Here is a 503,656-nt window from a genome sequence, read left to right on the forward strand (position 1 = left end):
GACAGGCTGGGGGTGTGTGTGTTGGGGTGGCAGGGACAGGCTGGGTGTGTGTGTGTAGGGGTTGGGGGGGACAGGTTGTGTGTGTGTGTGTGTTGGGGCTGGGGGGACAGGCTGGGTGTGTGTGTGTGTTGGGGCGGCAGGGACAGGCTGGGTGTGTGTGTGTTGGGGCGGCGGGGACAGGCTGGGTGTGTGTGTGTAGGGGCTGGGGGGGGACAGGCTGGGGGTGTGCGTGGCCCCAAGCCCGCACCTCTCCCAGCTGCGGAGAGCCGTGGGGCGCCCCGCCGCCCTGTCACACAGCGCGCGCGACGAGCCGGAACCGAGCCGAGCCCCCCTCAGTGGGCGGGCGCCGCGGCCACCCCTCGGCAAACGACCCCGCCCCCGCGCGGCGCTCAGCAGCCGCCCACCTCACGGCGGCGCGCCGGCCGCTGGGGCTGGTAGTGCAGGGCGGAGCTCGGGCCGCCGCCGCCGGCCGCCAGCGAACTACATCTCCCGGCGGGCTTGGCGGCGGCGGCGCGGGCGCCGCCCCCCGCTCGGTGGAGCTTGGCCGGCGGGCTGTGGACGTGGGAGCGGAGCGGGGCATGAGGCGGGCGGCGAGATGTGGCTGAAGCCCGAGGAGGTGCTGCTGAAGAGCGCCCTCAAGCTGTGGGTGCTGGAGCGCTCCAACCGCTACTTCGTGCTGCAGCGGCGGCGAGGCTACGGGGAGGACGGCGGGGGGCTGGCAGGTGAGCGGCCCGGCCCTGGCGTCTCTGGGGCCGCCGCGGGGGGGCGGGGCGATGGGGAAGCGGGGCGCCCCTGTCCCGGTTTGCTCCTGGGAGAAGCGGCCGCCGACGCTCCTGGGAGCCCCGCCCCCCCAGCCCGGTGGGGCGGGGATGGGCTGAGGGGTTGGTTCGCCGCGTGGCGGGCTGCTCGGGGGGCAGCGCGGGGGCGGGGGCAGGGGCAGAGGCGGGCACGCCCAGGGGAGGGGGCTGACCGGCCTGCCCCGGGCATAGCTCTTGGGAGGCTTGGCTGGGGTGCGAGGTCTGGGTCCCTTCTCCTGGGGAGCTTGCTAGGGCAGCTGCTGCCCAGGGGTAGCAGGCCGGGGCTGGCGAGTCACCTGCAGAGGAGATGGTGGCTGGCAGCGACGACGGGTAACTGTTGACAGTGGGGGCGGGGCATAATTTAAAGCAGCAGTTTTCAAACTTTTTGAGCTGAGCCCCTCACCTTTGAGTTACAATTTTTTGCGTTGCGTTTCCCCCTTACCCCCATACAAAAACAGGTGAATTGTGGGGTGGAGGTGGCGCTCCCGAGCCCTGCCGTGCAGGGCTAAAGCCCAAGCCAGCTGGCATCGCCGCTTCCCCCCATCTCCAGTGTTCCTCTGCACCTCCCTAGGGGGGCTCGCCTCACAGTTTGAAAACCTCTGATTTAAAGATTCTGGTGCAGCAGGGTTCAGGGCTGGGCATATAAACCCTGGCAGAAATTGGAGGGGTACATGACCCCTCCTGTCTCCCCCCCACACATCACTTCTGGACTGGCTGTGGGGGATAACAGGTCTTTGTCCTCAACGTAACAAGCTTCACTTTATAAACATTTCAGGCTCTAAAATCTGATCTCTACTCATTATTATCTGTTTGTTCAACTGGGGCTCCTGGGTGCTACTGTTATGGAGCAGAAGCGCGTTGCGCTAGGTGCTGTACAAACAGAGAATTCCCTCCTTACTAAATTGTGGCTTCTCTTTGCTTCCCCTTCCCAGAAGAAATGTCCTGGATGTCTGGGAGGGTTTAGTTCTAGGATGCTCTGGACGAGTCACTCCTTTCTGGGTTATACAAGGCAGTCTCCAGCTGTGGCATTGTGAATGACAGAGAGATTTTTAGAAGTGTGCACGTGAGGGTTTAATCATCTCCTTGAAAACCAGTGTAGAATCCTCCATCCTGGTGGGGAAAGATGCACTATCCAAGCTGTGAGACAGTGAACGTTGGTGGGTCTGGATATGCCATCCTTGTGTTGGAGACTTCAGTCGGGTTGGGCACACAGGTCATTTTCAGGGAAGAAAGGACGTATGAAAGGAATCATTAGTAACCCAATAAACCTCCAAAAAGGCTGCAACAGATTTCTAAGAAATACAGAGAAAAGCAGGTTTGGGTTTAGGAATCAAGGGTGATTCTGGTCATAAACGCCACTGTAAAAGTGTCTGGTTGTTTAATCGGATGAAGTGAGCTGTAGCTCACGAAAGCTTATGCTCAAATAAATTGGTTAGTCTCTAAGGTGCCACAAGTACTCCTTTTCTTTTTGCGAATACAGACTAACCCGGCTGCTACTCTGAAACTGGTTGTTTAATTATGAACTCAACTCTTCCGGGAAGGACTGGTTTGAGCAGAGGTGGTGGCAGCTGCTGCTTTTGCTGGGCAGTTAAGTGCTTTTCGAGGGAAGGTAAATCATGTGTGTGCATTGGCCCCTCTCTCATCCTTGTTTTGAATCTGGCATCTTTGGAGACGAAAGTAAGCCCTACCCAGTGTCACTCACTTGGCCCGAAGATTATCTTTCTGTATGCTGCTCTTTATTTAAAAAAATCTCATTGCTACAAAATGTAGAGCTGACTCCAGAATTAAAAGTTCACTTTTTTAAAGATGAATTTTCTCCACTAAATAACGTATATTTATTTATAGTTGTCCGAGTGTATGTTCTGAGCCCTTGTCTTTTCTGAAGGTGACAGCTCTGTGATTAGTTCCATGTCCTTGATGGTATTCATCAGTATGGAAGGACATATGTCCAAATATATTCCTACTGTCCTTCTCCTAATCCTTGTGGCATTACACAGTTGATGCCTGTCTCTTTCACCATTAGTATCGTGGCAACTCTTGTTTAAAAAAATGTCATTGTTGAGTGGCCAGAGGATAAAATTGCAGAATATTCTTAAAATAACATTTTATATAATGAGGTTTAGAAAGAGATGGTCTATGAAATAGAAGTTTGCAGTTATATATGCTTTCATAGCTATAAAATATATACTTTCAAGGTGTTAATTAAGATAACTGGCTATGTTTGTTTGTCTAGTTTTTAGATCTTTATATTGCTGGGTGCCGTACACTTAAAAGCTATACTTAATCAAACACAGTGAACATCTCCCTGGGTCAGAGTGCAGTCTTGCTCCACTTATTGGCCTCCTCTAGACCACACCTTTTAAGCAGGACCCCAGTGCTACAATCAAATTTGTGTATGTGACCCCCGTGAGTCTGATTACAGGATCAGGGCACAAGTTTATAACCAGTTGGTGACATGGTTGGCTCTAAATCATGGTTTGTTTCTACAAGCATCATGGTTAATACTTGCTTAGTAACCGTGGTAGGTGAGAAGCCAAAGGCCTGTGTGGGTATTTGATTGTCTTTATGTAATCAGTTCGGTGAACACTCTTTTCCTTTCCCTTTTTCCTTACCTTTCTTAGATGAGACCCCTTCCTCCCCCTAATCATGCAGCATGCCTTGGAACTTGTTTGGCTGTTTGTCCTTCCTCATAGTTCCATGCACAGTAGGACATCGATACGCATTGCCTTATGGGCTTCAGGTGCCAGTCTGTGTCCTCATCCTCTGTCTGTTCTGTCCCCTGCAGAGGCATTGTGGGATCGCAGCTCAGATTTTTCCAAAACGCACTGTTAACAGATCTATTTAGTCAGAGTGGTAGATGTGAATGCAAAAACACAGTTGTGATGGCAGCAAAGCTGCAAGGTATATACAGCAGTGTTTCTTGTAACTGGGGTCAGATGAGAATGTCCTGACCTGGTTACAAAGACATGGTGGTACTTGTAATGCAGGCAGGACCTTATTTAGAAGAGTAGTATCCCTGCAGTAGTCACATGAGAGAACTCACTGTAACAAAATACCAGTCATTCAATGAAGAGGTAAAATGATTTATTTGCTGATATAATTTCTTTGGCTGTCTCAAGTGGATGCTGCTTTCCTTTCAACTTGACGTACTTAGACAAGATGGAATAATCAGAAAAAAAGATTATGTGGATAATATACATTTCTGGAACCAAATCCTCCCTGCTCCCTACACTAAGTCATGAGTCTCATATGAGTCTAAGAACCTGAGCATCCAGGCTTGGAGAAAGGGGGTTCCTTGGAGGTGGGGAAAGGAATTATCTTTTTCCTTCAGTGTCGATCTATTTAATGGCTATTACTGCAGTCCTGAGTCTGTAGTAGTCCTTACTGCTGTAGCCTGTTCTGTAGGGGCCATGGCTTGTTGATCCATATTGTGACCCTGCTGTCTCTTTTTCCTGGACAGTCCACAACCCCAGAAACATGGAAGGAGTGGCTGCAGATCTGGACTTATCTGCATGAGCTGGAGAAGTGTTGTCTTCCTGTCCCTCTGTGAACATGGATTTTACCCCTAGTGATTTCATCAAAAGAAAATTATGTTTTAAAATGTAATCATCTAGTGGAAATGAAAGGCAATGTTTTTCAGTGACAATGCACGTGTCTTTGATAGAATTCCTCTTAGACTTATTCAGAAGTACTTGGATATCGCTGCTTAATCTTACTGGGAATTTTTTTTTTAGCATGATTGGCAGGGCACAGGAGATGAGTGATTTGGTATGTAATAGGGGGATGGCTGCTTTTCAACACTTCAATGGATGGATGCTGCTGCAGTATTAAATGTATAGTAACAGAATGTATGGTAGAAAGGATTTTACCAACTGCTGTTTTACTAGACTGAACCTTTCAAATGTCTGGCTTGCAGCAAGTTTCCAACTGTGGTAGAAAATAGGATGAAAACGTACTACATTAATAAGGGTCTTGTATGATCTGTGCAGTATTTAGCCTTGGGAGTTATAAGGAAATACTGTTTTTCAATGCAGATATTTGTGTGACTGGCAGCACCACTTTTGCTTGAGGAGTACATAGTATTTAGTCTTTGTAGTGCTAAGTTTTTTCTGTTTTCAAGCATGTTTAAAAACAGGAGTGCAAAAGATATAAACCTTGACCAGGACAAGACCAGTAAGGTATAGCGTTTTTCACTTCCTGAATCATCGGACAACGTATTCTGCTCTAGCTACATGGGGGGCAGCACCAGCACTTTGGAAGTGACTTCAAGCTGTTGAGCGTTATGGGAGGTGTTGTGGAACGGGGGGGGGCCAAAGCAGGAGGAGCAGAGTGAGGGGGCTGGGTGTGAGGTTGGTGAGGCATGTTGGAGCAAGTCCTCAGAGGGATTACTAAAAGGTGCTATTGCAAAAATGACATGATCTAGAATCTTTGTCTGTTTTATTCATTAGTGATCACTGAGATCTTGTCCCTTACAGTACTGTTTTAGAAGTTGGTATAGTTTGTTTTGGAGATGGTCATTAAGAATATTTGCACTACTAAGAACATTGCAAGCTGCCCCTCAGCATTTAAAAGATCTTCAAGCAGCAGAGAGAGCTCCCTGGAGGACTGCAAAACTCCTAAATTCTGCTGGGTCAGAAAGAGCTGCCACAACCAAGACCTTTTCTAGTCCTGGAAAGCTAATCATCTCTGTATTCTCCTGGGACCTCGTTGTTTTCCTTGATCCTGCAGAAGTTCTTAAACTCTGCAGGAGTCTTGGAGGCTCTCTCTTCCTGTGGCACTCTGTAGGACTAGAGTATCTTCCTTGTTCCATAGCATGTTAGCTGAACAGGAGGAGAGAGATGCAGGACCTGTGATATCTGTGGTGCTTAAATGCTCTTCAGAATTGAAGCTGTAGTCAAGACCTTCTGTCTAATGGAGCTGCTGGTAAAGCTGCTCGTACTCACTAATTCTGGAGCAAATACTAGTCTTCCTGCCTATTTGTTTTAGGCAGAACTTCTTACAACTTCCAATCCCAGCTTCTTACCACAAATACTTGAATATAAGCCTATTAGGTCAGTGTTTTTTAAAGCTGATTTTTATACCTAACTTGGAGTAGTGTAGACGGACTGATTCACCAGTTGGTTTATTTGTGTAAATTAAAGTATTTATAAGTCCAAATACACCAGGATTTTGGCTTCTAATATGTGAACAAGAAAGCTCCAGAAAACAGTAAGTGGCTATTATTTTACATTCACATAAATCAAAGGAGCTGAAAGGGTTTGTTTAAGCTCCCCTCTTAAAATCACCTCTGAGCTGAGATGAAGTTCAGTGGCAATACATTTTTTGCAAAAAATATGAACGTGAAAATAATAGGTTATAACCTGAGTCCTGAGACTATACTTGAATTGCCCAATATACTTGAAACATGATGTAACTGTAAATATATTGGGCATTGCAGTATATAAATAATAATAGTGTAGGTTATGAAAGTGTAGGTTATGATACATTTTCTAAGCAGTTTTTAGAAATACGTCTCACTGTTTCATTACCTGTTTCAACAGAAGATGACATGATACCAATACTCCTATTATAAGGAGCACTGAACTAAGTCTGATGTAAAGCAGGACTTAGTAAATTCAGTTGCTGTTGCTGTTTGAAGGTTGGAGAAAACAGGGTCTTACAAAGTTGTAAAGTGCTATTTTTAATTGAGTTATTTAAAACTATTTTTAAATCAGAATTATTCTCTCTATCTGTTACTTCACAGAAACTTTAAAAGTCCCTTGATTTCTCATGCATTCATTCACATGGCATCTTGAGTTCTTGAGTGAGAGCAAAATTGTAGAGACAAGCTGGAGACGCACAGAGCTCTTCTTCAGCTCTGTGTAGCTCGAAAAAGCTTGTCTTTTTACCAACAGAAGTTGGTGCAACAAAAGATATTACTGACCCCCCTTGTCTCTCTGATATCCTTGGACCAAAACAGCGACAACAACACTGCAGACAATGTTTATTTTAGGCTATTGGGAAAGCTTGTTTCTTTTTGTTGATGCTTCAGCAGCTAGTGCTGGCAGGCAGAGTGTTTCTTGCGGATGTTTTTTGGGGGAAAAAATATGTTTTAGGCCACTCTGCTTTTTTAGTCGTGTATTTTGTTTTTGAAGTATTACTCTCCCCTCATACTTTGCTTGGGATAATTGCATGAAATGGAATCTTTGTTTTTTGAGGTTCACCTGCTTTTATTTCCTTGTCTGAAGTTACACTCCTCTGTTAGTGACATCATGGCATATACTGTTGGGAAAATTGTCATCAGACACTGAATTACAGTTTCAAGTGGAGAATAAACAGAGAGAAGGGATGAACTCTGCAGCACAGATGCTCCTAAATTGGCTGCAGTGGAGAAGCACACATTGCAGTTCAGCTGGGGGTCAACTTTAAGTCACCTTTGCCCCTCAGCTGAATACTCGGCTGGCCGGATGCTAAACCAGTCCCTGAAATAAACTTGAGCATCCTTCTGGATGCTGAATTTGCGTTGGGCAAAAGCTATTCCATTTGCCTGTGAGATGTCTCTTGCCCTTCCTCATTATTTAGTTGTGTTATGATTGTGCCCAGAGCCCTACTTGGTCTTGGGGTTTTGTTGTGCTAGATTTCCTGTCTTCTCTTCGGTTTAGGGGTTGGTCTGGTCCAAAGTCAGGGAGTGAACAAAAATAGCAGCATTAAGTAAATGATTATCAATATTGCATTACTATAGTTAACTAATGAGCACAAGGACAACTCTTAAAAATAATTTGTCTTTTGGCCACTACATTTTCTGCAGGTAAAAGACATTGTTTTTAATGTTGTGCTTGTTTGTGGTACACATGCCTTTTAAATGTAAATGGACCCTCCTTGTTTGTGAGAAACTAGAATGTGTTTCAGAGTAATAGCCCTGTTAGTCTGTATTCGCAAAAAGAAAAGGAGTACTTGTGGCACCTTAGAGACTAACCAATTTATTTGAGCATAAGCTTTCGTGAGTTACAGCTCACTTCATCTTAAAACATTAATTTTATGATATTCTGCTACAAAACAGCACTGCTCCAAATGCCAAAACATTCTCAATATCCACTACAAAGGCTAGCAACATTTCACTAGGTTTTAAGGTTCAAGAAACTAGTGTTGGGTTGATCTCAGTCATGTTATCAGTCCCCAAAATGAGCAGATACAGAAAACACATTATGAAGATCATCATCATAAAGGGGAATTACGGATGCAGACATAAACTGGCTGAGGGGCAACCAAGTTTCAGCTCTTAAAAAAAAAAAAAAAAAAAAAAAACCTTACAGTGACTCAAGTCAATGCCCAAAAAACACCCAATCTGAAACCATCATCAAATCAAGAAGATTCTTTGGAAAGCATGGAGGTAAAAAGAGAAATGCAACAGTTTCTCATGATGGTCTAGGGTTAAATAATTGGATTGCTCCAGGGCAAACCTGCGGCTCATAGGAAGCGAGCAGACACTGTGTGGGGGAGGGGTTAGGTATGTCCTAGATTAGACAAAAAGAAAAGGAGTACTTGTGGCACCTTAGAGACTAACCAATTTATTTGAGCATAAACTTTTGTGAGCTACAGCTCACTTCATCGGATGCATCCGATGAAGTGAGCTGTAGCTCACGAAAGCTTATGCTCAAATAAATTGGTTAGACTCTAATCTAGGACATACCTAACCCCTCCCCCACCCAGTGTCTGCTGGCTTCCTATGAGCTGCAGGTTTGCCCTGGAGCAATCCAATTATTTAACCCTAGACCATCACGAGAAACTGCTGCATTTCTCTTTTTACCTCCATGCTTTCCAAAGAATCTTCATTTGATGGTGGTTTCAGATTAGGTGATTTTTGGGCATTGACTTGAGTCACTGTAGGGTTGTTTTTTTGTTTTTTTTTGAAGAGCTGAAACTTGGTTGCCCCTCAGCCAGTTTATGCCTGCATCCGTATTTCCCCTTTATGATGATGATCTTCATAATGTGTTTTCTGTATCTGCTCGTTTTGGGGACTGATAACATGACTGAGATCAACCCAACACTAGTTTCTTGAACCTTAAAACCTAGTGAAATGTTGCTAGCCTTTGTAGTGAATATTGAGAATGTTTTGGCATTTGGAGCAGTGCTGTTTTGTAGCAGAATATCATAAAATTACTGTTTTAAGATGAAGTGAGCTGTAACTCACGAAAGCTTATGCTCAAATAAATTGGTTAGTCTCTAAGGTGCCACAAGTACTCCTTTTTCTTTTTGCGGATACAGACTAACATGGCTGCTACTCTGAAACCTTTTAAGATGAGTGCTTGCATCAGTCTTTGCAAGTGGTGACTTTGCAAATATACCCTTGTGCCATATATCATAACCGAAAACAAGGATACTGGGAGAATAGCTAGAGAGATTAACAATCAAAACATCTGCTCTGTCAAAGTCAAGTGTAAAACGAGCTCAGTGTTATGAATAATTCAATAAGCAAAAGCTCATCAAACAAATATAAACATTATCTATTTAGCATTTTAGTTCTCAATGTAGAGAGTATAAACTGTCAAATGCTGGTTTACAACAGCAGAAAATGTGAGTTTGCTCAATTACATTCTACAAAACTATTACAGTTTGAAAGATAAGATTAGTTTACTTGACATAAATTACTTACTGATCCTTAATTGCTCTTGTTTTGTATTTTTCTTTGGGAGGCTTTATCATGATAGGAAGTGCAGCAGAATCATTTTGAAAAATTAATAGCCACTAAAAGATAAACTTTTGGTGTGGAAGTGTGTGTTACTCAGCCATGCTGAGTAAGGAATGCAGGATTAGAATCTGAATGTATGATACAAAATCCTAATTTTGATTCTGCTTAATAAACTGTCTAAAACTGTGTCTTAAATACAACAGGCCTTCTCATGGGGACACTAGATGCAGTCTTGGACTCTACATCAAAGGTGGCTCCATTTCGCATCCTGCATCAAACACCGGATTCTCAAATCTACTGGTCCATTGCATGTGGTAAGTGTGATTCTTTATTGAGAGGCTAAATAGTTTTAAAAAGTGGCAAATCTTTTCCCTAATGCCAATATACCTAAGAACCGCATATAAACATCTGGTAAGATCATTCTCTCTCTCTCTCCTCCCTCAAACCCCATCAGGTTTTAACAGTAAATCTGCTCACCTACATTGAGGAAATGGAAAACCTGCCAGCAGTTGCTCATTTAGGGCCCTGCAAAACGCTGAGTAGTTGAATGGAAGTTGGAGAAAATCTGCACCATGCAGGATTGGGCATTTAAAAGTCCAGCATGAAGTGTTTGATTTTTGCTTCTGTGGCCTATTTTTTTTCCTTTTTATTAATTTAAGAATGTCTGTGGATCACAGAGAATGGAGATACATACCTTCCATGCAGACAGATGATGGCAAATACCGAGTCTCATTTTGTTCCAGAGATTTTGCATTTAATAAATCATGGCTTATACTCTTAGTTATTTTTATTAAATAATGAGTACAGGTTTGTACAAACAGCACTTCACTTCAACATTGAGATCTTCTTATCTCTGAGATGTCATGATAAAAAGCATCATATATAAAAGGTTATAGGCACGAAGGCAATTTTTTTCAATGTAACCTTTGACAAACTCACTAATTACCATGAAAGAGCTAAATTTTGTTGGTATTATAGAAAATATATTAATGTACTTTTTCCCTTCAGTACTTTGTTCTTTTATTTGTTTTAAAATAGCTAAAATGCATAAATCAGCTAAAAAGGCTCCAACAGGTTATAAAGCTAAAGTATTGAGAAAATAATGTGGAGCTGTCCCCTTATTCCTGGTGAGTTTTGTAGCAGGAGTTTAGCCAGCAGCAGATTTCTGCTAGTGGATTAAAGTAAAATTAATGTTCACCTCAGTTTCAGCATTCATTCGGTTTATCCTTAAACCATTTAGATCCAAGTGTATTGACACAGTTAGTTACAGACAGTCCTAGGCAAATAGACACACCTATACAAGTACTGACATTCTAAAGAGTTTATAGTGTTCGGGCCTGATCCAACACCCACTGAAGTCAATAGACAGATTCCCATTGGCTTCTATGGGTGTATAGATGTTATAGCTGAGGTTTCTATTTCAATGCAAACATACTTGGAACAGCCTTTCTCAGGAGCATATAGAGACAATGGAAGCTGAGTTATGGGTGCCACAGCCTTCATCTCTTCCTAGGGTGGGGTTGGCACTGGAACTATGTCAGGTGCTTAAGCAGTACAGTAGTCACTTTCCAATTGTCCTGTTCCAATAAGTTTTGGATTAACATAGGAGAACTCCTCCATAACTAAATATCAGTAATGTTCAATAGGCAGCTACTCTGACAAACTGTTCAGGTATAGTACAGGTAAAAATGGCAAGTATGTTCAAAGGCACGCTATCTCATCCTCCTTCACATCCCTCCTTCAGACTCACCTCTTTCATGATCCCCACAAAACCCTCCCTGCTATCATATCTAGGAGGGTGACAAGCTGTCACTGTCATACTTGTACTGACTCCTCCATTCCTGCTATTCTTCCTCAATTGTCCCTACTCTGAATTAAAAAGGGGGTGGGGTGGGGGCGGGGAGGGAGAAAACCATCAACAAAATAAAACACAACTGTGCCAATCATTAGATCCCAATTGTTAGATCCCTGGCCCCAGCCCTGGGTTTGTTTGTGTCTGTTAGTTGTAAGCCCCTGGGGGGAAAGGTCTGTGGGAAGATTTTTCAGAGGTACAATGGGAATTGTGTACAAAACTGGTATTTATGCTTTTGAAAATCTACCCCTGACTCTTCGGGCTGGGCAAATACACGTAATGCGACCCCAGTCCCTTCCCGTGTAGCTCCAATAGTGGGATAAGGAAACAAGTTATGACCCAGTATTCGGTGGTTCTGCTGTGCAGCATTTGTATTGTGGCTTCAGATAGATTCCCTGCTTTCAAGTGCATCTCAGTTTTTCTAGTTTTATGAAACTGCTTTGGTATTATTCTCCCTAGAGCAGAAGTACACAGCTTTTTCCTGTGTAAGCTGTGCATGGTCCATGCAGCTCAACAGAGTTCAGGAGGAGGATGATAAATTTGCCCACAAGGAAGTCTGATGGCCACATGGGTGGGAATAAACAGAAAACACAAATTGTGTTTTTTCTAACTTATCTTTTGCTTGTAAAAGTAAACTTGATTATAGCAGAAGTTGAGTTCCCTCTCCTCCCACCTTTTCACTCCAGGTACCAGTTCATTCCTTCCTGTTGTGTTGTTTTTCCTGCTGACTGATGGCACAGTGTTTGATCTTCAGAGCAAGGTCTACCTTCTCTAAGCATACTGTTTTGTGGGCACATTTTATTCATTCAGCATCTTCCCCAGGAGACCAAACTTTTGTCTCTTTTATGAGTTCCTCAGTCTCTAATTGTCTAGATGTCTAGTCTCTCAGTTCCAGAAGCTCAGAGCCCTGCTGACGGTACTGAATATTTTCTAGACACACTATATTTATCTTGCAGTTAGTAAATATACAGTTAAGAGATAATGCTAATTGCGACTCATGTCATGTTTATATATTTATTTGGTTTCTCAGACATTATCTAGAACTCAGGGAACCTCCAAAAATTAAAAATGCACAGTTAAAATCTAAAATTTTGCAGTCTTACTGTGATAAATTAAGTGTGGGGGGTAGCTCCCTTCTATGAACACCCAGCCCACCCAGTTAGCTGTAAAATCCCTCTTGGTATCTGTTCTCTGCTTGCTTTACCTGTAAAGCATTAACAAGCCCAAAGGTAAAAGAAAAGGAGTGGACAACAACCAAAAGAGCCAATGGGAAAGCTAGAACTTTTAAAAATTGGGAAAGAAACTTTCCTTTTGTCCGTTGTTTTCTGGGCTGCAGGGACACAGAGCAGCAATGCTATAAGCAAAAATGCTGTGTACAGTTTGAACCAGGTATAAAAAAGTATCTTTTATACCTAGAAGAAATTATTTGGATAGGGAATGTTTAGTTAAGCACAGTCAGGTTTATTTCTTATTTTGGCTTGGGGATCTCCTCTGTGCTAAACCCTGATGCTTTTGTTTGCTTGTAACTTTTAAGCTGAACCCCCAAGAAAGCTAGTTTGGGTGCTTAATTTTTGGAATTGCTCTTTTGAAATCTAGCGAAAGCCTAAATTCCAAATGTATTCTTTTCCTTTTCATTTTTTAATAACATGTATCTTTTTTAAGAAAAGGATTGAATTTTTGGTGTCCTAAGAGGTCTGTGCATGTTGTTTGATTAGCTGGTAGCACAACTAATTTCCTTTGTTTTCTTTCTCGGCTCTTCCCCGGGCGGGGCTGTGTGTGTGTGTGTGTGTGTGAGAGAGAGTGAGAAAGGGCTTGAGGGTACCCCACAGGGAGGAATTCCCAAGTGTTCCTTCCTGGGTCCAGAGCTGCTTTTTTTTTTTTTTTTTGCATTTGGATGGTGGCAGCATTTACCAAGCCAAGGTTAGAAAAAATCTGTAGCCTTGGGAGTTTAATACAAGCCTGGAGTGGCAAGTATTAATTTTTAGAATCCTTATGGGCCCCCCACCTTCCATACTCAAAGTGACAGAGTGGGGATTCAGCCTTAACAGTCACATTTTAGTTCATCATCTTTTCCCCCAATTAAACCTTTTAAGTTAATAGAATTTAACAAAAACTAGACACTCTACTGAGTCGTAAGACTCCAGTTAAATTTTCCTCCAATTTCTAGCCCCTCCTTTAGATGCCTTTAGGGAAAGATAAACTTTGTAGCATTCCCAGAGACACTTCAGACCTTATTATAAGCTTTTGTGGGTGAAAACCTCACTTCTTCAGATGCATAGAGTGAAAGTTACAGATGCAGACATAAATATACTGATACATGAAGAGAAGGGAGTTACTTCACAAGTGGAGAACCAGTGTTGACAGGGCCAATTCGATTAGGGTGGATGTAGTCCACTCCCAACAATAGATGAGGAGGTGTCAATTCCAGGAGAGGCAAAGCTGCTTCTGAAATGAGCCAGCCACTCCTAGTCCCTATTCAAGCCCAAATTAATGGTGTTAAATTTGCAAATGAATTTTAGGTCTGCTGTTTCTCTTTGAAGTCTGTATCTGAAGTTTTTTTGTTCAAGTACAGCTACTTTCAAATCTGTTATAGAATGTCCAGGAATATTGAAGTGTTCTCCCTCTGGCTTTTGTGTGTTACCATTCCTGATGTCCGACTTGTGTCATAGAATCATAGAATATCAGGGTTGGAAGGGACCTCAGGAGGTCATCTAGTCCAACTCCCTGCTCAAAGCAGGACCAATCCCCAACTAAATCATCCCAGCCAGGGCTTTGTCAAGCCTGACCTTAAAAACTTCTATGGAAGGAGATTCCACCACCTCCCTCAGGAGCGCATTCCAGTGCTTCACCAACCTCCTAGTGAAAAGGTTTTTCCTAATATCCAACCTAAACCTCCCCCACTGCAACTTGAGACCATTACTCCTTGTTCTGTCATCTGCTACCACTGAGAACAGTCTAGCTCCATCCTCTTTGGAGCCCCCTTTCAGGTAGTTGAAAGCAGCTATCAAATCCCCCCTTCATTCTTCTCTCCTGTGGACTAAACAATCCCAGTTCCCTCAGCCTCTCCTCTTAAGTCATGTGTTCCAATCCCCTAATCATTTTTGTTGCCCTCCGCTGGAATTTTTCCAATTTTTCCACATCCTTCTTGTAGTGTGGGGCCCAAAACTGGACACAGTACTCCAGATGAGGCCTCACCAATGTCGAATAGAGGGGAACGATCACATCCCTCGATCTGCTGGCAATGCCCCTACTTATACATCCCAAAATGCCATTGGCCTTCTTGGCAACAAGGGCACACTGTTGACTCATATCCAGCTTCTCGTCCACTGTAACCCCTAGATCCTTTTCTGCAGAACTGCTGCCGAGCCATTCAGTCCCTAGTCTGTAGCTGTGCATGGGATTCTTCCGTCCTAAGTGCAGGACTCTGCACTTGTCCTTGTTGAATCTCATCAGATTTCTTTTGGCCCAGTCCTCTACTTTGTCTAGGTCCCTCTGTATCCTATCCCTATCCTCCAGCGTATCTACCTCTCCTCCCAGTTTAGTGTCATCTGCAAACTTGCTGAGGGTGCAATCCACACCATCCTCCAGATCATTTATGAAGATATTGAACAAAACCGGCCCCAGGATCGACCCTTGGGGCACTCCACTTGATATTGGCTGCCAACTAGACATGGAGCCACTGATCACTACCCATTGAGCCTGACAATCTAGCCAACTTTCTATCCGCCTTATAGTCCATTCATCCAGCCCATACTTCTTTAACTTGCTGGCTAGAATACTGTGGGAGACCGTGTCAAAAGCATTTATTCTTTTACGTAGGGACTGTCCGGTTTGGCCAATGTACATGGCAGAGGGGCATTGCTGGCACATGATGGCATATATAACGTTAGTAGACATGCAGGTGAATGAGACTCTGATGGTGTGGCTGACGTGGTTGGGTCCTCTGATGGTGTCACTAGAGTAGATATGGGGACAGAGTAGGCAACGAGGTTTGCTACAGGGATTGGTTCCTGGGTGAGTGTTTCTGTGGTGTGGTGTGTAGTTGCTGGTGAGTATTTGCTTCAGGTTGGGGGGCTGTCTGTAAGCGAGGACTGGCCTGTCTCCCAAGGTCTGTGAGAATAAGGGATCATTTTCCAGGATAGGTTGTAGATCTTTGATAATGTGCTGGAGAGGTTTTAGCTGGGGGCTGTACGTGATGGCCAGTGGTGTTCTGTTATTTTCCTTGTGTGGCCTGTCCTATAGTAGGTGATTTCTGGGTATCCCTCTTCCTCTGTCAATCCGTTTCCTCACTTCCCCAGGTGGATATTGTGGTTTTAAGAATGCTTGATAAAGATCTTGTAGGTGTTTGTCTGAGTGATTGGAGCAAATTCGGTTGTATCTTAGGGCTTGGTTGTAGACAATGGATCATGTGATGTGTCCTGGATGGAAGCTGGGGACATGTAGGTATGTATAGCGGAGCTAAAATCATTTGCAAATTTAACACCATTAATTTGGGCTTGATTAGGGACTGGGAGTGGCTGGCTCATTACAGAAGCAGTTTTGCCTCTCTTGGAATTGACACCTCCTCATCTACTGTTGGGAGTGGACTACATCCACGATGATGGAATTGGCTCTGTCAACACTGGATCTCCACTTGTGAAGTAACTCCCTTCTCTTCATGTGTCAGTATATTTATGTCTTTCACTCCATGCATCTGAAGAAGTGAGGTTTTTACCCACAAAAGCTTATGCTCAAATATATCTGTTAGTCTTTAGGGTGCCACTGGACTCCTTGCTGTTTTTGTGGATACAGACTAACACGGCTACCCCCTGATACTTCAGACCTTATTGAGTCTGATCCCACAAATACTTACACACAAATAATTCCACTGTTAAATGCTGTGCTATAGTCACATGGATTTTTGCTATCCAATATGTATCAGAATTTTCTCTTCTTCAGTTAGACAAGGAATCAGATCCTATTGTAGCCTCAACTGCTTTAAAAAGACATTAATACCATATCCCTATGTTGTAATATGAAACTTCTCCCCCTGCAATCTAATATCTAATCTAATCTAATCTCCTGTGCGTGCTTTTCAAGGATGTCCCTAGAGGATAATGTTCAATCAGAGACCGAATGATATAGTGTATTGTCCAAAGGACAATGTGTAGAGTATCACATTCTAAAACATAGCACTTTTAAAAACAGGGGAAAACATTGTGAAGTTCCTAGAAAATGAGCCATCTGTAAACTGTTGGTAAGTAAAATCGTAGGAATATTCCTGGGGAAATAATAAGTCGTTACAGGCTGCCATAAAATATACTCAGTTGATGAGTGCAGTAAAAATACCTATAAATGAATAAAAATAAACATGTACTCTTGAGAATTCTGTTGCCATGACTTCAACCCTTAGGAAGCAGGAAAAGGGGATCTGCCTGCTAGTACTTGAAATTTTATCACTTTTGTATTACATATAGAAGAGTTAATCTAAAAAGCTGTATAATGGCTTTGTCATGCAAAGCACGAATATAGACTGTTCCTTCCATAAGGTAGTATCCAGTTAATAAAAACAAGAGACTAAATTGCTTTCCCATTGTTACATTGTAATTATCGAAAACAAGTGTGTTAATGATAGGTTTCAGAGTAACAGCCGTGTTAGTCTGTATTCGCAAAAAGAAAAGGAGGACTTGTGGCACCTTAGAGACTAACCAATTTATTTGAGCGTGAGCTACAGCTCACTTCATTGGATGCATACCGTGGAAACTGCAGCAGACATTATATACACACAGAGATCATGAAACAATACCTCCTCCCACCCCACTGTCCTGCTGGTAATAGCTTATCTAAAGTGATCATCAAGTTGGGCCATTTCCAGCACAAATCCAGGTTTTCTCGGGATTTTCACTTTGCCTGAGGCCTACTTGCTATTACAGTAACCCTTCTTGTGCATAATTGATTCCTGGTAGGCACACAAATGATGATAGTCTTATTGTTTTTTTCACTGTAATCCTGTTTAGAGCAAGATTGTTATTCGCATAAAACCCGTGGTCAGTTTTATCAAATAGAGTAATTAAACATTGTAATGTCAGAAAGATCTTTTTGTCACCATCAGAGAATTTACAGTAATCCAGGGAGAAAGTGTATTCACAGGCTTTTAGTGGGAAACAAAGCCCAGAGCCTATGTTCATGGTGTTTTGATGGGTAGTAGGATGGCAGTACTCAGAATATTGTGTGTGTGTGTTTGTGTTTATATTTTATTGAAAAGACCATTCTTCTCATGTTTCAGCATGAGTGTACAGGGGAGATAATGATGTCATTAATTGGGCAAACAATTATAAAGCAACTGTTGGGGAACTTTTGGCAGGAAAACTCAGTATTTGACAGTATTTATTGGCTCAGTATAAAGCATTGCTTTATTCCCATTACATTTTTTGTGAGATTTAATAACTGTTAAAAACACCTTGGGGATGCAGTTCTTTAAAAGACAGATGCCAGTTCTCATTCTTTGAGAGTAGGCGTTCTTCAGGAAAGTCTGAATTTTTTAGAAAATGTGTATAGAATTTGGATTGGTAGGGACAGACCCAACAAAGAATATTTATTTGTCAATTTATCAACTAGTTGGTGAATCAAAGTCTTCACTTTTATTATTTACATAGCTCCACAAGCACTTCATGAAACATGTAAGAAGACATTGCAAACTAAGTCAAAAAGTGACCTATTCTGTGAATCTTGTGGTATAATTATTGGGGACCAATCCTGTGGCCTTTACTTACACAACTAGCCCTGTTGACTGCAGGGAGCTATTCACTTGAGTAAATGCTGCAATACTGGAGTCTGCACAATTCTTCTTCTCAATTTATTAATATAAAAATAGAGCATGCATAATTAACCCTGGATAATAACTGTAAATGAAAAAAGTGATATGTAGTTTTGCTGTTACCTATTGGAATTGCTGGCCTGTATTTTCAAAAGATAGCTAAACCTAAATACTGCAGAGTATCCAAAAAACTTTGACATGGCTACTTTTATCTGAAAAAATTGAAAACATTTTGCAATAACAAATGCATTAAAATACATTACTCCTGTGAAGTAGATACCTGTTATGCCATTTTGCAGATGGGTAACCAGAGACTGAGGGAGGTTAAGTGACTTGCACAAAACCATGCAGCAAGTCAGTATCAGAGATGGGAATAGAATCCACAAGTCCTAACTTCTCAAACCAGGTTTCCAGTTAGTCTGGAGAAGAAATCAAAACTGTTTTCAATATTCCTGTTCACTTTACCTACTGTAAGATATTTTTGACAGTACCAGATATGAATGCTCATAGAAAAACCATTCAGAATGCTGGGCTCTAAGGGGGAGTTTTCAAAAGAGCCTAGTAAGTTAAGAGCCAGTGACACTTTTTTTAAGAAAAATCCCTCCATCAGAATACTTCATCTGGCTGCATCTGGTGCCTCAAAATCTTTGAGCCTGAGTTTAGAGAACTATCCTAGATTCTTAGTGCGTAGTCTGGTAGAGAATCAGTTTTGCCCTATTTTTGCAGCGTTAATTACTCTTGACATTATTTTCACCTTTTTGAAATGCCACTGCAACTCCATCATAAATGTCCAGCTTCTTAACTGTACCTAGAGGAATTTCTATTCAGTCCCAGTGCAGTATTAAATAAGCCTGTGAAAACCACTCAAACCTGCTTAAGGTGTCAGTCTTCATAAAACAAAACGATAAAGATGTGGTCAATGGAGCTTTCTGATGAGGAGGGAAGTGATGATAGTGCATTCATGTACTGGGCCTGTTTATTTCTAAGCAATTCCTGTATTGTATGAAAACTTGTAGCCTCTTATATTGTAAAATCTGCTTACCCAAAAGTGCTGAATAAATTCTTACACAGTCAAAGCCACCTTATGGAAAAACCACCTAACCCCTAAGAATAGTCCGAGTACTGCACTCAGCTGAATCCTCAATGCTGCTGTTCCATAAACATCATCTTTACTTCAGTAGTCTTAAGATTGTGGATTACTAGCTATTACCCCTGGCAAAATTCCTAACCGAGTGTATAAAAGGGCCTAGTCTTTGCGTATACCATAAACCATTTTGACTACTGACATTTCACACATCAGAAAACTAGCTAGCAGCTAATATCTTTCTTTTGTGTGAAATTTAAACTGCTAATCAAAATACCTAACTGGAAAATGCATGTGTTTCATTGTGGCAGATTTCTTTCTCTTTCTTGTAAAGTTGTTATGACATTCCTTCTACGATGGGTGACAGCTCTCTGAAAGCAAAATCCTTGTGGGGAGATCAAGAATAAAATAATTAAGTATTTTCACCAGAATAACAGTACATGGGAAATGAGGTAATGAGGCTGACTTTGCCATTTGACCTATGAGGGGAGTTGAAAGAATTGGGCATGTTCAGTGTAGAGAAGAGAAGGCTGTAGGAAAATAGTTTATAAATCTTTAAGTTTATTATAAATAGGATGGTGATCAATTGTTCTCTAAATCCACCAAGGTTGGCCAAGAAGTAATTGGCTTAGTTTGCAGCAAGAGAGGTTTAGGTTGGGTATTAGGAAAAGCTTTTTAACTATAACGATAGTTAAGTGCTGGAACAGGTTACCTTGGAAGGCTGTGGAATCCGTGTCATTTATAAGAACAGGTTAGATAAACATTTTTCATCAGGGATGGTCTTGGTGTACTTAATCCTGCCTCAGCACTGGGGGGCAAGGCTAGATGACCTCTTGAGATCCCTTTTATCCCTACATTTCTATGATTTAATTACTGCATTTATATGCCCTTCATATTTTGGATGATCAGCTTCATCCTGGTTGTACAGCTTACTTCTTTCTAAACACTGATTGTCAAATTATTCCTGTTCATACATGCATACAGAGAAGGAGAAGAGTGTCTTTTGCTTCAGTACATTGGGTTTGCAGGAAGTGCAAGACTGAAAGACCAGTGATGCTGGGTGGGCTCAAAGACATTTCAAGGATCAGGCAGTTTATATGAATCAGAAAGGTAGTGGTTTCTACATTAGGAAGTAGCTTCCGCATATATTCTGTATTTTGAATGGAATATGATTTCTTTACAATTGTGGAAGCCTAGTATAGCACAACAGTACCCATTTTGATCTTGCAGCGTCGACGGGACTTGAATTGTGTAGACAGAACTACAGTTCTTCCTGAATTGTGGTCACCAAAGCTTTAACATGGTTAGGAATATGATTAAAATGTGACTGGGTCCTACATCACAAGGTCGAAGCATGACATAGCCATGTTGAGCGCTACTAGGTGGTAATCAGGTCCTGCCTTACAGTAGAGTTATTTAGACAACATAGATGTCTATAGAATATATCTGAAGAGGAAGAAACTTTGCTATATCTAGAATAGTAGTTTCCAAACTTTTTACTAGGGAGACTCACCAACTGCATTTTATTTTTTTAATCTTTTTCGCAATCCACCATTGCATACCCACCCTCTGCCCTGGCACCACAACCCTAATCCTGGCCTGGTGCAGAGCAGACCTTCTTGGCTCAGGATGATTGGAGAGCGAACCTGCCCACACTCATCCTGCAGCTCCCATCCCGCAAGGCAGGGCCTGGCTCTTCACTCCACATGTTGTGACCTGGTGCGTGGGGTCGCAGCACCACTCAGGTTTGGCCTGGCCACATCTCACTCTCCAAACCTGCCAGCCTCCCCTTCACACTGGGCCAGGAGAAGTGCATGTTTGCCTAGGCCAGGACCCTGTGATGGGTTAATCTGTCCCTGGACATGGCAACCCAACTAGAACCTTCTGAGGACCCACTCATGGGTCGGGACCCAACGTTTGGGAAACACTAATAACTATGATCACTGTGCTAACTACTACAGTTATGATTATTTTTCCAGTGTGGACAAGGCCTTTGTGATTTTTGTTTAGGTGAAGTTTATTTCTTAAGTTTTATTAACCTGTTACTCTTTTATCAGGAGCCAGCAGAGAAGAAATAACAGAACACTGGGACTGGTTGGAACACAATCTTATGAAGACCTTATCTGTGTTTGATTCAAATGAAGATGTTACTAGCTTTGTACAGGGGAAGATAAGAGTAAGTAGCATGTAGGTGATCTAACAGAGGAAAGCTATGACTTTTCACTCTTCAGAAATATATCAATAACATTCCCTTTTTTTAGGACATTAGGGGACAACATTGTGGTGCAATGTAATTCTTTTTATGTAGTACTGTATTGCAGTTAGATAGGAGCAATGGAATGGGGTGAAGCTATTTCACTTCAAAGTTAAGTAAAATTGATAGAGACACATTCTGTTCTTGCTGGTAAGCAAAATGTATCAGTTACCTTCAATTAACTGTTTAAAACTTGTGGAAAAAGAATATTCTACAACTATAGTAATAATAATTGACAGAGCAAAATGAGGCCTTACACTAATCTCGAGGGCATTTCCCCATCTGTCTGTATGCAATGCTATCAGAGATACACAGGATCTTCTCTGTGCCCCAGCCTGTAACCAGGGACCCCTTTAGTGTGCCGGGCACCAAAGATCCACACAGTTCCACATGGGCAGGCCCTTAGTCGCCAAGACTCTGAGACTGGGCCTTCAGCACCAGCACTCCCTGTCTCTCTCCGTGATTCCCTGCAGCGAATCCAGCCCAGGTAGACTCCTGCAGGAGGCTTGGATTGTAGCCCTTCCGAGCACTCAGAGTATTTATAGGAACACAGGCAGCCTCTTCAAAACAAAGTAATTCTTTATTGGTCACCTGGCTACAGAAGCTGAAAGTCCTTAGTCTGGCACACAGAAGCAGATGTTATGCCATGGTCCATCCTGGCAAAGCCAATGCCATCAGCCAAGCTGTGATGGACTCTATCCCTTGCTCTGTCTCCCTGTTCTCTTTGGCTTCCCAAGTCAGAACTCCTGAGTCCCTCCAAAACTGAAGCCATTATTCCAGTTCAGTTCACATATTCCACCTTCTGGGGTTTCTTGTTGTTTGGGGTTGATAGTTCAGTCACTGGGGGGCCTCTTTGTCTTACTGTATCCTGTGTTGATCTGGGTTTGGTTTCAGCCAGATCCTTAAAGACTCAGTCATTCCACCCAGGCATCAAGGTAGTGCACACACCTCCTGTCCCCAGCGCTGTTCCAGAAGCAGCGTTAACCCTTTTGCACCCACTGTGCACAGAGGAAAACTGAGGCATGCCTAGGATTCAAAAAAATATTATAGAAAATGCCCCCTTTGTCACAAATGTGATAACTTTTGAATGCTGCATTTGATCAATTCCAAAATTTCAGAGAATGTTTGAATGATGGGGAAATGGCGGGGGGGGGGAGGGAGGGGGAGTAATGGGGAACTCTGGTCTGAGGGGTACAGGGGGATGGGCGGGCATATAGCTCCTGGAGTGGGGGCACAGAGAGTCCCTGGGATTGGGAGAGAAATGGGGACAGTGGTACAAGGGGGAAATGTGCTGTCACACAGAGACTTTGGCATGAGCAGGTAAGTGGCGAATGGGGGTGACCTGAGGGGTGGCTTGCAGAGAGTCCCTGAAATAGAGGGGGATAGAAGGGTGGCACACGGGGAGGTGGGTAATGAAAGAATGCAGTGAGCCCCTGGTGTGTGCAATGAGCTCGGCCTTCAGAAGCAATGGAGTGTGTGACCTTCTAGTAACAGTACTTAGCTTTTTTTATAGCACTTTCCATTAAAGGATGACAAAGCACATTACAAATACCTATGAATGTAGCTTCACAACACCCCTAATGGGGTAAGGAAACCTCATTATTCCCATTTTATAGACGGGGAAACTGAAGGTAAGTGTCTTAACCACGGTCATACAGGAAGTCTGTAGAAGGGTCTGAAATAGACTTAGGCCTCTTGACTCTCAGTCCTGTGCTTTGGTCACAAGACCATTCTTTCCCTGACATATGGCAGCACAAAATATGTTGCATGGTTTTTATATATATACAAACAAAAATGATTAAATTATAATATATATATTTTATATATATAAATTATATATAAATTATATATAATTTAATCATTTTTTGTTTTTTTTGCTTTTAGGGATTGATTGCTGAAGAAGGGAAAGGTTCTTTCATAAAAGAAGAAGATCCTGAGAAGTTTCGTGAAGCTATTCTGAAGTTTGAAAAGTGCTTTGGATTAGCAGAGCAGGAAAAGTTGGTGACCTATTACTCCTGCAGCTACTGGAGGGGGCGAGTGCCCTGTCAGGGATGGCTTTATCTTAGTACCAACTTTCTTAGTTTTTACTCATTTTTGCTGGGAGCAGAAAGTAAGTTGGCCCAGTCACTCATCACCATTTTATTTTATATTTTTCAAGTTTGAAGTAATATGTCACACCCATAATCCTTTGAGAATGAAACTTAGTTATTTTGGAGCATGAGCATCAAATAAAAACAGAGTGTAGAAAAAATTAGCAATCAAAATAATCATTTGGAATATATTATTTATAAATATTTTATTTGCATGTACATGTGTAACCCACTAGTGTGTGCTACTTGTCTTTCTCTGTCCTGGATTCACAGAGACTATAGGTCTGGTACAGCTCTTAGCTGAAAATCCTGGGTCTTTAACTCATGCTGTAGAGATTCATGCTTTCAACTCTTGAGGCTCCTGGTTCAATTCCTGTCGCATGTACAAATTTAAAACAAAAATAATCTTCCCAAATCGAGGCATTATACATTGCTGATATTTTCACACATTTTTTGTGTGTGTAAAGTCATTTTGATTGCTCATTTAAAAGTATGCATTTATGTGAGTAATAACTCTGTGATTGAAAGCTAGAAAATATGAAGAAAGTTGCATAGACTTACAAGCATTTATATATTTTCCTGCCAGTACATGCATGTAGTATTCATGATTGCTAATAGGAGGCACAGCAGTACATCAGAAAGACACAGGCCCCTTAGATATAAATGGTCTGCTTGCTTTACGAAGCTTTATTTTAAATGCACTATTAAAACAGAGCAGCCTGCATGATGATATAGTTCATTTAGCCATTTGCAGGTTTGCATTGGAACAAAGAACAGAGAGTGTAATGTAGTACTAACATATGTGGCACTTTTTTGATGTATTTCTAACGGTGAAATTCTACCTGGCAAGCTTCCTGTAACTCTGAAGATAACCTGTAATTTTCTTGTACTTGTGGAATAGCAGTAGTTCGTGTTTCTGTACGCTCATTTTTGAAGGAGAACAAATGACTGAGGGCCCAGTCTTACAAGGAGCTGAGCACCCTCAACTCCCATTGCAGTCAATGGCAGTTGAGTGCATTCAGCACATGGAAGGATTGGGCTATAAAACAGAGAAAGCAACTACATCAGGCAAGATTATAGAACCCATTTTAAATAGTACCGTACTTCACAAGTAGTTCCACTGAAGCTAATGGAGTAGGTGTGGAATAAGGTACTACTCTATAGGAGAAAGGATTATTACAGTTTGGCCCTTATTGAAATACACAGAAGCTTCTTTTTTCTGAGAAACATGCAATAAAGGCTGTTCAGTGGCTCACTCTAATGCTTTCAGCTATGTTAGACCTTCCTACTCAATAGTGGTTTCACTGTGCTGTTTAATTGCATTTTATCAAAGCTGTTGACTGCTTGTTCCCTTCGTGTTAAGGAAAAAGTGTAGGCGACTAACGAGCAGTGAGAAGTTACTCACACCTGCTTATACTCATATTTTCAGTAAAACTCGTTATCTCCTGGGATGAAATCTCAAAACTTGAAAAGACCTCCAATGTGATCCTGACAGAGAGTATTCATGTGTGCTCCCGTGGGGAGGATCACTACTTTTCCATGTTTTTGCACATTAATGAAACGTTCCTTCTTATGGAGCAGCTGGCAAACTACGCAGTAAGGAGACTTTTTGACAAAGAGACATTTGAAAGTGACCTAGTCCTCCATGATCCTCTGCAAATCACCAAGAGGTAATTTATTGTTTGTAGAATGTCAGCTGTGTGCTCAGTAGAGTTCCAGGCACAGGAAGAGACAGTCCTTGTCTGAAGGAGCTTACAATAACAGCTTTGCTAACATTTGTGTCTTTTACCCAAGTGTCCTGTTAGACGTTGGGTAATGCAGGGTGTTATAATTTACTGATAGTTATCGGAAGAAATCACATGAATATGATCTATAAGAAATATCAGCTTTATTCACAAATACTTGTGTGGGTATCTCATCTTGTTTCAAATTCTTCATGGCTAATCAGATTCACAAAAACACCGTTCAGAATAAGCATCAAGGCACAAATTGACCAAACCTGTGCTAATAGCACAGGGTTCTCCTTCTTTAAAACAAAACTGAACACTACATGACATTTACTCAAACAGGGAATGTACACTAAATGCAGGAGCTTGTTGCCTTCATTGTAAATTCTGTAGGAAAGTTCTCTGAACTTGGTCTTCTCATTCACTTTTGTCAGATCCGATGCAGGCTTAAGTCTAGAGAGCCAGATTTTGATCTCAGATATACGAGTGTAAATCTGGAGCATCCACACAAAAGGCAGTGGAATTGCTCTGGATTTGTACAGCTGTAACTGAAATAATAGCCCTAAGTGTGCATTATTATATAGCATATTTGCATGTTTTTCGTTTTCAGAGGCTCTTCTATGGTAAAGCTTAGTTTCTCTGAGTGTATTTTAACGAATCATTAAAGCTGACAAGTTGGTTTTCATGGCCTAGGTTTATAAAATCCTTTCACAATTTATAGGCCAGAATTAATTGTAATTCAAGGCTTTAAATCTGTACCTTTTATTATTTTTACACAGAAAACAGAAGGCACATTTGGAACAGGAAAAATGCAGAAAGCATTATTCAGTACTGTCATACAACCAAAGCTGTTTAATAATAATAATAATAATTAATAGGTTTCTTGATAGGTTCCTTAAGAGAGAACCATTTAATACATTAATATAGAAAAAGGGAGGAAAATCGTATTGCTTTATTCTCTGCTTTAAAGTGATTTCATCAGTGGGTTTACAGCCCCGGATTTACATTTGTTTATGTCCTGTATAAATAAGATCTCTGGAGAGGTTACATTTTCTAGATAATAATTGTATTCAAGGTTCTGAAATATTTTGTGAAAAACATTACAGCAAAATTCATTTTTAAAAATGTAGTGTCTTAGCAGCAAGTGGGGATAAAAAACAAGAAGTGATGATGTGATGTCACTGAAGAGTAGCTTGCTGATGAAAGAATGGAAAGGAGGGGGAAGAGCAACAAACAATTTTTTCGGCATATGTTAATTGGATAACAAATGCATGAGCCAGATGTCATTGGCAGTGGGTGATATAAGCAACCATGTGTTGGAGGCTGGTGACTGGTTTTCTTACTATTGAATTGCTTTGGGTAACATGAAATGTCAGATCTAAAATATCCATTGGGTTAAAGTCTGTCTCCTGGGCCAGTAGAGGCTTGGTCCATGTAGCGTATTTGGAAGTGCTTTCTCAAGTCTCTTTTCAAGTAGAGTGGCTTCCACAGCTTTCAGTGGAGGGATTTCCAGAAGTCCAATACATTTCAGTGTTAGTATAATTTTTCTTTCTCTTAATTTCCTTTTATTACTCCAAGTTGTTTACACTTCAACGGTAAAAGAACCGCATGTGGCTCGCAAGCCACTGTTTGGCCACCCCTGATATGTGTTGTGATGAACAACTAAAGAGGGGGATTTGTTATTTAGGGCACAACGTATAACAACTAGGAGTAATAAAATGAAATTAAGAGGAAAAAAGAATGATGCTAACACTGAAATGTATTGGACTCTTGGAAATCCCTCCACTGAAAGCGGTGGAATCCACACTACTTGAAACTAGACTTCAGCATGTGTTTTAAGCATGTGCTTAATTACTTTGCTAAAATAGGGTGTAAGCACTGTCAACTCCCTTGGGAATTGATTGTGTTCAGAACCTCGTTTAGTGCCTTCCAGGATTGAGCCTGTAATGTATTTGAGAATGTGGGATATAAAGTTTTAATATAGTCCCATCCCAACACAACTCAGTTTTAATAAATGTAAAGTGATATTAAAATAACTTTGGTTTTCCTTCTCTGCCTCACTTTTTTTATCCATTAGAGGTCTGGAGAACAGAGCCCACAGTGAGCAGTTTAGTGCATTCTTCAGGCTACCCAAAGAAGAGACCCTGAAGGAAGTGCATGAATGCTTCTTATGGGTACCTTTCTACCACTTCAACACACTGGGAAAAATGTGCATTTCGGAGAACTACATCTGCTTTGCTAGCCAGGATGGCAGTCTCTGCAGCATAATCATTCCCCTAAGAGAGGTATTGCAAATTGCATATTTTTCAGAGCCAGTTACACTGAAAGTTTTATAATTTGTATAGATTAAAGTAACTAGCAATTTACTTTTCTTTTAGTCAAGTTTCTCATTAGAAAATTGAATCTATTTTTATTCAATTTATATGATGTCATTTTTTCCTGGTGCCAGCTGTATTAAGCTAAATCCCACTGTGTGCAGAACTCCTTTCACTTTTCAGCTCAAAGAAAACCTTCAAGTCCCTCTCTTTTTTTATCCTCTGTTCTTTCTGGGTGAGCAGAGGAACTTTTAGTGTCTCAGCTTGCACAAGTCTCACAACTTGTACTTAAACTGGGAGTCTGTCTTCGTAGCCTGAGGCTTATGGTCAAAAGCAAAGAATTGGAGGGGCTAAATATTTTGGAGTGATTGGTTATGGATTCTGGAGTCTTTCGCCTGTAGGTCACCAGCTTAAATCACTGTGGACAGTGATTAATGAGTACCAACTGTTCAGAGGCTTATGTGAAATGAGTTTGATAGTGTCTGGTCCTTAGTGGACAAATGTCAGTTCACCATTACAATTGGCGTCCTTAACAGACAGACTAAGGATCATAAGGTAATAGAGACTGTGGGATTGTCTACACTGGCAGTTTACAGCGCTGCAACATTCTCGCTCAGGGGTGTGAACCACTCCCTCCCCCCGCCCCCCAAGCGCAGCAAGTTTCAGCGCTGTAAAGCGCCAGTGTAGACAGTGCACCAGCACCAGGGGCCAAGCTCCCAGCACTCATAGCTCTCGCCCAGCACTGCGCTGTGACCACACAAGACACGTTAAAGCGCTGGCATGGCAGTGCTTTAGCATTGCCGGTGTAGACTAGCCCTGTGTTACAGCCTAGCTTTGAAGGGTCTAGGACAGAGATGACGCATTTGTGGAGAAGTGCATGGGAAGATTACCCTATACCTTCCATGCGGCATGTATTCTGTGGACTGAGCTTATATCAGTCTCTTTAACATTGTCTGTCTCTAACTAGTCCCAGATATGTTCATGAAATAGATACACTGGAAATTACCAAGATATCGATTAATACTTTTGTATACTCTTCATGCATGCATGTGTGCTATACATGCATGCAGCTTACTAGACATGCTGGGACAGATCTTCATGTGGTGTGAATTGTCATAGCTACGTGAAGTCAATGGAGCTATATCAGTTTACTCCAGCTGAAAATCTGCTCTGCTGTGTGCTATTAGAGCATGCATTATTACCTAGGCAAATTTCTTCTTCACTTGAACTGAGTGTTTGAAAGTATTAAAAGCCATAATATAATAAAGGTCCAAATTAATTTCTCATGTAACTCAGTTGACTTCAGTGGGCATACAACAGGAATATATTTGGCACACGCTGCTTAGATATTGCAGTTCATGTGATTTTTCTGTTGGCAGTCTTGCAAACAGAGGCTGTTGCAAACTGTAATAACAAAGCATAACAGGTTGAATTAAAGGAGCTGACTTCTTAATTCCAAATGCTCTCTTAGGAGTTGTTAGGCCCTTATAGAGTTGTTTCACGTCAGCTGGTTTTCATCCTTCACCTATGCTGGTCAGAAGGCAGCAGCAACAGTAGTCAGTCTAGCAGTTCACAGTCATGTTACTAATTTATTATTTCCTGAAAAGCACTATATTATTAAAATGTATTTACCACTATAAATCCTAACTATCCCATCATCGCAATTAAGATCAGCTTCAGCTGTCATTTCCTGTGACAGATGTGTCTAGGAGGGTATTCTCAGTGGAGTATCCTTCCCATGAATTCTGCTTCACGTGATTATTTGCAGGAGCCAGAGTCTGGCTTCTTTCGGAAAACTGTGTAAGATGCACCCGTTTCAGCAGGCACTTGAGGCCAGATTTTGGAAAGTGTTTAGCACGAATATGTTAATTTTTCTAAAAAAAAATCTGTCCTATAATGAAGTTTGGGTTTTATGGGGATAACATGTCAGTCCATTGTCTTGTGCCAGAATAGCAACAGCCCATTTTGTGCAATGATAGTTTAAATTGTCTGTGTGGTTAATTCTGCTTATACAATGGTCCACTGCGCTCCATGCTGCTCACAGGTTTGTCTGTATGTGCATGCTGTCATGGTTACCAGGCTCATTGCACTGTTGTCCCTTTTTGGGGTCTCACTGAGTGCATCTCCACAGGCTGGAATTCCACAATTTGCCCACTCTTGAACCAGGACCTGGGTTATAGTCCCTTGGGTATCAACTATGACTCAGTAGGTCCAACTGGGAGGAGTTTCCCTTTGGGAGCCTCTGACAGCAGCTGATTAAAGTGACTCAAACAGTTTCTCCAAAACAAAGCATTGTTTATTCTTTCACCCAAAGATACAAAGCCCTTAGAGCCAAGGAATAAAACAAAAAGAGACCTACATGCATATTTTCTTACCTAAGCTTAACCTCTCTATCCATGAGTCCAGCTTTTTCCCCATCTCTATGTCAGGAGAAACACCCTGCCCGCTTGCAGCTGGCTTTTTCTGTCTCTGAGTGAGTCTTCCCAGCCTGTCAGCTTTTTCATTGACATACCCTGGGGAGCCTCCCTTCCTTTTCTGCAGCCTAGCCTCTATATAGGGGTTTAGTGTCTACTCTTTGATCTTAGGCTCAGCCTAGGAAAGGTGGAAAGGATGGTGCCAGCTAGGCAGCTTCTTCCCCAACTGATGTCCCAGCCATTGTTATCTTAGCTCCTTTGAAGCTGTACAACTAAGGCTGCCTTATTTGTGTCTTTGTTTTGTCTCTCCTGCTCCGTTTAACAACCTCTCTTTACAGCCTGCTTCAGTTCAACTCTATGCATTCAGGCAGGCAGCTATACAAAATTGAATGGTGAATCCACGTCACACTTAATATTCATAAGAATAATGCAGATAGCTTCCAGTATGTGTCACATGCACTCTCAATAGAATTTCTTTTTTGCAAGCCAAGCTGACAAAATTGGGTAGGAAGATGAGATTACTAATTCCTGTGTCCTTGCCTCTTCAGGTCATAGCAGTGGAGAAGGCTGATCCAGCTAACAAAGGAATCAGCATTAGTACTAAAGGAAAAAGAGCTTTTCGTTTTACTGAGGTTAAGGATTTTGAACACCTGGTAGCAAAGCTCAGGATCAGAAGTGGTACAACTTCAAGTCCTCATCACACTGCAAGTACGGAGGTAACAGCACAGCTAACTCTAATACTGAAATCTGAAAAGGTGGATCTCATTTGCATAAATTGGGCCCAAATCCAGTTGAAGTGTTTCTTTGGGACTCTCACTGCTTCAGCTGGCAGGAATTCTGGGAGATTCTGAGAAAGGGCACTGCATAGCAATGGGGCAGTCTGATGTTGAGCAAGACTTCATTCCGTGCCTCATCTACTGTACAGTTTGTGCTGAATGCATAACAAAGGGGAAGTTATAAGCACATGTCAGAGCTTATCAGCCCATAGCAAAAGAGTGACTTACCCTATCATTCAAACTCGTGTAGTGCTTCAAGGAAGTAATGCTTGGCACACATCAGGACTGAACAAAAATGTGAGCTGGGTGCTTCTCTGGACACACAGACTGTTCACACATACTAATAAATGTGCTTTTCATGGTGACTTTGCATTCATAGGGGAAGAGGAAGAGGAAAGAGAGAATTTTTCCTCCTGGGAAGGTTTTCTGGTTTGAGATCAAGTTTGGGATTGGTGAGCAATAAATAAATAAACCTGATAGACTTCCTGTTTCTGAGTCCAACAGGACTGAGCTGTGTTAGATGTAGTTAAAAAACAGAAATCCCATCACAGGGAATTTGAGGTATTCCTTCCCAAACCTATCATAGCTGCTTTTTCAGAAGACCAAATGGAACAGTAAGGATGGTACTGTGTTTAGGGGATTAGCCTGTGACTCGAGAGACCCACATTTAATTTTCTCTTCTACCACTTGTGCAAATCACTTAGTCTCTCTGTCTCAGTTCCTTATCTGTAAAATGGGGATAATAGCACTTCCCTATTTCCTGGGGTAGATGTGAGGATAAATACATTAAAGATTATGAGGTGCTCAGATACTACGGTGAGAGGGACCATAGAAATACTTAAGATCCATTTCCTTCAATGCAAACAGTCAGACTTTTTGGTTAAAAAATAAAAAAGCCCTTCATAATCTCTCCCGTGAGAAACCAAAAAACACCACCTGGTGTAAAATCAAGTGTGAAGTCAGTGGAGCTGCGTAAACTTAACCAGGTGGCTCATAATGTTTACAGGATGATTGTGAGGCTGTTATTAGATGTGGACAGATCTGTGCAAATAGTGTCGTGTATGAGGCTTTTCAGTTTCAGAATGTATCCCTCAGAACAGATATGTGGAACTTGCAATTTTTAATAGTGCTTCTGCATACTTTCCCTCTAGGGTTCTGCATTTAGGGCTTTGCTCTCATTGAAATTGATGGGACTTCTGTCTTTTGACTTTTAGTAAGCTAACTCCTAAAACCCCTTCATCGGTAATCATCTGCTTTGTCTGACGCCAAATACAGAACATGGTCTGCTAGGCTTTAACCTTGCCGTACCCTAGTTTTGGGGTGACATGACTTTCCGACAGGACAGTCCTACCTTGGCTTAACTGAATGTGTGTTGGAGAGGAGTACAAATGAAAAATGCTGGGTAATTCTGCTTGCTCTATCACTGACCATATAAAGTCTCAAATGTAGTCCCTGGCAAAGCTTTATACTTTTACCAATTAGAGACAACACATTTACTCTTCTGAGTCCTCCTATCGACGAGCATGCATATGTGAGCACGGCAACCAGGATTTGGTACTTCAGCTGTTCAGGAGATTATGTACAATTTTTCATTTCCAACACACACTTTTGGACAGTAAGGATGGTTTCCTTCCCTTTCCAGAGGGGCATGCTGCCAGATACTCCCCTGGATACAGGAACATGAGCCAGAGTTGAGCAGATAGTTGCTGTTATCCCAGTGGTTGCCTATAACTTTAGTTCTAAACCTAATATTCTGACAGTATAGCAGCTGGGTGGAGTTAAGAACTTTCCTCACAGTTCAGATGGGCCTCCATGTCTGATGCAGTCAGCTCTAGTAGTTTATAACATCGATAGTAGAGGAGCAGAGTCGGTTGGAATAACCTGTGAAATAGTATCTGTGAGCTTATGCAGGGTGTACGGTGGTTCAGCACAGAAAAACCGTGCGTCATGGAAGGCTCATCCTCAAGGTTCCATTCTTGAGGGTTAGAAGCTGGGGTGAACAACAAGGGGGAAAAAGTGGTTTAACCTGAACAGAAATGCTCCCTAGCTAGGAGTGCAGCACAGTTCTGTGATGTTTGGGTGCTGAGCTATGCCTTCTCAAAAGCATTCATCTTTGGAGTGGCCACACACGCCCAGTTACATGCCTTTGTCTACATTACTTGACTAATAATCAGTTTGTCTATTTTCCTCCTTAGCTGTGCTTTTAGGGTGGAAAAAGATAATTGGCTCCGTATGCATGCGGAAGGGAACATGTCGAACGGCAAAGCTGCTGAACTCAGTACATTTTGGCATTTTACTTTGTTTTGCTTATAGATTTTGAAGTAAAATATTTCTCACCCACTAAGCTCCAAACCTTGCTTCTGAAATCCTGTTAGTAGTATCCTGTGGTAGGAGAGCACACAGTTCATTTAACTGCCAGTACAATACTTGACAGTTTCTGTCCATGGCCCTGATCCAGCCCCATTTAAATCAATTGGAGTCTTTCTTTTCATTTCAGTGGAGTTGGATCAGGCCCTCATCTTTTTTGCAGCTATCGTTTTCGTTAATATATGAATAAATATCTTGCTGTGGCAATAAAGAAATGTGTTGTTGTTTTTTTTTTCCAAGTGCTGCCGCTTAAATGTAAATAGGAAGCTCTACAGATCATGGACCACTTCAGATCTTATTTGCTCTGTAAGATTCCAGGCAGATTTGTTCATGCTGTTTAAAGTTTAAATAATAACAACAATGCATCTGAAGACTATTGTAATTTTGAAAGGTGCATAACAAGTGGTGCTTGCGGATGAAACGTCAACTGTTATCAGTGCAGTTTCTTGCAGGACTTTTTAAGCACCTCTGACAGCTGTTAATGCATTCTGCAGGTTGCCACTACTTCTAACTCTGACAATCTGGCGGATTATTATGAAGGACCGTTAATGGCAGGTCAGAAAGGCAGCAGCACGACTGTTAGCACAGAAGCTCTAATGACCGTATTCCACCCTCAGGATGCTGATAATCTTGACTCTAAAATGGTAAGAAGGAAAACAACTTTCCACAGCTTTCTGAATCCAATGAAAAAGGATTCAAGTAAAATTGAAACGTATTCGAGAGAAAGCAGCTGATTTCTTTTACGGCTTTGGCAATTTTCTCTTCTCTGCCTACTCTGTATTTTACTCTACATTTCCACAGGGGCCTTATGCATTGCTGTATTCAATTTTCTGATCATCTTGTTTAATAATGATATGCTTTATCTTCCCACAGCAAAATTCTTTCTGCTCCTCCACCTCCTCAGGGAAGAACTGCCTGTTTGTTTTGTGACAGTGAGCAAGTACTTAATTTCACATTCATTTGAACTGTCAAGACTTAAAACCACTAGAAATGGTTTGAGAACAAGCAAAATTGTGATCCAACATCAGCTTCATTTGCTTACCTCCTTTTTCAGTCTCCTGACTTCTTGGTCACAACATTATGATTTGGAGAAAAAGTTTCTCATAGCCCAGAGCTTATCATTTTGTTAAAGGTGAAACAAAGTGGGTTTGTGGGAAATCCACTCACCCTTTTTTGTTAACTTCTTTATAAAGTATGAAGAAGGCCTGAAAGGTTTTATTTTTAAAAAATTATTTTGCTTTTCACATAAGAAATCCAGTTCTTGGAAACAGTGGAGCTCTATGGATGGCTTGAGAACCAGCGGATTACAACATTGCAGGAGATGAGGCTAAAACTTTAACAATTGAGAGGGGAATGGGTTTTTAGTCACTGTTTAAAACCGTTTTTTGTATTTTCACCTATAAAACCATAATGTCTAATAAAGGGAGAAAGGATAACTTTGTTAAAGATGCAACATCCCTGCTTCCTCAATTAGGGCTGATTGAGAGCCCACTGAACCCAATGGAAGTTCTTCCATTGGGTTCAGTGACTATTGGATCAGGCCTTTACTCAGGGAGAGACCTCACAAATCAGGGAAGACCATACATGGCATTTCTGATATTTAAAAGAAAAAAACTTTTTGTCTGGGGGATATAGAGAACCTAAACTCTTCAGTTGCCGTTTCTTTTCCCTTTTGCAGATCACTTTTAAGTGCTTTAAAAGGATAAATTCTCAGTGCTGCTTATACAAAATGCAGCGGCATTGCAACCACTTTCCCCAGACCATGGAAAGAGCTGATGTACTGGGTTACCTATTCATTAATCACTCTGCCCCTAAGTTTGCAGTGTTCATAACTGAGTTCATTTGTAGTGTGCAAGTCTCGTGCTTTTCAAAGGGCCATATCCAGCACTCCTTACTTACCCCATCACTTCAGTTCTGCCTGAGTAAGGAACTGAAACTGCCAACTCCTTCTCATGCAAATAGTCTTTACTCATGTGGTACTGAGGTTCAACTGGATTTCAGTAGAAATATATCCTTGTGTTTTGACAGAAAGTAGCCAATGTACGAAATTGTTCTCCAGTTGCGTGGCAGATAAATATTTGATCCAGTCTGTACTTTATATGGAGCTAAAAATTTTCAGCCATCAGTTCAGCTACTCAAACTAGCCCAGACTTCCACCTGCTTTATATTTTCTTGTTATCAATTCATCTTTAGTACTGTTTATTTGTAACTGTTATTGAAAACAGTTCAGTACTGAAAAACACTTATTATAAATAAATAAACCTGAGGACAGGAAAGATCAAGAAACCACAGTATGATAAAGACATTGGTGCCTGAGTTGTACCTCTGGCATGCTTTCCAGCTCCCATTCCCAACACTGTTCCAGATCTGTCAAACTAGGATAACACAACAAAAGGTGATAAATGGGAAAATCAGAACAACCTGTTTTGCCTGCCAGGTTTGTAGGACGTATTGTTTTATCTATGTAAGAGCTAAATATGATTATTATTATGGTAAGTAAGGAACAGTTTGTGGTACGTTGAAAGCAAATGATTTAAGCAAATAGGCCATGATTTAGTGATGTAAGTAAGCAAGTGGCTACTCCTGCAGGAATTCTATGCCTAAAAAGTCTGCGCACAATATTTTAAAATTCTGCGTATTTGATTTGTCAAAATAACACAATATAATCACTCCCGTTTCAATTATTTGGGTAATTTATTTTAAATGAATATGTCAACAATGCAAACAAAAAAAAAAAGATTCCCCAAGGAGTAGAGAGTTAAAGAAACCCCTGTGATAACCCAGTTCCAGTTGGGGGATACTGGAGAGTGCTGTGTGGGTCCCCCAAAGCCCAAACACCTGCACCCCTCTTTCCCCAACGCCCAGCCATGGTGCACCCCCGGTCCAGACACCTGTACCTTCCTCCGCCCAGAGCCGTTACCTCCCTCCAACTTCTTTACTGTCCCTCCAGGGGACACAGCAGAGCCCTGCCCTTCCTCACCCTTGCCAGAGCTGGGTCTCCTCGGCCCTCTCCCATCTCTGGACAGATGAGGATCAAGCCGAGCAGCCAGAGTATGCAGAGCCTCCATCCTCGCCAGGCTGGGTGATCCTCTCACTGTGTGCTGGAGAGCCAGACTCTTCAGAGTATAGCAGCCACCTACTGGTGGCTGGCAGCTCTAGCCCCAGTTCTGCAAGAGAAACATGAAATTCTGCGGAGAACATTAATTCTGTGCAAATTCTGCATTGTGCAGTGGCGCAGAATTCCCCAAGAGTAAAGTGTCTAACTTCAACCACATGAGTAGCCTCACTGACTTCAGTGGGACTACTAACATGCTTAAAGCACTTTGCCGCATCAGAGCCTCAGTATACTTTCCACAATTTGTTCAAACCTTTTAACTAGGTTCATTACACAAAGAAAAGATTAAGACTGGAGGCAACTAATGCCTTGTGATCAATCTGAATCCTACTTCTGCTTCCTCATTCCTTTCTTCCTTCCCATTTTTCTTGTTCCGATTCCTTGTTATTTTCTCATTCTCTCATCTGACTTCCTGTTTTCCTCATCCTTTCCTTACCTCAAGATAAATCTCATTCCACTGAATTGCTCCCCTGAGAAGAATTTCTTATTTTTCAGTGAGATCTAATAAAAAAATAGAGTGTGAGGTGTTCTAAAATTAGCCCAAGTTACAATGACTTTTTACGTAGAGAGACGTGCTTGAGAAATGGAAAACTGCAGTAGAATTCCAGAGGGAGCTATACTGAGCATCTAACTTTTTAAACACAGAGATCACTGCCTTGTGTTTAAATATTAAATTCTCTCATCACCCCTATGGGCTGATGTGAAAACATACTGGTGGTAGACGATACTCTTCCTGCAGGCTTCTTCATAGCAGAGTCTAGCGAATGCTGACATTTTTCCCCCCCTAGCAAACTTTCCTGGCCCTCTATTCAGTCTTTTTTACTGTCTGTCTCTTCACACAGTGCAGACTTTCCCAGGGGCAAATCTTTCCTGGGGCAGTTTGCTGTCAGAGGACCCTCAAAGGGCTTTAGCGCAATCATTCAAGTAAGTGTTGGAAATGAAACGAAGATAAAGTTAACAAATTACAGAAGCTTTGTATTCTACTAGTAGCTTAGTTACTTAAGTGGTTTGTTCTCCATTGTGGGTTTGGTTATATTTTTTTTCTACTGAAAATGCTTGTTCTTCTTTGTTAAAATCCAGCATGTTTGATCATCATTAGAGAATACTATATGTTAGCAGCAGTCTCATGTACAAAGTCTTCTGGCTGCAGGATGGCAATCCTTGAATTAAGATGGAAGGTACAGACTTACTCTCATTGTAATAAATGGGAGTGTGACACTGATTTCAATAGGAGCAACACCATAATTAGATAATTCTTTTGAAACTTAAATTTTCAATATTGCAAGGTACAGTGCCACACCCAATAGGAGTTTAAAGCCACTCAGCACCACTAAGAGCGTCCACCAGTGTCATTAGTGTGGGATGGTCCAAAATTAATTGAGCTGAGCTAAATTTCTCCAGTTTGTCTTGCTTTGTTCATGACATCATAGAGTTGTAGCCAAGGCCAGCCTTAAAATTTGCAAAGTCTAATCTGCCAGAGAGTTGTTGGAGAGAGGGTCCCATCTCTGTCATTGCCAAGAAAGAAGTTGGGCAATGCTGAGAATTTTGAGTTTGCTAGGTCCCACAAGAGCATGAGTGGGGACCCAAGTTGTTGGCTGCACTGCTGGCGCTTAAGGGCTTGATCTTGCTCTCATCTGAGTCAATGAAAAGCTTCCCTTTGATTTGAATGGTGAAGGATCAAGCACCAAGCAGGTTGTTGGTATAGCAATGTCAAATGGGAAGATGTGGGCCAATGATCACATAGTCACAGTGTCTGTACTGGGTATGGCCTTTAAAAGGGACATTCTATCTTCCTATGTTATTACATTGCAAGTATGAGAAAATGTTGCAGGAGGTATCCTAATGAGGTAAATAGGTCACCCACTACATCAAGCTGTGACTGCCCAGCCAGGGGGTGTGTTACATACCCTTGTAAAGATTTTTATTTACAAAAATGCTAGAAAGAACTATTTATTTCTAAAAGGATTATTTTAAAATGAGAAACACCTTTGATATAACTTATCATGTTTCTTAATTAGCCCTGCTATTTAATCCTTTGGATTCTGATCCTCTGCTACACATTTCTGTTGTTCTTGTCCATCAGTTTCTGTTGAAATCAACAAAGTCTTACCCTTAGGACATTCCTGACACATGAAGCAAAACAGATGGTGCTTTCTACCAAAATCTACCTGAAACATTCAACAGCAGCCAGTGCATAGTTACTTTATAACCATAGCCTTTAAGATTCTGCTTGTTCTTAGCTGTTCTATTCTGACAGCTTTGACTTAGCCGCTTCCATCAGGACAGAAAATGAATAGACTATAGGAGAGCTTGCTTTATTTTGTAAAAATATCCAAACAGCTGATTTAATGGGCTAAAATTAATTTTAAAAGGGGCTAAGGAAGTACACAGTAGGTTAACAAACTAGATTTGTGCCTCTGGAGACCAAGTACAGAATCTCACAGGTTTGTTGGTCTCATTCTAGTCCCTTGTGAACATCACAACACCACCACCACAATTTAGTCCATTCTGAAGTCCAGCATTGGAATGGCAGTGGTGGCCTACGTGTTGTGTTGACAATGCTTTTTGGAGCGTTTGGAGAACTTTGTGGGCAGGCTTTCACAGCACCTGTCTGCATTGTCATACACACTGGTTAGCTGTGTTGTTCCCTTGCACTGTTAATCCTTTCTGGAACTGTACCACTTCCTGTACATTTGAGAATTATGTGGACTTTATTTATACAGTGTTAAAGATGAAGAAACAGGCTGGGCTATCTGCATGTTGATTTTATAAACTTTTTGCAATATCAGACAATATAGACCAAAGATTTTAAGGGGGTGAAAAAGTCTACATAAAGTTACTCTGTATTCAGTAGGTCAGATTCTGTTTCCATTTACACTAGTGTAAATCCAGAGTAACACCACTGATATCAGTTCTGTCACTCCCAATTCATATCAGTAATACTGAGAGCAAAATTTAACCTTATACTTCTTAATGTGTGAGCAGACTTTTTCATTATGCTTAATGGGCGTTTGTTTTTGTTTTGATAGTTGAAAGAAAAAATGAAAGAGCAGTCCTGGAATATCCTCTTTGTAGAGTGTGGACGTGGCGTTAGCATGTTTCGGACAAAGAAGACTCGAGATCTAGTTTTAAGAGGGATCCCAGAGACCTTACGAGGAGAGCTCTGGCTGCTCTTCTCAGGTATTGAATAGTAATTAGCATGAATTAATTTTACGGAGTTGTACTACAGAAATATTCTAGTCAGTGATCAAACAGACTGCTTCAGAAAGTGCTGTTCTCTGCCAGAAATAGATAAGGATCTTGCTTTTATGCAGGGAATTTAAACCAAACCAAATCTGTAGTCTTTACAGTTGGAAATCAGAGCTGCAGACTCGAACTGCTTTTAAAATTGTCCTAAAAATGTTTGTTTCCTTGGTGATAAGGTACATGCTATATCCTTAAAGTTCAAGGGGACAGTTAAGTTGGAAAAGCCTCTCTGTGTATGTATGTACTGCAACTGGGAGCCTGGGTGGACAGATTCTCGCTAGCAGGGCTCGAGATAGCATACTAAAAACAGCAGTGTGGACATTCTGGCTTGGTCTGGAGCTTGGGTTCTGGTGCCTATCGGGTAGGGTGGGTTTGAGAGCCTGAGCTTCTGCCCAAGCTGAAATGTCCACATTACTATTTTTAGTGCACTAGCTTGAGTTTTGCTAGCATGAGTCTGTCTACCCGGGCTGGGACACTCGCTCCCAGATACAGTGTAGATGTACCCTTTAAGACTGTGTCCTCACATAGCAGGAAAAACATATTTGCTAAACCGGTTTTAAATCTTTTGTCAGGGATGGCAGCTTTACAAACCAATAAAGTTTCTGTAGCAGAGAATTTTCCCCATCTTTGCAACTGTTTTCTAGACTAGGCCCCTTGAACCAAAGTACAGAGCTTACAGACATCATGTGCTTCACTTGCAGTGTTTATAAAGATGCACGTGATCTCTTGTGAAAGTTACAAAGGTACTTTTATGGCCTTCATCCCTGTGGTGTAATACCTGTATTAGAATGCCTCACAAACACTAATTAACTTATCCCAGCAGCACACTTACAGAATAGGGAAGTATTATAATCTGTGTTATACAGATGGGGAACTGAAGCCTGGAGCGATTAAGTCACTGATTTTGAGAGGCCCTGAGCTCCTGCAGCTCCCATTGACTTCAGTGCATGAGACAGTCACCCAAATCACTTGCTCAAAGTTGCATAAGAAGTCTGTGGCAGAGCCAGGAATTGAGTACAGATCTGTCTGACCTTCCATCCAGTGCCTTGACACAAGACTATTTACCCCAATATCAGAGGTGATTTTGCAACTCTTCTAGAGATTCAGTTTATGACTACAAATTACTTGTAAAATTATCTAGCATGTTTTAGCTCATGCTGAGTAGTTGTGAATGCAAGAGATTTATAGTTGCTAACTGACAGGTTTCAGAGTAGCAGCCGTGTTAGTTTGTATTTGCAAAAAGAAAAGGAGTACTTTTGGCACCGTAGAGACTAACAAATTTATTTGAGCATAAGCTTTCGTGAGCTACAGCTCACTTCATCGGATGAATGCATCGGATGAAGTGAGCTGTAGCTCACGAAAGCTTATGCTCAAATAAATTTGTTAGTCTCTAAGGTGCCAAAAGTACTCCTTTTCTTTATAGTTGCTAACTGTTGTTGAAGTATCTAGCTGTACATTTATTCTTCACTCATCAGTTTTGTATCTGAGCACCTATGGTATGTGATGGCGTGAAAATTTTAGAATGATCCAAATGTGAAGTACTTTTTGAAAATGTGTGTCTCATAAATGGCTTGGCCAGTCCACTACCAACTTTGCAGGGGAAGAAAAATATTGACTCTATCAGAAAACATTTGTAAAATTACAGATGGAATGGGGACTTTTTTGTGGAAATCAAGAAAGAGGTCAGGGTCAAAATCTGATATATAATAGAAATAACCTACAACCTTAACTACCTTGAGCCTAGTTTTCTACTTTGCTACTCCTGTAAAGCCAGTGTAACCCTATTGATTTCAAAAGTGTTACTCTGATATAATACTGGAGTAATGGCCTGGGGAATTGGCCCCCAAGCCTCCATCATAAGCCATAAACTTCAGTAAATACTAAAAGCTATTATACATATTGCAAAGAATAATTTAGATATTCCACTATTTCTGTCTTCTAATGCTGTGCAATAAAACATATTGGCAGGTGCCGTTAATGACATGGCTACAAACCCCGGTTATTACACTGAACTGGTGGAAAAGTCCCTAGGAACATGCACTTTGGCTACTGATGAAATTGAACGAGATTTGCGTCGCTCCCTGCCTGAGCATCCAGCCTTTCAGAGCGACACTGGTATTTCTGCACTCAGGAGAGTTCTTACAGCCTATGCGTACAGGAATCCCAAGATTGGATACTGTCAGGTAGAATGCTCTTGAGATCATGTGTATGGGTCTTCTAAACATCCATAACACTAATATATGGAACCAGTATAGTGATGCCACACCTCATAAACTCGTCACATAAATCCCTGGGGATTTCTTGCTTCAGTGGTTTACTTGTGGTATAAATTTCAAAACATTATACAACACTGACTTTTATATAGGGTTTGTCACCAAGTTCTGCCCGTGCCTATGACATTATTTTATCTGCTGTAAATCTTGGATTTATGCTAGGCTGACATTATAAATCTACCTTATATAGCTTAAATGGTATACTAGGCATTTTAACTGTGGTGCAGCAGAAGTCTGGTTCAGGATATAGTTGCAGCTCACCCCAACTGAGCTTTAAAATGATGCAATGTAAACTGTGCTTTACAAATATATATAATTATAACATGCAGCAAACCTGAAATGCACTGCATGCTCTCACAGTCTTTCCTTGCCAACACCTCTTGCCTTGATTGAATGTTGTAGGCAATGAATATTTTGACATCCGTGCTGCTACTTTACGCTAAAGAAGAAGAAGCTTTCTGGCTATTGGTTGCTGTGTGTGAAAGAATGTTACCAGATTATTTCAATCGTCGAATCATTGGTAATATCTTTCTGTCGTCTATCAGTTTTTTAAAAATAAATGTATCAATCACATCTTGAAACAGAAGTGAAGAACTAGCTAAAGTTTGGATGGGGGAAAAAAATGATGGATTTAGTTCACTGTTGTAGTTTAGAAAGAAGAGTTGAAAATAAAGAGGAATGTTCCTGTTTGTGCAGGAATTAATGTAGCTTTTTATTCCTGGGCTATTGCTGTAGAGAGAAACTATTCAGGAAATACTGTAACTTGTACCATATTACCGTTATCCTGGATTTGTATATTAAAGGCACACTATTAACTTGAAAAGCTAGTCAGTTTTAATAAAAAACATTTAATTAAAAATATTTCCAGGTCCTATACTGTTCCCTGATTCTGCTGGCCAAAGTTTCGTGGGTGGTTTCTGTTGGTTTTTTTTTTTTTTTAGGGTTTTCTCTCTCTTGTTGCAAACAAGGGACACTGACTACACGGGAGGAGCAATGGAGCTGACTATGTACTATCAAAAGCAATAACATACTACGTAGTGTGCAGTCATGCTAGATACCCACATGTTGTCTTGATGGCTCCTAACATACTCGGGTCATGCAGGTGTTTGGTATAGCCACTCACCCAGACCTGTTCATGTTATTCCTTATGTCATGCCATGGCAACAGCTTGACCTATTTTATAACGAAGGTATGGTTGTGTGTGAGCCTGATTCCTGGAAATGTCTGCTGCTTTACTTCCTATATTACAATTTGGGTGGCTGTTTCGTTGTCCTCCTGCAGGGGCCTTGGTGGATCAGGCAGTGTTTGAGGAACTTATCAGGGATCACCTGTCTCAGCTGACGGACTACATGACAGACATGACATTCTTCTCGTCTGTCTCTCTCTCCTGGTTTCTTACCCTCTTTATCAGCGTGCTGCCCATTGAAAGTGCAGTCAGTGTGGTGGACTGTTTCTTCTACGATGGGATAAAGGCAATCTTGCAGCTGGGTCTGGCAGTACTGGACTACAACATGGACAAGCTGCTTACGTGTAAGGATGATGCAGAGGCAGTGACTGTTCTAAACAGGTATCTGTGTGTTCATCATTTATAAATGCAACTCAGAAAGATATGTAGTTACAGGTAGATTTGCCTCTTAGAAAATGGCTGAGAAGTCATTAGGCTGGGAATTTCAAAGGAGCCAAGTCTTCAGCTCACACTGAAATCCAATGGGATTTGTGTGCTCAACTCCCTTAGGATCCTTTGAAAATCTCAGCCTTAGTTTCAGAGTGGTAGCCATGTTAGTCTGTGTCAGCAAAAACAACGAGGAGTCCTTGTGGGATCTTAGGGTATATCTACACTACCTGCCGGATCAGTGAGCAGCGATTAAAATTGACCCCCGAGCGCTCTCCCGTCGACTCCTGTAGTCCGCCGCCGCGAGAGGCACAGGTGGAGTCGACGGGGGAGCGGCAGCAGTCGACTCACCGTGGTGAAGACATCATGGTAAGTCGATCCAAGTATGTCTGATGAAGTGGGTTCTAGCCCACGAAAGCTTATGCCCAAATAAATTTGTTAGTCTCTAAGGTGCCACAAGGACTCCTCGTTTGTTCAGCTTTAGTTGTTCCTCTTCTAAAACCATAAGCACTTTGTCCTGTTTAAAATGGATACAAAACCTACACTTGAGCATTTATAACACCCTCCAGACCTGTCTTTTCTCAACATCCAAGCAACCCAGAGAATACTAAAGTGTCTCAGATAATTCAGACATCAGGTTAGTAACAATATGACCCTTTAATTATGTTCTTATAACAATGCCTACGGGCTCCTCCATAGTTAAGAGTTAATATTTCAAACGGGGCAAAAAAAATCTTTACCTGGAAAACAATCAAGGCAAGATAATTGCCCTATTGCTCTGTATTGTATTTATGTCACTAAATATGCATGTTTAAATGCATTCTTAACTGACACACTGTAGGCAGGAACATCTTCCTAAATTCAGATATCCTAGCTGACATCCTTCTCTGTCAGTGTGCCTCAGAGTAGTAAAACAGTGCACGCGCTGTACCATGTGAAAAATGAGACCTATTTAGTGTACAGCAATGGCAGGGAGACTTATGGTTATGAATGTCCTGACTTTTGATGGTTTCAGCCAGAGCTTTAGCATATTATATGTTTAAATGGTGTTAGAAGCCATTGACTGTTTTAGCAAGGAGAATTTAATTATTGTTATAACAAACCATATAGGCTAACAGTCACTTCAGAACCGAACTATGCTCATTTAAATTCTTAACGCCTAAATTAAACTCGTAACCGAAGGACAGTTTTACAGCTTATGTTTATTGAAGCTTACGCATAAAGAACGGGTTGGAGTTCAGTTTTTAACTCACAAGCTCAATGTGAAATCCCTTCTTCCTCAGTATCCATACATAGTTCAACTGGAACCAAACTCTGCTGTTATGCTGGCTTAACTGTCATTTAAAGATAAACAACAAACATTGTAAACTTGTTTTGAACTGCAGCTTCTAAAATTTTGCCTAGCTGTAACGGGTCTTTTTTTGCACAATTTCTCCAGTCTGCAGCAGTCCAATACATTTTAAAGGGGCTCACGGTAATTTGCAGCAAATAGGAAATGATTGCTCTATGGACTTGTTTCTCTGTAGATTATGGTTACCCTTGTCCATGCGTGTTTATTGAGGATATGTGTAAATTATGAATGCATGCAGATCAGGACCCAATTTAGCAGAGGCCTGTGGGTTAAATAAGACTGACTAGGGTCCCAATTCACCATAATCTTAGTCCTCCTTTCCCACGTAAATAACCCAGCCTTTATTTGCCCCCAGACAGATGTTCTCTTTCAAGTGCTCCCTCTCCATCCACTCTTTTCTTCCCCAGCTTATTAGACTCAGAGATGTTGTCGGTTTCACTTCGCTTTGACAGTTGGATCTCACTAACGTTATGTCTGTGTCACTTTTGTGCAGATTTTTCGACAGCGTCACTAACAAGGACAGTCCGTTGCCTCAAGCTGTGCAGCAGGCTTCAAACCTGAACGATACAAAGAGTTACCACCCAAAAGTGGACATAACTGACCTGATCAGAGAGTCAAACGAAGTGTGTATTCTTTTGTGTATTATGTTTTGTGTCATGTATTTGCATTTTCTTGTTTGCCCTTTTTAAAAATTGTGCTTTTGCATCAGCTGAAGTAGTTACAAAATCATAGAAGCTGGAGAAACAGCAGACCACTCAGATCACTAGTCCAGTCCCTCTCAGTGCTGGACTGTCCCCTGAGCTTTGTCCAAGCTTATTTCCTAGGCTATGGTACTTCTTTTTATTGTACTTGAAATGTATTGGGCTGGCAGTCCTGGGGAGTGGAGTCCTCTAGGCACATGGCAGGCAAAGCAGTCAGTTGGGCTAGCATCCCCCAAGTCATTATTTGTGTCAAATGGCAAATTGGCAGAGGCAGAAACTCACAAACGCAAGACTCTGACTTCTGCGGATTGCGAGAGGTGGTGGAAATTGACATTCTGCTCTCAGCTGCCAATTTAAGGAGTTGCCTATGCTCTGTATTTTGGAACAGCAGTGAAATAGACATTGGTGGGGAGGAAGTACCCAAATCAGAATTGACCATGATCTGCTATTTAGGTTTTTACCACTTCCTCTTCCCCCTCCCTGTATGAGGTTTGGTTTCTTCAACTTCTCCTGGTCTGTGGCTCTCTGGATTGGGAAGGAAATTGACTTAGCTTCTGTTTTCTCTTCTTGCTAGCACAGATTTTGTATGAGGCATTTCCTTCCTTGGGATGATTTGGAACTAAGCTGTAATCTCTGCTTTGAAGCACTTTTTTTGTTTTCAATTTCTGCTGAGCCCATCTATGGTGAAAGACTGTACGAGAGAAAAGAGTAATCCACATTCTCTCTTTCCCTGTTTCTTTCCATGGATCTGAGACACCCTTTCTGACTCCAGTTCTGGTTATTGTGCCAGTGAAAGGCCTAGAGCATATTTTTTTAATGAGGGTATTGGAGAGCAAGGTGGAGTGTTTTGTGCTGAAGAGCAGCTTCTGAAGAAATGCACTAGCTTGGATGTGGAGCTAGCTGCTCGTGGTATAATTTGTGGAGAAGGCTAGAATAAAATTCAGAGTCTTTCGATTCCTGTTAGGAAGAGAGGCATGGGTTTGTGGTCTGAGCACAGGGCTAGGAGCTAGGATTCTACTTCTAATTCTGACTCTTGAACTAATCGCATAATGTATCTATGCTTCAGTTTTCCCTTCCTGAGAAATGGAGATATCGATCTAGTTTCAACTTTCTCCGGTGAGCAGAGGTAACATTTATTAATGTTTGTAAAGCATTTTTGAGATCCTTGGAAGGACAGCACCAGAGGTGCAAATTGTTACAGGCCTGACTGCCTGTCTTGCTCATAGAGCGCAGCGCCATAGAAGTCAGTGGGAATACTCTCTGTGTAAAGGATCACTAGTAGAGCTAGGTGCAATGCTTTTGACAAAATGAAATTTCATCAAAATATGCTGCTTCACAAAAGTGTTCCAGTGAAGTTTTTGCCAAGAAGGACCAGAAAGAGAGACTGAGGCTTGCTATAGTCTAGTGATTAGGGTACCAGCCTGGGATGTAGGAGACCGGGAGACCCAGGTTTCTACTCCCTGCTTTACCTCATTCAGAGCTGAGTTTTGTATTCCAGATCACTCCCAATCCAGCAGAATAAGGACTTGATCTGGAGTCTCCGACATCTTGGTCCAATGTCCTAACCAGCAGGCTGCAGAGGGTGAGGGTCTCCCCTCCCACACTCCTGATGAAAGAGCCTATTTCAACACAATATTGTTTCCACAGAAGTTTGTGGTTTTGTTCCAAAGTGGAACGAACCCAGATTTCGAAACCTTGAAAGTTGCTGCAAAAGGGAATTGTCATACTGCAGCCAGTTCTAATGACTAACTCTGATTAAGGGGCTAGAAAATATGCCTCGGTGGTTATTGCCTCTACTGGGTGTTGTGAAAATGAGCGAGGCTATGTCTGAAGATGAAAAATGCTGTGTGAGAGCCATGTTTTGTTTGTGTCCTTTTATGGCGTGGACTCCCAGGTTCGTTCCTTTTCAGGCTAAATCCTAAAGAAGCAATTTTTAGTTTGTACATGGAAGAGTCTGTAGTTCTTAATGTATTGCATCTATTCAGGATTAGATTGTAAATTTACAATCTACCCCTAATGAAGGGCATTGAATTGCAGCCCTGCCAGAGGAACAGACCAGGGACCTTGTTGTGACTGAGTTGAAATTCCTTCCCTGATTCCTCTTTTGCTCCAGGAAGGACGTAATCTAGTACTGGTCTTCCATCATCAGTTCAACCATGCTGGCCAGCATGTGGAGGATTGCTCGTTACCCACCCCTGCCTCCTCACTTATGTGGGAGGGGTGTAACACCTCATCAGAGATGACTTCTTCCTCCCCCTCCCCACACATGCAAGGACCCACCCCCTTGCAGGGTGGGTAAGGGGGCACCTTACACCCCCTTAATCCCCTGTGCTGGTGTGTAGAGAAAAGGACAGTCCTGCCCTCCGTCTCTTAGAGTACGTCTACACAGCAAAGCAAAACCTGCAGCGGCCGGTGCCAGCCAGCGTGGGCTCATGGGGTCCAGGCTGCAGTGTTGGGTCACTGCTGTGTAGACTTCCGGGCCTGGGCTGGAGACCAAGTGCTGGGACCCTCCCAGGGCCCTAGAGACCAGACTTCAGCCCAAGCCTGGAAGCCTACACAGCAGTGAAACAATTCCACAACCTGAGCCTCGCGAGCCCAGTCAGCTGGCATGGGCCAGCCACATGTGGCTAGTTGTAGTGTAGATATACCATTATTCATCAGTGAGTTTCCAGAGCACAGGCTTGGTTTGTATCAATATGGCTGGTCCTGCTGCTATTTTTAGTGGTGGGAAAAGCAAAAATATCCACGTATATAAGCGGCTCTGTGGCTGGAAGTAGCTGAAATTCAATTTCACAAAGTTTGGGTTTTTTTCCCTAGAAATATGGTGATATTCGATATGAGGATGTTGAGAGCATGCGCTGCAGGAACAGGCTGTATGTGATCCAGACCCTAGAAGTTACTACAAAACAGAATGTGGTAAGTGAACTGAAAGGACAGAAGCTGTGAACCATGTGCAATAGCATTTGTTGCCTTTCCTCTGACGGACTTCCTCCCCTTTGGAAGATGCAAACGAATGAATGAGTATGACCTAGAATATCCACGGATGACTGAATAACTCCTTGAAGGCTGAAATCCCTCTGTGATAGGTGTTTGTAGTAAATGGGGGTTTTGGTCCAAGATGTTTTGAATCTGAAAATCACAATGTGAGCTGCTGCTCTAGTTATTGGTAACACTGTAGGCTTCCAAGGACTCTGCACTACATTCTGTGATTCTCTGCACTGATCAGAACGGGCTGACCTGTATTTCTGTGTGCTGCTGTTAAATTGTTAGTGCACTTCCGTTAAAAACATAAGGTAGTGTAAAAAGCCTTTAGTGACACAATGAAACGCTGAACACTAAAATAATAATCAATTAATAACTTAATTTAATTGTACATTCTGTTTTGCAAAGAAGAAATGGAGAAAAGTACTAATAACCAATAAACCACCAATGAAACACCACTGAGGGGATAACTGTATTGCAATATAAAAAGGATCACTTTTTAACATGTGTACTTATATAAGAACATAAGAATAGCCATACTGGGTCAGACCAAAGGTCCATCCAGCCCAGTATCCTGTCTGCCGACAGTGGCCAATACCAGGTGCCCCAGAGGGAGTGAACCTAACAGGTAATGATCTCTTTCCTACAAATCCATCTCCGCCCTCTGACAGACAGACGCTAGGGACACCATTCCTTACCCATCCTGGCTAATAGCCATTAATGGACTTAACCTCCATGAATTTATCCAGTTCTTTTTTAAACCCTGTTATACTCCTAGCCTTCACAACTCCTCAGGCAAGGAGTTCCACAGGTTGAATGTGTGTTGAGTGAAGAACAACTTCCTTTTATTTATTTTAAACCTGCTGCCCATTAATTTCATTTGGTGGTCCCTAGTTCTTATATTATGGGAATAAGTACATAACTTTTCCTTATTCACTTTCTCCACCCCACTCATGATTTTATATACCTCTATCATATCCCCCCTTAGTCTCCTCTTTTCCAAGATGAAAAGTCCTAGCCTCTTTAATCTCTCCTCATATGGGACCCGTTTCAAACCCCTAATCATTTTAGTTGCCATTCTCTGAACCTTTTCTAATGCCAGTATATCTTTTTTGGGATGAGGAGACCACATCTGTACACAGTATTCAAGATGTGGGCGTACCATGGATTTATATAAGGGCAATAAGATATTCTCCAACTTATTCTCTATCCCTTTTTTAATGATTCCTAACATCCCGTTTGCTTTTTTGACTGCCGCTGCACACTCGTGGACGTCTTCAGAGAACTATCCACGATGACTCCAAGATCTTTTTCCTGATTAGTTGTAGCTAAATTAGCCCCCATCCTATTGTATGTATAGTTGGGGTTATTTTTTCCAATGTGCATTACTTTACATTCATCCACATTAAATTTCATTTGCCATTTTGTTGCCCAATCACTTCATATTTTGAGATCTTTTTGAAGTTCTTCACAGTCTGCTTTGGTCTTAACTATCTTGAGCAGTTTAGTATCATCTGCAAACTTTGCCACCTCACTGTTTACCCCTTTCTTTCGATCATTTATGAATAGGTTGAATAGGATTGGTCCTAGGGCTGACCCTTGGGGAACACCACTAGTTACCCCTCTCCATTCTGAACATTTACCATTTATTCCTACCCTTTGTTCCCTGTCTTTTAACCAGTTCTCAATCCATGAAAGGATCTTCCCACTTATCCCACAACAACTTAATTTACATAAGAGCCTTTGGTGAGGGACCTTGTCAAAGGCTTTCTGGAAATCTAAGTCCACTATCCCCCTTGTCCACATGTTTGTTGACCCCATCGGAGAACTCCAATAGATTAGTAGGACATGATTTCCCTTTACAGAAACCATGTTGACTTTTGCCCAACAATTTATGTTCTTCTGTGTGTCTGATCATTTTATTCTTTAGTATTGTTTCAACTAATCTGCCCGGTGCTGATGTTAGACTTCCCGGTCTGTAATTGCCGGAATCACCTCTAGAGCCCTTCTTAAATATTGGTGTTACATTATCTATCTTCCAGTCATTGGGTACAGTAGCTGATTTAAAGGACAGGTTACAAACCATAGTTAATAGTTCCGCAATTTCACATTTGAGTTCTTTCAGAACTCTTGAGTGAATGCCCTTTGATCCCGGTGACTTGTTACTGTTAAGTTTCTCAATTAATTCCCCAAACCTCCTCTTGTGACACTTCAATCTGTGAGAATGCCTCAGATTTGTCACCTACAAAAGATGGCTCAGGTTTGGGAACTTCCCTAACATCCTCAGCCGTGAAGACTGAAGCAAAGAATTCATTTAGTTTCTCCGCAATGACTTTATCGTCTTTAAGTGCTCCTTTTGTATCTCGATCGTCCAGGGGCCCCACTGGTTGCTTAGCAGGCTTGCTGCTTCTGATGTACTTAAAAAACATTTTGTTATTATCTTTTGAGTTTTTGGCTAGCTGTTCTTCAAAATCCTTTTTTGCTTTTCTTATTATGTTTTTACACTTAATTTGGCAGTGTTCATGCTCCTTTCTATTTACCTCACTAGCATTTGACTTCCACTTTTTAAAAGATGCCTTTTCATCTCTCACTGCTTCTTTTACATGGCTGTTGAGCCACGGTGGCTCTTTTTTAGTTCTTTTACTGTGTTTTTTAATTTGGGGTATACAGTTAAGTTGAGTCTCTATTATGGTGTCTTTGAAAAGTGTCCGTGCAGCTTGTAGGGATTTCACTCTAGTCACTGTATCTTTTAATTTCTGTTTAACTAACCTCCTAATTTTTGCATAGTTCCCCTGTCTGAAATTAAATGCAGTTGGTTTCCTTTGCTTGCTTATTTCTTCAGTGGCTGACCTCTAGTAAATAACATTAAGACCAGACTAATATCTCTTTGTATAGTAAATGGTCACTGTAAATGCTGCACTAACCTATTGTGAGCACTGAGACCATAACTGTTGTATTTATTTTGTATGGTTAACATATTGTGAATGCTGGTCTTGCAGCTGTCCTTGACATTAAGGAGTTGTTTACTTGAATTCCTAATTCTCTGTAATGAAAAATAAACTCTCTGTTTGCATGTACTGAAAGTGCCATTTGTCCCTTATGAATGAAGCCATATATTGCATTAGTATAAATAATCTGGTATATAAGAGTTGTCTTATGGTTTCTATAGTGTAAGATCAACACCCACGTGCAATGTGATTTGAGTTTATTCTTTCCTCTTTGGGTTAATATGTGGTCCTTGACTTATTTCCAGTCGAGATTCTGTACTCATTCCCTAATTAATTGTAAGCTGCAAAAAATCTGTAGAAAAATTCAAACAATCTCTTAATGTGAGCTAAAATCTTGGAGAGCATTGGAATAAGACTGTAGAGCAAAGAGGGGGAAAGTCACCATTTAATTTTTTTATTTTAATTTATTTTAGCTGCGTGTTGTGTCCCAGGATGTAAAATTCAATCCTAGTGACCTGGAAGAGCTTTATGAATTATTCAAGGTAACGTGCTGTTTTTCTTTAATGCCCACATTTGCAAAATGTCTGTATTTAGGGTCAGGTCTAATAAGGAAATGTCACAGATCCAACCCAATGAAAAAGAAGATTTAATATATACACTTTACAATGTCATCTTCAAATAACACTGGAAACAAATTCAAATTTTTTTTTGCCCAAGCAGAATTTTCCTTTCTCCTGGTTTAACTCTTTGCCTTTTCTTTGTAGAAGGAGCATTTTCTGTCTTGTTACTGGAGTGCAAATAGCCCAGTCCTGAGACACCATGACCCCAGTCTGCCATATCTGGACCAGTATCGGATTGACTGCCAGCAGTTCAGGGTCCTCTATCACCTCTTGAGTCCATGGGCACATTGTGCAAACAGGGACTCTCTTGCACTGTGGACATTCAGATTGCTGGACGAAAACTCCGATTGCCTTATAAACTTCAAAGAATTTGTCTCTGCACTTGGTATGAGAATATCGAATACATACACTGTATTGACAAGGGGCCTGATCCAGAGAGGTGCTGGGTTCCCTCAATTCCTTTGTTAACCATTGGAACTGAGAGCGCTCAGTATCTTCAGGATCAGGCCCAACTATGGACTAAATTGAGCCACCTGGCTTACAGAGTATATTTATAACTTCAGATGTGGGAGTTGTGTACGCTGGTTGACAACGGTTTAAAATGATTAGCGCATTCTCTGGCTGTGCTATCTATATATAAAGTGGGCAAAGCAGTTTCTGTTAGCCTCTAACTTCACATGCTAGTAATTTTTCTGAAATATTGGGCTGAAATTTTCCATGCTTGGTCTATATTAATGCAACTTTAAGTATGAAATTCCCGAAAACTAGGAAGTTCAGAAGTTCACGTTTCGAAAAGCGTTAACTTGTCCATATTGCACAACCTGTCTGACTGATGAAAAATACTTCGCATGCTATGTATCATCACACAGACAGTACATGCATCCCAGCCAAGTTAACATAATTTTTACTGACTTTTTATTAATTTAGCTGTGAATTAAATGCAATCTTAATGTTGCATTAAAATTTTTTTTTTTTGCATCTGATATTCTAGAATGCTGTTGTGTAGGAATAAATATTTAACAAAAAATCAAAAAAACAACATCAGCACTGTGTGATGTGATTTCCTTATATGGCAAGTACATTGTTCTGTGCATTCAGCTCTGCCTAAATTTCTGGCTGCCATGCCTCCAATTTTAACCATTACTGGGAAGGATTCTCTAGCTAAATAAACATGACTCTTTGTCTAGTTACTAAGAGGAGGTTTAAAATGTGTTAACATGTTGTAAAACATCACTCAATTCACAGTATAGACAAACCCAAGTTCAGCTGCATGGGATAGTACTTTCTTTCAGCCTCCTCTCACATGTCTAACTTCAGTCATGTTTCTGTGTTCATGCTAGTAGGGTTTTTTCTCCAAGCTTTGAACTAATTGAATGGAATGTCTTGCCTTTCTCCGCTAACAGATGTCATGTATAATGGAAGTTTCACTGACAAACTAAAGCTGCTTTTTAAGCTGCACATTCCCCCAGGTAAGTTTGTAGTAGTGTTTGAGGGTTTTTCTCTGGGCTACTACTCTCTTTCCATCCCTCTTTTTCATTCTTTGATTTTCCAGGCCTGCATGTTCCTTCTTGTTTAACTAGGACAAAGTGCACAGTGCAGACCCACAGCTGTAGTCCCAGGGTCTGCTTTACCCAGTGTGGTGTATTCCACTGGACCAGGAAGGAGCTAGTATGTTCCTAGAGCACTTCTGCTTTATCCACAGGGACAGACTTACCCATATGTTGTTTGAACTATCAAAGAGCACTTGTCACTGAGTTTCTGTTATACTCTGGCCACTCTTCAGAAGCCTCACGTTATTATTTTCAAACACTGATTTTGCTACTAAATTTGCATCTTAGCTCTGTATTGACTTGTCAGTGTTTTGCCTTGAAAAACTGGACGGAGATGACATGGAAACATGCAAAATCTGGTTTGATTTTAGAGGTGATTTAGGACTATAGGACTTGAAACAGTACTTAATCCAAATGATAACGCCCAGGTGAAGTCTAGGAAGGGAGGTCTCCATCTAAAGATGCACCTTTTTGTAGAGACATTTGTTCACTAAAGGTCTAATCCAAAGCCTACAGAAATCGGCGGGAGTCTTTCCATTAACTTCACTGAGTTGCAAACCCCATTCCTAACACCCTGTTCAGCAAAGTACTTAAGCACGTGATTAATTGTCGTAACTTCAGTGGGGTTAAAGCACGTGTTTAAAGTTCAGAACATGCTTAAGCGCTTTGCTAAATTTGGGCCTTAATGTGGAAAATGTTCTGAGGAAAGGTGGGATGTTTTGGGAGCTTAACCACCAGTCTGGGAGTCAAGTAATTGGGTTTCTTTCGCCAGCTCTGCCAGATCTTGGGCAATTCCCTTAACCTCACAGGGGGATAGTGAGTTTTCCTCACTTATGTTTCTAAAGCACTTTGAAATCCTCAGCCGAAAAGTACTAAGCCCTGAACCTGCAAATGGGTCTGCACAGACAGACCCCACTGAAGTTTGCAGATCTCTAGAGGAGTGGATGCCTGCACCTGTATGGAGCCCTGCTGACTCTGGTGGGGATCCACCTGCACTGATTCTGTTACAGTATCAGGGCCTAAATCAGTGCGGTTTGTTTATTATTAATTAAAAATGTTTTGTGTTTCCATGTTCTTTCAGAAACCTTTACTAATGGCTGTTTGCTGAGCATTTTGGTGCCATTAGTTTTGAGTACAACTTAGTCCAGCAGTAGGGTTTGTACTGAGGAATTTCATCTCCAAGCACTTGAAGAGTGTGCTAAATGTTCTATATTCTTTTCTTTTTACTGTTGTTTCCTTTTTTTTCTCTCCCCTGCCCCCTCCTTCAGTTCATGTAGTACTGAGAAACAATAAGAAAGTTTCTTGGCTGTCACTATGTTGCCCTTTCCAGTATGTTGATGACCCAGGTACCACTATGTCCGCTTTCAATTGATTGCACTAATTTTTCCTGCAGCTTTTACTGAAGTGGAATCTCTAAGCCCTTCCAAAGGTGATGATCTTTCAAAAGAAGAGCTGATTCATTTCAGTCAACTCAATGGTAAGCCCCAGCATGCTTGGATTAGTACAAAGAATTAGTGATATTCTATTAGCTCTACTGCGGTAGAGCTCAGCTGCCTTAATCAGAACTGGGGCCTGTTGTAATAGGTACTGTATTAATGCCTATGAAGACACAATTCCTGCCCCAAAGAATGCTTATGTAAAATGTACCCCCCGATGACAAGAATCTTTTACAAAAGCCCCACCCTTGAAGATCATATATATCCCACAAGGCAGTGTAGAAGTTCTCCACAAATATCCACCTACTCTCTTCTCAGAGTTATTTTTTCTGTATCACTATGTGTTGCCTCAGGCTGAAAAGTTGGTTAATGGCTAGATTCTGTGGAATACCACAATAACCAGTGCTTAATTATTATTTCATGTGTTTATTTGTATTATGATAGCATCTAGGAGCCCCAGTCATGGGATATGGAGGTGGGTGCTGTAGAAACATACAGAACAAAAAGACCCAAGGAGCTTACAGTCTTAAGACAGGAGACAGCAGGTAGATACAGACAGATGGGAAAACACAGGAACAATGAGAAAATACTGGTCAGCGTGATAGGCAGTAGTCTCAGCACACCAGAAGCCTAATCTTTATTAGGTTATTCTTTAACTGCTGACTGTACGCTTATCGCTATACTCAGAAACAAAGGAAGACTCCCTGGCCCAGGGAGTTTAACATCTAAATCCATAATCTTCTTGAGGCGTCTTGTGAGGTTTCAGAAACGTCCTTCTCCATTTCTGAAGTCCCATGCAAAAAGAGGCGGGTCCAAATTGCTGGGGATCTATACAGAACATTGCCTTTAGGAAACTCAGTCATTTCTCTTCCTCGGAGTTGACTTCCCTTTTCTCCTTCATAAGCTGTGTGTGAGAGGTTTAAATCCACAGCAGCAGTACAATATCTGCAGTAAACATTCCACCAGCCTCCACCAGTGTTGAACACCTGGGGGCAGAGGGGAAATGGGGAGAATCGGAGACTATGCAGCTGACTCTAGCTCCTTTTGCAGTCTCTAGCTAGCTCTGCAGTATGGTTAGCAACTCTTACTCTTTGGTGCATCCATATAGCTTCTTTGACACAACTGAGTTCAATATACAAGCAAGCATGTGTCTTAAATATCCTTGAAGAAGGGAATTTTGATAAAGGGAAACACAGTATAAACTCAATCTGTGAAAGAAACACCAAATACTTTTTCTTCTCTTCAAATGTAGTTTCCTCTCCTGTGGATAGTCAAGAAGCTGATGCTTTGAAGAGAAGCCCAGAAAAAGGTAAAGAATCTCGATCAGCGAAGTCAGACACTCAGTGACCCGGTGTCGCCTTTCGGAGAGAGAAATGTAGCATCTCTGCTGCATGGCTGCTCCTGCATGATAGCATTAATGTCTAATCTCTTTGTATTGTTGGGCTTACTCAGGGCAGTCCACAGGTAGGGGTTGTATTCATCTCGATGCCACTTCATCCTTGGTCTGACTAAGACTGTTGAGTAGGAACTTGACTGAGGGTACCAGCTCATTTCACATAAGTCACTAACATGTTGACTTTTTGTCATTTCTGTCTGACCTGGTGTAGATTTGAACTGATAACTTGGAGGAGAAACATCTGCGTCTATTACCAGCTGAGACATCATATGATTCTCTTCCCCTTCCCATGGTTTAATTCATGTTTTAGAAAAACCATGAACATTTATTACTGGATTGATACAGATTGTGTGGTCAAGTAATTTCAGACTAGACATTGTTTAAGTTCATGAGGAAACATATCGCCTTGACTCTTTGCAAAAATACTGCTCATCTTATGGGCCAAAATTGGTACTTCAACCTGAACTCCATAAAGGCTTTGGAGAGAAGTTGGATTTGAATTCTCAGACCAAAGTCTGCCCCTTCAATTGGATCCCGAGCTTGGCTGGCAAACAGCCAAAATCTCACAAGGAAAATTGACCTCAGGAGATCTGTACCATTTTGAGATTGTGGAAATTCACAAGATTTCGGCACCTCTCACTGGCACTGTCAGATCTGAACATAAACCCTAGCCCCGACTCTGCTTCTCACCTAAACCTTGGCCTAAATCTCAGCCCATGTGTTTTCATAGTTCTGTATAGGAAACTTGTGCCCTGGTTATATTTCTTTCCTTTAATATATGATGCTCATGTCCAAAAGAAAATATAAGCCAAATGTTCCAGGACACATGTGACTTCTTAGCAGAAGATGTTCCCAAGTGGAATGTGTCAGAGATCCATTAGTTCTGAAATATTCTTTTCTCTCAAGCAGGTAAAGAGAAGATTGATATTCAGGCCTATCTGAAGCAATGGCAAGATGAGCTTCTTAAAAAAGAAGAAAATATTAAGGATTTGCCTAGAATGAACCAGGTAAAACTGTCTCTCTGACTCCTGTGTCAGTCTAGTTTTTCACTTTCTCTATCCTTGAGATCAGCATAATAGCTAAAATGCAGTGTGTTCCTTAGGGTCTCTTCACTTTGAGTCCTATACTTTAACCACTAGACTGTATTTCTAAACTGTTATAATCCTGGCTGAATGTTTTCATTGCCTCTAGTATTCGTTAAGGGCACTATGCCTAAGTGACTTAGGCCTGGTCGACATGTGGTGTCAGCATAACTGTGTCAATTAGGTGTTTGATTTCTTTTGCCAATAGTTATTCCAGTACAACCCCAAGAATGGATGCATACCTCATACTGAACCGCTATAGTTAAACGGTACAAATTTTGTATAAGGGGAAGCCCTCAGGAGCACAAGTCACTTGAAGGGCACTTCTGAAAGTTCCACCATAAGGGTCCATTACAGGTAGCAAGCTGTTCATTCAGGTCTCCTTCCCATAGTTGGGACCCTCCTTCCAGATGATGTTGGGGTATCCTCTCACACTGAGGTTACCTCTCCGGGGGAGGGAACTCCAGTCGTTAGGAAAAGGCAGGTGTTAGTAATGGGAGATTTGATCATTAGAAACATAGCTAGCTGGGGTTGTGATGACCGGGAGAACCGTATGGTGACTTGCCTGCCTGGTACGAAGGTTGCGGATCTCTCTAGGCATCTAGATAGACTTATGTGTAGTGCTGGGGAGGAGCCGGTGGTCATGGTACATGTAGGCACCAATGACATAGGGCAGGGTAGGAGATATGTCCTGGAGGCCAAATTTAGGCTGCTAGGAAAGAGACTGAAATCCAGGACCTCTAGGGTGGCATTCTCAGAAGTGCTACCAGTTCCACACGCAGGGCCAGGTGGGCAGGCAGAGCTTCAGAGTCTCAATGCGTGGATGAGACGATGGTGTAGAGAGGAGGTGTTTAGATTATTAGATTTACTGGGGAAACTTTTGGGATGGGGGAGCGTGTACAGGAAGGATGGGCTCCACCTAAACCAAAGTGGATCCAGACTGCTGGCACTAAACATTAAAAAGGTTGCAGACCAGTTTTTAAACTAAGAGATGGGGGAAGCCAGTTGCTGCAGAGGCGCACGTGGATCAGACAGAGACTTTTCTCTTAGAGGAGAGTCTATTGATAGAGATTCTCTAGGTTTTAGTCAGGAGGAGGGGATGAAAGAGGACAAAGTATGGGCCAGATCAGACGAGAAACATTCACATAAAGAATCTGACACATCAGAAAAGGGCAGACAAATAAACAGTGACAAGTTTTTAAAGTGCTTGTACTCAAATACTAGAAGTCTAAATAATAAGATGGTGAACTGGTGTGCCTCATGTTGAAGGAGGATATTGATATAATAAGAAAAGGAGTACTTGTGGCACCTTAGAGACTAACCAATTTATTTGAGCATAAGCTTTCGTGAGCTACAGCTCACTTCATCGGATGCATGCACTTCATCTGATGAAGTGAGCTGTAGCTCATGAAAGCTTATGCTCAAATAAATTGGTTAGTCTCTAAGGTGCCACAAGTACTCCTTTTCTTTTTGCGAATACAGACTAACACGGCTGTTACTCTGAAACCAAATTGATATAATAGGCATCACAGAAATGTGGTGGAGTGAGGACAATCAATGGGACACAATCATTCCGGGGTACAAAAATATATCGGACGAACAGAACAGGTCGTGCCGGGAGGGGGGGCGGGGAGTGGTACTATATGTGAAAGAAAATGTAGAATCAAATGAAATAAAAATCTTAAATGAATCCACATGTTCCATAGGATCTCTAGGGACAGTAATTCCATGCTCTAATAAGAATATAACAGTAGGGATCTATTATCGACCACCTGACCAGGACAGTGATAGTGACGATGAAATGCTAAGGGAGATTAGAGAGGCTCTCAAAATAAAAAACTCAATAATAGTGGGGGATTTCATTTATCCCCATATTGACTGGGTACGTGTCACTTCAGGACAATATGCAGAGACAAAATTTCTTGATACTTTAAATGACTGCTTCTTGGAGCAGCTGGTACAGGAACCCATAAGGAGAGAGGCAACTCTCGATCTAGTCCTGAGTGGAGCACAGGATCTGGTCCAAGAGGTAACTATAACAGGACCGCTTGGAAATAGTGACCATAATATAACAACATTTAACATTCCTGTGGTGGGAAGAACACCTCAACAGCCCAAATCTGTGGCATTTAATTTCAGAAAGGGGAACTATGCAAAAATTAGGAGGTTAGTTAAATAGAAATTAAAAGGTACAGTGACTAGAGTGAAATCCCTGCAAGCTGCACAGACACTTTTCAAAGACACCATAATAGAGACTCAACTTAACTGTATACCCCAAATTAAAAAACACAGTAAAAGAACTAAAAAAGAGCCACCGTGGCTCAACAGCCATGTAAAAGAAGCAGTGAGAGATGAAAAGGCATCTTTTAAAAAGTGGAAGTCAAATGCTGGTGAGGTAAATAGAAAGGAGCATGAACACTGCCAAATTAAGTGTAAAAACATAATAAGAAAAGCAAAAAAGGATTTTGAAGAACAGCTAGCCAAAAACTCAAAAGATAATAACAAAATGTTTTTTAAGTACATCAGAAGCAGCAAGCCTGCTAAGCAACCAGTGGGGCCCCTGGACGATCGAGATACAAAAGGAGCACTTAAAGACGATAAAGTCATTGCGGAGAAACTAAATGAATTCTTTGCTTCAGTCTTCACGGCTGAGGATGTTAGGGAAGTTCCCAAACCTGAGCCATCTTTTGTAGGTGACAAATCTGAGGCATTCTCACAGATTGAAGTGTCACAAGAGGAGGTTTGGGGAATTAATTGAGAAACTTAACAGTAACAAGTCACCGGGATCAAAGGGCATTCACTCAAGAGTTCTGAAAGAACTCAAATGTGAAATTGCGGAACTATTAACTATGGTTTGTAACCTGTCCTTTAAATCAGCTACTGTACCCAATGACTGGAAGATAGATAATGTAACACCAATATTTAAGAAGGGCTCTAGAGGTGATTCCGGCAATTACAGACCGGGAAGTCTAACATCAGCACCGGGCAGATTAGTTGAAACAATAGTAAAGAATAAAATGATCAGACACACAGAAGAACATAAATTGTTGGGCAAAAGTCAACATGGTTTCTGTAAAGGGAAATCATGTCCTACTAATCTATTAGAGTTCTCCGATGGGGTCAACAAACATGTGGACAAGGGGGATAGTGGACTTAGATTTCCAGAAAGCCTTTGACAAGGTCCCTCACCAAAGGCTCTTATGTAAATTAAGTTGTTGTGGGATAAGTGGGAAGATCCTTTATGGATTGAGAACTGGTTAAAAGACAGGGAACAAAGGGTAGGAATAAATGGTAAATGTTCAGAATGGAGAGGGGTAACTAGTGGTGTTCCCCAAGGGTCAGCCCTAGGACCAATCCTATTCAACCTATTCATAAATGATCGGGAGAAAGGGGTAAACAGTGAGGTGGCAAAGTTTGCAGATGATACTAAACTGCTCAAGATAGTTAAGACCAAAGCAGACTGTGAAGAACTTCAAAAAGATCTCAAAATATGAAGTGATTGGGCAACAAAATGGCAAATGAAATTTAATGTGGATGAATGTAAAGTAATGCACATTGGAAAAAATAACCCCAACTATACATACAATAGGATGGGGGCTAATTTAGCTACAACTAATCAGAAAAAAGATCTTGGAGTCATCGTGGATAGTTCTCTGAAGACGTCCACGAGTGTGCAGCAGCAGTCAAAAAAGCAAACGGGATGTTAGGAATCATTAAAAAAGGGATAGAGAATAAGTTGGAGAATATCTTATTGCCCTTATATAAATCCATGGTACGCCCACATCTTGAATACTGTGTACAGATGTGGTCTCCTCATCCCAAAAAAGATATATTGGTATTAGAAAAGGTTCGGAGAAGGGCAACTAAAATGATTAGGGGTTTGAAACGGGTCCCATATGAGGAGAGATTAAAGAGGCTAGGACTTTTCATCTTGGAAAAGAGGAGACTAAGGGGGGATATGATAGAGGTATATAAAATCATGAGTGGGGTGGAGAAAGTGAATAAGGAAAAGTTATGTACTTATTCCCATAATATAAGAACTAGGGGCCACCAAATGAAATTAATGGGTTGCAGGTTTAAAATAAATAAAAGGAAGTTGTTCTTCACTCAGCACACATTCAACCTGTGGAACTCCTTGCCTGAGGAGTTGTGAAGGCTAGGAGTATAACAGGGTTTAAAAGAGAACTGGATAAATTCATGGAGGTTAAGTCCATTAATGACTGTTAGCCAGGATGGGTAAGGAATGGTGTCCCTAGCCTGTTTGTCAGAGGGTGGAGATGGATGGCAGGAGAGAGATCACTTGATCATTACCTGTTAGGTTCACTCCCTCTGGGGCACCTGGCATTGGCTACTGTCGGTAGACAGGATACTGGGCTGGATGGACCTTTGGTCTGACCCAGTATGGCCGTTCTTATGTCTCCTGTAAAACCACCGCCCCAATGTACAAAGCACCAATCATAGTAAATCATCGCTATTGATTCTTAAAACAGCTGCAGTCCATAATCAAGACTTTAACCATGACAGAAGTTCTTGTTTTGTCTCTCAGAATTGCTGTGCCACATGGTAAATGTTATACGACAGGGTTCATCTGTTGTTCCTGATACAGAACTCTAAATATCGCAGTAGCAAACACACCAGAAGGGGAACCTCCATAAAGTTTTTCTTTAGTTAAGGACAATCCTGTGAGCTGAGTTGTGCCCATGCATTTTCCAAAGGTTTATATGAGTATTTCTCAATTGACTGAGAGTTTCATACAGACCGTTTTTATTGTTCAGGTTACTTTTGCAGTTAGCATAAGATGAGTGGGTGATGCGAAGTTATACTTAATGGCGGGAGAAGGGCACAGGGCAACAGGAGCATGTGATCAAGTAGTTGTCGTCTTGGTCACCATTTCTCTGGTGGTCTAGATGAGAGAGTTACTATGGTAACTGCTCACTTCAGTTATATTGCATGTTAAATGCCCTGTTTAATCCTTGTCTGAGACAAAAGACAAATCTTGCCATCTTCATTCCATTTCCATGCTCAGTTACTTGACTAAGTGTTTGCAAGAGTTCTCTGAACATGACCTTAATTCCTGTTTATAACACTCAGCCTGGTTCTAACGTATTCTAACATCAATGGGAGGGGAATAAAAAGATCAGTCTTTTCCTGACTAGGACCCTTTGTTTGGTTCTAGAAGAGTGTCTCGGCAATCACTTACCCGTTAGGAGCCTTTTATAGGAATGACTTTAGCGCCATTACAAAACAGCTCTTGGATGGATGTAATAATGGTCCATTCTCCCTTTTGTGTAAGGTTAGGCATGTTTCAAAGGGAGAATGGTCATTGTGCTTTTAGAGGATGCTTTTCCATGATCAGTTTTATTTTAAGAAGGTGGAAATAAAGAATACCAGCTAAACAGAAAAGCCTGTTGCTAGGGCTTTGAGTTGATCTCTGAATAATCTCCTCTTTAACTCTCCCTAGTTCCAGTTCATCCAGTTATCAAAGACTTTATACAATCTGTTCCACGGGGACCCTGAAGAGGAGTTGTTATATTGGGCTATAGCAACTGTCACCAGCCTCTTGCTGAAGATGGAAGAAGTTGGGAGAAGACTACAAAGCCCCATCTCACCAGCCAAAAGCCCAGCTTCTGCAGCAGAATCTGGCACTGACAGCCAGAGCACACCGAAGAAAGACAGTGCACCCCAACAGACTGAGCGCAGGAGTGTACAAAGCCCTCGCAGAGATGACCATGAATGGTCTTTTGCCTTTGAGCAGATCCTGGCATCCTTGTTAAACGAACCAGCTTTGGTGAGATTTTTTGAGAAACCTCTAGATATAAAAGCCAAAGTAGAAAATGCTAAAACTTCACAATTAAAAGTGAGAACCAGAGTATAGTTCTTTTTCACCTTTGCACCCTGTGTAACACAAAGGCCATTGTTATGGAAAGTGAGCATTGTTTATATTGAGAATGAGATTTGAGGATTTAGCTTTAACTACCAGATAACAATATGTTTTGAAGTAATTAAAAACACTTTGAAGCACAATCACATCTTTGTGTTGTTCATAAGTTTCAGTATAGTTCAAAAACGACAGAAAAGTAAACTGAATTTTTACCATATTATACAAAATATGCAATATTACTAAAGAATAGCAAATGTGACCCATAGAGGGCACTATTGCAAAACTTTCTGTCCGACTACTATTACTGGTTGCATATGTCTTAATTCATTGTTGTGATGAATATGATGATTTTCTGCCATCTTCATTTATAAGTAGTACTTGACATCTAAGTGTTTTACTTTCAGGCTGGTTTAATTTCTAAGTAACCATTTCTAAATCTGCATGTAAACTCACCAACCCAGGGCAAAAGCCTCAGTACTAAGAGGAATAGTGTTTTTGGACTGGTAGCCTTGATGGTCACAGGAGCATTGTTGATAAAGAAGGAAGTTTCCATTCTTTTACTTGTTGCTGTACTGTAGTGTTAATCTTTTCTTTATCAGACCCCACTGGCTTCTAGTGAATAGCTGGTGTCAGAGCTGGGCCTGAATCTATGCAAAATTCAGACCAGAATTCTGATTTCCCAAATGGCACCATTTCTACACTGGATCTGCATGCCCTAGGATTTTGGGGACCCAGATTTTGCAGCTCGGGTGTGATTTCCATTTGAGTAGTTTCCTGCATCAACCCAGATGAGTAGGTTACCCCTCCCTGCCAACATTCTGTATCCCCGAGATGCAAGAATGGGGGAGTTAACTGATGCTCTTGTGGCTCCCCTGTTGAACAAGGGTGAGAAAGCTGGGCATGGATCATCAAAAGGTGTAACTTCCAGTCAAATGTATTCTAGTGTACTTGCTGGAGTCGCAAAGAAACTGACAGACAATGACTAATCCTTTCTTTCTGTATAAGGAATTAGGATGTGATGTAAAGCACTAAAATTTTATCTGTATCCACTTGTAGGCAGGGGAGGGATAGCTTGCTCATCTGGACCGTGTTGGAGAAATACGTGATTTTGTTTGTCTCAAAACCCTATAGTAGCCATCAATAGCCACCTCCTAATAAGTTGAATTATGACTGCTGAGCCAGGTTACTGACCTGCTGCAGCAGATGCTGCTTTGTTACCTTTGAATCTAAGCTCAAGCTTGTAATTGTTCATCTTTTGCCATTCGTTTTTCCTTTTGGATTATTACCACTTTTATAGTTTATATCCATCGGGACAAATAGCAGCAACAAAATCCTTCGGAGTCTGAAAGTCAGGTTTTTTAATGTCAGCTGGAAAAAAGCAACTTTTGTGAGTCATCATCAACGAAGGAGCTCTCTCTTTATTGTAAGGATCCTTTGAGGCAAGCTCTGCCAATTGTTACGGAGAAAAAGTGTTGACTCGACCACTGGGTAGCGTGCATTAAAGTGGGTTTGAAGAAACGGGGGGGGGGGGGGGGGGGCGGAAGCCTTGTATTTTTACAAAAATGATAAGCTGCAAATGTTGTTACGTAGTAAACTGCTTAAAAGTGCATATTTCTAAGGCATGAATTAGTCTTTCATGAAAAGCAGCACTGTTTTTATAAGGTGTGTGTTGTTTGTAAAGAATTAGGACAAGAGGTGGTACCAATATTAGGTGCTTTTTCTATGTTGCTTACACGGAGTAGAAACAAAGTAAGATTTCTGAACTTGGCTGTATATTGCAAAACAATGTTGAAATTCTGTCACTGTGAGTGGGAGGAAAGTTACCATGCCTCCTTGAAAGAAGCTGGAAACAGTTTTGTTCCTGGTCAATATCCATGAATGTGTATAACCATTTCTTCCTAATCTCAGGAATTAATGTAAATTGATCTCAACTGAAGGAATAATTTAAAAAATTGGATGATAATATATACAGCAAGTGAAATTAGGCACCTTATTTTAGAAGCTTAAATGTGGCTTGAGGTTATATAATTTTGATTTGTATATCATGGATTGAAGTGTGAAAATCCTATATCCTTTCACATGTATATTTCTAAAAGGCAGAGATGGATACTACTGCATGGATCTGTATATCTATATTTACTAATTGTTTTCACTGCATATTTTCACTGTTTTAAAAACAAAAAGCAGGTAACTTTTGATGTTCTGGGCAAGGGCTTGATTGATCAGGCAAACCTTTACTCACGTGAGTAAACAGTGTGCAAGCAACCCCATGGAAGTCAACGCAGCTACTTGTGGGAAAGGCTGAGCAGCATCAAGCCATATGTTTTTAATTTCAGGCTTCATTGTGGGTTAACAAGTATGGCGTATTTGCCAAGCAAGATAAGTTAAAGGCTTATTGAATTTTTGTAGTGGGCAGGGAAACAAGTTATAAAAAGAGTTAGACGCAGGTTAAATTATATGCAGGAAGAAGGTGTTAAAGAAGTCTGCAAAATGTAGTAGATGTGATATTAATGGCTGTTATGCAAAAATAGGCACTTTTTTTTACAAATGTCATGCACTTTCTATTTAATATTAGTAAAAAGGACCATACAGAAAGCCAATTATATATCAATTCTGTACCTGCATCTAAAGTATAATTATCACACATGTTTATACACAGAATGACCAGCATACATGTAAAATCTGTTTAAAACTAAGTTAGGGCTGTAATCATTCGTTTATTTTTTATTATCCTAAGAGATTCTTTTTAGTTGTTCGTTTATTATAGATTTTTGAACAAAGAAAATGTAATGTTTGTTTTTGTCATTCCTTTATACACCTGTGTTCTGGTCCAGCAAAAAATTGCCTTGACCTTCTGTGCCATGTGAGCTCTAGATAGTCGTGATTGATGGGTCAGTCTTGCAGGGCAAAGCTTCCTCGAGGAAATCATCTTTCTGTAGGATGGCACGGCGTTGCGCAGTTGCTCTAGTGGGAAGAGCTCATGAAACTCCAGGTGCTTGGAGGCTGCGGACCAGCTTCTGATCCCTCTCACACCAGTTCTTAGTCCTGATCTGGAACATCCTTAATATTTAGTACTAAGTATTCAAGTGTAGGATTGAAGCACGTGGGTGAGAGTTTGCATGAGGTCAAGGGAGAGGATTTTGCTTCACACAGTGCTGCGTGAGTTTAGAATCCGTCCCTCTGTCTCTTTCCTACCCCATTCATTGTGGAGATGGCCTGGCTAACAAAATATATAGAAACTTAGTTGGAGGCAAAACCCTTTTCCTCCTCCTCCCCATTGACTCTCTGCTGTGGGAGTCCCTACTCTAAGGTGACAAAGGAATAATAGCTGGGCTAACCACTCTACTTACAAGTGCTCTAGCGGAGTTAGCAGGCAGGTATATCTGCACCTGGGAGCTTTGACCCCTTTAAAATTCTCTGTGGTGATGCAGAGAGTAACCCACACTCCTGGGTTAGGATATTGTGGGAGACTGCACATCCCCTGGTTTCTTTTGAATAAGCCCAATTGCCAGATATAGATGAGTATTGGCCTGAGCAGAGGTTTTGGCAAAGATCCAGGCAGTTGCAGAACCTACTCAGCCACTGCCCAGAAGGAACTTCCCATTGGAATCTTCAGTAACTTTTGTAAGGGTCGGCAGCTAGAGGTGATTTTTACCCTAGGGAGGGCCCCATAATATCCTCCCCCGCCCCACACACACACACACAACCCGACATGGCCAGGCATTTTCATGGAAAAAAAAGTTCCCTGCTTTTTTGGGGGGGGGAAATGTATATTGCATCCAAGATAAAACTGGCATTGATTTTGGGGGAAGTTTATCTGGGTAGAGTATGCTAATATTAATGTTTTTTTATTCATTTTCATTTCTTAAATTGGATTAGTTGGTATGTGAAAACATCAGCATGACTTCAAAGACGATACAATCACATGGTTACCCCACTATGTCAGGTACTGAGAGCAGGTCAGGATGATCTTTTAGCGATCAGGATGATCTTCGTAATCCTCCCTCCCTCGGGCACTCTTACTGGGCATATAAAATGTCTCTCTAAAATGAGTGAAGAAAAGCCAAACTACCAATCCAAGGGAACAGCTAACAAAAAGGTAGTGTGCCCCTGAGGCAAGTGAACTAAACAGGTTCATTAGGGTGTTTTTTCACCTACCTCAGCAGCACAGTCAGGACTGACCACCCTTCCGGACACACTGGTGATTTTTTAATAGTTTCAGCTGGGAATGGCAAATTCACTGGGGCGCTCCCACTAAAATCACTGGGTGTTACCTTTACAGAGTGAAGGAAGAGCAGAACCCAATATTGTAATTGTTTGAAAAAGACGAGCACTTTAATGTTTTCTAAGAAGTTAGGGGTGAGCACAGTCATATGGTACTAAAAAGCACTTAAGGTTCACTCCATCCAACACAGTAATTGTTCAGTACTTGTAGATGGCCATAACATACTGATCTTGTTTTTAGTAGTTTGCCAGCATGGCAACTAAGAAAGGGATATGTTTGTTTACATTAATAAAAGAGCCTCCATCCAATTGTACTATACAAAATTCTTATATTTAATTGTAAATGTTATTTGAGTAAAAGAGTTTCTTAACAGAATTATTCCAATTTATTTCCAGAGAAATACGATATTTTGTCTTTTTGCTACAGTTATATCACCAAGAATGCAAACCATGTCTATGTGCCGGCACGTTGGCTTTTTATACAATGTACTGTATGCAGTAAAAGTACTGTAAGTAATGAGGTGTCAATAAACTTGTTTCACTTAAGAAAAATAAATCTGCTTTGGAGGCATGGTGTTCCCTTTGCACTGAGCTCCAGGTTTCCTGTAATGTTTAACCAGCATGGGATTTTCAAAAGTGCCTTCGGGATCCCAAAGGCCAGTCCCATCCTTAGGACTTACTAAAAGCAGAATCGCTCGAATTTACAGTAGTAACAGTGAATGCCGCAGTGAACTACTGGATTTTGCGAAAGGCAGCCTTACCCTTTTGTAGGAAATGGGAATTGTGGGTGTGCAAAGATTGCAAGGTTCAGGACCTTAGTGAATGAAATGAAACTTTCCAAAGGTGGGACCCTAATTGAGAAGGCTCTGCCTTCAGTCTTCAGAGAATGTTGTGTCTCCTGGAACTGAGAACTAAAAACCACTCGGTTGATGGAATGCAAGGAGAAGGTCAAGTCCCAGACCATTTGGGGTTTAAATGTTACCCCAGCACCTTGAGGAAAACAGGAAGCCAGTCCTCGGATGGTATGTACTTCCTAGGATGACTAGAGAGCAAGTGTGAAAATTCGGGACCCTTTTTTTTTTTTTCCAGGGTGGGGAGGGTATAGTGCATATATAAGACAAAGCCCCTAATATTGGGACATCTGGTAACCCTAGTACTCCCAGGGCCATGTGGATTTTAGCAGTTATAGACAGCAGATCCAGTTCAGCCACTAAAAGCGAGTCCATTTTTACACAGTCCTTGCTAAACCAATAACCAAAATACATGACTAAGCAGAGGCACAAGAAGCCATCCTCCGCCTGTCATTGACAGCAGGTAGAGATAGAAACAAGAGAAAGCTGGGAGAAAATGGAAAGTTGCAGTCAAAGAGGAGACCAGTTTTCTAATCCCGGGATTGATTTATCCCAATGTATGATCCTTACCTTTAGAATTCTAAAGTTGAGGGCTGGGAATCCTGTTAACTTGTGTCAAGGTTCCTCCCCCACTCTGAACTCTAGGGTACAGATGTGGGGACCTGCATGAAAAACCTCCTAAGCTTATCTTTACCAGCTTAGGTCAAAACTTCCCCAAGGTACAAAATATTCCACCCGTTGTCCTTGGATTGGTCGCTACCACCACCAAACTAATACTGGTTACTGGGGAAGAGCTGTTTGGACGCGTCCTTCCCCCCAAAATAATTCCCAAAACCTTGCACCCCACTTCCTGGACAAGGTTTGGTAAAAAGCCTCACCAATTTGCCTAGGTGACTACAGACCCAGACCCTTGGATCTTAAGAACAATGAACAATCCTCCCAACACTTGCACCCCCCCTTTCCTGGGAAATGTTGGATAAAAAGCCTCACCAATTTGCATAGGTGACCACAGGCCCAAACCCTTGGATCTGAGAACAATGAAAAAGCATTCAGTTTCTTACAGGAAGACTTTTAATAAACATAGAAGTAAATAGAAATAAAGAAATCCCCCCTGTAAAATCAGGATGGTAGATATCTTACAGGGTAATTAGATTCAAAAACATAGAGAACCCCTCTAGGCAAAACCTTAAGTTACAAAAAAGATACACAGACAGAAATAGTTATTCTATTCAGCACAATTCTTTTCTCAGCCATTTAAAGAAGTCATAATCTAACACATACCTAGCTAGATTACTTACTAAAAGTTCTAAGACTCCATTCCTAGTCTATCCCCGGCAAAGACCAGCATATAGACAGACACACAGACCCTTTGTTTCTCTCCCTCCTCTCAGCTTTTGAAAGTATCTTGTCTCCTCATTGGTCATTTTGGTCAGTTGCCAGCGAGGTTACCTTTAGCTTCTTAACCCTTTACAGGTGAGAGGAGCTTTCCCCTGGCCAGGAAGGATTTCAAAGGGGTTTACCCTTCCCTTTATATTTATGACAACTTGTCTCTCTCTTTCCCCCTACTACCCCATTCCCATCCTTGTCCCAAAGGGATTTGTGTCTCCTCCCTTCTTTTCCAGCCAGGCAGTCTCTTTCTGCTATCCTCCATTCATGAGGATTCCCCACGGCTTCTGGGTTCTACACCCAGCAGGCCCAGCCAGTGTTGTGAGCCACCCACCTCTGTTGCTTTTGTGTGCCCAATTTGATACGATCAGCCAGTCACTGCGGTTTTAAGCCACATGCCACAGCCCCGATCGAGACCTAGGAACTTCAGTTTCAGGACTGTGCTGTAAGTACCAAGCAAAGAACACAAGCACACGTGTAAGAGGTCTTAAAAGTATACTTTTATTTTCTTCCAAAATACTATGTACAATCTGTTAAAGCTTGTCGAGATGCGACGGCTCCTATCCAATGGAGCTGCTCAGAGATGCGTAATGCAAGACGACGACAAAATCTAACTGTCTTCATAAGACACTTCCTTTTTTCCATTACAAAATACTTTAACATTTATAAATTTATCTATATTTGACATCATATAAAATAAACTAATATTCATACTCAAGTCTAAGTTTTTACAGGGGATATAGTACAATATGTACAAGAATGTTTCACTATGTTTGTCAAACCAGCCTGGTTATAATGTACCAGGCTTTAATGTACAAATATGCTAAAAGTGCAAGACTTGAATTAAAGCTGCCTGTGTTTTCAGAGGTCTGGAATTGTGTGGCCAAATGTGTATACATGGGTGTACTCGAAAGCTGGACAACGTTTATGACTTAGGAGGTATCGCTCTGAGCTGGCACCAATCTTTGGGTACACTCTGTTGCATACCTACAGTCCAAAGGACGGTAATAAGCCCAGAGTCTACTACTGGTAGAAGGTGCATCCCCTTGTAAGTGGACAAGCCCACCTGCTTACCGAAACCAGTTGACAATGGGCAATTCCAAACAGGTCACAAAAACACAGGTCATAGCTAACACAGAGGTAAACAAATCAACGGTAACCTGAAGAGGATTGCTTTGAGAGAGCTCAGGGCCAATGGCTGAGGTCTGGATTCAGTATTTACACAGGTTGGGCTCCTGTTGCATTGACAGGAGATTGCCTGAGTAAGGACTGAACAGAAACTGAGTAAAACCTGAGTAAGGACCTCAGCAGTTTGGCGCGCTCATGATTGTCTGAAAACCAGGAGCACCTTGAAGGCAGCAAGAAAGAATGTGCATTCATGAAAGCTGCTTCTTCACAGGCGTGAGCGTGACTTGGCCAGTGTTAGCCAGGATTTGTCAACATATGTCAGTGACTCTTTTGGCCAAATTGCACTAACAGGGGTGATAGACAGTGGAAAGGAAGGGTGGGGTTTTTTTTCTTCTTAATAAAGTGCATGTTTTTTGAAAGGCCAATCCGAAAAAGGGTCCCAAACCCTGCATTCTAGGGCCACCATTTAGCCTCTTTCCTTTCTCCACCCCAATCTCCCCAGCCACATATAGCGGCTACCCTCAAGGCCATATTGTCACAGCTCCCAGCCATTCACAACTGCAACGAGCTGGCCAAGGATGGCCATATTGCACATAGTAGCCATGTAAGTCTCAGCGGGACAATTGGCCAGAGCTGTGTTCCATAAGCAAAGGCAACTGCATTGACTCAGCCTCAGATATCTCTATAAAACACAGGCTTTCTCGGTGCTACAACGTGCCTGAGGGGAGAGCCTGGAGCCAACTGCTGGTCTCATGCAGAGTAAAGCAGAGAACCCCCCACTGCCTGCAGCAGAAGTGAGAGTGGTTTACAGTGCCAAAGCAGAGACCGCAGCCCAGCTGCACAAAGAGTGAGGATGAATTTTTGGGCCTTGTTTTTATTTTTTTTACATTGCACAAGCCCGTCTCCCATCTTTCTTCTCTGCCAGCTCACTTTATTTTCCAGTTAAAGGAACGGCTTTGGGGGGCCAACCTAATCAAAGGACAAACAGCTGCTGAAAGGGTTGCTCAGGCAGTCGCTGATGGAGCAGCACATGAGTGTGTGGCTGCTACTTGAAGCAAGCAGCCCAGTCCCTTAGGCACACCTTGCTTTCACACCGGCTGCAGCACCCGCCACGTCCACCACCAACATGCTTCGGGCAAAAGCCTGTCTGACACGGGCTAAAAAACCCCCAAAGGAGCTGTGACTGGTAGGGCATTTACAGTGATGGTTTCAGCTACAAGGCTATAGTCACAGGGGTTCACCTGTATTGCCACCACCTTAATTTTAGCAAGGGAGAGTGTGTGAAAGCCCACAAGCGTTAAGAACATAAAAATGGCCATATTGGTCCATGTAGCCCAGTATCCGGTCTTCCGACAGTGGCCCGTGCCAGGTGCCCCAGAGGGAATGAACAGAACAGGTAATCATCAAGTGAGCCATTCCTTGGTACCCATTCCCAACTTCGGGCAAACAGAGACTAGGGACACCATCCTTGCCAATAGCCATGGATGGACCTATCCTCCATGAACTTACCCAGTTCTTTTTTTGAACGTGATTAATCTCTATAATAACTAACTGGCCAGTTTCCTGTAACACTTTTTTTGTCCATGTCTTGGCCCCACTGAAACACATGCCAAGAGCACAGGTCCACCAGTGCGGTACTGTACCAAAGTGGCCAGAAGTCAGCCAAGGCTACCTTAGCATTTTAACAAAACTAGTGGCAGGTACTGAGTGGCCGCGGTGGGGGGTTTGCGGGGCCCTGGGCCTCCCCACCCCTTCTGCCTGTAGTCCATCCCGTCTGGGCATGATGACCCAATTTTATAGGGACAGTCCTGATATTTGAGGCTTTGTCTGCTATAGGCACCTATTACCCCCGCCACCCCCATCCCCATTTTTCACACTTGCTATCGGGATGCGGGGGCTTCCCCCAACAGGCAGGTGAGCCAGGGTGGTGGTCTGTGTGTGTGGAGGTGCCCATTTTTCAAGGGACCATCCTAATTGGCTGGGGCCCCTGGGCACATGGCCCGTTGGTCCAGCAGCTAGTCTGCCACTGTGCACCTCACCTCAAGCTGGGTGGAGCCGGACCCTGCATGCCAATGGCTCCTCCCTCCCCCAGCCCTTTTTAATCAAGCAGGATTTGAAAGCACAAACGTCTACTGTGGAATCCCATTCCTAGCCAAAGCCACATCCCAAGGCTACGATTTAGTCCTGGGCATTTTTAGTAAAAGTCATGGCCAGGTCATGAGCACTAAACAAAAATTCATGGCCCGTGACCTGGCCATGCCTTAGCTTTGTAAGTAAATCTTGGGGGGGGGGGGGCCACTGGCGCTGAGGAGGTGCTTGTGACCAGTGGCCCACAGCTGCTCCAGCCCGCTGGGGACCGCTGCAGCCACTGGTGTGGCTGTTTTTTTTGGGGGGGGGTGGGGGCACCATTGGAGCAGCAGGCCCTGGAGTCAGCCACACAGGCTCCTGCAGAAGTCCCGAGGGTCAGGGAATCTGTGACGGACACGGAGCCCTGCGCATGAGGTTGCGAACACACCCAGCCAGCAGGAAGGGCTCATAAGCCCCAAAGCATGAACTCTAAGCGCAAGTGGCTTTCAGCCACATTTGCTGTAGTTTCAGAGTAACAGCCGTGTTAGTCTGTATTCGCAAAAAGAAAAGGAGGACTTGTGGCACCTTAGAGACTAACCAATTTATTAGAGCATGAGCTTTCGTGAGCTACAGCTCACTTCATCAGACTGGAATGGCCACAAGGCAGGAATTCACTTACCAGGCTCTTATGGGCCCGAAGCAGGACTCGAGCAAAACACCCTAACTTCAATGTGCTTTTTAGTTACAGACCAGGGGTGGGCAAACATTTTGGGCTGAGGGCCACAGCTGGGTGGGAAAAGTGTATGCAGGGCTGTGGGAGTGGAGGGGTGCAGTGTGCAGGAACGGGCTCAGGGCAAGGGAGGGGTGCGGGATGGATGAGGGGGTTGAGGTGCAGCAGGGGGCTCAGGGCAGGGAGTTGTGGGGGGGGGGGAGCCCTGGCCCCATGCAGCTCCAGGAAGCGGCTGGCTCCACACACTGCCCTTGCCACTCCTCCAGGTACCTCCTCCCAAAGCTCCCATTGGCCACAGTTCCCCGTTCCCGGCCAATGGGAGCTGTGGGCGAAGGTACCTGGCGGCATGGGCAATGCATGGATGTGGTGCTAGCCGCTTCTGAGAGCGGCGTGGGGCCTGAGGCACCACTGGGGGTGAGGGGCAATCCCACGGGCCATAGTTTACCCACCCCTGCTTTGGACCCTTCCGCTAAGTGCGAGTGTCTCAACTCACCTACATGGCCTGCCTCTGTGGGTCAGCCAATGGCTCCCAAGGAGGCACGTCCTCTTGTGGGGCCACTTTTTGGCCTATCACCATGGCTTGGCTCACCCTTGGGCACAATTTTTGCCCCTTGTACTTGTAGGTAAAAGACAGTAACAAACAACGCTTTACTACGTAGAAGTTTGAGGACGTCACTGGGAAGTCGGTTACTATTGCACATCATTGTTCCAGCCAAGGTCCCTGACATTACAACACGCTTCAGTCACAAGGAATTGTTGGGGAACATCTCATTCACATATCTCTGGCAGCTGAAGGGGTAAACACACTCTAAACAGCAGCTCAGTGATGTTGGTCTTGCCAGCTAATCTTTGGTACCCAACTTGCAACCCCTGCCCTCACCCCTGGCTGCCTTGAGCTACACTCACTGAGCCAGCCAGCACATTTGACAATTCCAGCCCACCGTGCATTTGCCCCAGGTCGTACAGTGCCGGGGTGTGGGGAGGGGTAGCCTCTGCCTCCTTGACCTCTCATTGCTAAGCACCCTTCTTTTCTATTTACGCCACCCTGCCATTGTTGTGCTACAACGAGGCTATGAAAATAGATAACACACGTCTCTTCTGATGCCAGCGGCATGGCTGTGCAGAGCCAGGGAATGGTCTGTGCTGCTCTCCTCTTTGGTGACTTGAGTTTTCATGCTAAAACTTTTACATCTAATTAACATGGTTCTCAATACCCCACGCAATGTGAAAACAAATGTACTCTGAGTATTGCCTCCAGCAGCAGGGCACTCAGACTGCAGCCGTGGTGAGCCTGAGCCGGACAGTTGCTCCACACCCCTGCTAGGCAAAGCCAGGTACCCCGCTTAAAGCATGCTCAGCCCCTTCTCTGCTCAGAGGCCATGGTCACAGTTTTGCAAGCTGGCACCCAATAGCCGAGTGTGGCTGGGCACCAAACACGCCCAGGCGGGCTTGGAAACGAACATGCACCTTTAAAGTGTCCAAAGAAACATCATAACGCAGATTCTTGGCTGGACCGCAGCAGCCACTGGGGCAAAGTGGCTGAAAACCAGCAGAGCTGCCTCACTGAGGATGCCCTGTGCCTCGGGAAATCCCGCTGTGGCACAGGGCTGCAACTTGGGGAAGGGGAGGGGGAAATGTGTGGCCCTACGCCCAGTGAGCCCATGGTGCCTTTGGGAGCTGGCTTAAAATAAAGCATTCCCGCATGAGCCCGGCTTTACAGGGGTGAGAGGTTGAGCAGACCAATGGTGACTTACAGTCACCTTTTCCAAGCAGTGCTGAGCACAGCTCCACTGATCCAGCTTGACCTCACCACGCTTTCAGCCTCATCTGTTTCATCTCAACTACTAGAGGCAGGCACCCTGCGATCATGGTGACGGAGGGGTCCCAAAAGGGCCTAGAAAGAGCAGATTGATTAGGTTAGATCGAGGTTAGACAATAACTTTTCCCTAAACTCTATTTCGCGTGCCAGCCACAATGTTATGACTTTGCCATCACTTTTTTCCTTTAAGGAAGTACCCAAGCATTGTCTCAGAAAGCCGGTATTAAATTGTCTTCAGAGTTTGGGATCAAGCATTACCCAAATCTAACACTCAGTTTCAAAAAAAAAAAAAAAAAAAAAATCTAAAGATTAAATATTCATTTTCCTTTGGAAAGACACAAACAGTAGGGACACTTTACTATACACCCACTGAGGAATAGACAGTTTGTCAGTTAATAAATATAAACACATAGTTAAAAAGTGACAATTTACAAAAATACAATTTATTGCTAACCCTATGGGCTTGGAATATCACTTAGTATAAATTTCAGCTTTGCCAAATTGAAACATGAACGAGCAAAACCACAAAGTTTGCCTTTGTCTGAGTTTCAGGTGTAAAGAAACATGTACAGCAAGGTCCATTGGAGAATGTAAGGACTCCTTGCCTGTACACCCTAAAAAATACTTGGCTCTGGGAACTAAAACCACAGAAATTCATCTGCACCCGTAGCATACTGATGGCGACGTGAGTTGGTAAAACAACCGTAAGAAATTTAGGCAAGAGTGGTGGTCCAGGAATTAGCAGCATTATTCAATCATCTGGAAAAAACAAATTATGGGATTGAGGGATAGGGAAAAAGGAAACCAAAATCCACAATGAACCTACTACAACAAAGCAAACGATGTAGATGCTCATTAAATGGGACCCTGCTGATTCTTACAGGTTTCCGTGCTCCAAACACTGGTCTTAAATTCACAATGAATTTCAGCAAAATTTAAAAGGAGCATTGATGTCCTGAATTGCAAATATTTTCTCAGTTGCAAAGCGAGCTTTGCACTGACCTGATTAACAGCATGCCTGCAGCTAGAAATCCAGATTGCAGTCCAAAGGAATTGCAATGCTGTGCTGTGTAAGGCTGTATGGCTTAGTGACCAATAACAGCCACAGATGACTGTATTCTTCAGCGGTCATTTTCCTGCTTAAGTCAGCCATTTTTGTTCAGCAAGTCTGTCACCGCCTTTGCAGACTAGCTTTAGCAGGCAAGAGCTCCACAACCAATTCCGACTAGCCTGATTTCAGCCTCCAGGTATTTTTAGCACTTAACAGCTGCTCTTGACAGGATGTACATGAACGGGAGTTCTAGCTACTCACAGGTCAACTGTGTTTAGTCAAACAGTCCTGTTGCTTAATGAATCCAGACTTTGCTTCGATACGGGCATGGTGCAGCATCAAGGACTGAATATATAAAAATGGTAATCAACAAGGTACCCATATGGCGATCGTGCTCTCCTGCTGGGACCTTCCTCCACGCTGCCATGTTTCCCTCTGGGCTAACCCTCACCCCTCTGGCACATGAGGAGGGCCTTCTCTCCTTGAATTTCGCCGTCCGTCCCCGACGCCTGCTCAGCACAGCAGCTGCGACTCGTCACCTTCTCGTCATGACCTGGCTTTCACGGCAGCTGCATTTCAGGCAGGTCCTGTAAGTTGCAGGACTGGCCCTGCGGATGGTGGCTTTGTTGCTGTGGATGGAGGAAGTAGCCCATGGTATTCTGCTGCGGTATATGAGATGGCTGGAAAATACGCTGATTTTGACTCCCCTGGACCGACTCAGGGGCTTGCATCTGTAGAAAGAAAATGTGATACAATCAGACTGATTTCCCAACAAATGCAGATGCTCCTTGTGCCCTGATCTAGCTACTTCTGGCTGTTCAATGCAGTGCTCTGGAAAGGGTGGGTCTGATTCTGGAAGAGGCTATCAAAGGAACATACCGTGCAGAGCCTGGGAGTGAAATACAGGCCCTGTTCCTTTATCCCGAGGGCCTCAATTTTCAACATAACGGCGAGTTTCTGGGCACTCAGTTTGGATGCCAAAGTTATTTGCACGCCTTAAACCACCGACAATCAAGTACCCACCCTGTGGGGCTAGAGATACTATTGCCAAACCCACAGGAAAACATATGGGAAGGCTCCAGTCTGGGTGAGTGCAATTGTCAATGGCTACTACTGAAGTCTAGAAGACTCTTGTGAGGAGCGATGGCTGGTAAATCCACATAGCAACAGCTCCAGGAGCCTGCTCCCATCCCCCTGTACACGGTGGCTCGGTTCCACGGGGCATAGGGCTTGACCAGCCATGCTACCTGGCCTTAGTAAGCCTCTGCAGCATAGCCAGACCTCGGTAAGTTCCCGGTGGTGCTGAAGTTTGATCTCAAAATGGACAGAAATTCTCATCTTTGTAAGCAAATACCCAGCCCTGTAGCGAGACACACAAATGGGGCGTGGAAAATAAATGTGGTCTGTGATCGGCAAGGCAACCAAAAGGACTGAGTGTGAGGCAGCTGTTGACTTGCTGTGACTTTGGACCTATCACTTGACTTCTCACTCTCTCCGTTTTGCTGTCTTTACAAAATGTGGATGAAGGCACCTACCCTTACACAAGTGCTCTGAGGATGACTTCAGGAGTTACCCCTTGTAAAACGCTGGGTCTGTGCCTGTGCTGAATTTGTCTTATTCCACAACTTGAGGGGATTATTATGTAATCACTCCTTTTTCAACCAGCCCTGCAGCATAACTAGTTCCACCTGGAGCTGATCTCTTCCTATTACTTTGCTACACACCTCCTCTCACTGACCATTAAACTTACGGCTTTTGTAAACCCACTCAGTTTTTGAGAGAATGAAAACTATTTTCAATTATTAATTAGCCTCAGTGATTCCTTCCACTAACTGTTTTATCAGCTGGGCACGATCCTTGTTCTTGAAAATCAAATCTGTCTTCTCGAAAGGTTTGCTCGGTGGCCCAATTAATTCTTTGAATAAAGAGCAGCACGTGGCTGGTTTAAAAAAAACAACAACACAGTCTGCTCAGATACTACAGGCCAGATGGAGCCAGATTTTCAAAAGTGTTTTGGACCCAGCAACTCCCAATGTTTAACATTCCCGGCCAGATTTTTCAAAAAGCTCCAGGCACTGGGTGCTGAGCTGCATGTGAAAATCTGGCCACTTATTTTGGTGCCTAAATGAGAGTTAAGTTCTTCTGAAAACATAGTCTCAACTGTGCTGACCATTTTTGAAAATTCCGGTGATACAGGGCAGGCTGTAGGTATGTACAGGTACAGTGGGGATGGGGGTCATGTAAGATAAGACAGCCAGATTCAAGTCATGTAAGAGCGTTTCCTTCTAAACTGTCTGATCGACATTTACAAAGCCCACCCAAGTATGCTACCTGCAGGTAGAGATGCTGCTGCTGAACCTGCTGTTGGGGTGGCCATTGGTGGAGATGAACTGGAAGTTGCGTCTGGTGGGAAGGGAAGTTGGCCTGTGGAATCATGACTGAAGGAGTAAATACAGGAGAAGGGGCAGGAGCCCTGACTGCGCTACATGTAATTGGCTGCATCTGTAATGGGGGAGGCAGCATCTGTTGTTCTGGAACAAATCTGTAAATAGGAGGAAAATAAAACACTAATAGAAGGTAAACAATGAATCAGCATGAAAATAAATGCCGGAGATCTATGCTGATTGAAACAAAGCAAAATGCAGTTCGCTAAACCAAATACAGTCCGGAAAAACAGCCCGGAAAACATACCAGACTAGCTGCAAAAATCTCCCATCATGGGTGGTGGGTAGCATCGGCTGTGCCTCCCCAAACAGCCTGGCAGGGCCCCGCTCACACTCTGCCCCCAGATTCCCTCCTGCAGTTCTTTGCCATGCCCCAGGCTGGCTGGGGCTAGGGCTGGCCAGCCTGCCGCAAGAACTCAGGGCTGCTGGCACTGGGCTCGTGCTGCCCAGCCGGCACTGGGACTGCACCACCAGGTGCCGGGGGCCCTCAGGCACAAGAGGTGGGGGCTAGCCTCCCCCAATGGCTGGGTCACCGGCCACCCATGTCTCCCATGTCCTTTATCAGTATAATGAAGTGGAATTCCATACTGGAACTCCACATGTGAGAACAAGAGTATCTGATTTGGAGAAGCTGAAGGCTTTGCTGTATGGTTGCCCCCCATCCCACCGAAACCACGAGTCTTGTGACTTGGCCTGTTTAAATAAGAGATTCATCGATTCATAGATTCCAAGGCCAGAAGGGACCATTGTGATCATCTAGTCTGACCTCCTGTATAGCACAGGCCAGGGAACTGCCCCAAAATAATTTCCAGAGCAGATCTATTAGGAAAACATCCAATCTTGATATTAAAATGGTCAGTGATGGAGAATCCACCATGACCCTTGGTAAACTGTTCCAATGGTTAATGACTCTCACCATTAAAAATTTACACTTATTTCCAGTCTGAATTTGTCTAGCATTCAACTTCTAGCCATTGGATTGTGTTATACCTGTGTCTGCTAGAATGAAGAGCCTGTTATTAAATATTTTCCCCCATGTAGATACATACAGACTGTAATCAAGTCACCCCTTAACCTTTTCTTTGTTAAGCTAAATAGATGCAGCTCTTTGATCAATGAAACAACCATATCCATCGGCATACTTAGATTTAAAGCTGTCTGGGGCAGGGACCAATACTTTGGTGTATGTTAGTACAGTGCCTAGCACAATAGGGGTGGCATCTCTGGGTGCAACTGAAACAACAATAGAAATAAGGTGATTAGTACTCAACTTCTGCGCCAGCACACACTGACAGGTGTGCAGCTGTGTTAAGATGGACTGGTTAGAGCACAAGAACACAGCAAAGAGTTTACCTACGCCAATGGGCAGCGGTACAGTCCGTTGTAGAGCTGGACAGGGAATGTATTTTATTTCCCGTGAACATTTCTGAACAAAGATTTTTTTCATTTCTATCAAAAACTTTGAATTTGGGGAAGATGGCGAAAAACCAGAACCTGACTATTGCCAGTTTTCTGAAACTGAACGCAGAAAATGATTGCCAACCCCCACAAAACGTCGGATTTTAGTTTTCAATAAAAGCCTGAAAAATCTGGATGAGAACTGAAATTTACTTGGAAAAATTTGTTTGAAGGGATGTTTTTCATTAAAAAAAACAATCCAACTTCATTTTTTCCCCCAACCAACTAGTTACTTATCTCTTTACCCCCAATTTTTTTTTTCTTTTTTGGTAACCAACATTTTTGATCATTTTCATGACCCCGAAAAGAACCCCAATAAGATCTTACACATGGACAAAGCCTCTGAAGAGAAAGTTCACTGCTAAGATAGTGTACAATAGTTACAGGGAAGACTTACTTTGCTTGCTGTCTGCCAGCAGTGTTTTGTGATGACTGATTACTGCCATTAGCACTGGGCATCAAGGCTTGGACAGGCTGATCTAACAACATTCTACAGAAGAATGAAAACATGGCACAGTCAGAAAAGGTATTTGTTTTTTCCTATGTTCAGATTCTTCACAGTCAATCTCTAGTACCCTATCCCCGTAAAAGCTGTGTGAAAGCTCTCAAATCTTCACTAACTCATTCCGTCCAAGTTTAAGGACCTGAATGCTTGTGTGCATATAATATAAGATCACAATTTTATCATCAGCTTTAAAGAGACCACAGATCTGCGCTGAAATGGCTAAGCCTTTCAGATCACAAATGTTCAGTTGATCTTGCTAACATTATCATGGCCCACCTCGTGCAAATTAAGGATCCCATTCTTTCTTTTGCTTTGGACACGAACGCACATTTAGCTGGCATCTGCCCACAGAAGAGTTCCAGGCGCCCCACAACGCATACTAACATTTAAAGTGTTTGCGTGCTATTTTCGGGAGCTGGGTTGGGTGGTGATGGGGCTGTGTCTGTAAAATGCATAGCACACAAAAATTACTAACAATAGTCGAGCCAAATTCCACCCTGGATCACATGGGAATTTGACCTTAACATGTTCAATGATCTAAAAACCTCTTTTAGACAGAAAGGCCTCCAGGCAACCTATTTTAAAAGGGCCCGATCCTGCAAGCACTTTTGAAATGGGTTGATCCTGAGAGCCCTTTATATAACCAATGTCTGCTGAGACTTCACGGGAGTTCTGCATGTGGATGGTTAGCAGGACTGCACTGAAAAGGACTATTTCCAGGGCATCCATCCTGGCAGGAGAATGGCTATTCTGGAGTTCCTGGGCAACGAAGAGAAAACTATGGGAACTGCTAGTTTTGCCTCTTTATTCCCCTGAAACCAAAAGCTCAGCGCCCTCTGACTGAAGCAGGGTATTTAGTACATTCCGTGCCTAAAAAGCTGTTAAGTTATATGGGAGGCACATGTACGAAGGCATGAGTAAAGCTTTAGTAAAGCAGAGCTCCTGACGTGTAGAATGAAAGCCAAGACTTCACTGCTACCCAGTCTTGTGCACAATGATATTTTCCTCCCACTCAGACCTCATCAGGATCGAGCACTGACTTCATTCCTACCTGAGACTCCTATCTTGGCTGTAGTTGGACGGTTGTTGCCTTTCACTCATTTCCGTCGGCATCTGAGCAGACACAGTGATGGGATGAGTTTGGGAAAACACCATGGGGCTGTTGTAGAGGGGCATCGAAATGCTTGTCTGCACTGGCAGGTGTGTGGGCTGGGCCTGGCTGCCTCGCATTAAGTGCTGTTGCTGCTGTACCTGAGACAAAAAAATTGTCCCCTATTAGACAAATCAATTCCATGGTAGAGACCATCTACCTCTAACGTGCAGTCAGACGGCAGGCTGTGTGACGATGGCACTTTCTGCTCCCTGAATACAACAGGAGACAGACAGCAGATCTGTCGGGAGAAGGTGACTGAAAAATCTGCAGCCCACACTAACGGATTCTTGTACTTCCTCTAAGAATATGCCTTCTTCCCTGAGTTATAGCAGTGTAACTCCCACTGATTACACTGAGCTACTCCAGATAGACTCTGGTCTAACTAAGAGCAGAACTGGAATGACAGGACCAAAAAGATCTCCACTAACTTCAACAGAATTCTACCAGGAATGATTTTGGCCCCCTTAGATCTAATACTGTTAGGCCATTAAATCTCTAAATACTACAGCAGAGTGACGTCATCTACATTTATCATGTGAAACGAAGTAACATCTTAAAGCTGATTAAGTGAAGCACGTCACATTCACTACAGCATGAAACCTAGACTCAGGAGGCAAGAGGAGAATGGTGCTCATTAGCGGGGGCTAAAGTGGAGGGAGCCACATGGCCCGGGCATCAGCGTCATCCTTGGTGCAACTCCACGTGGAGTTGCCCTAGGGACGGATCTGTCCCTAAACGAGCTGACACACAATAATTACAAGAGCCATTTATAAAGAACATTCAATTGCTCTTGAAGAAAACCAAGAAGTTAGCAACCTGTGAGGAAGTGACACAAGGTTCCCTGAGGAATTGATGTGGTGACGGTAAGTGTGGGGCATTGTAGTGTTTGGATCCCATAAGGCCTTGCTGCTGAGACTTCTTGGCTGTGGTCTGCCTGGTCGCCCCAGGCTGCTGTGGTTGAGATGGCCTTCTTGGGCTCTGTTGCTGTACGTTGTTAAAGACTATGGGCATAGGTTGTTGCATCAACATCTGCAAAAAAGAGATACCTGAGCTGGTACAGCAGTTTATGTGTTTAATTTTTTAATGCATCTACCTGACTCTGCTACAGTAAGCTCTAATGCAACGTACAATATTGCTAGTGCAAAAGACAGCGTTCCCAAGGATCTATTAAATTGATATGTTAACATAAACTGTGCTGGATTCCCTATATCCAATAAAACAAGGTCCTTTGCCATGGCTTAGCAACCTGGTATTGAGATACAGACAGATTCACCACTAGTTCTAATGAAGCTTAGTCAAGTCAAAACTGAAAGTCACTGGAGTCTGATGGCTTTTGCAAAACAATTGGAACCTGCAGTTCAGATGTTGGTCTGGGGGTGCCTATATCACAAAACTCACCACAGGGGATCAGCTTCAACAGAGAAGAAGGACTAAAGGAACACGGACACTTTTCTAAACCACCATCCCTAGTTGCTGAGCCTGCATTCTTTACTCACTCAGCATTCCCACGTGCACCAGTAAAAAGCCCTACATGGGCTTCTGTGCATGTGGCTATTTTCAGTATACGAAACCAATATTACTATGGACAAGGCCATGTTTGCCGGTGGAATCTGGTACATTCTGCAGCAGTGAAGTGGTTAATATACAGAGCTGGTTTTTATTTTTCCCCCGTAACGTATTTGTTAAGGAGTAGATCTAATTTGTGTCAATCCTTTTCCAGCTATTCCCCAATCCTATATTTTTGGCACTGTAGTTTGAATTTTTACCAGCCCACGCTCCATATTTGACTGAATCATTGGTGAATGATTTCCACTTAGAATGATCAATTGTACTTTTCTCTCTTCCAGCCTCTTTGCTACTTTGACTAGAGGACAGTGAACATTTAAATTAAAGTGTGCGCAAATTAAAGTGATGTTAGTGATGCATAGTAAATCCGATCAGATTATTGTCAGTAAAGTTCAGCTCTCAGTTTGTACAAATGGATTATTTTTCAGTATATTTGTATTGTCGACTTTTGGGTAAAAGGAGGAAATGGATGCAGTCACTGGTGTTCTAGATGCACCATAGTTTGTTATAATCAGTGACAAATCCAAGGCACGGATTAAATACAAAATGATCTATGCTGCATGTGTGCTTTGATGTCACAAAACAACGTTACACAAGGGGTGATTTGCATTTAGCTCTTTAAAAAAAAAAAAAAGAAAGAAAAAAAAAGGATGACAGGACAGTCCATAGATACCCAAAAAATTCCTGTGTAGATCATTTCTGGAGAACATTCCATTTCCAGAATTAAAGCATACTCAGTTATTCCAGTGTCACCAAGCTCAGGATATCTGAAGAGCATTTGCTTTCCCATGTTGCGCTGTCATTAATTTTAGTGTCACATCTACTTATTTCTTTCATGGCGTAATCTAACAGATAAAGAGTGATTATTGCCTTCCTTAGTGTCGTATTTGATTCGAATAGCCACCTCTCCTTAATTAGAGGAAGTTTTTTTTCCAGAAATTGGCATCAATTATGATGCACTAGCTTTCACTAGCAGGACATATCCTGTGTAATACTATTAACAATATATGTCCTCTAATTCCTTAGGAGGAATTTGGGCCTGCTTTCTAATCCTATCTTGTTCAAACACAACATTAAGAGAGAACAGAAAACCAACCTTTGATAATCTCATAACACGATACAACCCTGTTACCTGGCTTCCCAAATAAACACTGCCAAGAGTCTGTGACCATTCAGGGCCGGTGAATAGTGTGATACAGAATTTTTTCATTTCACCCAGAAATGCTCGTGTCAAAGCTAAAAATTGGTCTCTTGTTTTATGGAATTGTCTGGCAGCTAAGGATACGGGGGATTGTGCAACGTTGTGAATTGCTTTGTTCGAGTTACTGCAGGATGGGTCTGTGCAAATGATACTTTTATTGCAACTTGTGTGTATTTTATGCTGTAGCCAATATGGAACACAAATATTGTATTTTCTCAAACAGCAAAGCATATGTTATTTTCCATAATGGCATCACTGTCCACTGTAGCGCTTCATACTGTAATGAACCACTAGGGGGAGCAACAAGGTAATTTTATTCCAGACACTTTAAGAGACAGAAATTCTGATTAAATAACAAATTAAGAAAAAGTAGCTCTGGCAGTAAGGTTGTAAATTCCCCATCCCTGACTTGAGGCGCTCAGTGATGGAGTTTCCTCTGTGAAAGCTTCTAACTGGAATAAAGTTAGTCACTTGCTGACCTTTAACAGCACATGAATGGATTTCTTTTGGAGGAAACCTGCCTGAGGTCTTTACAATGGCTAGAACCTACTGGTGCCAACTACCATAATTATTGGAATAGCCACTAGATGGTGCGTAATCTTTAGCCACAAATGCACTATCTATCTGTGGTACTTAAGTGACATACAACAGTTGAAGGTAGCATGAAACAACAACATTCTCACAGTCTCCTTTGTTCCCACTGCGCATGTTGGGCTGTGTGAGTTGTTGCTTTAATCTTCTCCCTTCCTTCTTTCTCTCTACTCTTTCCCCTCTGCAATCCTATACCCCAATTTCTGGCAACCTGGCCCTGTATATTTCACATTAGGGTATATAACAATCACACCCAGGGAGAGAATGCTGAGGCCTCGATTGTACTGTGTTAGATGGGCCCCAGTGTCTCCAACTCATACGCTGTGTCAGTCAACACACATAAAGCAGCTGCAACAGAATCATAAAATACAATAAGATAGTGAACTGTGAATAGCAGAAAATCAAATGTTTGTTTGTGCCCAAATAGTGAGGTGGAATCCATGGCCACCCCAACCCTATTAACCCTGTCAGTTTTAGGTGGAAATCTGCTATTGAGTTTCTGCAGTCTTACCCCATCGTTAAAACTCCAAGCTCTTCCTGAGTAGGTGACTTTTTATTAGACATAAACGTTGGGAATTTTTTGATCTGGCACAATTACCAATTTGATATTTAAACAACAGGGAAGCAAGAACCTCCAGCCCTGCTGCTACAAACACTAAACTGTCCTTTCTTTCAGGAATGATCACGGTTCAGCAGTTCAAGAGTTTAGGAATACATTGCTGACAGGATTCATTTCTCATTTTTTTCCTTGTGGCAGGAGATAAAACACCCCACTGGGCTCTTTTCCTACCAGTCTAGAATGTCCTGACGCTTAAGATAAAATCAAATGATACTTTGGGCCCAGGGAATCAGACATGGGGGCAGGCAGTGATGAGCTGCCGAAATCTTAACAACTGGTTCCCTCCTCACCCCACGAGGGGGTGCTGGACTGCCCCCACCCCCCGGGACTCCTGCCCCTTCCAACTCCCCATGTTCCTTGACACCCCCACCCCAGGACCCCTGCCCCATCCACCCACTCCCCTGTCCCCTGACTGCCCCCAGAACCGGGCAGAAGGGTCTTGTGGGCCACGGTAGTGGGTGCCCACCGCGCCCCGCCCCTAAGAGCCAGAGGGACCTGCCGGGGGGCGAGATGGGGAGTCCCAGCAGTGCTTACCTGGGGCAGCTCCCAGGAAGCATCTGGCAGGTCCCTCTGGCTCCTAGGGGCAGATTAGCATAGCTAGTAGGGGAGCAAGGGGAGCAGCCATGGGGAAAATTTGGGGGGTGCAGAGCCCCCACCGGCAGCTCCCCGCCCCTCGCCCGGCCCCAGCTCACCTCTGCTCCGCCTCCGCCTCCTCCCCTGAACGCGCCGCCCTGCTCTGCTTCTCTGCCCCCTGTGGTTCCCCTGCGCGCCCCCACCCCGGGTTACCTGCTGCGGCACGGGCGGCCCTCCTCGCACCCCCCCGCCCCAGCTCACCTCTGCCTCCCAGGGCCTGAGTGCGAAGCCACCGCCTGCTTCTCAGCCCGCCCCAGCTTCCTGCATGAACAGCTGATTCGCAGGAAACCGGGGGGCGGGGGGGTGAGGGGGTGGAGAAGCAGAGCGGGGCGGTGCATTCAGGGGAGGAGGCGGAGGCAGAGCGGAGGTGAGCTGACATGGGGCCGGGCGAGGAGCTGCAGGTGGGTGCTCTGCACCCACCAAATTTTCCCCGTGGCTGCTCCAGCCCCGAAGCACCCACGGAGGTGGTGTCTAAGGCGCCACTTTTGGCCGGTTGTTGAATTTAGAAGCCCTTTCAGAACCAGCTGTCCCGAGGGACAACCGGTTCTAAAAGCGCTTCTAAATTTACCAACCGGCTCCAGCGAACCGGTGCGAACCGGCTCCAGCTCACCACTGGGGGCGGGGGACACTGGAACAGATTCATATACCTGCAGATTGGAATCTTGCACTAGTTGGAGCTGCTCTTTGATAACATGGAGTTCTTCTTGCTGTGTCTTGATGTCAGCTTGCAGTATGCGAGTCCTCTCCTCCAGCTGTTCTTTCAGTTGATGCATCATCCCTAACTGGGCTGGGAAGTGGTACACTGGCTGCGGAGAACAGAAAACACTTCACGCTTAGCCCCGAGCTGGATGGACTAATATTGCTGCTGACCGCAGAAAAGTGAATGCTCTCATGCAGGACAGACTGCTTCTCAAAATATGGGAAGCTGCCCCCATGGAAAAGATGACTATACTGAAAAATTACACGTTGGACACTTGTAAGCCAATGCACCACTGCGTTACTAGAATCTCCCACTGGTGTTACTCCACCGAGCATAGATGTGGAGTAACCCAGTGGTGAATCAGATTTTGGTTATCTTTCTTTACTTGTATTGAAAAGGTCAGGTGAATTAGGAAGCTGTCTACTCTTCCTATCAAACCTTGCATCCCTAGGTTTATTGGTTATTGTTACTTTGCTCCATTTCTTCCTTGCAAAGCAGAATGGCTAAATGGCAGGAGCTTGCTATGAGCCTTATACTATGGAAGGCACTTACTCTAAAAATTATTCTGAATGGGCTACAGGCCTGATGCAGCTCCCAGAAAAGTCAATGGAAATACTGAGCCCTAAATAAGACCTCAGTCATGAGCCACCTTATACACGTGCAAGGAGTAAGGGGCTTTAAGGTGCCCCCGACACCCCTGTGCAGCTACCCACATCAGCAGCCTGTGTGCAGGGTCAAGAGCTGATGAGCCGTTCCTCCCTCTAGACTGAAGGTGGAAACAGGACCCCAGGTTGTGACTCTCTGAGTCACAGTTTGGTCCCTGGGCTGCTCCTGGGTCAATGCAAGTACACAATGCCCCTTACCCAGGGGAATCCCAGGATCTAGTCCTGAGTGAGCCAGAGAAGAAGAAGAAGGGATGCAAACGGTGGAACTAGGAGCACGTCAAATTCTTGTTTCTGAGCCAAGTAGCTTGCTAACGCTAGTATCATTCATATCACAGAGCACTCAGGAACTGTCATCGGAGGGGCCTGCCTGCATGTGCTTCTCTGATGGGCCGCTCGATGGCACAGACACAGAAAAAATAACCTGGGAGAATGCTGTTTCTGGAACCAGAACAAAGGTCCCCCGCTCTCAAACCTGGTGCAGCCAGCAACGAGGTAAAGCATGGCTAACTCAAGCCAGCTGAGTCTCTTGGGCAATGATTTCAGACCTCCCCTTCTGCTACAATAATGTTACCATCTGCTGGTCATGCAAGAGCTAACATGATCTTAACAAAACCAAACCACATACCGTCACAGGTTGCTGCGAGGGAATTGCTGGCTGGCCCACCTGGTGCAGAGTGAGATGTTCAGCGGGTGCCTGAGGAGTTACTGTTGCCTGGGGAAGAGAACAACGGTTTGGTTTAGACCACAGCGCACCTGACGTGAGGGCCAAGAGAGTTACTGAGTGCCAGATCTACTGCAGGAGCAAATGTGTTACCCCGAGGGGCTCCCGCTGTCAAAGCATCAGCGCTGGCCAGACACAAGGGAAGACGTTCTCACGTGGCCTGTGGACACACCCATTCTCCCTGGCTGAATTCCTCGCATTTCAGAGATCTTTCACTTCCTTCCTGTACCACACTTTTACCACCTGAGAGACAGCTCCATGTGGGGCTGCAATAAGCGACCGACTGACAGTTTTACCAATTGAAACAGGTGCCGACCAGTCACCTGGGGACAGAGCGAGCCCTCAGGTAACTCCTCTGGAGTCAGCACAGCTGGACGGATGAATCTGGCCTCTTCCGGATGAAACCCTCTTCACCTGAGAAAACTGGGCTTCGCCTGGATCTGGGCAAGCATAATCAATTCCAGGCACCACGAGACCAGGGTGTAAGTCTGCAGTGTCCCCTCCCCAAAAACCCACACATGAAACCCACCACCACTGAAATCACTGTCTCCCTTTCAGTGCTAAGTGCACGCTAGAAAGGCCATCGCTCACAGGGTTATCTACCTGTGCGCTCCCACTTGAGGCCAGCCTCAGTGATGCCTTCTCCTGCTGACCCATTGGCACGGATTGCCTGGTGGGAGTGCTGGCCTCCGTATGCCGCATGGATGAGGTGGCTGCAAAAGAGAAGTTCCTTTTAGACAAAGTAACGGCATGAGGCCATCAGACATGCTCTCCTATTCTAATAGGAGTGGAGGAGAGTGGAGGCATGGCAGCTCCAGCTGCTACCTAGCGCCCCAAGACACTGCTGGACCTCACAAAAATATCTGCTCTAACAATTGCCTAAACGTGGCAAAGAAAGCAAGAGGGTAGCAATTAATGACCATGAACTGCTGCCCAGACCTGCTTACCCATCATCTACCCTTCTCCTTCTGGGCAGGGTGGCCCATTTTTGGTAATAATTTCAACACTCTCTCTAGGGTGTTTCTCCAGATGAGCCACACCACATGAGCCCTACAGAGATACACAAGCTTCCCCACGAGAGCACGAAGCCAGACCACCTCTGCACTGAAACCCACTCTGAATATTCCACCGCACGAACAGGGCCACTGGGTTTGTTTTCAATACCCCAGTGCATTATATGCATGTAACATCCCTGTGAGTCCTCGTCCTTAGCCCAAATGTGACAAGGTGAGATCCCAGCCACGTTGCTCTTCATATCAGGAGGCCAGTCTCCCAGATCTTCCTGGGCACTGATTCGCCTCCATTCAGACATTAAATGTCTAACCAGGTTAGATTTGCACATGCGGCCTCTGCAGTACTTAGCCCTCAAACTAAGACAGTAATGATGAGCTGAGCAGACAGACAGGCAGTTTCTACTGAAATGGATAAAACGGATGCATTTTTTAAGGGCATTCAAGGAAAGGTCACATTGAACTCCAGTATCTTGTTGCTCCAGCTATGACTATCTAGTCTGATTCTCAGTAGGAAGGCTAAAAAGCTACACATTTCCCCCCTAAACTTCCCCACATTGTCACCCCTGGAGCAGCAGTAGCATTGGGTGCTAAGGGCTGACAGCTGTCGGGGCTTTAATCAGTGTGACCTGCACCTGCCCTGAGCAGGGAGTAAACTACACAGCTATTAAAATGCCAGCACTGGTCTACTACCCTCGAGCGCCCACAGTTGCTACAGTGCCCAGTGGAACTGTACCAGTGGGGAAGTTTAGGGGCAAATGTCTAGTGTAGACACATCCTGGGCTGGTCCCTCCCACCCCCTCTACTCATTTAATAGTCATCTCCTTCTCTGACCCAGCCACGTTTGGGATCAGAGCCTTCTCCTCGCACAATCTTCCCCTATCTCTGCACTCACTGGCTCTCGTCCCGTTCCCGATCACAGCCCAAACCCCACCTGCCTGGCTGCACAGATGATGTATATTTCCAATGCACCTGCCGCTGCAGTATCTAGGCGTCTTCGCAGGACAAAGGAGGACCACCAAGAAGGCTTTGCCTCCTCCCTCGATTAACTCCTCACAAGCACTGGCCTCTTGGGCTTTGTCTTCACAGCTTAAAAAAGGCAGTTTTACAGCGAGATAACCAACGTGGGTTAGCGACCCCGCTGTAAAATCCCAGTGGAGGCGAGGCGCTGTACCGCTGTGAGGAGTGAGGCAAGGCCCGTGCTAAACTCCCGCCCAGGCTTGGCCCTGCCTATGGTAAAACTGTAGGGGCCTTGTCTGCATTCTGCTTTCACAGCAAGGCGACTAATCCGCGGTAGTTGTCCTATGGTAAAAACACACTGTTTCTTTGTCAGCAAAGACACAGCCGTGGCGGCGACCTTCACTAACCCCGTCAGCTTTGCCGTGGTTCAGCTGCTGGGAAAGGCTGGTGCATTCAGAGGCCAAGCGTGGTCCCATCCTTGTGCTCAGGGAACCCTAAAGATGCCAAAGGGGGCTACTCTAAGTTCAGACGGGTGTGACAGATATAAACTAGCCACCCGGCAGACTGTCCCCTCACAGTTTTTTAGGACTCTCAAATGAGACGTCAAGAATTATAACATTCAAAAACCCGTCAGAGAACACTTCAGTCTCTCTGGTCACTCGATTACAGACCTAAAAGTGGCAATATTACAACAACAAACCTTCAGAAACAGACTCCAACGAGAGACTGCTGAATTGGAATTAATTTGCAAACTGAATACAATTAACTTAGGCTTGAATAGAGACTGGGAGTGGATGGGTCATTACACAAAGTAAAACTATTTCCCCTTGTTTATTTCCCCTCCTACTGTTCTTGTAAAGTGCTGGAAATGGCCCACCTTGATTATCACTACAAAAGGTTCCCCCCTCCCTCCTGCTGGTAATAGCTCACCTTTCCTGATCACTCTGGTTACAGTGTGCATGGTAACACCCATTGTTTCATGTTCTCTGTGTATATAAAATCTCCCCACTGTATTTTCCACTGCATGCATCCAATGAAGTGAGCTGTAGCTCACGAAAGCTTATGTTCAAATAAATTGGTTAGCCTGTAAGGTGCCACAAGTCCTCCTTTTCTTTTTGTGGATACAGACTAACACGGCTGCTATTCAGAAACCTGTCAATATAGTTTAAAACTTCCAACAGAGATTTGAGGTGTAGGGATTTTTTAAAGCGGCTCCAAGCTTTTGCCAATATGTAAGTACAGCCTTTGCTGGGATCTGTTGATGCTGACTAGGATACGTACATGCTGAGTCGGAGAGTGCCGTGTGTGAAGATCGCCGGGAGCTAGGAGAGGATACAGACACTCTTTCCCTGCTGGTTTCTTGGTTGTTTGCACATTGCCTGATGTCTATGTAACTATTGTGACTCTGCAGTGAATAAAACACAGACAGCAACATCCTTAGCAGCACAAAAGCAACATCAGCTTGAACCCCCTGGAATCTTGATCGTGGCTCTTTCTCCGACAAAAACGGTCTTTGGTTCTTAAAGGGCCACAGCTGCAGCTACAATATTAATTTGGGTGATTGGAAACAACCAGCAGCTTGCCCCAAAAGAGACCCTTAGATACTCCTTAGGGTATGTCTGCACTGCACCTGAGGTGCAGATGTAGCAGCCCGGTCTTCAGCATGGACCAGCAAGGAGAGTGCACGCCCAGGCTCCCTGGCGTGCGGGTACAGCCAGGGCTGAAGCCCGTGTTGCTGCACCGATATTGTTATGTCTAGCGGTGGTCACGCAGGTGCGCCCACCTGTGCTACAATCCTGCCTTGGAGGCCCTAAGCACTAGCCCTAGAAGCTCATTGGAGAGGTGACCCTCAGACGCTCACCTAGCCATCTTCCGAGTGAGAGCTGGGCTCGTCGTTGGGTGCACCTGCTGCCTGCGCCTGGCATAACACCTGCATGGGCACTCACGGTTTCCTGCCTCTGCCTTCCCGGGACCCCGGACCTGTCTCAGGCTTTGGGATGATGCTGGCTGCTATCAGACGGACCCATCCCAAGCTCCTAGAGGCGATAGCAATGGACTCCACAGTTATGGCACCATGTCTTCTTCCTGGAGCTTAGCTTCAATGTACACCCTTCTGAGCCTTGCGAGATGCACCACAGGAAGGAGACACTCCCCCACCCTCAGCCCAGCCTCCAGTGTGGCAAAGCCATCGCATCACAGAGGGAAATTCCTCACCAGCCCCCTCGCTGGAGATCTGCCTAATACTGTGTGTGTGAGGGCAGGTGCAGCGTGGCTTCATGGCTAAGATGCTGGCTGGGAACTCAGGAGATCCAGGTTCAACTCCCCCCTCCATCACACACTGTCTGGGTAACCTCGGTATCGCCCACCACGTCAACCGGAGACAGCACTCCCTCTGGTTTATTGAAACTGTACATGCTTAGAGGCAGGGACTGTCTCTTCCCAGGTGTATCTACAGTGCCTGGCACAATGGGGCCTCCAGACATCACTGTAATATAGATAGCGACTAATAATATGCCTGTCTATGGCACCTCAACCTCCAGCTGGACTCCACACACTAAGCCAATGCCTGTGAGAATCAGCACGGGGAGGGGGAAGGAGGCGGCTGGATGGGAAGGGCACCACGTCACCCCCAACCCTCTTTACACACTCCCCTCCTGCATTACAGCTGTCCTCTCGCGCCCCTTTCCCGTCGCTGCTGATTGCCAATTGATTGGTGTATAAATAGAAGCGCGCTTTTATAATTAGCTTCCTTCTGCCCAATTTCTCCAGGGATGTCCCAGCTCATTGGCTCGGACACGCTGGGCAGTGACTGGGGAATGAGCGAGTGAACGTGGCAGGAGGAACTGGCTGGCTGGAAAAGGGAAACATTTCATTTGTTGCAGATGTGGTGGGAGGGGGCTGGGAGGAGATACAGACCAATTTTGGGGGATATCGGCCGCAGCCTGATTAGCTTGTATACCAATGCCAGGTGGCGAGTGTCTGCTTAAGCTGAGATCCCTGCTCTCCTTACCCATGTGAGTAGTCACACTGACTCCAATGGAGCTACTCTAGCAAGTAAGGCAGTGGGTCTGGCAAAATATTTGGAGAGGGGACTGGCCTAATCCCTGCCCCCTACACAATCATGACAGGAGCCCGAGGTCTTACATGAACAAGCCACCCAGCACACTGTTTACGTACACTGAGGGCAAAACAGCCTTCCTCTCATGCAACAGGACGGCCAAGCCAGTCACATTCCCCGCACTGTTTGCCAGCCTTCCACACCCATCCAGGGAGCTAATCATGCTAACCTCGCACCCCTCCTCCTCCTGCTCTCCCTCCAATGGGAGAGACAGAGCTGCTTGTCCTTTTTTCATCCCTCCTGCCACCCGAGGCCAGCCAGGTCCAGTTCGAGGTCTGGGTAGTAATGTCTTGGCAATCAATAGGGATGGGAAAGAAAAGGCAGGAAAGCAGTGCCCCGGCAGGTCAGTGAGAGCTGTTTCCTAGAATGAGTCTTTGCTTGAATGCAACAGAGGGTCTTTAAGACAGCAAACTTTCCAAAATACACCATGGTCTGTAACCAGTCTAACTCACGTACACACACATACTCAGCAATCAGCTCCACCATGCCCAAACAGTCTGCCATGTAAGGATCACAGTGTATTAAAGATTTATTATTATATAATCAGCCCCCCTGCACCTCCCTTGAACTGGCTTCTCTAAAGTAATATCTGAAGAGTTAGAAAGCTAGCGGATTGATAACCCCAAACGATTACCAAATGAGCCACTTGAAATGACTTTGTCTTTCCAATGTCTTGTTTTGAAGCTATTCGGTGGATATATTTAAACGAAACTGAAATGACCCTGTTAACTGAGCATGAGTGACGATGCCCGATTGATCCAAACAATGGAAATTATAGCTATGATCACAGCTCTGCCCAACCTTGCAAACATGGCTGAGACCTGAAAACAAAAATCAATAAATCATGCTTTTCCCTTCACTTCCCATCTTTGTCTGATTACCCATGGTGAGTCAGCATAAAAGCGGCAAACACTGTGGTACTGATCTGTAGTCAGTGCCTTGTATGTCGGTGGTACTGAGAGTTAATATATCATTTACTATCTAATAAACTTCATTCTGCTCTCTGTAAAATAGCGTCTTTTCTTCTGCTGAACTGAGGTGGCTTAAGATATAATTTGAGTAAAGGTCTCAGAGAGAGCGGGAGATCTGACCTAACAGTTTAATAACGATGCAATTATTGAGTTTGCATTGTTATAAACGAGCTATTTTAGTGCAAAGCAGTGTGGAAATCCTCCTGGTGGGTTTGAAAGATAAAGAACTATTCGTTTTGGAGGTGAGTAAAGGGAAACAGGGAAGGTGTAGTCCGTATGTATTTCTAACATTAATGAGTTCCTTTTATTCGCTCCCTTCAGCATGCACTACCTTCAAAGAAGAAGATGCCAGTTCGATTGATGACTCCTCAAGGCCAAGATCTCTCCTTCTTTCGGCTCGAACCTCTGCATAACTACATTGGGGGAAAAAGAGAGATTTAAAACACAATTCTTATTGCCTATTGGAAGTAAAAAATAGGCTGTGAAATAAAAACGATGACTGCTTCCTTAATGACAGCTAAGCTGACATACAATTCTCTGAGGACCTCTTATTTTGTACCTCCAGCTTTGTACACACAATTGTTCGTGGGCAAAAGGCACAGTATTCTACACTCTAATTGCTGATTTACAGGTGCACATGTACCATTTGCACATGCAAAACTGCAGAGCAGATGCAAGAAGCTGCACATGTAATCTGGGGCACCGACTGAGATGCTCATTTATAAATTCTGGCCCTAAATGTCTGACAGCAAAACAATACTCAAAGCAAAGCTCTGTGACTGTGTTCCTTCGTGAACAGCAGGGAAAAAGAGCCTCTTCATCCTTACCACAATTCCCTTCACAGAGGAACTCCCCATTCTCCACAGCCTGTCAGAGAAACAGTCCTGATGCAGGTAGTAGGAGGTACACACCGCTTCCAGCCTGTAGACAATTTCTTGTGTGTCTTAATAACAGTGGTACAGTCGCTCAATGGGACTCAAGCTACTCCCCCGGGAGCTTTGCCTGAGGAAGGCCTGCATGGCTGTGACCCCTGTTTTTGTAACTGAACAATATCACACTTGCACGGGAACCTTTCTCTCAGTCATGGGGTGGCACATTTTCAAAGCATGCAGCCATCACCACAGATTGGAATACAAATCTACCTACCGACTTCAATGGAAGCTGTGCATGTGGAATGATGGTAAGTGATAAGCCAAATTTAAAGCCCATTGAGTCCCCTGGAGAATATGCCTCAGAGTACGCTCTCTTGCAGCTCTTACTAACTGTCTCTTAAATAATAAAACATTAATGATTTCTAAGACCTGAGATTTAACTATGAGAGTTCTTAAAATCCAGGAGATATTTCAGAGACTCTCCAGTATGTATATGGCGTGTGGGCAAGGGTACAGTGTTAGAACTAAGGCTGGGGTAAGATTCTAAGGGGGGGTGAATGAGCACAGATCCATTAAGAAGTCAATTGGGAGTTGCCCATTTACACCACTTCAGAGTCTGGCCCCTTAGCCACCAAGTTCCTTTATTTCATCTTTCAAATCCAAGGTTCTATTAATTTTTCTATTTTACTAAGTAAAATGTATGTTCAACCTGAACTATTTGATGTGTGTCTAGGACTTTAGGATGTGCATGTACCAGAGACAGAGACAGAAAAATATGTTCACTCACACTCCATAAGGCCGGAGCCTTAGGTGACAGAAAGGTCTAAAAATTTCCCAAAACAAGGCAGAATCAACAAGCCTCAAGATATGTAATTACCGTCATGAACGCATTCAAATTAAAACAGCTCTCAGGGTGTGGTTTATACCAGCATATAAAATTCTACCCACATATGCCTACTTATTAGGATACGATGCTCTTAAGGTTGTATTTCAAAATATCTAAACAGAAAAACTGGTTACTAATGGGCTTTTCTCCAAATATTTGATAGTCTCAAACAGGGAAGACAAGGATAAATTCACATTTTTACTAAAATTAGCTGACCCCAAACTGGTATGTCATTTCTTTTTAAAACCCTCCTCTAAATCCATTCTAAGTATACACTCAGTCTTGTTTGAACCAGCAATGGAAATTTACCACTGACACAGATGGAAGCAGATTCCAACCCAATAATTGTGTATCACAAACCTCCAAAACTAGAACAAGACTGTACAAGATTTATAGCACACTTAATGCCATGAGTACAACAGAACCACCACTAGGGGGTGTCATATGCTAATTTTTACAGTTCATAAACAGCTATCTCCAAGTAACAACTATCTAAAGTTGTGATCAAAAAGGTTTGTAAGAAGTGTATGGATGCACTGACATCCATAAAGCATTCTGGTTATGAACAGCTTTAAATTTTTGATGGATCTGTGTCATGGTTAAGGACAGAAGTGGAACGTAATATACTCAGCCAAATGTTGCTTCCAGGCTTTTTGGCTTGGTTGCCAAAAAGTGAGTAATGAAAACATTAAAAACAATTTCCAAGTTCTCACCGATAATAATTTTATGTAACTATGTATCATCACAGTGAGTCGAATCACACCACAAATATTTGGCTAACACATAAAAGAATGGAAAATGAAATAGATGAGCACACTGACGAACAGAAAGTGTTAAGCACATATTCCTACCTCACTACAAGGTGTGTACAAACAATGAACTCAGGTTTGGAGTTCCACTGATGGTACGTGATGTAATAGTGTGTTTGCAACCATATCCATTGCTGGCCTTTGGTCAAGAATCTGTAGTAACAGGACTTTCCTTTTCCAAATTGCATCACTGTTAAACGAAAAGAAACAATTTGGTTAATAACAGTTACATTCTGATTGTGACTGAGATTAGAAGAATAGCTTTGTCCCGTCTAACAGCGCGAACATTGCTATCAATTCTTCCTCAACATTGCTTACATTTTCAACCAGGTGCTGAGTTTTAATCTGATTTGCGGTTATTAATTTAAAAAGAAAGTGCTCCAAGATTTGGGGTTCGTTTTTATAAATGGTCATAGCTGGCACAGGCAGAGATTCTGCTTTTTGCCAGCAAACAGTACATATAAATGACATCTACCGAACAGTACATTGGCACTTTATCAGTCTAGCTGCATGCATTTCAGACATTGCTGGCTTAAAGTCAGGAAGCTTATAATAGAAGAACCCTGATCTGAAAGTGGAAAGTCTGTTTAACTGCTAATTGAAATGTCCACAGATTAGACTGTATATGAACGGAACCAAGTCTTTCTTTGAGACTCAGTTGTGTCTAAAGTTAACCACTTACATCTCCCTTTTAAAATACCATTTAACAAGGGTTGTTTACTAAAATGTAATATTAATGACCAAGCTTTCAAAAGGGCTTCCCAAACTAAAGGCACAATTTTGCACCAGCAATTCACTCTGCCTACAACTGAGCTCTTTCAGGAGCTGATCCAAAGCCCGCTGAGCTCAATGGAAAGACTCCCATTGACTTTGAAGGGCTTTAGATGAGGCCCATAGAGAAGAATGGATGGTCTTGTGGTTAATGCATTGTATTGGGAGCCATGTCAGCTGGATTCACTTCCTAGCTCTCCTGCAGATTTCCTGAGTACCTTTCCTGAGTTTCCTGAGTCAAGTCATTTAATCGTCTTTTCCTCAGATTGCCCACGTGCCAGATGGGGATAACAACACTTCCTGTCCATGCTGGGGTAGCTGAGCAGATAACTTTTGTAGCACTTGTGAGGTGCTCAGAAAATATCGGGATGGGGAATATAAGTAACTAAGTAGGTAGATTAGATGCCTGAGTATCTGATTCCACCCACAGATCCAGTAGAGTTAGGTATCTAAATAGGCTGAACCATGGCCTTGCCCCCTGCACGACCCCTGAGGCCCTGCCCCCGCACCACCTCTTCTCCCCAAGGCCCGACCCCTTCTCCCCTCACCTCCCACCACCTATTCCCACAAGGCCCTGCCCTCACGCCACCCCTTCCCCACGAGTTCCCGCCTCCGCACTGCCTCTTCCCCTGAGGCCCCGCTCCTGCGCTGCCCCTCCCCCCCAAGACCCTGACCCCCACTCACTCCTCTCTGCCCCCTCCCCTCCATCACTCACCCTTATGGCTGGTAAAAAGCCCCTGACTGCAAGCACATGGTAACATAAGGACATTTGGAATTAATTTGCAAACTGGATACAATTAACTTAGGCTTGAATAGAGGCTGGGAGTGCATGGGTCATTACACAAAGTAAAACTATTTCCCCATGTTTATCCCCCCCCCCCCCCCATTCCTCAGACATTCTTGTCAACTGCTGGAAATGGCCCACCTTGATTATCACTACAAAAGGTCCCGTCCCCCGCCCCCCAGCTCTCCTGCTGGTAATAGCTCACCTTAAGTGATCACTCTCCTTACAGTGTGCATGGTAACACCCATTGTTTCATGTTCTCTGGGTATATAAATCTCCCCACTGTATTTTCCACTGAATGCATCCGATGCAGTGAGCTGTAGCTCACAAAAGCTCATGCTCAAATAAATTGGTTAGTCTCTAAGGTGCCACAAGTCCTCCTTTCCTTTTTGCGGATACAGACTAACACGGCTGCTACTCTGGAACCAGTTCCCCTGTTGTTTGTCTGGGTCTTTTGACAGCAAGAGGGAAGGGGAAAACGGGATGCAAAAACACAAGATAAGGCTGGGGGACCGAGAAGTACATGTAGCACCGGAAACTACTCTTAACTCACAATTGGAAACTGACTCAATTCCAAATTCTATAATTGCATCTACAGTCTTGGGGCAATAGTACTGGAAGGTGTCACCCACCTGCACACATACACTGCATTACATATACAACCATGGGTGCTCCAACACGCGCTGGCAGCCAGCTTCCCCCTCCCTCCCAGCACCTACCGCCCGCCGCAATCAGCTGTTTCACAGCACGCTGGAGGCTCTGGGAGGGAAGGGGAGGAGTGGGGATGGGACACGCTGTGGGGAGGGGGCGGAACTGGGCAGGAAAGAGGTGGAGTGAGGGCGGGGGCTTGGGGGATGGGATGGGGAGGCAGGGCCTGGGGCAGAGCAGGGGCGGGAAGAGGAGGGACGGAGATGGAGGCTTGGGGGAAGGGGTCGGGGTGGAGCAGGAGGTTGAGCACCCACCCGGGCCTGGAGGAAGCCGGCACCTATGTATACAGCCTTTAATGCTAGTAAAGTCAAAAATGCACCCTTTTGGACACTACAATGTGAGGCTCATGGCTGTCATGGAAGCTACAAGTGTTGTATATAGTGCTGCGTCTTGAAGAGAGCAGAAGCAGCTGAGACTGGGAATTGAGTGCTTAAGAAGGAACTTAAAACCTGAGTTTTCATCTAAGGTTCTATAGTGTGCATTCCCGTCATGGCTGGCTGTCCCCAATGGGGTAGCTGAGCATGCTCCCACCACCTGCACAAGCCAGCTGGAGAAGAGAGCTGGTTTATAGGGGTTCAGGTGCCTATAGGGTTCAGATGAAATGAAAAAAATATGGGGTCATAAAACAATAACAGAGAAGCTTTACAAACCCACACCAGGTAGTAAAACAACCCCATTTACCCAATCCCACCCCCTCCTTAGAATAGCTCCAAGCTCCAGTGAGATCTGTAGTAACAGCAGCATGATATATTGTAGCGGGGAGCAAGCCAGCCATGGTATGGATAGTCCCTGAAGAATTTAAAAGCAAACCACTGGGTAGATAGCAGCAGGTTGAGTGCTCTTCCTAATCTGGCTAATGAGAACATTCAGCACACATTATTACCAGTAATGAAATGTAATCAGTAATACCAGACTGTGACATACATGGCAATTTCCTGAAATGTCCTGGACAAACCTTACTGAATTCAGTTTATGTATTTTAGGAGTTCATTGCATGATTAATGTAAACCCTTGAGCATCAAAGGACTCTTTTAAACAATGGGTCAGACAAGAAGGAATGTTTGGGATAAAAGAAGTTGCGTGAGATTTCCCAGGAAATATTTGGGAGGAAGGAAATGCAAATTTATACCTCTGGACCCAACCTTTTGAAGCTATGCCCTGAGGAGAAATCCATTGTCTATCAAGTACTTGCTCCCAGATCAAAGACCGAGGCTGGATAAAGGGTTCCTGTGTGTTCTTATTCTGAACAAAAGGTATCATGAATGTGTAACCACAGAAAACCACCTATGTGGTATTTGAAGGACTAACCCCCTGTCAGAGCCCTTGGTAGTAGAGTTGGGGTGATCTCTGGTAAGCTTATTAGCATGCGTGTAGCTTCTTTTACTGCTTTGAATGTTTTCTCTGTACTGCTTTTACCTTAAGAATAAATGTGCTTGCTTACAAAGGGCTGTGTGGTAACTTAACTGTTGGCAATTATGCTGTTTACAGCCTCTGAGGAGAAGGCAAAGGAGGCCTGTTTAGGCAGTCGGACTTGGTGGGGAATTCACAGAGCTGTGCAGCTTGGAAATACCCCAGTCGGGAGGGAGACAGATTTGTGTCTCCACCCATCAGAGGTGAGAGCTGGGAAACCAGAAGCCTAAGTGGGTGCCTTTGCTGGACCAGAGGGGGAATACAGGTGCAGTTGCCCTGAAGCGTGACACAAGGGCTATGGCAACTTGACTGCAGAGCTCCATTTGATTCTTGTTACCTTATTGCCCCAATAATGGCATTCACACATGGCACATTCGCATACACACTGGGCCTGATTGTTCCCCAGAGTTATCAGTGCAGGGTTGATCTTCTTGTGCAGGATATGGAGTGTGGCAGCATCTGTCCCTGCCTATTCGGCACCAACCCTCTAATCCCCAACCCCAGAGGGTCCTCTGTGGGGTCAGAGATCTGAAACGGGGTGGGAATGAGCACCCACAGGGTATCCAGCCAGAAGCTGCCCACATCTTGCCAATGACACCATATCACCTGGAAGCTAGCTAATTGCTCCAGAGTTAGTGCAGACACAGAGCTTCTGCCCAGATGACAATGGGCAGCTGCAGTTCCCCTGGGGTCCACATAACCTCAGAACTGTCCCTGCGATATAGGACGGTGACACACCATTGAGCAGTTCTGATTCTATCCAGCAGAGGGCAGGGGTTGCACATACACCCTCATCAGTTCCTTATTGTACAACTATACCTAGCAGGGGTGGCCAAACTTACTGACCTTCGGAGCCACATACAACGATCTTCAGACGTTCGAGAGCTGGGGTGCACCTGCCGGGGCTCAGAACTTAAGCCCCACTCCTGCTGAAGGCCTGAGCCCTGGCAGCCGTGCCCGATGGGGCTGAAGCCCCGAGACCCCCTCCCCACTGGGCAGAAGCCAGAGATGATGCATGGGGGGAGAGGGGAACATGGGGTCACACACCCCCTGAGATTTTTGCCAGAGGGTTTGCTGGCCCTGCTAGGTCACATGGTGCCACTGGGTCTCTTTCCTGCATGGCAGCTGCTGGCATGGGCACGCTGGGAGCTGCGGCCATGGGGAGAGGCAGCAGCAAACAGCTGGGAGTAGCAGCCCCTTCCTGCAGTTCCCAGCTATTTGCGGCTGCTTCTCCAAGGGGAGCTAACACCTGGGAGCTGCAGGGACGGGCTGCTGAGGGGGAAGCGTGCCTGGTGGGGCATGACTCAAGCTTTTTTTTGGGGGGGGAACCTTTAAATTGTGCCCCTCCCCTCAGCAGGCATCAGTCATCTGTGGCAGAAGCCCCTTGCCCCATCAGTCTGCCGCAGGGCAGAAGCCACGAATTTCCCCCCGCCTCAGTCTGATAGGTGGAGAAGGGAGGACATGGGGGCAGGGGGCGCGCTCTGGGAGCCACACTTCAACCGTAAAAGAGCCACATGCGGCTCACAAGCCGCAGTTTGGCCACCCCTGCCCTATAGAATTAGTTCTTTTGCACTTTTGATAAAACTACTCCTTCCTCTCGGATTGATTTGAGAGAGAGATTGACTGACAGATACCACCCGTTTTAGCCAACAGGGAATCTGTGCACAATATTTCTTGAGAAACCATTTCAGTATGTTAGAAACATTTTACAAATAGTAAGTAATTAAGTATCACAACAACTTAATGAGGTGGCACTATTATGCTTATTTTACAGATGGGTAATCTAGGCACAAAGAACTTAATTATAACCTGCTTCAGAACTTAATTATAAGCTGTTTTCCAGAGGTGCTAAGTATGCATGGTTCCACTGAGGACAATGGGAATGGAGAGTGCTCAGCAGCTGTGACAATCAGCAAAAACCCAAGAATCAAGGTTGTTCGCACAGCAACACAACAGCAGAGTCAGGAAAGGAGGACAAGAGCTCTGGCTCTCAGTTTTGCAGTAACCATATGCTAGGGCAACTGACTTCCAGCACCCAAACACAACAGATATCTGCCAGTTTGGCAAGTTCTCACTGATAAAACTTGCCCTGATAAAATAACAGAGTCCTAGGGATTCATCTTTCCTAGTTAGGCATGAACTAAGCCATATTTTACAGGAATAGGAAAGAATTTCCCTAATAAACGTAAAAAGAAAAGGAGTACTTGTGGCATCTTAGAGACTAACAAATTTATTTGAGCATAAGCTTTCGTGAGCTACTGCTCACACAAGTGTCATAAGTGCATGTTGTCAGTTCCCTGCAAGCAATGAGAAAGGAACTTACAGTGTTCATGGCACCTAGCGAGAAGCTCCAGGTCATCAGCGTGGTAATAATCATAACCTGACGTTCCCAGAACCTCAAAGGGTAAATACCCTATAATAGGCGGGGCCCTAGAATAAACGCAAAGAGAAAGACATAAATACAAAACCTGATGGGATGACCATTTGGTAGATCTTTAGCAAACTAAAAACCAAATATCTCCTTGCCAGAAAGCTGGAAGTGATATTGATTTCTTTGTATCTGAGTGAGAAATAAAGATAAACATGTCAAAACTGAGTAAATGAGAAGGTATCTGTTTATTGTTTCCTTGTCTATTCATTATGTGGGTGTATGGAAAAGCACGTATGTATGCAAGTGACTCATTCATTAATCATGTTTGTTAGCTTAAGAAATGCTATGGATGTTCGTGTGCATAATACACTGGAGACTGTGTAAAATTATCCAGTAGGCAGGGTGCAAATGTCATCTGGGGAAGAACTGTAGAAGAAACAGTAAGGGCTTGTCTACATGAACACTCAGTATGTGGCAAACTGGGGCATAAATCTACCCCGCAGCAGCCTGCCGCACATTAACTGTCCGTGTGGATCCTGCTGACGTGCAATCCAAGTCCCATAGTGTGCTTTGATCTACACTGCTTTGCAATGAGCGTAGATTAAACGCACTAGGGAACTTTTAGTGCCCAGCAGCATGGTCCCCATGGACACTCAGTGCGCAGAAGACTAGCATGGGGCAGATTCACACCCCAGCTTGCCACAATCTAAGTGTTCATGTAGACAAGCCCTAAGCAGGACTCTCCGGTGGATGTAGGGACACGCTTGGTTATAAGAGAAGTAATCTATTCCCGTGGCATGGCTTGGGGAACTGAAACCAGCAAAATGATTTCTGTGCATTCTATAGAATAAAGATTTTTCTTCTGAACAGATGTAGAGCTGGTTTCCAGGACTCTGATGTCTACGGCAGATGAACAGGGAACGGAGGAGGAAACAAAATGAGGACCAGATTTAAGCTTCCAATTCCAATTCAGCGTTTAGAAATCCAATACTAAATTACATCTTTTCAAGCTGAAAATGAGAACTTTTTTAAAAGGTGCAGTTACAATAGTGAAGTGGTAAATGAACCGCACTAGAACAAGGCCATGGTAACACCTGGGAAATAATTCTCATCGCACAACACTGCGAGTCAGGACCAAAGATATAATTAATTATTACACCTATTGCACATAAGAACAGGCCTAATTCTGCCCTCGGCTGCATATGTGCAACTCCCAGTACTTCAATGGGAACACTGTGTCTGCTTTGGAAGTCATAATTTGGCCGTATTCTGTTTATTTGGCTTCTTACCCTTCCCTTTGCTTCACTGTGCATTTGACTTGGCTGCTGAGTGTGATAACACTATGACAAGCAGCATTTTCAGTTCACTCCTCTAGAGTAAACACGGCAATATATTCCCAAAATAGTTAATGTTTTAAAATTAAACGTCATAGGAACAGGCTGAAGGCATAAAAAGAGAGGACCATTCTCCTCTATGCTGGTGTGTCTTAGTACCATTCTGCGGAAGGCCAGTGCCACCAGGTGACCTTAAAATAGGCTTGAAATATGGGCCCGAAATAACAAAACGTATTCAGCTGGGAAAAATGCAAGCTAATCTGCTGCAGGGGGAGGCGGAATAATCCAAACCAGAGATTCTGGATTTAAAAGGAGGGAGAATCCTGGGAACCAGTAATGTCCGCAGGGAGAGTGGACAGCGCTCTGTCAATAGGAGTTTGCAGTGCAAGCGGTCACGAAAAAGGCATGTGTGAATTGGGGCTGTATGCCCAGCATCACGGAGCCAAGAGGTAAACCCTCTCTGTGGGCCTGATCCAAGCCCACTGAAAGATTCCCATTGACACGCATGGCACTGGATTGGGCTCTCTCTAGAGTCAGACATTCTAAGGTCAGATGAGACCTGTAAGACCACCTAGTGTGACCCTCTGCAAAACACTTGCCATGGTACAGTAATTTCTGCACCAAACCCATAACTTCTCCTTGAGCTATAACGTAACTTTTAGAAAAAGATCCAGTCCTGGTCGATATATGATACAGCTCCAGTGCCATCTGCATTCATTTCTGGACACCACATGGTCAAACAGATTTAGAAAGAGTTCAGAGAACAGAAACAAACCTAACTAAGCTTTATGAGAAAAGATTACAACTGCTACATACGTGTAGACTGGCTAAGTGACGACTAAAAGATGAGGAAGCCAGGTGGGCATGCAACATGGTAACTGTCTACATCCGAAAGGCAAAAATGTCAAGGAAGGAATAGAATCACTGAGGATGCTGTTACTAACAGGGGACTATCAGTAGGAGCAATGGGAAGAAATTAAGAAAGGGGAAACGTAGAGTGACTATCAGGAAAAACATCTTGAGAGTGAGTTTTGTTACTCTGTGGACGTAAGGATGGCAAAGGACTAGGAAGTGTTCTAGAAAGCAAACCAGTCCTGGAAAGGGAATAGCCAGAATAACTTCATAGATCTTTGTCATCTGCTATGGTTCTAAGCTAGAACATTCATAAAGAGATACAAACACTCACGTGGATAGCAGAGCAAGCCACACAATAGCACAGCACAGCTACATTCTTAATGGGTCCAATCCTGTTCACACTGAAATCAATGGCAAACCTCACACTGGCCTTCATGACAGCGGGTTGCAGCCCATTATAGGGGGACACTCCCAAGGCAGAAGTAGAATATGGCGCTAGTTGGGATTTTACTGTTTCAGTTTTTAAAGTTTGGGTTTTTTTAACGTGTTAACGAAATAGACGAAATAATGAAACAGAAAATGAGTAAAGGCCACAGTTTTCTCTCAGCTCCTCCCAGTGAACAGTTGCACTGGCACAAGGGAGGATAGATTTGGCCCCAAGAGATAAATAGCACCTGCTGATGAGACAGCAAACAAAATGCAGCTGCCACCTTTAAGCAACGTTAGAGCTTTCTGATCGGGGGTGAATATAACACTGGGGTTGTCAGGAGTGGGGATTGAACCTGGTATCTCTGGATCTGAATGCATGAGCCTCTACTGCCTGAGCTAAATGCCATCAACCACTAGACCAGTGGTTCCCAAACTGGGGTTTGCAGAACATTACAGGGGATTTGCCAGAAAAATGTCACTCATGGCAGCCAGAGGACCCCGGGCATTGGAGGTAGGAGGTGGGACCCGGTTGCAGAGAAGACAGCCCGAGCCCCAGGGAGAGCGGGGCCGAGCAGTTGGGGCTGGCAGCCCGAACCCTGCCCCATCAGCGGGGGAGCTGGCCACCCGAACCCCAGCGCTCCACATGGGGCTGGCAGCCCGAGCCCCAGGGAGAGCGGGGCTGGGCATTTGGAGCTGGCAGCCCGAGCCCCGGCAGTCAGCGGGACCTGCAGCCTGAGCTCAGTGGAGCTCAGTTGACTGGGGTGGTCAACGGGGTCCAGCAGCAGGAGCCTCACGGAGTGTGGAGGAAATTTAAATCCCTGGAAATATTCATTTTTAGGAGGGGGTTCATGAGATTTCACAATTTAGTGAAAGGGGTTCGTGGGCTGTTAAAGTTTGGGAACCACTGCACTAGATTCAGACCATACCGAATGCACCAAATGCACATCCACATGACACAAGTAAACCAGGCCAGAGTAGAGCTAGATTCTCCCCCGTTTTAGGGACAATTTGCACTACTCCATCCACACCGAGTGGTTCTAAGTACAGCATAGCCAGCCATGGGAGGATCACCTAGGGCTGTCACAATTTATACACTCCCTACACCTGCAAAAGGAGGTTGGCTGGGGTAAAGGAGGGGTGGCCAAAGACCCTTACACCCAAATGCCATAACGGTCTCCTGTGGCCATTAGGAGGCAGCACAAGCTCTCATCACGGGTTTTCAGCACTTCTGAAAACCTGCTCCTACATCATTAATTATCTGTGGGAAGCAAATGTCAGCGTTCTCTGATCGTGAGTTCTTTGGGACAGCTGGGGAAAGTGCCTAGGGGACCCTACAATAATAGAAACAAGAGAGTCATATTTACCCAAAATATCTTTTACAGAGCATTGTGCTCCTTTTCTTTATCTGACCCAGATTTCTATTAAATGTGACAGAACGTGTATTTATTAAACTGGCTTTTATTTCTGTCTGTCTATGCCACCAAGCCAATGTCTTTTGGGCCTGAAATAACATACTGATCTTCATGACAATAATTCTTTCAGAGGAACGTCAGACAAACATTTTAAGCAGCTCAGGAAAGTGCAATGCTTTCCGATTTGTCATCATAATTTAGAGGAACTGATTCTTTAATTGAGAATGTAACCACAAAATGCTTCTAACCTGGGATTGGAGAAGGAGTCGGCATGTTGGCTGAGCAATCTGAAAGTTTTTAGCTAGCTTAGTCACTGCTAAGGAAGTCTGCAATTCCCTGTGCTAAAGGAACTGTTCCAGTTTTCTGAGTAGGAGATCAGTGACTGCATGCAGTGTGAAAGGCTAAAGGGATGGACTTCAAGTTATCACTGAAGTGCAGGGATTGCAGGAGAAGATCCTTTAACAATACTGTAATTAGAGCAACAAACGATGGAGGAGGGAGTAGAATATGGAACAGAAACAGACCAATACAAAAGCATCCGGTTTGTTTTTTCCCTTAAATGATGTCTCTATGTAATTTTAGGCTCCAGATGTTTCTAGTTGGTCGATGTTTATATAGCTCAGCAGAACTGTCCTAACCTGCTTCTGCGCTCCATCGCAGACGCTAGGTCTGAGCGAACGAGGCCCTGGTTCTGATTAGAGCTCAGCACCAGCTACACCTATGGCCTCAGCACCTTTCAGGATCAGCCCCGCAAAAGTGGAAAATAATCCTTGAGAAATAGCTGACAATATTCTATGAAAGAATCGCGGTGCCCCTACTATTCTATTAAATTGTGCATTGAACCAATGACTGAACGAGTGAAAGCACACTCCTGGCTCCATGTTCACTGCTTACATCAGGCACTGCAATACACTCCAGCTAAACGCCTATGTTAGCTTAATTTACGCTCAGGAACAATGGTTTCCTCACAGGGGATATCACCAGGACTGAAATAGAAAAATTCCTCTCTGAGTCACATCCCAGATTCATCACAAGGCACTTGGATATATTTCACTAAAGCTCTTAGGCCGGCTCCTGGTAGCTTTCTTCACAGAAGTTGCTGGGTGCTCAGCCCCTTGAGAACCAGTCGCTGCTTTAGATATCTCAGTATTGACTTAGCCTAACTTTAGACATCCACTTTTAAAAATTTAGGCTACTGCATATACCAATTTCAATTCTTATAAAGTTACATTAATTAGACCTCGACAGCATGAGTAACATGCAAACAAAACTGCAGCAGAAGTGGTTTCTCATCAGTACCTCAAGACAGGATTTCCAGTGTAGTTACTCTGATTAATATATTAATTTCATTTTCATTTCTTGCAATATCTCCCCTCTCTCTCTGAATGTACAGGGTGGTATTTGGGTTTCTTTAGAAAATAAGCCTTCAGCAAAGGAATTTTATTTCTCAGCCTCGTCTTTCCAGTGGTAAGTACATGGCTAGAGTCTGCGCTCTCCGGGGATAGTACTATTGTGCATTATGGAAGAAGGGAACGTGTGTAATACTGTTAGGTATTCATGCACACACACAAATAAGCAAGAGTACAAAGGCTTTATGCTTTTTTTGAAGGACACTTGCCCTTTTATAATTAAAAAAGTTTTACCAAGTGATCTCCAGTCTATTTCACTCCCCAGTAGTATCTTATCTCCATTCAGTCAAAATAAATCAATAATTACAACTATCCATTCTTTTAATTTGTTTCTTTTTTAAAAAAAACTTTAATTCTATATCAAGATGCAAATCAACAGGGCAAAGAACAGAGTCAGATTCTCAGCTGCTGCCAACTGAAATCAATGGAGTTCTGCCTATTTACACTAGCGGAGAATATGGCCCACGTGGTTCTATGTTAATAACTTATTTAGTACCACAATGAACCTGGACATTTTTATATGTGCTATATTTCCAGCTCACATTAATGGAAGACGAACACAGTTTCTTACTGCCCTTAAATATGAAAGAGAGCAAAGCTTTTAAGAAGGCGTGAAGTGTAGGCTTTGATCAGTGTCACCTTAGTGTTCTCATTTAATGTGAAATATTCTGCTTGGGGGCTCAGACAACATTTGCTGGACAGTTTTCCTTTTCTAAACCATGGTTTGTATATTCTCCAATCACCACATGTTGTATTTATATCTGAAAAACAATCCTCTCACCTGTGGTCCAAGAATAAGAACTTCCACTCCAAACTGTGTCTCGATGTGAATTCTTCACATGGCTCTTCAATGTTGCACACCTCCTGCAGAACAGTGGGTGCATTTTAATATTTCACTCTTAGGAAAATGGCTTGTGTGACAACACAGCTTTATAACACGTACAAGGACTCTTTGGAGAATAAACTGACTTATTCTTCCGCCAACCAAGTGGTGTCTCCTCTGGGGCTGAGGTGAGTTCAACTATGTCTCTTGGGGAAGGCATTCTTCACACCCCTGAGTGACACAGCCAGGTCAACCTAACATTCAGTGTACACCAGCCTTTAGATGAGAGTTGTCTGAGTAAGGATGGCAATGTCAAAGTCCAGCAGATTGTAAGCTCCTTGGGGCAGGGACTGTCTGTTTGCTCTGTGTTTGACAGCACCTTGCACAATGGGGTCCTGATTCATGACTAGGACTCCTACGTGCTATTTTAATACAAATAAACAAATAATAATAAACCAATGGTGCAGGTTATTTCTTTGCTAACTACCACTCTGGCAGTTAATGGGCCACAACTGAATTTTATTATCTTTATTACAGTATATACATAGTGCCCTTCTGTGGATAAACAGCGGGTTAAAAAATTATGGTTCCCATGGTCAGAAAAGAGCAGGCAGTATTCTTACACAGTCGGTGAGTTTGGCAAGTTTCTTTCGGAGATACAGCTTTTCCCGGGGTTCAGCTGGAAACCGTGTTTCCTTGTAACTTCTTGAACATATGGCTTAAGGAGGACCCTCTCGTGCTATCATCGATGGTTCTTCTCAAATGCAAGTCCGCACTCGCTGGGCAATGCAATAATGCGCAGAGAGCCTCTTTTGTTCTCCGCTATTCTTAAGCAAACTATAGACACTAACTCCCATCCCCAGCCCTCATCCACAGGTCCTCAGCTCTGAATAATTCACTGTCCAGCTCTCAAAGTGCAGGATTTAAGGCCCCTTTGCAAGATTTCTCCTTTAGGAATGAGCAGACTTGAATATCCATTCACTTCGCTTGTGGTGAAAGCATCATTTTTTAAAAATAGATTATAGATCCCTGGTGTGAAAAGGGAAACATGGCCCGAGGGCTCTCACCTTTAAAAACTGCGGCGTAACAAGACGAACAGTTGCTACAAGGCAAATCTGCTCTTCTGTGGCTGACCTGAATACTCTTGCGATAGCTGATTCAAAGCCATTGCAGGAGGGTGTAGGCACTAGACAAACACAACAAAACACAAGCCAAATCAGCATTTCAAGAAGAAAATGTCAAGGCAGATACAGTAACCAACAAAACCGAACAATTTAGCTCCTTCTACGCACAGCTCAGAGCCAATCAGAGACATACCCCCCTAAAACTTGTTCAAATGATGATCATTTAAGACTTATTTGGTGGATTCTTTGTCCATATCTAGACTCTCTTGGCTCAAACATCGGAAAGGTTACACAGGTGCAACTACTAATCCTCGGCTTTGCAGAAAACCTGTTTGTAACAGCTTCAGCTCAACTGAAGTGTATGCGCTTAAGCCTGCCAGCTGAAAGCACCTTAAGAAGGCAAGAAGCACTGCAAGGTTCATTAAAACAAAGACAGTGAAATTCAGCTGTTGGTTTCTTGTTTATTACTTTCGTTACATTTTGTTTATGCTTTTTCAACTATCTACCTTAGGTGGAAAATCTCTTTAGCATTCCTACTAGGGAAAAAGATCTTTGTTCGTTGTAGATCTCAGCTCGAATTACCATGACAGACCAAAACAGCAGAAAACATGAATCTTAGTTTACTTGCAAACAATTCACTAGTGGATTAGCCAAATTCTCTTCTCCTAGCTGCACTACATGTATGATATTGATCCAGAGGATCATATTCTGCATTTGTTCCATGCAGAAAAACCATGTGGACATCTCTGGAAGTTCACTGCTAGGAATGGATGCAGACTATACAATGGAGACATGGAGTGTGGCTTAGTGAGGAGAATTTTGCCTTAATTTTGCTGTAGTTAGAAATACTGCATGTGGCCCAGCCCGAGGGAGAGTGGTAAACCAAACAGCGCTTGCTTTCCTGAGCTGCCTATCATGGGAAAGATGGTGAACAAAACTTCTCATACATATTATGCAATCAATGCCATTACCAACACACACACGACACCATTCATTTAAATTCAGCACAGAAACCCTGTATCTCGAAATGATTGACAGGAGGGCTTGTTTCAAGGTTGTTGATGTAGAGTAGTTCATAATAGGGGTCCTTTTGGAATCTGGCAGCAAGAACCGAGCATGCTATGACAGGCTTTCAAAAGTATGACGGCTATTAAAATTACCAGGTGAAGAACAGAAGGGAAGTGGGAGAAAGAAAGGATGACTGATGCCATTTCTGAACCCTGAACATTTTGCCGAGTAAACAGGACTGCAGCTTGTACTATATGTTAGAATTAGAGCCAGGCAGAACATTTTCATGTGGGCAATTTCAACATTAAATCCAGAAAATTCGCTCTCTCTCTCTCTTTCTTCATTTTATTTTATTTCCAGGAAATGGCCATTTTTGCATCCACCATCCTGGAAGGTTCAAGATTTTGCAGATTTCCTATACAGACTGAGGGTAACAAATAACATTCCCAAGTGTCATTTTGAGCGAACCAGAGCATTTTAGGTTGTTTTTGAATGAACTGGACTGTTTTCAAAAATGTGTAGCACCACAAGGCCAAATGTAGCGTCTGAACTATTTGATAGTGTCTCTTGGAAATCAACTAAAACAATCAGAGGATTCCACCCCCACCCTTACAGCCAATGACCACCCCAGCGGTCACATGGAAAACGACTCTTACCACATCGGTAGCACAGTCCATTCTGCTGCCTACATGTCATTTTAAAGTGCAACAAGGCATTTAAGGTGGCTCTGGTCAAAGACGGGGGGTAAGTGAGAGAGGCAGAGACAGAGTAAACTGAAGCAATAACTTACCATGAGTAAAATATTTAAAATCCACTACAAATTTCACATATTCATATGTTAGGGGCTCATTTGGATCTAAGCTTCCCCTTGCTAAATGGCAGCAAAACTCTATTTGCTTTTCAGCTGAAACGAGAGAGAAAAGAACATTTTTAATAGTCCCTATGTTTGCACTTTCACACACTCCATCTATCTAATCTATCTAGGTTTTTATACAGACCCCGTCACTGTGGTATCTGAGCACATTCTGTTGGGATGCTCCCGATATCCCAAAGTAAATAAACAGCAACTGCAGAAACTTGTCTGTCTGCTAGGCTAAGAAAAAGTATCCCCCACCCTATTCTCTATACCCTCCTATTTATATTGCTGTACTAGGACTGAACGTCTGGGCTCACTGAAGTCAAAGTGACTTTTGCTATTGACATCCTGCGACCAGGATTGCACTCAAGATCCCTTAGGGCTTGTCTACACAGTGTGGCAGTGTACGCACTCCAGGGGTGTGATTTCTAAAGCCCACTAATTTGTTTCACACTAATTGATCCATGACCCTGCTGGTGCTCACTACAAGTTTCCTAGTGCCCTTTAACATACAACCACTCTCAAACAGCACCATCTTAAAGGGCACTAGGGAACTTTTAGTGCACACAAGCAGGGTCTACACAGACCAATGAGCATGCAACACATTAGCGTGCTTTAGAAATCACTCCCCTCCCTGTAGGCACACTGCTGTGCCATGTACACAAGCCCCAGTGAAGCTGGTTGAAGGCACTGGGGAACTTTCGAATGACTTGAAAGGGCTTTTGATCAGGCTCTACTACAAATGAATATTCTGAGGCACAAACACCCTGGAAAATATAGTCTCCAGCAAGGGTGACATTTCCCCTGTGCACAGGATGAGCACAAGGCCTGAGCACCGCTGAAATTCCAGGTAAATCTTATTTTGAGGGCTTAAATGATACTTAAGTGGGGCTGATTAGGCCATATGCTGGCTCTCTGCCCGAGGGTGATATACTCACCCTGCCTCCCTCCGGCCCCCAATCCGCATAAAAAGGGGCAAGAGCAGCATACAAAGACCCTGAAAATCCCATATCTGTCTGAGGAAGGGCTCCCCCAGCACAGGTACTGGGGAAGCCAGTCATCAGGCTGACTCTGGAGGATCCCCTCACAAGCTGGGGACAGGGCTGTAGTGTGCAGAGCTGTAGTCCTGAGGCGCGTAATATAGACAAGCCACCCAGGGCCTCTCCAATGCTCTCAGCATCAAAAGGAAACAAAAGCCCCCGCTAAAGCCAGCTCTCCCTCTGGGCTGTGAATTCCACGCCTTAGAGGCTCACCACCGAATCTCACCCCAGGAGAGTAATCTAAGGGAGTCATTTCATTTTTCGATTGTGATCAGAAATAAACAACAACAAAAATTACGTGACACATCAAAGGGCAAATACCAGATTAAATGATGTGCTGAATTTTTAGAAACCTGTGAAAGAGAACCGGCACTATCTAATAGAGAAGCCAGCATCGTTACTCTCCCTGGGAGCCGTTTGCTGGTTAGAATCTTCCCCTTAACCATAGTCTGGAGAGATGCTTACGGTTTAGAACATCAGCTGCAACAGGATCTGTCATGAGCACATGTGGAGAAAGGAGCTTGTACACTTCATTCTGTTCCCGCTCAGGCAGAAAGTTTAATATATTTTGGTCCACCAAATCTGACTGATACAAAAGAATGCTTTGTCATGTTCAACAGTACAGCATTAACCCGTCCAGAGGCACAAACACTTTGATCAATGGGTAGAACGGTAGGGCAGACGCAGTCATTTTAACAGGACAACTTAACATGAGGAAGTTACATTAGACAACGGTACAGGGAAGACAGAGAGAGGAACTGTGGTTCTCATTCTCTGCGCTGCTCTCGGACAGATAGTAATAATTATAATAATAATAATACCTATTTCTTATATACTGCTATTCCTGAGTTGATCTCAAAGCACTTCCCAATCGTTTAATGTATTTATCCTCCCAACACCCCTAATGAGAGAAGGAAGTAAAGATCCAATCTCATCCTAAATAAGCAGAAACATTAATCCTGTGTTTTCTTCTGTACAGGAAAAAATCCATCTTACTCTCTGCTTGTCTGACATAAATAGAAAGCACGCAGTGTTGTCGTGTCGGTCCCAGGATATTAGAGAGACAAGCTGGGTGAGGTGATGTCTTTTATTGGACCAACTTCTGTTGGTGCGAGAGACCAGCTTTTGAGCGACACAGAACTCTTCTTCAGGTCAGGGAAAGGTACTCAGAGAGTCACAGCTAAACACAAGGATGAGCAGATAGTTTAGCCTATGTAGTGAGCGCATATTCTAAGGGACCACTCAAGGTGAAGTGGCCATATCCTGACATGAGTCTGCACATGATACTCCCCACGGAAATAAATAGGGGATTCTGTGTAAAAATCAGTGGTCCATATGGAAAAAAATGAAGGTTTTTATCCACATCATAACCTCTGTAATAAAATGCAGCTGAGCTAAACAACTACATGGGGAACCTTGTGCTACTCCAAAGGAAAGACTTTCATATAACCCCTGGATCTCCCCATCACTCAGAGGATTAAAGCCAGGGAAGCCCCAATAAACTCTGACACCAGAGCTGCATCAAAGCGTACCAAGGAGTAGGTTTGGAAGAGGCTTACGCTAGGAATGGTGTCAGAGTTTATTGGGGTTTACCTCAGCTTTCCATCAAGCAACAGACACACGGGGAGTGGGCTGTGGTACAGCCCCTCACGGACATCTTCATTTCACATTCAGGTGTCCAATAACTCAAAGTTAACAGTGTTTGTCAGTGAATTTCTGATGTCAAATCTCTTCAGACCATAGCTCAGTGTCAAGTCCGGAATCTACACAGGGCTTTTCTGTTTCTTGGATTAACCAAGGGGATTGTAATTACCCCTTTTTCACACTACAGACACATTTGTTCCAGGAAACAAGCATTTGTTGATAGTTTTGTAACAGGAAGTGGAGCTGTGTGGAGAAAGGAAGCTCTGTTTCAAGAAGGATTTCAAGATTTCAGAATTTGGCTGCATTCCAAATTAGGAAAAAAAGGTAAACATTTCAAAATTCTCCAGGAAGGAAAATTCTGAAAATGTCTTTTGTTGCAGGTGGATTGAAATGTTTTGTTTCAATTTCAACTTGTATATATATTTTGTATAGCATAATGCAACATAACAACAATATTTGAAAACGGAAACAAAAAGTACATTCAGAACCAAAACGTTTTGGTGCAAAAGTGCTGAAACATCATTTCAACATCATCAGAACTTTTTCCCCTGGTTTTCTTTTGATACAAAATTCCAGTGAAATCAACCCGATTTCACAAAGCACTTCAAGGTGAATGGAACTGCATAGTCCAATGGAATGTGGTTTCTTTGAAGCTTCTCTGACCTGCTGACCAGAGTCAGAGTCAAGGCAACATGTGTTTGTGCCCTGTCTACACTAGCATTTACAATCATATCAGTTAATGTGTTAAAACATGGCAAAAAAATCAGAGGTAGACATGCTATCATATATGCACATGCTTGGAACCAAAGAGTAGAACTAACTACACTTCTGAGGGAATAGAAACAACTTCTGTACCAAATTGTTGCTTCCTAGTGTAACACATTCTTCCCAGAAACCTCAGGCTTCAGACACATCTAATGTCCATGTGCTTTTGATCAAAAGTGGGGAGATTTAGCCCTCACACCATCTGTACATTATTTGAAAACAGCATTATCAAGAGCACATTCCATGACCACAATATTTTCCAGACATTTGGTGGAACAAACAACACACATAAGCGGCCTCAGATGTACAGAAAGCTGTGGCTACTATGATTCTGCATTTTTTTTTAAGCTAAGTCAGAGATCCTAATGCAAAATCTATTACTGAGGGATTTCACACAATTTGGGATACTCCCTAAGGGTCTGTTGGGTTCATAAGCTGTCAAGGTTCCTTCCCCACTCTGAACTCTAGGGTACAGATGTGGGGACCTGCATGAAAGACCCCTAAGCTTATTTTTACCAGCTTAGGTTAAAACTTCCCCAAGGTACAAACTTTTACCTTTTGCCCTTGGACCTTATGCTGCCACCACCAAAGTGTTACACAAAGAACAGGGAAAGAGCCACTTGGAAACGTCTTTCCCCCCAAAATATCCCCCCAAACCCTACACCCCCTTTCCTGGGGAAGGCTTGATAAAAATCCTCACCAATTTGTATAAGTGAACACAGACCCAAACCTTTGGATCTTAAGAACAATGAAAAAGCAATCAGGTTCTTAAAAGAAGAATTTTAATTAAAGAAAAGGTAAAAGAATCACCTCTGTAATCAGGATGGTGAATACCTTACAGGGTAATTAGATTCAAAACATAGAGATTCCCTCTAGGCAAAACCTTAAGTTACAAAAAGACACAAAAACAGAAATACACATTCCATTCAGCACAGCTTATTTACCAGCCATTTAAACAAAAGGAAATCTAACGCATTTCTAGCTAGATTACTTACTAACAAGTTCTAATACTCTATTCCTGTTCTGTTCCCAGCAAAAGCATCACACAGACAAACAGACCCTTTGTTCCCCCCCCCCCCTCCAGATTTTAAAGTATCTTGTCTCCTCATTGGTCATTTTGGTCAGGTGCCAGCAAGGTTATTTTAGCTTCTTAATCCTTTACAGGTAAAAGGACTTTGCCTCTGGCCAGGAGGGATTTTATAGCACTGTATAAAGAAAGGTGGTTACCCTTCCCTTTATATTTATGACATAAGCCAAGGAAGCCATCACATTCATCCAGTTAGTTCTTGCCTCCATGACAGACACAATATGGATAATATTGTGTATGACAAAGCACAACTGAATGGAAATTGACTACACCAGATGTGTGAGTGTATTGCAGCACATGACAGGTTTCTCAGTAAAAGTGAAGTCACACAGTGCTTCTCCAGCTGAAGCATCTCACAGCCCAGCAGGCCCCACGTGGGGAATGCTGCAACTCCCAATTCGCAATGTGGCAGTGGATATTAGTCAGGTATACAGTATTACTAACCTGAATGGAAGATATGATTTGAGAAATGAGGGAAAATATCAGTCACACTATATATCCTCCTCATGCACACTTGTGTTGGCTAAGCCACTTGGACACTGCAGCTGCATCAGAAAGCTATTTCTTGCACAGGGCCGAATTCTGACCCCACTGAAGTCAATGGAAATCTTGATGTTGATTTCAATGCGTGTGGCAGAATTCATTCCTCTATAACAATCTTCGGGTCAGACTGTGCATGGCAGGCACAAGGCCACCTGTACGATGTAACTGAGCTATATCACACAGCCCCATGGAGCTCTGTGAAGGCTCTCTGTACACAACCCCTGAGCTTGCTGGGGGAGTGTGCATGCTACACAAACAGAGGGATGTTGTTGTCGAGTCTCAGGCGTGTAACAATCTGAACATTCTAAATTAAAAACCAGGCGTCCAAGCGTTATGTTGTTAGAACTTACCGGTAAATGTCCAAGAAGAGAGGAGACACTATCAGACACATAAATAATAATCCCGTCAGTGGTAAGTGCAATGAGAAATCCATCTAATGCCTAATGATAAAAGACAGGGAGAAAAATAAGAATGTACCTGTACTTCAAATACAATATAGAGGTAATTGTTTTCAAAAGTGACGCCTCTAACACTCTGCAACCAACATAAATCCATTGTGGTTCAGCACAGAAAAAATAAAAGTAATTACTAAACATGGTGCCTCATTCAGAGTCCTTCTAGCTAATTTCTTTCTCATTAGCATTAATTTAACTTGCATTTTGCATCCACGGAGTCTTGATTTAACATGAAGCAAGATATAGGATGTCAGATTCCTCATTCACCACCCTTACAATCCTGCTGACTTCAGTGACTCCGATTATATGTAGCAATTTACGCACTTGTTAACCTACTGACTAACAGAGATGTCACATACCATCACGGTGAGCACAGAATGGAAACGACAGACAGACAGATACAGATTTACCAATTTATAGCTAAAGCCAACGAGATTTAAAAAGTCATTTATTTTACTTACACCTGTTTAACAGATTACAGAAATTATTGTTTTTTACTTTAGTTTGGTTTCTCTTTTCTCATCTACAATGGCTGCCCCTACTTCTGCCTTGCTGGATGACTGTATCTCTGATGTATAAATAGCATGTGTAAACTCCACAGAGTTAGCGGGGCCCTGAAGCATTTGAGCTTACACGGTGGGGAACTCAGCATTGGAGCTGAAGTTCTCTTTCCCTTCATTCCGAGTCAGTGTGTTTCCTTCCTGTATGACTAGCCCAGGACCCTATTCTTCTAGGACAGCTACCAAGTTCAGGAATGTTTTATCTCCAGTCAGCACAACAAACAAAGCAATCTCTTCCAACACCAAAGCTAATGATGCTCTGTAGTTTAGTTCACAGGCAGCAGAGATGGGTGGTGCAGGCACCATCCATTCCCCCTTCCCTGATCACCTCTCCTCCTCACTCACTCAGCCCTGGCTCAAGCATGAAGAGCAATAGAGACTTCAAAATAAAGGTCCCAAACTGTCTCAGCCCAGATTAGTTTTGTGACTAAAAACCAAACCAGGACACGGTGTGATACGGTCACACAGAGCAAGAGCTATTACAAACTCCCTTCCCCCTGCCATCTCTCTCAGGCTGGTGTCTGTTTTGATTAAACCCGAATGAACTAACTTGTTTGGTGAGAGCAACTCCTGGAAAGAATGAACAGACTTTTCCAAGGAGGTCACTCATCACATCCTGATGAAAAGGAATAACCAAGACACTGCAATGCTGCCCAGCATACACCCTTATTCTGGTGCAATTGCTTTCAACCGATGGGATAACTCACAGCCGAGGTAGCATGCCACATGGAATCAGAAGCAGCCTTCTCCAAGAAAGGCTTGCAGAAATCTCAGCTCTTCTGCAGGATGTGTCTCCACCTGCTAAGAACTTTTGTATGTGAAAACCAGGGCCTTTCTCCTCTACATGTTTCATGCAAAGGCATTGCTGGCAAACGGGGTGGGATTCACCATTCTCTGTTTAGCCACAAAACAGGTACAGCACAGGGCATGCAACAGCATTGTGGGCTTTCTCACCCTGTCCTGCTGACAGGCTTCAGGCTAGACCTGGGAGGGAGCGGGTCGCTCAATCTCCAGGTCCATTCAGCTTTTGTCATCTGTCAGCTCTGGTGGCTGTTCTGTGAGGTGGCTTCCTGCCCTTTTCTCCCCACACTGGATTTGCCACCTGCTCAAAGCCAGACCAGGTGGATAGTAACAGAAAGTTGTTTATCATCTGTAAACTCTGTATGGGGCAGGGACCATCTTTTTATTCTGGGTTTGTACAATGGGGACCTGCCCCATGACTGAGGCTCCCAGGCCATAACACAAGCAATAACAGTAATAGTAATAATCTGATGGCAGTCGATGCTCTCCAGGAATGAGCTATGTAGTCTCAGTGCTAATGGATGCAATGACCGAGAGATGAAAGGCACTGTACCCCTGAGCCCGCCACTTCCCCAAGCTCAGAAATCTTTCACTTCTTCTTACCTCTAACATCAACTGCGTGAACTCCTCATTGCTAAGAAACGAAGGCTTCCAGTCTTGTCTAATCTCACAGGCCTCGGTCTGTGCTGTGATTTCTTAAAGAGAAAATATCAGAAAAGCAACAGGACCCACATCAGCTGGATTGTTTTTCATTTTTCAGGTAGAGATAGATTTTTCACAAGGAATAATCTCCTCATATGGAAGTCTCAGCTCCAGCATCGTATGAATGTCATTGGGAAGATCAAGAAAAGGGGACGGCATAAAGGAGGAGGAAAAGGAGGTACGAGAATAATTTTAAAAAGAAGATCGGAGCCCAAATTCTGTGGTCAGTTAAGTCAGTGTAAACTTAGAGTAATCCCCTCAGAACCCATGGGGTTACTCCAGATTTACAGTGGCATCACAGACAGCAATATTTGACCTCAAATCCGAAATTACCTACTAAGAGCGCACAGGAAGGGGAATTACTCAATTCATGGTGCTATGCACACCTGCTCAGGGCATGTGCAACATAGACAGCCACCTGGAGCATCCCTTAGCACTTGTGTGGCCAGACACCAGCTGTCCCTTGTTCATAGGGGTGTTTGACATGCTCCATGAGGCTCCAAGCAACAGAATATGGAAATACCTTTCCCTCATGCTACACAATGCTCTTCTGCTGCCCTTGCCTGGTAGCCACTGACCAACTCTGCTTTGTGTGCAACCACTCAGCTCCTGCGCTCTGCACGAGTGGGGGCATGTCTTACACTGCGTGAAGGAGCCAGGAGATAGCTCTGAAGCGAGTCATCTGGTGCCCCTCCCTATCAACACAGAGAAGCAGGTTCAGGAAAAATGAGACTTTGCTGGGGGGTGTGGTTGTGGAGAAGCAGGAGAATGAAAGAAAGGGGTGGGAGTCAGGAGAAAGCAAACAGCAAAGGGGCCATGGGGACGAAGAAATATGGGCACCAAGGGAGCCAGGTTGTGGGGAGAGACTGGGCAACAGATCACATAGTAAGGGCCAGGGCATCTGGGAAAGAGGGGAAAGATGGAGAACTGGGACAACAGAACCTGGCAGAGCAGCGAGGGAGAGATGAGCAAAGAGGATTAAAGGCAGAGCAGAAGAGGCAACGGGATGGCCCAGAGGGGAGCAAGGAATTAGAAAATGTACAGTGGGGAGCAAGAGATAGGGAGAGCAAACCAACCCAAGAGATGCAAGGGAATACGGAGGGCACGGGTGGGACTAGAGCTCTGTAGTTAGACATATGACTAGGCTCTAGCCTACAGCTGCACTTTACAACCACTCCCCTTTTCAAGCGCTTTGTGGTTTAACCCTGCATCAGAGAATTCAACCTCCTCTGAAGGCCAACTCTGGCTATTGGCCCTTCCTCTCCTCACTGCTCCCACCACTCTGCCGTTCTGCAGCTCTGTGTCCCTGTTCCCACCAGAAATAAAGTGCCGGCCAGCTCCTCCGCTGACCCCTTTAGCGATTCTCACACTCCCCTTGGAGGGCGGTAAGAGCGGGCAGAGCACTATCCAATACCTTTCTGTTTCTGTAAGAAGTCAATGGTCCTCTGCAATATTGTGGACTTGTCCATCTTGAGAGGGTGGCCATGACCCTGAAGCATCGTACAGAGCTCTTTGATGAGGACATTGAACTGGTCTCGCCTTTTCTTTTCAGATTTGTTGCGTGATGCCCTGGTTGATCAAAACACAGGCACCATTAAGGAAAGCAAGGGGTGTATGTCTCGATCCTGCAAAGCACTGAGAGGCTCTGGCCCAGCACATGCTTAAATTAAAGCACTTGAACAGTGCTATTGGCTTCAGTGGGTCTACTCCTATGCTTAAAGCTAAGCATGCACTTGAGAACTTTGCTGGATGGGGGCCAGAGTGCTCAGCATCTCACAGCAGGATCAAGCTCACAAGGAACAAGGAACATCTGGAGGTGAGAAAAACGATGGATATTTTTTGGAGTGAATATGTTTATTTATTTAGGTAGGGTTTTGGTTGGTTGGTTTTGGGTGAGGGTTTTTGAAAAGAGGTGGTCATTTGGTATATGCTCGAGCTGTGTGAATAGCGGATTTTTTGGTTTGCTGCCCAATCTAAAAGAAATATTTGAAATATTGCTTTGGGTCAAACCAAAAACAATTGTTTCAATTTTGCAGCAAATCGAAAAGTGGAAAAAAAAATTATTTTCGGGTTGAACCAAACATTTTTGTTGTGACAAAATCAAAATGTTTCATTTCAATTTTGACCTTTTTTAAAAATAAAAATAAATTGTTGTTTAAAATAAAATCAAAGATAATTTTGAAAAGTCGTTTCAAACTGAAAAATTGAAATGTTTCACTTTCTCCAAATTTTGGGGTTTTTTTGACTGAAACAATTCCATGAAATTGATATGAACTTACAAAACATCTTGATGTCACCAAATCCGTATTTTTCACTGACAAAAAACTTTCATGTGAAAAATGTCACCCAGTTCTAATGTATGCATTATTTTCAAAGGGCTCTCCACCTGGCCTCTGAAATTGCAGCCACGACTGTGTATGCTTATAGTTTTCCGAGTAGTTGCTTCGAGACTGGTTTTTTGCATTGTGTGTGCCAAAATGGGCGAGATACCTATTTCCTGATTTCTGCACACAAGTATAACATGCATACACAAGTTTTGTGCCCAGAAAAACTTGGCTGTGAAAAAACTGCACAAAATTGAGGCCACACAATAGTTTAAAAATCTGAACTGAGTAGAAATGTGATGTACGAAGAAACCACACACCAACTTCCAACCTGCATTAATAATGGTTAATTACCGAATGAAAACACTGGCTCTGAGGCACCTCGCCCCCACCCTCTGCACATCTGGTGTGGGGTTTCAGAGTAGCAGCCGTGTTAGTCTGTATTCGCAAAAAGAAAAGGAGGACTTGTGGCACCTTAGAGACTAACAAATTTATTTGAGCATAAGCTTTCGTGAGCTACAGCTCACTTCATTGGATGCATTCAGTGGAAAGTACAGTGGGGAGATTTATATACATAGAGAACATGAAACAATGGGTGTTACCATGCACATTGTAACCAGAGTGATACCTTAATGTGAGCTATTACCAACAGAAGGGGGGGGAGGGGGAAACCTTTTGTAGTGATAATCAAGGTGGGCCATTTCCAGCAGTTCCCACCCCACCCCCCAGCTCTCCAGCTGGTAATAGCTCACCTTAAGTGATCACTCTGGTTACAGTGTGCATGGTAACACCCATTGTTTCATGTTCTCTGTGTATATCAATCTCCCCACTGTATTTTCCACTGAATGCATCCGATGAAGTGAGCTGTAGCTCACGAAAGCTCATGCTCAAATAAATTTGTTTGTCTCTAAGGTGCCACAAGTCCTCTTTTTCTTTTTGCGAATACAGACTAACACGGCTGCTACTCTGAAACCCCACACCAGATGTGCAGAGGGTGGGGGCGAGGTGTCTCAGACCCAGTGTTTTCATTTGGGCCCATTTGTATTTGGAGTGAAAGTCCAAAGACAAATTAGAAAGGTAAGAGTTTTATTAAGAGAAATGAATTCACACCCAGGATTAAACTAGAACCTCCTCTAAGCTTCACAGAGAAACCATCCTCCAACAAGATACTAAATCCAACCAGTGAAATTCCCAACCAGGAGCACTGAATCATTATATCAAACAGGAATTGGGTGATCAATGATCCTGAGGGCAAGACAATGTAACCTAGCAATCTCTGAGAGCTGATTCGCCTTTTCTTAGGTGTCAGCTGCACCACCGGGTGATGAAAAAGGCTGCGTATTTGTCCCTGTGCCAACTCTGACATATAAAGAATGAAATCTTGCTCCAGTGAACTCAATGGGAGTTTTGCCTTTGAAACCCACAGTAGCCAAATGGGGCCCCAAAAAAGCATTCCAATCACAAGGCAAGCAAATCGTGTCCCATTTCCACATACGAGAGAGATTTAACACACAACCCTTCCAGTGCTCTGTATGTCCATCCATACCTCTTTGCCCTGTCCTTCTCATCTTCATCCATCAGCTCGTTTACACAACTCAGGGTTCTGGAAGGAAAAAGCAGGGTTTACCTCCTTTAAGACCTGGGAAACATTGTCCAATTACACTGACTTTGACAAGTCAGGACCGTTGACTCTAATGCACAAAACAATTAAAATCCGGGTTATTCATTTTGATTCTATCTTCACTTTCCCCACCCTCCCCTACTTAATGGTGCTTTTCTTTTTACACTGTATATTCAGCATTTAGAAGTGATGTTTGGTTTGGCTATCAACTCAAAATATATAGTAATACCTTTGTGTGATGGAAAAATGATGAAACACACTATAAGGCAAATTCTGCCCAGCGACTTGCATGTTTATCTGGGTGCAAGGCGCATGGGGGGGAAATCGATAAACTTCTATTTTGCAAACTTAAAAAAGGAGAGCCATTTTCAGAGTAGGGTCTGCGCCAGTCTATGCTGGCACAAGTTCCTGTTGCTGGTAAATCCACCAGGATGTAACTGCAGTGGTGGAAACCTCCCTTGCAGCGGAAGGGTGAGAGAGGGGAATATGGAGCCAGTGTTGTCCACGAAGGGAGCAGCATTCGGCAACAATAGGATATGATGAAGCCTGCCAAAGGATTCAAAGGCCATTGAGTAAATGGAAACACTCGCACTGATTTTAATGGGCTTTGGATCAGGCTCCTCGTGCATCATCTCAGCAGCCTCCTGCCACGGTAAGTAGCTGTAAGCTAAAGCTGTTGCTTACCCTGCAGTAAACCTGGGAGAGGAAGACAACAGCACGCGGCCTCCCTGGGGCACAGGGAAGTGTAACTGGTACCTCTCTGCACCAGCTGAGGTGAATCAGTGCCGCAGTCTTTATTTTATTCTAAGTTCTTTCACTGCACAGGTAAGGGCAACAGTGGATGACAACTCCCATCAAGAGCCCTCTGCTCTTGATTCCAGTAAAGTGATGGAAAATTTAACACAACAAGGGTAACTTCTTAAACTGGCAATTTACTCTCTGTGACTCAGATTGGCCAATCTGGATCCAGTCATGTTCCAGATCTGTCAAACGGGCAGAGGCAGACAACCCAGCCACAATCATCCCACACCCTTAATCTCCCAGAGCCAGCCTTGCCAAGTCACAGCCCGCCTAAGAGAGCTCCAAAACCAGTCCCCACATTGACTGGAATCTACTCCTGTCATTAACTTTAGCAGCCAATCAGAGTCCATGGTGCTAACGAGCACTTTCGCTGGCAAGCCCTTGGCAACACACCCAGTGCCCCAGGAACATTCTTGATTGGACAGATCCAAATATTTCCCCTGCTGCTGCATGCCAGCTCCAACCCCAAATGACTTAATAGCTCTAAAAGTTGCACGAAATAGAGCTGCCCACAGTGGACAGGAAAAGAGCATGGCTGGCTTTTCAAAAGATGATGCCTAAATTAAAGGCAAACCAGAGGTTTTCCAACTCTGCTTAGCCTCCTCGCTCCTGACCTCACCGCAAGAGGCAAACTGGGCAAAGGAAATGAATTGAAGGATTCATTTCTTCCCAAAAGGTGAGCGCACATCAAAGGAAGGGAGTGGTTCCATATCAGATAGGGCACCTGAGCGCACATAACCGAATCAGAAATTGCCTGCTCTATTCCTCAGATTCATCAGTGCAGACTGACAGGGGAAGGTAAGCACTTCTTATCACCATGTAAGTAGAGATGGGGCAAAATTAATCCTTACAGGGAGAACAAATTTTAATTAACCCACAACTGTACTCAGACTAGCAAGCAACCGCTATTAAAAGCTGAAAAACCCTATTACACTTGCTTAAGAATGTGCTCTCTGTTAACCTGTCTAAGCTCAGCAAAGCCTCAGGGAGCTAAAGATTTTGGGCCATATTCTGGGCTGATTTACACCACATGCAACTCCACTAAGCCCAGTGGAGTGGAAGGCAGTGCAGAACTTGGCCTGTTTGTTCCATACAACCTCATGGGTCACTTGGGCTGATGAAACACTCACTTTGGGCTATTTAGAGTCGTTCCCTGGGCTTCAAAGGCCTTTGGATCTGGCTCGAAGGGACGGGAAGGGAAGCACTGCAGAATTTAGCACCATGTTATATTACAATATACTTTTACCTTTACATTCAATACATTTTCAGCGACATATTCAAAATAAGCTCCTCTTGCAATAGCATTTCTTGGATTTGGACACCACTGATCTTCCCTTTGCCCACTATTTTTAATGAAATTACACTTGTATTAGCGTACGTACCCACAGGCACACATGCTTTAAGTTTTTAATGCATGCGTTTTCTCTGTGTTTCCTGATTGTGTAATAGTGTTACTATGCCATTTTCTTTCAACCATTAACGTATATGTAATTGTAACCCACACACCTCCTGGGTGTGGTGTTCTGCTGTCCCATGCAGTGGCACCGAGACCACTTAGAGAGAGAGTAATGAGTCTGCTCTACAGCCTTAGCTAACAGCCTCCTCCTCCTACTGCAGGCTTTTAGCTCATGCACGAAGTCCCAGGTTCAATCCCGCCTGTCGACGACTGGGGTCTGGTGGCGTTACAAGTGCCCACCTGTAACACCGACAGACTCTGGTCTTGGTCGGGGAGGATCGAACGTGGGACTTCAGTGCATGAGCCTTTACTGTCTCATTAATCTTTTTCTTTTCTGTTTCGATAGAATTTTTATGCAAGTTGGTGCTTCCGATGAATCTCTCTTTTCTACCAAAGCGACATGACTAAAGCTCAGGTAAATGATTGCAGAGGTCAGCTGGAAGGAGCACAGGAGGTCTTGGTTCTTCACCGGCTCCCACCTGGGTTCGAGGAGAGTTTAGACATGTAAGAAGGGGACAGTTGCTTCCTACCTGTTGACCAGTAAAACAGCATAAACCAGTGGTTCCCAAACTTGTTCCACCGCTTGTTCAGGGAAAGCCTCTGGTGGGCCGGGCCGGTTTGTTTACCTGCCGTGTCCGCAGGTCCGGCTGATCGCAGCTCCCAGTGGCCGCGGTTCGCTGCTCCAGGCCAATGGGAGCTGCTGGAAGCGGCGCGGGCCGAGGGACGTACTGGTCGCTGCTTCCAGCAGTTCCCATTGGCCTGGAACAGCGAACCGCGGCCACTGGGAGCCATAATCGGCCAAACCTGCGGACGCGGCAGGTAAGCAAACCGGCCCGGCACGCCATGGACTTTCCCTGCACAAGTGGCGGAACAAGTTTGGGAACCACTGGCATAAACACAGAACCGGAAAGAGGATTTTCCCCTCTCCTACTGGCCAGAGACACATTTGTATTTGTAACTATATAGGAAGATATGGGAGGCGGGAAGGAGAGGGGACTGAAAAGATGCTCCCCAGAGGTCATGGGCCGGGATTCCTGAGGAATCTGTTTGGACTGGTTTTTAGCTAAACTGTCTGACCCACAGGATGGGAAAAAGTTGCACCAAAACAGAGAAGTTCAAGACAGTTTATGGTGTGTTCTTGTACGACTCCAAGTGTATTTTATATCTGCTTCACTCATTCTTCAGACCAAAACTCTGCCCTCGGATCTCCATGTTCATCTCTGACTGAAGTCAACGCGAGCGATAAATAATCATCCAAAGATGGAACTGGACCCCTCCAGTATTGCTTGCTATTCCTTTTACATTATTATCACCTCTCCAATTGCTTTTGAGATAAATGCTAATGAGCTCTCTGAGCTCCTTTTTAAATCAAAGATTTTAATTACTTCAATTCTCCCGACCCTTTTCTTTTCTCCAGATCGTCTCATTGTCCCTCTGCAAGGCACATCATTTCTCAATTACCCAATTTTGTCATATTCTCTCTTCTTTCTGCGAGCCCACTGATAGCCCCCACAACAGGAGCACTAATGTCTCTAGAGTACTAGGAGCTGAGACTTTTCTTGTTTCAAAGGACACGTTCTCATGAAAAAAAACAAAACCAACAACCCTATGAGTACAGTGGAACTCTTGATAATTTCAGGGTCATCATCGACAATGATCATTTGCTGTCGTACCAAATTTAAAGAATATTTAATCCAACCACGCTGTTCAAATTGACAGCTCTGTGCAATAGCCTCATGGTTGTTACTGTTGATCTTATTATCACTGAGCCCGGAGAATCAATTTGAGACGCACTAACAAGCTCCTGACATTACCAATTCACTATAAATTGGCAAAAAAGGAAGGTGAATGACTGACGATGTCTATATGTTGGGTATGTGAAAAAACTAGCAGTTTGTTCGTGGTTCATAGTAATTAAAAGCACTTAGACGAGAAGGAGACACAACTATGAGGCTGGTCCGAGTGCTGATACGGCTGCTATTTTAGGTGAGTGTAAAGCAAGTACCTTGAAAAAAGCAGACGAGAAAGATTTGGGGATTGAAAATAGGGGGCCGCTGCTAAATACCATGAGTGACACAGACAGAAAGCCAATGATATTAAGATACTGTGGGCATGCATAGAATGGGGGGGAGGGTCGTCTATGAGTAAATTGAGGCAATAGGCCAAGTTCCAGTTCATTGGTGCCAAATTCACTTATGTCACTAGGTTTGCACTGAGAATTTAGCTCAGTGAACTTGTAATATTGTGGCTACATCTCAAGAGGACTCAAAGACCGCCTGAAGAATAGGAGAGCACGAGAAAACCATTCAAGGCTTACGCTGAGTTCTTTCAGTACGAAGTGCTTTAATAATTTAACTGAGGCTAGTTTTATTACTGTTTCCAGTTTGAAACATGTACTTCCAGATTGACACAGACAAAACTTTATGCATCTCCTGATGAAATAGCAGTGGAACTGCTGCTGAAAACACCACCTACATAACACGTGTCAGCGCTATGGGTCCGGCACTCCTTATCCTCACTTACATCATCTTTTCACCAATGTAACTGCTTTTACTTCAATGGAATTATTCCTGATTTGTCCTGGCATGAGAGGAGAATGAGACCACAAAGTATTTATGTTCTCCTGCTGATCTATAAATTGTACTGGGACTTCTACTCTTAGCTGAAATTGCTTATACCTCCACTAATTTTATTTTTGCTTAGAGACTAGTCCTCCGGAAAAATAAGCCACCCAGAAATTCTCCTGAAGTTCAAGCATTTTGGAGCTATATGTGCATATTGTTTTTATTAGCGAGAAAAGTTTTTATCCCCTTTGAATAACTTAGGAGAACAAAAAAAGGGGTCGGAATAGGGTGATGGTGGATTTTATTCAAATTTTCCAAAAAATGTAACTTTGGGCTGAGCCCGCAAATAGAAAAATTCAGCCAAAATGGAGAATTTTCCCAAGTCATGAATCAAACCAAAGGATTATAAGGAAGTCTGACCCATAACTTTAACTACAGTGTTGATGAGCAATTGAATGCCATTCTCTGCAATGTCAGTTATCTCTATGGAGATGTTTTCATCAGCCTACACAGGTGGCCATCTTCCTCATCAGCCTTAACAGCTGAGTAAAGAGAAGCTTCTTAATCAGCAATAATACCTAGCTCTTACATAGCATTTTTTATCAGTATATCTCAATGCACTTTAAAAAGGAGATGAATATCTTTATCCCCATGTTACAGATGGGATAACTGAGGCACAAGGCGAGAAGCTAATTGCCCAAAGTCATCCAGCAGGCCAGAGGCACAGAATATGAGTCATAAGACTCATGAATCATAAGAACGGCCATATGGGGTCAGACCAAAAGGTCCATCTAGCCCAGTAACCTGCTTTCCGACAGTGGCCAATGCCAGATGCCCCAGAGGGAATGAATAGAACAGGTAATCATCAAGTGATCCATCCCGTCGCCCATTCCCAGTATTCCCAGTCCAAGTGCAGTGCTCTACCCAAGATACTTTATGTAACTGTCTGTTAACACCTATCAAGCCTGAATTAGGAATCATGCACGCTGATCTATACCACTACAAAGTGGAGGTGACAAATCTATCAAGTTAGGTTTGTATATCCACCTTGCACACACATAAATGACTACACAAGCTGCCAGAATTAGGCTCCATGTGCCTATCCTTATGGGATACAGCCAACGATGATGAGAGATCGTTTGAATCAACAAGAGACTTGGACAGCAAACGGTGAAAGAAAATAAAGTCTACAGATCAATACAAATGTCTTAACTGTCAAGGCTGTGGAAGAATGAATATTAACAAACACATACAAAAGCTTTTCGCATGATGCAGCAGAATGGTGAGCTATAAAAAGACCTACCATAAAGGGTACACTTAAAGACAAAATATTCTTAACTGGATTAAGCACTTCAGAGCTAAATTTAGTCCTAAGTGCTCTTTGTCTTGTTGTAAGATGGAGCTAAATATAGTACTCAGAATATCGTAAGGGTTGTGGCCACTCTTAATGGGGGTAGACTAGCAGCAGTAGGTTTGCATATAAGAGTGTTTTAAATAGTTACAGATAGAACAATTACATCTTTTACTTTAACTGTATTAATAATCAGAGGAATCAAGATTTGTTGATGGCCAACTGAATAGCCTCTCCTGAAACACTCAGAAAGATTCTAGAACCATTCAGTATCCTGCCTGATTCCAAGAATGCAGCAAAGAGATAGAACAGCTTGTCATCGGTCCCAACTATTTGTTATTTTTCCCCATCCAAGGTATGTGCTGGTAAATTACCCAGCAGAGAAATGTGGATTTCATCAGTCTTGCAGCCCTCAGAGGGGAAGAAGGTCCCCCAGCCCGAGTCGTCTCTCCCCAATATCAGCAGGAGAGTTTAAAAAAACAGACATAGCATTTTTAAGGGTAAATTGCATTTTAGACCTGTCAATCTTCAGAGTGTTCAAAGTAGTTTCAAGGGTTACAAAAAGGGGAATGGGGTATGACAGTCTTAACAGGATAAAGGGACTCAGTAGCTCAATGAATAGCTGAAATGCTGTTTCATGCATTCATATTCTGGCAAAATCCTCCCCACCCTGCCCAAAAAAATTAAGAACATCCCTTTGCTTCGCAAAAGTAAAAAAAAAAATCTCTGCTTGTCTGAATTCAGGAGACATCTGGATCTGTGGGCCTTTGATTGCAGAAATGTATATTTACTAGTCTACTGCAAATCAGCAATTAATATAATCCACAAGGACAAAGTATATCATCAACTTGAAAATTACTGTTTCCTGTTAATGGAACACTAGGTCAATTAAGGATGTCCCTACAAACATCTTCTGGTTGGGATTTTATGCATTGATCCGCCAAATGCTTATGCATGTGCTTACTTTTAAGCACCTGATTAGTTCTATTCTTCTTCTTCAACGCTTAGCTGAATGGTCGGCCATAACAATCATTGGCCATTTGGCCTGTTCCTGTGCACTACAAGGGCTTGACGGCCCGAGAGTCCAACATCGGACCAGACTTGAGTTAGTTTCCTTGAACTCATGATAAAGTCTACCTTAGGGCCCAATCCTGCAAAAATTTCTGCATGTGCTTAACTGTATGCATTGTGAGTAGTTCCTTGACTTCAATGGCACTATTCACATTGTGTAAAGCTAAGCTCCCATGTAAATCTTTGCAGGATCAGGACCTTAGGTAGTATTTGGCAGGTTAGGGAAGCATTAGCATTCTCAAATATACACTGTAGAAAGAGATTTTGTTTATTACAGTGTGCCCATGTAAATAATAGAAAGACAAGGTGGAACAGGTAATATCTGGTATTGGGCAAATTCTGTTGGTGAAAGAGACAAGCTTTTGAGCTTACACAGAGCAGTTCTTCAGGTCCTCACCCACCTTGTCTCTCTAATATTCTGGGACCAACACAGCAAACATGTAAATAATATATTTTGTGAGCTTGCCCTCAAATTCAGGATGCAGAGCTTTGTAGCACAGTGTGACGCTACAATAAATAAGAGAGTTGATGGCATTCTCCAGCAATAGGTTTTATATGTCTGTGTGCTAATGTTTCATTCTTCTTGAGGCAACTGGAGGGAATGACTGTGGTTGACAGCTAAACAACTGATTTAATTTTTAAAAGGCTGAATTTAACTTTTTCAGTAAAGTACAGATTCAATTATGCCATGTGAATGTCAATGACATTTGAAAACCAGACAGTGCTTCATCATCTCTATGGTTGTTTAGCACAAAAAGGAGTCATCACTATGGAGTTTACATGTCAGAGCATTAAAATTGGTTGCCTGCCATTTGCAGATTCTTGCAGCTGTAACCAGCCTCTTGCCAATCACAAATGACTTTTAGGGCTGGCCAAAGTGGAGATCTCCCTACCCGGGGCAGCAGTAGGAGCAGGAGGCTCTCTCGTTCTCTTTTCACTAGGAGGGCTCACATTCCAAAAGCCATTCACCTGTCACTGAGACACACAATTCCAAAAAGCACATGGCTCCCTAACCTAGTACCACAACCACCAGCAAGTAGCAATTTGACACAAGTTTCCTCAGAAACTTTACCCCATGGCCTCTCCTCCTGGCCCCAACAGAACTGTGGGATGCTTTCCAGAGAGATGCAAGGCAAAAAAAAAAAAAAAATGGAGGATTAAAATGAACACCACTAATCCAAATGAAATGGAACACAGAGGCACCCACTTTCTTTTTTTATCATTATTTCATTCTCTCCTTAAGCTTCCCTGTATCTTTCTCTTCAATTCCATCTGTTGTTTTTTCCACTATTCCTGTCCTTCCTCGTATTCACATTTTGTAAAAACATTTTATTAGCAAATTCCACAGTACTCCCCCTTCCTATATGGCGTTCTCTCCCTGCTCCCTTTAGCTCTTGTCTCTCCCTGCCCTCTTCCCTCCAGTGGTTTCTCCCACTTTCTTCTTGGTTCACGCTCTTTCTGTTTGTTCTCCTCTCCTCCTTTTCCTGGGTATCTTCCTTCTTCATCTATCTCCATTCCCGGATGACTGAGACAGATACCCAACTAAAAAAGCATCTGATGTCCTGCTCACTCTATTCTGTGGGGTCTAACACCTGATCTAATCTGTGGCATAGTATTCAGTTGTATGACATCAATGGAGCTATTTCAATAAGAAATATCAGCATGAGTAGGAATGTAGGGGGCAGGGGAATGAACATCTATGCAAAACTCATGAAAAACAAGTAAGATGAGTTCTGATTCTGTACTGTTGTTAGTTTCTCGTAACTGGGGTAATTGGAACTGTTGCTACTCTTCTCTGGTTGATCAGGATTTAAATTTAACTTGTTACCTGTGACAGCTTTCTGGCTACATTCATTATGACAATAACACTCTGAAGTGGCTTTCTAAGAGGTGACCAAAGAAAATGGATCAGACAAAACAATCAAAGGCTGTTTTGGAACACAGTGTTTCAAAATAGAATTGAAATGAAAGATACGGAGATATAGAACTGTGGGTTTTTATCCCAGTATATGCTGTTGTCTGACAATAAAAAGAAAAAAGAGACTAGAAATACTAACAGACACGCTTGAAAAGAAAAGAAGATTAGAGGAGCACTGAGTTCTGGGAGACTTTAGATCCTGGGGAAAACAACCAGGCAACCTTGTTTTTGCTACACTAATTTACTAAGCCTTGGTAGAGCTACAATACTGGAGCAATCATTTAAAGTGTTTCCAGGGTTTCTGGTATTTATTTGATTAGTTCTATCAATTTCCTAAAATTCTGAAAATGTGTCAGGAGGCAAAACCACTGGTTCAAACTCCTAGAGTAGCACAAAACTATACTGTAATTCCACTGGCATATATTGACACAGGATGGAAACGTATGTGCAAACTGTGCCCCCTTTCCCCGCCCCCCAGCCCTCTTAGCCCTGGTCTACACTAGGACTTTAGGTCGAATTTAGCAGCATTAAATCGATGTAAACCTGCACCTGTCCACACGATAAAGCCCTTTATTTCGACTTAAAGGGCTCTTAAAATAGATTTCCTTACTCCACCCCTGACAAGTGGATTAGCGCTTAAATCGGCCTTGCCGGGTCGAATTTGGGGTACTGTGGACACAATTCGACAGTATTGGCCTCCAGAGTGCTCCATTGTGCCCGCTCTGGACAGCACTCTCAACTCAGATGCACTGGCCAGGTAGACAGGAAAAGAACCGCGAACTTTTGAATCTCATTTCCTGTTTGGCCAGCGTGGCAAGCTGCAGGTGACCATGCAGAGCTCATCAGCAGAGGTGACCATGATGGAGTCCCAGAATCGCAAAAGAGCTCCAGCATGGACCGAACGGGAGGTACGGGATCTGATCGCTGTTTGGGGAGAGGAATCCGTGCTATCAGAACTCCGTTCCAGTTTTCGAAATGCCAAAACCTTTGTCAAAATCTCCCAGGGCATGAAGGACAGAGGCCATAACAGGGACCCGAAGCAGTGCTGCATGAAACTTAAGGAGCTGAGGCAAGCCTACCAGAAAACCAGAGAGGCGAACGGCCGCTCCAGGTCAGAGCCCCAAACATGCCGCTTCTATGATGAGCTGCATGCCATTTTAGGGCATTCAGCCACCACTACCCCAGCCGTGTTGTTTGACTCCTTCAATGGAGATGGAGGCAACACGGAAGCAGGTTCTGGGGACGAAGAAGATGATGATGACGATGAGGTTGTGGCAGAACCGCGTCTGCCAGCACCCAGGAGACATAGGGTGACAGTGAGCTGAGCGGGCTCCATGCTTGCTGGGGTATGGCATCTGCACAGGTAACTCAGGAAAAAAGGCGCGAAACGATTGTCTGCCCTTGCTTTCACGGAGGGAGGGAGGGAACAGGGGCCTGACGATATGTACCCAGAACCACCCGCGACAATGTTTTAGCCCCATCAGGCATTAGGATCTCAACCCAGAATTCCAATGGGCAGCGGAGACTGCGGGAACTGTGGGATAGCTACCCACAGTGCAAGGCTCTGGAAGTCGACTCTAGCCTCGGTCCTGTGGAAGCGCTCCGCCGAGTTAATGCACTTAATGCACTTAGAGCATTTTCTGTGGGGACACACACACTCGAATATATAAAACCGATTTCTAAAAGACCGAATTCTATAAATTCGACCTAATTTCATAGTGTAGACATACCCTTAGATGAGCTCCTCAATTCACTGGAGGCCACTCTGACAGCGAGATGGTACATCTATGTTGCACTATCAGATGATAATGGCAACGGCACCATTAACAAACATTCCCTTCTCCAAAGTCAGCACTTCAATAGGAAGTTGAGTCTTCACATCTTGATTCTTGGACGGGTAATGACAGCCAAGTTCGAGCTCAGCACAGTGAACTCCCCAGGGACAGGAGGGGAAACTGGGGCACAGAGAGGGGAAGTGACTTGCCCAAAGTCACCCAACAATCCAGGGGCAGAGCTGGGAATGGAGTCCAGGTCTTCTGAGTGCCAGTTCAGTGTTCTAGCCACTAGGCAACGCTGCCTCTGCAACCTACCTTTGCTCTCATGCTTTCGCCAAACATGACCAGTGTGGTGCCCGCTGGCCGAGTGCATTCCACACAGTTCTACTAATTATACTTACCTTGAGCCGCATGCTTAACCCTCTAATTCTCTCAGCAGAGAACCTGGCCCATTCTCTCCAGCAGGAAGAGACAATCCTAGCCTCAAGGTAACACTTGTAGAGACGAACCATTTTATTAATCTCTTCATAAGATTAATAACACAAACCTCCCCCGCTCCCCAGCCCTCAGTCGGGAATACGTAAGAAATAAATCTGCTTATATCTTTTCGGAGGACATTCTGTATGAAACAAAATCTTGGTTGCCTCAGAGTTCACCTACTCTTGTGGCCTATTTCCAAACAGATATTATAATACTGACACAATTATTTCCTCCATAGTGTACCATGATATCAGTAATGGAGTATTACAAAACCAGGCTGAAAACTAGCATCAAGAGTAAATAAACTATTACGCAATAAAGAAGTTGGACCTGATTCTCTTCTGATTTACACTGGTGTAAATCAGGAGTAACTCCATTAAAGTCAGTGGTATTACACTAGTGTAAAACCAATGTAAGTGAAAGCAGAAACAGGTGTCTGTCATACAAATGTCCTCAGAAAATAAGCAGTATACAAACAGCTTCCTTCCTTACATGGAATGGTTTACCGAGTTTTCTATGCGGTATAGGAAATTCTTTATATCCTTTAGAGAGAACTGGGGCATGTGGGTTTTCATACAAATGTTTCCAACAGTATAAAAAAAAAAAGAGAGAAAAACAACATTGAAAATGTAATGAGCAGAATTCTTCTTAAATAGGATGTTCTGCAAAATTTCCCACAAAATATCTACTGTTTGTAACAATTTGGTTTTGTTTAAACAGTGACCCCATTGTGCAAAAACAGATTTTTTCATGCAGGGCAATTTGGAAAAAGAAATATTCAGCACAATATCTACTGGTGACATTCAAGGAGGACTCCTACACAGCTGACCTACTGACCACACAAATTCAACAACCATTCCTACTACGTGAATATGATAAGAAGGTCAGAAGGGTGCTGTGGTTTTCTGTTGTGCGTTGGAGCACTCCACTATTATATTAGCTGAGCTGGCAAAACACAAAACTAACAGCAGCAAAGGGTTAACACTGCAAATAATAGCGGTGAAAAGTGGCTCAACTAAGCTGAATAAAGACAAAGATATTGATGCACTAGGCCAAATTATGCTTGTAATTATATTGATGGAACTTCAGGATATATTTCCACTAATTCCAACCCTTGGTTTTTCATGGAAGAACACAACCCGACCGTTGTTTATTGGGATCCAAGAATGCAACATGTATATCTATATTTTTAAAGTATCTCTCTCCCAGTTTGCTAGCTCAGACTACTCTTAACATGCTAGAATAACAAAGCAGCTGAGCTGTGTTCATTTCTAAAGGAAACCAACTTTCACAACTAAGTCAGTAGTGTTATCTCCTCCTACGTCAGGCTTGCAGCACTGTCAGATACTCCTCTCTGCCCTCTGACACAATGTGCTCTCTTTTTAGGGCTCACTGGCTGTAACCTCTTAAAGGTGCTGGAGGCAGCTGGAAAATAGACTGTGCAGATACTGCATATTATTCCCATTAAAACGAGAGAGGTCGCTTGTCTTCTATAAATCTTTTTTGTGCCACTCTCTTGGGTTGGGTTGTTTTTTAAGTCTCATCAATACTTCTGTCTACATGGCAAGGTTCCCCTTCTGACGTGCTGTCCTGATGTGCTGAACGACATTTCTTGTAACTTGTCCTTACCTAATTTACTACAAGTGGAATTCACCCTTGTGCAGAGACGCAGCACAATATCTATGCACCACTCAAGTCCCACGCAAACCCTATTTTTAGGTCTTGTGCTATTCCTCACCATACAACAATAAAGCACAATTAGGCATGTAATCATATCAGATGCCCACATCCCCATTTTGTAAGACTAAAGGCCAGAGAACAAGTCATCAGCAATACAATGAGTTGCACCCAATCTACAACCCAATCTAAACAAATCAGATATAAATACATAAAATCCTCAAAGCTTCTTTATTTCCTGTATAATCAGATTTTTGTTACATTTATTACATTGTTATTTAATGGATCCTAACCAGGCTGCTATAACAGATTTCTGATCAGATATTTAGTTTCCTTCTTGTAACATATAGGATACAGACAGATCTATTTATCTATGCTAAATATAGGGGCAGTTTTTCAAAGGCATAAGGTGCATGACATGAGATGGCAAATATATTTTGCATATATTTTTATTCATGTTTTAATTACTCCATCAATCTAAAAATGCAACACTGGCATTAATGTCCTTGGCAGGCCCTCTTTCTTTATATGCTACCCCTATTAAAAAGTATGTTTTATTTGTACAATTTCTTTCTTTCTTTTTTTCTTTACTGTGGGCATAAAATATGTTTCATACATCGGAGGATGACATTGCTGATGATATGAGCAAACATACTTTGCGTTTGCTCTGTTGTGCTTGAGGTTTCCAATCACAGAGCTGATGTGAACTTATTATTAAAAAAATAATACAATCCATGCCTTGCACACCAAAACAAGGGAGTTATGAGTGAGCAAAGCATGCAGGACCGAGCCCTAAGAAAATGTAGGCTCCAATCCTACAAACTGCTCTGCACCTGCATCATCTTCAAACAGGTTTCTGTGTGGGCAGAGGATCTGTTCACAGCAAGCAGCTTGCAGGATCAGGGCCTTAGTGATTTTCAGAGAGTAGGGGATTGCCAATCTGAAATACCTTGTGGAGCTTCCATTTATTCACAGAACAGGTATGACACACGCAGTGCTTGTGCAACTAACCCCCCTGCTCCTCCACACTACCCCATGAGTATGCCTGAGCCCTCGCTAAAGGCTAGAACCACCATAGCCAATTCCCCAGCCAGGCTGCCATTGCAAAGGTGTTGCATGCGTTTAAATTTCCCGCAAGTCAGAAGAGGCACCCTGACAGTGGAATTCCCTCCTGAAGGAAGTTTGCCCGAGTCCCTGGATGGCTGTGTTCAGAATAATGCCTGTCTTTTTCAACCGATCTATTATGGACCTACTCTAGGCTCCTTCCTTGCTTTGCATCCTTATACTCCCTTTGACTATTATTTTGGATTAGTCTGGAAATTGAGTCTTGGGTCACTGTGTTTCCTGCGCCACCAGATTCCTTTGCTTTGTCAGCCTAGGTATTGGAGCTACTGGAGTTTTGTTCTACGATGTGACACCCTGTACTTTAGTTTCTGTTGTACAATGTTTACACACTTTGTGACAGGCTCACTGTAAACTGATGAAATAATAATTTTCTCTTCCACATTGCTTTCCATCAGAGGGCATCGGAGTACTTTACAGACATCAGTTAAGCCCTACAAATCCCCCCCCCACACACACACCCTCCCCACACAGACAGTAAGGAGGTAAGATTATCCTATTATACAGGTGAGGAAACTGAGGCCAATACTTTCAAAAGTGTCCACTACTTGGGATCCTTCTATTTTTGGAAGCTGAGTTTGAGACATTAAAAGCCTGCTTCTGTTTATGGTTGCCCAATAACACAAAAAGCTGCCATGACCACTATAAAAATAGTGAAACCTAAAAAGGAGTAAGATGATTGGCCCTGTGATGAACTGTATGGACAAATGATCAAGTGAAGACAAGGTCATGGGTCTGCAGATGTGCAATGTAGCCTCTCCGTGTTAGCTATAAAATCTGTCTGCATGTGTAAGTCAACATGCTAATAAACTGAACTTTTAGTTCACCATGACCATAAAAAAAAAAACAAAAAAAAAACTTGAGCCTATTTTTCAGAAGTGCTGTGCACCCACAGCAACCAAAATTGGTGAACACTAAGTTGTGGCCCAAGTTACTTGCCCAGGGTCACACAGGAAGTCGGTTTCTGTGTTTAGGATTGAACCCACATCCTCAGATAATCCTGCCTCTCCTAAAACAAGCTTTCTTCAGATAGTATACCATAGACATGAATGTTCCTTAAACATATATCCCTGTAAACAACTGCTTTTAATTGAGAAGGAAACCCAGCATAGAGAGTAGTTACTGAAAATTTTCAGGGAAGTGGTCCGATTTTGAGTGCTCACTCAGTGTGTCACCACGCTGGACTTTCTGAAACTCAGAGCAACATCAGGAAGCTATTCTAAAAAGGCAACAGCATCGCAACAGGATGGGCCTAAACCAGACACATGATTGATGAAACCCTCTCGGACCCTGAAGGAAGTTCAGCTCCTGATTCAGATCTAAACTTCTTGACTTAAGCCTGAACCACAAATCCAAATGCCACCGGAATTTTGGGGCTCTCATATTTAGCACTCCACAGCTCAGCCCTCCCTCTAAACAGAATGGAAATCAGAATCTCTGGTTCACAGCTACAGTAAATGAGAAATCAAGTTCAGGAGGGGTGTGGAACCCAGGTGGAACAGTACTGTGTGCTGCAGAGCTGTTCAACTGCCCTGGGAGAAAGAGCTGTGGGAGAATTATAAAGAGCTTTGGTCATTAAAACTCTAAGTACGCTTGCATGTGAGACTCTGAATTTTATCTACTTAGCCATTAAATGAATATCAAAGGACTCACAGCAGCTAAGCTAACTGACCTCATTTTATAGATTTGGCTTTATGCTCCCTAGTTCAAGTATAAGCAACTTCTCTATCTCCTTGGTATGTTTGACTCTGGAGCATTACATCTCCATTCCAGGTATAATGTGCATATAAATCAAAAAGAATTTAAATAAAGCTCTGACATTTCAAAATTTGCCTTATCCTTCTTTGGCTCTGAGAGCTACTGCTGCAATCCTTAAATGATCTGCTCACATCTGTTCTCCAGCAGAGCTCATGTTCATGCCCCACTGACCTTAGTGCTGCCTTCGCTGCAATCTTAAAGCTAAGAAAAAATCTCAACATTTCCCTGTACGTGTGAAGATCCTTTCAAGGAGGAGGAGACATAAAAAAATTCAACTATTCTGTCACAAGAGAAGAGAAGGATTTAAGACGGAAACAGAGTTGAGTTATGGAAATTGTGGTCCCGATGCTGCAATCTGCTTAGTACCCTCAAACAAGGGGAGCTGAGGATGTCGGCATCTCACAGGATTGAGCACCACAACTGCAAGCGTGAGATGTTTTTCTAGTTACAGTGGTTCTCATTCACTTGATTCTATTTACTGCTGCTTCTATTCAAACTTGACTAACTCCATCAAGTTATTTCTTGGCCTGTGCCTTACATCTGAATAAGTAAACATTTTTCATAAATTCCAAGCCCACTTGTTTCAAATGTATGATTAAGCATCGGACTGGAGCATTTTTGTAAGAAAACTCATCCCCCTTACTCAGAATTTCCATAATTGCCTGCAGTTGTCATAAAGTGGCAATTTTCCATCCACAGCCACATGAAACAGATTTTTTACTTCCACTGCATTATAAATATATTGTATGATTGCAAGGAGTCCCAAGGCTAAAATATATGCCTGTGTTTTCAACTTCCTTGGAGAACAGCACTTTGAGCCCAGAACAGTTAATAATGATACAAGTTAGTGAGTATGATGAAAAATATTTTTCTGTGGCTACCAGACCTTCTCCGCAGATGTCTTCTCTTGTTTACTATGAATAAGACATATGATAAATATAGTAAGTGAATACATCTTGGACAAAATAATACTCATCTGTAATATGTGGGTCACATAATTCTAGAAGACTCAAGAACCGAAAGAGATGTTGGCTCAAATCCATCCCTGATGTAAGTCCACTGAAGTTACCTCAGGGATAGATTTGACCCAGTGAAGCTTACAAAATTCTGCAAGATGAATTGCTGCCACTTATATACTTGGACCTGCTAATGTTGATAGGTTTCTTTCTAAAAAAAGTACCCTAACTTCTGATGCACGGTTTGTTTTTTTGTACCACTGCATTAAAGAATTCTTTGTTTAAACATACCAGTTTGCAACTAACCTTCATAGAGACGGCCATTTGTGTTCAAAACCTTAGAATTTTAAAATTGTTAAATGTAATAACTTGCAGCATTCTACAAAATAACCCAAGTCTATACTGGAAATACAATGTGGATTTGTTAGAACGCAAGGGAGAAAGCCAAACTTTTTTTCAGAAAGTGGAAAGTGAAAATAAAGATCAACATTTCTATGTCTTAATATCTCTGCGACTTTGTTGTGTTGACCATCTGGAACTTTTTGAAGTTAGTGACACGTCCATCCATTGTAGCTCTTTTGTAGGAGGTCGCTATTGTCGTAAGTATTACATACAAATACCCAAGGCCTTAATCCGCCTTGTTTAAGTTATGCACACACATCTCCCTCCTGCCCCCCACAGTTCATTTGCAATGGCTAGATGGATAATTATCTCAGATAACCAAAATATATGACTCAGCACACACAGAACGTCAATTTCACAATTGGGATTCTGATTTTTTTTAACTGTATAAGGCTGGAAAATATGTGCCCCACCCATACAAAGCCTAAGTAAAAAAAGGCTTGGGATAGAAAACTACATGGGGGCTAAGAGAGAGGGGAATTATTCCTCACTACCCTGGTGATATGTCTCTTAGAGACACAGACTTTAAGCTCAGAAGGGACCATCATTATCAGCTAGTCTGACCGCTTGCACATTGCAGGCCACAGAACCTCACCCACCCACTCCCGTAATAGGCCCCTAACCTCTGGCTGAGTTACTGAATTCCTCAAATCATGATTTAAAGACTTCAAGCTACAGAGAATCCACAATTTTACACTAGTTTAAACCTGCAAGTGACCCGTGCCACATGCTGCAGAGGAAGGCCAATCTGACTCAGAGGAAAATTCCTTCCTGACCCCAAATATGGTGATCGGTTAGACCCTGAGCATTGAGTACCAGCCCAGCAATGTGCTATAAATGGCTGTGGCCCAATGCACCCCTCCAGAGCAAAGTTTTGACCCTGAAGAGTTATTGGCCATCCCCTCTGCTATTCCCCCCGTCAGGCCAGAAACCCCCTAACGCTCTTCCCCGGAAATGGATGCTACAGAGCTTGGCTCTACAATGTGCATGGGGGGTTTGGAAGGTTCTCTGCTTCCCAGATCACTCCTGTAATTGCAAACACCCCCTTCCCACTGAACTTGGGGTCTGAGTGCTCAAGGAATGGGAGCTGCTGGATGTTGCTCTGTCTGAATATGACACACATACTTTCTACACTATTGTGGCCACAAAGAGGCAGTTCCCACCAGCACGTATGCACAGGGAAATAAGAAAGTAGGCACAGTATTGTTCCTAATGCTGTCACTGTCATGTCCTAAAAACTGTTGTCTCTGCCAGTGCATTCACTTAGGAAGTAAAAAAAAGGGCACATGCTAAATATCTGCATGATATTTGAGGATTTGTCAGGGGATGGTGGAAGGGATGAGTATAGCTCAGCAAGCAGCGGGAGAGCTTTATTGGTGTGCGTGGAAGAAATCTGGTAAGATTGGGGCATCTACAAGATCTCTAACAAGCATTCTTAAAACTACAATACACACCTGCTGAAGTGAAAAAAACAGATTGATAGAGCCAGAAGAGTACCCAGAAGTCACCTACTACAGGAGAGGCCCAACAAAGAAAATAACAGAACGCCACTAGCTGTCACCTTCAGCCCCCAACTAAAACCTCTCCAGTGCATCATCAAAGATTTACAACCTAGTCTGAAAAATGATCCCTCACTCTCACAGATCTTGGGAGACAGACTAGTCCTCGCTTACAGACAGCCCCCCAACCTGAAGCAAATACTCTCCAGCAACCACACACCACACAACAAAAACACTAACCCAGGAACCTATCCTTGCAACAAAGCCCAATGCCAACTCTGTCCACATATGTATTCAAGTGACACCAACATAGGGCCTAATCACATTAGCCACGCCATCAGGGGCTCGTTCACCTGCACATCTACCAATGTGATATATGCCATCATGTGCCAGCAATGCCCCTCTGCCATGTACATTGGCCAAACCGGACAGTCTCTATGCAAAAGAATAAATGGACACAAATATGACATCAGGAATCATAACATTCAAAAACCGGTAGGAGAACACTTCAACCTCTCTGGCTACTCAGTAAAAGACTTAAGGGTGGCAATTTTGCAACAGAAAAGCTTCAAAAACAGACTCCAATGAGAAACTGCTGAGCTTGAATTAATATGCAAATTAGATACCATTAACTTTGATTTGAATAGAGACTGGGAGTGGCTGGGTCATTACACATATTGAATCTATTTCCCTATGTTAAGTATCCTCACACCTTCTTGTCAACTGTCTAAATGGGCCATCTTGATTATCACTACAAAAGATTTTTTCTCCTACTAATAGCTCATCTTAATTAATTAGCCTCTTACAGTTTGTATGGCAACTTCCACCTTCTCTGTATGTATATATATATATATCTTCTTACTATATGTTCCATTCTATGGATCTGATGAAGTGGGCTGTAGCCCACGAAAGCTTATGCTCTAATAAATTTGTTAGTCTCTAAAGTGCCACAAGTACTCCTGTTCTTTTTGTGGATATAGACTAACAAGACTGCTACTCTGAAACCAAAAATTGAAATAAATCCTTCCCCCCAAGAAGATCACTAATGCTAGCAAAGGCCTAATTGACTGCATGACACTGCAGTTTTACAGCCAGATCCCACGTTTGAAGGTACAGGAGTCCCACACTCACAGCTGAGCTGGACATGAACAACCAACGGCACCAGTTTTCACTTAAAGGAGAGTTTCCAACCAAACAGCAACCATATGGAACCAGGTTTTGTCCTGAGACAGTGTAAAATGAGGCACTGAAGAACTCAGTAAAACTAGGTATGTAGAGGAGATCTACATTCCAGCCAGATGGTGGGTAGGAATGCACTTCAAAAATGGTTCACAAAGAGTTCATTTCTGTGAAAATGTGACCCCATAATTCTGTCAAATCAATGAGATCTCGGACGATAATCTGCATGGTAACATGGAGCCAGCAGTAGTAGTTAAAAATCTCTGTGACCTTGTCATAAATGTAAAGGGAAGGGTAAACCCCTTTAAAATCCCTCCTGGCCAGGGGAAAGCTCCTCTCACCTGTAAAGGGTTAAGAAGCTAAAGGTAACCTTGCTGGCACCTGACCAAAATGACCAATGAGGAGACAAGATACTTTCAAAAGCTGGGAGGAGGGAGAGAAACAAAGGGTCTGTGTCTGTCTGTAGTCGTCTTGGCCGGGGACAGAACAGGAATGGAGTCTTAGAACTTTTAGTAAGTAATCTAGCTAGGTATGTGTTAGATTATGATTTCTTTAAATGGCTGAGAAAAGAATTGTGCTGAATAGAATAACTATTTCGGTCTGTGCATCTTTTTTGTAACTTAAGGTTTTGCCTAGAGGGGTTCTCTATGTTTTTGAATTTAATTACCCTGTAAGATATCTACCATCCTGATTTTACAGGGGGGATTTCTTTATTTCTATTTACTTCTATTTTTTATTAAAAGTCTTCTTGTAAAACACTGAATGCTTTTTCATTGTTCTCAGATCCAAGGGTTTGGGTCTGTGGTCACCTATGCAAATTGGTGAGGCTTTTTATCCAACATTTCCCAGGAAAGGGGGGGTGCAAGTGTTGGGAGGATTGTTCATTGTTCTTAAGATCCAAGGGTCTGGGTCTGTAGTCACCTAGGCAAATTGGTGAGGCTTTTTACCAAACCTTGTCCAGGAAGTGGGGTGCAGGGTTTTGGGAAGTATTTTGGGGGGAAAGACGCGTCCAAACAGCTCTTCCCCAGTAACCAGTATTAGTTTGGTGGTGGTAGCGGCCAGTCCAAGGATAACGGGTGTAATATTTTGTACCTTGGGGAAGTTTTGACCTAAGCTGGTAAAGATAAGCTTAGGAGGTTTTTCATGCAGGTCCCCACATCTGTACCCTAGAGTTCAGAGTGGGGGAGGAACCTTGACAGACCTTTAAATAACAGTCCCAGTTTCTTCAAGACTTCACACACAGTGTTGGAGAGGAGAAAGTAATTTGTACTTATAACCTGTTCCTCCCTCTTCCCGTTTTCTCTAACGTTTTTGAGCATGTCTCTCACAAATTGCAGGTGAACTTCAAATGTTGTTTTCCTAGGATGTGGACCACATTCTGGGAGGAGAATGTTGAATCAGGACAGGTGAAACGGTGACCCCACTGAAATCAAAACTCTCATTGCCTACAGCAGGGCCAGGATTTCACCCTGCCCAATTTAACATGAAAGTAACATTACACTTTTTGGTTTTTAAATTACATGAACAGCTGAGTAGATCAAAGCACATGCCAAAGCAAAACAGGGTCCTCATCTATCATTCATATATGGCTCGTGTCTTAAAAAGAAAGAATGCCAACTATTTGGTGGCCTGTCTGAAATGAGTGTCGGTCCAGTTTCTAGTGGACAGATGTCCACGTCCCAAAAGCCTGGCATCCCAGCAGAGAGGCCAAGGAATGAATGGGTTTGTCTCCCAGTTAGAAACAGTCTGAAGCCCCATGTTAAGGCTAAGGCACACTGGGCAGAGTAGGGAAATTTGCACTACGCTTCCCAGGCTGTACCTTCTCTATGGATAAACAGAGGGCTGCAGTTTAAAACACTCTCAATCTGGCAACTCTCATCAGCATTAAACTGTGTTAATGTTTATTTAAAGTGGTCCCCTTGGTTACGATTAGTGCAGTCACAAAAGGAGAAAAACAAAGAGCATCAAAACCCCTCATTTTGACACGAACATTAAAGTGAATATGAAATAATGCACAGAACAAGTAACTGGCTCCCTTCAATCTCAGTGGATTGTTTATCTTTACTGTAGTATTAGAATTGCTGAATGAAATATTTACAGTTATTCATGCAATCAAACACATTTCCCTTAGGAAATAACTGATTAAGTATTACACAATCATTCTGAAAATTATTTAAGACTACTCTGATCCATATCCAGTCCAGACAGGCATGTTAATATGGTTTAGAAGCAGTCATTCTTTAAGGCAATGAGAGAATATCCATTTCTGGTGATGATATCCTGGATTGCAATTTGAGTGTACTGCATATACAGGTTAAATACGGTACAATCAGTCAATTAATTTATTTAACCTTATAAGCTAGGGCTCAGTGGGACTGGCAGGGAACATAGAGCAGAATTTGGCCCACAATTTGAGAATTCTTTTTCTGCCAATGTCAAAAGTTTTAGTATCTTGCAGATGTTTGCTTCCTTTTTGTAGAATAACAACACTTCTCTTCTAGAGCAGCGGTTCTCAAACTTCATTGCACCGCGACCCCCTTCTGTCAACAAAAATTACTACACGACCCCAGGAGTGGGGACCGAAGCCTGAGCTTGCTGCCCCAGGTTGGGGGCCAAATGCCCAAGCCCCACTGCCCCAGGCAGGGGAGGGGGGCGCCAAAGCCCAAGCCCAAGGGCTTCAGCCCCGAGCAGGTAGCATGTAACCTGAGCCCCACTGCCCAGGGCTGAAGCCCTTGGGCTTTGGCTTCGTCCCCAGGTGGTGGGGCTCAGGCTTCAGCTTCAGCCACAGGCCCCAGCAAGTCTAACACCAGCCCTGGCGACCTCATTAAAAGGGGGTCGCGATCCACTTTGGGGTCCCGACCCACAGTTTAAGAACCCCTGTTCTTTAAGAGCGAAGCACGTGATGCCATTTTTTCTCTTAGTGGGGCTATGTGCCAACAAAATTCCCAAATCAGGGACTCAATGCTATTCTATCAAAGCCACTAGGAATTTTGCCAGGCTAGAAGCAGAATCAGGCATTAATGTCAACTGAGATGATGCCTAAGAAAATCTGAAACTGATGTCAGGATATGCACAAAAATAAATTCAATGTTTTGCTCAAAAACAACTATTTTATGGTCAAATGTTCAATTTCAGTGACCTGTTGGAAATTTTAAAGATAAATCTAACATTTAGCTAAGCTGATTTAATTCCTCCAAATCCTCTTTTCCACAGTAACTATATTGCAAGAATATACAAGTAAAACATACTCTTTTCTTTTTTTTTTTATAAAGGGGTAATTATTGCAATAATTATTCCAAGCTCTCCACATTACTATACAGAGCCATGAAATCCTTGTAATGGCAAAGCTCCTGTTGATTTCAATAGGGTCAGGATTTCATCCCTAGACTTTCTAAACACTGTGCCAGGGATGTGAATAGGGTGACAAGACAGCAAATGTGAAAAATCAGGATGGGGGTGGTAGGTAATAGGAGCCTATATAAGAAAAAGACCCAAAAATCGGGACTGTCCCTATAAAATCGAGACATCTGGTCACCCTACCTGCGAAAGACAAAAACAAAATATTTGTCTTACGGGTTTTACTACTACTGCACATCTAATACAATACAATGTTTTGAAAGTTTTGACAATATTGGATCATTTAAAATAAGTCTTTTGGCAATGTCCATTTGAAAATATGTCTGATCACTGTAATATTTACTTCAAGGTCAAAGAATCAAGTACAAACATCTGCATCCATTAGTATAGGACATGAAACAAACATTTGTTACAAAGTTCCTTGTGAATCTGTAAATCACATAAGAACAAAGAAAATCTACCTTTAAATGTCTGAATGGTAAGCACTAAAAAGGACAGCCCTGGTTCACCAAAGGGGACACTTCAGCAACAATCCAACAGAGGTTAACTGGAAAATTCGTATCTCTTCGGGGCTTCAATACTTCATAATACTGCTTCATCAGATTCTTGCCTTCTATGCAAAATCAATGATCTACTCTACTTGCTGATAATTCTTCAGTTAAATAAATCAACAGGACTATGTTAGAAAATCCCACAGCAGTTTCCACAAACACTACAGCTTTTGAAATAAAAAGACATTTTATACTTATAAAACTTCACTCATTGTAGGATATGAGCATATTAGAGACTTCATCGGAGGACAGCTTTCAGCTCAGACACTATTTCAGCTGGATCACACATATATTCAAATCTTTCCATTCAAAAGAACCAGACCAGAGAGGCTGTCCCCTTTGTGCTAGTCTTCTTCTGTCCCTCAAGTGACAACTTTGATTCTACACTCCTGCTCACTAGAGACTGCTACAAAAACAAACAACAAACATGACTGTAGATCATTTTAAACTCTCACTGCATTTTCCACGGCGAATGGGCCCAAACAGGGGAGTCTGGATCCAGATTTGGATATGACTATGAACTTCCCCCAAAGGTTGGGGGTCTCTGATATACAGAGTTCTGGTTCAGACCCATTTCTAATTTCTAAATGGCATAGTGGTAAATTTAAACATTACTTCATTACACCTGAGACCTGATTCTGTTCCCAGTGAAGCCCAAGACTGCTCTATCACCAAGCTGAAGGTGAGATTGCTCAGGTTCTTGCAAAATCATGCTCCCTGTCCTATTCTGAAGTTGTTGGTTTTTGAGATTCTTACCATGCAAGAGGTTTATCCCATGTTTTAACCAAGGAAAGGAGGAGCTGACACTGAGTTCTGCAAATTGCCCCAAGCAATGGGGTCCCTCAGCTGAAGGTTTTAGCTCAAGCCTAATGCGACCCAGGAGGAAGATTTCAGAAGATCTTGCTTCTGATAACCCAAGTTCCAAGAGTTGTTGAGACAGCCCTTATAGGGCAAGGTACTTAACCGCAGCAGCATCAATGACAACAGGAACCGCCTGTCCCAGGAGTGACTCCCAAGGGTGAATATGCCCCCTACGCAAACATAAAGTCTAATAATGCTGGGAGACCATTGCCAAAGGTTATCACTCTGACTGATAGACAATAAAAACAAGTCACTGGTTATGTTGACTCAGTGTCTTCTCAAATAATAAAACTCAACCCTCTGCAATAAGTAAGATTAAATATGAAATATATCTGTTTAGGGATAGCAGAAATCCTGTTTTGGTTTGTTTCACTAACACCACTTACTATCCACTTACTATTAGAAGGGGAATGAAAAAATAGCCCTGATTCCAGTTCGTCAGTGGCAACCACAAATATACCATGCATATTAAACTGTAATGTGTACAGAAAAGGCAAAAAAGAGGGCTGAAGTCTTCTTTAGTTTTATGCTGAACCCCCTAACTGTGTACGATTTGATTCAAAACAGCTTGATCAGAGTGAATTTTTAATCTACTGTAAATCACATTATTGTATATTAGAATCAGAGACAGGCTAAACAGGTTTAGCTCTATACTTCCTAAACATGGGGTGTGATCCTCCTTAATTATTATGACCTCCTTAATTACTACGTTTGCTGGCAAGCAAACACTGGACCAATCACACAACACCCTCCCCCCATAATAAAAACTGACTTGCAGTGGGTTTACTCTGTATTCTTCAAGAGACTAAAACTAAGTGATGCTTCAAAGGGACTTTTTAGTGAAGCTGTTACTAGTTCAGATGATTCCAGTATGTGTCTTTATATCTGAGTGAAATTTTGGTCCGAAATAAGTCAATGGGCTTTTTCCTATTGACTTCTATGGGGCCAGGATTCCATCCCTCTCCCCTGCTCTAGTTAATCTGAATTAATTTTAAAATCCATTGTGTATTTATCATGCTCTCTCTCAGACACCCACAGAACAGTCAAAGGCAGTATGTGCTGCTATCTACTTTTTTTTAATGGTTTACACTTGAATGTATTATTTATGGTTGAAACTTTATTATCCTAAAGCAAGGTGCAATAATACTGCCATGATTTAAGGTGAGATTACAGTGGGCAGGTCCCAGAAAATGTTCAGCACAAATAAACCTTATTAATTTAATTTAAGTGTGTGTGTGTGTGTGTGTGTGTGTGTGTGTGTGTGTGTGTGTGTGTTACAGGCAGAGCAGGTGCAACAAGGGAGAAGATCAGCATTTTTGTGGATATGATTCCTTACATTGCTACATACTTGAAACCCTGACTGAACTCAGACTGTTTGTAAACAAAATTACACACACACACAGCATTCATCAGAGCACCTCACATATATTAATGAATGTATTTTCACAACACCCTTGTGATATGGGGAAGGATTACTATTCCCATTTTACAGCTGGGGGAACTGAGGCACAGAGAGTTTACGTGACTTGCCCAAGGTCACACAAGGAATCTGTAGCGGAGCTGGAAACAGATCTCCTAAATCCCAGTCTGGTGCCTAACTAGAGCTAGACAACAGTCAGATGCAGACTATAAATACAAATACAGATATTACTTACAATCTGAAGCTCTAGGCATTGAGTATAAAATTCCATATGAATTTAAAGCTTGTGAAAAGTCACTGAGTGATGGTTTTGGAGTATTTAGACCTTCAGTAGAGAGAGCACACAAGAAGGCTGTTCAGTTTTTGCCCTGTGTGTAGAGATGACCAATGAGCACTGTTTTTAAGGGCAGTTTATATGCTGGTGACACCAGTTCACTAGGAACTGGATTCATTACATATACTTCACTAAACAGCCATCCTATAGCAATGACTTTGGACAGTGCATGACTGTGGTTGGATTCAAACCAGTAATCTACTGTCATTACCAATCCTGCAAGCCCCCGCATAGGGAAGATGTTTGGCAGTGTTTTATATCACAAATATTAATGAGACATTCAGTTACTGCAGTGATGTGCACCATAGAAGCGCCTACAAAATTAAATAAAATTGTGTTGGCAAAACTGCACTTTAACAACTCATTGGGGTTTGGTTAACATACTTCTTCTTTTACTATCTCAGGATTATCCTCATCTGTGCTGCCATTTTCCAATATTTGAATCTCTTTGAATAGAGAATTTATCAAGTTTGCAATTGCTGCTTCAGGCTCATCCAGGCGGCTTTCTTTTTTCTAGTGGAACATGACTTACGTTATGCATTCAACATTCCTATGTCAAAACTGTTCCTGTGAAGAACAATAATTTATAATTTGCAGCTGGCAATCTTCTAATACTTCTATAGGTCCCTACATACAATCCACAAGAGGTCTGCTAACATGGTTGGATCTGAATGGGAGCAGGGGTAACTTTAAATCTAGTGCCACGATTTACCATCTTTGCACTATATTATGAATCATGTTCAGTCTCCTGAGGACCTTTTAATAGTTACACTGTATTTTGTTAATACTACATTTTGCTTCTCATCCACACCTTATTTCAGGCTCTGTAGAAGGGCTTGTCTACATGACAAAGTTGCATCATTACAATACAGGTGTGATTTTTAAACCAATTTTGTTAAACCAGTGCACATTTTCATTTCAGTGTAATAGTGGGTTATTCTGGTTTCATTTAAGCCACTTAGGAATAAGTTTGAACTAAACCCAAATAAGCCATTTTTAAATGCAAATAAGAGTTGGACCAGTTAAATTACCTCAGTTTAAAAACTGACTGAAGTTGAACTGGTGCAACTTCTGTGCATAGACAAGGCCAAAGCTCTGGAATGAGAAATAAAGTAGGTCAAATTCTGTTATGAACTGCATGCCAGTCGATGCAATTCCACGTACTTCTGTGGAGTGGGCTGTGTGGATGCACGGCAAGTGAACCATGTCTGTGCAGAGGGACAACCCACTAAAAACCAGGATTGATGTGGGATTTAAGTGGTAAATAGGCATTGTGTGGGCCCACTGCATGGACGTGCATTTCATCCAAAGTGCAGGATACAGGGAGCCTATCACCTTTTTGCCCTAAACAGGGGCTAGCCACAACTTGAATCCTTGCACTCATCTGAAATGGACAGCATCACCCTGACAGCTGGCCACAGACAGGAGTGTATGCTGCGCCCCCTCAAGGTGCTCAGATGTTATGGTGATGAAGGTGGTATAAATATTAGCCCGATGGGGAAGAGTTATGGTTGTGCTCCCCCTGCATGCTGGGGTGCATTGGGTAACACTGCACCTCTCTGAGGCACATACCTCACAGACCTCTCCCTCGGGAGGTGTATCTCTGCACCATCACCGACACGGACTTGGGCCTTAAAGGCACAACTGAGTTCCCTGGATCGAATTTTGCTCTCATTTATACACCGCAATCCAGTTGAAGTCACTGAGGTCACAGCAATGCAAATGAGAGCAGAATTTGGTTCAATGGTACTTTAGTGAGGTTACATATGTAAAACAGCAGAATTTGACCTAATGTGTGTCAGATGAATAGGGATGTAAGAATGGTCTCATCAGGTCACAGGGAATAAATGTCAGTGAATTTCTGCATTACTGACTTACCAGATGTTTGGAAGTAGAATGATCTAGCGGTATATCATTTCAATAACACGCGACACACTACTCAAGCCTGGTCTACACAGTTTTGTATTGGTATAGCTATTTTGGCTATGGGGTAATTTTTTTTAATTGAAAGAGTCATACCAGTACAACTCTTAGCATAGATGCAGGATAAAGGTGCCTTACACAGGTATAGCTTATTCCTCATCCCATATAGATAAGGCCCTACCAAATTCATGGTCCGTACTGGTCAATTTCACGGTCATAGGATGTTAAAAATTGTAAATTTCATGATTTCAGCTACTTAAATCTGACATTTCACAGTGTTGTAATTGTAGGGGTCCTGACCCAAAAAGGAGTTGTGGGGGGGGGGTCACAAGGTTATGGGGGGGGAGGGTTGCGGCACAGCTACCCTTACTTCTGCGCTGCTGCTGGCAGGGTGCCGCCTTCAGAGCTGGGTGCCGGTCTCCGGCCACCCAGCTCTGAAGGCAGCGCAGAAGTAAGGGTGGCAACACCACAACCCCCCAAAATAACCTTGTGACCCCCCTTGCAACTCCTTTTTGGGTCAGGATCCCCAATTTGAGAAACGCTGGTCTCCCTCGTGAAATCTGTATAGTATAGGGTAAAAGCACACAAAAGGCCAGTTTTCACGGGGGAGGGGGGCAGATTTCACGGTCCGTGATGCATTTTTCATGGCCGAGAATTTGGTAGGGCCCGCCATATAGGAATAAGCTGTATGGGTATAAGTATTTTTATACTGGTCTAAGTGAGTCCACACTAGGGAGGGTGCGCTGCTTTAACTATACCAGTTTGGTTAAAGCAGTACAACTTGTGTGTGTGTATGCAAGCCTGAAGTCTGAATAGTAAAGCATTGCTACCAAATTCTTGTTGCCACTTCTGAGAAGAAGCTGGATTTAATAACAATATCTCTGCTGCTTGATTTTGCTACCAATACCATGCGATTTTTATTATGGACTACTCACATGCCAAAAGTAATCTTTAACCCTGAGCTGCTTTTGAATATGTGGACGCTCAATATGAGTCTTAAACTGGTAAAATCATTTTACACAGTCATATATAGAGCTGCTTGGAAAATAGGAAAAGAATCTGGCACATATTTTTTAACATTTTTCAGTGAAATTTCAATTATTTTCAGAATGTCTCACCAGCTTTACTCACTTACACTAACTCACTTTAGACTCAAAAGCCATATTAACTTTATACTAACTAAAATCAATCAAACTGATATATTTTAATAAGTAAAACAAACAGAACAACCAATAAATTCTTCTGATCCTTTATATATTTTCCATGGTTTCAACTCCTAGCAGTTTTCAGAGCTTCAACTGTAAACAGAATTAACCGGAGAGATATGAAAGATTCACATCAATATCATTCTAATGGAGGCTCGTTTTACCTTAACTGGTTTTTCTTTAATAACCATTAGCATTACGTCTCTTTTACTGGTGATGAATACTTTTCTCCTCTTTACAGTTTACTATATTTGTCAGAGCCTGGTCTGATAAGAAGTCCATAGTGTTATCATTATTACTGCATATTAGTCCACAGGGTGCTGTGTACCTATAAAATGCCTCTTCTTCTCATGTACACAGAGCCCAAACTGATTTTACTGATCAAGTAACTACTGCAAAGTACTCTGATCTGTAGTTTGTGTTTTTAAAAAAAGCATACAATTTACAATAATCTACGCACAAAAATTCCATTTCAGGCTCTTCAGTATTTGAAATGGTCTTTACAGTATAACCTAGAAATGTGGATTTACCAGCAAGAATATTACCTAGTGTTTGTATGACTCTACAAAGAATAAGTCCTACTTATCATTAACAGTATCCAACATAAGGCACGTTGCTATACCAAAGTTCCAGGTATCAGTAGGTACAATCCAGTGAAATTAGGGGAGGAGAGCACAGGTGACTCAGTAGTTTTTGTTTAAGAAATGAAGTGTCTCTTGACATTTCACCATCTACACAAATAGAACATCTCATCTCATTAATTAGATCAATACCTCTGCTTTCACTGCCCAAGACAAAATAAATTCAGGGTAATAAATAACCACACCCTGGTAAATTGATAAAGGATGGTAAATTTTTAATGGCTTTGACTTCAGCCATATAATTTCTGGGGTTACTCCCCAGCTCAGGAATACAACTGCCATCAGAATAAAGCCTTCTTCAATTTAAGTGTCAGTTCTGCCCCCATATCGGACTATGGGATTGCTCTTAAATCTACTTATGAGGGATCTACCTTGAAGACCGTTCAGATGACTGGCAAAGCTGGAAGTGCAGTGGCTCCAATTCTACACAGGATTGTGGAATTTTACAAAGGGCAAATGTTCTATAAAATAGGTATGACACCATGTGAGTCACATAACCTCAGCTTCAAAATGTGTTTCAAATATAAACCATCCAGAGCAATCTCTTTACAATTTCAATTATTAGAAACAATACATCTAGGAGTCATCATTTACAAATCTATATCTCAAACACACTTGGATCTTCACATTCCCTTGCTTTTAATGTAAACAGTTTGCAAAACCAAAAAGCACAATATCTATGTTGGGAGGAGTAACTTTTTAACCTGGATTCTAGATTCTATATATAGGAACATGACTTGGCTTTTAATTTTTCTTCCTGCTGCATGTTACTACTACCAGATTCACAGAATTATAGAAATTCAAAATAGAAAGAAATCCTAGAGCAGATCAATTTTCCTTTCACTAAAACAAACAAAACATAACATAAACCTTGCTCTTTTATTATTTCCCTCCAATGATTTCGCAGCACCATGACACACTGTCATTCCAACTATGCCTGGCATTTGGAACTCATAGGGTCACTCACTTTCACCCCAAAACTGTCCACAGGTAAGTTATGAGTCTCCTCTGCTGCTTCCATGGCTGCCAAATGTAAGCTTAAAACTACCAGAATGACTTAAAAAATATATATATATTCTCTGATTCACAAAAACTCGACTCCATGCCCGGTGTTGTTCTCTCATTTTCACTCTGTGGATTTTTATATTTTTTAAATAAGAGTTTAATTTATGGCTGAAAGGTACATGTTTGAAAGCTAATTGTGGGCTGACTGAAGGTGCCCAGCTTCAGCAGGAGTTTAAGCAGGATTGGTGCTCCGAAAAGTCCTGATTGGAAGGGAACGATTGTCTTGGGGGGTGCCTTGGAGGTGTTCTAAGAGCGGAGCACAGGCCCGAAGGTAGCAGGAATCTGGCCGCCAGGCTGATCTAATTCCCTCCATCCTGCAGAAACTCCTGTGACACACACACCTCTAGGGAAGGGGATGAGTGTCTGGCACCGGCATCTCCCTCGCTCTCCGGCTACCTCTGCAGAGCAAACCCCCCCGCCCTGCGCCCCGCAATGCCAGGACCCCCCCCCTCTCCTCCCGCCCCAGCTCGCCCTGTACCTACCCCGTCTAGGAGGAGGATGCGTTGCCAGGGGCAGGGGGGCTCAATGCCATGCCAGGCGCTCTCCCCGCCTCCAGGGTCACCACAAGCCACCCGGTGCCCCTGCCCAGAGGGAACATGTCACGCGAGTCTCTTCCAGCCACCGCTGCAGCCAGAGCAGGGGGCAGGGGCTCGGCCAGGGCTGGGCTGAGGCGGGCTGCCCCGAGCCGGGCTGACTCGGGGAAACTCACATTTGCAGGGCGAGCTGCCCTGGCTGGTTGTGTAACTCGGCGGCGGGCTTAGCCCGTCCCCCTGGCATTGCACCGGCGCGCTCCCTCCACCCCTCCCTCGGTCCCTGGCACCGGGGCGCGCGCCTGCCGAGCCGGGCGCGCGCCGCCCAGCTCGGGGCCGGAGCCGCTCGCCCGGCGCGCGCCGCGCCTCGGGAGCGCGCCTGCTGGGAGTCGGGGGCCGGGAGCGCGCCTTGAGGGAATGGCCGGAATGCGCCGGGAAACTGGGGCTCTGCTCCCGGGGGCGCGCTCGGCCGGCCAGCCGAGCCCGGGCCCGGATTCAGGTCCCAAACCGGCTCCTGGACTGCGGGGCCCGCGGGATCGGGGCCCCGGGCTCTGGGCGGGAGGCAGCGGGGCCCAGGGGTTTGCGCGGAGCTAGGCGCTGCAGGATGGAGCCGGGTTTACACGGACCCCGGCTCCAGGGAGCGGGATGTGCAGCAGTTCTGGTGCCTGGACCGGGCAGGGCGGGTGGGGGGCAGCTGGGGGTGCAGGGATCCCGGGCACGGCGGGTGGGGGGGCACCTGGGGAGGCAGGGATCCTGGGCAAGGGCGGGTGGGGGCAGCTGAGGGTGCAGAGATCCCGGCCACGGCGGGTGGGGGGGCAGCTAAGGGTGCAGGGATCCCGGGTGGGGGGGGGCAGCTGGGGAGGCAGGGATCCCGGGCAAGGGCGGGTGGGGGCAGCTGGGGAGGCAGAGATCCCGGGCACGGCGGGTAGGAGGGGGTAGCTGAGGGTGCAGGGATCCCGGGCACGGCGGGTGGGGGGCAGCTGGGGGTGCAGGGATCCCGGTCAGGGCGGGTGGGGGGCAGCTGGGGGTGCAGAGATCCCGGCCACGGCGGGTGGGGGGCATCTGGGGGTGCAGGGATCCCGGGCAGGGCGGGTGGGGGGCAGCTGTGGGTGAAGGGATCCCGGGCAGGGCGGGTAGGGTGGTAGCTGGGGGGGGGTGCATGGATCCAGGGCAAGGGCGGGTGGGGGGCAGCTGGGGAGGCAGGGATCCCGGGCAGGGCGGGTAGGGGGGTAGCTGGGGGGTGCAGAGGTCCCGGCCACGGCGGGTGGGGGGGGCAGCTGAGGGTGCAGGGATCCCGGGCACGGCGGGTGGGGGGGTAGCTGGGGGGTGCAGAGGTCCCGGCCACGGCGGGTAGGGGGGGCAGCTGAGGGTGCAGGGATCCCGGGCACGGCGGGTAGGGGGGTAGCTGAGGGTACAGGGATCCCGGGCAGGGCGGGTGGGGGGGTAGCTAGGGAGGCAGGGATCCCGGGCACGGCGGGTGGGGGGGGCAGCTGGGGGTGCAGAGATACCGGGCAGGGCGGGTGGGGGTCGCTGAGGGTGCAGGGATCCCGGGCACGGCGGGTGGGGGGGGCAGCTGGGGGTGCAGAGATACCGGGCAGGGCGGGTGGGGGTCGCTGAGGGTGCAGGGATCCCGGGCACGGCGGGTAGGGGGGTAGCTGAGGGTACAGGGATCCCGGGCACGGCGGGTGCGGGGGGCAGCTGGGGGTGCAGAGATACCGGGCAGGGCGGGTGGGGGTCGCTGAGGGTGCAGGGATCCCGGGCACGGCGGGTAGGGGGGTAGCTGAGGGTGCAGGGATCCCGGGCAGGGCGGGTGGGGGGGGGCAGCTGGGGGTGCAGAGATACCGGGCAGGGCGGGTGGGGGTCGCTGAGGGTGCAGGGATCCCGGGCAGGGCGGGTGGGGGGGGCAGCTAGGGAGGCAGGGATCCTGGGCAAGGGCGGGTGGGGGTCGCTGGTGGTGCAGAGATACGGGGCAGGGCGGGTGGGGGTCGCTGAGGATGCAGGGATCCCGGGCACGGCGGGTGGGGGGCAGCTGAGGATGCAGGGATCCCGGGCACGGCGGGTGGGGGGGCAGCTGAGGATGCAGGGATCCCGGGCACGGCGGGTGGGGGTCGCTGAGGGTGCAGGGAACCCGGGCACGGCGGGTGGGGGTCGCTGAGGGTGCAGGGATCCCGGGCACGGCGGGTGGGGGTCGCTGAGGGTGCAGGGATCCCGGGCAGGGCGGGTGGGGGTCGCTGAGGGTGCAGGGATCCCGGGCACGGCGGGTGGGGGGCAGCTGAGGATGCAGGGATCCCGGGCACGGCGGGTGGGGGTCGCTGAGGGTGCAGAGATACCGGGCAGGGCGGGTGGGGGTCGCTGAGGGTGCAGGGATCCCGGGCACGGCGGGTGGGGGGCAGCCGGGTGAGCTGGAAGCGCCAGTGCCCTAGTGGGGAACTCGCACGGAAAATAGGTCAGCCAGGACGCTCAGCGCCTAACACCATCCCTAGCAATAGGAAGTCGGCTCCCTCCTTCAGAAATGGGGGCTGGAGTCTGCCCCGTCGCTGACAGGTCCCTCTCCTCGCGCTGCCTCCCCGGGAGCCCAGGGGCCCGCTCCTGGAGCCTCTCCCCTGTGGGCTGCTGGGACTGGGGGGGGGCGGTGGGCGGTTAGGGACCCCTTGGCATTTCCTCGGTCCCAGCCAGAATTAAGTCACGCTGCCAGGTGAGGCCTGTCCATCCTCCCTCCCCTGCAGCAAGAGCGGGGCCTGGGGCTCTCAGCAGCTCCAGGGGCCCAGCGCAGGTGGGCAACGTTTGTCCCTCGGTGACCTGGTGGAAAGCCTGGAGGGGCGCTGGCCTGGCCGCAGAGAGCTGTGCCCCCCCGGCGGGAGAGAGGGCTGCGGATCTAAGGCGGTAACACTGCCCCCCCCCCCCAGCTAAGTCACAATAACCTTTCTGCTCCCGTGACAAGACACGCTGCGCATATTCCGGCCCTGAAACAAGCTGTTCTAGGCGGTGATTACTCATAGCAGGGGATGAGTCACTGCTTTAACATGTGCTTTAGCAGAGCCTTCCTCCTAGGATCCCTCCTCGGTCCTGGTAGGACCCCCCCTCGCCCCCCATCTGACATCTTCCCACTTTCACAACAACAGGACTCCACATTTACCTCTAAATAAAGGGGGGGGGGGAAGGTTCAGGAAAACCAGAGGGCTCTCCCAAGCCATGTAAGAGTGTTTGGAGATCCATAGGCGGATCCATGCATCCGATGAAGTGAGCTCTAGCTCACGAAAGCTTATGCTCAAATAAATTTGTTAGGCTCTAAGGTGCCACAAGTCCTCCTTTTCTCATAGGCGGAGCTGGTTTTTGACCTGTTCCATTAGGTGAGGTTGCTTACCCCTGCTTTTGTTACCTCTTATTTCTGGAAGCACTCTAGCCCAAAAGCTTTGGCAACAAAATTTTCTATTTTACTCCTCACCCTTCCCCAAATGTCCGAGGGAAGGGGGTGCCTCCACCTTCCCCTCTGCAGTGGAGAAGTAGAAACCTTTGGAAATGTTTTTCATGCCGTTATTTTAATAGTACAATAGCACTTAAAAGACCCTAGCAAACATCGGGGCCTATTGTGCTAGGCACTGTACAAACAAGCAGAAAAAGAAGCCTTCATAATCTAGGATTATGACAAGAAACAACAGCTACAAGAAATAAACAAAAGGTTAGGAAATGAGGGAGGATGATGACTGAGAACATCAATTGAAAAGACAAATTAGGCAGCAGGTCACCCATGCATGTTAAGGCTCCTCATTCAATGTACTTAAAGGTTAATCATGTTTGTGCCTGTAAGAGGGGGGCCTTAAGCTATCACTATTAGGGACTATCAAGGGGAGAAAGTAATATTATGGCCACCTATCAAGAGTACATATTAGCCACTAGAGTGGGTGATAAGAACTGAGTAACTAAAAAAACTGCCAAATTGTTATGCAAAGTAAACATAAAATAAGGATAGTACCAGCTCAGGGTGGTTTTATGGGAGCTAAGGCTTTGGCTGTCATGATAAAATACTATCTTATTATAGCCTAATAACATCAGCCACACTATCAGAGGCTTGTATACCTGCACATCCACCAATGTGATATATGCCATCATGTGCCAGCAATGCCCCTCTGCCAAGTACATTGGTCAAACTGGACAGTCTCTACGTAAAAGAATAAATGGACACAAATCAGATGTCAAGAATTATAACATTCATAAACCAGTCGGAGAACACTTCAATCTCTCTGGTCACGCAATCACAGACATGAAGGTCGCTATCTTAAAACAAAAAAACTTCAAATCCAGACTCCAGCGAGAAACTGCTGAATTGGAATTCATTTGCAAATTGGATACTATTAATTTAGGCTTAAATAGAGACTGGGAGTGGCTAAGTCATTATGCAAGGTAGCCTATTTCCTCTTGTTTTTTCCTACCCCCACTCCCCCCCCCCAGATGTTCTGGTTTAACTTGGATTTAAACTTGGAGAGTGGTCAGTTTGGATGAGCTATTACCAGCAGGAGAGTGAGTTTGTGTGTGTATGGGGGTGGGGGGGATGTGAGAAAACCTGGATTTGTGCTGGAAATGGCCCACCTTAATTATGCACATTGTAGGGAGAATGGTCACTTTGGATGAGCTATTACCAGCAGGATAGTGAGTTTGTGTGTGTGGTTTTTGGGAGGGGGGTGAGAGAACCTGGGTTTGTGCAGGAAATGGCCCAACTTAATTATCATGCACATTGTGTAAAGAGTTGTCACTTTGGATGGGCTATCACCAGCAGGAGAGTGAATTTGTGTGGGGGGGTGGAGGGTGAGAAAACCTGGATTTGTGCTGGAAATGGCCCACCTGATGATCACTTTAGATAAGCTATTACCAGCAGGACAGTGGGGTGGGAGGAGGTATTGTTTCATATTCTCTGTGTATAAATAAAGTCTGCTGCAGTTTCCACGGCATGCATCCGATGAAGTGAGCTGTAGCTCACGAAAGCTCATGCTCAAATAAATTGGTTAGTCTCTAAGGTGCCACAAGTACTCCTTTTCTTTTTGCGAATACAGACTAACACGGCTGTTACTCTGAAACCTATCTTATTATAGACACACTGAAGAGAAGGGAGGCAGGAAAAACTGCTATAAAAAATACTGATGATGAAGGGAATGTTTTTGAGGGTGCAGGTGTGGCCATTTATATCACCCTCACATCAGAATAAAGTACTGGTCTGAAGCAAATTTCATAACATTGGGCCAAATCCTGGCATCAGTGCTGAGGCAACAACCCCATTAACTTCAGTGGAGTGGGCTTTGGGTAACTTTCTGTTGTCTGAGCTAAAGGCCAGTCATGCAACCAGTTACCCCTGAGAGTGATTCTTACTCCCATTAGTTGTCCCAGTGAAGTCAATGGGCCGGATTCTTTTTTTCACATCTACTTATGTAAAGCACAAACATCTTTGTTAAAAGTAATGGAATTACAGTGGTGCAAAAATAGCATTCAGCCATCACTTGTGAGAATGAGGGGTAGACCCTAGGAGCATGATTCTGATCTCACACCAGCTTTACTCTACTGTAACCCTGTGGGTGTCACAGTCATTCCCTACTTCTTTTGGGTGGTAAGGTAAAATTACAGGTAGTTGTTCTAAAGACGTGAATAACCCTCACTGACCTAGATACATTCACAGATGTTATGTCCAACAAGTAATTATGTAGGTGACTAATCAATTAGTAATATTTGTACTGTTACCTGTATACAGATATAGTCAATAGTTCTGTGCCAAGAAAAAACACACAAGGCTGGGTAGCAGACTAATGAATATAAAAAAAAAATCAGACCCCAAAAGTGACAGACGGAATGTTTTATAACAGAGTATGGCTTAAGAAAAGAAAAATCTATTGGCCCTAAAGAAAAAAAGTGAAGTTACTACTCTAATAAAGAAACCTTAGTGATACTGATCATTATTACTGCACACTAGAGAAAGAAAACCTCCCACGTCAGCTAATCTCTCTCATAGAGAAACAAAAGATGTACCCCAGCATTTTCTTCAATTTCTCAAGTGTAAAAATGTCTTATAAAAAACCCAGTTAGAGATTAAAAATACAGTGTGGTGATCCTCATTGAACAAACTGGCAAAGCTGGTTCTCACTTCTGTAAGAGTGGATCCTATCAGGTCTGGTCTACACAAAAACCTGACCAAGCAAAACTAGGGCATCTCTTTCTATTCCATTCCAGAATAACCTCTATTTTTCTTTCACTCCATGTACAAACAGCTATTGAATGAGGAGTTTGTCTCCTTTTGCTTTCACTTTGCTTGCAGTGAGTTTGCTCAGACTGAAGTGCCACTTGTAGTCAGTAATCGCTTCAAAGAAAAGAAAAATCATATTCAGGAGAGTGGGTTTGTTGGGGAGGGGGGGCTGGGGAGAAAACCTGGATTTGTGCTGGAAATGGCCCAGCTTGATTATCATACACATTGTAAGGAGAGTGATCACTTTAGATAAGCTTTACCAGCAGGAGAGTGGGGTGGGGGGAGAAAAAACCTTTTGTAGTGGTAAACACCCATTTTTTCATGGTTTGTATGTATAAGAACATCTTCTGTATTTTCCACAGTATTCATCCGATGAAGTGAGCTGTAGCTCACAAAAGCTTATGCTCAAATAAATTGGTTAGTCTCTAAGGTGCCACAAGTACTCCTTTTCTTTTTGCGAATACAGACTAACATGGCTGTTACTCTGAAACCTGTCATATTCCAGATGCAGTCATTTGGAGAGACGTCCATTGCAAATGCTTCCCCCCGCCCCCATAGACACCTTTCAGTGAGGCAGACATCTGATGCTGAAAAGATGGTGTAAGTGGGTTCTGTTTTTGCAGCTATGAACACATATCCCTGATTTTGAGGATAACTACTTATTTGCTGTGGAACTGAGAAGAGACTGCAAAACAATAGACATTATGATAGGCTCAAAGGACAATAATTATAGGGTACCAGCAGGAATCAGATCCGAGTTTGATCAGATTAAATTCACATTAGATTCAGTGGTTCAATCAAGCAGAACAAGAAGAGGACAAGTGCGGGGGGTGGGGGGTGGGAGGACCCTATCCTGTCATTCTGAAGCTTAGTATCTACCTTATAAGCTTTTCATTTTGAAAGCCTGTACAAACAGTTGTTTAACCCCAAAAAGATGGGTTAATTGAAAAACTGCTGGCCAAATTCTGCTAGCCTTACTCCTGTAGAACTCTCATTGGTGTCACTGAAGAGAGCTTAGGCCAGACATGTCAACATAGTTTGTGTACCACTCTACATCAGTGTAATGGTATATAAATTGGTGCAACTGCCCAGGTTACACTGTTGCTTTATACTGTACTGGTATGGCTTATTCCCCTATAAGTTTACTTGGGATTCTTATGAAGCAAGCAAGTTGGTGGATCATCCCACCTGGCATCATCAGATATCTAGTCCTGCCAGGAGAGCATGGCCCATGGGGAGGATGCAAAACTACAACTCCCATGAGTCACTGCTGTGGCTCAGGCAGTCAGATTCATAGGGTACAAGAGACACAAGGTGGGTGAAGTAATATCTTTTATTGGACCCATATCTTTTGATGGAAGAAAAAGCTTTTGAGCTACACCGAGCTCTTCTTCAGGTCTAGGAAAAAGTAATCTGAGCGTCACCGCTGCATACAAAAACAACGAGGAGTCCTTGTGGCACCTTAGAGACCAACAATTTTGGTGCCACAAGGACTCCTCGTTGTTTCTGCTGATACAGACTAACATGGCTACCATTCTGACAGCTGCATACAAGGTGAGATGTGTTAACCCAGGGGTGGCCAACCTTTGGCTCTGGAGCCACATGCGGCTGTTCAGAGGTTAATCTGCGGCTCCTTGTCTAGGCACCGACTCCGGGGTTGGAGCTACAGGCGCCAACTTTCCAGTGTGCCGGGGATGCTCACTACTCAACCCCTGACTCTGCCACAGGCCCTGCCCCCACTCCACCCCCTCCCGCCCCCTCCCCTGAGTCTGCAGTGCCCTCACTCCTCCACCTCCCCCCCAGAGCCTCCTGCATCCCACAAAACAGCTGATCGGGAGGTGTGGGGAGGGAGCGGGATGCACTGATCAGCAGGGCTGCCAGTTGGCAGGAGGTGCTGGGAGCGGGACAGGGGAGCTGATGGCGGGGGTGGGGGGGTTCTAACATATTACTGTGGCTTTTTGGCAACGTACATCGGTAAATTCTGGCTCCTTCTCAGGCTCAGGTTGGCCACCCCTGTGTTAACCCCTTATGCTTAAATTTGTCACACCTTGTATGCAGCTAAGCTGACACACACTGATTACTTTTCCCAGACATGAAGAGAGCTCCGTCTCTACCAAAAGTTGGTCCAATTAAAAAAAAAAAGGGTATTACCTCACCCACCTTGTGTGTGTCACATCCTGGAACCAACATGGCTACAACAACACTGCAAACAGAGATTCATGTAAACCCAGAATGAGTGTTCATTTCAATTTCCATGGAAAATTCACCAGAAGTCAGTGTTTTCCTCACAGAAATGTAAATGTCAGCAAAACCTTATTATTTTCCAACCAGAAAATTTTTCACTCAACATTTTTTGACTAGCCCTACTACAGAACCTGGCAGGACAGGAAGAGGGGCAATTGCTATCCCTAAGCTGGGTAGAGACAGGGACTGTTTCCATGAGGGTGTCTGTAAGTAGCTCAATTTAAAACAGCAGCAAAATCCTTCCATTTTAAATCCTGCAACAAATATCAGATTGGGGGGCAGGAGGGAGGAGAAAGAGGGAAATCCCATGCATGTCAGTGTTGCAGATCTTGGGCAGTTGCTGCATTTTAAGTTTGGCAACTTCTATATTTTATTCTTTTGAAAAAGTTGCTGTGTTGCAAAGATGCATCTGTGACAAACAAACAGCAACCAATAGAAAAATGTCTCTGGCCAAACAGAGCACAAAACAAAGCAACCACACACCCATCCTCACCCCATTCACTGCAAAGGCCCGTGAGCCTCACAGCTTCACTTGGATAAGTAAGGGCTAACGTAATTAAGCACAGGGAATTTCTTTTGTAAACAAGGAAATAAAAAGGCGGTTAGGGGCAAAATTGTGCAACTAGATAGCAAGTACTTACTCACATGAGTAAGGGATTGTTCAAACTAGCTCTTAAATTGTAAGCACACACTCACACAAAAAGTCAGGCAGTGCAAAAATTCTTACTATGTAGATACTCCTGAAGTACTGTCGATACCAAATGTCTGAGTATGAAATACATAGAAGAGGATTTTTGCATTTTGTGAATTTCTGTGATTTATGGAACCTTAATGTGACATAGGCCTTTGCAATCAATAGGCCCCTTAGATCTTACAATGAACACCACATGGGTGGATCCCTGCACAGTCCTGTTAATGTCAGTTGGGGCCAGAGCTTCTTGTATTTAACAGTAAATCATAGCCAGATCACCTGTTCTCCCCCACTACCAGGAATTCTCCTATGACACTCAAACCCTGGAACTCCTCTGGTCAGGACTTATTACAGCCTGAAACATTACCAGCTTAGACAGTTCCTCATGGGGATACTGGGGAAGGACAATGCACCTACCAACTCCTGCTGCTGATACTGGATGCTTGTAGTGAGTTCTCTGAGGGGTCCAGCATATTAAGGAATATTAGTCATGTGAGCAGGGACAACAAACCCAAAAAAGAAAGTGAGAATAAGAGAGAGGAGAAAAAGTACCTTTGATTCCATCTAAAAAGTTTGGGGCTTGTTTACATGTAGACTTAGTGGGTGGCAAAGCAGGGTGTGAATCTACAGTGCATTAGTGTGCCATGCACTAACTGGACGTGTGGTCTGGACCTTGCTACCACACACTAAAAGCTGCATAGTGTGCTTTCAACTTGTGCTCGGTAGTAGGGACCACAAGGCCAGCTAGCGTGCAAGTGCACCCTGGATTCACACTCAGCTTACTGTGCACTAAGGTATGTCTACATTACCTGCTGGATTGGTGGGTAGCGATCAATCCAGCGGGGATCAATTTATCGCATCTAGTCTAGACACGATAAATCAACCCCCGAGCGCTCTCCCGTCAACTCCTGTACTTCATCTCCGTGAGAGGGGGAGTCGACGGGGGAGCGGCAGCAGTCGACTCACTGCGGTGAAGACACCACGGTAAGTCGATCTAAGTACATTGACTTCAGCTATGTTATTCACTTATCTGAAGTTGCTTAACTTCGATCGATACCCCCCCTAGTGTAGGCCAGGGCTAAGTCTCCATGTTGACATGCCCTCAATGTTGTGCATTCTTCACTAACCCCTGGACATGATTGCTACTGTAGAGTTCAGGAGGATGAGCTCATTCAATGATACACATAATGGTGATGCTAGTAGAAGATCTAGAAAGCACAACAGCCGCATGGAGTTAACTGGGTTGGCACTATTATTGCAAAACATCATTGCATTGACAGCATGTCAAGTTAAGATTTTAAGTTATCCTCAAAAAGAAAAGGAGGACTTGTGGCACCTTAAATTGGTTAGTCTCTAAGGTGCCACAAGTCCTCTTTTTCTTTTTGAGAATACAGTCTAACCTGGCTGCTACTCTGAAATAAGTTATCCTTGTTACTGCAGTGCCCTATGCTCCCTGCATTTATTCTAAAGTGTTTGATAACAGGGACATATCTGTGTTCTACAATCTATTGCACACCATTACCTTTCACATCTCTCTATAGACATTTCAAATCTTGAATTTGAATTTGTTAGTGGATTTGAGGGAACAAATATATTTGTATTATAGTACAGTGGTATCTTAGCTGACTTTTTGTAATCAACTCATTTTCATCTCAGTTTTCAAGAACTGAAATCTATGCAAAATCGTGGGCCCCGATCCTGCAGAGACTTAGGCATGTGCTTAACTTTATACAGCATAAGGGACCTGTTAAAGTAAATGTCTAAAGTTCAATACATGCCTGTGTCTTTGCAGGATCAGGGAATATAGATATATGTACACAACACAGATGGGGACATTCACTTTTAAATTCTCCAGAGACAAAATTTCCCATAGGTTTAATTCTTGCCTCTAAATTATGGATAATATTGAAGGTTCTGGAATTTTTGAGTCAGTTTCACTAGTCACACACTCAGAGTTTGACTGTATGGAACATATAACCTTGAGAGACTTCCATGATAGTCCAAACATTTTTCATCTGTCCTGAAAGTGCTTGACTAAGAGCTGAGGTACAGATGGCATCTGGGAATTCCAAAACATCACGTAAAGTCCCAGAATTAATACTGGATTTTCTCCTCTGAGAGATTCTTTACACAGGCAAGAAGGGAAGTTCACTGAGTGAGAAATACAATGTAATCTATTAAGATCAATTGATTTTTTTCACATTGATTTTATTTACAAACAGACAGTAGGACATTTTTACATTTCTGCCACACTGCAAGGACAGTTTGTCCAAAATTTAGATCTACTCTTTTAGGAACAGCCTACAATTATTACAATCCCCCTAAATTTGGAAGAGGGGGTTCTCTTCTCTGGTGCTTTCTGATCATGTCACATGCATTTTTCTTTTAAAGCCAAAGTGTGAGCTTAACATGTTAATACATGCTAAGATGTGAGAAGCTGGGCAAAAGCCTGCCCTTACTTATCTACAGCCCAAAGTTTCATAAAGGAGAGGGGAAATAGAGTATTAGGTCATGCCAGTGTAGGACAGGTTTGCATGGCAGGGCCAGGGTGGAAGGGACATTGGCAGGGTACACTTTAATGCTGCAGCATGTGAATCCACTACCATCTAGAGCTGGAATATGAACATGGGGACAAAGGGACTGACCATAAACCCTTTGGGCCATGGTGCGCCAGGCCAGTAACAAGGTCCTCAACTCACTGATTTTTTGAATGCTTGGTGTGGAATTCTGGCCCCATTGAGATCAACAGCAAGACTTCCAATGACCTCAGTAGGGCCATGATTTCTCCCCTGGTTATAGTCCTACATTTCTACTTTGTGGGAGGGAGACAAGGCTGCCTCTGCCCTCTTCCCACGTGTGTAATATCTTTATGCACCCATTTGATGAGAATCTTTGGATGACCACTCAGAATTCGTGGGAATTTAAAGGACTAAGTCACCACTTAGGGCAAAGTTCTCCTCTCAGATCCCTCAGAACATTTCAGTTCTGATCATCTGATATCCCTACGCATGTAGAACTCAGTTTAAGAATTCTTAGGGGCCATAGCTGTGCCCAGTCCCTCTGGGCATGGAGAACCCTGCCTTTTGCTGTGTGGGGGGTAAGAATAGGGAAAGAAATGCAATGGTGGCACCTAATGAGAACAAGTGGCACGGTTGCAATCATGCATGGAACAGCTGAATGCCTCCTGCACAAAGAGCTGTGAGCTGCAAAAAGCTACTTAGAACTCTGGCTAACACACACATTTTAGGTGGCTGATCTTATTTGCAATGAAGGAGTTGGCACGCCAGATTTGTGGTAATAAAAATGTTCTCTGATAAGCATTCTTGTGATGCAGTTCAAGCCAATATCCTAACTCATAATAAATCGAGGCCAAGAAATGCACCCAAGCTAAAATGGGGCCAAATCCTTCTCTCCTTACGTGTGCAGGAGCACCCACTGACAGTGAAGATTTGACTCGCAGTCTTTTGAGTCTGAGCAAATAGCAGAGCACTCTAGGGTGAGGTATGTATGTGTGTGCATTATATTCACTTTGGGTTCAGCACAGTCTCCAGCTGATTTAAACACAAATATTATCTCAGATTCAAACGGCTATCTTTAAATATGGGGTAAGTGGGCATGAATAGCCAGAGGTAACAATCATCTCCGATTATTCTAAAATTAGCCACAGAGAAGCTTTACAAACAGAACTCTGAATAAGTGATCTAGTAATAAAATATGTTAAGAGGCCATAACCTCCTGGGCACAGAAAGTCTGTGAGAAGCCAAAACATGCAAAGGAACCACTGTTACTCCACTGAAAGGCAAGACACAAGGCCTAGAGAGTCTGTGCCTGGAGATTATTATAGTCTCAGACACAATGTGGAGCACAGCATCCTGGTGCAAACACAGAGGAAGTTAACAGGGTGATGGCTGTATGTCCATGATGATGCAAAATTATTGGCCAAAGTCTGAATGTGCGTGACTTATGAGGCCATTAGATCTTACTTACTAGTTTTATGACCTGAACCCAGAATGAGAAGCCTTTTCATTTTTTAACTACCTAATGTTTCGGCTGAGGCTATTCTTATTCATAGAAATGTTTTACATTTTCAAATTCTACTTAATTACCCACCCCAGTATTTAGTGGCAATGAGTTCTACAGGTCAGTCAGTCATTGCATTATTTATATTTGATTGATGCTGTAAGTGGCCAATTACTAACGAAGCCAAACAAGAAGTTAAAAGATTTCAGATGATTTTTTCAGTGGCAGAGACATGAATCAGAATAGCAAAATCTGCAAGCAAGAAAAAAAAAAAAGAAGTAATACTACAGGCCAGACACAAACGAGAGAAAGCTGCCCTGGCTGTTGCAGAAATCATAGAATCATAGAATATCAGGGTTGGAAGGGACCTCAGGAGGTCATCTAGTCCAACCCCCTGCTCAAAGCAGGACCAATCCCCAATTAAATCATCCCAGCCAGGGCTTTGTCAAGCCTGACCTTAAAAACTTCTAAGGAAGGAGATTCTACCACCTCCCTAGGTAACGCATTCCAGTGTTTCACCACCCTCATAGTGAAAAAGTTTTTCCTAATATCCAACCTAAACCTCCCCCACTGCAACTTGAGACCATTACTCCTTGTCCTGTCATCTTCTACCACTGAGAATAGTCTAGAACCATCCTCTTTGGAACCCCCTTTCAGGTAGTTGAAAGCAGCTTTCAAATCCCCAGCTATCTGATCTTTCTATAATTTCTGGGAATCTGACCAGACTCCCCTGTTGCAAACATGAGTAAATAGTGGCAGACAGACACCCTCCCAGCCAAAAAACACTTATAATAATCTCCATACCTTCCCGTTGCTTTCCTCCAAGCTGCTAGCATCTATTACTGGTGTTTTATCTAGATTGACCTACAGCCAGCTCGCTCTTATCTATGCTTTGGTCTCATCCAAACACTGGGCAGCTGGAAATGATAGCGGAATAAAGAAGGGTATCATCTGTTGCAAACATCGCAGCTCATACTTCCTGGCTAATCCTCTAGGCAGCCTCAGACATGTTGAGCAGGACACAGGATGAGATAAACTCCTGCAGCAGCACCACCATATAACATTGTCCTTAGAGAAGAGAAGCAATTGGTCAGTGTTGCTCTCTGGGATTACTCTGGGGGAAAATGTCTACTTCCCATTAGGTCCAAAGATGAGCCAAGAACACCTCGTGATCAACATACCGAAGGCAGCTGATAGACTTAATACCAACATGGAACTTTATCTGCATCCATTGCCAGGAGATCATTGACCAAGCACAGTCTCTACCCTACCCAGGGAAGGAAATTGGATACTGTGAGAACTTTTCCACCACAAACTGTTGAATAATCTTGGCCACCCACAAAAGGCACAGGTTGATAGCTTCTGAGAGATGCATGGGGTCTCTGGAACACAAGACATACTCAATAGCCTGCCCTCCACAAGGGAGACATTAGGATCTGTATTAGTGCCAGTCAGGAAGGACATGGGTCCAGAGCACAGATTGTGGGACAAGTTCTCCAAACACCACCTTTAACATGAATTTAAAATACACCTATGAACAACTGTGGCCTTCTTCCAAAGCACATTAAAGTCAATGGGATCTTTCTACTACTTGAATGGGCCCTATAATTTCTGGGGTGCTTCCAAGGCTTTTTTCCATTTTAAAATAAGACATACAGAAGAGTTGAAATCTATGCATTAGTAGGAAAGTGAAGGGCCTGATCTTGCTTCAACAGAAGTCAGTAGGAATTTTGCTATGGGCATAACTGGGAATCCGATTGAATTTACAGGGGCTGATTGCAATGCCTTCCTTATGGCCTCATGGGAGGAGCTGACCACGCTCTACTGCTATTATGCTCAGGTAAGTGGATAAAAAGCAGGTCAGGCCTACTAACCTTGCCAGGGAGCCAAACCTGCTTTGTTTAACCACCTCAAGAGTATTTACATGTGCCCAGTATCTGGGAATATGCAGAAGTGCGTGGGATGTTACAGCAGTCACAAGCACAGAAATGCATACCATTCCTCTGTGCTCAGAGCAGGTGTTGAAAGGCATTCGTAAATGGAGTAGAATGCTATTCCTGTTGTCAGCCGACATCTCTCTTCTCCTAACAACATTACAGGTTCAGTATAAGTTAGCAGAAACAAAACACACAAAAACACTGCTAAAAGTGTATTATACAAACCCCATTCACAATAAGCAACTGCTTACATTTTGATAAACACAGCTTTTGTTTCTATGTAGAAGGGGATTTCCAAGAAAAGTTTTTTTATTTAGCATTTCTCCACCTAAACAGGAATTTCAGGATAAGCAATTTTGATCAGAGTTTATTAAGGAAGGGCTGGAGTTGAAATAAGAGCAGTTGAATTTACATGGTGACAATGACTTGCTCTTATAATCTACGTGCACTGTGTGCGCTAGACTGACCCGCAGGAAAGGGTTGTGTTTTACCTTAAGATGAGACAACGTTTTGTGTGAAATGCCCACATCTTTCTTGTTGTGGTGGTGACTGCAGATATCCCAGTCTTTCCACACCTTTGCATGAATCAGGGCCAGGACCGATCTCTTTCCCTCTGGGTTCCTCCATGGATAGAAATCCAGTCCACCTTCTGCCACAAATGTGGAGGTCATCTAGCATAGAGAACAAGCAAGCAACCAACCTCCTGCAAACCACTCTGGCAAATCCCTGAGGAGTTCCCTTGACAAATATTGTACCTGGGGGCTGGCAGGCATATTATATTGCCTTTGCTGCCAGTGAAAAGCCACAGTAATTCTTTGGAGTGGCAGTCACAAAACAGTGGTACTAGCTAAGCCTCGCTAATAAAGAGCATTTTGTTGTGTATTGGGTTTTCCCTTCTTTTCTGTTGAATTCCACTTCCTGTCCTTAGTGCTTGTGTTGGTGCTAAAATAGAGGCCAAGAGTAATTTCAAATGATGCGCAGTACTTCCTATCGGCCTGCAGTCTTTCCCCTTGTAGGACGCCAGTTGTCTGAGACCACAGCGGCACAAAAAGTTGTCTGAGCTCTCTAAGAGCAGCACTCGGTATGGGCGCTACAGCCCTGGTCCTCTGTCACCCTCTGTTTGTTCAAAAGAACAGGAGGACTTGGGGCACCTTAGAGACTAACCCATTTATTTGAGCGTAAGCTTTTGTGAGCTACAGCCACTGAACGCATCCGATGAAGTGAGCTGTAGCTCACGAAACCTCAGGCTCAAATAAATGGGTTAGTCTCTAAGGTGCCCCAAGTCCTCCTGTTCTTTTTGCGGATACGGACTAACCCGGCTGCTCCTCTGGAACCTGTTTGTTCAGACACCATCCAGGTACTACACAGATTACCCAGGTAGCGTAACTGCCACTGCATTAATCACACTGCAGCTGTGACGAGGGACCATTCTGCAAGTTGGCAGACTGTTTTGAAGACAGAAAGAAAAATGCACACGCGAAGGATGCCCATGGGAGAGTTTGCTTGTATTCTGGTCACTTACACAGCTATTCTACAACTATTTACTGCTTCAGTTGCTATGGGAAATATGACTACTTGCCATGTCAACTGCAGCAGTCTGTGGCTGACAGGCTATCTCCCGTCCTAAAGAAACATTCCCACTCAGCTGTGCGGCAGAAATGGGCACCTGTTACATCCATTCGTTCAATTTTTCGGAGAGTTGTGCGTAACCAGTGGTAATTCTTCAAAGATTTGGAGCGTCATATTGCCTTATATCGACCCGGACTTTACTTTCGCTTGGAAAAAACGTGAGCTAGCTGTTGTGCCTGGGAAACTGAGATGACAGCAACGCTTGCAGAGGCAACGTAATTTATCAGGTCTCCTCTGTTCCAACATGTGTTGCTTCCCGTGTGTAATTCAGAGAAATCAATAGGATGAAGACAAGAGCTGTGGGGGCTAATTCTCCTCGCTACCCTAGGTGCACCACCTGTTTAAATTGTGATTTGCTCTATGCATCCCTCTAGCAAAGAAAGGTGTCATTAATAGCCCCACTTTGCTCCCTCGCATGAGCTATTTATAATCACCAGTGTGCATGTGCCAGGGGTGGGGTGGGGTGGGGTGGGGAACAGCTGGCTCCCTGGGGCACTACCCAGCACCCCCACCCCTTCACAGAGATGTGAGGAGAATAGATAGTGCTATGCTGGCTCGCACAGCCAACCCCCCTCAACGGGGGTGGGGCTGGGGGAGGAGAGTAGTAATTTGCTGGTAAAGGCAGTAGCAGATTAAATATCCCTGTAGCAATTCTTTTCAGGGGCTGCTACCAGGGAACCAAAGCTACGCACCTCCCCTAACTCAGAACCGGATGTAATGGCACAGCCTCCCCCATTAAAAGCCATTAGAATTGCATGCACGGCAAAATTTGGCTCATGACGAATAAAGCATATGAAATTATTGACCAGCGTACACCATGCAATATATAACTTTGAGCACATTGCAAACCCTTTTTCACTTTGACAGATGGACTTTGTTGTACTGGAGCACACCCTGTCCTACGCACAGTCTCTCTTGTTAGCTTAAAGGGCCTTGGTTTTTCCTCTGCAGTCACAGATTCCAACCGTTAGTGCAAATGACCAGCTGCAAAGTTAGAATAGACAACTGTAAATGTGTTTGGGTTTACAAAAAGAAAAGGAGGACTTGTGGCACCTTAGAGACTAACAAATAAGGTGCCACAAGTCCTCCTTTTCTTTTTGTGGATTCAGACGAACACGGCGGCTACTCTGACACCTTTGAGTTTACAGGAGCCCTGTTGAGGAAGTGAGCTGTAGCTCACGAAAGCTTATGCTCTAATAAATTGGTTAGTCTCTAAGGTGCCACAAGTCCTCCTTTTCTTTCTGTTGAGCAGTGGCAGTTTAATGAACTTCAGAAGTTCTCCACATGATTTCTGTTCTTGAAATACGTAAGTTAAAGAAAGTGGCTTGTGATCAAGATTTATCAATAAAACTGAAACGATGAAGTGGGCTGTGGCTCACGAAAGCTTATGCTCAAATAAATTTGTTAGTCTCTAAGATGCCACAAGTCCTCCTTTTCTTTTTGCGGATACAGACTAACACGGCTGCTACTCTGAAACCGATATTAAAGGTGTAGGAAAACCATTACCAGCACAGATCATAGTTTCCTTGGCTATTTACCTCTTCTTGCTGACAAAACATTCTCAAATGCATTGCAAGTGACATTTTTATGGTAAAGTTTAGCCTAAAGGTGAATGCGCTCTTTACATTACCTCATAGAAGTTGTTTCTTTTAGCTTTGTATCTGTTTTCCTACTAGGAAAATACTGACAGATTTTTCCCCATTGTTTAATGTATGCAGATGTCAATTACACGTGAATCTTGCAAAAACTGCTTATGTGAATGATACAGTTTTCTGGGGATTTCCATAATTGTTACTGTTCAGAACAAATATTCTGTCTACAGATAAATTTAAAAAAACTGAACCAAACTTTCATTTTAAATGTATTTGCCATCTTGGCAGTGCTGATTAGCAAATGTTTATTTCATAAACAAAATTGTGTCCCACACACATCCGAAGAGAAGAGGGAGGGAGGGGGAAAAAATAAAAAAGTGGGTTTTTTTTTTTGTTTTTTTTTTTTTTTGCTATTTGCCATTTCTGATGATATATGATCCACTATGCTTTCCAAGGAGCAAACATACCTCTTAACAGTCTTGCAAAATTCCACTCAACTACCACAGTTGAATATTTTTTGATGGGCAAAATAAAATACCCCCAAGCACATAAGATTTTCCCACTAGAGTGGGCAAATAGATATCTTTGCCGGAACTGGTAAATTTTCATGACAATTTTATAAAGGTGCTATATTGTGCAAAAAAGTCAATAAATTCTGAGACTAATCTAAAGCCCACTGATGTCAATGGAAGTCTTTCCATGGACTTCAATGGGCATCGGATCAGGCCTTCAGGGATGACTGTGTTAAAAGCCATTACAAATGAATGATGTGATCTTTCATTGGGCTACTCTTTGCATCTGACTTGGGGCAGCCTGCCTGCCTAACGATTCCAATAAGACAGCAGTCTAACCTCGATATCTGTGGTTGCTCCTCAAGCATGCCATCTCTCCACATTTTTCAATTAGGCTGGGCAGGGACTTAGTTCCTTTTGTAAAACTGGACACTCCAAGGAAGCTAAAAGTCAAAGGAATGAAGAAGAGCTCTGTGAAAACTCAAAAGCCTCTCTCTCTGGCCAACTGCTGTTGGTCCAATCAAAGATATTACACCATGTCTTTCTAAAATCCTGGGACCAACACAGCTACAATACTGCATAAAACAAAGAAACAGAACCAAGTTGTTTATGCAGAAGAAACGGAGACAGAAAGCCATGAGGTCTGCTCTGCTTGAGTTTCAGCTGGCATTCACTGAGCTTCTGGTGGGGATGTGGCAGCTTCAAACTACTGCCTGCAAGCTGATTTTACCCTTCTGACGGGTAAAATCTTTCAGCGAATCAGCGGGTCAAAGGAGCATTGTCAATACCTTTCCAAAGAAGGTCTGGGTATTGGCTTCTCTTTAAAAAGCAGTTGTTAGACTCTCACGCAAGAAACCATATCTTGACATGGATAATCTTGCTCATTATAGCATAGTACCCCTCTGAAACCTATTTTGGGAAGGTTCTGGCAGTACCAGGAATTCTCCATCTTTCTTAACCATGGTCAGTTTTTTTCTAGGTCTAGTTAGGCTACGGGGGACTGCATAGGCTTAGCTGGCTGATGATCTCCTGCATACAGCAGGAAAAATAGCACATCCACAATAATCCTTTTAGGCATATCAGCCGCTATTGATACCAGTGACCAAGAGGTGCATTCACACAGCTGTGGACTGTGGTAGGGATGGATGGAGTCATTTTTGAATGGCTCCATTCCTCTTCTCCTCCCAGGGAAGGAGCTGGCGATCCTCCAATATGTAGATAACATTCAGCTGTGCATTTCTATTTCATCAAAGCTGACTAATGTGGTTAATCTAGTGTGAACCTTGCCAGGATCGGGGCAAGCTGGCTGCTACTCAATCCAAGTAAGACTAAGGTTATGCTGGTAGGTTAGGGAAGACAGGGTGAGTTGGTGAAGTTTCAACATCTTTCCCACATAGGAGTTCGCTTTTTGTTGTTCAGATTTTCATTGAGGGCACTTAAGTGGATTGGGTTCTGTGCATCCAGGAGGGGGTAGCAGCCAAGAATGCTTTATCATCAGCAACTCTAGCCCAGAAGGCTGAAACTACTTGTTTCCAATGCAGACCTTGCCACACCAATCTCCCCTTTTACACCCCAAGAATGGAATAGTGGGGTGCATTCTATATGGATCGTCTACTCCTCATGATCCCTTTAGCTGAGAGAGGATGCAGCTGCTATTCATTTTAGGCTATTCCACCTGAGCTCTAGGATCTTCTCTGGCTTCTAGTTCATTTCTAGGGACTGTTTAAAGTGTTAATGGATATAGCTTCAGGTTGTTCAGGTCCTGGTTACCTGTATTGTTACTTCTCATAAGAAACCACCACAGCTGAGATCAATTAAGGTGCTAATGCTAACAGCTCTCAGTTTAATCAGGAAGCAGATCCTTGACTCTGGAACATACTTGTCCCCATCAGTTCACCAAAGCCCAAACTTGTTGACCCTCAGGTCTCATTGCAAGATCTGTTCTCACTAGCCTTTAGAGGTTTTATTTGAGAAATGTAACTACAGAATATGGAGGTTTCTGCTCCCCCCTCCCCCGCTTTTAAAATTGTGTACATCAGAATTGAGGTATGCCAAGTGGGCCTGGGAAGATACAGCCTTAGGCTCCAATTCTCTTATTGGTTATTTAATCTGACATTGCTTGTTGAAGTTTGCAGTCTCCATAACCAATTTGAAACTGAAACATCAAGGACCCATAGCTATGCTATGGTGACTGCATGCATGCAAATTAAAGCTTCTCTTTGAGCTAATCAAGTTAAAGGTTTTGAAACACGGGCCTGAATGTTTTCAGACATGATGCGTTTGTGAGGACCACTGCGTAATACAAGAGGAGAGGCAGAAATGTTTGCACCCTTAGGAACTGCATACTAGAGATTGGGATTGTCACAGAAGTCTCAGCATTGATGCAGAGTTGATGGATCTGTGGACTCTAAAATGAAGCTTATCTAACTAACTGTTGTACAATAGTATTTTGAAAGAGGCATTTGCCTTTTATGTGGACCCTTTGTTGTTTGCAGATACAGAAGGACATAACGGATTTCTGTCAGGAACCTCTCCCTACATGAGGAATATAAACAAATTAAAATGCCGATTGATTTAACAGATATGAATGCAATGTTAAAAACAAAGCCATAAATTCGACAAGGCAAAAATCAATTGGTCACTGGATGCCAAATATGCAACACTGGTTTGCTTAACATTTCCATTAAGATTAAGCAAGTAGTTCTTATACAAAAATTTTTTTGCATAGGTTTTTGGAATACAGTATGTTGTTGCCTTGTAAATGTTATATGCTGCCCTTTCCATAGTTTCAGACACACTGACGTGACCCATGACAAACTTCACTGCTCTTTATTATGAGGCTGACATCTAGTTCCAGGTGCCTCATAAAACAAGCCGTTTTATGGTAACAAACAATTGAAAAAGCCCAAAAAGAGTGAGATTTGCTCCCATTCCCTCCTAAAATATAGAACAAAGATATAATGGATACCATGAGAGAGATGAATTCTCCTGACCATAAGTTCTCTTTTCTAAGAAGTGCAAGGGTGATAAATATGTGCTAAGTGTGTTTCTACTTCATATGTAGAAACACTGGGTACAAGTTTGGGGGCTGCAGGGCTTGGTCAGAAGACACCTGTACTCCGAAGGTACAACTATGGCTTTAGGGCAAGAGAATGGTTTTAATTTTGTGCCTAATAGTGTAACAATTTACAAATGGGAGAAATTAGAGAAACATAACCTGTGGCAGAGCATAATTACAATAGGTTTCAGAGTAACAGCCGTGTTAGTCTGTACTCGCAAAAAGAAAAGGAGTACTTGTGGCACCTTAGAGACTAACCAATTTATTTGAGCATAAGCTTTCGTGAGCTACAGCTCACTTCATCGGATGCATACCGTGGAAACTGCAGCAGACTTTATATATACACAGAGAATATGAAACAATACCTCCTCCCACCCCACTGTCCTGCTGGTAATAGCTTATCTAAAGTGATCCACCTGATGATCACTTTAGATAAGCTATTACCAGCAGGACAGTGGGGTGGGAGGAGGTATTGTTTCATATTCTCTGTGTATATATAAAGTCTGCTGCAGTTTCCACGGTATGCATCCGATGAAGTGAGCTGTAGCTCACGAAAGCTTATGCTCAAATAAATTGGTTAGTCTCTAAGGTGCCACAAGTACTCCTTTTCTTTTTATAATTACAATAGAAATCTTAGGGCATAATTCTCTTCTTGCCTCTGCCTTCCCTCATGCACTGGTGTCAGTGGCAGACAATTGTAAATGCATGCAGATAGGGCAGAATGCTAGAACTGATGTCCAGCTTGTGGTTTTTAGTAGAATATTTTTAGCCTGGAAGTGTGGTTTTTGCAGAGGCAAGTGATTGTGCAAAAATGTAATTCTTACTAATGTTTTAGAAATGAAAGAAAACTCTTACCCTAGCATGCCATAAGAAAACCCTGTCAAGTGTAGGTTTGGGTATAGATGAAGAGTATTAGTGTAAGCTTCCAGGATATTCATGTTTAAGAAAAAGAGTTGTGGGCAAGAAAGTTGATTGACTTTTTATGAACAAGCTACTCATTCACCTCTAGGGAATTCTGAAGGGAGAGGCGAGGCTGACATGTTTTAAACTTGTCGAGTCAGTTTGTAGAGTGGGAATTTGCCAGTTTTTGGATGGGAGGTAATATAAAGAGCCTCACAGGATTGTTTCATTCAGTTGGTAGAAAGTACATTAGACACAAGGAAAGGTCAGGAGGGCTTAAGAAAACAAGACTTCTGAAGTTAAATTCAATTGGGATCTGATCCACAGCTTACTGAAGTCAAGAGACACACCCCTGAGGGCCCTTGGATCAGGCATTAAGATATCATGCTTTGCTCTAGTTAACTTTAATGCTACCATGTTTATGCATACAAATCAGTATCATGCACAATTTATCATCTTACCATTGTGTTAACTTTTTATATGCCAATGCTTTTTGTTCCACGGAAGAAAACACACTTATCCTTAAAGAACTCATGAATGATGTGGAGAAAGTGAATAAGGAATAAACAAATGTAAAGAAGAAGAACACAAGAACTACAGGTCCCCCAATGAAATTAATAGGCAGCTGGTTTAAAACAAATAGAAGGAAGTACTTCTTCACACAACACAGTCAACCTGTGGATCTTGTTGCCAGGGATGTTGTGAAGGCCAAAACTATAATGAGGGGCAAAAAAACCCAAACCAAACCAAACCAAAACAAAAAACAAAAAAACAACTAGATAAGTTCACGGAGGATAGGTCCATCAATGGCTATTAGCCAAGATGGGGAGGGATGCAACTCAGTTTGGGTGTCCCTAGCCTATGATTGCCAGAAGCTGGGAGTGGATGACAGGGGTTTGATCACTCGATGGTTGCCTGTTCTGTCCATTCTGTCTGAAGCATCTGACACAGGCCACTGTCAGAGAGAGGATACTGGGCTAGATGGACCATTGGTCTGACCCACTGTGGCTGTTCTTATGTAGTTCGGGGCTTGTTACTGCACAAGATGTTTGAAAAGTATGTAATGCTTTGGTAATGAATGAGTATTCTGAGCATTGTCAAAAATTCATCAATAATATTCAATACAGGACACAAAAAGCACCTCCATTCGTAAGTCTAATAATAAGTCTTGAATAGCCTGTCATTATCCTTTCTGCAAGAGGATGCATTACAAAGTCTAAATGCAGCAGAATAATATTCTCTATTGGTATTGAGTACAGCAGGCATTGTAGAATGATAAATATCATACATTGTTATTGCCTGTAGAGAAACACGCATTTATTAGATCAGATTCAGTCTATTGTATTTACACTACAATAAAGCAGAAGTCTATAACTAGGAAAAAACCTAGTGATGTCAATCATAGAAAGCCAAAGAGTGCTTATTTGTGAAAGTACTCATGAATTGTGTTTTGCAATTCATCCATCTCTACCCATCACTATCACTGTTGTAATAATAATTACCTACCTACCCTTCCATGGGAATTGTGAAGAGCAATTCATTAACATTGATAAAGCACTTGGAAGATGGAAATAACTAACTACATGCTTAGAATGATCATTGGGCCTAGTCTGGAATTTTCTACTCAGTAGTATGTCCCTGTAGGACAAGGAAATAAGGACTTCAGGCATTGGCCCAGTATTATTAGAAACTACATTGTCTCTTCTCTCATCAAGACAGCTGAGTAGAGCTACATTTACAGTATAGAGCCTACGCTGATATAGCCTCCCCAATGAAGAGACCGTGTATGCTGAGAAAAGGAGGGTCTTTTGTTGGTGTTCCTGCACTACCTCCCCAGACAACATTAGCGACGCTTACAGAAACACTCTTCTGTTGGCACAGTTGAGTCTACACTGGGGGATTTGTCACCATAGCTATGTTGCTGGGGTGTGTGGTTTTTTCCACACCCCTTGCAGACATAGCTCTGGCAGTTTAAATTGAGTTTAGACTAAGCCTAACTTCCACAGCAGAGAGATGTGGTTGTGGATGGGCTTCCATACTACTTGTGCCAAACTCAAGGGGGACTTTCTCGGTCACCTTTACCAGAGTGTGTGTGTGTGTACGCGTGAGAGAGATCTATATCTGAGGGCTGATGGACAATAAGAATGTTCTATTTAAACCCCTCCACTGGCTAGAGGCTCTCATTAATAATATTTTAATCAATTTGTGCTAAGCTAATGCTTTAGTCAATTCTTTTCATAGTGGGTGAATAGTTATGCACATTCATTTTATTAGTTGCTTTTGAAATGGAAGTTTGATAACAGAAGCATCCTTGAGCTCAACCCAATATCAGTGATTTTCACCCGTAGCTATTTACATGAGTGCATTTCTAAATGTGTATTTCATGCAGATTTCAAACGAGAGAGGTAAGGCGAATGTTATTATTGCTCTTTGCATTTCAAGCTCTCTTCTCTGTATAACCCAGTGACACACAAGTACACTTCTTCTACTGATAAACACTGGGTTACATCTGCTATGTCAATGACTCACACTTAACAACATTCACAAAATATATAGGTCAGGAAGGCAATTATGCACACAACACTGACCTACATCACTTCTGTATTTCAGCAGCCATGAAATGTTGCCCTCTACTTGCAAAAAAGGGGTCCTGTAAAGCAAGGATCAGTCTCTGATACTACAGGTGCTACAATGAGGAGGAAACAAACAAACACATACCCCACTACTAACCTTGGGAGAATGCAGACCAAAGGATAGGCAAAGTTCAGATATCTAAAAAGAGTCTGGATTTTCATTCCTATTTGCTTGGTCTCATCCAAAAAGCTTCTATGTTTCTTGAAAACTGTAAGTATCCAAGGCAGCCAATGTACTAGTTATGTCTCAAGTGTCCCTTTGAGATGTCACTCATTTTAGACCCAAATGAACCTACATTCCACATAAAATTTGGTGTCTCTTCAGTTTCATTATTGAAAGTTATATAAAATAAAGACTCATGAAGCTATAAAGTGGGAAGGGGATATATTTGAGGGGAAAAATCTTATAGGTTTCTCACATTAATAGTCGTGTCTCAACCATGTTGGGTCTTAGTCATACATTGCATCCCATATTTTGGCTTCAGCAGCTTAAGGGAGATACAGCCTGCTACCACTTTCAAACCAATTAAAAACTCACTGAAATATAGTAACAACAGGAGGCCATGTTGTGGCAAAGTCAAGATGAAGCCTGCCAGGGCACTTCGTAGTAGTGAACTGTTCTAGGCACAAGAGAGGCCATCCTTCCAACTAAAAAAATTAGCAAAAGGAGCACCTCACGTAGAACACGGGGAGCTTGGTCTTATTTTAAAAAAAAAAGTCATTCTGGTTTGGTTGGCTGTTTGCCCAGTTACATTATTATAACCAAATGAGCTGACAAACTTATTGTAATAAACTCCCATTGTTGGATGCATTTTGAAGACGCCACTCCCATGCAGTAATTAAGTGCCAATATAAGAGGCTGCTTCTCTACAGAAGTCAACTCAGTCTGAAATTAACCCTCTCCACTTCCTGTCCTCTTTCAGTTCTTTCTCTGAGAACAGTAGAATGGCCTTTGCCTAAAAACCTACAAAATGGAATCATATTTTGCATAAATACTAGAGTAAATCACAATCTAGTAAAACCATCTTTCCCAGCCCTTGTCCTGTCTCTACAGAGACTCTTGTCTTCCTCTCACCCCACAGCCCTTCATCCCAAACAAGACAGCCCAGCCAACCCTGGCAGCCAGCCACTTTGCCCTGTGCTGTTGCCAATGCAGGGCTCTGGTCAAGGATCCTGCAATAATCTGCTCCTGCATATCAGGAGCAAGATGGGGAGAGAGCTGGCAGCAATTGCAAGGGCAGTGATGATCTCTAAGAAGAAATATGGCATATGGTACCCGCATGGGAGGGTAGAAGAGCGAGGAATAAAGCCACACTTGATTTCAGCATCTTTTGCTATTATGCCCCAAAACTCCTCTTCCCCAACCCTTAGATGGCTGTAGGTGGAATGTGATGGGCATTATAGGTGGTTGGGGTTTCTTCTTCACTATGGTCACTGAGGATTGTACCATGCTCTGTCCTCTCAAGAGCGTTCAGTTGCCCAGAGTTTTAGGTGAGTTGGAGGTGGTCGGATGCCTCCGGGCTTCCATCAACTATAAAGTCTAGAATCTTTGGACCAGAATAAGGTCATGGGAGGACAGAGAGATGCAAAAGAAGGACAACATGCAGGTCTTTGGGATTTCTCCCCAGGCCACTTTGGGTGTGTGTGTTTGTCCCAAAACATATTGTGACATCCCACAAATGTCTGACTTCTCCCATCTTGAGACTGACACTCTGAAGTAGGATGGGTTGATAATCGTACCGAGGTATAAAACTTAGAAGTTTACAGATATGAAATCATTATGTGACAGGTTTGGTCACAGATACCCCCTTGGGACTGCCACCTGATGTGCTGAGACTACCTCTGAGCCCGTTTTCTCTGCCACTTGGGACTTCAGATCCCTGCCTTGTTGAGCCAGACACGCTAGCCTACTGCAAACACAGACCCTGCTGCAAACCACATCCCCAAAAGCTTCAGGCTTTAACTGAAAACCACTCCTGTCTCCAGCGCCCAGACACCCAGTTCCTAATGGGATCCAAACCCCAAATGAATCTGTTTTACTCTGTATAAAATGTATACAGGGCAAACTCATAAATTGTCCGCCCTCTACAATACTGATAGAGAGATATGCACAGCTGTTTGCTCCCCCAGGTATTAATTACTTACTCTGGGTTAATTAATAAACAAAAGTGATTTTATTAAGTATAACAAGTAGGATTTAAGTGGTTCCAAGTAATAACAGGACAGAACAGAGTAAGTTACCAAGCAAAACAAAACAAAAACACGCAAGTCTAAGCCTGATACATTAAGAAACGGTTTACAGATGAAATCTCACCCTCAGAGACGTTCCAATAAGCTTCTTTTACAGACTGGATTCCTTCCTAGTCTGGGACCAATCCTTTTCAGATCAACGTTGTAGTTTATGGCCTGGTTCCAGCAATCACTCACACCCCCATAGTTACTGCCCTTTGTTCCAGTTTCTTTCAGGCATCTCTTTGGGGTGGAGAGGCCATCTCTTGAGTTGGCTGAAGACAAAATGGAGAGGCTTCCAGGGCCTTTTATATTCTCTTGTGGGTGGAAACCCCTTTGTTCTTCTGTGCAAAATCACAGCAACAAGATAGAGTTTGTGGCCACCTGGACAAGTCACATGTCCATGAATGATTCAGCTTTTTGTAGGCTAATGCCATTGTTTACATGTTAGTTTGAACATTCCCAGGAAAGCTCAGATGTGGACTGGCGTCTCCCAAAGTCCACTGTCAGTCAAGTGTTTCTTGATTGGGCACTGAGAATAGTCCTTTCTCAAGAAGCTGACCAAATGCTTCACTGAAGCTACTTAGAATCAAACACATTGAGATACATGTATATAGCCAATAATCATAATCAGAAAATTACAACCTTTCTATAGACACCTTACTTGACCTCCTTTGTACAAGATTTGGTGCAACTATAGGACCTTGGTTGCAACAATGATCTATAGGGTCACAGTTCATGTCAATAACGTCACACATTAATCCTGACAAAGGTCAGCAAGAGCTAGGAATTGTGCAAGCTTTCCAGCAGAGCCCTGCAAAGTGCTTCCAGGCTGCAATACCTGCCAAGCCTGTCTTGGGTGGAGATGGCCAGTTGCACTTTTGCAATGTGAACAAAGGTCCACTTGGAATTAGACCCAGACATCACCACCCAAGCCTTCAAAGAACCACCAGGTGGTAACAACTCAGTCATCACCAACCTAGGTTCGACTAGAATCTGTGATAGGCTCCAGACCCAGACAGACCACTCCCCTATGCCACCCAGTAACCATTTCCATTTGACTTTTACTCATTGTAGAGTTCCAGGAATGAGCAAACTGTAGGCCCTTCAGGGACAGGTACCATCTTTCTGCAGCTCAGAGCACATAAGGAGCCGCCACGGTCAAGTGGACTCAGAACAGAGCTGGGAATCAAGAGAACAGGGGCCTGATTCTCTGCTGCCTTGCATGTTGCATAGTCACTTACCCCTATGTAAAGTGAGAGAAGCAGGTGTAACATGCTACCCAATCAGCATGGGAACAAGTCCCTCCCTTTGCACAGGTGTAAATCACAAAGTGCAAAGCAGTGGAGAATCCAGCCCAGACAGTAATAGTCCTGCTGCTGCCATTGACCCATTGCCTGAACTCCATCCATGGGGGGTTTATTTGTGTTTCAGTGGTTCCCAGAGGCCCCACTCAGGATCCAACCCAACTGCGTTGGGCTGTGTGTACCGACAGCAAACAAAGACAGCTCCTCCCCTGCAGGCTTACAGTTTAAATAATTCACTTAACCTCACTGTGCCTCATTTTCCCCATCTGTAAGAGGCACATAATAGATGACACTTTCAAAAGCACTTCAGTGACTTTGGAATCTAAGTCCCATTGACTTTGAATAAGAACTAGGCTCCTAAGTCCCATTTTCAAAAGTGATTTAGGAGCTTAAGTCACTAGGCACTTTTGAAAATGTAACCTAGTAACCCTGACTTACCATTATAAAGCACTTTGAGATCTATAGCTGATGAAAGAATTAAGTGCCGATATTACATTTAATAGTCTGGCTAGATATAAGTGGATAAGCTAGTGCTAGATTTGTACTGTGAATAGTTACCCACAGCTAATTGCGAACATGAATATAAAGTCAGATGTACAATATTGACATGTAAGCAAAAAATTATGAACTTGAACTTAGTGCTTCCTTAGAATTAGAAGCAAGGTCTGTCCCAGTTTTAGAAAGGATGCTGAAGAACAGAAGCCTCTGCCATGCCTTAATGGCCTACAAGGGTGAGTTAACAATAAGCACTCTTTAATTAAGCTCCTTGAGAAAGTCAGATTCCCACTGGGCTTGTGAGCACTGCAAAGCTCTTGATTTATAGTAATTCAGTGCATGTGTTCCCTAATGCCTATGTAGGGCAGCGAATCCCCAAGCTCTCTCCAGTGTAATTAAAGGCAGGGTGTGCTCCTGCCTGGCTCACCTAAACTGTGAATAAGCTGTTAGACCTTAAGAATGTATTGAAGGTGTTCTCTTTCCATAGCATTTGGCTACCAGTTACTATTACAAAATAGTTTAGATCCCTGATTTACTGAAAGGTGTGTGTGTGGTCTAGTGATCTGAGCACAGAATTTCTGAGTTCTAATCCTGCCACTGACCAACTGTGTAGCCTTGGGCATGTCACATCCTGTTTCTCTTCCCCCCCCCACCAAATCTGTAAAATTCAGCACTGGAATATTGCTTACCAACCACACAGGGGTATTTCGCAAGGCTTAATTAGTCATGGCTGATTTTCAGAAATGCTGAGCAAATCTTGGCTCCCGGTGGGTTTTCAATACCTTTGAAAAATCAGGTCACTGTTTGTCCAGTCTAACATTACAAGAGCTGGCTGAAAACAGGGAAAACTACAAAAATATCTTCAAAAATTTATCACTTTTACATTGAAACTGGCCAATTTTACATGCTAGAAATTTGAATATTTTCAAGAAATCTCTTCTTGGCTGAGAAAATAGAATCCTATTTGGTTTGTTTGTTTTTTTTTAAATAAAAGAGTCATTGCAGTTTTCCATCCCATTTTTTCCCCCAATCAAAATTTCAAGTTTCGATGACTGTCAAACTATTGAAATTAAAAAGTAATCAGCCAGCTCTCATTGCCAGTAGTATTGGCTTTTCCCATTTTGATTTTCTATTGTTTGAGCTCAAAGGTGGGGTTTTTGGGGGGGTGGGCGGGGAGATAGGGGCTGTCAAATCTTTCCCTACTGACCGTGGTCTTTTTCCCTGGAGAAACTTGAAGATTTTGGCCTTTGTTTTGAATGAAGTGAAAACCAGTCCTAATTCATGTGGCAGCACCTTGGGGCCCTGGTCTATGACTGAGGCTCCTTTGTGCTAGGTGCTGTACAAACAGAACAAAAGGAAGGTCCCTACCCCACACTGATTACTATCTTATGTGGCCATTGCATTCCAAACTAATAAAACTCAGACTCACTGGGCCTATCCACTGTAAATGTCTGTGTTGCAAAGCTAGAAGAAAACTACAGCCTGTCACTTGCTGTATAGCTTAAGAGGGAGGGCAGTGTGGAATTTCTTTGGGAGAAATTTTAGTTGCAAGTCGCCAACATTCCTAATCTTGCTTTAGGGACAGATTTGCCTTTTACACAGATGCACCATTTGGGGAAGAGAACAAGGAGCAAAAGAATCAGGCATAACTGCAATACTAAAGACAACAGCAAGGCAGTGGGGCCATGGCCAGTGGGAAAAATTAACTCCGGCATGAAGCACATGCACCACTTAAGCTTCAAAATAGGGCTTAAGTGGGGTTTCAGTGTTCCTCCCTACAGTGATTTAACTCTGTATGAGAAGGAGAGGAGGATTCAGCCCAAAGAAATAGTTTAAGGGCAATTTCTGAGGTGTGTGAGGTGAAACATGAAAAACAATAGAGAAACAAAGTGGAGAAGACGAAAGGCGTCCTGTGGGATAAGATGATGGAACACATATGGGAAGAAAGGCGCGTAGGAGACATGGAAAGTATTCAAAGAGAAATTACTGTATGCCTAATGGTTATGTGTGCCATAGAGCTATAAATACTCCAGGATTTGGAATGAGGGGAATTTATAGAAGGAAATGGAAAAAGTCCTCAGATGTCAGGGAAGGCTCATTAAAAAGGTACCCGTAGGAAAATTCACAAATTTGAGGAAAGGGTGAAAAAACAAACTCCACTCCCCCCAAATAAAATAAAATAACAAAGACCAATGAACAAAATGAAGCAAGCAGGAGCAAGAGGCACATTAAAAAAACAAAAAACAATGTCCATTAAGATTTCCATGCATTGTTTTATCACTGTCCTCGTTTATTATCTTATTCGTTTTCTTCATTGCCTATCGTGATGCAACATCTTCCAGAAATGATTTTTAAATTGCTACCGCATCATGAGTTATAAGGTCGGCTGCTGGTAATGCTGTGACCACGCTGTTCATTGGTTCCTTGTACTTCCCCATGCTGTTTGTTATATCCTCCAGTTGTTTCTTGTTTAATAGAATGTAAGCTCTTTGGGGGCACAGCTGTCTTTATGTTCAGTTTTTGTACAGTGCCTAGCATAATGGGACCCCAATTCCTGACTGGAGACCCTAGACAATGCAGTATCACTAACTGCTACTACTAATGTAAATGCATGGATCTGGTGTTCAAGTTTAGGGTTATATGTTCATCTTAATTTCTGTTGGCTCAGCAGTGTGACTTTATTTTTATGACAGGTTTCAGAGTAGCAGCCGTGTTAGTCTGTATCCGCAAAAAGAAAAGGAGGACTTGTGGCACCTTAGAGACTAACCAATTTATTTGAGCATAAGCTTCGTGAGCTAAAGCTCACTTCATCGGATGCATAGTTATGGTTATGTCATTGGCATTTATAAGCAGCTATTTTAATCTCCATTAGTAGGAAGAAAGGGGGTAAATAAACAAATAAAATGTTCTAAACCCTGTAACTATAGTTACAGCTTTCAAAAGTACCTAATGACAGGGTCCTAAGTCTCAATAGCTTTCAGTGAAACAAGCTCCTAAATACCTAGGTCACTTAAAAAACTGGAACTCAGGTTCCTGAGTCACTTAGGCAACTTTGAAAATGTTTTTATTAGATCAAAAAGTATTTGGCTTGTGTGTGAATGGGTAAGGAGAGTGGGTTAAAAAAAAAAGTTGGAAATACACCTAAAACTCCTTGATCTATTTACACAGTCAAACACTGACCACATGAAAGCTCATTTTAAGTGAGAAACACTCAGAAAATAAATGGCCAGTTCAAGAAAAGCAAATAGCATGTTTCTTCTCATTTTAAATGTGCAGTCTTTGCTTAGTTAATTCAGTCCATTGTTAGGCAGTAATATGGATCACATATCAATTAAGCAGATTAGCAGAATTAGACTCTTTTCACTAGTCTTTCACCAAAAGAAACGGGCACAAAATTTCCAGTGAGTGACGAAGCAAGCTCTCCTACATAAAAACCGATTGGTTCCATTTGTTGTCCTACTTGTTTTTTTCCTAGAGTTATGTAAGTAACATTTGCCGCACTGTTGCTAGCTCATTTCCTTCCCTTGCTCTCCAGTCTCAGGAACACCACTTTTACTCAAGTCACACTGACCTCTTTTGAAAAGAAGGACCAGCATTTCCCCCAGCCCCCAAACTAAAGCCTCTTATCTTCACTAACCTGGAATATTTACTAATCAAGCTGATGGTGAGGCTCTGGAATTCTTTTAATTAGGAGGGGACTGGTTGGATAAGGTCAACTAAATACAACAGAGAATCAGCCATTCAGGAATAGAGACCATGGACAAACACACATGCAGAGCAAGAATCATGCTGACCCTTCCTGCTTCTCTTTTCAACATCAGTCAGAAAATGTGACCATATTGTAAGGCACTAAACCACTCTATCTTGGCACAGTGCAGTAATAGTCAAGAGGCTCTTGGAGACTTTGATCTTAGCTACAATGTAATAAAAACCCAGTGCAACATATTCAGGCATGATAAACATCACCCTCTTCATAACAAAATTGGGTACCAGTTGATATGTTCCATTGCATTCCATTCCACTAGTGTCATTTCCATTTACCTCTGTGAATGCGTGAGACTGTCAGCTATGCAGTGGCTTATCTGCCTTATTTAGGAGCTTAAACATGAGCTGAGGGTTTAGTTCTGATGTCAGTAGATTCAAACACAAGGATGTCAATTAATGAAATCTCACGGAAAGCTAAATCAATATGTATAGTACATGGAACGGCAAGCATGTGTGCCGATAGACTTTCTTTTCAACAAATGCCAGGGCATACTCTGTCCTATTGTAGACTAGGGAAACAGAGTTTTGTGGCACAGCAATTTTGTGTGTGTGGTTAATTGGCCAGGTTGAAAAGTAACAGCAGGAACACTGAAAAAGCTCTACATGTAAGTGTTGATTTAAACAGCGACCCTGTTTGAAACAGACATGTTGAATTTTCCTTGATTGTCACCAACCATAATTTTTATCTGTTACAAGTCACAGTCAAAACAACTCTTTTGTAAATATCCCAGCAACATTTAAACTTTAGCCAGAATAGAATAATAAAATACTGAAAACAATAGTGCCATGCCATGAATGTACTCTACCAGTACATCCTAATGGCATGTTATCCATCTTTTCCACTTAATGACAGATAGGAGTGGAATAGAGACTACCTCTAGAAAAAATAGGAACAGAAGTGATTTTTGTTACAAAAGAAAAATCAGCCGATGATAGCAGACATTTAAAACTGCTTAATTATAATAGTTCTGGAGCGACTGAGATGGCTTTAGATTATTTTACATAACTGTTAAATCCCTTCTGTGAATCATTCACCTCCTACGCTCCTGGGTGCCGGAGCTTAAAAGATGGCCAGTTATTTAACAGGCTTGGGAGTAGCTTAAAAATGTACTAGCATTTGCAGCAAGAGGACAATTGCTAGCGGGGTTTATTTAGTTAATTATCTGCACAGTCCTTGTACCTAGGCAGTATTTTGCTATTCATTTGAAGATGCATTTTATATTGCAAATTAGTTGAATTTTATTGTGTCTGTCCCATGGTGCACTTCCAATAATAAATTTTTAAATTAGATAATATACATACATATACACACCCCCAAAACAAAAGTTTCTGCTATGAGGTGGGGGCTCAGCAGTTGGAAATGACTGAGGAGAACATATGTAGGGTGATGTATTAGTGGATCACAGGATGACCATGAGCCACCAATGTGATGCAGTCATTTAAAAAACAAAAAAACAAACAAACAAAAAGGAATTGCAGTTTTAGGATGGATCGGGTGAGGTATTTGCAGGAGAGATAGAGAAGGATTAATGACATTGTCCCAAGGGACTGGTAAGAGCTCATCTGGAATATTGTACACATTTCTGGTCACACATGCTCAAGATTAATTTAGCTAAACTGGAAAAAGTACAGGGAAGAGCTACCAGCATGGTCAGGGGGAAAGGAAGGCCAATCTTATTAGAGGAAACTGAAGGAGCTTGGCTTTTTTTACACTAGCAAAACAAAGGCTGAGGGGGAGGGGAATGCTCTCTGTGAACACATCCAGGGCGGTAAACACCAGAGAGGGAGAAGAACTATTTAAGCTAAAGTACAATGCTGGCCCAAAAATATGACCAGTTTATCCCCATTTGAATACACTGAGTCTGGAAATTAGAAGAAAGGTTTTAACTATTAGAGGAGTGATGTTCTGGAACAGCTTCCCATGAGGAGTAGCAGGGCAAACAGCTAGCTAGTTTTAGGATGGAATTTGATAAATTTATGAATGGGACTATAGCTCGGGATTATCTGACAGCAGGAGACTGGATTTGATGACCTGGGAGATCCCCTCCAGTTCCATGTTCCAATATTTCCAGGGGAAATTTGCAAGGCTAGAAAGAAGCTGTGGTATTTGTCCTAAAGTACATTTTCCCATTTATTACAATTTGGTTTTTGTTATTTCGGATTTAGTGTTTATTTTAAAACGCAAATTATGGTTTATTTTTAAGAGTAAAGTTGTTTCTAATATACTATGAACATAAATAATGAAGACTGGAGATGTTCTGAGTCCCGGCCCACTTTAAGCTCTCTTAAAAAGAAGATTCCACACGGACCATTTGTGGCCAGAATCAGGCCTTTCTTTGCCACTTGAACAAAAGGATCTCATTTGAGACTCTGTCCTTTAATTTCCCTGGGCCTCAATTTCCCCATCTGTCAAATGTGCACAATGATGACTTCTCTCCAATCCTTGTAGCTTTATACTCTTAGCTCTTGCGGGCAGAGAAAACCCTGCTATATACATACACAATAGCTTGGACAATGAGGCAGGCCCCTAATACATTTACTGTTGTAGAACAAACAGGGACTCGTTACATTATAATTCTCCTTTAAAAGTTATAGATTCTCAGAGGATAATTTTGCAGTCAAATTACTAGTGGACTAAACTAGTTGGAAAGGAGCTGAAGAGAGAATACCAAAAAGCTGGAGACAATACAAAGTGGCCAGAAGCAGAGAGCCTCTGATTGTAGAAGGTGAAAGTGGGGATTATTGGGAGCTCATTGCAAACAAGTAGCTCACGGCTCCACAAATAGGAGTGGAAGCTTCCCCAGAACAGCTCACCATTCTAGCTAGCACACCGCCCCGTCAACACAAGTAGGAGTCTCCCAAATGCAGCTGTGAAAGCCTTTTTTGTTATTATTTTTGAAAGTTTAATCCAGCTCAGAGCCAGATTAGTGATGTCACACTCCGAGAAGAGTGGGTGGCAAAGCTCTGGCTAGCCGCTTGGGAAAGCGTGGCCTAAACATATATTTCATCCATGTCTTTTTGCGTTAGTTACCAGCTGATATAGAGCCCAATCCTGCAGTCCTTAGCCCCCACCCCCGCAGGCAACAGGAGCTGCCAGAAAGACTGAGGGCCATATTCTCCCCTATATATGGGGGAGGAAATCCTAGGAGTTCCCCCTTGCACTTGGACGTCAGCCTCCTAAAATGCAAGTAGATCTCTCTCACAGTGCCTCGTGCCTCCTTAGGAGCGGTGCTACCATTGCCCGATTCCCTCAAAGCTCAGCAGCAGCAGCTATAAAAGGGACTCAGTCGGAGTTAATGCTGCACCAGTCTCATACCACAAGGGGATGGCCTGTTTTCTGATCCCACCTGCATCCCATCCCTGAGCTCTCACACAGAGGGGTTTCAGCCAGGTGCCTGGGGAAAAAGGGGAAAGCCAGCATTCCCCTCCTGTGCCTTCTGGCTGGATTTCTGATAGTTTGGACCTCCTCTGCTCCTGGAGATGGGAAGAAGAACATGGCCTTAAGTGGGATGGCCAGCATCTTGGTTAGGAGCAGGGACTGAGCCAGAACCTCCAGAGTTAAAAGCATGAGCCAAAAGGGATCAACCCTGTGGCTACAAGAAAAGCAGTACTTGTGGCACCTTAGAGACTAACAAATTTATTTGAGCATAAGCTTTCGTGGTCTCAGATCTTCTGTCGATGAGGGGAAGAGGGAGATTGCAGGGCTGAGACATTGTCCATTAGAAGTTGGGAAGGGCAGGAAATTGATCATGTGGGATTTGCTCAGCTGATCTGTACAGATGCCACAATGCCCATTTTGAGGGGCAGTTGATGCATCCCATAAAGGAGAGCCTGCAGGCCACGGCAAGGTCATTTCTTCTGCTGGGAGTCCCTCCTCTTCAACAGCATTGCACATCAGGACCATATGTCCGTTCACACTCGATTGAAGCTGTTCTGCCTGGTGTGCCAAAAGAGGAATATCTGAACTCAGAGGAGGAAAGGAATCAGCAGAGTTCAGAGGTGCTTCTGGCTGCCATGAAGACTATCATAACAGCTGAGACAGATCACCTGGGGTATCAAAACATATGCAAAAAGGAAATGCTACCAGCAAGTGCCCCGTGTTCAGGCAATCCCACAGTGGACAGTAGCACCAGGCACTGATGATAATAGCCACTGAAATGCGTGTACAGCTGGAGGTATGCTAAATGGGCAGAGAGCTGGCAGCAGCCAATTAATCTGAGCATGCATTTAATCCCTGCCGGAGTCAGGACTCAGGTTCTAGTGGGTGTGGCTCCACTCCAAAACCAAACAATAAATCTTCAGGCCAAATTTGAGCTCTAATCAAATTTTATGGCACAGATGTTGAGTATTAATGGGGAAAGAGTAAAAGCAGAATTACAGTAGATCTATATTCTGACCGAGCACCTCCCCCTCCAATCAACTCACAGAACCCCTGGTGTAGATTCCTGCTGCTAGTGTCAGAAGTAATTTGCATTCTCTGTGAGGTAGCTGGATCAGACACTACTTGCATTATAACACACCAACTGTGCCACTTTCCAGCTGTGGAGGACCTGCAGGAGAGTTAACTTCTGGGTTTTAGTTGAGGCCCAGAAAGCAGCACAGCTGTTACTGCCTTCTTTGCTGCCTCATTTGATGTATATGCACAGAGATGGGTGGAATTTGTCCCTTAGTATTTAAAGAAGTTCCAGTTTTAAATGCTGCTAATAGAAGAATGTTGGTAAGACGACTGGGGAATTAAACCAACAAACCACGTACCTGATCCATTTCTCTGGAACTCTGGCTCTGGCACACAAGGTATATAGATGGATTTTTGGTAAGTGGAGTCCCATAGAGCATAGGGTCTGATGTTGGCCCTTTGATAATTGATATAGGCCAAAAGCAGGAACAGGGAACTCAAAGGCTGTGACAGACGTTCAAAGTAGTGAATTATGTTCACAAGGCTATAACAGTGACTCACGCATGGTAAATAAAGTCAGGTATGAACAGCAAACATCCAGGTTAGCAGGACTTCTTCGCAGACCTTGGACTAACAGTTATTTGCCCTCAAGAAATGACCATGCTTTCCAAAGCAATGGCACTTACGGTACTTACACCTATCATTCCTCTGCAAAATAAATGGCTATTGCATTTATGGTAGTCTCAGGTGAGCAAGACAACAATGAACTGACCAGACACTGATCCTGGACCCTTCTTTGCCTGCTATCTTCCAAAGCCACAGCCTGCTCCAATGAATATGCTAATTAAACTGGGACACTAGGAGATCTGGGTTCTATTCCCTGCTCTGCTACTGATCTCCTGAGAGACCTTGGGCAAGCCTCTTGACCCCTCTATGCCTTTGTCTCACTCCCACCCACTGTCTGTCCTGTCTATTTAGGCTGTAAACTCTTTGGAACAGACACAGTCCCTCACACTATATTTGGATAGCTCCTAGCACAGTGGGGCCCTGTTCTCAGTTCAGGCCTCTAGGTGCTACTATAAATAATAATTCCACTTTCCCAAATCTGTTTTTATCTTGAAAGAACAGAAAAATAATCTAGAAACAAGGAAATCATGCCAGCTTTCCATAAAGACATTTTGAGAGAATCCATTTTAATTTACAAGAGTGTAAATTTGGAGTAGTTTTGACATCAGTGAAGAGGTTTTCAGTTTCCCCCATGTAACTTAGCTGGTTGTTCCTTTAATACAAACAGAAACTCTGAAAGTATGGACTGTCAACTATTAATTACATTTTCTGAAGTGATCTGTATTTCAGAGCCTTCATCAGCTGGCAGCAGTTCAGTTACTACTCCATGTTATTGCAAGCTATAGTAAATAGTCATGGACAAACGGGTCTGAATTTCAAGAAGGCAAGTGAGGACAGTTTAGTTGGCAGAGTTATCTCCTCACCTTCTTGGTTTGCCACTTACACATGTAAATTGTTATTTTGAACTTGAAGTACATCATGTCCTTTTTGCACTTAAATCAGACCCCGTAGGGAACACTAACGGAACTGCCCAACACAAAACCCTGCAACCAACCTATGACAAAAAGTCAAAACAGTCAGTTATGAAGTTTAGTAACTGAAGATGGATGTTGACAGATCTATATTATGAATCAGACCTTTAAAATACAGTGGATCAGTCCCAAATACTACTTACAGTCTAACATAAATGGATATTAAAGAACAACTTTAAAAGAAAGGTCAAGCTAGGCTCCCTCCACTCTGAATAATGTCACTGTATAATGTGGCTGACTTGAAGGCTTAGACAGTTGCTCAAAGAAAAACTTGTAATCAGGCAAACAATAAAGCACGCAGGCACACTTAGATAGATACACCGAGCTGATAAATGAAAATGGGCTAAACTGGATGTAGGTGGGTCTAGCTGAGCAAATATTTGTGTTTAAAGCGACAACACCTCTTTGTATCAAAGCAGCAATGGGCAGGTAAGTAGGTATTAATCTGGACGTTGGTTGCTCAGTTTTAGATAATGGTAACCTAGCCTACAAGTGGAAATGTCTCTGATGGGCCAGGACACGGTATTTGACTGACTGTCCTTTTTCAATGCACATTAACCTTTATTCCCTGACACGCTACATTATGGCAGTCTCGATAGTGCCTGCTACTGGTCTGTTGTTCCCAAGGCTCCATGACATGTCCCTCACTGGACAAGGAGGTAATTATAATTCCTTCTCTGGAGGTGAGACTGTTAAGCTCAAGGCTAAGCCCAGCCCTATAATGTACTGGTGGTAACCCCTCCTATCTCTTCACTGGCACCTACTCTAATGCAGTGGTTCTCAGCCTTTCCAGACTACTGTACCCCCTTCAGGAGTCTCCAGCTAAGCCCAAGCCCTGCTGTCTGGGGGTGAAGCATGTAATTTAGCTTTACGGGGCCCCTTATGGCATGGGGCCCCAGCCAGCTGCCCTGCTTGCCACCCCTTAACACCAGCCCTGCATTTGTGACACCCCTAAATCCATCCCGTGATTCTCCCCCCCGGAAGGGGGGAGGGGTCACAACCTCCAGGTTAAGAAACACCAATCTAGAGGAGTTGATGTACCCCCTGGAAGACCTCTGCATACCCCCAGAGGTAAGTGCACCCCTGGTTGAGAACCCTGTTCTAACGAAGTAATGGGTTCAATTTTAGATGTGGTCAATGGAGTTCCACTCACTTACACATCACTAGAGTTGCAGTCACTTCAACCACAGGACTGAGGAAACATACGGCTGATCTTGTAAGAAGGTGTCGTCCCCCCATTTTAGTAAAAACAAAGAACCCAAACTTAAGTGTTGGACCTCAGGAAAATGTTCCCGTTAGCGTCAGCTCATTCAGACACCGAAGATTGAGCGGCATCTTACGTTGTCTGCAGTCTGACAACCCCTACTTACAGGTACATACTATGGGAAGGTTACCTCTGGATTTTAATGGACTCCCATGATCCTCTGTCTGATGCAGAATTTCTAATGGCATCCTAGAATAGTCTTGCCAGGCCAAATAGTCTTTACTACTTCAGCCAAACCTTATGCGTTTCTATAGCACTGTACAAACATTCTCTTCCTCATTAGAGCCAAATGAGGAAACATTCTGAATGCAAGGTGATTAGTGGAGGTTAGGCTCAGTAATTGATCTCCATTTAAAATAAGATATTTAAGGTTTATGTAACTTAAATGTTGCGGACGTTCAATGGACTGTGGAAATTAAACAGTAAAAAAAAAAAAATAAAAATCTGTATCTAGCCATCTGTGCTTCCTGTTTGTTCACAGTGGGTTAGAATCTTAACAAAAAGATTAATGCGTCGAAATGGAAAGAAAAACATACATACAAACGTAAACAGAAAGAGTACATCTAGCCCGAGCATGGCATGAATTAATTCCAACACAAAGGGACACAGCATCTTCTAGCAGTTCATTAGGAAACCAAACTCTGTGGCAGCCCACCCCTTTCTTCTCCTAGCAGGGACCTGAGAGGAGACAAGACATTTCATGAGGAAATTTTTTATTTCCTAACTGTAGGGCCCATGCTGTGGCATGCTCTGCGGAAGGTGCACTAGTACAGGGGTTCTCAAACTTTTCCTTTGTAAGCACCCTCCCACCCCCCACCCCCCCCACAACACGTTATAAAAACTCCATTGCCAGGGCTGGCATTAGGGGTAGCAAACAGGGTAGCTCCCCAGGGCCCCATGCCACAGGGGCCCCCCTATGAAGCTACATTGGTCAGGCTTTGGCTTCAGCCCCAGGTGGCAGGGCTCAGGGGCCTGGGCTTCAGCCCCATGCAACGGGGCTTCAGCTTTCTGTCCTGGGCCCCAGCGAGTCTAATGCTGGCTCCTGAAATCTGCTTGCGCCCCCCTTCCCCCCCGCTACCAGGGGCGCCCAGACCCCTGGTTGAGAACCACTGCACTAGGTCATGGTGGGGAAATGGAGTGAAAGAAAAATTCCTTTGCATAGGAACCCAGTCAAATTGCAGTGACATCACCCCAGGTTTGTACAGTGACTAGGCCACACAAAGGGGCCTCCCCAATGGGCCTATACTGGCTTATACCAGCTAAGGATCTGGCCCTCTCTATGTAAAATGGAGGCTAACTATTATATTATCCAACCTCCAGGCCTACAGACTCCTTGTGTACAAGATTAGAAACAACCTAGTCAGTGGATTTCTAATTCAACAGCCCACACCTGGCAATAACAGTGATTTTCAAAGAGCATCTCTGCTGTACGGTCTCTTTCCTTGTGCCAGAAGAAGCTCTGACCTCAAAACCTTCAAAGAGTTTCATAACCGGAATCCTTACTTTGCAGGAGGGTATTGTGTTTTCTGAAAGCCAACTCTTGCTCTAATTCCTTTTGGATGAAAAAAAAAAGGGTATCTTTCCCTCTCTTTTAATCTATTCTGCCATTTCCTACACTTCAGCCAGCCCACTATCTTCCTGAACTTTCAGATTCTGCTCTTTTGTGTCTTTTCTCAAGTGATCTAGAACAAACCAAACCAAGGAGTGGCATATTTAATGCATTCATACTCCACAGATCACACCAGGCCATAAGTTTCCATAGAAAGATGGATGCGTGTATCTGATCAACACCCCCATATCCGCACTCCCTGTGTCCATTGGTGGATGGGATAGGAGCTCTGATCTCAGAGTACAGAAATATCAACAGCCACAGTCTGGAAAAAGTGACTTTTGCTAAACACTTAGAGAAACCAGAGGCTTGAGAGGATATTAATAGGATGGGGTAACCAGGAGAAGACAGTTCATATGGTAATGAAAATGTGTAAGTACTTTGGAGCCATAGATTTCTATTTTTAGAGAGATGTGGGTAGTTAAATAACCACTGGCAGCTTGTGCTGAGGAAGTGATAGCAAGTGCCATACTTATTGGAAACCCCAAGCCACAAAGGAGAGAGTAATGTAATAAGTAAATTTAAATAGTGCCTTTCAACACAAAGAACCCAAAGGGCAAAAGCAAACATAAACTGATGTACAGGTACACAGGGAAGGTTTCATTTGTGAATGAAATGCAGCCAACTCTGGGGAGAAAGGTGTGAGTTCACTGAACTGCCCCAACCATTCAGGACAGGAAATGAATACCAGATTCAATTAAAATTGAAGGGGGATATTTAGGAAGGCAGTGCATAGTTATTGAAATTGGGATTTGGCCACGAAACCCTGTTAATGCCCTTAGTCCTGCAAAAAATCCTGCAAATGACTCTACATCTCAGCTCAAAAAAGAGCACTTCCAGCAGCACAGAGCTGCCTTGCACCACACCATGAAATTGGCTCAGTAATGACTCAGAAGTTGTTCGCAGGCACCATTTTCCAAAGCATTTAAGTGTTCCTTGAAAGCTTCCCATCCAAGCACAGGCCTCAGTTCATCCCTGCTTAGCTTGAGAGGGAACCACAAGAAACTCCTCTCGCTCTCTCTTCCCTCTAGTACCATAGGATGAAGCCAGATCTTACCACATCATCATCTTTGCTAGGAAGGGCTTGACTCAATGCTCGCTGAAGTCAATAGGAAGACTCTTATTGGACTTCAGGGAGAGCTGGATTAGACTCCTAAATAGCTGTAGTACATGGCAAGTCTAGAGTCTGATTACCAGATGCCATAAACCAATCTTAAGAGTGCAGGTCCAGACCCTGCAAGAAGCTTTGTGTGGATGCAGAGCTCTGCTATGGCGGTAGAGCTTGGTGAATGCTCCCTGGAGGGATGTTTGTGCTGTGTTTTAAAATCCATGGCACAGCCTGGGTCTACACACGAGGGCCCATGCTACAGTGCTAAAAGTGCTGTGTAGACATGGGGGTTTTGGCAGGAGCTCAGGCTCTGAAGCCCAGGGGTTTCCTGAGCTCAAGCTCTGTTGACCTGGGCTCTGAGACTCTGCCACAGGTTTTAAGATGTAGTGTACGCACACCCTTCAACCTAGCGGATGTTCTGGAACGGAGATCAAGTGTTTTTATTTCCCCATTTATTCCTTTTGAAAGCAGACATTTCATTGATGTAACAAGCTCCCTTCAGTTCAGAATCCTCCAGCAACTAATTAGCAGAGATAACAGTCAAATGTTTCAAAGCAACCCATCTAGACACACAACGGTAACACCATCAGAACACTAGAAACAAGTTATAAAACATGCAAAAAAATAAAGTCATCCTCTGCCCACCCTTCTTCAGCAGGTTTAGCTGGTCTAGCCAATTGCTGTTCTAGGAGACATCAGCACTGCAGAAGGACCTTCTCAGATCCACCACCTAGATAGGCTCCTCCCCTCCATAACCACAGGAGCATCACCATCAGCTCCTGAATTTCCCGTCATTAAGATTGGACCCTGTGGTAAAGCCACCACTTGCCAATTCTCTTCTAGGCCTGGTGCTGCTGAGCTTTTCAGCTGCAGACACTTCTGAGGCATCCTCATCACAACAAACCCCCAAATGCCTTGCGCATCGGACTAGGAGAGCACAGCTGTGCAGACCAGTTTGTAAAGATCTGCTGGAAAGCTGGAGAATTGCTGGCCCTCCTATGAAGTTGTCTTAGTCACCGAGGGCTAAACCCCCAAAGCTGACACCTACTCACATCCTAGTGAAAAGGAGGGGAACTCAGACTGTCCTGTCGAGTATTTATCTTACAAAATCTCTGATCCCCACTTTTTTTTGCTTAGATTTGATTTTTTAGAAAAGAAATTGCTATCTTTAAAAGTCATCATAATCCTGATAAATAGCCTGCCAATCCAGTTATCACATTTCACATAATGTACAATGCCACAGTTAAACACATTCTACAAATGCCATACGCTGCTGTCAAAGCCTCTCCTAGACTAAACAGATTTATTGGTATATAAAAAAAAACGGTTCTCATGTCTTACTTGTTAATAGAACTACCACATAGTAAGAATCTCGTATACTGTAGGGTTGGGCTGTACAATGAAATCAGTAGTGACAAAGCATGATGCAGAGTAACCCTTTCATGGAAGAGGATGCCGAGGTCCATATATTTAGATGGGGGCCTACACATGCCTGACTTAGATATGCAAATCCCCAAATACACGCATATGAGCTGGGTGCGTGAAAACACCTACCTAGATTCATGTATGCAGTTATTACTCATGCATGCATCCCCCCCTCCCGAATACGTGCATGTTGAAAGCTCACTCAGTGTTCATCAAGCTATTGCACATGCCCTTTAGGAGGTGCTTGTAGTGAAGGTCCATTGGACTGGATTCCAATTAGAGAGATGAGTGAACCTGTTTGGACAACTTAAAAAATGGACTCCAGCTTTAAATCTCAACCTGACCTTTTATTAAGGTTAGATAAAGGGGAAGGAGTTACCCAAGTGTTAAGTATTTTCCACACCCCTCTGCACTTAGGGTCCAATCCTGCAAGGTGCCAATGTGGTGCTGCGTGCCAGCCATTGGCTCTTCAGCTTGCAGGGCTGGGCCCTTGATGATTCCAGTCAAGAGGGAGCACAAAGGAGTACTCAAATATGCCCAGAAAGGCTGGCTGGCAAGATTTCCAATCAGCATTGCAGATTTAAAGAAAAATTCAGGTAAGCTTCAGCTGTAACCATCCGAGCACTGGGGTTGTCCGCTATGGGCTTGGCAGACTGTGATAATATGGTAATTAAAGGGTTAATGATCCCACAGCACAATCTTAGGGGCTAGTGTGGAATTCATGTGAGTTGCTCTATTCCTAAGGAACAGGCAAACGAGGATACCGTGGTACAATTAATACAATGCAGCAGCTAACGGTCTAGTCTGAAGATAGAACTGTGCAGAAGAGCAGTTGGGGAGCTGCTCAGAGGAGGGCTCTCTGGGTTCTGCCAAGATCCTGCTCGCTTCCATCGTTATCTTTGCAGAGCATTCGATCAAAGCTCTCCAAAGCGAATGCTTGCGGTCCTTCAATGGCTTCCTTAACCCCGTGGCATCTCTGCCCATCGTTAGCCCAGATTAGTCCATTAAACAAAAAATGGAAGAGTTGAAGTGGAGCAGCTCTAGGTGTGTCTGAGATGGATGGGCAAGTAGGGCACATGAGAAGAGAGAGCAGTACAATAATTTACTCAGAATGTATAGTTCCAGTCTCCTGCCCCTGGCACTTTTCAAAAGGCAAAAGTAGATATAATTCAGTCAAAAATTCTAATCATGAGCATATTAAAATCACACTTCCTTATGAGGCCCCGCCCCAAATAAACCAACATATCCAGCTATTCCATCCGTCAACTCATCCCTACTTCAGACAACAGGGGGGGAAACTGACTGAGCCACATGCCCAGACCATACCTGCACTCTGATGACCAAAGGAAGCACAGATCACAGCCAAGTAGTCTTCCTGGCTAACACCTGCCAGTAGCATCCTCCTGTTTAAATTGAGGTTTAACCAAAGAGCTTCAAAACGGTTCACATCAGAGGCCAAAACCATAGGGAAAACAACAATAACAAACACGTTGCCAACTTCAGTTGTGCTACAAACCTGAAGTCCCCTGAGAAACTTACAAAGGACCCTGAACTTCCAGGATAAACGTGGGCCCAGGCTCATGCTAACCTGGTCAGGACTCTCATCAGACAAAGCCATGTGAAGCTAAGTAGGAGTGGGTGAGCTATTGGTTTCATTTGAATTGAACTCCAAGCGAATCCCAGGATGTGTGTTTGACATTGGTGAGCCTAAGGGAATTAGGTTTGTGACAAATCAATGGGATCTGAGTGCCTAAAACCCTTAAGCTCCTTTGAAAAACCCAGTCCTAGTTACAATGCAGTCCTTTAAAAACAGGCCTTAACAGAGCTTTTGATCAATAGAACTGCATTTCCCATGCGAAGAGTCAGGTAAGAGCAGTGACTGACTCACATCTCTATTAATCCAATTAGTGTGGCTTTGTTGAAGCAGGGACACACAAGCAGCAGAATCGCAGGCTCTGTCTCAGGTGGCAGTTTACCGACACAGTGATATTGTGGGCTTTGATGCTCCTGAGGAGCTGGGGGAAGCCAGGTTTATTCCCATATCTGTAAATAAGTCTGTTTACTTTGAATCTGAACAGGTGCACAGCTCTTCTCTTGTAACTAGGGCTGTTTCCCAGTTTGCCACATGTCTGCGATTTATTAGGAGCGCTGACCTTTCAGTCATACTGCCTCACTTGATCAGGTTTCCCTCTATCTTGGAATCAGCGCAAATGTACCGGGTCTCAGTAGTGTCATCTTGCTTATTAATAAGCAGCATTTACAAAGTGCTGTTAAATGCATCCCGTCAGTTTCAAGCACCTATATTCCCCCTCTGTGGTCCAGGAGGACCCAGTCAGGTCTCCAGCCACCACCTGTCTCTGAGCAGGAAGCCGGGTCCCCAGTCCCTTCTAACCAGCTACCATAAATGGTGATAGCTCCAGCAAGCCAGTCTGCCTAGAGGCCAGCACCTGGGTGTGCTTTCACGCTGAGCTCACATGAGCTTACGAAAGCTCATGCTCAAATAAATTGGTTAGTCTCTAAGGGGCCACAAGTCCTCCTTTTCTTTTTGCGAATACAGACTAACACGGCTGCTCCTCTGAAACCTGAGAGTGTGTTTACCAGTGACCCTACAGCGCTCTCTCGCTCGCTCTCTCTCTGCAGAGAACATTTACTCTTAGTATAAAATTTTAAAGAAAGCACTAGAAAGGAAACACGCTCCCCCCACCCCCCCCAGAGATTCTACACACATACTAAAAGCTTACCGGAGGTTACTCCCAACTCCAGCATGGGTAGGAGTCTGCCTTTCCAACCCGTCAGCAAGGGTTAGGGTCTCCCTCGGACCCAAGGTCCTGTCAGTTTGTTGAATCAAATCACGTATCAGATCAAGCTCATCCGTTTATACCAAAAGCCATTTCTTTGTCCCCTGCTCGCTGGAAAACCCAGCCTGAACCAGTATATGCAAATCAGCCCCAGGGTGGAACCTCTCTTTGAGAGGCAATCACTCCCCCACCCTGTTTTTTTTTAATAGTTCTTGGAGCAGTGATAACTCTCTCCCATGGAGCAGAACAATCATACATAAGCCATTCATAAGTGTAAGACAGGGCTCCCCAAACATACTGCAGGGGGCTGAAACATCTGGCCTAAGCACTGCTCTTTAACTGAACACAGGAGTAAGACCTGGCTCCCTGCAACCTCCTGTTGCTTTGCTGTGAATTGACAGAGGACTAGAGGCACCAGGGCTGTCATTCGTTACTAGCACAACTCCTGTGCGGCCTCTAGTGATAAATAACCCTACCATACATTTACTTCTATCCACAGATCTCACACTGCTCTACTTGTATATTAATGAAGCCTCACGCTCCCTGAGAGTCAAGAAAGACTTGTTATCCTCTGTACATAGATGGGGGCAGTGAGCCACATAGGTACAAGGGAGCTGTAAGTCTCCCGCTCCAAAAAAACAAACAAAAAAACCATCCCTGGTGCAGGGGACCACCTCCCCCAGGACAACACTGTCCTCCTGGCGTAAGGGGCACACGAGGAGTGTTCCAGTGAGGTATAGTGGCAGGAGAAGACAAGACATATAGGGGGCATGGCAATTGGTGCTGTAACCAGTACTAGGGTTCAAAACAGCCATCACCTGCATCTAAAAGGAAAGTGGTTCTACACTGGTACACGGATGAATCCTCCATAGAAGATTTAAGTGTTTTGCCCAGGATTACACAATGAGTAGCTGACAGAGGGACTAATCTTGTTGTCTTCAACAGGAAAAGTTAGTAGTCCTTGCTGATAGTCCTGTTCTAAAGAAGAGACCACAGTGCCTGTGAGCACATTCACCGACCCACTCACCCAGAGCCCGAAAAACACAGAAAGACCCAAGTCCTTTTCTCTAGGCTTTGCAAGGAAGGAGCTTCATGCTCCTAGCCTACCGGCCTTTGGTGAGTGAGGCTTGTACTGCTTGTATTAAGCAGCCTGCAGCATTTCTGCTCCAGCCTTTACGCTCAGCCATCATTCAGAGCAGAGAGAGCTTTCTGGGCCATACTGGAAGCCTCATCCTTTGGTGAGGAATGAGAGTTTTAGCACATGTTTGACTTTGCTTCTCAAGGAACTGCAATTACCCAAAAGCGAAGGCTCTAGAGCAGGGCAGAAAAGCTCAGCCAAAAATATTTTGGACAAAACCAGAACATTTTTTGTAACAAAGAAATGTTCATGGAAGACCAAGTCAGTTCTTCAGCTAGCGCTAAGAGAGCTCATTGCCACAAACTGCCTTCTATCTGGACCTTCTGTATTATTTATTACTTTCTCGTGTTATCATAGGAGAGTCTCCCTCAGACCCACAAAGACAGAAAGAAGTCATTTTGCCAGGTTTTTGAATGTCACCGTGTGTTAGCGAGACAAGGCGGGTGAGGTAATATTTTTATTGGACCAGCTTTGTGGAGCTCAGAAGCTTGTCTTCCACCAACAGAAATTGGTCCAATAAAAGATATTACCTGCACTGGTGTATTAAACACATGCCAAGGGCCAGCTGGTGTAAATCAACATAGCTCTACTTGTTAGAGCTATAGTGCTTTACACCAGCTGACGATCTGGCCCTTTAATTCTATTTTGTATTTCCTTGTCATTTGCACACAGTCTCTCTCCTCACTCTTGTTCACCCCCAATAGCAAAAGCTTCTTTTCCCCCAGGGAACTCCTAGCACCAAACTGGAGTCAGGACTATTCCAGTGTGCCCTTTGGCAACTCACACGCTTTGTGGGACTTATTTAGTACAGCCCAAGAGAACTCCTACTTACAGCTGTAGGGCCTTCTTTACAAAAAAAAAAAAAAAAGAGAGAACCTATGAACCTTCCTCCCTCCCCCATTCATCTGGAAGGAAGAGACAACCCTCGTCTATTGCAATGTTTCCATACAAAGACTAGGCCCATCATTTATAACTCAGACTCTAAAGCCACACAGGATCTGTTTTCATTCCATTTAGATTTCAGCAAAAAATAAATTCAATGGAATAGCTCTTAAGTTCTACTCTGGTTTTCAGGAATTCTGGAACTTGCCCCAAAGGCTTGAGAGATTTTGACAACCTCTCCAGCTTCTCTTTACCCCAGATCCTATGCTCTTTGCACTATATGTCCTCTAGTGGGTTTCCAGTTCAAGTAATGATTTTGCTTCCCCCATTTAAATGCTTTAAAGAGGAGCCCATGAAGGGGATACCAGTGATTATTTCCTCCGGGGGAGACCGTTTGGAAGAGCACCAGGTGGTCAGTGGTAGGCTATCAACAGGTGGCTGAGAAGGCAGATAGGATAAACACTTGTTATACTAATAGACATGAATTACCCTCCATCTCCCTTTTAGTGGCAGTAGGTCTCAGAACAGTGTGAAACTGGCTAGTTTTATTTTATGGCACTTGGTGTTTTCAGAGTGCAGAGCAGCATGAATAAGCAAAACAGGTATCATGAAAACCAGAGATGGCCTCAGTCAAAGACCTGGATCTCAATACTGCTCTGCTCCAAGGGAGGTTGGCTCTTGACCCCATGCTCAAGTCCAACACTGATGGAATTGCCTCTGCTTAACTGTCTCAGACCCAAGCCTCCATGAACTGTCTCAAGTGGACTAATCACTTAAGTCCGGCCTAAACTACAGAAAAAAAAATCCCTTTTCACCCAGGCTTGGAGTGAGTGGATGGTAGCTACAGGACTTGGCATTATGGCAGTTATGGCATTGCGGTGGGAGGGATGGTTTCTTGAAAAGTAAAAAGCAAATAAAACGTCAAGCATAATTAAAGGAATAAAAACCATGCTAGCCTCTGGATGAGATTATGGCACTAAACACAATTTCTTATCATCTCCCATATTCTTTGAAGTTGATGATTTTATATTGTATGGGAGAGAGAGAGAGACGGCGCACCTGTGCACACACCTATGTCATGCATCTAAGAACTATGTAATATTATTAGGAGTTGCTGCGTTATCAGCCCAGGAGAGCAAAGCCTTCTATTTTACCCCTAAATAGATACATCTAAAGTAGTGACAGTGCTGGCATCCCTACCAACTGCCCCAGTAATATGCTTCAACCTTGATCCGGAAGGACACCTCTAGTGGGAAGAGGCTCATACAGATTCCACACACGGCTAATTCCTTGCCTGAGCTCTCCAAAGAGACTGCTAAGGAGTGCCGATTATAGGGGTAGGATTTTGGGATATAAACACTTGTCCATTGGTTACTGGACTGAGACTCATTTTGCATGGGCTATTGAAGAGACATCAGATGGTAACAACTTTTGATTGCTAGTGACCTGGTCTGGGTTTCAATGAGTGACAGAGATAAGAGACTAGATGCAGGGGATTATCAATCCCCTGAGCAACTGTTACATCTTAAGAGTATAGCTACATTTATGGTACAGAATCCTATATATTTTTTCCTTTGGCTGGAGAAAGAATAAAATAAAGGACATTTGTATATCAATAATATTTTGTGAGTCCCCAGGTAGCATCCTTCCACTGGGGTTGATAGTTTTCCTTTAAAATTGATGTGTTGAGAATCCCTCAATAGAGAGGATTAAGTGTTCCAGGGATGAAGAGCAATGATAATTCCCTGCTCTTATATGTTGATTTCCATTAAAAATAAAAAGTGCTTTGTAGAAGTGGCTAAATACTATTGTCTCCATTTCACAGATAGGGAAATCAAGGTACAGACCAGGTAGGCAACTTTCTTAAGAGGAACTAAAAAGCCAGTGGAGAATCCAATTCTCCTGACACTAGTCCCTTGCTCTAAACACTGGAAACTATTCCCATTCCTTACTTCCATTTAATAAACCCCTATTCATCAGCAGTGTGGTGACCGGGAGTGAACTATGTACAATTATTGATGGAAAATGTACTGTAACATGGGGGTCAAATGGAGAAAACAGATCTGGATTTTTGCAGGAATGAAAGGCTCCAGGGAAGAGATTGTTTTCCAAAGTAGAAGGGTGGGTGCCTATGATACAGCAAAATAATTCGGTTCCACTTTATTACAGGCTGACTTTAATTCTACAGCTGGTGCTGGGTGTTATTTTTATTCTAAATGTTCTTCTAGAGAATCCTCGGAGTTCTTGTTGAACAGATAACAAGCAAAATTGCTTTTATATTTATAGCTTTACTTCCCTTATCCGCTTGGGACAGGCCTTAAAACATGTCAAAGCATATTCGATATTCCTGTGATCTCTGTAGTGCCAAATTCTTCTGAGTTGCATCAATTCAAATCAAGGAGAATAAAAGCACGTACAACAGGAGGGAATGTGATTCAGGCTGTATTTTATCTACACACGGACGTGCCACCTCTGCTTGAAGCTTCAGAGCTCTAGGTTTTAAAATAACTATGTTGGGCCAAATCCTTTGCTTGTATAGGTCAGTGGAACTCCACTGTTTTCAATGGAGCTATGCCAGTTTGCACCAGCTGAGAATGTGGCCCACCATTATAATGAACTGGGGCCCGGTCCTCGCGGTTGCTTGCTTCTTCACTGCCTATTGCAATCCAGCCCCTCGCCCAATATACTCAGCACCTCAGAGATATGGGGCCCGTAGAGTCAGACTTGACACATTCTCTCTCAGTATCTGGACTGATTGCCAGCAGAGGGGTAACTAAGTCAGTAAGGATAACCAGTACCTGCTGAGCCACGGACAACAGAGAAACTTTGCTATAGGACAGTTTGATAGTCTTTTATTAACAACATTGCTTCTAACAGATGATGCAAATTGATACCCTTTAGAGAAAAGCGTAAGGGCACAAGCTAGATCAGCCCTTTGAAACACAGAGTTATATGTTTTCTTGGCAAATTATCCACCCCACCCATCTTTGAACAAGGCAGGGTACATTACGAAAAAAATACAGCTACTGAAAGCAAGATATTTTCAGGTCCAGAGCAGGAAAAGTGAAGAGGCATGTAAAGAATGCTGAGATCAGGCTTTGTACGCCACACAAAGCATTTACATGGCGTGGCGCTGATGCATTGTGATTCGGTGGCATCGGAGCTCAGCAAAGACCAGTCATTGACACCGTACTGTCCTCTTTCTTGACATGTCTGAGTTGATCTCAGAAAGCTCTCTGACTGTTTGATTGAAGGGAAAGGCTTCAGGAGGGATGACCTAATAAAGTTTTATTTAGACAAGTTTCCAAAAGCACAGAAAATTGGATGACTCATCTGGCCCAATGGTCCACATGCTTTCCCCTTCACTCAGCTTTGGCAGAGAGCCACTGAACATAGTACTAGAAATGGGGTTTAAAGAATATTTTATTGGTCGTATTATTCATGCCTATTTATAACAATCCTGCATTTCTTGTGAGCCCCAAACCCTGCATTTAAATCAGTTGCGGTGTGCGGCTGGGTGCAGAAAGAATGCAGGATCAGGCCCTAAAATCATGCATGAAAGGCACTGATCAATGCCAAGGGCTGATTTTGATTTGCTGCCAAGATCTAATTGTGAAGTTCCCCTCTCTGCAGAGAGTCCAAGTAAATGGCTTCATCTTCCATTGAAATCAGTGGAAAAATCTCCCATTGACAACAACAGGTGTTGGATCAGGTACTAGAATTCACCCTCCCAACTCACAGGCAGCCTGGTTGCATCTCTAGACAGGTAGACCAGACTCCACTCCATAGGAAGGAAGAATGGCTGCTGTCATGCCATATCCCCTTTGTGAGGTGATGAGATCCACCACAGCCTATGGCCCCATTGTTCTTTTCCAGACTCTCAATTATACCCAGCTTGTTTAGTAGCAGAAGGTTGCTCCCTGTTGCAAGACATAGGGACAGGAGTTTGTCCTTTGTGGTCTGACCATGGACTGGTGCAAAACCCTCCACAGCATGAGTGAATGTCACCCTTAAAATTTGATAGAAGCGTTGCCGAAGTTAGTGCTCTCTTTTGCTCAAAAGTTCATACAATTGCTCCCCTTTGATTTCCCACACTGAACTAGGCACTTGGCTCTCATTAGGAAATCTGATCCTGTTGGGAGCTGCACGCATGACAGTACAAAGCCAGCAGCCATCGCTATATGGATTTTTACATCTCAGTGCACCTATGACAGGGGAAACCTCTATTCCCTTCTTCCAAATCAAGACTCTGAGCAATATAGGCAGTTGATATTTGTGTCACATAGAAATGGGTTTGACTCAAACCCTCCTTATTCCACAACGCCACAGTTCTGGAGAAGTTCAAAATCCAGACCAAGGTATGGATCTAAACTTTGCAAAGGTTGGGGGCACTTGAAACAAGAGCCCCAGATGCCAAGCATCCCCAAATTTAGGAGTGCTGGAAATCCAGGTCTGAATTCTGATTCAACCCATCACTCTGAATCAAAGAACTGATTCAGACACTAGCTTCCCCCCCGCCCCTACCCTTTCTTTCTTTCTTTCTTTAAATGGACTTCAAGCTAGTAGTTTAAAAAAAAAACAGTACCTTTTATGGCAATAGGATTCCACTGAGATTTACTTTTTCTTTCTAGAAAGGAAGCCAGCACAGAGCAAACATGCTGCAAATGGATAATCTGACACAAGTACAGAAGGACAAGTTCAATCAGACATCTTACAGTTTCCAAGCACTGCCTGCATTCATTTTAGACTCATTTTAGCATGGCAAGTCACAGCAGTATAAACATGGGGCGGGGGGAGAAGCACTAGCTGGCAAATAGTCAGAACTTACTGTTCCTGACCCAGTAACCTACTTTCTGAGCACCACGTAACATTAAAACCACCCCCAGCTCAGACTGCAACGTCACCTCTTACTTAACCTCTCAGAGGCAAAGAGCGGGTCTGGCTAGGAAGAAGTAGATGAGATGTGGTCACCATGCACTCGGTTCTGCCCACAGAATCTTTTGATGCTAGACAGGAACATGAAGGGTGGCTTCCAACCTCAAGTGGTTCAGAGCTGCTGCTGCAACACGTGCGATCCAATCAGTGATGTTTGAAATGGTCACAAAAGCTGAATCACTGATGTGTTCTCTGCAGACTAGCCAGGGGTGGTGTCCTAGAAAAGGGAAGGCAGGCAGGGGTCTGTTTTTTTCCTGGAGTAAAGGTGTTTATCAGAAGGCTTGTTCTGGGCCAGTTGCACTCAGACTCTCAGTGAAGTCTGATGGAAGCCAGTTATTCGGCAATAATACTGATCAGTCTTTAAAGGAATTAAGACTGCAAGGAATTGTTAGCACAAATGTAAAGAAAGCTGCTACACCGACAACCCTAAGCACCTATGCTGTGCCCCACCAAAGTCCTCCGTTTATGTACATAACGGGTTACCCCCGACCCTACCTGCCTCCCACCCCTGACATTCTTCTTGGGGGATAGAACCACTGCTAGGAAGATGGATTTGAATCTGTGACCTAGATGTGAAAACCATCCTCTCTCATGACTAATACTTCAGAGGGGAACTGATGGTTTAAGGTATCACTCTGACTTTTAGTATCACTGCACTGGACTTCAGCAGAGGTTCTGCAGAAATGGGGACATGACCTATCTACAACCTTAGCCAACCACACACTGCCTTCAGTTCCTCCTGTAACCCCTAATTCAGGCTAATGAGGGGGTAAAGGAAGGAAGAATTTATTCCTAAGGATTTCAGGTATCTAATATCTGTGTGACTGCTTTAAAAGTGTTTCCTCAGACACTGAGGGACAGGAGCTGTAGGGTGAATCCTGTTGTAAAATTAAGAAAGTCTTTCAAAGGAAGAGAACCAGACACTTTAAGCAAAAGTGTACCTGAATATAGTTTTAGCAATTTGCAGACAAGAATACCAGATTGTTTGTGGGCACTGATGTTCAACCAGAATGAGAGAGAGTTTGTGTTCGACACTTGCTATCCACAAATGGTGTAGACACCTAACATTGGTGAGAGAGTCTCTGGTTTGTCTTCTGAATCTCCTATCACAAAGATTGACGTGTTTTCACATCATCCTCTACTTTAAGTATTTCTTGTGGTAAGGAACCAAATGTAAATTTTGGCAGCTGTACAACAAACAACAGGGTAAGAGAGATCAGAATTTAGATCACAGTGTAGATTCTAAACTACGTATTGCCAAGAAACAGTGAAGAGACTAAGACATTGTGTATTATGACAAGACAGAACCTCTTAGGCTCAGATTCAACAAAATACTTAAGCAGGTGAAAAGTCCAGGACTGCTTAAAGCTAAGCATGCGCTTAAGTTCTTTAACTGGGGCATTAGGGCCCGACCCAAGTCCCATTGACATCACTGGGAGTTCTTCCATTGACTTCAGATGAAATTTGATTGGCACTGTTGGGTCTAACTTGCAAGCAGTTTTGGATAGGAAAGTAAAAATTGGAGAATGTGGAAACCCAAACTTAGTTGCAAAATACATCTGCCTCCCCGAATATTCTCAGCAAGCACTAGTTAATGACAACCATTGTCCCTTAAAAAAAAAAAAAAAGGCAGCTTGAAATTCAAAATTTTAATGAAGGAAACTAGGGTATTAGAATCAGTAAGGTAAGCTACTGACTAGACCTAATCAGAAATTTGATTAAATATTGTGTCGGAAAATGTTAATTCATCAAAACCAAAACATTTCATGGGAAAGGGTTGGTTTTGACAAATTCTTGACCTTTTTTTTTCTTTTTTTAAGTTTCAAAGATGTTGACATGTGTCCCATTTCAACATTTAAATGAAAATATCTAGTCTTCTGATTTGAAAAGACTTTTTGCTTTGAAATTTAAATGAAATTGTGGTAAAAAAATAGTCACAGTCAAAATGAAGCGTGTTGATTGACCTAAGCCTTTTTAAAAAAAAATATATATATATAAAATTCAGTTTGCAAAAGTAAGATTTTTTACTTTGTCCTCATTGGACAGGAGCCATTCTTTGAAATCTCAAAACTTCACAGAATGGGAACATTACCCTTGCACCAGCTCTACAACTAATAGCCTTAAGCCATCACTAAGTTTAAAATCATTTGGAAACATTTCACTCTTTTTGACCTATGTACAGCACAGGATATAGGATTATAAACATTTAAAGTCATCTTTCTTCACTACAATGAATAACTTAGCTCTCTGAAGTTGTAATATTACAATCCACACTAGTTTCAGAGTAACAGCCGTGTTAGTCTGTATTCGCAAAAAGAAAAGGAGGACTTGTGGCACCTTAGAGACTAACCAATTTATTTGAGCATGAGCTTTCGTGAGCTACAGCTCACTTCATCGGATGCATATCGTGGAAACTGCAGCAGGCTTTATATACACACAGAGAATATGAAAAAATACCTCCTCCCACCCCACTGTCCTGCTGGTAATAGCTTATCTAAAGTGATCATCAGATGGGCCATTTCCAGCACAAATCCAGGTTTTCTCACCCTCCACCCCCCCACACAAATTCACTCTCCTGCTGGTGATAGCCCATCCAAAGTGACAACTCTTTACACAATGTGCATGACAATCAAAATGCACTTATAACAAATTATAACTAACTACTACTTATACACAAATCCGGGCATGATCAGGTTTTAAAATTCACCTAATTTTAGCACCCTGCCAGTGAAAAAGTCATTGTCATGAAAACGTATGGGATACCAGGCATATGTCCCCCCTCCCAAAAAGGAGTGAACTTTCACAAGGCAGAGAAAGTCATGAGGCAGATGAAGGGAGCCCTCCAAATATATCCAGAGAAAGGAGATGCATTGGGAGAGCTGTATCAAAGAACGGGTGGTTACTGCCAACAAATCAGTTTGGGGTTACATCAGGTGTAGACAGATTTATAGCAAGACCCATTAGTCAATGCACAGCAGGAGAAGAGGGTACTACATAAGCAGGGAGCGCAAGTATCACTAGCAAACACTGGGCTTATTTCTGTCCACCTTGTGAAAAAAAGATACACTCTTCAGCCATTTGAGAAGCAAACAAAAGCTCTTGCTACAGCACATGAAGTAGAGACGATGATCTTCTTTATCACAGATGATCTGACAATTAAGGCACCCAAGGTAGAGATGAGCATTTGGGACATTAGAATAGGGCAGGTCTACACTGCAGCTGGAAGCAAACCTCCCAGCCCAGGTAGACGCCCTTGAGCTAGGGTGTGGACGCTGCGGCACGGGCAGGGCTTGGACCCAAGAAATAGGGAGAGCTTGAGCTCCCATGGCTAGCCCAAGCCTCCGCCGGTGCTGCAGGGTCCTCACAACTATTTTTAGGGCCCTCGCATGAGCCCCGCCAGCACAAGTCTTGCTCCCGGCTGCAGGGTGGACACACTGATTTCATTGTGTAGAAGCTTTGTGCGGAAGACATTCACCTGATGAGATGCTCTCCCTATATTATGGCCGAGGTCCTGCAAACACAGACATACTTCACTTTGGTCACACGAGTAATTCCATTCAAGCCAACAGAACTCCTCGCTCATCTGCCTAAAGCGAAGTATGCGTTTGCAGGATTGGGATGTGTAATGGGGCCTGGATTTTGGATTTCTAAGTCCAGGCCCACAGCATGCTAGTGGGGAGGACACTTCTTTATGCTCAGGGCTATCCTTAGTAGGAATTTTGTATGTGGATCAAGGGCAGGGAATCACCATCACTGAGAAGATGTCACAGGATGACATACCAGTGTTTGAATAAGGCCCTTTTACTGGGGTGATTAGAATGCAGACGGCATCCAAGGCACAGTAGCCTTCTCATATGGTTGCCATCTGTGATTCTCTACCAAAGGTTATCTCAGGACTCCTATTATTAAACCCCCCTGCTAGCGGAGATTTACAACTCAGTTGGCAGGAAAGTGCACAGCCTGGAAGGGCTTTAAAAAAAATACATTCAGAATATCTTGTTCATTTGGGGAATTTTGATACAAAAAATGCTTAAGATAATAAAACTGAAAAATGGAGTCTGATTGCGCACCTGAAATGCTCTTCATCAGGGCACTGCACTACATTAAAGGGATAGATAATAAGACAGAAAATATCATATTGCCACTATATAAATCCATGGTGCACCCACATCTTGAACAGTGTGTGCAGATTTGGTCGCCCCATCTCAAAAAGATGTATTAGAAATGGAAAAGGTACAGAAAAAGGCAACAAAAATGATTAGGGGTATGGAACAGCTTCCATATGAGGAGAGATTAATAAGACTGGGACTTTTCAGCTTGGAAAACAGACAACTAAGAGGAGATATGATAGAGATCTATAAAATCATGACTGGTGTGGAGAAAGTAAATAAGGAAGTGTTATTTACTCCTTCTCATAACACAAGAATTGGGGTCACCAAACGAAATTAATAGGCAGCAGGTTTAAAGACAAACAAAAGGAAGTATTCTTCATACAATGCACAGTCAACCTGTGGAACTCCTTGCTAGAGGATGTTGTGAAGGCCAAGACTATAACAGGGTTCAAAAAAGAACTGGACAAGTTCCATCATGGAGGATAGGTCCATCAATGGCTACTAGCCAGGAGGGGCAGGGATGCAAAACCATGCTCTGTTTGCCAGAAGCTGGGAACGGGCAACAGGGGATGGATCACTTGATGATAACCTGTTCTGTTCATTGCCTCCGAAGCACCTGGCACTGGCCACCGTTGGAGGACAGAATACTGGGCTAGATAGACCATTGGTCTGACCCACTATGGCCATTCTTATGTTACATTCATAGGCTCAAACTGTAAGACCAGAAGGACCAATAGGTCCTCCAGTCTGATCTGCTGCAGACCTGTTCACTTGCACTGTAGTATGCAGTGCTATAGCTGTGTTGGTCCAAGGATATTAGTTGGTCCAACAAAAGATATTGACTCACCCACTTGGTCTCTCATTTGCACTGTATTCATTTTAGGTTGAAATTCACGCATTGTCTAAAGGCTCAGCAGGAGATCTGTGCACCACTCCCTTCAGCTCTATTTTGAGGGCATACCTTGGGGTTAAATGATGCTCAGATCTTGTGCTAGCCCTTGGCACAGCGGTGAATTCCACCTTTTACTGAGTACACTAAAAGGAGTTCACTGGAACTTTTCTATTCTGCTGTATATGAAATGTATTTATTGTTTACTTTGCAGGGTGTATATAGTGCACCGAACATGTCCATTAAACATTTAAACACATCATCAGTCTATATTGACGTAATGTCAGCAGTACCATAAGAACTCTCCTCCATCCACTCAGCAAATATTTGCCAGGCAACATGCACGGAAAGCAAAAAATCTTCTGTCAGACTAAGTGGGAGGAAAGGAGTTTAGGACCTTCAGTTGCTAGCCCTCTGCCTCCAGATGTGCAAATCTAGGATCTGTCCATTTGAACCCCCAGCTGATTTCAGCTACCCAGTAAGAACATTAGGAGAGAGGAGGTCTCAAGTACCTAAGACATGCACTGCATTGTTTTTTTGTTTTTTTTTTAATCCAAACCCCACATGCTGGGCCTGATCTTGGTTCACGGAGAGGTCTCTTTGCTACACCAGAGTGACACAAAGTGATCTTAATGCTGCCCTGAGGGTTTCTCAGAATGGTAGGAAGCCAGCTATGCTGGGATCATGCTGGCAGTAGGAAAGGGGTATCCTAAACAACCATCAAGGTTGAACATTGATATAATTAAGGTTAAACCTTCTCCATCCTTTCCCCCTAAAGCCAACAACTTGCAAGGATGTTGCAGTTTTCAAAACACAACCTTGGAAGCCACGGGAATGCAGTGAGGGTGAAACCTAGAGATATTTAGGATTTTTTTTTTAATAAGTGTAGAAATTCACTGTAATTTTGACATGCCAGAGAATAAATTGCAAAATACGCCTTTCCTCATCACAGATCTGGTCCTGTGCACTAGATCTCACCAAGAGCTTTCAAACAAGCCTTATTTGAAGATTCTAGGACAAGCAATTTTTCAAATAAAACCAGTATAGAAGAGGAGACACATTGTTGGGGCATTGCAGGATCTCCTCTTCTATTGCTCCCCTGCTGACAGCTGCTTCCGCCTGTGGTGGTCTACCTCAGCCCTCTGGCCAGGTCTCTTTAAAGTCCGACCCCCTGCAAGGGTGTGAATGTCCCACTCAAGCAAGGCTCACCCAGTTGTAATCAACCCAGCAGAGTCTGCCCATCCCAGGCTCCCCTGCAGTCCCCTGTGCCTCAGATTAGCTTTCCCCTGGCATTTCCCAACGCAATGCAGAAGACTCCAAACAAACCAACCCCATCTAATGTAACCCCTGCTCAGAAGGGTGAGCTTTTATTCCTGCTGGGCTCTCCCCAGCTCCCTGTTCTTGTTGTGCAACACTCCTCCCCAGGGAAAGCTTCCCTGGAGCCTTACCCCTTTTCCAGGGCCTACCTACACAGCTAGCACTTCTACAACTTTTCAGTGACTGTCTCCTTTCCTCGAGCAAGGCACTCCATCCCAGGTCTTTCTCCTGGTGTCCTGCCTATAGCTTTCACTTCCTTCCTTTAGGGAGATGACCCAGATCCTCCCCTGCTGGGTCTCATAACAACTCAAGCTTGACAAGCCCTCCAGGTGCAGCCAGGTGGGCTAATTGAGCTCTCAGACTCTTGTTAACCCTTCATTCTCCATGCTGAAGAAGCCTCTTAGCCCCAGTATGGGTTAGATTTGGAATGGCTGAGTTTGCATGGATGAAGGTCTAATAAATAAATGCAGTTTTGTTTATTTTGTAGGGGAGCTATTCTCAGACCCCGACACCCTTCTCTGAAAAGGAAGGTTTTATAACACATTATTTCTCATCATGACTTACAAGAACCATACCAATTATATGGACCTTACTGAAAAAGTTGCAAAGTAACTTAAACAGTCTCTTTGCATTACTTTAGGGAAAGTCTTTATTTGTTTGTTTTACAATTACACAACACAGATTTTTAAACTTTCCAAACATCACTGTGGCAAAAGTGCTTTTAGACAGCCAGTTAGATCTTGTGACATGAAGAAACAAAGAGCATGCACAGCAGTAACTTTTAATAGACATTATATTGCTCCAGGTTTCACTTTTAAAATGATCTCCAGGCCAATTTCCTTATTGCTTAGGAAAGACAGAAGCATTCCCATCAATTTAATGCTAAGGAAAGGATAAATAAACTTGAGGGGAAGCATATCTGCTACACATAATTTTTATTACATTCAACAAAGGTAGAGTTCATTATGCCTTTCTTTCTAGTCTGTGGTATGTTTCAGTGCTTTGTATCCATCATTACAATGAAGTATGTGTAGCTAGGGCTTTTTGTTTGTTTGCAGAAGAGAACAATTTCTGGACCCTGATATTATTTTCTGTTTTTAATAGCACTGTCCTCTGGTACATCACTACTGATCAGTGCCACTTCCATTTTTAGTCAACTATATTTTAAAACTGGTGAATTCATCCATTTGATCTTTCATTCTGAGTGACAACATGGTGTATTTACTAGATTATTAGATGACTGGAGATCGGGATCTGCTAAATTCTAAGACCAGCTCTGCCACTAGCCATGTGGCCTCAAGCACGTCATATAGGTCTCAGTTCTGCAAAGCACTCAGTCCATCCCTGGCTAGCAAAGCACTTGTAGTGGATGCGGAAGACTTTGCTTTTCACAAACTTTGTTTTATTTTAAAGGCTATGCATATTGTTTCTAAGGCTAAGTTTTCCAGTTTGTAGCGTAAGCTGCAAAAATGCCACCCGAGCAACAACTAACTCATGAGTCCAGAAATGCAGAAGCAAAATAACAATTTCAATTATGAGTTTACAGTTAAAGGAGGAGAGGAAGGATATCCCCCACTGAATGAAACGTTGGAGGATTCTAATCTGAGTTTATAATTAAAGGAGAAGGATAAACACAGAGTGTAAAACTGCACATATAAAACCCCTCCTTTGAGTGACCATCAAAGGGGAGGTCAGTACCCAACTGCCAGTCTGCAAACACCAATACTGGTTTGTATCAGTAATGCTGCACTTGGAGTTGTTAGAGGCCTAAATGGAGTAGTGATTTTAAGTGCCTAACTTGAAACATCCGAAAGACGCCTAATTTTCAGAAAACACTGAATGGTCTTCCTCTGAAAAAAAAAATCTTAAAGTGTCTTACGTTGGACGCCCAAAGTCACTCGACTCTTTTGAATGTCTTGGCTACAGTTTGCTTTTTTGGCGAAATAGTGGTGCCATGAGTGCCACCTTATTGTGAGATGAGCTATTTTTAGTGGTGTAATGCCAGATTTCCAAGTGAGGTAATTTAATTTACTAATGTTCTTTGAAGCTTGCACCTTGTTCTCTCTCATGCTGAAGCATTGCATACGCTCCTTATTACTGTGCAACCAAGTGATCTGCACAGTAAACCTCCGGACACTGCTTCTTTCATATTTCTGGTAGAACAGTATTTACAAACATTTTCAAAGGACTAAATAGCAGTAGAATAATTCATGATAGACATGAGAAGAAATGGTCTCAAAGGAACCCTTTTTTGAAGTTCCTGTAGAATTTAATAGAAAATGATCATTTTTCTTTGGATTTGTTGGGTCATCCTGTAGAATTTAGTAGACAATTATATCTCCTTTCACCAAGCCTATTGGATGCTTCAAACAACCCTGTACAAATCAGCTCATTCTCTATTAAGTTCTGCAGGTAATTATTGGAGCTGGTCAAAATGTTTCATTCAAGAAGATTTTTCATTGAAAAATGGCCTATTTTCAAAAAATGAAACTGTTTGCCCAAACTTTTCAACATTATTGAAAAGTATCTATTTTGACAATGCTTTTGTGATCTGCTTGACCACAACATTTCCCAAAAATCATTTCTGAAATCAAAATAATTAATGTAGCGAAAACCATGTTAAACAAAAATTTTCAGTGAAATTTTGGTAAAAAATATGGCAGAAAATTTAGTGGGAAAAATGGGCCAAATTTGAACCCAGCAAAACAAAAACAAACATGGAAATTTTGAATTTTGCTTGCAAAATTATTTCCCAGTTTTTGAACCAGCTTTAGTAATGTCTATAGCACGCTATTATATTTTTATAGAACCACATCAATTTAATCCCGATTAAATGTTACTGTAGAATTTTTCCGTAAGGCAAAACAGCAGATCTCCCACCCTTAATTTTTGGGGAAGCCTTGTTCTTCTAGGGAGCAAGAGGAAGGATGGCTTAGTGGTTAGGGCAGTAACCTAGGACCCAGAAGACTGGGTTCACTTCCCTGTTCTGCCATGGACTTCTTGCATCACTTAGCCTCTCCGTACTCTATCTGTAATGGGAATGAAAGCACATCCCTAACTGACTGAGGTGTTGGAGCGTAAATACATTAAAGACTGAGATGGTCAGATGGGGGCTATATAAAGTACCTAATTTAGATAGACAAGAGGCCTATTTACAGGAATGAAACCCATTTCACCTCCATGGCAGTGAATGGGACACTTGTCTTCTGTGGGAGTTGATCCATGAGGAATTCTTTGGTACCCCTCTTTCTTCCCCTTTCATTCTCTTTCTTAGGGCTACACGGCCCCAATTCTGCAAACTCTTACACATGCGTCAGAGTCAATGGGTCTACTCATGTGCATATGGTTAAGCGAGTGAGTAAGCATTTTCAGGCTCATGGCCTAAGTCCCTCCTAGGAAGGATTGTTTGGGTCTCTCTTAAAAACCCATCAATGGCATCTTCCAGCATCAGCTAGAGGGGATCTCCCCATGCAGAGGCTGAACATGCTGCTTTGGGAGCACTCCCAGATCCAGTAGCCCAAGGCATGAAGAATGCAGCCCGGAAGCGGAACTCAAATCCTCCAAATGGCAATGAAATGTGCTGATCCTTGCCCACCCCCAGGATCATTCTCATCCTTGGCTTGTCCCCAAAATACTGCAAACTGCCTAATTCATCCATATGAAGTCAAGTTTGTAATGTTTTATTTTAAAAAAGCTCTTCCTCCTTATGGGGCATTAAATCCTCTTGTAAAAATTCATTTCAATTATATTTCCTTTTGAAAGAAAATAAAAATACTAGTAGGAAAAGAAACTCTTTGTCATTACAACAGCCTCTATATTGAACCTGGTTTAAAGTTTAACCAATGAACAAATCTTAAATAAAATACACAAATCTCAGGAGTAAATTATTTAAGATTCAGAATAATGGTAATGTGGGATTCAAGTTCTCTCTCCAACGTTCAGCAGTTGAAGGGCGTCCTGTTGCTGCAAACCCCAAAACAAATCGGAAATCTCATGTTTCTCTAGAGATCTCCCCCACCCCAAAGCTATAACATTATTATCCTCATGACAGTGAAGTGTGAACATCTGACATGGTACAATTCTATTTGCTATTACCTAAAAGCCAGAGCAGCAACCCTTACTCACTTTGAGTTGTACTTACCATATTCTTGTGAGTAGCCCCATGCCCCTAACATCTGTGCAGAGCAGGCAAGACCTCTGTTTATAAAGTCTCGTAAAACATGATGATGATGGTATATTGCTATCAGAGAAGAATGGTGGTGTTATAATTATGTCACTGGACTCAGGAAGTCTGGGTTCAAATACTAGATTTACCCAAGGAGACACAGAGCATTTAATCTATCTGTGCCTTTGTTCACCATCTATAAACTGTGGATGATAATACTTCATTTGTCTGTCTTGGCTAATTAAGCCCTGATTCAGTAAGTTACTTAAGTGTAGGCATAACTTGGACTTCAGTGGGACTATTCAAGTGTGTAATATTAAGCACTTATGTACCTTGTCAGTTGTAAGATCTTTGGGCAAGGACTGTTGTTTACTGTGTGTATATCCCGCACCTAGAATTGGGGCCCACTCTCATTTGGGATCTCCAGTTGGACTGGAATACAAGCAGCAAACAATAACATCTAATACTCCACGTTGGCCACTGCGCAGACTACAGCAGGACAACACAATTTAAAGACATCATAAAATATACAGTATAACCCCACACCCCCAACTGTTAAAATTAGGCTGGCCACTTGTCCTGCTTTCCTAGGGTTTGTCCCTCTCTGGTACTCAGACAAAACCTTTGTCCGGTTTCAAATGCACACCACTCCACCTCCACTGGCAAGACCTCGCACTCTGGCAGGCTAGGAGCCACATCACATGATCTTCAAAATGGTGCCCCCCATGTGACTGACCCGGTGATGGAGATGGTGTCACGTTGGCTGGGGCAGGCCCATGTCATTCCCAGGAGTGTCGGAAAGTCTGGTGTTCCAGGAATGCATCAGTGGCCACCCTTGTTAAACTGCCACACAGGCAGAATGTAAAGATCTGCACAAAGGAAGCCATTTGCAATGCACAACCCCAAGTGCTATTGGCCCTTCAAACCCAGGAGCTATGCAACAGTCTTGAGCACCATCTACTGGCAACCTACCTGTTAGGTAACTATTTCCATATACACTAAAGCAGTGGTTTTCAACCTTTCATTTGTGGACCCGTAAAATATTTCAAATGGAGGTGTAGCATTGAGTGTGGACCCCCAGGGGTCAGCAGATCACAGGCTGAAAACCACTGGACTAGAGCACTCCCATAACAGAACAGGCTGGTGCACATTAGTCAATAAATATTTAAGGCCCCGATTCACTGATACTTAAGGAGGTGCCTAACTTTAAGCATGTGAGTGGCCTCATTGACAGCAGTGTCTCAATCAGTGGAACTAGTCACGTGCTGAATTGAGGTCTAAAAAGAGGGAAATCACTTCTGAAATTCACCAGTGACTCTCTTTCGGCGAATGAGGAGGTAATGTTGTTGAGGAAGCAGTAGCTTTATGGGATGTCTTCCAAGGACAAGCGCCTCAGATTTCATCAGCCTTCTGTAGGAGTTCCAAGCACCGAGTGGATTTGCAGGATAAGCCTTTAAAGCTGGACTGGACCCCCTTCCCTCTTCTTGTGCATTGGAAGGGAGATACTCTTTAGCAATGGTGATATTTTGGGACTGGCCGGCAGGTTATATTTTGGGAGGAGGGAGGCTGGTCTGGCTTTCACAGCTGTGCAGGGGAGCAATGAGGAATAAGGCAAACATCCCTGTGTGGGCTACCCAAGCCAAGGTAGCAATGCAGAGGGAGATGTGACCTCCACGGAGTATGGGAGTAGACATGAGTAGGAAGCAGGAGAATGGGCTCTCTTTCCCCACCCCCTCTAATATACCAGCAAGCATAGCTGTGCTGGAGGAACATACAGCGCATCAGGGATAGACTTGGTTCAGGAACATCGCTGCCGCGGCAAGGGTGAAACTAGAAAGCATACGGTAACTCAGAATTAGAATAGGCTTCCTAGTCCTAGGGCAGTGCAAGAACACGCTGCCATGTGCTCAGGGGTGGTAGCAAAGCCATGATTTAGCCCTATATTTTAAGGGCTAGGTTTTCAAAAATGGTCTGTCATAAATGCTAGAATGTAGCACTCTGACAGGCTGAGCTGTGGGCACAAACCAGACAGGCAAAGGGCTAAATTCTGTGGGGCAGATCCTCAGCTGGTGGCAGCTGTCCTGGCTCCAGTGACACCCATGGAACTACGGCCAGGGACATCAGCTGAGGTGCTGTCACTCTCCTTTGTGCCACAAAGCTGCAGGCACAGACTCAGGCTGAGTCAGGTACGTCAGCTTGTTTGGAAACTGCCGGGGCCATGTCTTCAAACAATACTTCTTTCGGGCGGTTTGTAATCACACTGTTTGGCTCTTTAGAAAGAACCCCCCAAAGTTTACGTCAGTGGGAGCTCTGAGCCAGGACCACGGCGGGTTGGCGGGGTACTTGCCCAACTCACATGCGTGCTGCAATCAGCTTCTTTTGATGTGGCAGGTTTAGCAAACTGACAGTTGCTCTGTGTCATTAGTGAGATTTGGCGTCTAAGGGTTGCTGCTCAGACCCAGTGCTTCACCTACTTACTGAATCAGCTTTATTCATAATGCCCAGCTGGGAAATTATTATACAGAAGGCTAATGTGGCACAGCAGCCAGCTGCCTGAACCATTCGCCTCTGGAAACTTGAGTTCAGGTTCTAGCTTACTTGAGATCACAAGTGCATATAAACTGGGTGGAACAGCATGTCAGGAAAGCGGTGGCTATGCTGGCAGACCAGCCTAGAGAAACATGTCCAGCACTTGCCTTGCACACGCCTTATTCAAGTTCTCGCTTCCACAGGGCCAGATCCTGAAGACAGTGAGGATCTGGGCAAAAGTCCTCTGAAGTCAATGGAAATGCTCCCATTAACTAAATTGGCTTTGGATTAGGCCTTAGAAGTTCCCCTCTGTATGGGTCTAGGGTCCAATCCTGCAAGCTGCCAAGCACCCTCCGCTCTCATTGTCTGGTTGAAGGTGCTCAGCATCTGTAATGAGGTGCTCAAGGCTAATAGGAGGACCTTGCCACACATCTACATATCAAAAGATGACACACATTGAGATCTATGCTTGCTGTGTAAACATGTTCTCGTGTAATGTTAAAACAAGTTTGGTAGTAATTAGATATGTTAATTCCTGTATGTGCATTTTACTGCAGAAAACACTAGCCGAGTCACTGGGATTTAGGCAAATAAAGCCATGTTTGCGAAAGGCTAACGTTGGTTTAAAAAAGTATCCACAAGGTTTATTTCAGAAAGCAGAGAAGAGTCCAATTTCATTGAAATGTAACCAGTCTGATTTCCTCAGCAAAGAGGGTTAAAAAAAATGAAAGTCACATGAAACAGTGATCTATACAAATATCTGGGCAAAAACACCAAGTTGAACGGTTACCGTCAACACGTGTCTCTTTCCCTAGTGTATAAATAATTGAGCTTGCAGACCTCTGCATGGACATAGCACTTAACACCTTGCTGGAGAATGATTTCACTAAGGCAATGGAGGTCTTTGCAGAGATTCAATTAAAAAATTAGAAATCTATCATTTCTGCAGTCATCTCTCAAAGCAGAGAAACACAGTTCTTTTATTTTAACACACACCTGTAAGGAACAGGTTTAAAGAGATTCTGGGAAATGTTCCAAGAGCTACTACAGGAAAACAGAAGGACACTCAGTGTTCATTGGATTAAGTTTTTATGGGCCTTTAAGAAAATCAGCCCCTAAAAAAAAGTTTAAGCTCTTGAAACAGATTGTCCTTTAGCGCAGTTGTTGTAATGCTGCCAGCCAGGAGCACACTCCCCTTCTTCAGGAAAGTTGCAATATGGTCATGCCACAGAGCCAAATTTAGAGTAAACCACTTCACACACTGATGCCTCTAGCAGGGCACCCTCCATGGCTCAGGTCAGCTGAGGCTGCTTGGGGTAGTGGGAAGTGGATAAAGGTTAAGGAAAAATTATCCAGCATCGTCTTACCCCAACAATCTGAAATTGCAATGTGAGGCCAAGCTGTCAGGCAAAAACCTTGCTGGCTGCTTCTAAATTAAAGCAAACTTTTAAGCCCATTTTAATGCAGTCTGGAAAATATTATACTTCCCTGAGTCTTTTTTTCTGGTAAGTGAGTAAAACAGCACTAAAATCACTTTATCATCATCCCAGGGGCGAGAGTTAGTGCGTGATTCTCATGGTTTTGCTGGGCTGCTTTAACAACCCACCACTAGAGGGCAATAGACGATGCCTTGCTGATTTGACAAGGGTGGCAAGGTCAATCAACTGAGGAAGGGGCAGGGTTGGTGCAAAGCCCCGTGAAGCGCGCAGGTCCCACCCAAGCCTTGTGGAGCTGAGCTGTTGACTCTGACTATTGGTAATATTCACTAAGTGCCAGCCAGGTGCTTGGCTCTCTGCCAACAGAGAAGGCCACCGGCCCCAGCCCTGGGGAACTCACAGATGAGAGTAAAGACGTGTTTGGGACAAAATGGGAGTTTCAGAAGGTGTCTGTTTAGGGGTCCCTGTCTCAGCACCTGTCTTTGTAACCTACTTTGCTTTGGGCCAAATGATGTCTCATTCCCCTCCCTGGGTGCACAAGACCCCAAATGCAGCAGAAAGGGGCTGATACAGGCTAGGTAGCGAATTCAGTACCCCTCTGTGCCGCTCCTTGGGCCCTCAAGGTGGTATGGATGAAGGCAGAGGAGAGGTGGGCTAAGGGACTGGTGGGGGAGGGGGACCTATTTAATCCACAAGCTAAATGAATCCAGCAGCCAAAGCCTCCCTGTAGGAGCCATGTAGGGGCAGAAGCTGGTGTGACAGCCCATGGCCTGTAGTAGCAGCTGTGGAGTGGCTACCTAGCTAACCTGTCCCAAGCTGGAGGCAGGGCAGAGTAGGGCCCCTTCGCAGAGGGTGCTTACTTGAGCTTTGCACATGGGACTCTCTTGTGGCCCGCACTGTAGAGAAACTGTTGCATGCACTCCACTGACAGCGTTTGTTTGTGATTTGCTCGAGGAAGGAACGTGGCTGCAGGCTCGTGCAGCAGTATCAGCCCTACAGAGGTCAAGGGCTGATTCTCACAGCAGCTGCGGGGTGGTTCTTGCTGAGCTCAGTGGTTTTCTTGGACTGGCGCACAGAGCCTGTTCCAAGGACATTAACACGGGGGAAAATATGTAAAAATGTCTAACGTCTGAAGGCGCAAACCACACTGAGCCTGACGTAAAACAGTACCTGACCTGAGCGCTAGTCAGCTCAGAGCACTTCCTACAAGCTTGAGGGGATCTGACTGTCCTGGTCCTGCTCCAGTGTTTATTTGAAGGCAGGACCCACTGGGCTGTGTGAGAGGTGGAACAGAAGAGGAAAGTGACAGCACAGCTTTCACGTATGAAAGGGAGGGACAGACGGGCGCAGAGATTCCCAGCTTCCGAGCCCATTCTTCCTTTCAGGTCTCTTCTACATTCAAAAAGAGACACTGCCCTTCCCTGCCCCCTCACCAGCCAAAGGGCCTCTTTGCTGCCCCACCATGCCTGTGACCATACCCTCTTCCCCAGAAATGGCTCCCAGCCATGGTGTCCTCCACGCCCTTCCACTCCTGTTCTTTAGCTCCTCAGTTGGCAACGATCCTGCTGTGGATGTACATTCTCTGCTACCTAGGATATCCATGCTGCCCAGCCATGCTGTCCCTGGTCATGCTCCCCCATCCCTTCCAGCAACGCACCTGCTCTGGTAGCTGCACTCTCCAGGAGGATGCCAAAGGTGGCAACGGCCAGAAATGAGAGCCACCTCCCCGCATGAGAGCGGAGCAGCTCTGAGGAGGCCTTACACTGATGAGGGTGCGTAGGGGAGCTGCACTCCCATACAACTGGCAAGCACATACAGCGGGCACGATCTTTCTGATGCAGGTGCTAGGAGCCAATAGCAAGAAATAGAGGGGATGGGAGGGAAGAGAAACAAGATGAAACAATTAGGCAGGAGATGGACTAAGAGAATGAAGGAAAGGAAGAAGTCTTGGGGAAAGGATTGTGCCCCCAGACTCCACCCTCTTGGCCACAGAGATGCTCCAAGGAGGATGGCTAAAGAGGATAAGGGAAAAAGGCTAGAAGTCACACTGATGTTCTTGGCTGCATCCCCTTTCCTGTTGCATTAGAAAAGCCTAGCAGTTATCAGCAGTGACATCACATTTTAAGAGCATCACAAAATAAGTAATTTACAGCACAAGTTTTATAGGTCCTACAAAAACCCAGGCACTATGCTATATATAATTGAGTGCCATCTACCTGCACTTTATCTAATAGTTAGCTAGCTATCTACCTCTGTACAGACATAGAGCACTCTCATATCATCATGGACCACTTGATTTACATAGGAATTTTTCTGATGGTGCTCGTTTCTGAATGCTCTAAATCTCTACAGGTTTCCTTTATTTCCTTTCTTTTCATATTACTTCCTCCTTCAACACCAGCCGAGGCAGACCCCATCTCACTCCCAGCCTGAATCACCATGGCATCCCACACCTTCCTCCAACAATGATCCCTCTGAAGGATCTTGTCTTAATCTGCCCATGTGGCAATTAAGGTGCAAAGATTTACAGTGCTAGAATTCAACAGGCAGGCAACAAGACTGAAGAGAGAGGGGATGGAAAACGCATTAAAATGTCAAGGTTTGAACAGGAAACGAACAAGCATCCCTCATTATCTTAAAGACTCGTCTCTGGCCCATTTTTTCCTCACTGATGCCTTCATTCAAGGGTTATTTATAACCTTGGATTTGGGTTAACGCTGCCAAAGTTCTTAAGGTTATTAGAATGTTTACCATGGACAATATAATGTTCTGCTAATCTGGAGTACTAGCTAGTGCTAATTGTCCTAGAAAAATGCACGTAATAACAGCTGCTTATGTTTTCCTGCAGAGCAGAGCTGCAGAACAGGTTCAGACACACACCAAAGTAAAATGGGCCTCTCTTTGTGCCATTTACATGTGACCAGTGGGAAATAAATTCCCTTCTTTGCACAGTCCCATATTTACACTTATTTTTATAATTTGATTAGTGCTGATGGGATATGCAATCTTTCATTTCTGGGTTCTGGTTCTAATTAGTCCAGTTTAGCGGGACCAAAACCCTGTTAACATGGGATGATGTCATGCACTGACCTATGTAGTGGATCTAGTTTGTTGACATTTGGTTTAATGCATTCTAACTGTGAGCTAAAGGAAACTCTCCATTAGTTTTTAGCAGTATAAAGCCTGATGTTTATACAGTCATGTAGTAAAGGATTCTCTTCAATAGATGGTAATGGTACACATGGGCATTGAGCACCGGTCTTTCTGGTGCAGCTTGATCACTCCAAAGAGTTGCCCAGTTTATTATTTAGAAATGGTTGGAACTTTCCAGTTGGGGGAGGGGGGAGATTTTACTTTTCTGACAAGCCAACAAGGGCCCTTAGGTCCCATTTTTCTGGATTATGCCACTGAACATGGCTGATGTCAACCCCCCAAAATGAAGACAGACAAGAATTTAGACTCCAAGTATGGACAGCTGGCAGAGACTGCACTTTGTGAGCCAAATGCCCAGCTGGTAGAAATGGCTGATGTTGATAGAGCTGTGTGAATTTAAGTCAGCTGAGGGTCTGCCCCTGTGCATCTCAGAAGAGATGGGGAGCGGACTGTCGAAGTTTCAGTTCCACTAGTATCCACCATCGTGTCATTTTTAAAAGAAAATAAGGGAAAACTGAGGAATTGTCAAAAATGATACAATTCAAATACCTTTGGTGAGATGGCATTTAATTAATAAACCTCCATAGTAACAGTAGCAAAATAGTTCAGCACTATATATGCCTACCAGTGTCTGTGGTCATCAAAGCCATCCAGGGCTTAAATTTGTTACGAAAGAGGTGCTGGGGCTCAAGCAATTTTTTTAGTTTTGTAACTGCTGCAGCAAGCCAAGAGGCGCGGGGCTCAGCACCGAGGCTATCACAGATCTAACTGAAGTATGAGAAAGAACAACCTAGAGAAGCCAACCAGAGCCTTGTCTACACAGGGATTTGCCCTTAGTGGAGAGAGGCAAAGCTGCTACTTGCACTGATAGAACTTAACTTTGTCTATATCAAAGCAGCCTTGCTTCAAGCTGGCATTAGCTCTTGGTGCAAATAGTAGTTTTGCCTTTCTACCTGAGAGGTTTGCACCTGTACAGTTATGCTGGCATGTGGCTACTGATAGCTGCAAGTGGCCCACATCCCCAGTGCAGGGAAGGCCTAAGAAAGCCCCAGACAGTCATCCACAGGATCCAGAGAAGTCATCAACAAACAGCACTAAAGGCAATGCAAATTTGACTACTAAGTAGCTAGCCACCCAGAGAACAGCAATAGTTCACCTAAAGTATCTGGATAAGTTGACATCAAATTAGCCAGCAATGGAAGTTAGCACCAGCGATTGAATCACAGTTACTACTTGGAATTAAAATCACAGTCAGCTACTTGGAATTAAAAAAAAAATTGGTCAAACCCTGTAAATAGGGCATTGTTCTTACATTTGCTGATTAGAACCTGGCTGGATCTTGATGGATTACTGGCTGGTTTTAGCATCCTCAGGGTTGAGCAGGACAGATTAGCTTTCTTGGCTGTGACTGGAACTCACGCTTTCTGGGCTGCAGCTGGGACAACCATAAGTTTAGTTGATTGTGACTCTATTTGCTCCCAAGACTGCAGCTGGCATAATGAACATATGAGCCCAAGGTGGAAGGCGGCCTACAGCACTGGAGCCATATAGCAACTGTGTTAATGAATCCCACACCTTCATCCGTATGGCAACTTTGTGTCATGTCTTCACACACATTTTGTGAGGGTGCACCAAAGCACCCCAGACTATTGTGTGTGTGATTTTGGTTCTCATGGAAGGTGCTGTATTACTACTATTCATAGAAGACAGACAGCGTAGGTATCACAAGTGGAAGTACAGCCATTTTGCCAAGCCAGCATTCCTGAGCCCAGGGCTGCAGGAACCACCTCTAGAGATACGAGAGGAGCACAGTCTACATGGCCCCTTTAGTCCTTGGTTGCCTCAGCACAGAGACCAACAAGGCTATCAATTAATCTCAATTACAATGATTATTTTTGTGACAGACGTTTGCCCCCTGGATGTGGACTTATTCTACCAAATAACTTGCAGATACGGGAGCATTTTTTGTACACAAGTGACTGGGGCTAGACAGGAACTGGCCCTCCACAGACAAATTGCTCTCTGTTCAAATACTAATCTCAGGGCCAATCTCATGAACTACTAAAACCCAAATCATGAGCCTAGATTTGCATGGAACCGAGTTGAATTTGAAGACAGAATTCAAGAGGCCTATTACAACATGGGACATTTTAGTGGTACTCTGTCTAGAGAAGCCCTCCTGATGGGGATAAGGCAGAGTAAAACTCCCACACAAGGTTCAGAAGACAGCTTTTTTACCTCTTATTGGTTACAGATTTTTACTGACCCCCCCCCTTTATATTAAATGATACTCTAAGTATTTCCAGACTTCATGCTCCTTCACTGTCATCCTATGCTGCTGGCACTTCTTGATACACCCATGAAAACTACCCTTAAGATATTGTGGGTGCACAGTTTAAGAGCAATAAAGGGGTTAATTTAAACCTCACCACCTCAATATTTTGCTGGTATTACAATTGCTACTTATTTGAACTATGACAGTGCTTAGAAGCCCCAGCTGAGACTGGGGCTCTCATTGAACAAACGCATAGGGATGGGATAGCATAGGTGTGCCAGGGCCCCTCCTTGCCCTGTGCCTGCCCTTGATAACGAGGGAGCACAGAGTGGCAGACACAGGACCCAATCTAGAAAACGCCTCCGACAAGGGAGGTCTCTGCATGACATCTGTGATCCCTTTGTACTTTTTGAATGCTTCCAAAGGCGCCAAATCTCATTTGAGAATCCACACATAGTAAGAGACAGTCCCCAGAGACCTTACAGTCTAATCAGACGTGACTGAAGGTGAGCAAAAGGTAATTATTAATCCCATTTTATAGATGGGTGACTGAGGTAGAGAGAGGGGAAGAGTCTTACCCGAAGTCACGCACCACATCTATGGCAGGGCCTGCAATGGAACCCATGTCATCTGGGAAGCAGTCTAGTGCCTTGAACACGGGACCATCGTCGGTGTACACATTTTTTCTGTGCAGTGGGTAGTCCTGCATGTTACTGGGGCCACTGTCCGATGAGTCACTGCGATTCAGTATAGTAATATTAAATCACAGATCTGAATGTCTGTTCTCTAAACATACAGATTCTTGCTCTAATCACAATGGTTTTGAAAAACCGACTTGCCAGCCACACACAAGGTCATATCACAAATGGCTGCTGAGTCAGAATTTGATTAGTGGGCTGGAAGCATGGCTGGGTTGCCATGCTGAAAGTCTAAATCCAGAACTAGAAGTGAGGCAAGCTATTTGTTTAAAAGAGCTATGAAACCAGTAGTAGCATCCTGCTAAAGGATCTGAGGTGGTCACAGAAGGCAGAGATGTGTGAAATCCCAGATTTCTCATTGGACGTTTTTGCTGAGGGAAGCTGAAATATTTCACAAGTTTCCTCCAGATTATTGCAAACTCTCTCAAAGGTGGAGTTTTAACCTGCTCCATGAGCCAATGCAGAGGGACTTTCCTCAGCAACAAGTGACTTCTGGCCAGAAGCTAATCAGACAACGAATTGAATGTTGCTATTTTCCCGAACAATGCTGTAATTTTTGGAGAGTGGAAAAGGACTTTTCACTATGATGATGACAACAAAAATTATGTGAGATGAAACAGAACTACACTTTTATTTTGGGTAAAAGGGTTGTAAATGTCATTTTTTGCCAGCTTCGCCAGTCATGTGATTTCCCCCCACCAAGTCTGAGTGTTATTGGGGCTGCTGTCACTTGAGTCATTGCAGTTCACTGAAGGCCTATTAAACCACAGATGACAAGGATGCTGCATTTTCGATATTGTTGGTTATTACCATCGTGCCTAGGACAACAGGTCATAGTCTAGGGTCCCTCGTGCTAGGGACTGTAGAAACGCAGAACAAAGACAATCCATGCCCCCAGAGAGATTACAATTTAAGTTTTAGGCATGAGACAACAAATGGATACAGACGTACAGGGATGGGTGAGGAGGTACGAGAGAATGTTGTTCGGTATGCTAGGCAGTAGGCTCTAGCTGCCAGGTTTTTTGTAGGCGTCCGAGCAAAGAGGAGTTTTAAGGAGGGATTTGAAGGAAGATAACGAAATAGCTTTTTAGATGTTTATAGAGAGCTCCTCCCAAGCATGAGGGGCAGCATGGGAAAAAGCACAAAGGTTTTGGCTTGAAAATTTAACAAGTGGGTGATGGAGGTTAGCTCATGGGCCAGTCGGAGGCAGGAGTCGACATCTCAACAGTGAAGGAGAGATTATATGTAGGGTAGCGATAGACTGCGAAGGGCCTTGAAAGTGAAGACAAGTGGCTTATGTTTGACGCAATAGAGAAGGGGGAGTCAGTGGAGGGATTCAAAGAGGGGGGTGACATTTCTATAGTAGCCTGATCTTACCAGAAGTTACATTTCTCTAGGATTTTCTTATGCTGCAAATATTAAAAAGTCAAAAATTAAAGTAAATGAAATTGGAAGGCAATTGACACTTTCCTGTCATTCTTCAAGGGCAAAAGGGGGGAGGGGGGTCAAATACATCTTTGGTGATAACGGTGAGCTATCTTAAAAGACATAAGAGCCCAGAACTGTTGCTACTCTGATTTTGGGAACAGGAGGTTTTGGAAATAGGTCAAAGATAGGGCTCCTCGATCAAACATTCCTCTTTATCAGAAGTTTACTTTTGATGCATATTTGCTTTTCACAGGATTCCCATACAAGTCCAGACATGAATAGGTTGATGAGGTAAAACGCCTGCAGAGATCCCATCCATACCTCTACAGGGACTTTACACCAGAGGAAGAGGAGATCACCACTTTACATTGATCTTGAAAGAACCCTTATCCCCAGCAGGTGTGAATTCTGGGAACAGCACCACGATGTCTGCCATCTCCCATTGCTGCATCGCTCTTGAGATGCATTTTGGGGATATGTAACATCTTGCAAGCAGTCCCATGCCCAGTGATTCAAAAGTGGGTTAGTTTTGCTAAATGCCTCAGTCTCTTCAGACAGTAAAGCTGCTGTCTTCACATTCCCTGCTGTTGATGCAAGTGGCCATTTTGGGTGAGTGGCCAGAAGCATATTCGTTACAGGTGAAATCCACCCCTTCATCACAGGCCCAGCTCAAGGACTACTCACCAATTAAGTCCTGATAAGGCTTAAATGGTTTAAACGTGATGCAGAGCCCTTGGAGCTGGCCATCTACACAGGGGTGAATTTCACTCAATTGCTGCAGACAGCGACTGACACTGGGAGTTGGTGGTGCTTGGCTCCTCCCAGGACAATCTCTTCATTAGTTAGGATTGGGCCCGGAATGACAAAAATTCATTTAAATCCCCAATCTACAGAACCACTAGCACAGGTGGTCACCCAACAAGATCTTGAGTGAAAAGGGGGATTCAAAGCACTGGTGTGTTGAATTTTAAATAGGGTCAGGTGCTGGGTTATTGTTCTGTTATTCTGTATGAATGATGCTGGGGAATGCACACCAAAACAAAAGGAGAAGGGAATTTTCCTTTTGTTGGCAATAAATAAATGGCTTTCACAATAAGAAAAAGAAGTTAAAAGGTAAGGGTACAGGAGATGCATAGTCCTGATAAAACACATGGTTGTGCCTGGTACTTCGAGAATTTTCTGCTGTGCAGTTCATTTCAGGACACATACTGCTCCTGCAGTGGCATCAACGTAGCCCGAGGCTGCTTTAAACTCAGGCAGCTGACTGTTCTGTGAAAATATTTTTGTTTGTGAAAAATTCAGATGCCTTTGCTTTTTGGTGCAAACTTCACCTCTGTTCCTGACCCTTCTGAGATTGTACTTAAGTGGCTATGCACCTGGGCTCACATCCCATTACAAAAATCCCAACATGGATAAATACACATTGATTTTTCCAGTAGCTTACACACACTTTGAGCATACACATAGTTTATGCAGCAAGCTATTCAGCAACACAAAGAATTGCAAGAGCTCCTTTCATTGCAAGCTTATGTACATCTTGCTACAATAAAGGATTGCTGAGTGCTTATCAAAATGCATGGGCTGTACACAGGGTGACCAGATGTCCCAATTTTATAGGGACAGTCCCGATACTTGCGGCGTTGTCTAACATAGGCATCTATTTCCCCCCCGATCCCAGTCCCGATTTTTCACACTTGCTATTTAGTCACCCTAATTGTACATTACCTCATCTGCTTCTAACAGTGCAAAAGTAAACAGCATGCATGCATGCAGAGCCAAGCCTATATAGCACCCTAAAATTGCAACATTTGTAGTTATCCAACATTGCACTCACTAGTCATAACACTAACATTTCCCTGGATCAAGCAATAAATCATATTACTTGCATTGCAAAGTTCCTGTATTCCACAGATGCAAAGAGTTATAGCAAAATGTTGGCAGATTAAATTCTAAACGCCCTCCCTGCCTTGCAACATTTGCCTGCCAATATTTTACCCACTAGGCACAAACTGCTCTCTGGAAGTATTACTACTGTAACATTTAAGGGATAGCTGCTTAAGAAAGATCAAATGCAGCAAACACTCAATTACATGCTCCAGATACATGGTATCATGCAGGAAGCCAGTCTTGTACTAAAACAGAGGTTATTTAGCTCTTGGATGAAACGTGCATGTCCTAAAATAAGCATGTTTAGAATTAAGTTTGGGGAGGCATGTATCTACAGAAAATTATTTTGATTGCCTGCAGCTCTTAAATGGCTGATTGCAAGTGCATCTAAGCCAGCCTGTCATTTTGAAGTGGTTTTTCAGGAATATAAAGCACACACACTGGTAACCACCACAAAAGAAAATAAAAATCCCAACTTACCTTGGGATCAGCCAGAAGTGCTCAAGCTTCAGAAATCTCCAGCAGAAGAGTTGACAGAGTTTTGCCTTATTACTCATAGAGATAGTTATATAACTGGCACCATTTCTGTAGGCAATGAGTATGTACCAATTGCACTTCCACTCAGAGATAATTCTCATTTCCCATCCCACACAGACACATCTGAGAACAACAGCCACTCAATGACGAAGGGGGAGGGGCAAGGTGGGCTTTTTATGCTACTTAGGAGGGAGGTTAATAGTATCAAAGAAAGTTCATAAGGTCCCTGAAATTTTGAGAGCACACAGTGCAGTAGTTTAATGTTCCCTAGATTGCTGAAAGCAGCTTGGCCTAGATTCCCCTCTATGGTTTGATAAGTGACCATTCATGCAAACAGGAGAAAGAAAGTTACTCTTTGCTTTTAATTAAGCAGTTCTCTCTGAAATACATGACGCATCCAAAAGACCTTTTCAGTGGTGTCGTTTGGGTCTTTTGGTCTAAAATCATAGTGGTGCAGGAATCCATCTGATCAGTAAAACTATTAACAGTCAGGAGTGGTTAATGAGTGACTGATCTGAAAAATCCTGTACTTTTGACTAAGCATGGGAAAAAAGGATCATTCCCCTGAAGATGCAGTTGTCACTTTAATATTTCAAGATATCAAGGAGAAATTAAGAATTCTTTAGCTTAAGGCTAGGGAGGAAATAATTCTGTACCTTAACTTTGAGTTCATAGAATTATATTTTTCCACACAATCCTGCTTCCATTGCAATCAATGGTAAAATCTCAAATGGACTTCAATGAAAGCAAGATCAGGTCCTGTATTTGAAACCACAGATATACCAAAAGGTAACTTTCTGTTCAGACAGTGTCATATATATATTAGTTATTGCCATACACAGCATCCAGTACACTTACATATAGACCCTGTAGCGCTAACAGACATAAAACTCTTATGTAAGCCATAATCCTCTCACAGACTCCTTATTCAGTGAGTTTAAGAGGTACACCACAGAAGCCTGCTGGCACTGTAACGGGTTTGGGCCAGTTTTGAAATTGTGAGATTCCAGCTGCAATGTAATCCTCTTCTTGACACCTGTGGTTATCTTTGTAAATACGCTGCTATCTTGCAGGGCTTCAAAAGTACAAGGTCTAAGTGTAAGCTAATATTTGGATTCTTCTCATAACTGACCCTGTTGCTTTCTGTACCGATTGAGTCATTAGTATTAGTCTCCTGTGGTGTTCACTGAGGCTAACAATAATCAAGTTAAATTTACACTACAAGATCAGCATTTAATTAGGTACTGTTATACAACTCATATTAATTACAATGTTAATACCCTTATGAAAGAGATTTTTTTTCCCAAAGGAAACTAAAGTAATAAATTTCCAGGGAGGGAACAAGAAATTAAGTTAAAACCCTGAGTGCAGATCTGTTTATTTACTGATTTGCCCCTGCAGGTGGTCAAGATTAAAATAAAGCAAACAAATAAAATAAAATAAAAATGTAAGCGTAAAAGTAAGGATGCTATAAAACAAATCCACACGGTGTTTAATCACTTCCTGGCTACACAGAGAAGTATGGGTAGTGCTTAAATCCTGTAGGACCATAATGATGATTACTTAAAGGGTACGAAACTGTCACTAGCTGGGCACATGCTCCTCAATTTAGAGTTTGAAATGCTAGTCTGAAGAGATTGAGATGTTTCAGAAAAGGTAATTGCTTTGTGCTGACATATTAACTCAGAAATGCCAACCCCAAACATTTTGGAAATCAGGGTCAGACCTCAAAAGAAAGAAAAAAAAAACCAGATTTATTAACAAATAATGAATTTGGGGTTCCTTTTTATTTGCCCTCTGGCTCTTGAGCCTTTAACTCAAGGTCACATTTTCAAACTGTTCTCTGCAGCCATGAGAGCTAAAAAATTTACTTTTCTCACCCATAAAAGCCAAGATTCTCATGTAATTATATAACTAGGATCTAGAACTTTAAGAAAAGTATCAAATAACCAAGACTTGCAATAAATCACAAGAGTTGGCAGTGCCAATCAGTACTATTTTTGTATTTGTGCGAGTTTAAAATATGCCAATTAACTCCTTTATTACCCCCTACATTGTGTGTCAATTTTGGCATGAATTCAAGTTTTCTTTTCATGGACTAAGAAGTCAGAACCCTGTGTGACCTTAAGAACCTCTCAGTGCCAATTGGCAAAAGGTTCACTGTTGTGTAACAACATCATCTAACACAACTCACTACTCCGAGAATATTGCTTTCATGGTATTTATCCAGAAATGATATTATGTGAGGTCTCTGCTGAAAGCTCATGTTATACCAATCCCCATCATCACCACGAGAAACATGTACGGATGATTTTTAAGGAGTGGTGTATATGTACTGACAATTTGTTTTCAAATCTGTCACTAACCAAACAGAAAAACAGGTTTCTTCCAGACAGGAGGTAAGATACGCATCTTTCTGTCAAACGTAAATTAAGTAAGTACTGTAAGCTAACACAATGGAAGCCCCATTTAGAAACAGAATCAACAGGAAAGGAGCCTGTAGGGGAAAAGACGAGTGACAGATGATCTCTGAAGATGGACAATGACATTTGGGGAGATAAGTAGAAGGCAAGGAGACACCCCTTTATATTGCACCAAAGTAGTAAATGGACAGCGTGTTCATATTCATGAAAACAGGATCTCAAACAGCCTTGGTTGAAAAGCTGCAAGAGACATTTGGGGTGAGATAAGCTTCCTTAGATAGAAGCTTAGCCTGCTAAAGTTAAGTTTAGTCTCTAGCAAGCATGATAAGATTTTATTTTATATATAACACTTGTTTCCATTATCCTTACTCACTATCTCTTAAATCTTGAGCTTTGATCATCAATTTAAGATTGTTTTGTCTCTCTCTGGGCTATGATGTCATATAGGAGCTGACCCGGAGTTGAGTCAACAAGCTGGTATGGACATTGTTCCTTTTGGGACAGCAAATCTGATATGTTTATGAGCATAGAGTGGATAAGAGGTTGAACGCTACCAGGGGCTGTTTCAAACGGGTTTGTGGACTGGGGTACACCTGTTAATCTGCAAGAGAAAGATAGGGTGGGCATAGCTTAGAGGAGATTGTTTGGGTGGCTAACAGGCTGGTGGTGTCCGGGAGCTGACATCCAGTTAAGCACCAGCAAGTGGCTCGCTCATTGGAGGCAGGGGAGGTGATAGTGATGGGCAGCCTGAGAACCATCACACTAGGTCGATGCTGCATGCTTTCGCAGGTGACCTTTCGCAGGGTTGAGCCCTCATCCCAAAAACACTTGAGTGGGTTCAATTGTACTCATGTGAGCAATGCCACTGAAATCATGAATGAAATCCTGGCCACACTGAGGGGGGGAAAAACAAAAACGAACAAAAACACATAGTTGCGAGTCTCAGAGCCCTGGTCAACACACTCTGGCTCGCAGGGCTTGCATATGGGACTAAAAATAGCAGTGGAGCGGTTCCCGCTCAGGCTGGAGCCAGGCTTTTTGAGACCCTCTCCCCTGGCTGGGTTTCAGAACCGGAGCTGCCGCCCAAGCAGAAACATCTACGCTGCTATCTTGGACCTGTAGCATGAGCTCCAGTCAATTGTCCTGGCCTCTGAGGCTTGCTGCTGCAGGCTCTCTCTTTTGGCAGTATAGACATCCCATTGACTTCAATGGGTCCAGAATATCACCAAAAGCGCATATGTAAGATTGTTAAAAGCCAAGGCCCCTTTCTCCTTAATTCCAATTTCTGAGCTTCTCCACCCCCAAGAGCTATGATCATACTGAGTTTTGGTAGGGCTAGTTGAACATTTTTTAAAAAGTTTGCTGTTCTGATTAATTTTTAATTAAAATTTCAAGTTTCATTGACTAAAAAAAGGGTCACATTTTGGGGGGAGAAAGTTTCGCAAAAAATGTCAACTTGTTTGTTGTGCAGCTGACTGAAAAATTTCAACGGGATTTCAAATGTTAGGGAGAAAAAAAATTCTGTGAAAATGTTCATTAAAATTTTATTCTGTTTTTAGATCAGTCCTAGTCTTTGGATGTAAAAGCGGGGAAAAAAAATAGACTCACTACCTGGGACTATGAAACAGAGAACAGTAAACTCATTTCTGTTATAGGACTAACCTTACATTTGAACTTGGCTTCCAGAACAAGAAGGTAATTGATTAGAATAATGCTCCACCTAGACAGATTTTAACACCAAGGGTTTGACCCAGCAGCTGTTGAAATCTGTGGAAACAGTGTCATTCACTTCAGTGGGCACTGACTGACTAGACCCCATATAGAAATGGCAGCAGTACGTAAGACAGAGTATAGTTTAACATGACACCTAGTTTCCCCTAGCACTAGGAAATTTCTTAATGAATTATTTTACTAGTGAAGGACACTGTAGCATATCTGGATAATTCAAATGCTACTGTTTGTATAGTCCTGTGTAACTGGAAAGCTTGTCTTTTTCCACCGACAGAAGTTGGTCCAGTGAAAGATATTCCCTCACCCACCTAGTCTCATTGTTTTTATAAACACAGTAGCAACTCTTACAGTAAACGGCAGTAACAAACATTCATGACTTCACAAAATATTTCAAACAGTGGTTCTCAGCCTTTTTACATTTGCGGACCCCTAAAAAAATTTCAAATGGAGCTGTGGACCCTTTTGAAAAATCGTGTGTGTGTGTGGTTGAATTCTGTTCAGTCAGTTTTCAGTCCAAGTCTTTCACAGACCCCCTTAGACTGCAGACCACAGGTTCAGAAGCACTGATTTAAAGCACTATTAAAACAGTAAATACATTGTAGCAATATGTTCTGTGGATTACAGTGTTGATTTTCCTAGTTATAACAATATGTTTTGACTATTTTTAATGCCACGTATTCATCTTTGGATTGGTTTGGTGGCATCACAATGAGCACAAAACACGGTGTAATAAAAGGCTTGCCAGGTAGCTACCCTTATAGCAGGGAGAGAGTCTAGTCAGAACAATTGACTTTAGTTAATTCATTCTTTGTAATTTAACAAATGGAGGTCAATATAATCCAATGTGTGGGTCTTGAAGGGATGCCTGCGCTTTATTTTTACCAGGTTCATCTTATTGAACGTACATAGCACATACGGAAGAATCTAAAACACAAAGTCTAATATTCTGAAAAGTATATTGTCTGCTCATTGTCTCATTTGGGTGATATCCCGTCCCCCTCACACCACATATCCCGCTCCTTCCTTTCACGGATTCTCTACCCCAGTCCGCTGCCCTACTCTTCCCCTTCAATGCCTAAATCCTGATACCTTTACTCATGCTGAGGAGTCCCACAATCCACAATCCCAGCGAGGAATCCCACAAATTTCAATGAGTCTCCTCATGGACGTAGGTACTTTTGTGACATGAGTAAGGGGAATTGGGCACTAAACTTCACTTTGTCACAGTCCCGCCCAAATGTTGAAGGGCTTTTAATGAAAGTTAAAACAAAATATGGCTGACCACACTTCCTAGCCTGTCCAATCCCATAATGGAAAAGAGTGAGAGAAAAAGCAGCACAGCTGACTGAGAATCTTTTGGCAAACAGAGCAGCCAGAAACAGGGGAGTGGACATTGAATAGCTTTTCAGCTTCTCTTTTCTTCTCTATGGGGTGGAGGGGTTTCAATACCTTGCAGGATCACCTCCAAAGTCCACGCAGCTGGCAATTGCATCGAGAAAGGTGGGAAGGCATTTCTCCTCAACCGTTGGTCTAAGATCAAGCATACCTAACTGTGAGCACCTTAAGACAGGGATTGTGTTTTCTTTATTCTCTTTATAATGCTCCATGTTTGCCTATGGTGTGAGCTATACACGTTAAATAAATACCTAATACAGCACCCATTTAGTATCTGATATGCTTTTGCTTGGACAGACTTTATGCTCTATTATTATTTACTTAGATTGCACCGCAAATCTAGGCCCTGTACAGCCAAAAACAAAGTCTCCTCTCCAATGAGCAGTATTGTCAAGGTTTCTTCCCCACTCTGAACTCTAGGGTGCAGAAGTGGGGACCTGCATGAAAGACCCCCTAAGCTTATTCTTACCAGCTTAGGTTAAAAACTTCCTCAAGGTACAAACTTTGCCTTGTCCTTGAACCCTGTGCTGCCACCACCAAGCCTGTTAAACAAAGAACAGGGAAAGAGCCCACTTGGAGACGTCTTCCCGCAAAATATCCCCCCCAAGCCCTACACCCCCTTTCCTGGGGAAGGCTTGATAAAAATCCTCACTAATTTGCATAGGTGAACACAGATCCAAACACTGGGATCTTAAGAACAATGAAAAAGCAATCAGGTTCTTAAAAGAAGAATTTTAATTAAAGAAAAAGTAAAAGAATCATCTCCGTAAAATCAGGATGGTAAATACCTTACAGGGTAATCAGATTCAAAACAGAGAATCCCTCTAGGCAAAACCTTAAGTTATAAAAGACATAAAAACAGGAATATACATTCCATTCAGCACAACCTATTTTACCAGCCATTTAACAAAAGGAAATCTACGCATTTCTAGCTAGATTTACTAACTTAACAGAAGTTCTGAAGAGCATTCCTGATCTGTTCCCGGCAAAAGCATCACACAGACAGACAGAAACTTTGTTTCCCCCTCCTCCAGCTTTGAAAGTAACTTGTCTCCTCATTGGTCATTTTGGTCAGGTGCCAGCAAAGTTATCCTAGCTTCTTAACCCTTTACAGGTGAAAGAGTTTTGCCTCTGGCCAGGAGGGATTCTATAGTTCTGTATACAGAAAGGTGGTACCCTTCTGTTTATATTTATGACAAGTATAAACAAACGAGACAGATGACTGACAGGCTGTTACCAAAAAAAAGCACCTAAGCAGAAAAAGGTAGCACATGTCTGGGATTCCACAGTTAGGTTTTGATGTCCCCAGAATTGCTTATCACACAGGAGCTAGTATTTGGCCATCTCTAACTACACTGCCACGCAATTCTGAATGCTTATTTCAACCCTGCATAAATGACAGGTTTCAGAGTAACAGCCGTGTTAGTCTGTATTCGCAAAAAGAAAAGGAGGACTTGTGGCACCTTAGAGACTAACCAATTTATTTGAGCATAAGCTTTCGTGAGCTACAGCTCACATCATCAGATGAAGTGAGCTGTAGCTCACGAAAGCTTATGCTCAAATAAATTGATTTAGTCTCTAAGGTGCCACAAGTACTCCTTTTCTTATTTCAACCCTGTACACCTTGCCAAACCACAGCTGCTCTATCCCAGTCATTTATTTTCCCTGTGTTTGTCAGACCGTGGCAACGGAGCAGATGGCTGAGAGGCTGTAACACAGTTAATATATTGCAGCCTCTCTGCTCTGGCACATTGTGTGTAAAGGGATTACCATTTTACAAGACAGTTTACTAGACACAAATTACAGGCCCACTCCTAACACATATATAACGATCTTGCTAAGTTTGCAGCTATTATTGACAGCGACAACGATGGCAGTGTAATGAGATCAAATGAGGTGGGTACATTAGACAACAAATGTCGGGCCGTATTTACAAGACCTTCTGATCAGATTCATCGGCACCATTATGCTTCAGATGAACATAAACCGAGGCTGTCTTGGCTCATACTGCCCTTCCTCACTCCTGCTCTGTCTGTTCCTTAGTTTACCTTCCTCACCTTCTTTTGTTTGTTTCATCAGATATACTTGTGCCAGCTACAGTCAGACAGGCCCCTGGGTAGGTTAAAGGATCCTCGGAAATAGAAGAAAAGAGGGCAAATTCTCCAAGGAATGGATGAAATGGCGGGAGAGGGAGACATACCTGCACACTGTGGCATTGCTCCATGGGGCTGCCTATCTACCATTACCACTACCAGTTTGCAGGAGTAACTGACAAGATAGTTGTGCGCACTGAAGTTTGGTATCCAGGACTGAGAACAAGGAGTCCTGCCCAGGGCCCCTCTCTTTCCCTCCCACACCCTCTTTCTCCTCCTACACATCATGACACAAACATTGTGTGCCTCTCAGGCAGGCAGGCCGCATACATGACAATCCCGCAGCACCCTCTGGGGCTTGGATGGAGTCCTTCCTCGCTCACAGGCATCCCCTGTCTTACCCAGGGCACGGGAGTGGTGGAAACCTCTCACCTCCTAGAGAAGAGCATCATTCATGGGAGCAAGGAGGTGGGAGTTTTGCCTAGGAAGGAGTTCAGAGCTGGGCTTCTGCCCACGTGGAATGCGGGGGTAAGGCTTTTGGTTTGTTATTCTCTTAAAACATCCCCTCATGATGCTGGGGACACTAGGATACAGATATATGAAAAACAAAAAACAACCTCAAGTTAACCCCCGGCTCCCGAGGCGTTGGAGATGCATTAACCTACTCAGCCACCTCTCTGCTTCTCAGAAGCTAGCTTTGGCCTGGATTGCTCCCTTCTGTGGAAATTCAGGAGGGAGCTCTGAGAGAAGGAGAACATGGCGATTCCCAGGCAGAGTTTCCCCTAAGAGAAAAGGTCAGTTTCCACCAGGGCCCCTGTGCCCCTCCCTGGTCCCGAGAGGCCAGGGATGTCCCCATGAAGGACTTGTGCTTCTGGGGGGCCACAGCCTCCTCTCTGGTTATAAGGCCTCATGGTTGCCATAGAAGCATGTTGCCAAGGGGTTGGCATCCACGGCTACCCCAAGAGCACCTCCCACCTTTAGAGTGGGTTTCCAAGGGCAGAAGGGCAGCTTTAGTTTGTATCAATTATACACTGGGTTTTCCATGGGGTTTGGTGTACATCCCTTTCTTCTGGCCCACTCCCCATCTAAATATCCCCAACCCCACAGAGGGCTATGAAGTGCAGGCCAGAGTAGGACAGTGCTGTGGAAGCAGATGTCTCCCACACCTGCGCACACTTCCTGAAGGACAGGGGAAGCTGCACAAAGGGGAAGCATTGGGGGCTTGCTCAACTGCCTCCTCACATTATTCCACCAAATATTGTGATATCTCCCTCCCTCGTCACAGAAACGGGCACCAGCAACATATTAGAGTGAATAGATCAATGTTCCTAAATTAAGCTCACCCCACCCCCATCTGTGATGGTTTTTCAGAATGAGAGTCAAGAGGTTTTCATGGAGTCAGACTCCAAGTCTGACTAAAACAAAGCCAAACACATTATCATTATAAATGAATGCAGAAGTAATTTCCCCCTCAAGGATTATACTACTAGTTAGGTTTCTAGTACATTTTCGTGGTTCTGTAATCACTATCACTCTTCTCAAAATCTTTATTTTCTAATCCATTTATGTTTTAAGGTTGTAACAACTTACAAGGATTCCCAGCTCGTAATACAGATGCTCATCCCTTAGAAGCTTTTAAATAACCTCTATTGCATGCAATGTTAAAAAGACACAACCATACAAATTCTTATAATGAATGCATGCTTGGAAAATAACTTAGGGACTTCCACATAGTACCGAGCACCATAGAAGCTGGCAAATCTGCACTTTAACAGCAACTGTATCTGAAAAGAGAGGTTTTATATACAAACATGCTAATACTATATTCATCATTAGGGTACTGTAAAAGACAGCAATATTAAATAGTTTGCCATCACGGAAAGGGATAGCGATAATATTTATGGACCTTTTTACTGATTAACACACTGTGCTTTGAACTGTGATATGTCCAAGACAATATGCGACATTCACCATGTACATAGGACCCTGTCAAACCAACAGACCACTCCTGCAATTCTAACTCAGGCAAAACTCCTGTTGATGTCAACAAGAGGGGGGATTTGCTTGGGTAAAGCCTGTAGTTTCAGACCCTGGATGTTCCTCAGCTAGTGTGAACTGGCATGTGTATATGGAGCTATGCCAATTTACACCAGTGGAAGATCTGGTCCCTTATTCTTAGGGATGGCAGAAGGCAAGTAGAAGAGGAAGAGCTTTTTTTGGCAATAATAAATCCAACTGAACGGATGAGGTTTCCTTTTACTCAGATTTGCCTTCACGGCAGAAGAGAGGAACTAAAAGATACATGAAGAATTTTTTTTAAAGAGTTATTCAATGATCCAAATTTCGAATATGCTTCCTGCAAACAGTAGAGCAGTTCAATGGAGACAAATCTAAGTAGCACTCATTGTGCTTTGACTTGTGACTGATCAGAAATTCACCAAACTGATCCAACACGGAACATGAATTGCCTGTCATGGCTTGCGGCCTATAAACAGATACTCTGATTTCTTCCCAAGGTTTCTGTGATAGTGGAAACTGTATTGTCAACCTCCTTCCATGGAAGCGGGAACATTTGTGCATTTGAAAACAAAAGTTTATGACCTAAGTTGGTTTTCAATTGGTATTCTTGTATGTGGTATTTCACAGGGTGCCCTAACACAAAGCACAATTAACATATCGTTTTGCTGTACAACATACTCAACCAATTTGCTTAGAAGGTTGTTAAGCTTGATTCTCCACTGCCAGGTACTTGTGCAGTTGTTTACCTCTGTGCAAAGTGGGCATAAAATGCTAGCAAATCAGAAGTCCTGCTGACAAATACAAATTCCATATGCATTGTTCCATTAAAAAATAGTTCAACATACAAAATTACTGTACAATATTCAATGGATAACCAGGACCTGCTTTTGGACAAGGTCTGGGTACAATCACGCAGGTACATTACTAAATTTATATCTCGACTTTTCTAGACAAAAAAAAACAACACATCTAGGTGCTTATGTAGCCAACTGAGAGCAGAGAAGTCAATCACATGCATGCATATTTGGTAGTCCAGGCAATTGCATTGAGCCTTTGTCGGCAGCAGAGCGGGGTAATCAGCCTCCCCCCCCACCAAAAAAAAGACAGAATAGTTTGGCTCAGAGTTTTTACTATTCCTGGTCAGTCCCTAATTTTCACTTTCCCACTTCAACACACACAACTTCACCACTGTATGAAGCCTGGGACAGTTATGAAGGGGCGGGGATGAAGTTTTATCTTTAGCGCTTGCATTTGACCATGACCATAATTTTTTCCTTTCTTCTTTACTTGACTATTTTCATCTTGCCTTGAAACCCTGGAGTAACAAGAAAGAATGACGCAAGGTACTGAACTCACTTCTGGAATTAATACCACGGAATAACAAACAACTGGGAAGAGAGAAGGAAAGAGTCCATGTGCCTGAGAATTCACCTCTATGTCGCCGGTTCCACTGAGGCCCAGTCAGTACCAATCAATGAAAGCTGCTGTCACCAGACAGCTGTTTGGCACCCTTTGCAGTGTGAATGAGTGGTTTAGTCCTGTTCTTAGTTGATGAATGTTTACATTAAAAAAAAATCCAGAAACAAAAGAACTGCCTTTGCAAATGGCAATAATTGGTATCTTTGCTGGGGACTGAATAGAGGGTGAAATCCCCTCTTGCTCCAAGAGGTTTAAGGTGTAGTGAGCGGAAGACCATAACATACCTCTGCAAATAGACTTTCAGGGCCCATTCTCTGGTACATCCAGCTTTCATTGGGTGCAGCAGAGATGGAGGACTGTCACAGAGCCTACACTTCCCTGATTCTCTCTCTGGTCCAAGGTTAGAGCGGCCTCAGGTCTGCTCTAAATTGTGCCAGCTGTGGATTGCCAGAACATATTCTCTATACCCAACTCTCCTCAGCCCCTCTACTGCAGGTCACAGGTTGGGAGGCATAGGTGCTGGCTCTTCTGAGGACTTCCCCACACTGTGGAGAGGGTGGGAGGACATGAGGAAAGTTTCCACTCCCCTTGCACCATCAGAGTAGCACAAAAGGACTGGAGCAGAGAATAGCTGGCAGCTTCCAGCGATGAGCATCAGGCACTTCTTACAATCACCAAATTTACTTTCAAATGAAAAAAAATTGAGACAGGTTTGTGCGCAGACAACTATATACAAATCCTTCCAATGTGTAAGAAAGGGTCCACGGGAGGTATTACCCTTGCGCTTTTAGCCAAAGAAACCTCAGGCATTAGTTGACATTATCTAATTAATGTTTGCAAACTGCTTTGCAAACGTAAAGCGCTAGATAAGAGCTTATTAATTATCACAGATATCAATAAATGCTCAGACTGCCTGGAGCAAAGGAAAGAAAATGAAAATAATTGCAAACATAGGATCCAATTGTTTTCCAGCTCAGCTGACCTAGTGAAATTAGGATATTAAAATAATGAAGAAAATATCAGGCACAACTCTTAGACCCAACTGTGTATAAATTATTAGGACAGGGTTAAATAATCCATTCTCACTATGTCAGTCTTATCCCATCCAGGCAATTCCAAGTTAGCCCAGAGTGTAGAGAACTGACAAGGTCCCCCACAAGACAGCCTGCTGGCTTCTGAGGAAGAAGAACTTGCACAAGAACTGCACTGCCTCAAATGGCTCATCCCAGAGGTGGTTACAATGCACTGGCCTGAAGCTGGTGACAGGATGCCACACCTGTTCGAAGATTATGTGGTAATGCGGACAGAGGTCTCCATGCAGCTCTCCGGAACCTTTTCCTTAGTTGTCATTGACACCATGTGATGTCTCGCACCCCCCGTGGCCCACTAGATTTCTTTTTTTTGGTAGGATTCAGATTTCAGCACAGCTCTGCACTTGTCTCTCCTTTACTAAGCTTAACCTTTTTCATTCATTGTGGGAATTTTAGCAGAACCCCTTTTGATCTTCAATGGTCTACACCACTTCCAGTTCATTCCTGATTTTGGTTTCCTTTCACCTCATCTGACAAGTTCCAGGGTTTCTCCTCTTTCCCGGAGAAGGTGGGGATACCTCTGTGAGAAGAGACTGTTGTTGACATCAATGCTCTTGTGCATCTGAGAGTGAGCTTCAAGAGTGACACACAGTGGCCAGAAGGAGGTTGTTACAAACAGAACATCCAGTTGCAGACTCTGATTGATTGTATTTATGGGGCAAGAACAGTGCTCTATCTCCAAATGCTTTTCTGTTTTGCTGGTCTTAGTCCCTCCACCCCTCCTGCCAATATAAGTGACAAGCATTGGACTCATTAGTTCTTGCATAACTTTGTAATGCTGTTGTAAGACAGCACTGTGGGAATTATCTATTCCTATCCCTGTAAATAAAGACAGTTCACCTACATAATATATCACATTTATTAAAAGACAACATAGCTCAATTACTTTATAACAACCCCGGAGACTATTATTTTAAAAGAATAGGTTCAACACTGCAGCTCCCATGTAAACGGCCCTGATTTTAATTATAGGTTTATATATTATTCAGCCAGTGGTCATCTTTATGTTGTATTGATCTCCAGGTAGGGTGTGTTCCTTGGTAAACAAAAGGAGATAAAGCTGGAACTCAAGCTGTGCAGAAGCTCGTTTGTTGTAGCTGTAGGTCTTTTGTTTAATAAACACTTCTCATTTAAAAGCCCTACGATTTAATATATCATGAGGTCACTGAAGCCAAAGGAACTCTTCGGGACAGCGAAGGGCTAGGAGGAGAATTCCTCAAATTCTTCTTGGGCAAATCACAATTGGTTCTTATATTGTCCCCACTCTTTCAGCAAAACGCAATCTCAGGTTCTGAAGAAAAGATCACGATACCTGAGCCAAAACCAAGTCATACTCTGCCCAGAGACGTCAGTGTCTGCTGGTCACCCCAAACTGTCTCAGCGCTAGGGAAGCAAGAGATAGCAAGTCGGGGCAGGGTGGGGGATAATAGGCACCTATATAAAGACAAAGCCCCGAATATCAGAACTGTCCCTATAAAATTGGGACATGTGGTCACCCTACTCAGCTCCCAGTGCACTTTACTCAGAGGACTTCAGAAATGGAAGCAACTTTGAAGCCGATCACAATGTACAGAAAAGCCAGTATTAAAAGAGGCAACAAAAAAATATCAGGGCCAAGGTAGATAGAAAGTCCTCACAAAAACTCTAAGCCAGATTCAGAGACAGAGTTGCTCAGGTTTTAAAGGCAAAAATACACCATTAGGTGAGCTTTGGGTTCGTTATTCCTGCTAGAGTAAGAACAGGCTAAACACAGCTTACATTCCCCTGCACAGTGATGAGGAGAGTTCAGAAAAACCTCTGTAGGTTAAAAACAAATAGAAGACTACCAGATGTCCCTGGGAAGGTCTGATATATACACCACCACCACTTCTCACCTCTTGCCTTCGAGTGCTTTTTTTTATTTGCTTTTTTAAGGAGCAAAATGTCCGCCTGCCCCGATTCATAGAGGCTACAGACCCAAATACAGAACCTCTCCATGGATCTTCTCCATCCCAAGGGCTCATACAGCAGCAAACAGAGGACAGGCAAACAGAGGGAATTTGCCTGGGGAGAGGAGTTCCCACAGAGTTTTTTTTTATTTTTGCCTTTCAGGCTTCTGTGAGCAGTAAATACAACATCTGAAGAGGCTCTTAGACGGAAGACAATATGGATAGTGAGCGATCAGCTGTTGTGACCTGTACAGGATGTGCCATGTTTGTACTTCTCCCAAAGGATAGACGTGACTTTGTCTGTACAAAGTGCAAGCTGGTCTCCATATTGGAAGAGAAGTTTAAAGGTCTAGAGAGCCAAGTATCAACCCTGCACTGCACCAGAGAAAATTTTCTGGATAGAAGTCAGCATTTGGTATTGCAGGCACAGCATGCTGAAGAATCTGAGAGGGCAGTGCAGAATGGGGAAGAAAATTGGCAGCATGTGACCTCCAGAAGAAGAAAGGAGAACCCATGTACCCCCAATGCATATAGAGGTAAGAAACCATTTTCAGGCTCTCTGCACAGGTACTACGGTGGAGAACAGTTTGGAAGAGTCATCATGGGGGTTCCACGACCACCACTCCCAAGAGGAGGAGATGGGTGGTGATGGTCAGGAACTCCCTCCTAAGCGGGGAGGTAAGTGGGGAAGTGGGATACCAGGAGGAAACATAAGGAGGAGGGTGCAACAGGGGTGACCTCCTGAGTCATACTGAGAAAGTAGGGCAATCAGCTAGTTATCTTAGGTGCCTGTACACAATTGTAAGAAGCCTGGGAAACAAGCAGCAAGAACTGGAAGTCCTGGCACAGTCAGTCAAGGAACTATGATGTGATTGGAAAAACAGACTTGGTGGGGTAACTCACATGACTGGAGCACGGTCATGGATGGGCATAAACTGTTCAGGAAGGACAGATGGGGCAGAAAAGATGGTAGAGCTGCACTGTATGTAATGGAACAATATGATTGCTCAGAACTCCAGTATGAAACGAGAAAAGCCTGTTGAGAGTTGGGTTAAGTTTAGAGGCGAGAGCAACAAGGGTGATGTCGTGGTGGATGTCTGTTATAGACCACCAGACCAGGAGGATGAGGTAGATGAGGCTTTCTTTGGACAACAGAAGTTTCCAGATGACAGGCCCAGGTTCTCATGGGGGACTTCAATCACCCCGACATCAGCGGGGAGAGCAATACAGCAGTGAACAGACAATTCAGGAAGTTTTTGGAGAGTGTTGGGGACAAACTTCCTGGTGCAAGTGCTGGAGGAACCAACTAGGGGTCATGCTCCTCTTGACCTGCTGCTCACAAACAGGGAAGAATTGGTAAGGGAAGTAGAAGTGGGTGGCAACCTGGGCAGCAGTGACCATGAGATGGTCGAGTTCAGGATCCTGACAAAAGGAAAAAAGGAAAGTAGCAGAATACAGATCCTGGACATCAGAAAAGCAGAATTTGACTCCCTCCGGGAATTGATGGGCAGGATCCCCTGGGAGGCTAATATGAGGAGGAAAGGCGTCCAGGAGAGCTGGCTGTATTTTAAAGAAGCGTTATTGAGGGTGCAGGAACAAGCCATCCTGATGTGCAGAAAGAATAGCAAATATGACAGATGACCAGCCTGGCTTGACAGAGAAATCTTCGGTGAGCTTAAACACAAAAAGGAAGCTCACAAGAAGTGGAAACTTGGACAGATGACTAGGGAGGAGTATAAAAATATTGCTCGAGCATACAGGGGCCAAATTAGGAAGGCCACAGCACAATTGGAGTGGCAGCTAGCAAGGCATGTGAAGGGTAACAAGAAGGGTTTTTACAGGTATGTTAGCAACAAGAAGGTGGTCAGGGAAAGTGTGGGACCCTTACTGAATGGGGGAGGCAACCTAGTGACAGATGATGCGGAAAAAGCAGAAGTACTCACTGCTTTTTTTGCCTTGGTCTTCACAGACAAGGTCAGCTCCCAGACTGCTGCACTGGGCAGCACAGTATGGGGAGGAGGTTAGCAACCCTCAGTGGTGAAAGAACAGATATTTAGAATATCTGGACATGCACAAGTCCATGGGTCAGTATCTAATGCATCTGAGGGTGCTGAGAGAGTTGGCTGATGTGATTGCAGAGCCATTGGCCATTATCTTTGAAAACTCATGGCGATTGGGGGAGGTCCCAGACGACTGGAAAAAGGCAAATATAGTGCCTATCTTTAAAAAAGGGAAGAAGTAGAATCCATGGAATTACAGACCAGTCAGGCTCACCTCATTCCCTGGAAAAATCATGGAGCAGGTCCTCAAGGAATCCATTTTTAAGCACTTGGTTCCTGAGCACTTTCCTCTCCTCCATCAACATGGATTCATCAAGGGCAAGTCATGCCTGACCAACCTGATTGCCTTCTATAATGAGATAACTGGCTCTGTGGATATGGGGAAAGTGGTGGACATGATATATCTGGACTTTAGCAAAGCTTTTGATACAGTCTCCCACAGTATTCTTGCCAGCAAGTTAAAGAAAGTATGGATTGGATGAAGGGTCTATAAAGGTGGATAGAAAGCTGGCTAGATTGTTGGGCTCAATGGGTAGCGATCAATGGCTTGATGTCTAGTTGGCAGCCAGTTATCAAGCAGAGTGCCCTAGGAGTCTGTCCGGTTTTGTTCAACATCTTTATTTATGATCGGGTTGATGGAATGGATTGCCCTATCAGCAAGTTTGCAGATGACACTAAGCTGTGTTACCTAGGGAGGTGGTGGAATCAGGGCCGCCCAGGGCGCGGGGGGGGGGGAAAGAGGGTGACAAGTGGGTCAATTTTTCCCAGGCCCTGGAGGGGACCCCACGAGAGTTTTCGGCAGCAGGTCCTTCAGTGCCACCAAACACACCCAGAGTGAAGGACCCATCACCGCTTCTTCCGTTCCGGGTCTTCGGCAGCAAGGGTCCTTCCGCTCCATGTCTTCAATGAAGTGCCCCAAAGACCTGGAGCGGAAGGACCCCTGCCGCCAAAGGCCCCAGGCCCCCTGAATCCTCTGGGTGACCCTGGGTGGAATCTCCATTCTTAGAGGTTTTTAAGGCCCAGCTTGACAAAAAGCCCTGGCTCAGATGATTTAGTAGGGGTTGGTTGCTTTGAACAGAGGGTTGAACTAGATGACCTCCTGAGGTCCCTTCCAATCCTGATATTCTATGATAGCCTCCCTCATGGCGATGCTGGTAAAAATGGAAGGATGTGTACAGTGATGGATCTCCTGCCCCGCCCACCTGTGCTTTGCTACTGCAGGCTATCATGCCGGGGTCCCTGCAGAATCAAGTTATGTGCCATGTGTGAGCACCCCTGCAATCCTGGTCCCCTTATACACAGCAAAAAAAACAAAAAAAACACAGACCAGTTCCACCGCTAAGTGAACTTTCACTGCTGCACAGGAAGGAAGAGGATTTGCTTTTTCGGAACAGTAGTCATGTATTTGGGAGACTACTGTGGTTTGAGAGAATGATTTGGCAAGAAGGACTCTCAGAAACACTCAGCGCAGGACTCTCTCTCCTTCCTTTTTAAAATGCCCCAACTGCTAGGCCTTCGAGTCAACACATGCCTGAGGGGCATTTATTTTACATGCTGATTTGCACTAAGATAGTTCAAGACTTGCTTAGCTGAGCCTTAGCAAGTCTTGGACATGAAACTGCACAGGCCTGTTGCCATCTATTTGTGGAGTCCTAAGTAAGACTTCCTAAATATCCTGAACATTTACCAGCATACCAGCTAGCTTCTCACACTTACTATGACGACCACAAGGAGTTAATCTCCGATGATATTTTATTTGCCTAGGGAAGTTTGCAAGGCTGCATTAGTACTAGAAATCCAGCTTCACTGTGGTAGGGAATTTTTTCTCCTCAGGAACTCAATGTTCAAACAAGCTCCTTGGTGAGGTAAGCACCGGCTGCCTTTTAATATAAACACAAAACTTACATTAAACGTATTAGTTGGGGGAGGAATAGAGATGAGGCTTGTGGAATCTCATGAGTCATCGTTTCTGTAGGATAAAGAGCATCCTTGTCTCAAAACATCAATTCATTTGCTTCTATTGTGTGTCGCAGATATGGGCTCTTCGAGGATGAAAGCAATTAATAAACACAGTTCAACGATTGTTCTGGAAAAAAATGAAAATGGAAAGTAGTTTTTTGGTGCCTAAATACATTTAAATATGGGAAAAATAGAACACTTAATATGGCACAATGCTTGAGGGGCAGAGAGCAGGAGGACAAATGCAGAGCATTAGCCAAGCATGATTGTATTTCCCCAAAATAACAAGCTTCTTAACTGAGAATTAAGATTCAGTACACACACCCCGCTGCCCCAGGCATACACTAGAAATCAAAAGGAGTACTTGTGGCACCTTAGAGACTAACAAATTTATTTGAGCATAAGCTTTTGTGAGCTACAGCTCACTTCATCGGATGCATAAAAGTGGCCACTATGGATGTAGAAGCCCTCTACACCAACATTCCACACAAACATGGACTACAAGCCGTCAGCAACACTATCCCAGATAATGTCACGGCACACCTGGTGGCTGAACTTTGACTTTGTCCTCACCCATAACTATTTTACATTTGGAGACAACGTATACCTTCAAATCAGTGGCACTGCTATGGGTACCCGAATGGCCCCACAGTATGCCAACATTTTTATGGCTGACTTAAAACAACGCTTCCTCAGCGCTAGTCCCCTAATACCGCTACTCTATTTGCGCTATATTGATGTCATCATCATCTGGACCCATGGGAAAAAGCCCTTGAGGAATTCCACCATGATTTCAACAATTTCCGTCCCACCATCAACCTCAGCCTGGACCAGTCCACACAAGAGATCCACTTCCTGGACACTACGGTGCTAAGAAGCGATGGTCACAAACACCACCCTATACCGGAAACCTACTGACCGCTATTCCTACCTACATGCCTCCAGCTTTCACCCAGACCACACCACACGGTCCATTGTCTACAGCCAAGCTCTACGATACAACCACATTTGCTCCAACCCCTCAGACAGGGGCAAACACCTACAAGATCTCTATCAAGCATTCTTAGAACTACAATACCCACCTGCTGAAGTGAAGAAACAGATGGACAGAGCCAGAAGAGTACCCAGAAGTCACCTACTACAGGACAGGGCCAACAAAGAAAACAGAACACCACTAGCCGTCACCTTCCGCCCCCAACTAAAACCTCTCCAACGCATCATCAAGGATCTACAACCTATCCTGAAGGATGACCCATCACTCTCACAAATCTTCGGAGACAGGCCAGTCCTTGCCTACAGACAGCCCCCCAATCTGAAGCAAATGCTCACCAGCAACTACATACCACACAACAGAACCACTAACCCAGGAACCTATCCTTGCAACAAAGCCCGTTGCCAACTCTGCCCACATATCTATTCCGGGGACACCCTCACAGGGCCTAACAACATCAGCCACACTATCAGAGGCTCGTTCACTTGCACATCCACCAATGTGATATGCCATCATGTGCCAGCAATGCCCCTCTGCCATGTACATTGGTCAAACTGGACAGTCTCTACGTAAAAGAATAAATGGACACAAATCAGATGTCAAGAATTATAACATTCATAAACCAGTCAGAGAACACTTCAATCTCTCTAGTCACGCGATTACAGACATGAAAGTTGCGATATTACAACAGAAAAACTTCAAAACCAGAGTCCAGCAAGAGACTGCTGAATTGGAATTCATTTGCAAATTGAATACAATTAATTTAGGCTTAAATAGAGACTGGGAGTGGCTAAGTCATTATGCAAGGTAACCTATTTCCCCTTGTTTTTTCCTACCCCCTTCCCCTGGTTCCTCAGACATTCTTGTTAAACCCTGGATTTGTGCTGGAAATGGCCCACCTTGATCATCATACACATTGTAAGAAGAGTGATCACTTTAGATAAGCTATTACCAGCAGGAGAGTGGTGTGGGAGGGGTGGGGGGGAGAAAACCTTTCGAAGTGATAAACACCCATTTTTTCCATGGTCTGTGTGTATAAAAACATCCTCACTGCATTTTCCACGTTTATGCATCCAATGAAGTGAGCTGTAGCTCACGAAAGCTTATGCTCAAATAAATTGGTTAGTCTCTAAGGTGCCACACGTACTCCTTTTCTTTTTGTAAAGTACTTGACAATCACTTTTGAAGGTGGAGCTGGGGGAGGAAGAGGGGAGGGGGATTGTTAAAAATGTAAATGGGCAACTTTCTGTTGCTTGCTTTAATGTCATGACTGAGACATGTGTGCTTCATTATTATGCTCTGGAAAATGCAACCTTCTAACTGCCATTGTAGGATTTGATATATTCAGCTGCACAGAAGCAGATTTTCAAGCATAGCAATTGTACTTCATCGATGACAGAAGCATAAATCTAATATAGCAACAGGATAAAACAGACACATTGCTAACAGAAATGTAACACTGCTTTCCATCGAAGCCACATATGCACTCGGTGAATTTATGTAAACAGTGACTGATTTCTTAAATTAAATTTTGAACAGCATACATATAGTTGTTAATTATAAAGGAACTGGTTTATCTGTTAGCAATTATAAAAGTTAACATGGAAGCTACCAGTGAAAAACATATGCTCTTACTGTTTCATTTTAAGCTGAAAACAAGTAGGCCCTGTCTTCATTAATTTTGCAAAGGCATAAGCTATGAAGTAATAAATATATCACTTTAAAAGTTTTCCTAGATACTGGATTCATTTCCATGTTCTTCTTTATACCAATATGTATTAAACACCGTCATGGAAATATCCTATTAAGCATTCTTAGAAGTATGAAATCCACAGAGTAAAACTCCTCATGGGAATCCAATTTAGAGATTTAACCTAAATTTAAAAAAAAAAGACTGGTTACATGGCGAACATTTGGAACATTATGCCAACCACTAGTTCTCATTTTAACCTTTTTCTAGAGAAAATGGCAGAGGAAATTGGAGAAAATTGTGGTATCAGCTACTTGCAGTCAATTCGTACTTCTAGGACAATTTGCATAATTGTCAGGATGAGTTAATCAGAACCCTCCCCCCCCCCAACCTATAACATAAGAGGGCTGTGAACCTGCCCAGGAGCTTGGACTGAGTGTGTGGAGGACTTTTGCTAAGTAAACGTGGGGTGAGGGAAGCAGAACATAGAAACTGAGATCAGACAAGAACAGAGAAGCAGAGATAAAAAGCAAGAAAGCCAAGCAGTAGCTGATGAGCACAGTGTGACCCTGGAAAAAGAGATTCTGGGCTCGTTGGTTACAGAGGTTTGGGGCTATTATCTAAGAAACTGCTTCTTTTGTTTTTGGTTTCTCCAGGAAACGGGACTTTGTATATTCCTTGTAAATGAACAAGAGTGCATCAAACATACTAGACTCCATCAATTTCCATTCCTAGCTGGAACATCCCCAGTGCCTTGAACTTTGACTAGCCATATGGGTTAAAAAGGGACAAGAATATCAACTTTGATTAGTGATCATCAGTTACTTCTGCCTTCCTTCCTAGCATTTGTTAGAGCTTCTTGATGCACCATGTCTTAGACCCTGAAAACATTTAAAGGCTACTCCTGGGTTCACAGTGAAACACGTACACAAGAGGTCCCCAAACTATGGGGCTTGCCCCACTAGGGGGGGTACAGAGGACCATTCAGGGGGACTTGGCTGGGGCCCAGGCCAAACTAAATGGGGGAAGGAGGGAAAAGCAGCACCACTCAGCTCTGCTCCCACACTCCCGGCACCTGACCGGTGCGCCGCTCCTGGCCCCAGCCTTGCGCCCAGCCCCGGGGCAGACAGGAGCAAGTGAGTGAGTGTGAGGAAGGGGGAGCACAATTCTGAAAAGTTTAGGGACCACTGGTGTACATGTTTGTCATTTTGGGATCTTAGATTGTAAGTTCTTAGGGGTAGTCATCTTGGATGTCTGCACAGCTCTAAGCACAATGGAGACACTGATTTCAATTGGGACTCTGAGCATTACCATAATTCAAGTAAAGAGTAATCAAATCAGCACTTTGTCACAGTATCTGCCTGGAAAGTCAGCTAAGACGTACTTTTTAAAAGTAAGGTTGTTACAGTAACACAATGGTAGGCATTAGTTGAACAAATGAATAAACGCATAGTATCTACAGGAGACAAACTTCAGGCACAAGCTTGAATCTCAAGAAAACAAGATCAAAACTGTTTATTACATTGGTAATCCAGTAGGCCAATGGTACTTGACAAAAATAGTATTTACTCCAGCAACGAATAAGTACAACAGAGCTTGAAGGGGGTTACACAAAGTTTAAGACAACCCACTATTAATTTTCAAGGAGAATTTGTTCCCTTGCTTAGTCACTGTTTTCATTATTGTTTTGCGGGCACATTATCGAGATAAAGGTCACAATTCTGATGCGTTGTCTTCTGTCAGAAGTACAGGTGAGTCACAGAATGAAAATAGCACTTAACCAGTTACCTTTTTATTGTTGTAAAGTTACACTTTTTAGATAGTTGCTCCATTCGGTTTCAGGCTCCCACTCAAAATAGACAAGAAATCAATTATATTAGACTGGCCTTAACCAGGCGCAGACTGACTACACTGTAGAAGATCACAGTATAGCTTGGAAACAGCATTACATCTCCTTGATTCTAGCTCAGAGCAAAAATGACCAAAAGTCATTACCACCTCATGGTAGTTCAGTGGCCACATAATTCAATATGAGGTGTCCACATGGTGGAATTTCCACAACTGGCATCTTTGCTGGTAGTCTGAGCAGAGAGGGGACAGGGATCACATATTGATTGATCAGGTATACAGCTCTCCTCCCCTTCAATTCAGGGTTGATGCACTTTGGTAGGGCAGTGCGTTTTGCCACCACATTCACAAGAGAACAGACACAGTGTAAGAGAGCTTCAGTCCCAGCACCAAAATTTATAAACAGACAGTTGCTTCTGCTAAGGGCCTCAGTCTCAAACAGGAAGAGAAATCAGTGGAGCAGGAATTGAGCTGAAGTACCTCTCTCTTCCATGCAGAATATATGGCTTTCACCACTGCCTTCCATCTTTGCTGGTCTCCCGCTGCAGTTTTAGCTTCAGTCCTGCTTCGATTGTGTGTTTCCATGTTATCCTTGGTCTACCTCATCACCTCTTGTCGAGGGGCTTTTAGTCCAATACTTGTCTTAGGTGCTCCAGGTCCTCCTTCCACGTATGTCCTACCCCACCTCCATTTTCATTCCATTATTTCCTGACTTATCAGTTTCTATTTTGTCCTCGTCCAGAATTCAATTTTTTTTTTTTGGACATCTGACAGTCAGGATTTGTCAAAGGCAGCTGTTCATGAAAACTTGGAGTTTAGATAGTAAGGTTTTAATAAGTCTCCGAGTTTCAGCACCACAGAGTAAGACCAACGTTACAATAGTGCTAAACATTCTAAGTTTAGTCTGGAGGGCAAGATTTCTTTTTCTCCCAATTGGCTTTAGAGTTACAAAGGCATATCTGGCTATCACTATTCTGGCTTCAACGTCTTAGTCTGTTCCATCTGTTGTACTTACAATGCTGCCAAGATACGTGAAATATCAAACCGCTTCTAGGTAAGTCTCAGAAAGTGTTATCGGTGTTTCTTGTTATGTGCATTTCTACTTCAATTTGAGGTATGAGATGCGTGTGTTTAGCTTGCAGGTAAGGCAGCATTCTTTCCCCCACCTTTCACGCTCAGACCCAAACTGGGACACCCTCCCATCAAAAAGCATCCCAATCAACCGCCCTGCCCTCCAGAAATGGAAGGCCTCTGCATTTCTCTACCCCCACTAGGAGGCGGCGACTGATGCTCCTGGAAACATCCCTCCTACCTCCTCTATCCCAACCAGACATCATTCTAAGGGAACAGGAAGGACCAAATCTCTAAAGGTTCATCTTTGCCCCCAACCTCAGTTCTGCTACATATAGCACCACCATAGTCCATTTCTCCTGCTTCAATTCTCTCAGAGCTTTCCCCTTGAACAGCAGAACACACCACCAGAAATTCATGGCATTAGTACAGAAAAGTCTTTACTGACCGACACAGGACTGGATTTGGACCCCAGCACTTGGCAATATTCTTTTTGTATGCACCATTCAAGTCTAATTTGGCCTTCACTAATGCTGGCTCTTGAAGTGTCAATATAGGCGAAGATGCATTCAGTAACCTAACACTGAAAATACTGATTTTATGTATGTAAACAAGTACTAGATCAGAGATAACGAGGGCTAAACAGAGTGACAATTGCTCTGTGGGATTTTAAGATGTATAGTTCAGAGGCTTGACCCACCCCTTAGAGATGCATCACTGGGGATTTTATAGGAAAAGCTACCCTGCTTGTTTCTATGTGCCCCATGCATCCAATGCTAGAGCGTACAAATGCCTGGTGAAATCATGCACAAAGATGTAAAGCTGTGAACTTTTTTGCTTCCAGATTTACACTGAAAGTTTTCAAAATATAAAATCAGAGCTGGTTTGCTGCTTTGTGCACGACTCACATGTAATACGAGATCAATGGCATTGGTACCTTGCCTGATCCTCAAAAATTGAATATATACCATAAAATGCTGTCCAGAAAGAGCTTAGAACATGTACAGAGCAGTAAAAGAGGTATATTCCAGTTCTCATTCATGCACCCACTTGTCAGTTTTTCCCACAATCACCCTTGGGCTTTTTTCCATAGGGCTCCCTATACAGGAAGCAGCCTCCCTGAACTAAACTGCACGTGTCCACATTGAAGGCTGTCAGAAAAGACCCTTTGACATACACCTTGCCTGTCTTTGGACAAAACTACTTGAGTCAGCTACATCCCTTCGGGAAGGCTCTGAAAGTACTCTACCTCAAACCAAATATAACAAGATTAATTTATTTGCAAACAGCTGCCAAGCTAGTCAAGGTAAAAGCTAGCAAAATGCCAATAACCCCAAACACTTACTGTCCAGCAGTTCACCAAGTGAGAAGTATATAATTTTCCTCTCCATTTTCTAGTTAATGGAGCGCACGCACACACCCCCCACCGAATTTCAGATAGAAAAACCTGCCATCCAGTCAGTCACTCTGCTAGTGCAGTATGACAAACTGGAGACTGTTTACTAACAATCTTGTACTATGTGGATGGGGTAATATCTTTTACTGGACCAACTTGTGTTGGTGAGATAGACAAGCTTTCAAGCTTAGAGTTCTTCAAATATTACCTCACCATCTTGTATTTCTACTATCCTGAGACCAACACTGCTATAGCACTGCATACAAGCTTGTATTATGTCCATTTAAGTGGTTTTTAGCAGTTTCAAGTAAAATGAAAGTTACCCACCCCACAAACATTTTACACTTTTTTCCCCCCAACTTCAGCATACACAGACTGTGCTGCCCACATATTAACAGCTTATTTACATCAGCCAGCATTAGGGGATGACAGACAAGAGGGAAAGAACAAGTCTAAGAACAATGACAACTGATAAACCCAAATATTGACATCTTCCTGCGTAGATTTCACGCCACTCTTTTAGCAATTCTCGGTCTAAACTAAATGAAGTGTTCTGAACCCCAATTAAGCTTGCTTATTCCAATTTCTGAGTGTCTCTCATACACCTCTGCAGTCATTTTAAAAAGGAAGGATCAGATGAAAATTTAGCCTGTGCAGGACACACAAAAGAAAGGAAAGTCGACTTATCCAAGTAATACTACAGAATAATTTTGGAAAGTTCCTGGGTTTTTGACTCCATAATTCCCAACTGTCTCAATGAGCCACATAGCTAGAGACCTGGGGAATATTTTGAAAATTTAGAGATACAACTGGTCTTAAATATCTATTCATGCTATCTAATCAGCTCTAGTTCGACCGTCCTGTGTAAAACTGTAAATTGTGTTGTTCATCAGCAATTGTTCAAACCCCTGTTTAAGTACTGAAAACCATTAATATAAAAAATTAAGGCAAACTTCTAAATGCCAATTAAAAATATTCCCTTGTTGCACGATTTAGTTTTACACAAATAATCAGGAAACAAGGAAAGGGAAAGCGCTAATCCTACAATTCAGGATAATTTCAAAGCCTACAGAGCATTATTTAAACAAGAAAAGGGTCTATGGCTATTATACACTGACAATTTGTGTCACGATAACCAATTAGCTTGGATGTTACTCTGACATGAGCATTGGACTCTGTAATACAAACTCAGCCTACCATGATTTAAAATATAACTTCATGTTGCTGAAGCACAAGAAGGCTCCCAGTAGGGTATCTAGTGCAGTATATATTTTCTAAGAACATAAGAATGGCCTTACTGGGTCAGACCAAAAGTCCATCTAGCCTGGTATTTGGTCTTCCAACACTGGCCAATACCAGTTGCTTCAGAGGAAATGAACAGAACAGGTAATCATCAAGTGATCCATCCCGTCACCAATTCCCAGCTTCTAGCAAACAGAGGTGAGAGACACCATCCCTGTCCATCCTGACTAACAGTCATTGACGGACCTGCCTGCCATGAACTTAGCTAGTTCTTTTTTGAACCCTGTTGTAGCCAAACAGGTCCAGGTTCCTAACTGGTTAGCATAATTCTTGTACACACAATGCACAAACTAGTATCCATCCACAGAATAAGCTCTTATTGGTGTATCGCTGCGTCTCCGTTTGTTCCAAGTGCACTGATCTTTAAAACCAAAGCGAGGCATAGCATCCTAAGACTGTAAGCTGTTCGGGACACAGACCATTGTTTTGTTCTGCATTTGTACAATGCCTAGCGGAGTGTGATCCCAGGTTCCTAACCACCAGTGAAATATAAACAGCTAAAAGGATTTCTAAAGGTCTGGCCATGCAGAGCAGAATGGGGCAAGTTGGGCGAGGATCCTATTTGAAAGCAGCAGCCTATACATTTTTAACATGCTTTTGGCCTTGTACACATTAGCCAAAGTAGGCCATGAAATCAGTTTAAACAGACCAATTCTTACAGTGAGTTTAACACAGCGCTCATTAAGTCTGTTTGAACCCCACTCTGGATGTGGGCTATATTCTTTAAGCTCTTCTGTAACTTCTCAGGTTCTACACCTCTTATTTTCCTTCTTTCAATATTGCTCTTTTCAGTGTCACATGCCTAGATGGGGTGTTCAGCTTCTTTGCTTTGCTCTGCTCAGTTGTTTCCACTGTCCCCATACTCAAAACTCTGGTCTTACTTTCCTTAAGGAGGCCTTTTAAAAACCAAGATGTTCTGCTTATGAGGAAGTAAAAGTCTTATCAACGGACTCCTCACATTTTCACTATGAATAGCTGAAACATATTTAAGCTACGGTCCTCTGGAACTTTTCAGCACCTCTACTTTTTTGTGACTAGCCAAGTATGGTAAGCAATTATAATTCCACGGAAATGTAATTTTAGGGTCTAGTGACCCCTGACAGTACAAACACTTGGATATAACATTGTACACAGAATCAATGAAGCACAGCAGAGCCCTTGTTTTCAGACTGTTATAAATGGAGTAAAGTTAATTCTGTGTGTTGCTGTACCTAATCTGTTCATTATAAATCATATTACATGAGCAGCATTAGCAGGACGATGATTGAGAAATAATTCAGCTAAAGTATTCACATTTACTAAGCCTCGGTACTGGAACTCAGTGAATGATAATTCTTTATTAAAGGGCTCTTATATAACATGGGGGTACATGTAGTGGGGAATGGGGATCTCTCAGAATGGCATCTTACAAAATAAATCTGCATTTCAAATAACTACAGTATCCTTCTCTAGTGTGCCAGCAACACTGGACTTGCAGACTGGAAAAGTTAATGTTTCAGACATGAGATTTAAAAATTGATTTGTGGCTAATCTGAAGCTAACATGCAGTATGCTTCACTTTTAGGGCTTGCTCCTGAACATTAGTACATAGGGGTGGGTGGGTCACAGTCTATCTTAATATACTTCTGTATCTATTGTGCACATAAGCCCAAATAGTTGATCTACCATATTCGTGGTCTGCAGACCACAAGTGTGGGTACGAACAATCCAATTCCCACATCAACCAATAATCCCTTTGAAACTGTAGGAACATGATACAAGTGAAACAGGAAAAGCAAAGTCACAAAGCGCCTTTAAAAAAAAGTGTATAGGAAAGGCTATGCATTACCGTAATCTTAGGAAAAATGTTGCTCCACACAGAAAATATAGTTAATACAAAAGCAGAATGAAACTCAGGATAATGATCTGTTAGACATATTTCATCCTGATGTGACTTTAGGTAAAGCCCCTTTCCTTCCAAGAGGACAGAAAATTAGAACAAATTCATTTCTTTCATGATTCAACAAAATAAGCGAAGTGGATATCTGTCATGGAAGAGGTAGCGATGATAAAACATGGTCACCATTATGTTTTATTTAATAGTGGACAAAAGTTTTAAGAGTATTGCTTTAGCTGGCTTTCTCCCCTTAAATCTCACTTGTTCCTCCAGCACATCTCCCAAACACACTCTTCAATGTATTTTGTCCACGATTGCACCATAAGAAATATCCAACACATTCAAGTAGCAGTGGGAGGTGGCTGAAAGCGAGACTTGTTTAGGAGCAACTGCAATTTAGTATGGTCATTGGAAAGAAAACAATAGGCAGTTCTCCTTTGCAACAAAGCTTCAAGGTAGTAAGAGTGGAAGGATGAGCAGGTCAGGATTACCGAAATCTTCTAGAGATATTGAAAATGTCAGTGGGGAGAAAAGTCAGTAAAAAAAAAAAATGCAACAAGCCAAAATTTAAAAATGACAAAACTAAAAATTGTTCACTATGAAACAGAAGACACCAACTGAATTTTCTGACCACCTTGCTCAGCTGCTATGACATTACTCCCAAACATGCCTTTGTAGGAGATTTATTGCATTTCTTGGGAGGTTACTTTCATCTATTTGGTCTTAAGCCTTAAGTACACCACCCCAGCTGCAGCAGAATCCCTCAAATGCATTTGCCATAGCTTATTGAAGCAGTAAGACACCATATTACATGGTTCCTTGTAGTTTATGAAATAACTTTTCCTGGAAATGAATGGTAAGAGTCAGAAAACATTTTGATACAAGCTAATGATTTTCAGGGAGCTTGAGATGTGTCTGATAGTGACATTTTAAGAGTGCATCCTCTATTCTGTTCTGATAGCTCACAGTTCCCATAAAACATTAACAAGCCACTCTCCAATATGCAAGATCTTTAGCTCTCAAGAGCTGCCTTTTAGGGTTATGTACGAAACGTTCTCTTCCTATTCTTCCACTAAAAATGTAAACTGTACACTCATGCTACTATGGCTGAGGAGCACAAAGTGCTGCTCAATTTGATTCCATGTTTCTAAAACTGAGCATCCACCCAGAGCAAGTGGGAACCAAATCTACTCTGTTTTAGTCCTACTAGAACGTTACTCAGCCTTTTAAACCAGTAACTTAACATGAGCAATACATAATTTCGCTTCATAACTGACCGATGTGTCTCTCAATTTCTCTGTGTCTTGTTAGCAGGTCAGAACTGTAAAAAACAACCCCAAACTTGTTGTACACATACAAAATACACATTCCTTCTAGTCACTCCACTCCAATTTCAGGTAAAGGCTTCTCCAAGTTTGCCAAGCTGAGGTTGATTTAAATTATAAATGGTCACCCTTCGACACATTACTAGTATTCAGCTGAGATGAGCACGAATCTTTGACTATTCACACACAGGCATTCAGAGCCCAGAGGCATTAACTTCTATTTTGCACAAGAATGTTTTTCACTCCATCCACAAATATCCAGTCTCCAGTCTGTGGATATCAGATGGTGATGCTTGCTTTAGTCCTGTTTGCCTTCACGCCACTGGCGAGACCCTTCGTTCCAAGCTACATAGACAAAGAGAGCAAGTACCACATGAACAGTAACTACAGCGACGATGGCAGCATAAAAATAGCTGTCTCTGTTGGACATTCCCAAGGTACCTGAGAAGACAGACAAAAAGAGCACACTAATTTAAAGGAATTCTGAGTGTTTCTATTAAGGCAGAACAATAACTTGCAATTGTTTAAAGAGGCTCAATTTATTACATATTTATTATATCAAGGGTAGGATAGACAAAGAGCAATAGGTCAGAATTTACAGTTATTAATGAGACTTGGCTAGTATGTTACAATTGGGATGCAAGATAACGAAACTGCTTTTTACCTGTTTCCTTTGAGGTACCAGTTAACTTTTGGAAATACAGGATTTTAGATCTTTAAATATTCTACACATTCTTCTGCCATCCTCCAACATCAGACCTCAACATCCCTGTCAACTGAGTATTGTTTTCTTTTTATCGATGGGGAAAACTGAGGAGCAGAGGTTAAGATATTTGCCTATGGTCAGACAGAGTCAATGGTACAGCCATGATTAGAACTTAGGATTCCTGACTTCTATGCTCAGGCCACTAGACAAACCATGCTTCCTCATCAGAAGTACTGTGTGTATTAGATAAGTGGGAAACTATATGAATGGTTCCCATATAATACAAGATTTAAGATATCAGAGCTATTTCCAATACATCATTCTTTCCAGCCCAATACAAAGTGTCATTGTTGGTAGAGTTTGTTGTAACCGAAAAGAATGTCTTCAGAAAAGTCAACATATCAAGAAAATAGGAAACTAAACAGTTTTTGCTGAATCTTTTATTCCATTTCTATTCACAACCACAATGATTGAAGGAAACAATGTGTTTTTTGGGAGGCCTTTAAACAGTCACATATTCCTCAGCTGCTCTTGTCTTAAGAGGGAAGTTCTATTTGTGTCTTCAGAAAGACAGTTATGCAGCATCAGAAAGTTCTGCTGGTTTGTTCATTTTTTCTGTTGCAGAATCAGAGACAGGCTTTGGTTGGTTTTCAGCAATTTAACGGAGCCCTGGCTCCACAGCAAGTTTCATCCTCAACCTTCAGGAAGGTGGAGAGAATGAAATTCTTCAAGCAACAGAATTCAAAATCTGAAGCTCTTAGGGTTTGAATGAAATGTTTATATTTATAAACATACTCAGCAATTTTTTTTTTTAAAAAATCAAAGACATGGAGCTAGAGAAGGACAGAATTATACCATTCTGAATGTCACCTGATGGCTTATGCTGTTACAAGAAAAGCTTCACAGAACAATTTCCATGCGCATCACCACTGCAGCCTTTCAAGTATTCTCTACACAGCTGAAACTCAGATTTTACACTCTGCATAAGCCACTGAAATAAATTTGTTCTCGTTTGCACCCAAAACCTTGAATATCACAACCTTTAACATTTCCAGCCTCATATTCCAAGAGGGTTCTCTGTCTAATCGAATGCATTCAGTTTGTGAGAAGAAAGGGTACTAGAGAAAGAAAGGACAAAAAACTAGGATTTTAGGTCTGAGGCTTTGTCTCTTAAAAACGTTCTGTTTAGCAGGAACAGAATTACCTTCAAATACATAAGCCTTTGAAGAGAAGTACAGCCCAATAGGTAATAAGATCATCAGAGCTGTGAAGAACAGAAGAGTTCTTAGAGTTGATGTTAAGGAGCCCTCATTTCTGAAATGAACAAGAACAGCTGTAACAATACAGAAAGTCACATAACACATCTAACATAATGCATCAGATTTCCTTCAAGGGGAGAAATACAAATTGTTGGTTTTAAAGGACTTTCTTTGCATTTGCTGTTTGGAAGATACCAGAAATTAAGCTTTGTACTCAAAACTGGTATTTGAACATCTTTTTGTTCAGAATTATTTCAGGGTCAAATTCTGCCATTAAACAGTTATAACAAGAAATAAAGTTATTTTAGTATATTTTAAAAAAATAATGCCTGCTAAAGCATCAAAGGGACCTTTATCAACTTAAAAAAAAAATCATTCTTATCAATGCTTTTTTACTTGAAGCATTAGACAAATCAGTTCATGTTGCTGACTATGTATCATTCCCCCCTTTTATAGAAGGGGGGTCTCTCCCACAAGTAGAGATGAGAAAAAAAGTTTGTAAGACTGAAAAATATGATTAGGACCATAAAATTGACAAGGAGATTTATAGGCAGGTATAGTACCTAAGAACAACTTTCAACACTTAATTGTCTAGAACTCAAGTTCTCTTTTATTATCCCAATATCACTGCCATTCAACACTATTTTTTTAAGTTTCCATTAATTTAAATTCCATTCAGAAAACAGGAGGGAGCAAAAGAGTATCAATTTATTTTAGCTGCAACAAATTAAAGTTAGAATATAAAGCTAATATTATAGCTAAACCTCTTTGACTGGGCACCTGAATTATAGGCCAATATCAGAACATCTCTAGGAACAAAAAGTTTGGTTGCTACTATAAAGTTAACAGAGCTTTCAAAAAACAATAGTAGCAGGGTTAAGTACAATTTGGTCAGTAAAAACAAGGAAAAGAATTCCCTTAATCAACTGCATTTGGTGTGTCAGGACAAGGTGTGTCTCTCTATATACACCAGCTACAACTTGTTTTTGCATTTGCTTTTGCTAGCTCTTACTTAGTTTGGTGTAAGTATTTACTCCAAAATAAAATGATCTAACCAGCCAAGCAATCTGTGGCCTACTTCCAAAACCTACAAGAGTCAATGTCAGTGTGTCCTCAGAGGGGAGCCCTTCATTTTGAAACATGAAGGTCCGTCAAAAGCAAGTTAAGCCAGGGATTCTTAATACTACTACTTAGCCCCTGCCCAGAACTTTTCACATGTAAACTTCCATAGATCTATCAAAAGATCTCTTTCCATATGGAAAAATTAATGGCTAGCCTACATTTAAAAGCTGCACCAGTATAAATACATTGGTTAGGATGGGTTGTTTTTTTGTTTTGCCGACATAATCATACCAGTAAAAGCCCTAGCGTAGATGCAATTAGACTGGTTATAAAGGTGCCTTACACTAGTAGAGCTTATTCCGATTTGATAAGCTAAATTAGTATAAATGCATCCAAACAAGGGGGATTCTCCCTGCTTTAACTACCCCAGTATATTGAAAGTAGCCAAATATTGTAGTGTAGAGAAGCCTCGAGAAGAGCTCAAGGAGCCTGCCCCAGGTCAGAGAGCAGCCACCGGACCCACCTGCGTGCAGTGTAGCGCAGCCGGGCTCCCTGGGCTGGAATGCGGTCAGGACCCTCGCTGCGCGTCCCGTGGAAGGGCGGGAAGGTCGGACCTCCCCAGCACTCACCCTTCACACGCCCCAGCTTTCCGCGCAACGCTGCGACCCCTGCCCCACGGGAAGCTCCTGGTGCCTCTTACTCAGCTCCCGCCCCTGCCCCGGCTCACGCAGCAACTCGGAGCTCCAGGTTTCTCCTCCCTCCCTTCCAGCGCCCCAGCCTGGGCATGGACCGGGCGCGGTCAGGCGACCCCAGCGGGGCCGGGCAGGCCCGACGGCGAGGCCCGGTGACACCCCGGGACCCAGGGCAGGGGGCTCCAACGCCGCCGGCAGCCGCTGGGCCAGAGGCGAGCCCGGCTCGGGCCTGCAGCTGCCCGGCCCGAGACTCGCCCAGACCGGGGGCTTCCCCTCCCCCCGCTCCGTACTCACTGCCCCAGCTCCGGGGGCGCCGCCTTATCGTAGCGCTCCATCGCAGCGACCCGCCGCCGCCGCCGCCGCCTTCCTCCGCTCGCTCTACTTCCGGTCAGCTGACCCCCGCCCCGCGCGTGTATCATGTGACCCGTCGGGGGCTGGTTCTCAGGCTCGCACCGCCCACTGGGGGCGGGAGGGGGTGGGGACGTTCCAAGGGCTGCTCGGGCCACGCCCCCCCACAGGGGAGCGGCTGCGGGCGGGGCCGCGCTGCGTGGTCTGCGCTCCCCGGCCCCGGCTGCAGCCCCCCGCGGGGTGCGTAGCTCCCCCCGAGCGCTGCCACAGCACCCCGCCTAATACAGCACCCGGAAACCTCCCTGTCCCCCACTTTACCAATAGGGAAACTGAGGCTCGGGGCGGTCAGCGGCGCTGCTGGGGCCCGACTGAGGCAAGAAGGCGTGAGGACCGCTAGGTCCTGTGCCTTAGCCCCAAGAGCAACGTGACAGCCTCTGTCAAGCTGTACCCATCCTGTGATCGAGCCCTCCGTAAGCGGGGGAATCCTCCCGCTATTGTGGGGAACTTTCCTGGCTTCTGCACTACCCCGGTGAAGTGGGCCAGCGAAAGGATCTGAGTCCTCGCTCCCACTTCCTTTATCCAGTGGCCTCCCTGCCCTTGAGGACTCCCCTTCCACGCTCCTGTCTGGCAGAGTCCTCGTAACCCCAACAAGGCTGGGCCCAGGATTCCTGGGGGGCTCGACCCCCAACCCTGCTGCGGTCACCTAGGACAGGGGCTAGGGTGTCCCCACTCCGGGGTACTCCCTCTGCACTGGGCACTTCTCTGACCCACTGACCATTACATACAAGTTAAAGCAAAGTTATTTAATCAACAATTAATTTGAAGAAGAATAAGGAATAATGGGAAAGGTTAAAGGAAACACATCACCCCGCTCTGTGGCAGGGAACATCACAAACAGTGTCTCTGGAATGTCAGGGCAGTTCACAGTCTGCTCCTTGTAAGCCCCAGGCCTCCTCCGGCCCTGACTGTGCTGCAGGGATGCTGTGGGTCGGACACTTGCTCCGGTGGTGGCCACATGCTCTCAGGCTCTAAGTGGTAGGACCCTTCTTCCCAGTGTCGCCCCCGCCCTGTCGGGGTTACGATCCACGCCTGGCCTGCGGAGCCTCTTGGCTGAGGCGTCTCCCTGTGCTGGCCCTGCTGCCCAGGGTCCCCCTCGGTCTCCCCAGCTGCTCACCGCACCCAGCTCCGGACTGCTCCAGCCCCAGCTCCACCGCTCGGTCTCTGCACTGCTGCTGCTGCTCTGCCTCCAGCTCCCTGGGCTGCTTTTCTGGTTGCTACAGCTCTGGTTCTCTGGTGGCCCCTCTGGTTGCTGCAGCTCTGGTTCTCTGGTGGCCCCTCTGGTTGCTGCAGCTCTGCTCCCAGGACAGGTCTGCTCTGCAGGCTGCTTCTGTGACTCTGCTCCCAGCACTGACCTGCTTCCTGGGCTGCTTTTCTGGTCCCTCTGGATATGGCATGGCTCTGCTCCCAGGACAGGGTGTGCTCTCTCTGGGCTGCTTTTCTAGTCCCTATGGATCTGGCACAGCTTTGCTCCCCAGCTTAGCTTGGGCCCCTGCTTTCTCCTTAGCTCAGCCCCACTCTGTCTGACCCAGGCAAATCTAGCTCACATGGAGGACGGGACCTCCCTGGCCTCCTGGCTCCCTGATTAGCCTGCTCGCCCTGTCATTCAGGCTGACCTGGAGAATTGGCCTCTCCCCATTGTTCCTGGGGGCTGTCAGTCTCACGGTCCTGATTCCCCATCGACCCTTCCCCTTTTTAGTCCTGGGAGGTAGCAACTAAAACACCCCCAGTGAATGTTAGTAAGGGGGAACAGTCCCCTTACATTTATACTGGGCTCATTACCCAACATTTCCTACAGCAGCACCCAGGTTTTCTCTGTAAGCTCCTCGGGGCAGCCCTTTGTCTCACACATGTGGCTGAGTATGTAGGGGCCTAAGGATTAGTGATGATAGTAGAACATCATCATTCGAGAGAGACCCAAACCGAACACCTGGGGAAAGTTTGTGTTCAGATCTGAAATCATGCGCTTCGGAGATGGACTGCTGGACACCGCCAGTGTCTCATTGGAAAAGAGACCCTGATGCGCCGCACCACCAGATGACTCTTCCAAGTGTTTCACATCATCCTCCAACTCAAACTCCTTGTCCACAACTTTGTCCGAAGGGTTAGGTCCACCCTCTGCTGCCTCAAGCCCTGCTGAAGTATCCATGGGGATCTTAGCGGTGGAGGTGGGGTCATTGAAATCCATCCATTTTTTAGGGATATGGGCCAAAACCCCCCAGAAAATATTAAATCAAAGGCCTTAACTGGTCATGATCACAGGGGAGAAATTCACCATTGCCCCCAAACAATATCTGATTTCTGCCCCCTCAAAACTGTATGCTCTTGCTTCCCTTTCTGGAGCCGTACAAGGGATCCCCTACAAGCTTGAGATGGAGTGAGCGGAAAAAGCATGCTAGGAATCAGGGAGGAGAGTTCAGGAGAGAGGATGAAGAACACAACCCAATTGGCCTTCCTGGTCTTTTTACCCAACAAGAAAACAAAGAGACAAGCTATAAAGACAAGATGATGAAAGATTTTACCATCAGTAGGGCAAAAGTGTTTGTCCTAATACGTCTCATTACTTCTCTGGTATATACATTCTAGTTTAAAGAGGAAGCATGAAAGCTGGTGTTTGAGAAGCTTAACAACAAGGCTTCATGTTAAATACAACTTTCTCCTGATCGGTGGAATATTTTACATGGGCAAAGGATGAGGTACATGAGTCTTGTAAATGTAAAGTAAGTAGTAGTTAATACTGCCCGGCCTTTTAACAATCCTGCTCATGAGGAATGTGTTAAGAATTAAATTGGGTGGTTAAAATAAATGAACACAAGTAGGTGGCTTTAACAAGCACCCACTTGATTCCCTCCCCCCTCAACCCCCATTTTATCTCTAAGTACAGGATATTTCTTTTGCCTCTGGTTTCACTTTGCTGGTTGATTCTATAGTGAAAACTGCAACTACACAAAACATTTTTATAACAGCAAAGAAACTTAAAAATGGAACAGGCTCATATCATACATTTATGATGAAGATTTATATCCATTATTAAAAGGCAACAAATCACTTGAGGTGCACCAGCCCATGTCTTTTTTTTTAATGCAAAAGTCTTGTTAGCTAGACTTATAAAAGTTTTGCTGAATCATTTTTTTATTTAACTGATTTTCTTACAGAGATGCTTAACAGATGTGCAAGAACATGTTCAACATTTGCAACTGTAAAAGCAGCTGCTCAAAAAACAAAATCCAGTCAAAGATACTGTAACTTGGGAACCCCTTGTCAAATTATTTCATATTTTGCGCATGAAACTACCCTTACGCCTGAGCTGGCTTACCAAATTTCAGGCAGCTCTGCCATCTCTTATGGATTGGAGAGGTAATGCAAAATTTGCCCTTACACAGAAACTCTGCTGCAATTCTAACTATGGAGCAACGAGTGTTGCTCCATAACATATACGATACCATTAGCTGAAGCCCTGCTATTGCTATGCCGTCCACAATCCTGCTTCTATTTTTTTTTCTTAAAATGCCTACTGTCCAACCTCTGGCTCCTATGCCCAGCAAACTCTTTCTCATGGATTATTTTTTTGATAAATGCTTTCTATCTCTGAGGTGTTCACTCCTTTCCATCTAAGGTAATTATATGGATCCTCTTATTGTGGAATCTAAACATCCTCACAATACCCCATGTGACACAGAGAAATACGATTACCCTCATTTTACAGCTGGGGAACCAAGACACAGAGAGACTAAGTGACTCATCCACAGTCACAAAGGAAATCTGTAGCAGGGCAAGGAATTGAATCTGGGTCTACCAAGTCTTAGGGAAGTGCTGTAACCACAGGACCAGCCTGGATGGATAAGGATATAATAGGTTTCAAAGTGATAGCTGTGTTAGTCTGTATCAGCAAAAACAACAAGGAGTCCTTGTGGCACCTTAGAGACTAACAAATTAATTTGGGTATAAGCTTTCATGGGCTAAAACCCACTTCATCAGATGCATGGAGTGAAAAATACAGTAAGTAGTATATATATTACAGCACATGAAAAGATAGGAATTGCCTGATTCATTTGCTGCAAATATTTGGCTTTGGCTGCGGATTGGTTCTTGGCTGATTCTTCCTCTTCCCTTTTTTCTATTTTGGAGATTGGTTGCTTATGTATTAAGAAACATTTATGTAAAGATCTCACATCAGAATAAGTTTCCCCAACACCACCTAGAGCAATGGGAAAGTAGCTAGGTATCTTCACCTTTCTCTGAAGCATCAAATACTGACCCTTGCTAGGAATGGATGCCAAACTTGACAGACAAATGTCAAGACAAATTCTACAGTGTGCGTATTTAGCTATTGTTCTGCCTATATTTACCCCGGCCAGAAGTTCCTCTCACCAAACCATTTTATCTTACTGCTGATATCACAATGGTTGTATATTCTGCCTCATCTTCTCCCAAAAAGATATAGATCAATAAAAGTTGGTGTATCCCTTCCTTACACCATCTAGTGGGTGCTGGAGAGAGATGCTAGTCTCAAAAGACCAGGAAGGAAAAAGAAAAAGGTGGAGAAGAGGGAAGAAGTGAAATGTTCAAAGACTGATTGTCTTTAAAATCCTGTTTATTGAGGATTTAATATATATATGGATAAAATCAAGGTTTGTTTCCATGGAAATTTCCTGAAAAAGGGAAGAAGGTAGGAGCAGGGGAAGGAGGCAATGGCTAGAAGGGATGCCAGAGGCAGGAAAAGACTCAAAATTGGGCCCTATACTGCAGAGTTGTCAAGTGCCTCTTGTGAGGTGCAGAATATGCTCAAGGTTGCAACTTCCCAGCAGCTTGCGGCAGGCAGGCAGGCAGCTGGGTTGGCACTGTTTGGTTAGAATTTGTAAACACTTTTACATGGTTCAAAATGATTTTCAAAGGGGAAAAAAAGTTTTTGATGGGGTGCGCTTGTGCCTCAGTGGCTCACAGCTCAGAATACCAGATTCAGGCCAAACTGCTGAGAAACACGGCAGACTCCCCATCAAACTGGTGGTTATTCTACCATTCGATATACCAAGCTAGTAACAAAAGTAAGCTTCTGTCTCACCATGTTGGTTAACAAGAAGTCAAAAATGCAGTCTCCTTAGGCTTCCCAGCCCTTATTTCACAACCCAGACACTAGACTTTATGAGGAATGGTTACCAAAAACCAATTTAATTAAGCAAAGGGCTCTTCTGATCTCAAGAGATCAGATACTAAGCCAGGTCAATGTATAAGTCAGATGTTACCCAATAATCACGCTGCCACCAATCCTATAGTAACTAAAAGCAAAAAGTTTATTTATAAGAGAAAAAGAAGAGAGTTAAAATGGTTAATAGATCATATACATCCCATTATTGCAAAGTTCTTAGATCAGGTTTGCAGCAGTAATGGAATGAACTGCTGGCTTCTAGCATCTCTGGTAATTTCCAAAAGATTGGAAGGTCCTCAGTCCATAATATGCTCATTTTAGCTGTAAGTCTCCCAGAGAATCAAAGCACGAAAGAGACAAAAATGGAGTCATTCCATGGGGTCTTTTATATCCTTTGCCATGTGCCTGGAAATTTTCTGTTTCAGACAGAGCTCACAGCCTGAGCTTGTGGAAAGTTACTGGCCTTTAAGATGAAGTTCAGGGTCACACGAGTGACTCAAGGGGCAGCTATTACCCATATACTTTCTAAGGCATCCACAGGAAAGGCTCTGTAGACAAGTTTGCTGGGCGGGATGAATTTCTTTGATGGCCCATTGCTAGAGTGCAGTGTCCTCAATGGGCCATCAACCTTGACTAGTCCATTCACAATGGGCTGGCTAGACTGGATGTAAACTACAGTGTGGATATTACCCAGGAATACAGTCGCATGTATAAGATACAAGTCCATGGCCAATATTCATAACTTGAGATGCAGAGACGATACCTGCATATAAACATGATAGTCACACACCGTCCATGTCATACTTTGTACAAGATTTGTTGCAATTGTAGAACAGTGATAGCAACAATGATACAAATGGTCTCTTTCAGTTCTACAGCATCACGCTGGGTAAGACTGAGCAGCTGAGGGCTCACAGCTCAGAAAGCGCTGCATTTGGGGAGCTCTTAGAGCATATGACAGAGCCACTGATTTTTATTTCAGGCTTGTAGGTTTCAGAGGATGAAAGATGCTCTGGAGAGGCCAATACTAAGCATGAGCTTCAGAGAGCATTAGCAGAAAGCAAGAAACCTGTCATGTCGTCTTTTATTATTATTATTCATTTGTCATATGTTTAATATGCATCCTGGGGAATATTAACTAGTTGCTTAAGAAAAATGAGCAGCATTTGTAATTGGCTGAATTACAGACTTATGTATTCATTTGTTTCCAGAACTTCCACCCCACAAGAAAAAAACATTTGATCCATTCTCCTCTATCACCAAAGGATATAGCCAATCTCAGAATAAAATGTAAGGCAGATCACCATGTTACAAACAGAATGTGAATGAGAGTAGTATTAATGCACAGGGTTAGGCCACTTCCATGGTGGGCGGGGTGAAATCTTCCCGCAATTCTGTGGCCACTGGTACAGGCCCCGTGATAAGTCACAGCTAGGAGCTGCCATTCTCTTCCTGGCTAGTGGGTGGCTGTAGTTTGTGGACTCAGCGGCCACAGCTCACTCCCAATATTATTCCTCTGGGTTTGCAAAGGAAACACCTGAAGGGCACCACACGGTCGGGCCAATAATGGACACAGAGCGCCATCACTTGCACTGCGAAACACACGAGGGAGGAAGAAGTAAATACACACATTTGAATGGTGGGAAACATTTCACTGCTGCAGTTAGCATAGCACAACTTGCACCTATGAAGTTTTCCAGCGAAGCTCTTGGTATTGGAACCCATCCTTTGGACCTGTCAATCAATCCCATCTTCCTGCATTCTGACTCTCCTTCCCCTCTTTAATTTCTGCTCTTTATCTTCACCCTCTGTCCGCGCCCCCTCATTATTCACTCCTCTCCCCTCCATCTCTCTGTGTGAGCATTCCCTCTGAAGCAGTACGGTGTTGCCACATAGGGAAGTAACTGGGGGAACCACAGAGCAGGAGTAAAGTGTGTTTCAGCGAGGGGAGTACTGATCGAGTACCACTAGGAGTGCCACAAAGAAGGCAAGGATTAAGGAGAGAAAGGACTCCTTCTATTACATCCAAATCATGGAGTTAAGTAGACAGGCCGGACTCACTTTAAAGACCCTGGTCTTTTCACATGTTAGATCTTCAGCCCGGGTATCTGATTTGCCTGGGCTTGTAGACTACCACCTCTGAGAGAAACTCAACACAAAAGTTAGAATATAGTGATTGATGGTTTGCCTGAGTGTTGTGTAGAGCGGAGACCTTGACTTGCAAGTATACACCCGGGCAACACTTTATAGAGTGTAGGATGTGCCAGATACAATACAGTTTTAGGCGTGTGTATGATATGAGATTGGTAGAATTACAAATTTAGGTTCTGATCCTGGGTCAGAGCATCCATTCAAAGCTCTCCTGGCTTCAATAGGGGTGTGCCATATACAGTCAATTGCAGGATCAGGGTCTCAATTGTTACTGCTGTAAAACAACTGTGCACTGGCAAAGAACCATTGATTTATACCCCTGGCAACCCAAATCAGTATAAGATCTGGCTCACCAACCATAAGGAAATAAGTGGATTTTTACAGAGGTTGGTCAAAGTACACATGCTTTACTATTTCCAGGAATTTCATTCCTACATTAAGCATTGCAAGGAATTACAGTGTCCCACTTTTAAAAAGAAATTAATCTAACAGCTGGAGCAGTGTGTTAATGGAGATCATTTGTTTAAAGACACACTTTAGAGACTACAGGATGTCAGGCATTTTTTAAAGGTGTTATTTTAGTGAGAACAATGACTGTGTTAAAGGGCACGTCTTTACACAACAGATGTGATAATCTTTGTAAAACAAACAAACTACCCACTAGCATAGTAAGGTTCTGGTCCATGACTACCGCATACTAGCTCCAAGATGCTAGAGTAATACCAATATTAAATAATAATTTTACGCTTCAGCTCTGCAGAGCTAATGCATCTATGGGATTCAATTCTGCCCTCGTGACGCATACACAGAATTACCAGCAAAGTTTCACCCACATCTTTTTTTCTTTTTTTTTTTAAATGGGGGATCTCATCAAAGGTGAGACGAACCCAGCTTAACTTTCAGATCCCAGGTGGAGTTCTCAGGCCTGGCTGTTAGAAACATTATCCTTTGACCTGTAAGCTGAGTATGTCCCAGATGAACATTATAGTTAGAGAATAAAACAAGCTTCCCTCCTCCATTCCAGCCCTTTCGTGTCTAAGGGGTCATATCCAGACAGCTGAGAACTCCCTCGAGGGGGAGGAGGGAGAGCATAGGGAGGGGAAGAAAGAAGAAAAAGGCAAGATAGTCAACTCCTTACACAGTCTATCCCCCAGCCCAACATAGAGTGTAGCAGTTCTCTAGCCGTGATCTCTCCCTCCGGTCCCCTAACTGTCCTCAGCTGGGAAAGATATTTTTGCCCATTTATGTATGCTAGAGAAGCTCTCAGCCTGCACCAGTTTACACAGGGCCAGGGCTAATCCAAGGACCCATAATCAGTCCTATTACATCCCCTCCCTTCTGCTATACCGAGTGGATCTCAGTCACAGTGGCAAATGAACCACAATTTGCTCTCATCCCCACGCCACCCAACATATAGTTTAAAACAATAGCATGGAAGAGTTTACATTAATAGCTTGACTGTTACATTATGTACACAGCGCTACAGCTGAGCACAGCCCTTGAGAGAGAAAAAACCCTCGGTCCTCCACAGGACTGAGTGTCCTCAAGGGAACCAAAGGGCCTCAGCACCTCATAGGATCAGGAAGTACTTATGTTAAATTTATCCCACTTCAGAAAATAACTCCAGTGTGTTCGGTAATTTCCATTTGGAAATGGAAAATCACAGCTAACTGCGATGCGCAGTGGTGGATTAAAAGTGCCGATGAGACAGATAAATGCTGTTTCTATTATTCAGACACATGGACACTTCCCAAATTACGGCAGCAACTGTGGCAATGTACATTCCACCATCGTTATAAACCGATGGTGTAGCCTGTTGACGAAAAGCTTGTCAACTTGGCTCCCAGTCAGACAGCTCCTTGTAAATACCGCATACCAGCTTGTAACCACCAGAGCCACAGACCTCAAAAAAGCTGCCGTTCTTGGCAGGCTGAGAATAATATAATTATGCCTGCGATTGCTGATGTACAGTCCTTGCCTGGCCAACACAGAGGTAAAGTACTTCCAAGGCCCATTCAGTGACATGAATACCAGTCCCACTTGTGCTGAGTATTATCCAGCACCCCAAAGAAAGGCATTGTTGCAGTCAGGAAAGGGCTTCACAGAGCTCCATTTTTTATTTTCACGCCTAAGCAATAACGTGCCAAGGGTCACAGGATCCAACTAGACACCGTCAGGGAGAGATGTGTTCCCATCTGTTTGGTCTGGGACCACACAGCTGGTGGGTCTTTGTTCAAGTTCTGCAGATGAGGGTCAACATCACAAACTCACCACACTGAATGAAACTTCTTAGTCCCTCACTGGAAGTCTTAATAGGGAGGCCAAGGAATGGACGGGGCAAGGAGACTGGACTGATTCGATCTGTGCTACTTCTATGGCCTCACAATCTCTAGTGTATTTATTCTCACAACATCCCTGTGGATGCAAACCTGGGACAGAGAGAACCTCAACTATACTCAAAATCAGCCCCGGTCACTAACTTTTGCATTTTAAAAACCACCAAAAGCCATGTCATAGGCTGCATAGATGGCAGAACTGGCAAGTAGAGAAGATACGGGCAAACTTATTCGTTTGGCTGAACTGGTGGAGAACCTGCTTTTGATAGTTGTCGTGTGCAAACAATAACTTAGATCGAGTGCCTCACCCCCAGAACAGAGGCCAGAAACTTGGAACTCAGCTTCTTCCAGATTCCTCAGGCTCTGGCGTTCTGTGAGACAAGCGCTCTCCAATTGTGAATGAAATCAGACCTCACCCATGAAAGCACCAAAGCCCAAGAGAAAAGAAACAGCACCCTCAAATTAGCTGTCGTTGCTTAACATTTTCTGCACTTATGTGGTACAGCTTGACCAAGAAACTCACAAGGTAAGCGAAAAAAAAGTTGTTTAGTAAATTTAAAAAAACGTGTTATAAATAAAACTAGAGGTAAGAAAGCCAGGCAGGGCTTGTAGGTCAGTCGCACTGAACCATAACAATTAAACATGTAACCCTTCTGTCTGTCAGAGTTGGCAGCAACAAGGGCCGGGTTCAATATCTAGGGGATCCATTCCAGTAACACAATGCAAACCGGCTCGAGCCCCCACCCAGTGACCTGGGACAAATATATACCACCCCCGCTGGGCACCTCCAAGAGGCAATACTTCCCCTCTCGCAAGCACATAGTCTGAGTGTAGCAAAAAGCCTTTTAATAACAGAGAGAAACAATGTGGCATTATGTTGGGGAAACACCACCAACAGGATTCATAACACAACCCATGAGCAAAAAAAACCCACCCCAAGCAAATTGGGGCATGCCCCTTTCCCTTTGGTTCTTGAGTCCAGCAACCCCAAATCACCCAAAGTCCCAAAAGTCTCTGTCCCTGAGGGCAGCCCCAGAGTTCGAAAGTTTATCTGCGGAGCTTTACCTCCCAACCTGGGTGGAGATGGGATGGGGGTAAGAGGCACCTTACATGATCTGAAGCTGACTGCCCCACAGCTCCATAGGCCTTCGCTCCGCCAGCCGCCCCAAGAACTCCTTTGCTCAGCTTTCTCCGCTCCGCGGCCCACAAGCAGCTCCCGCCGTCCCACAAACTGCTCCACGTCCCACCAGCAGCTCCCGCCGTCCTACGAACTGCTCCACCAGCCTGTCCACAAGGCACTCCAGCCGTCCCGCAAACTGCTCCACACTATATCTTCAGGCTCCCCCACTACCTAACACAACGCTCAGTGATTTCAGCTCTTAGTCAGTTCAGCTCTTTGGTGAATTCAGCTTGTAGTAGGGGAGCCTCAGTGCTGGTGCACTGTTAGCCCAAAGTGAGCTCAGCAGCCTGTAACTAGACTTCTAATGAAATCAAAATTAGCTCTGATATTCCACAGTGGAGAGAGGAGGAAGTGCAATTAGCATGTAAGGCCCTCACCAAGGGGCCCATGCCACCAAGTATTACTACTTGTCCCCAGCCACTCTCAATTCACAGAGTTTTGGAACCCATGACCCTTGCCTAGAGAGTGCCACATAGTTGATGGCGAGTCCCTCCATCATAACAAAAGGCCAAGTACAGTTCCAAGCACAGTTCCCATAATCAGGGTAATAACAATTTATTCTTCCTGCCCCAATAACAGAAACACTGGGGATCCCACAGCAGCCAAAGTGACCATTTGGGCAGCGATGGCCTCATTCTAGGCGGGGTGGGTGTGCCTATGCAAATGAGATTGGCCCTTGAAGTTCTTTTCCACGACTTGCCACACCTCACCACCAGATGTCAGGGTGGAGCTCATCCTGACACTGCTTACAAACACATTAACATACAAATATAGTGTGATCATATTATATTTAAAAATCTTTAGTTTCTTTGCCGAAACAGCTAGAAGTTAAGGATTTCTGAGGAGCTTAAAATTATTTTCCTCAATTACGTGAAAACAAATCTCTCCCCAGAACGTTTTACTTTCATTAAAACTTACACACAGGATGATTCCATTTCATATCTTGTATCCTTGAATGTGCTACAGGGGTTTTGCATACTGAGCCAATTCAGTCACAATATGCAAATTTTTGCAAAAAAAGTCATCTTTCCCCTGTCCTCTTGTGCTAAGCTATTCATCAGTATGAGAGTTATATTATATGCACTATCCAATAAAAGGAATAACATTTATATAGCGATGGGGGGGGTGACAAACCATGCTTTCCAAACTTTAGTAATAATTTAGCTTAGTTTTAAGTAGAGGGGGGTTGTTTTTACTTCTGTCCTTTACATTCTGCATCTGAATCAGCTGAAGGAAATCTTTAAGGTCAGTTTCCTCAGCATAAATCTTTGCTGCTCTACAAGCACAACAAAATGTACCCCAAATCCAGTTAGGTGGCCAAATTTAGCATTCAGATGCATGCACCCAATTCACCAGAAGCCACACTGATCTGGCTCACTGCATGGCAATGTTCAGAAGTTCTCCATCATTTTAAATGAGGGTGTGGTGGCGTGTTTACCCTCAGGGAAATCTTTCTTTACTCTGTTTTCCAACTAGACCTAGGGCAATGTCATTTGTCAAAGGCCACCAAGGGAATCTGTGGCTCATTCCAGATTAGATTCTAGGAACCTTGGACTAAATTCTGTGTTTTTCACCAAAGCACAGAACTTTGTTTTGACCCCCACGAAAAACAAAATAGCGACGGTCACTCCCAGCATGGTGAAACAGCGTTCAGGAGGACGCTGAGACAAGGTACATAGTTGAATGTCTATATGCAAAACTTACTCACTTGAACTGGTTAGAGTTTGTAATATTGTTTAGTGTTTGCATTAATGCTTGGTTTAGCATAAAATAGGCACTTTATACAAGTAATGCCTCCTCATTCCATTGCTCCCGCCAACTTATCTCCAGAACACCCCACATGCCACAGGTTCTTAGTGCCCTGGGTTAGGGAGTGGTCCAGGGGTGTGGCTGGAGAGCCTTGTGCTCTGGAGATCTTCAGCTTGTGGAACATACATAGGAACCTGTTGCATCTAGCACAAATTAGAGAAGCCTTAAGGCTGCATTCACCTGTGCCCCCAGGATGTATGGGTCTGGAGGAAAGGTGGCAGAAGGCCCCTCCCACCTCCTCAGATGCACCCAACATTTTCCCAGTGCAGATCTGCCTCACGTTTTCCTGAGAATGCACGGTAGAAATGTGTGAAGCCCCCCCAGCTTCCCCACACAGAATATCAGAGACCTCCTAGTCAGCACTAAAATCTCCCGTCACTGCTAATTTTCTTCACCCACAAAGATTCTGATTCATAAACATATAAAGAGAGGATAAAAAGGCCCAAGGTCCCTTATTGTCTGAGGTTCTTCTGCAATCACAGGATGCTGTGCACGTGGGACACATCGACAGTATCTTCTGATCAGTAAATCTTTACTCCAAAGATCCTGCCAGCAGGCTGGGATATGTTGCGTGCAGTCTAGTCCATCGTTTTTCAGCCGTTCTCGGGGTGGTGATGGCTCCTTATTCAAAAGCAAAAAAGTGTTTGTAACCTCCTTACATTTACTATAAGATTTTTAAAGAAAAGTGTCAATGCAATGGCTACATAGTTTGAGGGGGTTTCAAATGGTTGACAGAGAATACTTGACTTTAAAGGGTAAGGGTGGGCAGGGAAAGGGGAAAACAAGAGTTTCTTTGATTTAGATTGTGATACATTTTTCAATGCCTTATGACCCCTCCCCCCACCAGGCATCATGACCCACTGGTGGAGAAATCACTAGTCTAGTCCATCCCTCCGCCATCCTACTCCTTCCCTTGGCCTAGCACCCCTGCAAGATATTTAAAACCATGACCCCTCATCTTCCCCTAGCAGTTTAAGCATTATGACATCTCTGAAACCGGTCTCAAAGTAATTCACCATTTGGTTGCTTTGTAAGAGTATATTCGACATTCCTCTTGTGGTGAGAATTAGTCTGTTTTTTGTGATGATATTTGGGAGTATAAACCAAACACACTAGAATATACAAGGGAAATAGTTCCCCCAAGAATTCCTAAATATGGTGATTACTTTTTTAAGGCTACAAAGGAATTTGTGAATGGTATGTTGCTAAGTACACTGTGTACATAACACAGACATCAGAGCACTAGCTCACCAGTGGACTAAGGCTCAATGACTGATGCTTCTGTTTAGCCAGTGATATTGTAATCATTTCCTAAGTATACAATAGGTACATTTTATTGAATTAGTATCTTTTGGGGAGAGATTTCATGCTCCATCCTTCCTCTTCCCTTTAACAAGAGGAAATAATTAAATATGTGACACCCACCTAAAGCTGGAGAAAAGAGATCCCTTTCTTGAAAGGATTTTCCTTACATTTAGTAGCTATGTGGAGGGACAATAGAACAACCACTCCACTTTACCTCTGGAGTTATAACATACCTAGCAATAATGCAGGCAGGATGCACTTCTATACTATGCTTGTCAGAGGAAGCATTCTGGCCTTCTGGTGAAGGGAGGAGGGCTGGGAGAATTGTTAGAAAGGGAAAGCACCAGGGGAACTTATGTGGGAAATGAAAAGTAGAGACAGCAGAGCCAGCAGTCCAGCAAAGTTTATTAGATAAATGCCTGATTTCAGCATAGCATGATCATAAACCTACTGGCTAGCTATAAAACCGATATCAATGCCAACCCATAGATGTGATTAACTCATGGATTTGGAATCAAGCTTTAGTTCAACAGAAATGTTTCCAGCCCTCACTGGCTGCAAGAATAATCGTTCCCAGGAAAGAGAACCTACGGCGTTGGGATGAGGAACACAGTCATTTGCTTTATTAGGGGTGAGAGTTAACTTCAAATCTTGACGTGATATGCTTAGACTTTGATGCTAACCCTTCCTGAATAAGATACAGGCAGCGAACGGTCCTGTAGCAGAGTGCACCTGGGCAAAACCTCTCAGTCCATTCACTGAAAAGGACGTTAGAGGAAAGCGAGCCTAGAACAGGCCAAGCACTCAGCAGCTTTAGCAAAGGTGGGACAGCAGGGCTCAGTTCAGACTCTGACTTGCCTTTTTCTGCATTAGAAATGTAGGTCTTTACCCTGAAATGTCTTCTCTGCCAGAAAGGGAACATAGTAACACTGATGGGACCTTTCCAAACTAAATCATTTAGGAAACCCAGAAAGCCTCCCCATGCCCCCCAGAACCTCACATCTCGCTCTGTGTGGAACTGTCTTATTTCATACAGGTGATCTCTCCATCCAAGAGGGCCTCATGGGGTAGTAGGAACAACAAGCCTGACAAAGGACTAAAAAGGCACAAAGTCCTCCCTGAGAGAATTCAGCCCAATTGCACAAGAAGTCATAGCAGTCAGGGCCACCCCTGGTACTGGGCACCACCTGCCCTTTCCGCTTGGAAAGAGAGAAGAGAACACACCTGAGATTTAACAATAGCATCAACACATCCTTCACAGAGGGAATCCTCCTGACTACCCTGAACTGCACAATAGTCCAACCAGAACTAGAAAAGCCACCACTCTGTGCTTTTCACCATACAAGTCACTGTGCTATGTCTAACTTTTTCTGAGCAACCTAATCAAGAAGGTGGTCGGGAGTGGGACACAAAACACCAGTCTCCAATGCCCTGGAACCTCTCTCAGGCTTCAGGCCAGGACATGGTACAGACACAGCCCTTACTGCTTTGGTGAATGATGTCCACACATACTTATCCTGCTGGGCTTCTCTGCAGTACGTAAGATAGTTGATCACTACAGGCTCCTGCCCACCCCCAAGAGAACACAGAGGGGTATGGAAATACCCCGAAACAGCATGCATCTTTCCTCTCAGACTAAATTCAGAGGGTTGCGATGGTCAGTTGACCACTCTGCTTCCAGGGGCCTTGCCTATGCAGTTCCACAAGGCTCAGTTCTGTATCCCATCTTATTCAGCATCCACCCGAAGGTAGCCAGGAAGCTGGTGGAGTACCATTAATATGGTGATGACATACAGCTCTACATCTCGTGTGTCAGACGTATGTAACCCTTCTGCCCGTCAGAGTTGGCATCAACAAGGGCCAGGTTCAGTATCTAGGGGTTCCTTTTCAACAATACAACACAAAACTGCCTCAAGCCTCCACCCAGGGACAATTACACATCACCCCCTGGGCACCTCTAAAAGGCAATACTTCCCTTCTCAAGCACAGAGTCTGAGTGTACCAAAAAACTTTTAATAAAAGGAGGGAAATAACTGCATTAATTTGGGGAAACACTGCAAACAGAGCTCAAACATAAACCATGAGTGAAAGACCCACCTGCAAGTAAGTTGGGCAGTGTCCTTTTCCCCTCAGGTTCTTAAGTCCAGCAACCCAAAAGTCCCTTTAATGTGGCCGTCCCTTCTCTGTACCCCACTCACAGTTGCTGTCCTTGGACAGCACAGACCCAGAGTTGCATCTGCAGCATTCAACTCCCAGCTGGGGGGGAGAGGGAGGGGGAAGGGAGGGGGGGAGGGAGAGGGGGAGTTAGGAGGCATCTTACTCGCTCTGCGGCTCGGGCATTCACTCTCCATGCCTCTCTGTGGGGCTCTGCTCTGGCCCTCTCCGCCAGCCGACCTGCTGGCCGCTCACCACACCTCTCCGCCAGCCGACCTGCTGGCCGCTCACCGCACCTCTCCGCCAGCTGACCTGCTGGCCGCTCGCCAAGATGTCTTCAGGGCCCACCACTCAACACAACTCTCAGTGATTTCAGCTGTTAGTGGGGGAGCCTCACTGCTGGTGCACACTGGGTAGTCCCTTGCATCAGAGATACTATCCCAAAGCAAGTCTAATATTCAGAGCTAGGTATCAGTGATTTCAACTCTGCAGCGTGTAACAAGACTAAATTGAGACTAAATTAGCTCTGTTATTACACAGTGGAGAGAAGAAGGGTCAGAAGGTGTCTAGGGCCCACACCACCAAGTACAAGTACCTGTCCCCACCATCTCTCTCCTCACTGGGCTTTGGAACCCATGTCGCCTGCCTAGCGAGTGGCACTTAGTTGAGGGTGAGTCTCTCCATTGGGAAATGCCAAGTACAGTTCTGCTGCCCAGGATTCACATAACAAGGATTACTCCTGCCCCAATAACAAGGAGACTGGGAATCCAACACCAGCCAAAAGCGACCACACGGGCAAGCAATCCCATCATGCTGAACACCTAGGCAGGGTGGGTTTGCCCATGCAAACGAGATCAGCTCCTGAAGTCTTCTTCAACAGCTCATCACTAGATGTCAGGGGAGAGCTCATTCAGACTCTGCTTACACATAAATAGCACCCATGCCCAGCTTTCTCACTGCCTAGTGGAGAGGAATACCTGGATGGAGTGGAGCTGGTTGAAGCTAACCCCCGGCAATGTGGAGAGGATGCTGGTAGGAAGAAATGGCTTGTTCCTCCTAATATACACCATTATAAAAAGCAGCTCTTGCACTGCTCAGTCAGTTCACAGCCTTGTGATCCTTTTGACTTCTCATTCCTACTGGATCTCCAGTTAGCCATGGCTATAAAAATCAGCCACTGCCATCGGCAACTGGCTAGTATATGACATCCCAACCTATCAGACACAGAGATCAGCACATTTGTGACTTCTAGGTTTGACTACAACTCATATCTAGGAATTAAACTAACCCCCGCCCCAGCCCCAAATCCATCTGCCGAAGAGCCCAGCACTCCATATGCTTAGCAACACAGGTCACTGCAAACAAACATCCCTGGTGCTACATTTTCTGCAATAGCTCCCCATTGAATACCAAAGCCCAGCACAAGGTGTCTCTCCTGTTATCAAAGCCTTATGAATCGAAATTAGAGCTGGGTGAAGTTGTACGGACAAAATATTTTTTCAAATGAAAAATGCAAAGTGGAGTCAAATATTTAATGAATTCCGTGTGAAAATTTCCAAAAAAAATCAGTGTTCAGTTTAGACATTTTTGAAATGAAACGTTTTGATTTTTCAATTCCAAAGGACTATTAAAAATAATTAAAAACCCCAAACAAAAAAGCTTCATTTCAAACAAGATGTTTTGTTGGACCTGAAATGAATTTTTCTTGATTTTTCAGTTCAGCTACTGAACTGAAAAATCTGTTATTTGCACAGCTCTAATGTAAAGTCTTTGGAAACTCCTAGACATTAAGGTCAGAAGGGACCATTGTGATCATCTAATCTGACCTCCTGCACAACGCAGGCCACAGAATCTCACCCACCCACTCCTGCGATAAACCTCTCACCTATGTCTGAGCTATTAAAGTCCTCAAATCGTAGTTTAAAGACTTCAAGGTGCAGAGAATCCTCCAGCAAGTGACCCATGCCCCATGCTGCAGAGTAAGGTGAAAAACTCTCAGGGCTTCTTCCAGTCTGCCATGGAGGAAAATTCCTTCCCGACCCCTAATATGGCTATCAGCTGAACCCTGAGCATGTGGGCAAGATTCACCAGCCAGATGAAAGAATTCTCTGTAGTAACTCAGATCCCACCCCATCTAACATCCCATCACAGGCCATTGGGCCTATTTACCATGAATAGTTAAAGATCAGTTATTTGCCCAAATCACATTACCCCATCATACCATCCCCTCCATAAACGTATTGAATTTAATCTTGAAGCCAGATAGGTCGTTTGCCCCACTGCTTCCCTTTGAAAGCTGTTCCAGAACTTCAATCCTCTGATGGTTATAAACCTTCATCTAATTTCCAGTCTAAACTTCCTGATGGCCAGTTTATATCCAGTTTATTTGGGACTGTTGTGAAATTCCTAAAAGTGTGTTTATAGATGGTGTGTGTGTGTGTGAGAGAGAATGATTTAAGACTATCAATGGGAAGGGGACTCAGAATTTAGCGGCAATGCTTATTCTGATCATAACTTTAACCTTGAAAGGGGATCCCGCTCCTATTGAAGTCTGTCACCAAATTCCCATTGACTTTAATGAGGTTTAATCTTACATAATTAAAGCTGATGGAAGTTTGGCTATTGATTTCAGTGGTGCAGGATTAGGCCCATATGCCGGAGAAGAAGTTTTGTAGGTTTTCATATACAGTGGCTGTTGCCAAGGATCAAGCGTTATTAGGAAGCTGACATGGACAAGAAGGGGATTTATGCTCTAAGTATTAAAAGCCGTTAAATACTCAGTTCAGTATAATGAACCCTTTTGAAACTGGCTAGGAAGTCCTTACTATCTACTAACAAAAGCCAGGACCGAGGTCTATTTCCATGCACATCCTGTGCAGTAGGCATGAATTTGAATGGCTGTTAAACTGCTGTCTGTCTGCTTTAAGATCAGTTGTGGGCCCTGCCCATCCCCTCTGTTTCCATAAAAGCAAGACTGGTGGGGGGGAGGGGAGAACACATATCCCAGCTCAGAATGGGGAAGCATCATCTCAGCTGTATTGCTCACCTTTCTCCTTTCACCCCACTGGTGATGCTGCCAGGGAACTGGGATTCACAGGTGGCGGCAGGACCGGGAGAAGGCCGCTCACGGTGACATCATCTGGCAAAACCATGGCAAACCAGACACCATAGGATTGGTCAGTATTAACTTACCTGCTCCACCCTTAGAGGAAATGCAGGGAGACTGAAATAAAGGATTGGACCAAGCCCATACCTTTTCAAGATGCGAGAGAAGTTTAAAAATTTTAAAATACAGAAATCTTTTCTGTTGAGTCCACCATGGAGGGCATGCATGTTGCCATCCCTCTTCCCTGCTTTATGCTGCCGCTTGGCTTACAAAGCCCTCTAGATGGTGCTGCTCAGCAGGAAATGATTGCCACTTCATACAGACACATTCATCTCCCTAAATATTTCCCTCCCCGGTCTCAGGAGAGACCATGGGCCCCGTGCATGTGCTTGTAGGGGGGTTTTGAGTTAAAATGAGAAAGTACTCCAAGGGTACCCCGTCATTCCCCACATTTCAATTCATTTTGCTGTCATGATAAATCAGATTTTGTTTCAAAGGAAGTCTGGTAAGGTAATTTTGCAGGTGATTCATTCAGGCTGCTCTAGAGTAAGGCAAGAGGGAATCTGTACTGTGTTTCACTGAAGAAGTAAACACTTTCTTTTAGAGTGAGATGTGACTGTGGGCAGCATGAAGACAGTCTTTGGTACCCAGCACATTTTCATCACTGACTGCACTAGTGTAAGTCATCTATTTGAGAATCTTCCCTCCAAGCAGTCGGTTTTGTTTAACTAGATTTGGAATAAGGTTATTTGTTTTCCTTGTGACGAAGCTTGGCTTTGAAGAATGCCTGTTTTGTGACTGGTTAAATTGAACACACATGGTTCAAAATCTTCTCCCTCCTCAAACAACCCTGGGGTTTGTCCCATACAAGGAGTTTGATGGAGTTCTTAACTAGGGACTTCTAACTGAATTATAAGCCCCAGTAAATGTGCTGGCAGCTAGAGAGTGGATGTTCCCAGCAGGAGACTCTTCACCCACAGCACTTTTCTCGGTTTCCAGATAGAGTTCTGCAAAATATTTAAATGAGTAAAAGGGGGGGAAATCTATATTATAGAGGCGACAGAGAGTTTGTCATAGAAGACCCACGCATGTTCTGTTATGCATGTTATCAAGGTTGCACAAGTTACCCAGGGAACAACTATTTGGAAGTTTCAGATTACATACAACCCTTTTTTGGTAGGAATGCTGCAGCTATTTGCAGTTTACATAGTTGAGAAGTTTGGAGTTTCGTAAAGCATCTAGAAATTTTTATTTTAAAGTTCTGAGTCTGGCAAAAGAATGTGCAAAACATTTTCCTCCTTGGTTCTAATAACTGTTTTTCACAGGACATTTTTGTTTTTAAAAACACCCATCTATCTCTACATGGAAGCCTATGCAAACAATAAAGAATAAATAATGCACACAATACAGATCCTTGGAGAGTAATTTTTCTTCTAGTGAGGGTGATTACAGACCTGATTCAGCAAGGTATTTAAACATGCATTTGACTTTAAACATGTAAACAATCCCCCACTGACTTCAATGGGACTAATCAGCAGTTCTCAAAAGGTGGGTCGGGACCCCAAAGTGGGCCGCAACTCCGTTTTAATGGGGTTGCCAGGGCTGGCTTAGACTTGCTGGGGCCCAGAGTTAAAGCCAAAGCCCGAGGGCTCAAGCCTTGGGTGGCGGGGCTCAGGTTACAGACCCCCTGCCTGGGGCTGAAGCTCTTGGGCTTCAGCTTTGCCTCCCCCACCCACCCCAGGACATTGGGGCTAAAGCTTTAGCCCTCCCAATCAGGGCAGTATGGCTCAGGTGGGCTCAGGCTTCGGTTCCCCCACTCCTGGGGTCATGTACTAATTTTTGTTGTCAGAAGGGAGTCGCAGTGTAATGAAGTTTGAGAATCCCTGAAATATTGCTTAAAGCTAGACACATTCTTGTGCTTAGTCCCACTGAAGTCAAGAGGGGCATGTCTACACTTAGCTGCGGTGATTGATGCACTGGGGTTGATTTAGTGGGTCTAGTGAAGAGACCCGTTAAATCGACCACAGATTGCTCTCCCATCAACTCTGGTGCTCTGGTCTCCTGTCGATGCAGCGTGGTGTAGACACCGCAGTAAGTCAACCTAAGCTATGTCGACTGCAGCTACATTATTCACGTAACTGGAGTTGCGTAACTTAGGTCGACTTACCCCCATAGTGTAGACAAGGCCAGAGATTGCTTACATTTTTAAAGTTAAGTGTAGAGCTGTGCTAATTTTTGACAAACTTTTTGCCAGCACAAAACAGATTTCGTAAACACTGAAATGTTTCATGAATTCATGTCAATCTTGCCAAAGTGTCTGTTTTGGGGAAAGATAGTTAAAAAAAATCTGGAAAATCTAAACGAAAATGTTTTGATTTTTCAGTTTGAATTTCCTTTTTTTTTTTTGAAATTGTCTTTAATTTTATTTATAAAATTCAAAAACATTTAAAAAATGCTTGAAATTGAAACAAAAATATTTGTTCCAACCAAAATGATTTGTTTTAAGTGCTATCAAACTGAAAAACCCATTATTTACCCTGCCATAGTGAAACATGCTTAAGAAACTTGCTGAACTGGAGCCTAGTTGTTAAAGGCCAGTTGGTAAGACACAAGTTCCTCCTCAAGGCGGAGATGATCAAAATACAAAAGGGTTCCAATGCACAGATAGACGATGCAGTGCAACACACTAATTCTTGTTCTGCTTGTAAAATAAAAACACGTAGTGTCCCAGAACTCGTATCTTGCCAGAGCAAAAGGAACTTTTACTTCAGAAATATACAGTTCTGTCCAAAATCAAACCCCCTAGGTTTGAAAGTAGATTCCTAGATCCAAATCAAGTCCCACTTCATGGCTGAAGTGGCAAAAAAGGAACTCTCACATCTTAATAGCCAGGCAGCTCTAAGGAAGATTTGGGGAGACTCCTGTATCTTCTGATTTGCCCGCTAAGTTCTTTTCTTTTTAGCTTTGTAACAACCGATGAGGTGGAAGAGACCTCGCTGATGTCCTCACCCAAGGCAAATAAGAATTTTAATCCAGTTCAACTGTCCATCAGTTAATTGTTTTCTCCATCTGTTTTTTCTTCTTCCCCTTTTATGGGGAATTGGATTAAAATTCTTATTTGCTATGCATTTGTCATGTAGCCAAGACCTTCTGCCTGATCATGTGTTATTACTGGGATCAGTCTGTGCAAGCACTCTTGAGCTGGCAACTAAGGAGGAGTTGGTTATTCCTTTCACATCCCAGATGGATCTTTTTCTACCTCTGCTTCTTCTGGTAGCAGGTACTACAGTCCCTGAGGCTTCACTGATTTCAATGTGCCGGGGTAGACAAGCAGGTCCAGGGCTAAAAAGTTTAATATCTGGATCTTAAATAAAAGAGCAGTTAAATTGCGAAGAACATTTTTTATGGCTCCTGGCATTCATTCTTCATTTACAGAATTAGGACACAATTTTATAGTTCCAGCCTGCTTTGTTCCCAGGTGATCTGTCAGTTAAACACTGGCACAGTTACAAGTCATGACAATACTTGTTAACAATCTGCTTGCAAAACTTGGACCATTCAACACGAGTGATATCATATGTTACTGAATGATGATTCTCTGCTCAGTTACTTCTTTATAACAGGGCAAAGAGTGCGAAAGAAGAGTGATGCATCAACACTGGATGGAGGTGCAAAAGTAAAGGTCCCGAGCACTGGTGCTGATTAAAAACGTCATGGCAATGTCACAAGAGCAAGATTGTTAAGGTCAGCGTCCAGTACCAATTCTAACATGATTAATCACATTCTAAGTTTTCCCCTGCTGTTCCACTTGGATATAAACATTTTAAAAAAATATAACTCAAGTGACTTTAGAGAAAGTAGAAAATTGTTAAACGTTATGGGACAGATTCTACCAGCCTTACAAACACTGAGTAGTACCTTACGACGTTGGACTATTCATGGAGCAGTCCTGCTCATCTGTCCCTAAACGCTTGACATGGATATTGTGAAAAGTACCTTCAAACTAGACTGGAGCGTCAATCAGGATCTGACCCAGAGCCCATTAAAGTCAATTGGAGTTTTTCCATTGACTTCAATGTACTCTGGGTCAGGCCTTTTCAGAATATTGACAGATTACTATATCATAATAGGTGTATTGGAGAAATCTATATACATGCCAACAATCCAACATTGTGCTGTAGCCACCAGCCTAACAGGTGACATTTTCCTTGTGGAGAATGTCTTATCCCCACAGAAAAAATTTCTCCTTGGATCCAAAGGTGATAATTACAAAGTACGCTATTTCCCTAGTTTCAACTTGCAATTAAGACATTTTCCTGTGGAATGCACAAAAATTGCTATTTCCTTCCCTGTGTTCCCACTAGACAGACTGAATTATGAGGAGTGTCTTTTAATCATTCCCATCCCATGCCACATCCTTAATGTATGCCATTTCAAACGACTGGGAGATCAACAGGTTAGTATAGTAATTGTATCACTGTGAGAGATGTTTACTCTCTGTAATCTAGAACCTTTTGCATAGTGCAGTTTCCTGTTACCTCTCTTTTGTATTGGTAAAGACTGGAGGTAGCAACTTCTGTAAGCAGAACTTTACTGAACACTTGATCCAAAATCCACTGAAGTGGGAGTATTTCTATTGACTTAATGGGCTTCGGATCAGACTCTAATATATTAAGAATGTGTCTGAATTGGGAGTCTGGGGACATAATGGAAAGCCTCTGGGCCATGAAAGTCACAGCATTTCAGTTTAAAGATTATTAAAGAACATTTAAAATCCTGGGTACTAGTGGCACAGAAACATTTAGCCAGACAGACAGACTGGCAGTCATTTCCACGCTCCTCTTTGCCTTCTGGCCTTTATGGGGTTACTTTGTAATAGCTGAGCTGCTGGTTGTAGGCCTGTGTATCTATCTATAGTAGCGAAATGTGCTATTTACTGAGTTAAACACAAATGTTTCGAGAGCATTGTGCTACAAAAATGCAATAGTTTCATTTATAATTGAATAACTGTATTACCTGTCTAGTAACTGCACTTACCTCAAACCAATAGCTTGTTTCATTACTGTAGCACACAGCAGTGGCAGCCAAAATTCACTGATGCTTTGAAAGCAGGATTCATCAGACATGGATTTCCACTGCAAGACATTGTCACCAAAGTTATCAGTGGATGAAGGTTTTTAAAGAACCAAGCCCTATTTTAAGAACCAAAGAACACACAGGATGTGCTAACAACTGCATCCCTCTAATTGCAACCCACACAATCCAAGAGTGACACCTCGCTGCATATAGGAAACAGTTCACCTATCACTAAATTGCACCCATCTCTGGGGATAAAACAGAGCACCTAACAACAACACACAGCAGCAACAATTCAAAATAGTTAGGTGACTGAAATAACATAATATGCAATAGAAACTGCTATGGGAATTTAAGGCAGAATGTAATGATCTGAAGTGCGACCTGGCCGGGACATTGGGATTCAAACCCCAACTCTAGTGATGTATATTATGAGATCTTTAATGAGCACAAATGATGAACAATGTGGCATTATGGCTCATCCAAAAGATAGCACAGTGCCCTTTAAACAGCATGGTGTGTTTCTCTATTGAAATCAAAGGAAACATCACTTTCTGCAACAACTTGGGCTTCTTCCTTTGATGTCTCCGATCCAAGAACAAACCAACGCTGATCCTGCTTCATTTTAGGAAATCTGATTAGATTGCAGCTCAAGATGACATGGCTGAAAGAGTGCAGACCGTTGGAGCAGACTGGAGGTAGTACAGCTCTATTCAAGCACAGGCTGGAATGAAGAAGGGTTATTACTGACTTTCATAGCATAAAAGCAAGATCTAGTTACAAGCTTCATGAATTCTTCCTCATAAGAAACATAGCTTTTTTCATAAAAAGGCCTATTCTTTATGTGAGGTAGATGTGCTTTTAAAGGTAAGATACCATCCTACCCTTTAATAAGAATAACGCATCTACACAGACCTCTCTTAAGTGTCACTTTCTAGGGAGTATGTTACTGTAAGTGAAACATTGTTCTCGGAAAATGGGATGTTCATAATAGGTGCTAAGGTAAAGTCATGGTGTAGGAATTAAAATAGTACCAGGTAGGAAACTGACATCAGAGCAGGAGTAAAAAAGTCAAGGACAAGGTATTTGGTTTGTCGCTGGATATTGACAATAAGCCTGGTTCGGAGTTCATTTTATGTTGTTTTTATGGCAATGTTTAGTCCTGATTTTTACTGGCACAAGTGAGATTAAAAGCAGGCCCAGTGTCCAATTTTACAGATGATAATGAGGTTGGAGGTAGAGCAAATGCTGAGAAACAATGCAACCAGATTCAAAAGCATTGGGATGGGTAAGATGACTGAGCAGCAGATGGCAAATGCAATATATAGTGTAGACACAGAACTGTCGGGGATTGGTTCACAGGGTTTTGTGTAGACATTTTTGAGAGTCTGCACTCTTAGTCTTGATTAGACTGAACCCCAGAATGCAAAGTGACCCTAAACCAAAACCACCAGTGTCTATTAGTTTCCAAAGCAAAACTCAGTTCTGAGTCATTCAAACCTTTGTGTTGTAGGTTGCCAGAACTCACCTAATCGGTCTAGCCACATTCAGGTAGCACCAGGACTGCAGTTGTGGCGAGCCTCTATGGCTACAAAGAATGGAGGCTCCTGGGGTACTCTCCCTTGCACACTCAAAGGGGTGGGATACAATCTGGACTGAAAGCGGGGGAAGAGAGAGAAAGATATTCCGTGCAGGAAGTTGACGGACAGAGACATGTTTTTCTGAACATCTCAGAAATACGAAACTCCGATGCTGTGTGCACTATTGAAAAGTCAACAGTTATCGACAGTTACCACACCACCACAAAGATGGGAATGGTATCAACAGAGAAGATCTCAGAGAGAAAGAGCAACAAACATCTTGCATGCCATAGTGTAGCAACTGCTAACACAGACTTTTTAAGTGGCAACCACTGCAGGTATCCTACGAGTCAAAAGTAGGAACTCTGACAGAACTATGTTACTCAAAAGGATAATAAACCCTATACAATTTATTCCCAGGGAAGGCTGTCAATAAACAGGGAAGGAGATCAGTAGGTTCATGATTGAAAAGCAGGGAGGTAATAGTAGGCAAATAATCCAGGGTGGAAGGCATGTTGGCTTGGAGATCCTGTGCCCAAGCCCTGTGGCTCCAAACCTGCATGCTGCTAAGCACCTTCAACGCCCACGATTTCTGTTCCAGTCTCTCATCCTCAACTGGAATTGAGGGCCATTCACACCTTTCAGGCTCAGTCCATGTGACCAAAGAGAAAGGGGGTTACAGAATCCATATGATGCATAAGGAGGTTTACACATACTGTTGCATCTCATGTTGTTCTTATAAATAAAACTTGAAAGGGAACCCTCCCCCCCGGTGATATTTCCCCCTGTGTTGTATGACAGAGTTTTGCTTTTTTTAGCATGGCTGTTTTCACTTTGGAACTGCATTGACAGAGACAACCCACTCAGAGCTTGAGGGGCCAATTTCTACAATCGCATCTGTGGGCTGGATCTCTAAAAATAACGCAGCCTCACATCAACAAGTTGTGGAGCTGCCCCGGAGGCGGCAGAGCTTGTGCTAATCAGCTCCCCACTTGTGAAGCTCCAATAACTCCCAATTCTCAGGGCCATCAGTCCCTGGCTACATAGAGCCATAGGGGTGTGTCTATTGCTAATTGCTCTGTACAGCCATGGGTAGAGATACTGGGAGTATGGCTTATGGGCAATGATGTTTAGTTATCTGGGTGAGTCCCCCCCCCCAAATTCTCCCTCTGATCTCTAAGGACTTCTGCAGAAGATCACCTTCCCCATTGGTGCAGGGGACTCCCATTTCTAATAGTTGTGGTATCAGAGAGTTACTGAGCATCTATTACCTTCCTGGTTTTTTGTTTTTTTTTTTAAACGGGCAGTTTTCTTCCTCTCACTTACCACTGAAGCTCACCTGCCAGTTAAGAAACTAACGAAAGCCTCTTTGAAAGGATTCCATTTGCCTCCAAGGTCCCTCATACTGGGATCTTCCTTGGGATCTTCATACTCGGATCTGAATTTTTCTTCTTGCACATCACCTAAGGCCTGCAATGGTGTACAGGGGCCGACAGCTGTGTCCTCACAGAGTGGCAGCAACTCTGGGATAGAGAGCCAGGCATGTGGATGATGAACTTCAGAAGCTCAAATTACACCCACCACGTTGCAGCCTGGGTCACAGATCCAGTACAAGGCTTAGCAGGCTGTGACTGGAATGGCTAGAGTGGCTGCCACAATGCAGAAATGTGGCTTAGTTCCATCTTCACAGCATGACTGTGGGGCTGTGATGCAGACAGTCAGATGTGGTGGAGGAGTGCATGATTAGATGACTGGAGGGTGGACTGGAACCCCTTGTTGCCCTTGATGATGCAGCAGTTAGATGGCTAAACAATCTAGATATCGACTTGTGATATCATATGAGAGAAGGAGAATCTATGCCTGCAAATCTGCCTCTCTGTAACTTTGCCTGTGTACTCAACTCCCTCTAACAAAGTCTATACCAGCAGGAGAGTGGAGTGGGGGGAGAGAAAACCTTTTGTAGTGGTAAACACCCATTTTTTCATGCTTTGTGTGTATAAAAAGATCTTCTATACTTTCCATAGTATGCATCCAATGAAGTGAGCTGTAGCTCACGAAAGCTTATGCTCAAATAAATTGGTTAGTCTCTAAGGTGCCACAAGTACTCCTTTTCTTTTTGTGAATACAGACTAACACGGCTGTTACTCTGAAAAAAGTCTATGCTGTGGTCACTTCTCACCTTGACTTCTGCAACACACACACTGTCTCCTGCTCTGTGCCTCTCAGAGTCCCAGGGCTTCAGCATGTACAGAATTCTACCTTCTCATTACTTGAGTCCATGTCGGACCCAAATCTGAAATTCCCCATAGTCCAGGAGTGTCTGGATCAGCCCAATGAAGAGAGAGAGAGCGAATGCAGAAAAAAGTTAGAATGGCTTAAAATATTACAAGGCGAGATTCCTAAACAGCTGTTCTTTGGTGTTTGGTGTCTACTGTCTAATGCAGAGAAAGAGCTGAGAGTCAAGGGAGAGTTTCTAAGTCACATTTATAATGAAAGTTTAACTAGCCAAAGACTTTTCACACTCAGCCAGGTTTAAGATTAAGAAATGTAGCCATGAACATGAATAGGAACTAAGAGGGAACTAAACAGTGGAACTTGTAAATATCAGGAGAGAAGAAAACCAGAATCCAGATGTTTATTTATGCTAAATATGTTAAATAAGTTTCATATTTTGAAAAAATGGACAATGCACATGATGGGTGCCTAACGTGGGTTCGGGAGGAATGTATGGAACTCCATTTCACAGAAGTGGGGCAGATATTGAGAGATTTGAATTTACAGCTAATTAATAAGCCTGTGCACAAGATTAATGTGTCACTATGTGTTAGCTTGGCACCTGGCCTTTCTTTAATATAGAGGTATTTCCAGGGGATGGTGGTTCCAAGCTGGATGGCTATGCAGATTAACCTTAAATCAGGGTGTCATAAATATAAAGGGAAGGGTAACCACCTTTCTGTATACAGTGCTATAAAATCCCTCCTGGCCAGAGGCAACATCCTGTTACCTGTAAAGGGTTAAGAAGCTCAGCCAACCTGGCTGGCACCTGACCCAAAGGACCTGTCATAAATATAAAGGGAAGGGTAAACCCCTTTGAAATCCCTCCTGGCCAGGGGAAAGCTCCTCTCACCTGTAAAGGGTTAAGAAGCTAAAGGTAACCTCGCTGGCACCTGACCAAAATGACCAATGAGGAGACAAGATACTTTCAAAAGCTGGGAGGAGGGAGAGAAACAAAGGGTTTGTGTGTCTGTCTGTAGTCGTCTTGGCCAGGGACAGAACAGGAATGGAGTCTTAGAACTTTTAGTAAGTAATCTAGCTAGGTATGTGTTAGATTATGATTTCTTTAAATGGCTGAGAAAAGAATTGTGCTGAATAGAATAACTATTTCTGTCTGTGTATCTTTTTTGTAACTTAAGGTTTTGCCTAGAGGGGTTCTCTATGTTTTTGAATCTAATTACCCTGTAAGATATATACCATCCTGATTTTACAGGGGGGATTTCTTTATTTCTATTTACTTCTATTTTTTATTAAAAGTCTTCTTGTAAAACACTGAATGCTTTTTCATTGTTCTCAGATCCAAGGGTTTGGGTCTGTGGTCACCTATGCAAATTGGTGAGGCTTTTTATCCAACATTTCCCAGGAAAGGGGGGGTGCAAGTGTTGGGAGGATTGTTCATTGTTCTTAAGATCCAAGGGTCTGGGTCTGTAGTCACCTAGGCAAATTGGTGAGGCTTTTTACCAAACCTTGTCCAGGAAGTGGGGTGCAAGGTTTTGGGAAGTATTTTGGGGGGAAGGACGCGTCCAAACAGCTCTTCCCCAGTAACCAGTATTAGTTTGGTGGTGGTAGCGGCCATTCCAAGGATAACGGGGGTAATATTTTGTACCTTGGGGAAGTTTTGACCTAAGCTGGTAAAGATAAGCTTAGGAGGTTTTTCATGCAGGTCCCCACATCTGTACCCTAGAGTTCAGAGTGGGGGAGGAACCTTGACATGTGTTTCTCTCCCTCCTCCCAGCTTTTGAAAGTATCTTGTCTCCTCATTGGTCATTTTGGTCAGGTGCCAGCGAGGTTACCTTTAGCTTCTTAACCCTTTACAGGTGAGAGGAGCTTTCCCCTGGCCAGGAGGGATTTCAAAGGGGTTTACCCTTCCCTTTATATTTATGACAGGACCAATAAGGGAACAAGATACTTTCAAATCTTGGGGGGGAAAGGCTTTTGTTTGTGCTCTTTGTTTACGTGTTGGTTCTCTCTTGGGACTGAGAGAGGCCAGACAGAAATCCATCTTCTCCAACCCAACCTAATCCAAGTCTCCAATATTGCAACCAGTATAGGTAAATCAGGCAAGCCGGATTAGTTTATCTTTTGTTTTATGTGAATTTTCCCTCTGTTAAGAGGGAGATTTATTCCTGTTTTCTGTAACTTTAAGGTTTTGCCCAGAGGGGGATCCTCTGTGTTTTGAATTTGAATACCCTGTAAAGTATTTTCCATCCTGATTTTACAGAGGTGATTCCTTTGCCTTTTCTTTAATTAAAATTCTTCTTCTAAGAACCTGATTGATTTGTCATTGTTCTTAAGATCCAAGGGTTTGGGTCTGTGTTCACCTGTACCAATTGGTGAGGATTATCATCAAGCCTTCCCCAGAAAAGGGGGTGTAGTGCTTGGAGGGATATTTTTGGTGAAGACGTCTCCAAGTGGGCTCTTTCCCTGTTCTTTGTTTAAAACGCTTGGTGGTGGCAGCATACTGTTCAAGGACAAGGCAAAGTTTGTACCTTGGAGAAGTTTTTAACCTAAGCTGGTAAGAATAAGCATAGGGGGTCTTTCAGGCGGGTCCCCACATCTGTACCCTAGAGTTCAGAGTGGGGAAGGAACCCTGACACAGGGTAAAAGAGACAAGATTATTGAACAGAATATTAAATTAGCAAAATCCTTTCAAAAGCCTTGCGTACTAAACTCAAGCTCCATCCACCCCAGAAAAATCTTCACACTCTCTCTGTTTCAGAATGAAGAACCTATTCTTTTCTGCACAGCCTGGAACAGCTTCATTTTAAATGTGCTCCGGTCCAACTTTACACTGGCAGAGATCACAAGAAGCAGGGGAAAGGTCATAGGAACGGTGGTCTTCCGGCACCTCCGCAAAGCAGATTATAGGAGTAAGTGAGTCTGTGCTCTCCATCTATGTGTAAACTGGGTGGATATTAGCAGGGTCCTAGCTCTGATACCCAGACGTGCAGAATGGGATATTTTGCTTATAACCTTAGGTGTCCATTCTTCTTTTCCTTTTCATCCCAGAGCATCTGCAGAGATACAGGGAGCAGCTACACTGTCACCATTCATTCCTGTTCATGACTTTAAGCCCAGCCACATCCCTCCGGTTGTCGACAGCCTGGTAGGAGAGTCCTTCTCCACATGGGTCTGAAACTGTACTCAGTCTGCCTTGTTGTTAGCATTGCTGGACAGCAGTGTGGGCAGGGCCTATCCCAAGACAGTTCTACAGGTGTTATCAAGAGACTGATGAGGAAACAGTCACTGTGGCCTGCATTATGAATTTTTTTTAAATGACTCATGAAGTTTTTAATTCATTTCAGTGGGAGTTGCAGCTGCTCAGATTTCCTTTCATTCTCTTTATAGACCTGATCCTGGGAGGTGCTAAGTGCCTTCTGGAGAGTGCTTTAGCTTGTTTCCTGTACTTACCATCATCTGCCTTTTCCCTATATTACTCTCTGATCAGACAGACAATTCATTTAAACTAGCTCAACATTACATGAATAATGAGGGGACTGCTAACAATTTTGCTGTTTGACAGCAATACAAATTACACCATGCATGGACACTGAGGGCCCACACCCATAAATACACAGGGCTCAACAGTGACAGAACCCGGAGGTGGCAGGGGGCCACTTTTTAACATGGGCATAATTTGGAGGTTGCAACACTGCTGCATAGTGCAGTCCCTGCCCAAGCTGCTCTGCGCCTGCCTGAGGCTTACAGTTTGGGGGAGCACACCATCCCCTACCCCCCAAACTATACCTGTGTTAAAAAGTGGGGGAATGCCCCCCCCCCATCCCAGCGCCAGTGTCCTCCCCACACTTTTACAAAAGTTCCAGCACCCTTGATAGGGCTAAACTGTCAGAGCCCTTAGCCAGTCACACAGGGGAATAAGAAATTTCAGCCTCCCTTATTCCCTTGCTTGTTTCTGCTCAGAATAAGTCTCTAGCCACAGGGGGCCCTCAATTCCCATTGATCTGCTCTCTGGCCCAGTCCTCCAATGCCCACAATGGCAAAACCCCTACTGAAGAAAGGAGGAAATCTGCACATACCTGATGGAGTACAGAGAAATTCTCTGTTCAACAATTCCAGAGCAAAAAAATGCATTAAGCATTAGTTTACAACTGAGTGTTTCCCCTTTAGCTTTTCTTCTTTATCGTAATATACAATAAAGATTAACATTTGTTTTCAAGAGGGCCTGGGGTATCTTGGATGATGGGACTTCTCTGAAAACGTTATCAACAATCTCTGAAGTTACCTTCTCACAAAGCACTTCAGAGTTTCTGGAGTGGTAGGAAAAGTATCCGTATACATTAGAGGCAATCCTCAGCTTCTTTTCAGAGCACTTGTACTAAGGGGAAAATAGATCCCTTAATATTTTAAAAGCCATTTACTGTAGTGCCTCAAATTATTCTCAGAAGTAATACTCCACTAACAACAACAGGATCATCTTACTCTAATATAGTGTCGTTCATCCCAAAGTGCTTAAAAACCCAGACATACCAAAAAAAATCACTTCACCCCTCACTGGAACACGGGCACTGCTGGGGAAATTAAATAGGAAGATTGTAACTCTTCTGACTGGTACATGGCTAAGACACTAGGGTTAGCATTAGAACTGGTCAAACAACAGAAAACTGATTTGCAAACCTAACAGCTTGACATCAATTCTTTGCTGTTTGGGAGGTTCTGTTATTCATTATTCAGAAGCATTCAGCGATTAGTGGGAATTCCAGAAAATGTTTGTGAATCCTGAAAAAGTTTCATGAGCTCATTTACTTGTGATTATTTGTTATTCTCCTCTTTAAAGAAAAGGAGGACTTGTAGCACCTTAGAGACTAACCAATTTATCTGAGCATAAGCTTTCGTGAGCTACAGCTCACTTCATCGGATGCATACTGTGGAAAATACAGAAGACGTTTTTATACACACAGACCATGAAAAAAATGGGTGTTTATCACTACAAAAGGTTTTCACTACCCCCACCCCACTCTCCTGTTGGTAATAGCTTATCTAAAGTGATCACTCTCCTTACAATGTGTATGATAATCAAAGTGGGCCATTTCCAGCACAAATCCAGGGTTTAATAAGAACATCTGAGGAACGGGGGGGGGGGGGGGGGATAAGGGGGAGAATAAACAAGGGGAAATAGGTTACTTTTTATAATGAATCAACCATTCCCAGTCTCTATTCAAGCCTAAGTTAATTGTATCCAATTTACAAATTAATTCCAATTCAGCATTCTCTCGTTGGAGTCTGTTCTCCTGTTTAAGTGTTTCGTCCATCCAATCTAGAAGCTGAAATGATCACTGTACGCTGCAAAAATAGTAAGACAAAGTGAATATTTTTTTGAATGACCCAGAGTCTGAAAGTTTCTCATCCAAACCATTTGTACTCTGCTTGTAGAAGGTATTTAAGCACAGGACTAGCTTTAAGAACCTGAATTGTCCCATTCAGCGTGCTTGCAGAATGGTGCAAGTGACGTTCAATGTATTACACATGTGTTCTGTATGCTGCATTAGCTTGCTACTGAATTTGTTTCCAAGTGGATGGAGGGCCCTTGAATTTGCAATGCACTTTTCTCTTTAGGTCACCAGAGTCTAATTTTTCAGGGCTCAGTGCAAGGAGCATCTGTTTATTGAGGCTTTTGTCTGAGATGGATTTGGTGTGAGCAGAGAGTCTTATCCAAAGGATTTGGCAGGGCAACTGATTGATGAGCATGTCTGGGTTTTGCTCTCCTGTCTGGCGGCTGAATTCTAAACTTGGGATTGTCTTTGGCTGCTATCAATTGCAGGAAGTATGCTACAAAATTTTTTATATCTGATTTTGTTAGGCACATTCTTCTGAAAACTGAAAAGCAAAATGCTATAAGTAAATGAATAAATCTGTATTTTGTTGGTATTTAAATATCAAAATATGCCATGCTGTACTCTGAAAATGAAGCCACAAACACAATCTTCCAACATATAAAAGCACTGTTATACTCACTTAAAATCCCTTCTTAAAACTAGAGCCTTACATCACTTAAGATGTGATGATCTCTTTGTATTTTACAGTACCTAATTGCATGCATCTCCTGCCTTGATATAAGTAATACTTCAACTCTGCTTTACTTGTATTTACGGTCTTGAATATGTACGGTATGATATGTACTTTGATTTGGAACAGGAGATTAATTATTATTTGAAGATTTGCTACACTTGTGTGAATTTGCTAGAGGGTAGTAGTTGTGCTTTTCCTCAGAGTAAAGCTTTGGGATCTTTTTGTTGTTAGTGTCTTACCATGTATCTTAAATGACCACTAACTGAAGGCACATGTTGGTTACTAAATTATTATTAGAAGGAACACTTGCGGATAGAATTACCCATTAATATGATGTTTTTCTGGTGCAGAATTAACCCTATGGAATTGTAAAAGATCTGGCCTGGGTTTTATTTGCGTGCAGCCATGGAATAGAAGGCTTAGAGGCTACTATGAAATGGACACAAGGATGCCAGCCACATAAATATAGGAGAATCTTCTGCTCTATCTGCATGAATGACATTTTATGTAATGAAAGTGGTTTAAAACCACTTCTATTTTTTGCAGAGTTCCATTGTAATTGACACAAATCCAAGCCATCTTGCTCCCTTCTCTCCCAGGATTTTAAAATTAGTAATAACAAAAATACAAGACAAACTGAATCCAGAAGTTAACCCATACATCTCCCTCTATTCTGCCACGTTAAGAAAAAAATTACTGCAGGAACAGAAGGCTATTAAGAAGATGCAGACACTGAGTTAGGGCTTGAACCAAAACCTATTGAAGTGGGCTTTGGATCAAACCCTTAGTATCCCCACTCACTCCCTTCTCTGCGTTTTATTGGTAACTCAGACACAAACAATTGCCCAACTGGAATATGTCCATGACAACTGTGTGAACAGTCTAATCCTTGACAAAAGCTCTTTGATATCTCAATGATTGTGGGTGGTTAGGATCTCAGCCTTCTAGCTCATCCAAGAAAGGTCACCTCCAGCATCAGCATGCTCTAACGCCATTGGAGCACTGATTCAGTATGGGTACAGAGGGAAGGGTGCCACCTGAGTCCTTGGTGGTCATCAGGCAGCCCTACATCTTATAGCATTCTCAGAGTATTTGGTCACCCATCCAAATGCTGACCCGGCCCAACACTACTTGGTAGGTTTTTTCAAACTGAGATTGCACAAGGTCTAAACGAACAAAGTCAGACTATCCTTGTTAGAGAGTCACTACTCAGAAGAATCAAAAGAACATTCTGTGAGGGACAGGTGGACAACGGGACGGTGTGCCCCCTTCCTGAAGCCAAGACACAAGAGGTCACGCAGATTAAACAGGTTTCTGAAATCAACAGGCAAGGATCCATTGGTGATGGCTCCTATCTGCACTAATGACACTGCATTGAAGGATATCTTGCAGATGGTAGATCACTTAGGGGAACTCAAGAAGCATGTCCAAGTGATCTTCCCTGTCCCATGAGCAGAGAGACAGAAGGCAGAAGATTCTGGAAGTGAATGACTGGCTAACTAAGTGGTGTAGGGCAGGGGGTTTGGTTCTGTGGAACACTGGTGCATCTCCAAGGGGGAGAAGTGGCTGTACAGTTTAGATGGCCTGCACCTCCGTAGAAGCAGGGACCAATCTCCTCGGGGACAGGCTGGCTAAAGTCATCAGGAGAGGGTTAAACGAATAGCAGAATGGAAGAGTAAAAAGGGAAAAATATAAGAACCCCAAATTGAGATGTTGAGAACAGAATTAATCAAGGAACCAAAGGACATGAGGAGAAGAAGTTTGTGAATTATCTATACACCACTGCAAGGAGTTGCGCCTGGGGAACGAGGAACCGGAATCGCTCATTTATGAGCATAAATTCAATTTAGTTGGCATTACTGAAACCTGGTGAGATGATTCATATGGTTGGCATTGTAAAACCAATGGCCTAACCTATCGAGGAAGGACTGAGTGGGCAGAAGGGACGGAGGAGTGGCACTCTGTCAGACAGGGCATTACCTGTTTCTGAGTCACCGATAACGCAGAAGAAAGTGATCTTGAATGCTAATAGAGCAGTGTCTGAACAGATAAAGCACAAGATGGGGGTACTAGTTGATGTTTGCTACAGCCCACCAAATCGCCCCTTATGTGCCTATCTACAATGTGTAGGAAAAAAGCTGTGTGATCACTGGAGACTTTTAGCTGGAGGTCTCATGCTGCCAGTACTAAAACATCCTTAAAATTTCTAAACATAGACGACAATTTCCTGTCCCAAGAACTGTTACATTGAGGATGGGGGAATTCTTTATTCAACTTTGAAATGGACCACAGAACCTAAAAATTTAATGCTGGCTTAGGTACAACTTGATCATATTTATAATGTACAAGCAGAATCAAGTCCAGACCAGTAATATATATACTTGGATCTTTAACAGGGCCAATTTCAAAGTTGAAAACAGTTATCAGCCAAATCAGCCATGAGGAAGAATTTAAATCAGAAAAAATTAGCATTGGAAATTATTTAAGAACACCTTACTAGGTGCCCAAAAAGCTACAATCCTGGAAGAAGGCCATACTGGTTGAAAAACTGACCTGGATTGGAGGGGAAGTGAAGGCAGCTGATACATATATAACAAATGGAAGAAAGGGGAAGTTGATAGTAATGAATATAAATCAGAAATTTGGAATTGTAGAAAGTTGACAAGGGAAGCCAAGGGACACATGGAGAAATCTATGGCCAGCAAAGTTAAGGACAATAAGAAGCAATTTTCTAAATATACTAGAAACAAAGAGAAACCTGATAGTGCAGGACTACAACAAAGGCAGAAGTGTTCAATAAATATTTCTGTTCTGTATTTGGGGAGGGGCGGAAAACAGGTGATGCAGTCTTATCATATGGTGATAACACTCATTCCATTCCACTAGTATCTCTGTAAGATGTTAAACAGAAGCTACTAAAAAGTTAAACATTTTTAAATCAGCAGCTCCAGATAACTTGTATACAAGAGTTTTAAAAGAGCCAGCCAAGAAGCTTGCTAGACCATTAATGTTGATTTTCAATAAGTTTTGGAGCACTGGGGAAGTTCCAGAAGACTGGAAGAAAGCTGATGTTGTGACAATTTAAGAGGATAAATGGAATGGGCTTAGGCAATTATAGGCCTGTGAGCCCGACATCAGTCCCAGGCAAGATAATGGAGTGGCTGATATTGGATAAAGAATTAAAGGAGGGTAATGGAATTAATGGAAATCAGCATGGGTTTATGGAAAATAGATCCTGTCTAACTTGCGATATTTTTTTAATGTGATTTCAAGTTTGGCTGATGAAGGTAATAGTGTTGACATAGTACGCTTAGGCTTATGTACGGCGTTTGATTTGGTACTGCACAACATTTTGGTAAAAAAAACCAAACATTGAAGGATATCAAAAGTAAATGGACTAAAAACTGGCTACGTCTCAAAAGTGTAAGTATAAATAGGGACGAATCATTATCGAGTCGGTGTGTTTCCAGTGTGGTCCTGCAGGGATCAGTTCTTGGCCCTATGCTATTTAATGTTTTTATCAACGTACTGGAAGAAAACAAAAATCACGGATAAAGTTTGTAAATGACACAAGAGTTGGCGTGTTAAATAATTAAGAGGACAGATCACTGATTCAGAGTGATTTGGATGTCTTGGTAAACTGGGTACAAGCAATGTGTTTTAATACGGCTAAATGTAAATGCATACATCTAGGAACAAAGAATGTAGGCCATACTTACAAAATGGCAGACTATCCTGGCAAGCAGTAATGCTGAAAGAGACGTGGGGGCATGTGTTGGTGGATAATCAGTTGAACATGACCTCCTGACGCGATGCTGTGGCCAAGACAGCTAATCTAATCTCCGGCTTGCATAGACAAGGGAATCTGTTTTGCACCAGTGTGACCTCTGCTGGAATACTGTGTCCTGTTCTGGTGCCCACAATTCAAGAAGGATATTGATAAATTAGAGAAAAGAGTGATTACAGATTAGAAAACATGCCTTGCAGTGATTGAGCTCCTTGAGTCAATCTATGTACCTTAACAAAGAGAATGTTAAGGGGTGATGTTACAGTCTAAGAATCTACATGGGGATCAAATATTTAACAATGGGCTCTTCAGCCTAGTGCAGAAATGTATAATAGATAGAGGATGGATGCTAGATGATGGATAGATGATAGTATAATGTTGAAGCTAAACAAATTCAGACAGGAAAGAAGGCATACATTTTTTACAGTGAGAGTAAATAACCAATGGAACAGTTTACTAAGGATCATGGTGGATTCTCCATCACTGACAATTTTTAAACCAAGATTGGATGTTTTCCTAAAAGATCGGCTCTAGGAATTATTTTGGGGAAGTTCTATGGCTTGTGTCATACAGGAGGTCAGACTAGATGATCATAATATTCCCTTCTGGCCTTGGGACCTATGAATTTTCTGGATCACTACAGTTCCGCGTCAGACTAGTGTGCTTCCTCCCCTTTTGGGGGGGGGGGAAGAGGGGAGACAGGGGGCACACAGAGTTGATAATCAAACCTACTTTCCAGAATGTCAAACAGACAAAAAAGTTACATTCCTGCAAGCTCCCCTCCCAGTCTGGGCAAATCACCGGTGTATTTCTAGTTGCTTTATACTCAGACACATCTTACAGACTTCAGAGTGGGGGAAAAAGAGCAATAAATAACTCTGCAATTTATTTCCCCAGCTGGAGAAAAGTGGAGTAAAGACACAATTAAAATTTGCCCAGAGCCATACGATCAAGTTCTATCTGTCAGACAGAGACATCAGGATGATCGCCTATTGCTGGTCTTTGTGATGTCTGGTGCTTAAAAATCCTAGTTTAATTAGGCAACACCTCTCACAAATCCAGGGCTAACGGCACATGAAATAATAAAAACAGTATCTAAGGATTTTTGCTGTCAAAGCAACTTTATTCTTTCTTAGGACAGTGTTTGCTAGTGATTGCAAGTAATGCTCTATACATTGGTGTTACATTATTATTTGCTAGCAGCCAGTGTTAATTTTGAAGTATAGAAGGAGATAAATGCTGCAACTCTGGATTTGCAGGCAAGTATTTTCAGATCTTTTCTTAGCATATGTTTTTGTTAATATTAATGCATGATCATACACAAATATGATAATTTAAAAACGTACTTTTCATTATTTCTATCAAGTGTTAAAAATTGAAGCAGAGTATTTAGAAAGCTAATGTGTTTTATATGAGAATCTCTGATTGCAGAGCTTATAGCTCATTATAGATGCTTGAGAACAATTTAGAGGCAGTCAGCTGGAGAGGTTTAAGTCTGATGCCTGTATGGTATTCAGATCTTTGATAACACTAGGATAAATTAAATAAATACTTTCCTTGTCAGGCATTCAACTGAATAGCTATGTTGCTGCATTACAATGGCAAGTGTTTCAAACTTGACAACAAATCAAAGGTACAGTTAAAGTACTTGCTGCGGAAACGCTATCAAAGATGCTGGGTCAACCATCTGCCTGGAGACAGAGTCCTCCGTCTCCAAAACACATGGAGTACAGGACACAGAAATACAAGCTTCTCCTTCAATATGTCTCCATCCTTTCCTGGGAGTCAGAGCAGCTTCTTTCCCTCTGATAAGACTTCCAATAGAAGTACCACTTTTGGGTGGGAGTGCTTAATAATGGGACAGATTGGCTTTATTCAACAACAGGGTCTGGTTGTGCTCAGCTTTTGAAAATTTCTTTGGATTGGGTATGTAACTGGTATGGGATTTTTTTGGATTGGGTATGTAACAAGCCTTAGAAAGGCAATACTGATTCAGCTAATGTTTAGTATTCCATATCAGCTACTGGAGAAGAGTGGGCAAGAAAGCCTTATCTCAAAGACAGCTCCTTAAGAAGGTGTTTAACTATCGCAGGAGGGACAGTATTTATTCATACTCAGCACTTGTGCTGTTTTTCATCCATAGATCTCAAAGCACTCTATGAAGCAAAGTATGATCAGTTCCATCATTTTACAAATGGGAGAGATGGTAATAAAGCCAGTTTTGTTGTCATGTTTCCTTGAATATATTTGGCCCAGTTCTCATCTCATTTATACCTTCTTATAAGCCAGTGACTTCAAACAAGTGTCTTCTGATTTTCCCTGGAAAGAGAGAAGAACTAAGCCCTCTGAGTACTAAAAATACCTGAAATAGGCCAATACATAAAGCTGAAGCCTTTAAAGAACAGAAGGCTTCCTGGTTTCATTTGGCAGTTTTGCATTCATGGATGCATGTGTTACCACCACCAAGCAATGACTGGAGCCAAGGGCCAGATTTGTGGAGTTCATGGCTGGAGGCAGAAAGCACAACATATCTAGGTGTGGTTGGGGATCACACACAGGAATGGTGATTGCTACATCTTATCAGAGTGCCATACTGGGTCTACACCATGGCCTGGCACAGAGGGAGGGGAGAGAGGGAGTGTGGTGTCTTGTTATCCTGCAGCATTTAGGGAGCCTAACACCTTGGTAGACTTCTAACTCCCCCGCAATTCTTGTTCAGGAACTACAAGCCCCAAGATTCCATATGCCTCTGTGCAAGAAGCCCCAAGTTCTCTCCTCCAAATCTTGGGACCTGGATTAGAAGCGTCACAATCTCTGGTGCTTTCAAACAAACACTAGCCAGAACGTATTTACATCACACCACACGATCCATCGTCTACAGCCAAGCTCTGCGATACAACCGCATTTGCTCCAACCCCTCAGACAGAGACAAACACCTACAAGATCTCTATCAAGCATTCTTACAACTACAATACCCACCTGCGGAAGTGAAGAAACAGATTGATAGAGCCAGAAGAGTTCCCAGAAGTCACCTACTACAGGACAGGCCTAACAAAGAAAATAACAGAACGCCACTAGCCGTCACCTTCAGCCCCCAACTAAAACCCCTCCAACGCATTATTAGGGATCTACAACCTATCCTGAAGGATGACCCAACACTCTCACAAATCTTGGGAGACAGGCCAGTCCTTGCCTACAGACAGCCCCCTAACCTGAAGCAAATACTCACCAGCAACCACATGCCACACAACAGAACCACTAACCCAGGAACCTATCCTTGCAACAAAGCCCGTTGCCACCTGTGCCCACATATCTCTTCAGGGGACACCATCACAGGGCCTAATAACATCAGCCACACTATCAGAGGCTCATTCACCTGCACATCTACCAATGTGATATGTGCCAGCAATGCCCCTCTGCCATGTACATTGGTCAAACTGGACAGTCTCTATGTAAAAGAATAAATGGACACAAATCAGATGTCAAGAATTATAACATTCATAAACCAGTCGGAGAACACTTCAATCTCTCTGGTCACGCAATCACAGACATGAAGGTCGCTATCTTACAACAAAAAAACTTCAAATCCAGACTCCAGCGAGAAACTGTTGAATTGGAATTCATTTGCAAATTGGATACAATTAACTTAGGCTTGAATAGAGACTGGGAGTGGCTAAGTCATTATGCAAGGTAACCTATTTCCCCTTGTTTTTTCCTACCACCCCCACACCCAACATTCCTGTTAAACCCTGGATTTGTGTTGGAAATGGCCCACCTTGATTATCATACACATTGTAAGGAGAGTGGTCACTTTAGATAAGCTATTACCAGCAGGAGAGTGGGGTAGGAGGAGGTATTTTTTCATGCTTTGTGTGTATATAAAAAGATCTTCTACACTTTCCACAGTATGCATCCGATGAAGTGAGCTGTAGCTCACGAAAGCTTATGCTCAAATAAATTGGTTAGTCTCTAAGGTGCCACAAGTCCTCCTTTTCTTTTTGCGAATACAGACTAACATGGCTGTTCCTCTGAAACCTGTTTGGAATGCAGACGGAATGCAGTAATGGTACCACCGTTATTGGGGACAGTGCAGGGAAACTAGCTTTATGCTTTCTCCCAGCATGCCTGGGAGGTCGTACTCCTCAAACATCCGCAGAGCTCTCATTATCCTCCTTTGCCATGAGGCCCACAAAAGCCTTGACAACACAGTTAGGCCACTGGTGTGCTGAGCCCATTGCCTGCTAATATCTCATTGTTTCCTTGTACTCAGTTTGTCTATATGCGTCTGTCCCTTGTTTTATACATCAATCGTAAGCTCCTTTTGGGGGGGTCTTTTTTTTTGTTCTGTGTTTGTACAGCATCTAGCACAATGGGATTCTGGCCCATGATAAGGGTGCTACGGTAATACAAATAGTTATAATAAAAAAATATACCCTTACACATGCTGAGCAAAGTTTTTGGACAACAGAAGGATCAAGCAACTGCAGTCTACTCTATAGCCATTTCCAGATGTTCTAATTCAGATTCTTTATTACAGAGACACAATGCACTTTTCTAGGACCTTCAATCTCAAAGCATTTTACAACGACTAGTTAAACTTTACAACAACCCCTATTTTGCAAAAAGGAAAGCTGAAGGACAGAAGAGTTAAGGATTTTGTTTCAGATCAGAGAGCAAGGAAGTGGCAGAATCAGGAATAAACCCCAGATCTGTTGGCCCCTAATTCATATAAGTTAACCAATAGACCTTACTCTGTAGGAGGATGAAGAGAGGTGAACAGAATGCAGCCTGGATTTCATTTATATTTATGGACTAATTCAGTTAGAAAATCATCTGACAAAACTCTCTCCACTCCCCACCACCATCTGCTTATAATTGCCATCTGTTTAAAAGTTTGGGGGAATTTACAAGTGACTGACGTTTGCACCACAAAAATAACTGATTGAGGTAGTTCTTTTTACACTCACATGCTTTCCCCAGTGCATGCCATAATGTAAGCCCATGTGACTGAGCTGTCCTCAGTGGCTTCATCCTCCTTGTCTGCTAGGGGGATTAGCACACAGTACTTTTACCCAAAGATCTGTTATGCATTGATTCGTATTACCATAGTGCCTAGCAGCTCTGTTCCTGGACGACAATCCTCTTGTGTTAGGCTCTGTACAAACAGAACAAAAAGGCAGGTCACCTCTTGGCTCAATTTCTTTTATAAATCCCTTTCTTTATGAAGAGGCTGCACTAGCCAAAGACAGTAGCAGCCCCATACCGGATCACAGCTCTGCTAGCCTATCTTCTGTACTTACTGGCTCCAGATGCTTTAGAAGAAGCTGTAAATCCCTGTAATGGGCAGGCTCCATCCCTGCCCTCTGATGCCCAGAAGCCTCTGACTCTGCAGTGAGTGGCACCTCCATGTTCTTTATTTATATTCCTGGCACCAACCCCTATGCAATCTTGTGCAGCAAAGTATTTACAGGGGTTGCTTGCCCCACAGGGCCAGAGAGGAACAGAGAACTCCCTCCCTTGGGATCTCAGAACATACTGAACTCAGCTAACCCAATCCTCTCCCCCCTCAGCTGATGGCTAATTGGGGAATATTAACTGATGAACCAATCAGCCTTCTCCAGGGGAACTAACTGGTGCATAAGTGATCAGAAAGCTGGCTGGCTTGTTAGCCTCCAGCACTCTCTGTCACAGTCCCCTTCCTTAATACACATAGACAACTATATAACAGCATGTTTCCCAGGGTGGGGGTGCGGAGTTTCTTCCTACCCCCAGACAGTTGAAATGTTGCCTTATGTCCTGAAGCATGAGGGTTGGTATCCCAGATACAAAAATATTAAAGGATAAAAGTGTGTCTAATCCATTTTGGAATCCTATTAAATTCTTTTCCTCAATACCTTCTTTGGGCGAATTACTTTTTTTGTATTTGTCTGTTAAAAGGCAGGATAAAATAGGAGCAATCACAGGCTTCAGCTGGGGGGCAGCAGAGGTAGTGGAAGATGAGGAAAAATATTGGTTAAATTTTTTAAAATATTTTTTAATCTCCCATTGGAATGTCCCATCTGATCCACTCTTCTGCTGCATGCCATGGAGTTGCAATTTACAAAATAATTTTGAACAACTGTTCAGCACTCAAATGGCATTGCGTGGCTTTCAGTGTCAGGCCCCAGGAAAAAAGGAGGAAGACAGACACCTTTAGAAAGAATGAAAGAAAAAAAAAGGCCTGGCTGTGGAAGCCCAAAGGCGGCGCCATTGGGTCAGTCCCTGAGCCAACTGAAGTCAAATTCTCAATGGGAAGACTGGATCCAGAGTAGAACACCCTTACCATCCCCTCTGACTTCACCAGGTATTTCAAAATATTTAGTTTCATGAAAAATTCCAAGATTTCTACTTTTTGTCCTGATATGCGGCAAAATGGAGTTTCCAACTCTCAAAATTTCCCATGGGATGAGATTTAAAAAAAACAAACCCTACAAACGAACAAACAAAAAACCAACCCAGCTCTAATAGCTACATGTTGCCCTGGTTCAACTCCACACAAATAAAAATTGCCAACCCATTAAGCATAACAATAGAAGAGTAACTAAAACTTTAAATGTAGCAATCAGAAACAGTAATTCTAAGAAAAAAGAAAAGGAGTACTTGTGGCACCTTAGAGACTAATAAATTTATTTGAGCGTAAGTTTTCATGAGCTACAGCTCACTTCATCAGATGCATTCAGTGGAAAATACAGTGGGGATAATCTGAATTATCTGAATGCATCCGATGAAGTGAATCCCCACTGTATTTTCCACTGAATGCATCCGATGAAGTGAGCTGTAGCTCATGAAAGCTTACGCTCAAATAAATTTGTTAGGCTCTAAGGTGCCACAAGTCCTCCTTTTCTTTTTGCGAATACAGACTAACACGGCTGCTACTCTGAAACCAGTAATTCCAAGGCCATTTTCAGTCTTTGGAGTATTATTTTGTTCACTGTAAGAATGGATTCACTCATAGGTCCTGAAACTAGGGGTGCTGCTTTATCCCCTGGCTTAAGTGATTTCCATCATATTCAGGGTTTATAGTTTGGTTCCATGGCTCTCAACACCCCCACTATACAAATTGTTCCAGTATCCCTGGATTCACTTTAAACAGCCTTCTAACTCATAAATACCTGTCAAATGCTGGAATTACTAAAATAATCAGTAACTTTCTGGAGAGACAACTGTTTCAGACCGCCACTGGAAGTTTATTGAAAGAAATGTCAATGTTTATATAGAAAGAATCGGCTTATTTTTAAGAAAAAGGACAGTGAAGACATGAGTGGATAAAAATCTGTTCCCCCCCACCAGCTTGTTTCTAAACTATTCCTCTAAATAAAATAATTCACATCTTCAGCAAAGGAAAATAGGGTTTTCATAGTCCTGAACCCAGTCTGCCTTCTGTCTCTGACTCCAGCATGAAGAGGAGATGTGAATGACTCTTAAACAGTGATATTACTATTAGGGCTATGTGCAGGCATCTCATTCATTTGGGAGTTTAGGAAGCCACAGATTCACATATGAATACTACTACTGTCACTCACTTGTCAATATTTGGCCCAGTCAAAAAGCAATATGAAGCCAGAGTCTTGTAGGCCTGCTGCTAACCTCTCATTAAACACTCCTTTTGGGGCTAGTGACCTGTGCAACCAGAAACGTCCTATTTGGTGTGTGGAACACTAATCCCCACCAGGCCTGCTGGCTCAGCCTACCTCTTCGGGCAAGAGGCAAAGCACCACATGGAGTTTGAGCCCAGCTGCAGGAGAGTGGGAGGAGAGGAAGAGAGCAACCTCTTTCAGGCCCTACCGGGTCTTTCTGGCTCAGAAGCAGCTCAGTCTTCTCAATGGGCAAAACCAGGGTCCAACCAGGAGATTCCAAAGGCACCAACTATGGTTTCTGCTTACCTCCAGGCACCTCTAGCCAATAGAAAAAGGCAAGCTCACCTTGCTCCAATTAAGCTACTGTGCTCCAGAACTCAATATGAACCCAGTAGCTGCTGGATGAAAGTCTTGTCCAAAGTGCATGAGGGTGCACCGTCCAGTAGCCGTGTCAAGCAAGGAATTGGCCACAGCTCTCAGCCCAAGGAATGGTCTCCAAATGCAATCAGCTTTATTCCAGCAAGTGTTGGAACCCCTCTAGTGCAGAAAGAGTAATCAGAATGAAACCCTGGTTCGAATCCGACTTAGCTCACAATGGACAGTGTATTTTAATGTGTCTTTTTATTTTTTAAAGACCTACATATCCAAACCTACCACATGGTATCACACAATGCAGCAACAGATGGCTGCTTTGGAAAAGCAGTGGTGTTAGACTCAGGTGCTCTGGCAGAGCTGGGATGGGGGAACAGCACGGCCTGCGATTGTTCATGCTCTTCCCGGCGTAAAGTTAGTCCAGTTTGTTGTTCTTCTCTGAGCACCACATTGGCTCCATTTTAAAACCATATGGAGGAGGCGCCACAGGTGACAATGCACCATCTGAGCGCTTTTAAAGTGTTTTTGCTATTGTCCACATACACACTGTCCTCAGTGCCTGTGAGACAAGCTGCGCACTGGTCATTACAGCTCTGCCACCAGAGAGACTGCCTCCCGCGGGCTTTCAAGTATAGGAGTGCCAGTCTCAATGCAGCTTTCAAAGTTCCAGGCCAGACTGCGACCGGTGAACTTGTGCAAAGGACTAAAGAGGCACAGAAAGTCCCCTTACGCCCAGGCAGCTGCTACCTGTGTGGTGGGTGGGCGTGCGAGCGAAGCCACTCTGGGCTGCTCCCATTCCCATGCTGGTGGGTGGGGGAATGGAGCCTGCCTCTACCCTCCCCCAACACGCCAGCAGGTGCAGCTGAGCCAGTGGAGAGGAGGGAGTAGGCCATTCGCTGGGGCAGCCAAATGGGACCTGAGATGTGATTGAGCGTGTATTTGTACCTTTGTGTTTAAAAACTCTTCAACTTAATCCATATTCTATCATATCTCAAGGAAGGACTGACTGGCTTCTTCTCTCTTCATCTGGTAGTAACCAAGCCTCCCCTCTTCTTTCCCCTGCCCCTCCTCCCTTGTCTCTACCCCTTAGCTGGTATCCTAGAATATCAGGGTTGGAAGGGACCTCAGGAGGTCATCTAGTCCAACCCCCTGCTCAAAGCAGGACCCATCCCCAATTTTTGGCTCAGATCCCTAAATGGCCCTCTCAAGGATTGAACTCACAGCTTTGGGTTTAGCAGGCCAATGCTCAAACCACTGACCTATCCCTCCCCCCCAGAAGGTATCTCCTTCTGCTATTATTTACTAATTCCTAATACTGTACATACCCAAGAAGTTTATTCCGGTGGTACATGTTGCAAATCACTTGTGTGGCTCGACGATTCACATAACCTCCTCAGGAATTTAGGGTTTCAAACGTGAACATTTGAATCTGAGAATAAGAAAAGAAAAGAACCAACTGGGAAATAGCTGGTTTTATTTTTATGTGAGTCAAAGTGGAGAAAGATGTATGTTTGGACAGCTGGGGATGAAGGCTAGCCCGGAACCAAACAAGGAATTATTTTCAGTTTTCCTTGCTGTGCCATTCAAACCTCTGCCTCTTTTCATCCATAACAGGAAACTCTCTCCTTGCAAAGCCATTTTAAGTCCATGTGTTTGTTTACGTAGGACTGTGTCTTCTCTCTCCTACAGCTGAGCCTATGCCTCAGTGAGAAAACGAATGGTTTGAAAGCACAGATGCAAGCCCGATATTAATACTTCAGAACTTGTGTCCAGTAGTTTAGTGCCCCGGCTAGCCTGGGCTCCCTTTGGAATTCTTCCCCCCCCCCCCCCCGACAACAGGAGCTAGAGTACCTGCCTTCATTTTTAAATTCTTTGGGCTCTTGATAATCTCTCTTTCATGGTGTAATCTCCCCGAAGCAAAACTCCCTGATCCACCCCTACCAGCATGTGACACCCTCCCCCACAGCCCCGCAGTCACCAGGGTGTCAAATCCCTGTGCTGTGTGGGTGATGCTGAGGCTGCACATCACTTACTGCACAGAAGGCTTTCCCGCCCCCTGCCCCAGGCAAAACCTAGGGCCCCTTCTGTTGCACCAAATTGTTACTGTTTGTATGCAGAACCCGCTTATACATCAGAACCTGCTTTGTATGCAGAACCTGCTTACATTATGGTAAGGACTTGGTGCAAGAGAAAAGAGAACTATTCACGTTCCCCGCACACAGTCTACTTCTGCAACCATTCTGAAGCACGGGAGATTCAGGTACTGCAATAACACTTACCTCACTACAGCCCTGCAATCCTCCCTCAGTACTTGCTCTACAGAAGGAATACGAGGGGCAATGGATGTTTCAGCTCAGGAAGCAGTTCATTCCTGATACAGGAAAAAGACCCCTGGAAGCTTCTGAGTTTAACTCAAGGAATTTCCTGTTCATCATTCTATTGCGAGGGAGAGAGGGGGAGGGCACTGGCCATTGCAAATCAGCCACTGAAGAGCTGAACTATCCGGTGTCTAAGTACTGACAACTAATAGCTTACCGGAGACACTGCCTCCTCAGGGCAGAAAGTCCACAGGGCTACTCACAGTATTGCAAAGCACTTGCAAGCCCTGCTCTACCTGGGGCCCAGAGCTAGTCATCTCAGCCCCCAAAGTAGGTGGCACTGGTTGGGAAGAGGGCATGCCCAGGGTTCCTGATACAGCACATCCCTAAGGCTCCTCTGGGGATGGTGCCCTCCCTTTGCTTGCCCCCAGGGAGAAATCCCTGGAGTGAGGTCTGACAATTACACACCTCTCCAGCAGCAGGGCGGAGTCAATATGTGGAGTTTTTCTCCTCTCTCACTCTGAATGTACAAATATTGTCATCAGGTTGATAGATGTTTTCAAATGGGCCTTATTTGAAAAAAAATAGCTCCCCTCAGCGTTCTTTCTGCCTTTGGATAACACCAACACATGTGCGGGTACTTATGTTCTGTGGCTTTCCAGCAGTGCCCCAAGCTCTTAAACTATTTAGGGGTCCAGTAAGTGACACAGACTGGCAGCTTTCCCCATCTACCCTCCTATCCCATTTTCTTAGGTTTTTGATCACAGTAGAGGTCTAAACAAATGGGACTTCTTGTCTCCTCGTGTCTGGATCATATGGATTTCCAGCCACACTTTGCACAGTAAATTCAAGGGAAGTTTGCAGATCAGATGAGTTTCTGATCTCCTATCCCTCTTTGCTATTCATATCATGTTCAGTCCTCCGTTCTGCTTGCTGGTCTCTATTCTGGGTCAGCTGTGTTAATTGATTTGTTCCACAGCTGGAAGTTGTAGGTATTTAGTTTTTGTAAGCTTAGCTGATGTTTATTATGCTGCCCCATCAGTACAAACTGCTACCTGTATGCTGTGGTGAGACTTTAAAAGTTTGATAGCGGAGGACAATGTTCAAAGGCCTCTAGAAGTTCCAAATGAGGACACACATCTTTTCCATTGCCTCAGTTCTAAACACTGTATTTCTTGCGCTGTTTTTGTTCATGGCATAGTTCTTAGCCTTCTAGGTGCGCAATGTCTCCACCCACTAGAAAACTGAAGAAATAGGAAGCAGCTGAAATTAAAGCACTGAGGTTTGCTCTACTCTTGGAAGTTTTCACTGTTGCAACATTACTAGGGGGATATGTGTGGGGAGGGGAAGGGAGTCAGGCTTGCCGTCTTTTGCTGGGGGACTCCACTGCAGAGGCTGAGGGCAGCTTTTGCTTCCCCTTTCTTGGGCCTGCCCAGGCATAGTTGAGCCCCTGATCCAGGATAGAGCAGACCTGAGGCCCAATTTGTGACTCAGCTACTATGTCCCTTCTGGGCCCCTGTACTACCAGAGAAATGTCTGGGTGTAAGAACACCCCAATGGTGCCCTCTTACATCCCCAGTGGGCCACATATGCGGGGGGGGGGGGAAGGGGATGAGAGAAGAAGACATGGCTCCTGCAGAGGTGGATGTTATGCCTCTCAGGGAGGCTCTATATATTGGGACTACCCTTGGGAAAAGGGGGAGGCACTTACAGCTGTGTTGGGACCACCTCCACTAATGTAAAGTGGCCACTACATCACCCTGAGTAGCACCTTCCTGTTTTCTTTGGCATCTGCTGCTGTATTGACCAGAGGTGGTAACAGAGGTGAAGCCAGGTAGTTCTCCAAACCTGAGGGCACTGAAAAAAAAAATAAAAAAAAATAAAAATCAAGAGGGCTAATTTGCATGAGGCAATGTAAAGCATGATCCTCCAGCCCAGAGTAGTTCCACCATCTTCCCCTTGCATGAGTGTACTCCAGCTGCAGTCAACAAAGGAGGGAATGTTATTTATTTTGAAGGTGCGACAGAAAGGAATCGTAGGACGATATGAGATGGATGGAGGGGGAAGGATTGTGGTCCATGAAGCCAGGAGGGATGGACGTGGGGAAGAATGGAACCGGGATTATGAGCTAGCACTGAATGGCTCATATTTTTTCAGGTAGTGGATAAAGCGAGGCGGATAAGAGGAAGGCCAACAGAGATCCAACGTAAATGTTAGAGCAGAAAATCATCATAAGAAATAAAGCAGCAGCTGGAAAGAATCATGTGATAAAAAAACCGAAGAAATATAGCCACAACAGTCTGTATTCAGAACTTTTGACAAGTAGGCCTGATATTCTGTAGGATATTGAAATACCAAGCTCTGAGAAGTAAGCAGTACTTGTCTATACTAGTCAAATGGGTCATGGTTAGGTCAGCTGTGTGCTTGAACTACGCTTGACCTTTCAGCGCAGATACATTACACTTTGCCTTGGCTGAGGTGCACTCATGACTCCCACTCAACACAAAAGGAAGAAAGTTGAAAGGTCAGGATGAGGGCAAATCCAATCTAGCTGCTGCCCATTTTCTCTATTTTAGACAAATCTTGTAGGGACAAGGGTTTAGCTTTGGGAAAACTCGTATTTTTAAATTAGTAAAAGTGCTGTCACTCATCATGTCTCAATTTGGCAGCAACGGCCTGTAGCCAATGGCGCAGACTTGCTAAACATCTCATGCTATTTGCATAGGTTAAAAACTGCTCAAGATGCTGCACATCTGAGTGGCTTATTCTGAGTTGCTCAAAAATAGCCAGAGAGGGTTTGGAGTCATTGATGAGTCAGTCACCTGATATTTACAAATAGAGGGGACGAACATGAAAACAGGGGCATTGGTCAACATGGCAGGACCTGACACAGAAGCCACTCAGAGGCTAAGGTAACAGGACCGCATGAGTAAGGACATAGCCATGGACTTCCATGAGACTGTGTGGCGCTTAGGGTCAGAATACATGGATTTGATTGGACCAACAAATGTTGTAGGTGGTTTCCATTCTGGCCTGCCAGACCTAGGGTAGATTTCATTAAAGTTTATCAAATGAAGCATAAAGGTCTTTGAAGTCACACATCATGTTAGCTACTGAAGGCAAATTACAAAAAGATCCATCAATGTATGGATCCAGAAACTGGTCAAGAGTTGTAGTGTCTTTAATCTCAAGGACACCATTTCAAATCCAGCCTTGGCTAGGTTCAGCATCCGATGGCTGGTCCTAGACCTAACTGAGATGATTTGGTATCCTTTGTATCGAGCAAGTGAGTATGCCACAAAATCCACCTCTTATCATTCAGGTCAAGGAGTGAATGCACTTGGAGCTTGTACTTCACTTCCATATCTAAAAAGGTAGTCCCTGGAATGCGACAGTCTTGTGAAGTTTTCACTCCATGTTCGTACCTGTTCTGTGGCTCAAGGATTTCACTCTCCACGGGTGACACCTATAGTACATACTATCATTTAAAAAAAAAAAGACCCTAATGAAGATGAGGCAACGTTGTCCCACAGAAGCAAATTCATCAAAGCACAACTGAAAATCCATGCAGGACCTCTAAGATTACCAGATTCTAAATAACAGCATGATGCAAACATCATTTTTCATCTTTAAAGAGACCTGAGAAGTCAAACACATTGGAGGTGGGCTTTACCTAGGACAGTAATATTAAAAAAAAGAAAAAAAAACCCCAACCTTGACAACATTTGTAACCAGTTCTGCAAAAGGGTTAGTGGGCCATCGGAAGTGCTCCACTGGAGTAAATGAAGCTACACTGATTTACACCAGTTGAGGATTTAGCCCATTGAATTGGGAACACTGTTCCAAGGAAAACTAGACATTATGGACCTAGTTCTCCCCTCATTTAATCTGTTTTATGCCAATGTAATTCCATGGATTTCTGTGCGGTTATTTACACCTGTGTGTGTGTGTGGTGTGGTGTGGTGTGGGGAGGGAGGTGGGGAAGAGAGAGGGAAGAAAGATAGTCATTTGTTTCCCTTTTGCTACATGGCTACAATGGCAAGCCAGGCGTATTTTGTCAAGACAGACTAAATGGATCAGTTCTAGAAGCTAGAAACCTCATTCAGCGACAAAATTATAAGTCCTTAAAAAAAATCAGAGCTGACACTATATGACCTGCCACTTTACTGGATAGAAGAAGCCAGTCATTGGCCCCGGTTCACGTCCACCTGTGCATCCACCCCTTAGCCCATAAAATCCTTTTCCTGGTCTGTAACACAGCAAACAACAAATCTACCTCATGCCTACTTAGCACCCATATCAGAGGTGCCAGACTGAATCAGGGATTCACATGCCTAGCCCTTGATGCTCACTCATCCCTGCTCTCACAGCTGGGATGTTCTGAGGGCACAAGCTATTTTTGCTTCCTTTTTCCTCCTCCCTGCTTTTCTTCCATGTATTGAATCCAAAATGCACGACGGTGAAATCTCCATTCCAGAGCAGACCTAGACGCTATGTTCTTCCGCAGCTACAGCGGCCTAACCATGCACCTACGCTGTCACAGCACTTAGCGGGACTGTTCTGTATTCTGGAAGAAGAACAAAGCATGAAGAGGGGAGGGCTCTTGTTGATTTCTAAGCTGTTTTTTACTTTGTCCCAACATGCAATCGGATTTGATAGGCATGATCTCATCAATCCTCATCTGATCCCCTGAATTAAGCCAGATATTCTCTAGGTACTCCTGCTTATTTTTAATTTATTCAGATGAATAAAACCTAAAGGATTCATGGGAGTTTGCTTCAACAGGAGAAAGACCAATGCTCCCCTCCATCTCTATGGACAGAAAGGGGTACAAGCACATGGACTGTGGGGGCGAGCAGCAGCAACATCTCCACTGCATGCTGCCCCCAAGAACCTTTGGCAGCCTATTCACACCAACCAAGCATAGTCATCCTGGAAAGACGGGCTGGGGAATAACCACTCTCTGAGGCAGGCTGCCACCAGAAGCCAGTGGCTATCCAGGCAGATACCCATGTGGAAGTTAATGTGCCATGGTTGTATCACCCATAAAGGAAGAGGAGCCAATGGTAGTACAGTGTCTATGGACGTCATGGCACCCTGGGGGAAGGGCAAGCCAGGCAGCATTCCTGAATGGTCAGCACACTGTGGTGCAGGATCTTTCATTCCAGGTGCCTGGGATTTGGAGGCTGCGTTCCCTGCCTCCTTCACAACCTCCCAAATAAACTCCAGCCCTCCTCCAAGAGAAGCCTTTATTGAAAAGTGTGTATGTGCCCTCTTTTGCTCCCAAAGCCTGCTTGATTAGCCTGCACACGTATCACTGCACACACTCAGTCCAGACGTGTAGACACCCATACAAAGACAGGTGTGCACTCTGGCATGCTCAGTTTAGATGAGTGTCCGACTCAGATTCAGTCCTTTATGACCTATCAAAAATAAATAAATAAAAAAATGCCAAAGTGGAAGAAAAATACAATACCAAACCAACGTGAAGACAACTAATCAGTCAATACGTCTGCACTTCTAGTCTCAAAACACACAAGCGCCAGCTGTAACCCTCCTTAACTCATTAACCCACAGATGTTTAGATTATTGGCTTTAATACAAAACTACATTTCTCTTTAATTTTATCATCATAATTATACAGTCCTATGAAGGGAATCCAGGCATATTTAACTTGAGATGTGAGTAAGCAATTCTTGTGGTTCTTAACATAAATGGTTCCATTATTTCTTTTAAGATACAGCCGCTCTCAGTTTAGTGTATTTTTTTTAAATAAAAAATATTTTGAATGTCAAAGATTAATGTGAAAGAGGCTGTGAACTTATGTGCATTTTTTCCCTTGCTTTATCTGTCACATTTGGATATTGCTGTACACTAACACTTGTCTGTGGATATGGTTTAAAGTGCAGCTGTGTAGGCCTTTGGACACCCACTCTTCCTGGAGAGTTTTTCTACAGTTATTGCACAAATTGGGCAGTTTATCACTCCCCATTTAATGATTCTTGGGACTCCCAGGATTGGCTAGATACTCTCCCACCCTCCTGCTTTAAATTGTTTAAGCAAATGTGCTGCTGAAACATGCCAGATTGAGCCCTACAGATGCTCTTTATCTGAGCAACAGATTGAGCCCAGGCAGCACCAAGCTTCCACGCATCACCCAGTCTCGAAAGAGGCAATAGCAGAAATAGAGGGAGTTCAGAGATGGGGATGGAAATCGTTCAGTTTCTCGATGCACAGAGACTAGAAAAAAGGGACACGTTTAATGGAGAGAGGAGCCAGATGACAGAGAATATGACAGAGGTATACAAAATAATGAATATTTTCAAGACGATAATTCAGTAATCCTATTTATCATCTCATAACACAGGAATAAAGGGGACTTTTGAATGAAATTGAGAGGCAAGCAATTTACATAGGACTCTAAATAGTACTCTGTTTTTTTTAAAACCATATATAATTAACTGCCATAATGATTAAAGAGACCTTTATGTAAATGAGAAGTGGGCACTACCGTCTCCCCACAGTATCTAACCTATAGGCTTTTCTTTTACAGCATATTTTAGGAATGCTAGTCTGATCACACCAGTGATGCTGCTGCTAAGTCAGCATATCAAATGACTTCATCAGCAGCCATTATTAAAATATTTCTTTGATGCAGTCAGGCAAGCATCCAAATCACTAGATGGTTTAGCTAAAAAACTATTTATTTATGCAACCAAAAACTAGTTCAAATGTGGTCTCCCCTAGCAGATGAGTGTGACACTCCAGCCCTAAAGCTGTCTGTTTGGTACTACTGATCTGCAACTAAAATTCATAATGGCTTTTAAAATGTTACTCAGCTTAATGCCTAATTGTCTGCCCTCTTTTTGGAGGTCACATTGCCTGTTTGTTTAAATCATTCCTTTCACAAAGCTTTAAAACAGACCAGCGATCTGTGCTCCTGAGGTCAGTGGGAATTTTGCCTGATAAAAGAATGCAGACTGAGGCTGGGATGGGATGTGTAGCCTGAGTTAAAGATAGTATGAACCTTTGGGCTGAGTCTTGAATGCGCCTCTATAAAGAGACAAACAAACTTAATTTCTCCATATGCCACGTTGGATGTTCATTTACTGAGGACAGGAAGGGCTCTGAGTTGGTCCAGCACAAGAAGCACTTCCTACATTGACAGACGGGTTTTTCCTTTCATTGTTGTAAATCCACCTCTCCAGGAGGTGGCAGCTCCGTTGGTGGGAAGAATCTTTCCATTGAGCTAGCTGCATCTACATGGGGGGTTAGTTCAACCTAAATACAGAGCTTAGGACACAACATTTTTCACAGCTCTGAGAGACGTGGGTAGGTCAACCTAAGTTTTAGGTGAAGCCTAGGCCAAATTAAGTACAAAGGTCCAGATCCCCAAAGATATTTAGGCTGCTAATGTCCACTGATTTCAATGGAAGTTAGAAACCCCACTGCCTTTGAGGACCTGAGCCAACATCAGTGGGAATTTTGCCTGAGAAAACTAAATTTTTAGAGGATCAGGGACTTATTGTGCATTGAACCCCTCACCACGTAGTTTTTGGCCCTTTACACTCCTGTTGGATCAGCTTCAACAGACTAAACTTGGGACTTACGCCTTTGAAATTGAAGCTAATCAATATTATTTTTACTGCCTCAGTGAAATCTATACTAGATAATGCATGCCCCTAAGAGAGGTTGAAAGAACATATTTCAGTTCCCTAAAGAACTAACGCTGCTCAAGCACAGTATTCAGCTGTTTGCTTATAACATCAATTCATATTAGATGTTCTCTAATCGCTCATTATTAAGCTATTGGCTTAATAGCCCTCTCCCACTTTGCTGTAAGAAGAGCGAGACCATGTTTGGCAGTGCTGGACTATGAAACAGGTTGAAATAATTTGCTTTATCAGAGCCCTGACAAGAGGAATTTGTTTGGTATTTGGAACCATCTTTTGCAATTGTTCTGTGCACAGATTAAAGTCAAGAGGAGTTTTGTGCAAAATCCAGAGGCGGAAGACACAGACCTTGGGAAAAGTCACTTGATCTCTATGTACCTCAGTTTCCCCTCTGTAAGATAGGAGTAATTCCTCTACTTACCTCACAGAGGTGTTGTGATGAGAAATACATTAAAGTTTGTGAGGTGGTATGGCCATGGAGGCCATTTAAATAGAGTGAGCCTTTTTGGAAGTTCTGTGAAATGGAATCCCTGAAATATTATTTTAAGAAGTTGTCATAAAAATAAAGGGAAGGGTAACCACCTGTCTATAAAAGTGCTATAAAATCCCGCCTGGCCAGAGGCAAAACCCTTTCACCTGTAAAGGGTTAGGAAGCTAAGAAAATCTCGCTGGCACCTGACCAAAATGACCAATGAGGAGACAAGATACTTTCAAATCTGGAGGAGGGGAACAAAGGGTCTGTCTGTCTGTGTGATGCTTTTGCCGGGAATAGATCAGGAATGCAGTCTCAGAACTTCTGTTAGTTAATAAGTAATCTAGCTAGAAACGTGTTAGATTTCCTTCTGTTTAATGGCTGGTAAAATAAGCTGTGCTTGACGGAATGTATATTCCTGTTTTTATGTCTTTTTGTAATTTAAGGTTTTGCCTAGAGGGATTCTCTATGTTTTGAATCTGATTACCCTGTAAGGTATTTACCATCCTGATTTTACAGAGGTGATTCTCTTACCTTTTCTTTCATTAAAATTCTTCTTTTAAGAACCTGATTGATTTGTCATTGTTCTTAAGATCCAAGGATTTGGCTCTGTGTTCACCCGTACAAATTGGTGAGGATTTTTATCAAGCCTTCCCCAGGAAAGGGGGTGAAGGGCTTGGGGGGATATTTTGGGGGAAGACGTCTCCAAGTGGGCTCTTTCCCTGTTCTTTGTTTAACACGCTTGGTGGTGGCAGCATAGAGTTCAAGGACAAGGCAAAAAGTTTGTACCTTGGGGAAGTTTTTAAACTAAGCTGGTAAGAATAAGCTTAGGGGGTCTTTCATGCAGGTCCCCACATCTGTACCCTAGAGTTCAGAGTGGGGAAGGAACCTTGACAGAAGTCTTCCGGGTTAACTATTAGGCAATTAACATGGCAGGCATTATTTTAACTGGATCGGACCGTAATAAACAAAGCAGGTAAATTAAAGCCAAATGTACTAATGGAGGCAAAAGAACTGTAATTTAATATATACATTCTGCACAACCTTTGTAGTCAGGTTTCTCTGGAAGCCTTACAACATTCAAATCAGCTTTAGAAATCGTTGACTAGCTGTTGTCTAAATCCAGCAATTTACTAACTTATTTTTTTGTTGTTGCTGGGGTGGTTGGGGATGATAGCTCCCTTCCGAGAGAGATGTCTGTGGGTGGGGCAGGGTAGACGTCACTGTGAGAGTCCCCTCATGAAGTTTCTTCTGAATTCTGCTATCAGTAGGGTAGTGGTGTGGGTCCTTGTTTCCCCCCATTCCCTCCTCTCAGAGAATGAGCCTTTGGCTACAAACTTGTGGATTTCAGGGACCTGGTGGAGGTAGAGGGCCTTCTTACAAACTACATGCAGAGTTACAAAATGAAGCTGCTATGAATTAAACACAAGACATGTAATTCAAAGTCCCAAATCAATTTTCTTTAGCAGAACTGCTAATTAATCTCATAATTTTGCTATGAAGTTTCACTATGAGACACAACAAAGTAAATACGCATTTGTATAAAACCTGTTAATATTAGAGCTGAGGGAATCATATGCAAACATTTTATTCTTCATTCATGAACAGAAAAAAGTGAATTTCCATTTGTAAGATGATTGTAAACTTTTTGAATATGTCCAGTATTTAAGACAATGTGTGAATTTCTTCAGGATTTTTCCCTGTTTGAATAGCTCATGAAAATTCATTGTGAAAATTCAGTATTCAAGTTTTGGTGAAATGTTCTGCACTGGCAATTTACACAAGTCACATGACATTGATTCCATTCCTTGATTGGATAACATCCGTCCCTAATCAGTGCAAACTATGAATATTGCGACTGAATACACAACTCAAAATTTGCTTTTAGCAAACATAGAAAAATTCAAGCTTAACAAGTATTCATACTAGTGGAGCTTGAAAGTTTGGTGGCACACAGAACTGGACACAGTACTTCAGCTGGAGGCCTCACCAGTTGCAAGCAAAACAGGACAATGACCTCCCATATTTTACATACAACACTCCTGTTATACCTGTAACAGGGCTAGCTGCCTCCTGAGTGCCCCCTCATGGCCAGAGGTCACTCTGCAGTGCTCTGCTACCAATTTCTCCCTTCTTCAGGGCCCCTTAACTCACCGTCGCACAGGTAATTACAACATCCCCTCCTGAAATCCCATTTATTAAGTCTTTACATACTGGCCCTTCAGGCACCAATCCCAGTTCACTCACTCATTCCCTTTAAACAGGGATTCACCAGGCCTTCTTCCCAGAGCTATACTCAAATTCAAAGTCTCTTCAGCTTTACCTAGCTGGAGGTCAGCCCTCTGGTTTCCAGGCTTCCAAACCCTTTTCACAGGCAGGGTCTCTAACAAGAACTCACTGCAGCTCCTCTCTATCATAGTTCCCTTGGTCTCAGGGTCTTCCCTACAGGAGCCTTTCACATGCGCTGCAGTCTCTCCATTATTTCCTTAGCTTCTGCCCTTCATTGCATCCTTCTGCTTGCTCTTCGTAAAGCAGTCACCTTGATCTCTGCAGCACTTCTCCCGAGCCAGTTATTCCCCATTTTGTATTTGTGCATTTGATTTTTCCTTCCCAAGTGTAATTCTTGCACTTGTCTTTACTGAATTTCATCTTGTTGATTTCAGAACAATTCTCCAATATATCAAGGTCCTTGCGAATTCTAAGATTCCTATACTACTGTTACCTCTGTCGATAGGTCTATATTTAATCTTGAAGAACACTAATGACTGTGCCATATTCACCTTGCTCAGCAAACTGATTGGAAGCACAGAAAGGCATTTAGGATTTCCAGAAGCGCCTAGGAGTTAGGCTTTCAACTGCCATTGAAAAATCAATGGGAATTGGTTGCCCAACTCCCCTACGCATCTTGAAAAATCTTCCCTTTAGAGCTTATGGTGTTGGGAGCTATGGGATAACAAGGTAAATTATATAGACAGAACAAGTTCAAAGCAGAATTCTCAGGGTGTACCACTGAGACATCAAAATGAACTATTTTTACAGGACATATAAAAACAGTGTGAGCAAGTATTTATTATTTGTATTCCAGAAGCCTCAACCAAGATCAGGGACCCATTGTTCTAGATGCTGTATAGAGTGAGAGCTAGTTTCTGCCCACAAGAGATTAAATGGAATGTTACAGATTAGACACCTAGGGCAGTTTGTCCCAAATATACATTTTTCAATAGGTTTTGAGGATTAATTCCAAGATGAGACCACATTTAACTAAATTACAGAAACCTCAACCAAAATTAGCCAACTACTGAAATAGAGCTAGCAGTCCGAACACAGACAAGACTTCCTACCTATTGTATTTGTGTACCTGTAACATGCCCATCACCATGGCATCTGAATTTACTGATTCCAGCTGGCTCCTGTTGGTGACAATGAAAGCTTGGTCTGTGGGATCAGTACTATTCTCTTTTGACAGGCTAAGAAAAAGTGCAGAATAAGAGAGCGGAAAGCCTGCTATTAAAACTGTGCACACTGAAAAGTGGGTCTCCCACAGGCAAACATCATACATTATGAAAACTAAGTTCTGTTCTTCCACCGACTCCCACATGATATTTTTTTTAATTGAATGACTTCATTTCTGTGTGACTAATAGTTTCAGTGCAAGTGGGAAAAGAACGTCTGCTGTATAATTTATACATCTCAAGTTGGTAAATAAACTTTAAATGCATTTCTGAGAGTTTTGGACAACAGCCCCTCTCAACCCCCATTTTATATTGTGGAGTTTTCTGATTTGATATTAATATATTATTATTACCATATTAATTTTATATTGCACCCAAGTACTTAACAGAAGACGGTTTGCTAAAATGATTGACCGACATACGCATAATTTACCCACCTGGGATTCAAATCATGCACCAAATTCACCTTTCGGTTCACCAGTGAAACACCAATAAATTCAAGCGAAGAATATATATGGGCCTCAGCCTGCATTGCTTACTCACTCGTTACTCAGACAAAACTCCCAGTGACTCCTTTAGAAGGAATAAAGGATTGTGTCTTCAGGAATCCTTTTGATTTACCAAATGAATCAAGTCATGATTCTTCAGTAGATAACATACAAACTTAGTCCCTAACTAAACGAAAACAGCTTGCTGCATAAGCAGGACAGTTATACTGGCTACCTGCACAGTCAAATCTTCCTCAGTCAGATTCCTCCTTTGATCATCCTCTTTTAGTTGGGGATTGGTCCTGCTTCGAGCAGGGGGTTGGACTAGATGACTTTTAGGGGTCCCTTCCAACCCTGATATTCTATGATTCTATGGCCTGCAGAGCCTCTTGGCTGAGGCGTCTCCGTGTGCTGAGCCCACTGCCCAGGGTCCCCCTCGGTCTCCCCAGCTGCTCACCGCACCCAGCTCCGGACTGCTCCAGCCCCAGCTCCACCGCTCTGTCTCAGCACGGCTGCTGCTCTGCCTCCAGCTCCCTGGGCTGCTCCTTTGGCCCCTCCGGCTCTGGTTGCTGCCGCTCTGCTCCCAGGGCAAGTCTGGCTCTCTCTGGGCTGTGCCTCTGGCTTTGGGGCTGCAGCTCTGCTCCCAAGACTGGGTCTGCTCTCTGGGCTGCTTTTCTGGTCCCTCTGGATCTGGCCCAGCTCTGCTCCCCAGCTCAGCTTGGGCCCCTGCTTTCTCCCTAGCTGGGACCCGCTTAGCTTGGGCCCCTGCTTTCTCCCTAGCTGGGCCCCACTCTGTCTGACCCAGGCAAATCCAGCTCACAGGGAGGACGGGACCTCCCTGACCTCCTGATTAGCCTGCTCACCCTGTCATTCAGGCTGACCTGGAGCCTGGGCCTCTCCCCATTGTTCCTGGGGGCTGTCAGTCTCAGGGTCCTGATTCCCCATCGACCCTTCCCCCTTTTTAGTACTGGGAGCTAGCAACTAAAACACCCCCACTGAATGTTAGTAAGGGGGGAACAGTCCCCTGACACTTACATGACAGCATGTGGTAAACCAGCCTTACCTTAGAAGCCACATATAAAATATCCCCCAAAGTCTGGGTGCTTAGTCAACCTAGCCCAAGCTAGGGAGACCTCACACAATCCCCCTTGTCCCAGATGGCCCTGCAACAGAGCAAATGACCTTCCAGTCCCTCCTTTTGGCATCTTATGTGGGAAAGAGCTGCCATCTTCTGTGGAGGCTTTGGTGAATGGCAGACCTCATTCTGGTATGTCTCCTGCTTACTTCCCCCACACAAGCCTGAGAAAAAAGTTAGTTAAAACAGATTCTGTTAACCCCATACAACAGCACCTGGGGTTGGTGCAGACAATCAAGGAGCCAGTGTGACAAAACACAGTCAGGCCATCCTGAAACTTGAACTGATGCCATGTAAAGCTGCAGTGACCAAACAGTGAAAATTAACATCTATTGCCCAACTTCAGTAAACTTACTACTGTTGTGAAAATTAAAATGAAAAACTGCACGTTCTCTTAAAACTTCCCAGACTCAAAAAAAAAAAAAAAAAAGCCAAATCTAAGCATTTTAAATTTCATAGTGAATGTTTCACACACATTCAATGTGTGCAGGAAATCTGATGTACAGTCAACATTTTTCTTTCCTTCTGTTCTGTTAGAGAGCAGAGTAACACTTTGGATTTCTATTAACCACAGAGTCTGTGGGACAATCAAGGGTCGCTTGTTGAGGGCTCGATTCTAGATCTCTCTTTTGGTACAGAACTCCTACGTGCAGTCCACTTTTTCATGGGTTTGATCTGTTGCCTTACGACATATTCAAAGAACGCTACCGGTACTGTGAAATACATGTTCTGTAAACCCACTTAACTGGGTTGATTTCAATGTGCATTTAAGTCCAACACTTTGTAACATCGTTTGTTTTCGCTTCCACTGTCCGGGAGCCTAACACTACATTACCACACCTACTCACAAAGCCTACACACTCAGTTTGATTATTTCATCAGGGCTGTTGCTTACCATTCTTACTTTGATGGCTCAACCTTGTTACTGACTACTTTTTGATAACTTCCATTTAATCATTTCCCTCTGAGCCTACAGTGGATTCTATTATGTCCTCCTAGTCGCTTAAACTACTGCAGGTTAAGTATTGCCCAGCCCAGCTAGGTCATAGATCATTGCAACTAAAGTTATCAGATATATTAGATATTGCACTTGCTCATCTGAACACCACTTTAATATGTGCCCCCAGTGGATTAATCTCTATCAGATGTAATCAATCAATCAATCAATCAGAGCTACTAAAATGGTAGGTTGGCTTTCAACCCTTGGTAGCAGTGAAATTAATTAATTAATTAAAATAGGTGTGTGTTAAAATAAGTGGGTGTGTGTTTTGTAATCCTCTGAATGGGTGAATTTTACCCTAAAAAAAGTTAACAAGGCTGTTTGCCAGCCAAAAAGGCGTCAGACAGGTATTATTATTAAAAATGTACTTTAGGAAACAAAGTCATCATCACAATTGATTTAAGCAGAAATTCCCAGGGTAAACAACGTTGAGTTCAGATTAAAAAAACATTGGCACAATGTAGCTCCAGCACATTAACTCAAGCTCTGGTACTAATCTGAAAGGTTTGTCCTCATTGCCACTATCTCCCTGTAGATGGTGTCAAGCCCCAATCAACCCAAGTTCTTCTCTCTCCCTGCTACTTTAAATGACATCTTTTATTCAAATAAAGCCACGGTACTTCAGCCCCTTTCTCCACCCATTTAACAGGCTATTTTCTGCAAAAAAGTAATTTTCAATTAAAGTGCATTGGGGCAGTTCCAGAGTCTTTTCAGTAGTGCTAATAACTTAAGGCTAATATTGGAAAAACAAACACCCTCTTGACCCAAAGGACAATGGGATTTTAAGCTTGAGAGCACAGCTGTCCAATAAGTACAGTACGCAATAATGGCTGACTTCTGTTTAACATCGTTGCCCCCTTGATACAAAGAGAATACCTAGATACACCAAAGCAAATGCTCCTCTTTAAGACAGAATGCAGGCTACACCATAACACAAATACATTTGGACACAAGTGTAATTGCCAAACAACATATAGGATCACGTAACTACTATGACCATGTTATACAGTTGAGGAAGTGGTGTAACTCACACTGGCACCCATGAGAGCCGCATGTGAAGACTTGGGCCAATTGTATTTATGAAGTAGCTATGATGTTACGGAGAGTACTTGTACCGCAGATAGACCCTGGAATTCAAAGTCCTGCTTACCCAGACAACTTTTCAACTAATTTCTAACCTTTCTAATAAGAATGCAAATTGTTGACTAAAGTGAAAATCCCGAAAATTCCAGCTGGTTTCTGCTTAAATGCTATGACTTTGAATAGCAAAGATGGAATGCAAATATCCGTCTGTGGTTACTTTATAGTACTGTTGCCTCGGGTTAATAGGAGTCTCTGACAATTGACCGTACCATTTTTCTCCAGTGCCTTATATACAAAAATCAGTCTTTCTGGCACAGTGTTCTTTTGCCTCGCATCTTATTCCACCAGTGTAAGGAGTAGTTATTTGTTCCATTTGCTTCCTATTGTCACTGATTGTATTTGAGGTTTCCTAGGGTTCAGTTTAAGACCCACCACTTTTACAGATCTACACGAGCAGTACTTATGCTTGAGAGGAATTTTGAGCAGACACCATGTTAACATAAATTCTCTCTTTAGCATTCAGATGTATTCAGCCTTCTGAAAAGAGCATCCAGTGTTCATCTTAGTACATTATATTGTGTTTTTCAGAGGCCTTGGGGTTCAGTTAGAACAGCAGCAGTCCAGATACATACAGGCCAACACAATTCTAATTCAGAATATCAAATCAGGAGGGTGTCAAAGAAGGGATCTACCATAAACCACCAAATCAGGGGGAGAAGGTGGTTTCTAGAACAAACAACAAATATCTAAAACATAAGATCTGGCAGTAACAGTGGATTTAACTACCCACACATCTACTGGAAAAAGTAAATACAGCAAAACACAAATGTCCAATAAGTACTTGGAATGAATTGGGGGATAACCTTTTGTTTCAGAATGTGGAGGACATAGCCACGGGGGACAGCCATTTTAGACTTGATTCTGGCGAACAGGGAGGAGTTGGTAACGAATCTGAAGGTTGAAAGCAATTTAGGTGAACGTGATCACAAAATTATAGAGGTCATTATTCTAAGGGAAAAGTGAGAGCCACAGAATAAGGAAAATAGAATTTCAAAAAGCAGGCTTTAACAAACTCAGAGAACTAGCTCCAAGGGAAGAAAACTTAGGGGAAAATGGAATTCAAGGACAGTCAGCAGTTTCTCAAAGACTCAATATTAAAGGTGCAACAGCAAACTATCCTGAGGCAAAAGAAAGATAGGAAGAGTAATAAAAAGCCAATATGGCTCCATCAGGGGTTCTTTAATGACCTGAAAAATCAAAAAAGAACCCTACAAAGAGTGGAAATATGGAAAAATTACTAAGGAGGAGTACAAAAGAATATCACAAACATACAGGGACAAAATCAGAAAGGCTAAGGAACAAAATGAATTACACCCAGAAAGGAATATAAAAGGCAATAAGAATAGGTCCTATAGATACATTCGGAGCAAGAGAAAGATGAAGAAAAGTACAGGTCCTCTATTTAGCGGGAAAGAGAGCTAATAATGGACGACATCAAACAGGCTGAAGTGTTTAATGCCTGTTGCTTCAGTTTTCACTGAAAAGGTAAATTGGGACCAGATACTTAATACAATGTATATTAACAAGGGGGAAGAAACATTAGCCAGAATAGGGGAAAAAACAAGTCAAAGAGTATTGAGATACTGTAAGTTAGATGTATTCAGGTTGGCAGGGCCTGATGAATTTACCCCTGAGCACTTAAGGAACTACCTGAAGCAATCTTGGAACCATTAAGAACTCACGGAGGACAGGTGAGGTTCCAGAGAACTGGAGAAAGGCTAACACAGTACCTATCTTTTAAAAGGGACACAAAGAAGGTGCAGGGAATTATAGACTGGAGAGCCTAACTTTGATACATGGAAAGATACTGGAACAAATTATTGAACAATCAGGTTGTAAGCACCAGAGGATAATGGGGCTATAAGTAATAGCCAAGAACAAATCATGCCAAAGATCTGTCAAGAACAAATCATGCCAAACCAACCTAATTTCCTTCTTTGACAGGATTACTGGCTTAGTGGATGGGGGGGAGGGGAGAGGAAGCAGCAAATGTGACATTGATTTTAGTAAGGGTTTTGACACATGACATTCTCATAAGCAAACTAGTGGTCTAGATGAAAATACTATAAGGTGGGTGCAAAACTGACTGAAAGACCATACTGCTGAAAAGGATCTGGGGGTTCTACTGGATCACAAATTGAATATGAGCTAACAATGTGATGAAGTTGTGAAAAAGATTAAATATTCTGGGGTGTGTTAACAGGAATGTTGTACATAAGACATGGGATGTGATTGTCCCATTCAACGCAGCATTGGTGAAGCCTCTGCTAGAGTACTATGTCCAGTTCTGGGCACCACACTTTAAGAAAGTTTAGCGTATCCGGAGGATGATAAAAGTTTTAGAAAGCCTGACCAATCAGGAAAGGTTAAAAAAAACCCCAAAACCTGAGCATGTTTAGTCTTAAGAAAAAAAACCAAAAACCAACAACTCACTATGGGGGAGGGAAGTAACCTAGTAACAGTCTTCAAATATGTTAAGGGCTCTTTTAAAGAGGATGGTGATCACTTATTCTCCATATCCACTGAAAGAAGGAGAACTAGTAATTGGCTTAAATCTGCAGCATCGGAGATTTAGTTTAGATATTAGGAAAAAAATTTGAACGATAAGGATAGCTAAGGACTGGAACAGGTTTACAAGGGAAGTTGTGGAATCCCCGTCACTGGGTTTTTAAGAACAGGCTAGACTAACATCAGTCTGGGATGGTCTAGGTTTATTGGTCTGGGGTCAGCCCAGGGGGCTGGAGTAGCTGACTTCTTGACATCCCTTCCAGCCCTACATTTCTATGATTCTATACTTCACAATATAAGACCAGGCTTACCGCATTTACTGAAAGCATCTAAAGGCCTGAATCTGATTCTGCACCCTGATTTGCACCAGTGCAACAGAACAGAATTTGCCTGATAGGTAATTTTCAACTTGTTTTGAGACATAAAGCAGGCAGGCTCAGGTTCTATCATATAATCTAATCTAAGTATTTCTAGTGCGCCAGTCATGGTGCCATGACCCTCTTGTGCAAGAATAATGGTTGTGTGTGGGGCTGGGGGGGAGACTCTGCATGGGCCTGACTAATCCCAAAGACAGTGAGTTCAACCTAGAAGATTTCCCAGAGCAGACCCATAGCAGCTCCACTTACCAGACCTGAAAAGCTGTTGAAAGCAGGAGGGAACTCATGCAAGAGTTCCTACCTGTACTCACAGACTGACCATCTACAGTTCATACCCCTGTCTGTCGCCTGAGGGACAGACTACTGTAGAAGAGACCGGATATAGGGGAGGGTCCTGGAGGGTGCTGCTCCTCCTGCATTCACGTGAGCCTCCTTCTGCACCGATGTGCCAGTGCTCACTGATTCACAACAGAGTTTCACAGGGGTCATCCAGCTCTGCAGACTGGGGACTGCTCAATTCCTTTACTGTCTCTCTGGCTGTCACTCAGGCAGTGAGATCATGCCCCTCCCATCTCCTGATGTCACTTCTAATACCTCGTTTCATGTACATCACTGGGGATGGAGTCACTGACTGCCCTTTAGAAACAGTAGACAGGGTCCAGGAGCTGCAGAACAGCCCATCAGCATTTGTTGTATGGGATGGAGGATACTAGATTCCACTTCTCCATGTCTGCAATATGGCCAGACCACAGAGTTCGACAGGCTCCTGGCTGCAGGTGAGCGATGAGTCAAAATTTGGGCTATTCAGTACCATAACATTGAGTTACCCAAGATTTATTTCTAGATTTCATGTTTTCCATGCTCTGACTTTGAAACAAATAGTGCCTTGTCACCCATCCACTTGATTATTTGAACACATTACGTATTAGGCCTTTTTCCATTAATCTTACAACATACACTGGGCAGCTACCAGTGCTGATTAAAAAGCAAGTAAACATGATATTCGGCTGTATTGAGAAAGAGATAGAAAATAGTAATGGCAAGGTTAGGATGCCACTATAAACACAGGCAGCTCACCCTCACCTTGAATACAGCATTCAGTTTGGCATTAACTATACTGATATTATTGATCTTTGTAAATAAGTTTGAACATGTGCCTAGAGCTCCGGCTATGCATATCACAAATAACCTACAAATGAATAATTTGCAAGCATATAAAACCTCAGGTTTCTTCAAGCAGCTATCAAAAAAAAAAAAAGTTTCAAAAAGGAGTCAATTTCCATGGGGTCTGTAAAAGATTGAGTGTGTTTAACATTTTATTTCCTTTGCACATTACTCTATGTGTGGGAAATGATTTAATATTGCTATGCCAATATCCCACATATCTGAGCAAAGATTTCTCCATTTAGAATTTATGAACAGGTTTCTAGCTTATAGTGTTTAGGGTTTTTTTCCTTTTTAAATATATTAATGTGGTGACTATCGTTTGTTTCATAAGATACTAAATACAGAATGGACTTCAACTGAATTTTAACAAAATGGGTCAAAGAAAGTGCACAAGGGAAATAAGTAAAATTAGAGTAGCTGGCTGTAGAGCATTGAGGTGAAAGATGACAAGTAAATTGATAGTAAATAAACACAACTATGACACAGTTGGCATACAGAGTCTTGGTGGGATAATACACATGACTGGAACATTGGTATAGCAGGATACAGCTTCCTCAGGAAGAACAGGCAGGGAAAAAAGGGAGGAGGTGTTGCCTTACATATTGAAAACGTATATACTTGGACTGAGATTGAGATGGAAATAGGAGACAGACTCGCTGAAAGTCTCTGGGTAAGGATAAAAGGGGTAAAAACCAAGGGCGATGTCATGGTAGGGGCCTACTACAGACCACCAGAGCAGGAAAAAGAGGTGGATGAGGTTTTTTTTTTAAAACAAACAAAATCATCCAAAGCACAGGACTTGGTGGTGAAGGGAGACTTCAGCTACTCAGGCATCTGTTGTGAAAACACCACAGCAGGACACAGATTATCCAACAAGTTATTGGAATGTATTGGAGACCATTTTTTATTTCAGAAGATGGAGAAAGCTACTAGGAGAGAGGCTGTTCTAGATTTGATTTTGACAAATAGGGAGGAGCTGGTTGAGAATTTGAAACTGGAAGGCAGCTTGGGTGAAAATGATCATGAAATGGTAGAGTTCAGGATTCTAAGGAATGGTAGGCGGGAGAAAAGCAACATTAAGACAAAAAGAACAGGAGGACTTGTGGCACATTAGAGACTAACAAAGTTATTTGAGCATAAGCTTTCGTGAGCTACAGCTCACTTCACCGGACGGATTAAGACAATGGATTTCAACAAGGCAGACTTTAGCAAACTCAGGGAGTTGGTAGGTAAGATCCCCTAGAGAGCAAGTCTAAGGAGAAAAACAACTGAAGACAGCTGGCAGTTTTTCAAAGAAACATTATTAAGGGCACAAGAGCAAACTATCCCACTGCGTAGGAAAGACAGAAAGTATGACAAGAGACTTAACCAGGAGATCTTCAATGAACTAAAAAGAGTCCTACAAAAAAAATAGGTCAAATTACAAAAGGAAGAATATAAAGAAATAACACAAGCATGTAGAGACAAAATTAGAAAGGCCACGGCACAAAACGAGATCAAACTAGCTAGAGACATAACGAGTAATAAGAAAACATTCTACAAATACATTAGAAGAAAGAGGAAGACCAAGGACATTGTTACTCAATGAAGAGGGAAAAACAGTAACAGAAAATGTGGAAATGGCAGAGATGCTTAATGACTTCTTTGTTTCAGTTTTCACCAAGAAGGTTGGTGGTGATCGGATGTCTAACGTAGTGAATGCCAATGAAAATAAGGTAGGATCAGAGGCTAAAATAGGAATAAAACAAGTTAAAAATTACTTAGACAAACTAGATGTCTTCAAGTCACCAGGGCCTGATGAAATGCATCCTAGAATACTCAGGGAGCTGACTGAGGAGATATCTGAGCCATTAGCGATTATCTTTGAAAAGTCAAGGAAGACGGGAGAGATTCCAGAATACTGGAAAAGGGCTAATAGAGTGCCAATCTATAAAAAGGGAAATAAGGACAACGCAAGGAATTACAGACCAGTCAGCTTAACTTCTGTACCCAGAAAGATAATGGAGCAAATAATTAAGCAATCAATTTGCAAACATCTAGAAGATAATAAGGTGATAAGTAACAGTCAGCATGGATTTGTCAAGAACAAATCATGTCAAACCAACCTGATAGCTTTCTTTGACAGGGTAACAAGCCTTGTGGATGGGGGAAGGGGGAGGGAAAGCAGTAGACATGATATATCTTGACTTTAGTAAGGCTTTTGATATTGTCTTGCATGACCTGCTCATAAATAAACTAGGGAAATGCAACCTAGATGGAGCTACTATAAGGTGGGTGCAAAACTGTTTGGAAAACCTCTCCCAGAGAGTAGTTATCAGTGGTTCACAGTCATGCTGGAAGGGCATAATGAATGCGGTCCCGCAGGGATCAGTTCTGGGTCCGGTTCTGTTCAATATCTTCATCAATGATTTAGATAATGGCATAGAGAGTACACTTATAAAGTTTGCAGATGATACCAAGCTGGGAGGGGTTGCAAGTGCTTTGGAGGAAAGGATTAAAATTCAAAATGATCTGGACAAACTGGAGAAATGATCTGAAGTAAATAGGATGAAATTCAATAAGGACAAATGCAAAGTATTCCATTTAGAAAGGAACAATCAGTTGGACACATACAAAATGGGAAATGACTGCCTAGGAAGGAGTATTGTGGAAAGGGATCTGGGGGTCACAGTGGATCACAAGCTAAATGTAAGTCAGCAGTGTAATGCAGTTCCAAAAAAAGGCGAACATCCTTCTGGGATGTATTAGCAGGAGTGTTGTAAGCAAGATATGAGAAGTAATTCTTCTGCTCTACTCCATGCTGATTAGGCCTCAAGTGGAGTATTGTGTCCAGTTCTGAGTGCCAGATTTCAGGAAAGATGTGGACAAATTGGAGAAAGTCCAGAGAAGAGCAACAAAAATGATTAAAGATCTAGAAAACATGACCTATGAGGGCAGATTGAAAAAAATTGGGTTTGGTTAGTCTGGAAAAGGGAAGACAGAGGGGACATAACAGTTTTCAAGTACATAAAAGGTTGTTACAAGGAGGAGGGAGAAGAATTGTTCTTCTTAACCTCCGAGGATAGGACAAGAAGAAATGGGCTTAAATTGCAGCAAGGGAGGTTTAGGCTGGACATTAGGAAAAAAATTTCCTGTCAAGTGGTTAAGCACTGGAATAAATTGCCTAAGGAGGTTGTAGAACCTCCATCTTTGGAGATTTTTAAGAATAGGTTAGACTAACACCTATTAGGAATGGTCTAGATCTGTGGTGGGCAATCTGTGGCCCTCAGGGTAATCCAATGGTGGGCCACGAGACAGTTTGTTTACATTGGCAGGGCCGCCCATAGCTCCCAGTGGCTGCAGTTCGCCATTCCTGGCCAATGGGAGCTGAGGGAGGCAGTGGACAGCACGCCCCTGTGGCCCGCGCCGCTTCCCGCAGCTCCCATTGGCCAGGAACAGTGAACCACGGCCACTGGGAGCTGCGGGCAGCCGTGCTTCGGATGGTCAATGTAAACCAACTGTCTCGCAGCTCACCAGTGGATTACCTTGACGGGCCGCAGGTTGCACACCACTGGACTAGATAATACTTAGTCCTGCCATGAGTGCAGGGGACTGGACTAGATGACCTCTCGAGGTCCCTTCCAGTCCTATGATTTTATAAGTTTCTAATGCCTACTAATAAATGTTTTCAAGGAAATGAGGAATACTACAAGGAGTTACATAAGAATGGGCATACTGGGTCAGACCAATGGTCAGTCTAGCCCAATATCCTGTGCCAGATGCTTCAGAGGAAGTGAACAGAACAGGGCAATTTTCACTGATTCATCCACTGTCATCAAGTTCCAGCTTCTGGATATCGAAGATTTAGGGACACCTGGAGCATAGGGCTGCATCCCTGACCATCTTAGCTAATATAGTCATTGATAGACCTATCTACCAGGAACTTATCTAATTCTTTTTTGTACCCAGTTGTACATTTGGCCTTCACAACATCCCCTGGTAACAAGCTCCACAGCTTGACTGTGTGTTGTGTGAAGAAATATTTCCTTTTGTTTGTTTTAAACATGGTGCCTATTAATTTCATCAGGTGACCCCTAGTTCTTGTGTCATGTGAAGGGGTAAATAACACTTCCTTCTTTATCTTCTCCACACCAGTCATGATTTTATAGACCTCTGTCATATTCCCCCTTGGTCATCTCTTTTCTAAGCTGAACAGTCTGAGTCTTTAAATTTCTCCTCGGATGAAACCTGTTCTATACCTCTGATCATTTTAATTGTTCTTCTTCTGTACCTTTTCCAATTCTAATATTTCTTCTTTGAGATAAGGCAACCAGAACTGCACGCAGTATTCAAAGTGTGGGCACACTATGGATTTATATAGTGGCATTATGATATTTTCTGTTTTATTATCTATCCCTTTCCTAATGGTTCCTAACATTCGGTTAGCTGTTTTGGCTGCTGCTTCACACTGAGTGGATGTTTTCAGGGAAATATGCAATGTGTTACTCAAATACAAATCAGCAGGAATCAGGGTGAAAGATGAGACACTTTTGTGATATTTCCTTTCAGCTTTGGTCCCTATCAGAGTCTAAAAATGAATTGGCTCTGATACGCTAGTCATTTTGGAACAGACTCCCAATCTACATATTTGGAATTAGTGCAAATACAGAAATGTAGCCCCATATGGATGCTTACTGTCACTTGCCAGAGTTAACATATTTATTGTTAAAACACGGGAAAGCAAAACAGGCCTTGTGAAATCCACACATGTGACTTTTCTGATTAATGATCCACATTATTTCTCGTTCTGTGCTTGTTTCATTTGGTTTCTGAATGTGACAATACTAGTTACTGTAATTTCAGCAGATTGTAGAGACCACAAGACCACACACCCCTCACATAGGCAGAGTGTCAAAGGGTAGTTGGCCCTCTGAGGGAGTCTGGGTCCAGCCTCTCTCTGACAGGCTCCACAAAGGGAAATGAGACATCTCAGGTTCACCTGGGAGTAGTTAACTCACTGAGAGGCAGTTAACTAGGTAGGGAAGCACCTCGGCATGATAAAAGGTTAAGACTGCAGAGGGGGAACTCCAGAGAAGAAAAGAAGCTGCCAGAGAGGATTCCTCCAGCAGACTGGGGAGAAGCTGCCAAAGAAGCCAGCGCTTCAAAGAGACGAGGGCAGGGCAAGAGGCTGGTGGGAAGCCTACAGAAGGGGAGCGCTAGGAAGCAGCATGAGACTGAGAAGGATTGGTTCTGACTGTTCCAACCAAGAGCCCTAAATTGAGACCCAGCAGAGGCAGCCCTGGATTCCCCTAGCTACTGCAGCCTATGACTTCAGAGAAGAAGGCTCTAAAACCAGGAGACCTAGGGCTGTCTAGCCCTGACTAAAGCCAGGGAACTTCTGACTTGCCATTACCCTATTTGGGGCAGAGACTATCAGGGGCTGGGTCATAACAAAGACTCCACGAACACAGACTCAAGTGCGGTGGCATAAGGGGGATAGAGTCAGGTTGGCGTTACTCCCCTTCCTACTGCAAAGGGGCACTAAGAGACAAAGGCCCCATCTTACACAGAGTTTGCCTACGTTTTCCTCACTGTTCATCTGTTTGTCCGCATCTCATATGACTTAAATAGTTATTACTTCTCAGAGCCTCCTGTAAGAGTTCTTCTCTAACAGCCAAGTGCTTCTCTATCATGGGTAACAGCCTTCAGCCAGATACACACCTTGCCCTACAGAAAACAAATTTAACCACGTGCCGCTGGTTTTCATTAGAAGATGGGGAAAAGCCTCAGACGTACCAAGGTATTTTATGTTTACTCTTTGGCTAGTGTGACTGGAGGGAAGGATCCTCTACACAATGGGATTTTCGAATACCCTGGGAACTTGAGAATGTTTTCTGCATTTTTTAGTGGCAATAAAGTTGTCAGTGAGGCCTGAGACACCAGTTAAAAAGGCAGAATTCAGGGAATGGATTGCAATGTGCCCCTGAAGAAAAGGCTCCCACAGAAGAAGAGCATGTGGGCAAGCAGCCAAGAACCCGTGGTCAACAAGTTCCCAGACCTGTGTTCCTTCCACTAGGCCATAGGGATGAGAGTCTGTTACAGACCCAGACTACAGAATCTCACTCTTCAGCCCCAGCTCTAGAGACTTCTGCTTTCAGCTGGTTCAGTCCCCAGAGTTGGTCAAGATGGCAGATGCCACACAAGCTTAATGTAAACAAGTTCTACTACACATGTGCAAATGGCCGTTTTCTGTAGTTTTAATATTCAGCTAAACTGAATAGATTTTCATGAGCACAGCAAGTCATCACTCTGACTACCCACCCCCAGAATTAATCTTATAGCTCCAAGCCACAGTTACACTACCGCTGCTCTAAACAATGGTTGGAATTATATTTAACACTGGCAAACTATGTATAAAAAAATCCAGCCTGAGAGGTACGGAATTTCAGCCCAAACAGTTGCAAAGTTATAAGGATCTGAAATCAGCAGGTTATCATGGAAATTACTAGTCATCCTTAGCTCTGTCACTATTAGTTCTGCCTATAATAATAATAAATAAAATAATGATAATAATAAATAATAATAATATAGATAACTCTCCTAGTAGGCAGTGTAACTACTAGAGCTGAGCAGGTTTCCCTGCCCTGTGAGAAAATGTTCAAGATTACAAAAATTTTGACCTGAATCAGGGCAGGGGGGGAAAAAGTCAATCTCAAATTTTTGATAACTGAAAAGCCAAACAGAATTTCAGATTTGGTCAATGGAAACGCTTCAGTTCAATAATTTCTAAATTTAAATTTTTTACATTTTACTGTAAAATGAACTTAAATTTCTAAACAAGTCATTTTGACCAGAAAACCAGAACTTGATTTAAAAAAAAAAATGTCAACACAGGTCATTTTGACAATTTTCAAACTGTTTCAAAAAATTTTCAATATGGGAAATTCGTCAAAACTGACTCTATCCCACGAACAGTTTCAGTGTCAACAAATTGGCACTTTCTGACAGAAAAATGTTTAGTCAAGCAATTCTTGACCAGCTCTACTAATAACTACTTTTATCATTCAGATACTAATAATCTGCACAGATAACTCATGGAACTCGCTTTTAGTTTGTAAAGAGTAAACATCTTTCAGATTAATGGATATACTAAGATTTTTACTGAGGTTTATTCATTTTCTTTAATATTTACGAAGTGAACCATTCAGAAAACAACAAAGCTTGTTAAAAAGACAAAATGCCTGTTAAATTATCAAGTACATTGCTCATTGGGCTGCTGCTATCATACCCTAGGAAGAACTATAACTTAATTGACTTCCTAGCAAAAGCAACGTTTAGACAGATGGTATCAGGAGACATCTGACTTTCTGTGTCATTAAACTGACATTTTAAAATGACGGATTAAAACAAATGAAAAGGGCAACAGCTGGAGATCCCGGACTTCTACAAGGTCAAGATTTTGCTCATTCTGGCCAAAGACCTTGTTAAAACGGTGTCAGGCAGGCACCATTTCCAGTTGCGCCTTCTGTCAGGAACCTGCTGGGTCCAGGGGACAGAATGGCCCCTCATGGATTCCTGAGGATCTCAGGGGGAGTTGACAATTGAGAGATCAGGCGGGAGGCAAGCTAGCAGGCCCTACAGAAGATTTTGCACTCAGACAAGTGAAGTGCTCAACAAAGGGGCGGAGACACTATGGGTACAATATAAATCCTAGGTGACACACAAGCAAATGGATGTGACAACAAAAGATAAGGTGTATGTGTGTGTCTTGGGGGTGGGGATAGATGCAAGGGTAGAGAATTGTGCAAACTAACATGCTTACCATTGTTTTGCAGAGCTGGCTTACATTTTTTCAATGAATAGCTTTTTGCCGGAAACTGGGATTTTGTCAAAAATGACTTGTGTGAAAAATATGAACTTAATTTTTTGTTTGGAAGCTGTGGAACAATAGCCACTTTCTCGTAGCTTTTAACAGACCATTCTTTTCCCCTACACTTTCATCAAACAGATTCCTTCTCTCAGATTTTTCTGTTTTCATTTCCCCCCTAACGGGTTCTCTCTGGCTCCCATTTATCTCTGTTGTATTTAGCTCTTAACACATCTATGCAACTTTGATCCCTCTATCTTACCTTTTACAATTAACCTTTTAATAGCCACGCTACCTTTTTGATTCTTTTCTGTTGAACCCCTAGTGTTTTATTCCTGAGCAATTGCTCCATGTAATCAGATTCTTGTGTAACCTAATTTCTCAAACATTTTACAAACAGGCCCTCTTCTCCTCCAGTTTGGTCTCTCTCCAACTTCTTGCACATATACCCCTGAAAGTCACTTTTCAGTCAAACATGATGTATTTTTCTCTGAAGCTAGAGAAAAGTTCTTCTGCTGAAATATCTCTGCTATCAGACTCACTTTCCATGGCTAGTATATACTAACACCTCTCCCTCCCCCTGGCCCTGCACACACTATGTACATACTTTGCTTCCCATTACAGTGGATAGTGACCATCTTCTAAGCTTTTCCTTTGCAGTAAGGAAACAGGAGGGTGGAAAAAGAAAGAAAAATAAATTTACCATAGTAAGCGTTTCAGGGCAGGGACTCTCATATGCTTGTACAGCGCCTAGGACAATGTGGTCTTAAACTTGGTTGGGACTTCTGGGCACTTTGCAGATCCACTACCTTCCTGAACTAGTATTGAGACCAGCTCCTTATTTCCTCAAGCACTTGGATGCAGAAGCAGCTAGAAGAGTGTGTTGCATGTCGAGCTATCTGCTTAGCATTGGCATCCACGCAAATCTATTACCAGGGTGGAATTCTTGCAGACAAGATCTTAAGGACAGTTGAAGAGTCAGACTGAGGCCCCCGAAACATTTTTCTGGTTATGTGAATGTTTCATGAACGTCAGGCCAGGTACCCATAATGCAGATGAATTTGGATAAGTAGAACTAGCAGTAGTAGGCAATAACGTTACAGCATCCTGCTTGAAGGACTGGTTCAGTCTATTATCCCAATGAGCGAGCACACTTGCTTTTGCTTTGCCAACATGCTCCACTTTCCAACAGCATTTCTTATAGCAGTTTAAGTCACATGGGCTTTTAAGTTGCTCCTTCTGTATTGTTACTGTGACAGGTATGTCAATTTTCTGCAATATCCTGGACAAACCTTACTGAATTAAGTTAAAGCTGATTGAATTAAATGCAAGTATTTTAGGAGGTCATTGTATTAAAAATGCCAATGTGTGTGTGTGTTATTGTGGGATTTTATGTAACCTCTCTAGTGGGAAGACATGACTAATATAACTTTCTCCGGTGTAACTCCCGAGGTGTACACACTGCCAAGCAATGTAGTGCGCAGAAACTGCACACTTGCTGCGCTGTAAAAAAATTAAAAACCACCCCGATGAGAGGCGTAGAGCTTTCTTCCTGGTCGATTACAGCGCTGCAATTGGCCCCTGGCAGGTGTCCCACAATGCCTGTTCTCGCCTCTCTGGTCATCGGTTTGAACGCTGCTGCCCTGCCCTCAGGTAACCAACCGTGAGCCCCACCCCTTAAATTCCTTGGGAATTTTGAAAGTCCCCTTCCTGTTTGCTCGGTGACGGGTGCAATGGTCTCAGCGCATCTTTCCAGGTGACCAGGCCTGCTCCACACACCAGGTGGTCCCCTCTTTGGAGCAATGCCGAGCTGCTGGAACTCAGCAGCATTTGGGAAGAGGAGGCTGTGCAGTCCCAGCTGCGCTCCAGCCATAGGAATTATGATACCTACAGACAGATTTCACGATGCATGATAGAAAGGGACACACTGCAGTCCAGGGTCAAAGTGAAGGAGCTGCGGAATGCCTACGACAAGGCTCTTTTCTACCCTGGAGGAGGCTAGCTGTTGGAGCTTGGCGAAGCACAAACAGGAGAGGAGGCCCCTGGTAAGTGTTTTTTTTTAATAAAAGAATTTTGGTTTGAAAGCAATCTTTATTCCATTAACCAAAAGCAAACAGAGCCCTGCAAACCAAGAGGCAATTTTCTTAAACCTTCATAGTGCATTGTCTGCACCAATTACAGTCGTCTCCTATTATTGGATTTCAGCTTCAAATTTCTGCCTCAAGGCATCCCTGATTCTCATGGCCCCATGCTGCACCCCTCTAATAGCCCTGGTCTCTGGCTGTTCAAATTCAGCCTCCAGGCACTGAGCCTCAGCAGTCCAGCCCTGAGTGAAGCTTTCACCCTTCCCTTCCCAAATATTGTGGCGCATACAGCATGTGGCTATAAGCATAGGAATATTGTCATCAGCCAGGTCCAGCCTCCCAGATAGGCAGCACCGGCGAGCCTTAAAAATGGCCAAAAGCACACACAGTCATTCTGCACTTGCTCAGCCTGTTGTTAAACCACTCCTTGCTGCTGTCAAGGTGTCCCGTGTATGGCTTCATAGGCCATGGCATTAAGGGGTAGGCAGGGTTTCCCAGGATCACCTATAGTGATCTTCTGGTCCAGGAAGAAAGTCCCTGCTTGCAGCTTCCTGAACAAGCCAGCAAGATGCGTGTGTCATGCACTTTTCCAGACCAGCCTGCGTTAATGTCCGTGAAACGCCCATGGTGATCCACAAGCGCCTGGAGAACCACTGAGAAATATCCCTTTAATGTACTCTGTGGCTAGGTGGTCTGGTTGCAGAATTGGAATATGTGTGCCATGTATGGCCCCTCCACAGTTAGGGAAGCCCGTTTGTGCAAAGCCATCCACAGTGTCACGCACATTGCCCACAGTCACAGTCTTTCGGAGCTGGATTTGATTAATGGCCCTGCACACTTCTGTCAATATGAGTCCAACGGTCAGCTTTCCCACTCCAAACTGGTCAGCAACCGATCAGAAGCAGTCTGGAGTTGCCAGCTCCCACGGTGCTATCACCACGTGCTTCTCCAATGACAGGGCAGCTCTCATTCTCATGTCCTTGTGCCACAGGGCTGGGGCGAGCTCATCACACAGTCCCATAAATGTGGCTTTCCTCATCCGAAAGTTCTGCGGCCACTGCTTGTCGCCACTGTGGACGCTGCAGGTAAACAAACCATCCCGGCCTGCCAGCAGCTTTCCCTGATGGGCTGTGTACCAAAGGTTGCCAATCCCTGTGATAGACTAAAGAAGCTCAAACTTTTTAGCATAATAAAGAGAAGGTTAAGGAGTGACTTGACCATAGTCTGAACATATCTATATGGAGATCAAATATTTAATAACGGGATCTTCAAGCTAGCAGAGAAATGTGCAACATCAATGGCTGGAAGTTGAATCTAGACAAATTCAGAGTAGAAATAAGGTGTAATTTTTTAATGATGAGTAACCATTACAGCAATTTACTAACCTGTCGCGGTGGATTCTCCAACACTGACATATTTTAAATCAAGATTGGATGTTTTTCTAAAAGATCTCTAGGAATTATTTTGGGGAAGTTCTGTGGCCTGTGTTATACAGGAGGTCAGACTAGATCACAGTGGTCCCTTTTGGCTCTGGAATCTATTAAATCTATTGCATTTTATTAGTAAAAAAAATTCAACCTTCTCCTTTCTCTAGAATGGATGCTAATGCGTACAATTTCAGCCACTTAAAGCTACCATTGGTTCCTGCTCTTGGGCATCAATTTCACACCCGCCAACAGCTTTCTCACTGCCTCCTGCACAATATGGAAATAATTTTCTTCTCCCTTTCCTCCTGGTAGCTCTGAGTCCCACCCCCCACCTCCAACTTTTCTTTCTTTCTCTTTCCTCCTTCCCCACCACCCCAAGTCATGGTTTATGTAAAACTTGCTAGCATCACTTTTTTTGATGATTCCTAAGACCACTAACATCAGTTGTCTTCCTCTCTTCTACATAACCGCTCCAGTCAAATGAGCTTTCACTGCAGAACATTTCCATGCTCATCAGGTTGTGTTCAGTTCTGTTGGCTCCCTCATGAACATTCTTTGTCATTTATCTAGATGAAACATGGGCCAAAGGATTATTACTGTGAGAAATGTGCAAAAAAAAAAAAGGCAGCTAATTTTGCAGAGAAGAAGAATGGTTTACTTTCTCTCAGTGGTTGCCTTTCTTAGTGGTAAAGGGCTTTGACGATATGAACACTTCTTGTGTGTTTGTGGAGGTTCCAGTATGGGGATTTCAACTATTTGTGCTCTTTTGTTTTTGTTTTAAAGGGATTTTTTGAACCAATAATCAAACAATACTATTCATATCTATTTCAGTTCCTGGATGGTGGGAAACGGCAAGACCACCTAATTTTACATTAGTTGGCCTGATTGACTCCCTGAGGTTACTAAGAAAAGAAACTAGTACAATTACCAAGATATTTGGGTTTATTTGGTTTCTGCCAAATGGCACAATCTAACTCCTTTTTTACTAGCAGGATGGAAATTCTGAGACTTTACTGTTGCATAATTATTTTTTGAGGACTAGATGAAGCCAAAATATCATAGGGAAAAGAAATTTGTATGTCAAGAACAAATAATATAGCTGTGAATTAGTCAGAGCTCTCTACTGCAGATATGTACTGTATAGTTTTACACTCATAAACTCAGTTTAGACCAAGCTACTGGGGCCTGCTTGTTCCTCTGCAAAGTATGAGTAACTCCCATTGATTCAATGAAATTCCCTTGATTGATTTAAAGGGAATTACTTGTATCCTGCAGTCAGAGAACTGGGTCACTGAAGAAAGAAAAAGAGGTTAACATGACTTAATGCAGTATGAGATTGCAGTAAGGGTCTAATATGATAAGAAAAGCACATGAAGATGTCACAATGCCTAATCTTTCTCTGGGAGAGAGGTAACCCAATTAGATAACAGCTAGAATTATACAGATAATGTTTGTTTCACATTTGCACAGATAATAAAACCAAAAGAACAGACATTAAATAGAAACTAAAGAGTGATAAAGAAGCACATTTCAGGAAGCCATGATAAATGTGAGTTTATAATATATATTTGTTGAAATTCAGTAATATGCTTGTTCGATAAGATGCATAGCCTGTCATATTAATTATACGATCAATTGGCCATTCAGCAGGCATAAGAGAGAAGACCTCTTTTAGGCCACTATTTATGCCCGCACTAAAGAGTAGCATTATCTCGTATCAAAGGCTTGCAATGTACTCCTCAGAAGCTGGCTTTTGATAGAACAAAAAGCTTTTCTTCCTCTTAAAATGATTTTATAAGTGAGTTTTTTGTTGAAGAGATATTAACCCATACATCAGAGGATTATAGTGTTGTCCACCACCACCGATTGTAAAGGCATTTGGTTATTAACCACAATATTGACTGGCCAGTACTTGTACTGGGCATAAATTGGGGACTTTTGTTCAGGACTGGCAATCTGCCAGCTTGTATCAGCACTAACATCACTTACAAAAGAAATATATTGGACAACAGCAAATTGCTAGAATCAAACATTTTAAATTGAGCACAAGGGGCCGGGCAATTTTCAGCAGGGACCTAGGGGTCACTTAGGCATAACAAAGGGGTGGCAGGGCCAACTTTGAGCGACTCAGGTTGCAATGCTACTTGCATATGGGGCGGTCAGACAGGTAACCTAGGCCCCCTCCTTGGCAAAAATTCTGGTTGCATCCTGTGATGAAGACTTGAAGTGCCACTTCAAGAGGATGTGGAAGTCGGGTTCCACTTCCTTTGGAAGCGATGCTTCCCCTGGGTCAAAGCTGGGTACTGTGGGTGGAAAAAGAAGCAGAAGGGGAGGGTTAAGGCCATGCAACAGGTTAGTTCAACACTGTCCTGCAGACTTTTACCACTGGCTGTGGTACTTACTACCAGGCATAGTCTAATGGGACTCTGTCCTAGATGACACTGCACTACAAACAATAGTCCTACAGAAGACAACGATGTTGTGCCTAATAGTATGTCTTTCCTGGAGCATATCCATTACCTAGAAACATTTAGTAGCAAGAATTTAGATTTATTAGAAGCTACAAAAACTGTGTCCTGGATTGTACAGCTGATGTCAGTCAAGATGAACAGATGGTGCTTCTAATGTGTATTGTTACTGTTGTCCCTAATAGGGAGAGAGCATTTCAGGGTGAAAATATACAAACACTTTCCTGAAGATGCTGGGCCCAGAGACTCCACTGGGTTTGTAATAAGGAAAACAATCTGGGTGTTTTGCAACTGTGTTTCCTCCCTTCAGGAACCTGTGACTAATGCTATAGTGACCCTCGGTCTTCTTAAAACAGTATTTTTATTTAGCAGATGAACAAAACAGAGAAAAGGGGATTTTAAAACAAACATTTGACACACATTCAGTCTCATATAAACTTACACTTGATTATAAGCTAAACTAGATAGGCTTTCCACTTAAGTCTGTTCTTCCTGTACCTTATGTTCTCCCAGCCAGAGCCTGACGGTATGTGTACACTGCATAGTAAACTCAGGCTCTGACTCAGATTTATGCCCAACCCCTCCTACCATCCACACACACAGCCTCTGACACTCACCAGAAGCATCTCAGGACAAGATGACCTCAGGTGACTCACCCAACAGTATGGGGCTGAGCCCAGGTCTCACTATGGTGTAGGACCAGAGGGACTCTTCCACTCCAACTCACTCTATTTGGGGCCCTCCCAGGAGAGCCGGCTAGAACCATTAAGGCTGCTATAGCGTGGCCTCCTAATGACTTTCGATTTCAATGAGTTGTAATCACTGACGTTATCACTGTCTCACCTGTGGGTGAAGGTACTGAAGCTGTTTGTTCCCCTACCACAACTGCACCATCCTAAAAGTCTAATGCGCCAAACACCAATTTTGGGACAGAGATAAATAATCCTTACCAAGCACCCCTGCATTCGTCACAGGAACCTAGGGGAGTTGAGTAACTATCTCCTGTTGAGTTTCACTGGGACTTGGGTGCCTAACTCCCTTCGTTCCATTTGAAAATACTTTCTGTAAGGCTGGTATTCTTTCCAAGAGCTGAATGAGTAATTCACACTTAGTCACACTTAGTCAGATGTAGCCTTTTCTACATCTGAAATATCTGCAGGCAAAGACCAAGTCATATGGTGGTCCAAATAATTCAGCAAAGTTTATGAGTCTCTTCATTCTGTGGCTTAATCAAAACATTATGAGAACATTTGATAGTCAAACTTTGTTGATTAGTTGTGATTGGCAAGATAAATCAGAGTAATCTTTCTGTTTCCTGACTGGATGAGCTTGCAAACAGTTGTGCGTGTGAATTTACAGTTTGGTGTCTATACGTGCTGTGTATGTGGCTATGGCATTACCTATTGTCAGACATTCATGCCTGTAAAACTGGATCACCCAGATGGTCACAGAAGTGAACAAAAGGGTGAGAAACTGGTCAAAGGTGATTAGTTTAAAATTTAAGCAATTGTGCATTGAAAATAGCTTGCAGTATTTGCCAAGTTGTGTGACATTCTATACCATCTAGACAGCCATGCCCTCCACGAAATCTAGGTCATTGCTTCCATGCTGTCACAGAAAAATGTTCGTTTTTTTTTAATTTAAATCGGTGTACTTTAGATTGCAAACTCCTTGGGGTAAGGACAGCCTTTTAGTTTTCTCTTTGTACAACACCTAGTACACTAGGACCTTGGTCTATGCATGGGGCTCCTAGGTGCTACGATAATACAAATAATAACTGTCACAGTACAGGGCAACTGCACCTGCATTTCCCCTCTGTGTCCAGCAAGGTCACCTACTCTCAGGTTTCCGGCCCCACAGCCCTCACCTTTCTTGGGTGGAGACACACATCTCTCTCCCTCCTCACTGGGGTATTTCCATGCTGCACAGCCCCTTGTCTACACTCTGAATTCCCCAGCAAGTCAGACTGCCTAAGCAGGCCTGCTTTGCCTTCTCCTCAGAAGCCACAAACAGTGTAATTGCCACAGTTATAAGTTACCACACAGCACATTTAGTCTTAGGGTGTGTCTACACTGACAGAGTTACAATCGCCAGCAGTTACAGAAGAGCCGTGAGAACAATTAAAGGATTTAAAAGCTTGCCTTATAGCGATAGACCAGGGATCGGCAATCTATGGCATGCGGCCCGTCAGGGAAATCCGCTGACAGCCCGGGACGGTTTGTTTACCTGCAGCGTCCACAGGTTCGGCCGATCGCAGCTCCCACTGGCTGCGGGTTGCTGTTCCAGGCCAATGGGGGCTGCGGAAAGCGGCACGGGCCGAGGGATGTGCTGGCCACCACTTCCCGCAGCCCCCATTGGCCTGGGCAGCAAACCGCGGCCCGTGGGAGCCGCGATCGCCTGAACCTGCGGACGCTGCAGGTAAACAAACCGTCCCGGGCTGTCAGCGGATTTCCCTGACGGGCCGCATGCCATAGATTGCCGATCCCTGGTCTATCGCTATAAGGCAAGCTTTTAAATCCTTTAATTGTTCTCACGGCTCTTCTCTGAATCCTCTCCAATTTATCAACAACCTTCTTTAATTGTGGACACCAGAACTAGACACAGGATTCCAGCAGTGGTCACACCAGTGCCAAATACAGAGGTAAAAACCTCTACTCCTCCTCGAGATTCCCCTATTTATGCATCCAAAGATTGCACTACCCCTTTTGGCCACAGCATTGTGCTGGGAGCTCATGTTCAGCTAATTAGCCACCATGACCCCCAAATCTTTTTCAGAGATCTGCACAAGCTCTCGCTAGTTTAACATTTAATAGACGCAATGCAAGGAAATCTGGATGAGAAACTTCTGCAAAGAAATGTCCATGCCCTAACATGTTTAATGCAATGACATAGATCATTTTAAGATGCCCCGTATAGAAAAGGGATCTCATTTACATTAATGGCAGACATAAGGACTACATATAGTATATATGTATATACATATACATATATAGTATACAACAATTGGCAGTTGTTGGAATTATGTGAAACCACTGGGAAGAAATCTTGCCATAATTTTAGTGATGCTAAATAACTTTATAAAGAAGTTATAATTTTAGTTCATTTTATTTTACTTCTGAAAGTCAGGCTATTAATTTACTTTGCTCAATTGCCTGATCCTACAATGCAGCCCCACTGGTTTTATACATTTGGAAAGTGTGCAGTGATTCTCCAGTTATAGTCACCATCTGCTACAGCGGTATTACTAGGGCATAAGATATGCCTTCAAGAATTCATTGCGCACACCTTATTTTGCAGCAGACCAATAGGGAACATGATGTGAGTGAAAAGATATAGGCAGTTAAAACACCACCACATTTCAAAGTCTAAAAAGTCATTTTATTTTTAAGTTAGTCCTAGGGATCAGAACATGTTGTGAAAAAGAAATGAAAGTCTTCGCTTCATTTATTTTTATAGATATTAAGAAGGCTAGAGTCTCCTTGCAGTAAGATGGGAGGGGAGGGGGGAATTATAGGTAGGAATGTGAAAAAAAAATCACCCTCCTAATCAGAGCTGTCCATTTTACTGGCTAAGATGCCAGAGGCCTAGCTAACAAAATCCAAATGCCAATTGCCTCCCCCTCATGTTGAATTTGCATTATTACTAAAAGTGTGCAAAATATTTCATATGGAACCTCAAACCTCTCAAGTTTAGTCCTGTATTCAAGGCTCAATGCATTTGCAATTCTCAGCCCTGATGTGCAAAAGTTCATGGGACTAGGTTATTTCAACAGTCACATGATGCTAATTAACCTATCCCTTTAAATAGCCACTTCATCACCTCTTCCCAGCCCTATGATACCTCCTTCCCCAAGACATCTAAGGTAAGAAGGCACGTCTTGGGTGTGGCTGGGGGTGATGGACTGATCAATCTGGACACCATGGGAGACGAGATCCTGAACATGAAACCTCATGGGAGCCTGCAGATGTTGACTCATTGGATCGCCTGTGACCCAAATGGCAGAGTTCTGTTTGTGAACCCCTCTCTACACGGAATCCTTCAGATTTTTCCTAGCTCTACCCTGGAAGCTCAATCTCACCTCGGATTTCATCAAGTTAAGACTTTACGTTGTCACGTTGGCATAGTTACCATGATCAAATTACCAACCATGGCACAGTATCTATTCATTCGCTCTGTACCATGATGGAAAAAACAAACAATATTTGATTTTCTGATCAAAATTAATCACCCTGGCTGAGTAGAATTTGTTTAGTTCATTATAGCTGTGCAAGCACAAAAGCAGACCCTCTCAGCAAGGCACTAAGTGTAACATGTAGTACGGTCTCCGTTAATTAAATCTCAGCCATGTTGCTGGCTCCTTGGCTCCCATACACTCTTCTGTTTTCCTGCCCCTCACATTGTCTAGCTCTGATACTTTACTTCCTTGCAGCTGCATTCTCCAGGCCCTCAAGATTTCCTTCCCTCTCTCCCCAATGTTCTATTCTCTTTTGTACAGTCTCCTCCCCCTCTGTATTCCTTGCCCAGTCCATTATTTTCCCACTGGCAAAACGCCACCATACAAAATATGCTGGGAACAAGTTGTTTGCAGGGTAGGTCACTGCAAATGCCACAAGAATTTTCTTCCTTCCCCACCCAAGCCAGGAAGCCTGCACATTTCCCTTGAAAGACATGGATATTAAATGGACCAGAAGTGAAAGAAGAAACAGCTGGGTTTGGATCCAGGCCAAACTAACCTCCTTGGAAAGAGGCATCCTAGTTCCAAAAGATAAACATTTTCTCACTCACAAATTACACGGACAACCTGAGCAGGATGGCGATTGTGAAATGCTCAAGGAGATTAGAGACGCTATGAAAATAGAAAACTCCACAATAATGGAGGATTTGAACTACCCCCATATGGACTGGGTACATGTCACCTTAGGATGGGATGCAGAGATAAAAATTTCCCAGACGCCAAAAAATGCCACCACAACTAAACAAAGAAAAAGACGCAGTTGAGGCAAAAAAATTGGAAATCAAATCAAATCCTGCTGAGAAACATAGCAAGGAGCATAATGCTCTGGCAAGTCAAGTGTAAAAGCATAATTACAGGGGCCAAAAAAGAATTTGAAGAGCAACTAGCAAAAGACAGTACCGGCAAACTGGTTGAAACTTTCGTAAAGAACAGAATAATCAGACACACAGATGAACATGATTTGTTGGGGGAAGAATCAGCATGACTTTTGTAAAGGGAAATCATGCCTCACCAATCTAGTAGACTTTTTTGAAGGGGTTAACAAACATGTGGACAAGGGGGATCCAGTGGATACTTGGACTTTCAGAAGGCTTTTGACAAGGTCCCTCACCAAAGGCTCCTAAGCAAACTAAACAGTCATGGGGTAAGTGGAAAGGTCCTCTCATGGATCAGTAACCAGTTAAAAGACAGGAAACAGAGGGTAGGAATAAATGGTCAGTTTTCACAGTAGAGAGAGGTAAATAGCGGGGTCCCACAGTGATCTGTACTGGAAACAGTGTTGTTCAGCATATTCATAAATGGTTTGGAAACCAGGGTAAACAGTGAGGTGGCAAAATTTGCAGATAATAACTATCTTCTGCAAACTTAAGTAAGTCCAAAGCAGACTGAGAAGAGTGGGTGTCTGGGCAAGAAAATGGCAGGCGAAATTCAATGTTGATAAATTCAAAGTAATGCACACGTTGGAAAACAATCTCAGCTATACATACAAAAATGATGAGGTCTACATTAGCTGTTCCTACTCAAGATAGTGCTCTGAAAACACCCACCTCAATGTGCAGCAGCAGTCAAAAAAGATAACAGAATGTTAGAAAAGGGATAAGTAAGACAGTAAATATCCCGATGACACTAGATCAATTCGTGGTACTCCCACACCTTGAATACTGCACGCCCTATCTTTAAAAAGATGTATTAGAATTGGAAAAGATACAGAGAAAGGCAACAAAAGCGATTAGAGGCCTGGAACAGCTTCCATATGAGGAGAGAATAAAAAGTCTGGGATTACTCAGCTTGGAAAAGAGATGACTGAGGAAAGATATGATAGAGCTCTATAAAATCATGAATGGTGTGGAGAAAGTGAATAAGAAAGTCACATAACACAAGAACCAGGGGTTGCCCAATGAAATTAATAGGCAGCAGGTTTTAAACAAACATAAGGAAATACTTCTTCACACAACACCCTTGTGGAACTCATGGCCAGGAGAAATTGTGAAGGCCAAAAGTATAACTGGATTCAAAGAAGAAATAGATAAATTCACGGAGAATAGGTCCATCAATGAGTATTAGCCAAGATGGTCAGGGATGCAAACCCTATGCTCTGGGTGTCCCTAAGCCTCTGTCTGCCAGATCCTGGGTCTGGACAACAGGGGAAGGATCACTTGATAATTTCCTTGGTATTTTTTCCATTCCCTTTGAAGCGTCTGGCACTGGCCACTATCAGAAGACAGGATACTGGCTAGATAGACCATTAGTCTGACCCAGTATGGCTGTTCTTTTGTTCAAGTTCATTCTCTAATTAGAGGTCTCCAATAAAGATAACCTCACAACCTTATCTGGAGACTGGGGGAGAGAGGAAGATCTTCAGGCATAAAAGGATCAGCTTGCTCATGGTCTGGAAGCAAAGGGACCAGACCTTCTGTCCCAGGGTGATCCCAGCCCTTATGGAAGGGTTGGAAGAGACTGTGGCTACTAGGGCCTCACAAGGGAGATGTTTGTTAGTAAGCATGGAGGAACTGTTTTTTTTTTTTTTAATGTTGCCTCTGTGAAGCTTTTGTCCTTATATAAACATATGCTGCCAAGGAAGAGCTGTGTGGTAACTTGTAACAGCTGGCAGTACGCCATTCATAGCCCTGGCAGAGAGAGCAAAGCCCGGGTGTTAGCCATTAGGCTGACTGGCTTGTGGGGATACCCCACTATATGGCAGGGGGCTGTGTAGCCTTAAAAACCCCAGTCAGAAGGGTCCCTCCCTGCCCAGAGACAAGTGACAGCTGGAGTCCTGAGACCTGACTGGGCACGCCTGGAATGGAGCATGGGGGCGAAATACACGTGATTTGACCCTGAACCTGTGACACTGATGTGAACGAGAGCAGAAGATGACAGACAGATTGTCTTTACAAAAATCTATTTTTCCTCTTATTTTGGTGGGTTCTGAGGCTGTCGTACATACGATGCCGCTCCTTGTAAACATCACTGGTACCATATACGCCCCACTCTGCTACTGTGGGGTAAATGCAGAGACACGCCAGTGCGGCTACTTCAGATGGAGGCCGGTGGAACAGTGAGCAGAACGTGGCTGCCAGCCAAACCTCCAGCACCCTGGACTACTTCAGCACAGGCTGCCATGATAAAAGATCGCAAGAAGATGCGGGACGATGAGGGACGTCTAGTTAGATAGCTCATGAGAGACAGGCCAACTTTCAAGTGACACTCACCAGAGACAGGTTTCAGAGTAGCAGCCGTGTTACTCTGTATCCGCAAAAAGAAAAGGAGGACTTGTGGCACCTTAGAGACTAACCAATTTATTTGTGAGCTGTAGCTCACGAAAGCTTATGCTCAAATAAATTGGTTAGTCTCTAAGGTGCGATAAAGTACTCCTTTTCTTTTTACTCACAGAGACTTGTTTTTATAGTCATTGTCCACAGTCCTGCAAAGACTCTCACATATGCTTAATCTTCTACATCTGAGTGTCCCATTGACTTCAGTGGGACTTCTCCTGTGCTATGACAGGGGCTCTCCTCACTGCTGGATGGCACCTCTTCCTGGCCATGCTGGGGAATAGCCCAAGAGGTCAATGCTTCTTCCCCAGTTGCACACCATCTCTCCGCCTCTCTCTTTGGGTCTCTAGTCCCTCTCTCGTTCCACAAGTTGCTGCTGCTGCTTCTTTGTGAGAGCCCGCCGACTCTCTATCTGCATTTTCCCTTTCCAGGGTATCAAAGTCTTTCCCCTCACCAGCAGTTCTAGGCAGTCTTCCTGTTCGCTACCTTGCAGTATCACTCCCCTCAGTGGCTGGCAGGGGAACCTGGGCCCGCCTTCTACTCTGAGTTCTGGCTCAGGGACCATTTAGCCATCAGTACGGGTATGTTCCCTTCTAGACCTTAGTACCTTACTCCCCTCTCTGGGTTTGCCAGCCCAAATGCCTCTCCCTTCTCTCAGGGAGTGCCTGCAGACTTTCCTAACAGCCCCTTCTGCTATCAGCTTCCTGCCTCTATAAATCCAGCCCAGCTCATTCCTTCCCAACTGGGCTCCTTCCCACAGTCAGGGGGTTGCTTAAGCCACCTGATTCCTCTCAACTGTGGCCTGTTGGGTTAATTGGCTCCCTTCTTAGCCTACATTAACTCTTTCCGGACAAGTGTCGGGGTGAACACCCCCATCACATGTGCATAAAGTTAAATATGCGCATAGGTCTCTGCAGAATTGCAGATAAAACAAAACAACAGTCATAAGTGTGTGTGTGGGGTGGGGGAGAGCTTCTGAATTACACTGGATGGAGCCGATTTAGGGCCAGATAGCCGCTGGCCTCTGCATGGGTGCATGAGGTAGAGGACAATGCTAGGACTCTTCCCTCTTATCCCATCTTCTCCAGCTGCCAGCCACACTCACCCTCCTGCTTTGTCCTGAGTGCAGGGACTGGTTCCTGCTAGCAAGCCGGGGGTGAGGAAAGGGGCACAAGCTACATCAAAAGTGGCAGAGGGCTGTGGGGGTAGGCCCATGACACCACTCCTCTTTGTGCCAGTCAGTAGAGCTGCTGCACAAGGGAGCATCAAGCTGTGCTCCGTGATGTCTGGAATAGCAAGTTGCTCTGTCTGTAGGTCAGAGAGCTCTGGGAGGCACTGTACCTCCTTGTGTTCCTCATCACGCTACTCCTGTGTACCCCACTCCTGACTTAGGGCTGTGGCCAAAAGCCATTGCAGAGCCCATAGGAACGTATGGCCTTCATTGTAATTTGGAACTTGCTGTTCACTTCTCTGTGCCTGAGGGCAAATACCCAGCACAATAGATGTTCTGTAAAGCATGGGCTCTTCACTATTAAATCAGATTTGGGGATGAGATCATCTCCCCAAAGGAGTCTGTCTAATCAGGGCTTTTCAGAGCAAACGTATTATTTCTAGATATGCTCTGCCTGATTCAACCTGCTCTCACTACTCCGGGGTGGGCTGGGTGTGGGGGCGCGCTGGTGCTGTTTTTTCATTTCAGTACACACAATGCACAGGAGAGCAATGCAGTGGCAAAAGACAGAGATTGCTTACATTAATCACTGTGTGGTATTTACTACCCAAGGTTCCGATCCCACTGGCATTGAGTCAAAAGAAGCTCCTTTGGGGGCCGGGGCAGGGCTATGCAATAGTAAACGAAGAATGATGACCACTCATTTGTGTGGGCTTAACATCTGGGGAGGTTGTTTTCCCCGTGATTTCACTGAAAGACAAGCTGATAGCCAAGTAATCTTCCTTTTCCTAGAGGTGTTTTCATCAACGTTTTTCCCCATCGCCGTTAACTCCTGAGCATTAAACCCAAATTCAGGAATTAAAACCAAATCAGGAATTAACCCAAATTCTTCAACAAAAAAACTTCAAAAAAAGACTCCAACGAGAGACTGCTGAATTGGAATTAATTTGCAAACTGGATACAATTAACTTAGGCTTGAATAGAGACTGGGAGTGGATGGGTCATTACACAAAGTAAAACTATTTCCCCTTGTTTATTTCCCCCTCTTCCCCCCCCACTGTTCCTCAGATGTTCTTGTCAACTGCTAGAAATGGCCCACCTTGATTATCACTACAAAAGGTTTCCCCTCCCTGCTCTCCTGCTGGTAACAGCTCACCTTACCTGATCACTCTCCTTACAGAGTGTATGGTAACACCCATTGTTTCATGTTCTCTCTATATATAAATCTCCCCACTGTATTTTCCACTACATGCATCCGATGAAGTGAGCTGTAGCTCATGAAAGCTTATGCTCAAATAAATTTGTTAGTCTCTAAGGTGCCACAAGTCCTCCTTTTCTTTTTACTGTATTGTACAGCTTCCCAAACTGTCTTGAGCCCTGAACATGGTAGCAATTGTTCCCTCACTGTCAGAACGGTTCTATCCCTTATAAAGGAAGATTTGTTAGTGAATGTTCATAAATATCTGAAGATGTAAAAGAGCCCTATCATTGCTACATATTTATTAGTAATTATTTTAGTTGTGGCTTTATGTTGTTACATTAAGGCACCAGCGCATGACAATATCAATTTGATTTTTAATCACCTTACTTTTCTTCAAACATTTCAGCTCCCTGCAGTCGATCTTTCTGACCTCTGGACAGTTCTTACATGCCTCAGGCTGATTTAGGTCCCGAACCTGCAAGTGCTGGGGCATAGGCAAACTTCTGCCCCTATGCAGAGCCCCAGTGGCTTCTCTCTGGGTGGGAAACAGTTTCCCATCCTATGAGAATTTTCAAGATTTTGAAATTTTTTCCTGTCCTGAACTGGGACAAAGTAAAAATCCCAAAAATGTTCATAAACCACAAATCTGACTTCATATCCAGTGGTCCTCCCTGGTGGACTCAGTTGCAGGATTGGGGCCTTCGTGATGCCATCAGTTCTGTAAACCCAGGAACCTTGTTTGTTTTCAAATTGCCTACCTCACAGTCTCAAGCTGTCTGCTTTTTCTTGGGTGGGGAGGGGATACTAACACCATGGCACTGCTCTTCTGGGAAGAAAGAAGTGTTTCTATGGATATTCATGTTCCCTCACAGAACAATGGTAACATTATTCCCTACATACTGCTCAATGAACCATCTAGAATACTCAAAACCTGATCCTGTGATGTGCCACACACCCTCAGCCACTAGGCTGCTGTGGCAGGACATGAGTAACTTCTATAGGCTTCTGTGGAAACCAAGGTGCTCAGCACTTCCCAGGATTGGGTCCTTAGCAACCTGAAACCAATCAAAAGTCAAATGTGCCCATCTGAATAATAGAAAATTTAAAAAAAACTCTGCATGACAAGTGATCCCTTTAAAAGGAGCATTTCAAGCCTGGCAGACATTCAGCTGGCATACTCGCACGGAGTGGGGAAAAACACTACTTAGCTAGTGATGCGTAAAGGGCATATCTCAACAATTTCCTTCTTGAAAAATCCTCTTTTGGAATCATCTATGTACTGTTTTGCTAATAAATCCATCAAAATCAGCTGTGTAGAACACATAGCTGTTAGTCCCAGGTTTTGAATGAATTCAGCATCTGAGCCTCCAGCCAGAGATTTTGTTGGTAAGGTCAGGCTCAGAATGAAAACAGTTTGGCACTTCATTGGTTGCTATGTTTCCTCTCCCGATCCACGCAGGTTGTCGGTTGGCCAAAATCTTCCTAAATGACTCATGGCCCATTTTGTGCTCCGGAATTATTTTAGTTGCCAGGAGCCTTTTCTACCTCGCACCCAAAACTCCATTTGCAATTCCCATCCATATCTTCTGAGTTGCTTCTTCAACTCCTGCTTTTGCAGACACGTGGTTTTACCCCTTCAAGATGTGAAGTTCCCAGTCTTCAACTTCTACAAAGAATCAGTGAAGGAACAGCATTTAGAGCCCACTCCACTCCAACTCTGTCCAAAGGGCACAGACCAGGGTCCCACAAAGCCTGCAGGGGAGCCATGAGAAATGCCCAATGACTAGGGTGACCAGATGTCCTGCTTTTATAGGGACAGTCCTGTTTTTTGGGACTTTTTCTTATATAGGCGCCTATTACCCCCCCACCCCAGTCTCAGTTTTTCCACAGTTGCTATTTGGTCACCCTACCAATGACTACAGATGCAAATGGAACCTAAGAAGCCAAACATGACACAGTATAAGCCATGGCTTTGCTGTGAGCTGGATTGTGCCACCCTCGCTCCCACTGATAATACCATGCACCAGGAATAGGCCCATTGAGTTCAGTGGGGCTGTCTGCAGAGTAATCTGCTACTGCACATGGTTAAAGGAATAGAATTTGCCAGTAGCATTTGTTGCTCGCTGAGCCCTCTCTGCTTGCAGGGATCTGTTTCATTCCTCAGTTAGACTTATCTCATTACTTCTGTTCTGAATCCCATTATTTTGACTGCTGGCATGCAGCCATCCTGATTGCAGTCAATTTGCAAGAGGAAAAGTAAAATGTAAATGAAAAAAACAAAACCACTGACACGGATGCAATCTCAGGGGAGAAGTATAATTAAGGAATTGGACATAAATAAATGGCTTGCTCAGGTATCAGAAGTCAGGAGGAAATAATAAGAGGGAGAACACAGTTAGGAAAAAAAATTCCTCCATAATTTAATTATGACAATGGAAAACATTTTGTCTGAAAAATATTTAAAAGCAAATATTTAAAGCCCGTCAGCAGGAGAGATTCTGGAAATCACTGATCAGACAAGGGCCCAATCCTGTTGTCCTTACTTAGGTGCGTAACAAATCTTTAATGATTTGACATTGATGACTGACACATGTTGTAAATAAAAGGTGTCTCTCGTGTGTCTTATAATTAACATAGCAGTCTGTGGAAAAGGGGCAGAAGGAGCAAACTACATCTTCAGGATTTGAAACTCAGTTTCTCCTTCCCCGGGGGGGAAGGGGGAGAAAGAGGGAATCAATGATGCTTGACTTTCATAAAAGAGAAGAAAGGTTTCCAAATAACCATGGGTCTGATCCTGCAAGATGCCGAGTGCCCTCATGGGATCATGTCATCATATGTCGAGTCTGCTCCTGCAAACCCTTCCCCACATGAGGTTCCCAATGGCTTTAGTGGGACAGTTTATATGAATAAGGGTTTGCAGGACCAAGGCCTAAAGTCAACACAGAAGCAAACGAAAATATTAGTTGCATTGATGCAGAGACAGTTTCCAGGTATATCTATTGAACAGGCCAATGGTGTTCTAGTTAACTTATGTGCAAAGCAATGGAATCCTTTAGCTGCTGAATAAAATATTGTACAAAGCTGATCTATAAGATCCGCCACTGTTAGGGTGTACAGATGTCCCGATTTTATAGGGACAGTCCTGATATTTGGGGCTTTATCTTATATAGGCACTGATTTACCCCCCACCCCCGTCCCGATTTTTCACACTTGCTGTCTGGTCACCCTATCCACTGTACAAACTCCATTGTTATATCTGAATTGATACAGTGCATGTCAATGCTGTTGGTGCTGTGATATTTCATTTGCGTTACTCTTTATTTGCTGAGTTAAAAATATAAAATCTGTGTTGAATTTAAGCTAACTCTTTAAGTACCTCATTATGTAGGCCAGGCCCAGTCTAAAGAGCTGGAGGTGAGTTTTGATTAGTGAGACAAGTACATGTTTTTTTCCTAACATTCAAACACACACATGGAGTTTGATGGAAGAATTGTTCTGGAGTTGAGGTTGGAAGGGAGAGAGAAGCGATTGGTGGTGGTAGGGATGAGAGGAAGTGCATAAATAGCTCTTGAGTCTCCTGGAGCTTCAAAGCATAAGCCATCCTCATACACTCAACAGCACTAAGCATCTCAGCTGTATGTACAGCCAATTGTCTCCTGTGACACCAATTTCTGAGGCTGGATTTTCTCCTCTGTATCTTTTAGCTCATTTAGTTAAGCAGGAAACAGCTCACATCAAAGAAAGAAAGAGACACAAGGATCAAGAAAAGGAAGATAAACCCTATCTGATGGGTGCATTATAAATGCCTAGGTTAACAGTAGTCAACCCATGGAACATTTTCAAAGAATCCAGGCTTTGACGCTTTTGGAGTCCAAGGATTTCAGTTTTTTGTGTCATCTCCCACCATTCTACTTCATGGTTTCTCAAAGGAAATAAAGAGGCACCAAAAAACAAATCCCTCACTTTTAAATGTGCAGCAGTAATTTCTGAGATGAGTCACTTTTAGAGACTGAAGTAAACAAAAAGCAGCAAGTATGGGAATTAAAATGCCCACCGGCACCTTGCTGAACTCTTGTGAGTCCTGAAGCAATTTTATCTAGCACACAAAACGGGGCTTACAGCTTGGCTTTCCTGCAGTGCAGAAGCGCAACAGAGGTATTCAATTATTCATGTTCCCAAATCTGACTCAAAGAAGAAGTGACAAAACAATTCTGACATGCACTTTTTCAGAGACGGCTTGTCTGCTTTACTACAGGTGTTGTGACAGAAGTGCAGTTAAAATCCTGGCCCCATTGAAGTCAATGGGAGTTTTTGATGCTGGATGTGTCTACACTTCGAGCTGGGAGGTGTGATTCTCTGCTGGAGGAGACATACCCACGTTAGCTCTCATCAAGCTAGTGTGCTAAAAACAGAACATAGTCACAGCAGTGCAAGCAGCGGAAGGGGCTAGCTGCCCCGAATGCAAATTTAGCATCTCAGACTAGCAGGGACTTGGGGCAGCTAGACCCACCCACTGCTCGTTACTGTTGTGGCTACATTCTATTTTTAGCACACTAGCTTGATTAGAGCTAGCATGGGTACATCTGCTCGAGCTGGAACTCACAGCCCCAGCTTGAGGTTCAGACATATCCACGGACTTCAGTGGGGCAAGAATTGAACCCTGTATTTTTAAGAGCTTAGAGAACTAGTGTTCATGTTATGCACACAGCTGATCCATGGCCGCATGAGCTCTCAGCCTTCATGGACACAGAATCCAGGGCCTTGTGATTCAAAATGCTCCTTTCCACTAAAAGTGAAAGGGTAATGAAAGTTCCTGTATAAGTACAACAAATTATTAATAGCTGTAATACCGTAGTAGTAAGCCTTATGGATACTCCAGACCATCCACGCACTCTAGAGGAGGTCTGATACACCAACCAATAAAGACTACATATATACTAGTCTGTACACACAGTATCATCAACTCTTCCTGGTCCCACCTGCCCAGCACAAACTAAACAACCACACACTCTAGAACAGAGGAAATGATGGGAAACTGCTTGCCAGAGACTATGAAGTAAGTTGGTTCCCATCCTGCTTGCATAATACTTAGAGCGGAGTGGGGAACAGTTTCCCATCCTATGAGAATTTTCAAGATTTTGACATTTTTTCCTCTCCTGAACTGGGACAAAAAGTCAAAATCTCAAACATTTTCATAAACCACAAATCCGAAAACATTTCAGACTGAGTCAGGCTAGATGTTTTGTTGAGATAATTTTGAAATGTTTTGACTTTGTCCTTTTTAAACTATAAATGAACTTAAACTTTGAAACAAAAAATCATTTCAACCCCCACAATGGAAACCTTTCATTTTCAAAATGCTGAAAAAAGACCATTGGACAAGCTTGAATTTTTTTGAAATGGGAAATTCATCAAAACCAACCCTTTCCTGCAAACAACTTCAGTTTTGACAAGTCAGCATTTTTCAAATGAAAAAATGTTTTGTCAAAAAGTTTCTAACCAGCGCTGATAAGAACACTTAAGCCCGATCCATCAAACACTTACACTTGTCCATAAATTTACTACTGCGTGTAGTCACATTGATTTGGCATTGATTACACATTCTACTTTCACAGTGTAAAATAAAGCATGTGCATATGTGTTGGCAGGATCCAACCCTTACATAGCACTTTTCACCTTCAAAGCCTTGTGTATTAATGAGTCCCCATGATACTCCCATAAAACAGTAATTTATTAAACTATGGGGCAGGTGGATGAAATGTGCAGAGTGATAGTGTGCAAGGGATAACATCCAGCATTTAAAAGTGAGGGTGAAAGGATACATTGGCAATATTTCATTCATCTGATCAGGGAAAAGACACAATTTAATGTGACTAAGGCAGTCAGATACCAGCAACAGGTATATAAACAGTTTGCAAACAAGCTCATGCAGGCCACAGCCCATTCAAAACAAACGCTACACTGGAGAAAACCAAAATCCATTCACATCGTTCATGAAAGTGAGAATGTGCCACCAAGACACACAAAAAAGGAAAGGGGAATATAATAAGGTGCTAAAAATACATACCACTTGTCAAGGAGACTGGAACCTGCAGAAGTCAGCTACAAAATGGCCACCTAAAGGCAACAGCTGCTCATTTCTCCTGGATTTAAAGGCCCAGCTGTGAGAAGAGCATGATGGGAATTGGGGAAAGGCTCTTCTAAGAGGGTGAAGCCATCCAGGACAGCATGGTTGGTATCTAGTCACTCACAGCTCCTAGAAAAGGGGCTGAATTCTCACCTTACTGAGGGCCAGGAAGCCAATGGAAGCTTTTCCCAACTGCAGGCTGTTGTGTTTGACACAGTGACATCCTTTGATATTTTGTTTCTGTAATACAAAATCCAGCTGTTTTCTGCACATCAGCCACTTCCAGATGAAGTCTCCCCCTCCCTCCATCACAACTACGAACAGTTCCCCCAGCACTAGCAAATATATATAATTGGCTCTATCTCTGGTAAACAGTCAATGTGTTCAGGACAGTGATGTCATTATAAATTGGATATCTATATTTATATCCCATTTGTAGTGGTACAGTACCACTGTCCTAGACACGTTGGCTGTTTACCGGAGATACAGCCAAGTTCAAAGGTGGGGACAAGCTTTTTATTTCCTTCTGCTAAGCAGAGCAGGTTAGAGAGACAACCTTTATAGTCTCTGCCTAGGACAACAGAAAGGGTTAACCTGTTATTGCAATCAGTTAGTGGGAAGTACTGTTTGAAATGGGACTGCATTAATGCGCAGTAGGGAACTTTAAGTGCATGCCAGCAGGGTCCACATAGGCCAGTTAGTGTGTGACATGCTGGTGCCAACTACAATGTACACCCTTCTAAACCACTGTGTAGACAAGACTTAAGTGTTATTTTCCTCCTTTGACAGATAGGGGAAGTAAAGCAAATAATGGTTAAGTGATTATCCAAGGCCTCAAAGGGAGTAAGTATCAGAGTGAGGATTAGACTTCTGGAGTATCTGTGGCCAAGGCATGGGCCCAAATTTGTTCTCATTCAAGTCAATGGGAGAAGGAGCAAGACCCTATGGCCTCCCATATTAATAGAAATGGTGGTAGTAATTTAATAGCAGTTGAAAAATTCTTCAGTTCAAACATCATATATAAAATAGCACAGCCTGCTTCTGAGTAATGTAGGGAAGAAACTAGTTCTCACCTCTCTCCACACAAGTGAGGATCACACTGGTAAATGCTATTGGTGGCTCAGAAACACTCACTTTAAATTAATAAAACTTTATTTTATTTGAAATTCATGGTTCATACACGCAGAGAATAGGAAGAACGCTGACCTCAGCAAAATGGCCCAGTTCCTTGGCTGTGGCCAAGGAGTGAACAGCACAATTCAGGAGGGGGACTCAGAGGTGACTCTCTCAATCCTGGGCTGGCCGAGCACTGGGCCAGGCCTCTGGCATGTTAGAGTAGCCCTGAGGTTGCTCTAGTTTACATGACTGTTAATAGCCCCAACAGAAACCTACTTGTGTCTCTCCCTCCGCCCCCCACAACCACATGAAGAAAGGAGACACTATGCTGTGTCTACCACACTAGATGTCCCCCTGCACTGGGTGATCTTCCTGGAATGCCCACACTGTCTTTATGGCCACTTTGTACTAGTAACATTGTGCAAAGGGGCCTTAACACAGAGAAAAATCTGACCAATGAGTGCAGTTGTCTTTGAAATAACAACCCACCTGTGTTGCCTGCCAAGAAATTACAAATGGAGAATCATAGAATCATAGAATATCAGGGTTGGAAGGGACCTCAGGAGGTCATCTAGTCCAACCCCCTGCTCAAAGCAGGACCAATCCCCAATTACATCATCCCAGCCAGGGCTTTGTCAAGCCTGACCTTAAAAACTTCTAAGGAAGGAGATTCTACCACCTCCCTAGGTAACGCATTCCAGTGTTTCACCACAGTCCTAGTGAAAAAGTTTTTCCTAATATCCAACCTAAACCTCCCCCACTGCAACTTGAAACCATTACTCCTTGTCCTGTCCTCTTCTACCACTGAGAATAGTCTAGAACCATTCTCTCTGGAACCACCTCTCAGGTAGTTGAAAGCAGCTATCAAATCCCCCCTCATTCTTCTCTTCTGCAGACTAAACAATCCCAGTTCCCTCAGCCTCTCCTCATAAGTCATGTGTTCCAGACCCCTAATCATTTTTGTTGCCCTTCGCTGGACTCTCTCCAATTTATCCACATCCTTCTTGTAGTGTGGGGCTCAAAACTGGACACAGTACTCCAGATGAGGCCTCACCAATGTCGAATAGAGAGACAATGTCGAATAGATCACGTCCCTCGATCTGCTCGCTATGCCCCTACTTATACATCCCAAAATGCCATTGGCCTTCTTGGAAACAAGGGCACACTGCTGACTCATATCCAGCTTCTCGTGCACTGTCACCCCTAGGTCCTTTTCCGCAGAACTGCTGCCTAGCCATTTGGTCCCTAGTCTGTAGCTGTGCATTGGGTTCTTCCGTCCTAAGTGCAGGACCCTGCACTTATCCTTATTGAACCTCATCAGATTTCTTTTGGCCCAATCCTCCAATTTGTCTAGGTCCCTCTGTATCCTATCCCTGCCCTCCAGCGTATCTACCACTCCTCCCAGTTTAGTATCATCCGCAAATTTGCTGAGAGTGCAATCCACACCATCCTCCAGATCATTTATGAAGATATTGAACAAAACCGGCCCCAGGACCGACCCCTGGGGCACTCCACTTGACACCGTCTGCCAACTAGACATGGAGCCATTGATCACTACCCGTTGAGCCCAACAATCTAGCCAACTTTCTACCCACCTTATAGTGCAAGACAGACAGACAGACTGGTCTTTAAATACTTTTTAATGAGACTGTTACGAAAATATAGCAACATGCTCCCTAAAGCTTTGTAAAACTGCCTAGCAGAATGATTCAGGAAAAGTTAGGAAGGAGAAAAAGGCTTTTTAAGTGTTGTTAAAACACAAATTTTTCTAAGCCTATTGACCTTGCTGTTAGCAACCAGTCCCCCTGAAGTGGTGCTGGAAATTATTTAATTGCTAGTGTAGACAGGGCAAAAATCCTGCTCATCCTCCATTACAGGTAGCATGCTTAAGTCCAGCAGTTAAACAGTTCTCAGCCCCAGTTCCAGGGGACGTGTTGCTGACTGTAGTTATCAGCAACAGATCAGCTGCCTAGTGCAGTCAGGATCTTAGAGAACAGTCCTCTCCCATGATATAGCAGGCCTCCGTTTTCTTTGTACCACCTGGGTTCCCAGCTGGTTCACACGTCAACTCATTCTTGCTGCCAACACATTTATCTGAAATTAAAATTAAACCCTCCACTTGGTTTCAAAGTTTCCATACTCTTTTGTTCTTAGTTTCTGGGACAATGATTTATACGTTGCCATTTCCAGACCCTGGTGGAACGCCCATTTCACCTAGCATTACTCCAGTCTTTCCAATTAACACCATGCTTTCCATTTCTCCATGTCCAGCTCACTTAATTGGGTCCACCTGTGTAGTTCTCACTGCAGGATCCAACTGAACCTCCGAGCAAAACATCCTCAGGACAGTGACCTTTGTCACAATTTTGGCCTTTGGAGTACAATGTAAAGTTATGGCATTCATAAACAATAACCATTCTCTATATTTCTAACAGTTTGGGTTTCTAGGTCCCCAAGAAGGTAATCTCTACCTTGAACATTTCTCTCTTATTCTGTAGCTGTCTTGTCTTTACCCTGCCCACGCGATTCAGACAAGACATAACTCAAATGGGATAGAAGGAAATGAGATTCACCCTCTGGAAATAACCTGAGTTTTTATTTAATCTAGATAAATATGTGAGAAGGTATTATGGACTAGTAGTCTGGCCACAGGACTCCTTAATTCTAATCTTGGCTCTAACAGTGGTTCCCTCTGGGGACTTGATTCTCTGCCTCAGTTTCCCCATTCATTAAATGGCATAGTAATTTTTCACCTCTTACCGGACTGCTCAGATGATTAACTAGCTAATGATTATAGGACATATGGGAAAACTCATCATTGCTAAAATAAGGATTAGAGGTTGGCAAAATAAAAAATTCCTTTGAAACTTTCACGGGGGTGGCGGAAGGTTAAAAATTCAGAATTGGTGATAGTGAAGCTTTTCACAAATTCATGTTGAATTTGCTACATTGTTTCAGTAAAAAAAACAAAACAATCAAAATTGAAATGTTTTGACATTTTTCCAAAAAAGAGTTTTGTTTAGAAATTTCATTTCATTTTTAAAGTGAAAAAATGCTCAAAAGCAAAATTAAATATTTAATTTGGCTCAGACACTGCACTTTGTTCAATCCAACATTATTAATTATTATTATTATTACTTTTTGGAATTGCTGGTGAACAGAAAAATCCATTATTCACACAGCTCCTTAAGGGCAGGGCAGTCTATAAACCCACTGATCTGGTAGTGCCTGAAGATGTAATCCTAAACACACAGCATATGAATCCATTAGCAAGCGTCTAGAAACAACAAACAGCGTTGTGCAATGCACTTAAATCAGGACTGCAATCAAATAAAAAAACGTGAAATCATGCAGCTCATGCTAAATTTGGTCATGTCATTAACTTCAGTACAGTCTGTTTAGCTTTTTGATTTTTTTAAACTGGAAAATAAAAGTCAAAGTCTCTCTCAGTCTGACGTACCTGAAATCGAGATGTAAGAAGCTGTTATCTCAGGAAATGATCACTGAAAAGCAACAGATTTTCTAGAAGACCTTATTTCCTTTCATTCAAAGAGAAATCTATATTTTAAGGAGACTTAAGTTTTAATCAAAGCTCTTCTTTATGTTTGTCAAAGGCAGGAAAAGTGAACTTGAACAAAGCAATTGCTTGTCGGCTGTTGATTCTTGATGGGTAATACTATTTGAATATTATTACGGCTGATTAAATTTGCATTGCTAATAGGGACCATGCCATATGCCTAACACACCTGTAGGGTGCAGCTCCTAGTTTTGAAAGGTTATTAGCTTCTCTGTTCTGGCAAGAAAGAATGTATGAGAAGCCCGCTGGCAAATGGTGATGTACAGGAATGCATTAGGTTTTGTGCTGCCTCTCTCATTTCCAATCTTGCAAAGTGGGTGCGCTCTGCTTGTTTAGCCATAGAAGACCTGGAACACACAAACTGCTTGCCAAGATAATTGTAGCGTCAGGGGAAAGAGGAAACCTCGTCTTGGTGCAGGACAATACATCTTAACACACGGCTCTGGCATTGCAGTTGTTGCTAAAGCGGCCCAAAGCCTCATGGGGAGGAGGGGGGGGGGGAAAGACAGATAATTATGTCTCAGTCTCCACTTTAAAAAAAAAATCTAATGGCTTGTTCTCTAAATGGCTTCTTCTGAATTCTGAATGGTGTGGGGCGGGGGCAGGGGCAGGGAGAACTTGACAATGGGAAAAATAAAACCCTGATTTAAGAGTTTTGTCATCACTGAAATGACCTGCTTCTCCTTTAGGTTACATTCCAAAAATGAAACTGATTCCTCCCCCCCACATATGATAGTGTGCAGGGATTTTATCCTGATTAAAAATCATTTAAAAATTAATGGCACAAAGACAAGTCCCTCCTGATTCTAAAGAGTAAAACAACTACATGTCTCCTCTGGTATTTAAATCTACTTACCTGTAATTAATGATACACTTCTTACACACTGGCTTCCCTTCAGGGAATTTTAAACAATTGTAACGGGACTGTTGCCCCCTTACTAACATTCAGTAGGGGTGTTTTAGTTGCTAGCTCCCAGTACTAAAAAGGAGGTCGATGGGAAATCAGGACCCTAAGACTGGTTTCAGAGTAACAGCCATGTTAGTCTGTATTTGCAAAAAGAAAAGGAGTACTTGTGGCACCTTAGAGACTAACCAATTTATTTGAGCATGAGCTTTTGTGAGCTACAGCTCACTTCATTGGATGCATACCGTGGAAACTGCAGAAGACATTATATACACACAGAGACCATGAAACAATACCTCCTCCCGCCCCACTGTCCTGCTGGTAATAGCTTATCTAAAGTGATCATCAAGTTGGGCCATTTCCAGCACAAATCCAGGTTTTCTCACCCTCCGCCCCCTCCCCACACAAACTCACTCTCCTGCTGGTAATAGCCCAACCAAAGTGACCACTCTCTTCACAATGTGTATGATAATCAAGGTGGGCCATTTCCTGCACAAATCCAGGTTCTCTCACTCCCTCACCCCCCTCCAAAAACCACACACACAAACTCACTCTCCTGCTGGTAATAGCTTATCCAAAGTGACCACTCTCCCTACAATGTGCATGATAATCAAGGTGGGCCATTTCCAGCACAAATCCAGGTTTTCTCACCCCCCCACCCCCATACACACACAAACTCACTCTCCTGCTGGTAATAGCTTATCTAAAGTGATCATCAAGTTGGGCCATTTCCAGCACAAATCCAGGTTTTCTCACCCTCTGCCCCCCCAACTCACTCTCAATCTCTCTGGTCACACAATCACAGACATGAAGGTCGCTATCTTACAACAAAAAAACTTCAAATCCAGACTCCAGCGAGAAACTGTTGAATTGGAATTCATTTGCAAATTGGATACTATTAATTTAGGCTTAAATAGAGACTGGGAGTGGCTAAGTCATTATGCAAGGTAGCCTATTTCCCCTTGTTTTTTCCTACCCCCCCCCCCCAGATGTTCTGGTTAAACTTGGATTTAAACTTGGAGAGTGGTCAGTTTGGATGAGCTATTGCCAGCAGGAGAGTGAGTTTGTGTGTGTTCCCCGGGGGAGGGTGAGAAAGCCTGGATTTGTGCTGGAAATGGCCCACGTTGATTATCATGCACATTGTAGGGAGAGTGGTCACTTTGGATGAGCTATTACCAGCAGGAGAGTGAGTTTGTGTGTGTGGTTTTTGGAGGGGGGTGAGGGAGTGAGAGAAACTGGATTTGTGCAGGAAATGGCCCACCTTGATTATCATACACATTGTGAAGAGAGTGGTCACTTTGGATGGGCTATTACCAGCAGGAGAGTGAGTTTGTGTGGGGGGGGACAGAGGGTGAGAAAATCTGGATTTGTGCTGGAAATGGCCCAACTTGATGATCACTTTAGATAAGCTATTTCCAGCAGGACAGTGGGGCGGGAGGGGGTATTGTTTCATGGTCTCTGTGTGTATATAATGTCTTCTGCAGTTTCCACGGTATGCATCCAATGAAGTGAGCTGTAGCTCACAAAAGCTCATGCTCAAATAAATTGGTTAGTCTCTAAGGTGCCACAAGTACTCCTTTTCTTTTTGACCCTAAGACTGACAGTCCCCAGGAACAATGGGGAGAGGCCAATGCTCCAGGTCAGCCTGAATGACAGGGCGAGCAGGCTAATCAGAGAGTCAGGAGGCCAGGGAGGTCCGGTCCTCTGTGTGAGCTGGAATTGGCTGGGTCAGACAGAGTGGGGCTGAGCTAAGGAGAAAGCAGGGGCCCAAGCTGAGCTGGGGAGCAGAGCTGGGCCAGATCCAGTGAGAGCAGACCCAGTCTTGGGAGCAGAGCTGCAGCCCCAAAGCCAGAGGCACAGCCCAGAGAGAGCAGACTGGCCCTGGGAGCAGAGCGGCAGCAACCAGAGCCAGAGGGGCCAGAGAAGCAGCCCAGGAAGCAGGTCAGTGTTGGGAGCAGAGTCACAGAAGCAGCCGGCAGAGCAGACCTGTCCTGGGAGCAGAGCGGCAGCAACCAGAGCCAGAGGGGCCAGAGAAGCAGCCCAGGAAGCAGGTCAGTGTTGGGAGCAGAGTCACAGAAGCAGCCGGCAGAGCAGACCTGTCCTGGGAGCAGAGCGGCAGCAACCAGAGCCAGAGGGGCCAGAGAAGCAGCCCTGGGAGCTGGAGGCAGAGTTGAGCTGGAGCTAAGACAGAATGGAGCTGACGCTAGAGCAGCCCGGGGTTGGGTGTCGGGAGCAGCTGGGGAGAGCGAGGGGGACCCTGGGCAGGGGGCCCAGCACAGGGAGACGCCTCAGCCAGGAGGCTCTGCAGGCCAGACTCGGAGGGGGACTGGTAACTCCAATAAGTGCGGGGGCAACGCTGGGTAGAAGGGCCCCGCCACTGAGAGCGTGTGGCCACCACCAGAGCAAGTGTCCAACCCCCAGCATCCCTGCAGCACGGCCAGGGCCAGACAAGGAGGCCTGGGACTTACAAGGAGCAGACTGTGAACTGCCCGGACGTTCCAGAGACCCTGTTTGTGATGTTCCCGGCCACAGAGCGGGGTGATGTGTTTCCTTTCACCTTTCCCATTTTCCTTATTCTTTTTCAAATCAAAGTGTTAATTAAATAACTTGCATTTGCTTTAACATGTATGTAATGATCAGTGGGTCAGAGAAGTGCCCAGTGCAGAGAGAGTACCCCGGAGTGGGGACACCCTAGCCCCCGTCCTAGGTGACCACAGCAGGGTTGGGGGTCGAGCCCCCCAGGAATCCTGGGCCCAGCCTTGTTGGGATTACGAGGACTTTGCCGGACAGGAGAGTGGAAGGGGAGACCTCAAAGGCAGGGAGGCCTCTGGGTAAAGAAAGTGGGAGCGAGGACTCAGATCCTTTCGCTAGCCCACTTCACCGGGGTAGTGCAAAAGCCAGGAAAGTTCCCCACAATAGCGGGACTATTCCCCCACTTACACAATGCCAACTGTGGGCTTTCCCAACCTGTTCTAAAACAAAGCTCACAATCTGGGCACACTTCAAAACTCACCCTCTTTCTGGGATGTGGCTTTATTAACAGAGAAACAAACAGTATGTTAAGAAAATTCAGCTCAAGCCTTCTCCAGGCTTGCATCTCATCTCTTTCAAATTCCACTCCCACCTCTCTGATATCCAAAGAAGTTAATGAGCCACATGCGGTAGGTTAACCCATTAACACTTTCCTTGGAAGGGTCAATACCTGAAAACAGAGTGGTGGGGTTTCAGGCAAACCCTGCCAGTCTATTACTATATGTGAGACACATTTGCGGCCGTGGAGGATCGTTGGCTGGCAATTGTAAACATTTCAACCAGGAGAGTCCATAAAGGCTAACTTGATGGGCCGTGAAAAGAAACTTAGACCAACCAAAGTTGTAAATACTGCCACTACCAAGAACTAATCAAACACTATGGAAACAGGATATGTGAATAGTCGTTCAACTTCCAAAGCCTTATCTGTTTCAAAATGTCATAGAGCCTATGCTAAGGGGAGTTAGGCACCAAAATACGTTTGAGGATCTGGGCCTAAACCCACATACTCAGAGCACTCATGGTAAAATTAGCCATGTGTAGATATTAAAGTATTTGTTACCTGCTTTTACTAGCTTCCAAGTAACTTCACTCTTCAGCAGGGGGCATCTTCCCACAGAAGGATAATAAATAGCCAGCACATCTACAGGATGTAAAAGTGTAATGTACAACTGGTGCCTAAGGCTCATTACTGTAGGAGACCCAGAGTCAGAAGGGAGTCTATGGTTGTGAAAACATAGCTAACTAATAGAACAAAAAAGAAGAATGACCTTTTGAGGTTTACGAGCAAAAGCGACCACTTTCTATGAAACATCTAGGCACCTTAAACATAGCGATGGGCAGGGTCATAAACCACAAGAACATTGTTTCTTCTTATAGGTTTTCTTTACCCTTCCCTGGCATTTGTTCCTTCCTAGACAAGAAGCTAGTAACACCGGGACATGAAAACTGCCAAGTAATCGAGAGATTCCAGTGGATAACGAACACCCTTGGGTAGAGCAGCATGTTACTAATATAAACCAATCAGACCTATATTAAAACAAACTAGGGGGTAATGAAACACATGCAAGGATTTAAAAATTAATTTCTCACAAAATACTAGAGATGCCTCACTGGTTTGGTGTTGACGTTGCCACGTACTGAGACACCTCATTAGAGAATGTTCCTCGTAATAAGTATGCCGTGTAGCTATAGCTATGTCAGTCCTGGGATATTAGAGAGACAAGGTAGGTGAGGTAATATCTTCTATTGGACCAACTTCTGTTGGTGTAGGCATAGCCTAATACAAATGAAACACTTTCTTGTCACTGTAGGCAAGTAGGCAAGTCAATAGAAGAATTCTTCCATTGACTTAGTGTTGTCTATATCAGTGGTTAAGTTGGATTAACTAAGTCTCTCGGGCTGAAGACTTTTCACGCTCCTCTAAGAGACATAGTTATGCCGATGTAACTTTTCAGCATAGACCGGCCCTTAAAAAACATTCCTCCCTCTCCCCAAAAAACAACCATGAGACACTGCTAGGTTGGGATATGTTTGGGTTATTTATTATTCTGCGGATGACATGTTTTGAATAAAAAGAACATCCAAAGATTTCACAATTCAGGGATGAAGGGAGGAGGTAGCTGAAAAGATTTAAGGGAGATTTAGCTGTGTGTTTCTGATCAATATATGACAGGAGTCTACTGGCTTAAACCCATCTTAAAATTTGCAGAAGCAGAGCCTGGTCCACCACTTCCCAGAAGTCAACATCTAGACTCCTCATTGACTGCAACAAGCATAGGGTTGAACCTTGAAAATATTATGTTACAGTCTGTCTCTGCTACTTACATTGAGAGGTACCATGGGGCTGGATCCTGCACCAATTAAGGGAGGGATTTACAAAATGCTTATGTGAGTTGGATCAATTGGACTTGTGTTCCTAAGTTGCCTAGACACTTTTGAAAAATCCCCCATAAATGAATGGGAAGACTGCAGTTGACTTAAGTGGGTGCAGGACTAAATGCAAGTACTACTCACTATGAGTAACAGTGGTAAGAATCAGGCTCTTTGTTTTCAGAGTCGCTAAAAATATGATTCCACCTCTCTAACTCCTGATGAGCAGTTGCAACTTACTCACTGATTAGTCCCATTGATTTTAGTGGGATTCCATGTACTACTCTGGGAGACTAATGGTGGCAGAACAGGGCCTTCATACTTTTGCACCGCCCTGACCTTCATGCTGCAAAAGCCATCTAGCACTTTACGTTCCTGTAAACATCCTTGTTTCCTTCTCCCCCAGCTCCTGCAGTGTGTAACTGATGCAGATTCCCATTCACAAGACAAAAATGAATAAGAAAGGGTTTCTCACTCTAGCAATTAACACACCATCTGAATCAATGTAGGTTTACACAGTGCTCATTGCATATGGTGCCCCAAAGCCATGAACAGTAGCAGGATGAAGGCAGAGGAAGCAAATACCAACCGAAAGAGATTGTTACATTTATGTGTCATTAAAAGGAGTACTTGTGGCACCTTAGAGACTAACAAATTTATTAGAGTAGCAGCCGTGTTAGTCTGTATTCGCAAAAAGAAAAGGAGGACTTGTGGCACCTTAGAGACTAACCAATTTATTAGAGCATAAGCTTTCGTGAGCTACAGCTCACTTCCTCAGATGCATATCGTGGAAACTGCAGCAGGCTTTATATATACACAGAGAATATGAAACAATACCTATTCCCACCCCACTGTCCTGCTGGTACGATGTCCATCTGTTTGCATTTGGAAAGGAAGATGATGTCTGTCTGTATCTGTACAAGTTTTTTCATGCAGTTGATAGATTTCCACTCCATACGGCTAAATGCAGTGCCTTGCATAATGACAGGTTTCAGAGTAGCAGCCGTGTTAGTCTGTATTCGCAAAAAGAAAAGGAGGACTTGTGGCACCTTAGAGACTAACCAATTTATTAGAGCATAAGCTTTCGTGAGCTACAGCTCACTTCCTCAGATGCATATCGTGGAAACTGCAGCAGGCTTTATATATACACAGAGAATATGAAACAATACCTATTCCCACCCCACTGTGCCACAAGTCCTCCTTTTCTTTTTGCGAATACAGACTAACACGGCTGCTACTCTGAAACCTGTCATTATGCAAGGCACTGCATTTAGCCGTATGGAGTGGAAATCTATCAACTGCATGAAAAAACTTGTACAGATACAGACAGACATCATCTTCCTTTCCAAATGCAAACAGATGGACATCGTACCAGCAGGACAGTGGGGTGGGAATAGGTATTGTTTCATATTCTCTGTGTATATATAAAGCCTGCTGCAGTTTCCACGATATGCATCTGAGGAAGTGAGCTGTAGCTCACGAAAGCTTATGCTCTAATAAATTGGTTAGTCTCTAAGGTGCCACAAGTCCTCCTTTTCTTTTTGCAAATTTATTAGAGCATAAGCTTTCATGGGCTACTGTTCTTTTTGCGGATACAGACTAACACGGCTGCTACTCTGAAACCTGTCATTATGTGTCATTGTCACTGTTCAGCTGACACTTCCTGTGGGTCTGGTGGCAGACTGAGGGATTTATAAATTCTCTTTCAATATAATGGACACATGATAGGCTATGAGACGGTATTACCGGTACGGACGAAAGACCAATCTCTGCCTGGATTTATGGGATGCAGAATGTAGGGGGGATGGGAGAAAGTAAACAGCCTTTCTTCCCCCTTGCACAGCCCATTAGCCCCCTGCAAAATTCAAGTCCCTGAGGAGGGCCAAAGGAGGCAGGGAAGGAGAGGGTAGAGCCATGGCCATTCCACTATGTGCTGCCCGGCAGAGCTGGCTGGGTATGCAGGATGGTGTGTGGGGTGTGAGACTGTGCGGCACCCCGTACAGGGGTATAGCAGCATACACCCTCCCCATGTGCACCAGGCCTTCTACCACAGTGCTTCCCGGTGATCCCCTTCTGTGGCAGTATGAGGCCAAAAATGCCATCCTAACATTGCCTTACCCTCGTGAATCCCCCAATGGAGGCCAACTCACTGCCTTAGGGGGCTTAATTGCTGGACCCCCCCATGTGAGAAAGAGGGTGAAATTTACAACTCTCTGCACTGTCCAGTGAAATTCAGGTTGCTCTTGCTGTGCCTTCTGTCATGGTTGCCCTTGTATCTAGCTTTGCCATAAGGCTAAGAGAAGCTAATGAAACCTACTTAAAATCTTAATGACACCCTCATCTCTTTCCCCAACCTTAGGAAACTGTAATGTCAGCCCTTCTCATCCCTACTGTACAGTAAGCTCAAGGGCATGTATCGTTTCATCATGTAAATCCTTGCCCCCTCCATGCTAAATTAGGAAGGCCCTTGAATGTTCTGTTTAAATTTAATTATAAACAAGAAACGCAAAGTTTCTTAAAAGAGCACGTCAGTAAATTAGCATAAATTTTTGCAGCCTTGTCAAGGATTAGCAGTTTTAATCAATTTCAAGCGTGAATTAGGAATTAGAAAGTAGAGCTGATATATTAATAACAAGTAGTTCAATATGTGCCCTTAATTTGCTTGAATTTAAGGGGGCGGTAGGAATGTTCATGCACACTGTAGAATGTGCTGAGTAGGTAAAACAAAAATGAGCTTACTGGTATTATAAACTTAATAGGACATTTGGGATAAAGCCCTGTTTTCCTCCTGGTTTCCACATCAGTCTTTCAGTGCACCCTGATTGTGCTCTCATTAACTTGGGTGTACAACACAAGTAATTCCACTTACGTCTCTGGAGTAACACAGGTGTAAAGCTGTGCCGGTGAGCACAGAAATCAGGCCTTCGGGTTGCTGTAGCATGTGCAGTCTGGTGACAATGTGCAGATATGCAGTTCAACTTTTAACTTTAAAACAGTCCTAGTGATTACTGTGAGCCTCCTTTATATTCCCATCAATTAATTTCACATGATAATGTGGGCTCCTGACCCTCAAGAACGAGGACTCATCTGATATAATGAAACATAGGCGCTGACTCTGTGGGTGCTCCAGGGCTGGAGCACTCACGGGCAAAGAAAACAGTGGGTGCCACCAGCCGCCCACTGATCAGCTGTTCGGTAGGTCCTGGGAGAAGAGGTGGCGTGGGGGCAGGAATAGGCGGAGCGAGGACGGGGCATGCTCGGGGATGGAGGCGGAGCGGGGGCAGGAAGGGAAGAGGTAGAGCGAGTGTGGGGCCTTAGGGGAAGCGGTAGCACGGGGGCATGGCCTCAGGGTGGAGTGGGGGTGGAGCACCCACCCGGAAAGAATAAAGTTGGTGTCTGTGTAATGAAAGGTTTTAACCTAGGAGGAGACCAAGCACGTTTCTCAAGTGGAGGCTGGATTTCAGTCCTTGCTTTATTCCTGTAGTGAAATAGGGACCTCAGTTCTCCTCCTTTAAGACCAGAAGTCTCTTTTTTCACTACAAAGTGGAAGAACAAGAAGTAGTTTACAAGTGTGCACCACAACCTTTGGGGGAAAGGTTACATTGAAATCGCTGATCATGACAATTAGTATATTACATATAAACTTGTTATCTAGGGGTTTGCATAAACAAACACAATATTATCAATATTGAAAAGAGAACCACCAAACCAAAAATCCCTCTTGACACAGCAATCCATATGTATGATACTGGCCTACAGAGATTACCCAATGCATTTCAAAGCAGAAAAATTCCCACGTGTAAATCCACTGAGACAGAGGTGGGATGATCCAGTAGCTAGGGTCAAGGCTAAGACTTGAAAGTCCTGGCTTCAAGGCTCTGCTCTGCCATCACCTTCCTGTGTGACCTTGGACAAGTCACTTAGGCCTTGATCCTCAAAGGAATTGAGGCTCTGACCTTCCGTTTCCATTGAAATCAATGGATGTTAGGAGCCTAAATACCTTTGAGGACCTTGCTCTCTGGGCATCAGTTCCCCACTGGTAAAATGGAGATACGAGTACTTCCCTAGCTCACAGGGGGTGCTATGAGGATAAATTAAAGATTGTAATATGCTCAGATATTATGGAAAAGTGGGCCAGAGAAGTACCTTAGATAGATAAAGACCTGATTCCACTTTGTCAGAAATAAAGGGCAGTGTCCATTAAAATTGTGGGAAGTAAGCAGGCTTTGGAGGTCAGTGTCATCTTCAACCTCAGCAATTTGATCATCACAATTATATATAATAGATTGTTACAGAGGAGGAATTTTCAAACTTTCTCCACTCAGGAACTCTGCACCAGCCCTGGTTTCTCCTTATGATCGAACAATCTGGCAATCCTTTGCAGACTTCACAGTACAAATCATTTTTTGCATTGAAGTCAGTAAGTAAATGCTTCCTTCCCTTCTAAATTAACATGCCATTTTGCTGGAAAGGTAATTGATACTTTGGCACCTTCAAAATGTAAATGCATGTCTGAGTCTAGCGCTGAATAACCCTTATGTGAACTAGGAACTATCATACACATATGCGAACAATTAAGATGCACAGTTAAGAGATACTTCTTGTGACAAACATGTCAATTTCCTACAATATCCTGGCTTAATGAATTATGTTGAAGGATTTTTGTATCACTGTATTAAAAACCTTAGAGACTAACCAATTTATTTGAGCATAAAGCTTATGCGCAAATAAATTGGTTAGTCTCTAAGGTGCCACAAGTACTCCTTTTCTTTTTGTAAATACAGACTAACACGGCTGCTACTCTGAAACCTGTATTAAAAACGCAAACGCAAATCTTATTCATTATAGTGGGATTGTATATAATGTTCTCCAGGGGGCAGATGTGACTAAAGTAACCACTGGGAAGTGTTAAGAACTTCAAAGAACTATTTGAAACCATGGGCCAGACAAGAATGAACTTTAAAGTTAAGTGAGTTTCCCAAGAAATCTCTAGAGGAAGGTGTATACAAATGTACCCTCTTCTGGTTACGTAAGAACTCAGCCTTTTGAAGCTTCTCCCTGCGGAGGAAACCTGATCACCTATTAAATGAGGTCAAGATCAGAGACCCAAACTGTATTAAGGAGTGATTCACAGAGGCTCTCGTTCTGATCAAAAGGTGTTATGAATTTGTAACTACATAAAATCCCCTGTGTGGGGTTTGAAGGACTGACCACCTGCCAGAGTCCTTGTTGGAGTTGGGGGGGATCTCTGGTAAGCTTATTAGCATGTGTGTAGTTTATTGTTTTTAATGTTTTCACCATAAGAACAAATGTGCTTGCATAGAAAGGGCGGTGTGGTAACTTACCTGTGGGTAATTATGCTGTTTGTAGCCTCCGAGGAGAAGGCAAAGCAGACCGGCTGAGACAGTATGACTTGCTGGGGAATTCACAGTGTAGGCAGGGAATGGCGCAGCCTGGAAATAACAGTCAGGAGGGAGAGAGATGCGTGTCTCCGCCTAAGAGAGGTGATGGCTGAGAAGCCAGGATCCTAAAAGTGAGTGCCCTGCAGCACCACAGATGGGGAATAGAGGTGCAGTTGCCCTGAACTGTGACACTTCTAATTTATGCTCTGCTTCTCATTTGTCCCTATGGACAGTAGAAAGCAAAGAATAGCCACAGTGCAGTGTACTCTGACCCATCCACTCCCTATCCCTCCCAGCCTCCATCCCACCCTGAGCATGCCTACTCTGCTAGCCTTACTCCCAGATTACAGCAAAGAGCCTTTATGCTGGTTTCACACCAGTTGGGAGACACCCTGCATGTGATACTGTCAAGGGGCTATTTCTGTCCACTTTAAGGTCCCTTTATGCTGCCAGAGTGGCATTAAGTGTAAATAAGACACGTCATCACTTTCATATCTAAAATTGCCCGACTGGAATTAAATTTGTATGCATATTGCTTTGAACTTTTTTTGGTGGGCGGGCGGGGCAAAGCCTAGATTCATTTTTTAGCTTCACTCCCTGTTTGCAATGTACTCAGTCATGCAACGCTACACACATGGATTAGCAATAGCGACCTATTTCGGGATATACACCACACTGTATTCCTGGCATGTCCTCTTAAACATGCACACAAGCCTGGCACAAGCTTTTTGAACAACTGCCACTGTTGGTTTCTATAGACAGGATGTACCGTTTAAATGTATTGTATGGGCTGGATTGCGACTCAGACTACACCCCTCTGCAAGGGAGCAACAAGTCTCCCCATCACTGTGGTCTGCTCAGACCTGTGGAGCATGTGCCGTGGAGACAGCAGGGATACCCCCCCCGCCAAAGTGGGTGGGAAGAGAGTAGAGAGGGAGGGTCAAAGAATGGGTCGAGTTTTGGCTCCAAGAAGGTCCCTTTCATTGGCCTGGGTAACTGAGCCAGCCCAGGTAATAACTTAGTGCTGGAATAGAACCAACAGTTAATGATCACAGCAGCAAGGATGGAATCCTGACTCCGAGGTCTTTCTCCAGGCTACTCCTGGGGTGGTCCAGTTTATCCACCAGCCCTTGCCCACAATTGTGACTCAAGACACACTCTGCCCCAACATCCATGTTGTCACACCAGGTGTCACACTGTGATTGTTGTCACACCGGGTGTCATTCTTCACTGTGAAAAAAGAAAATAAAGACACATTTGTGTTGTTGGTTCCTCTACCCTCAGAATAGAATGCTAAAGCACAGATACACTTAAGACTTTTAAGCTGATCTTTAATGTTTTAGGGAGAAAAATAACATGGCTTGTAGTCCTGGAGATCACCCACAAAGAATGCTTCTCCCTAATGAGGCATCACTGATTTAATGAGGTTGAATAGGCTGGCACTTTTCATGCTTTTCTATCAGCACAAAATGTTCACTCTTTGATAAACTACCTTGATCATTTAATCTACTAATTATTTTTAACTCTCAAGATGTTCTATGGACTGTCTAAAAGCAGACCTTGTGATGTAGCATGGTGGTATCCATTAGAGTTCTCTAAACATCTGCCAGCCAACTATCCAAAGTTTGTCCACAGCTGTAATAATAAAGTATGATCAATATGGATTAAGTTTCTGTTTAAGCTCCCCTCCTCCTCCTCCAAGATTATTGTAGATGAAATTTAGATAAGTCAGCCACAGAGGACTCGACAAGAGCAGAACATCAAGGCTGTAAATCAGAATGTCTTGACATCATGACCTCCTGTCCTATGTCCATTTTCCGCTCTTATTACATTCATCATCGCAAAGAAGGTACAGACAGCAGCAGCAAGTTTAGCAAACTGAGAAAGGATATGAAGGAAAATTTAACTGGAATGTAAAAATATTTGAGAAAGAAGGTTCTATCTTTAGCCATAAGTAAGGAGTATGGCTCTCTACAGCTGGGAACTTGCACCCTTGGTTTTTATCCTGGCTTTGAAAGGAGAGTGGAGGTCGTTACTTGCTCTTGCAAACCTGAATTTGTCTCCCCAGTATCTGTTTTGGTTTGCATGCCAAATGGACTGCGGGAGTGGTACAGAGGACAGCTTTCTTACTTACCAGATCAGTAGTCGTGGGTCACCAGTGTGGTTAGATGTTCGGCTGCATGTGTGTATTCTCCCTGTGTGCTGCCCCAGCTCTGTGCAGATAGCCGGCACAGCAGACCTTGAGTGAACCGCCTAATGACCACAAGATCTGTTAAGGTATGAAGGCACTAGCCAGGTTTATTGTTGACAAAGCACAGTAATAGCCCCTGGCACACTCTACGAGGATACTAAGACATGTATGCCTGTGACAATGGACACAGTTCAGTGAATGGCAGGACTTTCCATTCCCCCATCAGCTGACCAAGACACACTCTCAGAGATACCTCTTTATACCCTGATACAAACAAGTTACATACTGCCCCTCTGACATAGGTGGTTACTGCCCTCCGACGTGGCTCGTTATTTTTACCCATCTCCTTGTACATGTTGGTTCGATTAGAACATTTCTATTCATCGCACTGTCATCCTGACCTTATCTTTTAGGAGGGGTTAGTGTGTTCCTGTTCTCCTTAGGGAATGTTTTTGTACTATCCTTGCTATCGGGATGTTCTGGTACCATTCTTCTGGAATGTGTTTGCATGAGTGCTCTGTGCCCTGAGCACTGCTTCGGAATGCACGTGTGTCTGCAACCTCAGTCCTGTGCTTGCCCGATGCTGTGAACTTGCACGCAGGCAGAGCCTGTCATTTGCTCACAGCCTGACTTGTGCTATCTTTGCTTTAGATCAGCAAAGCTTGCCCGCGACTTTCGCTCAGGCCTCCTACCAGGCCTCTGATAGAAGGGCTGATGTCTCAGGCTCTCTGCCTACTATACGTACCTATACTGCACCTTCCACCAAGGATCTTCTTTTAAATTGAGCCACTGAATCTGAAACACTACCTCGTAGCCCTAATTGAGAACGGGGCACCACGAACCTATCTTAAGCCTTGCGCTGGTATTTTTGTACCCTGTTCTTGACATATATATTGCTCATATAGCTCAGGGCTCAGCTTTATGCTGGAAGTGGGGCATGGCGAACGCTAGGGCAATGGTTGCAAATTCCTGACATCTGAGGCATTCCAAAAGTCATAGAGTTGATCTTCAAAAGTATTTCAGGAAGCTCAGGGTTAAGTCACCAGTGGCAAGGACGATTTAGCAGTGTTCAGACAGTGGGGTGAATTCCAGCACAGCAATGCAACCACCCCCATCTCCCTTTCAGTTTGGTGGCAGAATTTTAACAAGGGGCTCCCCGGTGAGTTGCTTTTCAGCAATAGTGCAGGAGGCGTGAGCTCCGTGGGGCTTACTAGAGCCAGGAGAGTGCATCGTTGCCAGGGGAGAACAATGGAGGGATGCTCACTGATGCTCTTTAAAAGAAACAGCTGGAGCCTCTGCCCAGGCTGTGCTATGCACTACACCCTTTGGAGAGCAGAGGTCCTAGCCAAAAGACCATGCGTCCCTGCAGTTGTGGTGTACCAATGGGAATGGTATCTGGGTCTGGCTTTTAGCACAGAGAGCTGCCTCAAGCCCATCATGTGTTACTTGCCATAGCCAAGTTTAGCAACCGCTCTTGCTGCATGTTAAGCCTTTAACAGGAATGGTTTCAACAATTAAAATCAGCCAGATTGCTGCCTACTGTACCCTTTGTCCTCGCTCTGCCAGTACTGTTCAGACGCTCTTTGGAAGATGGGCGCTCAAAGCAGTTAAGCTCCTTTCCTGGGGCAAATGGGACAGCTCATTAGTCCCATTCATCGTGAACAGGCTTTGGAAAGACAACCACTAAAAGGAAAGACAAGAAGTTTTCCCCACCCATAAAGCTATACCATACATTCCTCTCTACCAGTATAGAAACCCTCCCAAAAGTTAGCAAAACTTAAAAAAAATGTTTTTTAAACTAAAGACAAGATTATCTGAAACTGTATTTATGCTGTTTCAAATTAATCTTACTACACCTAGTGATGCTGAGATAAACCACTAATTCTGGGCTGGAATAGAGGGAGACAGTGGAATGCAAACCAGCATATAGGAAGGAAATTCTTTTCTATGTTTAAGAAGAGATTCATTTCTTTCCCCTCAGCTTCATTTTGTGTTTTGGAGACGTTGGAGTCATTCGTAACAGAGTGGAAGCACGTCAACCAAAATAAAGGCATCACTTGTGTCATCCCTAACTGAGAAACAGTCATTAAAGCACGTTGAGTAGAAATGGTTATTCCACTTTAGCTATAGTTCCAGGACACGCTTTCAAAAAAGAACTAGGTAAGTTCATGGAGGATAGGTCCATCAATGGCTATTAGCCAGAATGGGCAAGGATAGTGTCTCTAACCTCGGTTTGCCAGAAGCTGGGAATGGGCAATAGGGGATGGCTTACTTGATGATTACCTGTTCTGTTCATTCCCTATGGGGCACCTGACATTGGCTGCTGTCTGAAGACAAGATATTGGGCTAGATGAACCTTTGGTCTGACCCAGTATGGCCGTTCTTATGTTCTTCATTAACTTTATAACAGGCCACATCAGCTTTCAGTTCTTCAGCGTTGTTACTACTGTTCCAAAAAGTAATCATGTTTCCTTGTAGAAGAGGTAGATTGATGGGTATCTATTTTGACGGACATGATGATGCCGCTAACCTCAGGTTTCCAAGGTTATAGTTTGACAGTCATTAAAAAAGTTATTTCTTGCCTGTCAAGTTTTTGATTATCACAGAAAAAATCTTATTTTATAAAATAAATTGTTTTGAGCTACAACACCACAGTTGTTTTATTAGCAGACCTTTGTAGTAACCTTCTCTTGTGCACTGGATTGGATCTGGCAAGGACGTGCTGTTTCCATAACATGAGGGAAATTTATGGAATATTTCATAACTCGTAGGGAAAGATTTTTCTTTTCTAATACACTTAGTGCTGAATGACATGTCGGGCACATCCAGGAAAGCTTCTAGAGAGGAGAGTAGCGTGATGCATGCCAGAACATCACATCAGATTGGGTGCAGCCATCAGGCTCACTCCCGAGAAAAGGGTGCTGCATAGCTCTGCCACCCCAGAAAGACACCTGATGTAGAGTCATAGCTGATCCCTTCTGGCCCTTTGGGGGAAATAAGCCGCAACACCCCTTTACAGGAGGGCAGCTTTCAGCATGTTGCTGGGAAAGGACACTCTGCACTTCTCAGGGTTAGGCCCTAGTCTTCTGAGAGAGGTGAAGGAAGGGTCTCAGGACCTGAGCTCCAGGCTGATCAGGAACATCTACACTAGTATTTTTAGTCCCATAGGCGCAAACCCTGCGAGCCTGAGTCAGTCGACCTGGCTCTGAGACTTGCTGTGGTGGGTTGGGTTGGATTTTTGCAGTGTAGACCTATCCAAAGTCACAAAGGCCCAGCAGGCACCTAAAGTCAATAGTAGTTGAGTGTGTAACTCACATGTGTTGAAGATCCCACCCCTAGATGGCCATCTTGGCATGGGTGTAGCAGAGCAACGTTAGAGCAAGTTTATATTTAAAAAACTCCAGGTTTATTTAATCTAGGATTAATACCAGAGATCAATGTGTTTCTTATTCCTCAGCTCTCATTTTTCAGTCGATAGATTTCTATGATCTATATCCAAATGCAATCCATGGACCCCCTGTGCGTCCATATTAGTCACTGTCCTTTACCAACTTCTCGAAGACAGGCTTGTAGCAATTGCACCACTTTATCATTATTAGAGAAAAAACATATGGGACTGTATTAGAGCCAGGCAAACTACAGATCAGCAGCTTTGTATTTCTACTTGTAGAGGACAAATACCTCCCTCTTTCAAGCAAGTAGACACCTGAACTCATTTCTTTAATAAGCCAATTATAAGCTCGAAAGCTTTTCTCTCTCACCAACAGAAGTTGGTCCCATAAAAGATATTCCCTCACTCGCCTTGTTTCTTTAATAAGCAGCATTATATGTATTTTTGAATATAAAGTGGCTTAGGAGTATAGTTAACTCCCATCAAATGACATCATATGATGAGCCTGGGGCAAAAACTGGGGCTTGGTCCTGCTTTGAGCAGGGGGTTGGATTAGATGATCTCCTGAGGTCCCTTCCAACCCTGCGATTCTATGACTCTATGAGACAACTATCTATTATACTTATATAAAGCATTAAAGGTTTTACATGTGGAAAATAACCATTCAAAAAGGGTACAACCATAGGGCCCAATCTTTCATTCCTGGCACACCCCAACTGCTCTTTGATTTCAATGAAGTCTTAATCAAGTAAAGATTTCTTGTGGTCTTTTGGGGTATGCAAGGAGTGCAGGAAAAATAAACCTCCAAAGCTACAACCAAATAAGGTTTATAGGAAAACACAAATGGGAATCCCATCAGTACCTAATGAATGGAGATTTGACCCTTCAAACCTTTGCTCACTGGAAAACCCCTAATGGAGATTAGATTGAGTGAAGTCAATGGGTCAAGTTTGTAAATACACCTGAGTGATTTAGGGCATATACAAAGGGACTTAGGTGCCTAATAGAATTTACAAAAGGATTTCAGTAGGCTAGAAGCCTAACTCCCACTGACTCCAATGGGAATTAGGCCCTAAGCACTTTTGTAAATTCCACTAGGTACCTATCTGCATCTTTAGACCCCAAATACACCTTTGTAAATCTGATCCTTTGCAGCTTATGTCATTTTTGTGCTTTTGAAAATGTTAACCATAATCCTTAACTGGAAAATGCCCTGCTTTTGCCAAATTGCAAATAGGTAGAATAAAAAACAAACATGACCTGTACCTTTAATGGTGAGCATGTTTTCATTACAGTGTCTGTAAACGCTTACAATACGGGTTTAAAATGGGAACAAATAGACCTTCAGAGACACTGGTTGTGTGCAGGAATTCTAAAACTATTTTAAATGCATTGCTTATTACAATCTCCCTTCTCTTTATGCTCCATTAAGATACAATTTAGGCACCATTCCTGCAAAGACTTATGCACATGCTTAACTTCACACACAGTCCCATTGAATTTTATTCACAGTGCATACAATTAAGCATGTGTGAGAGTCTGCAGGATCACAGCCTGAACATGGAGTGGATATTACTTCAGGTGTGCAATTACCAGGATCACCATTATACAGGTCAGCTTCTGCCAATAGTCTCTACACTGAGACCCTGCAATTTTCCTCTGTACTAACAGTAAATAACTTTGGACCCCTACTCCCAGGAGCAGTCCTTCCTCATGCAAGTAATCTTGCTGAACAGAACGACTCATATGAATGGTGACGGCTTGCTGAAGGTGATAGCATCTGTATTATTATTTGATTTATACAGTGCTCAAGTTGTGCTGGTCCCTGCACACCGCTATCTCAGCCCTGAAGAATTTAAAATATGAACAGAGTTGGCACAACAAACATGCACACAATTCAAAGGAGGCAAGTAGGGGAAGGAAGGACAAGAGTTGAAACAATACGACTGTGGGGGGTCTATTAGAAGTGTGCAGGAGGGTTAGTTTCATGACACAGTTTTTGTTAATTTTATACATTTTTACATTTGGAGGCAGGCACTGAGGTTAAAAAATGGCAGTTTTTCTGTATGCAAAAGATGCCATTGTAATAATGGCCACTGTACTTTGAATATATGACTGAACTACGAAATTAGTTTTGACAATATTCATTTTCCCTCTTGTGTTGTGGTTTAGTCTTTCTCGGGAAAATGTATTCCACCTGGAGTCATAAAAATTCGGAATGACCCAAGATAAGAACCTCTGCCAAGTATATTTATCCTTAAAGAAAGATAGATGAAATAAAGTAACTGGAAATTAAATGGGATATTCTCGTCTTGGTGCATGAGAATTTATGAGATGAACTCCCTTTGGAGTGCATAAAAATTGCATGCATTAATTCTTGTGCATCAATAATCTGTTTCTAATTATTTTTTTAAACACTAGATTGATAGGTTGCAAAATAAATTAAATTTTAGGCCCTGGCACGGCAAAGATTTATGTTTATGTTTAACTTTACACACTGGGTAATTCCTTTGAACCCAAGTTAAAACACATACATAAGTCTGAACTGGAAGACAGCCTCAATACTTCTGCAAATACTTAGGAGCACTTGTGATTTTACATGGGTGAGTAATTTATAAGTGAACCTGGGTGACATTTATTTTTATCAATAAATCTTTTTAATGAAAAATGGCTTTTCAACCAAAGCATTTTCATGGAAAATGTTTGTGTTGTTTGAAATTTTGCAGGTTTTCATTTAAAAACAAACAAAAACTGAACATTTTGTACTGAAAACCAAACTTTTTTTCATTTTTGAAAGGGTTTTCAGTTTGTTTCTGTTTTCTTGTCAAAAAACCTAAACCTAAGCAGCCTAAAATGTGGGAAACAGGTGAAAAAGTGAATATTTTTAAAAATTTCCCATGAAAAATAATTACCATTTTTGACCAGCTCTACCAGTAAGGGCTAATTTCATGGAACTAATCTGTTTTATGAGGCAGTTAGCATTTATTTTTATTCAGTATTTTGTTACCCAGCACACAGTAACCACAATACTTTGACTCCTTATGTTGGAAAAACAGTGATGTACAAGTATATACTATATTGTATCTCTTAGTATATTTATTGTATATCTATTATTCCTCCCCCTATTCCTATCTCCTCCCTTAATTCTTTTTTTGATTAATTAAATTAAACAGAAGTTAATAGGGAAAAGTCAAAGTACAAATAAATATAGGCTGTCACTCTGTGGTCTTTAGTTTTTAAAATCACTCTATTTTACCCACTTTGGAAGGAATGCCCATTTCCACTATGGCCCCTGTATGCTGCTCCACTAGTGTGCTGAGGTAAAAGAACCTTTGCTGGCTTTGGGAGAATTCCTCCAATGCCCCTGTGTAAATCAGTCTATGGATGGCTTGTGCAGAGCACTCCTTACAAACGTTGGCATAGAGGGTTTGCTTGAGGCTATGGAGACTGGGGCAGCTCTAGGTTGTGACTCATGGATGCTGTTGTAACTTACAGCCCAAATCTCCTGGTTCCAAGAGGCTAAACTACTAAATGACACTGCTTCCTTTCACAATGAACGTTCTCTGGTTAGCAAGTGTGTCTTTAAAAAAACAAAACAACAAACTTCAGCTTGCTGGAGAGAATTGAACACTGAGGTAAAAGCCCTGGATGCTCCCCAAATTGTAACATTGCCCAAGATTTTAGCTTCCAGTTCAATGGAGTTTAAAATTAGAAAGTTCCAGAATGTGGCAAGAGTGTTTGGAGAATTTGCGGCCCCAATTCAGCAAAGCACTTAATGTGTTCTTATGGCTGAATCAGGGCTTTAGTTAATAACTTTAAAGATAATGAACCAATTTTCTTCGGCTTAGCTCATTTTGAAGACCTCATTTGAACTTAATCAAGCCAAGCTGCCACTGCCTTGTAACTCACTGTATGAAAGGTTATATAACTTTCCAGCTAGGATTATATTATATATATTATTAAACGGCAAATAACTTATGAGATAAAGAAAATCTCTTATTTTAAAGGTTTAAGAGCTGAAGGAAAGAACTAAGGTAGAGCTTTCAACCATACCTCTGCATTTTTGAGAGCTTGACTTTTCAACCTCAGCTAAGAGGGCAAATGCAATCCTTAGATGTATAATCAGGAGAATATTAAGTAATAGTGAAGCGTATTACCTCTGTATATGGCATTATGAGACCAATACTGGAATGCTGTGTCTATTTCTGGTATCCACTCTTCAAAAGGCTGTTGAAAAACTGGAAAAGGTTCAGAAAAGAGCTAGAAAAATGATTACACTACTTTATAATGCCTCTAGAAAACAGGCCTTATAGTGAGACTAAAAAAATTCAGCCTATTTAGTTTATCCAAAAGACGGTTAACAGGTGACTTGATCATGGTCCACAAGTACCTACACAGTGAAGAGATTTCTGATGATTAAAAAGGCATAAGGAGATCCAATGTTGGAAACTGAAGCTAGACACATTACGACCAGAAATGATGCACAAATTTATAATACTGATGGTAATTAACCATTGGAACCTACCTAAGGATGTGGTGGATTCTCTATATGATATGACATCATGTGGAAGTTCACAGCTTATTGAAAACTTCAGGGATCTTGGAAGGGAGCTGAAGAAGAGGAAAGTCTAAGTTATCTTTTCGCAGAGCCTTCTGGTCCCATGAGCAAGAGAAAGCAGAAAACTCCAGAGGTGAACCTTTGGCTACACAACTGGCATAAAGCTGAAGATTCTGGTTTTGTGAAACACTGGGCTACATTCCAGTGGGGTGGAGGGACTGTACAAATGGGACAGCTTGTGTCTCACAGGTGAGGGGCCATTATTCTTGGCTAGAGACTAGCTTGAGTAACCAGGAGTGCTTTAAACTAAAAACACAAGGGGAAAGAACTAATGGTGCAAACGCAGTACAAACTCAAACTCAGGGTGTCGCGAACAAATTGAACTGAGGTGGCAAAGAATGAAGAGAAGACATTTTCCCGTTGATTATACACAAATGCAAGGAGTCTGGGTAATAAGCAAGGGGAATCAGAAATTGTTATAGAGAAGAAATGTGATGTAACTGGAACTTGGTGGGATGAGTTCCACGATTGGAATGTTAAAATCACTGGTTACAACCTGTTTAGGATAGTGTGGGTAAAACAGTGGGAGTGGCATTCTACATGAAAGCACCATTACCCACTTTATAGTTATTGATCATTTAGAACCACTGGATCTCAAATGCATATGGATCAATGTTCTAACTTTTTATTATCAGGTTTTTTTTCCATTTCATGAAAAATGTTGATAACCATTTGATGATTATTTTGATTTTTTTTCCACACTCCATGCTACCTCCTTTCTCGATCACTGTGGACAACACCATCATCCTGCTGGCCACTCAGGCCCATAACCTGGGCATCATCTTCAACTTGGACCTCTCTCTTGGTCATCAAAACCAGGCTAGATCTAAATCTTGGAGGTCCTTTTTCTGCAGACCATCTCTGATATGGCCTTCCCTATCCATCCACACAGCTAAAACTCTCGTCCGGGCTCTCAGCATCTTACATCTTGACTACTGCACTATCCTTCTTTCTGGCCTTGACAGATACCATTTTACCGTACTCATATCCATTCGGAATGCTGCTGCAAAGATCACTTTCCTAGCCCGTCACATGCGTCATTCCACTCCTCTCTTTGCGTCTCCCGCACTGGCACCTCTTACATCAAACATAAGCTTACAGTGAGACTAAAGAAACTTCACTCTCAAGGCCCTGTCCCCCACCCTGGTCATCTTTCATTCACTATTGTGATGTGGACTCCCACCTCCAATCGGCTCATGACATCAATTTCCATCACCCACTTGATATATTTTCAAACCAGCATCTTTGTGCTTTCTTTCATGCTGCCCCTCACGCTTGGGAGGAGCTCCCCAGAAACACCCACAAAACACAATATTTTCCTTCAAAACCCTCCTTTGCCGTGATAGCTACAAAAAAACGTAACGGTTAGGCTCCTGGTGTGGTAGGACCACTGCCTGCCATGTTGACCAATATTGTCTCATTGGTTTCTTTATATTCCCCCATCTGTCTGAATTCATCTGTTGTCTCTGCTTTTATACTTCATTGTAAGCTTTTGGGGGCAGGGACCATCTTTCTGTTCTGTGTTTGTTCAGGGCCTACCACAATGAGATCCTGGTCAATGACTGGGTATGATCAGTCATTCCTGAGCCTGAGCTGGGGAGTCATCTGAGATAATTACCTGTGAGTCCTACGATAGGCACATCCCAATTAACCAGGGCCCAGCCACTCCACAAACTAGGATCTAACCAGGTATATAGGCTCCTAATGTAAGCAGCCACTCCAATCTGCTGACTGTCACTACCTGGGAGGAAGAATTCCCAGCTGCATAGTACTTCTAACAGACTGCACCAGTCTCCCCCAGCTATCCTGATGCTGGGGCTCCTACAGTAACTACATATACACATCATGAAAATAGTCTATTTCCTTCCCATCTGAAATAATTCATATTGTCAGAACATTTTTCTAGGCATAAATTGGAAAGATTAAAGATAACATCTAATTTTCCAGCTACATCTGGAGGCTTAATCTTAGCATCTATAACAGCATCTTGACCCTTGTGAATTTTAATTCTTATAGACATGAGTGTGAACCCAATAACAACCATGTGCCCAACATTATTCAAATTTTGCCCAGATGAACAAGGACTAGTGGGCCTAACTGAAATCCTTATATAAGTAAATATAGCCTCTGGATTGTTAGATCTGCTCAGTATGTTCCCCCTGGAGGTTTCAGAAAACATCTCTAAAAGGATTGTCACAGCTTCCATTTGGCTTGACAAACAAGCCTCCAATCTCTAACATTGAAGTGCAGACTCCCTGAAGCATGGAAAACCATGCGTCTTTCTAACCTTCATCTTACTTAGCAAGCTTATCTCATGGAGCCCTTAAGCAGATAGTTCTCTTCCTCCTCTCATGCCTATATAGGTTTGCGAATAACGCATGTCTGTTGTGTTCATTAGATCCACCACGCTGCCGGGAGATTCCTCTGCTAGTCAGTAAAATCTTCTTTTAAATTCATCTCAAGAGCCTGTTTGTGTGGGGCCCCTGGGAAAAATCCTGAGTTGTTAGAATATGCAAAAACACTAGTTGATTCCATTCAGGAACTGCAAAGTGTCAGAGCTTGGGACAGGTCTGCTCAGGCCGTGTCTACACCATAGGGACTAAAGCAGGTTTGGCACCATAGCTACACTGGCATAACCCTGTAGTATAGATGCAACCTATGGAGATGGAAAGGGTTTTTCCAGCACTGTAGGAACACCACCTCCCCAAGTGACTGTAACTAGGTTAATGGAACAATACACTGGGTGTTAAGTTGGCATAGCTACAGCACTCAGGGGTGTGAACTTTTCACATGCCTGAGCAATGTAACAATGTTGACCTACATTTTAAGTGTACACCATGACTCTCACAGGTGAACTTAATGTGTACGAGTAAGGCCAGCAGGATTTTGGTGCTGGTGAATCATCACAAGGCTTTGCCATTGACTCCATTCTACAACCCTACTCAAGCTGATTCAATGGGACTGCTCACATGAGTCGGTACTAATCAGTATGAGGAAGGATTGTAAAATCAGGCCCCTTGAGAGGCAGCCTCAGGCTTCAAAACTCCTACCATTTTACTGGGATGGCAGATTTGCTCCAAACGCAGCCCTCAGGGACCTCAGTCCTGTCCTTTAAAAACCCTGATCCCCACCACCAGCCCTGCCCCAGAATAACCAATCTTACTCCTGTTAAAAATCAATAGGAACTTTGCTAACTAATCCAGTGGGAACAGGATCTGGACTTTAGAAAAGAGAGCGGGAAATAAGAGGAAAAGAAAAAGTCACATACCTCATTAAAACTTAGCTGAGTTTGGAAGAGAAAACTCAGTGACTCCATTTCTGCTCTACCCTGGATACATAGGGCCAAGGTTAGAAGGAGACAGGTCTAAAAAAAGAAATAAAGTGTTATTCAATAAAGAAATAAAGTGTTATTCAATAACTAATGTTGAACACACTTTGAAATTAAATAATTCTGCACTTGCAGGGAGACAGGGTTCAAAAATCATTGTGTCTTAATACATTTTTCTCTATAAAACCCACCCATTTTATTTACATTAGACACCAACTGACACTAAAAAACTGGTGCTCTGATACCTAGCTTCTTCCTTTCCCTCCAAACCCATTCATTCAAAATATTCATTCCTGATGCACAGTAAACCTACTAATTCTTCCATTAAATAGCAGCGCCCAGTGTAAATTGGGATTCTCTCCAGCCGGCTAACTCCGTTTCTCTCCAGGCTTGAAAGAGTATGCTTTTCTTCTGGGCAGCACCTGTATAAACAAGTTTCAGAGTAAGAGCTGTGCTAGTCTGTCTTTGCAAAAAGAAAAGGAGTGGCACCTTAGAGACTAACCAATTTATTTGAGCATGAGCTTTTGTGAGCTACAGCTCACTTCATTGGATGTCATCCGATGAAGTGAGCTGTAGCTCACGAAAGCTCATGCTCAAATAAATTGGTTAGTCTCTAAGCCCTGGTCTACACTAGGACTTTAGGTCGAATTTAGCAGCGTTAAATCGATGTAAACCTGCACCGGTCCACACAATGAAGCCCTTTATTTCGACTTAAAGGGCTCTTAAAATCGATTTCCTTACTCCACCCCTGATTAAGTGGATTAGCGCTTAAATTGACGTTGCCGGCTCGAATTTGGGGTACTGTGGACACAATTCGATGGTATTGGGCTCCGGGAGCTATCCCAGAGTGCTCCATTATGACCGCTCTGGACAGCACTCTCAACTCAGATGCACTGGCCAGGTAGACAGGAAAAGAACCACGAACTTTTGAATCTCATTTCCTGTTTGGCCAGCATGGCAAGCTGCAGGTGACCATGCAGAGCTCATCAGCACAGGTGACCATGATGGAGTCCCAGAATCGCAAAAGAGCTCCAGCATGGACCGAACGGGAGGTACGGGATCTGATCGCTGTTTGGGGAGAGGAATCCGTGCTATCAGAACTCCATTCCAGTTTTCGAAATGCCAAAACCTTTGTCAAAATCTCCCAGGGCATGAAGGACAGAGGCCATATCAGGGACCCGAAGCAGTGCCGCGTGAAACTGAAGGAGCTGAGGCAAGCCTACCAGAAAACCAGAGAGGCGAACAACCGCTCTGGGTCAGAGCCCCAAACATGCCGCTTCTATGATGAGCTGCATGCCATTTTAGGCGGTTCAGCCACCACTACCCCAGCCGTGTTGTTTGACTCCTTCAATGGAGATGGAGGCAATACGGAAGCAGGTTTTGGGGACGAAGAAGATGATGATGAGGAGGAGGTTGTAGATAGCTCACAGCAAGCAAGCGGAGAAACCGGTTTTCCTGACAGCCAGGAACTGTTTCTCACCCTAGACCTGGAGCCAGTACCCCCCGAACCCACCCAAGGCTGCCTCCTGGACCCAGCAGGCGGAGAAGGGACCTCTGGTGAGTGTACCTTTTAAAATACTATACATGGTTTAAAAGCAAGCATGTGAAAGGATTACTTTGCCCTGGCATTTGCAGTTCTCCTAGATGTAGTCCTAAAGCCTTTGCAAAAGGTTTCTGGGGAGGGAAGCCTTATTGCGTCCTTCATGGTAGGACACTTTACCACTCCAGGCCAGTAACACATACTCGGGAATCATTGTAGAACAAAGCATTGCAGTGTATGTTTGCTGGCATTCAAACAACATCCGTTCTTTATCTCTCTGTGTTATCCTCAGGAGAGTGAGATATAATTCATGGTCACCTGGTTGAAATAGAGTGCTTTTCTTCAGGGGACACTCAGAGGAGCCCATTCCTGCTGGGCTGTTTGCCTGTGGCTAAACAGAAATGTTCCCCGCTGTTAGCCACAGGGAGGGGGGAAGGTTGAGGGGGTAGTCACGCGGTGGGAGGAGGCAAAATGCGACCTTGTAACGAAAGCACATGTGCTATGTATGTAATGTTAACAGCAAGGTTTACCCTGAAAGAGTGTAGCCACTGTTTTATAAAATGTGTCTTTTTAAATACCGCTGTTCCTTTCTTTTCTCCACCAGCTGCATGTGTTTCAATAATCACAGGATCTTCTCCTTCCCAGAGGCTAGTGAAGCTTAGAAAGAAAAAAAACACACTCGCGATGAAATGTTCTCCGAGCTCATGCTGTCCTCCCACACTGACAGCACAGACGAATGCGTGGAGGCAAATAATGTCAGAGTGCAGGAAAGCACAAAATGACCGGGAGGAGAGGTGGCGGGCTGAAGAGAGTAAGTGGCGGGCTGAAGAGTGTAAGTGGTGGGCTGAAGACAGGGCTGAAGCTCAAATGTGGCGGCAGCATGATGAGAGGAGGCAGGATTCAATGCTGAGGCTGCTGCAGGACCAAACCAGTATGCTCCAGTGTATGGTTGAGCTGCAGCAAAGGCAGCTGGAGCACAGACTGCCACTGCAGCCCCTCTGTAACCAACCGCCCTCCTCCCCAAGTTCCATAGCCTCCACACCCAGACGCCCAAGAACGCGGTGGGGGGGCCTCCAGCCAACCAGTCACTCCACCACAGAGGATTGCCCAAAAAAAAAGAAGGCTGTCATTCAATAAATTTTAAAGTTGTAAACTTTTAAAGTGCTGTGCTTAAAGTGCTGTGTGGCATTTTCCTTCCCTCCTCCACCACCCCTCCTGGGCTACCTTGGTAGTCATCCCCCTATTTGTGTGATGAATGAATAACGAATGCATGAATGTGAAGCAACAATGACTTTATTGCCTCTGCAAGCGGTGATTGAAGAGAGGAGGGGCGGGTGGTTAGCTTACAGGGAAGTAGAGTGAACCAAGGGGCGGGGGGTTTCATCAAGGAGAAACAAACAGAACTTTCACACCATAGCCTGGCCAGTCATGAAACTGGTTTTCAAAGCTTCTCTGATGCGTACCGCGCCCTCCTGTGCTCTTCTAACCGCCCTGGTGTCTGGCTGCGCGTAACCAGCAGCTAGGCGATTTGCCTCAACCTCCCACCCCGCCATAAACGTCTCCCCCTTACTCTCACAGATATTGTGGAGCACACAGCAAGCAGTAATAACAGTGGGAATATTGGTTTCGCTGAGGTCTAAGCGAGTCAGTAAACTGCGCCAGCGCACCTTTAAACGTCCAAATGCACATTCTACCACCATTCTGCACTTGCTCAGCCTGTAGTTGAACAGCTCCTGACTACTGTCCAGGCTGCCTGTGTACGGCTTCATGAGCCATGGCATTAAGGGGTAGGCTGGGTCCCCAAGGATACATATAGGCATTTCAACATCCCCAACAGTTATTTTCTGGTCTGGGAATAAAGTCCCTTCCTGCAGCTTTTGAAACAGACCAGAGTTCCTGAAGATGCGAGCATCATGCACCTTTCCCGGCCATCCCACGTTGATGTTGGTGAAATGTCCCTTGTGATCCACCAGAGCTTGCAGTACTATCGAAAAGTACCCCTTGCGGTTTATGTACTCGGCGGCTTGGTGCTCCGGTGCCAAGATAGGGATATGGGTTCCGTCTATGGCCCCACCACAGTTAGGGAATCCCATTGCAGCAAAGCCATCCACTATGACCTGCACATTTCCCAGGGTCACTACCCTTGATATCAGCAGATCTTTGATTGCGTGAGCTACTTGCATCACAGCAGCCCCCACAGTAGATTTGCCCACTCCAAATTGATTCCCAACTGACCGGTAGCTGTCTGGCGTTGCAAGCTTCCACAGGGCTATCGCCACTCGCTTCTCAACTGTGAGGGCTGCTCTCATCTTGGTATTCATGCGCTTCAGGGCAGGGGAAAGCAAGTCACAAAGTTCCATGAAAGTGCCCTTACGCATGCGAAAGTTTCGCAGCCACTGGGAATCGTCCCAGACCTGCAACACTATGCGGTCCCACCAGTCTGTGCTTGTTTCCCGAGCCCAGAATCGGCGTTCCACAGCATGAACCTGCCCCATTAGCACCATGATGCATGCATTGGCAGGGCCCATGCTTTCAGAGAAATCTGTGTCCATGTCCTGATCACTCACGTGACCGCGCTGACGTCGCCTCCTTGCCCGGTATCGCTTTGCCAGGTTCTGGTGCTGCATATACTGCTGGATAATGCGTGGGGTGTTTAATGTGCTCCTAATTGCCAAAGTGAGCTGAGCGGCCTCCATGCTTGCATTGGTATGGCGTCCGCACAGAAAAAAGGCGCGGAACGATTGTCTGCCGTTGCTCTGACAGAGGGAGGGGCGACTGACGACACGGCTTACAGGGTTGGCTTCAGGGAGCTAAAATCAACAAAGGGGGTGTCTTTACATCAAGGAGTATTTCAGGCAGGACTTCACGGAGGGTTCCAATAAGAAATGGTGCACCTAAGTTATCGTTCTTATTGGAACAAGGAGGTTAGCCTGGCCTCTGATTGATACATGGCTAGATTTACCTCGCTGCACCTTCTCTGTGAGTGACTGCAGTGTGACTTAGAGGAATGAGTCCCCTAGACAGGGGAGGAGGCAAATGAGTACAAAACAAATCTGGTCTATTTCTTGTTTTGACCCACTCCATCTATCTTTTACATCTTTGGCTGGCAGCAGACGGTGCAGAAGGACTGCATGCCATCCACATCTCATGGCTGCTCGGCAGAAGATGGTACAGTACAACTGCTAGCCATCCTCATCTCTTGCCTGCCTGGCAGAAGATGGTACAATACGACTGCTAGCAATCCTCATCTCTTGCCTGCCTGGCAGAAGATGGTACAGTACGACTGCTAGCAGTTTGTATCGCCTGCCCGCTCACCATAAGACGATTCAATAGGACTGACTGCAGGACTAAAGAGAATGACCTGGTCAAGTCACTCCAAATTTAGTCCCTGCGCCCATGTCTGCCCAGGCGCTCCCAGCCGACGTGGCCAGGAGCACCTCGGACACGACGAGGACGACTACCAGTCGTATTGCACCGTCTGCTGCCAGAAGGCAATGGGTTGCTGCTACTGTGTAGCAAAGCCATACCGCGTCTGCCAGCACCCAGGAGACATAGGGTGACGGTTACCTGAGCGGGCTCCATGCTTGCCGTGGTATGGCGTCTGCACAGGTAACTCGGGAAAAAAGGCGCGAAACGATTGTCTGCCCTTGCTTTCACGGAGGGAGGGAGGGAACGGGGGCCTGACGATATGTACCCAGAACCACCCGCGACAATGTTTTAGCCCCATCAGGCATTGGGATCTCAACCCAGAATTCCAATGGGCAGCGGAGACTGCGGGAACTGTGGAATAGCTACCCACAGTGCAACGCTCCGGAAGTCGATTCTAGCCTCGGTACTGTGGAAGCGCTCCGCCGAGTTAATGCACTTAATGCACTTAGAGCATTTTCTGTGGGGACACACACACTCGAATATATAAAACCGATTTCTAAAAAACCGACTTCTATAAATTCGACCTTATTCCATAGTGTAGACATACCCGGGTGCCACAAGTCCTCCTTTTCTTTTTGTATAAACAAGGTCCAGCTCTTTCCCCTACAGTGATAAAGATCAAATTCAGGGTTATCATCGCAAAGGGATGTGAACTAAAGGGCACAGTTTCAGCAGTGAGTGTGGTGGATGGATTAGCTAGCCAGTTTCAATTAGTGCTAATAGGATTTATGTATCTATTCCTCTGAGGATTGTGCTGAAAATCTACACCAAACTGACATCACCTTTGGGTTTGTTTCTTAAATGTAGCGGAGAACACCCTGCTTTTATAGGCAGACGCATTTAAAAGTGTGGTGTGTACAGACCACAGCCTGGGTTTTGGACGAGTGGCCGCTCTTCTGCTTCTGCAGAAGGTATGCTTTTGTGTAGAAGCTCCTAACCCTTACAGTCGTGAAGCAAACCCTCTGGATGCAAACGGCTAGGAGCCTGTCTTCCTGCCTTCTCATAAGGCTGACCTAACAGCTTAGGGAGAGGTGCGAATTAGGCCTACTTGTCTCAGTAGTGGGGGCTAAGTGTGATGTCATTTGAAACCTGAACATTGTTAACTATTTCCTGGCTGATCATTTTAGCAGAAGTATCCAGCTACCCTGATTGTCTAATTAGGCTAGATTTCCTAAGTGCTAAAGGAGATCAATGGAAAAGGGCCAGGGCCTGACCTTGGCTTCAGTGGAGGAAGAAAATCGCAGTGGGAGTTGGGGAGGAGCTTAGGGAGCGATAGATAGGCTGAGCCCCTGGGGAGGGAGGCCCACCACCAGCAGAAGCAGCTAGCAGGCGAAAGGGAAAATTTTCAAAAGTGTCTCATGGCAAGATATGTAGTCACATGATTTCAATGGGAGTTAGGCACTGGGGTTCTTTTGAATAAAGCAAACCTACTGGGCACCTATCTACATCTTTAGGGGCTTCAATCTGGCCCTACCTGATTTAGGAACCTACATCCCAGTCTCAAACTGAGATTTAGGCACTTAGGACAGTGACTTGGAAAGTGGTTAGGACGTGTAGGCTCCTATGTGACGTAGGTTTTTAAAAATGTACCCTAAGTTTTTGCAAGCTTTACCAGTCATCTTCAGGATTCTGGTTTTAGAGCCTTTTTCAGACTTTAGATCCAGGTTTAGTCCCAGATAGCATTTTCTCGTTGTGATGCAACAATCCCTTTAAGGCATCTGCATGCTGGACATTATACAAATACCAGTGACTGATTCACTGATTGAGCCTTCCTTTTAACTTCTGGAGTAGAACCTGTGAATGGTAATTTTCCAATGTACCCTATGGTTTTATTGTTGCAAAAATAGTCAGAATGATTTGTTCTGAGAGCCTGTGTCTTATATTCAGTTAATTCTTCTTGAAAATGTAGCTTATTTGCCAGAATACACACTGTAGTCAGAGCCCAGAACACTTAATCCACTCTGGCAATATTGTTTCAGTGTAATATGCAATCAAAGGGAAGATCCACACAGCTAGGACTGGCCTATCTAAAGCAGTATTAACTCAGATGGGAAGGGAGAGAAATAAAGAGAAATAAAGAGAGAAAAAAAGAGAGAGGAAGATAATATTCTACAGAGGGAAATAAACTTATTGTTTTATACTGAGACCCAGGGCAAACTTCTGTTCTGAAGAACCATGAACCCTTTTGAATCTCACGTGTATGTGCATTTCACATTTGAAACCCTGCATCCAAACACCTCCCACATAATTTTTATTCCAGGTTGGATCCAAATCAAGAAAGGGCCTATTTTCCAGTTCAGGTTTGGTTACAGCTAAAATCTTGAGCTGTCAGTCATATCAGAACCCTGGATTCTGGCCTTGATTTGAACCCATAGCCTAAACCTACCCCTGATCCAGCTCTGAGCACAGTCACTCTTTGGAGCCCATTTCTATTCTTCCCGGAATGGAACACAGTGTCTAAGCTGAGTATTTGTCTTGACATGTTTGTGTTCACTACATATTGATAAAGCCAGCTGGCAACTTTAGGAAGGCTGATAAGCTAAGATCCATTTTAATCCACCTTTGAACATATGCTGCCTCTTATCCTAGTCTGTTAGGATTGTCAAGCGCAGACAGGAGATCATTCACTATGAAAACTGTACCTCTTATAGCTTTCTCCTCTAGCAAAATATACAGTGCTACCTCATTTGCTTATCTCCAATATTTATGCTGTAATGATACAGTATAGAGATCACAGGGTGGTGTGAAGCAGTAAATATAGAGATGACACCAAAAAAGCCATTTGGCTGGCAGGTGAAAGAGACATTATCAGACAAGTAGGCATTGCAATGTATCATGAACATTCTGGAGGTGAATACATATTTTGTAACTATCTTCCTGGTTGTTTGGGCTGCTTTTTACTTCCTCTATTTTTTCAAACTTTAGCAACTTACCCCTCACCTATTTTAAAATCTTTTCTCACCTTTTTAAAGCTTTAGCCAGCTGACTTTTCCCACTCTGCATGGCACTCGCCTGCCGTTTGCTGGATGTGCTAGGAAGACTGTTGGAATTATTATTTATGCAGGATATTATCACGACACTAATGTAACCATAAATTCCTTTATTAAATCCAAAGGCCAAATGGTATTTACATAATTGCTCCAAACATGCCTAAAAAGCCTAAATAATAAGCACTTTACTACATCCAAACAATAACAAAAAGTTGATAAACATTTAATCAAGATACTTACAAACGGGCTTTAAACTCAGGGGTGCTTAGAGCGATAGTGGTTGGCTCCAGCATGGCCAGGCAGTATTAGCAATGAATCCTTTAGGAGTTCACTTTTTCATACCCTTAAACTAGCAAGTGATGGAATTGCCAAGTGCTGACTTCAGCTAAAAACCAATTTGAGACAGTTCACTCTTATTTCTAGTCTTAATCCAGATACGATTTGCAACCCTCTTTCTCCACATGGCCATTCCTCCCTATCTCTTCCTCCTCCTTTCTGCTGACCAACAGCTTTTCCTTTGCACCTGAGTTCACCTAAACCCTAATTTTTGAGATAACACTGGTATGTGGGGTGGCCCTTTTTAAAGACAGATTCTCTTTGTCTTATTTAAAACCATCTGGAGTCACCCCCTATTGGTCAGAGTCTCCTTTTTAGAAACTTGCCTGACTTCATCAGTTATTCTTTGAACCAGACCTTCTCCCGACTTCATTCCTTCTGGCCATATAACTCACCTTCAAGGCCTTCCTTTTCAGCACATATTTCTTGAACCAAATTTAACCTAAGTTTGATTCTCTAATTTCCCATTTATTCTTCAAAGGCTGATCCAGGCTGTGTTTTCTCACACGTGAGAGATGAAAGGGGTTTACGTGGCCTTTCTACAAATCTCAGGACCATTCCAGCCACCATTGCAGCTTGAAGCTGATGAAAGACGATGAAAGGGATGGCTCTGAAATACAGACCAAGGTATCCACGGCCTTTGCAGTTCAGTAGCTACACCATCACCCTAGCCACTAGTGACAATGTGGCCCTGGCCATCACTCAGCCTAGCTCCTCAAGAGCACCACATCCCCGACACCACAGCAGAGGAACTATGAAAGTAGAGAGCTGGTACAGAGGAGAGGCAGAGCTGAGACGCATGGGTGTCCCAGACCTGTTTAGTCCAAACACTGCCCTTATAGAATTATAGTCAAATGAATGAGACTTAACATTATTTTTATGCTTTTTGTTCAGAGATCCATTGCTCACCAGCATGAAGTTCCACATGGAATTTTTCCTCAAGCAGGTGAGTCAAAGGTCTAACGAAATAGACCCCCTTCCATCCCACGCTCCTGACAGAAACATTGCTAGATTGCTTGGTAAACTGGGCATAAGCAAACAATATACATTTTAGCATGGCTACAGGTAAATGTATGGAACTAGGAACAAAGAGTGTAGGCCATACTTCCAGGATGGGGGACTCCCTTCTGGGAAACAGTGACTCTGAAATAGATTTGGTGGTCATAGTGTATAATCAGCTGAACATGAGCTCCCAGTGTGCCACTGTGGCCAAAACAGCTAATGTGATCCAGGGATGCATAAACAGGGGAATCTCGAGTAGAAGTAAAGAGGTTACTTTACCTCTGTATTTGGCATCAGTGCAACTGCTCCTGGAGTACGGTGTCTATTTCTGGTGACTACAATTCATGAGGGATGTTACCACCTTGAAGAGGGCTCAGAGAAGAGCCACGAGAATGATTAAAGGATTAGAAAACCTGCCTTATAATGAAAAACTAAATAGATTGAGCTCTTTGAGTGTAACAAAGAGAACATTAACTGGTGACTTGATTACAGTCTATAAGCATCTACATGGGGAACAAATATCTTATAATGGGCGCTTCAATCTAGCAGAGAAAGGTCTAACACGATCTAATGGCTGGAAGTTGAGGTAGACAAATTCAGACTGGAAACAAGGAGTACATTTTTCACAGTGAGAATAATTAATCATTTGAACATATACCAAGGGTCATGGTGGATTCTCCATCACTGACAATTTATACATCAAGACTGGATGTTTTTCTAACAGATCTGCTCTAGGAATTAATGGGGAAGTTCTATGGCCTGTCTTGTACAGGAAGTCAGACAAGATGATCTCAACTGCCCCTTCTGATCTTGGAATCTTTGAAACCTAGCTAGCATTTAAAGGATGCAAATTGCAGTATAAATTCTAAGTGGCATTGCTAGTGACCTGGTGGGCCAATGCACTGAGTCTGCTCTCTCTTTTCCCCCAGACAGGAGACTGGTAGATTGCATACTCACAGACAGCTCCCATGGAAAAAACCCAAACACTTGTGTTGGAATCCTTTTGGCATAAAATTGAAATTTCCAGCCGTAACAGCAAGTGCAGTGCTGCTGGGAGTGTCTCTTTATTGTTAGCTTAAGGAGAGAGAGTTTCCCCATGAAGAATAGTTAAAGAAAAGGCTCTTAAGCCTGAAATGGCAGCTGTCAATCTCTCTCTCCAGATTACTACACAGGTTCTCTTGTCTCAGTCCCTTCCCCCCCATTAAAAAGCTTATCCAGTATGGAGTATCCACAACAGAGAGACAGTATATGTTCATTTCCTCTGGGCCCCATTCTATCACACTTTCCCCTTACTTTGTGAGTAGATCCATTGATTTCAATGGAACTACTTGCAGAGTAAGTTACTTACTACTCAGCATCAGCAAGGGTGGCAGAAATGCTTTGAGTGTGTCTGATTTATTGGGTGATAAATGCTAGCTCATCACTGAAAGAGGTGAAAGAGAATGTCTAGTGTGTAGTGCTCCATGAAATCCACTGATCTACATTCAGATAGGTCCAGCAAAACAAACCCAGCACGTTCAGTTCATACCACCTGCTTGGCTCCTTTGCAGGTTTCAGCAAACAATGCAGGTTTCATGCAACAATACATGCAAGTCTCAAAGTCAATTCCAGGGAAACCAGTGAGTTTAGCAGAAACAAATATGGTGACTTTGATTACTTGCTATGCTCCTTGGGCCGCCACTACTCCTTGTGTCTTACAGAAAAAAATAGCCTTTCTGAATGGACTGTGGATGAGTAAAGGCAGAAACTTTGCCTTGTTTGAGCTTCTGTCTTGCATGACATTTTTTACTGATTGAATTGTCTCAACCTTCTTCCATAGCTTTTATGACCTGTAGATATGTCCTTGGTTCCTCAAAGACATTATTCTAGTCCTTACAGAACCATAGCTGGATCTAAAAACAGATCTAAGAGCATTTTTAGCTGATTCCAGAATGCAGATCATGTAAGATCATACTGAAAATGTACTTATAAGCCTCAGTCCTGCTGCATTAGCCAGACCCTGCCATGTATATCATTAAGCCCAAACTCTGATTATTCACTGGGAAACAAACATGCAAACCGATCCTCATGGAAAATATTACTAAGCTGACAATTATCAAGTGGCATTTTAGCACTGCTGATGGGTTCTGCAGAAATTTCTATAATAAATCATTATCAAGGCAATTTCACCAGGGTTCTTATTTTTATGAGTATTTTCTCATCCTCATCACTATTAAATGCAAAAAATGCAATGCTGAGATGGAGCAGGGAACATTTAAAGAGTCATAAATGCAAATATATTATTCTTTCCTACAGCAATCAGGACTTCATTTTTTATTCTGTATATTGCAGTATTGCCTAGAGGGCCCATCCCAAATTGGGACACCCCTGTGCTAGGCATGAGGAAAGTCTATGGAGGAACTTATGCCCAGATCCCAAGAATTAGGCACCTATATACTTTGAGGATCTCGGCCCTAGAGTTTACCTAGACCAGCTAACTCATGTGAAAACTACAAATGGCTGTGCCTTCACTAGATGTCACCTCGTGGTAGCTAAATTGAGTTAAGAACACAACCTTTCCCCTGGGAAGAGAAGGTCCCCGGGGCTCATTTGCGGAACAAATGGACTGTTGGCTGAGAGGGATGTTTTCTAGCCTGCCAAAACGTGGAGAGCGAGCATGAAGCAGCACTGCCTGCCATGATGAAGACGAACACTGAAGAGGAAGGAAGCGGAACTTGACACAAAGTTTAACTTTTTACTTTTATTTTAAATTTTCTCACCGGAAGCCCCAGGCACTGGGGAGTTCAATGCCAGCCATGGTTAAGCGAGAAGCAGCCCCAAAGCACATTATCTGAGGCTCACATATCATTGGATGCCAACCAAGTTACAGCTGCCAAACTGATCATTTGTCCAAATAGCTGGGGCCAGCTGGCCACTGTAACACAAAATGCCAGATGGGACCTCGTGTGTCTAGTGACCCTAGCTAGCAACAACAATGCTGCCTGCAAGCTGCGGCTGACACATTCGGCTCAGGAAAGAAGTGAAAATGATGGAGTATAAGAAGAGTGGGGATGGGAGTCTCTGAGGACTGCTCTGGGCCCAGCAGGGAAGCTCTATTCCCAGACCACTGTCAAGTGACTTCCAACCCCTGCAGGCCCACAGCCTGTCTGGTACTGATGGAATTAGTCAGTTACTCTGCTACCACAACCAGCCCAGTCTAGCTTTGACCTCCCAACCCTCCAGCCTTCTGTTCTGCTGTCATTTACACTCGTGAACGTGGGGAGCAACTCCACTGAAATCAGCTCCTAGAGTTAGCTGGAAGCTACTGACTAAGCAATGGTTACCCCTGAGTTTGGCTTTAATTATTGTAAAAGGTGTAGTACTGGCATGATACTTGTTAACACAATAATACCGTCTAACTCAGTGGTTCTCAACCTTTCCGGGATGGGGACCCATTTGTAAACCCTTGATGGCCTGTCACAACCCAGGGCTCCCCCCACACCCGTCCCATACAGGGGTCCCTGGCTAGGGCCTCAGAGCTAACATTCCACCCACTATGGTCAGAGGTGAATAACTAGAGAAACCCCCCCCAACAACAAGTGGGGGAGGGGCAGTGAGCAAAGACACCACCCAAAAACACAGTCCCCTCACCCCCTTGGGGGCAGAAGGTAAGGGGTGGGGGGATTTAGAGGCCTAGTGGAGAGATCTGGGGATGTAGTGAGGAAGGATATAGGGGCACCAGGGTGTGGAGGAGGCATGGCTAGCTGATAGTGCCCTAAAACCACTCACAGCCTCCACACACGGCCCATTGGAGGCAGAGGGTAAAGGGATGGGGGAAGAAGATGGAAGAGCAGGGAAGGAAGATCTGGGGGGCTCGGGGCCAGAATGAGTGGTACGAGAGAGGAGAAGTTGCCCACCTACGAAAGAGAGGTAGATTGGGAGGCCCAGGTTGGGGGGCAGGTCAGAGGGTATAGAAGACAGGGTGTCTCCTGGCCACAGGGCATATATCAGTGGGGCTGGTGCTCACTGGAGAATGTGACACCAACTGCTTCCTCCCCGCTCCTGTTCTGCAGGGCTGGGTCTCAGCTCCCCACTCTGGGCATTGAGAAGTGGAGGCAGAGTGCCACTCACTCAAACTTGGCCTGGCCAGCCTCGTGACCCCACGCGCCCCCGGAGCGGGGACCTGAGCCCACCCAGCCCCATGACCCTGTAACGCACTCTGGCAACCCAATTTTGGGTTATGATTCATGGGCTGCGAAACCCAGATCCAACTTCCTTTTTATGTCACATTGCCATTATTGTGGAGACCATGATTTGGGGCCTGATTCTGTTCTCATTTTATGTGGTCATTAAGCAGTTAAGCCCAGATCGTGAAAGGTATTTAGGCCCCTAAACTCTACTTGACATCAATGGCAGTTAGGTTCCTAAACACCTTTGAGGATCTGGGCCTTAATGCCATAGCCCATGAGAAAGAAGCCTGAAGCTTTAACAGCATCAGGACCAGTCAACTACCACATGACCACCTCTTTACACAGGTTGATACGATGCCTCTTTGTAACCTTTGTATTTCACTTTTCTTAGATGGTAAAACTCTTTGGGGGCAGGGACCATTCCTCCCTTTGTGTTTGTACAGCCCCTAGCACAATGGGACTCAATCTTAGGGGCACTATTGTAATAGAAAGATCAATCTCGTACTAAGAAAGGCACGATCTGTATATTTAAATTGAGAATGCATCTATCCAGGAAAGTATTCCTAAAAGTTTTAGCACATGACCATCTATCTACAGCGAATTAGATTACAGAGAAACTTCTGGGGATGCCGAGTGTCTGAAGCTTGCTCAGGCTGGTCACATTTTAAGCAGAACAAGATACTTTACAGCAGACCTCTTTTTATAAATAGATCCCCCCAAACTGCTTCAGGTGGATGGTGTTGACAACCTGAAAAAAAAAGAATTCAGCAAGTATAATCGGAGATGAATTTAAGGGAGTACAGTTGTATAATATCAGTGGTGCTTGTGAAAGTAAACAGAACTACAGAAGAGATCAACACAAAAACCGGAACTGCTGGAAGTAGTCTAAATGCTTTAAAATTCTCCTGTCCTTCCCATCTAGCTTGACTTGTGGTACTAATGCCAGACTCCAGGCTTGCCTACACTAAAGAGATGGTCACTCTGAGAATCACTTGTCCCCTAGATCAGGAGTTCTCAACTTTTTTCTTTCTGAGGCCCCCCTCAATATGCTATAAAAACGCCACGGCCCACCTCTGCCAAAACAACTGTTTCCTACATATAAAAGCCAGGGCGTTAGGGGGTAGCAAGCTGGGCAATTGCCCAGGGCCCCATGCCATAGGGTGCCCCACCAAACTAAGTTGATCAGGCTTCTGCTTAAGCTCCAGGTGGCAGGCTCAGGGCCCCAGGCTTCAGCCCTGCACAGTAGGACTTAGACTTTCTGCCCTGCGCCCCCACAAGTCTAACTGTGGCCCGGCTTGGCGGACCCCCCTGAAACCTGCTTGCAGCCCCCCAGGGGGCCCTGGCCCCTGGTTCAGAACCACCTACCTAGATCTCCTGTAGAAAAATCTCGTCTCCACAGATGGAATTGCCTCTAATGGTTTACATGCAGATCAATTGCTATCTGGATTAGACTTACTTTCAGCAGGGCTTAAATACGATTCCAGTCTGAACAACATTAATACCAGTGTGGATGGAGGTCGCTGGCCTAATAGCACAAATGGCTCAAAGATGCCTCCTATTACTGTCCCACAATGCCTCAGTAGCCATTTGAAATCTCCCAAAATCCACTGCTTCTGGGGCTCATGCTATAGGTATCCAGACACCATGGCCACTGAGGGCCAAATTCTCAGCTGAGTGTGAATTGTCCCCAAGGGAATGTTTGCACCACCTGAGCTTTTAGCTCTGAAACAGTTTAAAAGAGCCCTACTACGGTTACAGAACAGCCATGCCAGTTCAGAACAAGACTCAGCAATGTATAATGTGGAAAAAACTGAAATGTTTGTGCTTACACCAATTTTATCCTGCCACTTCCATCAGAAACAATTCAATTCTTTGATTAGACATGGCAAAAAAAAAGTGGCTAAATACAATTTCTTGGTGAAATCAGAAAAAATCAAATAGGCTTCCATCCAGCTCTTATACTATACTACTAATGCATTTGGAGCGTAATGATTTCCATTCCTACCGAATCCCATTCCTAGGGACATTGAATATCATTATAGTACTTTCTTTTTTCATTAAATTTTTCACTATGTTGCAAAATGCCAGGAAGCCTTATAAAAATTATTTGTAAAACAGGGTGTGGGCAACCTACACAACCTGACAGGAGTAGAGAGGACAGTTTAAAACCATTTTGTGATGGGCTTTGAGTTGCAGGGATACACAGTTATTAGTTTAGCAGGTGTGCTGAAACCTCTCTTTTCCTAGTAATTTCATGATGGGATGCTAAATGCAAGCAAAACAAGAGAATTACGAGACCAACACGGAAAACCATGCGCCCTTGCAATTCTTTTTAGTGAAGGATGCTTGCAATTCTCTATTCGTTTAATAACACCAGTGTTCTTTAGACCGAGCAACTGATTCACAGTCGCTTGTAACTTTCATGTGAACTTGAAACTGTGATAGGAGAGAAAGGTTCTCAAAGAACCTTGTCGCTCTTTTGCCAAGTGGTAGCTGATCTGGGGGCCTCGCAGATTGCTCTCCCATGGGACTAGATGCGAGTGGGCGTGGCAGCTGGGTATTTTCATAGCATGACCGGTTTTAGTTACACCACTCCTTTACCAGAGGCGGTCACAAAGGTCACCCAAGCAGTCCCCTCTTTCAGAAATCCCAGCCAACACAGCAATGCACCGCTCCCAAGGAAGCAACAGTGTCCCAAGGCCTGACTCTAGTCAGAGAGCCGAAGAATGATTTGGAGGAAAGATTAAGACAATTAATTACCCTGCAGATAGTTGGGCTAAGCTATGGCGAAGGGGTGTGTGATAGCAGTCTACAAATCGATGAAGAGTGTTAAGGGAGAGGAATTAGAAGGGAATAGACAGAGAAGCATCGTGGACTTATCATTCAGGCATCAGAAGACCTGGGTTCTAGTCCCAGCTCTGTCATTGGCCTTCTGTGTGAGTGTGGGCAAGTCATTTCATTACTCTATGTCTCCTTGTGTATTTAGATTGTAAGCTTACGAGGAGCAGGGACAGTGTCTGACCATGTGCCTGTGCGGACCCAAGCACAACGAGACCCTGATCATGACTGAGACCGCCAGGCACGTAATATACATTCTAACATAATAAGGAGGAATAGGATATAATTATAATTTAGCCTGCAGCACATGAAATGTCCTCAGAGGGGATACAGTCACCAGTGAAGCTACATTCAGAGAATCACCAATACAGCCATGGCAACAGAAATCCACCCAAACTGAGGAGGGCAGGAGCAAGTCAAGGGAAAATTGCAACTTGGCAGAAAAACAGAAGCGAACAGCAGAAACGCCATGGAAATAAACACACCAGCTACAATGGAAACATGTGCATCACCATCAGAAGGAAAATAAGTGTCCCTCAGGGTAATGCAGGCACAGAGGAAGAATCAATAAAGGTAAACAGACTCGTCACAGTAGGCTCAGAACAACTGACAAACAAACAAAACAAAACAAAACCAGACCGGCTTCTATCAGTAAATTCATCAGCCCCATAAAATCCCCAACCATGCTATGTATTGCAATAGAAATTTCCCTAGGAAGCATATAGACAGGAGTGTTCTCTGGTGGTTAGAACAGGGGACTCCAAGTTGGACTTCTCAGGTTACCTTCCCAGTTCCACCACGAATTTGTTATGTTTGACTTTAAGAAAATTATGTTTTCCCTCTGTGTTTCAGTGTTCTCATTTATATAGGGGGCGTTATAACACCTGACCTATTCTGGAGGGTATTCTGAACATTCATTAATTAATTACTGAGAGGTGCTCCAAAAGGATATTGTGATATTCATTAGAACTAACTCCTTGGTGCGGCACATTTCAACAGCAGTAGTGGGAGTTGTCTGGAGAGTCTCTTATCATCCTTGGAAGCACAACACATTCTCATTAAACTACACTCCACGCTTGCCCCGTGGAATCTGGGGTACTATAATGAACCTGGTGTAGAAACAAAAATAAATGCCAGATTAAAAAAAAATCCTGCAACCAAGTGAATTTCAAGTTTTAATTCCTAGTCTGGGCAGGTGCTGCATCCATGCCTCCTACGTGGTGCTGAGTACTTTCAATTTGTATCGACTTCAAAGGGAGTCGAGCTAGCAGGAGGAAATCCACACTTGCAAGCAAGTGGAGTTTTGAAAATTGGTGATTTCATGAGATGCATCAGTGTGTCTGTATTTAAGCCACGGACTGGCAGGCGGGAACTACACTGTGTCATCTGAATAACAGTCCATCTTCGGTGCCTAGTGGGGATTAGCCGTAACCAAAACTTAGCTATGTCATATAATAACGGCATGTTTCCTGAGGTTTTGTAGGGAGCTTTTATAAAATGTCCTGCTCATGAGCAGTTCTGCTCTGAAAACTGCTGTACAAAGATGGATGGGAATGAGGTGGCCTGGGTATTCCAGTCTGTCCTGCAAGATCTTTATCTTGCACATGGGAAGGAAAGACCTCAAACTGACTGTCAGATCCCAGGCTGAGTCTGCAGGGCAGGTAGTTGACGGCGGAGGGAAAAAATCATTTTTATACTTGTAAATTGAGTACCTTTGACATGGATTATGCCGAGAAACAGTAAACAGAGTGTCAAAGTAAAGAGAGTGGTCAGTTTGGATGAGCTATTACCAGCAGGAGAGTGAGTTTGTGTGTGTATGGGGGTGGGGGGGATGTGAGAAAACCTGGATTTGTGCTGGAAATGGCCCACCTTGATTATCATGCACATTGTAGGGAGAATGGTCACTTTGGATGAGCTATTACCAGCAGGATAGTGAGTTTGTGTGTGTGGTTTTTGGGAGGGGGGTGAGGGGATGAGAGAACCTGGATTTGTGCAGGAAATGGCCCAACTTGATTATCATGCACATTGTGTAAAGAGTTGTCACTTTGGATGGGCTATCACCAGCAGGAGAGTGAATTTGTGGGGGCGGGGTGGAGGGTGAGAAAACCTGGATTTGTGCTGGAAATGGCCCAACCTGATGATCACTTTAGATAAGCTATTACCAGCAGGACAGTGGGGTGGGAGGAGGTATTGTTTCATATTCTCTGTGTATATATAAAGTCTGCTGCAGTTTCCACAGTATGCATCCGATGAAGTGAGCTGTAGCTCACGAAAGCTCATGCTCAAATAAATGGTTAGTCTCTAAGGTGCCACAAGTACTCCTTTTCTTTTTGCGAATACAGACTAACACGGCTGTTACTCTGAAACCTGTCAGAGTGTCATTAGTATGCCATTTTTACAGTCATGTTTCAGAGAAGAAATACACTTTTAAACCTTAACAACGATTTGTATTCCTACTTCATGCCAACTCCCAGCCTACTTGAAAAGACAAGACGATACATTACAAACAAAGTGGCTGGAGCAGTAAAATATTAGGGTCTCACAGTACCTACTATACATAATACTCACCAGGCTTCATTGAAGGAGGAACCTCAGGCAGAGTTAGCTGGTAAGCTAGAGTTCCTATTTCATACAAAAAGGACATCTGGGGCTTTACTGAGGTCAGTCACCATAAGTGCAGCTGAAGTCTTCTTCTTTGCAATTCCTAGTGAGATACCACTGCAAATTCAAAGGATTGATCGCAACCAGCAGTCTGTCATTCTAAGTGATGAGGGAAGCAATTGCTCCTGATCTCTCGAGGATAGAAAGGAAGAAGCCAGTCAACATCCTTTTCCTTCAGAGACAAGCAGCATCTGACAAAAAAGAAAAACTCATTGATACCCTTATCTTTAGGACAGACAGAGAAGGCACAATGCAAGATTCCCGCTATTACATAACAAGTGGTTAGAAGTCTCTTCTGATAAGAGGTGTAAATTGAAGGAATTAATAGCACTTCTGTTTCTGTGTCCCTGCTTGACATTGTCGTGCTGCAGTGCTCAAGAATAAAATATGAACAGTGTTCCACAGAAGAGGCATTGGAAATTCTTAACCTCTAGTCTGCAGCTGTACGGTAGGATGGATAAGGCTCACGTCACTAGAGGACAAGCAGGGCTGTGCTGTTGAAGACTTTAAGTGGCAGAGCACTGAAGACAACAGGTGATAATGGTGACAGAAGAGTCACCATTTAAGTCTTTATAACTGCCTTGTCAAGTGATTCATATTCTCACAGCATTCCCCAGACGTCCCCAATACGAATAACATGTAGTGAAGTACAAGGACTACGGCAATAATGTTATGGACTTGCAAAGGAAAAGCAGTAAAGATGTTAATGGAAACCATTGGACTGACTGTTAACTAGCATTTTAAAAAAAACAAAACCATTTTTCAAACCCCAAGTGTGAGCAGCATTATTAAATGGGCGCACGAGGATCCCATTAGTCTATCCTGAAACAACACATAATGCTGTGGTCTGAAGTCAGCTGGCTATCACAGGCCCCCAGACTTCAGGTCAGGTTCAGACCTGCATGTTCTAATCTAGGGTTTTGTTTGAATCTGGGCGCAGGTGCTGTTTCCAGCCTGCTCTCAAACAGTCCACACACGGTGTCAAGCAAACATGCTCCTTTCCTGGGATTTGGCTTTAGTTGTCACGAAATAAGCAAGGATACAAAAAAGTTCAGCTTGGATTTTTCCCCCCAGCTTGGCTGCTCCCAAGGATCGGGACCATTCAGTCCATACTCTAGATCCTCTCTCTAGAGAGTCACTACTACCTCTTATCTCCAAGTAGGTTGGTAAGTCATCTACTTCTGTTAGTCACTAGAGCCCATTTAACTTTCCCTAGCACAATCAACAACTGCTAATGTAACCCCCACACCTCCTGGTGTGGTGCTCTGTCCCTCTAGTGGCACCAAGACCACTAGAGATTAATGAGTCTGCTACAGCCTTAGCTAAGTGGCAGGTGGCTTTTAGCTCATGCAGTAGAGGGTCATGCACTAAGATCCAGAGGTTCCCGGTTCAATCCTGCCCATCAACCACTGGGGTCTGTCAGCGTTACAAGTAGGGGGCTCATCTGGGATATCAACTGGGAGGTCTCTGAAGCTTGGGATGCACTTCCTCAGCTGGGGGAAGTACGTGACCCACATGCCTCTTGGGTGTGGTGTTCTATCCTCTCTTGTGGCACCGAGACCGCTAGAGATTAACGAGTCTGTACAGCCTTAACTAATGGCCATGTGGCTTTTAGTTCATGCAGTAGAGGCTCATGCACTAACCTCCAGAGTTCTTGACCTAACTTTAGCCCAAGAAGGCAGGGGTGGCTAACATGAAGATTCCTGCCACCACCCAGACACACACACACACACACACACACACACACAGTATGCTGAGTTAGTTAGATCTGGGTATTTACCAACCCCTGATTTTGTTAAACCTCCCAGAAATCCTCAGGCCCCCTTTACATCCCTTTAAGGATGTGATCTTAGTGAACAGAAGTTAGTCATCCATAGCAGTTAGCCTAATACAAGACCAAAACCTGGGGAAAAGCAACGATACCCCATTGTCCTATGGCTCAATACTGAAAGGTGCTAAGCACTCTGGGCCTGATCCAGCAAAGCCCGTAAGCACATTATGGGACTGCTCATGTGCTTAAAGTTAAGCATGTGCTTAAGAGCTTTGCAGCATTGGAGCCAGAAAGCTCAACACCTTGTGAGATGGAGCCTCGAATCATTCCACGGGCTGTAATTTTAGTCTGAGTATATTTTTTTTTTTACATACCATACCAATTCTCATTTTTGTTTTCTCTCTCAGTTATCCTCCTTTTATGGACCAATAAACAATGAAGTAAATTCAGCTGGATTTTCATCAAGGCTTGTGGGCATATGGAGCCCGGTCTTTGCTTCTGCTGAAACCATTCCACAATCTTGGAGCTGTAGCTCACGAAAGCTCATGCTCAAATAAATTTGTTAGTCTCTAAGGTGCCACAAGTCCTCCTTTTCTTTATGTGTCCTGTGTAATTAGACTGTATACTGTAGAGTGAATGGCGTGGTCAGTGAAATATTTTATAGGCTGAAGTAGTGCTTAGTGTTGGAATTTTTGCATTTAAATGAGTGGACAGAGTGTCATACAATCAGGAATGCTTCCCTGAACAGCTATACAGCGTGTAGGTCTCAGTTTACTGGCTAAGTGGATCAGATGTTGCCCCAGACGGAGCTAGCATTGTAGCTATTTGTGGTTAGCATATCAGGAGAGCAAGAGGGTTCAGAATGTTGGGTAGGGATAGCTCCGGGGAGGTGACCAGATAGCAAGTTTGAAAAATCAGAGTGGGGGTGGAGAGTAATAAGCGCCCGTGTAAGATGAAGCCCTGAATAATCGGGACTGTCCCTATAAAATTGGAACATCTGATCACCCTGCCTGCAGGAGAGAAGAAAGCAAAAGCTGCAGGCAGAGAGTACGTCTCCAGGCTTCTTCTAGCCTAGGAACAAAAGTGCAGCCAGTTATTTAAAAAGGAGAGCAAACAGGGAAGAAAATAAAGCACGATTCTTTTTTTCTGCAGCCTATCAGCTTTGGAATCAGACAGCCTCCTTGTGGGGCAATGGTCTTTGCAGGAATAAAGAGGCTTATGTTGAGGAAACAGTATTTCTGTGGCAGCGAAAAGGGAGGCTTGGTCATATCAAAAGTGGGACAGGTAGCTACAGCATGGGGCATCCAATAAACAGACCATTCACTATGGAGCACTGAATGAAGCTGGGGTTATTGTTCATTGCTATTCATGACATTAATACATGATTTGATATTCCTGGGGGAGATAGGAGGGTCAAGGTTAAATGCAAACATGTAAATTAATGCAACATTCATGTTGCACAATTACGCACTCCAAAGAGAGATTTCACGTTGAAGGTATATGGTAACACAGCTTCCTATGTATATGGCACATTATTATGTAATCATATTAAAAAAACAACAGGTATTTTTTAAAAACTCTAAACTATTAGAACTATCACATGATCACTGCCTACGGAAAGCTAATCTTGAGTTGATACAACTTACACATTGTCCTGGGCTGCACTTAGAATCAGAATCTAGCCCTTACCTATAGGTGTATCTATATAACTCACAAATATCATTAAAGACTATATTCTTTACTGCATACGTGCAAAGGGGAAGTTGAAGTTGCACAGGTGGAAAGGCAGAAGTCAGGAAATATGAAAAGTTAAGGTTGAATGTGCAACTTTAATGCTCTGAATTTAAATTTTCTACATTTGTTAAGGAAAAAAGAGAGGGTGACAGAAAAGCCAGAAAAAAAGTCTCCTGCAGTGTTCTAACACAAATGTGCTCTAGTGTGTCTACCAACGTCATTAGTAAACAGAACATTAAGAGACTTAAGAAGCAGCAGTGAGACAAACATTGACTTGAATCTATTAATAGCATAGCAAAGTTTGCATTTCCATGATGTGCATGTCCTAGAATATAACATTAAAAGCACAGCATTCAGATGATCCCAGGATTTGCTGTAATGCTGTGGTTCACCATGGTTAAAAAATTTTAAACCCAAAAGAGGTCATTTATTTCCCATCTTTGTCAAATTAAAAAATAATGTACAGGAGTTTTCTACAACTTAAAATAAAAATTAACCCAGGCAGAGGCCAGGCACAGAACATTTCAGCTCAAAAGCTGAACACAGCAGATACTCGTAACTTTCCAAGCATATGGGTTGATCACTGACATTGTTCTAGAGGTTGCAGTAGGCTATGTAAGAGATTTACCGTTCAACAGAATTCCTCTGAGTTCATTACCCAGTGGGTTCCCCATTTCAGTGGCTTGACTTTGTTTGAGTATGTCACAGATTCATGAATTTACTTTAATTTACTCTTCTTCATTTTCTATGAAGCCTCTAACATTAAAGACTGCACATGGATAGTAGACCAAGCTCTTTGGAATCGAAGCAATCAGACAGCATGTTAAATTGACAGCTTGACCATATCAGCAAGAACCACATGTTTTTCTTGCCAAAGCTCAAACAGGTCAAGGCCTTTTAATTTCATGTGGGCTTTATCTGTATCCTTAGAGAAGACAAAAATGTTAGCCTAGGCCAGCGACATCATCACAGAGCATAACAACACTTCAATATTCCAAAGATGATGTTTTGATTGACATCACGTTCTCAGTATTGAACCCCCCTGCTGGAATACTGCAGGCAGATGTACTGTGCATTAGAATTGTGGCACCATGGCACTAACACAAAGTACCACACTGATGATCATATATCAAACCCAGAATGAACAAGGAAGAATTATCACAGACGGGTTATGGTACAAGAACGCAAAGATCTCGAGTAGCTAACAAATACTCATATTTAAAAATGATCTTTTCTGAGGCTCAGTGAACCACTGAGGTCGATTAGCCAGGAGGAAGACAAGCTGATTTAAAAAAAAGCTTTGACAAGCTCAACACCTCTGGGAAGAATAGTTAATCAGGAGAAGGGAAAGCATTGAGCAAAAATGTAAAAACACATTATTTGATATCGTATGAGATTTTTAGGACCATAACATGATGATTTTGCGTAGAAAAAAGTGGGAGAGAGAACGAAGAGAAATATTTGAATGAAACATTAGTAAAAATATCAGCAAGAACAATTTGGTTTTAAATTTAAAAAATTCCTCTACAATTTTGGAAGCCCTACCACAATAGCATTGTGCCAGGAGTACATAAGAATCAGAAAGTAAAAAGTACAGATCAATTAACATCACGTAGTTTCCAATTTGATTTTTTTTAAATGAAAGTTGAAATGAAGTTGAACCTACCAATGGCCCTATGCATCTTTTACAGTGGGAATGTTGGGCAACTGAAGCAGCTGATGTCATTGACTTGTCAACATGGATCTATTTGTTTGATTTTACTCTATAGACTGCTTAAGTGTGTACTGATCATTTCATTAGAGCTGGGTGGAAAACAGTTTTCCTGACTTGCAAGAATTTGAGATTTCAGAAGATTTTCCCATCCCAAAAATCGGTACAAAAAGCTGAAATCCCAAATTCCCACAAACCAAAAATAATTCAGATCAGGTCAAAAGAAACACTGTTCCAATAATTTTGAAATGTTTTGATCTTTAATTTTTCCCCTCTAATTTAAATTTCAAAACAAAGTCATTTTGTACGGAAAAACAGAACTTGTTTCAAAAATGTCAAAATATCCTAGTCTCAACAAATTTCAAAAAAATTTCAGTGTCCCATTTTGACAATTTCAAGGGTTGTTTTTGTTTTTTAAAAACAAAACAAAAACAAGAAGAGGAGGAAATTTGTTGAAACCTGTGAACACTTTCAGTTTCAACAAATGAATATTGTCTGACAAAAAAATATTTTGCCAAAAAATTCATGACCAGCTCTAGAATTAATCTCACATGTCTTAAAACTACCTAATTACAATGTATTACAGCCATTTTACCTTTGAAGGATTCATCTGAGCTTTGGATTTGACCATGATATTGTGCTGGGATTGCAGAGAGTCTTCATTATATCTCTTTTCTGATACTGACTGAGGAGTTTTTTATGTTTTCTTTTATTAGACCTTATGGCAACATTCCATTCAGTTGATCAAGGATGGGGTTCTATTCCATTAGACCCAAAAGAGAATTTTGTAGATCCAAGGGCTGCATGTGTTCTTTGTACAATTTGATTTATGTCTTTCCACACACATTGCCTGTTTGTCCCATAAATGTTCCCCAAATCCTGTGGCAGCTAATGAAGAGGTTCTGCTTTTGGGCTAGCTATGTGCTTTCTTTGGCATCTGGTTTTCAGTTAAAAAAATCAAAAAAACAAAAAACCCACACATAATTGGCATGCAAATCACATCCAGATCCATTTCAGTGCTCTTCAGTCTCATCCAACCCAGCCAAGGCACTCTCTCTCTCTTCTAAAAAAGAAAAGGAGTACTTGTGGCACCTTAGAGACTAACCAATTTATTTGAGCATGAGCTTTCGTGAGCTACAGCTCACTTCATCGGATGCATACCATGGAAACTGCAGCAGACTTTATATATACACAGAGAATATGAAACAATACCTCCTCCCACCCCACTGTCCTGCTGGTAATAGCTTATCTAAAGTGATCATCAGGTTGGGCCATTTCCAGCACAAATCCAGGTTCTCTCACCCTCCACCCCCCCACACAAATTCACTCTCCTGCTGGTGATAGCCCATCCAAAGTGACAACTCTTTACACAATGTGCATGATAATCAAGTTGGGCTATTTCCTGCACAAATCCAGGTTTTCTCACATCCCCCCCACCCCCATACACACACAAACTCACTCTCCTGCTGGTAATAGCTCATCCAAACTGACCACTCTCCAAGTTTAAATCCAAGTTAAACCAGAACATCTGGGGGGGGGGGTAGGAAAAAAACAAGAGGAAGTAGCCACTCCCAGTCTCTATTTAAGCCTAAATTAATAGTATCCAATTTGCAAATGAATTCCAATTCAGCAGTTTCTCGCTGGAGTCTGGATTTGAAGTTTTTTTGTTTTAAGATAGCGACCTTCATGTCTGTGATTGCGTGACCAGAGAGATTGAAGTGTTCTCTGACTGGTTTATGAATGTTATAATTCTTGACATCTGATTTGTGTCCATTTATTCTTTGCCTGGCAGAGAAGCAAAATATGGATGCCACAAAATTTCTTTCAAGGAATGATTGTTGATAAAAGGAAACAAACAAAAAATTATGAGTGTTGGCTGCCTGCACAAAGTGTACTTCTAGTCCTTAATTTTATGTGATAGCGTATGCAATTTGTCTCTGTCAATACCACCAAGAATTAAAAATGCAGTAAGCAACCCAACTCTGTTTTTTGAGGCTCATCTATTATTGTTTCATGATCTGTTTGCTGTCCTAGAACCATTATTTATTTATGCAACACTGATGTGGTACAATGGCATTTGTTTCACCAAGTGTTGGGACTGAGACATTATTAAGGGCACAAGAGGAAACTATCCGACTGCGTACGAAAGATAGGAAGTATGGCAAGAGACCACCCTGGCTTAACCAGGGGATCTTCAATGATCTAAAAATCAAAAAAGAGTCCCACAAAAAGTGGAAACTAGGTCAAATTACAAAGGATGACTATAAACAAACAACACAAGCAGGGACAAAATTAGAAAGGCTAAGGCACAAAACGAGATCAAACTAGCGAGAGACAAAGGGTAACAAGAAAAAATTTTACAAATACATTAGAAGCAAGAGGAAGACCAATAACAGGGTAGGCTTGTTACTCAATAAGGGGCCAAGGGTGGAATAAATAACAGAAAATGTGAAAATGGCAGAGGTGCTTAATGACTTCTTTGTTCTGGTTTTCACCAAGAAGGTTGGTGGTGATTGGATGTCTAATGTAGTGACTGCCAGTGAAAATGAGGTAGGATCAGAGGCTAAAATAGGGAAAGAACAAGTTAAAAATTACTTAGACAAATTAGATGTCTTCAACTCACCAGGGCCTGAAGAAATGCATCCTAGAATACTCAAGGAGCTGACTGAGGAGATATCTGAGCCATTAGCGATTATCTTTGAAAAGTCTGGAATCTCTCCTGTCTTCCAGGAAGACTGGAAAAGGGCAAATATAGTGCCCATTTTAAAAAAGAGAAATGAGGACAGCCCAGGGAATTATAGACCAGTCAGCTTAATTTCTGTACCCGGAAAGATAATGGAGCAAATAATTAAGCAAATAATTTTGCAAACATCTAGAAGATAAGGTGATATGTAACAGTCAGCATGTCAAATCAACCTGATAGCTTTCTTTGACAGGGTAACAAGCCTTGTGGATGGGGGGAAGCGGTAGACGTGATATATCTAGACTTTAGTAAGGCTTTTGATACTGTCTCGTATGATCTTCTCATAAATAAACTAGGGAAATGCAACCTCGATGGAGCTACTATAAGGTAGGTGCAAAACTGGTTGGAAAACCTCTCCCAAAGAGTAGTTATCAGTGGTTCACAGTCATGCTGGAAGGGCATAATGAATGGGGTCCCGCAGGGATCAGTTCTGGGTCTGGTTCTGTTCAACATCTTCATCAATGATTTAGATAATGGCATAGAGACTACACTTATAAAGTTCGCGGATGATACCAAGCTGGGAGGGGTTGCAAGTGCTTTGGAGGAAAGGATTAAAATTCAAAATGATCTGGACAAACTGGAGAAATGGTCTGAAGTAAATAGGATGAAATTCAATAAGGACAAATGCAAAGTACTTCATTTAGGAAGGAACAATCAGTTGTACACATAGAAAATGAGAAATGACTGCCTAGGAAGGAGTACTATGGAAAGGGATCTGGGATCATAGTAGACCACATTCTAAATATGAGTCAACAGTGTAACGCTGTTGCAAAAAAAGCAAACATCATTCTGGGATGTATTAGCAAGAGTGTTGTAAGCAAGAAACGAGAAGTAATTCTTCCACCCTGATTAGGCCTCAACTAGAGTATTGTGTCCAGTTCTGGGCGCCATGTTTCAGGAAGGATGTGGACAAATTGGAGAGAGTCAACAGAAGAGCAACAAAAATGATTAAAGGTCTAGAAAAAAAGACCTATGAGGGAAGATTGAAAAAATTGGGTCTGTTCAGTCTGGAATAGAGAAGACTGAGAGGGGACATAACAGTTTTCAAGTATGTAAACGGTTGTTACAAGGAGGAGGAAGAAAATTTGTTTTTTCTTAACCTCTGAGGATAGGACAAGAAACAATGGGCTTAATTTGCAGCAAGGGAGGTTTAGGTTGGACACTAGGAAAAACTTCAGGATGGTTAAGCACTGGAATAAATTGCCTAGGGAGGTTGTAGGATCTCCATCACTGGAGATTTTTTAGAGCAGGTTAGACAAACACCTGTCAGGAATGGTCTAGATAATTAGTCCTGCCACAAGTGCAGGAGACTGGACTAGATGATCTCTCAAGGTCCCTTCCATGCTATGATTCTACGATCATTGAAACACGTATCTGTATGGGTTTCCTGTTTGGCCCTGAAGTGCCTACAGATGGCTCAGATTACTTCAACTAGGATACTCAACCAGACTGGATGATCTGGTTATTACTTCCATTTTGCAACTGTTTCATTGGCTTTCTGTCAAGTAATATGTGGCTGATAAAATTGCCTCCCTGACTTCTTGTATAAGACAATGAGATGCCTTGTTCCTTCCTGTTTAATAGATTCGCTTTTCCATATGTTGCAGTCTTCTGAGTTAGCCCATCCCCCCAGATTATGTGTACCTTTCTGTTGCTGACGGATGAACTCATCCAAGTCACTAAGATGCCCTTACTCTCTTCAATCAAACCTTAACCTTTGAGCTGAAGGCAAGTTTTAGTTAAGGGGCTCCCCATTTCCTGCTCCCATTCTCTATCCAATTTCTATCCCTTGCTGTAAGCTTCCTACCACTCCAATTCCCACCCTGCAGAATTCTTCCCCAAACACAACCCCCCCATCCCACTCGGTGATCTTAAATCCCTCCTCAACTGCAACTTGGCCCCTCACCCACGCTGAGATCAGGGCCCAGCAGGCCTGCTTGCTCCCATTTCACCTCTCTGTACTCTGGGCCTTCTTTATTAGGTCCATACCATGGGCCAGATGCTCAAATTCCTCTGAGCTATGCTTAACACATCCCAGGAGAGGATCCAAAGGTGGCTTAAAGCCAAATTTATGTCCCACTTCCTAATCGTGGGGCCATCTGACAACTGGTCCAGTCCCCAACATAGAACAGCCTTTAGAGGCGCTCTACTATATACCATAGACAATAGCTCCCAAGGGCCATTCTGATAACCAGAGATCACAGGAATTCCCCATGGATGCCCCTTTCCCTGGGTTGACACTCCTGCTCCATGTGATTATACAGAAATGTCTTTTAGATAAGAATGCGACAACAAGGGGGAAAAAAACCCAAAAAATTAAACTTCAGATTAAAAACTGTCCATATTTCACATAGTGTGTTGACTGTTTGCTTTCCTTAATGTCGAATTTCCTGGCTTCTGTCAGTTTATTTAAATGTAAAATGTGGATCAAATAACTACAGCAACAAAACCTTAAGTAAATATTTAATCATTCTGTATTTTTTCAGGCATATCTCCCAGACCCTGTGTTGTTTTAGCATTTCTAACTATTAATTCCTGGTTCACAAAGTCAGGGAATAATTTTTATTTGTTTTTCTTTAGCCTCAGTGGATGCAGAAGTCATTGAAATAATCAAGATAAAAGAGCTTGCCCCTAAGTAATAAAGGACAGTTTTCTTATTCGTTCCAAAAGACTCTCATAGTAATCCTTCAAATGCTGTTGCCCAATAGCTTAGAGAGAAGCCAGAAAAAGAAATCCTCACATAAAGTCATATGTCTGAGAGCGTCTAACTGACATATGGAACCTACATGCAATTCAGAAAGCCACAGAAATCCCAGACTCTGAGAAATATTGGAGATTAAACTATAAGGAATAATGCCATACTGTACTTTTAATTCATCCATGAGCTATCCATAAAACAAAGTCATAACTAAAACACAACTTGTTATAAATAGGCCACAATCCTGCAAGCACCTATGTACATGTTTAAATTTTACACACAGAAATAGTCCCATTGAGTTAAATGAGGGTTTATTGAACTAAAGGGGACTTAAGCACTTGCTTCAATGCTTTGCTGAGTAGGGATGAGATTACGTACTTGCTTAAAATTAAGCATGTGCTTAAGTGCTTTGCTGAATCTGAATCTTAAATCCCATATTCTAAGAGGTCAGAGGAGCTGCTCTGGATCTATCCTAGTGTAACTGAAGGCAAAAATTGATTCAATGGGACTAATAGTGAGTTAAGTGCTAATACACATGCATAAGGGTTACAGAATCAGGCCCTGTGTAAGAAGGTAAACTCTTACAGTGTTAGTGAGGACTAGGGGAAGTTTAATATTTGGAGCTTCTAGATCATTGGGTGGGCTTTTATAATTATACCATCTCAGCTCTACTAGATTTTAGGGAGAATTTCACATAAAATCTGCAGGATTTTGACCTTACTATAAATTTATTGTCAGCAGTAGTGCTCTGGACCATTACTGTAGAATATGGTAGTATTTTCCTAGTGATAATAGAGGAGATATGTTTGAAGTATCTGACTGTGATAAGTTACACAGTAACTAGGGATGAGCAAATATCAAAAGCTAGACTTGAAGTCACATATTATTGGGCATATGTTCTTCTTAGGGCTGGACCAATGCCTGCTAAAAAGTCAATGAAAAAGTTCCCACTGACTTCAATGGTCAGTGGATCAGATGCTAAAGAAGCAGAGAGAAAAATTTCATTGGGAAAAAACGTGATGAAGCCAAAAACTTCAGAGTGAAAAACAAATAGAGAAAGACCATGAAAAAATGGCAGAGGAGCTGGGGAGACAGGAAAGTTCTTATAGAAACGTAGCTGCAGTGTGGGCTTTTTGTAGGGCACTCATCTGTACCAGGCTAACTTTTCAGAAGGTTTGCTATCCTTAGCACCCAGCCAGCCTTTCATTTAAAAAAGCATGATTAAAAATAGAATCCCTTTTTAATAAAACATGGCTTTGAGATTCCAAGTAAAAGGGTTCAGGAACTCCGACTAGGCTTGAAAAGCCCCAAAATAACATGAGAGCTGGCAAACCACACAGCACAAGAGGTTCACCTCTCTCATACTGAAATGATTTGGGCCACCTTAGTTCTACATGCATATGACACAGTCTTTCATTCCAGGATCAGGTCAGGAAGTTTGTACCGACTATTTCCAATAGAAATAAATGGGGCCATTTATTTCATAGACACCTGAAACCTTAACACAGCTCTCATTCAAAAGCTACTACTTAAATTTATAACAGACACACAGATCCACTATGGGCTAAATGCATTAGGGATACAGAACTAACATCTCACCTCTGACAACCACATTTTCATCTACCCCTGGGATGTGCATATGTGAAGTACTTTGGTAACATTTTTCAAAGGCCTTTTAAATGGGCTTTTCTTGCAGCCATGGTGACCAACACCTAGATCCTCAAAGTCATTTAGGCACCTAGTTGCCACTGAAATCAAAGGTTTGACTCACCAAAAATATGTCTGAGACACCCTAGCACCCCAATATTCACCACTGTCATGTAATTAGGACACGTTTAGTACAAAGTAGGTCTTGTGAGGTATCATTCTAAAAGCCTTGATCTGCTAGACATTAATATCTCGTTGGATTGTGTGTGCTATCGTCATATGTGAAGTGATGAAGTTTGGCTCTGTATGTGTTACTGAAACATGTTGTGAGGTTGAGAACACCCACAAGCAGCCTTTCAGATACAACAGTAAAAAGGGGCAAATAATGTGAATTGTTCACTGAAGAAATGCACACAAGCACAAGGATTACCCCAGGAACTGTGTACAATAGAAACCTCTCAGAGATAGCACTATACAATGGGAACTGTTTGACCCAGGTCACAGCAAAAGAGCTTTCTAGCAAGTGGGAAGAAGATATAAAAAGGGGAAAAAGACATCATGATAGGACCTCACTCTCCCTACAACACCACATCTGGAAACACCTGAGGAATGAAGATTGAAAGGAGGAAGGTGATGGTCCCATGTTAAAGGGATTTCTAGCCTCTGTATGAAAACCTGGGAAACCCAAGCTGCAAAACCAAGACAGCTTGTGCCTTAATAATCTGGCAGCCTGTTTATCACTCAGGGTGAGAATTTGCTAATTCATATCCTACCTATCTAGTATATTAAGCTTAGCTTGCGTGTTTTGTTTATTTGCTCAGTAATCTGCTTTGATCCGTTTGCTATCCCTTATAATCACTTAATCTATCGTTTGTAGTCAATAAATTTTCTTGCTTTGTCTAAAACCAATGCACGTGGAAGTCATAACTCGGGACAGAAAGCTGTTGTATATTTCCTCTCCACATGGAGGGAGGAAATGAATTTCATGAGCTTATGCTCTACAGTTCTTTGAGCAGCGCAAGATGGTATAAGTTTGGGTTTACACTCCAGAGAGGAGGTGCATGCCTAGGAACTGGTAGCTGATCACAGCACAGTATGTAACTACAGCTGGGTATGCCCCTACCTGTATGTGTACTGGTAAAGTGCAGTCTGGAGCCTGGGAGAGGGCTTGGCAGGCTGGTCACAGCAGTACAGTGTAAAGGGAGTCCAGGCTGGTGGGTCAGGGAGGCACAGTGGTACCCCAGTTCCAGGTGGCACCCTGGGAGGGAACCCATCGCAATGTCATTTTAAAATGCTTACAACAGATTTACCGGAACAGTCTGAAAATAAAAATCATTCTGTTCTTAAATCATAATCGTGCTGTAAGTGCTTGGGTAGGACAAGAAGCAAGGTCTTAAATTGCAGCAAGGGCAGCTTAGGTTGGACATTAGGAAAAGATTCTGAACTGCCAGTCGCTGGAATACATTGCTTAGGAAGTTGTGGAATCTCTGTCATTGGAGATTTTTAAGAGCAGATTAGACAAACACCTGTCAGGGATGGTCCAGTAAATACTTAGTCCTTCCATGAGTGTAGGGGACTGGACTAGAAGACCTCTTGAGTTCCCTTCCAAGTCCTATTGTGATGCATGACCAGAAAGGGTTAAGCATCCTGCAGGACGAATGCCTTCAAATTCAACCTTTAAAAACATATGGGGAAATAATGTTTGTGTATTTGCATATATATTGGAGTAGTCAACAATGTAATCAACAGTCCCTGACTATGCTGTTTTCTGTTAATTCAGAGATCAAAAGAACATCTTAGCATTTAAATGAACTGTAAACATAGGATGTTGCTGTATTCATCTCTCTTTGAAATGTATAGCCAATCAGCTGCGAATGGTCAAAAAAAAGGAAACTGCCTTATGTTAATTCATGTCTCTAAGTTCTCGTGAGGGACCTACTTCAAAGTCTCCCTGATTATCTATTGTAAGACAAAAGACTCCGACCTGTCAAAGAAGGCCTGAAACTGTATGATAGATTCTTGGGTCCCAATCCTTTTTTATCTCAGATCTGCTTAAGCTTCATCAGGGGAAGTTTGAGTCACAAGATTGAGGTCCAAGTTAAGCTGGTACATCCTGAATAAAATACTGGACATTGGACTATAAGCTATGGACTAAATTCTAAAAGAACTCTTTGCAACTACAAAGCTCACCATCTCTGCTATGAATCTGAACCTCAAGAACTGAACTCATGTCTGTATGTATATTGATCTTTTAACCATACTATCTCTCTTTTTTAATAAAATTTAGTTTAATTAATAAGAACTGGCTGTAGGTGTCTATTTGGGTAAGATCTGGAATATTTATTGACCTGGAAGGTAATGAGTTCGATCCTTTAGGACTGGTAGAACTTTTTTATATGATGAAATAAGATTTTCATTAATCCTCATCATATCTGACTTGGATAACTAGGTGGAAGCCCGAGGCTGGGTTACTTTAAGGGAACTGTGTTTTGGACTTCTGAGTAACTGGTAAGATATAATTGAAGCTGTTTAGTGCTGGCTTGGTAAATCTAAGTATTGGAATATCCACCAGTTTTGGGGATTGTCTGCTCCATTCTTTGCAGTTCACCCTAATTGAGTGACCTCAGCTGGCTCCCCCACGACCCCGGTCACACCTATGAGTCTATAAGTTTAGGGAGAACACACCATACCAGAGAAGTGTATTCCCTGCTTTAAGTGTAAATCTCAAGTATGCACCACTATAATACAGAAATTCTCATCCCTCAGGAGTTAGTCAATTTCTTAAAACAATTAATTAAGGAAATTTCAGAATGATGTTCTTTCACAGGCTGGAGACTTTAAAATGCTGGCAAAGAACTGGCAAAAAATTCCAATGCAATTTTTAAAAACTCCCAGCTGACTTTGTATTTTGATTTGAGCGGTCATGTCAGAGTACGCTAGTCCTGTTGGGCTACATTACATCACATAACTCAATGCGCCTTGCAAAATGCAACTTGATGTTTTCACATTCGACTGTCAGAGCGTGATGCAGGTATTTCTGTGCATTGCCAGAGGGGAAACATACGGAGATCTGCACAGAAACGCTGCAGCTGACAAGACACACCAGTAACTGGGACAGCTAGTACATGTAGATGTGGTGTGCCATTTGGCTGGGCTACCGCAGGCAATACCCTACACAGAGAAGGGTATATTTGGAAGCATGACGCAAGACAGCCTTGGGAGTTGAACAGAATTATACACTCAACATATTCAAGGAGCAGCCTGCAACAATGCCAGACTTGGTGTTGCTTATGTTTCATAAAGTTTAAGACCAAAAGGGACTATTAGAACATCTCGCCTGACCTCCTGTATACCACCAACCATTACAGTTCACCGCGATACCTCTAAATCGAGCTCATTGGCTTTAGTTAGACCAAAGAATATCATTCCTCAAGAGAATGAACTGTTGAGTGCCATAGGCAGAGAACAGAAGAGACCAAGGAGCACCAATGCCAGAGGCCCTTGCAATGGCAGGGGATTGATTAGGTGAGATACCCTGATGATCCCAGAAAGCAATCCATGTCCCATGCTGGACAGGAAAGCAAAACATTCCCCAAGATCCCTGCCAATCTGAGCTGGAGGAAAAATTCCTTTCAGACCACAAAACTGGACTTTGAGCACATGATCACCAGCCAAGCATCTAGGAGGATTTTCTGTCCCACCTCAGAGCACTGATCCACCAGTGTCCCATCTCCAGCTGTGGCCAATCCCGGATTACTTCACAGGAAGATGAAAAGATCCAGAACACATCTGGCAAATTTGGAATTGTGGGTAAAATGTCTTGCCTGAACCCTACAGACAACCAGCAGAAGCCCTGGAACATGAGATTTGATTATAGACATTGTCTTAATGCAGAACTCTAAGTGTTATGAACATGCTGAAGGCACTGTAGGCAATCCTCTTCTTCCCATGGCTTCTGGAGGAAGAGGATGAGAAGGGGGATATATAGATTCACAGATACCAAGGGCCCACTAGAACCATCCCGCCTGACAGCCCACGCACACAGGCCAAAGAACTTCTCCCACAAGATGAATTAAAGCATCTCTTTTAGAAAAATATCTAGTCTCATTTTAAAGACTCCAGGTGATGGTGCACCCACTCCTCCCCTGGTAAACTGGTCCAGTTCTTAATCCCCTTGCTGCTAGGAAATTGCATCTTATTCGAATTCAGCCAAACATCTAAACACGTTGTCTACCGAGAGGACAATATTTTAGGTGGAGGAGCTGATGTTAGCATACATAAGGAGCTGTTAGTAAAGCTCCAAAGAAGCTTAAAGTTGTTGTTTAGCTCACATTGTGAAGAATTATAATACACATTTGTACTTTGATAAGCTCTGTAAAAAACAAATAACCTGAGGTATTGATGTTACATGATAGCATAACTGTAAGCCCTTCAATATTCAGGGTGTCATGGTGTCCAGTGAAGGTCTGCTGCTCCCCTCATACTCTCAATCTGTTAACACTCCCTCAATGACATCACAGGGATTCCATGTTCCTCCTGTCCTCCCTGGTGTCACTGAGCACAGCTGAATGGAGCGGCTAGCGCTCCCATTGAAAGCAAAGGCAGGAGTCCCATTAGCTTTAGTGGGAGCAGAACTCAGGGCTCAGAGCGCTCCTAAAAGACTGAGCTCAAAATTAGGTGTAGACCGGGCCTTATCCTCTTGTGTGGCCAAAAGCACATTGAGCGAATCTGCTCCTGGAATGGCTTCCATCCCTCCTCTTGATTCTGGCAGACACAGGCTGCATCAAAGCAATTTTCTCTTCATTCATTCCAAAGTCAATTCTCTATAGCAACGGATTATTTTGTTCTCTGGCCATTCATGGAGAGAAGTAGCTGAAGTGCAAAGTGTCTGTTTTTTCATCCTGGATGGCTCAATTACACTCGCTTTCAAAAAAAAAAATGCAGTTTCCAAGGTAACGCATGTAACTTTCAATCCTAAAAGAAAAATCCTGAGTAATTGCTAAGGTCTTCTTTAGTGTGAAGCCAGAGCCCCAGCATAACCGGATGAGGCTGATTTCAGAGATGGCACTGATGTTTCTGGGTGGGCTGAAAAGCCGGTCCCTATACTAACACTGGGTTCTTAACCCTGAACTTTTGGTCTAATTCTGTAGTAGTCAGCTCTACAAGAGAGAGCTCCTGTTCTCCTGGGTATACTGACACTGACTCATCTGTTTGGTTTTTCCAATTTATTTTCCTTGGGAACTTTATTGGAGTGCGATTCTGAACAATTTTCAGTAAACGTTTTAAAAAGAGCAAGCTGCAGTGCGGACGGCGCTTAAGAGAAGAAAGGAGAAAGCACCGAAGACCAAGCTGGGTTTGTATTGTACAAGGATAAAACAGGATGATGCAAATGGATCAGAAGAGCCGTGTGTGGAGGTGAGGAGAAGGGACAAATTGTGATGAGTAATGAGAAACATTCTGCACTGTAACCACTCGAGCTGGCTGCTGTTAAGAGGAAAAGGAAAGTCGATAAGAACACTGTTAATCTGGAGACTAGTTAATGATGTTGGCCTTAATTAGGCTAAAGCAGCATTCTAAAGTTTCTCAAACAGTAAGTCATTAGATACCTTACATGTATGGTCCAAAAGCAAACTCTCTCATTCACAGCTCTCAGCTGTACTTTACTGACAGCTGTGATACTCACTTTCAGTCCACACAAACCTGCTTTTCTCTTGCTCTTTATTACCATCAGGTATTGATGTCACATATACTGATTATTAAAAATCAGTGAAAACTTGAATCCCACATTTTTTCAAAAAGAAAAGGAGTACTTCTGGCACCTTAGAGACTAAAAAATTTATTTGAGCGTAAGCTTTCGTGAGCTACAGCTCACTTCATCGGATGCATTCAGTGGAAAATACGGTGGGGAGATTTACATACATAGAGAACATGAAACAGTGGGTGTTACCACACACTGTAACAAGAGTGATCACTTAAGGTGAGCTATTACCAGCAGGAGAGTGGAGGGGGGGGACCTTTTGTAGTGATAATCAAGGTGGGCCATTTCCAGCAGTTGACAAGAACGTCTGAGGAACAGTGGGGAGTGGAGGTGGGAATAAACATGGGGAAATAGTTTTACTTTGTGTAATGACCCATCCACTCCCAGTCTTTATTCAAGCCCAATTTAATGGTGTCCAGTTTGCAAATTAATTCCAATTCAGCAGTCTCTTGTTGGAGTCTGTTTCTGAAGGTTCTTTGCTGAAGAATTGCCACTTTTAGGTCTGCAATCGAGTGACCAGAGAGACTGAAGTGTTCTCCGACTGGTTTTTGAATGTTATAATTCTTGACATCTGATTTGTGTCCATTTATTCTTTTACGTAGAGACTGTCCGGTTTGGCCAATGTACATGGCAAAGGGGCACTGTTGGCACATAATGGCATATATCACATTGGTATATGTGCAGGTGAATGAGCTTCTGATAGTGTGGCTGATGTGATTAGGCCCTGTGATGGTGTCCCCTGAATAGATATGTGGACAGAGTTGGCAACGGGCTTTGTTGCAAGGATAGGTTCCTGGGTTAGTGGTTCTGTTGTGTGGTGTGTGGTTGCTGGTGAGTATTTGCTTCAGGTTGGAGGGCTGTCTGTAAGCAAGGGCGGGCCTGTCTCCCAAGAGTGATGGGTCATCCTTCAGGATAGGTTGTAGATCCTTGATGATGCGTTGGAGGGGTTTTAGTTGTCGGCTGAAGGTGATGGCTAGTGGCATTCTGTCATTTTCTTTGTTGGGCCTGTCCTGTAGTAGGTGACTTCTGGGTACTCTTCTGGCTCTGTCCATCTGTTTCTTCACTTCAGCAGGTGGGTATTGTAGTTGTAAAAATGCTTGATAGAGATCTTGTAGGTGTTTGTCTCTGTCTGAGAGGTTGGAGCAAATGTGGTTGTATCGTAGAGCTTGGCTGTAGACAATGGATCGTGTGGTGTGGTCTGGATGAAAGCTGGAGGCATGTAGGTAGGAATAGCGGTCAGTAGGTTTCTGGTATACGGTGGCGTTTATGTGACCATCACTTATTAGCACCGTAGTGTTCAGGAAGTGGATCTCTTGTGTGGCCTGGTCCAGGTGGAGGTTGATGGTGGGATGGAAATTGTTGAAATCATGGTGGAATTCCTCAAGGGCTTCTTTTCCATGGGTCCAGATGATGAAGATGTCATCAATGTAGCGCAAGTAGAGTAGGGGCATTAGGGGATGAGATCTGAGGAAGCGTTGTTCTAAGTCAGCCATAAAAATGTTGGTATACTGTGGGACCATGCGGGTACCCATAGCAGTGCTGCTGATTTGAAGGTATACATTGTCCCCAAATGTGAAATAGTTATGGGTGAGGACAAAGTCAAAGTTCAGCCACCAGGTTTGCCATGACATTATTGGGGATACTGTTCCTGACGGCTTGTAGTCCATCTTTGTGTGGAATGTTGGTGTAGAGGGCTTCTACATCCATAGTGGCCAGGATGGTGTTATCAGGAAGATCACCGATGGATTGTAGTTTCCTCAGGAAGTCAGTGGTGTCTCGAAGGCAGCTGGGAGTGCTGGTAGGGTAGGACCTGAGGAGGGAGTCTACATAGCCAGACAATCCTGCTGTGAGGGTGCCAGTGCCTGAGATGATGGGATGCCCAGGATTTCCAGGTTTATGGATCTTGGGTGGTAGATAGAATATCCCAGGTTGGGGTTCCAGGGGTGTGTCTGTGCAGATTTGTTCTTGTGCTTTTTCAGGGAGTTTCTTGAGCAAATACTGTAGTTTCTTTTGGTAACCCTCAGTGGGATCAGAGGGTAATGGCTTGTAGAAAGTGGTGTTGGAGAGTTGCCTAGCAGCCTCTTGTTCATATTCCGACCTATTCATGATGACAACGGCACCTCCTTTGTCAGCCTTTTTGATTATGATGTCAGAGTTGTTTCTGAGGCTGTAGATGGCATTGTGTTCCGCACGGCTGAGGTTATGGGGCAAGTGATGCTGCTTTTCCACAATTTCAGCCCGTACACATCAGCGGAAGTACTCTATATAGAAGTCCTGTCTGTTGTTTCGACCTTCAGGAGGAGTCCACCCAGAATCCTTCTTTTTGTAGTCTTGGTAGGAAGGTCGCTGTGGGTTAGTATGTTGTTCAGAGGTGTGTTGGAAATATTCCTTGAGTCGGAGACGTCGAAAATAGGATTCTAGGTCACCACAGAACTGTATCATGTTCATAGGGGTGGAGGGGCAGAAGGAGAGGCCCTGAGATAGCGCAGCAGAAGAATCTGTCCTCAGAGTATAGTTGGATAGATTAACAATATTGCTGGGTGGGTTAAGGGAACCACTGTTGCAGCCCCTTGTGGCATGTAGTAGTTTAGATAGTTTAGTGTCCTTTTTCTTTTGTAGAGAAGTAAAGTGTGTGTTGTAAATGGCTTGTCTAATATTTGTAAAGTCCAACCACGAGGAAGTTAGTGTGGAAGGTTGTTTTTTTTATGAGAGTATCCAGTTTTGAGAGCTCATTCTTAATCTTTCCCTGTTTGCTGTAGAGGATGTTGATCAGGTGGTTACGCAGTTTCTTTGAGAGCGTGTGGCACAAGCTGTCAGCATAGTCTGTGTGGTATGTAGATTGTAATGGATTTTTTACCTTCAGTCCTTTCGGTATGATGTCCATCTGTTTGCATTTGGAAAGGAAGATGATGTCTGTCTGTATCTGTACGAGTTTTTTCATGAAGTTGATAGATTTCCACTCCATACATCTAAATTCAGTGCCTTGCATAACGACAGGTTTCAGAGTAGCAGCCGTGTTAGTCTGTATTCGCAAAAAGAAAAGCCATTATTTCAAGGGTCCTACTGCATCAATGTGTGTATCTGTCATTATGAGATTAAATCACATTGCAGGGTGTTTAAACCAAGATCCTTGGGGCAGGGATTTCCTTTCTTATTGCCATGTTAGGTACTGCGCGCGTGCACAAACACAGCCATCCATTCTGACCCCTGGCTGGGGAATCTTATTGCTACCACAATACAAATAAAATTAGTAAATAATAATGAAGTATAATACGATTGAGACTGATCAGGCAACACACAACTCTGGACCCTTAGTCATTAAGAAGTTGAGATTTGGTGTAAGCTTAGACCACAAAATAATTTTTAAATATAAGAAGGTTTTTATGAATTATACTTTGCACAGCCCTTGAATAAAATTATGGAGGCAGAAAACAAACATGGTACTAGTGCATAAGAAGGGTAACCGCATACTGGTACTTTTTGCTAATGTTTTCACTAAAATTTGCAGAAGTGCCTAAGTGAATTAGGAGCTAGAGTCCAATTGCTATTCACAGAGGCTTTTGCTAAGTGACTTAGGAGCTTTTTAACGTTGTACCTTTGTTATCAATGTGCCCTATACATTGCCACTGAAATCAACAGGACCCTTCCCATGGACTTCACTGAGCGTGGAATCAGGCCCCACACCCTTATCATCATGTAGTAAAAGTTCTCTCTGCCATGGACTCACTCTCTGCGATACTGTTGGGGGAGAAGAGAGACAGAGGGTGATTTCAGTAACAGCCCATTTCCTGTTCAAGGCTGAGATCTTCAAAGCTGGCTAAGGGTTTTGGTCACTCAATTCTCATTGAAATTATTGGGAACAGGGCATCCAAATCCCCTAGGCATTTAGAATCCCACCCTAAATTTTGCTCATTAGATTAAAGGATTATTCCCTCAACTACCAAATAAATTACACTTTCACTGTTTAATTGTCACAAGCCTCTTCAAAATCATGTCAAACTGAAGAACAGATTTAGTGCTGGAGAGCCCCCTCGTGGCTTGGTATGGTGTAGCAGGTTCTCCCCTCCTTAGCACCCATACTGACAGTTATTCTCCAGGCCCGCGGTGGTCTGCCTCCTCTCCCAACTCAGCCCACTGCCAGGTCATGTTTAGTTCCATCCCTTCTGGGGCAACAAAGTCCAGCAAAAACAAATGTTGAATCCCTCCATCTGGCCTGCCACCCTCTATTCTGGGCCTAAGGCCTTTATTAGTCCATATCCTTGTCTCAGGGGCTTCACGCATCCTTACCAGTAAGCCAAGGCTGCCCTCTACACTGGGTTCTAGTCCAAGGACCCTAGGACAAGTGGTCAAGGTTCATTCCACCAGATTACTTGCCGCTGTCTCCCGGGACGATCTTCCAACCCAACATTTCTCTGGCTTTCTCCTTGCCCTTTATGAGCCTTCTTGTTCCTTACACGTCTCTTCCTCCTTACTATCTGGAGAGTGATTGCGGTTTCTCCCTGCAGCCTCCTCCTTTTCTGTTTGTTTTTTCACGCAGCGGCCTCATCACAGAATGCTATGAGCACTATTTTCTTCATTTGTTTTTAACCAGTTGGTTGGGGGGAGGGTTGGTTTTTTTATATATCCTTTCAATCAGCCTGCTATCCTTAAGAAAACTTGGCAAGGCTCTTTTTGCATTACTGCATTTTCACAAGTCCCTTTAGTGAAAAAAAAAATCTTTGATTCCACGCTGACTCAATTTTTCATAAAGGAACTTTCTTTCCTTAGAATATTGCCCACTGTGATTTCACTCACCACTCTAGCACCTCCTGCTGGCTGTCATGGGAATTTATTCTGCTTGCCAGGGTGCCCTCCTCTGGTCGTGCCCCGTTGCCCTCACGTTTGTTCCAGGACCCCGCCACTCCCAGGACTGCAGCGCCCTCTTCAGTGACACTGCCCTATGGCTGTGCCACACTCTGTGTTCTTCCCTTCTGGGGGATCTGCAATCTCTATCCAGCCACTCCCTCAGTGGCAACTGCAGCCTATTGTCCCAGGGCCGCTTCCCATGTGGCTCCAGCACCCTCTTCTGCCCTTACCTCAGGGCCACAGCCTGTAGGTGCTAGCAGCCAGCCGGGAGCTCTCTCGAGCTCTCCTGGTCCCTGCTTGCAGCACTGCTCTGTCCCAAGTGCTGGCACTCCTTCCTCTTGCTAGGAACCTGGTCTTCTCCCCTCGAGCTCCAGTCAGCTACTGAACTCTACTCTGCCCTGCAGCCCTTCTTCTATGAGCCTGTCAGGCCATGATTGGCTGCTGCTCTCAGCCCCTTTCTAATTACCTGCCTCCAGCGCAGCCTCCCTAGGGCTGTTTTCAACTCTTTTACTGCCAGTGAGGGGCAGCCACCTCATCACACCCACAATGCCATAGAACACAATCAATGGTGTCTTTGGTTTTGCACACATTACACAGCCTATCTACATGTATTTTTAATAAGTTTAATTGATCACTTGAGGCTCAATGACTGGTTAACACTCTAAAAATGATGACTTCACTTTTTCTATCGTGGCTATGGAGTATAGCATTAGCTTTGATTTGAGCATATATTATAAAATCTTTATCCTTTTGTTTTCTTAGTCCATAGTTCTTGCCATTTCTTCACAAGCTCTTTCAGGACCACACTTTTAAATTCTTGACTACTTATGGGTATGTTAATACCTAGCCCCCCCTCATTTTTTAGCGCTTGTTTGCTGCTTTGTCAGTCATTTCATTCCCAGGTATTCTGCTATGTGCTGGAATCAGTGCTATAGTTACACAAATCTGCTTGCATTATTTCCACAGTTAGAAACACTATGTCACTTATTATGTCATTTCTGTTTTCCAAAGTCCCTGTTCTCATCATCAGAATGCCTGACAAGGAATTGGATAAAATTACAGCTGCAGCCAGTCGAACATCTCTAATTCATGTTGGTGATAACATTATCTCCAGGAGAGCCATCAGCATGGTCACATAACTTGATAGCCTCTTAGATCTCTGGATTACAAGACTAGAAACACAGAAGGCTGTTCCCACTTTACCTGTTCGGTCATCTTTTGATCCATCTGTGTAGATTTATTGTTCATAAATAAATTCAGCAGTGTCAGTGGTGATAATGTGTGGGCTTTTTCCCTTCCCTTCGTTTCTTCATATGGTTCCAAATCCACAAATGGGGGAATAACTGTCCAGCTGAAATTTGACTTCTCATGATTAAAAAATATTTTGTTTTCTCAATTTTTTTTTACATATCTCCTTTACGCATTTGTTGACCCTGACAGTATGAAGAAGTCTGTGGCAATCCATATAGTTTTATTTATTAAGGTCCCAGCAATCCTCATAAATCTGTTGTGTATTTCTATTTTCATGATCCCCTTGTACCTTTTGCCCAAAAAGGTTAGATCTAATAGTTGCATCCTTAGATTTATATGTGCTTCTCCAGTGGCTATTTGCTTCTTTTTAGCAGTGCAATACATTTTACTACCTTCTAAATCTCTCTAATACATTTTTCATTAATGAACAGGCTTTAACCTTCCCTTATTGATTCATCAAGCAATTCCCTGCATTGATTCATCAAATCAGATGAAATTAAACTCTTGGTTACTGTACATGTAGAGCACATAACTTCAATTTGTTATTGGTTCCTTCCACCCATTAAAACCACCAGGCTAACACAAACTAGATGGGGGAGGGGGTCTGTGTAAATTGCTATTACGCTTTACTTGCTGTAGCAAGGCAGGGACACTGGGCTTGAGCATTACAGCTGGTGGTGAGATCCAACCAGCAAGATCCTGGCTATGGGGACTCTGCTATCCTGGCAGCTTTATCAGAAGTTGAGAGTTGTGCAAATCCACCTTAGATGAAGCCAATATAAGCACCTGGGGAGATGGAAGTAGAGAGCTGGGTAAGACTACTGAGATTTCTCTCTTTGTACGTTTTGCCTAAATACTGCTTTTCCATTTTGCACATCCTCCTGGCAAGGCAAAAACGTTGCCAAGCTCACCATCCTAGGATGGCTTTAATAATGTCTCTAAGGAAGGCAGCAAAGCATAAGGAATTGGTGCACAAGATTTAGAGGAGCATCACCCCCCCATCACTCAAATTAACAATATGATCAAAAAACAACCCCTTATGCATCAAATCCCTCTGATGCTCAGGAAACAACATCCTCCATGGCACGCTCAGAACTATACTCTCCTCCTTCTCCTAGCACTCAGGTCTCAATCTTGCCCCCCAAATAATTCTCTGGGATTTTTCCCCTTGATTTCAGTGGCAGCAAGAATAGGCCCTGGCTTGCCTAGATCCTCAATCTTCAAGTTTCTGAGAGGCCCAATCCCACTGTAATCAGTGGAAATTGTGGGCGCTATCAGAGAGTTGTTACAGTTACCAAATTCTCTGTGACAGGTTTCAGAGTAGCAGCCGTGTTAGTCTGTATTCGCAAAAAGAAAAGGAGGACTTGTGGCACCTTAGAGACTAACCAATTTATTAGAGCATAAGCTTTCGTGAGCTACAGCTCACTTCCTCAGATGCATTCTCTGTGCTATATTAGAGATGGAACCATATCAAAATCCCACCTCCAAAGTTTTTGTAAAGTGCAGCAAAAAGAACTTTCTGCTCACAAGACTCCAAACTGAGGAATTTGCTGCTTTATCCACCTGCAACAAACTGAAGCCTGGTCTACACCTAAAATTTAGGTCAACCTAGCTACATCGCTCGGGGTTGTGAAAAACCTGACACTCCTGAGCAACATAGTTAGCCTGACTTAAACCCTGGTATAGACCCTGCTAGGAAAGAATTCAACAGAAAAATTCTCCCTGCTAGGGAAAAATTCTTCCATCAACCTAGCTACCGCCTCTCGCAGGGATGGATTTACTACAGCAGCAGAAAAACTCCTTCCATAGCTGTAGCAAGTGTTTACACTACAGCGGCATAGCTACAGCTGTGCCACGGAAGCATTTGTAATGTAGACATAGCCTTCTGGGAGGTAGTGGAGGGATGTGTAAGGGGGAGGACTCCCACTGAGAAACAGGAAGTAGGGAGGAATGAAGCATAGCTCCATCCCATAATACTCTGGGGGTAACCCAGTTAACGCCATGGTGGCCACTTGACTAAATCCTCAACCTTTGGAGGGAGAGAAGTGGGGTGAAGAATCAAAACCTGGACATGGATTTGAATTTCACAAATGGTCCCTATCTTTACAATAGTTTTAACCAAAAGCCTGGATACAAACGCTGGCGTTTTCTTGATTGGCGTCCCGATCACAATTCTGCAGCTTGAGTCCATCTCTAACCAACACGCTTGTTTTTCTCTTTAACAATTTTAGACCAAGAAACTTCCATAGAATTATGCATTCCGAGCATGAGGGCTTGAAATAAACGTCGGTCCACGGGATCAAGACCATTTCAATCATCCTCTCTATTATTTTCCCCAGCAATCGCTATTTTCCTATGTGGCGTAAGAATGTGGGTCACCCATACTACACGCTTGACTAGGGAAATAAGTAATAAGTGTCCGGTTTTTTTGGCAAATTAAAATTAACATTTTAGGCCAGGGATGGAACATTTTTGCTTAAAACATATTTGGGGAAAGTCCTAATCCACGTGTGCACACACACGGCATGCCACGTTCAGGTTTAGATCTAAAGGCCTTTAAAGCATTTCAGATCCAGTGAGAATCGACCCAAAGGGCCGTAAAGCATTTCAGTTCAAATAAGCACAGATTGCAGTGGCTTGTTCCAATGTGTCAGAGCTACACGGAGCCTCACTTCTTCTTAGCAGATAAGAATTCACTGAGTTTCAGGGTTATTATAGTTATAATGTTCCCAGTGCAGAAGTATCCAGTACTTTAGAAATAATACATTGAGTCTTAAGAGACAGCTGGGAAAACCAATTAGCTGAGCTAAATCTGCATATCAATCACGGAAAGAGTATCCCTTGTTCAGCTACCAGGCAAAAAGCATCTCAGAAATTCAAGGTGCACATTTATAATGTTCTCATCCCCCCGCACCAGATTAGTCGTCGTGTGGAATTAATGTCTGGAATAAAATAGAAAGAGATGGGCTAACATGTGGCAGATGTACAGTGCACAGCTCAAGCCAGTGCTCCTGGTCCAACTCTTCAGGAGCAATAAATTCACCCACAGTTATTTGCAGCTGTCCAGCATGAGGCTTTCTGTGCCATGTTAATCCTGCAGGGCTCCTGGGCCCAGATGCATAGGAAGTTGGGCTGTCAAGCAATTAAAAAAATTAATCACGATTAATCGCACAGTTAAACAATAACAGAATCCAAAAATATTTAAATAAATGGTATGTTTTCTACATTTTCAAGTATTTTGATTTCAATTACAACACAGAATACAAAGTGTACAGTGCTCACTTTATATTTATTTTTTATTACAAATATTTGCCCTGTAAAAACAAAAAGAAATAGTATTTTTTAATTCATCTAATACAAGTACTGTACTGCAGTCTCTTTGTCCTGAAAGTACAACTTACAAATGTATAATAATGTACCAAAAAATAACTGCATTCAAAAAAAACCAAGGTAAAACTTTAGTGCTTACAAGTCCACTCAGTCCGACTTCTTGTTCAGCAATCGCTAAGACAAACATGTTTGTTTACATTTGCAGGAGATAATGCTGCCCACTTCTTATTTACAATGTCACCTGAAAGTGAGAACAGGCGTTCGCCTGGCACTTTTGTAGCCAGAGTCACAAGATATTTACGTGCCACATAAGCTAAAGACTCATATGTCCCTTCATGTGTCAACCACCATTCCAAAGGACATGCCTCCATATTGATGATGAGTTCTGCTCGATAACGATCCAACGCAAAGCAGACCAACGCATGTTCATTTTCATCATCTGAATCAGATGCCACCAGCAGAAGGTTGATTTTCTTTTTTGGTGGTTCGGGTTCTGTAGTTTCCGCAACAGAGTGTTGCTCTTTTAAGACTTCTGAAAGCATGCTCCACACCTCGTCCCTCTCAGATTTTGGAAGGCACTTCAGATTCTTAAATCTTGGGTCGAGTGCTGTAGCTATCTTTAGAAATCTCACATCGGTACCTTGAGTTTTGTCAAATCTGCTGTGAAAATGTTCTTTTTTAAAAACATGGGCCTTAACTAGAAATGAGCTCTGTTTCAAATGTGTGGGTCCCCGCTACTCCCTGGGGGTGTGCTAGAGTGACCAGATGTCCCGATTTTATAGGGACAGTCCTGATTTTGGGGACTTTTTCTTATATAGGCTCCTATTACCCCCCACCCCCTGTCCTGATTTTTCACACTTGCTGTCTGGTCACCCTAGGGTGTGCGCATGTGTGGGTCCCAGCTGCTCACTGCCCCCCTCATTGAAGCAGGTGTGCAGGGTTACTGCCCTGGGAACTGCAGGGCAGCAGTGGACATGGGGCCAGCTGCAGACAGGGGCGTGGGCCAGGGCTAGCTGGAGGCTGGGGGTGTGGGGCTAGCTGCGGGCAGGACAGGGGGTGCGGAGCTGGCTGGAGACGGGGGTGTGGGGCTGGCTGGAGGCAGGACAGGGGCTGACTGGAGGTAGGGGCTGCTGCAGGACTGGCTGGAGACATGGGATGTGGGGCTGGCTGGCTTCGGGCAGGGCTGCAGGGGTGTGTGGCAGAGGTTGGCTGGAGATGGGGGGTGTGGGGCTGGCTAGCTTCAGGCAGGGGGTGAGTGCAGCAGGATTTGGCTGGAGACAGGGCAGTGGTGCGGGGCTGCTGCAGGTAGGGCGGGGCTGGCCGGAGGCGGGGGCTGGCTGCGGGCAGGGGGTGCGGGGGCAGCTGGAGGCAGGGGCTAGCTGCGGGCAGGGTAGGGGGTGCGGGGCTGGTGCAGGTAGGGGAGGGGCTGGCCAGAGGCGGGGGGCTGGCTGCGGGCGGGCAGGGGCTGGCTGCAGGCAGGGGGTGTGGGGGCGGCTGCGGCTGGCTGCGGGCAGGGCAGGGGGTGCGGGGCTGGTGCAAGTAAGGCAGGGGCTGGCCGGAGACGGGGGGCTGGCTGCAGGCGGGGGGTGCGGGGGCGGCTGGAGGCGGGGGCTGGCTGCGGGCAGGGTGCTGGGTACTCACAGGCAGAGCGGCTCGGAGCAGCCCGAGCAGCAGGACGCAGCCCCAGCCCAGCAGAGCAGCCGGGGACCCACCAGGCAGCAGCGGGAGCCCCAGGGCCAGGGGAGCAGCAGCACCAGCACCAGGGCTTGTGCCCAGGGCCAGGCGGCAGCCCACATGGCTCCCGCAGCGCAGCGCCCCCGGTGGCCGGAGGAGGAATTACATCAAAGCCTCAGCGCCCCCTGCAGGGAAGTGGGTTAACAACCGGCTCTAAAACTGCTTCAAAATTTAACCATCGGTTTGCGCGAACCGGCTCCAGCTCACCACTGTCCACATGCACATTGGTCTCTCTGAGATCTGAATCGAACACCCTAGTATAACTGTTTGCCATCAGCACGTATGCTGATCCTTAGCTGTATGGGTCATCTTTACTTAGTATTTAAACTTCTTATGCTTCGAGCTGCTGCTTTCTTCTCCCCACCCCTGGTATCATCTGGAACCTGTAAATACTCCATGTTACCCATGCACTTATATTCAGGATGGGTCATAGTCATCTTATGCAGGTGTCTTCCTGTTCTCATTGACTTCAGTAGAAGCAGGGTTGAACCCCGAGCTCTACTGAGCATTTGCCATTAAAATAAATGCAAAGGGAGGATTTTCCATGGCAATATCTGATGTATAAACACATCTATACTGAAAGCACAAAAATCTCCTCTTTTTTTTTAATCTGGCCTTATTTTAGCCAGTTTCAACCTGTTCTTTCTTTAATCCATATCCATCTCCTCTCTGTTTTGCACTTCTGGTTTTTGTTCAGATGACCTCGTCTTACTGCAGTGACCAAAAAAAAAAACAAAAAAACAAAAAACCAAAAGAGCCCATGTGAACATCTTGCAACTTCCTATGTCTTTTAGGATAGGAAATTAAAACCATGTTTTATTTACTAGCTGAGCGATCTGAACATCCTGTATCCCAACATCTAAGTGTGGTTGGTTACATATGGGCTGATGCAATACTATGTTCAGAGCATGACATCACAATTTTATCTATATTATTACTTCTGACAATTGGCCATAGGAAAATTAACAATTCTATCAAAACATAGAAACGGAGCAAGGGATGTGTTAGGATAATTGTCAACACCATCTCTGAGACAGGTTTTAACTGCCACCAGCATTTGTGCTTGTATTGATACGTCTGCCGGCACATCATCCTATTGCCAACACTTAATGACTTGAATGCTTCCAAATGAGCCTGAACAGATCATGAAAATCATCTGATTATATGAAAGTCACACAGGAAAGTGGCAAGTCCTTATTCCTTTAATATTGCCCTACAGCTTTTGTAGCATCTCTCTGCAATGTTACGACCTAAGGTTCACTGAGTAATGCCATTAGAAGCCTTTACTTTCCAGGTTTCATGACTCGTTCTCAGATATTCACTTGGGCAAACAAAAGCTACAGCTGAGATTCACTTTTTGTTTATTACATTTTGTCTATTTTTAAATTAAGATTGTAAAAAAAATTGGTCGGGTTGTGATAGCTGATTCTGCTTGTAAGCTTCCAAAATGGCTCTGATTTGAAAGACAGTTTGCAAGCAAATAGCTCATTTCATGGTCCAATGAGTTTTACGCTTTTGAAAAAAAAAAAGAAAACAAAGAACAGAGCTGTTGCAATTTAAAAGTCGGCTGCCCTGTTTAACCAGTAAACAACTCCGATGAATTTACACAAGTGATTTGATTATGTGCTTAAATACATATTTAAATTTTAGAGCTGTTCCAATCTGTTGAGTAAAGAAGGACTTTTACAAACATCTTCTAAAATATAGAGTTCATTAGGTACTCTGGAACGTATCTATATATTAAGAGGTAGTGTAAGGCACTGGCATCGGACTCAAAAGCCTTGGGTTCTATCCTCAGCTTTGCCTCTGACCTGCTGCATGACTTCCTTTCTCTGTGCTTTGGTTTCCCCTCCCACTCTCTGGCTTGTCTATTTAGACTGTAAGCTCTTTAGGGCAGGCACTGTGTATGAATATACACAGCACCTAGCTCAATGGGTGAAGCACATACATAGAGTAAGAGATGCTTCTGTAAACCCTTACACGTGAGAAGTCCTAATGCACCCAATGGGATTACATCTGTGAAGAAGGGTTGCAGGATGGGGCTTCTTAAAGGCTGCGAAAAGACACCAAATTAAAAAAAAATTACTGGCATGATCCTGCTCCCTGCAAAAAACTCACCTTGACTTACATGGGAGCAGGATTGGGCCCCCTGCTAGTGAGAGATTGGTTTATCAGAAACTAGAATCTATCAAGACAGGACTTGACTCAGTAAACTGAATGACAAAGGCCACACCGCAGTCCTGATCCTAGTAAAGTCCATGGGACTTAGCAGCAGATAAGCCCCAAGCCTCATTCTACTGGTGCAGTGGTACAAAATACGCACTCCTAGGCAGCTTTGGCGAGAAACTTTTGAAAACCTCTGTCCTTGTCAGCTGAAGAGGAGCAAGCACACTTAGACTGGTTCTGGATGCTGGTAAAATCCACAACACAGAAAACGCTAAAGAACAAAGCTGATTTTGTCCATGCTGTTTATATATCCCTGCTGGCTATTAAAACAAACAACAATGCCTGGAACAGCACTAAGTTGTATGCAAGTAAAGATCCCCAGGTCCCGTTAACATCAATCCCCACACCCATGCAGAGCACAGGGGTCCGTGCTATCTGATCCTGCTATAGGATCAAGACCTAAAATTGCATTTCCTCCCCGATGTCAAAAGACCACAAGCAAGACTGAAGTAAGAGGGGACATTTTAGGTAAAGTCCTAGAAACCTCAGCTCTCAAAGCACTGCAAGCAAACAAGACAGCAAAACTACACAAGGAACAACAGGAACATTTTTCACAATTAGTTTAGTTGTGATACATTACCTGAAATGTACAAACAATGGGACTTAATTGGTACGTAGGAGTTGGGCTGGCTTTCTGCATAGCGGTGAATTTCACCCGAAGGAGAAATATAACTATGTATGTACAGAGGAAAAAATGTTTTTATGGTTAAGACAGCAGATCAGGAATCAGGGAAAGTGTTCAGATTAGGGAATCCAAATCCCACTTCTCACTGGGAGTTTCACTTGTTGGGGGGAAATGGGTCTCAAACATTTTCCCACTAAATTTCTCATCCAAAAAAAAAAAAAAGAAGAAAAGAAAAGAAAAAAAATATGATTGTGGTAATCCAGACACTGTGGTAATTTTTCACTGGGAGGGTGGTGAAACACTGGAATGGGTTACCAAGAGAGGTGGTGGAATCTCCTTCCTTAGAAGTTTTTAAGGTCAGGCTTGACAAAGCCCTGGCTGGGATGATTTAGTTGGGGATTGGTCCTGCTTTGAGCAGGGGGTTGGACTAGATGACCTCCTGAGGTCCCTTCTAACTCCGATATTCTATGATTCTAAGAGGAAGACTTCATCGCTAACAAAATGGCGTCAAGCAATGTGGTAAGTGCACTCAGGCTCACACAAAGAGGATGGGGTTTGGATGAGGGAGTTTCCCTGAGGGAGGGGGAGGGAAAAAGACTGGGGAACACATTCTCAGGAAGGCAAAGTGAGAACCGGCTAGGTAGGATAAAGAATGCAAGTTAGGTCTGTTCTGTCCCTGTATCTCAAGAGGCCAGCCCAATCCAACATAGCTTTGAGTGAAGTGTAAGATTATAGGAGACTAACCATACATGTTGGCTGTTTTGAAATTATTTTCTCTAATGCTTTGTTCCATTCTCTAGTAAAGTGTTTGTTTTCTGAAAGCAGTTGATCTTTCTATAGCATGGATCATAAGGCACAGACAAGGTGTTGTACCTACAGCCCACTCAGAGTTGGTCTATACTTGGAGCTAGGGGTTTGATTCCCAGCTCGTGTAGACATACTTGCGCACGCTCTCAATGAGTGTAGCACGCTAAAAACAGCAGAGTAGCTGCAGTAGCATGGGTCACAGCTCAGGCTAGCCACCCAAGTACACACTCAGGGGTCCGGACAGGTTTGTACAGGGAGTGGCCCTTCCCACCACTGCCCATGCTACCTCAGCTACATGACTATTTTTAGCCTTCATTGAGCTACCACAAGTATGTCTCCTCCAAGTGTTGATGTACCCTGAGAATGGGAGAGTGGTAAAATCTTCCCCCCTACCCCATACAGATAAGGACACAAGGCTAAACATCTGAGGGAGTGCACACTGAGAAACCAGAAAGGAGACAGGTGTAAGCAGCACCATAACCATGTCAGCTTGCATATGGTAAGGGGCCAGGGTGTAGGCAGTATGGCCTAGAAGCCACAGCTGGGCTGTTGTCCACAAGTCAAGGACAGCCATAAGGTAGCAGTCAGTGAGCAGGGAACAGAGTAATCACTAGAGCTGGGATCAGCAGGTAAGAGTCAGAGACCAGAGATCAGAGGTAGTTACTAGACTGGAATCAGGAGTCAGGCTGGGGTCAGGGACTGGTGATCAGAAAGCGAGGGGAGGTTTGCAGTCAGAGCAAGCCAACAGCCGGAATGTGTTGCCCAGCGAACTTCCTGTGCCACTCTCCAGGTTTAAATACTGAGCACAGGCCAATCAGAATGCCACAGGGTGCCATTGCTCTGGTCCCTTTGGGTGGTACTTCCTACGGCATCTGATCTTCATAGTGTTCCTTGGAGATGGCTCTACAAAGCCTCCTAATGGCCATGTAGGGACATCAGCTGTCCTAGGCTCTAGAGATCCCAGTTCTAGTCCCATGGTTTACATATATGCTTTACCTTTACCTAAAAGAGCTAAATCCTTAGCTGCTGTAAGTGTACATAGCTCAATTTGGCCCATTATCTCAAAGATAAATACAATTGCTATAAATTGAGGCCACATTTCAAAATATTATGATGCTGATTACTGGGTAGATACATCCAGTTACCTAGAAGATTTTATAAACTTTTTGAGACCTGTAAAATTTGCTAACTAGTGCTATGTAAACTAGATTGATTTTTTTTAAAATGATCTGTAAGAGAAACAAAATTTCTGGAGGAAAATATATCTTGAATAAAATAATTACAGATTCATGAAAACTACTAACAAACAGATGCTGTACAATTATTATAATTTACAGATTTGATGGGTGACAGGGGTGGAAGCTCAGGCTTGTCATGATTAACTCCTTATTGCTGTAGAAACTATTTCAATCTGCTCAGCGAATATCCAGGCCTGATGTATTTAATCCAAAAAAAGCAAAGGTTAGAACTAGTGGTATTGATCCTTCCTTGTAAAAACTGTTAGGGAGGTGATCATTTGGCTATGAAGTTCTGGTATTTCTATGCATCCATTTAATATTCCTTTTTAACATAGCCTGCAGTCAGTGAATAGCATAATTTTAACTAGATTTAACTCACCATCCCCACCAGGATAAAGCCATGGTAGAGAATACCATCAAATCAGTGACATGTGTTGAAAGTTTATGTTAATGTGCTCACCTCCTTTGTAAAGCGCTTTGAGATCTATTGATGAAAACACTATTTAAGAGTTAAGTATTATTGATACCATTTTTCAATACCATGTCTACTGAAACTTTATGAGCCAGGCCGCCCGCAGAATTTCACTGGCATTGGGCTAGCTAGGAGACGTACAGCACAACACATTCTTGTTCACTGTCACTAGACTGAGTTGGATCCAACAAAATACCCTTTAATTGAATTATTTCTGTCGCAAATACAAGCAGATTCATTGATGGGAACAAAATAAAGGAGGAAAGTCAATTAAATTAACCTACTCACGACTCCTACTTCTGTGATCAAGGACAGGCATGGTCAGACCAGGCCAGGGCTTGCTTTCCCTAATAGCGATTTAGACTTTTGCTAAGATGTTTTGCTAAGGAGTCCTACACTCAGAAGCTTCGCAAATTATGGGTTTTGCACCTGAATCCCTTTGAGGAACACTCGGGAAGCCTAATAACAGCTAAGGTAAAATGTATTCCCTTCACTCTTTCACAGAGCTCACATTCTTCCTTTCCTTCTCCTGTCTCTTCTCCTCCCCCACTGCATCCTGGTGATGTGCGGCAGTACAAAACTCTGTGGCAGGTAGGTAGCTAGATAGATAGGTGGGTGGGGAGCTGTGGGAAGCACTGTTTACCTAAGCCAGGGAGAGGAAGGGGAGCTTTTAGCAGAACTGGAGAAGCTGTGTATCTCCCATCCACACCACAGTCCTCCTTACTGTTGATCAATGAAAGCTACACAAGCTCAGAGCTTTGAAAAATCCAGCGTTTAATTCAGGTATCTTTCATACGCTGCAGGCCAAGTTCTCCCCTCAGGTATACAGAACCATGCCTGTGTCTCCAAAAGCCACCCTGGACCCTGTATACCCATCTTAATCCACATAAAAAAACAAATGTGTTGTGAGCGAGCAAAACATTCCTCCAAACTCAAATGTCTTTGGAGACCTAAAATGCCCAGGGAGATTAAATCCACTTCATCCTGCACGAATAACTGTTATAATTTGTGACATTAGAGACATTCCCCCAGGAAAAGAGCAATGTCGGCAACCCAAGGCTGAGACTTCACTGCTTATGAAGCAGACATTTTATCCAAACACAGTAATAATGACAAAGTGAACAGAAAATTAGCAGCAAAGAAATTGCTTTGTAGTTTTGGGAAGGTTCCACTGAAGTAATTGTTCTACGGTGTGACACTCCAATGCATTTGGAACAGTTTGTGAATTTTATTTTTATGTAAAGTTTCTAAGATGAAGTGTGAACACATTGTGGCAGATTAATTTATTAACGAGTATTTATAAGTAGTTGGATGGGTCTATAACTTTTTCATAAATAATAATGATATACTTATGTAAATATGGGACATAACTAATGTGCATCTAACAGGGCTGTTTTGCAGCTCAGGATCTGCTACTAACAGTTACCTGGCCACATTTTGCTCTTGAGTTTTACATCAGTGTTAAACTAAGACTTACTCAAGTATTAGACAAGTGCAAGTGACAGCAGAATTTATCCCAAAGTGATCACAAAGGTGACTATTGCTTTGGTTCTATATCCAAGTTTTGCTTTATTTCTGCTGCAATGCTTTACTCCCCAGCAATCTAGAGTTGGCTTGGTATCCCCACTTGCTCTGCTGTTTTGTTGAGCTGAACAGTTGTCATTAATCCCCACAAGCATGCCATCGTGGCTCATCCTTCCCTTTGCTGGAGCCTTTAACTGAAAGCACAGTTATTTGTACTGCAGTAGCACCTGGAGGCTTTAATCGGGAATCAGGGTTCCACAGTGCTAGGTGCTGTACACGCATTAACATAAAGCTAATCCCTACCCAGAACAATTCACAATCTATTGAATTTGCAGCATCACTTAGGGTGAGGAATGCTTGTGTAAATACAGGTTTTCAAGCTCAGGCCATTATGCAAATAATAGAGAAGCCGAAGGGAAGACTACGCAGCCATTCTAAGGGTATGTCTACAGTGCAGCCAGAGGTGTGAATGGCAGCTGGTGTAGACAAACATGCACTAGCTATACTCCAGCTAGCTCACTATACATAGTAGTGAGGATGCCAGGGTGTGGGCTAAAGGGATGTCAACATGAGCTGCCATTCACACCTCCAGCTGTTATGTAGATCTACCCTAAGCATGGTAGGAGCAAACATTTAGTTGTTCCAGACCACTGGCTCCCAAAGTGTGTGGACTACCAGTGGTCTGCAGAGCACTTGATGGTAGTCTGAAAGGGACTGGGTGGTCAAATGGTGCTGGCTGTACTTCTTGGACCAGATCCAACTCATCCCTGACGTTAATCAAACTATACAAATTAACTGCACCTGAGGATCTGGTCCCTTGTTTCCAGTTGTTGAATTGTACTGAAAAAAGATACATTCAATATTTCCTTAATATTACTTAGAGAGATCTTATTCAACTAACAATGGGAGAGGAGGTGATCCATGAAATCACAAGCAAGTTGATCGCGAATGGCACAGGAGATGCCATTTAAGATTTCTTCCCCCTGTTAAAATGTGGTCCACAGCATAAAAATGCTTGGGACCCCTTACTGCAGACACTCCAACCAGCAACACATTCAAAGACATGTAAGAAATCCTACAAAATCAATACCTGTTGATTGCAAAGCCGTTTTGTTCACAGATAAGAAAACAGCAGACAAATCTCTTGTAAGTCATGTAACAGATAAATGAAAATTAGCTGACCAATTGCCACTCAAGTGATGGTTACACAATTGGGATGGGCTGAAATATTGGGGGAAAATTCCTTTTTGTTATGCATGATTTAAATTTAACTAAAAGGAAATGTCCAAAACAATTTGCCCTCACACACCACAGGGTTGAGCATCTAAAATTACTTAGACAAAGAGAAACAATGTGAACAGCGGATACCTGTGGCGTGGAACGGCAACATTCACTTAATGCAGCACACAAGACTCAGCCTGGTCCAAAGCTTAATGAAGTCAATTAAAATAGACTCCCATTAACATTAGCCCTCATTATATAAGCAGCCAGAGTTTTTTCATTGCTGACGGCATCCTTCTCAGACTCAATGAGAAACTGAGAAAGCTGAGCATCTCAGTACAGTACAAATTCCAAATATCTGGAAATGCTCATGAAGATACATGGTGAGGGGTCGTTTTTGACAAATGAAATCACACAAACAAAATCCTCCTTGGAGTCAGATAAACCTTATCTCACAACAGAAACAGCTGTCAAGCTATGTGGGGAACAGAATGTCTGTCCCATGGAAAATTTTGCATTTCAAATTGGAAATGAAAATTTTTCCCTTAGGATGGGAATTTTCAAAAACTTTCATTTTGGAAGATCCAAAATAGAATTTTTTGAAAATGTCCTCGGCGGCCATGCCCCAGCTGCCTGCCTGGCTTGCAAGCTGGGTAGCATGGTGAACCAGGGAGCCAGTGTTAGCCGATGGCCAAGGATGTTTGGTGAGGTGCCAGCTATGCCCGTTTTATACCATCCGTGACTTTAACCGCTAGGACGCACTGTCCCTTCGCGGCGGGCAGCCCGGGCTAGGCTGACGGATGCCCCAAGGTCCTAAACACCCGTGACTTTAACTGCTAGAGCTCAAAGATCCTTCGCAGTGGGCAGTCAGGATTGACTGACAGGCGCCCCAAGAGTTTGCCCCGTGGAGGCGGCACAACTCAACGTTAGGCTCTTAGTACTCTCACCTAATGGCCAGGCTTTAGAGCCAAAACGGCTGAGGTTCTTTAATTGTGTTGGCTGCTTTACAGTAAACCAGAGAAAACAAGTCAGGCTTATGCACAAATGGTTACCAAAATTTATTAAGCTAGATTCTAATCATGTGGTTACAAAATTGCTAGTGCCTACTTATTTAAATGTAGAGATGTTACACACACAAACAAGTTGCAAAACTGAAGCCACAATCCCAAAGAAAGAAAACAAAGTATAGAGCTCTATTTCAAAATATGTGTACACTAAAGATAGGAGATCAGGTGTGGGTGCTTCTTACCCTCCTTGCATCTCTCGATTCCAGCGGTGCCAAGCCAGGATCGGTCACTCAATTCCGCAGAAAGACGAATAAGGGGCAAGGCTTAGGGACCCTCTTAGCTGCAGAAGCCTTGGGAGGCTGTCACTTATCTGACCAGCAGATAGATAGTGAAAAGCACTCAAAAATCATGGTGCTGTAGGTCCCATACTTATACCTCTGTACTCCTTTATTCTCTTTCTCCTTTCTTATGCCAAATTGGGGCTGGTCTGTCTGGGTGACGCCAGCTTTCGCAAGAGTAGTTTACACTTGCAAGGGAGAGAAACAATAAGTGTCGACTACTGGACATTCCTTTTATCAGGGTAAATATTTTCCCACCTAGGATGTTGGGGTGTGTGCATCACGCTATTTAGTAGGGGCTAAGAGCCATGTCTGTCACAGCTTCTCTGTCTGCTGTGAGCCTAATCGTTGTATATGTTCCCAGAGGCACATTGGAGCAGCACACCTGGGCTTCTCACAGCTTCAAAGGCTGTGCTGGAATTTATGTTAAGTGCCCTGTTGTTTTGGCTCCCTTGTGTTCCCAGCAATGCTGGTCTGAGAGGGGGGGCTGGCTGTCTGGCTACAGCCAGGCAGCCCACCCACATGCCAGGTGGGTTGATGGGATCCCAGGACGCCAAGCCTGTCTGCCTGGTTTCCACTGAAAGTTTTGACTAAGTCCACACATTCCCAGAGAATTTTGATTCCATCTGTGGTGAGGAGGTGTGGCCTCCCGCAGAGAGTGACAGGGAGGGACCACAACATGCCCCCCGCAGTGGGCTGAACCAGGAGAGCCTCATCCGCTCCGCCGGAAGCGAAAGGGCAGGACAGGAGGGGAAGTACAAAAGGCGGGACCTGCAGCTCAGTTGTGGTGAAGCCACCACAGGTGACGGATGCATCCCGCCTGCTACTGGAGCTTGCAGCGGGGCTTCCGGGGTTGCCTCCTGAGGACTGGCCAGAGCTTCTAGGACCACCAGCCGACCAAGACGCTGAGGAGCTGCTGGGGCTGCCGCCTGAGGACTGGCTGGATCTCCCCAAGATAACAGATGCAGGTACACCCAAGGGGGAAGAGTAAGCAGCAGCGCAGGGAAACCAGGCAACAGTCTGATTGGGACCTGGCCTGATACAAAGTCAGCGTGTTGCGGGCGGATCCCAGCTGATCCAGTGGCGGACCACTCCGCCACTGTTAGGGCCCTGGGCTGGGACACAGTGGAGTTGGGTGGACCCATGTCCCACCCTGCCATGCCATCCCACCCCTGGAGTGACAGTCCTCCCCCTCCTTAGGCCAGGACGCCTGTGCTCCTCAGGTCACCCTACTGGAGCCCCATAGACTAGCCCCATAGACTGTTATTGGTGCTCAACTCTGCCTGAGCCCCTAGACTCTCTTGGTGCTCACCCTTACCTGAGCCTCTAGACTCTAGACAGTGTGGAGCAGGCTGTCCAGCACCATCTGTGATTTGAGGGGGGCATGTCATAAACATACATAAGGGTAGCATAAATCCCTCCTTTACCTGTAAGGGGTTAAAAAGCTCAAATAACTTGGTTGGCACCTGACCAAAAGGACCAATAAGGGAAGAAGCTCCTTTCAAATCTGTGGGGGGAGGTTTTGTTTGCGTGTTTTCTTTGTTGTTTTCTCTGAGACAAAGAGAGAGACCAAGCAAGTAATCCAGCTCCTGCTGAAATGATACATCTAAAAATTACAGAAATAGAAAGTAATAGCAAGGAAATGTGTTAGATTATCTTTTGTTTTAGCTTGTGAATTTTCCCTTTGCTAAGAGGGAGGTTTATTCCTGTTTTTTTGTAACTTTAAAGTTTTGCCTAGAGGGGAATCCTCTGGGTTTTAAATCTTATTACCCTGTAAAATTACCTTCCATCCTGATTTTACAGAGGTGCTTCTTTTTCTTTATAATAAAGTTCTATTTTTAAGAATCTGATTTAGTGTCCTAAAAACCCAAGGGTCTGGTCTGGGCTCACCTTGTTTACCTATTTGGCTGGTATATTATTCTCAAGCCTCCCCAGGAAAGGGAGTGAAAGGGTTTGGGGGGATATTTTGGGGAAACAGAAATTCCAAGTGGTCCTTTTCCTGAATCTTTGTCTGACTCACTTGGTGGTGGCAGCGATACCATCCAAGGACAAGGAAGAATTTGTACCTTGGGGAAGTTTTTAACCTAAGCTGGTAGAAATAAGCTTAGGGGGTCTTTCATGCAGGTCCCCACATTTGTACCCCGGAGTTCAGACTGGGGAGGGAACCCTGACAGAGCCCCTAAACTCTCTTGGTGCTCACCCTTACCTGAGCCTCTAGACTTTATGGTGCTCACCCCTACTAGGACTCAGACTGCTTAGCCACTCTGCTCTGATTGCAGGCCAGAGACTACCCATTGCTTTGCTGCCCCACCCTGACTGGGCCTGGAGCTCATAGACTGCCATACTGTTCTGCCTAGCCGAAGGACCGGAGCACTACGTGAAGCTAATTCCCCTCTTTGAGCTCACCTTTACAGGTACGCAACAGCGAGGCTGCGTGCCTCCCTCAGAGACTGACAGGGACGGCCAGCCACGCAGCCTACACCATCAAATCAGCTTTGTCCGATGGACAACTGTTCCATCAGAAGACTTTTGAACCGCTATTCACATTCACAGAATGTGCCCATTCCTGGGGCATGTAGACACCAGCTTGCTGGAATCTGACATTTTGTTAAAGGCTAACAGGAGAGGATGGGCTACACATTGGACCAGATAGAACTCAGAAAGGTGCTGCTATTGAGTGAATACAGTAGCACAATATAATAATACCCTTCAAAACTATCTTTGGATCTGAACAGTCATTCTCCTGCTCCCAGGAAGGGAAATAAAGAAACTTTTAAAACATACCGGGGACTTGTGATTTGGCTCTGATCTCAGCAATGGGTGCCAACAGCAACTGCAGGAAGAAACGTCATGAATGCTAGTTTTCATTAGCCACCTCCACAACACCACACAATTGTTCTCCATGAGGATGCAGTAATTGTCTATGTGGCCCCCATCTTTAGAATTCACCGCTAACCTTGGTCAGTAGCAGTCTGAATTTGCTGATCTTCAGAGCATGCTGCAAAGCTCACCTGTCTATTCACTCTGGCCCTGGGGAGAGCCAAGATGTTTGGGGAAGGTAGCATCTTTGGGAAGGTCTTTTTGGTTGACTGTCCTTTTTGAACAGAATCTGCTATTTCTGGGGTTAATTGTGCTTCTAGCAGTTGTTTAGAGACTGAGAGCCCAGGATAGATGTTCTTGGTGCATAAAGACCAAAATAAATAAAAGATGCATCAAATAAACTTGGAAAATAACAGTGTAAAAATGTAATACAGGTGTAAAAACAGAATTAGGTATTAAGAGGAGTGATACCCAGGTTAGAGTCCAGTCTGGAAACTAAACAAAACCCTCTAAAGAACCAAGGTTGGATCATAACTCACCTTCATTAGCAAGAACCTCCCGCACTTAAAGCCAGTGATTCACAACCATATTTTTATAGTGGAACAGACAGACATTCATTAGTTACCTCCCCAAACGCCTCAGGTGTCCTGCCAAACAAAAGCAGAATCTATTGCTATTTGCCATAACATAATAATTAAGGGCCCACTCCAATACCCACTGAAGTTTATGGGAATCTTGGGTCAGGTTTTAAATAAATAGTCCTGAGGAACCAGCCATCAAAAGGTCATTTTTCTTCATCAGGTTCAAATAATATTTCCAAGGCCAGACAATACTAGGTGTACTCAACTCTCAGTGACACCAAAGTGTGCTCAGTACCTCACAAAACTGAGCCCCAGGTGTCTGTAGTAGACTTCCCCCACTGATGATGAGCATAGTCTAGATGAATGCTCCTGACCCTTCACACCTTAAAGTTCTAGTGATTTCAGTGTGACTTCTCATACAAGAAAGAGCTGCAGGATCGGGTCAATATTGATAAAGCATTCAGGCCCTGATTCACAAAAGCATATTTACTTGCTTAAAGTTACACACTTGCTTACGTATCTTGCTGAACTAGGGCCTTAGAGATCCTTGGATGAGGATCATACATCAATACATGTGTTAGTAAAATCATTAATTTTATTACTACTATTCAGATTCATCTGACTATGCATGTACTAGTGAACCCACAGGTAGAAGCAGTGAGTCCATTTACCCATAAAATCCAGAGATTACTGGAGCTGTTGGATGATTAGCTCATTCACTCGATATTTATAAAGAAAGTATAATAGTTTAGAACAATGTAAGAAATCTTTTCTAAAGTAAAATGATGGCACAGGCTCCAATTTCCAAGCAAATCATTCAGAAAACTCAGCAACCATCTTCACTAAGACCTGATCCTGCAAGCTCTTACACATGAGCACTTCCAATGAACTCACGTCAGAATTACAGTGTGAGCCAGGGTTGCAGAATTGGGTGCATGGAATGTGACTACTCCCATGAGTCAAGTTCCGTGCATAAGTGTTTGCAGAATTGGGGCCTAGCTAGTGACAGTTTATCAGTTAATGTCAATAGTTTCAGACTTTCACAGCAAACTAGCATGAAACAGAGGAGCACAAACACATTTGGCCGGCTTTGGCCTGGGATATTGCAAAACTGCTTTGTTAGTTTTAAAAGCAAAACAAAATTCTGGCCTCTGTCCATGTTTGTACAACACACTCGTTGGCTGTGGAGCAGCCATGGTGTCAGATTGTGGCTCAGTCGTGATGAATTCCGTTTCCCCCATTCCGTCTGGCAGAGGAAGGGGAAGGGTGGGATTCTGTCTCAGCTTCATGCCAATAGCAAATCACACTGGTACAGCTGTGCTGGCCAGCACATCGAGGAGAAGAGTGGACAGGACAACGGTTCAACCAATTCCAAATCCCCACCCACCCATTTTCCCAGAAGGGCGAGACACTGCCCCACCAAAGTTGCTCTCCCTTGCACGGATATACAGGTAGGAAGCCGTAGGCTCTGTTATCCATAGTCCCCTGTGCAGGTGCTCACCACGAGTCACAATCTGGCTCTGTGTCAACTACACTCAAACTACTTTGTTCATGTACAAAACTGCTTTATAATGGGGCGCCTGATTCTGCAGGACTTGTGCAACCAAAACCCCCTCTCTGTTTAGAGCTGGGCATCCTTGAATGAAAGTCGCTATTCAAGCACTGTTTGTTATCACAAGTGATAAACCTCTTGTTGAAATGTCACCTCCGGGTCATTTTCATTGTAGGTGGAGCTAGGAATGCCACCGATAGTTCAAGTTGCCTGACCCTTCTGATTATAAGGCCCAGATGCTTATAGCTTTTCCAAACATGAACCATTTGGGCTGAAATTTTCCATGCTAGTCATCTGCTTCAGGCTGGATTTTAAAAAAACAACAACTTTCAGCTAAAATGGTTCTGAAGGAGGAAATTAAGGGAAACAAAGTTGTTCTGCCCATGTTAAAACAATTCTTACATGCATTTTGCTGAGATGCTCTAGAACCCCTATACTTTGGAGCAGGGACATGAAATTTGGCAGGTGGGTTGTTGTGGCATCAGGGATGTGCCTTTTGCTGTCCCTGTGAAATTCACCCAAATTTGGCCAAGATAATAGACACTGAAAAACCTGCACATTCTCAGTAGAGACACGTTAGATTTGGGCCTCTAAATTCTCTAAAGATTCTGTCCATATGGAGCGTGTGCCAAGCTCTCTCAGCTCCGACATCTCAAATGGGACTCCCACGTGCCATCCCCACAGAGTAACTGAGTTTGCTCCATCTTGGGGCTGGGCACAAGAACTGAGAGCAGGGAGACCTTCTCTCTTCCATGACTGCCCCCCAGGCAGCATGGAAGAAAGGGAGGAAGCAAACTGACTTGAATGCAGAGGAGTAAGAAATGGAGGGAAGTAGGACAGGAGGACAAGAGGAGTGGGAGAAGAGGAGATTGCAAAAACCAGCTGGGGAAGGCTGTAAATGCAGAGAGGGAAGGAAGCAGGACTCAGACTCGGGATGTGGGTGGGGGGAATGTTGGATAGAAGCAGAGGGGGGAAGCGCACTCTAGAAACCCCCATGAGGAAATTAGTAATTTTGCATTCTGTGCAGGGCTTGGATGGTGTGCAATGACTAAATCCTGGGACCACACATTGAATGAGAATAATAGAGAAATATTGAAAAACTACTCACTCATTGAATGAAGCAGGAGACCTGTGGAACAAAAGTAGTATGTGATCATATAATTAAAGACTGTATCATAATACATATGCATTAGCATAAGGGGGGCAAATTAATTCTGGCATTTCTTCACTTTGGAGTGCTTGACTTTGCAAATTGTTTGCGTTAACCATTTCATGTAATATATGGTAACCTGAATGGTATTATTCCTAACCACAGAAGCACTATAGAAAAAATCCTAGATACGATATTTAGATGATGTCCCTCAATATAACAGAGGCATCATCAAACCCCCTCCATTATGCTTCCGTTCCTGCACAATCAATACTAATTACATCCATTCTGTCACACTTTAGTGATGAGGAGAATTATGACGATGATAATGGGGTAATAGAATTTTTTATCCCATGCACATCAATAATTTGAGCTAATTCATATGTTTTAAATGCATTACCGTAGATGCTCTCTAGAAACTAAAGATTCAAATCAGTATCCAAAATAGATGTGCAGAGATTCTAGTCCTCAACCCTAAAAGTTAATTAAAATATCTAATGCTTCTAAATTAGTATCTCATAAAAAAAATTTCAAGAGCAATCTTTGATGAATGCTTGAAAAACTGATATTGTGTGTCAGTGACAAAACAGCCCCCATACATTTTGACTATAAATATCCTACATAATGCAATATTAAAATCTGTATTTTACACACACACACACACACACACACACACACACACACAAGAATTGCAGGACAATCCCATCACCTTTCTCCCTCCATTTCCTCTCACTAACTTTTGGTTACTCTGGAAGTGACAGCTTAGAAATTTACCAGTTTTCTATTCTTTGAAAATGGAGGGCCAAGAGCTTTTAGTTATTAAGGCCTCGATTTTGGTGGTAAGTGTTAAGCCAGGGGTGGGCAAACTGCAGCCTGCGGGCCAGATTCCAGCCCCTCAGGGCTTTGCCACCCCCGTGGCGCCGCAGGCCCCATGCTGCTCCAGGAAGCGGCCAGCACCACGTCCCTGCGGCCCCTGGGGGAGGGGAGCAAAGAGCTCTGCGCACTGCTCTTGCCTGTCAATACCTCCCCCGAAGCTCCCATTGGCCAGGAACAGGGAACCAATGGGAGCTTTGGGGAAGGTATCCACAGGCTAGGGCAATGAACTCCCTGCCGCACCCCAACTCCCTGCCCTGAGCCCCCTGCCGCACCCCACACTCCTCCTGCACCCCAGCTCCCTGACCTGAGCCCCCTGCCACACCTTGCATTCCTCCTGCACCCCAATTCCCTGCCCTGAGCCCCCTCTAAACCGTGTACTGCTTCTCTGCCCCACCCTTTGCCCTGAGCCCCTTCCTGCACATCGCACCCCCTCCCACACCCTGCACTCCCCCCCGCACCACAACCCCCTGCCCCAGCCCTGCATGCTATTTCCCCACTCAGATGTGGCCCTTGGCCAGAAAAAGTTTGCCCATCCCTGTGTTAAGTACTTTGCGTGATCAGCTGTGCATCTGTTCTTATCACTAGATCTTCCTTATACTACTTTGCAGTATGCCTGGCATCAATCATAAAACTCAAAAGGACAGATCTTTCATTTAAAAAAAAAAAAAAGATTGAGTCTTTAACAAGAATAGATTTATCCACAGTAAGCTCATGACAAGAGAATCAATTACTTCCTTAGAACACATTCAATCCTTTACTCTAATGGTATCTTCCAGCCATTTCCAGGAAGGTTAAGTATTTCTTTAGAGCAGTGGATTTAATTTAGTTTTTGCAAGGCAATAACTGGAATTCTGAAGAGCTATACATTGGGGCTGTCAATTAACTCACACAATTCACTCAAAAAAATTAATTGTGATTAAAAAAATTAATGATTAATCGCACTTGTTTAACAGCATGTTTAATCACAATTAATTTTTTTAATCGCTTGACAGCCCTAAAATAATAAATAAGTAGAAAAGTGATAGGCAAGAAGTAGTGTGGTCCAATGGAGTGGAAGTTAAGAAATGGATTCTGTTTCTGGCGCTGTCACTGACCAACTGCATGAGCTTGGGCTAGTCTCTTCCCCCAGCTGTAACGCTGTTTCCCCCTCTCACTTCTCAGCTGTTGAAACTGTACATTCTTTGGGCCAGAGACTGTTCCTTTTTATGCATTTGTGCAGTGCCTAGCATAACAGGGCCTCAATCAGAGTTGGATCTTCTAGGTGCTACTATAATACAAACCACAATCTGAACAGAATTCCCTTCCTTGAACCTTGTTTCTTTTGCAAAGACATTTGGATACAGACAATTATATGTATTTTTGGTAAACAGAAATATCTATTAAAGTAGCGATTATAATATCTTGGTTGAAATTTGCATTTTATCTGTACTGGACACAGCATTAATGACATCTATCACCCATTATATTATTAATATTATTATTGTTCCAGCACAGCTTGTATTTTTAGTTTCTACCCGCTAAATAAAAACACACGGAAATATACTACTACTTTGCACTTATATGGTACCTTCCTTCCAAAGATCTTGGCGTGCTCTGCAAACATTAACAAACTTAGCCTCATAGCTTAATGTGGAAGCTGATGCACAGAGACATTAAGCATTTTGCTCATGGGCACAGAGAACATCTATGACAGAGGCAAGGATAGTATCCAAGGATGAAATCCTAGCTCCGTTGAAGTCAATCGCAAAACTCCCATTGACTTCAATGGGGACAGGCTTTCACTCCAAGGGTGCGTCTCTGTTGGCCGATACACACACTAGCTTTGATCGATCTGTGTTGATAATGGCCTGGTCACTGTAGCGTAGGTGGCAGCACTGGCTAGCCACCCAAGTACAATCCGCCCATGCCACCATGGCTACACTGCTATTTTTAGTGCATTATCTTGATCAAAGCTAGCGGTCGTCTACCTGAGCTGGGGATTTACACCTCCAGTTGCAATGTAGTTGTGCCCCATGTCTCCAGAGAAAGCTCGCTGTAAGTTTAGCATATTTTGCATGCTCATTAAGAGCCACTCGGGTTAAATTATCCCATGGTGTTATATGAAGCCACTTAAATATTATTGCATATGGACCCAATCCTCCAAAGACTTAAACATGTGAGTAGCCTCCCTTGAGAGTAGCTACGCTGACATCCCTGGGAGCTACACATGTATGTAAGTGCTTGCAGGATCGGACCCCCAAGTGATTGCAAGTAAGAGATAGTCCATGCTGGCCAAAGTGATTGGTAAGAGTTGGTATAGCAGTAGGATGACCATAATTCCCTATGCTGAATACGAATACGGGACACCTATTAAAATTACTCTTATTCAAGCAAGTTCAACGGCACTCAATCAGAACTATGCAGTACAAACATTCAAATTTACATCAAGTTGACTGAGCCCCTGTTAAAAAGAAATACTGCGTAGTTGGATTCTTTTTATTTACTTTCTTATCTTTAAGGCTTTAGGGTTCACACAGGGAGGGGTGACACACGCACCCCTCCCGCCCCCCACACGGGGAGAGGTGACACACACACACTCCTGTACACCTCTCTCACATGGGGGGGAGGAGGATGACCAACTTACGTGATCCTCCCTGCCTGGTGCTCTCCGCCCTCCATGCCAAGCAGTGCCCCCGAGGTGGACCCACCTCTCCTGGTACCTAAGTCTTCCTGAGGCAACACGTGGGGGGGGGTAGGGGGGAGGGCACACAGGGTCACATGCCCTCCATCCCCAGATTTCTGCCAGGGTTCACACCATAATATGGCCAGCCTCAGCCTTTTGGTACTGTGCAGGGGGGAAAGGACAGGAGCTGCTTCCACCCACAGGGGAAGGGCGGGGAGAAATGACCTGGCCCATGTCTTTGCAGAGCTCATCTCTCCCGCTCATCTTTCCCATGTGGCTGGAAGCAGCTTGTCCCTTCCTGCCCGCACACTGTCAAAAGGCAGCTAACACCTTCAGGCTGCTGCTGGGCACTGACATAACCCAGCCGCCTCTGGCTACAGCGCAGGCAGGCAGGAAGGAGTTAAGCCCTCAGGATGCATTGTGCACCAGGGCCCAGGGAACCTGATGGCAGGGACTTCAGCGAACCCAGCCAGAGAGGAGGCTCAGCAGGGGAGGGTGCCTAGGGGACGGAGCAGCTCCTTGCACCCTGGGGGCAGGGCCCAGGAGGTGTTGGGTGAAGAGGGTGCTAAGTTCCTGCCCTGGGGGCTGCTGTGGAGCTTGCAGCTTTGGGGGCATGAACAGGCTGGAAATTGCTTCTCCCCCTCACTCCAGAGCTTAGCTGGGGGGGCGGAAAGGCTTTCCCATGCCAGCGCTGTGCGGGGCTTTGGCACGTGGAGGCCTTGGCTTCTCCTGGCCAGCGCCTCAGGCTGGAGGGTCTTGGACTTTCCCAGGGCGTCAGCCCAGCCAGAGGCAGTGAGGGAAGGAAGAAACTTGCCGGCCAGGCTGTTGGTGAACTGAACGCTCCCACCAGGGGTTGGTTCTCCACACAGCACTGAGAGTGGGACGTGCCCTGCCAGGGGTGATATGGGGAACACATAAAAGGGCCAATGGGTGGGCAGCAGGGACGACACGTAACTGGCCGCTGCTTGGCCCCGCACGCACTCACCAGCCACCGCAGCTCACATCGCACAGCCATCGCCGACTGGAAATGGGCCGGGGCCCTGCTGGCCAAGAGCTGGCATGCAGCGGGGGCTGGGCTGACGGACCAGCATGGAGAGCGGCTGGCCCCCATCGCTGCGTCTTTGCCCCACCACCACCCTTGCACACCCACCCCCCCAGTGTCACCCACACACACGGGACACCCCCTCCCCGCTTGTGAGCGGGCAGCTGGCCAGCAGGGATCTGGCCAGCAGCAGGACCCACCAGTACTGATGGGAGGAGACAGAAAATACGGGACAATTTGCCCATTTTTAAGAAAAAGTCGGGACACCTCCAGGAGGGCTTAAATATGGGACTGTTCCTTTAAAAACAGAATGTCTGGTCACCCTATACAGCAGTCCCCCTACAGGCAGGGGAGCAGCTGTTCTTTGCACCTCTGCTAGGCTGGGGAGCTCTCACTAACCAGCCCTGGAGATGCTTCTGTTTTCTTCCTTTTCCTCAACTAAATTTGTGTGGACTCTCGGTAGATGTGTGAGCTGGTTGCTCGTGAGATTAAGAGACTAATAAAATTGCCTGAGAGCCAGCCATAGGGCAGTTAGGAACTGTGCACATCTCATTCCCCTAGCTCACCAAATATCTCCCCTAGCACTTAAGCCTGACCTGAAATATGCCCTACTACCCAAGTCCAGGGTCTATGAGCACAGAATGGCAATTTTGCTGAATTATTGGATGGCTCTGTGATGTGAATCACTAGGAGCTGCTGTAGGAGGAACCAGCATACACATTTTCAATTGTGATCTCATCGGTATTTGAACACAGGTGTCCAGAGAATAAAGGCCATTGTGGGTAACAGTGCTGCTTAGCTCACCCCACAAAGTGATTTAGCTTAACTAACAGCTTCTCTAGGTCTCCAGAGCGGTCGCAGGGCCAAATCTCGCAGCCCTTCCCCAGACAGAACTCCTGTGGAAGTTAATCGTGGTTTGAAGGCCCCAAGCTTGTAAAACATCAAAATTAATAGCATGCACGTTTGTGAGATGGGGGGCTGAAAGAGGACTGCAGCATTTGGCCTCCTGATTCTGCTGCCCCGACTCACACTGAGTAGTACTTTGTAAGGACGCTGCATTTACACTAGTATAGCAGAGATCAGAAGCTAGCTCTCAGAAATCCAATCTTCCTCCCTGCTTGGAAGCTGCCTGTATAGTTGATCTGAAGAGTAAGCAGCATTTTCACACAGCTTCTCTGCTTTGGCTTAACATGTGGATTCCGACGACTGTAAAGCAGAGGATCGTCTCAGGAAATACTTCAGCTCATTGCAGACAGACTCAGCAACTCTTACACTGTGTATAGCCTTTACTCACATGAGCAGTCACATTGAAGGCAAGGGGGTTGATCTGCTTTTACACTCAAATAGCTGAGATTGGAATCCAGCCCTTGCAGAGAATTTTTTCTTTTCAGGGAGAGAAATGAATGCCACAGGCACCGAATGCAGCCTGTTGGGCGCTGCACTCCTGAACAGATACAGCACACTCCAAGTGAAGTGCAGATGGAGCACAGAACCCCAGGACACAGCTCTGTTCAAAACGCTCAGCCAGACTCTAGCTGACTCTGCTACCCTCACATACAATTGGCATTGGCCTTCAGTTACTAAAGCTTCCAGTACTGCCCCTCCCATTCAACCATCTAGGCTCCTGTACCACTGGAGTCAATAGAAGTTTTGCCAGTGAGTCCAATGCGAACAGGATCAGGCCCCTCTTGTTTTAATGCTGACCATGTTCTGTCCATGTGGTTCGGGGGATCGGGCAAGTGGGCTGCTGTCTATGGCTGCTTTGTAGCACAAAGAGACAGGCCCTTGAACTCAGTGACACTTGAACTCAGAGACAGGCCCTTGCACTCCTTCTCAAACACAATTCACCCTGCTGTAACTCCACTGAAGGCAGTAATGCCCCATGCCCACCTACAGTATTCCTGGTGCAATATTCAGTTGACTCCCTCAGTAGGTGCTGTACAGGACTGCATAGTCTGTTACCCACCTCTGCAGATTCCTAGCTAAGATCTAATTTACAGCGATGAGTAGACAGTTCAGACCTTCCACTACTGACCAATTAAAACGTCATTGTTTTTAAAAGGAACAAAGACAAGAAAGTCAAGCTATGAGCAGAAATGGCATGAAAAGCCCTAAAGATAATCACAATAGGGTGTGCTCAACTTCTCATGGCATATTTATCAAGAATACTTACTACACTTCCATCCAGCGTAATAAGCAGTGGGAAGGAGCAGTGTGTCCTCTGGTTACAGACAGAAACCGAGAAAGTAAACGGGTGCCTGAAGAGGAAAAAAATTAGGAACAAAGGGAATTTCCAAAAAATCCAAGCCCAGATGGCTGTAAATCCAAGATATTTTTATTCATTTCTATTTTTCATTCCAGGGGATTTTGGACTAATCTATCTAGCTGGAAAAACCATCTCTCTCCTGCATTCCAAGAAGCTTCCCTTGGAAGAATATTTGAGCAATAATGTTTCTCTCATTTTACTAAAAGGACTTTTCTGGGAACACTTTTCATGTCTTGTGAAACCAAATGGTATGCGGGGCTCCGACTAAAAGAAAAAGAAAGAAATACATAATTGCTCTCTATACCGAAAACAGACGGTGTTTGTAAGGCCCTGTTTATGTGATGGCGGAAAACCTCTCTGAGAACCATGCTTGCCAAATGGTGCTGTGGATTACCTTAGAGCAAGTTGTATATTATGGTAATAACATGGCTTTTAGGGGAAAAGATCTCTGTCCTCACTGATTGCAACAACTATATTTAACACGATATAGTCACCAGATTTGTGGGGAGCACTGTTTTAACTATAGAATGGAAAGGGTTGAGTCACACTACGTGTTCTCCATTCCAAGCAGGGCCGGCTCTACTGTTTTTGCTGCCCCAAGCACTGAAAAACCCTGTTGCTGCTGAATAGCCGTCGCTGACAGCAGGAGAGAGAGAAGCCACCGTCGAATTGCCGCCGCGGCTGGAGGAACGGAGAAACTCTGCCACCCCTTTCTGACTGCCTCCCCAAGCACCTGCTTGGAATGCTGGTGCCTGGAGCCGGCCCTGATTCCAAGGACGGGTCCTTGGTATTAGCCATTTACCAAACCATAAAAGAAGGGCAACGATACATGTCCTGGATGCCTTTTTATCCTCATTGCTACCATACTGTGAATTAACTACTGTTCATCTCTTTGATGGACATACTCACTGGCAAAACAAATTGACTTTGCCTACTAATGGTATTAGGCTGTGCCAAGCAATTAATTATAATGGGACTCATCCATTGTACACGCATCTATTCCCAGTCCTATGAATCAGAGTGTGTTGTAAGAAGTAATCAGATGCTGTCTGGAGAAGAGTCATTATGAGGTACTTAATAAGCACTATGGTTGAGAGGACAGTTTCATTTTAAGAGGAGCAGTATGTATATAATGATTTATTTACACTGGAAAATAATGCATGTCTAAAAGTACCACTACATTAATTAAATGGTTATATTCACAGTATAGTGCAGCATACTGTAAAGTGATTAGCCTATTGGCTGGCATTTATATTCAACTATAGTTCAGAGGTTCTGGATATTACTAGAGTTTTAGCAGCTTCTCTTTTAACTGAAGTCAGAAGAGGCAGGGCTTTTGAAGCAGGAAGATCAGAGTTTGGTCCCAGCTCTTGCCTGAAGTTTCAACTGGACTACACAGAATAGTGACCCCCACGACATTTCTAAGTGGCCACTGATTTATTACTTCTGACTCAGGGTGGGACTGAGAAAAATTCACATCTGAAAGTGTGTGCTCATCTTTAACCCTTAAAATTCATAAGACAAGATAGGTAATAGGATGTGGGGCCTTCATGACCAGATCACTCCAACCAATTGAACAGAAGTCATCATCACCCAACAGCTGTTCAATGGTAAATGAAGCAAGCTTCATTTAGATCTTAATCCAGTATCTAGTGACTCAGGGTGAAATCCCATCCCCACTAAAGTAAAGGGGGAAACTCCCATTCACGTGAATGTGGCCAGGATTTGATGCTAGGTGTTTTTAATTACAAAAAATTGCCATCATAATGGACAGCATAACCCTTGTTGGGATTCTCAGCTGAAAGTTTAAAGACCCAGCAGCCCATGGAAACTGAAAATCTCTCACCTTGAGAAGTAGGTCCCTCCAGAACCAGGTTGAGGAATGACTTGCATTGCCACTGTACGTAGATGAATAGCAGACTTCCACCCCAAAGGTTTCAGACCCACATCTTTCATTTAGAAAGAAGGTTTTGTTTTAAAAAAAAGGAATCACAATACAGAATTACTGCGCAATAGATGTACATTATAAATATATATATTCATACAACTTGGACATATGCTGTCCTTCAGCGAGCATAATTCTAATGTTTGAAAATAAAGCACCCGTTTCCTCACATCTGTGTGGAAAAGTGTCCAGGCAAAATGAGTTGCTATGTTGTTACTTAAATGAGCAGTGAGGTCTAGAAGACGTGGCTTCTGTCCCTGTGCCACACATTCCTCGGTTTGGATACTGGTTCTGCCATTGACCTGCTGTGTAGCTTCAGGCAAGTCAGTTAACATCTGTTTCTCAATTCTTCTTTGCATATGGCTTCTGATGGCACAAACAATGAATTAGATGTTGGGTAAGTGATGTAGCCACTGTCACAGCAGCAGTTTCAAGCACATCCACCCACCATCAAGGTGGCAGAAAACAGATGGCTCGCTGTCTGTTCTTAAGCTCCAGCGAGGAAGGACAGGAAGCTCAAGAAGTCCCAACAGTAAAGATGCAAGTTAAACTGCCCGTGACCATCATTCATCCTGTTCTTAAAAAGAAGAATCTTTCGGTTCACATGGTTGTTCTGAGAGGCATCCAAGAGCTGACATGCAGAGACTGATCTTTTCAGCAAAGTAGGATGATCGTTCTTTGCGGGACTTGGTGCTCAGTTCTGATGCAGGGTGTAGGCACTCAGGATTGATTAAATGGTTTCCCAACTCGGATAGCTCCTTGGGGAGAGATTTGGCATCTTCAGTGCGGGGGCTGACAAGAAGGTTCTGTTGGCCAAAGCATAGGCTCAGTCTCAGATGTCTCATTTTTTGAAAATTCATTAAAATTTTCTTGTTAATGAGTGGTGCCTCTGTTCTGCATTTACCCTTTTAATTTGGTTTTGCTAAGGGGGAAAATATCCAGGACATAAATAGGAGCGCGGTAGGTTAGAACTGAGATGCAGCATGGAGAAACATGCATAGTACCTTTCTATATTATGCCTGGCTTTATTTAAGGCTGATAATCTTTCACTTTTGTGAACACTAAAATTAATCAAATGCAAAGCATAATAGTAAACCAGCATAATAGCCTGTTTGATGTGCTGGCACAGGATACTGGACAAGCCAAACAGCTAAACTTTAAAGAATTACACATTTTCCTTTGCTGTTGGCAGTGTAGTTGTAGCCAGGTTGGTCCCAGGAGACCTGAAGAGCAGCTGTGTATAGCTCAAAAGCTTGTATCTGTGACCAACAGAAGTTGGTCCAATAAAAGTTATTATCCCCCCATCTTGTCTTTCATATTTTCCATTTGATGGATTTAAATATTGGGCACAAGCATAATTTTCGGTTTGTAGCAGCAGAAGAAAGTAGTGGAAGCATTATCAGCTGGTCTGTCGGCAGATACATATACAATAATTAATATAAGTTAAATAGATGTATGATTGCATTGTCAAAGGTGCCTTTAAACTGATGCACAAAAACTAGCAGCAGAAAATGCACAAAAACTACCGGCAATCGTATGTGCTCTATTCCCAAACGTGTCTCCTCCATAAAAAGCTACAAATATTGACAGCTTGTGGGATAATAGGAAGATCGTCTAGTTCTCCAATACTGACGTCTTGTTCAGTGCATCTCTGTGTTTCCAAAACAGTTGGCCCTAGTGTAACCACATCGGTATTTTAGACTGCTTACGATCATGGTTCCTCGATCCTGCAGTCTGCATACTGCAGTAGTAGGATCTTAAAGGGTTATGTTTCGATAGCTTCAGTATACCTAAAAGAGAGCCAGCCCTACTTCTGTGCTATCATTACGAAAGCACTTACCCGTGCGGCAGCAACACGTGATTGTGTGTGAGCACACATGCTCCTTGCGTTGGCCTGCGCTATAGCACAGCATGTACAAGCAAACCAGTCCTCCCTGGGGGTCTAGTTCTTTTGTGGACCCTTTACTCCGTTTGTATTGCATCAGTTCCGCAGTTTGCTTAGGGTGGGTAACTCACCATCTTGCATGAGTTCACAGCAGCTATCCAAGAGGAGCAAACACAGAAAGGGAAAGTTCATACAGCACCTGATTGGATTCAGGGCCTCTGTGTGCTACTGTCATACAAATGAATAGCAGTAGAGAGTCCAGTATCTCACTTAGGAACATCTCAGACACACAAGAATGAATAATATTAACAAGGCTTTGCCCTTCTAGTCCAACACCTCACGGACCTCTGCAAACATTAAGGAATTAAGCTTCACCACAGCCCTTTGAGCACGGTAAATATCTGCAGTGCAGTAACTAAGGCACAGAGCAGTTAAGGAGAAGACTGTGCCCAGCTGTGTGGAAAGCAGGGACAAGAGCACAAGGAACTGCTCTTTCTTGTATCCCTATATGGAAGCCAGACACAGCATGGTCCTCGTGTGCTCCTGAGTTCAGCAGTGTGAGGCTAGCACTACTGACCTCTCCAGCATCAGTGTGGTTTGCCCTTCGCCGCCTCCAGACAGGACTCCAGAGAAGGGAGTGGATACTGTGACTTGGTGAGGATGGGGCAAACAGCCACACTCCCTCTGCATACCCACAGAGCTCTGGGATGCTTTGTGCTTGGAGTACAATACTCCTGCTTGAAACTGGGGTCAGCACCACCCCGCTCAAAGCACAATGCATCCCAGAGCTCCCACAGGGTTGGTGCAAACAGCTGAGACTTAAAGACACAATATAGCCCTAAGGAGCTCACTCAAGCTCACAGCGTGTCTGAGGCAGAGCTGGGAATCAACCCTAGATCTCCTGACTCCCACTCCGATGCTTTAGCTGCAAGACCTCCTGCTAGGAGGGCTACAAAACTCACGTGCAATACAAACAACTGAAAACTTCAAACTAGATCAATGACAATACATCTGAGTTCACTGTAGGCGTACAGGCCACCGACTTACACTGATATGCAAAAAGTAATCTCTGACTCCGTCCATGCTTCCTTCTGCTGAGCCCTGGGAAAGCCCATTTAGAGCCAAAGGCGGACAACTTTTACAGTTGGTCAGCACTTAGATTGTATTTTGTAGCTAACCAGTAAAGCAACTGACTGTTGGTCTCAGACACCCTCTGAGCATCCAGCCCCTCATGATGAGAAGCTGCAGAAAACCAATTTGTCAAAACATCTGGCCAGAGTTTTGAACAATGGCAAAAACAAGACACCAATACGCTCATTAACCAGCCCAGGGGACATTCTTGCTGAGTCAGGTCTGTTATTTAGTTTCTAGGGAACAAAGGGCTCTGAATCAAACTGAAAAACAAAAAAACATCTGAACATTTCAGAAAACAACCCTTGTATGTTACTGAGACACCCCCCAGACGAGGAGTATTTTCTTTACATCCTTCTGCCTAAATGCTTTGTCCTGTCACCACTGTCAAGCCTACATCTATAAGGAAGATAGGATTGTGATTCCAGCTCGCAAGACTATCACCACGATCCTACAGTGCTTACCTGAGACCACGGTCTAGGGATATATATGAGGATTTGTCCTTGTCAGAGACATTGGCGACCAACCACAGAGGTAGCTGCCCCAGTGCAAACCCCTTGTATAGACAGGCAAAACCACTATCTGCACCAGTGCAGTGCACCCCTGCTTGAAACTGGGGTAAACGGCATCAATGTAAATCATAGCTTAGAGTGCGTTTCGCAGACATTGCTGACAGCAGAGGAATGGTGAGACTTGGGAATCCTGGGTTCCATTCCAGGCTCTGGAGGAGAGCGTGTCCGAGTGCGCACAGTCCATTCCCAAGTTGTATCCCTTGTGTACCACCTCTTCCAACCTCTTCCTTTCCCCATCCCATTCTGCTTGCCTACCCAGCCCCACGATCCACTCCCCAGTCTTCTTATCTTAGACCCAGTTTCCTTGCCCAGACAGTCCTAGTCTCCTTCTCTGAGCTCGCTATCAGAATCCAAATCCCCGCCCCCTCCCTCCCCACACACATTCCCAGTTCCCCCCTCCCAGCTCTTTGTCACATAAGCTGTTCCCTTCCCCTCCCCCCCACTACTTACCCCCCCGTCCCGCACTGGTCCCTAGTCTTTGTCCACCCAGTCCTGATCTCCCTTCCCACAAGCTGCTCCTCTGATCTTAGTGTCCCTTCCCACCCTTTTCTTTACCAGCTTCCAGTCTCTCCTCTCCCCATGGATCCCAGCCTCAGTCTCCTCCGTGTCTGCCACTCACAGTTTTCATTGCCCCAGGTATAAAATAGGGATAATAATCCTTACAATACCCATTTCATGGATGTGTTCTGCAGCTAACTTAATTGGAGTTTGTGTTCCCGTGGGATTCTTGGCTAAGGTATTCAAAGGGCACCTTCAAGCTGAAACATTGCTACCTCTACTCTTACTATTTACCTCTTTAAAAGTAGTATCACATAACTGCTGTATTTCAGTGTCAGCTGAAATTCCCTGTATTGTTTAGTTTGTACATGGACTGACTGTTTTAAGATGGAACTGAAGGGGAACACAGTATTTCAGTTCCCACTGAAACAAAAACACTTTAAAGAGACTTTATTAAATATTTGTAATGTAACGCTGATTGCAAACATTCAGCAATTTTGACTAAACAAAAAGTTTTGCCAAAAAAAAAAAAGTCAAAAAGTTTCAACTTTTCATAGAAAAAAACCCCCTAAAAATCAGAAAAACAAAAAAGTGTTTTGGTTTATGTGTTTTTGGAATAAGTATGTGTATTTACACACACACACACACACACACTTACACTTGTTTCCACTTACCCATTTTCTAATCATTTAGGGTCTGGTGCTTCCCCATTAAATCAACAGATTTTCTGCAAACGTCAACAGGAGCAAATTCAACCTTTGGACATTGTTTGTGGTCAGGCTATGTCCGTGAACTAGCTGTGCAGAATGTGAGTACAGAGGAAGTACACACTGTATTACTGAGTGAATGATGGGTTAAGTATAACAGATCAGTGTATCCTTCATTTAAACGCAACTTTCTGGTTTATACTAATAATAACCATCATCAAAAATACCATGGAGACTGTTTTCACTTCTCCCTGCCCTAGGCCATAACCCTTTATTTTTCTATGGCCTTATCCCTTTGTCAGTGCCCCCATTTTCTTCCTAACGGTTGCAACTAAAAACCCACAAAGAGTTTGGAGTAATTAAGGGCATTCAGAGGAAATCAGACACAACCTTGGTCCTGATCCAGAACACTTTAAACCTGAACTAAAGCAGAGATCAATTTTTTTTGAAATGTTTGACGAGGAGGAGGAGCAGAACTGTGCGACCAGGAGAATTCATGGTGTGCTGAATAAGTTAGGGGTGAAAAATACTCTATTTCTTGGCTTTGCACACAAAAGGTCTGTTATGGCACTAGATCCTGCCAATGTTTTCAATAGCAGCCAAAAATAATTGCAAAAGAGAGTTTGTCAGTTTAAAATAAGGAATTGGGAATGGTTTGATATAACATCTTCAGAGAAGAGTAAAACCTAGAATTGATATAAACCACTTCAAAATTTCAAGATGAACCTATTTTGGTTCTGGGATTGAGCCAGTTTAAAAAGGGCTTATGTTCTGTTTCCATGTTGGATGTGATAAAAACCTCATTTCAAAAATAGATTAAAAATCATCTCATGGACTCGCCCAATCTTGCAAGATTTGGGAGAAATTTCAGCCCCTCCAAGCCCCATTCTAACTCTAGACACAGGTTCACGTACTGGCTCTGCTCATTTTGAACAATGCTTATTACTACCTCAGAAAGGCAAGACTACTGGAAATTTGGTAACTTTCACTCATTGAGTAGAAAGCTGTCCCTGCTCGTCTAGAATGAAAGTTTAAACATCTATCTGAAGAGAAAAGAAGGAACAGGAGAGAAGGTAGTATGAGTTTTAAAGATGAGTTGAATCATATTTGGAAGAGTAGGGACCTGTCTTATGTCATATGCAGGGGTGAAAGTAAGCCGGTACACCGTACTGGACTGGCTTCCCCAGGTGGCAATTTAAAGGGCCTGGGCTCCCAGCAGTGGCTGGAGCCCTGGGCCCTTTAAATTGCTGTCAGAGCCCCGCTGCTGGAGCCCCGGGGGAGCGGAGGTGGCCAGGACCCTAGGGGCTCCAGCAGCAATTTAAAGGGCCTGGGGCTCCGCTGTGGTAGCGGCAGCCAGAGCCCTGGGCCCTTTAAATCACCGCCAGAGCCCTGCCGCTGCTACCCCAGGGCTCTGGCAGCAGGGCTCAGACGGCGATTTAAAGGGCCCGGGGCTCCGGCTGCCGCTACCACCCCGGGCCCTTTAAATCTCCGCCGGCTCTGGGGCTCAGACGGCAATTTAAAAGGTCCAGGGCGGTAGCAGTGGCCGGAGCCCTGGGCCCTTTAAATCGCCGTCTGAGCCCCGCTGCCAGAGCCCCGGGGTAGCAGTGGCAGCCGGGACCCCCAGGACTCTATCGGCAATTTAAAGGACCCTGGCTCCGCTGTGGTAGCTGGAGCCCCAGGCCCTTTAAATGGCCTCAAGCCCCGGGACTCCCAGCCACCTCTGCAGCTGGTAGCTCCAGCAGTGATTTAAAGGGCCCCGGGCTCCCAGACGCCACTACCGCAGCCCAGGGCCCTTTAAATCTTGATTTAAAGGGCCCGGGGCGCTAAAGGCCCCGCCTCTTCTGGTTGAGGCCCCACCCCCTGCTCAGGACTCCTGCGTACTGCTATGTCCTTTAAGTTACTTTCACCCCGGTCATATGCACACCCCCATTCATCTCAGGTGTACATCACTTTTCCCAGTTAAACTTCTTTTTAATCTTTCATGACTGGGCCACATGTGCAACCACCATCTTCACAATGATGATCCCCAGCATTATAACACTAGAATTTCAATAGTCCTTCTGGTCTCCAGAACTGATTTCACTTCAGAGAAACCTGCAACAACATTTTACTTCTTAAGACAAGACTAAGCCCATCATTTGTGCTTCACTACTCTTAATAACTAAGATGCACTATCAATTGCTTTTCAATAAAGAAATGCTAAAACTGAACTTTCCATGTAGTGCAGGAGCTGAGCATAATATGTTTGGACAATTAAATTGTCTCAGTGGACCCACACAAACACAATAGTTCAAGAATCTATTATTCATTCCACCTGTTCAATGTTGCCAGTATATAGATCTTTATTTTGCTCAGACACAGGAAACAGGGCCCCTACCCCCATCTGGTAGGTGGATTTGCTTTGCAGCCGACACAGGACTGTAGCTAAGGCTCAAAGCAAGACCCTCACAGTCCACAGGAATGTAAGGGGAGTGTTGCCCCCTTACTAACATTCAGTGGGGGTGTTTTAGTTGCTAGCTCCCAGTACTAAAAAGGGGGAAGGGTTGATGGGGAATCAGGACCCTGAGACTGACAGGCCCCAGGAACAATGGGGAGAGGTCAATACTCCAGGTCAGCCTGAATGACAGGGCGGGCAGGCTAATCAGGGAGTCAGGAGGCCAGAGAGGTCCCGTCCTCTGTGTGAGCTGGAATTGCCTGGGTCAGACAGAGTGGGGCCAAGCTAAGGAGAAAGCAGGGGCCCAAGCTAAGCTGGGGAGCAAAGCTGTGCCAGATCCATAGGGACTAGAAAAGCAGCCCAGAGAGAGCACACCCTGTCCTGGGAGCAGAGCCATGCCATATCCAGAGGGACCAGAAAAGCAGCCCAGAGAGCAGACCCAGTCTTGGGAGCAGAGCTGCAGCCCCAAAGCCAGAGGCACAGCCCAGAGAGAGCAGACTTGCCCTGGGAGCAGAGCGGCAGCAACCAGAGCCGGAGGGGCCAGAAAAGCAGCCCAGGAAGCAGGTCAGTGCTGGGAGCAGAGTCACAGAAGCAGCCTGCAGAGCAGACCTGTCCTGGGAGCAGAGCGGCAGCAACCAGAGCCGGAGGGGCCAAAGGAGCAGCCCTGGGAGCTGGAGGCAGAGCAGCAGCCGTGCTGAGACCGAGTGGTGGAGCTGGGGCTGGAGCAGTCCGGAGCTGGGTGCGGTGAGCAGCTGGGGAGACCGAGGGGGACCCTGGGCAGTGGGCTCAGCACACGGAGACGCCTCAGCCAAGAGGCTCTGCAGGCCATAGAATCATAGAATATCAGGGTTGGAAGGGACCCCAGAAGGTCATCTAGTCCAACCCTCTGCTCGAAGCAGGACCAATTCCCAGTTAAATCATCCCAGCCAGGGCTTTGTCAAGCCTGACCTTAAAAACCTCTAAGGAAGGAGATTCTACCACCTCCCTAGGTAACGCATTCCAGTGTTTCACCACCCTCTTAGTGAAAAAGTTTTTCCTAATATCCAATCTAAACCTCCCCCACTGCAACTTGAGACCATTACTCCTCGTTCTGTCATCTGCTACCACTGAGAACAGTCTAGAGCCATCCTCTTTGGAACCCCCTTTCAGGTAGTTGAAAGCAGCTATCAAATCCCCCCTCATTCTTCTCTTCTGCAGGCTAAACAATCCCAGCTCCCTCAGCCTCTCCTCATAAGTCATGTGTTCTAGACCCCTAATCATTTTTGTTGCCCTTCGCTGGACCCTCTCCAATTTATCCACATCCTTCTTGTAGTGTGGGGCCCAAAACTGGACACAGTACTCCAGATGAGGCCTCACCAATGTTGAATAGAGGGGAACGATCACGTCCCTTGATCTGCTCGCTATGCCCCTACTTATACATCCCAAAATGCCATTGGCCTTCTTGGAAACAAGGGCACACTGCTGACTCATATCCAGCTTCTCGTCCACTGTCACCCCTAGGTCCTTTTCCGCAGAACTGCTGCCTAGCCATTCGGTCCCTAGTCTGTAGCGGTGCATTGGATTCTTCCATCCTAAGTGCAGGACCCTGCACTTATCCTTATTGAACCTCATCAGATTTCTTTTGGCCCAATCCTCCAATTTGTCTAGGTCCTTCTGTATCCTATCCCTCCCCTCCAGCGTATCTACCACTCCTCCCAGTTTAGTATCATCCACAAATTTGCTGAGAGTGCAATCCACACCATCCTCCAGATCATTTATGAAGATATTGAACAAAACCGGCCCCAGGACCGACCCTTGGGGCACTCCACTTGATACCGGCTGCCAACTAGACATGGAGCCATTGATCACTACCCGTTGAGCCCGACAATCTAGCCAGCTTTCTACCCACCTTATAGTGCATTCATCCAGCCCATACTTCCTTAACTTGCTGACAAGAATACTGTGGGAGACCGTGTCAAAAGCTTTGCTAAAGTCAAGAAACAATACATCCACTGCTTTCCCTTCATCCACAGAACCAGTATTCTCATCATAAAAGGTGATTAGATTAGTCAGGCATGACCTTCCCTTGGTGAATCCATGCTGGCTGTTCCTGATCACTTTCCTCTCATGCAAGTGCTTCAGGATTGATTCTTTGAGGACCTGCTCCATGATTTTTCCAGGGACTGAGGTGAGGCTGACTGGCCTGTAGTTCCCAGGATCCTCCTCCTTCCCTTTTTTAAAGATTGGCACTACATTAGCCTTTTTCCAGTCATCCGGGACTTCCCCCGTTCGCCACGAGTTTTCAAAGATAATGGCCAATGGCTCTGCAATCACAGCCGCCAATTCCTTCAGCACTCTCGGATGCAACTCGTCCGGCCCCATGGACTTGTGCACGTCCAGCTTTTCTAAATAGTCCCTAATCACCTCTATCTCCACAGAGGGCTGGCCATCTCTTCCCCATTTTGTGATGCCCAGCACAGCAGTCTGGGAGCTGACCTTGTTAGTGAAAACAGAGGCAAAAAAAGCATTGAGTACATTAGCTTTTTCCACATCCTCTGTCACTAGGTTGCCTCCCTCATTCAGTAAGGGGCCCACACTTTCCTTGGCTTTCTTCTTGTTGCCAACATACCTGAAAAAACCCTTCTTGTTACTCTTGACATCTCTCGCTAGCTGCAGCTCCAGGTGCGATTTGGCCCTCCTGATTTCATTCCTACATGCCCGAGCAATATTTTTATACTCTTCCCTGGTCATATGTCCAACCTTCCACTTCTTGTAAGCTTCTTTTTTATGTTTAAGATCCACTAGGATTTCACCATTAAGCCAAGCTGGTCGCCTGCCATATTTACTATTCTTTCGACTCATTGGGATGGTTTGTCCCTGTAACCTCAACAGGGATTCCTTGAAATACAGCCAGCTCTCCTGGACTCCTTTCCCCTTCAAGTTAGTCCTCCAGGGGATCCTGGCCATCCGTTCCCTGAGGGAGTCGAAGTCTGCTTTCCTGAAGTCCAGGGTCCGTATCCTGCTGCTTACCTTTCTTCCCTGCGTCAGGATCCTGAACTCAACCAACTCATGGTCATTGCCTCCCAGATTCCCATCCACTTTTGCTTCCCCCACTAATTCTACCCGGTTTGTGAGCAGCAGGTCAAGAAAAGCGCCCCCCCTAGTTGGCTCCTCTAGCACTTGCGCCAGGAAATTGCGCCAGGCTTGGATCGTAACCCCGACAGGGCAGGGGCGACACTGGGAAGAAGGGTCCTACCACTTAGAGCCTGAGAGCATGTGGCCACCACCAGAGCAAGTGTCCAACCCACAGCATCCCTGCAGCACAGCCAGGGCCGGACAAGGAGGCCTGGGACTTACAAGGAGCAGACTGTGAACTGCCCGGACATTCCAGAGACACTGTGTGATGTTCCCTGCTACAGAGCGGGGTGATGTGTTTCCTTTAACCTTTCCCATTATTCCTTATTCTTTTTAAAATTAATTGTTGATTAAATAACTTGCATTTGCTTTAACTTGTATGTAATGGTCAGTGGGTCAGAGAAGTGCCCAGTGCAGAGAGAGTACCCCAGAGTGGGGACACCCTAGCCCCTGTCCTAGGTGACCACAGCAGGGTTGGGGGTCGAGCCCCCCCGGAATCCTGGGCCCAGCCTTGTTGGGGTTACGAGGACTCTGCCAGACAGGAGAATGGAAGGGGAGTCCTCAAGGGTAGGGAGTCCACTGGGTAAAGGAAGTGGGAGCGAGGACTCAGATCCTTTCGCTGGCCCACTTCGCCGGGGTAGTACAGAAGCCAGGAAAGTTCCCCACAATAGCGGGACGATTCCCCCGCTTACAGGAAGCAACTGAACTTGCTGAGCCATAAGGCGGGATGATAGCAGCTGTGCTAAGCATTTCTCAACTGGAAGTGTCTCTTTGCAGACCTTAAGAAAATAGTGGTAATAGATACTTTGGACTTCTATTGAACCTTCCATCCAAGCACTTCACAAACATTCCTGTGGGACAGGGAGTTACTGTCAACCCCAAAAATTAAATACAGTTTTACAGATCAGGAAATAGCCACAAAAGAGCATAAGGGCCTGATCTCAAAGCTCATTTGAAGTGATAACGAGAGTCCCATTGGGTATGTCCTGACAGGTAAAGAGGGTGTGCTTTTCAGTCATGTTATCTTGAAAATCCCTATTAAGGTAGCCTAACATAGCTTCAGATGCGTGAGGCTGTATGTCAGCACTTCCCTGCGGTTCAGACTACGGGGGTTTGAATAGCAGTGTGCGCCCAAGTGCTCCACTGGAACTCCCTTGGGTGGACACTGCAGGCATGAACTAGAAGGCTCCTAGTTCACATTAATTTAATCCTGTTTGCAAAGGATTAGTTTGTACACCCATTCACTGTGTCCTGCCTCATCTGCTGTGTATCTTCACTGATGTAACTATGTTAGCCATGCACAAATGTACAACTTCTGACTTCACAAGCTTAGGAAGAAAATTCAGTGGAAAAAGTATGCGAATAGGGCAAATCAATAAAGTTTTTACTGTGGCATTCAAAAGTACATTTTATATCCAAGGGGCTATTTCCATGCCAAATTTAAACTTTCTGCCCCCAGCTGTTTTTTTTGTGCTAGCCCTGTACTTAAAAAACAAAACCTTCTGATCCTCCTCTACCACCACCCACTCCTCAGACTTAAACGTTGCTGAATTCAGCAGTCAAAACAAAAACAAAAACTTTGGCCAGGACACCAAGCTTGGAAAATTTTAGTCCAAATAGCAAATGTTAAGCAAAAATAACAAGCAGCTGAAATCAGAGGGATAGACTGGAAATGCTTACGCAGCCGTAACCACAGTAGTTGTCACAAGGATGCAATATAAAAGATTGTTTTGATATGTAGACAGTTAATGTGTAGAGCACCATCTACAGAAAAATGAGAACGTGTATTTTTCATAAATGAGCAGGTTCAATAAAGTTATTATGCATTACAGATGGCTTCATTTTTGCTCCTGTTCTATACAACATTATGCAGTCTCATTGAAGATGCTCTGACTTCAATGCTGAAGATCTTACTCATTACTCAGGCAAAATTCCCATTGACTTTAATGGGAGTTTTGTCTGAAGGAAGCACTTCAAGGACTAGGCCCTGTGGTGGGGAAGCGGAGGGAAGTAGGCTAGAATGGGATTGGATTCATTGACACGTTCCCTCCATGCGATGAGACCCTGATCTATGGTTCAGCTGCCAACTGAGCACAAAACTAGCGCTAGAGCGAAGGCACCAAGCATGAAAATAAAAACCCAACTGGGAGATGGGCTGGTACAATCTTGATCCTACTCACTTTGCTACTCCATAAACCTGATGACTTGCACCCAGAACACAGCAGTTTCAACCTGCTCCTCAGCCAAGATTCAATAGCACTATGTGCTGTAATGCACTCCTATTACCGGGACTGCCAAGTGTCCTATCTAGCATGACATTTGTGCATTGAGCAGCCTTGTCACACACTCCTGAATCCTCACTGAGGTGTCAGCCATCAAGATGGGCGGCTGGGATAGGCTGCAACTGCGGCCAGAGGACACCGTGCAGCCTGCTTTGCCAGCAACCAGGCAGCTTCTGTGTCACCCCTTTTACTGCTCCCTCTGCTGGATCAAGGAGAAACTGGGAACAGTGACAGGCCAGGATTGGTTTGAAACTCCTCCAGCATTTTGTCCCACCCCTCAGCTAGCCACCCAACCCCATGTTCCTCCCCCCCAGCACAGACAGATGTTTTCCTGTCCTGGTGGCACTGGTTTGAGAGGGGCAGCAAAGTTTCAGTTGCTCTTCGTTAACTCATTTGCCCTTCACTTAGGGGAAACGTATTTATTTCCAGGTTTCAGAGGAGCAGCCGTGTTAGTCTGTATCCGCAAAAAGAAAAGGAGGACTTGTGGCACCTTAGAGGCGAACCCATTTATTTCCCTTCAGCTTCCCACAGAATAGTGAGCGACCTCGAATCTTTCATCGCTTCCCTCTTTTGCTCGTCCTCTGCAAAGCTTCAGTGCACGCTGTGCCGCCAGTAAAATACTGGGCCCTCTGCTTTCAGCCCTTCCCTTCCTTTACCTCCGGTCAAGGTTCCTCCCCCTCTCTGAACTCTAGGGTACAGATGTGGGGACCTGCAGGAAAACCTCCTAAGCTTATCTTACCAGCTTAGGTCAAAACTCCCCCAAGGTACAAAATATTCCACCCGTTGTCCTTGGATTGGCCGCTACCACCACCAAACAGATACTGGTTACTGGGGAAGAGCTGTTTGGAAACGTCCTTCCCCCCAAAATACTTCCCAAAACCTTGCACCCCACTTCCTGGACAAGGTTTGGTAAAAAGCCTCACCAATTTGCCTAGGTGACTACAGACCCAGACCCTTGGATCTTAAGAACAATGAACAATCCTCCCAACACTTGCACCCCCCCTTTCCAGGGAAATGTTGGATAAAAAGCCTCACCAATTTGCATAGGTGACCACAGACCCAAACCCTTGGATCTGAGAACAATGAAAAAACATTCAGTTTTCTTACAAGAAGACTTTTAATAGAAATAGGAGTAAATAGAAGTAAAGAAATCCCCTCTGTAAAATCAGGATGGTAGATACCTTACAGGGTAATTAGATTCAAAACATAGAGAATCCCTCTAGGCAAAACCTTAAGTTACAAAAAAGATACAGACAGAAATAGTTATTCTATTCAGCACAATTCTTTTCTCAGCCATTTAAAGAAATCATAATCTAACGCATACCTAGCTAGATTACTTACTAAAAGTTCTAAGACTCCATTCCTGTTCTATCCCTGACAAAAGCAGTATATAGACAGAGACCCTTTGTTTCTCTCCCTCCTCCCAGCTTTTGAAAGTATCTTGTCTCCTCTTTGGTCATTTTGGTCAGGTGCCAGCGAGGTTACCTTTAGCTTCTTAACCCTTTACAGGTGAGAGGAGTTTTCCTCTGGCCAGGAGGGATTTTAAAGGGGTTTACCCTTCCCTTTATATTTATGACACCTTCTTATCTAATATCCATGCTATTCCCAGTTACTCAGTGGGAAATAGTTTAGGTGGAAATATTTAGTATCTTTACAAAGTAAAGCCTGTGCTGTCTATTTCTTTATGTAGCAAGTAACATATCTGCTGCAGTAATAGAGAGGGGTGAAGCTGTCCTGAATCGCTAACATAAAAACCTAAGTCCCAGACATAAGCTTACAATAACCTAGTTTCTTAAAAAAAAATAAAATGCTGAGCAGTTTCAAAAAGAAATGAAATATTTCATCTCTTTTAATCCCGAAGAGAGACAGCTGCTGCAGAAACAAAAGATAACAGAACTTCAACCACAACAAAAATGTTTTGAGATTTTCATAAATTAATTTCTGATCCCCATTTTCTAGCCTGTTTTGCCCGACCCCAAACAATATATTATCCACAACTGATGAATTTTTGTTTCATTTAATGATATTTGATCATAATAATGCAGATACAATATAAATGCCTAATTTTGCCTGAGGACACTTGTGGAGTGGAATCTTAAATGACTCGTCAAAATAGAACTATTTAAAAACAAGCCCGTGCTCCATGATGACAGAATGTATCAACTGAACTTTAAGAATCTGGGAATCATATGGATTCCCTCTTCATCAGGTTCAGATGAAAGTGACCCTGATTTGGAGATGTATCACTAGTTAACATAGGTGCAACTCAAGTGTCAGTAAGCAAGGCGTTTAAACAACAGAGATGGGCCCAAAATGGAACCGCAGATCCAACCACCACTCCTAAGCAGTGGACATATTCAGAACTAAACATCATCGCTCACGCCTATAAGGGGCTGTGATGATTTAGTGCAAACATGCCTATATCAAACTTCAAGCCCCATTTTGTGAATGCTGTTTTGATTGCAAACTGCTCTGTATCTTCACTGTTGCCTTTTAATCTCTTTATTGAACTGGGATCCCAGGAGATGTTAGCAGAGATTCTGTGTGATCCTAACAAAGGGCAAAAAATAGGTAAGCTGCTCTCACCTTTGTAGCACAACATCCCCCAAGAGCTACCCTAGTCCCTTGGAAATTAGTCCAGTCACAGATTGCATCCACCTGGGACTAAGCCAGATTCCTAAGGGTTAATGAGATCTACATTTTCAGCTGTTATTTTCCAACTGTTCCTCCTTGGTTTTTCAATTCCCCCATCTAATCTCCTATTGCTGCTGTAGCAAATTTTCTGGCTTGAGCAAGAGACCACTCGGAAGGTGCTTATAAAGCCATTGATATGCTAATATGTGTTCTAGAACTCAGAGTCATTTCCTTTCTCTTCCTGTTTCTCTAATGACTGTCACTGAAATCTCTTCTCTCAAAGGGGGCTCAGTTGTAGCATTACAGTTATGCTCTATGGGACTTTTATTAAGCACCCATCCTTTTCCATAAATAGCCACCGCTACACCTCGAGGTCTTGGCCAACTTCACTAACAATTTCCTTTTAAACCATGGTGTGTGTCTGCTTAGAAAGGCGGCATGGTCTAGTGTCCTGAGTCCAGGACTGGGAGCCAGCTACATTCACTCACTAGCTATGAAACTTACATGTGTCACTTAACCTCTCTGGCCTTGCCTATGGCTATACAGTTTTCCTCTGAAATGTCCCCCTCTTGCTAGTACTTGTACATCTTCACTGAGCGTAGCAGCGATGGGAGAGTCCATATAAAGAAGCCACTAGCAGCCTCCAGCATGTTGTTTAGATCTGCTCTGAACATAGCAGCTGAAACACCTGCAGCCAGATTACATGAACACCCTACCCTAGATACCACTAGCAATGGTATGAAATTAAGAGGAAAACATAGTACAGATCCTATGAGGAAGGAGGGTGGTCCAGAGGTTAGGGTGCTAGAAGGGGATTTGAGAGACTTGGGCTCTGTTCCTTGCTCTGCAACAGAGTCCCTGCCTGACTTTAAGTAAGTCGCTTAGTTTCTGCGTGCATCAGTTCCCACACGTTCAATGGGGATAATAGCACAACCTATTGGACGGGGGTGTTGTGAGAATAAACACATTACAGATCATGAGGTGCTCAAGCATTACAGAAGTGGGAGGCCATATGATTGCCTTAGACGTAGCCCTATGTGACGTTATTGACGTGAACTGTGACCATATAGATCATTGTTGAAACGAAGGTCCAATAGGTGCACCAAATCTTGTACAAAGGAGGTCAAGTGAAATGTCTATGAAAAGGTTGTAATTTGCTGGTTATGATTATGTGATCTGTATGTGTGTTTCATTTTTGTATTTGAAATTATGAATATTGGCTATGCACTTGTATCTCAATGTGTTTGATTCTAAGTAACATCAGTGAAGCATTTGGTCAGCTTCTTGAGAAAGGACTATTCTGAATAAGTGCCCAATCAAAAAACACTTAACTGACAGTGGACCTTGGGAGACTCCAATCCACATCTGAGGAGCCTTCCTGGAAACGTTCAAGGTAGCATGTGAGCAATGGCTGCTGCCTGCAAACTGAGTCAGGCATGGACATGTGACTTGCCCATGTGACTCCAAACTCCATCTTGCTGCTGTGATTTTCCACAGTAAGAACAAAGGGGTCCTTCCACATGGCAGAGGATATAAAAGGCCCTGGAAATCCCTTCATTTTGTCTTCAATCCTGCTTCTGACCTCTGGAGGAACTGTGCTTGAAAGTAAAGCTCTGAATACAGGACTGAACAACCCATCCGAGCTGGGATGTTTGTACTCCAGAGACTTAATTAGTTTGAATCAGCAGTAATCCCAACAAGCCTGAACTAAGAACTTTGCAATTGTTGTATGTATTTGAGGCCATTTAACCAATTTTAACTTTTACTGGGGTATTGGTTTTCATGACTATTCATCCCCATAAGGAGCGGTGCTGGTGGGGATACCAGGAAAACCGGAGTGTCTAAGGGAATTGCTTGTATGACTTCTGGTTAGGCAGTGGGGTAAAACTGAAGTCCTTGCTGTTTGGCTGGTTTGGTGTGCCTGAGTAGTGAAGAACCCCCAGCCTTGGGCTGTGACTGTCCTGCTCTATGGAATTTGTCCTAAATTGATACTCTCAGTAGTGTCCCGCCACAGGCCGCTTTGTAACAGTCTCTGGATCTCATTCCCATCTGCCATATGGGAATAATACCAATCCTGCCAGGAGCATTGTGGAGCATCATTTGTCAATATTTTTATGTGGTAGATAAGCACTTCGTTTTTAGCCAAATACGATAAAAAAATTGTTTGGATTTGCTTTTAAGCTTCGAAGACAATCCCTGTTTTAGCCAACTTTGCATTATTTTTCCATATCAAACTAAAAATAAAGGCTTTAAAACAATAATGAACTTTTGCCAGCGGATTCTATAATGCCAACAAGACACTTGGGGTTGTGTGTTAATACAGCTATGGCCAAGTCAAGTCAAGGGCTTTTTTTTGTAGCAGACTCCAGTTCCAGTCCCAGTCACTCTTTTCCCAGACAAACGGGGCTGGGAACACAGCAAGAAGAAATACATAATGTCCCTGGGGGAGAATGTGTGTTCCATCACCCAAAAGAAATTCTGGCAAACATTGAAGAGCACATGTTGATGGGTCCCAAAAGGAAGAATGGTGCCTAGAAGAGTGATGGCCCTGGGGGAGAGAAAGAGTTTGAGGGGAAAATGGAAGAAGAGCCTTTGATAGGGCTTAGAACAGGAGAAATATAAAAATAGCACAGATTTTAGTAGTGCCTTGAAGCTCCAATCAAATAGATGACGAAGATAACTGTACTGTATTCACCCCATACCATGTCTTACATGTGTATCTAGTGTATCTACAAGTTTGCCAGTCTGGATGCATGTTCAAAGCACGTTCTTCACCTACTCCAAACATGCAAAGGAAATCACTTTGTTCTTCTGAATTTTTATATCCTTCATTCCCAGGAAAGTGTGTTCAGGAAATTGTACAGTCATGCAAATCTAAGCAATAAGCCTGGAGCACTTATTGCCTCCACAACTGTATATCCCCACCACAAGTACACCATTCGTATAGTAGCTGAATGCATTGGAAATGATGGAATTATTCCTTTGGTGGAGCTAAAATCAGTGCCAAACCGGAGAGACACACCTCAAACTTGGTGGTCACTTAACACTGTAAATAACTGACAAAAATAAGCATCTTAAAAACAAATTATACAGCTGAAACTTCTGCTCTAACCAGAGATCACTAGAGACCAAAGGTCTGCACTGACTCCTTTAAACTTCTCTCTATGAAGCGGAGATGCAGGTTACTGTTCAGCAAGCAATATTTGTTACTTAATTTGCTTTACAAATGGAAACTGCAGTGAATAAGTGCATGCCCTAAAAGACTGCATGGTTTCATTGTTTCTTCTTTGGTAAGCCCCTCACCATCCAGTGCGGAAATGCTGTTTTGTAACTTCTCTCGGTAACACTCCTCCTTGAGTTACACTGCAGAGCGTCTGCAACAACTGGAAGGCAATAGCGTGCTGTAGGAAGCACACCGTTTTCAAAAAACGGCTTGCTATCTGCCACTGGCTACTCACATAGCAACAGACTCAGGACACAGACAAATGGCTCTGAGTTAAAGGAATTCCTCAAAATTTGAGACTTCATTTTACAAATGTACTGTTTAAAATAGTCAATGGGAGAGGTATGCTCTGCTTTCTGAAACCTTCCTTGCATGACCTGAATACTTCAGGAAAATACCAATGTGGAAAGATCAGACACCAATGACCAAACTATCTCTTTGTGGTTAGCTACATATTGCTAGTGATGATGAATGTTAGTAGTCCCTCACGGCAAAGAGTTTGGCAGAGAGCCAAACCCTGAAGTCCTCACTCAGTTTTTACTCAGGTAAATGATGTCAGTGGGAATTCTGACTGAATAAACTCTGCTCTGAGACCTCGATGTTATTGTTGATCCAGCGCAAGGGCCAACTCCTGCTCTCATTGAAGTCAATAGAATTGTTGCCTCTGGCTTCAGTGGGAGCAGGCTTTAGCCAGAAATAATGGAACACACACACAGAGCCCAGTCTTGCTCCCATGGAATTGATTAGCTAAAATGACTCTAATGTGGGCATGTAATGGGTGGCACTCATCTGTGAGCACCCCGTGGCCAGATGGAGAGAGTCCTGTCAGTGGTTTCTCAGGTGGTTTTGGTGACTCAGCCCTCCAGCCAAGTCACACACACAGTCTAGGGACAAAACCCTTTCCAGGATAAAACAGTTCAATGGTAAATCTCAGTCTGCAGTCTTTAAACAGTACCAGCCCTGGTATCAAGCCGTACCCCGAGGGCTTCCTCCCTGGAGGCAATGGTTTTGCCCTCGCTGAGCCCTTCTGGCCCCAGCTCTCCAGATGGGTCACTAAATAGTTCAGTTCCCCTTCTGGGGGTGTATCAAAGTCCAATACCGTCCAATAATCAGGCCATTTCCCCAGTGACTAATGGGAGGTGGGGGGACCCGGGCCCGCCCACTACTCCGGGCACCAGCCCAGGGACCCTATGAATAGCAGCCACATACTGCTTTAACTCAACTCTTCATTATACTGTTACAGTTCCCTGGGCCACTTCGCTGCAGCCTCAGCACCTACATAAATGCTTCACCTTTACCGTAGGGCTAAAGTCTTGTACTCAGTTCCTGCAGACAGCCAACAGCTCCACCAGTCCCTATCAGCAACTGCTCTGTCTGCAGTCCTGTAACTTCGTCCTTCAGCCAGCCAGGAACACCATCAATGCGCCTCCAGCTCCAGACAGCAACTGCCTGACTCTGGCACTGCAGCTACTTTTATATGGTCTGCAATCTTCTGATTGGCTGCTCCCTGCAGCCTTTCCCCAATTGGCTGCCTCCTGAACAGCTTCTCTAGGCCACTTAGAGGACTTATCGTCACTGCTCCTTTCTGGGAGAGGGTGTGGTAGGACCCTGAGGCCTCCAGCAGGGGGCCTCTGAGCCTGGTTCACCCCATCACAGGGCAGGATCTGGCTTTTCAAGTTTTGTGGCGTTTCTTTCCTCTTATTGAAACTGACAGCATCAGTTTGACTTGTAAGCTTTGATTAATGCTCACATTACTTTCTGCTCTGAAGAGGTTGTTCTTTTTTGACAGGAATTTTTTTTTTTAAATTCTTAACTCAACCTTCAAATGTAGCATGTCAACACCAAACACAAAGTTAATCTAAGTAGCTTCACAGGAGATCATGAAGCTTCAGACAGACATTCGAAGCTTTTTTCTAAACACCTCCAAACAAATTAAAGGACGCTTATAAAATGAAAACTGACAATTATTATTATTTGCATTAGAATAGCACCTAAGGGCCCCAGCAAATCTTGGCAAATCCCAAACGGACATAGCCCCCTTGCAAATCCAAGTACCACCCAGACCAGGGCCCCATGATGCTAAGCAGGATAGACACATAATGAGAATCCTTCCTGCCCAAACAAACTTTAAATGTAAGAGACGACAGATAAAGAGTACTATTACTCCCATTTTACAGATGGGGAGTTGAGGCACAGAGATATGAAAGGCCAGATTTTTAGATGTATTTAGGTGCCTAACTCAATTGATTTAAACGGGCATTAGGCATCAAAAGTCTTAATCTGTCCCTCGGTGATTTGCGCAAGGTCACACACAAAGTCTGTAGCAGAGCTGAGTCCAGCTCTCCTTAGTTTCAGTTCAGTATTTAAAGTGCACAAATATCCTCTCAATTGGACATTAGCTCCACTTGACCTCACAGACCCAGTCCTGTATTCTTCAGCACCCAAAACTTCTCTCTAATACAAGACAATGTCTTTTAAAAAAATATTTGCACAATTCAAGAAGCATTGCTTAAAGAGACACCCTTACCAAAATAGGATGCCCACCAGACTTTTCAAACCCTCCAGTGTTCAGGTGCACTTAATTCTGAGATTTTGGCTGGGTCAGTTATAAAAGGCCAAATCCTGGAAGGTGCTGTGCACCTACCATAAGATTATAGTGATTTGGAACTGAGGGGGACAGAGGGTTGAGGATACTGAGCACCTAAATCTCTCAGCAGGCCCAAAGGAAGGGGTTATTTGAATCCAGATCTAAGGTTAGATTGCAAAGTTAAGGGTATTCAGGCTCAGGACTTAGGTTTGGGTTCATCTCTACTAATAATTACTTACTGTGACTTACTCTGTGCTGCTATTTTCAACTGAAGATGCATGGGATATTTTGGCACAGTATAAAACACTTTCATTTTAGCACGAAGGCAACATTTTCACTACCATCCATTCCTCTTTTCCTCCGATCCCCCACACTAAAAATGGAAAGAGATACCCAACTCCAAGCAGAGCTTTTTCCGCAACTCTGAAAGGAAGAAGAGCTGGAGCCGCCGTAAAATCCACTAGAGACCTTGTTGTTGCCAATCTTTCATGGGGATACTGCCATGATGAGTAGCAGCACAAAACCTTATGCTAACTAAATAGAGGAAGGCCTGATTCAAAGCCCATTGCAGTCAATGAGAGTCTTTTCATGGATTTCAGTGGGCTTTGGATCAGCCTTAAGAGCATACTTCATAAGCAGCAAGAAACTACATACTCTTACAACAAATGACAAAGGTTCTTCATAATTGCCCAGTTTCCACCCGAGGCAAACTTTTTACAGACTAGTTAATAGATTCCTGGGATGAGAAGTTTATAATGGAAATGCTGACAACCCTTTGATTACAGTGGTGTGAGCAACACAGCTATAATAAATCACTGAAATCAGAGTTGAAGTTGTGCCATGAGTAAGATTTGGGAAGCGTTGGGGGAGGGGGCGTTTTGTTTTATTTTTGAAAGATTAGCTGTGGCCAGCTCAGAAAAAGATAAAATAGAAAGAATTTGTTAATGGTCCATTAAATAAAAGAGTATTAAGTAAAAGAAAGCAAGAAAGACAGTGTTCTAGAACATAAAAATACGAAATGTGCCGTAAGATCATGCATTATCCTTTCAGCCATGTTAACAAAGTTTAACTCTTTTTTCCCCATTTGAACCACTGCGGATTTAATTAATCACCTCTTATTCTAGTCTGCTGTAGATATTTGTCCCCACAAAATCAACACACAGTTTGGCACCAGCACCAGTCTATGCTGAAGAAAAGCCCAGGGCTGAGGCTGAATGGCAGAGCAGAGCAGGGAAAACAAGGCCAGTAGAGGCTCTTTCACTGCTCTTGGCCCTCTTGAAGTCAACGGGAGTTTTGCCATTTACTTTAACTGGGCCAGGACTTCGCCCTCTGTTTTTAATGAGATACAGAATGTACTTTTTGTTTCTCTCTAGGTCCTTATATGAAATTCATCACCAGCATGCCTGAGCACAACACAAGGATTTAAATCTGTTGTTTGCTCTGTCTTCCCCAGGGGCCTAGACTCTTCCCTGGAGCAACGAGCCTTGCCGCTCCAAGAGACCAAGCTCCACCTGGGTTTTGCTGAGGCTGGCAGGATCACTGCTGCAAAGCAGCTGGCGTAGCAGCCCCAAGAACCTGGGCTCACAGGTGCTATGCTGCAGAGCTGTGGCCCGTTGGACACGGTGTTTCAACCAGTTTCGTCAACTCCGTAACAGATGCGGCAAAAACATTTCGCTTCAGCGAATCGGCATTTTTCAAGGCAATTAAGTTTCGTCGTAACATTTCCAACCCTGGCTCCTTTGGGGTAGGCAATGTTTATCATTAGGAGACAGTCAGTACCACAGCGACCTTAGCAGCCTCCAGACAAGACAGTAACAGGCAGGAATGAGTTGGGGGAGAATGAAAGTCATTTTCAGTACAAGGCGTGGGGGGAGTCGGGGAGAGAATGTGCTTGGAGGGGGATAATTATTCCTGCAGGGAGCAGATCAGCTTCATACCTTTCTCGTAGCAAACTTAGGATACTTACTTCATGCTATTTATTATTTTAAATTCTCTAGACCAGATCCTGAGAGGCACACCTACGACTGCCACTGAGGTCTGTAGGTATTGTGGAAGTTCTTCGAAAGATATTTTCCAAGCAGCATGCTGGATGCTGCAAGTCACCCAGTTGCAGGGAGACAATGGGCTAAATCCTGCATCCCAAATGAATTCAATGGGGCTACTGATCTGAGTAATTATGTAGCTCCTGTATTGTTTGACTGACCATGTATATAACATGACCAGAGAGCTTTCAGGGCAAGCTTTGGTCACGTACAGCTTTGTAGACGTTGTACGCCTTTTTGCCTATTTACTGAGAGTGTTCCCTCCACTGCACAGTAAACAGAAGTTTCTTAAAGTTTTTGGTCTAAACTTGCTTAACAGCTGGATTTATTCCCCATGTTATCAGCAGTCAGCTTGATGAGAAAAAAATTACATTTTAGCTTCCAAGAAAAATGAACAATAAATACAGACATTATTTGTATTACAGTAGTGCTCAATGAGAACTAGCACGAGTACATGTACACAAGCAGGGGAACCACTCCCCTAGCTTGTAGTGTAGACATAATCTTAGATACCTGGAACTGAACTACTCCCTAAAAAGCCTGGAATGGTACAAATTTAAGCAACTCTTCTGAATTCTACATTTTTTTTTTTTTGGTAAGCAGAAAACCCCACCAGTTCAGAAAGTATCCACCTCACATATAGGATAGCTTAAAGGAATATTCATAGATTTTAAGATCAGAAGGAACTGGTCTGATCACATAGTCGGACCTTCTGTATAACACAGACCTCAGTAATTCCCACATTACCTTCATAAGCAGGTAGCTGTTTCTACATGCTGTCCCCATCTAAATTCATAACCGTATGCCAGCTGAATTAGTTATTCTTATTCAGACAAATTTCTTATTGCTGATCTGATTAATAGTATCTGTGCAGCAACTACCATAGCAATCAATTTAAGACGTGTTGTTTTTATGTAATTATCTTTGTATCATTAAATTACTTCTCCCTTCTATTTTCTGTTGCCATTAATACAACTTCTAATAGTCCATTTCTAGCCGACAGAACTATATCTGTATGGGGCCCAATTCTCCTCTTACCCACACCAGATTTATATTAGTGTAACTATTGATGCCAATGGCGTTATCTTTTACACTGCTGTGAAAAGAGAAGCAAGCCCTCTGTCCAACTCTTTTTCTATGCTCATAGTAGGATTTAATCTATAAATACATATGCATGCTCACTGCTAGTTACGCGCAATTACTAGCTGTGTCATAACAGGAATCCTATAGCTCAACATTTAATTACTACCACTAATATTCACCAACATAAAATAAAATAGGCTTGATTCTAAATCAGGTGTAAATCAGCAAGTGCAGTTGCACACACTAGTATAAAACTAGATTTAAGTCCGATCAGAACAAGGCCCAACGAGGTCTCTGGAGCAACTAATTCCAGCAAATGTAATTGAGGGAATTTATGAACTGGTTTGACTGGACACCTTAACGTGTTTCTGATGATTACACACATGATGAAATGAAATTTGACATACAGTCTGCTAGTTTCAAGCGATTTCTTTCAATACACCTTTTTTTAAACTAGGTGCCTAAACAATACTTTTAACATCTGTAGGCAAAATATTATGCTCCATCCCTACGGACCTAGCAGGATACAGGCTTAAGGGAACTGAAATTTCTGGCCTGAGTGTTTAACATTAAATTGTCATATTAAAATACCCTCTCCCCATTCTCTATCATCAACAGGCAAATTATCCCTTATGCTACTCTAGATAATGAAACTATATCAAAGCTCTACATGAAATATTGATACTGTACTTCAGGTAGGACACGCTTTCATACACCAAGTAATGGGAAGTATTTGTGCACAAGGGGGGTTGGATTCAGTGGATGTTCCATGGTCTAGTAAGATCAGGCCCCAAATTCAGCTGACATGTCCTTTGTTCATTGGTTTACATACCTCCAGGTGTATTCCTGGTTTTTTTTGTTTTGTTTTGTTTTTGTTTTGTTTTTTTACACAGCAGCACTTTGGCCTTGAAATTCTTAGACTGGGATGTTGTGGCAAGTTTCATTTTGCAGTGGTTGCACTTCTGTTCTGCTTTTTGTCCCAGATACTGAATCTACAATTGTCTAATAGACTTATGTCACCTTATGGCTTAGTCCAGTGTCAGAACTCCCGGGGTAATGACTGTGTTTGTTGTGGATTCTAGTTCAAAGGTCTGGCTCAGGTAGGATGTAAGAGAGTAGGATTCACTGAGCCTAGAAAGGCACAGCTATAAGTATAATTCCATTTAATTGCTCCATCCTCAGTGCTCTATGATGTAAGGAATCATCATCGCCATTTTATATATGGGGAAACTGAGGCACGGGCATTAGCTGGCTTGTTCAAAGCCACACATCAGATCAGTTGCAGAGCCAGAAATAGAATCCAAGTCTCCAGCCCTGTGTTCTAAACACCAGACCACGTTCCCCTCCTTTCCAAGTTGCTGTAAGGCACACAAAGTCAAAATCAATTCCAAATACTGAGTAAAAAGCAATACAAATTAAGGCTGGGAAAGTGGGGGCGTCACCATCAATCTGACCAAATTGGAATTTAAACCAGTGCCTGTGATACGAATTAAGTTTTCTTGACAAATGGACTTGGTATATTTCAAAGGACCTGGAGGATAATTTTGAAATGGTTAGAATAACTCTGGGCTTTAAATTTTCAAATAGTGTCTGAGCTCAGTTTTAATTTACTCTTCTTCACTGAGCTCTTTATCAACTTAACATCCCTGTTAAGCCAAACGTAAATTCTATTAGACCTCATTAAAATATTTATTAATGGTCAGTCTAAGATAGTTATAGATGCACTAAAACTAAAATATTCAGAAATGCTAATTGCGGCAATCCCTGTGTAATTCCACCTGGCAGGGATAGGAGAATATGGACTGATTTGTAGGTTACATAGGAACAGTCCATTTAATTAGCAGCTAAAAGGTTTAACAGCCGAATCTGCCCCAATGTAACTCCAATGAAGTCTATGGAATTACACTATGGATTAATTTGCCACATTAAAACAATGTTACACCTTGAATTCAAATACATAGAAGTAAAGGAATTCAGAGTTATGGCTGAAAACCTCGGCAGATGCTCTGCTTTAATAGAGCTATAGGAATTGCGATGCAGGAAAAGAATACCCTATCTCCAACCAAGCCTGTACAAGGTATGCAGCCCTGGACAATATTAGAATGCTGTTCCATAGGGGGAAATTTCTTTCCAACTCAAGAGGCTGACTACCACTTCCTCTGCAGCATGAAGGCTGAAGTTCTTGTGATTAATTGTCCACGTTAGGGTATCTGAACGTGCTATTCTTGTTCAGCTCAGTGTCTTTTTTTAAAAAAAGCCACTTGGTTGTAACTGTTCAAAATGATGTACCAAGTACTTTTGGGATGAACATGCCTCTAGGTGAGCAGTGGCGATTAGATACCACACATGCTTCCTCAGGTAAGCATTTGGGAGAGTGTGTATATAAGGTATAAAACTAACAATAACCATTCTTAAGTTTCTCTCTGTACCCTTAAAAGTTGAAGACCGTCAGAAGAAAAGAGAAGATGTGGAGTTTGGATCTGTGCAGGCCACCATCTTGAAGATCCAGTTACAAGTAAATTCTTTCTTCTTCGGGTATTGCCTGCCCAGATCCCCATTTCTGCCTCTAAATTTCCTGGCTATTGAAGGGACCAGAAGCAAAAAGAGACCACGAAAAAGGCTATTCTTGTGTTACTTTCAAAGCAGAGAGAATGAAGAAGTTCTAGGTACCGTGGAAAAGAACTATGTGATGGGTAGGATCACAGAAAACCCCTTGGGAACTGCCAACTGATGTGCTGAGACTACCTGTAAGCCTGTTTCCCCTGGCAGCTTGGGACTTCAGAACCCTGCCTGGTTGTGCCAGACATGTTAGCCTGCTGCAAACACAGACCCAGGTCTGAACCATGTCCCCTAAATGAAAACAGCTTAAGAAGTGTTCCTGTCTCCAACACTCAGATATCCAGCTCCCAATGGGATCTAAACCCCAAATAAATCCGTTTTACCCTCTATAAAGCTTATACAGGATAAGCTCATAAATTGGTCACCCTCTAGAACACTGATAAAGAGATATGCACAGCAGTTTCCGCCCATCCCCCAGGTATTAATACATACTTTGGGTTAATAAATAAGTAAAAAGTGACTTTATTAAATACAAAAAGTAGGATTTAAGTGGTTCACAGTAATAACAAACAGAACAAAGTGAATTACCAAGCAAAATAAAATAAAACATGCAAGTCTAAGCCTAATACAGTAAGAAAACTGAATACAGATAAAATCTCACGCTCAGAGATGTTTCAATAAGCTTCTATCACAGACTGGATGCCTTCCTCGTCTGGGCACAATTCTTTCCCCTGGTAAAGCCCTTGTTCCAACTCAGGAGGTAGCTAGAGGATTTCTCATGACTGCAGCCCCTTTTGTTCTGTTCCATCCCCTTATATATCTTTTACACAAGGCGGGAATCCCTGGGTTCCTACCCCTCCTTCTAAATGGAAAAGCACCAGGTTAAAGATGGATTCCAGTTCAGCTGACATGATGATCACACGTCACTGTAAGACTTCATTACCCACTTGCCAGCACACAGGTATACAGGAAGGAATACTTACAAGGAAAACACAGACATCTACAGTCAATTGTCCTAGTTGATGGGAGCCATCAAGATTTCAAACCACTGTTAATGGCCCACATTTTGCATAATTACAATAGGCCCTCAGAGTTATACCTCATGTTTCTAGTTTCAGATACAAGAGTGATCCTATTTACATAAATAGGATGACCACACTCCGTAGATAAGCTTTATAATGATACCTTACAAGAGACCTTTTGCATGAAGCATATTCTAGTTACATTTTATTCACACTCATTAGCACATTTCCATAAAATCATATAGAGTGCAACGTCACAAACTACTCATGAGATTTCTAGCTCGCTCTCTTAATTAAAGAGTTCTTGATCCTCTGGGAGAAGCATCTGCACTTTCAGATTCTTATACAAACAGCCTACAAAACCTCCAAGGTTGCCCGATCAGTATTTAAGAGAACTGTGCTAATAGTGACTAGATTGCAGTACTTGAACCTCCTTGCTGAGCAAATACAAGCTCTGCCTTTTCCCCTCCCACAAGACTGTTGAGAAGACCAAAGGTAAGGTCTTTCCCTTAGGTAAGGTCAGCCACCTAAATGCACTTTGTTTATGCAGTTCTGTAAACATGACAAAAACATAATGGGCTTCCTATCTCCGATTGAAAATGTTAAGGAAAATAAAGTAATTCTACCGCAGCTGAAGCAAAGATCATTTTACACTCTGCATTCACTAATTCTTGAAGTGCCGTTCCCATCACATCCCAATTTTGTTACACGATGGCCCCTCAGCAATCACAAACAGATCAATGCTTCTGGATGGACACACACACACACACAGTTTCCCTTGTGTGCAACATATTGATTTTCAGTCTCTGAAGTATAAGTAAATCTATAAGATATCGCCCTTAATTGCTCCATGTGTGCTTTTTAGGTTACAGAGCAATTTAAGTCAGCAAGGTATCTGAACAAACAAGATAACACTCTTCCCCCTCTCCCCCGCAAAGGGCACCTGTTACATTAAAAACAACGAGGAGTGCTTGTGGCACCTTAGAGACTAACACATTTATTTAGTTTGCTAACAGTTTCTGCATTTGCCTTTTGTTCTGAAGCACCCTGCACAAAGTCAGAGCTTATACATAGGCTTGTGGTACAAAGATATTGACTGGTACTGATGCCTTGTGGGGAAAATGTGTATATAGGTACATAAAATGAAGAAAAGGAATTATACTAAGAGCAGCTGATCCAAAGCCATTAGAGTCAATGAACTTTAGATTGGACCCATCGTTTTTACCTTTTCCTTCACTATTTTATTATTACTTACTTGAAAACAAGGACCATTGGACCAGGACTCCCACTCAGCACATGCCTGATCAGTCCCATAGAAAGCTGGTGGGGAAAGGGCTGGCTGGCTCATCATATAGGATGTGTGAAAGGATGGTCTAGTCCACAGTGAATTAGCCTGGGCCTTAAAAGATCACAGCTCAATTCCCAGCTCAGCCAAAAGTTTCCTCTGTGACCTTGGGCAAGTCACTTGTTCTATCTTGTGCCCAGAAATTGAGATAAGACTTCCCCTTACCTCAGAAGGGTGCGTGAAGATAAAATATCTATTAATGATGGAGGTGCTCAAATACTGTGGGAACAGGGCCCTATGTGTAATCATAGGTGAAGCAGAACCTGAGACACAGTGTCAGAATTGAATTAGATGGCAGCTATTAGTATATCTTATGGCTTATCTTGCCATAAATGAAAAAAAACATACATGGCAAATAAGGGGAAACATTGTTTTATAAATAAGTATTGTAGCACAGCGGGCACACTCACCGCCGTGGCGCCTCCTGCTGGTCATCCGGGAATTAGCTCTCTCAGCCCTGGAGCGCCCTCTATCTCCACTACCGTACTTCAGGCCCCGCGTCCCTCACCAGTCCGTAGTGCCCTTTCTTCTGGGTACTGCCCTGCGGCAGTGCCCCCACACTCAGGGTCCTCCCTTCCCTGGGGAACCCCAATCCCCTAAGCCCACCTTGCATCAGTGACTCACTGCCAGTCTTCAACTAGCCCCTTCCCTCAGGGGTGAACTGCAGTTTGAAGTGGCCACTCATCATTGGCCAAGGGGTTAGACCTGCTGCCTCTTCCTTCCCTGGCTGCCTCCCCACAGCCCTAATATCTCCTACGGCCCTGACAGCAAGGCCTCTGCCTGGGGGTTTGCCAGGCTGGAGCTCCCGCGGCTCCTCCTGCCCGTCCCCAGCACTGCGCTGTCCAAGGTACTCGTTGCTCTTTCAGGCAGCCAGACTGACTACCCCCTTCTGGTCTGCTCTCTTTTATACCAGCTTGGCCAGCTCTGATTGGCTCTCAGCCCCAGCCCTCTCCAAAGGCTGGCTTTTAACCCTTTCTGAGCCAGAAAGGGGTGACCACTCCGCTACAAGTATATTGTTAAATTCCTTTTGCAGGCAGGCATGTAATTCTTATGATCCATCCCTGAGTGAACTGAGAAGTATCCTTTGTCAGTGCTCTTATGCAGGGCATGGGGAAGGGAAGGCAAGCAAGGCCAAATATAAGAAATGAAGGATCTAAGTATTTCAAATTGGAACAAGAGACTGACTTTGGGTGAAAGCTTCCTTAGGAATTTAAAATGGGGTGGTGGAGTTAAGTGTGGCAACGGTGGTGCTGAAATGGGATATTTAGCTGGGTGAATAGAGGGTTTTAAATCTCACTAAAGAATAAAGCCTCACTGTAACTTTAACTATGGAGTCACTACCACTAGAGCGGGGTGGGGGAATTTACCATCAAAACCGTTTCATAACAGTTAACTCGGGTTTTGGACTAAACCGAAGTTTTTCCTGAGAAGTGTCAGCTTTCTGAAGAAAATGTTGACCTAAATAAAAAAAATGCAACACCTGAAAACTGACGTGTTTCTGAGTTTAATCCAAAAAGAAAAATATCAGTTCTGAAACCCTGCTGCAGCACCTCAGGGAACTGTAGTTTGGGTGCTCATGTCCCCATTCTCCTCTATGAGCCAGGTTCCCTATCTAGAGTACATCTCCCATGATGCACCACAACCAGAAACTCCCTAAGCAACCCTGGTACATCATGGATCTGGAGAAACTAAGGCCTGGTCTACACGCGAAAGTTCAGTCGGCTTAACTACCTCACGCAGGGGTGAAACCCAGGTAAGCTAAGTCGCCTGGTAGACAGCACTGGGTTGGCAGAGGAATTCTTCCATCAGCCTTGCTAGCTACTACCTTTCAAGGAGGTGGATTATCTATACGGACAAGAGAATGCCTCGCACTGGTATAGGTAGCGTCTACACTGAAGCAGTACAGCAGCGCAACTGTGCCGCTGTAGCGTTTAAAGTGTAAACAAGCCCTGAGGCAGCATGGGAGACATAACCCAACCAGGGAGCCTGGCCCATAGAGGAGAATGAGGATATGAGGCACTGCAGCAACATTTCCAAATCAAAATTTTCAGTTATAAACCGAAAGGTTTCTTCCCAAATAGTTTTGGGCTGTTTTTTAGAAAAAAAATACAAATTTTAGTTCCATTTTTGTTGACATTTTCTGCTGTGGGGAAGAAAACACAAGTATTTTTGACCAGCTCTAGCTACCAACTAGTAAAACCTACAACTTGTCTTTGAAGTAGTTTTTACTCTTCTCCTGAAGTTCTGTTAAGCTATGTAAATACATCTTGATAACCTAAGACGAACAACTCCAGAATAGGTTTCAAAGTAACAGCCGTGTTAGTCTGTATTCGCAAAAAGAAAAGGAGTACTTGTGGCACCTTAGAGACTAACCAATTTATTTGAGCATAAGCTTTTGTGACCTACAGCTCACTTCATCGGATGTATACTGTGGAAACTGCAGAAGACATTATATACACACAGAGACCATGAAACAATACCTCCTCCCACCCCACTCTCCTGCTGGTAATAGCCTATCTAAAGTGATCACTCTCCTTACAATGTGTATGATAATCAAGTTGGGCTATTTCCAGCACAAATCCAGGTTCTCTCACCCTCTGCCCCCCCCCCCCACACACACACAAACTCACTCTCCTGCTGGTAATAGCCCATCCAAAGTGACCACTCTCTTTACAACGTGTATGATAATCAAGGTGGGCCATTTCCAGCACAAATCCAGGTTTTCTCACCCCCCCACACACACAAACTCACTCTCCTGCTGGTAATAGCTCATCCAAACTGACCACTCTCCTTACAATGTGTATGATAATCAAGGTGGGCCATTTCCAGCATAAATCCAAGTTTCACCAGAACGTCTCAGCCACACTATCAGAGGCTCGTTCACCTGCACATCCACCAATGTGATATATGCCATCATGTGCCAGCAATGCCCCTCTGCCATGTACATTGGTCAAACTGGACAGTCTCTACGTAAAAGAATAAATGGACACAAATCAGATGTCAAGAATTATAACATTCATAAACGAGTCGGAAACACTTCAATCTCTCTGGTCACGCAATTACAGACATGAAGGTCGCTATCTTACAACAAAAAATCTTCAAATCAGACTCCAGCGAGAAACTGCTGAATTGGAATTCATTTGCAAATTGGATACTATTAATTTAGGCTTAAATAGAGACTGGGAGTGGCTAAGTCATTATGCAAGGTAGCCTATTTCCCCTTGTTTTTTCCTAACCCCCCGCCCCCCCGACGTTCTGGTTAAACTTGGATTTATGCTGGAAATGGCCCACCTTGATTTTCATACACATTGTAAGGAGAGTGGTCACTTTGGATAAGCTATTACCAGCAGGAGAGTGAGTTTGTGTGTGTGGTTTTTGGAAAAGGGCGGGGGGTGAGAAAACTTGGATTTATGCTGGAAATGGCCCACCTTGATTATCATGCACATTTTAGGGAGAGTGGTCACTTTAGATAAGCTATTACCAGGAGGAGAGTGGGGTGGGAGGAGGTATTGTTTCATGGTCTCTGTGTATATAACGTCTTCTGCAGTTTCCACAGTATGCATCCGATGAAGTGAGCTGTAGCTCACGAAAGCTTATGCTCAAATAAATTGGTTAGTCTCTAAGGTGCCACAAGTCCTCCTTTTCTTTTTGCGAACTCCAGAATAAAGTACTTTGATCCCTGGAGTGTAACATTCTCAATTGATTTCTGAGGCAGTGTGAACACAAGCGTGTGAGCATTTACTCCAGTGCAGGGCTAGCTTTATAACTAACTTGGGGCCCCACCTCATTGGGAGCTTCTGAGAATTCTGGCTAGAGAAGTAGAAAGGAAAGTACTCACTGGCCAACAGCACATCTCCTCGGCAGCAGGACTGTTGGAATGGTGGCAACTCAAGGCTAATTCCATCCCCAGGCAATCAGTCTCTGTTCTTGTTTTGAGCCCTGTTTATCATAAGGTTGGCCCTGAACAAAGATGCATCCGGAGAGCACACAGGGTGAATGTGGGCCTGCAGTCCCCTCTGCTCCTTGGAGTATGGAAGCAACCCTTAACGGGGCTCATGAATCTAGTAACCATTGCCACTCCCACTGGCTTTGTGGGGTACAGACACGCAAGCATCCTCTGCAAAGGCAGGCTCTGCCCCAGGGGGAGGAGATTCCCCAGGGTAGCCAGAGAGCCCAGTTACATGACATCTCAGTAGGGCATCCATGCAATGTACCCAACTCTGATGTAATGTTACTTAAACCCCTGCTGGACCCACTCCTACGATGAGGCGAGAAACTCCAGCCTTCAAGCTACGTGTGACCCTGGCAAAAAGTTTTGATGGGGGGAAAGGCAGCTAAACTTCCCTCCCACTGGGGCAGAGAACAGAGGTATTTGGGGAAGGGGGGAGTGGAGGAGAGGGGAAAAGGAGCAGCCACAGCTGATCCCATTTTCACAAGAGGGAAGCAGAAGGCAAACCCCAGGTCTACTCCTTCCTCCTCCAGCTTCCCTAATTCTGCAGTACTGGGCCTGAGAAGATGAAGGTGAAGGCCTTTGCTGGTACTGCCTCCCTCCTAAGGCTTGGGTGGGAAAGGGGGGGGAGAGACAAGGCAGGATGAAGGGTTAGTCATTCGTTTAATAGGGCATGCATTGTTAGGACTGAAAAACAACACAACCCCTGCCATTAAACTACTACTCTATTAATACCTAGAAGTACAACATCATAAGTACAATGAAAACCATTTTCTAGTCTTCAGAATGGCTTGACATTGTGGTTTTCCACCATTCCAAAAGATTGATAAAGGTCATAGAAAATGCTCTCAAACTCATTTAAGGAAAAGATCTTATGAAACATTTATTTCACCACCAGCAGCACTGTGGATCTAATGTTTCCACAGTCAGGGTTAGTTTGCTGTATTTGTAGCTGTACTATTACTTTTCTCTTCAGAATTCGTTGTGGTTACATCTTTTGCTGTATTCAATTTGCCCCTCATTTCAGTTGGAAAGGATGCTTTCTGATCCCTTGCCTTAAAAACCTGGTGTGCGTTGCTTCTGTATTGCAGAACGGAAGGCAAGTTCCAGCAGCTGCTGAATACCGTACAGCTTCTCCAGCACCTTGGGAACCTATATAGAGATAAGTGAATCTCTTATTCTGATTTAGAAATCAGTTTGCAGTCAGCTTCATTTCTATAGGACATTGCTGCGGGGAAACTAAGTACCCATGTATCACACAAGATTATGGAGGTCAGTATTTATTAAAATATGAATTATTAAATATAGTCATTACATATAAAATAGCCTAGTGTACAAAATCTGTCAGGTGGAAAGCAACTGGTATGAGGAAATGAGGGAGCCCAAGAGAAACCTTACGAGCCGCCCTTGGCAAGGAGGGCAGGACAGTCATTCCCAACACCACCGAGCAGACGGAAGCAGCAGCTAATGACTAAGGATGGAAGAGATTAGTTTCCATCCTGTGCACCGACACTGACATGAGAAGGATGTAATAAGTAATAAATAATAATAATAATCTAACAAAAATACAAGATCTGGGACATGCTTTCAACGGAAGGATTATAATGTGGTTTGATGGCTCAGCTTTATTTAAGAGGTAATTTTAGACAGCAGTGGTGGTACAGCTCTCACTACCCATCTCAAAGACATTCACGTTTCCCAAGCCCTCAGAAGTAGTTATTTGAATTTAGAAGCCTACCAGAAGACCAATTTCTGGAGATCATGAAGAATCACATTTCAATTAAAGTTGTGGTGACACTCTTTTTGGTTTGAATACTAACAATTCAACACTATTACAAATTCTCTCAGATCTACAGTGTGCTACTTGATTACATCAAGAATAATGGATATTACAAACAGGCGTCACAAAAAGTAACAATTATGGAAACAATGTGATGGTGCTTTCATTCATAAGCGAGTGATTCAGATTTTACAGATCTTACTAATGACTATTTGCATATCCCCTCTCAGTGTTCTTACCAAAAAAATTCTTTCTACTACACTTATCTAGTTATAACACTGAAAAGGGGGTTTTCACAATGAATATTTCATTAGGTGCATTAATTTACATTTCTCCAATGAGAAACTGAATACATCTGCAACTGCTCATTATCAGCTGGCTTCTTGGTACAAATTAATCCTGGAAGCAACCTGCATTAGGACAAATAGCAATTTCGAAAATAGTCACTGCAAGTGCAGTTTTGCCAGTGTTTCTGAGCTATAGAACCTGTGTGTCATTTACAGTTATAGCTTTATCAGCCATCAGTTAAACTCTGCATGAAAAATAAATACAGTCTCTTTGTTAAAGACAATTCTATTCATTCATTTCCACTCAGCTG

The 503,656-nt window shown here is 43.6% G+C and overlaps 3 protein-coding genes and 1 long non-coding RNA gene across 6 annotated transcripts; 1 reads left to right on the forward strand and 3 right to left on the reverse strand.

Annotated features, from left to right (window-relative positions):
- The first annotated feature begins 528 nt into the window (after positions 1–528).
- Positions 529–64,866, forward strand: TBC1D8B (TBC1 domain family member 8B). Of its 2 annotated transcripts, none has more exons than XM_084639093.1 (21): positions 529–722; positions 9,669–9,779; positions 21,255–21,373; positions 23,336–23,561; positions 24,971–25,211; positions 27,346–27,553; positions 30,546–30,713; positions 33,635–33,784; positions 39,285–39,435; positions 41,470–41,684; positions 42,177–42,294; positions 43,056–43,341; positions 45,231–45,360; positions 48,256–48,354; positions 51,842–51,910; positions 52,133–52,373; positions 53,392–53,457; positions 54,932–55,015; positions 56,227–56,283; positions 57,277–57,377; positions 62,914–64,866. In XM_084639093.1, exons 1-21 carry the CDS (start codon positions 596–598, stop codon positions 63,325–63,327), a joined length of 3,381 nt encoding a protein of 1,126 aa, XP_084495219.1. In that variant the 5' UTR covers positions 529–595; the 3' UTR covers positions 63,328–64,866. The 2 variants fall into 2 exon arrangements, with proteins under 2 accessions (XP_084495219.1, XP_084495220.1); XM_084639094.1 differs by having other exon boundaries at positions 57,280–57,377.
- An 11,139-nt stretch (positions 64,867–76,005) lies between these two features.
- Positions 76,006–235,040, reverse strand: PASD1 (PAS domain containing repressor 1; the record flags this gene model as incomplete). Its single annotated transcript, XM_084640137.1, has 21 exons — positions 76,006–77,320; positions 78,921–79,131; positions 80,889–80,981; positions 82,048–82,247; positions 82,966–83,178; positions 87,407–87,565; positions 88,750–88,836; positions 89,449–89,558; positions 92,097–92,220; positions 95,236–95,317; positions 97,514–97,661; positions 103,468–103,574; positions 109,736–109,818; positions 110,845–110,963; positions 112,700–112,813; positions 114,271–114,391; positions 118,195–118,284; positions 120,264–120,355; positions 121,777–121,931; positions 124,233–124,289; positions 234,964–235,040. The coding sequence occupies 21 exons, from the start codon at positions 235,038–235,040 to the stop codon at positions 77,150–77,152; spliced, it is 2,613 nt and encodes an 870-aa protein (XP_084496263.1). The 3' UTR covers positions 76,006–77,149.
- Positions 235,041–262,753: 27,713 nt separating this feature from the next.
- Positions 262,754–268,777, reverse strand: VMA21 (vacuolar ATPase assembly factor VMA21). The gene is made up of 3 exons (XM_084638854.1): positions 268,651–268,777; positions 266,548–266,657; positions 262,754–265,078 (listed from the first exon to the last, which is right to left on the reverse strand). Exons 1-3 carry the CDS (start codon positions 268,773–268,775, stop codon positions 264,936–264,938), a joined length of 378 nt encoding a protein of 125 aa, XP_084494980.1. The 5' UTR covers positions 268,776–268,777; the 3' UTR covers positions 262,754–264,935.
- A 10,396-nt stretch (positions 268,778–279,173) lies between these two features.
- Positions 279,174–317,052, reverse strand: LOC311526177. 2 transcript variants are annotated; one of them, XR_014712962.1, is made up of 8 exons: positions 316,960–317,052; positions 316,006–316,109; positions 314,654–314,845; positions 311,797–311,847; positions 292,986–293,083; positions 287,889–287,981; positions 285,009–285,293; positions 279,174–282,004 (listed from the first exon to the last, which is right to left on the reverse strand). It is a non-coding gene; the product is annotated as an uncharacterized lncRNA (long non-coding RNA). The 2 variants fall into 2 exon arrangements; XR_014712961.1 differs by lacking the exon at positions 311,797–311,847.
- Between the last annotated feature and the right edge of the window lie 186,604 nt (positions 317,053–503,656).

The sequence above is a fragment of the Lepidochelys olivacea genome (genome assembly GCF_965140295.1).
Source record: "Lepidochelys olivacea isolate rLepOli2 genome assembly, chromosome: 9".
Lineage (NCBI taxonomy): Eukaryota > Metazoa > Chordata > Testudines > Cheloniidae > Lepidochelys > Lepidochelys olivacea.

Coding starts and splice junctions, on each gene's coding strand:
- VMA21 (XM_084638854.1), bottom strand. CDS start 268,775: ATGATACACGCGCGGGGCGGGGGTCAGCTGACCGGAAGTAGAGCGAGC. Junction 266,658..268,650: donor GCGCCCCCGGAGCTGGGGCA/GTGAGTACGGAG, acceptor TGTTCATTTCAG/AAATGAGGGCTCCTTAACAT. Junction 265,079..266,547: donor AAAGGCTTATGTATTTGAAG/GTAATTCTGTTC, acceptor CTGTCTTCTCAG/GTACCTTGGGAATGTCCAAC.
- TBC1D8B (XM_084639093.1), top strand. CDS start 596: ATGTGGCTGAAGCCCGAGGAGGTGCTGCTGAAGAGCGCCCTCAAGCTG. Junction 33,785..39,284: donor ATAATCTTGACTCTAAAATG/GTAAGAAGGAAA, acceptor TTGTTTTGATAG/TTGAAAGAAAAAATGAAAGA. Junction 53,458..54,931: donor TAAGCTGCACATTCCCCCAG/GTAAGTTTGTAG, acceptor TTTTTCCTGCAG/CTTTTACTGAAGTGGAATCT.